The sequence below is a fragment of the Lethenteron reissneri genome, chromosome 45 (assembly GCF_015708825.2).
Source record: "Lethenteron reissneri isolate LAM-NWPU_2019-01 chromosome 45, ASM1570882v1, whole genome shotgun sequence".
Classification (NCBI taxonomy): domain Eukaryota; kingdom Metazoa; phylum Chordata; class Hyperoartia; order Petromyzontiformes; family Petromyzontidae; genus Lethenteron; species Lethenteron reissneri.
In genome coordinates this window covers 3,842,720-4,404,110 of record NC_083823.1, presented here as the reverse complement: position 1 = coordinate 4,404,110, position 561,391 = coordinate 3,842,720, and the positions used below count along the sequence as shown (strand labels likewise).

General features: G+C 50.2%; 8 protein-coding genes, 1 long non-coding RNA gene and 1 other non-coding gene across 25 annotated transcripts in view; 2 read left to right on the top strand and 8 right to left on the bottom strand.

Annotated features, from left to right (window-relative positions):
• Positions 1–22,773: 22,773 nt before the first annotated feature.
• Positions 22,774–35,948, bottom strand: LACC1 (laccase domain containing 1). 3 transcript variants are annotated; one of them, XM_061570212.1, is made up of 7 exons: positions 35,666–35,948; positions 32,050–32,860; positions 30,878–31,408; positions 30,423–30,604; positions 29,861–30,026; positions 28,987–29,212; positions 22,774–27,004 (listed from the first exon to the last, which is right to left on the bottom strand). In XM_061570212.1, the coding sequence occupies exons 3-7, from the start codon at positions 31,401–31,403 to the stop codon at positions 26,827–26,829; spliced, it is 1,278 nt and encodes a 425-aa protein (XP_061426196.1). In that variant the 5' UTR covers positions 31,404–31,408; positions 32,050–32,860; positions 35,666–35,948; the 3' UTR covers positions 22,774–26,826. The 3 variants fall into 3 exon arrangements, with proteins under 3 accessions (XP_061426196.1, XP_061426198.1, XP_061426195.1); XM_061570214.1 differs by having other exon boundaries at positions 32,758–32,860; XM_061570211.1 differs by lacking the exon at positions 32,050–32,860.
• A 4,248-nt stretch (positions 35,949–40,196) lies between these two features.
• On the bottom strand, positions 40,197–45,750 carry RPL35A (ribosomal protein L35a). Of its 2 annotated transcripts, none has more exons than XM_061570406.1 (5): positions 45,627–45,750; positions 45,365–45,400; positions 43,418–43,570; positions 41,249–41,393; positions 40,197–40,263 (listed from the first exon to the last, which is right to left on the bottom strand). In XM_061570406.1, exons 2-5 carry the CDS (start codon positions 45,373–45,375, stop codon positions 40,240–40,242), a joined length of 333 nt encoding a protein of 110 aa, XP_061426390.1. In that variant the 5' UTR covers positions 45,376–45,400; positions 45,627–45,750; the 3' UTR covers positions 40,197–40,239. The 2 variants fall into 2 exon arrangements, with proteins under 2 accessions (XP_061426390.1, XP_061426391.1); XM_061570407.1 differs by lacking the exon at positions 45,627–45,750 and adding an exon at positions 45,512–45,617.
• A 2,756-nt stretch (positions 45,751–48,506) lies between these two features.
• LOC133353966 (leucine-rich repeat and calponin homology domain-containing protein 2-like) lies at positions 48,507–108,354 on the bottom strand. 5 transcript variants are annotated; one of them, XR_009756509.1, is made up of 20 exons: positions 108,141–108,354; positions 80,719–80,863; positions 76,239–76,368; positions 69,706–69,811; positions 69,099–69,235; positions 67,811–67,944; positions 67,214–67,292; positions 66,199–66,343; positions 65,392–65,489; positions 64,439–64,494; positions 63,635–63,766; positions 63,400–63,471; positions 63,002–63,047; positions 62,662–62,719; positions 61,763–61,954; positions 60,963–61,081; positions 60,218–60,355; positions 59,869–59,946; positions 55,555–58,736; positions 48,507–54,476 (listed from the first exon to the last, which is right to left on the bottom strand). XR_009756509.1 is itself a non-coding variant. In XM_061570510.1 (19 exons), exons 1-19 carry the CDS (start codon positions 108,331–108,333, stop codon positions 58,497–58,499), a joined length of 2,298 nt encoding a protein of 765 aa, XP_061426494.1. In that variant the 5' UTR covers positions 108,334–108,354; the 3' UTR covers positions 48,507–58,496. The 5 variants fall into 5 exon arrangements, 4 of the variants coding, with proteins under 4 accessions (XP_061426494.1, XP_061426495.1, XP_061426496.1 ...); XM_061570510.1 differs by having other exon boundaries at positions 48,507–58,736; XM_061570511.1 differs by lacking the exon at positions 55,555–58,736.
• A 7,437-nt stretch (positions 108,355–115,791) lies between these two features.
• Positions 115,792–131,744, bottom strand: LOC133353779 (cornifelin homolog). 2 transcript variants are annotated; one of them, XM_061570161.1, is made up of 4 exons: positions 131,544–131,744; positions 127,089–127,285; positions 118,806–118,966; positions 115,792–117,491 (listed from the first exon to the last, which is right to left on the bottom strand). In XM_061570161.1, the coding sequence occupies exons 2-4, from the start codon at positions 127,258–127,260 to the stop codon at positions 117,363–117,365; spliced, it is 462 nt and encodes a 153-aa protein (XP_061426145.1). In that variant the 5' UTR covers positions 127,261–127,285; positions 131,544–131,744; the 3' UTR covers positions 115,792–117,362. The 2 variants fall into 2 exon arrangements, with proteins under 2 accessions (XP_061426145.1, XP_061426144.1); XM_061570160.1 differs by lacking the exon at positions 131,544–131,744 and adding an exon at positions 129,963–130,091.
• A 7,639-nt stretch (positions 131,745–139,383) lies between these two features.
• On the bottom strand, positions 139,384–169,963 carry LOC133353780 (uncharacterized). Its single transcript, XR_009756473.1, has 3 exons — positions 169,896–169,963; positions 167,867–168,016; positions 139,384–139,511 (listed from the first exon to the last, which is right to left on the bottom strand). It is a non-coding gene; the product is annotated as an uncharacterized LOC133353780 (long non-coding RNA).
• LOC133353778 (P2Y purinoceptor 2-like) lies at positions 144,509–152,850 on the bottom strand. Its single transcript, XM_061570159.1, is given in 3 exon segments — positions 144,509–145,598; positions 145,600–146,083; positions 152,708–152,850. Coding segments are annotated over 3 exon segments (1,503 nt in total). The 5' UTR covers positions 152,785–152,850; the 3' UTR covers positions 144,509–144,656.
• LOC133354022 (U6 spliceosomal RNA) lies at positions 168,204–168,309 on the bottom strand. The gene has a single exon (XR_009756529.1). It is a non-coding gene; the product is annotated as a U6 spliceosomal RNA (small nuclear RNA).
• A 74,997-nt stretch (positions 169,964–244,960) lies between the features above and the next one.
• Positions 244,961–425,379, top strand: LOC133353777 (schwannomin-interacting protein 1-like). 2 transcript variants are annotated; one of them, XM_061570157.1, is made up of 11 exons: positions 244,961–245,367; positions 281,294–281,447; positions 284,245–284,340; positions 285,423–285,636; positions 397,569–398,462; positions 415,918–416,036; positions 416,655–416,763; positions 417,403–417,612; positions 418,205–418,328; positions 419,398–419,491; positions 423,044–425,379. In XM_061570157.1, exons 2-11 carry the CDS (start codon positions 281,419–281,421, stop codon positions 423,093–423,095), a joined length of 1,941 nt encoding a protein of 646 aa, XP_061426141.1. In that variant the 5' UTR covers positions 244,961–245,367; positions 281,294–281,418; the 3' UTR covers positions 423,096–425,379. The 2 variants fall into 2 exon arrangements, with proteins under 2 accessions (XP_061426141.1, XP_061426142.1); XM_061570158.1 differs by lacking the exons at positions 244,961–245,367; positions 281,294–281,447; positions 284,245–284,340; positions 285,423–285,636 and adding an exon at positions 384,838–384,973.
• A 3,319-nt stretch (positions 425,380–428,698) lies between these two features.
• On the bottom strand, positions 428,699–499,929 carry LOC133353776 (glycerophosphodiester phosphodiesterase domain-containing protein 5-like). Of its 6 annotated transcripts, none has more exons than XM_061570156.1 (19): positions 499,804–499,929; positions 488,596–488,715; positions 453,898–454,022; positions 451,921–452,024; positions 449,237–449,330; positions 445,797–445,856; positions 444,150–444,248; positions 443,744–443,837; positions 443,464–443,609; positions 442,780–442,859; positions 442,150–442,387; positions 441,626–441,763; positions 440,300–440,460; positions 439,539–439,686; positions 438,981–439,063; positions 437,811–437,825; positions 434,203–434,315; positions 432,490–432,610; positions 428,699–430,774 (listed from the first exon to the last, which is right to left on the bottom strand). In XM_061570156.1, exons 3-19 carry the CDS (start codon positions 454,012–454,014, stop codon positions 430,642–430,644), a joined length of 1,944 nt encoding a protein of 647 aa, XP_061426140.1. In that variant the 5' UTR covers positions 454,015–454,022; positions 488,596–488,715; positions 499,804–499,929; the 3' UTR covers positions 428,699–430,641. The 6 variants fall into 6 exon arrangements, with proteins under 6 accessions (XP_061426140.1, XP_061426139.1, XP_061426135.1 ...); XM_061570155.1 differs by lacking the exon at positions 499,804–499,929 and adding an exon at positions 495,356–495,845; XM_061570151.1 differs by lacking the exons at positions 488,596–488,715; positions 499,804–499,929 and adding an exon at positions 462,843–462,973 and having other exon boundaries at positions 432,490–432,607.
• A 41,416-nt stretch (positions 499,930–541,345) lies between these two features.
• The window catches only part of WNT11 (Wnt family member 11), a 22,204-nt gene continuing 2,158 nt past the window's right edge, over positions 541,346–561,391 (top strand). The window contains exons 1-5 of one of the 2 annotated variants that reach the window (XM_061570361.1): positions 541,346–541,473; positions 549,115–549,782; positions 559,464–559,699; positions 560,104–560,384; positions 561,101–561,391. The exon at positions 561,101–561,391 is cut by the window's right edge and continues 2 nt beyond it. In XM_061570361.1, coding sequence (XP_061426345.1) covers positions 549,661–549,782; positions 559,464–559,699; positions 560,104–560,384; positions 561,101–561,391 — 930 coding nt within the window. In that variant the 5' untranslated portion in view covers positions 541,346–541,473; positions 549,115–549,660. Of the gene's footprint in view, positions 541,474–547,382; positions 547,545–549,114; positions 549,783–559,463; positions 559,700–560,103; positions 560,385–561,100 lie in introns of those variants that run through there. The other variant, XM_061570360.1, reaches the window with a different exon arrangement.

Below are 561,391 nucleotides of genomic sequence, written 5' to 3'. Positions count from 1 at the left end.
ATGGGCTGTCGAGTGACTTGCACGCTCGGGATTCTTCACATTCAAGTAAAACGCTCCGTGGGTCAGCGGCAATCCGAGACGCACCCTCCCCCCCAGGACACCGCCCCAGCCGATGCTAGGAGCCAGCATCGCGTTCCGAGTTCCACGAAACTCGGTGAAGAGCTCTACGAGTCCAGGCCGCCCAGGTCCCTATGAATAGTGAGGCACGGTCTCAGCCTGCTTTTAAATCACAGAAATATACCCATCGACAACATCACTGAGCGCCAGGTGAAATCGAACACACTCATGCGCGACCCTGCATGGCCTTCCATGGATCCTTGCAGTCACGAAAACTTCAAATCTAGAAAGAAGACTAAGGTCGGCATGCCCCACGCCCTTGGACCAAATGGCCCAGCGGTAGCATGCACACTCAGCCCCTTGAGCCACGGGACCGCCATGAAGGAACGGCGCACGAGTTTATGAGCACAGATTCCCGGTCCGGGTCGCAGATCTGCAAACTACCCAATTGTGGAGCGACACCGAGAGACCGAAAGAGGAGCACACGGACCAGGGAACAACCGCACATCGTAAACGTCGCTTTGACTGTTAAGGAAAGTAAGTGGACTTTGGTAGGACACATTGAAAAATGATGGCCATTGGACGGGACTGTTAATGGCACAGGGGACAAGGGAGAGAATGCACAATGATAGCATGGCACAGCAGAGATGCAACTTTGAGATGAGTTGCTGTGCGAGAGCGAGGTGGATAGTGACACTCCAAGACCATGAGGGATGGCAACGGTGAGGCAAGGCCTTCATCCAGCAGTTGTTTATACGCCATGTCCGGTGAAGATAAGGATGATGATGATGAATAGATCCACTGACACAATTCTGGAACGTTCGACTTTGTGCATCGACGTTCAGATTTTCCTGCCTTCCCATCGTTATTCCATCCACTGCATGAACATATAAACAAATCTAGGAGGGCCCAGCCAGGTGGACAAAGTCCAGGCCGAGCCGTATCAGCCGTGTCATCGCATGTTTACGGTGGATGCACCCTGAACTCGAGGTGCGAGGCCAGAAAACGGACGCGTTAGAGGTCGTGAGATTACACTCGGCGCGAGACACATCCATCCGTCACCAGCCAAACCGCAGTCCCATAAATTCACGTGATCCCTTCTCAGTTATCTCATAGTATAATTAGGCAATTACACCTAAACCCTTGAGAAATTACCATTAAACTCTTAGCTGGCGTGACGACTTGGACCAGCGTGGGTTCGAGTCGGTTCACAATCGGTCTCTACGGCGGTGCTGCTGCTACTAATGAAATAATGCAGGACCCTTTGCGTTGATGAGAGATGGTGCAGTTACCCTGTACCCTCAAGAGTCTTGAGATGCAGAAGCCGTGTAAATCTAAAAAAGCCACAGACTATTGAATGGAATTACCAAGTATCACAATGCAGGACTCTTCTGAAAAACAGTTCTGAGGTGTAGCAAGTGAAGCTCTCCTGGAGAAAATGGCATCATCGTTACTACGATTGCATAAACCATCACGCAAACTCCGGTCATCCTCACTGTGACCTTTGGCTCAGCATCAAACAAAGACGGTCACTGCATCGCACGTTTTCGGATGCGATTCTGCGGCAGTTTGGAATGCTTCTTCCTTCCAACATTAGGAAGCCACCGGAGCAATGTACTTTAAAATTTTGATTGAAAACTCATTTTCTTGAGAACTGCTTCTTGTGTTTAGTTTGTTGTCCTTCCCTCGCACCTCCGATTGACACGGTCGACTACGTACGGTGCGAAAAAAGTTCAACGTACATACGTACGTTATTAATTGTAATTTTTGTGCGGGTTGTCGGCAGTCGGCGTGAACTCAGAGTTGCGAGCGCGCACGAGCGAGCAACTTACGCGCACGCTGCTGTCAAACCGGGTGGGCTATTTAACTCGTCGGTTAGTAAAAGGAGTCATTGAGAAACTTGGTACTAAGGCACTCAACGTGAGCCCAGTCTCGCTTGTGTTCCGTTTCACGACGGCTCTGGCACCGGGTCTTGGTGGCACCGGGTCTTGGTGGCACTGACACCAACCAACCCTGCCACCTGCTGACCAGTGGCCTCAGGAACTGGATCCTGGACAACACTCCACCGTCATGGGTGGATTTAAGGGGGGCGGAGGCAGCGGGGGGTGGATGCAAATGGGATGTGTCCAGTGGCCCAAAACTACAGGACTCACGTTTTTAAAAATATATATATAAAACTAAGAAAAGTACGACCGTTTTTTCTCATTATGGTTTTAATTGCATGTCATTATCTTCAATATGTTTAAGTGCAACAGGCATTTGTCGTGGGTTTACGCGGTAGTGCACAATACGCCCTCGCACGTAGCGACTGGCAAAGTTTATGTTAGTCGTTTGCTTTGGAATGCGTGCAGGCAGCGAGGGTTGGTATTTTTATGTAGTGTGCGCGTGTCACCAAGTTGGTGTGTGTGTGTGTGCCTGCACAGTCGGGAGCAGTAATAACAACGACGGCCAACACCAGTGATGATTATCTGAACTGGTCCTGGGCCTCTCTTAGGTCGACTGAGCCTCAAATGAGTACCTGGTGCGGTGTGTAAACATCACCACGAGAGAGACAAAGGCGGTGAGGCGTGATGCTGTCCACCCACCCATTTGTCTGCTATGCCGGTGTAACCGGCCTGCCCTATCCCTCTCCTCCCGTGTTCGTTACGAGGAGACAGGCCGTTTAAGTACAACAAAAAATAACAACAATAATAGTAGATTAGTTCGGAGGCGATGAGTGGATACTCTGCAGTGTGTTCTGCCCTCCTTCTGAGAATCGGATGACTCCACCACCAAGGGATACCAGAGGATTGTGTGACTGGTGCATTGAAAAATTACAATACTCCTATTGATGCTCCTGCTGCTGTTGTGGAGTGGCTCATGCAGCCAGCTATGGCTGCAAGGTTTTGGTAGTACATGTTTATGCCATTTATTGTGAAAATTCCGTCACAGTTCCTATGATTGCTTTTTCATTGCTTTCATGGCTTTATTTTGGTGATTTCGAAAAGTGTATTGGTTTAGCCATGTTTGTTTGTTGTAGTACAGAGTTAGACTGATGGCCTTAATCTAAGTTGTCTTATGGTTGTTGTTGTTGTTTGACTTGCATCCCACTGGGATTTTTGCACACAGCGTTGGTGTACGGTGTTTTTTTCTGCAATATTTTGCTGTCTTTTCTTGGATTTTTTGTTTGCACTTAGTCACATATTCACTTTAAGATGTTTTCTTGTTCATGTTTTTGTTTTTTGTTTGTTGCGGTTGCACCCGATTCAAGAGCCGAATGGCTCACAGGGCTATACCTAATAAATGAACTTGAACTCTTTATTTCAAAGTGTTCTTCCGAAGAGCATTCGTGCATCTGTAATTATGACCAGATGGACAGCAATCAACCCCAATTCACACCATCTCACTGCTCAACTCCTGTACTGTACAGCGTCCACCCGAATCTGAATCGGTGCCCTGTACCCCGAATTGATTACTCTACTGGTAAGCGTGGCCTACTGTGCACTCACGTGACTCTATGGGTCCAATCCATGGTCATTATTACTTTAATTCACAATTATACTTGTGGTCCATTTACATTAAGCCCATACCGGCTACACCGGCCTTCACAGGTGCTCGCTAACAGCACTTGCCTACACGGGGGATCTTGGTTACCAAGTCGGAGTGTGTGTGCGTGTCTGCACAGCCAGTCATCTCGGTCATCTCAGTCAGTCGACCCGTGGCACCTGCTGGGTCTGCCCCGTGACCTCCTGCCAGCGGGCGTTCGACACTTCACGTGGTAGCCTCAAGGTGCACATGGCCTGGCACAAGCGTCGTGGTGACGTCACCGGTTGTTGCACAGGTGAGGCACGATCTTACGTAACCGTTTGCAAAAGGTGCGAAAATGTAATCACCGCATTCTCTCGCCCTCCAACCTGTCTACGCCCAACGTGGAAAATTTACGGACCCACCGCCGCCTCCCACGCCAGGGACGGATTGGCACCCCACTCACCTCTACTCCATCCTACCCACTCGGCCATCGTGTTGCCAGGGCAACGGGGATGCCCTTGCCATGGGAACGGCATTGCGTTGCCAGGGCAACGGGGGTACCCTTGCCATGGCAACGAGCACGGTGCTGCCTGGGAGAAGTGCGTGCACGGTCTATGCTCTTAAGATATGGTCACATACAGTGATGGAAAAAAGTATTTGATCCCCTGCTGATTTTGTACGTTTGCCCACTGACAAAGAAATGATCAGTCTATAATTTTTATGGTAGGTTTATTTGAACAGCGAGAGACAGAATAACAACAAGAAAATCCAGAAAAACGCATGTCAAAAATGTTATAAATTGATTTGCATTTTAATGAGGGAAATAAGCATTTTACCCACTCTCAATCACTACTATTTCTGGCTCCCAGGTGTCTTTTATACAGGTAACGAGCTGGGATTAGGAGCACACTCTTAAAGGGAGTGCTCCTAATCTCAGCTTGTTACCTATATAAAAGACACCATTTTTATGGTAGGTTTATTTGAACAGCGAGAGACAGAATAACAACAAGAAAATCCAGAAAAACGCATGTCAAAAATGTTATAAATTGATTTGCATTTTAATGAGGAAAATAAGTATTTGACCCACTCTCAATCACAACGATTTCTGGCTCCCAGGTGTCTTTTATACAGGTAACGAGCTGGGATTAGGAGCACACTCTTAAAGGGAGTGCTCTTAATCTCAGCTTGTTACCTGTATAAAAGACACATTTTAGTGCGGCTGCAGAAAGCGTATTATTGTGAATCTTCGATGTCAATACAAAGTTGTCATCTTGAATGCCAAAGGAGGCGACACTGCCTATCTTGCCAAAGTAAAAAATGGGAAGGTGTCAAGTAGGATTAGGCTGGGGAATATGGGTTGTGATCAGGTTTAAGGTTAGGGATACGGCCAGGATTGGGGTTAGGGCCAGGATTAGGATATGGATGCAGGTTACGGACAGAATTATGGTTAACAGAAGCATTGTTCAGTCAATTGTCAGCAATAGGACACAGTCCTCGAGCGAGGTTTAAAGCCAGAATTGAGGTCAGAACGCAGTGTAAGCCTGGATTAGATCAATTCAGCCGCCCGGAAACCGACTCTATTGAACACAGCTGACCCAGACACAAGCGAGGACACCGCCAACACAACAGATGGAAAAAAAAGGAAAATCCGCTAGAACGCGAAACGTTTGGAAGCAGGTAGTAACTTACGTCTCTCCGTAACTCCTCCCTCGCAAAACACATTTCCCAACGTGGCGCACTAATTAGAGGGTCGTGACGTGCCATACCGCGCGCGTGTTAAAATTTCTCGCGTGGGGCACAGGACGATCAGTTTCTTTGCACTCGCACTCGCCCAGCTAAACCTTGCCTCATGCACAACACCAAGCGCTCGTGCATGCTCCAGAGTTGCATCAAATTAACTCGGATTTTATAAGAGCAGCAGTAACGGTAGCAGCAATTTGATGCAACTCTGGAGCTTTGCTCGCACTCGCCCAGCTAAACCTTGCCTCGTGCACAACACCAAGCGCTCGTGCATGCTCCAGAGTTGCATCAAATTAACTCGGATTTTATAAGAGCAGCAGGAGTGGTAGCAGCAATTTGATGCAACTCTGGAGCTTTGCTCGCACTCGCCCAGCTAAACCTTGCCTCGTGCACAACACCAAACGCTCGTGCATGCTCCAGAGTTGCATCAAATTAACTCGGATTTTATAAGAGCAGCAGTAGCGGTAACAGCGGTAGCGGCAGCAGCAGCAGCGAGCGTGGATCAGAGGTCGCAACCGGGTACCTGATACCCGTACCCTACCCGATACCCGGCTACCCGTACCCGGCCGGGTACGGGTAGCCGTTTGCGACCCTGGTGCGGCCGGGTACGGGTACGGGTAGGCCGTGAGTCACTGGTGAGTCACCGTTTGTCACTCATTTCCCAACGTCTTGTCTCTTCTCACAATTCAAGTTCCTAGAATCAACCCACCCGCACCTGCAACATGGCTTCATCCCAGAGGTTGCAATCGGGTACCCGTACCCTACCCGATACCCGGCCGGGTACGGGTAGCCGGGTATCGGGTAGGGTACGGGTACCCGTTTGCGACCCTGGTGCGGCCGGGTACGGGTACGGGTAAGGAATCAAAACTCGTTTGCGACCTCTGGCGTGGATCGACGCTCATCTCCACCGGCGGTCCTAAGCCAGTGGGGCTAATTCCACAGTCCTATGGTGGGGTCTCTGCAGAGGACGGTCAGTGTTTTTAGCGCCCACAAAATGGTATTCATATCGACGATGCAGGTATTATTGAATGGCTGAGCGACATGTGTCTGATTGAAACATCTGTTTAGATTATTTGACTGCTATACATTTCCACGTGATAAGCCACTTCATTGAGCCATCATTGGTGGCCAGGTCGCTTGAACTAATAACTCTTTGGGCTTTACTCTTTGGTTCTTTCGGTAAAGGCACGTAGAAAGAAAATAAATTAAATAATATAATACGAAGTTCCGATTGCAACACAAGCAACCGTCATCGGGTAGAACTAAATTTGAGAGAGAGACAAAACACAGACACGGAAACACACAGACAGACACACAAGCAGAGAGAGACAACACAGAGACACACGGAGAGACACGGAGAGACACACAAGCAGAGAGAGACACACAACACAGACACAAAGACAAATATCCCCCATATAGCCTGAACAGACTGTAGGGGCAAGTGCTGTTAGCGAGCACTTATGAAGGCCGGAACGGTACACGAGGAGGTGGGTGGCCAACACCACGCCCGACCGCCTTTGTCTCCCCAGTGGCAATTTTTACACACCGCACCAGATACTCATTTGAGGCTGAGTCGACCTAGGGGAGGCCCGGGACCGGTTCAGATAAGCGTCACTGGTGTTGGCCGTGAGCGGGAATCGAACCCGTGTCGCTGGGTTCATAGCGCAGCGCGCTAACCGCTACACTACCGCTCCCCACAGACAGACACACAAGCAGAGAGAGACAACACAGAGACACACAGAGAGAGACACACATCATAGACACAGAAACCCAATGCCTCTGTGTCGAGGCCTTAAATAGAGAAAGAGGGGGGGGCGGCAGAGAGAGAGAGAGGTGGGTCTGCTGGGGCAGCTGCTGGAGCAGAGAAATGAGCATGTCAATGAATCCACCCCGAAGCCACCGAGGGAGGAAAATATCGAGTGGCCCTATGAGAGCCTGGTACAATTTTAGAGAGAGAAATAGGCAGTTTGGAGATCGTAATCAACCAGGCTGTGCGTTAACTGTGTGTTAGCCGACTCTCTGTGTTGCACTGCATTACATTTCCAAAAAAATGCTCAATTTTGTTTTCATTTCTCTGCTCTAGCAGCTGCCCCAGCAGACCCACCTCTCTCTCTCTGCCCCCCCCCTCTCTATTTAAGGCCTCGACACAGAGGCATTGGGTCTCTGTGTGTCTATGTTGTGTGTCTCTCTCTGTGTTTCTCTGTGTTGTCTCTCTCTGTGTGTCTATGTTGTGTGTCTCTCTCTGTGTGTCTGTGTTGTCTTTCTCTGCTTGTGTGTCTGTCTGTGTGTCTCCGTGTCTGTGTTTTGTCTCTCTCTGTGTGTCTATGTTGTGTCTCTCTCTGTGTGCCTATGTTGTGTGTCTCTGTGTGTCTTTGTGTTTCCTCTCTCTGCTTGTGTGTCTGTCTGTGTGTCTCCGTGTCTGTGTTTTGTCTCTCTCTCAAATTTAGTTCTACCTGATGACGGTTGCTTGTGTTGCAATCGAAACGTCGTACTCTATATTATTTAATTTATTTTCTTTCTACGTCACTTTACCGAAAGAACCAAAGAGTAATTTCTGCAGTCACGAAAGCTTCAAATCATCTTTGGGCTTTACCTGGTAAAATAAAAATAGTTGACTTTATTTTGATTAATTTGCTTACCATTCCTATACTTACTCTTTGGGTCTTTCGGTAAAGTCACGTAGGTAGAAAAATAATAGATCACGATGTTTCGGACGCAACACAAGCATCCGCCATCAGGCGAAAAATGATGACGGATGCTTGTGTTGCGTCCGAAACGTCGTGATCTATTATTTAACTTTTCTACCTATGTGACTTTACCAAAAGAACCAACAGAGTATGGATTCCTGCAGTCGCGAAAGCTTCAAATCACTCAAAGCACTCCTATCGTTGTTTTGTATTGTTTGTTGTTGTAACTTTCTACTGAACGCATGAAAAAAGAGCTTAATCGGTCATCGTATTTATCGAGGACAAATAAAACTAATTTAGATTCTAATAGAGGTGGGCAGGACACTGTAAAGAACAACAAAGCGAACCCATTTAACAGGCCATTGTGACATTAGTGGCGAGCCATATCGGAACCAATTCTGGGCACCCCCTTCACCAAACCCCACTGACAACCTGTGTGGTGAAGTATGGTCAAACACCCCCCATCCCAATGACCGATACAGTGTGCGGATGCTTTAAACAGCTGTCTGACAGAGGGCTCTAACAGAGGTCGCAAACGGGTTTTGATTCCTTACCCGTACCCGGCCGCACCAGGGTCGCAAACGGGTACCCGTACCCGGCCGGGTATGGGTACCCGTACGCTACCCGTACGCTACCCGTACCCTACCCGAAATGAGTGACAAACGGTTACTCACCGGTGACTCATGGCCTACCCGTACCCGGCCGGGTACGGGTAGCCGGGTATCGGGTAGGGTACGGGTATCGGGTACCTGGTTGCGACCTCTGGGCTCTAAATTATCATGAGAATTGTCAACGGAGCCCAACGGAGGCCAGGAGTGTCTGCTTCGGGTGCGGGGGTGGGCATCTTGCATGTGTTTCTCCAATGTTCCGAGGGCTTCCACTGCCCCCTCTCTCAACTGAATGAATGAGCAACAGAGGGGAAGGGAGAGGGGCAGAGGGGGGGGGGGGCGCATGGAATTCAAATCCAATTTGTGTGCGGAGGCCACTCTCTCCCTGAGCCCTACGCGGACGCAGGTCTCAAAGGGAGCATTGTCAGGAGCGGCACCGCCACTGCAGAAACAACGGGGCCTATTGGACGCATTTTAATGCATATTTGGGGTCTTGGTCTTCGCAAGACGTCTTTTCATATGCGTCCAAGGCTAATTATATGGCTTTTATCCAGTACCAAAGTCTAATGCTGTGGGTTTTTAAAAGCCAAAGTGTTTTCCTATGCAAATCAGCAATAAGGTGGCGCTCACCTACTTGTTTACAGCCCTGAGACTTTAGCGGAAATTCCACATTCCTGCGGCGGTAACTATTTTATCAACGAGGCTAAACAAATTTCCTTTTAATGTGTACGAGTCTAAATCTCTGGCTGCAAGTATGGCTTTTCATATGCACACAAGCCAAAATTTACGAGCTTTTACTACTTAAAAAAATATATGCATGCGAGCTGGTATCATTGGATCAATCAGTAATCTATGTTTTTTTAGAGGGAAATAAAACCTTAATCTGTGGCTGTCAATCTATGGCTGTCCAGCCATAATCTGTGGCTACGTGCAAACATAAAATACCAACTCTTGGGCGATCAACACTGTGCTGTACATTCCTAACCTTTGTCACAGTTACGCGTTGTGTTCACACGACTGACGGCGGAAGGACCCTCCACTGGAGCAAACACTAGAGTGGTATAGTAGTAGGTTTTTACCCTTTCAACTGGTACAAAAACTGACACCTTTATACAAGGCATCATGTTTGCAATAACCACAACACAAGCAGTCAAAATGCAAACAAAAAGAAACAACTCTGATAATGATGATATGCACTGTCCTTGAAGTTGATTGGTCCACACCCGAGACAGCTTTTCTTAGAGCCTAGTCTCCATTGGTGTTGGACCAGATGACGCCAAAAGGCGTACAAATCAAAAACAGTGCACTATCAGAGTATTGAGAGCTCGGGGTAAGCATTTACACTATGAGACATCTCCTTTACCAGTGGCAAAATATAGTAATAGGTTTTTACCCTTTCAACTGGTACAAAGGACAGTGCATATCATTATCATTATCAGAGTTGTTTCTTTTTGTTTGCATTTTGACTGCTTGTGTTGTGGTTATTGCAAACATGATGCCTTGTATAAAGGTGTCAGTTTTTGTACCAGTTGAAAGGGTAAAAACCTATTACCATATTTTGCCACTGGTAAAGGAGATGTCTCATAGCTAGAGTGGTATTTGGTCTACTCTTCCACATTGACCAGTTAGGTTGGAAAGAGGCGGGCGTACCCACACCTTACCACGCCACACGCGGCCTGCCGATCGTACGACTGCGGTGTGTGGCCGCTTATTCTGCTGGGTGGAAAGAGCCGAGGCTAGATCTGAGAAACTTTGCCGCATTGTTTAAAATGCACAGAAGACGCAGTCGCACCTTTGACCTCTGGAACGCAAGTGCAGCTTGCTAACCATTAAACCACTCACTCTGGCAAATGCCGCGACGGGTTGGTACGCCTAAATATTTACAAGACGACAAATGTCCGTACAGTTGAATCGTACACACATTTGATTGTAAGCTAATGCGTTGTTTATAAACGTTTCCAGAGGCAATCCTGTTAGAATAAACATCTTGATACGAAACCTCAACTGCTTTCGGGAGCACCAGCTGCTAACCACCCTACCTTAAGCGGCATTTCCTGGGAAGTTGACACCGTTTTCTTTCATATTATTTATGCCCGTCAACGCTGGCGTTGGCTATCATTGTTAACTTGATAATTGGTTGTTCACCCTTCTATCTGGCAACAAAACTGACACCTTTTTTTTACAAGGAGCCATGTTTACATAGACCACAATACCTGCAGTCATAATGCATACAAAAAAGATAACTCTGATAATGTGCACTGTCCTTAAAGTTGATTGGTCCACACCCGAGACAGCTTTCCTTAGAGCCTAGTCTCACCCTGGTGTTGGACCAGATGACGCCAAAAGGCGCACAACTCAAAGACAATGCACCATCAGAGTATGAGAGCTCGGGCGAAGCATTTACACTATTGGAACCTCATATGCCAGTAAAAATATGATAATTGTTTTTTTACCCTTCTATCTGGCAACAAAACTGACACCTTTTTTTACAAGGAGTCATGTTTACATAGACCACAATACCTGCAGTCATAATGCAAACAAAAAACATAAGATAGAAGGGTAAAAAAAACAATTATCATATTTTTACTGGCAACTGAGGTTCCAATGGTGCATTGTTAACGTGTTGCGTGTGCATAAATGTACGGAGTGTAACATTTGCGGGGAGCGGTTTTTAAGTGTCCAGCGCGCTGCGCTACGAATCCAGCGACCCCACGATCGATTCCCACTCACGGCCAACACCCGTGACGATTATTTGAGCCCAGTCTTGGGTCTCCCCTAGGTCGACTCAACCTCAAATGAGTACCTGGTGTGGTGTGTAAACATCGCCACTGGGGAGACAAAGGCGGCCGGGCATGGTGCTGGCCACCTACCCACCCCCTCGCGTGCCGTCCCGGCCTTCAATGTGCTCGCTAACAGCACTTGCCCCAAAAGTCTGTTCAGCCTATACGGGGGATCTTTGTCTTTGCAGGGTACATAGATTGTCCCGGTAATAATGTGGGCAGATGTCAGTGTCTTGCATCTTATGGGGGGGGGGAGGGGGGCGACCCATACACAGAAATAACTTAAGGCTTAGGAATTGAAAAGGGTGCCGAATACACTGTGTACTTATTGTTAATTGCGATCTCCACGCTCGCACACCCACGTCACGTGTCAACATCCACACTCTCTACCTTTGCAAGCTTGTCAGATGGGCTATAGCGTTGGGTCTTCGTCGAAATCACGTGGGTTTGTGTTCAGAAAATCGATACACGAGGGTCGGTTGTACCCCCATCTCCCCCAAATTAGCCCGGTGCTTTGAGGACACGCTGCAACAACAATAAAAAAAACCCCGCTAAGACTAATCAGAATATGTATCTACTTGCATTTTGCCCGTCCGTGGACGGGTGTATTGCAGTACATCTGAAACTTGCAAGCGAAAAGCAGACCGCAGACGTGATATATTCATTGCAATAATTGCGTGCGCAATTTGTAAGGGCGCGGTGACAGACTTAGTTCATTTTAAGGTGATAATCCCAGGGGCGGTTTCTTCATTAGGGCGATTGGGCGACGCACCACCAATGTCATTCAACCACAGAGTCACGCTAGCCGTCACTGTCAGCCTCTGGATATAGTCCAATCAGCGTCATGTCACGTTCTGTGGAGTACCGCCTCTTTTTGGGCGATTTCACTACGGCTGAGAATCGCCCCGAGTGGCCCCATAGACTTACATTCAAAGATGTTTTTTTTCGAACGGGGGCGCTGCCAATGCATTCTCGATGGCTTCCGGGAGGGCAAGCACTAACGTGCTTACGTCATCATACGTGCTAACGTCATCATACGTAAGCACGTTTCATCCAACAATATAATTTATCGCCACTTAGTGGAATCTTTAATAAAATAAACTTGAGTGGTTTGTTTTAATAGTGAGTATATAAACAAACAAGATGTATTGTAAGAGTCACTTTATTTTTCATTAATATTAAAGAAGTGAAGTTGCCTTTACATGCTTAAGCTGTTAATTTATTCATTGCATGGGTGGACCTTATCCTTATCAATTATCCAGACATTTGCCCCCCCTGAGAGATTTTTCAGGAGCTGCCACTGGATAATCCCTTGTTCATCATGACGTCCTTTTTACTTTGATGTCTCAACGGCGTTACGGAGATCACTGACGTGAGGGTTCTGCCTGTGTAGTGAGGGTCGTGAGTTGACGCCGAGGAGGAGGGAGGAGGCGCCTCGCCCACCCCCCATGTGGAGTGACGTCAGCCGCTAATTATTATGAATGGCGGAGGGGGGTGTCCATTTGGAAGATGTCACCTGTTCATGATTATTCATGAGGAGGGGGGGGGGTCCATGTGGTGGGCGTAACATGTTCATTAATATTAATGTTCAAGTTCATTTATTTGGTATAGCCCTGTGAGCCATTCGGCTCTTGAATCGGGTACAACCGCAACAAACAAAAAACATGAACAAAAACATCTTAAAGTGAATATGTGACTAAGTGCAAACTAAAAATCCAAGAAAAGACAGCAAAATATTGCAGAAAAAAATCACCGTACACCAACGCTTTGTGCAAAAATCCCAGTGGGATGCAAGTCAAACAACCTACAACAACCACAAGACAACTTAGATTAAGGCCATCAGTCTAACTCCGTACTACAACAACACAAACATTGCTAAACCAAAACACTTTTCGAAATCACCAAAATAAAGCCATGAAAGCAATGAAACAGTGATCATAGGAACTGTGACTAATGAGTGGGGGCTGGTCGACGGAGTGACGTCACGAGCGTTGCACACAGACATTCTTGGCTCATTATCGTCGGTAATAATAATTGGGGGGGGTCCCCATTTGGAGGACGTCATCTGCTCATGATTATTAATGAGGGGGGGTTGTTCGATGTGAAATGACGTCACGAGAGTTGACAGACATTCCTGTGTGATGATAGTAGGTAATACTGGAGGAATCCGATGAACTCTAAAGGTCTTTGTCCACAGATGTCCAGTTGGGCGTGTAAGAACGTTCCAGTAGCAGACGCTACAAAACAAACATGACAGTAGGCTTCAGTAGACAAGGGTGCATTGAAGAAGCATGCATTAGCCACAACCACCCCCTTGCTGACAGCGCAACCCAAACTCACACACACACACAGCAGTCTATTGTTAGTCTGGGTGCGTTCTGGAATCTGTACAGAAGCCCCAGGCTTATACCCCTCGGTCTGCATTGACGCGGGGTGGGATAACTGGGGACAATGTACTGAAGAGTTACCATGGGGGGTGGGTGGGGGAGGTGTTGATCAAAGGAGCGATACAACTTTTTTTTAATAAGGTTTTTCGGTAAAGTCACGTAGGTAAAAAATTTATAATAAAAATATAATTGCTTATTTTATTTCTATTATTTAAATTATATTTTTTTACTTATTTTTTACCTACGTGACTTTACCGAAAAACCTAAGAGTATGAATCCTTGCAGTCACGAAAGCTTCAAATCTATATTTTTTTTAAAATAAATCAGGGCCTCGCTGCAACAACGCAGTGACGTGCAGACCCACGCACAAAGACAAAGACCCCCCGTATAGCCTGTGACAGACTGTTGGGGCAAGTGCTGTTAGCCGGCACGGCACACGTGGAGGTGGGTGGGCCAACACCGCACCAGGTACTCATTTGAGGCTGAGTCGACCTAGGGGAGGCCCATGACTGGTTCAGATAATCGTCACCGGTGTTGGCCGTGAGCGGAAATCGAACTCGGGTCGCCGGGTTCGTAGCGCTAACCGCTGCACCACCGCTCCCCTGGCTTCCATTCACAAAGATAAAGATCCCCCATATAGCCTTAACAGACTGTAGGGGCAAGTGGCACATACACACAGACATAAACATCCACACACACAGGCACTTTATACAAGTTCATCCACACACACAGGGGCACCCATACACACACAGGGGGACACAGAAACACATCTCACACGCACACACAAACAAGAACACCAACACACACCATTACCGTACACACAAAGATTAAACACACGCGAACACATTCACACACACGTAAGACACACATAAGCACACGTGCACAGACACACGTGAGGATACACACACAGTAACACACATAGTGACACACACAGAGTCACACACAGGGGACACACACAGGGGACACACAGAGTGACACACACAGAGTGACACACACAGAAACACAGAGTGACACACACAGAGTGACACGCACACACACAGTGACACACACAGAGACACACACAAGGTGACATACACACAGTAACACACACAGTGACACACAGTAACACACACACAGTGACACACACACAGTGACACACACACACACACAGTGACACACACACAGTGATACACACACAGAGACACACACAGTGACACACACACAGTGACATGCACACACACAGTGACACACACACACAGTCACAAACACAGAGTGACACACACAGTGACACACACAGAGACACACACACTTCAAGACGCAGTTTTCCTTGAATGTAGGCCAGGGAACTCAATGGCTCAAGAAGCGAGACACCTGGGGGCTGGACTGATGAGTTCGACCCAAGGTCCCAGCTGGGCTTCACATTGATGGTGATGGTTGTGGGGCACGTGGGTGGGTGGGGGGGCTCTGATTCGTGACCCCCTCTCCTCACCAGCGCACCGCAAACTGGCGTGACGTCATCACCCCCTCTACTCCAACTCCCCAGCGTCACATTACGTCATCACACCTCTCAATCTCCCGTGTCGCATGACGTCATCACACCTTTCACTCACCTCCCCAGTGTCGCGTGACGTCATAGACACCCCCAAATTCGTCACGACCTCACCCCCCCAAACTGGCATGACGTCAACACTCCACTCCCTCACCAACCCAGGTATCGTGACGTCATAGACACCCCTAAATTGGTCACGACCTCACCCCCCAAACTGGCATGACGTCAATACTCCACTCCCTCACCAATCCAGGTATCGTGACGTCATAGACACCCCTAAATTCGTTACCTCACCCCCCAAACTGGCATGACGTCAACACTCCACTCCCTCACCAACCCAGGTATCGTGACGTCATACACTCCTAAATTCGTTACCTCACCCCCCCCAAACTGGCATGACGTCATTACTCCACTCCCTCACCAACCCAGGTATCGTGACGTCATACACACCCCTAAATTCGTTACCTCACCCCAAAACTGGCATGACGTCAACACTCCACTCCCTCACCAACCCAGGTCTCGTGACGTCATAGCCACCCCTAAATTCGTCACAACCTCACCCCCCAAACTGGCATGACGTCAACACTCCACTCCCTCACCAACCCAGGTATCGTGACGTCATACACCCCTAAATTCGTTACCTCACCCCCCCCAAACTGGCATGACGTCAATACTCCACTCCCTCACCAACCCAGGTATCGTGACGTCATAGACACCCCTAAATTCGTTACCTCACCCCCCAAACTGGCATGACGTCATTACTCCTCTCCCCAAACACCGCAGTGTCTCTGACGTCATCAACCCCTCCCCACCACCTCTCACCCGGCTAAAAACTTGTTAATTATTTTCCGGTGCGTTACAGACAGACAAACAAGTGTATTAGTATTATATAGATATAGGGAAGATTAAACATAATTTGTATTTCTTACGTAAACAAAAAAAACCCCGCTTGTTCAAGAGTGGAACATTTTGGGGGCTGAAACGTAGCGCAGATTTTAAGATGGGTGGGGGGGGTGAATGGGAAAACGAACATCGCTTAAGGGGCCAGCCATAAATGACGTCACGCGATTTTGGACGATTTTTCACCCCCCCCCCCCTCGTCACACGGCGTCACAAAAAGTCAGACCCCCCCCCCTCAAATATGACGTCACAAAGCTCTGCCCCCCCCCCCCCCCAAATAATAAAACATGCTTCAAATCGCTTTAAACTATTGTCGTTGTAGTGCGTATTTAATGTGGCGCTGCACTCTGATGTTGTAGGAGAAACATTTATTAAAAAGTATATTTAATTAAATAGAACGTGTTGTCTATATTTATTAAAAGTTGCGCGTTTTGATGTGACGTCATATTTCTCAACCCATACATCGTCACAAATGTCTGACCCCCCCCCCCTAGCTGCGTGACGTCATTTATGGACGGCCCCTTCACGAGTTTTCGCTTACCGAGTAATTTTCGCGGAACATATCTCGCTCGTTAAGCGAGACGCGCCGGTACACAACCCAAACGTCACACAGTGCACGCGACCCAGCAGAGTACAAATACCACACTACACAGACACAACATCACCACCACAACTAGCACTACCGCTTAAACAAAGATCCCCCGTATAGCCTTCACAGACTGTAGGGGCAAGTGCTGTTAGCGAGCACCTATGAAGGTCGGAACGGTACACGAGGGGTGGGTGGTCAGCACCACGCAAACACCACCAGTACCACAACCAATAATACTGCAACAACGGACACCGCTACAACCAAAAACACCTCAGCGACTCGTATAACTACAACCACAATTACCACGACTCACATCACAACACAAGAACACCACCAACACAATCACACCACCAAAAACAAGCACAACCACCAACACTACCACAATCATCACAACAACCAACACAATCACAGCCACCAACACCACCATGATCATCACAACAACCAACACAACCACCAACCACAACAACCAACACAATCACAACCACCAACACAACCACGACCATTACAACAACTAACACACAACCACCAACCACACCAACCAACACAATCACAACCACCAACACAACCACCAACACAACCACGATCATCACAACAACCAACACAACCACCGTGTCCCCGGGTTGAACCCACTGAGGTCACCTCCTCATGCACCACCATCCTTCACCAACCCCCCCCCCCACTCCTCCCCACGGCCACTCGCTTCCATCTTCGGCGAAGTTTCCAAATAACCACCACCACCAACCACCACAACATCTCCATTACAGCGGCATCCATCATCATCACCACCTCCATCCTTCCTCCGCAGGCTGCTCCTCTCCCGAGGCTAACGGCGGGGAGAGCGCGTGCAGCCAGCAGAGTGATGGAGAGAGATGGAGAGAGTGAGCGAAAGAGTGGGGAGTGTGAGGAGAGTGAGTGGAGGGGAATGAGTGTGAGGATAGTGGAGAGGGTAAAGAGTGAGGAGAGGGGAGAGAAGAGAGGAGAGTGGAGAGCGAGTGAGTGTAATGGGCACGTGTGTGACGAGAGTGAGTGGAGTGGAGAGTGAGGAGGGAGTGCAATGGGCACGTGTGTGTGGAGAGTGGAGTGGAGAGTGAGTGGAGAGTGGAGTGGAGAGAGAGTGAGTGAGTGGAGAGTGGAGTGGAGAGTGAGTGGAGAGTGGAGTGGAGAGAGAGTGAGTGAGTGGAGAGTGAGTGGAGAGTGGAGAGGGAGTGGAGAGGGAGTGCAATGGGCACGTGTGTGTGGAGAGTGGAGTGGAGAGTGAGTTGAGAGGAGAGTGAGTGGAGAGAGAGTGGAGTGGAGTGGAGAGAGAGTGCAATGGGCACGTGTGTGTGGAGAGTGGAGTGGAGAGTGAGTTGAGAGGAGAGTGAGTGGAGAGTGAGTTGAGAGGAGAGTGAGTGGAGAGAGAGTGGAGTGGAGAGTGGAGTGGAGAGAGAGTGCAATGGGCACGTGTGTGTGGAGAGTGGAGTGGAGAGTGAGTGGTGAGTGAGTTGAGAGGAGAGTGAGTGGAGAGGAGAGTGAGTGAGTGGAGAGTGAGTGGAGAGTGAGTGGAGAGCGAGTGAGTGGAGAGTGGAGAGTGGAGAGAGAGTGGAGAGTGAGTGGAGAGAGAGTGGAGAGTGAGTGGAGAGTGAGTGAGTGGAGAGTGAGTGGAGAGAGAGTGGAGAGTGAGTGCAGAGTGAGTGGAGTGGAGAGTGAGTGGAGAGTGAGTGGAGTGGAGAGTGAGTGGAGAGGAGAGTGGAGAGTGAGTGAGTGGAGAGTGAGTGGAGAGAGAGTGGAGAGTGAGTGCAGAGTGAGTGGAGTGGAGAGTGAGTGGAGAGGAGAGTGGAGAGTGAGTGGAGAGTGAGTGAGTGGAGAGTGAGTGAGTGGAGAGTGAGTGGAGTGGATAGTGAGTGGAGAGTGAGTGAGTGGAGTGGGCACGTGTGTGCGTGCACGACTGGTAGCGGTGGTGGGGAGAGGCAGCAGCAGCAGGGTCGGGGGGGGGGGGGATGAAGATGCCGATGGCAAATTAACAACAAACACAACAACAACAACACTACAGCAACACCACCACCATCACAACAACACCATCACAACAACAACAGCAGCAGCAGCAGTAGGCATAGCCATGTGAGCGCAGTCGGTTACCTGAGAGCGAGTCGCGACCAGAAGTGACTGCCAGGGGCGGAGGAGAGAGTGGAGAGAGGGGGGAGGGTGGGGAGAGGGGAGAGGGTGGAGAAAGGGGAGGGAGAGGGGAGGGAGAGGGGTGGAGAGGAAGGGGAGAGGGGAGAGGGTGGAGAGAGCGAAGGGAGAGGGTGGAGAGAGAGCGAAGGGAGAGGGAGGAGAGAGGGAAGGGAGAGGGAGGGGAGAGGGGAGGGAGAGGGTGGAGGGAGAGGGAGGAGAGAGTGGAGAGAGGGGAGAGGGTGGAGAGAGGGAAGGGAGAGGGTGGAGAGAGTGGGTGGAGAGGGTGGGGAAAGGGGCGAGAGGGGGGAGGGAGAGGGTGGGGAGAGGGGAGGGAGACGGTGGAGGGAGAGGGAGGAGAGGGTGGAGATGGGGGAGAGGGTGGAGAGAGTGGAGGGAGAGGGGAGGGAGAGGGTGGAGAGAGTGGAGGGGGGGGCGAGAGAGAGGGGGGCGGGAGAGTAGAGAGAGTGGAGGGGGAGGGAGGTGAGAGGAGAGGCGAGATTGATGGAGGAGGGTAAATTACTCTGTTGGTTCTTTCGGTAAAGTCACGTGGGTAGAAATAAAAGAATAGATCACGACGTTTCGATCGCAGTTTTTCTTAATTGCTGCGGTTGTCCCACCTGATGACGGTTGCTTGCGTTGCGATCGAAACGTCGTGATCTATTCTTTTATTTCTACCCACGTGACTTTACCGAAAGAACCAACAGAGAATGGATTCCTGCGGTCAGGAAAGCTTCAAATGAAGATTGAGGCTAAATTAGATGAGAGGGAGATGAGAAATTGAGGTTTCATACCATTTGGTTTTTTCGGTGCTTCGCAAAGTTGTTTCCCCACCTGAAGAAGGACGCTTGTGTTGCGCCCGAAACGTCGTGATTAAATTGATTAGATTTTTTTTTACGTACGTGACTTTACCGAAAAAACAACAAAAAAGTATAGATTGAGGAGGGTAAAGGGCGAGAGAGAGAGCGACATGGAGTAGGAAGAGAGGGGGGGGGTAGAGAGAGGGGGTAGAGAGAGAGAGGGGGGTAGAGAGAGAGGGGAGGGGGGTAGAGAGGGGGTAGAGAGAGAGGGGGGGGGGTAGAGAGAGGGGGTAGAGAGAGAGGGGGGGATAGAGAGGGGGTAGAGAGAGAGGGGGGGGGGTAGAGAGAGGGGGTAGAGAGAGAGGGGGGGTAGAGAGAGAGGGGGGGGTAGAGAGAGAGGGGGATAGAGAGGGGGTAGAGAGAGAGGGGGGGGGGGGTAGAGAGAGGGGGTAGAAAGAGAGGGGGGCAGAGAGGGGGGTAGAGAGAGGGGGGCAGAGAGGGGGGTAGAGAGAGAGGGGGGTAGAGAGAGAGGGGGTAGAGAGGGGTAGAGAGAGAGGGGGTAGAGAGAGAGGGGGTAGAGAGGGGGTAGAGAGAGGGGGTAGAGAGAGGGGGGTAGAGAGAGGGGGTAGAGAGAGAGGGGGGGTAGAGAGGGGGGTAGAGAGAGAGGGGGGCAGAGAGAGAGGGGGTAGAGAGAGGGGGGTAGAGAGAGAGGGGGTAGAGAGAGAGGGGGGTAGAGAGAGAGAGAGGGGATAGAGAGGGGGGGCAGAGAGGGGGGTAGAGAGAGAGAGGGGGGCAGAGAGGGGGTTGAGAGAGAGGGGGCAAAGAGAGAGAGGGGTTAGAGAGGGGGGGCAGAGAGGGGGGTAGAGAGAGGGGGGGGGCAGAGAGGGGGGTTAGAGAGAGAGGGGGGCAGAGAGGGGGTAGAGAGAGAGGGGGGTAGAGAGAGGGGGGGTAGAGAGAGGGGGTAGAGAGAGAGGGGGTAGAGAGAGAGGGGGGTAGAGAGAGAGGGGGTAGAGAGAGAGGGGGGGAGAGAGAGGGGGTAGAGAGAGAGGGGGCAGAGAGAGAGGGGGTAGAGAGGGGGGGCAGAGAGGGGGGTAGAGAGAGGGGGGGGGCAGAGAGGGGGGTAGAGAGAGAGGGGGGTAGAGAGAGAGGGGGGCAGAGAGGGGGCAGAGAAGGGGTAGAGAGAGAGGGGGTAGAGAGAGAGGGGGTAGAGAGAGAGGGGGTAGAGAGAGAGGCAAGGGGCAATAAGAAAAAGCAGAGCTTGAAATCTTTCCTAAAATCTTTCATTTAAACAGGGGGGGGGGGGGCACATAAAGCAAAGCATTGAAAAAAAAACAAAAAACCGAAATGATGAACGAGGCAAAGTGCCGACTACACCGAGGGTGGGTGTTGGGGTTGGGACATATTTAAGGCACGCGACCTAATAGGGGTATCGGAATGCAGGGAGTTGTTTGGGTTGGGTGTGTTATTGGCTGGACCCTCGGGGTTGGATAAGGTGGGCAATCGGTTGTTGGCTGTGACAATGAAGATGCGGGGGGGATGGGAATTGTTGTTTTATGAGTCTGCGAGACGTTACAGCGGTCGTAAATAATGCACGGGTGTCACATAGAGCGTGCAAACGAGTCTCACACGCACGGTGAACGTGTCACATACAGCGTGGTGGTGTCACATACAGCACGTGTCACACACACATCACACACGTGTCACACACACACAGCGTGCACGTGTCACACACAGCACGTGTCACACACACAGAACGCACGTGTCACACACACACACGTCTCACACACACACGTGTCACACACACAGAACGTACGTGTCACACACACACGTGTGACACACACACAAGTGTCAGACACACATAACGCACGTGTCACACACACACGTGTCACACACACACGTGTCACACACACAGAACGTGTCACACACACACGTGTCACACACACACGTGTCACACACAGCGTGCACGTGTCACACACACAGCACGTGTCACACACACAGAACGCACGTGTCACACACACACGTCTCACACACACACGTGTCACACACACAGCGTGCACGTGTCACACACACACGTGTCACACACACAGAACGTGTCACACACACACACGTGTCACACACACACGTGTCACACACACACGTGTCACACACACAGCGTGCACGTGTCACACACACAGCGCGTGTCACACACACAGAACGCACGTGTCACACACACACGTGTCACACACAGTGTCACACACACAGCGTGCACGTGTCACACACACACACGCGTCACACACACAGAACGCACGTGTCACACACACACGTGTCACACACACAGAACGCACGTGTCACACACACACGCGTCACACACACACGTGTCACACACACACACACAGCACACACGTGTCCCGACAGACATGTGCAAGTCAACGTGTCACACACACACACGTGTCACACACACACGTGTCACACACACACGTCTCACACACACGTGTCACACACACAGCGTGCACGTGTCACACACACACACGCGTCACACACACAGAACGCACGTGTCACACACACACGCGTCACACACAGAACGCACGTGTCACACACACAGACCGCACGTGTCACACACACAGAACGTGTCACACACACACACGTGTCACACACACACAGCACACACGTGTCCCGACAGACATGTGCAAGTCAACGTGTCACACACACACACACACGTGTCACACACACACGTGTCACACACACAGACCGCACGTGTCACACACACAGAACGTGTTACCCACACACGTGTCACACACACACACACGCGTCACACACACAGAACGTGTCACACACACACACGTGTCACACACACAGCACACACGTGTCCCGACACACATGTGCAAGTCAACGTGTCACACACACATAGCGTGCACGAGTCAGTTACAGCATCCACACGTGTCATTCAACAAGTGTTACATACAACATACGTGTGGCTAGAGTTGTACCGCCCATGTGTTACTTATCCCTATTACAGGAACAACATTAAGATGTAATGCATCATTGAAAACTCATCACATGTTATTTCAATTTCACAGATCCTGTTTAATCATCAAAGTAGTCTTTGCAGTGCAGGAATTACAAATGTTTAAAACGATGCAGAGCATAATACAGTACTGTACTGCACAACCAATACTCCTGTTGTGCAACGCTGCATGATGTCAAAACTCAGTCTATCCCAGCTGCTACCGAGACCTTATCCGTGCCTTCAACATCCTGAATTCGATGATTACAAGTCTGGGTCTTGGGCGGTGGTCCTTTTTGTAAAATATCCGCTGAGGTCAGTGGGCCTTGCCAGATAAAATAGAATATTACTGGTAGGAACCTCCTGGTTACACCAGCCCACAGGGGATTATTGTGTCCGTCCGTCCGTCGTGCATCCAAAAATGGGAGGGGTGGGGCTGGGTGGAGAGGGGAGGGTGGGGAGGGGCTGGGTGGGGAGGATGGGGTGTAGAGGGGCTGGGTGGGGAGGGGCTGGGTGGGGAGGGTGGGGCTAGGTGGGGGGTGGGAGGGGTGGGGCTGGTCACCCCGTGGTGTCCTTATAAAACTCAACGTTTCACCTACTCACGCCGGCTTGTGCCCGGAATACACCACGCCGCCGTTGACCCTGGCCATTGACGGAGCAACCCAACGTTCCTACCAGCTCCCTCCGCAGGAATGTGTTGAGTGTGAGGTACCGACAAGTGCTCTCAAATTATACTTGGATTGAAGACAAGCCAGAGGAGGGCAACTGTGGCCATACAACACAAACTATGGACCACAGAGTAAACCCATAAAGACTACAGATACACAGAGACTCATAGAGACCCGTAGAGACACATTAAAGTCAAGCCACAATAGCACGACTGCGGAATCCAACACAAACTATGGACCATATAAGTTAAACCCATGGAGACACACAGAGACTCATAATCTTGCAACCAAATACGTTTCTGAATGTGGTGCGGGGAAAAAAATACCCGAAGGACCTGGAGAAAAGTCAACGCGACTGCGGGGAGAGCAACACGCAAACTCCAAATACTGCGTGCAGCAGAGGTCGCAACCGGGTACCCGATACCCGTACCCTACCCGATACCCGGCTACCCGTACCCGGTACGGGTAGCCGGGTATCGGGTAGCCTTTTGCGACCCTGGTGCGGCCGGGTACAGGTAGGCCGTGAGTCACTGGTGAGTAACCGTTTGTCACTCATTTCGGGTAGGCCGGGTACGGGTAAGGAATCAAAACCCGTTTGCGACCTCTGGCGTGCAGGCGTCAGGGTCGGAATGGAACCCACGACGTCCTTGTACACCAAGCGAGGGAGTTAACATCTTCTAGACATCGCCGCGCCTCCGTTAGACACAACGGATGCGAAATGCGCAGTGGGGGGTGGTGGTGGATGGCTGCGGGTACGATCATCATCTCATCATCGTCCCACCGTGATGGGGATGCCCCCCCCCTGATAACGTGGCCTTGCTCGAGTAGAAGGCCTAAGAAGGCTGCCCCCCCCCTCAACAAATTCTGCATCTGCACCGCATCTTACAACCCCCTTCCACCCCGCCCCCCCCAAAATCATCGACACATTTGTCAATAACACTGCGTGACCTTAAAGAGAACAATATATATAATCGGCAACGTTTTGGACAATGGCACTTCTTCACAACATATCATATCGATATCTCACAACCGAGGTAGGAGACGGTGTTTATTTTACGTGTCCGCATCTCCGAATGGCACGGTTGGCTACGTACGGTGCGAAAGAAGTTCTATATATATACAGTACATACAATGAGTCGATTTAATCCGGTCAAACAGAGGAGGCTGACCAACTCTGATCCCGGTTACACATTCAATCCCTAATCTCGTAAACTGATTTCGTCGTACAAATTTGGACAACATAGTCGGATCCCTGTGGCTTGAATGACTAAACCGGGCGGTGATTATTTTTTTCCAACTCGCGTTAGTGCGATTGTGCTGGTAAAGAGATGAACAAGATCGCGCTCTACCGAGGAATACATCTTTCATTCTAAAGGCGCTCGCAAAAAACACAATCTCCACACTGCAAGTCGATCCGTGTCCCAAAAACGGTCCATTGCCTGAAACATCCGACAATGTATTTTTCATGTAAGACAATAACATCGCTATTTGACGAATGCAGCGAGTGGTGTCCGTTAGATTCGTGTGTTTTGGCCCTTCCGTTGTTATTTTAACGCGAGTAGTCCGCAGAACGGACGCCTAAAATCGGCGCGATGACAAGTTGGTGAGGGGGGGGGGGTCAAGTTCGTTTACGCCGAGGCCATGTAACGTGCCGTAGACGTGGAACGCAGAAGCTGTCGCTCCTTGTGTGTGGCTCAAAGATCACTTGTGAATGAATCTCAGAAGCAGTTCCGTGGTGTCTGGTTCCACGGGCCGTTCTCCAACACAGGGTGAAAACAGACTGCTCTGCCAGATCTTCTTGGTTCTTTCCGGTAAAGTCACGTTGAAGGGAAATAATAAAATAATAAAAGTTCTAACATTATAAAATACAATTCTCACGACGTTTCGGCCACAAAGCAAGCAGCCGTCCTCAGGTGAAGAACAGGGCTGTCGGAAAGACAGCGTCTGAATGAACACCACCAAGCTTGGCAGCGTATATTTAAGCTGGGTTAGAGGAGGAAGAGCGCCTTGACAAAGGAATTTACATATCAACATAGGAATTTAGCATATTTATGGAAAATGCAGATATCGGGATTAGTCACTACTTGTGGAATGTGTAGGTGGTGGGGGGGGGGGTCTCAAAGTCATATTATGCTCGTGTATTATGTAGGATTAGCAGTGATAAAGGGAGGGAAATTTTAATAGTAAGAAGCTGCAGCAGCCAAACCACCACGTAAAAAAACTAAAATATAAACTGCTCTGCCAGAGTTTCACATGGATCGTATGTCTAACGACACCATGTCCGTAGCACAATTGTTTTTAAATAGGCAATGTACAAAAACAACGTTCCTAATCTACCCATCACCATAATCAGTATCATCTGCAGTTTATCTTTTACTCAATTGCCTGCGTTTGTTTTCGTTCACCAAAAGCTTCGTCCAGATTGCCGATTCGGTCAACACAGAGAACCAGGCCGCGACGTTGCCACTGCGCCCCTCCCGCTAACCTCCCCCTCATGATTCAAATTTCCTCCCTCTTCATGAAGGCCTCGGCAACGGGGCCCCACCGGCCCACCGTCTGCGCGCTCAAGAACTACGCCGCTCAACTCGACGTGGGCACAGTGGCGAGATGTTAACTACCTCGCCTGGTGTGCAGGAGGTCGTGGGTTCAATCCCGACCCCGACGCCTGCTGCTGTATATTTGGAGTTTGCGTGTCTGTGTCATCACCATCACGGTGGCTAGGAGATGTTAACTACCTCGACTGGTATGCAGGAGGTCGTGGGTTTGATCCCAACCCCGACGCCTGCTGCTGTATATTTGGAGTTTGCGTGTCTGTGTCATCACCATCACGGTGGCTAGGAGATGTTAACTACCTCGCCTGGTATGCAGGAGATCGTGGGTTCGATCCCGACCCCGACGCCTGCTGCTGTATATTTGGAGTTTGCGTGTCTGTGTCATCACCATCACGGTGGCTAGGAGATGTTAACTACCTCGACTGGTATGCAGGAGGTCGTGGATTCTGATCCCGACCCCGACGCCTGCTGCTGTATATTTGGAGTTTGCGTGTCTGTGTCATCACCATCACGGTGGCTAGGAGATGTTAACTACCTCGCCTGGTATGCAGGAGGTCGTGGGTTCGATCCCGACCCCGACGCCTGCTGCTGTATATTTGGAGTTTGCGTGTCTCTCTCCCCCCGTGGTAGTGTGTATTTTTCTCCGGGTCGTCCGATTTTTCCCTCCACGTTTAGAATCACCGCGAGCATTAGGCTGCTATAAATGTCCACGTGATAAGCCGCTTCGTCGCCCTATCACTTGTGGCCAGGTCGCTTTTGTAAAAAAGTGCTACATCGCTCAGTGGGCCTTACCTGTCAAAATAAAAAATAGTTAAATAGTGAGTAGGTAGATGCACGGTAGGGGAGATGAGTTGGTGGAAGGGATCGGTCACGTGTCTGGAAGGAGGCGTCACTCGCGCAGCGCGATGAAGCCCAGCATGGTGCCGAACTCGGAGCCGTCGCGGCGGTACGAGAAGAAGAGCTCCGGGTGGCACGAGGTGCACAGGGTGACGATGACGTCACGATGGCCGGGCAATGTGCCATCGTCAATGTGCTCCGGCAGCACGCCGCTGCGCTCCAGCAGAATCCTGACGCGGGCAGAGCGAACATCGGTGGATCAACGGTGGCGGTGTCAACAACAACAACAACAACCACGACTGCCACCACGAAGACCACCACTCGTATGCAACGCACCATGGGGAAGAGGGAGGCGGGCATCTTTGCGCTCGTATGTGTTTAACACGTAGGCTTTCGCGAATTGCCCGATGATGCTGGATGCAATTACCAGCGAAACGTCGTGCTACTCAAAAATTGTAAATGTTGTGGTTTCACGCTTCAACACACCGGTGTGGGGCTAAAGCAGTGAACTATTTGTCTTTTGTCAACGTGACACTTTTTTACTGATTGGCCGTGTCGGGTGGTGGAGGGTTACGACACATTTATAAATAACGCGATCTAAACCCAAAAACGTTGATTATGAATCGTATGTGTGTGTGTGTAATTTTTAAAGGGGGTCAGGACAGTCGTTGGCAAAGGAGTAGAACGTGGACTTGAAGGTGGGCAAGGGAATCGACGGCACAGACGGCTGGGGGGGGGGGGGACGGGGGGGAGAGAGTCGCAAACTACACGGAAAGCAGATTAGCACGGTTGGCCACATACGGTGCGAAAGAAGTTCAACATACCATTGGAACCTCATTTGCCAGTAAAAATATGATAATTGGTTTTTTACCCTTCTATCTGGCATTATGACTGCAGGTATTGTGGTCTATGTAAACACGACTCCTTGTAAAAATAGGTGTCAGTTTTGTTGCCAGATAGAAGGGTAAAAAAACAATTATCATATTTTTTACTGGCAAATGAGGTTCCAATGGTGTAAATGCTTACCCCGAGCTCTCATACTCTGATGGTGCATTGTCTTTGAGTTGTGTGCCTTTTGGCGTCATCTGGTCCAACCCATGTGAGATGAGGCTCTAAGGAAAGCTGTCTCGGGTGTGGACCAATCATCTTCAAGGACAGTGCATACATTATCAGAGTTATGTTTTTTGTTTGCATTATGACTGCAGGTATTGTGGTCTATGCAAACATGACTCCTTGTAAAAAAAGGTGTCAGTTTTTTGCCAGATAGAAGGGTAAAACAACAATTATCAAGCTCGACATACATACACACAAGGAGCGACCCCCCCATCAGTGAACCCAGTAAACCTGTTTATGATCATGTCATACTTATTTATACTGGAGAAATCCGCTGAGCTCCAAAGCTCTTCTTTTCTCACAGATGCCCAGCAGGACATATGCGGCCAATAGCCAATGTTGGTCCACGGCCGTGCACTCGCTACGGCCTCTCGTAACCAAATCAACTTGGTCAAATTTCGATGTAAAGCTTTCATGACTGCAGGGATTCATCTTCTTGGTTCTTTCGGTAAAGTCATGTGACTTTACCGAAAGAACCAAGAAGACAACTTGGTCAAGTCTGCCATCTGCGTCCAGGTAAGTCGAGTCCGTCGTAGGGTCTCCCATCACGCTGGACGATGAGGTGCACCCGTTTCGTTGGTCTCCGTCGCGTTTGTCGATGAGGTTCACCCACTTGTTGGTCACCGTCACGCTCGACAATGAAGGGCACTTCACCCGACGGGTAGTTTCATCGCGCATTTCACGAACGAAGCTGAACCCTGCACCTCGTTTTGAACATCCCGGTCGAAATAAATACGCGTCAATCCGTCTCGCGGCGGAGCGCGGCTGCATGTATTGTGTGTACCGTATCTACGGCGCCGCACGTAGCCAATCGCGCAAATTGGAGGTGCGGGGTGGTGGGGGGGGAAAGGACAACAAACTAAACATAATAAGCAGCTCCACAGAGGTGAGTTTAAAGTACGTCGAGCTACACGTGTGTGCATCTATTTCCAACTCGGACGGTGTCCTTCACTGTCAGCGCGAGGGACCGCCGCACATTTGGGCTTGACACGTCAGCGATCGCACTAAAGGCGGACCTGCGGGCCTTGCCGATGAAGGACACCGAACTAGGGGATTGCCGTGTGAGGCCCGTCGCGACCATCGTCCGTGCGCCCGGCACCTGGTGGCCTTGCGCAGGTCGGCGTTCGTCGTCCCGTCCGCCAGGTGGTGCAGGCACGTCGCGTCGATGGCCGAGAACTGGGCGGCCACCTCTGGGCCCACCTGGAAGCAGCAGGGCCCGATGGAGGGGCCCAGCACGACCCTGAGGTCCCGCGCCGAGCAGCCCAGCTCCGCCACCATGGCGCGCACCGCCACGCCGCCGATGCCCCCCACGGTGCCGCGCCAGCCTGCCGGGGCACGACGCAACGCCGGCACGCACGCACGGTGACAAAGATCCCCCCGTGTAGCACACACGCACATCACTTTTGGGGCAAGTGCTGTTTGCAAAACTGTAAAAAAAATGTTTTACTAAACTCCTTGACCTGCACAGCATCAGCGGGTCCTCACCAAACAGTGGACTGACAAAAGTCTGTACATGTACGCCGACATTTTAATAACAAGGCTCAGTTATGGGCGGACATGTCTTGAGCCTCGACTTGGGCAGGAATTGGACAGCTGGACTGGCTGGAACCGGCATTCCAGACGCCAGGGACAGCAACAGAGCAGGAGGAAACTCCCATTGAGCACACACGCATTCACACGTGGACACACCACTCACGCGCCCTGTGTGTGGCGTGTATGAGCTGTGTAGGGTGTGGATGGCTTAGTCGCGTCGTAGCAGGGCTGCATGTGTTGTGGCCGGGCTGACTGCGTGTTGTGGATGACCAGCGTGCGTGTCCTGGCCAGGCAGGGTGTGTGTTGTGGCCGCGAGGGTGTGTTGTGTCTGGGCGGTGCGTGTGTTGTGGATGATCTGCGTATGTTGGAGCCATGGCAGCGCGTGCGTTGTGTCCGGCGCTGCGTGTTGCGTTGTGGCCGTGGCTCCGCGTGGCGAGTACCCGAATGCACGGCGCCGCACGCCCCGCGGACGGGGTCGGCCAGCAGCAGCGGGATGCAGTCGGCGCCCGGCGCGCCGAGCGTGACGCCGGGCCGCGCCGTCAGGAGGCCGTCGTACTCCGCCGGCTCCTCGGTCCCCAGCACCCACACGGCGGTGCTGTGGCACACCTGGCGCGACACGTCAATGTCAAACCGGTGTGCGTGGGCCGTGTGGGGTCCGTGTGGGTCTGTGTGCGTGGGCTGTGTGGGGTCTGTGTGTGGGGTCTGTGTGGGGTCCGTGTGGGGTCTGTGTGGGGGCCGTGTGTGGTCTGTGTGGGTCTGTGTGGGTCTGCGTGTGTGGGGTTCTGTGTGGGGTCAGTGTTGGGTCCTGTGTGGGGGCCGTGTGTGGTACTGGTGGGGGCCGTTGTGGTCTGTGTGGTCTGTGTGGGTCTGTGTGGGGTCTGTGTGGGTCTGTGTGTGGTCTGTGTGGGTCTGTGTGGGTCTGTGTGGGGTCCGTGTGGGTCTGTGTGGGGTTCGTGTGGGCTCCGTGTGGGCTCTGTGTGGGTTCCGTGCGCGTCGCCGTGCCTTGGGAGTGCGGAGCGAGTCGAGCGCGAATCCCGCGGCTTGCGCCAGGCGCCGCTTGTTCTCGACGGTGGCGCCCGGCGGGTCGCGCCGTCGCACGGAGCGCGACAGGTTCAGAGAGCTCATCCCGGGCAGGTGAGACACGCCGCCCTGGCGCGTGCTGAACCCGTGCAGGAAGCGCTCTCCTGCACGCCACGCACGCCGCACGGACGACGCGCAAACACGCACGGCCGTGTCGCCTGTGTCGCCTACACGGGCTGCCGGGGCAAGTGCTGTCGGTGGAGCAACGGTGAACCGCTAGAATGGGAAGGTGTTGCCCAGCGGTGTGCCCGGCCGTCTTTGTCTCCCCGGTGCTCGTGTTTAACACGCCGTGATGGAACACGGGGGGAGGGGTGGGTCTTGTGGTGCGGTGCCCGTGGCGGGCACGGCTACTCCGTTGGGACGAGGGGTACGCTCACCTGGGATGAGTGGCGAACGCAGAACGCGCACCGGTCCCGTAATAGAAGGCAGGCCTCTGAAGCAGGCCTCGACGTCGGCGCGCACGGCCGCCAACTCGGCGGGGCTCGGCTCGCTCGGCACGCCGGACCCCGTGGCGTCCACCTCGACGTGGTACACGGGCGTGAACATCTCGGCCGCGTAGGCGCCCAGCAGCGCCGCGCGGCGGTGCCCGCCCGTGCGCACGGTCACCCTGGCGAGCGCCAGCTCGTCCACGCGTACCTTGGCGCGGTAGAAGAGGCGGGCGACGCTGTCGTCGCGCAGGACGTGGCACGGCGGCGCGAAGCCCGGGGTCTCGGCTGAGGCCGGGTCCTTGAAGGCGGCCGTGACGGCGGCGTCGTCGTCGCTGGGAGAGCAGAGCACGAGAAGGAGCGAGGGGCGGCCGCGGCCGGAGGAGAGACGCGAGGCCGCCGGGAGGAAGGAGGCCGGGTCACCTTGGAACGCCGGGCCCAGGCCGGGAAGGTCGAGCAGCAGCGCTTCTCCCGCCATTGCACCTGGCGAGACATGTATCACTCGGCTCACACCTTGGTCGCTCCCTCGCTCGCTCGCTGGGACGGCCACCGAGAGAGCGATGTTACCTTCTGCCAGGGAAACATAGCGAGGTTGGGCAGAAACGAATTCGACAATCCGAAAATGTGACCACCACCACCCGCGGCCAACACCGCTGTCACCACCAACGCCACCACCACTACCACCGCCGCCACCACCACCACTACGAACGCTGCCACCACCACCGCCACTGCCACCACCACCACTACCGCCGCTAACGCCACCACCGCCACCACCACCGTTATCACCACTGCTGCCGCCACCACCGCAACATCTCCACCACTACCACCACTCAAGGCAGATCAATTGCAGACCACTGATGATGACGATGGGTCGTGGGTCATGGCCACTGTGAGCAACAGAGCCGACGGGCGCCCCAGCAACGCGTCACACGTGGGGTCAGAGGCGGGGTCAGAGGTGGGGTCAGAGGTGGGGTCAGAGGTGAGGTCAGAGGTGAGGTCAGAGGTGGGGTCACAGAGAGCGGGTGGGCCCCCATTCATGACTAGTTGGTGAGGGTTAACGTCGGCTACTTACTAGTGGTGGGTGTGCTAGTTGGTGAGGGTGAGTAGGGGCATAGTTGACTTACTAGTGGCTGGCCGTCTGGTTGCTTGTGGACATGATCCAGTGCCATGGCTCGCACTCGGGAGCTAGATGGATATGGTGAAGAAGCTTCGGGCTAGCCTTGGTTTGGCGACAATATTTCTATGCCACCAAAACAACAACAGCAGCTTTCGATTTAAAGCTTTCGTGACTGCAGGGATTCATCTTCTTGGTTCTTTCGGTAAAGTCACGTAGAAGGGAAGTAATAAAATAATACAAATTAAACATAATAAAATAATTATCACGACGTTTCGGCCACAACGCAAGCAGCCGTCCTCATTATGTTTTAATTTTTATTCTTTTATTACTTCCCTTCTACGTGACGACTTTACCGAAAGAACCAAGAAGAACAACAGCATCAGCGATCTCTGTGGGGCTAGGGGCAGGCCGATAGCTCCCGGGACAAGCCGTGGTGACGATTGTAACGTCGTTGACGCCAGGACCCTCTCGACAAACGAGACTCCGCATGTGCCTCCAACGAGCGCCGTTGACTTACGTACGGCGCGAAAGAAGTTCAACATGCAGTACGTACACACACAGCAGCGACAACCTGGCGCTGTCTTTGAGTTGGTTTAACGAAAATCGATTGGAATGTTCCTGGCTTCTGTGAAACAGCCGGGGGTCTGGGCTTACATTGTTCTGTTCCTCGTGTCAAATAAATGAATACACGGACGCACATCCAGCTTGTACTTACCTCCAAAAGCTTCCTCATTGCGAGCAATGTAGCCAATTGGCTGGATTCTTGTTTCCTGGTTGCCGGCAACTTTGCCCCAGAAGCAGATGGCGGATTGCACCCTCTGCTGTCCGCGAAAGTGGACATCGATATGGTGGGAGCTTTCTTGCCAGTATCAAAATATTACAATAGGTGTTGCCATTTGTGCAATACAAGAGGTGTGTTAAGACGTTTAAACACCAAGCAGAATCCCTTTTCAAGGACAGGATACCTTGAGATCGTCGAAGGAATATGTACAGATTATTTTTACAAGATTAAAATTAAATTGTGTAAAACACTTAAACTGTAAATTAATAAATAAAATTACAAGATTAATTGAAAGTGTTTGACAAATTAAACTTCATTATTTTTGGGGTCAAAATAATTTTGATGCAATTGATTTTAGAGAAAATTATAAACATCGAAAGGAAACCACCGAATTTTATTCAGCACATCAAATTGTATTAATTCTAGGGTCAAAATCATTATTTCTACTTTTTAGTGCAAGTAAAAGTGCGTGCATTGAAACGCATTTTTTTATTACCAAATGTATTTTAACTTAAATCTTAAACATTATTTTACGCAAAGATAAAGTGATGAAATATGACAGGAAATGGAGTCCGCAATGTAAAGTATACAAACGGTATTGTTTAAGAATAATATAATGGAGAAAATACTAAATAGACGCAGTTTGTTCCGTTTAACACGTAGGAGGCTATCGCGAACAATATCCATCATAGAGGTGTTTTTTTTGGGTTAGATCTCGTAAATATAAATGTGTCGTTAAACCCGCCACCACCCGACACACAGCCAATCAGTAAAGTTTTGTCACGTAAACAAAACGCGCCAATGAGTTACTAGTTCGGCACACCACGGAGGTAATTACGACTTATTTTGTTTAAAAGTCAGCTGTGGTTGTCATCAGCATAGGCTCGGTTCTTCCACTCGAGGCCATTTGAGCGCTGCCCCACCAAGCAAATGGAGATGAGTAATAATACTGGTAGGAACCTCCTGGTTACACCAGCCCACAGGGGATTATTGTGTCCGTCCGTCCGTCGTGCATCCAAAATTGGGAGGGGTGGGGCTGGGTGGAGAGGGGAGGGTGGGGAGGGGCTGGGTGGGGAGGGTGGGGAGGGGCTGGGTGGGGAGGGGAGGGTGAGGCTGGGTGGGGGGTGGGGCTGGGTGGGGAGGGGCTGGTCACCCCGTGGTGCCCTTATAAAACTCAACGTTTAACCTACTCACGCCGGCTTGTGCCCGCCCTCACAGTCGGGCATATTTGCGGAATACACCACGCCGCCGTTGACCCTGCAGGCCATTGACCGAGCAACCCAACGTTCCTACCAGCTCCCTCCGCAGGAATGTGTTTTTTCTAAAAAAAAAAACTTTGCTACAAATTTTTTGTTGTTTTTAAATAAAAAAAAAAATTATTTCAACGTGAATTGCCTAATGAAGATAACATTTTAAGTTGTTCACGTGAGAAACCGCTGCTGCAACGCCACAGTCGCGATTTGTGCCCCGGGGAGGTCTCGGGGTGGCTGTGAAGGCGTCCTCCGAGTGAGAGATTCCCCGTCTTCAGTTATCGCGTATTGAAACGGCTGTGCGCCGTATGGACCTGAATACGGGGTTAAACCTTGTGGGGTTCATAATATAGGTTTTTGGGTCAGATCGCGTTATTTATAAATGTGCCGTAACCCTCCACCACCCGACACGGCCAAACAGTAAAAAATGTGTCACGTTTTCAAAGGACAAATTAATTGACTTCTTTAGCCCACCGGTGTGCTGAAGAGAGAATCAACAGCATTTTAAAATTTGAGTAGTACGACGTTTCGCTGATAATTACAATCAGCTTCATCGGGCAAGAATTGTGAAGCTCTCTGTTGCTTCCGGTCTTAAATAGAGTAGCATCAGGGTGACATCATCATTTAATTCAATTCAATCTGGTGCAGTGTGGGGTTGACAGGGTGTGGGTTTCCGACCCGTGGTGGACGCTGCTGCTGCGTTGTTAGCGGTGCTCAAAATGAACGAAACCTCAACACGTGAGTCAATCATTGCCACGTGGTGTGGCCTCAACATTGAACAAAAACGAATTGTTCATGCGACAAGGTCACTGCTGGACTAAGGCCTCCCATTGTTGCGCGCGTTCGACCGAGCTGGTCAGTGCGCGGGTTGCTGTGAGCCCGAGGGTCCAGGAACCAGTTCGGATATCACCCGCTCACGTGTGCGAGCTCGTGAGCGGGGATAGAACTCGGGACGGCCAGGGTTCGTAGCCGCAGCGCGCTAACCGCCGCGCCACCGCTCCACATTTCACGGTGTCGTCTGCGCTCCGCAAACGTAAGAGCAAAACGAGAGGGACGCTCTCTGCTGAAGCCATCTTGTCCTGACCAGCAGCAGCAGCAGCAGCCCTCCACATTGGCAATTCATCTCGTGAGTAAACAGGATTGCCGTACGCAAGAAGACAGTTGCATAGAGACCCGTAGAGATACCGAGCTGCTCATAGAAACCCATTAAAGACAGACCACGCAGTACGTAAAGTTCATGGGGTTGTGGACACACAACGCAAACCATGCACCGAATCGTGACCCGCGGTTGGCTACGTGCGGTGCGAACGAAGTTCAAGATGACATCGACTGTAGTCTGCACTCTTTCAACAGAGGAAGAGCAAAACGACACCGACCTCTCTCCTGAATCCCTCTCGTCCTGCCCAGCAGCAGCAGCAGCAGCAAACATAGACTCTTGAACCACAATGCCACCACAATAGGCGAGAATAAGAAGCCCACGCGGACACGCGCACCGGACTTCTCCATTTAAAACCCCCTTTCCCCCAGGACTCATTCATTCACACCCCTCCCAGGACTCATTCATACATCAGCGGTGCCGCATGGCGACTCACCTGGAAAGCGGTGGCGTGAAGAAACGACGGCGATGATGATGGATGGATGGGACCACAAAATATCGACGGCGCGCTTGAAGCGGTCCTATCGCGAACGCGTCTGCCACGTGCGCTGTGACCGATTCAAGAGCCGAATGGCTCACAGGGCTATACCTAATCAATTAACTTGAACTTAAACTAACTACGAACAGCTTGCACGGACCGCTCGTAATCTCTCGTGTCGACGAGCACGAGTTTCACTTCCTCGGCCGCGAGCCGCTGCTCACCCCTTGTTTGTTCAACTCGGCGCGGACGACACAACGTAGGACTGCACATCGGGTGCCTTATATACACACGCGCGCCACACAGTCTACGAATTACTCGACTTCCTCTGTGACTCAAGACAACAGAAAGATGACAGTCGCGAAACGTCAGTCACCACGACAGCCCCAGGCCGTGGGGGATTTACCAGGCCGTCCGATCGACTCGACGATTCATTTGCGTGCAATTCAAATGTACGAGGGGGGGAAAAATATAACTTCCCCCCATCAGGGTGAGGTGGTGGCGTCAATGGTTAGCACTGCACTCCAGCGATATCGCCTGCTGATCCATTATAAAGATAAATGTGTCGTTAAACCCACCACCACCCGACACTGACGATTCGTAAGGTTTGTCACGTAAACAAACAAAAAATTGGATGGATTTTGGTTGCGAAAACCAACGTGTTACACGGACAGAGCGTCCAGAGTTTGATTCCCAGCTAATGCCAAGTGATATCTCAACGAATCAGGGCAGCCGAGGTCACCAACCGGCGTGGTGAAGTATGGTCAACCCAGCCCTCGCCTTTCAAACCACACTAATCCAGCAGCATCTGCTTTAGCGAACTCGAGACCGATTGCAGATCGCTCTCGGGACAATGCTTTTGGTCAGAACGAACCGTATCAGAACATTACATGGATAGCTTATACTGGTAGGAACCACCTGGTTCCACCAGCCTACAGGGGATTATTGTGTCCGTCCGTCGTGCATCCAAAAATTGGAGTGGTGGGGCTGGGTGGGGAGGGGCTGGTCACCCCGTGGTACCCTTATAAAACTCAACGTTTAACCTACTCACGCCGGCTTGTGCCCGCCCTCACAGTCGGCCATATTTGCGGAATACACCACGCCGCCGTTGACCGTGGCCATTGACCGAGCAACCCAACGTTCCTACCAGCTCCCTCCGCAGGAATGTGTTTTACTTATATGTTGCCTCTATGATACCGTAGCAGGGTTGCCACGTGTCCAGGATTAAGCTGAACAGTCCGGGAATTGGCATGGGTATTCAAGTGGCAGGAAGCGATTTGTATCGACATATGGCACTGGTATCGTTAACGTTACTACAGCATTTTGCATCATATTAATGTTTTATTGTTTCACGAGATGAGAACCCAAGAAACCAGGACAGTCTCGTTTCCATTCGTCTGCCAGTAAGTCGGTGGTTGTTGCTTTATATGCTCCAAATTAATTTGCAAATTTGGCAATATTTAATTCAGACGGTGTATTATTGTTGGAACGTTCTGACCCCTTGCCCCGACTGGCCATGTGGAAAATAGCTTTATAGCTCAACGGATTCCTCCAGTCGAAATAAATATTGCTGTTCCGATTGTTTTATTAAGGGCCGCAGAAATAACCATGTATGGGGGCTGCTGGAATCGAACAGCGAACTTCGGACACGCAACCGCTTAGGCCAGGTCACCACCGTGTTAGGCTGACCAATGGATATGTCCGGGTTGGGCTTAGTAAACAAACAAATCTGGAAATCCTAGATCACAGGCATGGTGGCAGTGTGGCGTGTCCTGGCCTCAATGTAAAGAAGCATGTCCTGAGAACTCGAGAGTGGGGGGGGGGTGTCCGAATTTCAGAACGAAGTCATAATTGCACGCAAAATAATGCATTTGCCCCGAGCTTGTAGAAAAAAAAACAGAAAACCCGTTTGGGAAGTTATGGTGACACAAGGGTGTTTGTAAAGCATCTGATTTGCACGTTGCGTGACAATGGCCAACGTCCACGCATGTTAGTAATGCTGTATTTTCATTTCCACATTGGGGAAGCTCTTGCTACGACACATTCGCGTAAATACCGCGAGGTTTTTTTGCAGTAGGGAATGCACCGGACTTTCCGCGACGGCGGCTTAGCCAAGCGTACATTTGATCTTCTTTCACACCGTACACGTAGTCAGATGTAAGACACTGGAGCCTAACTTGTGTACAGGACGAGAACTTGACATTCATTTGACGAAGCCAAACCTTTGTGACTTCCTCTTGACCCCCATCACCATCATCACCATCATCATGGCTTGGCTTCGCGAACGAAGATCTAGGAAGGACATCCACGTCTTCTGCAGGCACGCTGGTGGCTGAAGAGGCCTATGCGGGACAGGCAGGTCCTGCCACAACAGCTGCAAGTGAAGGTCTCATCTGGGATGGGTGCTGAGGGATCACGGTTCTTCCTCCTTCTCCTTTTGTCCTCCATACGGGCCCTCTTGACCCACGACTGTGAATAATGCATCTGTACAATGTTACTGTAATGCAGTGCTCGTGTTGATGGCTCGAAACCCAGCAGCATTTCCCAGGCCAAACTGCTAAGGCTCTGAATGTCATAATCACTGGGTCATTTTGCTGCTGGAACATTAGCTCAGCAGCCCAATGGGTAGATGGACTAATTTTTATTTCACGTGGCGAAAGCTTTTATATAATCCCGTCATGGTTCCACTGATGAGTCTACAAATCCAAATGTACTTTTATTCGAGGCTTACAAACAATATTCGTTTCTTTCGGTAAAGTCACGTAGGTGAAAAGAACAGTAAAATAAAATGAAAACTAAATTAATTTATAAAAAAGTGAAAACTAAATATATTTTCACTTTATTTTACTCTTTCCACCTACGTGACTTTACCGAAAGAACCAAAGAGTATGGATCCTTGCAGTCACGAAAACTTCAAATCTAGAATTTACAAACAATAATCCGCTGGAAAATAGGTGCCCTTCCTTTTGGCACGTCATGTAAAATGTAGCAATGAAGTTGCTTACAAGTCACTGCTGAAAAGGGGCATCTACTGGAGAGAGCTTGGGAGAATGTGCGTATGCCATTCCAACTTAGCCAGACGTCCTAACAGAAGTGGAAGAGTGCCCCACTCAACCAGTAACCCTCCCCCTTATCAAGTGTTGTACCCATTCATAATGGTGGGTAGAGGAACAAAAACACAACACTGGTCAACACTTTTTCTGGCACAAGGTATTCCAACGGTTGTATGGTAATTTCGGGGTGCTGATCCAAATCTGGCATCAGTTTTTGTCTATCGCATCAGGTTTTTGATATCAAATATTGCATTTTCAATAAAAACTGCAGAAGAAAAATATTAAATAAATGTGGATATCTACATAAAATTATATTATAAACACACTATCCTAAAAATACAGCACCGTATTTTAACACTAAAGCAGTCACTGTTAATGTCGGGTAAAATCAATGAAAATAGGGTATGCCAATAGCATAAAATGAGATGTGATGGAGCAAATCTGAGATCAGATTTGGAATCAGCACCCTGAAATTAGTCTAAAACAGCTGCAAAAGTCCAGGCCAGAAAAAAATGCTTTTTTTTGTTGACCAGTGTTATTGTTTCAACTGCCTTGTCAGGATATCAAATTGCACTGGCGAGCTCTGGATCGCGCATCTCAGTGGCCGCTGGATAAATGACAACACAAATATAAATGTTATCGCTGAAAATGGAACAAACTTAAAATGCAGCATTGTTAGCCAGTGTAGGCAGAGCTTGAAACTTGTGTTAAGAGGATAGAGGCAAAACAGACTGGAGTATGTAGTGACAAGAAGCAATCACCCATGGTGTGACGTTGAGTTAATGGTGAGACACCACGAAAAGTACGTTCGTAAGAAGTACAACAACAACACGTCCACTCACCCACTCTGGATTGAACTGCCACACACCCGGTGTATGACTATATTTTTTACTTTTCGATTTAAAGCTTTCGTGACTGCAGGGATTCAACTTCTTGGTTCTTTCGGTAAAGTCACGTAGAAGGGAAATAATAAAACATAATAAAATAATTCTCAAGACGTTTCGGCCACAACGCAAGCAGCCATCCTCAGGTGAAGAACAGGTCTGTCGGGAAGACAGCGTCTGAATGGACATCCAGCTTAAATATACGCTGCCAAGCCTGGTGGTGTCCATTCAGACGCTGTCTTTCCGACAGACCTGTTCTTCACCTGAGGACGGCTGCTTGCATTGTGGCCGAAACGTCGTGAGAATTATTTTATTATCTTTAATTTTTATTATTTTATTATTTCCCTTCTACGTGACTTTACCGAAAGAACCATGAAGATATATTTTTTACATGTTTAAAAACACCCGGGACAGCAGTTTTGGGTAGAAACTGCGCATGATGACTTGTGTAAGTTTGTCTGTATTTAACCGATGGTAGAAAAGCACGTTGAATAACAAATTGTCAAAAGAGCGTTTTCACGGATGACAAAAAGAATGGCGAGACGCAAAGAGCCCAACACAGTTGTTATTTATTTAAACTTTGCAACGCATACAATTAGATTCGTGATGGGTACAGCATCTGAAAAAGAAAAAAAACAAATTAATCACAAGTCGTAGAACAACATTTCCATAGTCTATCCACAACCACAATGATAAAAGGAAAATGTTTAACTTCACAAAGTTAAGCATTTATTTACAACGATGTCAAAGAATGTGCTCAAAAAGTTATAATGCCAAAACAGCACGTGATGTCCATCACTCATTGCATCGGTGTCAAAATCGTACAGCAGTTGACTTGAGACATGACTGTGGGTTTTCCTTCAGTGTTCCACTTTCATACCAGCGAGACCTGAGATTAAATGGATTTGAGCCAAAAAAATCTAAAAGGCTCAAAGGGATCCCACAGGGGATTTTTTTCTGGAGTGCCTTTCTAGTAAGTGTTTAAGAGTGCACAGAACCGTCAAACGATACATCAGCTCGTGCATGTAAGTGGCATGTAACGAGTTCTTGTGAGTTCCCACGACATCCGCTGCCACTGGCGGCATAAAAAAAAAATCGAAATTTTTAATTCGCGGCCCCAAATCGTACCAATTAATCAAGTTGTAAAAAAAGCTGAATCATCTTCTTGGTTCTTTCGGTAAAGTCACGTAGAAGGGTAATAATAAAATAAAAAGAAAACATAATAAAATAATTCTCACGACGTTTCGGCCACAACGCAAGCAGCCATCCTCAGGTGGAAAACAGGTCTGACGCTGTCTCCCCGACAGACGTGTTCTTCACCTGAGGACGGCTGCTTGCGTTGTGGCCGAAACGTCGTGATAATTATTTTATTGTTTTCTTTTTATTATTTTATTACTTCCCTTCTACGTGACTTACCGAAAGAACCAAGAAGATGAATCCCTGCAGTCACGAAAGCTTTAAATCGAAAGCTGAATCATACCAGGCCTTCTCTCTAAGTAGCACTCCACCCCCATACCATTTGACCTTATGGAGGCCAGCAAATTTGGCATGAAAAGTCTCGGTTTTTCCCCCCTCCCCCGCCCGTGTAAATCCCCGTGGCTCACCACTCTGATGCGGTGGCCCATGGCCTTGCCGGGCAGGTTCTTGCGGAACTTGGCGCGCACCACGCCGCTGTTGCCGTGGGAACGCATCACCTTGCCCCAGATGACACGTGTCTTGTTGGGCTTTCCTCCCGGCGTCAGCGTGTTCCTGCGACGACGGACACAACGTTAGCAGCGCTCCGCAACAACACAGCCACGCGACCCTCCCCCCCCAAAGCCAGGTCACGTGGGTTGGATGGAATAACCGCACTTCCGATGAGCACGGTTGGCTACATATGGTGCAAAAGAAGTTCGACAAAAGATAAATCGTCGACCGATTGCTGGATAAATTCCATGAGGGTTCGTGGCTGTTATACGTCTATAGTTACCCATGCTTATCAGTGCAGGGGGAGGGTGAGGAACATAGACTATGGAGCAGAGAAGTACAACACAACAATGGATTTTGCCGCACCTACTGCGGCCCACAAATGTAGGCCGCAAACATGACAAATTAGTTGGGGGTGGTGGCCAGCGATCCAAGGACTCTCCACAGGCTCAAACCTGCTTGCCTTCTCAGATGTGATAATCCCACACCAAATAGCACTTCAGCACACGTTCAACGTTTGCTCCTTGTTTTAAAGGTTTCATAACTTCCGTTGAGGTGAATTTGGTTGAGGCGAAAGCACCACTCATTGTCACCATTGAAAGCAAGAGAGAATGTACACACTGAGGTGTACACAGCTTGTTTGTAAGCATGCTGAACTTCTTTCGCACAGTACATAGCCATATTCTCGAACCAGAGCTTGTATTAGCTACAGATTACACTACAGCCCTCAACGACACAATGACACTTTTAGTCTTTTAGTGTTAGAAGTTTCTGGATATGCTGTGGGCATGTCAGTAAAATGCACCATTGCACTGTATTTCTCTGCTCCTCACCATCGTGTACTGATCGACGTGGTCAAGTCTGCTTCAATTAACCAGGACGACCCGCACAGCACGACGAGAATTCTCATTCGGTAGCGAATTGACAAAGCTGCAAACGTCTCTGCCGATGGCCATTCGAAATAAGGAGACCCGGACTTGACCACTGGAAATTGCCCTGACAAAGAAACAACATGCCTCCCCAAAATTCTAACTTTTGCAGCACTTGTAAACTAGACTACATTATCCCCCCCAATGGTCAAGATTATTTCACTAACCTCCGAATTTAGCCTTCAGTCAACTACGAGAGCGCCCACACGTCTTTGCGCGGGCCTGTCCCTACTTAATTTGTCTCTTATCATTATACGTCTTCCCACATGCGCTCCACTCCAGTAATCAAGGACTTATCTCAATACCCTCAACCTCCTACTGCTCAATGGGAGTTGGATACTTTTCTGTTGCTGTACCTGTAGTCTGGAATGCCAATTCTAGTCATTCCAGCTGCCCAATTCCTGCCCAAGTCGAGGCTCAAGAAATGTATACCCACGACTGACCCCTGTTATACATGATCACTATTACATTGTTTTTATAGCTTTACTTTGGTGATTTCGAAAACGTAAGGTTAAGCCATGTTTCTTGAAGTACGGAGTTAGCCCGATAACTTTATCTAAATTGTCTTATGGTTGTTATTGTTAGACTTGCATCCCATTGGGATTTTTGCACACAGCGTTGATATACGGTGATTTTTTCTGGAAGATTTTGCTGGTTTTCCTGGATGTTTCTGTTGCGCGTCGTCACTTTAAGATGTTCTTTGTTCATGTTTTGTTTGTTGCGGTTGCACCTGAGTCAAGAGCCTCATGGCTCTCATGGCTATACCTAATAAATGAAACATAAATTGCAGGTGTACACGTAGACTTGTCAGTCCACGGGTGCATGATGACCTGCTTATGGCCGTGCAGGTCAAGGAGGTTATATGACCATACTTCACCACACCGGTCAAAATTGTGTGACGGTTGGAATAAATAAATGTGGGAGCCGAGTACAATACAACAATACACATGTGCATTGTCCCGTTGCTCACCACGTAACTCCGCAACCGAGATAACAACCTGCCGTGTCGTGCTCCAAGCACTAACCAGGCTCAATCCTGCCTAAGAGCGGATCCGTTTTTAGATGTTCCCTGTGTGACCATCATGTTGCCGCATGATCTCGAGATGCAGCTGCATCTACAGACCGTATTTTTGTTTGCGCCGCGCTCCCGCCACGTACTTGCGCGCCTTGTAGACGTATGCGCAGCGCTTGCCGAGGTAGAAGCCCGTCTCGCCGCGTGTGTACACGCCCTCGATCTTGAGCAGTGCGGTGTGCTCATGCTGGTTTCGCAGGCCACGCTTGTAGCCAGTGAAGATGGCCTTGCACCACAATCTGCGGCAGGGAGGGGAAGCACAGTAGGTTCTTGTCACGAAACACAGGACTGCCACGAAACACAGGACCGATCCGCCCCCACCGCCCGCCCAACTTATGAACGCTCGACTTACGAACGAGCTTCCAAAAGATATTTATTTTATTAACCGTCGATTTGTGAACACAACCGCGGCAACTATTTAGTTTCACACGCAAATGTACAATATTTCTTATTTGTGTTTAACAATGCGCCCTTCTTTTATTGAACCCTAACACATTTGATACTAACGCTGCCTGCATGTGCATTTAAATAGTGCACTATTGTGTTCCATCTTACGAACCCGTTCTACTTACGAACGGGGTTTGGGAACGGAACCCCGGTCGTAAATCGGGAAGCACCCGTAATGAGCAGACATTTCGTCTTCACATATTCCTCTTTTCACATTAAAACAAAGTATTTCTTACGCAAACCATCGGCTGAATGGCCTTCTGGGGGTGCATAATTTCAACAGCAGTGTCACCAGCATTACTTATTTAGTAATTTTACTCTCTTATTTAATGATACTCTCATTTAGTAATTATACTTTCCACGACGCGAAATATAGTTATAAAATTCTCGTAAGTTCGACAGACAGCGGGGGCCCCCAAGCAATCCTCTTCAAGAGTGTTGTTCATTAATTCGTTATTTTTCCTCCCAGTTTTATGAGGATTTCGCTATAGGCGTCGCGAGACGCTGCGATGCATTCGGACCGTCGGGCAGAGGGCAGTGCACCAGTAGGGTCCAGGGGAAGAAGCTTTCATCAGAGCTATCCTCCCTACTCTAGGTCTGCACTGGAAGCAGCACCTCTACTCTCGCTGTGTTCGTGGCATTGACCAAACTGATAGTAAATCAAGATTAATAGTTCATTACCGGCACAAGGAACATGCCAACGGATGTGGCTGCACTGCCCTCTGCTGGGGACGTTTTCCCCACGTGTAAAAGACGGACACGGGGCTGAGGTTCGGTCTAAGTTTATCAATCTGTTGCAAGATATTTTACAGCTGCAGTGTTGTCTACAGGCGCTTGCTAGTTATTTACAGCTCTTGCCATCGGGTGAAACTCCATATTACTATGACGGGGGCACGTAAGATTACCACACAGGGCCGGCAATGTGATACGCTCGAATGTTTGCATTGCACAGGAGGCACCAAACTCCCTGCCTAATAATCCACCATTCGACAACAATACAACAAAAACGCGCAGCTAATAATTATTAGTCAATCCGCTGTTGGGACGAGGGCCTCCCCACGCCGGCGGGAGGTGGGGCGATCCGACCACACTTCGACCACGCCGCTCGCTCAACGTGGCTCTGTTTAGAAGGCGGGCAGAACGTGCATGCGATTAGAGCGAGGGACGTTCGCTGCGGCTCCCGTCTGCTAAAGACGACGTGGCCCCGAAACCTACAAACACCGGGTTGGTGATTGCAGCCAACACTAATGGCACTATCCAGGCTCAACGACCACTTGGGCCCTCATCTTCCGATACCGGTGGCGTTGAAGCGGCGACTTGGCCACGCACGGGGCAAAAACAGGCGCGTACATTTAATTGCCGCTAAATAAATTGAACGATTTAAAACGTGTCAAGTTTTAGTTTTTATGGTGCGCGGTTTTTTTTTGGCAATCACACGTGGACGCGGCCTATCGAGCACAGGCTTCGCCTAGCAGCAGCCAACACGGTCAAGCACTCACGCCCGCCACCGATCGACCGACGTTGAAGCGATTTACGAACAAACAACAAGGCGGATAAAATGTTGAATGGAGTAGAAGAGAGCGTACCTGCCAGACATCGCGGCGCTGTAGTTTTCTCGATACCTAACGGGAGTGATAAACACGAGAGAGGGGGGGAGGAGGTGGTTAGCGAAACGCGTCAACACCGCCGACTCCAATCCATTCTCAATCGCGGTCAACGCGTAGCCATCCGACCTCGAGTCGCCCACGCCGACGATCGTGAAGACGTCGGCGACCGTGGCGCGTCGCTCTCGGTGTCGGAGGCGAGCGGGGAGAGCCGCGGGAGAGGCGGCGGCGGGGTGAGGCTCACCTCGGAGCGGCGATGGAAGCCTCCGTTCGAGTGCGGGAGCGATGGCGGAAAGGAAAGGGTCCTTGCGCGGGCGTGACGTCACAGAGGTGGCCGCGGCGAGGCGCCTGTGAGGTGCCTGTGAGGTGCCTGTCCACAATTACCACCCTACTACCCCCCTTAGGGCCGTCCATAAATGACGTCACGCATCTGGGGGGGGGGGGGGTCAGACATTTGTGACGATGTGTGACGAGGGCGGGGGGGTATTGAGAAATGTGACGTCACATCAATACAAATAAAATAAAAAGATGTTTTCATTTCATTTATTTAATTTAATTTTTCTACCCACGTAACTTTACCGAAATAACCAAAGAGTATGGATTCCTGCAGTCACGAAAACTTCAAATCTAGAACGTCACATCAAAATGCGTAACTTTAAATAAATATAGACAGCACGTTCTACTTAATTAAATAGACGTTTTAATAAATGTTTTCTCCTACAACATCAGAGTGCAGCGCCACATTAAATACGCACTACAATGACAATAGTTTAAAGCGATTTGAAGCATGTTTTATTTTCAAAATGGAAATATGGTTTTCGGGGGGTGGGGGGTAGAGCTTTGTGACGTCATATTTGAGGGGGGGGTCTGACCTTGTGACGCCGTGTGACGAGGGGGGGGGTCAAAAATCGTCCAAAATCGCGTGACGTCATTTATGGACGGCCCCTAAGTACAACTTACTTTGTTTCATCAAACCCCTATGTATTATTTACTTTGTTTACGATTGAGAACCAAAGGGGTGCGAGGCTGCAGTAAAAGCTAACAACAATTGCCCCGACCGCACATTGATTCTAAATGTGGAGGGGAAAAAACTAAAAAACCTGGGATCGAACCCACGACCTCCTGCGTAACCAGGCGAGGTAGTTAACATCTCACCACCAGAAGCGGTGAAGTTAGTTACCAGCCAGGAGATCGAACCAGTAAATTTCAATACAATCCCATGTGATAACCATAGCGGTGGAAATACAATTACTGTTATTTTTTTCGATTTAAAGCTTTCGTGACTGCAGGGATTCATCTTCTTGGTTCTTTCGGTAAAGTCACGTAGAAGGGAAGTAATAAAATAATAAAAATAAAACATAATAAAATAAAATAATTCTCACGACGTTTCGGCTACAACGCAAGCAGCCGTCTTCATTCTTCACCTGAAGACGGCTGCTTGCGTTGTAGCCGAAACGTCGTGAGAATTATTTTATTTTATTATGTTTTATTTTTATTATTTTATTATTTCCCTTCTACGTGACTTTACCGAAAGAACCAAGAAGATGGTATTTTTTTCTTAACCTTTTATTAAATCCTTTATATTAAGTTTGCTTGCTTGCTTGCGTGCTTGCTTGCTTACGACCGTGCAAATCTTTCGGTCGTTTTTAACCCACTTCCCGTGATCCAATCGAGCTGACATTTTGCACACAGACTCGTTGTGCGTGACAATTTATTTTCGTGAAATTTTTTTCCAAAATTTTACACTGTTTAGGGAAAACAAATTAAATATTTAATTACCAATTGCTTAATACTGGCAGACAATCATCTGACCAATAGGTGGCAGCCATCTCAAGCCAGAGGACGAGAGGACTCTAGCCGCCACGTATATAAAGGATTTATAGTGAAAAACTTTGTTTTTACGGGTTATACTTATTTGTATTAAGCTCACCGAATTGCAACTTTACAGATTCAATTGCTCCGGCTGCTGCCGTGGCAACAACCGGGATCGATTGTCACCCAGTACTGGCCCAGACGCGCGGGTGTTTGACCATACTTCACCACGCCGGTTGAGGTTGGTGCAAGCGGCAATCACAGAATCGGCTCAAGTACCACTCGCGACTGATGTTAGCCGTGGGCAGGAATCGAACTCGGGCCGCTGGGTTTATTGGGAAGTGAGTGCTAACCAATGTTCCACCGCTCCACCAATATTTAGAGTATTTGGCTGCTATACATTTCCACATCAGCCACTTGGTTGAGCTATCATGTGGCCAAGGCACCTTCTGAGAAGGCCCAAAGACCATTTTTAGCTCATTCGGCCTTACCTGGTAAATTAAATGATAAATCTTACAATGCTCAGATTCCAAGACACGGCACGAGAGGTTGCAGAGCATCCCTGTAATCCAGCAGTGGAGGTGACGGTTGGTGGCTCACCGCACAAATGAGGTGCCATACCCTGGCTTTCCAGGAGAAGGCAGTACAGCAAGTTGACTAATCGTCATCTGTTTCCATCTGTACGGAGATGTAGTGATTCGCCGTTAGCGCGCGTGTGGGTATTCTCCCACGTGTAACACATTCCTGCGGAGGGAGCTGGTAGGAACGTTGGGTTGCTCGGTCAATGGCCAGGGTCAACGGCGGCGTGGTGTATTCCGCAAATATGGCCGACTGTGAGGGCGGGCACAAGCCGGTGTGAGTAGGTTAAACGTTGAGTTTTATAAGGGCACCACGGGGTGACCAGCCCCTGCCCACCCAGCCCCACCCCTCCCACCCCCCACCCAGCCTCACCCTCCCCATCCAGCCCCCCACACCCTCCCCACCCGGCCCCTCCCCACCCAGGCCCTCCCAGCCCCTCCCCACCCAGCCCCTCCCCACCCTCCCCACTCAGCCCTTCCCCACCCTCCCCTCTCTACCCAGCCCCACCCCTCCCATTTTTGGATGCACGACGGACGGACACAATAATCCCCTGTGGGCTGGTGTAACCAGGAGGTTCCTACCAGTATAAACTCATCATCAACCTTAAACATCTTCAAATAAAACCCAATGCAAGACCATCCTGAAAGAGCCACGACGACCTGAGGTGGCTTTACCGCATAAGTGAATTACAATTATAACGCAAGATACAATTTCAAGCATGACAGCAAACAAATAAAGAACATTTTTGTTTATTCAAGTTAAAACAGCTGGAGTGGGTCTGCTGTTCAGTACAATGTACATATTTACAACGCGGTGGGGGCTGCACTGTGGTACATCATCAGAAGCAGGTCGATGAACATGAGGCAAGGTGAATTGAATCATTAATCCATGAATGCCGTGTCCCCCCCGAAGCACTGGGCAGCCTGCGAGCTCAATCCGAGATCCGCAAAAGCCGCATTAGAGCACAGAGATCCGCGTTCTCGTTATAATCACACAGTGCACCCAAATACACGGGATGGCACATTCACAAGGGACACCCAAAGTGTCATGTGCAGGGTCACCACCGGGCGAGTTAAGGGTGAAGAGTCGTAGGCATATTCTTGGATCTTTCTTGGTTATTTCGGTAAAGTCACGTAGAAGGGAAGTAATAAAATAATAAAAATTATTTGTATTATTTCCCTACGTGACTTTACCGAAAGATCCAAGAATATGAATCCCTGCAGTCACGAAAGCTTTAAATCGAAATTTAGTCGTAGGCATGTTTGCGAATAATGAATTGAAATAGCTTCTTCCGCTTAGGAAATATCAAAGCGTGTGTCATGTAATTGCTTTTCGAGTTGTCGAACGTTTTAGGCTCACACTTCTTACCGGCTGATTAGGCATGTAATGGCGCACTGATGAATACATTGAGAGATTAATCAAACTGTGCCTGCGATAATTGAATATATTATGCAAATTTTACGAAAATTACACATCGGGCGCGTTTAGACTAAAAACAAAAACTGCACACACACACTCGAGACAGCAACAAAAAAACGAAAAATATAAAACAAAAAATATCGTAAAATTTCAAACATTTAAAATACATAGAATAACGACCATTTTTATATATTAAAAACATTCTGGAGCGAATCATTACATGCCCAATGCAGACGAACGCCTCTCGCATGCCCGCACCTGTGCCGAATGCTCATGGCGAGGATGATATTCGATGCCCATGCGTCATTTAAGAAAGGACGGCGTTTATGACACTTGGCCACTGGACCATGCTTGCACAAACACACTGCACTGTGAATTACTGCATTCAGTTATAACAAAGTTTTTTTTGTACGTGGTGTAAACTGATTTATTATCGATAAGAGTAGAATAAACTGTTGTCACTTGGCTTTACAGAACCTAATTTATAATAGAAGTTATTGATAATTGCTCGTTTCGGTAGTCATATGGATGGTTTTATGATTTAATTTACAGCCCCTCGATAATACACTGTTGAATGAAGGCCTTTCCATGCCGTGGGTGTGATTGGACCATACTTCACCACGCTGGTCAGTATTACAGCTGAGCATTACAGGACAGGAGATTTTGCTACACTGCACTCTCCTGACAATGTACCAGAGGTCGCAAACGGGTTTTGATTCCTTACCCGTACCCGGCCGCACCAGGGTCGCAAACGGGTACCCGTATCCGTACCCGGCCGTACCAGTACCCGGCCGGGTACGGGTAGGGTACGGGTATCGGGTACCTGATTGCGACCTCTGGGATGAAGCCATGTTGCAGGCGCGGGTGGGTTGATTCTAGGAACTTGAATTGTGAGAAGAGACAAGACGTTGGGAAATGAGTGACATTCAGTTACTCACCAGTGACTCACGGTCTACCCGTACCCGGCCGCACCAGGGTCGCAAACGGGTACCCGTACCCGGCCGGGTACCGGTAGCCGGGTATCGGGTAGGGTACGGGTATCTTGTACCCGGTTGCGACCTCTGCAATGTACCCTCACAACCTATAACACCTTGTTGGTGGCCACCCCCATCCAGGCTCAACTCGACTTTGCTCCTGAGATTCGAACCGGTTCAGATATCGCTCCCCGCTGATGTTAGCGGGAAGTGGAAATCGATCTAACTACCGCACCACGAGTCTACCCCAACAATTGTATATATTAATAATTTCCCAACACTCTAGTTATAACTTGTATCTAAAGTATAATTAGGGGTTTTGTTAAACCATGCGAGCTCGCTCGGAGGGGCAAGGCGGTCTCCACAACAAATCCGTCTTCTCCCGCGAGTGGTCACGACTGCGTCCATGCATTCGGTTGCACTTTGTGACCGTGCACGAGGTCACCACGGCTGCGAGCTTTTTGCCAGCATCGCTCGGTAGCCACTGGGTGTGTGTGTGTGGCTACCCGTGTCGCTGTGCCCACCGACAATGCATGGCTGGCTACTTTCGCCTCTGGTGATGTAAGTCAATCAAACATGCAGACTTCCCAAGTGGGCATTGGCTGGTGGTGGGAACACTGTGGCCACCCGTCGTTTTGATTCGAGGCTGATGATGGCATTGACCCCTTTAGCCTCTGGGCTTTGGCAGTGACCACACCACAGTTACGGTCTCAGCGTGAGCATCTTTTTTTTGGCTATCCATCGAACAAAGACGGTCACCGACTGCATCGCGCGCTTTCAGACGCGCTACTGCGGCCGTCTGGAATGCTCTTCCCTCCGATAGTAGGAATCCACTGGGAGCTCCACACTTTTACATCTAGATGGAAATCTTGTTTTCTTCGAACTACTTTGATAGTATTTACGTTTTGCTGTGCTTACCTCCCGCACCACCGCTTAGCACGGTTGGCTACGTACGGTGCGAAAGAAAGTTCAACGTACGTACACACATACATTAAGTGCTCCTTGCGTGGTGTTTAACCCATGCGGCGTATGATAAGCGTAATTGCCTTAAATATACACGACACGACCCACACACGTTGTAGTTTTTTTTTGGAACACGTAAAAATACACCGTGCGCATAGGCGAAAGCATACCTGGTCAATTTATCCAACACTTTCTAACGGGAGTCGAGTATACTTGTAAACGCGTAGCGTCGAGCGCAGGCGGATTGAGGAGTCGAGAAAGCCGGGAAGGGGGGGGGGCATGGGGGGACGTGGGGGGTGGGGAGATGTGGGGGCTGGTGACATGGGGGGACGTGGGGGGTGGGGAGATGTGGGGGGTGGTGGGGGGGTCATCGACCGCGGTGAAACCCAAACGTGGAGTTAACGACGCCGTGGCCCTTCGCGCACTGCCGACGGACACGGCTCCACAAGCGCAGCAGTGCGTGGGCTATAGAAGCTCCCAGAAACACATTGCATATGCTGTAGGCACTTTTTTGTTTGTTTTGAAACTGCTTAACGACAAATTAAGCACTGAAGAAGTTGGTGGGGGGGGGGGGAGGAAAGAATGCAAGAAATGCATCCGATGACAATTGCTTTAACGAATTATGTCGGTTAGACGATTCACACACACACAGAACGGAACACATTGTGTGGTACAATCTATGGGCAGGTGATTCCAAATCTCTCTGGACCAACTTATTTTGCGCCCCAATAACGTACCCTTTTCCATTAAAACGACCGAATCGTAGAATCTGCAAGAAATGTCACGAAACTCTTCCGACGGCATTGACCAAACGAGCATGCCGTGGCCCACGGCCCAAATGGTTGGGAACCACCGGCCAACAGCTATGAAACCCAAGTGAACGGACGGACAAGCTTTGGTCAAAATGTCGCATTGGTGGAACTTGCACTGGGTAAGGCATGATATCGATTGGGAGGAATTGTTGGGGAATAACGTTTCTTTAACACGGGGGAATACCTTTTAACACCTTCCGTTATTATATATATTTTAAAAATGTATCTCTTAACCAGAGCCATGCACTCATGATCTTGTCACTGAACACTAATGTTCAACAGAGTAGAGGACTCTGGGCCCACAAGGTGAGCCACCTGCTAAACATTTAAAGTTGTGCTGAAGTGGGTAAGCCGTCTTTTTTGCTCATAAAACAAAACGATGTTCACAAACGTGGTATGAACGTTTTCGAACGTAATTTTCCATCATTTGGAATTCCGCTACTCGGTGTACGGTAAATTCCGTGGAATTAAAAGCAACTGCAGGTCGATAATTGTGCATAACTAGTGGCCTTCCCGACAACGCACGGATGTGAAAACACATCGTGCTGTTAAACCCCCCTCCCCCCTCCCAATGGTTTCGCGGCCCTCACACTCACACTGATGGTGTCTTATTGGCCCAAGTGGACATCTGCACCGCCCAACAAAAGCGCATTTCGCCGTGGCTGTATGCGCGAACACCAACTCTTTGGTGTTTGTTGGCGGTTTCGAGTCAACACATTAGGTTGAGTCAATCCGTTGGAAATACATTGAAAACAAAACGTTTCAAAACCAGCCACTGTCACGCACAAACAAAAAAAATGAACTCGGAAACAGGACGTGCTGATATCGTTACTGTCGATTGACGAAAACCGAAAGAACGACAGATTTCCCCCCAAGGGAGACGATTATCTCTGCGATGGGGAAAAAAGATCCCAAAGTTTACACCAAAAGTTCCCTCCACTCGGTTCCTGCAGACGCCTTTCACACAGTTGGGCTTTTTGTGTTTTGTGCCATGAGAGTTGATAACACTGGTCAACAAAAAAATAACATTTTTTTCTGGCCTGGACTTTTGCAGCTGTTTTAGACTAATTTCAGGGTGCTGATTCCAAATCTGATCTCAGATTTGCTCTTATCACATCTCATACCCCATTTTCATTGATTTTACCCGAAATTAACTCTGTCACTTATGATTGCAAGTTGTTGCGATGTCAGTGACTGCTTTAGTGTTAAAACATGGTGCTGTATTTTTAGGATAGTGTATTTATAATATAATTTCATGTAGATATCCACATTTATTTAATATTTTTCTTCTGCAGTTTTGATTGAAAATGCAATATTTGATATCTCAAAAACCTGATGTGATAGACAAAAACTGATGCCAGATTTGGAATCAGCACCCCAAAACGATCTTAAAACAGTTGGAATACCTTATGCCAGAAAAAGTGTGTTGACCAGTGTAATTCGCGCCTCGACTTGGCATGCGGAGGTAAATGCTTCTTTTTAACCACGTGTGTGCTTTAAGGAGGGGGGAGGAACACTTCTCGATTGGGTTTATATTAAAAAAAACTTGAGCACTAACATCTGATACAAGATCTGCATTACTTATCACTTACAGATTTGCTCTTAACGTGAGCACAGCGATACATACAAAATAAGCAATAGACACACTGTCAGACTCGTTGTTACATCTTATGGATAAGGTTCAGCTCGAGTTGGGATGGAGATGGAAAATGTGTTCATGAAAAGGGAAGTCGAGCGAGGAGGTGGAATGTTTGAAATGACGGTTAAATACGTGACATGAAGACCGTTGTGAACAGCGCACACAAAGTTCGGCATACTTGCATAGCGGACACATTTACCGCTCCGACTGACTGCTGCTAGGTACACAAACCACACACAAATCCACACGCACGCGTGTTTTCCTTAATCCACGAGCACGCGTCCTTGCAACAACAATCCCGCCTTGGGTGCGAAGCATATGCAGGAGCAGTTTTGATTCAAATAATGCACACGGAAATAACTGCTCGTGCCTGCCAAGTGTGAAATCAACCGACGGAATCTGTGGCGTGACATGACACGGGCGCTCAAGAGGAAAGTGACGCGCGTGTTGTTCGAGGCCGCTTCGTGGGTTCAAGAAGCCGGGCGCGGGGAGGAGGGCACCGGCAGGGAAAGACTCCAGAGACAAGCGATGGGAGGGGGCAGGGGGGGCAAGAGGGTCCAGACAAGACGATGGAAACAAGGCGACTCGTGCAGAGAATGGGGTGACAGGTAAACACCGCAGGCACGGGGAAGATCACGGCCGAGAAAGCCGCCCATCGTCTTGGCCGACGGCCCTTCTCTCGTGCCTTCACACCACGAGGTGAGGATCGCACGGGCGGACCCACGGGAGGACCTCTCCTCTGCTGGAGTTTGGCCACCGCTTTGCCCGATCACCGGGGGGGAGGGGGCGTGGGGGAGCTAGCGAGCGTGGGCCATCTCCAGCAGGGTCTGCACCGTGAGGCCCACCTTGGCCAGGCCCTTCTCTTCCAGAATGTCATGCGGCAGGCAGAGGCGCTCCTGGCCGTGATGGAGGGACGGTCGCATGCAGGGAGGGATCGGGAGGAGGGGGGCGTCACGGACACGGGGCCATGTTAACGAGTGAGGAACATGCTTTTAATCACGGCGACCGGCAAACAGGTGGCTCCACGGGTGGAATTACGCTCGTGGTAATACCCTACATCGAAAGTGAACAAAACGTTGTGCCAAAGATGGAGTTACGGATATTGGTTATAGAAGGGCTAGAATTTGGTGGGCTGGTTTGATTTGAGTTCGGGGCAAGGTGAGGGTCTGGTTGGCGTTTTTTTTTTACCGCAACGGACTTTTCACTCTGTTGTTGTTGTTCACTTCTCGGTTTCGGTGTTCGCACGGCGGCAACGCACGCGGTCTTTTTTGTTGACGCGCGGGCGTCGAAGGCCGCGTGCGCAAGGCAACGAAAGCGATGTGCTTCAGCGCGCCCTTCGAATGCTTTTCCCAGTAAAACAAACGCATCGAATCGCCAATTTCGGAGCATAATTCCCCCCGGGCCAGTGGAACCTTGTTTGCACTATTTATAGTAAATGACAATTAGAATGAACCAAAAACATCGGGGAGAAATATTACTGCACTTGTACCAGAGCGTGCACGCACACCGGAGGTTAGTTTGGCCGAGGCATGCGATCGGACAAAGCGCAGCGGGCGCTAGGAGCGACCTGTGTTTTAAAGGCCGCGTGGTGTCGCAGTGGACCCATGGAGCGCTGTAGATGTACAACACACCGGGGCGATCACAGCGAACCATGCGCCACTGTGGGTGCCAGTGCAGCGATCGCAAGGGGTCGCAAGGGGTCAGAGGGGCTATATTTACGGCTTTTGACTATCGAACAAAGACGGGCACCGCAATCGCGCGCTTTCAGCTGCGCTTCTCCGGCCGTCTGGAACGCTCTTCCTTCCGATATTAGAAAGCCACTGGATCGATGCACTTTTAAATCGTCTAGATCGATAACTTAATTCTTTAGAACTGCATATTGTGCTTAGTTTATTGTCCTTTTCCCCCGCAGCTCCTATGAGCACGGTGGGCTACGTACGGTGCGAAAGAAGTTCAACATACACACATACGTACAAACGGCCGCGTGCTCTCGGCAGGGTCAGCTCCGAAGCCACCGCAATTCGGCTCTGCGGATAGGGCAGCACCACCATGGGGGCCGTCCGTCGGGGGCGGTGGAAGGTGATCTTTTTAAAACGCAGGTCCCTCTCCGTTCTGTTAGTCGCTGGTCTCAAGCGTACCAAAGCAAAGCAACACTCAAGCAGTGGAGCAGGAAAAGGCATCATTTTCAGGGCGCAAGCGTGAAAGCGATCTCAGAGCGTCGACGCGGCTGGATCGCTCTCCGCTGCGCCGCACGCGATTGTATTTCGCTGACATTGCAACACTTCCCACTTTTTATCTCTGCACAAAGGGTTTCTGGGTTCAAAACAACGGACACCGGCTCAGTCAGGACTCGGGGGGGGGGGGGGGCAATGCATCGACGGCTCCCGTCGCACCGACAGCCGACCACACACCAGCGTCACGCTGCGTTACATCGCGAGCAATATCCCATCTTCACAAGTGGTCGGGAAACCTTAGCCCAAACCCCCCCCACACCCCTCCGTTGGGAAAATGTATGTCGATTGCACGGTGGACATCAAGAGAGGGCCTCTTTAAGGTGCCCTACATTCATATCCGCGTTAAGGTGCGAAGAGGAGCACGTTGCATATAGAAAGAGCGGATCAGCCAACCGCCGAGGGCCACAGCAGCAAGAACAGGCGCTTGTAGTGACGCCTCGTGCACGGCCGCTTCCACACCGACCACTCGGCCACTCTTAGCGGTTTTTTTTTTACTCCCGACAACCAAAGCATTTAAAGTTAGCAGAACCGCTCCGAAGCCAACCTGTAACCGGCACTTGGCCAAGGTCGCCTACGCCGAGTCTCGCACAACCCAGGACTTGCTACTCGGTCTCTCGTACGGAGAGGAGAAACCGTGCGACGAGTTGTGCGGCGTTAACCAAGTCCCCCAAATTTTCCCAGGGGGCACGACTTCATGAACGCGCCGCCGCCGCTGCAAGCCGCTGTGGCCGTGAGCGGCGAGCGTTCCCTAGCTTGACGCGCGGTCCAACTTTTCCAGGAAAGCGCTGAATGGAGGTAACACCGGGGAGAAAGTACGGCCCGGTGAGAGCGGCGTTCGATGGAGAGATCCGCGCTCTCAGGCTTTGACCTCCCCCGAGGTTAAAGCCCGTGAAAAGTGGGCGAGTGGTCGTGGAAGGAAGCCACTGCGGGAGCGTGCGAGGTTTTTTTTGGCAACAAGGAGAGGCATGGCGGAGTTCCACTGAGATCGTTTCACAACTATGGCTGCAGAATTCTACTGTAGTAGTGCTTTTAAAGAAGAAACAATAACTCGTGCGAGAGCTAACATTTAAGTAGGCACGGGCGAGCCTTTAGTGAATTAAGAAAAACACAACGGACCATCACTTTTAAATCTCGCCTGAAAACGAATTTCTTCAGAACTGCTTTTTGTGTTCAGTTTGTTGTCCTTCCCCCCCCCCCACCCCGCACCTCCGATTAGCGCGGCCGGCTACGTACGGTGCGAAAGAAGTTCCACGCACGTACAGCACGCAAGACGTCAAAAGTTGGGCTCTGTGTCCTAACGGAGGTCGACCGCGTGGAGACAAACGGGCAAGGGGGTGAGAGGCGGCAGCAGGCGGCGAGGAAGGCACCGCTCCGGCCGTGAACACGACGTCTCGTCCGCCGTAGCCGTTGTGAACGTCCGCCAAAAGCAGAGCGAGAGGGAGAATGTGAAAGCACCCCCCCCTCCCCCTTTCTCCCCACCACGTGGGGCAGCCACGTAGGAGAAGCGTCTGCTTTTCGGCGAAAGTCGGGTCAGCTTTCGCTCATTTTGTCTCTTTGCTCTGCTTTGCGAGTCCTCGTCATTGTTTTTTGATTAATCGTAAATGCTAAGTGCAAAGCTTGGAATGGCTGTGTGCACGCAACGACGGGCGGACAGCGGGGAAACAGGAGGACTAAGGGGTGTCAGCCGCTTCACTAAGGAGGTACGCGGAAAGGGGGGTTGGTGCGGAGGGCGGAAACGGGAAGAGATGCGGCACGTGGGGACACGTGGGAGAACGACACGGGGAGCAACACGAGGATGCTTGGAGGACAGCGGGCACGGGAGTGGACATGGGGAGGGGGAGATGATGGTAACCCAAAGTCAGACAGGATGTGTCACGCCAAAGTGAAATTAGTAGTGTGTTAACTTTAAATAAAGACTGTGAAGCCGAAACAAAACGGTGAGTCACTGTACAAAAGCAGAACAGAGTGGCGTATATAATGCATGCTTGGCATACGATTATATTTAACTATAAATAATGTAACAAAAACAACAATACAACTTGAATGGAATAAAGTGAAAGGGGTGGGGGGGGAGGGAAACATTACTGTACACGATATTAAATACGATGTTTACGGTGATGGGAAATTACACAAAGCACTTTATAACATGTACACCATGCTTGTCTATAAATAAATATGGGCATCATTTATTGCGCGATGCGTTTAGAAAACTTTGGCAGAAGACGACCAACAAGTAGAGGAGGAGGAGGATGAATGGACGAGGAGGAAGAGGACAGCGGACACAGAGATGTGCAGCACAATGACGGGAGGGTGAAAAGCCTTGGGGGGTGCGAACGCGACGAACCGACCCAGCCCGCACGGCTGGAGCCGGTGACGCAGCTGAAACATCGAGTTGGGGGGGGGGGGGGGTGGTGGCGGCGAGCGCAGCCGATCACGCGCGAGCGTTCGCCAAAGCGGCAGAGTCACGGGGCTGCAACGGAGCGTGTCATTGACGACTGCGCGTATATGCCGGCGCGCCGATTGCCTGCCCGCGGCCTCCTCCAGGGGCAGCAGTCGGGGGTCGTCTCCGTCGTGACGAGGGCCCTGGACCTGCCTCTCGTGGGGCCTTCGAGAGCGGGGGGCACGGGGGGACCTCCGACCGCAGCAAGCACCCCCGACGGCGCGCGAGCGGACGTATCGGCGCTAGAACAGGGAGACCCCGTGCAGCGCGTAGAGCAGCATCAGCATGGCGAGGAGGTAGAAGAGACAGAAGCCGACAAGCTCGTGCACGGGCCGGCGGCCCATCAGAGGGATGGCCACGAGGGCTGCGTCAGCGTCGGCGCCCAGCGGCCGCGGCTCGGCCTGCTCGAGCAGCGCCGACACGGTCACGTGTATGGCCGACAGGTTCCCCTGCGTCACCTCGTACGGCGAGCACAGCGCCGACTGCACACACGCGGTGGGGTGGGTGGGAGGAGGGGGGGGGGAGGGGCGGTGCGTTCGGGGTGGCACAGGGCAGCCGGAGTGCACGATGGGAGGCATGCAGGGGTGGGGGGGAGGGAGGGGGGGGCGACGAGATTCGGGTCCCAAACACGGAAAGTTTGGTGAAACACAAGACCAACGGAGGGAGTGAGAGGATTACAAAGGGGGAGGGAGGAGTACCGCAGGCTCGAACGGAAAGGAAGGGACACCCGGGGGTGGTGGTTTACATCATGCATTGAGGGAAAAGACAATTGAATGAGTTCGGCATTCAATTAAATTAAGATGGGTTGCAAAGATGGGGTGGGGGAGCGGCGGGGGGCAGGGACGAGACAGAAAAAACAAAAACACATTTATTAGTAACATGTGCAACGCTCGGAGCGCGACGGAGACTGCCAAGCCGCTCCTCGTAGAAGCTCGTTAGGCGAATAACGGCGTCGAAACGCCGCGGTGGCGTTAGGAGCTAGCGCTGACGCAGACTCTGCTTGGCACATTGAACAAAGCGCTCGCCCGAAGACAAAACACGAGACAAATGCTTATCAAAACGAGCACGCCGTACGAAATGTCACGCCGGTCCCTGTCGGGTTTCAGACTTGTTCTTTTTTGGGCAGAACAATGACGGCGATGGATTATAAACCGCTGCCGAAAACGAGTCAAACTGGGAAGGAGCATGCATCTGGATTACATTGTAAGCCTCACACTGCTCCCACTAACTTTTGTTACCCTTGACCCACGATAGCATGCTTCACCATGCCGCTCTGCTGCTGCCGACATCTCAAAATGCGGCAGTGTGTGCCAGGACAAAACTGCCCACGTGGCTTGAGAAGGTCGAAACTGGTCCTGAGTTTGCAGGCATCAACAAACGCTGCTGGCTCCAAGGGTGACGAACTAAAAACATAATTTTCACGTGGCGACACGAAAGCAAATTACGTATCGTAGTATTATCCATAACAGCAGCGGCACATGTTGAGTTTGTTTTATAAAGCTGCGACTTTGTATTTCTTATGGCCTTTGACGACGGTCTGAGAGTAGAAAAAGTATAAAACGTGACCGTAAACCCACTGCTTCGTTCAAGGCCGCCACCCGTTCGCAACGTTACCTTGGGAACGCCAATCCTTTTACAGGCGTTCAGGAAACTCTCCACGTTTTTTCTGCACTTAGTCATCGAGAGTTGCGGCTACAAAAAGAAACACACAAACAAAAAACCACCACAGACAGACGATCAGAATATGACAACAGGCTCTTGGACGTCAGCTGGTTTCGGAGCATCGAGGGCCTCGCAAGCCTTCCGATTGACCAGCCCAGGGGTCGGCAACCAAAAGAACAAGAAGAGTAATTTCTTTTAGACGTTACGAGATCCACCGGGAAATATGGTCGAGCGGCCCTGGTGTGGGGTGGGGTGGTGTCGATGGGGGGGGGGGGGGGGGGAGGGAGTGGGGGGCACGCACCACGGCGGGGGACGGCTCGTAGATGATGGGCACGGAGCGTGGGCGGACGTGATTGGCGAGGTTGCACAGCATCACCCCGTCCATGAGCGCCGAGCCCATGTCGAGGGGGAGGCATCGGTTCAGCCGCGACTCGATGTTCTGCGCACACGGCACCGTGGGGGAGCGCACGCACCCCCCCCGCACGCAACGGCGTGAGCGGCAGGGACGCGACGGCTTGCGACGGCAACCGGCGCAGCGCGTGACGCGACGCAAGGCGCCGGCACGAAACGCACCGCGGCAAGCGACGCGGATATCCACTTCCATTGCCGAATGAATGCGAACAAACAACTGTGATGTCTCGTAAAAAAACACATTTCTCGCAGGTCATTTCTAGCAGACGTCTTAGATGTGTACATGGGTACGGCAATGCGTCTGTGTGTCGCTGGCCCAGTGATAGGCATTGTTGTGGGGAGCGGGTAGTGTAGTTCGATTCCCGCTCACGACCAACCCCAGTGACGATTATATATCTGAACCGGTCCTGGGCCTCCTCCCCTAGGCGAGTACCTGGTGCGGTGTGTAAAACCGCCTCCACTGGGAAGATGAGGGCAGCCGGGCGTGGTGCTGGCCACCCACCCCCTCGTGTGCCGTGCCGGCCTTCATAGGTGCCCGCTAACAGCACTTGCCCCAACAGTCTGTTGAGGCTATACGGGGGACTGTTGTCTTTGTCCTTAGCACACCCCCCCCTCTACCCCCACCTATGCCTCACCTCCCTCAGCTGCTCGATGAGTTTGATCTCCTCTTTCATCTGCTCCATCTTCCTCCGCACAGTGAAGTTGGGGTTCTCCGGTAACAGCGGATGCAGCCGGCCCTTTTGCAGGCTGAACGCTGTGAACAAGACGAGTCAACGGATTGTATCCATCTGTGGATTTAGTTTATGCTGTGGATTGAATCGATCTGTGTGGAGCTTTTGAGTGTTATCCCAAATCATTAATGAAACCGATTACATTTAACAGGCATGTAACAAATTGGCCCTCTTGCACATCACATTCATTTTTAATACATCCAGCGTCTCCGAGTAAGTGCAAGGGCAACTATGAACACCGCGGTATCAAATGAATGAAGTACCAATGAATGAATCAATGCGTCGTCGCATGCCCACAACTTAAAAAACAATAACCAACACAATGCACATCCAGCCCTTGACGAGCTCTGCTAGACACGTGCGCCGTGCGTACGTACTGGACGTTGAACTTCTTTCGCAGCATACGTAGCCAACCGTGATAATCGGAGGTGCCGGTGGGGGAAAAACACGGAGCGTTATAGGGCAGCGAATCCACACGGCGGAACCTCGCGTGCCATTATTGGCAACGGGGGAAGCAGGGGGGTGGGGGTGGCGGTGGAGCAGCTGGGAACACGCGGTTTTTGATCACCGTCGATCAGCGTGACAGCACCGCCCGAGCACCGCTAATCTCTCCCCGGCTCCGGTCAAAACGGACTCCGCTTCGGTCGCTCCGGACGGCAGCCACCACCCCCCCCACCTCCAAAAACCAGGGCGGCGCCACCTACCCTGAGAGTCGCCGGTCGGGGTGGCGGGGGCCGGACGGGGGGCTCCCCCATCGGCGCCGTTCTGCGGCCTCTGTGCCGGGGGGGGGCGCCGCGGGTTTCCGTGGCCGTTCACGCGTGCGGCGGCGGCTGCAACGGCGGGGCATGGCGCTGCTGGTGGCTGTGGCGGTGCGCTAGCGGGCAGTGGCGCAGCGGCTGATTTTAGGAGTGGGCGAGCGAGCGAGCGAGCAAGCGAGCGAGCGGGCAGCCGGGGCGAGTTCGAGGTGAGGGGGGGGCATGCAAGGCAGGGCAGGGTTAGGGCAGCAGAAGGCAGGGCAGGCCAAACCAAAGCAAGACGGAAGCACGCAAAATCACGCACACGCGTGTGTAGACGTTGTGTGTTTAAGGGATAAGGTGACCGATATTGAAAAATGGTTGCAGATCCCAGCACAGGAGTGAAGTGCATCATTTATAAGAGAATGGTGAAGGGAAGGTACAAGTTCAGAGTGCGAACACAGATGGAGTTTTGTTAAGTGTACTTGGATGGATTCAAAGGATCAGGTTGAAAAAGTGTCGAAATTCATTGTTCGAGTTCCGATGGAATTTCAGATTAGGGGGCATGCAAGACACGGATCAAAGGGTGAGATGAAAAAGATGGCGGCGTGAGGATTTTTACGTGATTGGTGGCGAAACAAGAGTTTTGCGGTCACAGTGTTTAAGTGCGTGTGAAATGGAGACATTTAAACACTGTTAGTAACCACAACACCTCGACGTTTGCTTTAGTCGACACAATACACAAGCACATGGCACACCGATGAACTCAAGCCGTGGTGCGTGGACGCGCGTGAACGCCGGTGAAGCGCGCGCGCGCCGTACGAGTTCATACGCGCGACGTATGAACTGCGAGCGACCCGGAGCCCTACCTGAGCGAGGCTTGAGGCCAAACGGATGCCAGTCGCCACTGTGACTTGCCGCACGCTCCTGCGGGTGCGACACGCAGTCACAGCGCGGTCACAAAGCGATCACATTCACCGTCACAAAGCGGGGACATCGCGCTCGCAAATCTGACCAGGACGGCACGACCGCTCGCCAACGAGGGCAGCGGCCGCTCTCCGCGGGCGAGCAACTACTCACCCGGTCTAACGGCCAGGGCACAGGTGACGTACGGTCAGATTGCGAGCCGTCAGGAGTAGAGTGTACTCGGCATGAAGGTGAGAAGGAGGTCACCTGACACTACGGGTGGGTTAATGTGGGATGTCTCACCTGTGCTGGTGGTGAGGATGAGGAGGCTCGTGCTCCTGAAGGACCACTGCAAGAGAGGAACGGTGCACGTCAGGGGCTCGCGACGTGATCGTGGATCAAACGTCAAGATCGCGCTCGCCCTCCTCAAGATCCTCCGTGAGACCTCTCCCCTTCTCACCGCTTTCCATTTATCTCCAATTCCCTTCCAGCACCCTCCCACTTAACCCCCGAACCCCCGTCTGTGTGATCGTGCCAGGAGTGTGTGGTCGTGCCGGGAGTGTGTGGTTATGCAAGGGGTGTGAGGTCGTGCCGGGAGTGTGTGGTTATGCCGGGAGTGTGTGGCCGTGCAGGGGGAGTGTGGCTGCGTAGTCGTGGCTGTGCCGGCGAGTGCTGCCGTGTCTGGCGGGTGTGTCGCTCACTTGCTTGCCGCGGCGCTGCTGTACGCCCCTCCCTGTCCGGCCGCCATGGCGTGCTGAGACGATGGACTTGCGCTGCGGGCGGGGGAGCGCAAACGGTGCCGTCAGACAGACACTCCGACTCAATCGACCGTGCTTACCGAGCACGCCGCCACTTTCCACGGTGACAATCGTGACGGTGGCGGCGGTGGGCGTTGTCATCGACGACGACCACGGCAGCGTTGGTGTGGTGGCGTACCGGTCTCCTCCGTTGTCCCCGCCGGCCTGCGGCTCCCCCTCGGGGATGGAGTCCATCTTCGCGAGTTTCCTGTGCGCGTCGGCGCTGCCCTGCTCTCCGCTCGACGCCCCTTCCCACTGCACAGCACCACTCCTGGGACAAAGACAAAGACCCCCCCCCGCCCCGTACAGCCTCAACAGACTGTTGAGGTTAGCGGGCACCTATGAAGGCCGGGACGGCACACGAGGGGGTGTGGTTAGCCGACACCACGCCTGGCCACCTTTGTTTCCCGAGTGGCAATGTTCACACGTCACACCAGGTGCTCATTTGAGGCCGAGTCGACCGAGGGGAGGCCCAGGACCGATTAAGATAAATCGCCTTTGGTGTTGGCCGTGAGCGGGAATCGAACTCCGGTCGCTGGGACAAGACACAGAGCCATGCACGTGCCATACACGTGCCATACACGCGCCACACACCCTCCCCCTTCCGCTCAGCCGCCACTGCCAAAACAAGTCAGACAAAGCAGTCTGCCGTGCGCGCGCACCGAAAGCCATCTCTAACCAAACTCTTGCGCGCAGACGTACAAGTCGTTATTCATCCACAGGTCACAAGACGAGGCCTGGTGCCCGCACGCGCAGTCTCCACCCCCCAACTACTGGCTCCACGAAACCCACAACCAAAAACCACGGCCATCTCTACGGCTCAAACCGTGGCACGCCACAGCGTTTGCGTCCACGCCGATCTTCCCCCCCCTACCACCCCACCACCCCCCATCTCGTCCGCGAACATTTCACGCTGCCGTTAAGGGATTTACAAAACGCTCACCGGTGGGGCTCCATGGCGGGCGGCTCGCGCGAGTTCGACGTGGCCTCCGTCCTGCCCTGCAAGCAGAAAGGAGACGTCAAAGACAAATATCCCCCGAGTAGTCTCAACAGACTGTTGGGGCAAGTGCTGATAGCGAGCTGCACCGATGAAGGCCGCCACGGCACACGAGGGGGTGGGTGGTCAGCGCCACGCCCCGGCAGCCTTTGTCTCCCCAGTGGCGATGTTTACACAGGTACTCATTTGAGGCCGAGTCAACCTAGGGGAGGCCCAGGACCGATTCAGATAATCGTCACCGGTGTTGACCGTGAGCAGGAATCGAACTCGGGGTCGCAGGGTTCATAGCGCGGCGCATTAACCGCTCCCTAAAGGAGGCATCACTTTTAAAAATAGCTTTAAAACTAATTTATTAAGAACTGCTTATCGTGTTTAGTTTTCCACAATACAAGTTTGTTTGGGTTAGATCGCGTAAATATATAAATGTGTCGTTAAACACGCCACCACCCGACAGCCAATTTACGTGACAAACCTTACTAATTGGCTGTGTCGGGTGGTGTCGGGTTTAACGACACATCTATATTTACGCGATCTAACTAAAAAAACCTGTATTATGGATGATATTGGTCGCGAAAGCCTACGTGTTAAACTATGTTTAGTTTGTTGTCCGTTCCCCCCGCACCTCCGATTAGCACGGTTGGCTACGTTACGGTGCAACAGAAACAACTTCAACACACGTGCAGCACAACACACGTGCAGCACAACACACGTGCAGCACAACACACGTTCAACATACGTACAGCACAGAAAGAAGTTTGACACAGGTGCATACACACGGCCACGACGACCGGACCACGACGACCGGGCCCCGCAAATGGCATCCCGTCGCCGTGGCGTTGCGCGCTTTCGCCGGTTTTGTTGAAAGTGAGCGAGATGATTCGCTTCAGGAGGGGACGCACCACGACGTGGCCTGGGAGAGCGGCGGACGGCGGCTCCTTGACGGGCACCCCGGCGGCCTCGCGATCGCTTGCCGCGCGGTCGTGTTCGTGGCGCGCGCCTGTCAAGAAAAAAACAGCGTACGTCCTGTGAGTCGCGACGCGCGAGTCTTCGATTGCCCGTCGACGGTTCCCGGATTTCTGCGCGCAGCTCTGGCTCGAAAAGCGTTCGATGTGGCCGCTCCGAAGCGCTTCGTCTCTTGGCGTCCACCACCCTGCCGTCTCTGTCCTCAATGAAACGACACTACTGAGATATTATTACGTTGTTGTTTTAAAATCCGCAATTGTGGAATGCTCCGATGTCGTCTGCCAACCGAGTCGCCGCCAAAAAAAAAGCTCCTTAGCTCTTTGGGTTTTACTCGGTGCCAAATAACCTTCTGATTCTCTTCTTTAACGGAATGCAACATGTCAACTGCGTAAACTCCGATGGCGTGATGCTAAATGCGTTTGGGAGGATTGTTCCTCAATTCACCGCTGAGATAAAACAACACCAATTGGTGCGTTCTTCAACGTCTGTACGCGTGTACGCGTGCTGAAGGGTTCCCGAGTGACATCGATTTGATCAGATAACAATCACGGGCGTAGCTGTGGAGGAAATGAACAACGAAGTAGATGAGACAAACGATGCGTCTCCATGCATCCGTCTCAAAACGTGCCCAACGGCCTTCTGGGAGAGCATATCATGGCTCAACACGAAGCGGTGCAGCGGTCCCCCAAGCAGACTCGACGACGGATCGCGGGGGTTGGTGAAAGCATCGGCGCGGACCTTACCGGGAGCCGAACCGTTCACCAGGGGCGGCTGCTTCTCCTCCTCCTCCTCCACCACTGAGGAGGAGTAGGGGAGGGGCGGCGATGCCGGCGCCGGATCGGAGGTGGCCGACTTCTTCGGCGACTCCGCACACGGCTCCTCCTCGGTCTGTGGCGCCAGCGGACGGACGCACGCGGGAAAAACCGCACCGAGCCCATGGCATTAGTGCGCCTGTTAAACCCCCCCAACTGTTTTGACGCGAGATATTCAAAATGTTTGCACGGTAGGGGGCACAGGTGGTGCATCGGGGGCCAGTCGTCTCAGTCAGTCGAGCCATGGCGCCTGCTGGGTCTGTCCCGTGACCTCCTGCCAGCGGGCGTTCCGACACTTCACGTGGCCTTAACGTGCAAATAAGCCTGGCACAAGCGCAGTGGTGATGTCACCGCCACTTAGTGGCGAATGGCGGTTGTTGTTGTTTGACGGAGGTCGCCCATGTAAAAGAGAATCGAGGCCTCAGTGGGTTACTGCGTGTATCTACAGCCATTTTGTCAATCCACTGCTGGACCAGTGCCTCCCCCCCACTCCGCGCGGGCTGCGGGGGCGTTTTTGACCACACTTCACCACGCTGGCCATGACAGCGTCGGCGAAGGCGGAAAGTAAAGGTGGGAGCACAGAAGAACAGCACAACAATGGATTTCGCTGCACCGCCCTATACTGCCCACCACGTAAAGCCTGCGACCCTATAACCACCTGCGGGCGCATGGTGGTCATTACCGCGTGAAATAAAGCCGACTATCATGACGACGGTGACGATGACAATGACGACAATGACGACAGGACAGACGTTACGTAAGAAGTCGGCATCAGCAGTGGGCCTGCGCCACATCCCAATATTTGTCATCGCTGGCCAGCCGCCGGGGGTGGGGGGGGGGTTTATTTTTCCCGAAAGGGCTCCGACTGACCTACGCGGTGGGGAGGGGGGAGGGGCGGTCACCTCGTAAAACAAAAACGCCGGGTCGGTGACGATTGGATGCTCACCTCAAACCTCTTGTCGCCGCTGTCGCTCACGATGCCCGAGTCTGGTCTCCAGCTACGCTCGCGGACAGAATCCTCCACGCTGAGTCGGTGGGACGGTGGAACACACGCGCGCACACACACACACGCACACACACGCGCACACACACACACGTCGCGCGGACAAAACAACAACAGCAAAAACGATTGGTGCAGGGGGGACATATTTTAACCGGTCTTGCGCCTCCCCTAGGTCGACTCAGCCCTAAATGAGTGTCTTTCACGAGTTTCTTTTATGGTACAGTGGGGAGCCAGTAGTGTAGTGGTCAGCGCGCTGCGCTACAAACACGGTAACCAGAGTTCAATTCCCGCTCATGGGCAACACGTGACGATTATCTGAACCGGTCCTGGGCCTCCCCTAGGTCGACTCAGCCTCAAATGAGTACCTGGTGCGGTGTGTGAAATCATCGCCACTGGGGAGACAAAGGCAGGCCGAGTAGGATATTGCCCGCACAGCCCCTCGTGCGCTGTGACGGCCTTCATAGGTGCTCGCTGACACCACACCACTTGCCCCAACAGTCTCTTGAGGTTACCCGGGGAAATTTGTCTCTTGACACTCACCAGCTGTCCACGAAACGCTTGGGGATGGGGCGTTTGAGCTGCTCGGGCGTCTCGAAGGGCTCGTAGCGGCCCTCGATGCGGCACGCCTCCACCGTCAGGAACTTCATGATGTGCACCTTGCCCTTGACGCACACCTGCACGGGCCCCGCACATGCCAAGACGCACGCACACCCACCCCGCCATGGCGGTGAGCAACCCGGGATGCCACCCTCCCCCCCCCCCCCGCGCCCCCCCCCGCCAACCTCCCCAAACCCCTCATCTCCAAACGACAAGTTTATCCCAAATGGCCGCTGCTAGACTCCCCGCCCACGCCCGTAAATCGAGAACCACGTTTGTAATCGTCACGGTCCAAATTTGGCAAATTTAATTAAATTACCCGCAAATTACTCAGTGGGAATACACGCAGCAATCGGCTCCCGAAAAACGTTTGGCAGGACCCTCCTGAGAAAGAGTCGCGTGACTCGGCAAGCCTTTCCTGGGAAAGCAAGCGTAACGGCACATGTCGATGCTGCGGTGGCTGAGATGTTAACTATCTCACCTGATATACAGGAGTTCGTGGGTTCGATCCCGCCTGTATATTTGGACGTTCTCCCCGTGGTCGCGTGGATTTTTCTCTGGGTCCTCCGGTTTTTCCCTCCACATTTAGAAACAACTTGCGTTTTGAGTATTTGGCTGCTATACATTTCCACGCGATAAGTCAATTAGTTGAGCTATCATTTGTGGACAGGTCGTGTCTAAAAAAGAAGCTATAGAGCTCAGTGGGGCATTACCTGGTAAGATAACAAAAAAATTCGATTTAAAGCTTTCGTGACTGCAGGGATTCATCTTCTTGGTTCTTTCGGTAAAGTCACGTAGAATGGAAATAATAAAATAATAAAAATATAACATAATTAAAGAATTCTCACGACGTTTCGGCCACAACGCAAGCAGCCGTCCTCAGGTGAAGAACAGGTCTGTCGGGGAGACAGCGTCTGATTCAGACGCTGTCTCCCCGACAACGCAAGCAGCCGTCCTGCTTGCGTTGTGGCCGAAACGTCGTGAGAATTATTTTATAATGTTTTATTTTTATTATTTTATTATTTCCATTCTACGTGACTTTACCGAAAGAACGAAGAAGATAACAAAACATTGTTTAGTTTAAATGCTAATGACAAGAACAGCAACCAAGTATCCGCGATTTCAGCTCACGGCGGTTGCGCTGTCGTATTCAATTACAACCGGCGGCAGCTCCTGCGGAGAAGGGCCCAGCTAGCGGTGCCCCGGGGGGGAGGGGGGTAGGAACACGCACCTGGGCGGGGGGCAGACGCAGCGGGTTGTTGTCCAGCTGGATGACCTGCAGGCCGCGCAGCCGGCGGTAGCACAGCGGGATCTCCGTCACGCGGTTGCACGCAAAGTCCAGCGAGACGAGGGGCAGCCGTGACAGCTCTGCAAAGCGCACGGGGACGGGCACAGGGGGCACGGGCGGCGGTTCGGGTTTTCATGCCGGGCGGAGCAAAGGTGGCGCTGCTTGCCTGCTGAGTTATGCTGGGAGGTCCTGGGTAATGGAGAGTGGTGCTGAAGGGTGATGTTGGGTGACGCAGGATGGTGCAGGATTTGGGCTGGGTGGGTCAAGGTAGTGCTTAGTAATGCTCGGTGCTACTGGGGGGTGCCGGATGTGCTGGGTGGTGCAGGATTGGGCTGGGTGGTGCTTGCTGGTATAGGGTGGTGCAGGGTGGTTGTGAGTGATACAAACAGAAGTATGAGCTGCTGCTGGGTAAGGGAGTGGTACGGAGTGGCACGGAGCGTGCCAGCTTTTCACAGGATTACAACCGGCATCGCTGGCCGGCGTTGCGGGGCATGGCGTGACGCGGTGAGCTGCGGTGAGCTGCGGCGAGCTGCCCCCGCGGTGCACGTACCGTCCGGCAAGCAGGTGAGCCGGTTGCGCCGCACGTTCAGCTCTCGCAGGAGGACGAGCGACCCCATCTCGGGCGGCAGGACCTCCAACTCGTTGCAGCTCACGTCCTGCGCGACAGTCGCAAAATACAAATATCCCCCCCCCCCGGTTACAGCCCGAACAAGACTGTCGGGGCACTCTATGAAGGCCGCAACGGCATACGAGCGGGTGGTGTGGCCGGCACTACGCCCGGCCGCCTTTGTCTCCCCAAGTGGCGATGTTTGCACACCGCACCAGGTACTCATTTGAGGCAGAGTCGATCTAAGGGAGGGCCAGGAACGGTTCAGATAACAGCCGCTGGTGTTGATCGTGATAGGGAATCGAATTCGGGGTCGGCGGGTTCACAGCACAGAGAGCTGACCGCTTCACTACCGCTCCTCACAAAGATCCCCCATATAGCCTTAACAGACTGTAGGGGCAAGTGCTGTTAGCGAGCACCTATGAAGGCCAAAACGGTACACGAGCGGGTGGGTGGCCAGCACCACGCCCGACCGCCTTTGTCTCCCCAGTGGCAATGTTTACACACCGCACCAGGTACTCATTTGAGGCTGAGTCGACCTAGGGGAGGCCCGGGACCGGTTCAGATAATCGTCACTGGTGTTGGCCGTGAGCGGGAATCGAACCCGGGTCGCTGGGTTCATAGCGCAGCGCGCTAACCGCTGCACTACCGCTCCTCACACACACACACGCACGCAAGCAAGCACGCACACGCGTGGGGGAAACCAGGCAGCAGCTACCAACTCATCAAAGCGGAAAGTTGCAAAACATATCCAACGATAAATTTGCCGGGTTGTTGGCAACACTGCAACCATCGCCAGTCACGTTGCCGTTACACGCAGCGTCCACAAGAGGGGGCCGCAAGGCACGCAATGGCTGCACGTGGACAGACAGACAGCCCGTCAACAATCCAATGCTGGATGAGGGCCCTTCCCAGGCCATCGACTGGAGGAATCCGATGAGCTACAAAGCTCTTTTCACAGATGTCCAAGGGCTCGGCCCGAGCTTCGCCAGGTTGGTTAAGAGTGGGTAAGGTCAAGGAGGGGGGAGCAGCGAGGGCATCGTAGTGTGGAGCAACAATGGATATCTTGCTAATTCTAGATTTGAAGCTTTCGTGACTGCAACCAGGTGAGAGCCGCGATGGGTAAAAGCCTGGATCAGGCGAGAGCCTGAACCAGCTAAGAGCCTGAATGGATGATAGCCTGAACAGGTGAATGCTGGACAGGTGAGAGCCTGAACAGATGGGAGCCTATACACGTGAGATTCTGTACAGGTGAGATCTGGACAGGTGAGAGCCTGAACAGATGGGAGCCTGGACCAGGTGAGAGCCTTGAGCCGCTGCTTGAAGGTGGATGACGGTGCCTTGATGGTGATGCTGCTGCTGCTGCCGCTGTGCGTGGTGCAGCTATGGAGAAACGCCACTCAGCCAGGGGCATGGTAGATTGTCGGTGGTGTATTCTTAGGTTTTTTTCCGGTAAAGTCACGTAGGTAAAAAATGAAATAAAAATTCATAAAAATAAAATAATAAAAATCACGACCTCACTTGATACAGCAAATCGGGCTGTGATGGTCCCACCTGATGACGGAGACTTGTGTTGCCTCCGAAACGTCGTGATTTTTATTATTTTATTTTAATTAATTTTTATTTCATTTTTTACCTATCCTGCTAGTCGCCACGCGGCCTCACGGCTTACGGCAAATATATCAAGCAATACCACACATATGCTTGGTTCTTCCGGTCAAGTCACGTAGAAGGGAAATAATAAAATAATAAAAATATAAAACAATTAAATTCTCACGACGTTTCGACTGCAACACAAGCATTCATCATCAGGTGTGAAATCCACAGCAAGAAAATTTGAAAAAAGTGGCGGTTTTTTTTCTTAAATCAAAATTCAATACCACACGGTTTGGATTTATATAGGACAGTGTCTAAATGCCAACGCATCTCCAGATGCTGCATGGAAACAGTGGGGATATTTATTTTGTAGAGAGGCAGTCCCGTCAGACAGGAAAAATCTAAAGTTGCCGTCGGATCTAGATTTGAACAGGGGGAGTTGGCAGCACAGATGACTGGGGGGGGCGGGGAAAGGTGGTTCTAGACAACAAGGGCAGCAGAGGAGAATGAGCGAACTCCTAGAGTGAGCTGAGAGGGAAGAGGGGCGAGCGAGTACATGGGGGGTGGGGGGATCTTGAATGCACCGCAGTGGTGAGATGTTAACTCCCTCGCCTGGTATACAGGAGGTTGTGGGTTCGATCCAGATCCTGACGCCTGCTGTATAATTTGGAGTTTGCGTGTCTCTCTCTCTCCGTGGTCGCGTGGATTTCTCCTCGGGTCCTCCGGATTTCCCCCCCACATTTAGAGTCAACATCCCGCGTTTTAAGGGTATTTGGCCGCTATAAATGTCCACACGGATAAGCACACTTTCTTGAGCCATGAACTGTGGCCAGGTCGAACTGTATAGCTCAGTGATTAAAGGTGCGATCTTGAAATCCATCCGGGATGAGGGATTGAGAGCCGGCGGAGGGATTGTGGCCAAGTGGTTTCGTTCACGGGAGTCGGCTAAACATCATCCCCGCGCTCGTCAGCAGAGCGGCCAAACTGTCTTGTTTGGCTGAACCTCTTTTGCACCGGACGTAGCCAACCGTGCTAATAGGAGGTGCCGGGCAAAGGGCAACAAACTCATTCCAGTTCATTTGCCGCCGACGATTTGACGCGAAGCGGTGCCGTCCGCGGGACCCGCTGGGCCGCGCTGGTCGAGGGAGGAGCCGACGCTGCTGGGTGGTGGTGGTGGTGCGTGTACGCGTGTGTTTATTAAACGGAACATTGGAGCTTTTCATGCGGACGTAACGCGACTTGACGCGAACGTCTAAAAGGAGGCTGGCTAAAAAGACACGCCAAGTCAGCATATAAAGAGGCCGGGTGGCAGGGAGGGAGGGCCAGAGAGAAACGGCTCCCTGGCGAAAAAGAAAAAAAAAGATCTCAGTTTTGACTTGGTGGTTTCACGGCACTGCGGCTTGTTAAACCAGGACAATAATAACTAAAGCGAGCGTTTCAAAGGCCAAGCTGGGCGGCGCGGGCTGCGATCTCCGCATTTGGGAGATTCCCGCGCCGAACAAAATCGCGGGTTAACGGCCTCCAGCCGCTACCCCGCTAGCGGCGCGCGGCATTCCCCACGGAGGAAGGCCAGGAATCGTCCACGCGCCATCTGTGCCCCGCAGATTCACACAGGACCCCCCCCCCCTCCACTCCGAGTGCAGAACAAGCCGAACGTTCGGCGGGGGGGGGGGGACGTGAGGCAGGGGAAAGGGGTGGGCAGGAGGGGGTTACAGGAACCCACCCCACACCATCACCCCATCATCACCGCGCCCCACGCTCGCTCCCCTGAGAATCTTCCCTTAAACCGGCCCCTCCGACAGGGCGGCCGTGTGTTCGATTCCCAGCGGTGCCCTTCATCAACGGACCACGTGAAGCAGGAACGGCGGCATCCGTAGCTACAGCAGCGACGGGGATGTTATAACAAGGTCCCGTTTCGATGAAATATCTAGCTTGCTTTTATACCCTTGGTGGACGCGAGACACCTTACAAGGAGTAGTGTGTCTGGCTGAAGCCGAGACGTCATCCAATCGTGTGTGGCAGAATTGACAATTTACATTTGATGCAAATGTTATGCTAACATTACAGCTTGGGTAACTGCTCAGGGGGAGCTGCATCGTTAACTCATAACACCCCGAATGAATACGCATATCCAACGACTTACGATTACGCGTCACGATTCGGCGTCGCAAATTCGATCAAAAAGTTCCTTGTAAAAGGTTTCTATTTGGTGTTTGAACATCTTAACACCTGCTTTGTTAACAGAAAGGGAAAACCTATTCTTATTTTTTCAGAAAAAGTTTTATTCCCTCGTCGCGCGTGGACCTTTTACGTGAACCCCAAGGCTTGCTTGTCGATCGTGAGCATGACACATCCACGAGCAGCGGAGATCGACAGTGCGGGTTGCTGACGACAGGGAGCATAGATCTTGAAGCACGGGAGTATTGTACAACAACGGGCTGCCAAACAACAACCTGCAGTTGATGTCGGCCACCCATCCAAGCAATATCCACGGCTCAACTTCCGAGAACCAAATTTCGATTTAAAGCTTTCGTGACTGCAGGGATTCATCTTCTTGGTTCTTTCGGTAAAGTCACGTAGAAGGAAAATAAAAAAATTATAAAAAGAAAACATAATAAAATAATTCTCACGACGTTTCGGCCACAACGCAAGCAGCCGTCTTCAGGTGGAGAACAGGTCTGTCAAGTAGACAGAGTCTGTTATGTTTTCTTTTTATTTTATTATTTTATTATTTTCCTTCTACGTGACTTTACCGAAAGAACCAAGAAGATGAATTCCGAGAACCACTCGCATATTCACGACGATTCGGTCGCGAGGCCCAACCGCAAAGATGAAATAAGCGCAGAGTCAGGATGCCACCCCGAGACTCCTTGAGAGCGCACGCGAAGGCTCGCGCCGGTCTAAGGCCCAGCCGAACGCCGCCCCTCCGTCACCCCCCTTCGGTGAGGCCCTACGGAGGTCAGCCTCATTACAAGGTCACGTAAGCGCATTCCTCGCGGCCGCAACGCTCGCCACCGCCGACATGCGCACGCCCCGTGCGTGCTCGGAGCCCCCTGTATGAGGCAGCAGCGTCACTCCCGTCGGAAGCTCTGGGAATGACATTTGACCCTTCCGACTCCGCGGCACGTGGCGGCTGGAGCCGCCTGCTGCAAGGTGGTTTACTGGCCGGGTGTTTGCCCCCGGAGGTCATCGGGGGGTGGGGGTCACACTGGTCCGAACACAACAACATAGGTCACCGGACGAAGCGTCGCTGAGCTTTAGCAAAGGAGTTATCGAACGTTCATTGACTTTTCATGAACCCCAGACACACTTTGATGTCGATTTTCTGAGCAGGCTATCTGGTTACTGGTGCGATAGGACCAGACCTGAAGAATCATCCAAACGTCTTAACTTCACTCAAATAGCATAGGCAACTACATCAACTGCCAAGCGTAACAATCTGGCCAGCTTGATGTTGTTGGTTGATGTTGCTGGTGTCCAGTTATCTCAAGAGGAATGGTGTAAGAAATCTAAAACCTTGGAATGTATTGTGTGAAATGCATGGCTATAAGGGCACCATGGTGGCGAGATGTTAACTCCTTCGCCTGGGTCTGCAGGAGGTCGTGGGTTCGATCCAGACCCTGACGATGCCTGCTGTATATTTACAGTTTGCGGGTCTCTCTCTTCCTGTGGTCGTGTGATTTTTCACTGGGCCATCCGGTTTCCCCCTCCACATTCAGAAACAAAGTGTGTTTAGAATATTTGGCTGCTATAAATTTTGCTTCCGAAAAAGAGCTGGATAGCTCAGTGGGCCTTACCTGGTAGAATTAAAAATAGTTGAGTAGTTTAATAGTTTTTTTTGTAGGGTTTTGTTTTTGGCAGATTATTTGTTTTATCGAGAAGCGCTGTTTATTTTAAACTCGATGCGTGTTGCTGTTGTGTTGCGAAAGGTCCAGCGCTGAACCTTTTGCACACAGTCCACGAGTTACACCCCCAAATCTCATTTGCAAAGGGACTTTTGTATCAATGGGTTCTCACAGATGGTTACAGGCAAAGGCACATCATCACATATGTAAGAACACGTGACGACGATGTTCAACAGGGTGATGCCAGCACACTGATGGTGGACAAATAGTGGTGGTAATGACGTGTATAGGTTGATGATGGTGGCGATGTGTATGAACGGTGATTGCGGCGATGACAGCGATGGTGGTGGCGATGTGTATGGATGGTGATGATCGTTATGGTGTCAGTGTGTATAAACGTTGATGGCAGTGATGATGGAGATGGATATGGATGGTGATGATAGTTATGGTGGCGATGTGCATGGACGGTGATGGCAGTGGTGATGATGGCGGTGATGTGTATGGATGGTGATGACGGTGGTGGTGATGATGGCGATGGCGATGTGTATGGATGGTGATGGCGGTGATGTATATGGACGGTGATGGTGGCGGTGGTGGTGATGTGTATGGACGGTGGTGGTGGTGGTGATGTGTATGGACGGTGATGATGGCGGTGGTGGTGTGTATGGATGGCAATGGTGGTGGTGATGATGGCGGTGATGTGTATGGACTGTGATGGTGGTGGTGTGTATGGACGGAGATGGTGGTGATGGCGGTGGTGGTGGTGTGTATGAATGGTGATGATAGTTATGGTGGCGATGTGTATGGACGGTGGTGGTGGTGATGTTGGTGGTGTGTATGCATGGTGATGGTGGTGGTGATGTGTATGGACGGTGGTGGTGTTGGTGGTGTGTATGGACGGTGATGGTGGTGTGTATGGACGGTGGTGGTGGTGGTAATGTGTATGGACGGTGGTGTTGGTGGTGGTGATGATGGCGATGGTGGTGGTGTGTATGGACGGCGATGGTGGTGTTGGTGGTGTGTAAGAGAGCTCACCAGCTCCAGCAGGCTGCACAGCTGTCCGATGTTGGGTGGCAAGGTACCAATCTTGTTGTTGCTCAGCACCAGGACCTTGAGCATGGGCAGCTTGCACACGTGGACGGGCAGTGAGCCCAGCTGGTTGCGGCTGTCACACGACAAGACAAGACAAGGTCCCCCGTACAGCCTTAAAATGTTGAAGAGGCAAGTGCTATTAGCGAGCACCAATGAAGACCGGCACGGCAAACGAGGGGGCGGGTGGCCAACACTACGCCCGGTCGCCTTTGTCTTCCCAGCGGCGATGTTTACACACCGCACTGGTTACTGGTTTCAGGCCGAGTCGACCAAGGGTAGAGGCCCAGCACCGGTTCAGATAATCGTCACTGGTGGTGACCGTGAGCAGGAATCGAACTCGGGTCGCCGGGTTCGTAGCACAGCACACTAACCGCTACACCACCGCTTCCCACACGCGTACACAGTACATAACACCCCACACACACACACTCAACCCCTTCTGTCGCCGGCAGTGTTAATTACTGCCCGTCCTCACACACTGAAAAAAAAGAGAAATTTTAATGAGAAAGGGTTTTGGTTTTATTTGTGCGGTGGGAGGAACATGGGGGTGTGGGAGCGAAGTCCCTTCTCTCTCGCCAAGCACGCGGAGTCACCAGGCGCCCCCCGTGGAGGTAGTTTCTGCCCGTTGGGGAGAAACAAAACAAAAAACCCCCGTTGTCGGCTTGCTTAAACGTGCGTTCTTTTGGCGAAGAGTGTCGTATTATTACGGTGTAAAAATACAAAAAGCATCTCTCTCCGCTTAGCAACTCGTTGTATCTCTGGAATCTGTCCTGGGGGTGAGGTTGGAAGAGGCAGGCAAGCGCTGGCGATGGTGCTCGCACATTAAAGAGGCAGAGGGCACGGCTGCCTAAACAGGTCCCCCGTCTTAACAGCCAGCGAAACGAGCAGCTTAACCCCGCAAGGGGTTTGCAACGCAATGGTGAGGACGACGCACGCTCGAGAGAGAGGCACACGGTGGAAAGACATGGTTTTGGCTGTCATGAAAAAGTCAGAGCGGGGCAAGGGCAGGATACGTTGCTGGTCAAGGCCCAGAGTTGCCGAGCCGACCGTGTTGAGAAGCTGGTTCAGGATCTGTTGTTCGGGAGCTGTTGTTTTGGATCTGTTGTTTGGGATCTGTTGTTTGGGATCTGTTGTTTGGGATCTGTTGTTTCGGCCACCTGAGATTAAACCAAGTCCTGTCCCTTCACAGGCTCCCTCTGTCCGTACCCCCCGCATTGATTTTAAGATTCTCTTTCTCGTGTTCAAGGCCTTAAATGAACTTGCTCCTCCCCCTACATTCCGCCTCCCTGCATTCATGACCTTCCTTTCAGCCACATATATTCCATCACGAGTCATTAAGATCCTCAGATTGTGCATTGCTCACCGTCCCTGCGGTCTCCGGCTTCACACTTGGGGGGGGGGGGGGGGGGCGGGGGTGATCGTTGCCTCTGCAATTGCGGCAGCTCAACTCTGGAACTCCTTGTCCCTTCGAGGCCAGGGGACTTCCGGGACACTTTACAAATCTTCAAATCTCGACCAAAAAAACGCATCTGCTTAAAACGGCTATCTCTCTTTTTAGTTACTTTCAAACGTCTCTCTCACTTCTACTTCTTCTTTCCCCGGTCGATGTTAAAATTGCTTTCGCCTTTCCATGGCATAGCGCCCTGAGAACGATCGTTTAAGGGCGCTTTATACATTAAAATCATGATTATTAAGTGCAGGGTCGGGCGGTAGGATGAACTGCGCGCAGCAGAAGTCCCGACGGGGAATAATTTTTTGTTTTCCTTTCCAAGGGGCACGGACACGCGATCGCAAGTTCAAACGCGCGCGCTTCAGGAAGAACGTTTACAGAATTAAGCAAACGCCGGGGGACGAACAGAGCCTCGCGGGGCCGGCAAAACACCGCTGCAGACAGTTGCAGTGAGAAGAACTTTGGCCCAAGGCGCATGCCGCCCCCCCTGTCGTCCCCATCACACCCCCCCCCGCCCTCCGCTCCCTGTAAACAGAAGCGCGAGTGTTTTGTGAAAAGCGTCGAGAACGACGGCAGCCCCGGGCCAGGGCAACAGCGAGCGGAGCTCAACGGCCTCGGCGTGGGTGGCGATGATGCTCGCTCGCTCACGGAAACGCAGGGGGGGGGGGGGGGGGGGCTCTGTTCAGCTGCCGCAAATAAATTATTAACTTTTCAGGTCAACAGTAGGCAACGTACGTGCGCACGCAGGAACGCGTTGCGGGCGCCTGCCACCGCCACCGAGGCCATTCCCTCGGTTTGTCGTCGGCTACTTCTCCCCGTTGACTCACCCACCCCGCACGCACTCACTCCAGAAGCGCCCGTTGCACACGCACGCGCACACTTGACGAGCCATTCTCCAGCCGCTACACTATCATCATCATCAGTTGAATTTCTGCTCGTCATCTGACAAAGCAGTCCAGCGAGCGAGCGCCAGCGGTCGCGTGCTGCGAACACGAAGCGACTTCTCCGAGGCGAGGGCTGGCGCACGGACACGGCTATTTTAAGACCAGGCACGAGGAGGGGCGCGGGCATGCTGCCCCACACAGTGGATGGGGGGGGGGGGGCAAGGGGTGGTGGCTCACACAAACTTTTGTTAGACCTCCGATTATATTAACGGGCTGTGTGGCGGCAGCGGCGCAGAGTTGGCAGTACAGCAAGCGGATTACGTATACCCGGTGTGCGCAGCTTTGCGTACTGTCCCCGACTACTCCGGTTTCCTTCCACGCGAAGCCGAACGCTCACACTAAATGGGGTTGGTCAAACGTCCCAACGCGGCGTGCTTGTCGACTGGAATCATAAAACTGAGAAATTATATCCTGGATAAATGAAAGGCAATATTATTTTTATTGTTTACTCGGCGGGGTAGGAGCAGCGGTGCAGTGGCTTGCGCACTGCACCACAAATTCGGTGGAGCGTGATATCAAAGCCGATCCTGGGTACCACCCTTTACGAACCCACACTATCCAGCAAGGTGAAGTATGGTAGTAAAAAAACCCACAATTTTCTAGTGACGGTCTGCTCACAGAGGGCCGAACATTACTATTGCTGTTCTCAAGATGGAGACGACGATGACAATGATCGTGATGATGGCAACGGTGCTGTCACTGCTGGTTAGCAGCGGCGGTGCTCGCACGGCACTTCCGCGGACGCGCCCTGCCATGCCGCTTCAGTTCACAATGTTCGCTCCGCTGCTGTGCAGCCATCTCTTCAGCTGACGATCAAGTTTCCCCGACGGCCTGGGGAGCTCTCTCGGCACGCCATGAAAACGTGGCGTGACGACACGCGGTCATCTCAACTATGCCTCTCTCTCTCCTCCAGGAATGCGCAGCTCTGCAGAGAGCCGGGCACGGGCATTGCAAACCCCAGGCTCAGGTCTCAGCATCACAAACCCTGCCTCCTACAATCAGCATCACAGACTCTGCCTCCCAGAATCAGCATCTCAAAACCTGCCTCCTACAATCAGCATCACAGACTCTGGCTCAAATACTCAGCATCTCAAACCCAGACTCCACGCTCAGCATCACAAACTCTCACAAACTCTGCCTCCCATACTCAGCATCTCAAACCCAGGCTCCCACGCTCAGCATCCCAAACTCTGCCTCCCATACTCAGCATCTCAAACCCTGGCTCCCATACTCAGCATCACAAACTCTGGCTCCCATACTCAGCATCTCAAACCCTGGCTCCCATACTCAGCATCACAAACTCTGGCTCCCATACTCAGCATCACAAACTCTGCCTCCCATACTCAGCATCTCAAACCCTGGCTCCTACAATCAGCATCACAGACTCTGGCTCAAATACTCAGCATCTCAAACCCTCGCTCCCACGCTCAGCATCAAACCCTGGCTCCCATACTCAGCATCACAAACTCTCACAAACTCTGGCTCCCATACTCAGCATCTCAAACCCTGGCTCCCATACTCAGCATCACAAACTGTCGCAAACTCTAGCTCCCATACTCAGCATCACAAACCCTGGCTCCCTCACTCAGCATCACAGACTCTGGCTCCCACGCTCAGCATCATAGACTCTGGCTCCCACACTCGGCATTCCATGTCTCATCCAAGAGCAAGGAATATTTCTTGCCAGGGAGGTCTCCCCCAGGCATAGAGCGCAGCCACCACTCCTCATCAACATCTGCTGCCACCTGTCCCACTGTTGCTGCAACTCTGCTGCTGCAATGCTGCTGCTACTGCTGCTGTAGTAACACCACCGTTGTAACGCTGCTGCTGCAACGCTGTTGCGAGTGTAACACGGCTGCTGCTGCTGCTACAATGCTGCTGCTGGAATGCTACAGCTGTAATGCTTCTGATTCAATGCTGCTGCTGCAATGTTACCGGCTGCTGGTACAACACTGATGCTACTCTAACGCCCATGCTGCACTGCCGCTGCTGTATTACTGCTGCTGCTGCTACGCTGGAGGCCGCTCACCTGAGGTTGAGATAGGTGAGCACCTGCAGGTTTCCAAGGGGATCCGGGATCGACTTGATGCAGTTGTGGTACAGGTAGAGCGTTTCCATGGAGACGTAGTGACAGACGTCCAGCGGAACCTCGCTCAGCCGGTTCCGGGAGAGGTCTACGGGATGGCACGCAGACAGACGGACAGACGACGACACGGAATCAATCGGCAACACCAATTATTCAAGCGACATCCCTCGTTCAACGCGGCAGTAGTAGATGCGTTCCCGAAAAATGCCACGTCAAGTGAATAACCGCGTTAAGCAGGGAATCGCTGTACGAGCCAAATCACATTTGCACCGTAAGGTCAGCCTGCAGTCACCCCATGGAGCGGACAAAGAACTGAGACGAGGGTACGCCACCGCGTACCGCATCACGTCACGTGCAGCATCATACCACTCAGACGTGTGGCTCAAAGTGGTTCGTCGTCGACTGCTCAGTAAACATGTTATAATCATGGCGAGTGATTCCGTGTTGTAACAACGGTGCAAGGTTCCATGTTATAACAACAGTGTGCTATTCCGCGTGATAACAACGGTGCGTGGTTAAGCGTTATAACAACGGAGAGTGGTTTCGCGTTATATCAACGGTGTGCAGTTCTGTGTTGTGCGAAAAGTGTTCCCCAACGGAGGAACCGCTTCAGACCTAAAAGGCGTTGTAGTGTGAATTCATTACCCGCTTCCAGTTTGCATTCACCTTTCTGTCCAACTAGCTTCTAATTGTTAAAACGAAGTGTTAAGAGGAGTTGGTTTTATTTGTCGCTTTCAGGTGGTGCCAAAACTGTGCCCGCATTCATTGGTTATCAAATTGTGCACATCGGAATAGACCGTGTCATTTATGCAAACTACACAAGTACAGAAATATACGCCAACACTCCTTTTCGTGGAGCGAGCAAAAAGAATACAAACGAGATGGAAGAAAAAAAACGAATTCTGTAACCGGAATCACGATTCGTCGTCACAAATCGAAGCATCGCGCGTCACTGAACCGCTAGAGGGAATGACACCAGATCGTAACGGAGGCGCGGTTTTTTGCGAGCGGCGTTGACACAAGCCGTTGAGCCGTGCCCCAGAGGTTCCTTCTGACTCTTTCTGCGCACACGTCGCGAATCGAGCGAGAGCGACCTCGCCACGCCGAACCGGCATCGTGCGCACGCCGAGGCCAACGGTTACAGCAGAACCCACCGCGATAACAAAAAAAAAAACTAAATCGGCCAACACTACGATACCTCCTTTACAAGTGGCAAAATATAGTAGTAGGTTTTTACCCTTTAAACTGGGACAAAACTGACACCTTTATACAAGGCATCATGTTTGCAATAACCGCAACACAAGCAATCAAAATGCAAACAAAAAGAAACAACTCTGATAATGGTAATGATATGCACTGTCCTTGAAGTTGATTGGTCCGCACCCGAGACAGCTTTCCTTAGAGCCTAGTCTCACTTGGTTTTGGACCAGATGACGCCAAAAGGAGTACAACTCAAAAACAGTGCACTATCAGAGTATTGAGAGCAGTTTGCATTTTGACTGCTTGTGTTGTGGTTATTGCAAACATGATGCCTTGTATAAAGGTGTCAGTTTTGGACCAGTTTAAAGGGTAAAAACCTACTACTAAAATCGGCCAAATCGAAACACAACACGTTTTCGGAACAACGCAAGACTCGGATAGCGATCGCCTAAAAAAATACACCGACTCTGCACATTTTTACGTGGGCCCGCCTGAATATGCGGGCCACATGGCCCGAATTGTTGACGTGTTCTCGCGTGCAATGCGTGGCGGGGGGTATGGGTCCTGTGACCCGCAGGCTGTATGCGGCCCCCTGTCACGAGAGGCATAAATCCATCACGCGAACTCCGGTCGTCCGTGCGGCGGTGGCTTTTGGCAGGCCATCGAACGAAGACGGCCGCTGGAATCAGGTGCGCTTCCGCGGCCGTCTGGAACGTCTTTCCTTACGGTATTAGGAAGCCACTTGGAGCTACGCATTTTTAAATCATCAGTGAGTCAGTCTCAGGGGTTCGGCGGAGGTTAAGACACACACCCGACTCATATGATTCGTGATGACACGTCCGGCTTGGCCAAAAAAGTAGTTCTACAGAAATGAGTTTGTCAATCTAGATTCTAGATTGACAAACTCATTTCCGGCACCTCCGATTAGCACGGTTTGGCTACAGTACGGTGAGAAGGACGTTCGACAGTACATACGAGGCATATCATTTCGAAACGGCCCACAAACGATATTTATCCATCAATAAGAGCATCTTGGCCGCACTGATCTGTTGCTGAAGGGGGAATATTTTCAACTCGGCCACACCGACTCTCGACTCTTTCCTGGGTTCTTTCCTGAAGAAACTTGGTAAAGTTTAAAGTGAAACGTCACGTCTCCAATTGCAAACATTTTGGTTGTGAGAATTGTTCTTTGGCCTACTGGCGAGCCGACACGATAACAATCGGGGCCGTTAATTGCTTCCACACGTGACAATTTACTTTGTTTGGCCGCGTCGGACGGAGGAGGGTTTCGCAACACAACATTTGTCCGGCTCATTGCGTGGCCTAACCCAAAAGTCAATTACGAACATTGACATTCGAGTTGACATTGTTAGCACTGATTTAACACGGAGGGCTATCGCGGCCAATATTATTCATAATAAAGGTCGGTTGTAATATACCAGCGAAACGTCGTAATCAAATTCTAAATGTTGCGCGTTTACTCTCCAACACACCGGGCGTTACCTTCTTGGTTCTTTCGGTAAAGTCACGTAGAAGGGAAATAATAACATAATAAAAGTAAAACATAATAAAATAATTCTCACGACGTTTCGGCCACAACGCAGTCTTTCCGACAGACCTGTTCTTCACCTGAGGACGGCTGCTTGCGTTGTGGCCGAAACGTCGTGAGAATTATTTAATTGGTTTATTTTTATTATTTCCCTTCTACGTGACTTTACCGAAAGAACCAAGAAGATGAATCCCTGCAGTCACGAAAGCTTTAAATCGAAATGTAATATACCAGTGAAACGTCGTACTCAAATTCTAAATGTTGCGCGTTTACTCTCCAACACACCGGTGTGCTGAAGTAGTAAATAAATGGCACGTTGTGTTTACGTGGCAAACCCATACACTAAATCGGCCGTGTGGGGTGGTTGGTGGTGGGTTTAACAACAGATTTATTTTTACGCGATCTAACCCAAAGCGCCCCCCCCCCCTTTATTACGAATTGCCAGCGCTCTCGGTCACTTCCGTCAATGCGAGAGGCTCTTGCAGTGACACAAGAGTGACTGAGGCGCGTGCGTGCGTGTTAGTGTGCGGTAGCCCGCCAAAGGTATTCGACGACAAGGCCTATTCGGCCCTCAGGAAGGTGAAGCGTTTCCTCCTCCTCCTCCACTCCCACCCCTTCTGTAACACGACCGGACGCACCGGGCGTCTGCATTTGGATTATCTTCCTCCGCTGACCGACGGAGCGTAAACAATGTTGCTTCGGTGCGAATGATTGGGCGACCTTCTCTGGTCGACACGTCCAGCCTCGCCGCCTCCCCACATCGCCAACTCCAAGCCGCGGGGAGTTCTCCAATTATTACATTAATTAGAACCAATGAGGGCCTGCGACAAAGACATCAAATAAGTACCTCTGCGTTCATTAGATTTCGCTAGAAGCTGGGTAAAAAAAAAATATTTCACAGAACAATGAATCCCTACGCGAGCGCTGGGATTTCAAGAGCCGCTTTTTAAGGGTCACGGAGTTTTGGTGATGAGGTTGGGGGGCACCGCTGCGTCCCAACGACCCCGGCGGGGCGGGCTGGGCCAGGGTCGTGCGTTGTGGACGTTGGCAGATGTCCCGAGGCGATAGCGGTGGCGATTGCTTACATGCTTTGGGTCCGGTGCACTTTCCATGAACCCGCACTGTGTGCGCTCGCAGCAGCAGCAGCAGCAAGCGCCGGAGGAGTTTACAAAAAAAAATCCCAGCAACAAACCACGACGTCGCCAGAGCGGGACAGTACAGCTCGAATCCAATTCTAGTTTGTTTCCCCACAACCTATTTTACACGGTGGCAGTCCTATGGCTTCAGGTGTGCCGGCGGATCGTTACATCGCAGGGTCACGAGAGGTGGCGACGCCTTCATCCAGCAGTGGATCGATGTATGACTGATGATGATGAAGGTGAGCTAATGGCGCAGGGTTCTCGGTAACTTTACAAAGAGGCTCACTTAACGCACCGGCTTGCCGGGCTCGCGCGCGGATCGAATTATTATTTTATTTTGCTTCGAGCAGCCGGAACAGCTTAGCGCGGATTCCACTCCCGTCTCAAGGTTACGGGGCCTCCTCTGAAGTTTGCATTCTTCAAGCGGACGTTGTCACTGGAGGCGGCGCTGCCCTCCGCGCACGCGACACAGCGAACGCAGCCGTCTAACCTTGACCGTCGGCGGCACAGCGCGACCAACGCGCTGGCATGTGCGCGGCGTGCACAAGCACACCTTCGTTTGCAAGCGCACGTGGGCGTGCATACGTACACACGCGCGCGCGTCCATACATAGAGCCTTACCAAAGACCCCCCCCCCCAGTATGGCCTTAACAAACTGTTGGGGAAAGTGCTATTCAGGAGCACCTACGAAGGCTGGCACGGCACACGAGGGGGGCGAGTGGCCAACACCACGCCTGGCCGTCTTTGTCTCCCCAGTTGCGATGTTTACGCACCGCGCCAGGTACTTATTTGAGGTCGAGTCGACCTAGGGGAGGCCCAGGATCGGCTCAGACAATCGTCACCGGTGTTGGCCGTGAGTGGGAATCCAACTCGGCCCGCCGGGGTTCGTAGCGCAGCGCGCGAATCGCTACACGACCGCTCCCCATGAGCATTCACAGTTACACAGTCACATACACGCACGCAACGTAGCCACGCACGTGCAACATGGTAAACTCTGCGACCCGCACACTCCCACTGCTTCACCGAACTTATCATGCGGGGGTTGCGGCATGGTGGCGTGCGCCATCCAAAGGGACTTTAAGCTTCGGTAAACTATTTTCACCGCACTACATATACGTACATACCGTGCGTCGAACAAGTAACGTCACTTTGTTCACCCAGGTCAGTTTTTTTTTTCAACGAGTCTCAAGACTATTTTTCAGGAGGGTGCTGCGCTGGTGATCTTTGGCCAAGAATGAGCAGGAGGAAATCGACGTGCCAGGATGGAAACCCAAAACCCATCACACACAAACACGTGGAGGCAGCACTCAACCATCCACACGAGGCAGGATCATAAAACCACTTTTGCTGCCACGTACTGCTCATCACTCGGATGCCTCGCAGCTTTGGGTGTTTTATAAAGCTGCGTCATCCGCCAACCCTGGATTGGAGGTGTGTGTGTGTGCGCCATCACAGAACTTGCATGAAGGCAGCACTGACTAAAACGAAACTATTTTTTTTTATTTTACCAGGTAAGGCCCACTGAGCTGTATTTAGCTCTTTTTCAGAAGTGACTTGGCCATCACAATTGATAGCTCAACGAAGTGCCTTATGATCACGTGGAAATATATAAAAGTCAAATACTCTGAAAGCACCTTCATTCTAAATGTGGAGAAGAATACCGGGGGACCCGGAGAAAAATCCACTCCAAATATACAGGGCGTCAGGGTCGGGATCGAACTCACGACCTCCTGTATACCAGGCAAGGCAGGTAACATCTCCTAGCCACAGCGGGGCCCAGAACTCAGATGGCACCCAGCTAATGGTACGGTCCAAGTTCACGGCACAGGATGAGTTATAATGTCCCGTGGCGTAGAGCGAGGGCTTCACGCCCACCAGGGCGCCGCGGCGGACGTTAATGAGCCAACTCAACGCTCCCCCTGGCAACGCCACCTACGAGAGAAGCGTCGTGAAATTCCACACCGCCCACCCTCTACCACCGCCATTCCCTCCCCCAACATCTCCCGAGCTCCAAGGTGCACCGACGGGAGCTCTGCACAGAGCGAGAGAAGGAGGGCAGTGAACGGCGTGGACCGACTCAAATTTCACCGTAATTTTGAACGCCACGGGCAAAATTTAGCACGGTCAGCTCTCTAAATTGAAAACTAATTTATTGAGAACTGCTTATCGTGTTTAGTTTGTTATCCTTCCCCCGCACCTCCGAATAGCACGGTTGGCTAGGTATGGTGCGAGAGAAGTTCAACACGCACATATACGTACGTGCGTAAGAGGTAGGTGCACGTGCCGCCGTGCCTCCCCGCAGGCCACGTGGAGACCTGGGCTGGGCAGTGGCAATCAGACCTGGTGCCGCCACCACCACCACCACCACAACTGCCCCCACACCCACCCCAGTCAAGGGTGGCACAGTCGGGTTTTTACAATCGGGTTTAATTGTCTTTTATATTAAACCCGATCATCTGAGATTGGGAGAAATCCGGTTTAATTGCTTCTAATTGCAGAACCGCACTTCTCAACGATGGGCTTCATCCATTACAAGCTAAGGAACTCACTGGCGCCCACGATTGTGGAGGAGAAGCTCGTGTTCATCAAGACCAACCTGCCCGCCGCATTCTATGACTACCCCGTGCCCGACGGCCCCCCCGAGTACGATAGCAGCACCGACGAGGAAGCAGCCCAAGCCTTGGATCAGAGTTTCGTATTCATTAAACCAGGTTTTAATGCCCCAAAATCGGGTTTAATTGTATTAAAGAAAAAACCCGATGCCTGCCGCTTGAAAAATCGGGTTTTTTCCACCCATGACCCCAGTACACGCAGACGGTGCCAGAGAATGGGTGGACGCTGCCTCGCCTGAGCGAGCGGCGATGGGGCCCGGTGCTCGGCTTACGGCCCTAGGGTCTTCCGTGGGACTGGCGCCTCGCGCTCGCGATCCAAAATAACTCGCCGCTCGCTCGCCAGCGCCCGTGCGAGAGTTCGCCTTGAGCTTGGAGCCTGCCCAGTGCCCACTTACAAGCGGGTCGTGTTTGTGTAGGCAGGGCTTCCCACGAATACGCGGCTGCTCCCTGCCAGCATGCGCCATGGTGTGGGCAACATTAACGTTTTGGCAACATCACAAGCCGGCTGTTGTGGCAGGAGGGTGAAGCTGGGCTGGGTGAGGAGGTTGACGCTGGGCTGGGTGAGGAGGCTGAACCCGGGCTGGGTGAGGAGGGTGGTGATGGGCTGGGTGAGGAGGGTGAGGCTGGGCTGGGTGAGGAGGGTGAAGCTGTGTTTGGTGAGGAGGGTGATGCTGGGCTGGGTGAGGAGGGTGACGCTGGGCTGGGTGAGGAGGCTGAAGCTGGGCTGGGTGAGGAGGGTGGTGATGGGCTGAGTGAGGAGGGTGATGGTGTGTTGGGTGAGGAGGGTGTGTTTTGTAATGTGTTGAAGCTGATGCTCTGTTGGTGAATGAGACTGTTGGGTGAGACTGCATTAGGTGAGTATGTATGGATGTATGAACTTCTTTCACACCGTACGTAGCCAACCATGCTCAAAGAAATGATTGACTGTTAGGTGAGCAAGCGTAGGCAAGGCGAGCGAGACTGTTAGTTAGGCGAATGCGACGGTGTTCGTTATCCGAGTGAGACTGTTAGGTGAGTGACTAAAGTGAATGAGACTGTGTTAGTTATCCGAGTGAGACTGTTAGGTGAGTGACTAAAGTGAATGAGACTGTGTTAGTTATCTGAGTGAGACTGTTAGGCGAGTGACTAAAGTGAATGAGGCTGTTGGCCGAGTGAGACTGTGTTAGTTAGGAGAGTGAGTCCAGTTGGTTGTTGCCATGATGCCCGAGTGACGCTCGTACAAACCGCGGTGGTTCCTGCCTGGGGCCCCACACCCACGAGCTCGCAGAATGAGATAATAAATAAATAAACAAACGCAGCGCCAAGTTCCCCCTCGGCAGAAACAAAACACGCGGCAGTAGCGGCAGTGGCGGCGGTGTCAGCAGCGGCGCCCTCCTCCTCGCAGCCACCGCCCTGGCGGCGCTCTCAGCCAAGCCTCGTACAGCCACCACCCTATAGCATAGCACGCTGGTGCCACGCTGGTGACAAAGTTGGTGACAAAGTTGGTGACAAAGGTGGTGACAAAGCTCGTGACCACGCTGGTGACATGCTGGTAACCAAGCTGGTGACAAAGTTGGTGACAAAGGTGGTGACAAAGCTGGTGCCCAAGCTGGTGCCCAAGCTGGTGCCACGCTGGTGCCACGCTGGTGACCACTGCTCGGTGACCACGCTGGTGCCACGCTGGTGCCACGCTGGTGCCACGCACTCCGTGTGTCACACCCCCGCTGGCGAGCAGTGTTGCAGCAGTTAGCGCTACGCTGCGCTATGAACTCAGCGACCCAGGTTCGATTCCCGCTCGTGGCCAACATCTGAATCGGTCCTGGGCCTCCCCTAGGTCGACTCAGCCTCAAATGAGTACCTGGTACGGTGTGTAAACATCGCCACTAGGGAGACAAAAGCGACCGAGCGTGGTGTTGGCCTCCCACCGCCTCGTGTGCGGTGCCGGCCTTCATAGGTGCTCGCTAACAGCACTTGCCCCAACAGTCCGTTAAGGCTATACGGGGGGGATATTTCTCTTTATATCTTTATACCACAGACCAAGATTCCCCCTTGCGCTGGAATTGAACTCGGGTCGCCGGGTTCGTATCCGCAGCGCCCCTGGCTGTAACACACAACACGCACACACAACACACGCCGCCCGCAGCTGTGTGTGCCGGGTTTAGCTCCAACGAGGAAGCCGGAGTGCGCGGTTTCACCGGCGACGCCGTTAACGTCGTACGTGACGATGCCCATCTTCACTCCATCGTGGTGAAATGTTCCAGTTAACGCGCCGCAGAATTAAAAACAAAAGTGCGTTCATTTGTTCACTTATTTAGTCGCTCACATTTTCTCCCGGTTTGATTGCGTTACCCGCGTTGACGTCGCGAGAAGGAGAGGGTGCCCGTTTGGAGCCGCCACGTCAGGGATCGGAAACCCGCAGAAGCACATGTCATGGAACTGCTTCTGAGCCCCTCTTAAGACACACGCCACCTTTGCCACGTGCCCTGAATGAACCATGTTCCAGTGGTGGCACGACAGCCAAACTCCATCGTTTAGCTCCCAAACAGTTGGAACTTTGGCAGATTAAATTAATTTATTTTTTTCATGTGCAATCTTTTTTGGGAAATTATTTTCGTTAACAGGCGAAGGGCCGTCACCTCGCTAGGATTGAGTAACCTGTTCAGATGGGGGGGGGGGGGCAGGGAGTTTCACATATTAAACAACCTAATCGTCAACGTATCTATTCCTAAAAATAACATATGGGGTGTCATAATGCAGGTAGAGTACACGTAGGAATCTACAGTATTAGTCAATGGTTTGACGCACACAAGAAACTGGATTGCACTGTGACCAGCCCACCGTGGATGAAAGTCAGTACATCAGGTATGAATACCTCCGAACCCACGGTTACATTAAGAGCATACTTTCCCTTCTCGAGAAAGGTGGACAAATTATTCCGAACTGAATTCGAGCCAGAACTGGTTGACATAATATGCCCAAGAAAAATCCACTTCGTGATTACACCAATGATTACCCACATCTTTAAAGTATGAATGTTGAACTACTGTCGCAACGTACGTAGCCAACCCATGACCTCAACAGTTAGCACGGTTGGCTAAGCACGGCGCAAAAGAAGTTCAACATACATCGATACGTGTCTCCGACTCCTCAGCCACCTGACCACCTCAGTTTATAATTTTTGTTTAATATTCCCTTGACGCACTGAAACTGCTCTGCTCCCGAGTGCTTTGCGATCCGACGAGAAGCTGTGGGGGGCCTGGAAGCAGCCCCTGGTGTTTTCACGACCACGCGACCTTTGAACTATCCATGACAGAGGATTTTTTTGGGTTAGACCGCGTAATACGAATGTGTCGTAAACCAGCCACCACCCGACACAGCCAATTAGTAACGCTTCATCAGGCAAATCAGCTTCATCAGGCAAATCGACTGATGACGTTGGCTGTAATCGCCAGCGAAGCGTCGTACTCAAACTGTACATGTTGTGGGTTTACTCTCCAACACACCGGTGTACTGAACTCGTAACTAATCGACGCGTTTCGTTTACGTGACAAACCTCACGAATTGGCCGTGTTGGGCGGCGGCGGGTTAACGACACGTTTATATTTTACGCGATCTAACCCACGAACAAAAAAAACCTTGATCGTGGATAATATTGATCGCGAAAGCCTACTGGCCACGTGTTAAACCAACCATCGAGCTGCGTTAATGTGGTTGCCGGGACGCACACGGAGGGGGAGGCCCCGCCGCGTCCGGGCCGATGCCTTTGGCGAGACAAGAGCAGCCCTCACCTCACAGCCACCCCCTCGCTGTGCTGCTACTGCAGGCACGGATAGATCCACCGCATCAGGCGCACGGTCATTAAGACCACCACGGCCCACCCCAGTGACGCACCATCACTGCCATCTGACGAATCCCGCAGCTGTCGCCACAGCCGGCGTCCCGACTTCACAAGGTCTGCTCTCAAAAGTTGGGGTGGAATGATGATTCACGGCCTTTGGGCAATTCAGCGAACCGAGTCCATTCGGAGTCAGGACTCGATGCGGACATCGGTTGGATGGTGGCGCCGGTCGTGGCTGCAGGGGCGACGTGAAGCCAGTGCAGAGTAGGACGCACACGCATCAAACAAACGTCGATTCTCAGGCACGCGATTCGACACGTGTGGCGCAGATCGACGAATCAATTCGTCGTCGCGGCCGTATCACAGGTCATGTAAACCTCAGCAGTCTCCCCCCAACACACCCCTTTTAGAACTTCCCAGACTCACCGCATCAAATGCGACACACACTGCTGCCCAAGCCACTCACGAAGGGGGTGCGGTGGGGGGGGGGGTAACGAACCGCAAAATCCAAAGGACTATTCAGAATATAAATGAGTAGGTAATAATAAGAAAGCCACACCCACCCATCTCCCCCACCCACCCACCTATCCTCCACCCCCGGAGAGCCTGGAATGAAAGTGAATAGTCAACGGAAGCCCGAACGGCTTTATTTGTGTGGCTCTTGCGCCGGCGTGCCGTTCAGTGAGCCGCACAAACATTTGTAAATGGCGGTGCACAGTTGAGGTGGCCCCCGGTGGCGAAGAGGGCAGAGCGCTGAGCTGGCACGGACGGAGATGCTGCTGGGGTTTAATCCCCGCAGCTGCCGGTGATTAAACCGAGTGCTGAAGTACAGTTGAGTTGATTGTCTCTGGCCAGTCGCCGCTGGACTGTACGCGATAAACCCCCGTTATACTTATGTTGCATTCAGCACTTCCGTCTTTGCTAAAATCCAGCTGTGAGAATTGAAAAATAATTGGGGCTTGAAATCGTGCGACAGGATGGGTGGGAAAGTAATGCCCCCACCGCCCACCACCGCCCCCCCACCGCCCCCCCACCACCCCCCCACTGCCCCCCTCACCGCCCCCCTCTACTGCGTGGATCAGAGGTTGCTCGATGGGATCTCGGAGGTAACGCGGAGAGTTGTACTGCTCTGCGAAGGGTTCCAAACGGATTTGATCGTCTGGCGAACCTGATACCAACAGCACGAAAAAAAATCATTAGGGAGGGTCAAAAAAAAAACTGAAATGTTAAAATAAAATTGAAAAAGGAAAACATGCTACCATAAACTCCAAAAACTGGGGCACAGGCATTCGAGGAGGACGTCACGCGCATATGTGCCTTGGCGTGCGTGCGCCGCTCGCTCAATAATTGATGAGGGCAATGAAGCCGATTTAAATGGAAGCGCCTTGAGCACGGCATCCTCCGCCACGTGGCCGAGCCGTGCGGGAAAACCACCGGGCAGTGCCCCCTCTCAGCAGCAGCGGTGACAGTGGTGGTGGTGGTGGCGGCGATGATGATGGTGGTGGCGAATCGCCAGCTAACCAGAACCCAGCGCGTGCCACCAACGCGGCGGCCGTACTCGCCGACGGGTGCGTCACCAATCGCGTCTTAGATTAACGCGGCTTTTTAGAGTCTCTCGCTGCTGCTGCTGTACATTGCTGCACGATCAGCCACTCCGTTGAGCTATCATTTGCGGCCAGGTCACTTCTGAAAATAAGAGCTACATAGCTAAATCAGCCTTGCCTGGTGATTTTTTTTTAATACTGTCGTTTAGTTTTACTAACGGGTGTCACTAACGTGCGTCACTAACGAGCCTCAATGGTACGCGCCTAACAGAGGGTACTGTAATGTAGAAGTAGAACTAAGCAATATCCTTTTTTTCACTGTACAGTACCATACTTGCCAATCTTGCCAGTTCAAGCCGCAAGATACCGATTTCTTTTACGTTTAATTTTACATTAAATCTGGTTCACATCGGTGGTCTCCAAAGCACACTCCGGGTAAAGTACACACGCAGAGTGTGTCTGTGAGCACTACAGGAATAACCCTTCTACCCGATGCCAATTCTCAAATAAATATATAAAAATCCATCAAACAAAGTGTCTTCATCTTTAAAAATATACATTTCGTAACTGTGGTACGATTACAAACATAAGGGCTGGCACGTATGCAGTATATACAATTATTGTACGTACTAAATTTTTGTTTGAATGAGCAGGTTTTTGTTTTGGATAACGGCCAAAATCTTTAAGGAGAGATTTTTTTTGGTTAGATCGCGGAAATAACCGAAAAACCTCTATAATGGATAACATTGGATCGCGAAAGCCTACGCGTTAAACTGGCAAAACTCTTTTTTGCACACTTCCCATCCAGCGCGGGCGGCAGCAATCAATGGGAAACACCTGGGTTAAGCTGCCCACCCGCAAACTCTGCGGGCACTGTACGATGGCCAAACAAGACAAGCATGCGCGCGCGTGCAGATACGTCATGCATTACATGCATACATAACAAACGTCCCCGGCGTAAAATAAGTAATGTTTAGAAAAACTTTTTTTTTTAAACACGCTTTTATGAAATGTACTAGTAATGGCAGAACTCCACGACTCCAGGAAGTGGCCGAAGCTTGCCGTAACGTAAGGGACCGTGGCCAATTACAGCCAACGTCAGTTGACCGTGGACAATTAGACCCAAGCCGAAACATAACATATAAAAAAGATTGTATAAAAATATATATTTGATATTTTTATGATAGACCATAGTGTTGTCATCAGTGTGACATAAGTATACCAAGTTTGCAGTCGATACCACATTGGGATGTGGGTTAAAATTGAGTTACAAGATTTGAGGATACAACAACGACAACAACAACAGATAAAGTGAGTTAAATGAAAGCGTGTAAAAAAGCCTCGACGAAAGACTCGCTGGTGGAAAGCGAGAGCGCTCTTTGCGGAGTGCCTCTAAAAGCCAGCACGGAGCATGGGAAGAGGTTGGTGGCTTCGATCATCACCAATGTCCAGTCACCTTCTTCTCCTCCTGCCCCCTTCCCGGTGCTGATGTTTTTACACGCGCCACACCAGCCGATCTCATTTGTAAGGCTGAGTCGATCTAGGGGGGGGAGGCCCAAGAAAAAAAAAAACTCTGATATCACTTTGCTACCGACGTTCGCCCAAGGCCGGGAACCGATCTCGGGTTGATGAATTCATCGAGCGGTGAGCTAATCACTCTGTCACCGCATCCACGCACAGAAAGATCCCCCCCCCCCCCTCCTCCCATTGAGCACATTGACTGTAGGGGGTAATGCTGTTGGCAACACTCATAAATATTAATAACTACTGTATATTAATCCCTATTAATACGCACGCCTACATACACGCAGACACGCGCGTGCGTACATATAAGATGATGCAAAATACGCACGCACAGACGCACCGACAAGATTCGAACTCCCGAAGCTCTCTCGTCGCGGCGAGTAGACATCGTTACATTGGCACTTAGCTCCTGGACATACTCTGCGCCATCGTTACGCAAGAATACAATTCACGCCACGAACCTTAATTGCCAGAGGGGCAGCCCTGTGAATGACGAAGCCAGTTGTGTGGGTCGGGAAAGCTGCCACAAGTGGTGAGATACGGGGAAAAAAAAAACAACGAGCCACTCGTTCTCCATCCAAACAGCACCACGCGTCCAATTACATCACTCGGCGAGGCCTCGATGCTCAACGCAGCCCCAACTTCCCGAAGCGGCAATGCAGATGGCATAGATCTAGCGGGAAGGGACGAGGTCTAATTGCGAGTAAACAGTGAGGGCCACCCAAGCTATGGACCGTATAAGTAAAACCAACCGTAACATGGAAAGATGTGATTAACCATGCAAAAAAGATTTAACTACACTTATTTGCCAATCTTATTTGACAGACAACTATTACAGGTTTACCATGTTTAGTGGTTTTCTCCTTGTCACAGGTTGAGTCACAAACCGTACCTCTCCATAACAAAGGCTCACCCTCTTAAGCCTCACCTTACCATATTAATAAAAAGTGTGCTGCACTTGGCCCTTACCCCCCCCCTTCTCCAACCATTATATAAACGGAGTGGTAGCTCCTGCAATCTCTCATTCACTTGATACAGCTGTCGTGGCTGTGACGGTTCCACCTGAAGACGGAAGCTTGTGTTGCCTCCGAAACGTCGTGATTTTTATTTTATTTTACTTTTATTAATTTTAATGTTTTACCTACGTGACTTTACCGAAAAAAACCTAAGAATACGTAACATGGGGCCTTGTTAACCAGCATCAAAGTACGAAATATAACAATCGGTTTTACCCTTTCCTGGCAATAAAACCGGAGGCGTGAAGATGTCCAACACCAAGTAGATAGCTTTCGCAAGGCATCAAGTACTGCATTAACCACACAGCGTACTTGTGTTGAACGTGCAAACAAACATGCTCTGATGATATATGTCATTGCCTGTGAAACTGATTGGCCTCCACCAGAGACAGCAGCCTTCTTTATGGCCTAGTCTCACTAGCAGTGTCAGACTAGAGAACGCCAAGAGGCGAACAGTACAAAGACAATGCCACTATCAGAGCACTTAGAGTTCAGGGTGAGCAGCTACATCATGGGACCTTTTTGCCAGTATCAAAGTAATTAATATCAGAATACGTTGCATGTTCACCACAAGTACTCTGTGTGGTTAATGCAGACATGATTCCTTGCTGCAAAAGGTGCCACTGGTTCTTCATGTTCTGCAGATGTAGATGCCACCTCCAACATCTATTGCACGGCGGTTGAACTTACGACTCTCGGTCCAAACAGGCAACAGAACAGACATACGGACAGGTTTGGCGAATGTTCGTAAGTAGATTAGTCCCTGTACAGCAAAGCCCTGATATTTGTGACCTGTTCTTGACCGCGAAAACACACGGGGAAATACAAACTTCCAAATACCCAGCACAGGAAAAAGCGACGCCTTTTACTGTCATGCTTGTGACATGCCGAGGCCTGTACATTTGCTGCAAATGCAACGAGGTGCCGCTGTTTACTTACTTTTACGCAATAAAGTAATAAAGGGATCATGATTTATTGCTTAATGGAGGACGTTATCTCCGCGTGATAAGACTTTCAAAGTTGGCCGAGTTTTGTGGATAGCGAAGAGGATGTGGGTTGGAGGATGGGTAGGATGGCAAGGAGGCAGGGATGGAGAAAGGCAGAGAGGGAGGGAGGCAGAGAGGGAGGGAAGGAGGCAGGGAGGGAGAAAGGCAGAGAGGGAGGGAGGCAGAGAGGGAGGGAGGGAGGCAGGGAGGGAGAAAGGCAGAGAGGGAGGGAGGCAGAGAGGGAGGGAGGGAGGCAGGGAGGGAGAAAGGCAGAGAGGGAGGGAGGCAGAGAGGGAGGGAAGGAGGCAGGGAGGGAGAAAGGCAGAGAGGGAGCGAGGCAGAGAGGGAGGGAAGGAGGCAGGGAGGGAGAAAGGCAGAGAGGGAGCGAGGCAGAGAGGGAGGGAGGTAGGAAGGGAGGCAGGGTGAGAGGCAGGCTGCCTCTGCCTTCAAACTAAACACACAGCTGCAAATGCCACACTGCTGGGGTGCACTTTGCGATTGTGCATCGCAGCAGTGAGTGGGGAGAGCAAAGAGGCGTAGGGGGGAGGGGGGCAGAGAGAGGCACGGGGCAGGAAAACCACAGCGAGGCAGGCAGAAGCCAGCCACCCCCAGAGCCTTCACACGCTTCCCTAGGCCTCGTCCTGCTTTCCCCCGTGGCTCTCTCGTCTCTCCCGTGTCTCCTGTCCCGACTGTATTCATGCCTTTCTGTGTCTCCCTGCATCTCCCCATACATAGTTTTGGTTCTCCATATCTTCCTGCGTCTCTCCATATCTCGCTAAACGCACCCCCTCTCCCCTCCATGCCTTTCTGCCCCCGCCACGCCTCTGTGTCGCCCGTATCTCCCTGTTACTTTCCATGTCTTCACTGTCTCCACGTGCCTCTCTGCGGACTCCCTCTGCACCCAAGGCCATGCTGCCTCAAGCGGCAACGCGCCCCCCCCCCCCCCCAATTCTTCCCAGACCTCCCCTTATCGCAGTGGTGCACACATTTTTTGTGATGACGTGAATTTAAAAAAAGGTTGATATCCTGCAGTTGGCAGTGGTGATGTTACTGTTTTTGAATGCGCGCCTCGGCTCGCCTTGCACAAAGCAAACCGCAGCACGGGTGCACCAAACTTAATTCGAGCTCATACTTAGTTCTTTCGGTAAAGTAACGTAAGTAAAAAATGAAATTAAAATTTTAAAAAAATTTATTTTATTTTTACTAAATTAAAATTAATACAAATAAAATATTTTTTTATATTTTAATTTCATTTTTTACCTACGTGACTTTACCGAAAGAACTAAGAGTATGAATCCTTGCAGTCACGAAAGCTTCAAATCTAGAATTAATTCGAGCTCCTTTATTCGTGACCAATCGGCATTTGGGTTCACGCTGACGGCTTTAATTTGTATTTTGAATCATTTGGAGCAGTTCAACGCGGGGCACCCTGAGGTAGAACAATGAAGGAGCTGCTGCTGCTGCCGCCTCTGCTACTCACGATCGGGACTCATTGTGAACCCTGCGTGCGTGCGGCCACAACCGATGTCCTGGACCCGCACGTGAAATCAGTCCCGTTACACTCGTGCGTGCGTGTGTGTGTGGCGTGCGAAGGAAAAATAGAAAAGCCTGCATGCTATGAGCTGCTCAGTGCCCGGCCGATAACGACCGAGTCTGTAAAGCAAAGCGCACGCTTAGGACGGCTAAATTCCCTTGGACGCAAAACTTTATTAAAATAAACCTTTCTGAATCCTCGGCCATCGGCACGAGGGCTCAGTCACCCGCCCCCCGCGGGCTTCCCCCACCGAGCGGCATTCATGTCGACGACTCGAGGGTGGAGCCTGTGGCGCAGCGGTGAGCACATCATCATCATCGCAGGGTCAACCCCGGCGCCTTGAGTGCGACCCCCCCCCCCCCCCCATGGCTATTGTCAGGGAACATGTTCTGGGCCACGCCGCCACCCCATACCACCCCCCCCATCCCACCACCCCCCCCCCCACATCCCACCACCCCCCCCCACATCCCAACACCCCCCCCATACCACCCCCACCATCCCACCCCGCCCCCACATCCCACCACCCCCCCCATACCACCCCCACCATCCCACCCCGCCCCCACATCCCACCACCCCTCCCATACCACCACCCCCATCCCACCACCATCCCCCTTCATAAAACCACACTGAGCAGCGGGGTGAACTATGATTGAACAAACTATGAAACTAAACTATTTTTCATTTTAACAGGTAAGTAAGGTTCACCGAGCTATACAGCTTTTTTTCAGAAGCGACCTGGCCAACCAAGTGGCTGATGTGGACATTTACAGAAGCCAAATACTCTAAAGATTGGTGGAGCGGTGGCACATTGGTTATCACCCACTTCCCTATAAACCCAGCGGCCCGAGTTCGATTCCTGCCCACGACTAACATCAGTCGCGAGTGGTACTTGAGCCGATTCTGGGCATTCCCGCTTCCACCAACCTCAACCGGCGTGGTGAAGTATGGTCAAAGACCCACGCGTCTGGGCCAGCACTGGGTGACAATCGCCCCGATGTTTCCACGGCAAAGTGGCTTATCAATGTGGACATTTATAGCAGCCAAATACTCTACACACATGTTTCTAAATGCGGAGGGAAGAACCGTCGGAACCCGAAGATAAAATCCACACAACATGCAAACTCCGAATATACAAGCGTCAAGGTCGGGATCGAACCCACGACCTCCTGCATACCAGGCGAGGTAGTTGACATCTCGCCACAACCCCCATGATTGACCTAGTGAGGAGGTTTTCATCCAGCAGTGGATTGGTATCGAATTAAGTTTCCTCCTCCAGGCGGCGTTATTGTTGTTGTAACTCGCTGTCCCTGCCCATACTAGACAACTGTGAAAAAGAGCTTCATGGCTCATCGGATTCCTCCTCCAGTCGAAATAAAAATTTACATTCTCAGGTGGATGTTGCTTCTCGTTGTTGGCTTCACTGCATGGACGCCGGCTCGGTCAACGCAAAAAAAACCGTGAGAACAGGTGGACTACAACGCTGCTTTTTTACCAGAGAAATGCTTCAATAAAATAATTTACAGCCCTCCGTTTGACCATACTTCACCACGTGGATTGGTAGAGGGCACAGAGAATGGGGCAGGAGTGGTTCTTCCCCCGCGCCTCCCTCCCAGGAACGGTTAAAATTTCACTCGCCACTCATGTTAGCCGTGGCCGGGAAACAAAATGTGCAGGTCACCGGGTTCATCACCGCAGTTCGTCAAACATTGCACCACCGCTCGCTTCAATCCGCATTGCATTTAGCGGCGTGGGAAGGACTTGGCGGCTGCGGCAGTCGGTCAGAGCGCCCCCACCGGGACCCCCGGGAGCTCCCGGCCCAGCGAAGCGTTCGGAACGGCGAGTGCTGAAGGACACAGGCTCGTGCGGCGAGCGCACACCGCACGGATAAACTATGCACTCCTGTCATCCGCGCGGCAGATTGTGGCTATCCATTAGCAAGAAGAAGTTTAACGTACGTACGTGCATGCAAAAAGACGGTCACTGCATCGCGCCCTTTCAGATGCACTTCTGCGGCCGTCTGGAACGCTCTTTCTTCCGATATTAGGATGCCACTGGAGCTATGCAATTTTCTATCGAACTGCTTTTTGTGTTGAGTGTGTTGTCCTTCCCCCACACCTCCGATCACCAAGGTTGGCTACACACGCTGCAACAAAAAGTACAACATACATACATACTGGTGTGTGTGTGCGCGAGTGTGTGCCAAGGTCACGTGGGTTTCAAGATGCTAAGCAAGGTGAGTGGAGTGCCCTGCATCGCTGGCTACAGGCTGTGGGTTCGAGGCTAGCGGTTGAGTGCTATGGGCTCCAGGCAATGGACCACTGGCTACAGATTATAGGCTACAGGAGTACCCATATGTCATGCAACAATAATACAAACCAAAAGCCCTTTATATACCCAGGAAAGCCTGAGTATCGAGACTCTTTTCAAGAGAGTCCACCTACACGTGGGAAAGACGTTCAACATATATCCATACATCTTGGTATGTTTGACCAAACCCAATTTGTTGTCCTTCTCCCGCACCTGACTAGCGCAGTTGACTACGTACGGTGCGAAGGAAGGTCAACGTGCATGCACACATAATGGGTGTTCATGCAAGTGGGAGGAAACTTGAGAAACCGTTATAACCACATATTCTTAGGTTTTTTCGGTAAAGTCACGTAGGTAAAAAATAAAAATTAATAAAAGTAAACTCAAATAAAAATCACGGCGTTTCGGAGGCAACACAAGCTTCCGTCTTCAGGTGGAACCGTCACAGCACGACAGCTGTATCAAGTGATACCGTCACAGCACGATAGCTGTATCCCTTGATACAGCAATCGTGCTGTGACGGTTCCACCTGAAGACGGAAGCTTGTGTTGCCTCCGAAAGGTCGTGATTTTTATTTTATTTTTATTTTATTAATTTAAATTTTTTACCTACGTGACTACCGAAAAAACCTAAGAATAAGAATCCTTGCAGTCACGAAAGCTTCAAATCTAACGTTATAACCACGCCTATGTCGAGGAGATGGGGGGGTTACCGACCAAAGTGCAGCACGGGAATCAATCAAATGATGGCTGCACCATGAGGCCCGTGAGTGGCTGTCTCTCAACGAGGACACGTGGTGTGGCAACGGAGGAGACTCCCTCGGAGGGGACGTCATCTGTCGTCGGGAATATCAGCCGCGCGGTCAACGGCGGTGCCCCGTCACAATGTTGCGGGCGATTAAACAGGGCCAGTGCCTGCCGCCACCCCAAGCAACGCCTGTACTCTTGTCGGGGAGGGCGAAAGCCTTCTTATTTTTCAAAAATTCAAAGTCCACCCGTACAATTAAGGGCGCCCGCATTTCTACAACCGACTTGCCACCAAACGTGCCATCCCCTGCACGGCGCCCCATTTTCATAGAGAGGCCCCGAAAGAAACTTTGCCGCCACACACATCCCGCTCCGACTTAAATCGAGCCACTTCTCTCGAGGGCACCGAAATCCACGTCTCCAGTTCTCATTGCACAGCACTTCTCTCTCTCTCGCCACACAGACCCTAATAGCCACCGCCACAGGGACCTCCGTAAGTTTCTCGTCCAAGCCCTGTGCAGCGGGGGGGAGTGGGAGGGCTTTGTGCCAACCCCTTGAAGGGCACCCACGTTTACTGGGTAAGTTACTGGCGGAGTTTGCCACCGAGTTAGTCGCTCGGCGGCTCGCACGTGGCAGTGCGAGGCGTGGGTACTCGCTCCCACCTCTTTCAAGATCCCCGACTAGGGTGGAAGGGCCGATCAAAATACTGTACCCTGCAGAGGGGATACCGAGAGGCTCCCTTCTAGCCGAGGCCTCTTCCACCAGCAGTGGCCAGAACAAGAAGATGCAGCGCCGCGGTTTCAGCTGATCCTGAGTTTTTCCGCAGGTATTGTGTACGCAGGTTTTTACCTCCATGGCAGATATCTGGGACTCACTTCACGTACGGTTTTGGCATGCTCCTTCTGCTCGCGCACTACCAAATCGGCTCTCAAGCGCAATAACAACACCCTATATTTACCCAGGGAGAGTCTCAGTGGGCCTCAAGGCTCTTTTTTCTCGGGAAGGTCCCTTGGTTATCACGCTTAGCCAATATTCCATTAATAAGTGCTTGAAACGCAGCCGAAAACAGGAGTACGCGGAGAAAACCCCACCCTGATAAGGTGGTAACACCCAGCAAAGCCCATATTCTGGCGAACCCAAGGCTCCACTCTTACAACAGCTGGTATTCCCAGGCAGTCTACCATTCAAGCCATGGCCAGGCTCAATCGTGCTTGACTTATACGAGATCTAACGAGACCGGGTTCATACGTGGCGATTGTCATAGAATTATTTAACGGGATGTAACCAATAGGCTTTGAACCTCTGGACAGCTTGTGCCACTTGCGTGAGGGACACAACAAACAGGGCACGGAATGGGACTGCTGTCAAACACGCCCTCGCCTCCCTTTTGACAGCAAGCAGTGGTCATGAGCACTGCAACATAAATAGACCAATGTAATCCCACTGTGGCTGGAGGCCTACACGTGTACCCTCTGTACACACTACGGAATGCAATGCCTTCATGTTTATTTGAACTCTTAAAAAGTAATGACTCTACAAGGCAACGCTAGCAAAGTGCCACACGTAAAAGAGAACAACACAACCAGCATGCCGCCACCCGGGCAAAAGACGGTGAGTAAAACGGCGCTGGGAAAAAAACAAAAAACTGGCAGGATTGTTTGGATAAGCGGTCTGAAGTTGAGCTATCCCTCAACCGTTCCACATAGGGACAGGAAGCCAGTTTCTCCAGAAACCAGGAACTCCATAAGACCAGGTCCTCCAGAACACAAGGAGTTAGGTCCTCCTCGAACTAAAAAGCCAGGCTTTCCAGGAACCAGGTCCTAAATGAGCCCGTTTCTCCAGGGACTAAGTCTTCGATGAGGTCAGGTCCTCCATGAAGTCAGGTTTTCCAGGAACCAGGTCCTTCATGACACATGCAGCAAGGGCCTCCTAGAACCACAAAATGCCAGTTTCCTCCAGGCATCTGGTCCTCGAGATCCCAGGTCCTCCAGGAACTAGAGAGCCAGATCCTCCGTGAAGCCGTGTTCATCAAGTCCCAGTGATGGGCTAGCTGGGGTGACTATGGCCCAAGGAGCTATAAGGCCCCACTTATGATCTTCAAAACAACCTGCCAGATCATTACAAATCCATCAAAATGCTGTGCGTGATTTACCGCAGTTATCCAAATGCTAAACTTTCTCCAGACGTGAAGGCTAATGACCAGACAGTCTCCACTGTCCCTAACGATGTCACCCCATGCTGGTCATCGCCACTTGGCCTCTATCCATTTGTCTCGATTCTCTATTACCCCCGAGCTAACCCAATTAAGGTTTCCTGCAAGAGCGTGCAAACGGGCGTACGCACTCACAAACCTATGTAAGCATGCACGCATGCGTCGAGCGAGCGAGAGAGAGAGAGAGCGGGTGGCGGGCCAGATGGGGCCAGATTATTCGTGTAATTAAAGCCTCACGTGGGGGGGGGGCAGGCTTTTAGAGAAAAATACCGGAGCCTTTTGTCTCGCCGAGCAACCCCTTTCCCCTCCTTAACCGATGATGGCACTGGGCCCCTCCTTGTGCAGAGGCGGCCAGGCAGCCGGCTCTGGCTCAGGAGCTCGACGGCCAAATTGGAGAAAAAGTGGCGAGGGTTTTTCTTTTATTTTTCTTCCCTCCCGAAGTAGACGACCACTCAAAGCCTTCGCCATTCACCCCGAGCACTGACAGCCGCCCTAATTATCCATACGGGGCTAGGGTGCAACCTTTCCCTGGCAGCACAGCGGAAATCCCAGGCTGACCTTATCGACTGCAATATTTAGGAAACGCTCGACTGATATCACAGCTGTGAGCAACCGCTAATTGTGCACTCGGACCAGGAGTCGGATTTAAAGGCGCTCATGTTTTCCAGGAGTCGCCCTAACAGCCGATGCCATGGATTTTATTGCCACACAAAGCAAATGTGCTCCGACCCGCTAGACAAACCCTGCCCATAGAGAGCCCCCGAATGCCTCTTCTGTTGCCGTGGCAGACGGGAGGGCATTTCTGTGGCGACTACCCATGGGGCCGTGCGTGGAAGAGTGGAGTAATTGCGTGGATGTTTGCCGAGTCTCGGGTCGAGATGAAACTTTGGCGCAGGGATTTGGGAGTTTTACGCAGCACCGCTAGCAGTGGAGATGTCATGCATCTGTCAGCCACATAGCTGTGCTCCCACAGGGGCTCCCGACATAGGAAAATTAATCGACGGCCTGCTAATGCAAGAGGGCACTTGCACAGTTAGCACGCCATGTGGAACACCACGACATATGACCACTCCAATCGGTTATAATCGGCTTAGCCTCAAGGAAAAATAAAGACTGCCTATGTAACAAAGTAACAATACTGGAAGGGAAAAAAAAATATCACATTTAAAACGTTTAATTATTGTAGCCTTGTGTGCCTTGTCATGCATATGTACTGTAATACATTTACAGCAACGAATCATCCACTCAGAATCCCAAGGCTGAATGCTGGGAATTTGAAAAAATGGAAAGCTAGGGCATGTGGGGACGAGTGGGCTGCTCTAGGGACGCCTTGCTGTACCGTAGTACGTTAAGTACGTTAAGCCACAATTGTCTGTAGTGCTGCATGTGGATGGTGTAGTCACAAAAGACAAAAATCTTCTGTATAATTTTAACATACGTTTAGGGAAAGTGCTGTTAGCGAGCACCTATGAAGGCCGGCACACGATGGGATGGTTGGCCAACACCATGCCCGGCTGCCTTTGCCTCTCTCGTAGCGATGTTTACACACCGCACCAGGTATTAATTTGAGGCCGAGTCGACCTAGGGGAGGACGAGGACCAGCTCAGACAATCGTCGCTCGTGTCGACCGCGAGTGGGAATTGAACCCGGGTCGCCGGGTTCGTAGCGCAGCGTGCTAACCGCTACACTACCGCTCCTCAGTGTAACACTTGTATGTGTGTGTGTGGTCTCACACACACACACATACAAGCGTTACCATGGCTGCCATCATCACAACGAACATCATTTGCCTACAAACAAATCACTCAAAACGCTTCAGATAGTCAGATCTCAGAAGCCAAGCAGGCTGGCACCTGGTTAGTACTTGAATGGGTGACCAGTACATGGGTTTGCCAGGTATTGTAGTAATCAGAGCTGCGAGGTGTGGATTAGTGTCACCCCCTCCAATTTCCTCCGGCACAAAAAGCTAAACATGATTTCATGGAATTAGCCAACGCATGATTTTCCTGAACAATCGTCTTAAGTTTCAGCGACGCGTTCGTGGGGTGGCATTGTGAGCTCCAGCAAACTGCCCCTTTGTCAAAATAGCGGCTATTAACGACTGTGGGAGCGTACGGAGCCAATGTAAATGCTCACAGTTCTACAATCTACCCAGAAATGATAACACTCACGGCTCCGACATCGCAGCCTGGACGGATTGTCAAACGCGGTTTGTTGAGCGTTGGTTCAGCTCGGGCTTGGCCACGCTGTCTGTAAGCTATTGCCACTTGCCTCTCTCGTGTAAACAGGGATACGCTAACACACGTACAGCCGGTATTCTCATAGCAGTAGCAAGCAGCAGGTCACAAATACAGCGAAACCTTAACGAGGCATCACGTCCAACAGAGTCGATTCACACTTTCGTATTGTGTCACTCGTCCGTACGGTTCAGCACCAGAGGTGGCACAACTTTATCGGAGATTGATGCTGTTAATCCTGCATAATGCACATGCAGTACTAATCACATTCCTGCATTTCCCATAAATATGCTAAATTCCTCTTGATATGCAAATTCCTTTGTCAAGGCGCCCAGCTTATATATATATATGCTCCAAGCTCGTGTGCTGTTTCATTCAGACTCTGTCGCCTCGACGGACCTGGTTTTTCACCTGAGGACGGCTGCTTGCGTTGTGGCCGAAACGTCGTGAGAATTATTTTATTATGTTTTATTTTTATTATTTTATTACTTCCCTTCTACGTAACTTTACCGAAAGAACCAAGAAGATTTATCGGACATTGTTTACATTCTCCTCACGTGGGCAACGACGACGAATCGTGGCTTTCACGACCCGTGGAAGTAAATAACGCGACTCCTGGCCAAGCCTCGGGCACGAATTGTCGCTCTGCCCCACGGGGTGGAGAGAGGCGACAGCGAGCGGCGTGTGGGGGCCACGAAGTGCACGCGGAAGCGCTCTTGCATTTCATAGCCCGCATCCGCACGGCCAACCTCGAGCCCCCCCCACCCACCCACGCCCTTCACTCCCCCCCCTCCCACGCTCCCCCCCCACTCACCCCCCCACGCTCCCCCCACACCCCTCACTCTCCCCCCCCACGCTCCCCCCCACGCTCCCCCCACACCCCTCACTCTCTCCCCCCACTCTCCCCCCCCACGCTCCCCCCACACCCCTCACTCTCTCCCCCCACTCTCCCCCCCACACCCCTCACTCTCCCCCCCCACGCTCCCCCCACACCCCTCACTCTCCCCCCCACACCCCTCACTCTCCCCCCCCACACACCCCCCCACGCCCTTCACTCCCCCCCCTCCCACGCTCCCCCCCCACTCACCCCCCCACGCTCCCCCCACACCCCTCACTCTCCCCCCCCCACGCTCCCCCCCACCCCTCACTCTCTCCCCCCACTCTCCCCCCCACGCTCCCCCCACACCCCTCACTCTCTCCCCCCACTCTCCCCCCCACACCCCTCACTCTCCCCCCCACGCTCCCCCCACACCCCTCACTCTCCCCCCCACACCCCTCACTCTCCCCCCCCACACACCCCCCCACGCCCTTCACTCCCCCCCCACTCACCCCCCCCACGCTCCCCCCACACCCCTCACTCTCCCCCCCCCACGCTCCCCCCCACGCTCCCCCCACACCCCTCACTCTCTCCCCCCACTCTCCCCCCCACGCTCCCCCCACACCCCTCACTCTCTCCCCCCACTCTCCCCCCCACACCCCTCACTCTCCCCCCCACACCCCTCACTCTCCCCCCCCACGCTCCCCCCACACCCCTCACTCTCCCCCCCACGCTCCCCCCACGCTCCCCCCACACCCCTCACTCTCCCCCCCACGCTCCCCCCCACCTCCCCCCACACCCCTCACTCTCCCCCCCGCCCACGCTCCCCCCACACCCCTCCTCTCTCCCCACCTCGCCCACACCCCCACAGTCTCTCCCCCTCCCACACCCCCCTCACTCTCCCCCCCTCCCCACGCTCCCCCCCACACGCCCCTCACTCTCCCCCCCCAGCACCCCTCACTCTCCCGCCCCACGCTCCCACCCCACGCTCCCCCCACCCCTCACTCTCCCCCCCCCACGCTCCCCCCCACTCTCCCCCCCACACACCCCTCACTCTCCCCCCCCACGCTCCCCCCACACCCCTCACTCTCCCCCCCACAACCCCTCACTCTCCCCCCCCCACGCTCCCCCCCACGCTCACCCCCACACCCCTCACTCTCCCCCCCCACGCTGCCCCCCACGCTCCCCCCCACACCCCTCACTCTCCCCCCCCCCTCCCCCCCACTCTCTCCCCCCCCCACCCCCACTCTCCCCCCCCCCCTCCCCCCCACGCTCCCCCACACCCCTCCTCCCCCCCCACGCTCCCCCCCACCTCCCCCCCCACACCCCTCACTCTCCCCCCCCCCACGCCCTCCCCCCCACTCTCCCCCCCACACCCCTCACCTCCCCCCCCACTCTCCCCCCCACACCCCTCACTCTCCCCCCCACACCCTCCCCTCCCCCCCACGCTCCCCCCCACACCCCTCACTCTCCCCCCAACCCCTCACTCTCCCCCCCCACCCCCCCACCTCCCCCACCACCCCCCTCACCTCTCCCCCCCCACCCCCACTCTCCCCCCCCACTCTCCCCCCACACCCCTCACCTCCCCCCCACTCCCCCCACTCTCCTCCCCCCCCACGCTCCCCCCACACCCCTCACTCTCCCCCCCCCCCTCCCCCCCACCCCTCACTCTCCTCCCTCACCCCTCCCTCCCCCCCCCCACGCTCCCCCCCACCCCCACCCTCACTCTCCCCCCTACACCCCTCACGCTCCCCCACGCTCCCCCCCACGCTCCCCCCCACCACCCCTCACTCTCCCCCCCTACACCCCTCACTCTCCCCCCCCACGCTCCCCCCACACCCCTCACTCTCCCCCCCACACCCCTCACTCTCCCCCCCCCCACGCTCCCCCCCACGCTCCCCCCACACCCCTCACTCTCCCCCCCCACACCCCTCACTCTCCCCCCCCACGCTCCCCCCACACCCCTCACTCTCTCCCCCCACTCTCCCCCCCCCCCACTCCCCCCCGATATGTACGCGGGCAGCAGCGGCGAACGGCGTCCGCGCATCCAGACTGCGAAATCAAAAACGAGCGGAGGCGGCGGCTTTTGCAAAGTCGCTGGTATGAGCATGAGCAGGGCACCCACCCGCCTCCGTCACGTCGGAGAGATCGAAGCTGGCGGTGCTCCTGGGGAAGTCCTTGAGCTTCCTGCCGCTCAGGTTGAGCACCCCGGAGAGGCAGGCGTCCTCCAGGGCGCGCTCCACGCTGCGATGGAGCAACGCGGCGCCGCCGAGCGCGGGAGCCGCCGCCGCTGTCGATGTCGCCGCCGCGGCCGCCATGACTCGCGGCGCGCGCGGGGTTTGTCCGTGCGCATGCGCGAACCGCGATTAGAATTGATAGCGCGTGTAGGCGTGGAGAGCGACGTGGGGGCTGATATGGTAGTATCGATACGCTACGGAGCGTTGCTGCGATTATATTTGATAGCGCGTGTAGGCGTGGAAAGTCACGGGGAGCTGATATGGTAGTATCGATACGCTACGGAGCGCCGATTACATTTGATAGCGAGTATAAGCGTGAAGAGCGACGTAGGCTGATATGGTAATATTGATACGCTACGGAGCGTTGCTGCTATTACATTTGATAGCGCGTGTAGGCGTGAAGAGCGACGGGGACTGATATGGTAGTATCGATACGCTACGGAGCGCCGATTACATTTGACAACGCGTATATGCGTGGAGAGCAGAGGAGTTAGACATGGTAGTATCAATAAGCTATGGCGCGCGGCTGCGATTATAATTTGATAGCTCGCTTAGGCATCGAGAGTCGGGTGGGGTTTTGGAGTTGGGCGATGCCAAGATGAGAGAGAGGGGAGTAGGGGAATCTTAATTTGGAGCTTTCGTGACTGCAGGAATTACTCTTTGGTTCTTTCGGTAAAGTCACGTATAAAGATAAAATAATAAATTAAATACTAGCATACGACGTTTCGATTGCAACACAAGCAATTGCCATCAGGTATAAAAGAAATGGCAACAAAAATCTAACCAGAAAACTATAGACAGACATCTTCTTGGTTCTTTCGGTAAAGTCACGTAGAAGGGAAGTAATAAAATAATAAAAATAAAACATAATAAAATAATTCTCACGACGTTTCGGCCACAACGCAAGCAGCCGTCCTCAGGTGAAACCAGGTCTGTCGAGGCGTTGTGGCCGAAACGTCGTGAGAATTATTTTATTATGTTTTATTTTTATTATTTTATTACTTCCCTTCTACGTGACTCTACCGAAAGAACCAAGAAGATGAATCCCTGCAGTCACGAAAGCTTTAAATCGAAATATAGACAGACATATAAGCAGACAGATATCACCAAGATACATAGAGAGAGATCGTCTCTGTGACGAGGCCTTAAATAGAGAGAGGGGGGGACACAGCGATGATTCGGGTTGACCATAAATGACGTCACGCAATTTTGGACGATTTTTGACCCCCCCCCCCCCTCGTCACACGGCGTCACAAAGAGTCAGACCCCCCCCCCTCAAATATGACGTCACAAAGCTTTGTCCCCCCCCCACTCAAATATGACGTCACAAAGATTTGTCCCCCCCCCACTCAAATATGACGTCACAAAGCTTTGTCCCCCCCCCACTCAAATATGACGTCACAAAGCTTTGTCCCCCCCCCACTCAAATATGACGTCACAAAGCTTTGTCCCCCCCCCACTCAAATATGACGTCACAAAGCTTTGTCCCCCCCCCACTCAAATATGACGTCACAAAGCTTTGTCCCCCCCCACTCAAATATGACGTCACAAAGCTTTGTCCCCCCCCACTCAAATATGACGTCACAAAGCTTTGTCCCCCCCCCCCCACTCAAATATGACGTCACAAAGATTTGTCCCCCCCCCCCACTCAAATATGACGTCACAAAGATTTGTCCCCCCCCCCCTCGTCACACGGCGTCACAAAAAGTCAGACCCCCCCCCCACTCAAATATGACGTCACAAAGCTCTGCCCCCCCCAAAATAAAACATGCTGATAATAAAAAGTGTTATGTTACCCGAAAAAATGTATTGTTTTATTTTTTTAACACAGATTATATTTTGCAACATTGCTTTGCAGCACAGCACTTTGTTTTTTTTTACTAATTTTGGTGACCCAGGCCGCTGTGCGCCAAACTGCTGCAAGGCAGAAACTGGCCCACGACCAACACGAATCACTCTGGTTTATTTGTCTTCACTCGTTTGTGAAATGTGAATCTGTCACACGGACGCAGTGCTCTGACAGCGTCCCAGGACGACACGGTGGCTTAGGAGATGTTAGCTACCTCGCCTGGTTTACAGGAGGTCGTAGGTTCAATCCCGACCCTGATGGGATGTCAACTACCTCGCCTGGTTTACAGAAGGTCGTGGGTTCCATCCCGACCCTGATGGGATGTCAACTACCTCGCCTGGTATACAGGAGGTCGTGGGTTCAATCCCGACCCTGATGAGATGTCAACTACCTCGCCTGGTAGGGTTCAATCCCGACCCTGATGGGATGTCAACTACCTCGCCTGGTTTACAGGAGGTCGTGGGTTCAATCCCGACCCTGATGGGATGTCAACCACCTCGCCTGGTTTACAGGAGGTCGTGGGTTCAATCCCGACCCTGATGGGATGTCAACTACCTCGCCTGGTTTACAGGAGGTCGTGGGTTCAATCCCGACCCTGATGAGATGTCAACTACCTCGCCTGGTATACAGGAGGTCGTGGGTTCAATCCCGACCCTGATGGGATGTCAACTACCTCGCCTGGTTTACAGAAGGTCGTGGGTTCAATCCCGACCCTGATGGGATGTCAACTACCTCGCCTGGTTTACAGGAGGTCGTGGGTTCAATCCCGACCCTGATGAGATGTCAACTACCTCGCCTGGTTTACAGGAGGTCGTGGGTTCAATCCCGACCCTGATGGGATGTCAACTACCTCGCCTGGTATACAGGAGGTCGTGGGTTCAATCCCGACCCTGATGAGATGTCAACTACCTCGCCTGGTATACAGGAGGTCGTGGGTTCAATCCCGACCCTGATGAGATGTCAACTACCTCGCCTGGTATACAGGAGGTCGTGGGTTCAATCCCGACCCTGATGGGATGTCAACTACCTCGCCTGGTATACAGGAGGTCGTGGGTTCAATCCCGACCCTGATGGGATGTCAACTACCTCGCCTGGTATACAGGAGGTCGTGGGTTCAATCCCGACCCTGATGAGATGTCAACTACCTCGCCTGGTATACAGGAGGTCGTGGGTTCAATCCCGACCCTGATGGGATGTCAACTACCTCGCCTGGTATATAGGAGGTCGTGGGTTCAATCCCGACCCTGATGGGATGTCAACTACCTCGCCTGGTATACAGGAGGTCGTGGGCTCAATCTCGACCCTGATGGGATGTCAACTACCTCGCCAGGTATACAGGAGGTCGTGGGTTCTATCCCGACCCTGACGATGCCTGCTGTATATTTGGAGTTTGAGTGTCTCTGTCATCACCCTCACGGTGGCTCGGAGATGTTAACTACCTCGCCTGGTATACAGGAGGTCGTGGGCTCCATCCTGGGCCTGACTATGCCTGTTGTTGTGTATTTGGAGTTTGCGTGTCTCTCTCTCCCCGTGGTGGCGTGGATCTTTCTCCAGGCCCTCTGGTTTTTCCATCCACCTCTAGTTATAAACGTCACACGTTTAGAGTATTTGGCTGCTGTAAAAAAAACCTCTCTAGTAGTAGTGCTGTGACTGTGGTCATCCAGAACAGACCGTACAACGTGCAACAGACGCAATGCCCCGATCCACAAATACGAAAGAAACTTCGCAGCGATACACTCCGCTGCTACTGACGCGATTATCTGAGCTTGAACCACCTGAATGTGACATTGTAGATGTTGCATCTACATCAGCAGCCGTACGACAAGATAGAAAACTGATCCCCCAACAGCCCAACTTTGAGGGTGACGATATTGGAACGTTGGACCAAGGGCGCCATCTCGCGGTCATATTGGGAGTCGCAGATATATATAGAGTGGCCCAACATTGGCATTAAAACATCGTAATTGTTTATTTCTTAAGTTAATATTCTATTGAGTATCATTATTCATATTGATTTTGATTCCTCGTTTTGAGATGACATTTTAAAAATGGAAATAGAATTCACATAAATGACAAAACAGTTGACGAATGTTCCAAAATATTACTCCGCTAATCTTTAAAAGGACAAAGCCCTAAATTCATTTCAAAAGATAATGTGCGTGCATTCATGTCAACGGCAGTTGGTTTTTACATTTGTTAAAATAAATGAAATAACGCTACTTGATTTTGATTTAAATCTTTCGTGACTGCAGGGATTCATATTCTTGGTTCTTTTGGTAAAGTCACGTAGAATGGAAATAATAAAATAATATAAATATAAAACAATTAAAATTATCACGACGTTTCGACTGCAACACAAGCAATCATCATCAGGTGTGAAATCCACTGCAAGAAAATTTGAACATTTTTTTTTTAAATTTTCTTGCTGTGGATATTTCTATTATTTTATAATTTCCCTTCTACGTGGCTATGTGATTTGTTAAAATAAATATAATAAAATCCAATGTCTCCTGACGTTTGGGCCACCCCTGTATTTTTTTAATCGTGGTTGCTGGGCCATACACAAGTCCAATGGCCCAAAACGCCAAGCCGCCAGCAACAAACGGCACTCTTGACGTTGTAATAGATGATACATTAATACGTTTTTCGAAGTGAGCAAGGTTGTAAGAATTTTTTGTAGAGGGTGGACGATGGCAGATCATTCCGAAGTAGGGAAAGTACGAATGGAATAAGCCGAGCAGGTGTGGCGTGAGCGGGTGTGGTGAGCGGATGAGTGAGTCGGTCAATGTGTGACATGCCATCAGTGTGGTGGTTGAACACTGTGGATGAGACGAAACCGTAGACGTGAGTCCTCGACACTGGTAGAACACCGAGTGAAGTTCACGGAAACGTGAGCGAATGTCTAAACAATTACGCACCCACTCAGCGTTCTGCCATGCAATTGCTCGCGTTATACTGGTAAGAACATCCTGGTTACACCAGCCCACAGGGGATTATTGTGCCCGTCCGTCCGTCCGTCGTGCATCCAACAATGGTAGGGGTGGGGCTAGGTTGAGAGGGAGGGGCTGGGTGGGGAGGGGCTGGGTGGGGAGGGTGGGGCTGGGTGGGGAGGGTGGGGCTGGGTGGGGGGTGGGAGGGGTGGGGCTGGGTGGGGAGGGGCTGGTCATCCCGTGGTGCCCTTATAAAACTCAACGTTTAACCTACTCACGCTGGATTGTGCCCGCTCTCACAGTCGGGCATATTTGCGGAATACACCACGCCGCCGTTGACCCTGGCCATTGACCGAGCATCCCAACGTTCCTACCAGCTCCCCCCGCAGAAATGTGTTTTAGCCAAACAGACCTAATGTCTCGCTCGTCTTTCGTCACGATGAGACACATTTCCAACCAATTACACTGAATACGGCTACATTTTGTCATCTCAATTACTTGCAGGTCTTATTAAAACTAATGTTTTTTTTATTCTCAATAATTATATCTCTCGTATATCCGAACCAATAAAACAGTCATCGTATGAGATAAATCCGTAATGACTGTCTCTTAACGTCATTTATCAATTCGCTTCGGTGGTTTCTTGTCTACTTACTTTGTCACAGGCTCACGGCCACGAATAAAGATGTGTAACTACTGAACACTGCTAGTTTGATTTATTTTAAATCATTAAGCCTAACCCCAGATCCGCAACCTACCTTCTTTACTCCACCCATTGCTCGCATCCATTGGTGCAATCGGACGAGATTCTATCAAATGGGTAAACAGGTTATTCTTGCTGCCTTCTCCGACCAAATGCGTCACCGCTTCTTACACGACCCATGAAGGCACACGTTTGCATCATATTTTTCAGAACCAGAATATACTTGAGGGATTCGATTCACTATATTGTCAAGATCTATTTCTCAGATGTCCAGTAGAAAGCTCTAAAGACGCAAGTTGGTGCGGGCATGAATTTCACGTTTTTTTTTCTTATCTTTAACATTAACACATTCCTGCGGAGGGAGCTGGTAGGAACGTTGGGTTGCTCGGTCAATGGCCAGGGTCAACGGCGGCGTGGTGTATTCCGCAAATATGGTCGACTGTGAGGGCGGGCACAAGCCGGCGTGAGTAGGTTAAACGTTGAGTTTTATAAGGGCACCACGGGGTGACCACTCCCTTCCCACCCAGCCCCACCCCTCCCACCCCCCACCCTCCCCATCAAGCCCCTCCCCACCCTCCCCACCCAGCCCCTCCCCACCCTCCCCACCCAGTCCCTCTCCACCCAGCCCCTCCCCACCCACCCAGCCCCTCCCTGCACGACGGACGGACACAATAATCCCGTGGGCTGGTGTAACCAGGAGGTTCCTACTAGTAACAAACTGATGAACATACTTTGCTATAGTCGGTTCATCCTACAGATGGCATTCTCCACCGACAGCCGTGGCCAGGACTCAAACTCAGGTTGCCGGGTTTACAGCGCAGTGTGCTGCAAAACCACTCTGGCTACCATACCAGACTTTGAATCTTCTTCTATTTTTGGCCGATGCAGGTGTAGAGGAACGACTCATCTTACAACGGAGGCGGTCGATCCAGATGATTGCGCCTGGAGTAGCGAGCGGAGCGGTGAATAGCAGTGAAATCGGGCATTGAGTTCTGTCGTCCGTTCAGAACGGGTGACCCACAGTCGCGGACAGACTGCTGGAGGAAAAAATCTGTATCAAGTGGAGAGAAGTCCCAAGAGATACGACTTCTCTTCACTTGATACAGATTTTTTTTGCTGTGACAGTTTCACCTGAAGACGGAGGCTTGTGTTGCCTCCGAAACGTCGTGATTTAAATTTTTTTATTAATTTTAATTTCATTTTTTACCTACGTGACTTTACCGAAAGAACTAAGAATATGAATCCTTGCAGTCACGAAAGCTTCAAATCTAGAATTATAGACTGCTGGAGGGTTTTGAATATTCCACGTGTGCATCAAGCGGTCCGCTTGCGCTGCTCCATGGTGTGTTGTGCCCACGTGGTTTAGGGTTCTGCCCGGAACACTTTGTGGAAGATCGAAGCCAGAGATGCTCCTCATTGGGTCGTTGAAAAAGCATTGAATAGGCAAGCTTTAAAAAAGTCGTGTTTATTATGTTAACATTTATGTGGGTGATACTATGGATAAAATGTTACACTTTCAAAAAAGCATTGTGTATGCATTACAGCATTGAATATGTCCGTGATGCATTGCGTCGCCCCCCCAACAACACGAACGGCTTTGCTGTAAAATGTTGATTTTAAGCTTTCGTGACTGCAGGGATTCATATTCTGCCGGGTTAAAAATAAAACATATTTTTATTATTATATTGTTTCCCTTCTACGTGACTTTACCGAAAGAACCAAGAATATAGGCTTTGCTGTACTTGAGGACTTTCAATAAGGCGAATAAGAGCGGCTTTAAGCGGCTTTCAGTTAAAACTGTCACTCTACAGACCTTCTTTGACGATCCCGCGATGTAATTTTAATGTGAATGAATGGAAATGTATTGAAACTTTAGTTGTGAGATTTACATTCACTTCTAAGAGCTATGACTTATTCATCACTGAAATAACAGTTAGGATTATTTGGAAGGTCTTATTTTAAGGGGTCTCAGGAATTGGTGGTGGGGGGGTCCCCCTCCCCCTCAGCCCCCCTCCCCGCAGCCCCCCTCCCCCTCAGCCCCCACCCCTGTCGGCCCCTCCTGAGCGTGCTGGCAGATCAGCTGCCCACAGCGCCTTATTAGGGCGCAACATTAGCTGGGGGGGCGTACATGTTTGTCAGGGGCGCTCCTCTGGTTGGCTGTTTGCTCGCGGTCACGTGACGCACTTCAACCAATCCGTGCCGCGTTAATCACACAATGACAGAATGACAGACCTGGGTGCTTATATATATTTATGCATGTAGGATGCAGTGAATAAGCAAAACATATATATTTTTTTTCTTTCAAAAGGTGTAAATTACAGTCAACTATAAGATATTATTGACAACAAAAATTTGAATGCTGCAGTGTTACACAAGGTCTGTTCTCTTCCAGAGCAAACCAGAAGTGACAGAATATACAAGATGAGTAACATAATTGTGTTACACATAGCAGGATGAATGATAATAATTATAGAGAGGCAGTGTTAGATTTCTTGGACCTGCCATGAGAATACAAGAGACTGAATATACATTGGTTGTGGCTTGGTAACATCATTACAGGTACAAGAAACTGGGGAAGAGAGATAATTAGGTCACACGACAAGCTACAACTGTATGCAACTGGGACTACCCAATTAAAAGTTCTTGAGTGAATGTCAAGGGCAGAGTTAAAATTGAATAAGGCCACGTCTTAGAAAGAACATAGAGGCAGAACGCGTTTTAAGGAACACGTGGCTGATTCCATCCAATCGTAGACATTTGTGATCCGGATGCTAAGATACAAGCAACGCGTTATCAGAGAATAGTGCCAGGAGTCGTGTGAAATAACGTAATCACAGTTTATATAACGCCAACGTAGCAGTTCAATATATATCTTTCAATTAAAAAAAACATTCTTTGTTGCTCCCAATTCTTCGTGGAAATCCAGCTATTTACGTGACTTATACATGTTTAAATGCAGAAATAGTGATTACAGTTTTTAGCATCATATGCGTAATGACAAAAAACTCTTCGCGTGTGAAACACCAACACGGAACGCGAAGCGGAGTCAAACATTGATACATAGAAAGGAAGAGGGGAAGTGAAGTGAAGGGATGTTGGCACGGAAGTCGCCAAGACGGATTAAAAGGTAACGGCTCAAGATGAGCAGCAGCAGCAGCAACGGGGAGAAGGAATGACTGGGTCAAGATGCCGGCAATGAGAGGGTGATGGTGAGAGGGGAGGGAAAAGAGCGAAGGGAGAGAATGAATAAGCAAGCAGGAGTGAGCCTCAAGGAGAAGCAGCGTGCTGTTTTCACAGCGGGTGGGGAGAGGGGAGGCATTCAGAATCTTGGGTGGCCACACAGAAGCCGCCTGATTTAACTGGAGGCTTCAGCTGACTTCGATGCCGCGTGGATAAAATTCACGAAGAACGCCCCCACCCCCCCGCATTTCCGAACGCCGTGACCGAGCAAATCCAACGCAAGTTCCGTTCGCCGAGATCGTGAGCGAAGGCGCTGGAAACCACACGTGGGCAATGCACGATTGTGCTCGCCACGTGTCGCCAGAATCCCATCCGCACGGTCACGTGGTCGCCCGCACGGTCACGTGGTAACCCGCGCGGCGTGGGGAGCGGCGGTGGTGAGTGGTCTCTAGCCAATCACCGTCGTCTGAGAGACGACGGTGACGGGCATCTGTCGGAACTTGAGCTCGCGAGCAATCTGGCACCATCCGCAGGTGGTACAGCACCACATGATGACGCAGTCGTCGCAGATGGAGCCCTGGCAGCACGCGCAGCAGAGGGAGGGGGGGGCATTCGGACGAGGGTCAGACAATTGTCGGAGCGTGCGCCAAGACCGTGCGTAGCGGCACCCACTCTCTGGTGATATGTCAACTACCTCGCCTGGTATACAGGAGGTCGTGGGTTCGATCCCGACCCTGATGGGATGTCAACTACCTCGCCTGGTATACAGGAGGTCGTGGGTTCGATCCCGACCCTGATGAGATGTCAACTACCTCGCCTGGTATACAGGAGGTCGTGGGTTCGATCCCGATTCTGATGAGTTGTCCACTACCTCGCCTGGTTTACAGGAGGTCGTGGGTTCGATCCCGACCCTGATGAGATGTCAACTACCTCGCCTGGTATACAGGAGGTCGTGGGTTCAATCTCGACCCTGATGAGATGTCAACTACCTCGCCTGGTATACAGGAGATCGTGGGTTCGATCCCGACCCTGATGGGATGTCAACTACCTCGCCTGGTATACAGGAGGTCGTGGGTTCAATCCCGACCCTGACGCCTGCTGTATATTTGGAGTTTGCGTGTCCCTCTGCCCGTGGTCGCGTGTATTTTTCTCCGGGTCCTCCGGTTTTCCCCACCACGTTCAGACACACGTTTAGAGTATTTGGTGGCTAGAATTGCCCACGTGATAATCCACTTCGTTGAGCTATCATTTGTGGCCAGGTCGCTTCTGAAAAAGAGCTACATAGCTCAGTGGGCCTTACCTGGTAAAATAAAAAAAAAAGTTTACTAGTTTAGACAAAGCCCCCCGAGGGAGCCCCAATCACCTATAGCTGTGGCTGAACCCCCCCCCACACCTCAACCTCCTCTTTTAAGTATAAAACAAATTCTAATGATTTCATATATTAGCGTCGTTCATGCAAATTGCATTTCGCAATCGCTGACGAACAGCGGACAAGCTGGAAGGCTGCGAGGCAGTGAGCCTGCGCCAACAATTGCTCTGCAGTCCTCTGCATATTAAGATGGTTTCAGCAAATTAGCAGAGTGCTCATTGTGCACGTGGGAAGGAAACCGGAGCGCCCGAAGAAAATCCACACATTGTGCGAGGGGGCAACACTCGATCCCGCACAGAAGGAACAGATTATATCGGTCCACACTTTGCCGTGATGAATCCTTGCAGTCACAGAAGGAACAGATTATATCGGTCCACACTTTGCCGTGATGAATCCTTGCAGTCACAGAAGGAACAGATTATATCGGTCCACACTTTGCCGTGATGAATCCTTGCAGTCACACGAAAGCTTCAAATCTAGAATTAATCGAAATGAATCCCGCGGCTGGGAAGAGCGTCTCACGTGGATGCCGTATCGCTCGCGGATGCTGGAGCGCATGCTGATGCCGATGGCTGGGGCGCTAAAGAAACACATCGTGTCCAGCATGGGCAGGCAGCAGCACTCGCCGAACTTTGACGCCGTGCTGCAGGTGAAGCAGGGGAAGCACCAGAAGGCGAAGCAACCTACAGCGGGTGTGACGGGGGGGGGGGGGTAACGGGGTCACAAGGTCACAAGGGGGGTAGTGGGGTTAACCGTTGGAGGGGTAGTGGGGTTATGGGGTCATGGGGGGAGTGGAGTAACAAGGCAGTGTGGTCGTGGGGGAAGTGGGGTAGTGGGGTAATGGGGTAGTGGGGTAATGGGGTAGTGGGGTAATGGGGTAGTGGGGTAATGGGGTAGTGGGGTAATGGGGTAATGGGGTAATGGGGTAGTGGGGTAATGGGGTAGTGGGGTAATGGGGTAGTGGGGTAATGGGGTAGTGGGGTAATGGGGTAATAGGGTAATGGGGTAGTGGGGTAGTGGGGTAATGGGGGAGTGGTGTAATGGGGTAGTTGGGTAATGGGGTAGTGGGGTAATGGGGTAATATGGTAATGGGGTAGTGGGGTAATGGGGTAGTGGGATAGTGGGGTAGTGGGGTAATGGGGTAGTGGTGTAATGGGGTAGTGGGGTAATGGGGGAGTGTGGCAGCAGGGGAGTGGAGTAACGTGGTCGTGTAGTAACAGGGTAGTGTGGTAGTAGGGCAACAGGGTAGTGTGCTAATGGGGTAGAGTGGTAATGGGGTGTTTGTGAAGTGAGGTAACTGGATAGTGGTGTAACGAGGTACAGTGTGGTGACAGTGTGGTGGCATAACAGGATAGGGGGTAATGGAGAGGAGGGGAGGACAATCTTCTCTGTCTCTCTCTGTCCCTTCTCCCTGTGCCCCATCTCGTGGTCTATACTTCTCCCTCCTTGCACCCCTCCATTGGAGCAAGCGTAAACGTCCCCCTCGTACATGTCGCGGTCCACTTCCGTAACCTCCTTTCATTCATCTCGTAAAGCTCCACCTCGACCCCATTTGCCAATTCCCTTCCTCTTCCCTCCCCTCGCCCCTCCACTCCTTCCCGTCCCTCCCCTGATGACCTTTCGTGACCTCTGCGTGCCCTCTGTTACGGTCACTCGTTCCTCAGCACTTGCGCGCCCCTGCCATCTCCAGAGCTCTATTTCTCTTCTTGGTTCTTTCGGTAAAGTCACGTAGAAGGGAAATAATAAAATAATAAAAATAAAACATAATAAAATACAATTCTTACGACGTTTCGGCCACAACGCAAGCAGCCGTCCTCAGGTGAAAAACAGGTCTGTCGGAAAGACAGCGTCTGTTTCCGCTTTTGAAATATGCGAAAGAGCGCATTGGGTTAAGCCGCTTTATAAACGTAAAATAAGATCAAATAAGATAAGACAACAGCAGTGGGTAGGGACTGCCATCTATGAGATACCACAAATACCGGACATTTATACTGTAATGCAATAACAATGAGACAAATATCTGACATTATCACAAGAGGGGGTTAAATACACTGCGTGTAAAGACGTCGTCTTGAGTTGAGTATCGCAGAGTATTATCATGCAATTCAAATTTTCAATTTCGATTTAAAGCTTTCGTGACTGCAGGGATTCATCTTCTTGGTTCTTTCGGTAAAGTCACGTAGAAGGGAAGTAATAAAATAATAAAAAGAAAACATAATAATATAATTATCACGAGGCGACAGCCTCGACAGACCTGGTTTTTCACCTGAGGACGGCTGCTTGCGTTGTGGCCGAAACGTCGTGAGAATTGTTTTATGTTTTATTTTTATTATTGTATTACTTCCCTTCTACGTGACTTTACCGAAAGAACCAAGAAGATAACATTTTCAAGTTTCATTTATTAGGTATTAGGTATAGCCCTGTGAGCCAATGCGGCTCTTGAGTCAACAAGCAGGACATTTAATTATCCAGGAAAGACACAATTCTAAGAACAACAGCTGCCTAAAGCGGGACAGGTGACAACTGGGGATGATGGCCGAGCATCCGATCATATCGCATGCCACTCGCGATTGGAAACAATGTACGGTATTTATTTGATCAACACGCACGCATTGCAAAAATGTGCATTCCTTTGTCATTCCATTGCTGCAAGTTGGCCTCACCAATGCTATGCTGGTTGTGGGGTATTCATCTGCCCATATTTCAACAGACTTGGTCTAACCCAAAACGTTGTACCGGGCACCACGGTGGTGAGATGTTAACTGCCTCGCCTGGTATACAGGAGGTCGTGGGTTCCATCTCGACCCTGACGCCTGCTGGTAATATTTGGAGTTTGCACGTTCTCCCCATAGTCGTATGGATTTTTTTCTACAGTTTCTTCCACGTTTAGAATCAACATCGCTTCTGAAGAATAAGTCAATAATTCTAGATTTGAAGCTTTCGTGACTGCAAGGATTCATACTCTTAGTTCTTTCGGTAAAGTCACGTAAACCAGTATATAAGGTCGTGCCTCTTGGGACTTCTCTCCACTTGATACAGATTTTTTGCTGTGACAGTTTCACCTGAAGACGGAAGCTTGTGTTGCCTCCGAAACGTCGTGATTTTATTGTTTTTATTAATTTAAATTTCATTTTTTACCTACGTGACTTTACCGAAAGAACTTAGAGTATAATAGCTAAATAGCTCAGTGAAACCTTAAAAAATAGTAAAACAATTTTTTACGGCTGGAGGAAACAGGTTAGTGGCGCCACCAGGAAACAAGAATGGTCTGTTATTGGCGGCCGGGTGACTCGCAAATCAGAGACGTTAAATCAGCAGCAAGGCCGAGATCCTGGGTTTGAACTCAGGTTTTACCCGCCCGCGATTAAATCGGCTTCTCAAGTGCAGACAGTAGATGGTTTCGGCCAAATTACTGTAACACAAAAAGCCAACATATGAAATCAGAATTTTTCTCTAAATTTGACAATATGCTTAATCTGAGGGTTAATCAAGTCACTTTTTAAATCCTTTATATTAAGTTCGCTTGCTTGCTTGCTTGCGTGCTTGCTTGCTTACGACCGTGCAAATCTTTCGGTCGTTTTTTAACCCACTTCCCGTGATCCAATCGAGCTGACATTTTCCACACAGACTCGTTGTGCGTGACAATTTATTTTCGTGAAATTTTTTTTCCAAAAATTTTACACTGTTTAGAGAAATAAATTATATTTAATTACCAATTGCTTAATGCTGGCAGACAATCATCTGACCCATAGGTGGCAGCCATCTCAAGCCAGAGGACGAGAGGACTCTAGCCGCCACGCATATAAAGGATTTAGAGTGAAAAACTTTGTTTTTACGGGTTAATTTTTTACTGCCATACAAAGAACGCTTTTACAGAAGGGCGTGTGAGAAATTCCTCATCCCGTGGATTGCGTAAGAGATCACTTGAATTGATCTTAGAAGTCGTTCCGTGACATCTCCTTGCGCGGGTCTTTCTCTAACACAACCTGATGCGCTGCTCTAGAACACTTAGCACATTCACCAATAATTCTGCGGCCTAAAAATGAAAACTATATAACAGACGACGTGTCGGGCAATAGCCCTTCTTCATTGCACGTAAAATTGCCGATGAAGAATGCCCATTGCTCGAAATGTCACCTTATACATATTTTGTTTCAACTTGAGTTTGTGTTTCTTTTTTCTTCTTGGTTCTTTCGGTAAAGTCACGTAGAAGGGAAGTAATAAAATAATAAAAATAAAACATAATAAAATAATTCTCACGACGTTTCGGCCACAACGCAAGCAGCCGTCCTCAGGTGAAACCAGGTCTGTCGAGGCGACAGCGTCTGAATGAAACAGCACACGTGCTTGGAGCATATATATAAGCTGGGTTGGAAGGGGGGGGGGGAAGGGGCGCCTTGACAAAATAATTTGCATATCAAGAGGAATCCAGCATACCCATGGGAAATACAGGTATGTGATTAGTACTACTTGTGTCCGTGCATTATGCAGGATTAGCAGCAGTTTGTGTTGCTGTTATTATTTGTGCTTGTGCGCCACTACCAAACAGAGGTCGTAACCGGGTACCCGATACCCGTACCCTACCCGATACCCGGCTACCCGTACCCGGCCGGGTACAGGTAGCCGTTTGCGAACCTGGTGCGGCCGGGTACGGGTAGACCGTGAGTCACTGGTGAGTAACCGTTTGTCACTCATTTCCCAACGTCTTGTCTCTTCTCACAATTCAAGTTCCTAGAATCAACCCACCCGCGCCTGCAACATGGCTTCATCCCAGAGGTCGCAATCGGGTACCCAATACCCGTACCCGGCCGGGTACGGGTAGGGTACGTGTACGGCCGGGTACGGGTAGCCGTTTGCGACCCTGGTGCGGCCGGGTACGGGTACGGGTAAGGAATCAAAACCCGTTTGCGACCTCTGCTACCAACACGACAGCAGCATCACTGCTGGATATCTGTGAAAACAAAGAGCTTCATAGCTCACCGGATTCCTCCAATATAAGTGTTCTGATAATTGTATTGAAAAGAGTTCCGAATGGGACACTTCTCTGCCTCGTGACATGACGCCCATTGCGCGAACGGGGACCGTCACGTTTCAGACATTTCGTGATGAATGTGCGACACAGGATAGTCCGTTTGTTGGCAACAACAGCAAATAAGTATAACCCGTAAAAACAAAGTTTTTCACTCTAAATCCTTTATATGCGTGGCGGCTAGAGTCCTCTCGTCCTCTGGCTTGAGATGGCTGCCACCTATGGGTCAGATGAATGGCTGCCACCATTAAGCAATTGGTAATTAAATATAATTTATTTTTTCCTAAAAAGTGTAACATTTTGGAAAAATGTTTTCACGAAAATACATTGTCACGCACAACGTGTCTGTGTGGAAAATGTCAGCTCGATTGGATCACGGGAAGTGGGTTAAAAAACGACCGAAAGATTTGCACGGTCCTAAGTAAGCAAGCAAGCACGCAAGCAAGCAAGCGAACTTAATATAAAGGATTTAATAAGTATAACCCGTAAAAACAAAGTTTTTCACTATAAATCCTTTATATGCGTGGCAGCGAACTTAATATAAAGGATTTAAAAATATATTCGCCTGTGGAGGACGCGGGGATCGATCCCGCGACCTTTGGCATGGGAAGCGAGGGCGCTACCAACTGCGCTACTCCGCCACGGCCTGTGGAGGGGTTACGCTCTTGGCTCTTACACTCTGACGTCCAGCCAAAGCCATGAATGCGTTCTATTTGAATATATGTAAAATACTTTTTTTTTGCCTAAAAAGTGTAAAATTTTGGGAATTTTTTTTCACGAACAATAATTGTCTGGCACAACGAGTCTGTGTGGAAAATGTCAGCTCGATTGGATCACGGGAAGTGGGTTAAAAAACGACCGAAAGATTTGCACGGTCCTAAGCAAGCAAGCAAGCACGCGAACTTAATATAAAGGATTTAAAAAGAGAATTCACGAAAAAAATTTTGGCACGCTACAGAAAAAAAACCACGCAGGTAGACTGCATTTTTTTTGTCAAACTGGTTGCGAACCTTGTTAAAACTTTGCATCAACGTCACAAACCAGATATCCCAGCAGTGAATGGTATCCAGGTCCGGTTTGACCCGCGTACCCGGTGCTGGTGAATGCTCTGTAGCAACTTTGTTGACTCGAGATTCAATGCGACATCATCTTTCCTCTGGCTCTGGTTGCCGTGATGAGACGACAGTTGCTTTAGTTCCACGGCACATGGGTTTGAACTTGCTCCATCTTTGTGGCACACCGAAAGAAAACTCACTTGTGGGCCCCTTCATCCAGCAATCTATGATGATGATGCTGATGATGATGTGTTCGTTTCTTTTTTTCAAGTGATATGGACGCACCATATCGCTTGGTGGCCGTTTGGCCTTCTCTGGTCCGACGTTAGTGAGACGAGGCCCTAACGAAGGCTGTTTCTGGTTGTAGACCAATCAGCTTCAAAGACAATTCTATATGCAGGTTCACCGTAAACACTGTGCGTGGTTAATGCAGACATGAGTCCTTGCAAAAGGTTTCTACTTGGTGTTTAAACATCTTAACACCTGCTATGTTATTGCCAGAAAGGCTAACACCTATTTATTATTTTTTTCTTCATACTATGGATGTACCTGGTGCCGTCATGGAAATGTGGAATGTTCACAATCGCGTCGTGTGTCGCTCTCCCCACGGCATCTTCGCGATTCAATTAGAGCCGCTCAGGTGTTGAATCTTGGGTTCAATCACTCACCCGGGGGACCCGGGCTCAACCAATTAACTAAGAGGGGGTAGGGGAATTGTGTGTTTTGAGTGTCAGTGTGTGTGTGTGTTTAATTTACCATTGTTTGGATGGTCGTCCATTCGTACCTGTATTTCATGGTTTTTACTGGAAGGAACCTTCTGGTTACACCAGCCCACAGGGGATTATTGCGTCCATCGTGCAGGGAGGGGCTGGGTGGGGACGGAGGGGCTGGGTGGGGAGGGTTGGGGAGGGTGGGGAGGGGCTGGGTGGGGAGGGTGAGGCGGGTGGGGAGGAGCTGGGTGGGGAGGGGTGGGGGTGGGGCTGGTCACCCCGTGGTGCCCTTATAAAACTCAACGTTTAACCTACTCACGCCGGCTTGTGCCCGCCCTCACAGTCGGGCATATTTGCGGAATACACCACGCCGCCGTTGACCCTGGCCATTGACCGAGCAACCCAACGTTCCTACCAGCTCCCTCCGCAGGAATGTGTTCTTTGGATTCTGTGTATGTCTACTGTGTTCATCAAAAAGTCGATGGGCCTCCCTAATTGTTGCGTGTTGATGTCCGTGTGTCAAAGTGGCCTCTGCGGAGGAGGCTCGTGAAGGACGCTTCTGAGTAGTTGGAGGCAGTCACCCTCCTAACAGCAGCGAAGGGCGTTTGAGCGACGCTCACAACAACGAGCGGAGCGCCGGGTAGCTAAAACGCAGGGAGTTGACAGTAGGGAGAACAGGGGGTACATCTGCCAGTCATCTCAAGTCAGTGAACTCATGGTGATTTCGAAAACGTTTGGTTTAGCCATGTTTGTTTGTTGAAGTACAGAGTTAGCCCGATAACTTTAATCTAAATTGTCTTATGGTTGTTATTGTTCGACTTGCATCCCACTGGGATTTCTGCACACAGCGTTTTGGGTTTGTGCGTGATGACGTCACGCCTCACCCCCCTCCCACCCACCACCCCCCCACCACCCCCCCACCCACCCCCACCACCACCCCCCCACCCACCACCCCCCACCACCCCCCCCACCACCCCCCCCACCCACCACCCCCCACCACCACCCCCCCACCACCACCCACCCACCCCCCCACCACCACCCCCCCACCACCACCCCCCACCCACCACCCCCACCACCACCCACCCACCCCCCCCCACCACCACCCCCCCACCACCACCCCCCCACCCACCCCCCCACCACCACCCCCCCACCACCACCCCCCCACCACCCTCCCACCCACCACCCACTCACCCACCACCCCACCACCCACCCCACCACCACCACCCCCCCACCACCACCTCCCCACCACCACCCCCCCACCACCACCCCCCACCACCCCACCACCCACTCACCCCGGCCGTGTATCCCACGCAGATACGCGGGGAGTGCGAGCACAGCACTAACGAACAGTTCATCTTCTCGCTCTCAAGTTTGGTGGGGGGGGGGGGGGGTGCAGGAGGCATTGCTCCCACCATGAACCTCCCCCCACCACCATCCCTCACCCCTCTTGGATCCATCATTGGTGCAAAGTCAGGGGAGGGGAAAAGTGGAGGGTGGTGGGTGGAGGGTGGAGGGTAGAAAGTGGAGGTTGGTGGGTGCACGGTGGTGGGTGGATGGTGATGGGTGGTGGGGGTGGGTAGATGCTGGTGGGTGGATGGTGATGGGTGGAGGTTGGACGGTGAAGGGTGGTGGGTGGTGGGTAGATGGTGGAGGGTGGTGGGTTGTGGGTGGTGGGTAGATGGTGGTGGGTAGATGGTGGAGGGTAGATGGTGGTGGGTAGATGGTGGTGGGTAGATGGTGATGGGTGGTGGGTGGTGGGTAGATGGTGGTGGGTGGTGAGGGGTGGGTAGATGGTGATGGGTGGTGGGTTGTGGGTGGTGGGTAGATGGTGGAGGGTGATGGGTAGATGGTGGTGGGTAGATGGTGGTGGGTAGATGGTGGTGGGTAGATGGTGGTGGGTAGATGGTGGGTAGATGGTGGAGGGTGGTGGGTGGAGGGTGGTGGGTAGATGGTGGTGGGTAGATGGTGGTGGGTAGGTGGTGGGTAGATGGTGGGCTGGAGGTTCACTCACAGGACTCGCAGTCGTTGCAGCAGTCGCACATTCTCGAGTTCCACGTGTTGGTGGTGAGAGTGGTGCTCATCGTCGTTTGCTGCACCATCGGCTGGCCCATAACCATCGGCTGGGCCATCGTGGGCATCGGCTGGCCCGTCACCACAGGATGCTTGTAGTGGGGCTGATACATCGTGCGGATGACTGATCACCGCCGCCTGCGTGTGGACAAAGGCGATCACGATAGGGTCCCCTCGTGAATAAACTAAGAAGCCCCCATCATAGATATACCACCAGGGTTCCTTCATAAACCAACAGGGGTTCCCCAGTAATAACCCCACAGGTTCATTTATTCGGTATAACCCTGTGAGCCATTCGGCTCTTGAATCGGGTGCAACCGCAACAAACAAAAAAACAAAAACATGAACAAGAAACATCTTAAAGTGACTATGTGCAAAAAGAAATTCAAAGAGAAGACAGCAAAATATTGCAGAAAAATGACCGTACACCAACACTGTGTGCAAAAATCCCAGTGGGATGCAATTTAAACAACAACAGCAATAGTGTAGTGGGGCATCATCTGGGTGCCTCAACAGGGTCTCATGGACAAATAGGGTCCCCTGGTAACCCATAGGGTACCCTTTATAGATAAACCACCAAGGTCTTCGCATGACCTTAACAGGGTCTTCGTGTAACACTAACAAGTGACCATTCCGGGTCCAGCAATACAGGGTACAACCCACCTCATAGATTATTATAAAATATATACATCCAGTTTATTCTAAAAACATTTTTTTTTATCAACTTGATCCTCTTTTGAGGTTTATGCAGCGATGAGATTCCAAATTTGAAGTTTTTTCGTGACTGCAAGGATTCATACGCTTTGGTTTTTTTTCTCGGTAAAGTCACGTAGGTAACAAATTTTAAATAAATAAAATCATCGACGTTTCGGAGGCAACACAAGCCGCCGTCTTCAGGTTCTGTGACGGTTCCACCTGAAGATGGAAGCTTGTGTTGCCTCCGAAACGTCGTGATTTAAACTGTTAGGTTTTTTCGGTAAAGTCACGTAGGTAAAAATAAGTAATAAAAATAAATAATAAAAATAATAGAAATATTAATAGAAATAAAATAATAAATCACGACGTTTCGGGCGCAAGAGAGCTCTTTTGCCCACTTCAGCAAATTGTTTCTTGCTGTGGTTGTCCCACCTGATGACGGACGCTTGTGTTGCGCCCGAAACGTCGTGATCTATTATTTTATTTATATTATTATTTCAACAATGTTTATTATTTATTTATATTATTTATTTTTGTCCTACGTGACTTTACCGAAAAAAACCTAAGAGTATGAATCCTTGCAGTCACGAAAGCTTCAAATCTAGAGTCGTGATTTAATGTATTTTTTTTTTACTTACGTGACTTTACCGAAAAACAAAACAAAAAGAAGATGAGATTCCAGGCGCCTCCGCGCGGAAGCGACAAAACAAACCAACCGCGCCATGGCCACCAGTGTCACGGAGATGTTGACCCCCGCCCCCCCAAAGTGCGACTGTGGCTATGGGCCCCCCACACGCAGTGGTTATTCTCAACCCTTTTGTCGGCTTCTGTGGTCACCCCCCTCTTCCTCCTCCTCCTTGTTGAATTTTGTTTCAACCGAGAAGTAACCCCCCCCCCACCCCAACGCTTGCCTGACCCAATGTGGTTATCTGATAAATAAATGTACGAATAAATGAACGTCAATGTTGTTACCCAATTGTCCATTCTGTGAGGTTATCCCAACTCGCTAAGTAACCGCGCGCGAATAAAAAAAATACAACGGACGCCCTGCATCTTCTTGGTTCTTTCGGTAAAGTCACGTAGAAGGGAAATAATAAAATAATGTAAATAAAACATAAGGAAATTATTCTCACGACGTATCGGCCACAACGCAAGCAGCCGTCCTCAGGTGAAGAACAGGTCTGTCGGAAAGACAGCGTCTGAATGGGCACCACCAAGCTTGGCAGCGTATATTTAAGCTGGGCTGGAGGGGGAAGGGCGCCTTGCACACGCGGGGCAATTTATTATCGCTCGCTGATTACTCTCTCGGAAAGCAACATCGTTAAAAGATCAATGAGTTTAGGTTACCGTATGGACTACAGTTTCATCATGGTTATCTTACATTGGCAATATTCACACGTGTTTGTTCACCGACGTCTCTCATGTACGATATAATTCCACACATTTCACGTACTCCATGGGACGTTGCCACCTACACCCCTCCCCTCCAGGGAGTTCGAAGAACCCCCTGGTTGAGAACCACGGCCCCAGACCACGGATTGTGTCTCATCAACTTGCACTGAGATGTTGAATTTCTTCCACTCAGCACTTGAGGAAGCCACGACTTGCAGTGTCCTTCATGTAACTTTCAGAGCGGAGGCACTTTCGCCGCGTGGATTTTTCTCTGGGTTTTCAGGTTTTTTTTCCCCACTCCACATTTAGAATCAACATCGCGAGTTCAGAGGATTAGGCTGCTATTAATTCCCACGTGATAAGCCACTTTGGGTGAGCTATCATTCGTAGCCAGCTCGCTTCTGAAAAAAAAACTACGTAGCTCTGTTGGGCCTTACCTGGTAAAATAAAAAATAGTTTAGTTTTAAAGTTTAGACAAAGCCCCCCAAATCATCAAAGCTGTTGCTACCCCCCACCCCCACCACCTCAGCCTCCTCCTATAAATAAAACAAAATAATGATTGGTTTAATATATTAGCGTCGTTCATGCAAATCATGTCAACATGCCCACCGATAACATGGAAGCAGTCAGGCTTTCTCCAATTGCTAAATGCCAGATACTGAATTGCAAACTAACATCAATATTATTGCACGCAACCACACACATACTCGCTCGCTCGCTCACTCACCGTGGACCGAGGAAAGGTGGATGTCGCGAGCGGTCTGCGAGTGAAGCGAGTGTTGGTGAATTATCCTGTTCACCTGTAGGCATTGCTCGCTATCATTTACATCACCCCCCCCCCCCCGCCTCATACCCATCTCACCTACCCAAGTGCGGATGCAATGCTTGTCGACAAACCCGATCCACCGCGCGTGTTAAACTAAAAACCCTCACAAATTCAAGGCATTCGTCAACAAAAAAACACCGCAGATGTTACACCAAAAATAGCACACACTCACTCAAGACAATCGTCAAAAAAAAACACTGCGGCCCAAAAAAATGTGGACATCATGTGCTACGAACGGCGTTGCTGCTAATGGGCCCTTCTTTTATGTGCTATGAAGAAGGGCTGTTGTCTGAAACGTTGTACACTTTGTTTCTCAGCTGAACAAGTACGTTTAGTGATGTACTCTAGATGCTTCTCTCACATTAAGCGGGGCTTTTTTGAGCATGCTATTTCTCTTCTTGGTTCTTTCGGTAAAGTCACGTAGAAGGGAAATAATAAAATAATAAAACATAATAAAATAATTCTCACGACGTTTCGGCCACAACGCAAGCAGCCGTCCTCAGGTCTGTCGGGGAGACAGACAGCGTCTGTCTCCCTGACAGACCTGGTCTTCATCTGAGGACGGCTGCTTGCGTTGTGGCCGAAACGTCGTGAGAATTATTTTATTATGTTTTTTTAAATATTATTTTATTATTTCCCTTCTACGTGACTTTACCGAAAGAACCAAGAAGATGAATCCCTGCAGTCACGAATGCTTTAAATCGAAATTTCATGCTATTTCCATGATTTAATTGTATGAACGCGAGAAAAAAAGCCAATTGTAAAACAGCCTCTAATTCTCACGCACACCACCCCGGGTCGCATCATTTACATGGATTGCCCTTGACAAGAACATCCAGACATCCAACAGTATTTGTCGAACAAGTCCAACTGCTTATGAGACCTGGAAAGTCGTAACGCTCCAGAGTTTGTTTGCCATACACAAATAATATAATTTTAACACGTAGGCTTTTTTTAATTCTTGGTTCATTCGGTAAAGTCACGGAGGAGGGAAATAATACAATAATAAAAATAAAACAATAAAATTCTCACGACGTTTCGATTGCAACACAAGCAATCATCAGCAGGTTTGAAAACCACAGCAAGTGAAATTTTAATTGTTTTATTTTATTTTATTATTTCCCTTCTACGTGAATTTACCGAAAGAACCAAGAATATGAATCCCTGCAGTCACGAAAGCTTTAAATCGAAACGTAGGCTTTTGCGACCAATATCATCCATAATCTAGTTTTTTTGTAAATTAGATTGTAAATGTTGTGGCTTTGCTCTCCGACACACCTGTGTGCTGTACTAGTAACGAATTGGCCACGTTCTGTTTACGTGACAAACTTTACTAATTGGCTGTGTCGGGTGGTGGCGGGTTTAACGACACATTTATATTTACATTATCTATACCCCCCAAAAAACCCTATATTATGAATAATTATCATGCTTTCTAATATTGATCTGGAAAGCCAATAGGCGAATGTACTAAACAAATACCTCGTGCTTAAATTGTGTAGATGGAACAGAGTTGATCTTATATTTTATTCATCGTCCACGTTGCTAAGGAGGGCTGCCGTGATGTTAATGTTCAGCGCACCAACTCCAGATGTCCCCAGCTCGTTCCCACCGTCCACGTGGGCACGTGTCTTCTAGCTCCCGATGACCGGTGCCCCATCCAACAGTAGAGCAGGCACGCCCCAGAACCACCACGCGTGTGTGCTCCCCTTTATTACAGCGTGCGCTGTAACAGAGCAGCGAAACATTCGTACACTCGACGAAATGACCGATCAGAGATTTGCCCTCCCCCCGCCCACACATGTGAAATGACGACTTGGACGCATTTCTCTTGAGATGGTTTCTTTATTTAAGGAGCTACGTGCTCACACTCGGACAGGCGGAGATCCCCACCGCAACAGCCACGAGTCTCCAGCACATCTCCCTGATTATAATAATATGGTCTGAGCGTCGCTCTTGGTCGACGCGTCTCGCGCTGATGGTGCATTAGAGGTGGTGAAGGGGAGAGAAGTCTAGGGGAGGAGGCATTAATACAGCAGTGGAGAGACCCTGGCTTGATAATGCTGATGGTGCATTAGAGGGGGGGGGGAGGCTAGGGAGTGAGGCATTAATCCAGCAACAGATGCATATACATAACTATTTTTACATGTTGTAGATAGCGGATGAGTAAAACACTTAAACCCTCCAATTATTTAGCATTTCCAGTAATCACATAATCAAGTTTAAGATAAACACGGATATCAGAATCCCCCAAACAACGAGCATAACAATATAATACACAATATAATAAACAAACATCAACAATGCGGGGTTAATCGTAATTTGCGGGTTAATCGAGTGTTGGTTCATGGCCAATTGATCCATGGATCAAGTTATAATGTGACTCCCTCCCCCTTCTTCATTTGATTAGCTAATATCGGCGAGATCGGTGATTCCGTCGCGGTCCGATTTTATTGTTTCCGTAGTGCCCCCCACGTCATCGCCGGTAGGGGGCGCTGTGTCGGTGCCCCCCACGGCACTGCCAATAGGGGGCGCTGTGAACGCGTTCCTTGCTGTCTCAGCCTCCAGCGGACAGGAGGAGGAGCGGCTCAGCACTAATCGTTCCGAACAAGTCGTTGACCAGATTATTTGATACCATGGGGACTACCATGGTAAACTGGATTCCCATGGTAAACTGGGTTCCCATGGTAAACTGGGTTCCCATGGTGAACTGGACTCCCATGGTAAACTGGATTCCCATGGTAAACTGAATTCTCATGGTAAACTGAATTCTCATGGTAAACTGGACTCCCATTGGAAACGGGACTTCCATGGTAAACTGGACTCCCATGGTAAACTGGACTCCCATGGTAAACTGGACTCCCATTGGAAACTGAACTCCCATGGTAAACTGGACTCCCATAGTAAACTGGATTCCCATGGTGAACTGGATTCCCATTGTAAACTGGATTCCCATGGTGAACTGGACTCCCATGGTAAACTGGACTCCCATTGGAAACTGAACTCCCATGGTAAACTGGATTCCCATGGTGAACTGGATTCCCATGGTAAACTGGATTCTCATGGTAAACTGAACTTCTATGGTGAACTGAACTTCCATCTTAAACTGGACTTCCATGGTAAACTGGACTCCCATTGGAAACTGAACTCCCATGGTAAACTGGATTCCCATGGTGAACTGGATTCCCATGGTAAACTGGATTCCCATGGTAAACTGAACTTCTATGGTGAACTGAACTTCCATCTTAAACTGGACTTCCATGGTAAACTGGACTCCCATTGGAAACTGGACTCCCATGGTAAACTGGATTCCCATGGTGAACTGGATTCCCATGGTAAACTGGATTCCCATGGTAAACTGAACTTCTATGGTGAACTGAACTTCCATCTTAAACTGGACTTGCATGGTAAACTGGACTCCCATTGGAAACTGGACTCCCATGGTAAACTGGATTCCCATGGTGAACTGGATTCCCATGGTAAACTGGATTCCCATGGTAAACTGAACTTCTATGGTGAACTGAACTTCCATCTTAAACTGGACTTCCATGGTAAACTGGACTCCCATTGGAAACTGGACTCCCATGGTAAACTGGATTCCCATGGTGAACTGGATTCCCATGGTAAACTGGATTCCCATGGTAAACTGAACTTCTATGGTGAACTGAACTTCCATCTTAAACTGGACTTGCATGGTAAACTGGATTCCCATGGTAAACTGAATTCTCATGGTAAACTGAATTCTCATGGTAAACTGGACTCCCATTGGAAACGGGACTTCCATGGTAAACTGGACTCCCATGGTAAACTGGATTCCCATGGTAAACTGAATTCTCATGGTAAACTGAATTCTCATGGTAAACTGGACTCCCATTGGAAACGGGACTTCCATGGTAAACTGGACTCCCATGGTAAACTGGACTCCCATGGTAAACTGGACTCCCATTGGAAACTGGACTCCCATGGTAAACTGGATTCCCATGGTGAACTGGATTCCCATGGTAAACTGGATTCCCATGGTAAACTGAACTTCTATGGTGAACTGAACTTCCATCTTAAACTGGACTTGCATGGTAAACTGGATTCCCATGGTAAACTGAATTCTCATGGTAAACTGAATTCTCATGGTAAACTGGACTCCCATTGGAAACGGGACTTCCATGGTAAACTGGACTCCCATGGTAAACTGGATTCCCATGGTAAACTGAATTCTCATGGTAAACTGAATTCTCATGGTAAACTGGACTCCCATTGGAAACGGGACTTCCATGGTAAACTGGACTCCCATGGTAAACTGGACTCCCATGGTAAACTGGACTCCCATTGAAAACTGAACTCCCATGGTAAACTGGATTCCCATGGTGAACTGGATTCCCATGGTAAACTGGATTCCCATGGTAAACTGAACTTCTATGGTGAACTGAACTTCCATCTTAAACTGGACTTGCATGGTAAACTGGATTCCCATGGTAAACTGAATTCTCATGGTAAACTGGACTCCCATTGGAAACGGGACTTCCATGGTAAACTGGACTCCCATGGTAAACTGGATTCCCATGGTAAACTGAATTCTCATGGTAAACTGAATTCTCATGGTAAACTGGACTCCCATTGGAAACGGGACTTCCATGGTAAACTGGACTCCCATGGTAAACTGGACTCCCATGGTAAACTGGACTCCCATTGAAAACTGAACTCCCATGGTAAACTGGATTCCCATGGTGAACTGGATTCCCATGGTAAACTGGATTCCCATGGTAAACTGGACTTCTATGGTGAACTGAACTTCCATCTTAAACTGGACTTGCATGGTAAACTGGACTCCCATTGGAAACTGGACTCCCATGGTAAACTGGATTCCCATGGTGAACTGGATTCCCATGGTAAACTGGATTCCCATGGTAAACTGAACTTCTATGGTGAACTGAACTTCCATCTTAAACTGGACTTCCATGGTAAACTGGACTCCCATTGGAAACTGGATTCCCATGGTGAACTGGATTCCCATGGTAAACTGGATTCCCATGGTAAACTGAACTTCTATGGTGAACTGAACTTCCATCTTAAACTGGACTTCCATGGTAAACTGGACTCCCATTGGAAACTGGACTCCCATGGTAAACTGGATTCCCATGGTGAACTGGATTCCCATGGTAAACTGGATTCCCATGGTAAACTGAACTTCTATGGTAAACTGGACTCCCATAGGTCAGACCTAGCCGTACCCACAACGTTCCATTGAAATCAGTAAATATACGGTACTCGACACTAGTGTACAGCAGTAAACTTCAACACAAACTATACAGGGTACAATAGGATACAGCGGACTATAAAAAAATCACCAAAATACTCTACTACAATACTTAAATAATAATATATTGCACTCTCCAGTACAGTACATTTATTTGTGCGCAGCTTTGGTTTACATGGCTTTCTTCTGGAACTTTTTCTGTTTTTTTTCCTGGATTTTCAGTTTGCACATAGTCACATAGTCACCTTAAGATGTCTTCTTGTTCATGTTTTTGTCTTGTTGCGGTTGCACCCGATTCAAGAGCTGAATGGCTCACAGGGCTATGCCTAATAAATGAACTTGAACTTGAAACGACGGTGATTGTCCAATATCAGGAAATGTGGCCTTGGTCTACAAATCGCCCAGGAGATGGCAGTACAGCAACATCTCGAGTGACTAAACTATATACAGGATTTGAAGCTTTCGTGACCGCAGGAATTACTATTTGGTGTTTTCGTTAAAGTCACGTAGAAAGAAAATAAATTAAATAATAGAATACGACGTTTCGATTGCAACACAAGCAACCATCATCAGGTGCGAATGAATGAGAAAACAAACATAGCAAACTTAGAAAAATAATGCAACACAACACAGAGAGTCGGCTAACACAACAGTCAACACCCTACCTGGTGGATGAACACACAAGTAGAGAGAGAGAACACACACACAGAGACACACAGAGAGAGACACACAACATAGACACACACAGAGAGACACACAGACAGACACACAAGCAGAGAGAGACACATAGAGAGAGACACACACAGAGACACACAGAGAGAGACACACACAGAGACACACAGAGAGAGACACACAGACACACAGAGACAACACAGAGAGAGACACACAGAGACACACAGACACACAGAGACAACACAGAGGCACACAGATAGAGACACACACAGAGACAACACAGAGACACACAGAGAGAGACGCACAACTTAGACACACAGACAGACACACAAGTGGAGAGAGAACACAGAGAGACACACAGAGAGAGACACACAAGCAGAGAGAGACACACATAGACACACAGAGAGAGACACACAACAGAGACATACAGAGAAAGACACAGACAGACACACAAGTAGAGAGAGACAACACAGAGACACACAGGGAGAGACACACAACATAGACACACAGACAGACACACGCAGAGAGAGAACACACAGAGACACACAGAGAGGGACACAGAGATAGACACCTCTGTGTCGTATTCTATTATTTAGATATTTTTCTTTCTACGTAACTTTACCGAAAGAACCAAAGAGTAAACTATATATATTACTGGTAGGAACCACCTGGTTCCACCAGCCCACAGGGGATTATTGTGTCCGTCCGTCCATCGTGCATCCAAAAATGGGAGTGGTGGGGCTGGGTGGAGAGGGGAGGGTGGGGAGGGGCTGGGTGGGGAGGGTGGGGAGGGGCTGAGTGAGGAGGGTGGGGCTGGGTGGGCCTAGGTGGGGAGGTGCTGGTCACCCCGTGGTGCCTTTATAAAACTCAACGTTTCACCTACTCACGCCGGCTTGTGCCCGCCCTCACAGTCGACAATATTTGCGGAATACACCACGCCGCCGTTGACCCTGGCCATTGACCGAGCAACCCAACGCTCCTACCAGCTCCCTCCGCAGGAATGTGTTTTTTAAATTGAGGCCACGTGGCGGGCCTGACACATCACGACGTGACGCACGGATCACGCCGTCAACATAAAGCCAAACCGCTTATGACGAGCAGGGGATAGAAAGATGGGAAACGGGCCCGCTGCCCCACCGACAGGGTAACAGAACACTTTGAAGCAAAGGGGGGAAGGGATGACAAGGCGAGAGAGGGATTTAAACCGAAACACAGCTGACATCTTCTTGGTTCTTTCGGTAAAGTCACGTAGAATGGAAATAATAAAATAATAAAAATAAAACATAATAAAATAATTCTCACGACGTTTCGGCCACAACGCAAGCAGCCGTCCTCAGGTGGATAGCAGGTTTGTCGAGTAGACAGAGTCTGTTTTATTTTTATTATTGTATTATTTCCCTTCTACGTGACTTAACCGAAAGAACCAAGAAGATGAATCCCTGCAGTCACGAAAGCTTTAAATCGAAAAATGAAACAGCTGACATCAAGAGAGTAAAAAATCACATGAAAAGGCGACCTAAACGGCTTCCCGTCTAACTTGCAGTGGTCATGCTCCATGTCCTCGGTCCCGTGTCTCCCGATCCTCTCAATCCTGATGACTTATTCCAGGTGTTGTATGAGGAGGGGTCATCTGGTCTCGAATTCCCACTCCTTTCCCCTTGAGCGTATGGCTCAGGTGTTCCATTCAATAATTCGCCGCATAGCCTACGCATTAGAAAAAAAAGTTATTTCGATATCGGCAAAAGCGGGTCCCCATAAGATGCAATGTGTGAATCGTTCCTATTCTCAGTAGAAACCCACCGTGTCAAGTTGTGCTAAGTTATGCGCGCCACACGGTGATAATAAATTCATCGACGCGAGTGCAAAATCAGTTACGTTTACTGTGGTTTGAAAGTGCAGTTAATGGGGTTAAAAGCACAACATTTTCAACAAAAAACACTTCACTTTTCTTTTACAGTAAAAAGGCAAAAATGTCAAAAAATACGATCAAAATCGACGTTAGACGTACGTTAAAATGGTTAAAAACAAAACAGTTTTCGTAAAAGTTGTATTTTGTGTGTGCGTCTGTTAAATAGGATGATTATGTGATGGCTTACTCGACATGTGTTCGATATTCTTGAATGTTAAATAAGAGGAGTTATAATGTACATTATACTGGGCCGCCACCACCACCACCACCCTAGAAATTGGCTTTTTAAATCCTTTATATTAAGTTCACTTGCTTGCTTGCTTAGGACCGTGCAAATATTTCGGTCGTGTTTTAACCCACTTCCCGTGATCCAATCGAGCTGACATTTTCCACACAGACTCGTTGTGCGTGATAATTAAAGTTCGTGAAAAATTTTTTTCCAAAATTTTACACTTTTTAGGACAAAAATATTATATTTAATTACCAATTGCTTAACGCTGCCATGCAATCATCTGACCCATAGGTGGCAGCCATCTCAAGCCAGAGGACGAGAGGACTCTAGCCGCCACGCATATAAAGGATTTATAGTGAAAAACTTTGTTTTTACGGGTTATACTGTTTACAATAAAAAGAACGGCCTCATTTAAACCAATAACATCAAACAGATACAAGTCACATAACCATGAGAAAATATCAATCGATGGATCAATGCATCGTTACATACCTCGTGCATTTTACACTTTGCCGCACAAGTGAAAAATTCACCATCTCAGATGCTGACATTCAAGAACACGATTTTCCACAGCCTTCCAATCATAGAAAGTTCGTCTCACATTCCAGAAACCACCTTGCATCGTTTCCTTCCCAAAACTAGAAGCATCGTCTGAGACAGAACTATGGAGCGCCATTCATTGTAGAAACCAATTTTGTTATAAAAATACGGTTTCCCCTTTTCCCCCCCTTATTTCTGGCAACAAAACTGAAACCTTTTTACAAGGATTCATGTCTGCATTAACCACAATACTTGCAGTCAAAATGCAAACAAAAAAAACACTATGATAATATATGCATTGTCCTTGAAACTGATTGGTCCACACCAAGGGACGGCTTTCTTTTCAGCCTCGACCCAATTGGTGCTCGACCAGAGGACGCCAAAAGGCGTACAGCTCAAAGACAATGCTGCACTATCAAAGTAATGAGAGCTCGGGGTGAGCATCTACATCATTGGACCTCCTTTGCCAGTACCAACATATAATAATAGGGGTTTTCCCCCTTTTTTCTGGCAACAAAATGAAACTTTTTTAAACAAGGATTCATGTCTGCATTAACCACAATACCTGCAGTCGAAATGCAAACAAAACACACACTATGAAAATATATGCATTGTCCTATTTTATTGCCAGAACGGGTAAAACCTATTCTTGTTATGGTCACATCTCACACATAACCTTGACGATGGCTTCCCCACGGTGGACTCATCCTTAAACGAGCTGCTGTTGCAGCGTGTAAACATCGGCGCTGTGGAGATAAATGCAAGCCGGTGGTGTGACGCCTGGTCAAGACACTTCACCCCTTGTACGCCATGCAGGCGCTTGGTAGCAGCAGTCGTCCAGACAGCCTGTAAGGCATAACAACAGGCGACTGTCATCTTCTTGGTTCTTTCGGTAAAGTCACGTAGAAGGGAAATAATAAAATAATAAAAATAAAACATAATAAAATAATTCTCACGACGTTTCGGCCACAACGCAGGCAGCCGTCCTCAGGTGAAGAACACGTCTGTAGGGGAAGGACATACAAACTCGACAAAGACGTTTCGGCCACAACGCAAGCAGCCGTCCTCAGGTGAAGAACACGTTGTGGCCGCAAGCAGCCGTCCTCAGGTGAAGAACAGACGTGTTCTTAACCTTGACGATGGCCGCTTGCGTTGTGGCCGAAACGTCGTGAGAATTATTTAATAATGTTTTATTTTAATTATTTTATTATTTCCCTTCTACGTGACTTTACCGAAAGAACCAAGAAGATGAATCCCTGCAGTCACGAAAGCTTTAAATCGAAATTTAACGGGCGACTGGTGAGTGCTGTGGGTACAAGGCAAAAAGAAAAAAACATGTAAACATTCCACGTTTAGAAATTAATAACACAACATCCATAATGAAGACTGCCTTCTGTGGCGCAAGTGGTAGCATGTGTGCCTCGCAGCATGGAGGACCTGGGTTCGATTCCCTAATCGGGTGACGTTCTGTGGCGAGTTTGTGTGTCCTTCCCCTACAGCGTGGCGACGGCTACGCTGCGAACACAGTATTGCACCAAGGGTGTAGGCTCTTCTTCTTGGTTCTTTCGGTAAAGTCACGTGTTTTTTCTGCAATATTTTGCTGTCTTTTCTTGGATTTTCTGTTTGCACTTAGTCACGTATTCACTTTAAGATGTTTTTTGTTCATGTTTTTGTTTTTTGTTTGTTGCGGTTGCACCCGATTCAAGAGCCGAATGGCTCACAGGGCTATACCTAATAAATGAACTTGAACTGGAACGTAGAATGGAAATAATAAAATAATTAAAATAAAACATAATAAAATAATTCTCACGACGTTTCGGCCACAACGCAAGCAGCCGTCCTCAGGTGAAGACCAGGTCTGTAGGGAAGACAGACGCTGTCTTCCCGATTATTTTATTATTTCCCTTCTACGTGACTTTACCGAAAGAACTAAGAAGATGAATCCCTGCAGTCACGAACGCTCTAAATCGGTGTAGGCTCTGTTATAACGCATTACGATTAAAACGATTCATTTAGTCATTTCCTTGAATTGTGTGTTAAAACTGAACAAAATATAAATAAGAAGAATCATAAAAATCCACCGCCCTCACGAGAGAGGTTATCTCTCTCGCCTTGTATGATGCAGGAGGTTCGTGGGTTCAATCTCAACCCTTGATGCCTGGTATGCAGGGTGCTTCAAATTAGTTTTTTAACACTTCTGAGAATTTGCAGCAATACCACAAGAAATGTGGTGACCACCTGAAGAAGATTCCAGGCACGTGTTGGCAATGATGGCGAACAAATGGAGACTCTTTAACTTTTTGAAGTTATTAACATATATTCGTTATCATGTTACAGTGTAGTATCCGTTCTTTTTCCATTAAAAACGATAGTCCCATATAAGTGTTAACATTTTTTTGAAGCATCCTGTATTTGGAGTTTGCGTGTCTCTCTCCGCGTCGTCGCATGGATTTTTCTTCGGGTCCTCCGGTTTTTCGCTCCACATTTAGAATCAACAACATCACGTGTTTAGAGCATTTGGTTGCTATACATTTCCACGTGATAAGCCACGTGGTTGAGCTATCATTTGTGGCCAGGTCGCGTCTGAACAAGAGCTAAAAGCCGAGTGGGCTTGACCCGGTACATAAAATAAATAGTTGAGTAGTCTTAGTTTATTCTCCACAGCGGCTGTCTGTGTGGCGAGTGGAGTGAGGAGCCAGGCAGAGAGTTCTCCCAGACTGGGATGACAGGTTCGGGACATCGATGATGACGGTGGTGGTGGTGATGATGGTGGTGTTGATGATAGTGGTGATGATGATAATGGTGGTGACGATGATGGTGGTAATGATGGTAGTGGTGGTAATGATGATGGTTGTGGTAATAATGATGATGGTGGTAATGATGATTGTAATAACGATGGTGGTAATGATGGTAGTGGTGGTAATGATGGTGGTGATAATGATGGTGGTAATGATGATAGTGGTGGTAATAATGATGATAGTGGTGGTGGTAATGGTGATGGGGCAGTTGTGGAGAGAGTGGAAAGTTTCCCATACCTGGGCAGTGTGCTCATGACCGGCTCCGGTTTGACAGCAGAGGTCTCACTCCGAATCAGTCGAGCGGCAATATCTTTTCATCGGTTGCGTAACGCTGTGTGGAAGCTACCTGGTCTGTCGCTCCGCACGAAGCTTCAGGTCTTCTCGGCCACAGTCATTCCCTCCCTTCTCTACACTTGCGAAACGTGGACCCCCCTAATGGAACATCTTCGCCGGTTAAAAACATTTAGGCTGGCCCGCCTACGATCCATCCTGGGTTTAACCAGGCTGTATTGTGTGAGGAGCTCACACATCCGTGAAAGATGTGGACAAAGTCCCATCGGTGAGCTCCTCCAGCAGGCAAGGCTGCGTTGGCTGGGCCATGTAGCCCGCATGCCCAGCCACCGCATGCCCAGCCACCGCATGCCTAAACAGCTTTTGTTCGGCCGGATAGAGGGGGCTAAACGGGCACGGCACGGGCTAGAGCAGAGATGGAGTGATGTGGTACAGAAGGATGTGGAGCTGAGTGGACTTGCCGACGACTGGTACCAGCGGTGTCAAGATCGGCCTCTGTGGAGGAGGCTCGTGAAGGACGCTACTGGGTAGTTTGAGGCACTCGCCCTCCAACAACAACGGAGGGTGGAGGAGCGACGCTCACAACAACGAGCGGAGCGCCGGGTGGCTAAAACACAGCAAGTTGGCACAGTAGGGGGCACAGGTGGTGCATCAGCCAGTCATCTCGGTCATCTCAGTCAGTCGACCCATGGCACCTGGGTCTGCCCCGTGACCTCCTGCCAGCGGGCGTTCGACACTTCACGTGGCCTCGACGTGCACATAGCCTGGCACAAGCGTCTTGGTGACGTCACCACCAAGTGAATTGCACTTCAATGGGACGCCGCTTCAGGTCAAAAAATTCCACCGCGTCTCGTGCACCATTTCAAACTCACAACGACAAAAAATACCGATCACGTTAAATTCAATAACTCGAACCTCCAACTTACACGGACCGTGGTAAATTCACTGCGAATTCATTTAAATCACGTGAGAAAGTTGCCTTTCACAGAGTTGTCAATGTTTGACATCGACTCCGCCGTACGGCACTTTACAAACACAAGCTCTCCGATGTATCATGAAGTGTACACGAGTACAAGACCGCACGGCAATCTAAACGACCATCATGTACACACACGTACACAAATAACAGTGGATGCATTGCGACAAACATGACACCTACACCGTGGTCAGACTTCTGATGGATTTGTCAATCAATTATCTTTGGGTGAGGCCACGTAAACAAGGACGTGACCAAATTTGCGTGTTGTCGATACCTTCCACCAACCGACACAGCCCAAGCAAATGAAACGGTCGCGACGCGCCAATTAATATTAACTTTGTCTGGGCTCAGCGGCTGGCGAGCTGAACATAAATCCTCACCAACAAATTTAACTGCAGGGGGCCTTAACGACACACATTTGGTCAGATGATTAAGTGGCTTAAATCCCCCGCAAAAATCAATCACGAATCATAAGATTAGGCCGCGAAAAAACCAACGAGTTAAGGCCATAATATTAGCTGTCTTGCAATATTTAGCAACACATCACAGCGGATCGTTATAAACTCACTTGCCTATTATTATTATCATCATCAAATATCATCGCAGCATCTCTGTGCTCGCCAAACGAGGCGCTATTCAGGCTCACGACCCCAGCGAGACTTCTACTGTCTTAACGGGATAGGGCCGATTTGGCCACAGTCCTATTAATTGTACATTTGATAAATAAGCGTATATTTTTAATCTGTTGAAATTTAGGCTCAGACCTGTCGTCGTGAGCGAGTTTTTTTTTAAACCCCAATAAAACACAAGGAGTTCGTTTTCAAGTTTGTATTGCATTCAAACCCAGCGGCACCGACGCCACGTGTGGTTCTAAACCCACGGAGAACTTGATTCCAGTTAGCATCACTCACACACGTACACACGCACGCACGCAAGCACACACTCATATGACACACGCTATATACATGAACTAAACATGTACGGTATTCACACTGAAATACACACCACGATATAAACCCACGTCGCAATTCGACACAAACCGTTGTGGGGGATGGGGCTATTTGACCATACTTCACCACCCTGGTCAGTGCGGGTTGGTGAAGGCGGGAGGGGGAGGGGGACATAGACGTTGGAGCACAATGCGGAACCATGAAGATTCCTCCACTTCTTCTTGGTTCTTTCGGTAAAGTCACGTAGAAGGGAAATAATAAAAAAGTAAAAATAAAACATAAAATAATTCTCACGACGTTTCGGCCACAACGCAAGCAGCCGTCCTCAGGTGAAAAACAGGTCTGTCGAGAAGACAGCGTCTGAATGACTCTGTGGCCGAAACGTCTTGAGAATTGTATTTTATTGTGTTTTATTTTTATAATTTTATTATTTCCCTTCTACGCGACTTTACCGAAAGAACCAACAAGATGAATCCCTGCAGTCACGAAAGCTTTAAATCGAAATATTGCTCCACTTCTTCTTGCCGACGTGGCGGCCCTGTAAGTGGCCCCGCAGCGATACCCGTCCAGGGTGCACCCAGCCTGGCACCCGAATTTGTGAGGTCGCCGGTCGAGTCCCCGGGGCAACTCCGTGCATCGGCAGCTTCACGAAGATGTTAACTACCTCGCCTGGTGGTCAGATGTTAACTACCTCGCCTGGTGTACAGGAGGTCGTGGGCGTGCAACACTATTTGGCTGCTATAAAGTTCAGCGTGACAAGCCACTTTCGCTGAGCTAGCATTTGTGACAGCGAGGTCGCTTCTGAAACAGAGCTACGTAGCACGGTGGGGCCTTACGTGCTGGTAAAAAACAACAACAACCAACCCACGACACCACCCGGGCAGCGCCGCGTCTTCCTGTGCCACGCCGCGGCGAATCTTGCGACGTTCGGCGTCGTCGTTGTCGTCATCCGTCCGCGTCCAACGCGTCTCTCTCACATGAAGTTCCCATCCACGGTGTTTACCGTGCTCACCCTCGACTTGAAGTGCGGCTGGCCGTGGGTCCCGTTGGTGCCTCCATTGGCCCCTCGCTCGACCACCCAGCTCGGCTTCTCCTGCTCCTTCTGCTCCTTCTGCTCCTCCACCTCCACCGCCTTCGCCTTCTTCTCCTCGGCGTCGGACGACGACGACTTCTTGGCCCTGGACGGCTCGCTGGCGCCGGTGCGCGTGCACCGGGCCGCGTTCGCCCGCGTCACGCTGCGCCGGTACAGGTCGCCGGCGAGCAGGTAAAGGATGGGGTCGAGGCAGCTGTTGACGGAGGCGAGCGGCCTCGTCATCTTGTACGCCATGTTGATGGCGTTGAGCGTCGCGCAGGCGGCGTCCTGCTGCCGCAGCACGTAGTAGGCGGTGCGCGTCACGTTGAACGGCACGAAGCACACGGCGAAGACGGCGAGCACCAGCACGATCATGCGCAGCGAGCGCCGCTTGTACGCCGTCCACGTGCGCACGCCCGACGTGGCGGAGCGACGCAGCGTGCGGATGATGGCCACGTAGCTCACGAGGATGACGAGGAAGGGCAGCGCGAAGAGCGTGACGAAGAGCACGTGGTTGTACGCGACGAAGTTGTCGAACAGCTCCGGCTTGGCCGTGTCGTGGCAGATCGTCTCGTCGCCCCAGCGGCTGGTGGAGACGAAGAACCACACGGGCGACATGTGAGCGACCACCACCAGCCAGGTGACGGCGCTCACCACGCGCGCCCGGCTGTTCTTGCGCCACGACAGCGAGCGGATCGGGTGGCACACGCCCAGGTAGCGGTGCAGGCTGATGACGGTGAGGAACGCGATGCTGCCGTACAAGTTGGTGTAGAAGAGGAAGCGCACCGCCTTGCACATGAACTCGCCGAACACCCAGTTGTTGCGGTTGGCGTAGTAGTGCACCGAGCAGCGGCAGCGACGCCACGTACACCGTGTCGCAGACGGACAGGTTGCACATGAACACCGTCGCCGGCGTCCACGGGCGGATCTTGAAGATGAACATCCACAGGGAGAGGCAGTTGAGCACGAGGCCCAGGACGAACACCAGGCTGTAGGAGACGGGCAGCAGGATGTACTTGAACTCCTCGTCGAAGGTGCAGTTGTCGTCGTAGAGGCTGCCTCCCGCGACGCTCCCGTTGCCGGCGCTCATGTCTGCGACGACGGGATCACGTGGCCTCTGCAGCCGCCCAAAAAACTGGCACTCCCTTCGATTGCTGTCGTTGAGGTCGCGCCGGGAAGAGGCGCGCACCCCACCACCCGGATCGTTCGCTTGTTTAGCCTGCCCCCCCCCCCCACCGCCTTGCCCCCGCGCAAGTTCAGCGCTGGCGGCCGTCGACGGCGTGACGGCGAGCGACAGCGTCCCGGCTGGTCGGCGTGGACTGGCGCCACTGTGGACGGGCGAGAGAGAAGGGAACGGACGGGCAGACGGACGGACGGACGTTAGGGCACAAAAGCAAAGCGGGCGAAAGTAGGAAGTTGATTCAAACTTCTCTTTTCGTCTCTCTCTCTCCCTCGTGACAACCGCGTGTGCCCTCGCGCGTCCCGTCGTATCCACCTCCAACAGGTTGGTGCACGAATGTTGAAATCTGTGCCGCTCCGGGCTCTGCATCTTCGAGCGGCGGGGGGGGGGGCTCCTTCTCCCGCAAGCCGAAAAGTCTTTTTCGCTTGGTAGTGCTGCGCAACGCGACCTTTAAATGTCGTGCATTTTTATTTTTCAAGAATACGCGTTACTCTCTTTCTCTCTCGGCTGGGGGCGGAAAGAATAAAAGGCGATTCTCTGCTTGCGAGCTCTACGCAAAATACGCCCCCCCCCCCGCGTGCATTTGCCAGCACGCTCCGCTTTATCCTCTCACAAAGGCGCATTGTTGTAAGATGAATAATAAAGACGCTGTGCTCAGGGGCGCCCAATGCAATACACCTCTCTTACCTAATCGGGCAGCACGTACCTAGACCAGCAGGATGGCACTGGGTGGTAGCCGTAGTTCTGCGTAGTAGTGAGCGGTCTAGCGGTAGTGCTGAGTGCTCCCGTGGTAGTGCTGGGTGCTCTGGTGGTTGTTGTTTTGGACATTCCTCGTTCTTGTTAATAATCTCCTTCGAAAGAGTGAGCCTTTGTTTGGCAATGTCAAGGCCACATTTGCCCAACTCCCACACATCCCCTTTGCTCTTTCCTCGGTGTTTGTACTCGACGCCCGTCAATAACAACGGGCACAAAGCAGCCAAAGTCAAACAGGGAAGACAAGTGATAATTATCTCTCCACCAGATGCCAGGAAAAATACAAAGATCACCCGTATAACCTTAACAGACTGTTGAGGCAAGTGCTGTTAGCGAGCTTCTGCGAAGGCCAGAACGGCACACGAGGGGATGGGTGGCCAGCACCACGCCCGGCCGACTTTCTCTCCCCGGTGGCGATGTTTTTACGCACCGCACCATGTACTCATTTGAGGCCGAGTCGACCTAGGGGAGGCCCAGGACCGGTTCAGATAACCGTCACCGGTGTTGGCCGTGAGCGGCAATCGAACTCTGGTCGTCGGCTTCGTAGCGCAGCGTAGCGCTGACCACTGCACTACTACGCACGCGCGCACACCCACGCACGCGCGCACACCCACGCACGTACCAAATACGCAGCAGCAGCAGCAGCTGCTCATCATGAAGTCCTCATAACCGGGGACGACGGCGTTCCGTAAAAAAAGGTGACCCCTTGGTAAATATTTAAAAAGCCACCCAAAGGAAAAAAAAAATAAAGAGAAAAAAAATGGACACACACAAAAAAACATAGGGCTTTGTTTACCCTGTCACCGCTTAATGGAGGTCAAACGGACGGCGGTAACTTCCCCCGCGCGGGCGCGTGAATGATCGCGCTGGGTGGCGGTGCGGGAGATGTTCCCTGGCCCCAGCAGACACGGGGGGGGCCCGATGAAGGTTATAGAATTTAGGGGAGGTGCAGCGTTCGGATCGTCAGTCTAGTGCAGTGGTTCTTAACTTTTTGGAGGTACCGAACCCCACCAGTTTCATATGCGCATTCACCGAACCCTTCTTAATTGGAAAAATAAAATATGATTTTTTGAAATTCAAAACATAGGTATATGTTTTACTGGTGCACAATCATACGAGTCGGGTGTGTGTCTTAAACCTCCGCCGAACCCCTGAGACTGACTCACCGAACCCCTGGGGTTCGATCGAACCCAGGTGAAGAGCCACTGGTCTAGTGTAACCACGGTGCGTGGTTTCACCAGGGTGTGGTATAACCACAGGGTGTGGTATAACCACAGTTATACATTCTCGATTTGAAGCTTTCGTGACTGCAAGGATTCATATTCTTAGGTTTTTTCGGTAAAGTCACGTAGGTAAAAAAATTAAATTAATAAAAGTAAAATAAACATAAAATTAAATATTTTTATTTTATTTTACTTTTATTAATTTTAATTTTTTACCTACGTGACTTTACCGAAAAAACCTAAGAACACAGTTATACAGTTGTTTTCTTTACCTCCGTGACTTTATCGAAAGAACCAAGAGTATGCATCTTTGCAGTCACGAAAACTTCAAATCTAGAATATAACCACAGTGTTGGTGGTATAACCAACGTACATGCCTACCCACGTATTTATGCAGCCATCTGCCTACATTCACACACACACCTACTTACTCATACGCCTACATATTTATCTACCCACATATCTACCTATGCGAACAGCTACCTAACTAAATTCACACACACGCATCTACTGACATACCCACACAACTATCCACATACCCACCTACCCTACCCACTCACCTATCTATATCACTTATCAACGTACGTATCTACCTATTTACCTAATTCACTACCTACCTACCCGCCCACCCACCTCCCTACTTATATAACTACCTATCCGTATATGTACCATCCCACTTACCCACCTATCCATCTACCCAACTTACCTATCGAGTTAACCACCTCACCGACGTACCTGTCGACAAGGCCACTCACCCACCTTATCCGGCACCTGCCTAGCAGCGTTGTAGCAGCAGCAGCAGCAGCTGGCGCGGACTCAAGAATAAAAACCCGAGTCTGGCAGACGCCGAATATGAAACAGCTGCGCAAATTGGAAAAGTCGAAAAAAAAAAGAATAACAACCAACAAAATGCCAAAGCAACACAATTGTGCCCCGTTGATACTATGTATCGTAGCAGAAGACGGAGCTCTCGTCACCTGTCCCCGTGGTGGTCGTCGTTCCTCGGCGTTCAAACACGTGCTCGGCAACATTCGGCAACGTGATTCCGTCGAGCGAACCCGATCCGAGCGCCGTCCTGCGTTGCCGCTGCCGTCGGCACCGATGGCTCGCGGCTAATTTCGTGAGTTTATTTTTCCTCTCTCGCTCTCTCGCTCGCTCTCTCTGTGCGTGCGGCGCGCGCGCTAAATACCCATTGTGAATGTGGCCCGGCGGCCAAATGCCGTGACACACGAATAACAACAACTCCCATGGTAAACTGGAGTCCCATGGTGAACTGGACTTCCATGGTGAACTGGACTCCCATTGTAAACTGGACTTCCATGGTGAACTGGACCCCCATGGTGAACTGGACCCCCATGGTGAACTGGACCTCCATGATGAACTGGACTCCCATGGTGAACTGGACTCCCATAGTCAGGGACCTGCAACCAACATAACAAGAAGAGCCATTTTTCTCGAATTCGGCACAATAAACCCCCCCCCCCCCGCCTCAATATTTCAAGAGCCTGCAGCACCGCAGTCATTGAAAGGAGCGGCACGCGGCTCTGGGAGGGCAGGTTTGCCGACCCCCGTGCACGCCAGCGGCTACAGCCGTCCACGTGGTAGTGCCACGTGAACCTATTCCCAGACGCACTGCGTCAATAAACAGGAGCCGTGGGCCATGGAGTCTCCGCTGTCACCGCCCGTAAAAAAAGCACCTCGCCTCTGAATTGCCACCGCGGAAATTGCGTCGGTGCTGCGAGCAACTTGACCTGTGTTTGCACGCCTTGCTCCAAGCATCTGCCCTGCCTCCCCCTCCATACTGCCCCCCTCCTGCTAACACCCCCTCCCTCCCCCCCCACTTCATCCCTCACTCCACAGCGCTTCCATTTATGTTCAATGAAGAAGGGCCGTTGCCCAAAACGTCGTATGTTATTCATAATAAAGGTTTTTGGGTTAGATCGCGTTATTAACACAAGCTTCTAGCGGGAGACAAGGGAGAGCCCATTGCTGCTCGTTCCTTTTGTTTAAAGAAGTCACTTCTACATAAGAAACGAGTGTTATTTAGACAATCGAACAAAAAAAATGGTCAGCTGGTTTTGGAATATCTTCTGGTAAACCTGTCTTCTTTACTAGTGTATCAAGTAATTTAAGTGATATTATTTGGGTCTTTTAGGTACAGTCACGTAGATAGGTAGTACGTACATGCTTGCCAACAAGGACATTCAATTGATTTTGATAACGTTGAAGTGTTATGCAAAACGAATTATTACTGGTCAAGACTGATTAGAGAATGAATCGAAATTGAGAAAATCTCAACCGCTGTGATAACTACAGACTCAGCGCAGCCTGGAAGCGTATTATTAAGTAATACACAACACACATTGCAATTCCTTATCGAGGAGTCACATGCTAAGTGACTAATTACCGATCTATTACATAATTGCAATACCACCCCCACCTCCGCCTCTGATCTCGAAACCTGATGCGGTTAAACAATGATGACGTCACCCTGCTGCTCAATTTGAGCCGGATGCAGATGAATGGCCTTCACTATTCTGGCAAATCGCCCAAAGATGCTGGATGTAATTACCAGCGAAACGTCACATTAAAATTCTGAATGTTGTGGATTCACTCTTCAAACACACCGGTGGGCTAAAGTAGTGAACTATTTGTCTTTTGTCAACGTGACACATTTTTTACTGATTGGCCGTATCGGGTGGTGGGAGGGTTGTGACACATTTATAATAACGCGATCTAACCCAAAAGCCTTTATTATGAATAATACTGGTCGCGAAAGCCTACGCGTTGTATGTTATGTTTTTATTTTAAGGCTACACACACACACAGCTCTTGGGGGCCACGGTGGCTAGATGCTAACTACCTCGCCTGGTACACAGGAGGTTGTGTGTTCGACCTTGACGCCTGCGGTATATTTAGAGTTTGCGTGTCACTCTCTTCACGTGGTCGCGTGGTTTTTTCTCCGGGTCCTCCGGTTTTTCCCTCGACATTTAGAATCGTGCATTTAAGTGTGATTGGCTGCTGTACATTTCCACGTGATGAGCCACGTTGATGAGCTGTCAGTTGGTGGCCAGGTCGTTTCTGACAAAGAGCTCTATACAGCTCAGTGGTCCATACCGGGCAAAATACCAAAAATAGTTTGAATAAACGAACGTCTTGAGTTAGTTTATTTAAGCAAAAATATGCCATCTGCCAAAACGAGTAAATCTTTCAAAGCAGTCACTCAATCACGATTGATACAGAAAGTTAGCTCCCGGGCAGTAACATTTAACAATAACATGCTGAGTTTATGCCTAAGTGGTAGTGGCAGTACCTGTATTTAGGGTGGAGCTGTGAAGCAATGATTGGCACACCGCCCAATGAACCTATCCACAGGCCTTCTATTTGTGGCCCAGGCAAACATCAGTCGTGATTGATATCTGAGCCGGTGTTGCGCAAACCTCCCTGGAAACTACATATTCCGATGGCAGGACCGATATGGCACGGGCAGGCCTTCATCCAGCAGTGGATTGACAAACGGGCTGTGACTTACTTATGATTCTTCTTGGTTATTTCGGTAAAGTCACGTAGAATGGAAATAATAAAATAATAAAAATAAAACATTATAAAATAATTCTCACGACGTTTCGGCCACAACGCAAGCAAGCAGCCGTCCTCAGGTGAAGAACAGGTCTGTCGATAAGACAGAGTCTGAATGCATTTATTTTATTATGTTTTATTTTTATTATTCTATTATTTCCATTCTACGTGACTTTACCGAAAGAACCAATAAGATGAATTCTAGATTTGAAGCTTTCGTGACTGCAAGGATTCATATTCTTGGGTTTTTTCGGTAAAGTCACGTAGGTAAAACATTACAATTAATAAAAGTAAAATAAAATAAAAATCACGACGTTTCGGAGGCAACACAAGCTTCCGTCTTCAGGTGGAACCGTCACAGCCTGACAGCTAATGTTTTACCTACGTGACTTTACCGAAAAAAACTAAGAATAAGATGAATCCCTGCAGTCACGAAAGCTTTAAATCGAAATTTACTTATTATTATTCATATTCATGATTAGCTACTCGATATTTGAGAACCACGAGGCTATTTTTCCAACGGGACATCGGGTTTAAACATTGAGAATAGAACAGCAAAACGATTAGAATGCCAGTCATATATATATCCAGGAAAACTCCACTCCAGGCTATTCCTGAGCCAATCCCCGCATTGGCATATTTGGTCGTAAATCAACGAGACGTTACGCAATCGTCAACCCGTGCCACCGGGGCGCTTGCTCAAGGTCTCCCGTCGTACCCCTCTGCTCCTCACTCCGACGACCACAGCAAACAGCCGCTCCCTACGGGCACACCTGTGACGGTTCCACCTGAAGACGGAAGCTTGTGTTGCCTCCGAAACGTCGTGATTTTTATTTTATTTAACTTTTATTAATTTTAATTTTTTTACCTACGCGACTTTACCGGAAAAAAACTAAGAATACACCACCGACAATCTACCATGCCCCTGGCTGAGTGACGTTTCTCCATAGCTGCACCACGCACAGCGGCAGCAGCAGCAGCAGCACCACCATCAAGTCACCGTCATCCACCTTCAAGTAGCGGCTCAAGGCTCTCACTTGGTCCAGGCTCTCATCTGGTCTAGGCTCTCACCTGTCCAGCATTCACCTGTTCAGGCTATCATTCATTCAGACTCTTAGCTGGTTCAGGCTCTCACCTGATCCAGGCTCTTACCCATCGAGGCTCTCACCTGGTTTAGACTCTAACCCGTCACGGCTCTCACCTGCCCAGGCTCTCACCTGCCCAGACTCACACCTGCCCAGGTTGGTGCACGAGGAACTTTGAGCTCTGGCTCCGCGCCTCCGGAGTTCCCCATCGAACACCGCGCCAGATTCGCAGAATATTTCCGCGTTACAAATTGTGTTTATCGCGTCGATGATGATTATCGCCAACAGTGGCGAGGGTTCGCACGTGGGAGGAGATTGGCGTGTCCGGTAAAGAACCGACCAGTTACAAGGGAACAACGCCCAAATTGTCCTCAACGGCTACGATTCAATTATCCAACATTCAACGTGAACGCAGACTCGGCCCGTTGCCGTGCTGCCGCCACATGGTGGCACCTCACCGCCTGTCGCTCGCAACCTGTAGCACCTGGCAAGCACTGGCGGTCACCCATCCAAGCACTCGCCTGGCTCAGCCCTGCTTAGCTCCCGGGAACCGACACGATCGGGGGCATTCAAAGTGCGGGCGGGGGCGGGGGGGTAAACGGGGAGGGGCTAAATGGGGGGAGGGGGTAAATAGGGGGTAAATGGGGAGGGGCTAAATGGGGGGAGGGGCTAAATGGGGGGTAAATGGGGAGGGGCTAAATAGGGGGTAAATGGGGAGGGGCTAAATGGGGGGTAAATGGGGAGGGGCTAAATAGGGGGTAAACGGGGAGGGGCTAAATGGGGGGAGGGGCTAAATGGGGGGTAAATGGGGAGGGGCTAAATAGGGGGTAAATGGGGAGGGGCTAAATGGGGGGTAAATGGGGAGGGGCTAAATGGGGGGTAAATGGGGAGGGGCTAAATGGGGGGTAAATGGGGAGGGGCTAAATGGGGGGTAAATGGGGAGGGGCTAAATGGGGGTAAATGGGGAGGGGCTAAATGGGGGGAAATGGGGAGGGGCTAAATGGGGGTAAATGGGGAGGGGCTAAATTGGGGGGGAGATGGGGAGGGGCTAATTGGGGGGTAAATGGGGAGGGGCTAAATGGGGGGTAAATGGGGAGGGGCTAAATGGGGGGTAAATGGGGAGGGGCTAAATGGGGGGGAAATGGGGAGGGGCTAATTGGGGGGGAAATGGGGAGGGGGCTAAATGGGGGGTAAATGGGGAGGGGCTAAATGGGGGGTAAATGGGGAGGGGCTAAATGGGGGGTAAATGGGGAGGGGCTAAATGGGGGGTAAATGGGGAGGGGCTAAATGGGGGTAAATGGGGAGGGGCTAATGGGGGTAAATGGGGAGGGGCTAAATGGGGGTAAATGGGGAGGGGCTAAATGGGGGGTAAATGGGGAGGGGCTAATGGGGGGTAAATGGGGAGGGGCTAAATGGGGGGTAAATGGGGAGGGGCTAATTGGGGGGTAAATGGGGAGGGGCTAAATGGGGGGTAAATGGGGAGGGGCTAAATGGGGGGTAAATGGGGAGGGGCTAAATGGGGGGTAAATGGGGAGGAGCTAATGGGGGGTAAACTGGGGGGCTAATGGGGGCTAAATGGGGAGGAGCTAAATGGGGGGTAAACGGGGGGGGGCTAAAAGGGGAGGGGCTAAATGGGGGGTAAACGGGGGAGGGGGCTAAAAGGGGAGGGGCTAAATGGGGGGGTAAACGGGGGAGGGGGCTAAAAGGGGAGGGGCTAAATGGGGGGTAACGGGGGAGGGCTAAAAGGGGAGGGGCTAAATGGGGGGTAAACGGGGGAGGGGGCTAAAAGGGGAGGGGCTAAATGGGGGGTAAACGGGGGAGGGGCTAAAAGGGGAGGGGCTAAATGGGGGGTAAACGGGGGAGGGGGCTAAAAGGGGAGGGGCCAAATGGGGGGTAAACGGGGGAGGGGCTAAAAGGGGAGGGGCTAAATGGGGGGTAAACGGGGGAGGGGGCTAAAAGGGGAGGGGCTAAATGGGGGGTAAACGGGGGAGGGGCTAAAAGGGGAGGGGCTAAATGGGGGGTAAACGGGGGAGGGGCTAAAAGGGGAGGGGCTAAATGGGGGGTAAACGGGGGAGGGGGCTAATTGGGGAGGGGGTAAACGCGGGGGGGGGGGGTAAGGGAGGGGTTGGGGGCTGTTCGGTAGTAAAAGCGCACGTACAGTATGAAATATAAAAACACTAAATACGAGGCAACGTATAAAGCGAGCGCAACGACTCCCCTAACTTACAACGATTCGGACAGACACATCGCATTTTTCTACAAACATCGACGGCGATCAGGGGACGCGCGAATGACAGGAGGATTGGTGGCGTGGAAAAAAACTCCGACAGCGTCCCTCCACCCCCCCCTGGGTGACCTGGTCCTGGGAACGGGGCGACCTACCGCTCACCTGACACTCACCTGACCCCCCATCACCGCTTACCCACTTGCCTGAGCCTCACCACCCTCCTCACCTGACACTCACCGCCAGCCATCAACTCGTTTGTTTATCCTCGAGGAATACGATGTGCTATAAAGCTCCCTCCCCCCTCCACAAATGTCCGGTCGGAGCGTGGTCAGAACGTTGCCACAACAAGCAGTACAAAAACAACAAAGTATCGGCAAGAAAAACAAAGAACTTTAAGTGTATTCAGATAAAACAGTTTTATCTCACCAAGTAAAGCCCCCACTGAGGTATTGACTGATCTTCCAGAAGCGACCTGGCTACAAGTGATAGCTGTTGACCCTCACCACCCCCCTCACCTGAACACTCATCACTCACCTCACCACTCACCACTCACCACTTGCCTCACCCTCACCACTCAACTTCACTGAACCTCACCACCCCCCTCACCTCACCACTCACCACTCACCCACTTGCCTAACCCTCATCACTCACCTCACCACTCACCACTTGCCTCACCCTCACCACTCAACTTCACTGAACCTCACCACTCACCTCATCTGAACACTCACCCACTCATCCACTTGCCTAACCCTCACCACTCACCTCACCCTCACCACTCACCTGCCCCTCACCTCACCCTCACCACCCCCCTCACCTGAACACTAACCACTCACCCACTTGCCTAACCCTCACCACTCACCTCACCCTCACCACTCACCACTCACCCACTTGCCTAACCCTCACCATTCAACTTCACTGACCCTCACCACTCACCTCACCACTCACCTCACCCTAACCACTCACCTGCCCCTCACCTCACCCCCCCCTCACCTGAACACTCACCACTCACCCACTTGCCTAACCCTCACCACTCACCCACTTGCCTAACCCTCACCACTCACCTCACCCTCACCACTCACCCACTTGCCTAACCCTCACTACTCACCCACTCACCTCACCCTCACCACTCACCTCACCCTCACCACTCACCACTCACCCACTCACCTCACCCTCACCACTCACCTCACCCTCACCACTCACCACTCACCCACTCACCTCACCCTCACCACTCACCTCACCCTCACCACTCACCTCACCCTCACCACTCACCACTCACCCACTCACCTCACCCTCCCCACTCAACTTCACTGAACCTCACCACTCACCTAACCCTCACCTCACCCTCACCACTGACCTCACCCTCACCACTCACCTCACAACTCACCCACTCACCTGACCCTCACCACTCACCTGACCCTCACCACTCACCTGACACTCACCGCTCACCAGCCATCACTCTCACCTGACACTCACCATTGTGAAGCCGATGCTGTAATGAGACCCAAAGGCTGTTTCCACCCCATACCCCTTCTCTCCCTCCCAAATGACACGTGGCCTATCCGTTGTATGATTTTGATAGGGCTATATTTAAAATGTTAGAGCAGATACAGCGGGCACGGTCGGCTCAAAGGCTGAATAACATCCCCATTCATTATCTTTCAAATGCCATTAAACACATTCCCTTTCGTTGAGTCGTTTCGGATGATTTGCCCGGACAGAGAGACACGCGTGCTCCTGGATCTGTCATTGTATAAACACAGACTTGCACCGTGCATATAAATATATATACATAAGTTGTAGGTTTTAAATGTTTGTCGATGCGAGCGTTGTTTTTGCGACTCGTCACCACCCAAGGTGGTTTATCTAGGTGAGATATTTCAATAAGATGGCATACTCAAATTCGCTGTTTGCGGATAGCCCCTGTTTTATTTTAGAGTCGGCTCCGGTACAAGTAGTCCATGAGCCAGACACTTATTCCACTTTTCATGAACATCTTAGAGTGGCACAATTAACTCGAGCCGTTCCAATTTCTTCACGTGGCCAGTACAGTACCAGTGAATGATGGGAGTGGAGTCATCAAGCAATCCACTCGTAACATTTGGCCGTATAATTATATAGGGTCGGGTACGTGGAACAGTCCGATACCTTTGGGCGGTACCAAGTCGCACTCCTGCCCTAAAAGTCCACATTGTCCGGTGCGCGTGTCGGACACCTGCGGTGATGTGGTTGTCGAAAAGAATGATGTCGGCTCGTGACTTTCCCTTCGGAAGAACGATGGTCGGCAGCTTTGTTAAATATGAAATATGTGTGGCCGTTGAATGCGAGTAGTGAATTTTGGGTCCCGACTTTTGGTGAGTTCACGATGAAGTTTCTCCTACTCAGAGAATTACATTGGAGGATCTAATTGTTCAATTTTGTCGTGGGACTTAGTTTATTCAACTTTTAACCGGTCTTCTGCTTGTGTCCTGCCACCACAGTCACACGTGCATCCAGTACGTGTGGAGATGTACCGGTGAGCTGAAACAATAACTTCCTTGCTGGTGAACAAGTTGCATTTATTAGGTATAGCCCTGTGAGCCATTCGGCTCTTGAATCGGGTGCAACTGCAACAAACAAAAAAACAAAAACATGAACAAGAAAACATCTTAAAGTGACTATGTGCAGACAGAAAATCCAAGAAAAGACAGCAAAATATTGCAGATAAAGCACTGTACACCAACACTGTGTGCAAAAATCCCAGTGATAAAACGGTGACAACTTAATCGGTCAGTGAGATAATACAATAACGACTTCGCTGGTGAGTGACCTGAAACAATAATAACTTCACTGGTGAGTGAGCTCAAATGATAACGACTGGAGCTCCGTGACACGCTTCTACACCTCGTGACAATTTCATTTGTTTGGCCGCGTCGGGTGGTGGAGGGCTCTTGACACAAATTCGTCAGGATGATTACGCGGCCTAACGCGTGAATCAATTATGAATCGTGATATCGCCTGCGACCAGCCACGCGTTACGTTTTGTGCTGCGTCACTTGGCTTTGTTGATGTAATTCTTTGAATAGCCGGATAAACTGTTGCGTCGTCTGACCTGAAGGATGGCGACAGCTTTGGGGAGGCCCTCATCCAGCAGTGGATACAACACGGCCTGTAATGTGTACTTAGTCCTGCACTTGGTGGTGCAAAGGGGGGTTCACGAACCCATCCGTGCGGACTTTTGACCGTAGCCACCTCATATGCCCGTAAGGGTCTCGCCCATGCACTCCGGTTTCCCTTTCGGCAAAACCAAACAAATATGATCCTTAAATAAAGGCACTGGCCAAATATTCACCTCCGAAAAAACAAAAGACCATTGAGACTCGGAGAGGCTTTGCTCACTGTACTGTGAAAATGTCTCACCGTGCACTGTATGCAACTTTGGCTCTCCCTCGCAAAGGGGCGCTCACACACAGGGCCATAAATAAAATCTATTGATCTATCGATCGATCGGGGTGAGATCACCCGTTGCTCATACCTCACCCCCCCACCCCACCCCACCCACAGTCGCGAGGCCGCCACAATTTCCCAAGCATCAGGCGCGTCGCACGGCGCGCCAGCTCGACGGATTCGAAGTACGCAAAAGATCAGAATGCGTACGTACGTGCGTACGTAGCTACCTATTTCGAACTTCTTTCGCACCACGTGGGTGGCTCTAGGAGAGCACCGGCCGTATACGGGTGCTGGGCACGGTTGGACCCGGTCGTCCCCCCACCATCGTTCCGCACCGTCCGGTCAGTGGAGACCGCGGTTTGGGTGTCCGTGACTCGGGAAACAGGGCACTGTGGAGTCATGGCCAAACCGCTGATAACATTCAGTGTCCCGGGCATTACCATCGATTGATGGCGAGCGTTACTTGGTGGTGCAGGGTGGGCTATTTACCCAGGCCACACACAAAGACAAATATCCCCCGCCGAGCCTCGACAGACTGTTTGGGCAAGTGTTGTCAAGTGAAGCACCTATGAAGACCGGCACGGTACACAAGAGGATGGGTGGCCAGCACCACGCCCAACTGTTTTTGTCTCCCCATTGGCGATGTTTACACACCGCACCGGGTACTCATTTGAGACTGATTCGATCTAGGGGAGGCCCAGGACCGGTTCAGATAATCGTCACTGGCGTCGGTGGCCGTGGGCAGGAATTGAACTCGGGTGGCCGAGTTCGGAGCCGCATCGCGCTAACCGCTGCACCACCGCTCCCTTTACCCAGGCCACACACACACACGCGCGCATGCACATGGCCCACTCCCAGCTTGAACCCGATTGTATACGCGCGTAGAAGAAAAAAAATATATGCGTGCGTAATAAGGCTAAAGGGCTCTTGTGGAGTTGCCCGGATTTTCGGAGTGCCCGATCGTTAAGGCTGGGGGAGGCAAAGGTGGCTTGGGTGTGGCGCTGGTCATGCCGCTTACTCAGGTGCCGTGTCGGCCCTTGATAGGCGCTCGCTAACGAGAAATCGTTTTCTGTCCGTGCGGCTAAATGGAATGAGGCTGTCATCACACGCAAATTTTTTTCTGGTATGCGGACGTACGTCGACTTTTTCTAGACGGAGCCCATTTCTCAACAGCAGGTCGTGGAATGGAAAGGCTGGCCATCGTCATGGGTATGTGGAATTTCCACCACTCACTCTGGGGGCCGTCAATGGAGCCGAGGGCTTCCCCTTCACTCATCTGAGAAGGAGGGAAAATAACTGAGTCCAAAGTCATCGCAGACCAGTAATACACCGAACGAACGCATCTTTTGAAACCGCGATTCAACTCAAAATCGCCTCCCAACCTGCTCAAACGAGAATTAGCCTAGCGCCCACCCCCCACCCCTTCCGTCGGCGTGCCTGTGCCTGGCACGGCGGAAATTCCACGTTGGCGTGGCAGACGCCAGTCCATCCACGAGGCGACCGCCGTTGCCCACCGGCGCGTCCCAGTAAATCGCCTGCTGCGGACGGACGAACGACAGACACGCCGCGACAGACCTACCCCGAACGCGCGCGCATCAGAGGTCGCAAACGGGTTTTGATTCCTTACCCGTACCCGGCCGCACCAGGGTCGCAAATGGGTACCCGTACCCGTACCCGGCCGGGTACGGGTTCCCTACCCGTACCCTACCTGAAATGAGTGACAAACGGTTACTCCTAGATTTGAAGTTTTCGTGACTGCAATGATTCATATTCTTAGGTTTTTTCGGTAAAGTCACGTAGGTAAAAACATTAAAAAGTAAAATAAAATAAAAATCACGACGTTTCGGAGGCAACACAAGCTTCCGTCTTCAGGTGGTACCGTCACAGCCACGACAGCTGTATCAAGTAAATAAGAGATTGCAGGAGCTACCACTCCGTTTATATAATGGTTGGAGAAGGTGGTGGGGCAAGGGCCGCATACTTATTATTAATATATATATACTCACCAGTGACTCACGGCCTACCCGTACCCGTACCCGGCCGCACCAGGGTCGCAAACGGCTACCCGTACCCGTACCTGGCCGGGTACGGGTAGCCGGGTATCGGGTAGGGTACGGGTATCGGCTACCCGGTTGCGACCTCTGGCGCGCATCTAAAAAAGCTGGACCACTCCGCCGCGTGTTCCATTAACCCCGAGTGACGCTCAGGAGCGGAGTGAGGAACATAAATCATGCGTGGATTATCAGTAGGGCAACGGCGCCGTGGGCTGCCCGCACACCGCTGTGTAAACACCGCCGCATTAAAGGGTGAAATCGTCGCTGCGTTGCCGAGTGCTCTGCATTGGTCACCCAGTGTGTGAGATTCCAGGAGAGTTGGGGTGGCTAACCATGGCGTTGCTAATATAATTATCACAATATCATTGCGTTTTCAAGCGTGTGTTACCTACACGTCGTGCGTACAGCCCCTTTTATGTAAATCCACTGCCGATTGAAGGCCTCTCCAAGCTAGTCAGTGCTCCGAGATCTGATGAGGAAATCAGACTGTTGATCTGCCCACAAACTGGTGCTCATTTTGTGGATTGCGGGTGAGATGATGGGCTGAGACAACGCTCATAACCAGGATTTGAATTCGCAACCTTCCTGCTGCACCACAACAACCACCGAACTAACATTTGGCTCTTTCCTTCAGACATCAATATTCATCGTAGAGATTTTTTGGTGAAATCGCGTAAATATAAATGTATCCTAATAGGGGTTTTCCCCTTTTTTTCTGGCAACAAAACTGACACCTTTTGCAAGGAATCATGTCTACATTAACCGCAATACTTGCGGTCAAATGCAAACAAAAAACAATACTCTGGTGTGGACCAATCAGTTTCAAAGACAATGCATAAATTACCAGAGTATTGTTTTTTGTTTGCAATTGACTGCAAGTATTGCGGTTACTGTAGACATGATTCCTTGCAAAAGGAGTCAGTTTTGTTGCCAGAAAAAAAGGGGAAAAACCCTATTAGTATATTTTGGTACTGGCAAAGGAGGTCCCACAATATAAAAGTGTCGTTAAACCCCCCCACCACCCGACACACAGCCAATTATGAAGGTTTGTCACGAAAACAAAACATCGGCAATTCGCTACTAGTTCAGCACACTGATGTGTTGGAGATTAAACCCACGACGTTTAGCATTCGAGTACCGTGAAGTTACACCGGTAATTACAACCAGCATCATCAGGCGACAGCCAGAGTTGTGGAGAAATCCTCCTGCCTCGGAATTAAATCAATATTGTGGCTCTGAGAGAGATCAAGATCGTCGGAGTGCATTGCTGGTTTGTGCGCGCGTGCCGCGATGGTTAATGTGGAGGCTTCGTTTTTTGACATCGAGCTTACGGAGCCATTCGCTGACCCGCCGCGGGAGGGGGGCGGTGAACTGCTCGAAAAGAGACGTCACCGTCTCAAGACGACGATGCCGATCGTAACCATCGTACCCGCGATCGATTTATTGAGATGCGCCCCGCCGTTTCCGCTTAGAGCGGTGAAGCGAAGGCGGTTGCGAGGATGAGCTGCGCGCGGCCAACGAAATCCGTGACAGCTTACGACGACGACGACACCGACAAGAAATGCCCCGAAAAAATTTCAAGGTTGTTGTTTTTTTTGTTGTTAAAGGTCCGTGCGTGACCCGAAGCTGCATTGCAATCGAGGAACGTCAGCGTGGCAGATTCACGGCCAGAAACGGATTTTTCTCTTCGGCCGTGATTTACTCCGGGCGAAGTTCGAGGGAAGATGCCAAATCCCAAACCGGCGAATGCTACGTTCTTTTCCCACAAACAGCCCCTATCGTGTCACTCCACTGCTGGATGAGCACCGGCCCCCCACAACGAGTGCGGTCAACGCATTTTGCGCGTGTCCAGCCGTGCTCGCCTCGGGGAACCTCTACGGACACGATGGCGGTAACCTGCAGCCCTGCAATTGCTCGCTCGTGCCGCAGTTGGCGGAAGGGCCTCCACTCGCGTATGTGGCCAGACGTCTTGGAAGAGATGAGAGAGTACCCACACTGCACCCCGCTGCACGCGACCTGCCGATGGACCGTGATAGTAGAGGGGGAGGGGATTTAAGAAACGTGCCCTGTGCTCCGATCGCCGTGTCAGGAGGTCAAACCCGATGACCTTTGACTTGCAAATCCAGCGTGCCAACGATGAGACCACGGCAGCAACCTCATAACACAGTCCAGCATAACAGTAGGTTTTTACGAGCTGCCCGCAGTGTAGTGGGACACACGTGATGGCACTGCCACAAGAGGTGCTATGGTTGGACCAGCTAAAGGTGATGTTTAGAGGAAAGACTAACACTCACGATCGAACCCTAAAACTAAACGTCGAAAACCTTACTAAAAACGATTAAACTCTGAAACTATTGTTATTTTACCGGGTAATGCCCCACTAAGCTATGTAGCTCTTTTTCAGAAGCTACCTGGCCACAAAAGTTAGCCTAACGAAGTGGCTTGTCATCATGTGGAAAATGTTATAGCAGCCAAATACTCTGAACGCGTGATGTCAATTCTAAATGTGGAGCGAAAAACCCAGGGAAAAATCCACGCAACCATGGAGAGAGAAACACGCACAATCCAAATATACGGGTGTCAGGGTCGGGATCAAACCCACGACCTCCTGTATACCAGGCGAGGTAGTGAACATCTCACCACAGGGAGAGAGAGAGAGACACCGCAAACTCCAAATATACAACAGGCATCAGTTTCGTGATCGAAACCACGACCTCCTGTACACCAGGCGAGGTAGTTAACATCTCCTAGCCACCGTGATTAGGATGAGAGAGAGAGACACGCAAACTCCAAATATACAGCAGGCATCAGGTTCGGGATCGAACCCACGACCTCCTGTACACCAGGCGAGGTAGTTAACATCTCCTAGCCACCGTGGTGATGATGAGAGAGAGAGAGACACTCAAACTCCAAATATACAGCAACAGGCGTCAGGGTTGGGATCGAACCCACGATCTCCTGTATACCAGGCGAGGTAGTTAACATCTCCTCGCAACCGTGATGATGATGATGATGAGAGGGAGCGAGACACGCAAACTCCAAATATACTACAGCAGGCATCGTCAGAATCGGGATCGAACCCACGACCTCCTGCACACCAGGCGAGGTAGTTAACATCTCCTAGCCACCGTGGTGATGATGAGAGAGAGAGAGAGACACGCAAACTCCAAATATACAGCAGCAGACGTCAGGGTCGGGATCGAACCCACGACCTCCTGTACACCAGGCGAGGTAGTTAACATCTCCTAGCCACCGTGGTGATGATGAGAGAGAGAGACACGCAAACTCCAACTATACGGGTGTCAGGGTCGGGATCGAACCCACGACCTCCTGTACACCAGGCGAGCTAGTTAACATCTCCTAGCCACCACTGGCTGCAGGTTCACGTCGTCTCTGGCTAACGGTGACTGACGCGCGTTACCACACCTCGTCATAACATTTGACTAATCGTGTTTGATGACGATTGTCGTCTCACCTTCCCTGCGTAGCCCTTCGAGTGAAATAGTGCACCGCGTATTGTACGCCAGTGTCAGCGATTTTTCTAAACGTGAATTTATACCGACTTTGCTTCCTGGAGCGCCGAATGGTTTCGACCGCCCCCCTCAAATATAAATCATCATCATCATCACCACAAAGCAACACACCGATTTACCTAAAATATATAATGCATCTATAAAAATCTGTAATGATTAATTACGCCCGCGCTAAAATAGGTTGGTGGAGCGGTGGCGCAGCGGTTAGCATTTCTCGTGCCACGAATCCATTCCAGCAACCCGAGTTCGATTTCCCAGCGACAGGTATTCATGAGCGGCGAGTGATACATGGTGAACGGTGTTCTTTTCTGCAATATTTTGCTGTCTTTTCTTGGATTTCCTGTTTGCACTCAGTCACATATTCACTTTAAGATGTTTTTTTGTTCATGTTTTTGTTTTTTGTTTGTTGCGGTTGCACCCGATTCAAGAGCCGAATGGCTCACAGGGCTATACCTAATACATGAAACTTGAACTTGATACCTTGCCTCCGCCAAGCCCACCCTGATCAGCGTGGTGAAGTATGGTCCAACCAGGCCCCCCATAGCCAAATATATTGCGATGGCGAGATGTTAACTACCTCGCCTGGTATACAGGAGGTTGTGGGTTCGATCCCGACTCTGACGCCTGCTGCTGTATATTTGGAGTTTGCGTCTCTCTCTCTCATCATCATCACGGTGGCGACGAGATGTTAACTACCTCGCCTGGTATACAGGAGGTCGTGGCTTCGATCACGACCCTGACGGCTGCTGCTGTATATTTGGAGTTTGCGTGTCTCTCTCTCTCTCCCTGTGGTTGCGTGGATTTTTCTCCGGGTCCTCCGGTTTTTCCCTCTATATTTAGAATTAACAACACGCGTTTAGGGTATTTTGCTGCTATACATGTCCACGTGATAAGCCACTTCGTTGAGCTATCATTTGTGGCCAGGTCGCTTCTGAAAAAGAAATTAATATCTCAGTGGACCTTACCTGGTAAGAACAAAAATAGTTAACCGAAAGACTCAAGGATTATAGTTCCTTATGCTTTGCACTGCTATCGTGTTTTTTGTATTGTTTGCTGTTGTACCATTCTCACCCGCGCCTACTGGACATCTGTGAAAGAGAGCTTTCTAGCTCATCAGATTTCCGCCAGGATTAATACACATTCATTCAGACTACACGCACTCTACGTTATAAAACAAAAACGTGGAACACCACGTGAATAAGTACACAATCTAATATTGGCACTGTTATTTTTAACACGCTGTATATGTTGACACGTGTGTGAACAATGCACACATCACTTACGGATTCAAATCGGACGTCAACCTGGGCATTTGTAGCTGCCCAAACGTCGTCGTTTACACCGCCGACTGACGCGACGCGTCCACGAGTTGATGTCACCGCAGCGGTCTTTTTTGATTGCGCGCATCCACAAATCGCGCCCGGACCAACTTCCATTCGCGGGCGAGCACGCGTCCCCAAGGTGCGTTACGATGGCCACCTTCTCCACCTTCACCGCCTTCTCCACCTTCACCGCCTTCTCCACCTTCGCCGGTGAAGGTGGCCAGGAAGAACGGTAAAACAAAGCCCTGCGACTGACCAGGCGGTGGGAAGACCTTCATCCCCGTTCAGCGGCGGGTTGAGAAAAGGCCGACAATAATTCCGAACGTCCAGGCTTATCGCGATACGCACGTCCTCGCTGCTGCTGCTGCTGCTGTCTTCGCTACTACGAGCACGTTTGAGCGTGACGTACTGCATTCTTTTTTTTTTACTCGTCGTATATCGTTCAAAGGACGTGTGTCCCACAATGTGCTTTGGAGATTGTGCATTGAGATGTGTCGGGAATTTCACGTGATAAAGACGATGACGACGACAACAACAACCATAATTTACAGCCCTTTGATGGATGAAGACCTGCCCACGTTGTGTCGGTCGTGGAGACTGTTTGACCATACTTCACCATTCTGGTCAGAGTACAGCTTGGCAAGGCAGGTGTCCAGCTATCACTGGCCACCGATGTTAGCCGTGGCCGGGACACAAGCACAGATCTCCCCACTCCGCCACAGCTCCACCATAATAACAGCGGTATTGCCATGACCACATCGACTAGCACGGTTGGCAACGTACGGTGCGAAAGAAAGTTCAACATCGTGCATTACACGGTTTGATCGATGTGTGCTTATCGCTACACGATGCCGCCGGGAGCTCCCTCTCACTGTGAATGGTGGGCGTATGATGGCTTTTAAAGTTGTATGTTTAAAAGTTCTATGTTTTGACATACATCCCACTGGGATTTTTGCACACAGCGTTGGTGTACGGTGTTTTTTTCTGCAATATTTTGCTGTCTTCTCTTTGAATTTCTTTTTGCACATAGTCACTTTAAGATGTTTCTTGTTCATGTTTTTGTTTTTTGTTTGTTGCGGTTGCACCCGATTCAAGAGCCGAATGGCTCACAGGGCTATACCTAATAAATGAACTTGAACTTGACAGATGATGATGATGTGTTTCACCACGACAATTGAGGATAGCGCAGATTGCAACTCTGGTCACCAGTCTTAAAGCACGCACCACAGAGTGACGCCACCACCTTACTTCCATCATTCGCCATCAGAATTTCAGATGATAACTTCAGCATATTTCTAGGCCATCGTACTGGCTCACCCACAGCACTCGGCACGAACGGGGAAACATTGATGATCAAACTAGATTCGAAGCTTTCGTGACTCAGGAATTATTCGTTGGTTCTTTCGGTAAAGTCACGCAGAAAGAAATTCAATTAAAATAGAATACGACGTTTCGATTGCAACACAAGCAACCACCATCAGGTAGACATGATTGAGAAAACAAACATAGTGAATTTGTAAATATAGTGCAATACAACACAGAGTGTTGGCCAACAATACAGTCAATACCCCACCTGGTTGATTACGTTCTTCCGAAGATTGATGATCAATTACATCCCTACTGTACGGAGGAAGAAACGGCTATTTAAATATATGGGTCTCTAACTCTCTAATATAAAACAATAAAAAATTCTCACGACGCTTCGACTGCAACACAAGCAATCATCATCAGGTGTGAAATCCACAGCAAGAAAATTTCAAAATTTCAAATTTTCTTGCTGTGGATATCACACCTGATGATTGCTTGTGTTGCAGTCGAAACGTCGTGAGAATTTTTTATTGTTTCATATAAATATTATTTTATTATTTCCCTTCTACGTGACTTTAGCGAAAGATCCAAAAATATGAATCCCTGCAGTCACGAAAGCTTTAAATAAAAATATTTTACTACTGAAATGTATTTGTTGCCCGATTGAAACGGCTGTACGCTGTACAAACCTGAAAACTCAATTCCCCTGTACGAGAATACTGGGGGTTAAACCGTATGGGGTTGACAAATATGGGGTTAAATTTCGATTTAAAGCTTTCGTGACTGCAGGGATTAATCTTCTTGATTCTTTCGGTAAAGTCACGTAGAAGGGAAATAATAAAATAATAAAAATAAAACATAATAAAATACAATTCTCACGACGTTTCGGCCACAACGCAAGCAGCCGTCCTCAGGCGAAGAACAGGGCTGTCGGAAAGACAGCGTATTTTTAAAATCCTTTATATTAAGTTCGCTTGCTTGCTTGCTTACAACCGTGCAAACCTTTCGGTCGTTTTTTAACCCACTTCCCGTGATCCAATCGAGCTGACATTTTGCACACAGACTCGTTGTGCGAGACAATTAATGTTCGTGAAATTTTTTTTCCAAAATTTTACACTGTTTAGGGAAAACAAATTAAATATTAAATTACCAATTGTTTAATACTGCAGACAATCATCTGACCCATAGGTGGCAGCCATCTCAAGCCAGAGGACGAGAGGACTCTACCCTCCACGCATATAAAGGATTTATAGCGAAAAACTTTGTTTTTACGGGTTATATTATTACTTTATTATTTCCCTTACATGTGACTTTACCGAAAGAACCAAGAAGATGAAATACGGGGTTGACAGGTAATTGTCACTGCACAGCGAGACACACAAATCCGTGGTTGCAACACCGGTGATGGGACGTCTACTTACCATGCTCAGAGCGCCGTCAGAGTTCGGACCCCACTGGGAGAAGCTCTTCAGGTGGATCTGGGGAAGGTTGGGATCACGTTCGTCCGCAGTGGAAGCGTCGACCGGGCGAGATCGTTGATCTTGACTCGGATTTTGCTTCTTCATCCGTCACTTTTTTTGGTGAGAAGAAGAAAAAAAAGCAGACAGCGAAAGGGGTGAGCGTGGGGTGGGGTGTGGTTCCTTTAGATGGCGAGAGAGACACTGAGAGAGACACTGAGAGACAGAGAGAGAGAGAGATACTGAGACTGAGAGACGAGAAAGAGAGACAGAGAGAGACACTGAGACTGAGAGACGAGACAGAGAGATAGACCGCTTCACGAATTTGCGTGTCATCCTTGCGCAGGGACCATGCTAATCTTCTCTGTATCGTTCCAATTTTAGTATATGTACTGCCAGAGAGATAGAGAGAGACTGAGAGACAGAGAAAGACAAAGAGACAGAGAGAGACAGACAGAGAGAGACAGAGAGAGACACTGAGAGACTGAGAGAGACAGAGAGACGAGACAGAGAGACAGAGAGAGACTGAGAGACAGAGAGACAGAAAGACGAGACAGAGAGACGAGACTGAGAGACAGAGACATCTAGAGACGAGACAGAGAGAGAGAGACACTGAGAGACAGAGAGAGACACTGAGAGACAGAGAGACGAGACAGAGAGACGAGACTGAGAGACAGAGACATAGAGAGACACAGAGAGACAGTGAGAGACAGAGAGACACACTGAAAGACACACAGAGAGAGAGAGAGAGTCACAGAGAGAGAGACAGAGAGACACAGAGAGACTGAGACAGACGGAGACAGACGGAGACACAGAGACAGCTTTCTCGACGGATACCCGGGGGCACAGGAAGAACGTCCGTCCCCAGGCAGCGAGACAGCAAACGGAGCGAAAGTCGCGAGCAACACGACGCCACGACCTCGTGCTGGACTTGACAAGACTGTTGGGGCAAGCGCTGTTAGCGAGCAGCACCTCTTTGTCTCCCCAGTGGCGATGTTCACACATCGCTACCGGGTACTCATTTGAGGCTGAGTCGACATAGGGGAGGCCCAGAACCGGTTCAGATAAATGTCACTTGCGTTTGCCGTAAGCGGGAATCGAACTCGGGGTTCGCCAGGTTCGTAGCGCAGCGCAGCGCTAACCGCTACCCCACCGCTCCCCAGACACACAGAGACACACACACACACATAGACCCACAGACACAGACCCACAGACACACACACACACCCACCGCTCCCCACACACACAGACACACAGAGAGGCAGACCCACAGACACACACAGACCCACACACACACAAACAGACACACACAGACACACACACAGACAGACACACACAGACAGACACACACGCAGACACACACACAGACCCACAGACACACACAGACACACACACAGACCCACCGCTCCCCACACACAGACAGACACACACAGACAGACACCCACACACACACACAGACCCATAGACACACACACAGACAAGACACACAGCCAAAGAGAGGCACACACACAGACCCACAGACAGACACACACACAGACAGACACACACGCAGACACACACACACAGACCCACACACACACACAGACCCACAGACACACACACACAGACCTACCGCTCCCCACACACAGACACACACACAGACAGACACACACACAGACACAGAACCACACACACACACAGACCCACAGACACACACACACAGACCTACCGCTCCCCACACACAGACAGACACACACAGACAGACACCCACACACACACACAGACACACAGACACACACACAGACAAGACACACAGCCAAAGAGAGACACACGCAAAGTCACAAAGAAACCAGAAGACACGACGCGCGAAGGGACGGATGGAGGGGGGGGTAAAAGATTCGACTGAGAAAGTTCACAGAGACGCACGGAGAGCGCTGCGTGCGAAGGGAAGTAATCTTGACCACCTTCGCCACGCCAGCGATCGAACCAAAGTGAATCGAACACCGTCACCTACCAAATACATCTCGGGGAGGGGAGGTGGAAGTACATTCATCATCCTCAAGAGTCCAGCCTCGTACTGCGGGGAAAGGGGAGAGGCCGCTGGGGTTGTTCTCAGGGTGTGGGGGTGGGCAGGGCCGGGTCGTTTGTTGGACAGGGCCGTGTTTGGGTCACTGGTTGGGACAGGATTTTTGGGAATTTCCAGGCACTTCTATAGGGTCGGGTTGGGCCAGGATTTTTGGGAATTTCCAGGCACTTCTATAGGGTCGGGTTGGGCCAGGATTTTTGGGAATTTCCAGGCATCTCTATAGGGTCGGGTTGGGCCAGGATTTTTTGGAATTTACAGGCATCTCTATAGGGTCGGGTTGGGACAGGATTTTTTGGAATTTCCAGGCACTATAGGGTCGGGTTGAGCCAGGATTTTGGGGAATTTACAGGCATCTCTATAGGGTCGGGTTGGGACAGGATTTTTGGGAATTTACAGGCATCTCTATAGGATCGGGTTTGGCCAGGATTTTTGGGAATTTCCAGGCATCTCTATAGGGTCGGGTTGGGCCAGGATTTTTGGGAATTTCCAGGCATCTCTATAGGGTCGGGTTGGGCCAGGATTTTTGGGAAGTTACAGGCATCTCTATAGGTTCGGGTTGGGCCAGGATTTCTGGGAATTTCCAAGCACTTCTATAGGGTTGGGTTGGGTGGGCGAGCGAGAGGGCGTTAGCGAGGTCATCGCAAGAATGTTTGGCCGGTGGGGAAATACCCGTGTCAACGAAATGAATAACGATTAGCAGAAAAAAAGTTTAAACTTGTGGAATGCACTAAAAAAAACCTCTCCAGGAGTGTGCGGCTGTGGTCACCCAGATCAGAGCGTAACGACAACGCCAACAATGACGGACGCAATTCCCCGATCCACAAATACCAAGGAGACATCATCGCTGTGATTCCATTCCGCCGCTAATGAAGTGGTGATCTGGGCTTGATTCACCTGAATGTGAAGTTTGTAGTTGTTGCATTATCTACATCAGCAGCCGTACGAAGGATAGATGAATAACAACGCCTTGCTAATTTAACACGTAGGCTTTCGCGACCAAAATTCATAATCAAAGCTTTTGGGTTAGATTGCGTCAGTATAAATGTGTCGTAACCCTCCATCAGCTGACAGAACCAGTAAGGTTTGTCACGTAAACAAAACGTGGCAATAAATTGCAAAGTAAACACACGACATTTACCATTTGAGTACTTAAGTAGTCATTCATTTTGATTTAAAGCTTTCGTGACTGCAGGGATTCATATTCTTGGTTCTTTCGGTAAAGTCACGTAGAAGGGAAATAATAAAAAGATAAAACAATAAAAAAATATGTATAAAACAATAAAAACATTTTATTGTTTAATATTTTTATTATTTTATTATTTCCCTTCTACGTGGCTTTACCGAAAGAAACCAAGAAATAATAATTAATTGCCAAGTTTTTTTTATATGACATTTTACTGGCTGTGTCTGGTGATGGAGGGTTACGACGCATTTATATTTAGGCGATCTAACCCAATAATCTATATTATGAATGCCTTGCTAATGTATGACAAACCACCTATCTCAACTGCTCCACTGACCCGAGTTTAAACTCCCAATCAAAAAATGGTTTGAACCGGTCCTGGGCCTCCCCTAGGTGGACTCGGTCACAAATGAGTACTTGGGATACAAAGGCAACCGGGGCTTGGTGGTGCTGGCAACTCCACTCTCCCTCGTGTGCCACAGTGCCGGCCTTCGTAGGTGCTGCTCGCTAACAGCACTTGCCCCAACGCTCTGGTGAAATTATACTGGTGGGAACCTCCTGGTTACACCAGCCCACAGGGGATTATTGTGTCCGTCCGTCCGTCGTGCAGGGAGGAGCTGGGTGGGGAGGGGAGGGGCTGGTCACCCCATGGTCCCTTATAAAACTCAACGTTTAACCTACTCACGCCGGCTTGTGCCCGCCCTCACAGTCGGGCACATTTGCGGAATACACCACGCCGCCGTTGACCCTGGCCATTGACCGAGCAACCCAACGTTCCTACCAGCTCCCTCCGCAGGAATGTGTTATACAAGGGGGTCGGGGATCTTTGTCTTATGACTTGGTTACTTGTCCTACCTTACACTTTTACACTTCATCATTATCGCCACCACTAACATAGCCACGAGCTATCCACGTTGTCATCAGCCGTGATTTATTGGGCGCAGGAATGCATTGCTGAGTGCACCGAGACTCGCAGGAAATAAACGTCACCAATGAGTCGGCAATATTTGAAAACATAATTTGCATCTAAATATATTTTTTTCGTAATGCGTTCTCGTTGAATGTGGGTTGTCTGTTACGCAACAGTTGCCGTTTGGTTGATATCAAATGCAAATTTTTTATCAGGAAACGTTGAGGAATCCGATGAGTTATGCAGCTATTTTCGTTACAGACGTTCAGTCAGGGGTGGAGTCAACGAGTTACAATACAAAAAAATGGTCATCAGGAAATATTACAAAAATAGAATTCTAATCAGGCCCGCCCCATGGTGTAAAGTGGCAGTTCACAACTCGTATTATCTGCACCGTCTCTCCGCGCTCCCTATTTATAGAGCAGTGTTACGGAAGGGCAATGGCACGACACTTAAATGGTTTAATTCTTGCAAATCACAGCACGAGGTATTTCACGACCAGTGCAAAGCAGAGTTTAATGGTCGGCATACACACAGGTAGCATTAATCCGGGCGGCCGCTGGTATTCGAACCACGAATTTGTCTACAACAAACACCTTTACCGCTGGTCCTTGTGCTGAAATTAAACGCGAGGTTTCTATCAGGGATGGCAAAAAGAAGAGTCGTGGCTCAGGATCACGATTTTATTTCAAGAATCGATTGCAGTATGACTTATATATATATAAAAATAGGAAGAAAAAAACCCTTGGGAAATTTAGCGGCCTCTAGTGGCCGGAGGGGAATTACATGACCCCTATTAATCATACACCATTAAACGAATCTTAAAAAAAACCCGTTCGGTGCTGTATCCTTAACATAATTTAAATTAAATAATAATAGGGGTTTTTACCTTTTTTTCTGGCAACAAAACTGAAACCTTTTTCCGAGGATTCATGTCTGCATTAACCACAATACTTGCAGTCAAAATGCAAAACACAAAACCACTATGATAATATATGCATTGTCCTTGAAACTGATTGGTCCACACCAAGGGACGGCTTTCTTTTGAGCCTCGACCCAATTGGTGCTCGACCAGAGGACGCCAAAGGGCGTACAGCTCACAGACAATGCTGCACTATCAAAGTAATGAGGGCTCGGGGTGAGCATCTACATCATTAGACCTCCTTTGCCAGTACCAAAATATAATAGGATAATTAAAATTGATAAAGAATCCACGAATAATCGTTCACAGGGCACGGAATTCGATGCATGCACACCATGAGCTTGTGAACAAATATCAATCCGTTCATCGTTACATGGGATGTTACCCACCACCACTCCCCCACGGCCAGGTTAAGGTTCTTGTAGGCCCTAGGCAAAGTTCAAAGTTCATTTATTAGGTATAGCCCTGTGAGCCATTCGGCTCTTCAATCGGGAGCAACCGCAACAAACAAAAAAAACATGAACAAGAAAACATCTTAAAGTGACTATGTGTAAACAGAAAATCCAAGAAAAGACAGCAAAATATTGCAGAAAAATCACCGTACACCAACCCTGTGCAAATATCCCAGTGGGATGCAAGTCAAACAACAACAACCACAAGACAAGATTAAGGCCATCAGTCTAACTCTGTACTACAACAAACAAAACATGGCCAAACCAAAAAAACTTTTCGAATATCACCAAAATAAAGCCATAAAAGCAATGAAACAGTGATCATAGGAACTGTGACCGAATTTTCACAATAAACGATGTAAACAACATGTACTACCAAACTCTGCAGCCATAGCTGGCTGCATGAGTCACTCCACAACAGTAGGAGCATCATTCGGTGTATCAACATTTTTCAATGCATCTTTAAGATCAGCACACTAAATCAAAACACAGATCATACTTTGCATACTTTGCAGCGATCATCCGGAGCGAAACATTGTATTTAGGCCAATAAATTGCAGTGGCAGCTAGGGGTGTACAACTCCTCTAGAGCAGTTTTGAGTGAAGATCTCATAGGTAGTGATTCAAGTTGCAGTTTATTGGCAATAGCATTCCAGACCCTTGGGGCATCAATAGCAAAGGCCCTTCCTCCAGTATTTGTACGGCAATAGGGAATGTGAAGCTGGTAAATGAGGGAAGACCTTAGGTCAAATTTGTTCTTTGAAACAGAGAGGAGATCCAGCAGGTAATCCGCGGATTTTTTTGTAAGTACATCATGAATAAATAAGATCTGATGCACAAGCCGTCAAACATTGAGAGATGTTAAGTTTGACCCAATGTAGAGATAGGCACTTCTGTGTCGTCCGGCCTTCAGTGATTACTTTCTACAGGTGGCACTGCTGCTGCTGCCCCCATGTTGTCACCCTTGCACTGCTGTCCGTTGAGAATGAGATTGTGCGAAAGACACCATTTGAAGGTGTTATTGCTAATTTTGCAATGAAAAAACTTCAAACTATGGCAGTGACAGAGATGTTGCGGTGGATGTTGGGCTCAACAAGGAAGGACGGCGTGAGAAATGAAGAAGTGAGAGAAATACCCAAGGCGGTAAAAATCACAGAGAGAGAGAGAAGCTCCGGTGTGGTTCGGTCATATTGAGAGATGACAGGAAAACCATGTGGGTCAGAAGGTGGCAAGTGATGCAAGCGGAAGCAAAGAGATCAAGAGGAATGCAGAAGAAGAGGTGGTGGTGGCGATGTGGTCCGATCGGACCCTGGTGGCCCGAGGAGCGGAAAGAGAGATGACGCAGGACAGGGCAGCGTGGAAGAGGTTGGCAAGGACAGCGGACATCCCCACATGAGTGGGACAAAGGCGTGGAAGAAGAGTTCTTGGCTGATGTACATTTCCCCATGATAAGCCACTTCGTTGAGCTGTCATTTGTGAGAGCCAGGTCGCTTCTGAAAAAGTAATAGTTAAATAAACTTTTTTTTTAAACACGCTTTAATGAAATGTACCCTACTAGTAATGGAAAAACTCCACGACTCCAGGAAGTGGCCCCGAAGCTTGCCGTATCGTAAGGGGCCGTGGTGATTTACAGCCAACGTCAGTTGAGCGTGGGACAATTAGACCCAAGCCGAAACATGACATAAACAAGATTGTTTAAAAATATTTGTTTTTACTTTCTATGATAGAATATAGTATTGTCATCAGTATGACATAAGTATACCAAGTTTGCAGTCGGTACCACATTGGGAAGTGGGTTAAAATTTAGTTACAAGATTTGAAGATACGACAACAACAGACATTGAGTTAATAAAAAGTGTGTAAAAAAAAGCTACAGAGCTCAGTGGGGTCTTAGACCTGGTAAAATAACAAGTTTCGTAGTTTTTTACATGGCCCAGTGGTCGCGAGTTTGCCAAGGTGAGCAGTTCGGACCAGGAAGGCTGCCCTGGTTAATAGCAGAACGTCTGTATCGACCATAACATACGACACAGTCTGCTTCACACGGCGGATGTTAACCATCCGGTGGCGTCATTAGAAAGAAAATCAGAATCAGAATATCGATTCATATACTGGAGGAATCCGATGATCTATAAATCCAGTAGCGGCAATCAATAGATAAACACGATATGAGTGCAAAGTGTAGGAATTGTAAACAAATCACTTTAAAAAAATACAACTAAAACGAAACATTTTAAAAACGAAATCTTACCATTTAAAGCCCACTGAGATATTAATTTAAAAATAATTCCAGAAGCGATTTGTCCACAAATGATAGCTCAATAAAGTGGCTTTCATCATCATCATCGTGTGTCGGCTGTCACGGTCCAGATTTTACAAACTTAATATACTCGCAAATTATACACAAGCACGCGAGTACAGTACACACGAGTACAGTACAGCAGAGTACAGTACACTCGGACAGTACAAACGGGCACAGTACAAATACACGTCGGTACAGTAGACAAGGGTACAGTACACATGGATACAGTACGCACGGGTGCGGAACGCCGGAGTACAGTACACATGGGTACAGTACACCAGGTACAGTACGCCTGGGTACAGTACACACTGGTACAGTGTCACATGGGTAGTGTCACATGGGTACAGTACACCTGGGTACAGTACACCTGTGCACAGCACTGCAAACCAACTTCTTAGTACAATTCGTAAACGGCGTCTTGAGACTCTCTGAGTCTCTGTTGTGTGAAGGAGTGTGAGGGTAATGGACGGCGTCTTGAGACTCACTGAGTCTCTGTTTGAGAGTTAATGACGACGTCTTGAGACTCACTGAGTCTCTGTTTGAGGGTTAATGACGACGTCTTGAGACTCACTGAGTCTCTGCTTGAGAGTTAATGACGACGTCTTGAGACTCACTGAGTCTCTGTTTGAGAGTTAATGACGACGTCTTGAGACTCACTGAGTCTCTGTTTGAGGGTTAATGACGACGTCTTGAGACTCACTGAGTCTCTGTTTGAGGGTTAATGACGACGTCTTGAGACTCACTGAGTCTCTGTTTGAGGGTTAATGACGACGTCTTGAGACTCACTGAGTCTCTGTTTGAGGGTTAATGACGACGTCTTGAGACTCACTGAGTCTCTGTTTGAGGGTTAATGACGACGTCTTGAGACTCACTGAGTCTCTGTTTGAGGGTTAATGACGACGTCTTGAGACTCACTGAGTCTCTGTTTGAGGGTTAATGACGACGTCTTGAGACTCACTGAGTCTCTGTTTGAGAGTTAATGACGACGTCTTGAGACTCACTGAGTCTCTGTTTGAGGGTTAATGACGACGTCTTGAGACTCACTGAGTCTCTGTTTGAGAGTTAATGACGACGTCTTGAGACTCACTGAGTCTCTGTTTGAGGGTTAATGACGACGTCTTGAGACTCACTGAGTCTCTGTTTGAGGGTTAATGACGACGTCTTGAGACTCACTGAGTCTCTGTTTGAGGGTTAATGACGACGTCTTGAGACTCACTGAGTCTCGAGGGTAAATGACGACGTCTTGAGACTCACTGAGTCTCTGTTTGAGGGTTAATGACGACGTCTTGAGACTCACTGAGTCTCTGTTTGAGGGTTAATGACGACGTCTTGAGACTCACTGAGTCTCTGTTTGAGGGTTAATGACGACGTCTTGAGACTCACTGAGTCTCTGTTCGAGGGTTAATGACGACGTCTTGAGACTCACTGAGTCTCTGTTTGAGGGTTAATGACGACGTCTTGAGACTCAATGAGTCTCTGTTTGAGGGTTAATGACGACGTCTTGAGACTCACTGAGTCTCTGTTCGAGGGTTAATGACGACGTCTTGCGACTCACTGAGTCTCTGTTTGAGGGTTAATGACGACGTCTTGAGACTCACTGAGTCTCTGTTCGAGGGTTAATGACGACGTCTTGAGACTCACTGAGTCTCTGTTTCAGGGTTAATGACGACGTCTTGAGACTCACTGAGTCTCGAGGGTTAATGACGACGTCTTGAGACTCACTGAGTCTCTGTTCGAGGGTTAATGACGGCGTCTTGAGACTCACTGAGTCTCTGTTTCAGGGTTAATGACGACGTCTTGAGACTCACTGAGTCTCGAGGGTTAATGACGACGTCTTGAGACTCACTGAGTCTCTGTTCGAGGGTTAATGACGACGTCTTGAGACTCACTGAGTCTCGAGGGTTAATGACGACGTCTTGAGACTCACTGAGTCTCTGTTTGAGGGTTAATGACGACGTCTTGAGACTCACTGAGTCTCTGTTTGAGGGTTAATGACGGCGTCTTGAGACTCACTGAGTCTCTGTTTCAGGGTTAATGACGACGTCTTGAGACTCACTGAGTCTCGAGGGTTAATGACGACGTCTTGAGACTCACTGAGTCTCTGTTTCAGGGTTAATGACGACGTCTTGAGACTCACTGAGTCTCTGTTTGAGGGTTAATGACGACGTCTTGAGACTCACTGAGTCTCTGTTTGAGGGTTAATGACGACGTCTTGAGACTCACTGAGTCTCTGTTTGAGGGTTAATGACGACGTCTTGAGACTCACTGAGTCTCTGTTTGAGGGTTAATGACGGCGTCTTGAGACTCACTGAGTCTCTGTTTCAGGGTTAATGACGACGTCTTGAGACTCACTGAGTCTCGAGGGTTAATGACGACGTCTTGAGACTCACTGAGTCTCTGTTTCAGGGTTAATGACGACGTCTTGAGACTCACTGAGTCTCTGTTTGAGGGTTAATGACGACGTCTTGAGACTCACTGAGTCTCTGTTTGAGGGTTAATGACGACGTCTTGAGACTCACTGAGTCTCTGTTTGAGGGTTAATGACGGCGTCTTGAGACTCACTGAGTCTCTGTTTCAGGGTTAATGACGACGTCTTGAGACTCACTGAGTCTCTGTTTGAGGGTTAATGACGGCGTCTTGAGACTCACTGAGTCTCTGTTTCAGGGTTAATGACGACGTCTTGAGACTCACTGAGTCTCGAGGGTTAATGACGACGAAGACACTCGCCCCGCTTGGGCTGCCGAGGTCTCATGATGATACCCGCGGTGCACTGTTGGCGATTTGGTCAAAAGTTGTTCGATAATTATACAGCAGTACATTACTTCACCGCATTAACTATTATGCTGTGGGGTTTTTTTTTGGTTGGTGTTCAAGCCCAGATAATACATCGAAAGAAAAAAAAACACGACGACAAAATAACTTTTTTGCTAAATTTTGTACATTTTTTGTTTGTTTAATTTTGCCTAATTTTGCATTAAATCCTAAACAGAACACTGCCTCGTGCACCGCTTCTAACACAATGTACTTTTTGTTTAATTTTATTTCTCCACGATGTTATTTCAACAATTTCCCCCTCCCCCACCCCCATCATTACTCCTTAAATAGTATTTCACAATTTTATTGCAGTTTAATTGTGCTCGCAAATGTAACGTCCTGTGCTCGAACGTGGGATGATCTATCCGAACTTTCTTCCGCACCAGTTAACTCAACAAAGGCAAAAATTAACCCGTAAAAACAAAGTTTTTCACTATAAATCCTTTATATGCGTGGCATCGGTTTTTATTTTATTATTCATTTCTGTTTTTCTTGAGTAAGAGTTTTATTTTTATCACATTGGTATTTTAAATTAAATATGAAATTTTTTTTCCTAAAAAGTGGAAAATTTTGGCAAAAAAATTTTCACTAAAATTAATTGTCACGCACAACGAGTCTGTGTGCAAAATGTCAGCTCGATTGGATCACGGGAAGTGGGTTAAAAAACGACCGAAAGATTTGCACGGTCGTAAGCGCGCAAGCAAGCAAGTGAACTTAATATAAAGGATTTAATAAATATTCTATAACCATTGCAACGCTCCAATCTGCAACGCTTATTACGTACACGCTGATAGTTACACGATAATTAATGAAATACACCACTCGTTTTTAAGTCCAAGCCTGTTTAATACGCGACTTACGTACTAATTACTGTGCTGTGCCATGTTATTATCAGTGGTGGATTGGAGGGGGGGGGGGGGCATATTGAGACACAGAAATTTGGTAGTGTAATTTAATTGATATTTTACCAAAGATATCATTACCTTGAATGTGTTCATGTATGTATGTAGGCCCTGTTGAAAAAGTTTGAAATGTTGTGGACTCCCCCCCTACCTCCCTCTTGGCAACTTTCTAATTCTGCCTCGGCACTGCTGAGCGATAATTGGATCTGTAGTGATCTTGCGAGATACAGATGTTGATCATCTGGTGAGTTGTAGATGTTGATCATCTGGTGAGTTGTAGATGTTGATCATCTGGTGAGCTGTAGATGTTGATCATCTGATGAGTTGTAGATGTTGATGATTTGGTGAGCTGTAGATGTTGATCATCTGATGAGTTGTAGATGTTGATGATTTGGTGAGTTGTAGATGTTGATCATCTGGTGAGTTGTAGATGTTGATGATTTGGTGAGTTGTAGATGTTGATCAACTGGTGAGTTGTAGATGTTGATCATCTGGTGAGTTGTAGATGTTGATCAACTGGTGAGTTGTAGATGTTGATGATCTGGTGAGTTGTAGATGTTGATCATCTGGTGAGTTGTAGATGTTGATCATCTGGTGAGTTGTAGATGTTAATGATCTGGTGAGTTGTAGATGTGGATCATCTGGTGAGCTGTAGATGTTGATCATCTGGTGAGTTGTAGATGTTGATGATCTGGTGAGTTGTAGATGTTGATCATCTGGTGAGTTGTAGATGTTGATCATCTGGTGAGTTGTAGATGTTGATCATCTGGTGAGTTGTAGATGTTGATGATCTGGTGAGTTGTAGATGTTGATCATCTGGTGAGCTGTAGATGTTGATAATCTGGTGAGTAGTAGATGTTGATCACTTGGTGAGTTGTAGATGTTGATGATCTGGTGAGCTGTAGATGTTGATGATCTGGTGAGTTGTAGATGTTGATGATCTGGTGAGCTGTAGATGTTGATGATCTGGTGAGTTGTAGATGTGGATCATCTGGTGAGTTGTAGACGTTGATGATCTGGTGAGTTGTAGATGTGGATCATCTGGAGCTGTAGATGTTGATCACCTGGTGAGTTGTAGATGTTGATGATCTGGTGAGTTGTAGATGTGGATCATCTGGTGAGCTGTAGATGTTGATCATCTGGTGAGTTGTAGATGTTGATCATCTGGTGAGTTGTAGATGTTGATCATCTGGTGAGTTTTAGATGTTGATGATCTGGTGAGTTGTAGATGTTGATGATCTGGTGAGCTGTAGATGTGGATCATCTGGTGAGTAGTAGATGTTGATCATCTGGTGAGTTGTAGATGTTGATCACTTGGTGAGTTGTAGATGTTGATGATCTGGTGAGCTGTAGATGTTGATGATCTGGTGAGTTGTAGATGTTGATGATCTGGTGAGCTGTAGATGTTGATGATCTGGTGAGTAGTAGATGTTGATCACTTGGTGAGTTGTAGATGTTGATGATCTGGTGAGCTGTAGATGTTGATGATCTGGTGAGTTGTAGATGTTGATGATCTGGTGAGCTGTAGATGTTGATGATCTGGTGAGTTGTAGATGTGGATCATCTGGTGAGTTGTAGACGTTGATGATCTGGTGAGTTGTAGATGTGGATCATCTGGAGCTGTAGATGTTGATCACCTGGTGAGTTGTAGATGTTGATGATCTGGTGAGTTGTAGATGTTGATCATCTGGTGAGCTGTAGATGTTGATCATCTGGTGAGTTGTAGATATGATAACCTGGTGAGCTGTAGATGTTGATGATCTGTTAAGCCGTAGATGTGGGTGACCTGTGTATTTAATGAATTGTGAGCAAACGGACTTTGCGATCGCCTCTCACACGACGGTATGCGCAAACAGCGCAATCTTCAAGGGTCGTATAACAGCACACAAATTTCGCCATCAAAGTCGTCCATGACTGCCTCTGGAGGAATGTGGTATTGAGTGAGTCCACAAAGATCCCCCGTATAGCCTGAGCAGACTGTTTGGGCAAGTGCTGTTAGTGAGCACCTACGAAGGCCGGAACGACACACGAGGGGGTGGCTGGCTAGCACCACGCCCAGCCGCCTTTGTCTCCCCAGTGGCGATATTTACACACCGCACCAGGTACTTATTTGAGATTTAGTCGATCTAGAGGAGGAGGCCCAGAACAGGTTCAGATAATCGTCACCGGTGTTGGCCGTGAGCGGGAATCAAACTCGGGTCGCCAGGTTCGTAGGGCAGCGTTGCGCTAACCGCTGCACCACCGCTCCCCACATCTGTCACACACACACGCACTGCTGTGCGTACACAACGACCCCCGTAGTATCTACTCGGACGAACACAAATATTCACCTAAACAAGGTACCGCAACGTCACGGGCTGGTAATAAGGACTAAGCTAGGGGTGGATCCATAAAGACAGTGTCCACGCTATAATTAGAGCTAGAATTTGGGCTGTTAGGCTCAGCGCTATAAACCAGGCGTGTTAAAGTATAGCAAGTACACTAATAGGGGTTTTCCCCTTTTTTCTGGCAACAAAACTGACACCTTTTGCAAGGAATCATGCTTACATTAACCACAATACTTGCAGTCAAATGTAAAAAAAAACAATACTCTGATAATTTATGCATTGACTTTGAAACTGATTGGTCCACACCAGAGACAGCTTTCTTTAGAGCCTAGTCTCATATGGTGTTCGACCAGATGACGTGTGGACCAATCAGTTTCAAAGACAATGCATAAATTATCAGAGTATTGTTTTTTGTTTGCATTTGACTGCAAGTATTGTGGTTAATGTAAGCATGATTCCTTGCAAAAGGTGTCAGTTTTGTTGCCAGAAAAAAGGGGAAAAACCCTATTAGTATATTTTGGTGCTGGCAAAGGGGGTCCCAAGATATTGCAAGTACCTTACATGATAGAACAACCCGTGTCAACTGTTTGTTTTTATACTTTCCATGTAAGGCATCTGACAAAAAGAGAATGATGTTGATGATGATGGTGGTGGTGGTGGCGAAGCTATTAGGGGTGCACGCGGTGCAATCGCCGCAGGGGGCACGGGTCGCAGATGCTCAGGTGCAGCGTTATGAAGAGTTGGGTTTGAGAGTTGGATAGGAGGCCCCAATTTATTATTTGTAACAGGGATCATGCCAGCGACGATACACCACTGGAGGATGATGATGATGATGAGAACATTTGGGACTATTTCGAGGGTCGTGGTCTCTTTGAGTCCTCATCCGAGGCCTCCTGAAGTCCTCATCTGGTCAAGTAAAAAAATAAACGTATCAACCTGAATTGGTAACTCCACAAGGCTGGCCGTGGCGCCTGTCTCTACCCATCACTGTATCAGCATCTCCACAATCATCATCATCTACTTCATTAAAAAAATGTCAAATGAATGTCGAGTGGAGTGGCGGTGCAGTGGTTAGCGCACGAGTTGGGTTTGAGTGGCGACGGTTTTTGTACAACAGCCACAGCGACCAGCGTGGTGAAGTATGGCAACAAAAACCCTCACGGGTGATGCGGTTACGGCGAGGCCTTCATCCAGCAGTGGATTGGCAAAGTCTGTAACGGGTAAAACAAGTGTAGTCGTAATAATACAATCAATGATGCACGCTACTACAGCGCTGTATTATTGTAAGTGTGCAAAATGGTGTAAAAAAAACCCACAAATATCCCGATGTTAAAACGACCAATGGGATGGTGGTATTTATTTATCGGGGGGGGGGGGGAGTAGTGGAAATTCCACGTTTCTCTGGACAAGGGCCGGTCTATCCATGAGACAATGGCTGTTGAGAAAGGATCTTTGACCTCGAGAGCGCAGCCACCCACGCGGTCCCGCCGTTTGTTGACGGCCGCTTCCTCCCACCAATAAAGTGGGGGGGTGGGTGGTAGGGGGTGGGGGGTAGGGTGGGTGGTAGGGGGGGTGTGTGGTAGGGTGGGTGGGGGGGAGGGAGGGGGAACACGGCAACTGTATAACTCAAAAGTTTCTCGAGACACGGTCCAAACCTTTTCGGTGTACTTTTAATGATTCGGCCGAAAGAACGAATTAAATTAAATGAATAGATGAAAACGACGATGCTGATCCGTTAACGTGACGCGCAATGCCTCGGGGCAAGGACCGCGTGCCAATGCCCCCCAACCCCTGCCCCCCCCCTCTTCGGATGAAATGTCGGATTACGTAACTCTGCCACACACACAGAGAGAGAGAGAGAGAAACCCCCCAGAATTAATGGAATGAGCAAATCACTTAATTCTTCAGAGTTTTATGTTTATTTCCCCCCCCCCAACATTTCCCAAACCCCATCGACCAACTCGCCTCTCATGCCTCACGTATGTGCTCTGAATAAGGGTCATTTCCCGAAACGTCGCCTGCTAGACACTTGTGTATTTTTTTAAGGCCAAGCAGTGTTACTGGCGAATGCGTTGATCTTGTTTTGTAATTGCTCTCTCTAAATCTACTTGCCAACCGATGCATCTGCCTGCCTACCAGCGCAGCATGTTTGATCAGAGACGTGTGTGTCTTGAGGAAGGGTTACGTGTAAACAATTCCACTAATAAATTCAGAATTGCATCCACGCAGACCTTCATCCAGCAGCAGATTGTGGTTGTTGATGATGATCTGAATATACTGCAACCTTTAAAAAAAATCTGCCTGTTCATGTTGATAATATAACAATGCCCATTATAATTTTCCCATAACAGCCAGAGTCTCAAGACTTATTTTTCAAGAGGGCTCTTGCGTTTGGAGGTTAGGCCAATACCACGAATGAGTAGTTTGGCTTCATGTGGAAGGAAACCAGAAAACCTGGAGAAAACCCCCCATGCACACGAGGAGATGACACTCAGCACTGGCATCTTGCGGCCAGCTCACAGCTCCACGCCTACAACACCTGGCAAGCCCCTGGTGGACACCAATCCGATGACTATCCAGGCTCAAGTCTGCTGAGCTTTTGAGATCCGAAGAGATTGGTGAAGTGACGGTGCTTTGGTCATGGGTTGTTTACCTACCTAGCAATCAACATACCTACCTATCATCTTACCTACTTGTGAAGCAATATACCTATCAACTAATAAATATTAACTAAGCTACCGAGGTATCAACTTATCTACAATCAACACACCAACCAACCAACCAACATGTGCCTACCATTTTCGATTTAAAGCTTTCGTGACTGCAGGGATCTTCTTGGTTCTTTCGGTAAAGTCACGTAGAAGGGAAATAATAAAATAATAAAAATAAAACATAATAAAATAATTCTCACGACGTTTCGGCCACAACGCAAGCAGCCGTCCTCAGGTGAAGAACAGGTCTGTCGGAAAGACAGCGTCATTCAGACAGAAAGACAGCGTCATTCAGACAGAAAGACAGCGTCTGAATGACGCTGTCTTTCCGACAGACCTGTTCTTCACCTGAGGACGGCTGCTTGCGCTGTGGCCGAAACGTCGTGAGAATTATTTTATGTTTTATTTTTAATATTTCCCTTCTACGTGATTTTACCGAAAGAAACAAGAAGATGTGCCTACCAATGTGCCGACCTGTCTATCTCTCTCTCTCTCTTTGTCCAGCATATGTATAAGACATGTATGTCTGTGGGTATACATAATCATCATCATCATCACCCCCCTGGGGTCGATAAAATATGTACCAGTTGGTGAGGCCCTACCAATTGACACAGTTAAACCAAAGAGTGGTTGCTGCTGTTATGTAAATCAAGTTTCAAGTGAGAACAGGAGAGGTTAGAATGAGTCTCAATTGTAAAAGTTACCTGGGTAACCAAAAATTACAAAAGCAATCACGTAAAACACAAAGTACAGTGCAGCAACGATGCAAATATTTAAACCAGAGCACAAACAACCAAAGAGAAATTAGCGCAAAAAAAACCACAACTGCATTACAGAAGCGATTGAAACATCGGCATGACATTAAATACAATTTCAGCAACCAAAATTTGCTCGGAATTCAGAATTTAAAAAATTCTGACGTCTGAAAACCATTTAGGAGCGAAATTAAGTCACCGAAAAAATTGTTTATTGCTGCGATCGTACAACTCGTGAGCAAAGGGGGCACGCATCTAAGACACGTGCAAAGTGGAGTCCACGAAGGACAACGACACGGCTCGGCACCACGTCACGATTGCTCAAGGACCGACACAGCTGGCGTTCGTTTTTTATATCCTAGAGAACAGAATTTTTTTTGTTTCATAAAAGTTGAAAGTTAGTCTCGGACCCCCACCCCCCCCGCCCACTGCCTTCCAACTTCAAAAGATCATCGCGTGAAAGGTGTCAAAGCATGGTCGTGGACTCTATCGCCCTCCCATGATTATATTACGGGTTGACAAAGTTCGAACGGGAAGGCTCCCTCTTGTTTACAATCCCTTTACTGCCCCGTTGTGGCTGTGACTCTTGGGCGCACATCGGCGAGGCGTCAAAGCCTCAAACCAAACGACGCCACACAAAGACAAAGTTTCCCTCCTCCCCCGTGTAGCCTTAACAGACTGTTGGGGCAAGTGCTGTTAGCGAGCACTCACCCCCATCTACAGAGCAGCACGCCCGGCCGCCTTTGTCTCCCCAGCGGTGACGTTTACACGCCGTACCGGGGTACTCATTTGAGGCTGAGTCGACCTAGGGGGAGGCTCCCACCCGTTACGCACGCGAGCAAGATGGAACAGCGGCACACGCAGCGATGGTGCAGCGGCATTGTCGTGTGTCGGGGCGCTGAGTGTTGGGGGGCTGTCAACTCATGGGGTGTCCCCCCCCCAACTCTCTCACCACCACAGAGGGTGGTCAACAGGCAGCGGCACGGATAAGGGGCCGCCCATAAATGACGTCACGCGATTTTGGACGATTTTTTTGACCCCCCCCCCCTTCGTCACACATCGTCACAAAAAGTCAGACCCCCCCCCCTCAAATATGATGTCACAAAGCTCTGCCCCCCCCCCCCCAAATTATATTTCCATTTTGAAAATAAAACATGCTTCAAATCGCTTTAAACTATTGTCATTGTAGTGCGTATTTAATGTGGCGCTGCACTCTGATGTTGTAGGAGTGTTGTTATAACAATTAGTGTTTAGCCCACCGGTGTGTTGAAGCGTGAAACCACAACATTTACAATTTTTGAGTACGACGTTTCGCTGGTAATTGCATCCAGCATCATCGGGCAATTCGCCAGAATGGAATTGCCAGAATGGAATTATCCGATGATGCTGGATGCAATTACCAGCGAAACGTCGTACTAAAAAATTGTAAATGTTGTGGTTTCACGCTTCAACACACCAGTGGGCTAAAGCAGTGAACTATTTGTCTTTTGTCAACGTGACACTTTTTTACTGATTGGCCGTGTCGGGTGGTGGAGGGTTACGACACATTTATAAATAACGCGATCTAAACCCAAAAACGTTGATTATGGTAGGAACCTCCTGGTTACACCAGCCCACAGGGGTTTATTGTGTCCGTCCGTCCTGCATCCAAACATGGGAGGGGTGGGGCTGGGTGGAGAGGGGAGGGTGGGGAGGGGCTGAGTGGGGAGGGAGGGGCTGGGTGGGGAGGGGAGGATGGAAAGGGGCTGGGTGGGGAGGGTGGGGCTGGGTGGGGGGTGGGAGGCGTGGGGCTAGGTGGGGAGGGGCTGGTCACCCCGTGGTGCCCTTATAAAACTCAACGTTTAACCTACTCACGCCGGCTTGTGCCCGCCCTCACAGTCGGCCATATTTGCGGAATACACCACGCCGCCGTTGACCCTGCAGGCCATTGACCGAGCAACCCAACGTTCCTACCAGCTCCCTCCGCAGGAATGTGTTTCCTTGCTGGAGGGGTTACCCCCTCAACTACCTGAAAATCCTGACTGCGTCATTGCCGGCGCCCAAGCCTCCCATCGATACCGGCCGTTGTGTGCCGCGCAAGTGCGTGGGCAGTGCTGCATTGGTATCGACCACAATTGCTCCTCTTCACGAGTTGTCGGACCCTGTTGTAACGTTCTTCACACGATCCTCCGTTAGTTGACGCTACCTCTGGAGCGGTGGCGGAGTGGTTAGCGTGCCGCGAGACAAAAACCTGATGGGCCGGGTTCGATTCGCAGCCACGGCTGTCATCAGTGGCGCGTGATATCTGAACCGGTGCTGTCCGCCACCGAACCCGCACTGACCAGCGCGACAATGGACAGTGATCCTCAAACAGCCCTCAATCTAAGAGTGCATTGACTGCGGTCTGCATATATATATTTTTACGACTATTTATTAATGACCGATTGCCTAATTCACTTTACATTACTTTCCTCCATGGCAAATCACATCGATCTCAAATGAAATTGCACACACATTGGAAACGCGTGTACCGTGCTGTTTACGCAATAAGATGCGTTGCGCATAGCACAGTATGAATATATTGCGATGGCGAGATGTTAACTACCTCGCCTGGTATACAGGAGGTTGTGGGTTCGATCCCGACTCTGACGCCTGCTGCTGCATATTTAGAGTTTGCGTCTCTCTCATCATCATCATCACGGTGGCTAGGAGATGTTAACTACCTCGCCTGGTATACAGGAGGTCGTGGGTTCGATCCCGACTCTGACGCCTCCTCTGTATATTTGGAGTTTGCGTCTCTCTCATCATCATCATCACGGTGGCTAGGAGATGTTAACTACCTCTCCTGGTATACAGGAGGTCGTGGGTTCGATCCCGACCCTGACGCCTGCTGCTGCATATTTAGAGTTTGCGTCTCTCTCATCGTCATCATCACGGTGGCTAGGAGATGTTAACTACCTCTCCTGGTATACAGGAGGTCGTGGGTTCGATCCCGACCCTGACGCCTGCTGCTGTATATGTGGAGTTTGCGTGTCTCTCTCCCCGTGGTCGCGTCGATTTTCTCCGGGTCCTCCAGTTTCTCCCTCCACATTTAGAATCAACATCACGCGTTTAGAGTATTTTACCACGTGATAAGCCCACTACGTTGAGCTGTCATTTGTGACCAGGTCGCTTCTTCGATCTACATAGCTCAGTGAGCCTTGCCTGATAAAACAAAAATAGTTTAGTAGTTTTTTTTTTATCAATACAGTTGAGGATGACGACTCGAGTGATCGTGATGTGTTGTTGAACACATCAACTTTCTTCCACACCTGCGAGCATTAGCCCCTGCGCAATTGTACCGCCTGCACCCAAAAATGTGCTCGCTGCCGTCACTTGCTTCTCCACCACACATTCATTCATTCATTTGTTGAGTCAGCTGGCCAGGATTGGGCAAACCCAAGCCCACTTTCACCCAGTATCTATGTGTTGTATCTGTGAGTCTCTATGTGCCTCTATGAGTCTCAATGTATCTCCACGAGTCTCCGTGTATCTCCATGATCCTCTATGTGTCTCGATGTATGTGTTTATTACTTTGTTGAGTCAGCTGGCCAGGATTGGGCAAACCCGAGCCCACTTTCACCCAGTATCTATGTGTTGTCTCTATGAATCTCTATGTATCTCTATGAGTCTCTATGTATATACATGAGTATGTATCTCTATGAATCTCTGTGTATCTATATGAGTCTATATGCATCTCTATGAGTTTCTATGTGTCTCTATGAGTCTATATGCATCTCTAAGAGTCTCTATGTGTCTCTATGAGTCTATACACATATATATGTATCTCAATCAGTCTCTATGTGTCTGTATGCATCTTTGTATCTCTATGAGTGTTACTAACATTAACACTAACAATAACATGTATAAGAATCACAAGATACAGACAACGTACACTATTACAAATTATTTAAATAACATACAAAAAATATCATTCATGGTACACAAACTATCCGGGACACCATTCCAGTGCCCAACCGGGCAGCATTTCGAAATGCCCCATCACCCCAGGCGTACGCTCTGTTACGCATTGTTAAAACCCCCCTCGTTCTCTCTCTCTCATCTCCGTTAAAAGAAAAAAATATCCTTCTCATTTCTGCCGCAAAAGCTCATGCCAAGAGCTGAGCTCCTTATGTTTTACAGCTGTTCAGATTTACAGCATAACACACACTAACATTCACACACACACACAAAGATTCCCCGCAAATGCCTTAACAGACTGTTGGGGCAAGTGCTGTTAGCGAGTAGCACCTATGAAGGCCGGAACGGTACACGAGGGGGTGGGTGGCCAGCACCACGCCCGACCGCCTTTGTCTCCCCAGTGGCGATGTTTACACACCGTACCAGGTACTCATTTAAGGCTGAATCGACCTAGGAGAGGCTCAGAACCTGTTCAGATAATTGTCACTGGTATTGGCCGATGAGCGGGAATCGAACCCGGGTCGTTGGGTTCATAGCGCAGCGCGCTAACCGCTACACTACCGCTCCCCACACATACACACACCTGCACACATACACACAGCTGCACACACATACACCTGCACACACACACATGCACCTGCACACACACACACAGCTGCACACACATACACACACCTGCACACACATACCTGCACACACACATACACGCACCTGCACACACACACACACACCTGCACACACACACACACCTGCACACACACACACACTTGCACACACACACTTGCACACACACACACACACACCTGCACACATACACACACACACACACCGCGCACCTACGCCGTGTCCCGATCGTTTCTCCTCTAATTTATTACGCATTAGGCGTCACGTGCCCGTTCCGTTCTCTCTGAGAAAATTGGGATATATTCCAGCCCGTAAATAAAAAAAAACGCGATTGAAAGCCTAGAATCCGCAGTGAAATGCCAAAGCAATAAAACTTAACATCTCCTCTCCCCCTCGCTCGTCTCTGGATCTAAAATACTGCATGCCCCAACCACCACCGCCGCCACCACCCCGCCGCCGCCAATGGCTCTGGGAGGCAAATGAAGGAGGTGGATTGTGATGGGTGAGTGGAAACGTGTTTTTGGCACGAAACTACATCGGCGTGAATCGATGTGCGATGTTATGCGGTGCATTACAATTGGCATTTTGTGCGTGCGCGCGTGTGTGTGCCCAGGAGGCTCGTGAAGGACGCTGCTGGGCAATTGGAGCCTCCCCCCCCAACCACCCTTCAGCAGCAATGGGGAGGCGGAGGAACTACATTCACACACCACTAAAACTAAACTATGTTTTCCTCATTTTTATTTTCTTTCAACCTATCTCGGTGACTTTACCGAAAGACCTCCCAAAAAATATGAGTTCCTGCAGTCACGAAAGCTTTAAGAGTTATGTTTTTCTCGCCAGGTAAAGCTCACTGAGCTATTCAGCTCGTTTTCAGAAGTGACCTGGCCACAAATGATAGCCCAACGAAGTGGCTTATCACGTGGACATTTATAGCAGCCGATTAATTTTGAACGCACGTTTCTAAATGTGGAGCGGATAAAGAACAGGAGGACCTGGTGAAAAATCGACGAGAGAGAGACATGCGAACATCCAAATATACAGCAGGCGTCATGGTCGGGATCGAGCCCACGACCTCCTGCATACCAGGCGAGGGAGATAAGATCTGGCTACTGTGGCGCAACAACAAACGGAGCGCCGGGCACATCGCGCACAACAAGGTGGCATGGTGGGTGACTTCGGGTAGTGCATCTGCACCAAAATTAAGCACCTGCTTGGGTTTACTCTTTGGTACTTTCGGTAAAGTCGCGTATAAAGAGAAAATAATAAATTAAATACTAGCATACGACGTTTCGATTGCAACACTAGCAATCATCATCAGGTATAAATGAAATAGAAACACAAATCTAGTATACTTAGAAATGTAATGTTATCCAACTCTCTGTTGTATTACATTACATTTCTAAGTATACTAAATTTGTGTTTCTATTTCATTTATACCTGATGATGATTGCTTGTGTTGCAATCGAAACGTCGTATGCTAGTATTTAATTTATTATTTTCTCTTTATACGCGACTTTACCGAAAGAACCAAAGAGTAATTCCTGCAGTCACGAAAGCTCCAAATTAAGTACCTGCTTGGGTGTTTCGTGCCATCAAACACTCCACCACCACAACTCCCAATTGGGAGTTAGGGCAGTTGTGGAGAGAGTGGAGAGTTTTCCATACCTGGGCAGTGTGCTCATGACTGGCTCCGGTTTGACAGCAGAGGTCTCACTCTGAATCAGGCGAAGGACATTATCTTTTCATCGGCTGTGTAACGCTGTTTGGAAGCTACCTGGTCTGTTGCTACACGCGAAGCTTCGGGTCTTCTCGGCCATGGTCATTCCCCCCTCTTCTCTATGTTTGTGAAACGTGGACCCCCCTAATAGAACATCTTCGCCGGTGAGAAACATTTCGGCTGCCCTGCTTACGATCTATCCTGGGTTTAACCAGGCTGGATTGTGTGAGGAGCTCACAAATCTTTGAAAGATTTGGACAAAATCCCATCAGTGAACCCCTCTGGCAGGCAAGTCTGCGTTGGCTGGGTCATGTAGCCTGCATGCCCAGCCACCGCATGCCTAAACAGCTTTTGTTCGGCCAGATAGAGGGGGCTAAACCGGCGCGGCACGTGCTAGAGAAGAGATGGAGTGATGTGGTACAGGAGAATGTGAAGCTGAGTAGACTTGCCGATGACTGGTACCAGCGGTGTCAAGATCGGCCTCTATGGAGGAGGCTCGTGAAGGACGCTACTGGGCAGTTGGAGGCAGTCGCCCTCCAGCAACAACGGACGGCAGAGGCGCGACGCTCACAACAACGAGTGGAGCGCCGGGTGGTTAAAGCACAGCAAGTTGGCACAGTAGGTGGTGCATCAGCCAGTTATATCAGTCAGGCAACCCATGGCACCTGCTGGGTCTGTCCTGCCAGTGGGCGTTCGACACGTCACGTGGCCTTAACGAGCACATAACCTGGCACAAGCGCCGTGGTGACATCACCGCCACATAGTGGCGAATGGTGGTTGTTGTTGCATCTGCCATTCATTTAAATTAATTAACCAAAAACTCCTGGGTATGTCCCCTTGACCTTCTTTGCAGTGAGGCTTTCTTGAACCTTTGTGGTGTCACAGTGCACGTAGCCTGGTACAAGTGACGTGGTTGTTGTCCTCAGTGTTACTGCGTCACGTGCAGCAGTGTCAAGAGATCCATAGAGCGACACAGAGATTCATAGAGTTACACAGAGATTCATAGAGTTACACAGAGATCCATAGAGTTACACAGAGATCCGTAGAGTTACACAGAGATCCATAGAGCGACACAGAGATTCATAGAGTTACATAGAGACCCATAGAGTTACATAAAGATTCATAGAGTTACACAGAGAGCCATAGAGTTACACAGAGATTCATAGAGTTACATAGAGATCCATAGAGTTACACAGAAACCCATAGAGTTACACAGAGATCCATAGAGTTACACAGAGAGCCATAGAGTTACACAGAGATCCATAGAGTTACACAGAGCGCCGTAAGTTACACAGAGATTCATAGAGTCACACAGAGATCCATAGAGTTACATAGAGTGACACAGAGATACATAGAGTTACATAGAGTTACACAGAGATCCATAGAGTTACATAGAGATTCATAGAGTTACACAGAGACCCATAGAGTTACACAGAGATCCATAGAGTTACATAGAGATTCATAGAGTTACACAGAGACCCATAGAGTTATATAGAGACTCAGAGACCACATCACGAACAAGAGCAGCGTCAGATGTCATCGTCGACACAAAACCCCGCGGCAGAACTTACTTCGCAGACGCGCGGAGACCCAAAAAAAAATGGATGCGATCACAGCCACCGGACATCGGACAGCTTAGCTACAGCAATCGTTCGGATGACGGTAGAGATAGCCCGCATGGCAGACGCGGATACGCGCAAGCGAGAGACAGTGAGTGTGGAATGGCAGCGTGGGTTTGTGGAAGGACGTTCCAAACTTTGGTCGAGGCAGTCGTGAGTAGATATTTAGTGCGGCAGTGCCAACACATGGGAGACAAAAGGCTGGTCACGGCAACCCCTATCGTTCTTCTCTGTAGCCGCCACTGATAACGATGCCGCATAATTCCAGTTCTGAGTTGGCATCGAAGTCGCCTATCGTGCAGGTTTCTTGTCTTACGTCCCGATCTGAAGCAGAGGTTGTTCTTCTTAAACTGTTGCACCCACTGGGGGTCCGATACGTGGGCAGAGTTTTTTTTTTAGAAGGAAAAATCATCGACAACACACATTAATCACGGACACGTAAGTGCAATTTAATTTACGTGTGCCTTTTGGCGTCATCTGGTCGAACACCATATGAGACTAGGCTCTAAAGAAAGCTGTCTCTGGTGTGGACCAATCAGTGTCAAGGACAATGCAAACATTATCAGAGTATTGTTTTTTTTTGCATTTGACTGCAAGTATTGTGGTTAATGTAAACATGATTCCTTGCAAAAGGTGTCAGTTTTGTTGCCAGAAAAAAGGGGAAAACCCCTATTAGTACAACTTACTTTGTTTCATCAGAACCTCATGCATTGATGGACGTTATGCATTTGTTGACGATTGACAAGCAAAGGGATGCAAAACTGCAGTGAAGGTTCAGGACCACCGACTTTAAAGTGAGGCTGGACTATTCTATGGGCTGCGTGTCTCACTGGCACGACCACCGTTGCGGTGGTTCCCTTGTGTAATATGAGGATATATCCGGCTCACTGACGTATCACAACTCGTCATGGTGATTGGCTCTGCTGGTCCTGGTTTACAGCCAATGGGGGGAAGCCTGGGGGCATGGCCCTGACGTGATGGAAAGGTGACAGCTATGAGCATTGGTTCTGCTGGCTTTGGCCACAGCCAATGGGGAGATGAGTCAGGGGCGTGGTCCCGGGAGCTGACGAGGGAGCCTGGAAGATTCGATGCAGGCTAACGAGGATTGGCGGAAACGTACCACGTGACCCGGGTATTAAATAGGGGTGGAGACGAACGACACGTGGTCAGAACGGGAACGAACAGAGGAAGGGGGCCACGCGGGAGCGGGGCTCCGAGTTGCCACGTGGCAGTGCGTCTCTCTCTCTCTATCTGTCGCTCTCACGCTGCCTATCAGCAGCGTGAAGTAACTGTAACATAAGTTGAATTAAAGACGGATTCTAGAAGTCGTCTCAACGAGCTTTATTACACTTGCATGGACGCGCTTGCCTCTCACAGCGCGGTTGGCAGCGCCGCAGCAGCTTGTGTTACACACAGACATGACACAAACTTGCTAACCCCCCTAATCTCCCCGACTAATCTCCCCCATCAACATGGTGCTAATCTCCCATGAACACTGCTGTTTTGCGCATATGCGGGGACGGTGCTCTTGTGCGGAGACGGAAGCTCATTTCATGCTAATCTCTCTCCCTAATTTCTCTCTCCCTAATCAACAACAACAACAACCGCCATTCGCCACTAAGTGGCGGTGACGTCACCACGACGCCATGCGCACCTTGAGGCCACGTGAAGTGTCGAACGCCCGCTGGCAGGAGATCACGGGGCAGACCCACGTGCCACGGGTCGACTGACTGAGATGAGCGAGATGACTGGCTGAGAGAGAGAGAGAGAGCGTCATCTCTCCCTAATCTCCCCCATTAACACAACTGACGTGCTTGCGTCCGGGGATCGAATTCCTTTCCAGCTCAGACCTCGCCTGCTTGCCCATCGCCACATATATTACCATCTTGTTGTAACAGCTCTCTCGCTGGTTCAGCAGTTTCATTGCTGGATGATTTTTTCCGCCTGAGGACGACCGCTTGTGTTACGATCGAAACGTCGTGAAAATTTATTTTTTTATAATAAAATAATAAAAATAAAACATAATAAAATAATTCTCACGATGTTTCGGCCACAACGCAAGCAGCCGTCCTCAGGTGAAAAACAGGTCTGTCGGAAAGACAGCGTCGGAAAGACAGCGTCTGAATTCAGACGCTGTCTTTCCGACATACCTGTTCTTCACCTGAGGAGAATTATTTTATTATGTTTTATTTTTATTATTTCATTATTTCCCTTGTACGTGACTTTACCGAAAGAACCAAGAAGATGAATCCTTGCAGTCACGAAAGCTTTAAATCGAAATGTATGTTTTGTTTATTTTATTTTTCTACCTACGTGACTTTACCGAAAGAACCAAGGAGTATGGACTATTATAGCAGCCGATTTGCTCGTCACGCAGCTGACCGCACGTTCGTTATGAGTGTTACATATTGTGGCGTTGCAAGGGTTATAAGATGTATTGCATGGCGTGTGTGCCGAGTGATGATCGCAGCTGGAAGTAAATCAAAGCGCAAGCACAATGCAGTAACGAAATACAATCACGAAGTTATGGCAAACTGATATAATCAGGTTCCATATTTGTTTATGGGTGAGGCTATGTGGTCGTAGTCTTATGCCACAGCCCTGTAATTAACCCTTCGTCGGCTGACACGATTGCCGCGTTTACAAAGGTAGCAGCAGCAGTAGCAGGATGAGTATTATTGTTTACACGTGGTCAGTGTGGACTGCATTGAACACATTCAGACCAAGAAAGCCTCGCACAAGTTCCTTTAGACGTTTCGTGTCTGAGTGTAACGCCGACTAACCACGGATGCGTTCGTGCGCTTCACTGGAACTGTGTCGTTATCGAGTGATGTTGTTTATTTTACAACGCACTTATCAGGTTACACGTTCATCAGTTGCTTTGCTTCTGTTGACTTATAATTGAGTGCCGATTTACAGTACCGCATCGTTCAAACATTTACTTGTCATTGATGATGTGGCAGCCGCGCAGCAATTCGTTATTATCTGCTCTTTTGAAGTTTGTTTTCGTATAAATTAAATTTCGATTCAAAGCTTTCGTGACTGCAGGCATTCATCTTCTTGGTTCTTTCAGGTAAAGTCACGTAGAAGGGAAATAATAAAATAAAAAAAAATAATAAAACATAATAAAATAAAATTCTCTCGACGTTTCGGCCACAACGCAAGCAGCCGTCCTCAGGTGAAGAACAGGTCTGTCGGAAAGACAGCGTCTGAATGAACAAACAGCGTCTGAATGACGCTGTATTTCTGACAGACCTGTTCTTCACCTGAGGACGGCTGCTTGCGTTGTGGCCGAAACGTTGTGAGAATTGTATTTTATTATGTTAAATTTTTATTATTTTCTTATTTCCCTTCTACGTGACTTTACCGAAAGAACCAAGAAGATTCATCTAAATTGCTTCTTTGATCACTCGTCACCACGGTGACTGCACGTGCATGCCCTATACTCTCTCTCTTTTGTTCGTCCATCATAGTTGATGATTACCATGGCACGTTTGTCATGTTGTTGGGGTTTGATGAGTGCGCAGATGCCCCATCCACTTCCACCACGAGTCCACCCCCATGCACTGACACGCTCGCTCTGCCACAGCCAAGAGGCATTGCTCTGCTGGGCACTATTTGAACGCGTGTACGCTGAACTTCTTTCGTACCGTACACGTCGCCAAACCGAGCTCTTGGTTCATTCGGACAGTAAAGTCCACAGCTGGACGCAATCTCCTTGTTCTTCTGCTGCTGCTGCTTCATCTTATTTTGATTCTTCTTCAACTCCTCCTTCAATTTCTTCCATTGTTGTTGTTGTTGTCGGCTGTGTCCATTATTTTGCGACGCTTGTCAGACGCGACCGCATTTCCCACCCCCAAGGTACGTGTATGTGTGCGTGTGCGTGTACGTGTGCATGTGCGTGTACGTGTACGTGTGCGTGCACGTGTACGTGTGCGTGTACGTGCGCGTGTGCGTGCGCGTGTGCGTGTACGTGTGCGTGTGCGTGTGCGTGCACGTGCATGTGTGCGTGTACGTGTACGTGTGCGTGCACGTGTACGTGTGCGTGTACGTGCGCGTGTGCGTGCGCGTGTGCGTGTACGTGTGCGTGTGCGTGTGCGTGCACGTGCATGTGTGCGTGTGCGTATGCGTGTACGTGTGCGTGTTGAACTTCTTCCACGTCTCTCAACGTGCTTCGCGAGCCACCGGGCGAGGATGCCGGGGGACTTTATCGGGTCACACAATGTCGTCGATAATGACATTGGCACGGACAAAGAACCGCTCTGTCGACGCGACGAGATCCGTCTCGTTGCAGCCGGCGGAGGTTCAGTGACAACAATAATGTTGGCATGCAACGACCGCCACGTGGGTCCACCCCATAACAAATAGGCATCGTTGTGTTGGCTGTAGAATAAAAAAACACCACCACGTACCATCCTCTTGGTTCTCTCGGTAAAGTCACGTAGAAGGGAAGTAATAAAATAATAAAAATAAAACATAATAAAACAATTCTCACGACGTTTCGGCCACAACGCAAGCAGCCGTCCTCAGGTGAAAACCAGGTCCGTCGAGGCGACAGAGTCTGAATGAAACAGCACACGGGCTTAGAGCATATATATAAGCTGGGCGCATTGACAAAGGAATTTGCATATCAACAGGAATTTAGCATATTTATGGGAAATGCAGGAATGTAATTAGTACTGCATGTGCATTATGCAGGATTAACAGCATCAAAAAGAGCTGCAGTTACTGCTGCTGCAGAAGTTGCTGCTGCTGCTGCAGTTTCTGCTGCTGCTGCAGTTGCTGCTGCTGCTGCAGTTGCTGCTGCTGCTGCACTTGCTGCTGCTGCTGCACTTGCTGCTGCTGCTGCAGTTGCTGCCTTATCCATTTTAATATAACACTATGTATTATTCTACCCACCCTAATGTGTATCATACTGCTATATGTTTACTGTACAATTACGACACCATACATTACTCTGCACACTGCACCATGCCAGTGAGTGGAACGCGGTCTGAAAGTCACCGTTAACGTGAACACAATCAGTTAAGATCCGAAATGGTTTATTACGTCCTTCCAATGATTGCTAAGCCAGAATCCATCTTCTCGGTTGAAATTGTCTCTGTGTTTGTATATGTGGATCGTCTCATGAACGAATCTCTCATGATAGCCAGATGGCTTGCAGAGAACCTCTGTCTTGGAGAAGTCAATGTCATGTGAGCCCACTGAATTGTAACAGTGATCTGCCACGGCTGAGGTGTTTGTCCTACCGTGTTTCAGGTCTGCCTTATGTTCACGGATGCGGTCCGAGACATGTCGTTTGGTTTCCCCAATGTAACTGCTACCACAGAGGCAACTTAGTTTGTAGACGCCAGGGTACTGTATGTCTGGAACCACATCTTTTACAGACGGGACCAGATCACGGATTTTATGTACTGTGTTGAATCGGACCTGGATCTTGTGTTTAATCAGGATTTTGGAGATCTTTTTTGTGACCCCAGCAATGTAGGGTAAGGTGATGGTCTTGAAAGGCTCCTCAACAGGATCCTTCTTGATGGTTGGAGTGATGGCTTTGCGGATTGTGTAGTCGGAGTAACCATTAGCCTTAAGAGCTTGGCGTACGTGTTTGAGTTCACTGGAAATGTGTTCATGGTCGGAGATGCATTGGGCTCTATGATATAGAGTCTTGATGAGGGAATTCTTCTGGGATGGATGGTGGTGGGAATCCGGTTTTAGATAAGCATCCGTGTGGGTGGCTTTCCTGTAGACAGAGTGGCTCATTGAACCATCAGGTCTCCTTTTGATTAGGACATCCAAAAAGGGTAGCTTGCCATCATTTTCGACTTCCATGGTGAATCTGATGGCTGGGTGTATGGAATTGATGTGGTCGAGAAATGCTGGGGTACCCCCCCTGGTGAGACACTGCTTAACCAATACATACTTCACCTGGAATGGAACCTTCTACAAGCAAATTGAGGGCACCCCAATGGGCTCCCCCCTATCTCCGGTTGTAGCCAACATCTTCATGGATAAATTTGAGACGGACGCCATCCAGACTGCCACTCTACGCCCGACCTTATGGAAGAGGTACGTAGACGACACTTTTGTCATCTGGCCACATGGCCGGCCTGCTCTAGACCAATTTCTCGACCACATCAATTCCATACACCCAGCCATCAGATTCACCATGGAAGTCGAAAATGATGGCAAGCTACCCTTTTTGGATGTCCTAATCAAAAGGAGACCTGATGGTTCAATGAGCCACTCTGTCTACAGGAAAGCCACCCACACGGATGCTTATCTAAAACCGGATTCCCACCACCATCCATCCCAGAAGAATTCCCTCATCAAGACTCTATATCATAGAGCCCAATGCATCTCCGACCATGAACACATTTCCAGTGAACTCAAACACGTACGCCAAGCTCTTAAGGCTAATGGTTACTCCGACTACACAATCCGCAAAGCCATCACTCCAACCATCAAGAAGGATCCTGTTGAGGAGCCTTTCAAGACCATCACCTTACCCTACATTGCTGGGGTCACAATCCGTGATCTGGTCCCGTCTGTAAAAGATGTGGTTCCAGACATACAGTACCCTGGCGTCTACAAACTAAGTTGCCTCTGTGGTAGCAGTTACATTGGGGAAACCAAACGACATGTCTCGGACCGCATCCGTGAACATAAAGCAGACCTGAAACACGGTAGGACAAACACCTCAGCCGTGGCAGATCACTGTTACAATTCAGTGGGCTCACATGACATTGACTTCTCCAAGACAGAGGTTCTCTGCAAGCCATCTGGCTATCATGAGAGATTCGTTCATGAGGCGATCCACATATACAAACACAGAGACAATTTCAACCGAGAAGATGGATTCTGGCTTAGCAATCATTGGAAGGACGTAATAAACCATTTCGGATCTTAACTGATTGTGTTCACGTTAACGGTGACTTTCAGACCGCGTTCCACTCACTGGCATGGTGCAGTGTGCAGAGTAATGTATGGTGTCGTAATTGTACAGTAAACATATAGCAGTATGATACACATTAGGGTGGGTAGAATAATACATAGTGTTATATTAAAATGGATAAGGCAGCAACTGCAGCAGCAGCAGCAAGTGCAGCAGCAGCAGCAAGTGCAGCAGCAGCAGCAAGTGCAGCAGCAGCAGCAACTGCAGCAGCAGCAGCAACTGCAGCAGCAGCAGAAACTGCAGCAGCAGCAGCAGCAGCAACTTCTGCAGCAGCAGTAACTGCAGCTCCCTTTGATGCTGTTAATCCTGCATAATGCACATGCATATGCAGTACTAATTACATTCCTGCATTTCCCATAAATATGCTAAATTCCAGTTGATATGCAAATTCCTTTGTCAATGCGCCCAGCTTATATATATGCTCTAAGCCCGTGTGCTGTTTCATTCAGACTCTGTCGCCTCGACGGACCTGGTTTTCACCTGAGGACGGCTGCTTGCGTTGTGGCCGAAACGTCGTGAGAATTGTTTTATTATGTTTTATTTTTATTATTTTATTACTTCCCTTCTACGTGACTTTACCGAGAGAACCAAGAGGATGAATCCCTGCAGTCACGAAAGCTTTAAATCGAAAAATACCACCACGTACGTTTTAAAAATAAAATAAAATCATACCCTTACCCACGGGACCACTTTTGCCGGCAGCAAAGTGACGAGAAGAAGAATGGGCTTCACACTTTTCGTGGCAAATCACACGGGAGGTGTTGAGACGTTCGATTCACCGACGAGGCAACACTCCCACAGCAAGGCACTAAGCGTGCATTACCCAAACACATCATGCATGTGGTGGAACATGCAAACACACGTGCGAGGCCGTAAATGGAAGGGCTGCCTCTGTTGTGGGCCAATTGGTTTCGACGGCAATGCATTCGTTATCAAAAGCAGCGTGCGTTTGCGGTGTTTTATCGCGAGCTTGTGGTTAAATCGCCTGGATAAATTGATTGCCTTGCAACAATAGGTGTGTGCCGAGTCGGCGTTTAAACACCTTAACATTGTTATTGCCCGAAAACGTCGAGATCCCGACCTACGACGTCCGGTGGAGGTTCTCTCTGCATCTGCCCACGGTGACCTGCACGTGTGGACTTCAGCATCCAGGAGACAGACGTGGCCACCAGCCAACAGCGGTGCTAAGCACTCGGCCCGGTAACACTACAACAACAACAATCACCAAAATACGCCACTAATTGACGGTGACGTCACCACGGCGCCTGTGCCAGGACAGGTGCACTTTGAGGCCACGTGAAGTGTCGAGGGCTCGCTGCTAGCAGGGGGTCACGGGACAGAGTCAGCAGGTGCCATGGGTTGACTGAGATGACCGGCTGATGCACCACCTGTGCCCACTACTGTGCCAACTTGCTGTGCTTTAGCCACTCGGCGCTCCGCTCGTTGTTGTGAGCGTCGCTCCTCTGCCCTCCGTTGTTGTGGGAGGGCGACTGCCTCCCAACTGCCCAGTAGCAGCGTCATTTACTAGCTACCTCCACAGAGGCCGATCTTGACACCGCTGGTACCGGTCTTCGGCAAGTCCACTCAGCTCCACATCCTCCCGTACCGCATCAGTCCCATGTCTTCTCCAACCCGTGCCGCGCCCGTGTATCCCCCCTCTTCTCCGGCTAACAGAAGCTGCTTGGGCATGCGGTGGCTGGGCATGCGGTGGCCGGGGCATGCGGTGGCTGGGCATGCGGTGGCTGGGCATGCGGTGGCTGGGCACGCGGGGGCCGGGCATGCGGTGGCTGGGCATGCGGTGGCTGGGCATGCGGGCTACATGGCCTAGTCACGCGGGAACAACACCACGACCGTTCGCAAAACTACAGACCGCAACTCGCAAAGGGAAGTAAAACGATAAACGTGCGACTCCCTTTTTGTCGATTCATTGCAGGTCCACGCGGTTTGACCACCACTGGTATTTGGTCAAAAGGGGAGGTCTGTGTGCGTGTGTTGGGGGGGTAGATCAGCGGATAGCGATACGAACCCGGCAACCCGGGTTCGATAACCCGCTCACGGCCAACACCGGTGACGATTATCTGAACCGGTCCTCGGCCTGCCCTAGGGTCGACTCAGCCTCAATTGAGTGCCTGGCGCAGTGTGTAAACATCGGCACTGGGGAGACAAAGGCGGCCGGGGGTGGTTGCGTTCCGCTCACCGGTTACCGTGCCAGCCTTAATAGGTGTTCGCGAACAACACTTGCCCCAACAGTCTGTTAAAGGCTGTAGGGGGGCGGATTCTTTGTCTTTGGTTCTTGGCAGGGCTGGCAGCAGCACCGTGGGAATCGAACTCGGGTCCGCCAGAACTCGGAGGCGCAGCGAGCCAACTACTGGGGGGGAGAGGGGGGGGGGTCCCAGGGGTGGGTGGGGGGGGGTCCCACCGCTCCACCGACACCCAACAACAGTCCCGCCGATAAAGCCGAACGGCAAAACGTGAAATGTGTCGGGGCGCGCGCGCGTCTCCGCCATGAGTTGATGGCCAGCACTCATTGCGCAACTTTTGTGTTTTAGTTGTAAAGTTGGTTTATTTTTATGGCGATGGGGGGGGGTTAGGAGGGCGTATTGTGCCCCCCCCTCTCCCAGCAAATAAGGGGTAAGGATTCGCGTGGGAAGTGCGCCATGCGGAGAGCGCATGGCACAGGGCAGACGCGGTTGCGCAGTGAGAATGATGTCCACAGGTAACCCCACGACGCTGCCGCCGCTGTACAGCCATCTCTCGCTTGCTGTCGAAGAGAGGGGACGACTCAGAAAGAGAGAGAGAGAGAGGACGACTCAGAAAGAGAGAAAGGGGACGACTCAGAGATTTAAATGTTCTTGGAGAGCCCTGGGGTTGATGTGAATGAGTGTTGTTCTCCTAGTGGGGGGAGGGGGGGGCAGGGGGGCATGAGTTAGGGGGTCAAAATAAATTACTTTAAATACAAATTTATGTCAGGGTTGAAAGTGACTGAATAATGAGCATTAAACACAGTGGAGGTGTGATGCATCTGTCAAAATTAACGGCTGTCCATCTGCCGCAGTTATCACTTGCCAGCACGGGTGTGAGCATGTGAGTGAGTTGGTGGGTGAGTGGATGGGTGAGTGGGTGGTCGGGTGAGCGAGCGAGTGGGTGAGTGAGGGATTGGGTAGGTGAGTACGGTGATGGGGGAGTGAGTGAGTGAGTGAGCAGGTGAGAAAACGATTGGGTAGATGGGTGAGTGAGCAAGAAACTGGCCAAGCCAGCGAGTGGATGAGTGAGAGCTTCAACTAGTGGGTGGTTGTGTAAATGGGCGAATGCGTGAGTGGTTGAGTGAGTGACGAAACAGATGGATAGTTGGGTAGGTGGGCGAATGAGTGAGTGGGTCGAGTTCGCGAGCGATTGCGCGAGTGGGTGAGTGTGGCCGATGAGTGAGTGGGTGAGTCTGCCAGCCAGCGGGTCAGTGAGTGGGTGAGTGAGTGAGTGGGTGAGTGGGCCCGTGGGTGAGTAAGTGAGTGGGCCCGTGAGTGAGTGAGTGAGTGGGTGAGTGGGCCCGTGAGTGAGTGAGTGGGTGAGTGGGCCCGTGGGTGAGTCTGCCAGCCAGCGGGTGAGTGGGTGAGTGGGCTGGTGAGTGAGTGGGTGATTGGACCGGTGAGTGAGTGGATGAGTCTGCCAGCCAGCGGGTGAGTGAGTGGGTGAGTGAGTGGGTGAGTGGGTGAGTGGATGAGTGAGTGGGTGAGTGGGCCGGTGGGTGAGTGAGTGGGTGAGTGAGTGGGTGTGTCTGCCAGCCAGCGGGTGAGTGAGTGAGTCGTGTCAACCATGAGTGTCGTTGCGTCTCCCAAGCTACCCCTGGCTCTGTTTTAAAACAGCGCGTGTATCATCACTACGGCTAATCATGCGATAACAGCAACGCTATTTTCTCCTAACCAACGATGTCGCGGTCAGAAACGATCAGCGTCGTCAACACAGCTGAGAGCAACCCACGGCAGGGATATCGTCATTGGCCTGACGCTGCTCAACTTCAACGCCACCGCTTGTTCAGTGACGGCGTTCAGTCTCGCAGCGGCTGATACGAAGCTGCTGTTTCAATGGACTTCACCTCCGATTAGCACGTTTGGCTACGTGCGGTGCGAAAGACGTTCAACGTGCACACAAAGACTCGCACAGAAACGTGCACGCAGAAAACACACACAACACACACAAAACACACACTCACACAAAACACACGTAGACAAAACACACGTACACAAAACACACACAACACACACACAACACACACACACCACACACACAAAACACACACACAACACACACACAACACACACACAAAACACACACACAACACATACACACAACACACACACGCACACCACACACACAACACACACACCACACACACAAAACACACACAACACACACACAACACACACAACACACACACAACACACACAACACACACACACAACACACGTACACAAAACACACAAGACACACACAACACACACAACACACAAGCACACAACGTTTATGGCTCTAGTTAGAACGAAGTACGTGCCGGTCACACATTAAACACCTGGGGGGGTGGTGGTGGTGGTGGGGGTGGTGGTGGTGGTGACGGTAGTGGTGGTGGGGGTGGTGGTGGTGGTGGGGGTAGTGGTGGTGGTGACGGTGGTGGTGGTGGGGGTGGTGGTGGTGGGGGTAGTGGTGGTGACGGTGGTGGTGGTGGGGGTGGTGGTGGTGGTAGTTGTGGTGGTGATGGGGGTGGTGGTGGTGGTGGGGGTGGTGGTGGGGGTGGTGGTGGTGGTGGGGGTGGTGGTGGTGTTGGTGGTGGTGGTGTTGTTGTTTGTGGTGGTGGTGTTGGTGGTGGTGGGGGTGGTGTTGGTGGTGGTGGTGGAGGTGGTGGTGGTGGGGGTGGTGGTGGTGTTGTTGTTGGTGGTGGTGGTGGTGTTGGTGGTGGTGTTGGTGTTGGTGGTGGTGGGGGTGGTGGTGGTGGGGGTGGTGTTGGTGGTGGTGGTGGGGGTAGTGGTGGTGGTGGTGGAGGTGGTGGTGGTGGTGGTGGTGTTGGTGGTGGTGGTGTTGTTGTTGGTGGTGGTGGTGGTGTTGGAGTAGAAGGGGGCGAAGTGTGGCGCACGCCAGGGAAGGGAGCGTGGGGACAGCAGCAGCAGCAGGAGGAGGAAGGAGTTAGGGGTGTGGGGTGTGTGTATGTGTGTGTGTATGTTTGTGTGTATGTGTGTGTGTATGTTTGTGTGTATGTGTGTGTATGTGTGTGTTTGTGTGTGTGTTTGTGTGTGTGTTTGTGTGTGTGTGTTTGTGTGTGTGTATGTTTGTGTGTATGTGTGTGTATGTGTGTTTGTGTGCGTGTGTGTTTGTGTGTGTTTGTGTGTGTGTTTGTGTGTGTGTGTTTGTGTGTGTTTGTGTGCGTATGTGTATGTGTGTTTGTGTGTGTTTGTGTGTGTATGTGTGTTTGTGTGTGTTTGTGTGTATGTGTGTTTGTATGTGTGTGTGTGTATGTGTGTCGACTCAGCCTCAAATGAGTACCTGGTGCGGTGTGTAAACATCGCCACTGGGGAGACAAAGGCGGTCGGGCGTGGTGCTGGCCACCCACCCCCTCGTGTACCGTTGCGGCCTTCATAGGTGCTTCGCTAACAGCACTTGCCCCTACAGTCTGTTAAGGCTATATGGCTGATCTTTATCTTTGTTTGTGTGTGTGTTTGTGTGTGTGTGTATGTGTGTTTGTGTGTGTGTTTGTGTGTGTGTATGTGTGCTTGTGTGTGTGTGTGTGTTTGTGTGTGTGTGTGTTTGTGTGTTTGTGTGTGTTTGTGTGTGTGTTTGTGTGTGTGTGTGTTTGTGTGTGTGTATGTGTGTTTGTGTGCGTGTTTGTGTGTGTTTGTGTGTATGTTTGTGTGTGTATGTGTGTTTGTGTGTGTATGTATGTATGTGTGTATGTGTGTTTGTGTGCGTGTTTGTGTGTGTATGTGTGTTTGTGTATGTGTGTATGTGTGTGTATGTGTGTGTTTGTGTGTGTGTTTGTGTGTGTGTATGTGTGTTTGTGTGTGTGTGTTTGTGTGTGTGTCGTGCAATGTTGCCATGGGCTGGCTCCGTTGTTGATGTTGTTGGAGGATGACGAAGAGGAGGAGGAGACCTTCTGTAACGCGGTACGATCTCGACGTTTGCGATATTCGCGCACACCAACATCGGGAAGTGGGAGCTGACGGATCTCTACCATTTCTGGACGGGGTAGAAATGGTAAAATAACACGCAGCGTTTACCCAAAGAAAACGCATACTGACGCCTATGTGAATGCAGAGTCACACCATCACCCCGCACAGAGATCCGCTCTCATCAAGACGCTCATTCATCGAGCTAAGAAAGTGTCAGATGGTGACAGTCTGAGAAGTGAAATTGGACTTGTTGAAGAAGCGCTGCAAATGAACGGTTACAATGATGCACAAATCAACAGGGCATTGAAATGCCAAAACCAAATCAAATAACACGAGAATTGAAACTGCCCGAGTAATTTAAACGATCAAAATACCGTACACATTGCGGGAGTAACTGATAAACTAGCCAGAAGTTTGTAAAAACAAAACATCCGAGTCAGATTTGGCACGGTACAGAAAATACAGAATCTAATATTTGGTACAAAAGACGTATTACCGAAGCTATAAACAAAATGTGCGTACAGGATTAACTGCACGTGTGGTAAATGTCATGTTGGGCAAACAAGACGAACGATCAGCACGAGTCTAAAAGAACATCAGAGAAATATTAAATTCTCCCAAATGCAACTGTCAGCAGTAGCAGAACACGCGTGCCAACAAGGACACTCAATTGATTTTGACAATGTTGAAGTTCTGCGCAAAACTAGCTACTGCTGGCCAAGACTAATTACATAATCTATCGAAATGGAAAGAAATCTAAATAACTTTAACCGTTCGGATAGCTACCGTCTTAGTGCTGCGTGGAAGCGAATCATCAAATAATGCATTGTTTAAATGCATGCCTACAAAGGGCAGCGTACTTCAATAGGGATTACCGTTGGGTAGGGATATTTTAATAAACACAATAGTCAGGAAGGACAAGTTCAAAGGGCTCGCATAATGCACATGCATCATGTACGTTGACTCAGTAATCCCCCCCCCCCCAACTTTGTGCAAGAGCGCAGAAGCGTGGTCACCACATCTACGCCTCGATATCAGGAACGAAACAGGTGGACTTCTCCACAAATCTGGCTGTCGCCTGATGAAGCTGGTTGTAATTACTGGCGAAACGTCGTAATCAGATTGTAAATGGTGTGGCTTGGCTCTCCAACACACCGGTGTGCTGTACTAGTATACTACACTATACACTATACTACTCTACACTACACTATACACTAGTGCTGTACTAGTACACTACACTATACACTATACTACTCTACACTACACATTACACTATACACTAGTGCTGTACTAGTATACTACACTACACACTAGTGCTGTACTAGTATATTACACTATACACTACACTATACACTAGTGCTGTACTAGTATGCTACACTATACACTAGTGCTGTACTAGTATACTACACTATACACTAGTGCTGTACTAGTATACTACACTATACACTACACTATACACTAGCGCTGTACTAGTATACTACACTATACACTAGTGCTGTACTAGTATACTACACTATACACTACACTACACACGAGTGCTGTACTAGTGACGAATTGGCCACGTTCTGTTTACGTGACAACCCTTACTAGTTGGCTGTGTCGGGTGGTGGCGGGTTTAACGACACTTTTATATATTTACGCGATCTAACCCCAAAAAACCCTCTATTATGGATCGGGTTCATCAAAGATTATCGGGAGACGAAACCACCCACCCCCGCACCCCTCCCCAACAACAGGAGGCATTAATTGTGGAGGAATGTTTAGTACATCCACCTCCAGGTGTAAAGCCAGAGGCTCGGCCTCTTTGCGTGGAAGCGAACAGCGCTCGTCCGATCCAGCGTCTGGGGGCCCCGGCCATGACAATGTGGAATTTCCACCACCGCTCTGGGGGGGGGGGGGGGGGGGGCGACCAAAACAAGACAGACGACCCCGCAGCTCAAACGCGCGCGTGCTGGGCAATGTCGGGCCAGCGCAGCAATATCCCTCGGTTGTACTGCACTCCTATGCTACCGCCTCAGCACCTCTCACCCGCCTGCCCTCACAGAGCCGCGCCGCTGAGGTCAGCCTTGGTGGTGAATTCTAGATTTGAAGCTTTCGTGACTGCAAGGATTCATATTCTTAGGTTTTTTCGGTAAAGTCACGTAGGTAAAAAATGTAAAATTTATAAAAGTAAAATAAAAATAAAATAAAAATCACGACGTTTCGGAGGCAACACAAGCTTCCGTCTTCAGGTGGGACTGTCACAGCACGATAGCTGTGAAGTTTATGGTCACAGAGCTCCCGGTCACTCGTTCTGCCGTGGATTGTACGTCCACAGAGGATGATGATTATGACAAGGCAAATGTCCATGATTTTATTATTAATTTACTGCTCGTGCTGTAATTACCGATGATGTCATCATTTCAACAATGATGCCATTGAGTGCTAATTTATTTTAATTTATTCTACTGCGCTAAGAGCCTGGGGAGGTCCACGAGGTCGATTCCCGACCACGGCTACCATCAGTGGCGAGTGACGTCTGAAGGGTTTCTGTGGGGTCCTGCCACGTCCCCATTTATGCATGTACATTGAACTTCTTTCGCACCGTACGTCGCCAACCGTGACTGATCAGAGGTGCGGGGTGAGGAAGGTCAACAAACGATGGGTCTCTGTGTGAGTCTGTGGGTCTCTGTGTGAGTCTGTGGGTCTCTGTGTGAGTCTGTGGGTCTCTGTGTGAGTCTGTGGGTCTGTGTAAGTCTATGGGTCTCTGCGTGAGTCTGTGGGTCTCTGTGTGAGTCTGTGGGTCCCTGTGTGAGTCTGTGGGTCTCTGTGTGAGTCTGTGGATCTCTGTGTGAGTCTGTGGGTCTGTGTGAGTCTATGGGTCTCTGTGTGAGTCTGTGGGTCTCTGTGTGAGTCTGTGGGTCTCTGTCTGAGTCTGTGGGTCTCTGTGTGAGTCTATGGGTCTCTTTGTGAGTCTGTGGGTCTCTGTGTGAGTCTGTGGGTCTCTGTGTGAGTCTATGAGTCTCTGTGTGAGTCTGTGGGTCTCTGTCTGAGTATGTGGGTCTCTGTGTGAGTCTACAGCCAGCAGTGAATCTATTAAACGGGGGGCTGCACATTTATCGCTTTGAATGCGAGCGCCCGTTAAGTTTGCGAGCATCTATTAAAGATGTTTGAAACGACAGCAGCGACTGGGTGGTGTTGTCAACACCTCTCCCACCACTCCCACCACTCACGCAAACATCAGAGTGCACTGGGTGGTGCTACGCTTGCCGCAACATGAATCTTCACTTATGTACGATTTCTAAACTGCACTGACCAGCGTGGTGAAGTATGGTCAAAACACCGCCATGCTGGCCACAGCGTGGGGAGGGGGGCCCTCCCCCCATGCCCCAACACTGAATTGACACGGGCTTGAAAAAAAAAAGTTACGATTATTTTTTATTTAATTACGGCATAGCGATTGTGATGATTTATAACTGATGATGACACTGATGGCGAGGAGAAGGAGGATGATGATGATGATGTGGCGGAGGCCTCGTTGGTCGTGATTCCAACTCATGAAATCCCCACCTGCTCTCCGTTGCTCTCTCAAACTCCAACAAACCCGATTACAGAACGAAAATCTCAAACGTGTTCTCGATCAATTGATTGGAAAAGTACCCCAGTGTTAGCCGTGGGCACATCGCCGCTGTAACCCTCACAAACGTTCAGCCAGTTAATGTTTACTCTTTGGTTCTCTCGGTAAAGTCAGGTAAAAAGAAAATAAATTAAATAACAGAATACGACGTTTCGATTGCAACACAAGCAGTCGTCATCAGGTATAACTAAACTTGAGAGAGAGACAAAACACAAACACGGAGACACACAGACAGACACACAAGCAGAGAGAGACAACACAGAGACACAGAGAGAGAGACACACAACATAGACACACAGAGAGAGACACACAACATAGACACACAGAGAGAGACAACGCAGAGACACACAGAGAGAGACAACACAGAGACACACAGAGAGAGACAACACAGAGACACAGAGAGAGAGACACACAACATAGACACACAGAGAGAGACACACAACATAGACACACAGAGAGAGACAACGCAGAGACACACAGAGAGAGACAACACAGAGACACACAGAGAGAGACACACAACATAGACACACAGAGAGAGACACACAACATAGACACACAGAGAGAGACACACAACATAGACACACAGAGAGAGACACACAACATAGACACACAGACAGACACACAAGCAGAGAGAGACACACACAGAGACACACAGAGAGAGAGACACACAACATAGACACAAAGAGAGAGAGACACACAACACAGAAACACACAGAGAGAGACACAACATAGACACAGACAGACACACAAGCAGAGAGAGACACACAGAGACACAGAGAGAGAGAGAGAGAAACACACAACATAGACACACAGACAGACACACAAGCAGAGAGAGACACACACAGAGACACACAGAGAGAGACACAACGTAGACACAAAGAAAGACACACAACACAGAAACACACAGGGAGAGACACACAACATAGACACAAAGAGAGAGAGACACACAACACAGAAACACACAGAGAGAGACACAACATAGACACAGACAGACACACAAGCAAAGAGAGACAACACAGAGACACACAGAGAGAGACACAAGCAGAGAGATACAACACAGATACACTGTGTGTCTATGTTGTGTCTCTCTCTCTCTGTCTCTGTGTTGTCTCTGTGTGTCTGTGTTGTGTGTCTCTCTCTGTGTGTCTCTGTGTTGTCTCTCTCTGCTTGTGTGTCTGTCTGTGTGTCTCCGTGTCTGTGTTTTGTCTCTCTCTCAAATTTAGTTCTGCAATCGAAACGTCGCATTCTGTAATTTAATTTATTTTCTTTCTACGTGGCTTTACCGAAAGAACCAAAGAGTAATTTCTGTAGTCACGAAAGCTTCAAATCAAGTTCGAGTTAATGTTTAGCCGTCTCGCCGTTATCAGTGATGACAAATACGACTGCATGTGGCCAGGTGACCCAGGAAGGTTGCGAGCCGGCACGGATGCGAGTCTGGGTTTGAACTCGGGCTAAACGATTTGGGGGAAAATATCTCACTGGGATTTTTCTGACCGATATTGCGATTGCGATTACATTTGTTAAAGTCAAGCTTCGGTTTAATATTCACTGTGTAATAGATTTAAAACATGTGATGGAGCATTGCCACATGATGCCATCAAACATATGAACTGCTCCATATATTCTAATGCAAGGATGAGTACTTAAAATATATTAATTGCTTCCAATATGTATTTATTAAAATGTTTTAATTGCAATAGAACAATCTAACATAGAACAATTGTTAAGTTAAATAAATAAAGTTATAGTAATAAAAAATAAAAATTCCAATAAGAAAGTAGCATGACTTTTCAGATCGCAAAAAATCGCAGCCTTTACGATTTGCTAATCGCATTGTTTCAAATTGCGATTTCGATTTCAAATCGATTAATCGTTATTATTTTATTACTTCCCTTCTACGTGACTTTACCGAAAGAACCAAGAAGACGTTCAGCCCCAGTTTGAATCCGAGTTTGGGCCACCTGGGGTGATACCGTGTTCTCGAGTGTAGCGAGTTCAAACTAAAACTAAACTACTTTTTCTTTATTTTACCAGGTAAGGTCCACGACTGAACTGTTTTGGCTCTTTTTTTTTCTTTTTCAGAAGCGACCTGGCCACAAATGACAGCTCAACGCAGTGGGCTTATCGCGTGGAACTTAACAGCAGCCAAATAACTCTTGAACGCGTTGATGTTGATTGTAAATGTGGAGTCGGAAAAACCCGAGGACCCGGACAAAAATCCACGCGACCACGGGGAGAACTTGCAAACTCGAAACATACAGCAGCAGGCGCCAAGGGTAAGGATCGAACCCCCAACCTCCTGCATACCAGGCGAGGTAGTAAACATCTCGTCACCGCAACACATCTCATTGCATAAACACCAAGGTACACGCGATGCCAATGTGTGTTCAATTTTGATTTGAGATCGATGTGATTTGCCATGGAGGAGAGTAGCGTGAAGGGGAATTAAACGCAACGCTGATTGTAAACGTGGAGGGGGAAAAACTGGAGGACCCGGAGAAAAATTCCACGCGACCACGGGGAGAACATGCAAACTCATTGCGGCCACCAACTCGAATCCAGTTATACTTGGAACTTAATAAAAACCTGCTGTTATACTTAGAACTTAATAAAAACCGTCAATCCACTGCTGGATGAGGGTATCCTCACACCTTGGGAGTCGTGGGGGTTATGTGACCAGACTTCATTGCGCTGGTCAGTGCGTGTTGGTGACGGCAGAGAGAATAAACATGGGAGCCATAGTGCAGTACAACCAAGGATGTTGATTCACTGCCCTCTGCTGATAATGTAGCCCCATTGCAACCTCCAAGATGTGTTTTTTGCATGCGGGTTGCCCATCCAAGCAAAATCCAGGGTGGACCCTGCTTAGCTTCCAAGCTCTCACACGATTGGTCGCGCATTGCGGTCAATTTGAGACGTGAAATTTACTGCAGCGCGAAACAATCTGCGGTTGTTTTTACTCCAAAATAACACTTTTTTTTTCCAACGGCACACATCTAGTTTTGAAAATCCTGAGCCAGTGGTGGAAATTCCACTGGTTCTTCACGTTCTGCAGACGTAGATGCCACTGGTTCTTCATGTTCTGCAGATGTAGATGCCATTGGTTCTTCATGTTCAGCAGATGCCACTGGTTCTTCATGTTCTGCAGATGTAGATGTCACTGGTTCTTCACGTTCTGTAGATGTAGATGCCACTGGTTCTTCATGTTCTGCAGATGTAGATGCCACTGGTTCTTCCTGTTCTGCAGATGTAGATGCCATTGGTTCTTCATGTTCAGCAGATGTAGATGCCAATGGTTCTTCATGTTCTGCAGATGTAGATGCCACTGGTTCTTCACGTTCTGCAGACGTAGATACCACTGGTTCTTCACGTTCTGCAGATGTAGATGCCACTGGTTCCTCATGTTCTGTAGATGTAGATGCCACTGGTTCTTCACGTTCTGTAGATGTAGATGCCATTGGTTCTTCATGTTCAGCAGATGTAGATGCCACTGGTTCTTCACGTTCTGTAGATGTAGATGCCACTGGTTCTTCCTGTTCTGCAGATGTAGATGCCACTGGTTCTTCATGTTCTGTAGATGTAGATGCCATTGGTTCTTCATGTTCAGCAGATGTAGATGCCACTGGTTCTTCACGTTCTGTAGATGTAGATGCCACTGGTTCTTCCTGTTCTGCAGATGTAGATGCCACTGGTTCTTCATGTTCAGCAGATGTAGAAGCCACTGCTTCTTCTGCTGCTTCTGCTGGGCCCTATGCTCTCACCGACTGGCCTCGTGACAGCCCCCGCTAAAAAACCAAACAAAATCACTTTCCGTGCCACGTTTACGATGAATGTGCGCGCACAGAGCCCCCCCCACCCCCCCACCCCATGGAACACAACGAACAGTGGCGCAGCACCGTGGCAGCACCGATCACGCCGCGAAATAAACTCCCGGCGGCGACCCCGCGTCTTACGGATGCGCCCCGCGCCCCCCCTCCCCCCCACAACATCGAAAAGAGGAGAGAGAGCAAGAGAACAACCCCGTCAATCAATGGAGCTCATCAATCCATCCGATCGGTCAATGCGTGTCCTTTGTTTATTGAAACAAGATCCCATTGAGATGCAGCGTGACGTGAGTGTTATGGCCCCACTTACACAGTGCCGGGGTGGGGGGGATGGAATTATTTTTTAACGTTTTGGTCGACCTCTGAATTCCTGTCCCACCCACCCAGCCACCCCCACCCCTCACTTCATCAACCCTCACTGACCAGCATGGTGAAGTATGGTCAAACACCCCCCCCCCACCCCAACTATGATCAAACACGACATTGCCAGATCTTCACTCATCGATGGACTGCCAAGTGGCTGTTGTACTGCATCGTCGACAGAACCTCTGTCTCTCCACCCCCCTCGGCCACGGGTAGATGTCTCACGCAACACCGTGCCAGAGCGATCCACCTACCCTCCCATGCAACCCGCCCATGCAACCCTCCCATGCAACCCTCCCATGCAACCCTCCCATGCAACCCTCCCATGCAACCCTACCATGCAACCTTCCCATGCAACCCTCCCATGCAACCCTCCCATGCAACCCTCCCATGCAACCCTCCCATGCAACCCTCCCATGCAACCCCCCCATGCAACCCTCCCATGCAACCCCTCCCATGCAACCCTCCCATGCAACCCTCCCATGCAACCCTCCCATGCAACCCTTCTATGCAACCCCCCCATGCAACCCTCCAATGCAACCCTCCAATGCAACTCTCCCATGCAACCCCCCCCATGCAACTCTCCCATGCAATCCTCCAATGCAACCCTCCAATGCAACCCTCCCATGCAACCCTCCCATGCAACCCTCCCATGCAACCCTCCCATGCAACCCTCCCACGCAACCCTCTCATGCAACCCTCCCATGCAACCCTTCTATGCAACCCCCCCATGCAACCCTCCAATGCAACCCTCCCATGCAACTCTCCCATGCAACCCTCCCATGAAACCCTCCCATGCAACTCTCCCATGCAACCCTCCCATGCAAACCTGCCATGCAACTCTCCCATGCAACCCCCCATGCAACTCTCCCATGCAACCCTCCAATGCAACCCTCCCATGCAACCCTCCCATGCAACCCTCCCATGCAACCCCCCCATGCAACCCTCCCATGCAACCCTCCCATGCAACCTTCCCATGCAACCCTGTCATGCAACCCCCCCCATGCAACCCCCCCATGCAACCCTCCCATGCAACCCTCCCATGCAACCCTCCCATGCAACCCTCCCATGCAATTCTCCCATGCAACCCCCCCCATGCAACTCTCCCATGCAACCCCCCCCATGCAACCCTCCCATGCAACCCTCCCATGCAACCCTCCCATGCAACCCTCCCATGCAACCCTCCCATGCAACCCTCCGATGCAACTCTCCCATGCAACCCTCCCATGCAACCCCCCATGCAACTCTCCCATGCAACCCCCCCCATGCAACCCTCCCATACAACCCCTCCCATGCAACCCTCCCATGCAACCCTCCGATTCAACCCTCCCATGCAACCCTCCCATGCAACCCTCCCATGCAACCCTCCCATGCAACCCTCCCATGCAACCCTCCCATGCAACCCTCCCATGCAACCCTCCGATGCAACTCTCCCATGCAACCCTCCCATGCAACCCCCCATGCAACTCTCCCATGCAACCCCCCCCCCATGCAACCCTCCCATACAACCCCTCCCATGCAACCCTCCCATGCAACCCTCCGATTCAACCCTCCCATGCAACCCTCCCATGCAACTCTACCATGCAACCCTCCCATGCAACCCTCCCATGCAACCCTCCCATGCAACCCTGCCATGCAACCCTCTCCGAGCATGTTGAGATTTCCTCTGTCAGCGAGCGCCTATTAAGGCCGGCACGGCCACGGCACTCGAGGGAGCACGAAGGGAGAACAGTTAACATTCGCTGGATGTTCAGGGAGGAGATTTAAATAAACCCACAAGCAAAACTACGGCAATTACCACCGACACAATGATACCCACGTGCCCTAATTTGCCACACACATCTGCCCTAAATAGCAGAACGCCATCGCCTAATTGGCCATCTTAAGCTGAATCTGCCGGTTAATTGCATTATCTCTGTGTTGTTTTTTTGGTTATTTCGCACGATAATGATTGCATTAATGTACGGGGCGATCCCTAAATGGATCGCTAACTCTGTACATTCGAGGTCGGGAGAGGTCGGAAGCCGTTTTGGGAAGACAATGTTTGTGTGTTTTACGAACGCGGCATTAGTGGCCTTGTGAAACAACGATTACAATCTTCTTGGTTCTTTCGGTAAAGTCACGTAGAAGGGAAATAATGAAGTAATAAAAATATAAAACAAAATAAAATTCTCAGAGAATTTTTATTTATTATGTTTCATTTTTATTATTTGTCTGATAATTTTATTTTATTGTTTTATTTCTATTATTTATGATTTCCCTGAGAATTGTATTTTATTATGTTTGATATTTTTATTATTTTATTATTTCCCTTCTACGTGACTTTACCGAAAGAACCAAGAAGATGAATCCCTGCAGTCACGAAAGCTTTACATCGAAAAATAATTACAATATCATCATCAAAACTACGACGTTTCGATCGCAACACAAGCGGTCGCCTGATGACAACCGCTTTGTGTTTCGATCGAAACGTCGTAGTTTTTTTGTTATTTTCTTTGAACCCATCTACGTGACTTTACCGAAATACCCAAACAGTGAGCTATTACGTATGGCCAGGTCGCCTCTGAAAAAGTGCCAGTAGCTTCATTGGCCTTTACCTGGTACGATAAAAACTGTACACGTAGTTTAGTTTAACATGCCCAATCATCTACACTATGGGGACCTCATTTGCCAGTAAAAATATGATAATTGGTTCTTTACCCTTCTATCTGGCAACAAAACTGACACCTTTTTGCAAGGAGTCATGTTTGCATAGACCGCAATACCTGCAGTCATAATACAAACAAAAGAACATAACTCTGATAATGTGCACTGTCCTTGAAGTTGATTGGTCCACACCCGAGACAGCTTTCCTTCGAGCCTAGTCTCATATGGGTTGGACCAGATGACGCCAAAAGGCGCACAACTCAAGGACAATGCACCATCAGAGTATGAGAGCTCGGGGTAAGCATCTACACTATGGGGACCTCATTTGCCAGTAAAAATATGATAATTGGTTCTTTACCCTTCTATCTGGCAACAAAACTGACACCTTTTTGCAAGGAGTCATGTTTGCATAGACCGCAATACCTGCAGTCATAATACAAACAAAAGAACATAACTCTGATAATGTGCACTGTCCTTGAAGTTGATTGGTCCACACCCGAGACAGCTTTCCTTCGAGCCTAGTCTCATATGGGTTGGACCAGATGACGCCAAAAGGCGCACAACTCAAGGACAATGCACCATCAGAGTATGAGAGCTCGGGGCAAGCATCTACACTATGGGGACCTCATTTGCCAGTAAAAATATGATAATTGGTTCTTTACCCTTCTATCTGGCAACAAAACTGGCACCTTTTTGCAAGGAGTCATGTTTGCATAGACCGCAATACCTGCAGTCATAATACAAACAAAAGAACATAACTCTGATAATGTGCACTGTCCTTGAAGTTGATTGGTCCACACCCGAGACAGCTTTCCTTCGAGCCTAGTCTCATATGGGTTGGACCAGATGACGCCAAAAGGCGCACAACTCAAGGACAATGCACCATCAGAGTATGAGAGCTCGGGGCAAGCATCTACACTATGGGGACCTCATTTGCCAGTAAAAATATGATAATTGGTTCTTTACCCTTCTATCTGGCAACAAAACTGACACCTTTTTGCAAGGAGTCATGTTTGCATAGACCGCAATACCTGCAGTCATAATACAAACAAAAGAACATAACTCTGATAATGTGCACTGTCCTTGAAGTTGATTGGTCCACACCCGAGACAGCTTTCCTTCGAGCCTAGTCTCATATGGGTTGGACCAGATGACGCCAAAAGGCGCACAACTCAAGGACAATGCACCATCAGAGTATGAGAGCTCGGGGCAAGCATCTACACTATGAGGACCTCATTTGCCAGTAAAAATATGATAATTGGTTTTTTACCCTTCTATCTGGCAACAAAACTGACACCTTTTTGCAAGGAGTCATGTTTGCATAGACCGCAATACCTGCAGTCATAATACAAACAAAAGAACATAACTCTGATAATGTGCACTGTCCTTGAAGTTGATTGGTCCACACCCGAGACAGCTTTCCTTCGAGCCTAGTCTCATATGGGTTGGACCAGATGACGCCAAAAGGCGCACAACTCAAGGACAATGCACCATCAGAGTATGAGAGCTCGGGGCAAGCATCTACACTATGGGGACCTCATTTGCCAGTAAAAATATGATAATTGGTTCTTTACCCTTCTATCTGGCAACAAAACTGACACCTTTTTGTAAGGAGTCATGTTTGCATAGACCGCAATACCTGCAGTCATAATACAAACAAAAGAACATAACTCTGATAATGTGCACTGTCCTTGAAGTTGATTGGTCCACACCCGAGACAGCTTTCCTTCGAGCCTAGTCTCATATGGGTTGGACCAGATGACGCCAAAAGGCGCACAACTCAAGGACAATGCACCATCAGAGTATGAGAGCTCGGGGCAAGCATCTACACTATGGGGACCTCATTTGCCAGTAAAAATATGATAATTGGTTCTTTACCCTTCTATCTGGCAACAAAACTGACACCTTTTTGCAAGGAGTCATGTTTGCATAGACCGCAATACCTGCAGTCATAATACAAACAAAAGAACATAACTCTGATAATGTGCACTGTCCTTGAAGTTGATTGGTCCACACCCGAGACAGCTTTCCTTCGAGCCTAGTCTCATATGGGTTGGACCAGATGACGCCAAAAGGCGCACAACTCAAGGACAATGCACCATCAGAGTATGAGAGCTCGGGGCAAGCATCTACACTATGGGGACCTCATTTGCCAGTAAAAATATGATAATTGGTTCTTTACCCTTATATCTGGCAACAAAACTGACACCTTTTTGCAAGGAGTCATGTTTGCATAGACCGCAATACCTGCAGTCATAATACAAACAAAAGAACATAACTCTGATAATGTGCACTGTCAGTTTTGTTGCCAGATAGAAGGGTAAAGAACCAATTATCAGATTTTTACTGGCAAATGAGGTCCCCATAGTGTAGATGCTTGCCCCGAGCTCTCATACTCTGATGGTGCATTGTCCTTGAGTTGTGCGCCTTTTGGCGTCATCTGGTCCAACCCATATGAGACTAGGCTCGAAGGAAAGCTGTCTCGGGTGTGGACCAATCAACTTCAAGGACAGTGCACATTATCAGAGTTATGTTCTTTTGTTTGTATTATGACTGCAGGTATTGCGGTCTATGCAAACATGACTCCTTGCAAAAAGGTGTCAGTTTTGTTGCCAGATAGAAGGGTAAAGAACCAATTATCATATTTTTACTGGCAAATGAGGTCCCCATAGTGTAGATGCTTGCCCCGAGCTCTCATACTCTGATGGTGCATTGTCCTTGAGTTGTGCGCCTTTTGGCGTCATCTGGTCCAACCCATATGAGACTAGGCTCGAAGGAAAGCTGTCTCGGGTGTGGACCAATCAACTTCAAGGACAGTGCACATTATCAGAGTTATGTTCTTTTGTTTGTATTATGACTGCAGGTATTGCGGTCTATGCAAACATGACTCCTTGCAAAAAGGTGTCAGTTTTGTTGCCAGATAGAAGGGTAAAGAACCAATTATCATATTTTTACTGGCAAATGAGGTCCCCATAGTGTAGATGCTTGCCCCGAGCTCTCATACTCTGATGGTGCATTGTCCTTGAGTTGTGCGCCTTTTGGCGTCATCTGGTCCAACCCATATGAGACTAGGCTCGAAGGAAAGCTGTCTCGGGTGTGGACCAATCAACTTCAAGGACAGTGCACATTATCAGAGTTATGTTCTTTTGTTTGTATTATGACTGCAGGTATTGCGGTCTATGCAAACATGACTCCTTGCAAAAAGGTGTCAGTTTTGTTGCCAGATAGAAGGGTAAAGAACCAATTATCATATTTTTACTGGCAAATGAGGTCCCCATAGTGTAGATGCTTGCCCCGAGCTCTCATACTCTGATGGTGCATTGTCCTTGAGTTGTGCGCCTTTTGGCGTCATCTGGTCCAACCCATATGAGACTAGGCTCGAAGGAAAGCTGTCTCGGGTGTGGACCAATCAACTTCAAGGACAGTGCACATTATCAGAGTTATGTTCTTTTGTTTGTATTATGACTGCAGGTATTGCGGTCTATGCAAACATGACTCCTTGCAAAAAGGTGTCAGTTTTGTTGCCAGATAGAAGGGTAAAGAACCAATTATCATGCCCAATCATCATAATTATTTATTTACTCTTTTATCTGGCAACAACACTGACACCTTTTTTTTACAAGGAGTCATGTTTGTATAGACCACAATACCTGCAGTCATAATGCAAACAAAAAACATAACTCTGATAATGTATGCACTGTCCTTGAAGTTGATTGGTCCACACCCGAGACAGCTTTCCTTAGAGCCTAGTCTCACATGGGTTGGACCAGATGACGCCAAAAGGCGCAAACATGACTCCTTGTAAAAAAGGTGTCAGTTTTGTTGCCAGGTAGAAGGGTAAAAAAACTATTATCATATTTTTTTTACTGGCAAATGAGGTTCCAATGATGCCCAATCATCGTCAAGTCAATTACATTTTTTTTGCTGGGACACCATTTTGCCACTCAAAGCGCCACCATATTAATACCCATGAATGTTAAATTAGGAAATTCTATACAATAAGAAGAAAAATGGCACCTAAAGTCGTCGTCATCATGTTTCAGAAATTCCAGTAAGGAAATGGAGATACCAATAGTTTTAACAATAGTCATGAAGGACACTGAAACTCGTTCTGAGCAACGTTGATGTTTTTGTCTTTCGTTTGTTGCTGCTGCTGCTGCTCTATTTACGTAGCACCACGGATCTCCCGTGTAAAATAGCTCGGGGCCACCGGCGAAACGGGACCACCACCACCACCATCATCATTTGTACCATTGGGACCTCCTTTGCCAGTAGCAAAATATGAGAATTGTTTTTTTACCCTTTTATCTGGCAACAAAACTGACACCTTTTTTTACAAGGAGTCATGTTTGCATTGACCACAATACCAATAAATTTCAAGGACAGTGCATCATTATCAGAGTTATGTGTTTTGTTTGCATTCCGACTGCAGGTATTGTGGTCAATGCAAACATGACTCCTTGTAAAAAAAGGTGTCAGTTTTGTTGACAGAAAAAAGGGTAAAAAACCAATGATCATATTTTGCTACTGGCAAATGAGGTACCAATGGTGTAAATGCTTACCCCGAGCTCTCATACTCTGATGGTGCTTTGTCTTTGAGTTGTGCGCCTTTTGGCGTCATCTTGTCCAACACCTTGTGAAACTAGGCTCTAAGGAAAGCTGTCTCGGGTGTGGACTAATCAATTTCAAGGACAGTGCATCAGTATCAGAGTTATGTGTTTTGTTTGCATTCCGACTGCAGGTATTGTGGTCAATGCAAACATGACTCCTTGTAAAAAAAGGTGTCAGTTTTGTTGCCAGGTAAAAGGGTAAAAAAACAATTATCGTCATTTGTGTCACAAATAAAACTTCACCATCGCCATTACGAGCGTCGTGCAGTGGTGACGCTGGCGTGAGCAACACTGCCCCCTGGCGACACGATAAGCAAATCGATTCATTCATTCATTGATCGGTTCATTCACTCAAGGACACAGCGAAAACATCATTTGACCCCTGGCTTATTTGCTTAGACCAAAGTGGTCTAAGCCTTGGTCTAAGTATCATCCATCATCATCGTAACTAAAACCATACTTCGCCAGACTGGTCACTGCGAGTTGTATTAGGGGTAGGGGGGGGGGGGGGTGTGACTGTCTAGGTATCACTCGCCACTGATGTTAGCCGTGCGCAGGGTTCATTCATGTCACAGTGGGCTAACCGCTGTGCCACCGCTCCCCCACCCTCCTCTCCCATCGCTACACATTGGGACACAAACAGCAATATTGGAAAGATGCATCCCAATTTGTCTTTGTTCCATTACACCAAGTCCACTCGCAGACGTTACACACGATATCTTTTGTAGCAGTACTTATAAACTACGGTGGCCAGTTGCGTAAAATATACTAAGGGGGTGGGGATACCACGTGATATATTTACTAAACGATGTTTTTGTTACTATTAAACAATTTTAATTTTACCAGGTAAGGTCCACTAAGCTATGCAGCTATTTTCGGAAGCGACCTGGCCACAAATGATAGCTCAATTAATTTGGCTTATCGTGTGAAAATGCATATCAGCCAAATGTTTCTAACTCTGGAGGGCAAAACCGGAAGACCCGGAGAAAAATCCACGCGACCACGTGAAGAGAGAGACATGCAAACTCCAAATATACAGCAGCAGGCGTCAGAGTCGGGATCGAACCCACGACCTCCTTGTATACCAGGCGAGGCAGTTAACATCTCCTAGCCACCGTGATGGTGACGAGTGAGACACACAAACTCCATTTATACAACAGGCGTCAGAGTCGGGATCGAACCCACGACCTCCTGCAAACCAGGCGAGGCAGTTAACATCTCCCAGCCACCGTGATGGTGACGAGTGAGACACACAAACTCCATTTATACAACAGCAGGCGTCAGAGTCGGGATCGAACCCACGACCTCCTGTATACCAGGCGAGGCAGTTAACATCTCTCCCTACCTCACACACTGGTGGATGAGAGTCCACCTCGAGTCAACCACCACCACCTTGTCATAATCCACCGGGCACCTGCTGCATCGCAACCATCTCCGCAGGCCACGTGATCGACGAGTCTGCTCAAGTAAGCATCGACGGGTTCCTGATCTCCCTTAGTCAGGGGGTCGTGGTGGAAATATTACGTTCCTACAAAGTGGATCCGTCTGTTCTTCGGACAGGCGCTGTCAGCTTCCCGCAAATTGGGTACGCGTTTTAATGACCAACGTGAACCATTGGCTGAGTTGACTCCCAACGAGAATTTAAACTCGTAACTTTGCCAATTGTGAGGCCAATATACTGTGACATGGCAGGGGTCAAGATATATACTCTGTGCCCAGTCAGTCTGCATGGCACTGAGTATACGCGTCACTCAGCAGTCATGCCACTGAATCTGTGTGCCATTGAATGTGTGCCATGGAATCTGCGTGCCACTCACAGTTTTTGTGCCACTGCATCTGCGTGCCACTGAATCTACGCACCACTCAGTCTACACGCCACTCACAGTCTTTAAACCACTGAATCTGTGTGCTACTGACATTGTGTGCCACTGAGTCTGTGTGCCACTGAGTCTATGCACCACTCAGTCTACACGCCACTCACAGTCTTTAAGCCACTGAATCTGTGTGCTACTGACATTGTGTACCACTGAGTCTGTGTGCCACTGAGTCTATGCACCACCCAGTCTACACGCCACTCACAGTCTTTAAACCACTGAATCTGTGTGCTACTGACATTGTGTGCCACTGAGTCTGTGTGCCACTGAGTCTATGCACCACTCAGTCTACACGCCACTCACAGTCTTTAAGCCACTTAATCTGTGTGCTACTGACATTGTGTACCACTGAGTCTGTGTGCCACTGAGTCTATGCACCACTCAGTCTACACGCCACTCACAGTCTTTAAGCCACTGAATCTGTGTGCTACTGACATTGCGTGCCACTGAGTCTGTGTGCCACTGAGTCTGTGTGCCACTGAATCTATGCACCACTCAGTCTGCACGCCACTCAGTCTTCATGCCACTGAGTCTGTGTACTACTGACATTGTGTGCCACTGAATCTGTGTGCCACTGAATCTGTGTGCCACTGAATCTGTGTGCCACTGAATCTGTGTGCCACTGAATCTACGCACCACTCAGTCTGCACGCCACACAGTCTTCGTGCCACTGAATCTGCGCGCCACCGAATCAACGCGCCGCTGCTCAGTCTGCCGAATGGATTTCAGTGAAAACGTTTCGGCGGCTCTCTGCGCAAACTCACGATGGCAAATTAAATACTATAATTTGAAACGTGTTGACACGCGGAGAGACGCAGCGCGGTTAGTTCTGCGTGTATCCACGCACTATGTTATTACTGGGCGCCATCGTTCTCACCCTCTTTCCTTTCTGCCTCCTCTCTTCATCTTGAGAATACGGAAACGGTCATTTACTTGACCGGTCATTTACAAAACGTTATCAATCCACTGCTGGATGGAGGCCTCCCGCCACCTCCACCACCCACACCACGTGGGGCACGACGGTTGTGGGTTCTTACGGCGGTGCGCGATCCGCTGTGCCACCACCGCTCCATTACATACAACACCGTACCGAGCTAACGGTATTACAGGTAGGAACCTCCTGGTTACACCAGCCCACCGGGGATTATTGTGTCCGTCCGTCCGTCGTGCATCCAAAAATGGGAGGGGTGAGGCTGGGTGGAGAGGGGAGGGTGGGGAGGGGCTTGGTGGGGATGGTGGGGAGAGGCTGGGTGTGGAGGGTGGGGCTGGGTGGAGGGTGGGAGGGGTGGGGCTGGGTGGGGAGGGGCTGGGTGGGGAGGGTGGGGAGGGGCTGGGTGGGGAGGGGCTGGTCACCCCGTGGTGCCCTTATAAAACTCAACGTTTAACCTACTCACGCCGGCTTGTGCCCGCCCTCACAGTCGGCCATATTTGTGCAATACACCACGCCGCCGTTGACCCTGGCCATTGACCGAGCAACCCGACGTTCCTACCAGCTCCCTCCGCAGGGATGTGTTAACTCGGTGGCGAGGAGATGTGATCTCCCTCGCCTGGTACGCAGGAGGCGCGTGGGTTCAACCCCAGACCCTGACGATGCCTGTCGTTGTAGATGGTTGGAGGTTCGCGTGTTCTCTCTCTCTATTCCCGTGGTGGTCACGTGGCTTCTTCTCCGGATTTCTCCGGTTTTGCCCGACGCGCTTAAATTATTGGGCTGCGACGATTAATTCCCACGGATGATGATGATGAATTATCTAAGCCAAATTTCATGTACGGCCAGGTCGCCTCTGAAAAAAGCCACTAGCTAAGAGGGCTTTAACCGTGAACAGAATAGTTTAGTTTGATGGGCAATTGGGAGAAGTGGAGATGCAGGGGTTAGCGCTTCGCACGACGGCCCCAGTGGCTTTGCGTTCAATTCCCGGCTAACATCAGTGGCGAGTGATATGTGAAGTTGCCCCGGGCCTCCGTGCACTATCACCAAAACTATACTGATCCACTGTGGTGAAGTATGGTCAAAACAACCCCCCCCCCATGTCCGACGCGACGTTTCGACTCCCAGATCCAATGGTGGATCTCACAAAGTGCACTTTTGTTAAAATTGAATTCCGAGGTATTACGTCGATAACGTCACGTTATTGTTAAACGGTTTTAAAACGTGATAATTGTTTTTTTACCCTTTTATCTAGCAACAAAACGGACACCTTTTTTACAAGGAGTCATGTTTGCATTGACCACAATACCTGCAGTCATAGTGCAAACAAAAAACATAACTCTGATAATGTATCTTCTTGGTTCTTTCGGTAAAGTCACGTAGAATTGAAATAATAAAATAATAAAAATAAAACATAATAAAATAATTCTCACGACGTTTCGGCCACAACGCAAGTAGCCGTCCTCAGGTGGAGAACAGGCCTGTCTACGTGACTTTACCGAAAGAACCAAGAAGATGAATCCCTGCAGTCACGAAAGCTTTAAATCGAAATCTGAAAATGTATGCACTGTCCTTGAAGTTGATTGGTCCACACCCGAGACAGCTTTCCTTAGAGTCTAGTCTCACATGGTGTTGGACCAGATAACGCCAAAAGACTTCTCGTAAAAAAGGTGTCAGTTTTGTTGCTAGATAAAAGGGTAAAAAAAACAATTATCATATTTTTCTACTGGCAAATGAGGTTCCAATGGTTTTAAAACGAATTAAATAACAGCGTTTTGGCTCACCAAGCTGGAAGGTTTGTGAGTTTAAATTCTGGTTTGGCTGTCAACTCAGCCCATCATCCCTTTCGGCTTGTAAAACGCGTACCACTTTGTGACAATTTAGCATATATTAATGCACAAGAACAGGAACAACAAATCTTATGAAAGGAATTTGATATAGCGGATAACGTCCGACAGTTGCTCATGTGTCTGGTGACAGAACTGTCCTCTTCGTGAAAGTTTGGAATTTACACTCGGAGCATCCTTGGGCCACTTTGAAGCGAGAGACACTTTAACCGTTTTGACTTACAACGCAAAGGAACACGCCTTAACCATTTATCTCTATTTTATATTTGTTTTAAACTTTTTTTTGTCCGTTGTACTTTCGATGTATTTTTTTTATTTTCGCCGCAGCTTTATTTCATGTTTTTTTTATTCGTGCGTTTCACCCTCTGGTGTTTTCAAATGTCCACGCACTTTGTGGCACAATGGGTGTTTTTACATCCCACATGAAAGTTGTGTTTCCGGGAGATGCCGAGTGATATCATCATCGTCGTCATAATTATTACAATTGTGAATACTTTTGAAACTGTAACACACACGCACACATCACACACACACACGTTTCATTTACTCTCTTACTGATAGAGGGACATTGATTCAAAGCAGTGAGAAATCAGGGACACGCTGAAAGGCAGCCAGAAGAAACGCTAACAATTGTACAGGCTCTATGAATCCTATTTTTGGGATGTTGGGTCATCTCATGGAACAGTTACGTCTGTACCTCCATATAGTGTCGGATTAAGCTCGTGCGCGGCCTGTAGCATACGTTATAAAGGGGCCCTAACAAAAAAAACACGTCAATATTAAAACACACATGTTTAACTTGCATAGTAAAGTTAGTGTATTTTTTTATTTGCTATACAGCCAGATACTACGACAAATCGCTAACCTTAAATACCCAGTCGTTAATAAAGTTGAAAGCAGTTTAGTACTATAGTAATAGAGCAAGTGCAGAATCACTGAATCGGAGTTGATAGCTTGAAAGCATTTAGCGCGGGGCCCTTGAAAGTGCGGGGCCTGTAGCATGTGTAGCTACTTGTGCTACTACGATAACACTGGTCAACACACCTTTTCTGGTATAAGGTATTCCAACGGTTTTAAGGTAATTTTGGGGTGCTGATTCCAAATCTGGCATCAGTTTTTTGTGATGGGTGGGACGCGTGGTATGCAGCAGGTAGTGGTGGGTGGGACGAGTGGTGTGCAGGGTGGAGGAGGTGGTGGTGGGTGGGACGAGTGGTGTGCAGGGTGGAGGAGGTGGTGGTGGGTGGGACGAGTGGTGTGCAGGGTGGAGGAGGTGGTGGTGGGTGGGACGAGTGGTGTGCAGGGTGGAGGAGGTGGTGGTGGGTGGGACGAGTGGTGTGCAGGGTGGAGGAGGTGGTGGTGGGTGGGACGAGTGGTGTGCAGGGTGGAGGAGGTGGTGGTGGGTGGGACGAGTGGTGTGCAGGCTGGAGGAGGTGGTGATGGGTGGGACGCGTGGTGTGCAGGGTGGAGGAGGTGATGGGTGGGACGAGTGGTGTGCAGGGTGGAGGTGATGGGTGGGACGAGTGGTGTGCAGGGTGGAGGAAGTGGTGGTGGGTGGGACGAGTGGTGTGCAGGGTGGAGGAGGTGGTGGTGGGTGCGACGAGTGGTGTGCAGGGTGGAGGAGGTGGTGGTGGGTGGGACGAGTGGTGTGCAGGGTGGAGGAGGTGGTGATGGGTGGGACGAGTGGTGTGCAGGGTGGAGGAGGGGGTGGTGGGTGGGACGAGTGGTGTGCAGGGTGGAGGAGGTGGTGATGGGTGGGACGAGTGGTGTGCAGGGTGGAGGAGGTGGTGATGGGTGGGACGAGTGGTGTGCAGGGTGGAGGAGGTGGTGATGGGTGGGACGCGTGGTGTGCAGGGTGGAGGAGGTAGTGATGGGTGGGACGAGTGGTGTGCAGGGTGGAGGAGGTGGTGGTGGGAGGGACGCGTGGTGTGCAGGGTGCAGCAGGCAGTGGTGGGTGGGACGAGTGGTGTGCAGGGTGCAGGAGGTGGTGATGGGTGGGACGAGTGGTGTGCAGGGTGGAGGAGGTAGTGATGGGTGGGACGAGTGGTGTGCAGGGTGCAGGAGTCTGGTACCCAGCGTTCAGTATGGATGCTTGACCGCCATCCCCTCCTATGCGCGGTGTTTTCCCCGCATCATGTGAAAACTTCACAAACTTCTCTCACAATAAGCGGCTGAATACCCCAGGCAGGACTATCTTGCACGAGAGAGGTGTTTTTTTTTCGTGTTGAGTTACGAAATAAAAAAGACACCAACGCAACATCGTAGGAGTGATAATAATGATGATGATGATCGCTGTCTGGACGGAGCAAGCGACACGTCCAGGAATAATGACTCGGAAAATGAGAGAAGAACTGGGGCCGAGGGGAGGGGGCCGTGGGTGGGGGCCAGGGGAGGGGGCCGGGGGTGGGGGTCGTGGGTGGGGGTCGTGGGTGGGGGCCAGGGTGTGGGGGCCAGGGGAGGGGGCCAGGGGAGGGGGCTGGGGGTGGGGGCCAGGGGTGGGGGCCAGGGGAGGGAGCCAGGGGAGGGGGGCAGGGGAGGGGGCAGGTGGTGAGAGCCGGGGAGGGGGCCGGGGGTGGGGGTCGTGGGTGGGGGCCGGGGGAGGGAGCCAGGGGAGGGGGTAGGTGGTGGGAGCCGTGGGTGGGGGCTGAGGGTGGGGGCCGGGGGTGGGGGCCAGGGAAGGGGGCCATGGGAGGGGGCCGGGGGTGGGAGCCGTGGGTGGGGGTCGGAGGTTGGGGCCGGTAATGAGAGCCGAGGGTGGGGGTCGGGGGCCGTGGGTGGGGGCCGAGGGTGGGTGTCGAGGGTGGGGGCCAGCGTGAGATGTAGGGGGGGGGTCATACAAAACGCCGCCCTCCCCCCCCACCCATTCAACCCGTGACGTTCACCGCGTGTGATGTACTAAACGGACACGTGTTCGTAACGTTCTGTATCAGCACTTGTGGTATTGAATGCGCGTTGCCAAACGATATGCAGCGCATACTAAAGACTGGCAGTGCGACACGCACTCACGCACGCACGCGCATGCACTGACACGTACGGCAACGCATAAAGATGCCCCGTGTATCTTGCACGTGGCATTTGGGGCAAGGATCCCGTGCCGGCCACCTTTGTTTCCCCCCACTGTTGCTGTTCGCTCACCGCACCGGGGGTTGAGTCAACGCAGAGAGACGCCCAGCACCGGTTCAGATATCGCTCACGACCGGGGGATCCAACTCGGGTGGCTGGGTCCGTAGGGCAGTGCGCGAACTACTGCGCCGATACTCTTGAATCCTCACTAAGGCGCACATACACACACACACATGTACTGACCCCCCTTAATACGATATCAGCTCTATGCAGGATCGGTGGTACAGCGGTTAGCACACTCCAAACTGCGCCATGAGCCTAGCCACCTACAATTCCCGAACACGGCTAACGTCAGTGATATATGAACAGGTCTTGCACCCACCCACCCCTTCTTCACCAACTCACGCTGACCAGCGTGGTGAAGTATGGTCAAACAGTCCCCATGGCTGTCAAGGCAAGTATGTGCGTATGCTGGACTTCTTTCACGCCTTCTTGGTTTCTTTCGGTAAAGTCACGTAGAATGGAAATAATAAAATAATAAAAATAAAACATAATAAAATAATTCTCACGACGTTTCGGCCACAACGCAAGCAGCCGTCCTCAGGTCAAGAACAGGTCTGTCGAGAAGACAGCGTCTTCAGACTTTACCGAAAGATTTCGATTTAAAGCATTCGTGACTGCAGGGATTCGTCTTCTTGGTTCTTTCGGTAAAGTCACGTAGAATGGAAATAATAAAATAATAAAAATAAAAGATAATGAAATAATTCTCACGACGTTTCGGCCACAACGCAAGCAGCCGTCCTCAGGTGAAGAACAGGTCTGTGAGAAAGACAGCATCTGACAGAACTGTTCTTCACCTGAGGACGGCTGCTTGCGTTGTGGCCGAAACGTCGTCAGAATTATTTAATTATCTTTTACATTTATTATTTTATTATTTCCATTCTACGTGACTTTACCGAAAGAACCAAGAAGATGAATCCCTGCAGTCACGAAAGCTTTAAATCGAAACTCTTTCACACCGTACGTAGCCAACCGCGCTAATCAGAGGTGCCGGGGAAGGACAACAAACTAAGCACAAGAAGCAGTTCTGAAGAAATGAGTTTTCAATCTAGATGATGATTGAAAAGTGCGTAGCTCCATCGACTTCCTAATATCGGAAGGAAAGAGCGTTCCAGACGGCCACAGAAGCGCATCTGAAAGCTCCGCGCAATGCCAAAACCCGCTCCGGAGGTCTTTCATCCAGTGGCTATAAATGATAACTTCTTCATATTTGATCGCCTACAAAATTATTACTCAGTATCTATCAATAATACAAAGACAAATATCCCACCCCCCTATAGGCATGTAGACCGTTGGGGCAAGTGCACGCGTTAGCGAGCACCTATTAAGGCCGGCATGATTACGCGTAGAGGGGTGATGCGGCTAGGACCCCACGTGACCGCCTTTGTCTCCTCCGCACTGCGGAAGTTCCATGCCGTGCACCGAGAGCTCATTGAAGGCTGGGGTCCACCTCGGGAACGCCTCGGACTCCTTTCGATATTCCTCGCCACTCGTGTGAACGGCGCGGGGAGTTGAACTCAGGTGGCCGGGTTCACTGGCACGGTGCTCTTCAACGCGGCGCCGCTGAACTCACGCGCGCCACCAGCGCATGCGATGGACATTTGTGAAAGAAAGAGCTTCATAGCTCATCGGATTCCTCCAGTATAAATATTCTTCTTCAAATGAATAGGAGGGTTTCTCAGACAGTGTGTGGGGCTGTGTGGGGAGCGGTGGCGCAGCGGTTAGCGCTCGGCAACGCTACGAACCCGGCCACTCACGGCTAACACCGATTATTTACACCGGTCCTGGGTCTCCCCTAGGTCGACTCAGCCTCAAATGAGTACCTGGTGCGGTGTGTAAACATCGACACACGGGAGACAAAGGCGGCCGGGCGTGGTGCTGGCCACCCACCCCCTCGTGCGCCGTGCCGGCCTTCATAGGTGATCGCTAGCGGCACTTGTCCCAGCAGTCTGTTGCAGGCTACACGGGGCATCTTTGTCTTTGGGGTTGCACATAACACATATCGCACATCATAAAGATATACGATTCGTGGAATATTACAGACGACGCGCAGAGAGATTTAGGTCCCCGGGGTATAATATGTGCCCCGTTTTCACGCGTTTAGCGCAAAATATTTGCAACATTCACATCACACGCGGCCATGCCCGCTCAGACAAATGGCTTTTCACGTCGCAATGTTTGGCGGCCGGGCAGACAGCACGGCTGGTTTAATTAAATCTAAAATCTGAAATGTCATCCAACCCATAATAATAATAAACAATAATCATAAAAAATTAAACACCAAGTCTTTAGGCGTTTAAAAAAAACTAAAATTCAATTAACGCGCCCCGCTATGCACGTATCACCGCCGAAAGTAGTTCGATCATCTTATCCAACGTCGCTGGCGCAATGTGTACATGACAGAGTGCCTGGACCTATTTTGAGCATGTAATTACGCCACAAATGACCGAGTTGCTTCTCATCTGACGGGAGTGGCAGCGCTCCCAATCATGCGATTCTGAGTTATAATCCTGGCCAAGGGACAACTTTTGCCCCATTGCTATTGTTATCATAATCATCATGATCATAATTAACACTATGAACTATGTAATAATTTGTCATAATTGTGATCGTAATTTGTTATGATCATCGTCAGCATCGTCGCCATGCCATTATTGTCAGTGTCGTCATTTGCCGTCGATGTCATCATCATCATCACCACCACCATCATCATCATTGTCAACCTAATCATCTTCATTATCACCATCATCATTGTCAACCTAATCATCATCACCATCATCATTGTCAACCTAATCATCATCATCACCATCATCATTGTCAACCTAATCATCATCATCATCACCATCATCATTGTCAACCTAATCATCTTCATTATCACCATCATCATTGTCAACCTAATCATCTTCATTATCACCATCATCATTGTCAACCTAATCATCTTCATTATCACCATCATCACTGTTAACCTAATCACCATCATCATTGTCAACCTAATCATCTTCATTATCACCATCATCATTGTCAACCTAATCATCTTCATTATCACCATCATCATTGTCAACCTAATCATCATCATCATCACCATCATCATTGTCAACCTAATCATCATCATCACCACCATCATCATTGTCAACCTAATCATTATCATCATCATCACTGTCAGCCTAATCACCATCATCACCACCATTATTGTCAACCTAATCATCATCAGCATCATCACTGTCAGCCTAATCACCATCATCACCACCATTATTGTCAACCTAATCATCATCATCATCACTGTGAGTCTAATCACCATCATCACCACCATTATTGTCAACCTAATCATCATCATCACTGTCAGCCTAATCACCATCATCACCACCATCATTGTCAACCTAATCACCATCATCATTCGTCATCGTCGAGAAATCAATCACCATCGTAAACAAAACAAAAAAACCGCCCAATGCAAATGGAATTGCCCATATGCTTAAAAATCAATGAAGTTCAACTCCACCCTGGGGACCAGCTGTCACGGGAGAGCCGCTATCTTCCTTGACGAATTGGCAGCATCCTCCTGAAGAGAGGCTCGAGACACGATGCTACCCTTGGCTAGCACATCGCGGAATCAAATAAAAAAAAAGACACCAATCAATTTAATCACCTCCAAAATTATGTCGCAGCGTTTCGGAATGCGGATTTTATGTCCGGTTTGGGGTTCGGCGTAATATGCTACCGAGTTTATAGGATCGCGTGATAGTAAGTCAAGCTTCATTGGCGCGCGCGTGCGTGTGCGTGTGTGTGTGTGCAGACGGATCACTTTAAAGGTTACATTTGATGAGTGCACAGTCACAATTTTACATGCGAGTCTTGCAAAAGCGAGAGTCAATTTTTTTCTTTCCCGAGCCACATTTATAATTCTGTCGCAATTCGCTGTTATGAGTCTGAGACGCGAGAAAGAGATATACTTGACTCTTCCTATGATTTCACGGCACTGCTCCTTTGATTTCATGTGACTTCCTTTGATTTCACGTGAGCCTTTAAACGGAATTTTTTTCTTCGGTTAAAAAAGTTTGTTGGAATTTTAAAATCAAATAACAATATTTGTTTTTAATATCTCCACGCCGATTGCACATCCATTGTGATATCGGCTTTTGTACACAGTGACTCATGAATACGGATTATCTCCCATGACGGGGGAACTTCTCACATAAAGTCAAATGTAATTGATGAAACCATTAAATGGTCTAACTTACCAAAACCTTTGACCATGCTCTTAATCCACGCAGATGAATGATCCATTCTTTTCGTGCGTGTGCCAAAATAATATGCCCTCAGTTGGACTCAAAATAATTAAGTCATCATCATCATCATTTAGCCATGGTCAATACGCTGCTGCTGCTGGTGACGCTGGTGGTGGCGATGGTTATGATCGTGTCGTTGACTTTAATAATGATGTTAGTGACGGCGATGATGGTGCTGGTGATGTTGGTGGTGGTGGTGGCGATGGTGGTGGCGGTGGTGGCAATTCTACGGGTGGCAGCGATGGCGATGCTTGCTGGCGCTCGTGAACACGAACCAGACAGCAGTTAATTACAAGCCAGGCAGGGAGGATGGATGGGGGGCAGCGTGGAAGGTTGTGATGGTGGTGGGGGAAGTGGTGGTTATATTGGGGTGGGCCAAAAGGTGGGTTTTACATGAGGCCATTCTTCAGGTTGGCCATAAATACGCGGGCCGAGACAGGCAGGCAGCGCACTGCGCGGAATGAATATTGATTTATCTGAGAGCCCTTATGGGGATCCTGCGTCTCGCAAGTCTGCGAGGGGCGTGCGAGGTGAGAGCGGTAATTGTCAGAAGGGGGAGGCGAGGAGGGTTAGAGGGGAGCGAGTGATGGCGAGCGTAGTGGGGGGGCGGGGTGGGGGGCTCGAGAGCTCTGGCAGCTACGAGTCGGGAATGAAGCGTGGTAATTAACGTAAGTTCATTACTAGCGGAAAATAAACACCGCCCTCACCGCCACCACCACCACCGTTGCCACAGCCCCACCACCGCCACCACCACCGTTGCCACCGCCCCATCGCCCAACACCACCGCCACCACCGCCGGCTTCGTTAGCCAGCGTCTGGCCTCGGTGTCTGCCCGCTGGCGGGCACCGTGTGCCAGTTGGGTGCTCATTCCACATTGCCATGGCGCGCGAGCTGGAGGTGGCTTTCTAAAGAGGAGAAGCGGAGGAGGAGGAAGGCGTTTTGTGAAACGAGGGTTGGGGAGGGGTCGACCACGGCGAACGTGAACTTTGTAACTTTACCGAGGGGCATTCGTGCAGGGGGAGATGCCTCCGTTGTTGTTGTTGTCGCCGACTGTCTGTGTCGGGTCGAACAATCGAGTGGCGGTGGCCGTTGCTTTCAGACCGCGCTCGCTTCTGCGGCCGTCTGGAACGCGCTCTTGCTTCCGATGTCAGGAAGCCACTGGGAGCTGTGATGTACTTTCAAATCGTCGTCCAGATTGTTAACTGATTTCTTGACAATGAGATTTCATGTCGCAGAGCTGGTGTTCGTGTTTAGTTCGCTGTCCTTCGACCGGAATAACCTCCCATTAGCACGTCCGGTGCGAAATAAGTTCAACATAGGTACATACACAACACCAACAACATGCGTACATACACAACAACAACAACATGCGTACATACACAACAACAACAACATGCGTACATACACAACAACAACATGCGTACATACACAACACCAACAACATGCGTACATACACAACAACAACAACATGCGTACATACACAACAACAACATGCGTACATACACAACAACAACAACATGCGTACATACACAACAACAACAACATGCGTACATACACAACAACAACAACATGCGTACATACACAACACCAACAACATGCGTACATACACAACAACAACAACATGCGTACATACACAACAACAACAACATGCGTACATACACAACAACAACAACATGCGTACATACACAACAACAACAACATGCGTACATACACAACACCAACAACATGCGTACATACACAACAACAACAACATGCGTACATACACAACAACAACATGCGTACATACACACACAACAAACAACAACATGCGTACATACACAACAACAACAACATGCGTACATACACAACAACAACATGCGTACATACACAACAACAACAACATGCGTACATACACAACAACAACATGCGTACATACACAACAACAACAACATGCGTACATACACAACAACAACATGCGTACATACACAACAACAACAACATGCGTACATACACAACAACAAACAACATGCGTACATACACAACAACAACAACATGCGTACATACACAACAACAACAACATGCGTACATACACAACACCAACAACATGCGTACATACACATCAACAACATGCGTACATACACACCAACAACAACATGCGTACATACACAACAACAACAACATGCGTACATACACAACAACAACAACATGCGTACATACACAACAACAACAACATGCGTACATACACAACAACAACAACATGCGTACATACACAACAACAACAACATGCGTACATACATAACAACATCAACACAACAGCGTACATACATACAACAACAACATGCGTACATACATAGCACAACCAACATGCGTACATACACAACAACAACAACAACATGCGTACATACACAACAACAACATGCACCATTCGTCACGAAGTGGCGGTTATGTCACCACGGTGCTTGTGCCAGGCTAGGTGCAGTTTGAGGCCACGTGAAGTGTCGAAGGCTCGCTGGCAGGGCGTCACGGGGTAGAGAGAGAGAGAGTGCCATCGGGTTTTCTGACTTTGATGACTGGCAGAGGCACAAAGACAAATATCCCCCGTATAGCCTTCACAGACTGTAGGGGAAAGTGCTGTTAGCGAGCACCTATGAAAGCTGGCACGGCACACGAGGGGTGGGAGGCCAGCACCACACCCGACCGCCTTTGTCTTCCCAGTGGCGATGTTTACACACCGCACCAGGTACTCAATTTAGGCTGATTCGACCCAGGGGAGGCCCAGGACCGGTTCAAATAATCGTCACCAGTGTTGGCCGTGGGCGGGAATCGAACTCGGGTGTCCGGGTTCGTAGTGCAGCATAGCGCTAACTGTGACACTACCGTTCCCCTTACACACACACAGACACGTGTACGCACGCACGCACGCACTCACCAGTTTATAACAGAGCAATTTGCAGGGTTTGCTGATTTTATGGCTATAAGTGCAAATTGCATAAAATAAAATAAAAATTATAATAATTTAAACCTGTAAACAAGATAATAAATAACGTAAAAAAAATGATTTTGTTGTCTGAAGTCATAGAACTTTTTTTTAACGGCAATATAATTGCACAGGTCCACGCCCACCTCCGTGAATTGCCGAGTGAAAGTACAATAGGTACGCTCGCGTGTACGCGCAGAGGTGTGCACGGGGGATGTATCTTCAGAACGATGATCTGCCTTGGTCTACCCACTGCTGGATGAAGGTCTCCCCTCCATCGTCCCGTAATCGCACCATCCACCTCCCACGCACAAAGCTGAGCTTTGCCGATCGCTCCATCTCCGCTGGAGACGTCCTCTCGGGACGCGTCCCCTCACTTAGCATCGCCCTTAAGGCTGAGTTGACCTAGGGGAGGCCCAAAACCGGTTCAGGAATTCGTCACTGATGATGTTAGCCGTGAGCGGGATTTGAACTCGGGTCACTGGGTTTATAGGGCAGTGCGCTAACCACGACACTGACGCTCCCCAAACTACAGTCAATACCAGCAGCACCACAACCACAACCATTATCTACTAACAAGTTGTATCACCAGCAATATCGCGACCACCAAAACCACCATCAAGGCCTCTGTACATTACCAACACCACTAACGCCACCATCATCATCCTCGTCCAATATCACTACCACTACTACTACCACCATCCCCACTAAAACTACCACCACCACCATCATCATCATCACCCAATATCACTACCATCACTATTACTACCACCATCCCCACTAAAACTACCACCACCACCATCATCATCACCCAATATCACTACCACCACTACTACTACCACCATCACCACTAAACTACCACCACCATCATCATCATCACCCAATATCACTACCACCACTACTACTACCACCATCACCACTAAAACTACCACCACCATCATCATCATCATCACCCAATATCACTACCATCACTACTACTACCACCATCCCCACTAAAACTACCACCACCATCATCATCACCCAATATCACTACTACCACTACAACTACCACCACCACCACCACCATCATCACCCAATATCACTACCACCACTACTACTACCACCATCACCACTAAAACTACCACCACCATCATCATCACCACCCAATATCACTACCACCACTACTACTACCACCATCCCCTCCATTACCATCATCATCCTCCTCCTCCTCCACCAACGCAACACCAATGCCACCACCATGACATCATTAAAAGCGATACAAATCTCAACATCGTCGCCACCACCGCCACCACCGCCACCACCACCGCCGCCGCCACATCTATAACCACGAACCATCAAGAGCACCAGCAACACCACAGCCACCAAATCGACCCACCATCACCACTACCACCAACACCACCACCATCGTCACCCAACCACCCACCCACCCCCCCGTGACGATACCTTTGCCCTCACCGCGCTGTCGTTAATCAGACTATGGTCAATACATCCTCAGACACCCCCCCCCCCAACCCCCTTTTACGTTTTCGAGCCCTGCTAGCTTCGGAGACCTCAGCGAGTCGTGCGGGAAGGGACCACGCACACACAGCGACGGCGGCCCTTTGCTTGATCCACTGCTGGATGAGGGCCTCACAACCCCTCCCCCCCCCGCCCCCCCGGTTATTGGGCAATACCTCACATAGCCTCACAGGACGTTGATCAGTGCGGGGGGCTGGTCAAGGTGGGGGAGCTCAGAGACGGGCGGGGAAAGGCCGGTCCAGGTGTCTTGTGACCCTAATTTATGTCTCTGCAACTTAATGTATATATTTTAAAGAAAATAAGTTATCTTCTTGGTTCTTTCGGAAAAGTCACGTAGAAGGGAAATAATAAAATAATAAAAATAAAACATGTAAAAATACAATTCTCACGACGTTTCGGCCACAATGCAAGCAGCCGTTCTTGCGTTGTGGCCGAAACGTCGTGAGAATTGTATTTTATAATTTTTATTTTTATTATTTTATTATTTCCCTTCTACGTGACTTTTCCGAAAGAACCAAGAAGATGAATCCCTGCTGCAGTCACGAAAGCTTTAAATCGAAAAATAAGTTATGCTAATTTAAAACAGAAATTAATGTGCAAAGGAAGCAACAACAATGTTAGGGGTCAATTAATTGTAGGGGGGGGGGGTCACGATACAACCGGACCACTGCCCTACAAATGACAGCGGATTTTTACTGCACTGCCCTCTGCTGCCCACAGCAGCAGCAGCCTACAGCAGCCTCCAGCAACACGTACGTGCATGATGGTTGATGGTGGTGGTCGCAAGCGCAAGCGACGCCTGCCACAGCCTCAACCCCGCTTAGCATCCGAGGCCTGCTTGGATCGAGCTCATTCATTCATCCCAGGCACCTCCGATTGGCACGTTCGGCCACGCACGGTGCGAAAGAAGTTCAACGCGCACATCTCACGGTTTCACGGATGGGTTGGTTGAGGTCACGGGTTATCCACCACAGGGTCACGGCCACTCGGGATGGTGGCGGGTGGTCAAGAGCAACGACGGAATGTCAGCGCAGACGGCTGCCACTCCGCTGCACGTGACTGATGCCTGTCGTCCAGCGCCGTGTGTAGGTGGCAGTGACGGGGTTTGGTGGATCACCGGCACGCAGATGTCGCGCGAAGTTCACGTTCTTTCTACCCCGTGGGTCGTCGAGGAGTAAGTCCGTACCCCTGGCTCGCCAGGAGAATGCGGGTAAGGCGAAGCAATGTGAACTCGGTTTACTTGTTCCGTCTGTATGGGGATCGAGTGTTTCGCCCTCGCGTGAGTTTTCTACCGCTGCTCCGGCCTCTTCCCACACGTGTAAACGCTCGTTTGTTGTCCGATACACACAACAACAAAAAACCCGGCCCCTTTAACGCGTTTGCAGCGCTTTCGCGACCGATAATATCGATAGCAGAGGTTGTTGGGTTAGTTCGCGTGAATATTAATGTGTCGTTAAACCCGCCAACACCCGATACACAATCCAAGGCCGTGTTTAATGGCACATTTATATTTACCCGATATGTTGACGCGATCTCGCCCAACACCACCCTCTAGCACGGAATAACACCGACACGCACAGAGGAACGCAGAGCTTTGAGCAGGTGTGGGGGGGGGGGGTGTATGCGGGGGAGGTGGGGTGTGTGTGGGGGTGTGTGGGGGAGGTGGGGGTGTGTGAGGGTGTGTGGGGGTGTGTGGGATGTGTGTAGGGGGGTGTGTGGGGGTGTGTGGGGGAGGTGGGGAGGGGGTGGGGGAGGTGAGAGGTGTGTGGGGGGGGCGTGGGGTGTGGCGGAGGTGGGGGAGGTATAGGGGTGCGGGAGGTGTGGGGGGGTTGTGGGGGTTGGGGGAACGGAGGAAGTAGGCAGCATTCTAAACTAAACAATTGTTGTTGTATTTTACCAGGTAAGGCCCCACTGAGCTGCATAGTTTATTTTTTCCAGAAGCGACCTGGCCTATCGCAAATGCGAGCTCAAAGAAGTGGGCTTGTCACGCGGAAACGGAGAGCAGCCAAAATAGTCTCCACGCGTGACGATGTTTCTAAAGGTGGAGGGGAAAACCAGAGGACCCAGAGAAGAAAATCCACGCGACCACGGGGGGAGAGAGAGACACGCAAACTCCAAATATACAGCAGGCGTCGTAAGGCTCGGGATCTAACCCACGACTTCTTGTAAACCAGGCGAGGTAGTTAACATCTCACCATGGGGAGAGAGAGAGATACGAAAACTCCAAATATACTACGGCAGGCGTCGTCAGGGTCGGGATCGAACCCACGACCTCCTGTAAACCAGGCGAGGTAGTTAACATTTCACCACGGGGAGAGAGAGAGACACGCAAACTCCAAATAGACAGCAGGCATCGTAAGGCTCGGGATCTAACCCACGACCTCCTGTAAACCAGGCGAGGTAGTTAACATTTCACCACGGGGAGAGAGAGACACGCAAACTCCAAATATACTACGGCAGGCGTCGTCAGGGTCGGGATCGAACCCACGACCTCCTGTAAACCAGGCGAGGTAGTTAACATTTCACCACGCGAAGAGAGAGAGACACGCAAACCGTAAATATACAGCAGGCGTCGTCAGGGTCGGGATCGAACCCACGACCTCCTGCACACCAGGCGAGGTAGTCAACATCTTGGAGATGTGGCTGCTGCTGTGATCGTCCACTCGTAATGGAAGTGGACAAAGAACGAGCCGAGCCCGCGTACCAGGGCAGGGGGCATCGCCAGACCACGCGAAAGAGAAGACGCTGACGAGAGATTGACGTAGCCGTCATCCAGCAGTGGATGGACCGGGGCTGACGATGACGACGACGGCGGTGGTGATGATCACACCCTCCGATCTGCCCGCGCCTCCGATCAACACGGTCGGATACGTACGGCGCGAAAGAAGTTCGACGCACGCGAGACGCTGTCGAAGCTGAATTTATTTTTTAGCCTGCGTCCGCGCGGTTCGGCGAAACGTAAAACAAAAAATCCCTGCACCCGGCACACCACATCGAGCACAGCCCTTGCTGCAGGCCGCGGTCACTGGTCGCGGATGACATCGGCGTTTTCGGTAAAGTCACGTAGGTAAAAAATTAAAATTAATAAAAGTAAAATAAAAAACACGACGGTTCCACCTGAAGACGGAAGCTTGTGTTGCCTCCGAAATGTCGTGTTTTTTTATTTTACTTTTATTAATTTTAATTTTTTACCTACGTGACTTTACCGAAAAAACCTAAGAATATCGGCGGCTCAGTTAGATTTGCGTCTGAGCCTGAAGCCCTCCTCCGATCGGTCAATTTCCACTTCCCGCCGGCCAAACGTGGGCCGGGAATTCAGCGGGAAGCGACAGGCCTCGGCCAAGCGAGAGGGGACGCGACGGCGACTCGATTGGGAATCGTCGGTGGTGTCGTGGTTGTTGTTGTTGTTTGTTTGTGTGTGTTCTCACCGGAAGGAATCCGATGAACGTCGAGGGCTCCTTTGTCACACGATGGAACGACAGCGCGCGCGCTCACCCAGCCGCTCGCTGTCTCGAGGTTGAGGCGCTGCTGGTAGACAACAAAGACAGCAGTTTGAGCCAGAGGGTCACTACAACGAGAAAGACAAACACCAAAGATCATCTCCCCTCCCGCCGCTGCCGCAGACGCAGCCTAATGCCTTAACAAGAGAGACTTAAAAACTCACCTCTACAATCACGTGCTTTCGAGCGACTCTGAGCTTGGCTCCGCGCCTCTGAGTTGCGGCCACTACGTCTGCAAATTTTGCGCGCGTTATAAATTGAACTATTATTATTATTAATTTTTTACTTAAACTTTCGTGACAGCAGGAATTCATATTCTTGGTTCTTTCGGTAAAGTCACGTCGATAGAAAAATAGAAAAGTTACAATTAAAAAGAATAAATGTAAAATAATAAAAGCAAAAAGCCCACACTGTAACAGACCGTTGGGGCAAGCACTGTTAGCGAGCAGCACCTATCAAGGCACGGCACGGTACACCGAGAAGTGGGTGGCCAGCACCACGCCCGGCCGCCTTTGTCTCCCCTGTGGCGATGTTTACACACCGCACCAGGGTACTCATTTGATGCTGAGTCGACCTAGGGGAGGCCCAGGACCAGTTCAAATAATCGTCACCGGTGTTGGCCGTGAGCGGGAATCGAACTCGGGTCGCCGGGTTCATAGCGCAGGGACGCTAATCGCTGTGTGTGTTCGACTGCACGTATCGATAGTTTAATTGTAATGTGCACTTTTATTACGAGGCTGTGTTGTTGTTGTTGTTGTCTTGGTGGGGTCCGGGACTGTTGTTGTTGTTTTGTTGCCTTGTCCAATGTTGCGTTTAGTGTTGAAAAATCGACAGGAATTTAAGTGCTTATGCAGTTTGAATTGATATACTTTGTATATTTATTTAGCGTGGCTTGTTTACCTCTCCCATACTTAGCACCCATGTCGTATTTTGTTTTAACTTTTTGCTGTTGTAACTTTCTGACCCGCTCCTACTGTAACGCCTGTGAGAAAAGAGCTTCATAGCTCATCGGATTCCTCCTCCGCGGTGAGCGAAGATTCTGACGTCACGTCGTGGATCTGCGGTGAAACGTTTAACGTGCCGACTTTAAAGTTCAAAGTTCATTTATTGGGTATCGCCCTGTGAGCCATTCGGCTCTTGAATCGGGTGCAACGGCAACAAACAAAAAACTAAAACATGAACAAGAAAACATCTTAAAGCGAATATGTGCAAACAGAAAATCCAAGAAAAGACAGCAAAATATTGCAGAAAAATCACCGTACATCAACCCTGTGAAAATATTCCAGTGGGATGCAAGTCAAACAACAACAACAACAACCACAAGACAACTTAGATTAAGGCCATCAGTCAAACTCTGTACTACAACAAACAAACATGGCCAAACCAAAAAACGTTTCGAAAATCACCAAAATAAAGCCATAAAAGCAATGAAACAGTGCTCATAGGAACTGTGACCGAATTTTCACAATAAACCACGTAAACTTGCGCTCCCAAGCCAAGCCCGCCTGAGTTCGACGCCGGACCGAGGCTAACATCAGTGGCGAGTGACACCTGAACCGGTCCTGGGACTCCCCTTTAAGCGACACCGCACTGACCAGCGTGGTGAAGTATGGACAGACCGCCCACCCTCCCGTGACCGACACAGCGTGGGGAGAACCATCGTCCCGGAGCGGATGAAAATGATTCGAGTGATGTATTGTTAATGCGGTGGATGTGCATGCTGATTAAACACACTTATCGACAGACCAGTCCCAGCCATTGATGTTTCCCAATTGTTAAATCATGCATTTCTGAGCCTGTCCTGAGCTTCCCCCCTTTAGGTTGACTCAGCCCTAAACGAACACCCACTACGGGAGATGAAGGCGCCTTGTGTTCGTTTGCGGACACATCAACGCCCGCGCTTGCTGTTCCGCCCTTAATAGGTCCTGCGAACAGCACTTGCCCAAACAGCCTATTGAGGCTGTATGGGGGGTCTTTGGCTTTAACATGTACTCGGAGCCTATGGTACAAAGATGTAGGCTATGCGAGTAAATAAAACAAAGACAAAGATCCCCCGTATAGCCTGTAACAGACTGTTGGGACAAGTGCTGTTAGCGAGCACCTATGAAGGCCGGCACGGCACACGAGGGGGTGGGTGGCTAACACCACGCCCGGCCGCCTTTGCCTCCCAAGTGACGATATTTACACACACTGCACCAGGTACTCATTTGAGGCTGAGTCTACTTAGGGGACGCCCAGGACCGGTTCAGAGAATTGTCACCGGTGTTGACCGGGAATCGAACTCGGGACGCCGGGTTCGAAGCGTGGCGCGCTAACCGCTACACCACCGCTCCCCACAAGGTGCACACACACGTAGACACACGCACACACACGCGCGCATGCACACGCACACTCACGCACACACACCTTGAGGCCACATGAAGTGTCGAACGCCCGCTGGCAGGAGGTCACGGGGCAGACTCAGGTGCCACAGGTCGACTGACTGAGACGGCTGGCTGATGGACAACCTATGCCCCCTATAGTGCCAACTTGCTGTGCTTTAGCCACCCGGCGCTCCGCTCGTTGTTGTGAGCGTCGCTCCTCCGCCCTCCGTTGTTGTTGGAGGGCGACTGCCTCCAACTGCCCAGTAGCGTCCTTCACGAGCCTTGACACCACTGGTACCAGTCATCGGCAAGTCCACTCAGCTCCACGTCCTCCTGTACCACATCACTCCATCTCTTCTCTAGCCCGTGCCGCGCCCGTTTAGCCCCCTCGATCCGGGCGAACAAAAGCTGTTTAGGCATGCGGTGGCTGGGCATGCGGGCTACATGACCCAGCCAACTCAGCCTTGCCTGCCGGAGGAGCTCACCGATGGGACTTTGTCCAGATCTTTCAAGGATTTGTGAGCTCCTCACGCAATCCAGCCTGGTTAAACCCAGCCTAAATGTTTCTAACCGGCGAAGATATTCCATTAGGGGGGTCCACGTTTTGCAAGCGTAGAGAAGGGAAGGAATGACTGTGGCGGAGAAGACCTGAAGCTTCGTGCGGAGCGACAGACCAGGTAGCTTCCACACAGCGTTACGCAACGGATGAAAAGATAATGCCGCTCGACTGATTCGGAGTGAGACCTCTGCTGTTAAACCGGAGCCGGTCACACACACGCACACACACGCACACACGCACACACACGCACGCACACACACACACACAGAGGCGCGCACACACACACACGCACACACACACGCACACACGTACACACACGCACACACGCACACACACGCACACACACGCAAACACACACACGCGTGCACGCACACGCGCGCAGGCACACACACGCACACACACGCACACATGCACACACACGCACACACACACGCACACACACGCACATACACACGCGCACACACGCACGCAGACACACGCACACATGCACACAGATACACACGCACAAACACACGCACGCACACACACGCACGCACACACACACACGCACAAACACACACACGCGCACACACGCACGCAGACACACGCACACACGCACACAGATACACACGCACAAACACACGCACGCACACACGGAGGCGCGCACGCATGCGCTGCAGGATGTATTTTGCATTCAGTCACTCGCGACCTTGGCACAGCGAACACAACTCTCTCGCACTCTCACCCACGCAACGGCCGCAGCAGAAACCACACTTAACACGGTACATCAATTTAATACTCTCGCTCTGTCTCTCTCTCTATCTCGTTATATAAGCAAGACAACTGCGAACTATACACACGCGCCTTTTATTCGCCGGTTTAATCTCGAACCCACTTCGTTTCAGTTTGTCGAAGCCGAGCCGGCCAGCATCAAGATACCTCCGTCGTGAGAGACACACACAGAGAGAGAGAGAGAAACACAACGACAAGAGATGAGTTGCCCGCTCACGTGAATCTCTCGCGATAAGAATTAGGAGACATCAATTGGTTTGGTGAATGGGTGTCTGGGGGAAGGGTTGTTCCACCTCGCACGGGCATGGAATGTTCGGCTCAGAATGGACCCTGAAGTATACCCGGTAAGTTTGTTCACGTGCCAAACATGCATTTTCACACTGCCGTGGTAATTGTGCACGTGGTGGCTATCGGGGAGCGGTGGCGATGTGGTTAGCGCCTCGCGCTACGAACCCGGCGAACCGAGTTCGGTCACCGCTCGCGGCCACCAACGCCCGTGAGGTTGATCCGAAGCGGTCCTGGGCCTCTCCTAGGTCGACTCAGACTCAAATGAGTACCTGGTGCGATGTGTAAAACATCGCCACTGGGGAGACAAAAGCGGCCGGGCGTGGTACTGGCCACCCGCCCCCTCGTGTGCCGTGCCGACCTTCATAGGTGCTCGCTAACGGCACTTGCCCCAACAGTCTGTTACAGGCTATACGTGGGATCTTTGTCTTTGTGGTTGTTGTCGTTGTTGTTTGTAAATGTACCCATACTTTGTAAATCAACAAAACTCAACACGTTCCTCGATAGCACCGTGTAGCCTTCAAAAGGAAGCGTGTACTGTTCATAAAATAGGCGACGTTTCGGGCAATGCTCCTTCAAAGCACGTAAATGATAGCACGCACGCACATGTTTAGCGCACATCAAAATACACCTCTTTTGAAGGTGACACAATCATTACGAAAAGTAAAGCACATCGGTGTCTTAAGTGAACACTGAGCGTGTCTGCATGCAGTACATCTCTGTACACTACTTCATTAAACTCCAATTCATTTTCGTGTTTTCCATGTTGAAACAAGCAATGTTGCTTACAGATCTTTGCCAGCCCACGGCTGGATTTGTTCTAATGCACTGCTATATCGGTCATGGGTCATGTGTGTGTGTGTGGGGGGGGGGGGTTGTTTGACCATACTTCACCACGCTGGTCATGCAGGGCTTGGTGAAGGGAGCGCTTAGCTCGCAACTGATGTTAGCCGTGGTGGAATCACAACCGGAGGTCATAATGCAGTGCGCTAACCACTGCGCCACCGCTCCACTCTCCGAGTCGAACACGTGTAACCCATCCGCTTCGTGCAAAGGGAATGAAAAGTTAACTCGAGCAAACATTCTACACGAGGATCGGTTAAAACTACTTTTGAGGAACGTGATGTTTCAAAGTATCCTTGACGTCCGTGGGACGTTGACCGTGACGCCTGACTCGGACGCGACAGCGAGGTCTCCCAACTGATCAAAGTCCACTTAACCCCACCATCATCATCATCATCCATATGGGGTGAATACAATCAGTACCACCTTGTACGTAGTGAAACCAGCAGTGGCCGTCCTTGCCATACGAACGTGGAATTTCCTCCACTGGTTCAGCGCCGTCACTGAGGTTATTCGAGCATCGAGGTACAACGCTGAGGTCGCATTCAACTGATATGCAATACAAATGTCGGGGAGTGGAGCGGTGGCGCAGATGGTTAGCACACTACGCAACACAACCCGGTTGTCTGAGTTAGATTCCTCGGCGCGGCCAACACCAGTGGCGAGCGATATCCGAACCGGTCCCGAGCCCCCCCCCCCGTCCCCCTTCACCAATCGGCACTGACCAGCGAGGTGAAGTATGGTCAAATAACCCCCACGAACAACGAGCCTGGGGAGTCTTACATCCGACAGGATATTGACAAAGGGGCGACAATCGTTGTCGTTACTGTTATGACTATTATTTAAAATAAACTCTCTTGGTGCACCTCGTTACGAACTTAAAGGGTTCGCGTAAAGTCACCGCCGTCTATTCCGTTCCAGTCATCCCAAGGGGGGATTGTTTGACTTGACCATATTTCGCCAGACTGGTCATTGCGCGTTGTATTAGGGGTGGGGGGGGGCCTGTCTAGCTATCACTCGCCACTGATGTTAGCCGTGCGCAGGGTTCATTCATGCCACAGTGCGCTAACCACTGTGCCACCGCTCCCCCCCACCCGCCTCTCCCATCGCTACACATTGGGACACAAACAGCAATATTGGAAAGATGCGTCCCAATTTGGCTTTGTTCCATCGCACCAAGTTCACTCGCAGACGTTACACATTATATATTTAGTAGCAGTACTTATAAACTACGGTGGCCAGTTGCGTAAAATGTACCTAAGTTAATTCCACACCCCACTTAGTTCACACTAAATAACATTGCAAAACTAAGTGGGGGAAATGACACGTAATATATTTACTAAAGCATTATTTTCTTGATATTCAACATTTTTTTTATTTCACCAGGTAAGGTCCACTGAGCTACATAGCTCATTTTCAGAAGCGACCTGGCCACAAATGATAGCTCAACGCAGTGTCTCATCATCACGTGGATATTTATATATCAACCAAATACTCCAAGCGCACGTTGATTCTAAATGTGGAGGGGAAAACGGGAGGAGCGGGAGAAAATCCACGAGACCACGAGGCAAAGAGAGAGACACGCAAACTCCAAATATACAGCAGCAGGCGTCAGGGTCGGGATCGGGATCGAACCCACGACCTCCTGCGCACCAGGCGAGGTAGTTAACGTCTCTTAGCCACCGTGATGATGACGAGAGAGAGAGACACGCAAACTCCAAATATACAGCAGCAGCAGGCGTCAGGGTCGGGGTCGGGATTGAACCCACGACCTCCTGCGTACCAGGCGAGGTAGTTAACATCTCTTAGCCACCGTGATGATGATGAGAGAGAGAGAGACACGCAAACTCCAAATATACAGCAGCAGCAGGCGTCAGGGTCGGGATCGGGATCGAACCCACGACCTCCTGGGCACCAGGCGAGGTAGTTAACATCTCTTAGCCACCGTGATGATGACGAGAGAGAGAGAGACACACAAACTCCAAATATTCAGCAGCAGGCGTCAGGGTCGGGATCGAACCCACGAACCTCCTGCGTACCAGGCGAGGTAGTTAACATCTCTTAGCCACCGTGATGATGATGAGAGAGAGAGAGAGACACGCAAACTCCAAATATACAGCAGCTGCAGGCGTCAGGGTCGGGATCGGGATCGAACCCACGACCTCCTGCGTACCAGGCGAGGGAGTTAACATCTCGCAACTGGCCGCAGACCGTCTGGCTATCTCTAATTTGGGGCTGTACGCGTGGTCCCAACTCGTCGTGCACCTGGCATGCGACCGTAGGGAAAAGAAGACCACAGCAACGTTGTTTATGATTTCGTTTGCAAATAAACCACAGCCCCCCCCCCCTCTCCTCGCCTTTGTCCCAGAATAGACGACCCCCCCCCATTCCCTGTACCCCCCACCCCCATATACCGAGGCAGGCCTCCAGCCTGGGCAACCATTAATCGAGCTCTTTTTAATCTCTCCTCCCTCCTTCTCCCTGATGTCCCCCCCTCTCTCTCTCTCGCTCTCCTCTTCCCAATCTCACTCCTCTCCCCCACTCGCTCTCACTCACTCTCTTTTTTTCTCATCTTCCCTGCGTCTTTCCCTCCCCTTCCCTCTCCCCTCCCTCCTCGCTCTCTCTCTCTCCCCATCTCGCTCGCCTCTTCTCTCCCCGATTCTACTCCGTCTCTTTTTTTTTTACGATCAGTGGAAACAAGAAGATGCTCGATGTAGTCGGCACTTTGCTTCGTTCATCATTTCGTAATTTTTTAATAAAAATAACTTTGCTTTATGTCAACCCCCACCTCTCGCTCACTCTCTCGCTCACTCTCTCGGTCACTCTCTTTTTTTTACGATCAGTGGAAACAAAAAGATGCTCGGTGTAGTCGGCACTTTGCTTCGTTTATCATTTCGTGATTTTTTTTAAAAATAACTTTGCTTTATGTAAACCCCCACCTCTCGCTCACTCTCTCGGCTCTCTCTCCGTCTCACTCATCTCCGCCTGCCTCTCTCCCTCCCTCTCCCTCCCCTTCCCTCTCCCCACTTCCACCCCCCTCCCCTACCCGCCCTGGTCGTCTTGTGTAACAAGTATCGGAAAGGCATTATGTGTTGCGCGGGGATGGTGGATGGTGAACGGGGCGTGCATCGGGGATTGAAGCCGGCCCTGCTTTGGGGCCCGTGTGAGCCGTCGGGATGGGGGCTGTAGATTGTTGCATGTTTTATAGATGAAGTCTTGATTGGAGTAAGCTTCAAGTGCCCGTGCGTCAGCGAAGAAATCTGTCTCCCACCCACCCACCCACCCTTCTCTCTCTCTCGCTCGCTCGCTCGCTCTCCATAAAGATTTTACGGTACGGAGCAGATCAGGTCAAATGATGGTTATTTGATGCACATTTACTCGTCTTTTGTCAGTGGTGACTGCGACACCACCGCAGCATCACTCATCCCCCCCCTACTTTAATCAGCATTTATGGAAAGCCCCAGCTGCTGACAACGAATGACTTACTGAGCCCGCTGGAGCCCCCCCCCCCCGGCCCCCACCAACAGATTGTGAGCCACCACCACCACCACCAACCACCCCATCACTACCACCACCACCCCACCACTACCACCACCATCACCACCATCACCGCCACCACCACCACCACCCCATCACTACCACCACGACTACCACCACCACCCCACCACCACCACCGCCGCCACCGCCACCACCACCGCCATCACTACCACCACCACCACCGCCACCACTACCACCACCCCATCACTAACACCACGACCACCACCACGACCACCACCACCCCACCACCACCACCGCCACCACCATCACTACCACCACGACCACCAGCACCGCCATCACTACCACCACCACCGCCACCACCACGACCCCATCACTACCACCACCCCACCACTACCACCACCACCACCATCACCGCCACCACCACCACCCCACCACCACCACCGCCACCACCACCACTACCACCACCCCATTACTACCACCACCGCCACCACTACTACCGTTACCACCTAACCACCACCACCATTACCACCTAACCACCACCCCACTGGCTCCTTTTCCAACGAGGCGCTTACAAAATGAAAACGAGTCACACACCAGAAGGTTCCCGTGGGCTCCTCGGCGCATCGCGCACCGAACGTCGACAGCTGCCAACGAACTGCGTCGTGAAATTTCGATGTAAAGCTTTCGTGACTGCAGGGATTCATCTTCTTGGTTCTTTCGGTAAAGTCACGTAGAAGGGAAGTAATAAAATAATAAAAATAAAACATAAAAAAAATAATTCTCCCCGACAGACCTGGTCTTCACCTGAGGACGGCTGCTTGCGTTGTGGCCGAAAACGTCGTGAGAATTATTTTATTATGATTTATTTTAATTATTTATTACTTCCCTTCTACGTGATGACTTTACCGAAATAACCAAGAGATCTGCGTCGTGGTGCTCTGACCTCGGGTCGCCTTCGCCGTGAATTCGAACGAACGCGATCCGCTGACGGCAGCAGCGGTGACGAGAAAACGGCCCCGGATGGGGTTTGTCATTATTAGGACTCGTCAGTATAGCGAGAGGCGCCAATGATCGCTGCTGTTGCTGCAGGGTCTGCCTCTGCGACGCATTCTTACACTGCAGCGTCCTTCCGGATGATCTTTGCTTGTTGGAGAGTGATGGGAAGGGAAGGAGGAAGAGCGCGCGGTCCGAGTTGCACTTTTGTAACCCATCATTTTTTATTTTTTTGGGGGGGCGGGGGGCGATTTGCCCCCCCCCCCCCGTTGCGAGTGGAGATCTCTCCACGCTTCGTCCAATAACTGGAACTATTTGTCAAAAAAAAAAACGTGGTCGTGGCTCTTGGACTTAATTGTAATTTTGTTTGCCGTGGTAAAGGATAATAGTGCGGACGTTTGCCATCTGAAACACGACGACAACAATACTCTAGACACCCCCCCCCCCCCCCCACAGCTCCCTTCCACTTTTGTAAACGCGCCGTTGAAATTATTTTGGCTGCTATAAATGTCCAGGCGATAAGCCACTTCGTTGAGCTGTCATTTGCGGCGGCCAGGTCGCTTTTGCAAAAAATAAGTTAATACCTTAGTGGCCTTTACCTGGTCAGAGAAAACAAGTTTCGTTTGATCTATATACATTTTTTGTGATTTATTTACTGTTCCTATACGTTGCGCTCCGTATCGTGTTTTTGTTTATTATTATTTATTATTGTGACGTCATCATCATCATCTTCATCCAGCGGTGGATGATGATGATGATCATGACGGAATAGATCTATCTATGGCGTTTATCTACCCAGGACAGCCTCGCTGAGCCTCAGAACTCTCCTCATTGAGGAAGGTCTTAACATTGAGGTGGGCCAAATCCAATTCACGAGTAAATTATCATATCAGTATAAAAACAACAACAACAACCACACTCTTTGTATCCTTCGGTAAAGTCACGTAGGTAAAAAAGTAATAGATCACGACGTTTCGATCGCAACACTAGCAATCGTCATCAGGTGGGACAACCACAGCAAGAAACTGCCTACTTCAGCAGTTCTTTCTTGCTGTGGTTGTCCCACCTGATGACGATTGCTTGTGTTGCGATCAAAACGTCGTGATCTATTATTTTTCTACCTACGTGACTTTACCGAAAGAACCAAAGAGTATGAATTCCTGCAGTCACGAAAGCTTCAAATCAAGAACAACAACAACCACACCACGTGAAGAGAAACTCCACACCCCCTCTCCGAAGAACCACACACGAGAGAGACAGCACGCAGAGACCCCCACAACCCACACAGAGAGAGAAAAAATGAACCCGTAAAAACAAAGTTTTTCACTATTGAGATGGCTGCCACCTATGGGTCAGATGATTGTCTGCCACCATTAAGCAATTGGTAATTAAATATTTTAAAAAATTTCCCTAAGCAGTGTAAAATTTTGGAAAAAAAATTTTCACGAAAATGTATTGTTACGCACAACGAGTCTGTGTGGAAAATGTCAGGTCGATTGGATCACGGGAAGTGGGTTAAAAAACGACCGAAAGATTTGCACGGTCGTAAGCAAGCAAGCAAGCACGCAAGCACGCAAGCAAGCAAGCAAGTGAACTTAATATAAAGGATTTAAAAAGAGCCTCAATCCGCACAAAAATCCAAGGGACACTGAATGATTAACGTCTCACTGAGTGTAGTCGCGTCTTTTTGGCAATGTCAATGAGGCTCCCCCCCCCTCTCCTCCTCCCTCAACTTGTATTTAAGGGCTTGCATGTTGAATCCCTGCCTCACTTGATGCAGCAAATCTAGCTGTGACGGTCCCACCTGATGACGGAGACTTGTGTTGCCTCCGAAACGTCGTTATTTTTTATTTTTATTAATTGAAATTTCATTGTTTTACCTACGTGACTTTACCGAAAGAACTAAGAGTATGAATCCTTGCAGTCACGAAAGCTTCAAATCTAGAATGTCAATGAAGTGACTGGCGTAGCTTACCCAGTCTCTGCTTCGTCGTCAGAGAGCAAACAACAACAACAACAACGCCACAGTCAGAGCCATGAAATATTAATGACGTTGTTTATTTATGTCGCCGTGTTAAAAAATAAAATATTTTTTCGGCCGAATCTCTAGATTTCTGGTCGGTGCGGGTCCCTGCCACGCACGCGACCGGGGATAACGCCCCAGAGCGCCTTGCAAACACATTTTGAGTGAAAACTTTCGTGACTGCAGGAATTCCTGTGCATTGGTTATTTCGGCAAAGTCACGCCGATAAAAATAATAATAATAAACGAAAGTGATTAAAATAAAAAATAAAAAAGTGAATAAAAATAAAAATTATAAAAATAAAATAAAAATAAATTAAAACAAAAACCACGACGTTTCGATCGCAACACAAGCGTTTCACACGTGTAGGCTTTCGCGACCGATATCATCCATAACAGAGGTTTTTGGGTATGATCGCGTAAACACAAGCGGTCGTTGCGATCGAAACGTCGTGGTTTTTGTTTTTATTCATTTTTATTTAATTTTAATTACTTGATTTTGTATTCATTTTTTAAAAATTAATTTTCTTCTATCTACGTGACTTTACGGAACGAACCAAAGCATACGCCTTACAAATAGATTCAAGATTCCCGGCCACTTCTCAATATCCTCCCCTTCCCCCGCCTCCCTCCCCGCCAGAGACACCTGGAGAGGGGAGGGGAGCGGATGGGAGAGGGAGGGGGGGGGTGGCATTGAAGACCCCCACAAAGTCACGGGAATTTCAATGTCGTTTCAAAGTTAAATATATAAATATACAAATGCGTCTGGTTACTTGGAATGCAAAGTAAAGGATCGGCCCCGAGTCGGATTCCTGGCACGAGAACTCGAGCGGAGTGACCCCCTCGATGGGTCGGGACCACGCGCAAGGAACCTCGCGAAGAGTTTGGGCGCAGATTCGTCAACGCTCTTACTGCTGCTCCTGCTGCTGCTACTGCTGCTGTTGCTGCTGATGTTGCTGCTGCTGTTGCTCCTGCTGCTGTTGCTGCTGCTGCTGTTGCTGCTGCTGCTGTTGATGCTGCTCCTTCTGCTGCTGCTGCTCCTATTCTTGCTCCTACTGCTGCTGCTGCTCCTGCTGCTGCTGTTGCTGCTGTTGCTAATCCTATTCTGCTGCTGCTGTTGTTGCTGCTGCTGTTGTTGCTGCTGCTGCTGTTGCTGCTGCTGCTGTTGCTGCTGCTGTTGCTGCTGCTGCTGCTGCTCCTGCTGCTGCTGCTGTTGCTGCTGCTGCTGTTGCTACTGCTGTTGCTGCTGCTGCTGCTCCTGCTGCTGCTGCTGCTGTTGCTGCTGCTGCTGCTGTTGCTGTTGCTGCTGCTGCTCCTGCTGCTGCTGCTGCTGCTGTTGCTGCTGCTGCTGTTGCTGCTGCTGCTGTTGCTACTGCTACTGCTGCAGCGGCTGCTACTGCTGCTGCGGCTGCTGCTGCTGTTGCTAGTGCTGCTGCTGCTGCGGCTGCGGCTGCTCCTGCTGCTGCTGCGGTGTTTCCAGGATGCATAACGCCCATGTTGCGGGTAATTTGTTCTGCGGTTAACATTTTTTTTAATTCCGTCATTAAAACAAATAAAATCGCCGTCGCCTGCAAGTAACGTCTCCAAAATGTGCCCCGATATTGGTCTAACGGGGGGAGGGAAGCTCTCTTCGTGAATGAATCCCTGGCTCCCACCACCGACGGCACTGTATATTGGGAATCTAAGAAGAGATTTGAAGCTTTCGTGACTGCAAGGATTCATATTCTTAGGTTTTTTTTTTCTTCGGTAAAGTCACGTAGGTAAAACATTATTTTAATTTTACTTTTTTTAATTTTAATGTTTTACCTACGTGACTTTACCGAAAAAAAACCTAAGAATATGAATCTAAGAAGAGCTCAAATCTCGCGTCTCCGCCTACGAAGGGAGAGAAGGGGTCCTCGGCCATGGGGTCGTCGTTCAGGAGAGACTCGGGGAGCAGCCTCATGATGCCCGGGGTCTCGGTCGGCTTGGATCGGCGCTCGTTGTACGAACTCTGCCGGATTAGCGGTCGATCTGAGTGAGAGCATCGCCGGCTCTTCGGTGTTGCCTCGCGGGACGGGGTGTCCGTAAAAGATATCATCCATTATTTTAAAAAAAACACGCGAGTAATCGGACAGCAGTTTGCGGCAGAGGTCGATAGAACTAGAAAGACAAAGCCAAAGATCCCTCCGCCGCCATCTATAGCCTTCGCAGACTGTTGGGGCAAGTGCTGTTAGCGAGCAGCACCTATGAAGGTCGGCACGGCTACACGAGGGGTTGGGTGGCCAGGACCACGCCCGACCGCCTTTGTCTCCCCAGTGGCAATTTTTACACACCGCACCAGGTACTCATTTGAGGCTGAGTCAACCTAGGGGAGGCCCGGGACCGGTTCAGATAATCGTCACTGGCGTTGGCCGTGAGCGGGAATCGAACCCGTGTCCCCGGGTTCATAGCGCAGCGCGCTAACCGCTACACTATCGCTCCCACACACAGACACACACACAGACGTACACACACAGCGTACACACACAGACACACGCACACGCGTACACACACGTGGATACACGTGGGTCGTGTGATCGTAGGGAGTCTCGTCCCCACGTGTTCCGCCAAAAATCTCGGCAAAGTTAAACAAAACGTTTACAAATAGAAACCGCGCCACGGCGCTGGTAACCGGACGGAGTGGGTCTCGAAGCTGAGCAATCAGCTACAAATCACTCGAGTGGGATTTCACGCAAAACAGCAGCGGCGGCAACAACATTTCACGTCGTCGTCTTAATTTATATTTATATAGAACGGCCGTTTACTCAGGGCGCTGTCTGTCACACAGTTCATAAAAACGGCGCGTTAAAGGAACGGTGGAGATTAAAGAGGCGCTCCAGGGTCGTAACCGTTCAGGTCCCCCTCCTGAAAATGGGTCTTGAGACTCGGCGACGCTTTTCTGTGTATACGAACGTCGTCACGACAATACTAAACCGCGGGTGTGATTGTGCTGAATGTTTCCGTTACGAACCTGCTGGACATCACTACATCATCACTTCTGCTTACGTGCGCGCGCGCGCGGCGTGTGTGTCTCGTGCGTAAAATACTTCAATCCACACATCACCCCACCGGTAGACAATCGACGCATTTCAAAGTTGGCCACGCGCGCGGCAGCGAGGGTTGATGGATTGCTAGAACGCCGTGAAACTCTCTCTGCCCTTGGGGGGGCGAAGTGCCGCCTACCCCGCAGGGTTCGCCGGGAGAAGTCGACTCAGCAGATGCAGACTCGCCCCAATCTGTTCCATCTCATCGAGAGGAGTTTTTTTTTACGACGCGCTTTTGCCAAAGCGCCTTTACAGGAATTATACATGGTGCATTAGCATCGGCTGGTGGGGAAACGCGATGGGGGGTTTGGGTGTTGAGGAAGGGGACGGGATGGCAAGGAAGGGTGATGATAGGGAAAGAGAGGGGGGCGACGTTAGGAAGGGAAATGGGAGGATGGTGAGGAAGGGTGATGATAGGGAAAGAGAGGGGGGCGACGTTAGGAAGGGAAATGGGAGAATGGTGAGGAAGGGTGGTGATAGGGAAAGAGGGGGTGAGGTTAGGAAGGGGAAGGTGGAGGATGGTGAAGGTTTTAAGGATGCGGACAGAAAGTATTAGAGGGATACGGGATCGAGTGTTGCCCTCTTGCAAGTCGTGGTTTCGTGCCACGTGTAAGCACTCATTTGTTGGCTGATAACACCCGAGCATGTAGAGGACCGCAGAGCTTGGTGAGGGGAATTTGTTACCGGCCGCTGCCTTCCTGCTACACGTCTGTGGTTCCTCCCATGCAGCTCAATGGGGTTTTAAAAATGATAAAAATAATCATATATCTGGTGCACCAACTGTTAGCTCGAATTCACATCCAGAAAGAGATAAAATGGTAATCATGTTAATAGCTACGTAAAAAAAAAATATTAGATTGCAATTGGTCTATTAAATGAATAGTTTCGCAACTCTGCGACATACAATTAGGCAGCGTGTTCGGTAGTAGTCATGTTAACGCACAGGCGTCACGTGACTACAATCGTCACCGGTGCTGCCCGTAAGTGGAAATCGAACTCGGGTGGCCGGGTTCGAAGCGCGGGGGTAGCGCTCACCGAGACAACTACGAATCTGCCCCCACCGACTTTTTTTTTAGTTCGCCGCTCACAGCCAACCAACATCGGTGACGAATATCTGAAGCGCTCCTTGGCGCCGGCTAGATCGACTCAGCCATAAATGAGTACCCGGTGCGGTGTATAAACACGCAGCACTGGGTTATCTGGCTTGGCCGTCGGAACGTGAAATTGTAGCTCTTCATCAACATCAACATCAGCCATACGAAAGAAAAAAAGGATTGCAGAGACAAAGACGCCGGGCTGATGCTGAGGCTATAGCACTTGCCCCAGCAGTCTGTTGAGGCTATACGGGGGATCTTCTCCACTACCCACACACACAAAGATCCCCCGTATAGCCTTAACAGACATCAGGGGCAAGTGCTGTTAGCGAGCACCTATGACGGTCAGCACGGCACACGAGGAGGTGGGTGGCCAACACCACGCCCGGTCGCCTTTGTCTCTCCAGTGGCGACATTTGCACATCACACCAGGTACTCATTTGAGGCTGAGTCGACCTAGGGGAGGCCTAGGACCGGTTCAGATAATCGTCACTGGTGTTGGCCGTGAGCGGGAATCGAACCTGGGTCGCCGGGTTCATAGCGCAGCGCGCTAACCGCTGCACTATCGCTCCCCACTGAAACACACACACACTGACACACACACTGACACACACGCCACCACCAACGCATTGACGACGCTTGGGCCACATCCCCGTAATGACTTGGCGTGTCCTGTGCCAGCAACGCACGCTGGCCCGAGCGCATATCGTCCCGGGTCACGGAGGACTTGTGAGTGCTCGCCATGTGCCGCTGCTGCTGCGGCCACTGCTGCCGTTGCCACTTCCGCTGCTGCTGCCACTGCTGTCCTTGCTGCTGCCACTGCTGCTGCTGCCACTGCTGCTGCCACTGCTGCTGCTACTGCTGCTGCCATTGCTGCTGCTGCCACTGCTGCTGCTGCTACTGCTGCTACTGCTGCTGCTGCCACTGCTGCTGCTGCTACTGCTGCTGCCACTGCTGCTGCTGCCACTGCTGTCCTTGCTACTGCCACTGCTGCTACTGCCACTGCTGCTGCCACTGCTGCCCTTGCTGCTACTGCTGCTGCCACTGCTGCTGCTACTGCTGCTACTGCTGCTGCTGCCACTGCTGCCACTGCTGCCACTGCTGCTGCTGCCACTGCTGCTGCCACTGCTACTACTGCCGCTGCTACTGCCACTGCTGCTGCCACTGCTGCTGCTACTGCTGCTGCCACTGCTGCTGCTGCCACTGCTGCTGCTACTGCTGCTACTGCTGCTGCTGCCACTGCTGCCAATGCTGCCACTGCTGCTGCTGCCACTGCTGCTGCTGCCACTACTACCACTGCTGCCACTGCTGCTGCTGCCACTGCTGCTGCCACTGCTACTACTGCCGCTGCTACTGCCACTGCTACTGCCACTGCTGCTGCTACTGCTGCTGCCACTGCTGCTGCTGCCACTGCTGCTACTGCTGCTGCTGCCACTGCTGCTGCTGCTACTGCTGCTGCCACTGCTGTTGCTGCCACTGCTGTCCTTGCTACTGCCACTGCTGCTACTGCCACTGCTGCTGCCACTGCTGCCCTTGCTGCTACTGCTGCTGCCACTGCTGCTGCAACTGCTGCTGCTTTTGGAGGCAGTGACGCATGCTCTGAGCCGGCAGCTCTCACGGCTCCCGGCGAAAAAAAGTTAATTTGGCTCAGAGAAAGCCCCCAAAGGTTTGGGCCATAATTAAAGTATTGATGGCTCTTAAAATTGGACTTTAAATAGCATTTAAGGACCCCGGACAGTGTTAGAGGATGCGGGAAAAAAATAAACTACTGTATACACATGTATATGTTTAACACGCAATATGAATATTTTAAGAACATATAAACCACGAGCTAATTTGCGTCATTGGTTTGTGGCAGTTTGGCCAATGTAGGAAGTTTTGCTTTCAGTGGCAGGGCCTTTTCGTTTTTTTGACAATGAAGTGAAATCCAAATAGTAATTAATTATATTCTTGGTTCTATCGGTAAAGTCACGTAGAAGGGAAACAATTAAATAATAAAATATACACTACAGCAAGAAAACCACAGCAAGAAAATGTTCTTGCTGTGGTTTTCACACCTGATGATGATTGCTTGTGTTGCAATGGAAACGTCGTGAGAATTGTATTGTTTTTATGTTGTATTATTTTATTGTTTCCCTTCTACGTGACTTTATCGAAAGAACCAAGAATATGAATCCCCGCACTCGCAAAAGCTTTAAATCAAAAAATAATTAATTAGTGGCTCCTTTTAATGATCATTTTTAATGATCCACCAAATTATAAAATTGCATTTTTAAAAGTCACGTAATGATATATGTGTATAATTTATTTAAGTGGTATGAGTTTGTGCTAGATCATCAGTCAACAACATCTCACGCTTAGTAAAAAAAAAAGATTATTGGTAAATACGAAAGCATGTACAAGTACACAAAGCGCATGGTCTTCATTTACAAAGACATAGACTTCTCCTCGATCAAGTGATCAATGGAATAGCACTAATTTCTATCAGGAGCACTTAGCCAGTGGTGGAAATTCCCCATTACTATGGCAAGGACCAGTCTACCCATAGAAAGACCACTGTTGACAATGCATAAAGTGGTACCAATTTTATCGATCCAGGGGATAAAAGGTAGGCCCAGTCAGCTCCCCGACTGGAACTTTATAACCTTTCAGTTGTGAGCCAAAGTTTTCCAATCACGCAATCTATCCGGATGACCGCACGCAACTACCAATAAATGCACCTGCTTTGATTGCGTTGGCTCAATAATTTATCATTTCAAGTTTACCGACATCATTCATCAGTTACTTCCCAATATTGGATTGTTGATTATATACTTTTTTTTCCGAGAATCGAATCGATCGACGGAACTTATTGCGCCGTCGCGACCCCACGCGGGAAATAATTCCTCTTTTTAATTTTCCCGATTTTTTTTTCTCTCTTCCTCTTTTGCTTTTCCCTTTTGAAACTGTCGAGGCCTGCACTTTCGGGGAGATTAGCTAACGACTCGCACGTTTCCACCGCGGTTCATCGAGGGCCGATAACGCTTTATTTAACGCAGATTTAAACCGAGTTCAGTGGCACGCAACGCCAAGATATAAAGGTCCCCCCCGCCGCCCTTATACCGGGCGCTGCATGCAGCTTGATTTGCAGGTCCTAAGTCACCGAGAGCGGTAATTCTGCCAAACACAACTTTGCTCTACAAATAACCACCCCCCCACCACCACCACCACCCCATCCACTCACCCCTACCCACCATCCCCCCTCCTCCACCACCGCCGTTCAATGCTCGTCTCACTCGCGGCCAGACTCGTCGTGATGAGTAAGAGCGGCCCCGTTCGCTGAGTCGGGGCCACATTCGAAAGCGGCGCTCGGGAATAACGTCGCTTCACTGCCGCGCGGCATCGCTCAGCGCGGCATCGCCAAATATTCCGTCGGAGTGACGCCACGTGGTTTAGACTCCAACTCGTCACGGCGGGGGAGCGGGGGGGGGGGGGCTCAGCTCGTCGCGTCGTGGAAAAAAAAACTGGCGACGCAGGTTCGAAGCGCTGCTCTCACCGGACATGCAATGACCAGTGTGGTGAAGTATGGTCAAATAACACCCCCCCCCCGTTCCTCCCCTCCATCCCCTCCATCCCCACAACCGACACAGAGTGGAGCGGCCTTCGTTTGACGGTGGATTGACAATGGGGGGCGCGTGGGATGACAGTTCATATTGTGGCTGTTTGGATATGGATTGTCATGGGGCTCCTGTGGTCTTGTATGAACCTTGCCCAATTAAATTCGGCTACCTGGTAGCATGAGTGTAAGTGGACACACTCTGCCGATGGGATTCCAAAAAGCTGAAACCGTTCCCAGAGTTGACCTTCCTCAAACAAATACTGTTCATATACGGGTCAGAATATTCGGGAAGCTCAGTGGTGTGGAATGATCTTAAATCCGGTCATAATTACTGAGGGTGGGTGGGTAGAGGTGATGGGGTTGGGTGGGTGTGGGTGGGTGGTGGTGGGGTTTTGGTGGGTGGGGGTGGTGGTGTGGGTGGGTGGGTGGGGGTGGTGGGGGTGGGTGGGGGTGGTGGGGGTGGGTTGGTGGGGGTGGTGGGGGTTTGGGTGGGTGGGGGTGGTGGGGGTCAGGGTGGGAATGTGTGTGATCTCCATCCAGCAGTTTATGGACAATAAGATGGTCATGGTATTGGCGTCGGCGATGTAGAACCACATTTGTAATCGACCTGCAACTATTGTTTGCTGTTGCTGGCCGCTTTGGCATTTTGGGCCAGCGCTCAATGGGCCCTGACATATTTGACAAAATTACAATTATATAATCCGTGTTGGGAGGGGGTCTAGTGGCTAACGCACTCCGCTACGAACCTGGCGACCGGAGTTCGATTCCCGCTCATGGCCAACATTAGCGACGGACAAATATTTGAACCCGTCCTGGGCCTCCCCTGGGTCGGCTCAGCCTCAAACGCGTACCTGGTGCGGTGTGTAGTAAACATCAGCACTAGAGACCGGGCGTGGTTCTGGCCACCCATCCCCCATCGTGACCTTCACAGGTCGTCGCGAACACCACTTGCCCCGACGCTCAGTTGCAGGCTCCTCATCCTAGCCCACCCACTGATTGTCATGAAAGCGTATTAATTATTGGTAAGTTCACGTGAATAAGATTTACTCCAGTAACCTCGGTGGGCGGCTGCAGGTTGAGAGTTTCACCTGAAACAATTCCCCTTTAAAAATTTTCCACATTTGGCGTCGTCCCAAATGGCGTGTAAAACGATGCTCGTGCCATCAGTCAAAGAGAGGCAGCGCCGCTGCATCACCGCTCCGTCGGTGGCTAGGGGATGTTAACTACCTCGCCTGGTACACAGGAGGTCGTGGGTTCGATCCAGACCCTGACGCCTGCTGTATATTTGGAGTTTGCGTGTCTCTCTCTCATCATCATCATGGTGGCTAGGAGATGTTAACGACCTCGCCTGGTACACAGGAGGTCGTGGGTTCGATCCAGACTCTGACGCCTGATGTATATTTGGAGTTTGCGTGTCTCTCTCTCATCATCATCACGGTGGCTAGGATACGTTAACTACCTCGCCTGGTACACAGGAGGTTGTGGGTTCGATCCAGACCCTGACGCCTGCTGTAGTATATTTGGAGTTTGCGTGTTCACTCTCCCGGATGTCGCGTGGAATTTTTTTCTCCAGGTCCTCCCGGTTTTCCCCTCTGCATTTCGAGTCAACATCCACGCGTTTCAGAGTAATATGGCTGCTATCAGTTTCTACGTGATAAGCCACTTCGTTGAGCTGTCATTTGTGGCAAAGTTGCTTCTGAAAAACAGCTACATGGCTCAGTGGGCCTTACCTGTTAACATAAACATAGATTAGTTTCTAGTTTTTAGTTTAAAAGTCTCATAATTTTTGTCCCCTCCCTACTTATTTTTTAAAACGTTTTTATTTCATAATTTTTTAGTTGTTGGTAAAATTTTTGTTGTTGGTAAAATTCGGACCTGGCTGTCATTTGTGGCAGCCAGGTCTACATGGTTCAGTGATGCCTTACCTCGTAAAATAAAATAAAAATAGTTTAAAGTTGAATAGTCTGATGTCAATGTAACGGTCAATCCCATGTGCTCCACTCAACGGACACCAAGAGGCATTCTAAATGAAAGGCCACAGGTCCGTCAACAGAGTGGCTACAGAGACCCTTAGCAAGCCAACCCAGGATCGAATCAACACAACGGTTCAAAATTACCGGGTAACCTTTGAACCGGTGCTGCTGATAAGCATCTGTAGAAACTACAGGACATCTGTGCAAACTACAGGACATCGGTGAAAACTACTGGACATCGGTGAAAACTACAGGACGTCTGTGAAAACTGCAGGACATCGGTGAAAACTACAGGACATCGGTGAAAACTACAGGACATCGGTGCAAACTACAGGACATCGGTGAAAACTACAGGACATCGGTGAAAACTACAGGACATCGGTGAAAACTACAGGACATCGGTGCAAACTACAGGACATCGGTGAAAACTACAGGACATCGGTGAAAACTGCAGGACATCGGTGAAAACTACAGGACATCGGTGAAAACTACAGGACATCGGTGCAAACTACAGGACATCGGTGAAAACTACAGGACATCGGTGAAAACTACTGGACATCGGTGAAAACTACAGGACATCGGTGAAAACTACAGGACATCGGTGAAAACTACAGGACATCGGTGAAAACTACAAGACATCGGTGAAAACTACAGGACATCGGTGAAAACTACAGGACATCGGTGAAAACTACGGGACATCGGTGAAAGAGAGCTTCACAACTCATCGGATTCCTCCAGCACAAATCGATATTCTCGTTCTGAACCAGCCGCTTATCCGCTCTGCTATTTATAGCCGCCCTCGATGCGTAATGCGAGCGACGTTTCAAAATCGTACGCCCGATAGGCGGGCGTCTTTGGGGGAGGGGGCGAGTGGGTGTTGGGGGGGGTCGGTGGGGGGTGATGATACACCCGCAAAGCCCTCAAGGTAATTTATCACCGTTGAATTTAACGGAGGTTCCTACTCGTGGTTAAATAAAGGACACCGTATTTCACTCTTCACTGAACGTGTGTGAAGAAGCGATGGGGGGAGAGGTGGAGGGGGTGGGTGGGTGGGTGGGTGGGGGCGAACATTGGCGCAGTGGTTAACGCGTTGCGTTAACCTGACCCAAACGACCTGAGATTGAGTCCCCGGCCAGATATCGCATCAGCGGCGAATACAAATCTGAACGGGAAATATGCGTGACATTTTTTTGCTTTGCCGTCCTCCATGGCGAGATGTTAACTCCCTCGCCTGGTACACAGGAGGACGTGGATTCGATCCCGAACCTGACGCCTGCTGCTGTATATTTGGAGTTTACGGTGTTTCTCTCTCACCGTGGTCGCCTGGATTTTCTTTCAGGTCCTCTGGTTTTCCCATCCACATTGAAAATCAACATCACGCGTTTAGAGTCTTTGGCTGCTTTACATTTCCACATGATAAGCCACTTCGTTGAGCTATCATCTGTGGCCAAGTTGTTTCTGAAAAACAACACATAGCTCATTGGGCCTTACCTGGTAAAATAAAAATAGTTTAGTTTCTAGTTTTTAGCTTAAAAGTCTAAGAATTTTTGTCCCCTACCTACTTATTTTTTTGTACGTTTTTACTTCATTATTTTTTTGTTACTAATAGGGTTTTCCCCCTTTTTTCTGGCAACAAAACTGACACCTTTTGCAAGGAATCATGTTATATTAACCACAATACTTGCAGTCAAATGCAAAAAAAAAACAATACTCTGAGAATAAAAAGGGGAATACCCCTATTAGTATATTTGCTACTGGCAAAGGAGGACTCGTGATATTTTTTTGTGTTGTTGGTAAAATTCTGACGCTGTAAAAAAGAAAAAGTATTGACCGGAAAACCTCTCAGGGGAAAAGGAAATCCTTGTGAAAATTGTGTCATTAGATTGAATGTTGCGTGAAAGCACGTGCAAGGGGAGAGAAGGGGAGCGAGTGAGTGAGAGCCAAAGGAGTAAGGAGTGATTGACGGTGGCTGTGAGAGATGGAAAGAGATGGGCAATACGTCCCCTACCGCGCGGCGCACATTTTTCTAAAAATATATATTGTTAAAAATGCAAGACTGTTAAACACAAGGTATTCATCAACGTTGGAAAAATGTTACATTTATTGAGCCATCGGTATTTCCTCAGGGTTAGGCGGACCAAAGTGGCATAAACAAACACTTTTCTCGAGGTTTTTCTTTAAAAAAAAGTGCGTTTTGTATGGAATATTGTCAATCACACTTCCTGCACATACACCGCGAAAAAGCCTCGACTGAGTAAGAATATCTCCCCCCCCCCCCCTTATCATCACGATCTTTAGCAAGCGGTGTCGCGTGAAATTCTCAAAAATATCGCCCGCGAGCAGAGCTCAATGTGCTGCACCCAAGCAGTGGGCACGTTGATGAAATTTTAATGGTAGGAACCTCCTGGTTACACCAGCCCACAGGAGATTATTGTGTCCGTCCGTCCGTCGTGCATCCAAAAATGGGAGGGGTGGGGCTGGGTGGAGAGGGGAGGGTAGGGAGAGGCTGGGTGGGGAGGGGCTGGGTGGGGAGGGTGGGGAGGGGCTGGGTGGGGAGGGGCTGGGTGGGGAGGGTGGGGAGGGGCTGGGTGGGGAGGGGCTGGTCACCCCGTGGTGCCCTTATAAAACTCAACGTTTAACCTACTCACGCCGGCTTGTGCCCGCCCTCACAGTCGGCTATATTTGCGGAATACACCACGCCGCCGTTGACCCTGGCCATTGACCGAGCAACCCAACGTCCCTACCAGCTCCCTCCGTAGGAATGTGTTTTAATAATAATTGAACTTTATCATCTTTGGACAATAAAACAGTGAGAGGGGAGATGTAGGAGAGTGCGTGGAGGGGAGTAGAGTGAGATGAGAGGGGAGAGGCAGGAGAGTGCGTGGAGGGGAGTAGAGTGAGATAAGAGGGAAGAGGTAGGAGAGTGCGTGGAGGGGAGTAGAGTGAGAAGAGAGGGGAGAGGTAGGAGAGTGCGTGGAGGGGAGTAGAGTCAGATGAGAGGGGAGAGGCAGGAGAGTGCGTGGAGGGGAGTAGAGTCAGATGAGAGGGGAGAGGCAGGAGAGTGCGTGGAGGGGAGTAGAGTGAGATGAGAGGGGAGAGGTAGAAGAGTGCGTGGAGGGGAGTAGAGTGAGATGAGAGGGGAGAGGTAGGAGAGTGCGTGGAGGGGAATAGAGTGAGATGAGAGGGGAGAGGCAGGAGAGTGCGTGGAGGGGAGTAGAGTGAGATGAGAGGGGAGAGGTAGGAGAGTGCGTGGAGGGGAGTGGAGTGAGATGAGAGGGGAGAGGTAGGAGAGTGCGTGGAGGGGAGTAGAGTGAGATGAGAGGGAGAGGCAGGATAGTGTGTGGAGGGGAGTAGAGTGAGATGAGAGGGGAGAGGCAGGAGAGAGCGTGGAGGGGAGTAGAGTGAGATGAGAGGGGAGAGGTAGGAGAGTACGTGGAGGGGAGTAGAGTGAGATGAGAGGGGAGAGGTAGGAGAGTGCGTGGAGGGGAGTGAGATGTGAGGGGAGAGGTGGGTAAGTGCGTGGAGGGAAGTAGAGTGAGATGAGAGGGGAGAGGTAGGAGAGTGGGCGTCTTCAAATCTCGGCGTCTAAGAAGTTAGGAGGACAATTAACGAGTTTGTGGTTCGCATAAACTTCCTGTGTGTCTGGCTTCTCGCTGTAATTTTGGATATTTTTGTCCCGGCGTCTGCTTTCCCTCGAGCCTCCAGGAATCTTAAATTGTCACCATCGCTTTCGGAAAGTTTCGGGTTCCAACGGTGCGCATTGTGAGTTATTGGGATTGTTGTTAATATTATTACGACCGTCGGTGAGTTGCTCCTCGTGCAGCAAATCAACCCGTTTGCGGGATGTGTGAGTACACTCTGGGGCACGGCTGCCATGAATAGGAGATTAAATTACAAATGAGACTGCTCAGCACGTAGACAGTTCGTGCGGAGCTTTCGAACAACTATAAAACTGGTTAAACGTCGTCATCATCATCATCTCGAATGATTTATCATCCACTGCTGGATGAAGGCTTCTCTCCAAGCGGTCGCGACTTCTTTTAGTTCGTGGAATGTGACAGTCCATCCAGTACCTGTACGTGCGCTGATCGCATCGCTCCATCTCTCCACAGTGGACGTCCCCTGTTGTGTGTTTTTCCCTCCTTTGGTTTGCACTCTGCTGATCGTCTCGACCATTGGTCATCGTCACATTGAAGCGAATCGTTTTGCTCAAGCCCACGCACTCTTCTATATAGTGATCTACCATCTCGCTCTACTCCCCTCCACGCACTCTCCTACCTCTCCCCGGTGTTGGGGGGATGGCGGTGTTGGGAATACACGTTAACATTGGGAAATACGCGTTAACAATGGGCAGTACACGTTAACATTGGGCAATACACGTTAACAATGGGCAATACACGTTAACAATGGGAAATACGCGTTAACAATGGGCAGTACACGTTAACATTGGGCAATACACGTTAACATTGGGAAATACGCGTTAACAATGGGAACTACACGTTAACAATGGGCAATACACGTTAACATTGGGCATCATCATCGCAGCAGCGGCCTTTTGGCTCACCATGAAACAGAGACGGTCACTGCACCGCACGCTTTCAGATGCGCTTCTGCGGCCGTCTGGAACGCTCTTCCTTCCAACACTAGCAAGCCACTGGAGCGATGCACTTTTAAATCACCTCGATTAAAAACCGCACCTCCAATTAGCGTGGTTGGCTACGTACGGTGCGAAAGAAGTTCAACATACTATGAGACATCTCCTTTACCAGTGGCAAGGTATAGTAGTAGGTTTTACCCTTTCAACTGGTACAAAAACTGACACCTTTATACAAGGCATCATGTTTGCAATAACCACAACACAAGCAGTTAAAATGCAAACAAAAGAAACAACTCTGATGATGATAATGATATGCACTGTCCTTGAAGTTGATTGGTCCACACCCGAGACAGCGTTTCTTAAAGCCTCGTCATCTGGTCCAACACCAATGGAGACTAGGCTCGAAGAAAAGCTGTCTCGGGTGTGGACCAATCAACTTCAAGGACAGTGCATATCATTATCATCATCAGAGTTGTTTCTTTTGTTTGCATTTTAACTGCTTGTGTTGTGGTTATTGCAAACATGATGCCTTGTATAAAGGTGTCAGTTTTTGTACCAGTTGAAAGGGTAAAAACCTACCATTAGGTTCAACATAGTACACCTCAAACGCTGCCGGCTGAAACGACAGAGACCGATCGATAGACTCACAGGGTGACTCGCTACAGGCTTACACCGCTGAAGCGTACAATCGCGACCCTGTGGGGTGAACAGTTAAGAGATATGAACTTCACAACTCTGACCTGTGGTCGTGACATTAGACATCCCGCTTATTACGATGCAAACTCATAGCCTCACATGCAGATCCATAAACATGCACAGAGACCCACAGGCTCGCATGAGACCCAAAGACTCACAAATAGGCCCATATAAATACTTGAGACCCGCCAAATTGCACAGAGACCATAGACTAAAATGAGACTCATTGACTCACACAGAGACCCATAGACATGAGACCCATAGACTCACAGATAGATCCATATAAATTATTGAGAGACCCAGAGACTTGCACAGAAACACATTAAGACTCGCACAGAGGCCCCTAAACTCACAGAGACCCATAGACTCACACAAAGAGCCATAGACTCACACAAAGAGCCATAGAGAACCCAGAGTCTCATACACTCTCACATAGGTCCATGAAAATACTTGAGACCCATTGACTGACACGAGACCTATTGATTCACACAGAGACCCAAAGACTCAAACATCGGTCCATAGAAATACTTGAGATACTCAGACTTGCACAGAGACCCATAGACTAAAGTAATCGATTAGGGCACTGCCGCGCTATTGGTGACTCCATCACACCGACGAAACGAATTGATTTAAAATAAATATATAATCGTTACTACGAATCCTAATGATCTAATCGCAGCGGGTGGGGTCTGGTTTGCTCAGAGGCTGCGTCGCTCTCTCAATGGCTGAGCGAATTATTTGGGCGGGTACGTTCTGGGCGATCTCCACTCGTAAAGCGCTTTTTAGATTTTTTGATTCAATTTCTTGCGAGTCAAGATTTTCTCCAGGACGAAGAGCTCTGTGACGGATCAGCGAGGTCCGCCGCCTGTAACGAGGTCTCGTCAAATGCTGTCAAATGGGAAGTGACTGAAAGTCTCTTTAATTATAGAGTCTAAAATGCAAGTGAATGCAGGGCGACCGGAATTAATGTATCTTTCAGCAACCGAATGGATATATATATATTTGGTCTCGTTAACACGCCACGTAAATTCAAATGGCATTTTATAGCAGCGGCTATTCAGTTATACGGATTGGACAAATGCAGTTGGGGGTTGGGGGGGTTTTCTTTTGTTGTTACAGATTCCTGGCTTCTGTCAAGCGAGGCTGTCTTCTTCTTTTTTTATGGTTTAATGACACGTGGATATAAAAGGATGTGGGCTCGTTTCGTGAGCGCGCCGCTGTGTAAGAAGTTGCGACTTCAATTTTGCGGGCTCCACTCTCATTGCTAAGGCGCAGAGCTTGGCGCACGCGCGGCGAACGGAGCGAGAGAATTGTTATCGTTACTGGCGGGAGGCCGGAGTCTTTACAACCCACACGCACGCACCACGCACACGAAGACCCCCCCCCCCCCCCCACGTTTTCCTGTCTTAGAGCGCTGGGCCAAGTGCTGTGAGCGAGCAGCGTGGCGTACACGAGGGTGATGGTCGTGGTGATTGCAACTTGGAACACTGCGTCGACGCTACCGCACAGTATTTGCTCGCACGCTCTCTCTCGAAGATAAACAGAAGGGACGACTCAGAGAGAGAGAGAGGACGACTCAGAGAGAGGACGACTCAGAGAGAGAGGACGAATCAGAGAGAGAGGACGACTCAGAGAGAGAGGACGACTCAGAGAGAGAGGACGACTCACAGAGCGAGAGGACGACTCAGAGAGCGAGAGGATGACTCAGAGAGAAAGAGGACGACTCAGAGAGAGAGAGGACGACTCAAAGAGAGGAGACGACTCAGATAGAGAGAGAGGACGACTCAGAGAGCGAGAGGACGACTCAGAGAGAGAGAGAGAACGACTCAGATAGAGAGAGAGAGGACGACTCAGAGAGCGAGAAAACGGACGACTCAGAGAGCAAGAGAGGACGACTCAGAGAGAGAGGACGACTCAGAGAGAGAGGACGACTCAGAGAGCGAGAAAGAGGACGACTCAGAGAGAGAGAGAGGACGACTCAGAGAGCGAGAAAGAGGACGACTCAGAGAGCGAGAAAGAGAACGAATCAGAGAGAGAGAGGACGACTCAGGGAGAGATTGCAGATGACTCAAAGAGCGAGAAATAGGACGACTCAGGGAGAGAAAGAGGACGACTCAGAGAGAGAGAGAGCGAGCGAGAAAGAGGGGACTCAGGGAGAGAGAGAGGACGACTCAAAGAGCGAAAAAAAGGACGGCTTAGAGCAGGAAGTCAGCCAGGCAGTTCGCTGGCGCTAAACCCTCCCCCCAGCCCCCTCCCAAGATCTACGGTCCTCGATATATGAAGATGTCATCAGCCATTTAATGAGCGTTTCACATGCGAGAGAAAGTGCCGCGCCTCGAGCCAATTCACACGTGCGAGGGTGCAACACCCTATCCCGTAGAGTTGGTGCAAGTGTAATGACGACTTGACACACTTATCTTGAGATTGCTTTGTTGCGATCGAAACGTAGTAGTTTTTGTTATTTTCTTTGAACCTTCTTTACCGAAAGACACAAAAACATTGTCAATTCGTTACTATTATATTCTTGGTTCTTTCGGTAAAGTCACGTAGAAGGGAAATAATAAGATAAATAATATAAATATAAAACAATAAAAATTCTCACGACGTTTCGACTGCAACGCAAGCAATCATCATCAGGTGTGACATCCAAATTTTCTTGCTGTAGATTTCACACCTGCTGATGATTGCTTGTGTTGCAGTCGAAACGTCGTGAGAATTTTTATTGTTTTATATTTGTATTATTTTATTATTTCCCTTCTACGTGACTTTACTGAAAGAACCAAGACTATCAATCCCTGCACTCACGAAAGCTTTACATCAAAATTAAATTCGTTACGAGTACAGCACGCCGATGTGACGGAGACTAAACCCGCTACAACATTTACAATTCGAGTACTTTTCGATTTGAAGCTTTCGTGACTGCAGGGATTCATCTTATTGGTTCTTTCGGTAAAGTCACGTAGAAGGGAAGTAATAAAATAATAAAAATAAAACATAATAATAAAATAAAACATAATAATAAAATAAGTATGCTTTATTTTTATTATTTTATTACTTCCCTTCTACGTGACTTTACCGAAAGAACCAAGAAGATGAATTTGAGTACTGTTACGTTTCGCCAGTAATTACAACAACAACAACAACAACGACGAGTAGCATCATCAGGCGACAGCCAGAGTTGTCCGTCACTAGCCCCTCCCACCCCTAACAGTGAGGGACTCCGTCTCTCTGACCAGCGTTCCATAGGATGGGGAGCGGGTGGGAGATGGGGGGGGGGTATTGGGGGGAGGTGGGGGAGGCAGTAGCGAGGGGGGGGGTAGCGGCTTGCCCTAAGCACGCGTGAGTTACGAGCGCTTGCAAAGGCGCTCGGCGGGAGGGCCGGGCGCGCGATGGCAGAAAACAGTGAAGGATGGGCGAGGGCCACATTCATCCTTGTCCCCTTTTACGCGTCGCTCAGGCCGGGGAAGTGGGGGGGGGAGGAGCGAGAGGGTTGGGAGGTGGTGGAGGCGGTGGGGGGATAGTTTCATCAACGGAGCGTTTCGCTCGGACGCTGATTGCAGACAGAGTCGTGAGATTAAGGCCCCTAATTTCTCACCGAATATTTTGCGCGCTCGCTAAATCCCCCGCGTGACGTCTCGGGTGACTTGTAAAAACTGAAAGCGAAACGATAAAACATTTTCTTTACATTTTATTTCACCAGGTGTAAGGTCCCACTGAGCTACGTAGCGATTATTTTTTTTATCAGAATCGACAAAAAGGATGGGCCAACGAAGTGGCTTATCGCGTGGAACTGCGCATGGGCCAAAAGACTCGAAACGCGCGTTGGTTACACGTGTGGAGGAAACAAACCGCAATGACCCGGAGAAAAAAAAAATCCACGCGACCACAGATACACAGCAGACGTCAGTGTCGGGATCGAACCCACGACCTCCTGCATACCGGGCGAGAGAGTTCACATCTCGACGCCGTGGCGAGATGTTAACTGCACAACCATAGCGAGAGGGGGATACTGGATGCGGTGTGCCGAGTTGCGACGCGGACAAACCATCGTGATCCAGCGGCTTTGCATGCGGGGTTGGTGGTTCGCGCAGGGATGGAGTCTTTATGCAATGTTATGAGGTGGTGCCAGCCGGTGCTAGCATAGCAAGCAGATTGCTTAGGTGGAAGGTGTCTGGGTTGAAATAGTAACTAATTGGCGTTTTGTTTACGCGACAAATCCATTTCTAATTGGCTATGTCGGGTGGTGGAGGGTTACGACACATTTATACTTACGCGATCTAACCCAAAAAACCTTTATTTGAATTATATTGGTCGCGAAAGCCAGCCCCGTGTTGCAATGATTACAGAGATGCTCAAGGAATGAAGAGGCGCAGACCGACGGATACGGACAATTCCGAGATAGATGCAGAGATCGACGGGGGGGGGGGGGGGGGGGGGGGGGTGGAGCCACTGAAGTGGATGTCACAGAACTACACTTGAGATCACTTTCAAGTGACCGCTAGTCCCACACGCAGCAGCGCGCCATGTGCGGTGTGAACGGATGTGTGCGAGAGAGATGACAGGGTCGAACCCTCGATCAGGTAGGCGGAAGGACACTGCCTCTCTTTTTTTTTACGATCAGTGGAAACAAGAAGATGCTCGGTGTATTCGGCACTTTGCTTCGTTCATCATTTCGTAATTTTTTTTAAAAATAATAACTTTGCTTTATGCAAACCCCCACTCTCTCGCTCACTCTCTCGCTCACTCTCTCGCTCACTCTCTCGCTCACTCTCTCGTTCTGCACGCAGCCCTTCTCGCAGTCTGACGGCCTCTGACGGGTAGCTCATAACTGCATGCAGAGCTCCCCGTCATCTGCCACCGAGCACACGGCCTCCTCCATCGCCCACTGCTCCTTAAAGGCCGACACTCCCTCTCTGTATCTGTCTGTCTGTGTATACAAGCAGACAGACGCATCAACGTTAAGGGGGACAGGAGAGCGATAGAGAGCGAGAGAGCGAGAGAGAGCGAGAGAGCCGATGAGAGAGGGAGACACGGGGGAATAGAGAAGAGAGTCGGAGCAAGAGAGAGAGATAGAGAGGTAGAGAGATAGAGAGGGGCTTAGTGGAGAGGTTGCTCACTGATAAGACAACAGATTGACTCTGGGACGGAGAGACTCACACTGAAACAAAGGGACGAGTGAGAGAGAGAGACGCAGATGGAACGAGTGAGAGAGACGCACGGAGTGCGAGGGTACGAATTCCGCGGACATTCAGGGAGAAAAATGTGCGGCGGGAGAGGAGGGAGGGGGGAAAAGTTCGACTTTGTTTATGCTGCTAAAACAGACCTTGCTCTGAAGGCAATATGCAGTAAATTCTGCAGCGCATGCCCCGTTCAGCCCCGAGACGAAACGCGCTCTCAAGGACCGGTGGGGAGGGGGTGGGGAGGTGGTGGTGGGAGGGGGTGGTGGGGGAGGGGGTGGTGGGGAGGGGGTGGTGGGGAGGGGGTGGGGAGGTGGTGGTGGGGAGGGGGTGGTGGGGAGGGGGTGGTGGGGAGGTGGTGGTGGGGAGGGGGTGGTGGGGAGGGGGTGGTGGGGAGGGGGTGGTGGGGAGGGGGTGGTGGGAGGGGGTAGTGGGGAGGTGGTGGTGGGGAGGGGGTGGTGGGGAGGTGGTGGGGAGGTGGTGGTGGGGAGGGGGTGGTGGGGAGGGGGTGGTGGGGAGGGGGTGGTGGGGAGGGAGTGGTGAGGTGGTGGTGGGAGGTGGTGGTGGGAAGGTGGTGGTGGGGAGGTGGTGGTGGGGCGGTGGTGATGGGGAGGGGGTGGTGGGGAGGGGGTGGTGGGGAGGTGGTGGTGGGGAGGGGGTGGTGGGGCGGTGGTGGTGGGGAGGGGGTGGTGGGGAGGGGGTGGTGGGGAGGTGGTGGTGGGAGGGGGTAGTGGGGAGGTGGTGGTGGGGAGGGGGTGGTGGGAGGGGGTAGTGGGGAGGTGGTGGTGGGGAGGTGGTGGTGGGGAGGGGGTAGTGGGGAGGGGGTGGTGGGGAGGGGGTGGTGGGGAGGGGGTGGTGGGGAGGTGGTGGTGGGGAGGGGGTGGTGGGGATGGAGAGGGAGGGGGGTGAGAGCGGCAGCAGCGACGACAGCGGCGCTCCCTATCCATCCCGTAGCGCTACGTTGCTCTGGGCGAGCGGTTCCCAGAGAGAGAGACTCTTAAAGCGGCGGGGGTTGTTCTTGTTGTTGGTGGTGGTGGGGGGGGTTGGTGGGGGGGGACCTCATATGCCAAAGATTGGTGGAGCGTTTTTATATTTATTTATTTTGCGTTGCGCGTGAACGTTTCCCGGCTATGGGATGTGTGAATGTTGTTGTTGTTGTTATTGTTGTTGTTATTGTTGTGGAGGTGTTGTTGAGCCGCTAGTGCAGCGGGTTAGGGGCCATCCATTCAGCACGTACGCGTGGAGGGGGGAGGAATACGTAGCTTGCGTATGGGGGGGGGGTCTACTGACAATGTGCGTACGCATAGGAAACGGGGGGGGGGGGGTGAAGCCTCGATAATAATTTGTCTACGTTGGCCTTCAAATGAGTTAGATAGTCGGGCGGTGGACAATCTGTTTGCTTAAACACGTTAAAATGATTAATCCTTGATCGTTTCTGCGTGGATTAAACATCGGCCGTTCTATATGATTCGGGGCGGGGGGGGGGTGCGTCAGGCGTACGTACGCAGGTGGGGGGGGGGGGTGTAAAAGTCCGCGTGCGTACAGGGAGGTAGGTGTCAAGTTCTGACAGATTGTTGAGGACTCACTCAGTGGATGGCCTCTTACCACTCTGCTGGGCTACGAATCGGGCGCGGCCCGGGTTCGATTCTCCGCTCACGGCCCACTCCAGTGACGATGATCGGAATCGGACCCTCCCCAAGGTCGACTCAGCCTCAAATGGGTGTGTAAAACGGCTTCAAATAGAAGAAGAAGAATCATAATAATAATAAAGTAACGTATTGCATCGAAGTGTCGGGGTGTAGCAGCCTGTAAAATGAGACTGAACGATTTAACAGCGCGTCGTTTAGCATGCGTTCGTGTGTTTAAAAAAAAAAGAAAAAACGTTACAAACAAGATTTCCCGATCTTTTTTTTTTATTGTTTTCTGTAAAACTAAAATTATATTAAGGGAAGGCAGTGAAGCGACGGGATGAATTGTAGGCTGGGGCTTAGGGATCCGTGTTGGGCTAAACTCCCCTCTTGCTCGTGAACTCTGTTCGAGGTGTCACCGGTTCGGTGGGGGCGAGGAGTTACACAGATCTCGGGGGGGGGGGGGGGGGGGCCTCTGACCCAATCGAGAAGATGAAAATGTTTTTTTCACGACCGTATCCCTCGACTCCCTCCTGCCCTCGTCTTTAACGCCTTCACCCCCCCCCCCTTTTCTCACCCCCCTCCCCCTTCCTCCCCTCGCCTCCCTCTCTCTCCCTCTCATCACCATTCCTCACCCCCCTTCCCTTCCTCACCACCCCCCCTCCCCCTTCCTCACCTCACCTCCCTCTCTCTCCCAGTCATCACCCTTCCTCACCACCCCCCCCTTCCCCTCCCCCAACACTCAAACCCCACCACATTTTCCAACCAGCCGATGCTAATGTACCACTTATAATTCTTGCAAAGCGCTTTGATAAAAGCGATAAAAGCGCTTTCTAAAATCCTAAATAAGATAACTGGAGGAGGAGGAAGAGGAATCTGATGAGCTACTAAGTTCTTTATCACAGATTGTCCAGTAAAGGGGAGGCAGTGATTGACAAGTGACATCAACAACATAGTACAAGACAGGATACCAGAATAAGATAGAGAACATGTTAAAATGCTGCTCGTGTCTTTAAAACTGCGTGGTTGGTGTTCAGTTTGTTGTGATTCCCCCACAACTCCAATTAGCGCGGTTGGCTACGTACGGTGCGAAAGAAGTTCTGCGTACTGCTGCTGCTGCTGAGACTCGGATGCTGCTTCTGTTACTTCTGCTGCTACTGTTGTTACTACTACTGCTACTACCGCCGATGCTGCTGCTACTGCTACTACCGCTGCTGTGGTATCAGCTGCTGCTGCTACTGCTCTTACTGTTGCCGATCGAACACCTATCGTTGCTAACGCCGCTGCTGTCTAGGTCAGGGGTCGGCAACCAAAATAACAAGAAGAGCCATTTCTTTCCAATTCGGTACAAAATTCAGTATTTCAAGAGCCGCAATGCATCTGAGTACATACGTACTCATCGTCAAGAAGCAGCCCGTAAAGAGCCGCATGCGGCTCCGGAGCCGTAGGTTGCCGACCCCTGGTCTAGGTGAATGTTGCTGCTGCTGCTGCTTGTGCTATGACAACTCTAGAGAAGGCAGCGATTGCTGCTGCTGCTGCCATGGCGTGGAGCGTGGGTGGGTGGCTGGGGTATGAGTGGGTAGTTGGGTGAGTGGCTGGGTGGCTGGGTGGGTGGGGTATGAGTGGGTGGTTGGGTAGGTGGCTGGCTGGGTGGGTGTGGTACGAGTGGGTGGGTGGGTGTGGTATGAGTAGGTGGCTGGGTGGGTGGGTGGCTGAGTGGGTGGCTGGATGGGTGGCTGGGTGGATGTGGTACGAGTGGGTGGGTGGATGTGGTATGAGTGGGTGGCTGGGTGGGTGGCTGGGTGGGTGGGTAGCTGGGTGGGAGTGGTACGAGTGGGTGGCTGGGTAGGTGTGGTACGAGTGGGTGGCTGGGTGGGTGGCTGGGTAGGTGTGGTACGAGTGGGTGGCTGGGTAGGTGTGGTACGAGTGGGTGGCTGGGTAGGTGTGGTACGAGTGGGTGGCTGGGTGGGTGGCTGGGTAGGTGTGGTACGAGTGGGTGGCTGGGTAGGTGTGGTACGAGTGGGTGGCTGGGTGGGTAGCTGGGTAGGTGTGGTACGAGTGGGTAGCTGGGTAGGTGTGGTACGAGTGGGTGGCTGGGTAGGTGTGGTACGAGTGGGTGGCTGGGTGGGTGGCTGGGTAGGTGTGGTACGAGTGGGTGGCTGGGTGGGTGGCTGGGTAGGTGTGGTACGAGTGGGTGGCTGGGTAGGTGTGGTACGAGTGGGTGGCTGGGTGGGTGGCTGGGTAGGTGTGGTACGAGTGGGTGGCTGGGTAGGTGTGGTACGAGTGGGTGGCTGGGTGGGTGGCTGGGTAGGTGTGGTACGAGTGGGTGGCTGGGTGGGTGTGGTACGAGTGGGTGGCTGGGTGGGTAGCTGGGTGGGGGGTATGAGTGGGTGGCTGGATGTGGTATGAGTGGGTGGCTGGGTGGGTGTGGTACGAGTGGGTGGCTGGGTGGGTAGCTGGGTGGGGGGTATGAGTGGGTGGCTGGATGTGGTATGAGTGGGTGGCTGGGTGGGTGTGGTACGAGTGGGTGGCTGGGTGGGTAGCTGGGTGGGGGGTATGAGTGGGTGGCTGGATGTGGTATGAGTGGGTGGCTGGGTGGGTGTGGTACGAGTGGGTGGCTGGGTGGGTGGGGGGGTTGGTGCCCCCTCCACCCCTCCCCCCACGGGATTTATTAATCAGACATGACGCGCTTGGCGCAGACGTGACCTCCGTTTGGAAGACTGATGGAGAGTTCCCCACCGCCCCAATGCCCCGAGGTCTTTCCTCTTCCTTCCTCCACCCTCGACTCCGGTTTTTTTTTTTGCTCTACTCAGGAGTGTTCCCCGGTGCCCGACATCCAGCATTCATCATCGTCGTCGTCATCATCGTCCTCGCCAGCCACCATCCCGCCACGTGCCCCCCCCCCGCCGCTCGCAACTGCGGTCCATCACAAACTAAACCCATGGGTCGTGCAACCCCGACTCTGGACGAAACAACTTCAGTCGTGCACTCCTTCGACGGAGGAGGAGTAGGAACAGCATGCCGACACGACCTCTCTCTCTCTGCTGAAACCCTCTCAGAATCAGAATCTTTATTCACACTGGAGGAATCCGATGAGCTATGAAGCTCTTTTTCACAGATGTCCAGTAGGGGCACGGGGTGAGGACGTCACAACAACAAACAGTACAGAAACAGGACAGGAGTGCACAGTACAAGAAAGGTAAAAAAAAATCACCCAGACACATACAAATAGAACTAGACAATCCTCATCCTCTTCTTGGTTCTTTCGGTAAAGTCACGTAGAAGGGAAATAATAAAATAATAAAAATAAAACATAATAAAATAATTCTCACGACGTTTCGGCTACAACGCAAGCAGACGTCGTGAGAATTATTTTATTATGTTTTATTTTTATTATTTTATTACTTCCCTTCTACGTGTCTTTACCGAAAAAACCAAGAAGATGAATCTCTGCAGTCACGAAAGCTTTAAATCGAAATCTTTCGGTAAAGTCACGTAGAAGGGAAATAATACAATTAAAAAATATAAAACAATTAAATAATATAATATCATAAAATATTTATTTTATTTTATTATGTTTTATTTTTATTATTTTATTATTTCCCTTCTACGTGACTTTACCGAAAGAACCAAGAAGATGAATCCCTGCAGTCACGAAAGCTTTAAATCGAAATCTTTCGGTAAAGTCACGTAGAAGGGAAATAATACAATTAAAAAATATAAAACAATTAAATAATATAATATCATAAAATATTTATTTTATTTTATTATGTTTTATTTTTATTATTTTATTATTTCCCTTCTACGTGACTTTACCGAAAGAACCAAGAAGATGAATCCCTGCAGTCACGAAAGCTTTAATTCGAAATTTAATCCTCATCCGACCAAGCAAAGCCCCACTGAGGTATGAACTTATTTTTCAGAAGCGATCTGGCCACAAGCGATAGCTCAACAAAGTGGCCCGTCATTTGGACACGTATAGCACCAAAATTATCTCAATAATCTCAATGCGTGTTTTTAAACGTGGAGGGCAAAACCGGAGGACCCGGATAAAAAAAAAATCCAAGGCGACAACGGTAAAAGAGAGAGACGGAGACACGCAAACTTAAAATACACAGCACCAGGTTCTCATTTGAGGCTGAGTCGACCTAAGGGAGGCCCATAACCAGTTCGGATAATCGGTGTTGGCCGCGAGCGGGAATCGAACTCGTGTCGCGGGGTTCGTAGCGCTAACCGCTACACCACCGCTCCCCACTCCGTGAGTATTAAAAACTTTAGTCTGGCATTGTTTTTCACACACACACACGACATTGTGTCAGCGGATTGACAGGCGCTGTTGTACGTGCCGGCTGTAAAAAAAAGGAATTTACAACTTTGCCCAAATTACGAACGAGAAAACGTGCCCTGTGTTAATGTCCTCACCAGGTAATAAATACAGATCTCGCGCGAAACGTGAAGCAACGTTTTATTTTTTATTTTCACCCGATCACTTTGTCTATAATTAAGTTCTAAAACTTGTTCCCAAGTTTGCCTGAGTTTTAGTGCAAGGACAACAACCGACGATGCATACAGATAGCCTTGCCCTTAGCGCTGTGGCTAGGAGGTGTTAACTACCTCGCCTGGTATACGGGAAGTCGTGGGTTCGCGTCTCTCTATCTTACCTGTGTGGCTATATTGCAGGAGCGACCTGGCCACCATAAATGATACCTCAACGAAGTGGGCTTATCACGTGGACATTTATATCAGCAGCCCAATTAAACGCGTGATGTTGATTCTAAATGTGGAGAGAAAACACGGAGGAAAATCCACGCGACCACGGGGAGAGAGAGAGACATGCAAATTTCAAATTTACAACAGGCGTCAGGGTCGGCGGCATCCAGACACACACGCGTGCGTACGTGTGAGTGTGTGAGTGTGTGCGTATGTGTTAGAGTGTGTGAGAGTGTGCGTATGTGTTAGAGTGTGTGTGAGAGAGTGTGTGAGAGCGTGCGTATGTGTTAGTGTGTGTGTGTGAGAGTGTGTGAGAGTGTGCGTATGTGTTAGAGTGTGTGTGAGAGGGTGTGTGAGTGTGTGCGTATGTGTTAGAGTGTGTGTGAGAGAGTGTGTGAGATTGTGCGTATGTGTTAGAGTGTGTGTAAGAGAGTATGTAAGAGCGTGCGTATGTGTTAGTGTGTGTGTGAGAGTGTGTGAGAGTGTGCGTATGTGTTAGTGTGTGTGTGAGAGAGTGTGTGAGATTGTGCGTATGTGTTAGAGAGTGTGTGAGAGAGTGTGTGAGTGTGTGCGTATGTGTTAGAGTGTGTGTGTGTAAGAGTGGGGAGCGGTAGTGTAGCGGTTAGCGTGCTACGCTACGAACCTGGCGACCCGGGTTCGATTCCCGCTCACGGCCAACACCACCAGCGACGATTATCTGAACCGGTCCTAAGATCTGACTCAGTTTCAAATGAGTACCTGGTGCGGTGCGTAAACATCGCCACTAGGGAGACAAAGGCGGCCGGGCGTGGTGTTGGCCACCCATTCCCTCGTGTGCCGTTTCGGCCGTCAAAGGATGCTGCTCGCTAACAGCACTTGCCCCAACAGTCTGATAAGGCTATACGGGGGATCTTTGTCTTTGGCATGTGAGAGCACATTGCCACTTGTTTTGGCTATGCAAGCCAAGCCACCAAAATCACCCACGTGATATAATTATTGTCAGCTTCGTCGTGGAACACATTTATCGCCTTTTGTTCGGGTCGTTTTTTTCAGCCAAAAATAAGCAAATCAAAGTTCATGATATCAGCGAAATAATAACCGCAAACCAAAAATTCCAATAAGTATATTTTGTAAACAGCAATATAGGGACCGCGCATTCTCCCCCCCTTGTCTCCGCCAGAAGAATTACATTCCGTTGGTCCAAAGTTAATAAAATACTTTGATACTTAAATGCCATAAATATTGGATTTAATTACGAAATCTCGATCGCTGCTGTGGCTTTTATGCTGGACTATAACTTAGCGGCGCGCTACACATTAACGCGAGATGATGGCTGCCTATGTAGGCCAGCAAATTTAACGTCGGAGCAATTTTCTTATCGTGGACAATATAACAACAACAACAATAATAACAACAAAGACAGAGAGGTCTGTTTTGCCAACACGGAGAAACACAATTATCAGTCCGATAGCCTACGAGCCTTCCTGGATCACAATTTTGCTTAATCATGATAAAAGAAATATATATATAAACGATAGATGTTTATATATATATCCTGGAAAGCCTCACTGAGTCGTCTGAAGACTCCAGCTAAGGAGGGATTTTATGTACCTACGTTGAACTTCTTTCGCGCCGTACGTAGCCAACGACGCTTAATCAGAGGTTCTGGGGGGTGAACAACGAACTATATACACAGCAAGCAGTTCTAAAGTAATTCGTGTTCAATCTACATTCAAATGTGCGTCGCACACAGTGGCTCCCTGATGTCGGAAGGAAGGATCCTGCATTGGTGTTTGGCCAATTCCATCAACAACCGAGTGGCTCTTGACCTTTCAGCCTTGCACCCCTTCGGGTTCTCAGCAAGGGGCATCTCCCACCACCCCCCCTCCCTGGGGGGTACGCGCACCGCGGGTTAAGAACCACCGGACCACAGCGAACACGTCCACACGTCTCTCCATCCTCGTGTCTGTCTGCATCGCCGCCTGCCTGTCCGTCTGTCGTGACCCGTGGTGGCCTTCTCTCAGACTGTGTGCTCTTCCTCCCCCCCTCTCACCCCCCACCCCCTGTCCCCCCCTCCCCCCCTCCCCCACGTGTCCCACTCACGCCGTCCAGGTGAGAGCATCAGACGCACGGGAAGACGCGAGGAGGCGGGCACGGACGGACCAACCGCGCGAGTCGAGCATCACCCGAGTTCGTCGACACCCTCCGCCTTCTTCCTCCCAGCAGCCGCCGCACAGATGGATCGTACCGCACGCCTGCCCGTGCGGTACTCCTCGAATCCTCTTGTGCTGTCGTTCACGCACTCGTTCACGCACTCGTTCGCGCTCTAACAGCCACAATCAAAGACAAAGACCCCCCGTGTAGCCTTAACATACTGCAGGGGCAAGTGCTGTTAGCGAGCAGCACCTATGGAAGCTGGCACGGCAACACGAGGAGGTGGGTGGCCAGCACCACGCCCGGCCGCCTGTGTCTCCCCAGTGGCGATGTTTACACACCGCACCAGGTACTCATTTGAGGCTGAGTCGACCTAGGGGAGGCCCAGTACCGGTTCAAATAATCGTCACCGGTGGTGGCCGTGAGCGGGAATAGAACCACTGCACTACCGCTAAGCCTCCCCGTGTAGCCTGTAACAGACTGTTGGGGCAAGTGCTGTTAGTGAGCAGCACACACACACACACGCTCGCACACACAAACACAATGATGCTGCTATCGCTCCCTTCCTTCTGCCAGATGCCCTCGATCAGCTGTCGCACAGACAACACTCGACCCACACAAGTTTGACCCTTACAGAAATATCGCCAGCACAAGTAACATGTCATTAACACTGTCAATAACACACCCCCCTTTTCACCACAATACATGACACACGTACTACCATTGTGGCCAATGGCTATGCTTCTTTAATTGTCCTTATTTTGGGGGGCGGGAGTGGCTTTATTGGTCTAATTATATAATTATAAAGTTTGACATTGTCCACAGGGTCAAACACAGAGTTCGCCCATGGTCAATACACGTTGACGCCTTCGCCATGTTTCATAGCGACGAGAATCAATACTTTTTTCCAATCAACCAGCTTTTCCGGGGTCATACGTAACAATAAACTTAGGTTTTTAAAAATTTCTTTCTATATAAACGGAGACAAAGATCCCCCGCGTGGCCTGTAACAGACTGTTGGGGGCTAATGCTGTTAGCGAGCACCTATGAAGGCCGGCCATCCCTGGTGCTGATGTTTAGACACCGTGCAAGGTATTCATTTAAGGCTGAGTCGACGTAGGGGCGGCCCAGTACCATTTCAGATATTCGCCGTCACGGCGATGATGAACGTGAATAAAACGGTGGGTCGCAGGGTTCGTAGCGCTGCGTGCAAACCACACACGCAAATAAATGCACGAGCAGTGAGTTGTGGATTTTATACGTTTGCGTTTTTCGGAGTTTTTAAGGACAATTTACGATCAATTGCGGCAATGGCTCTCGATCTTTCGGGAACAGCTGAGCACTCTCAAATCTCAACATCTCCCCCCCCCCCCTCCAAGCGCACCCACCACTCCTCCAGACAGTGCTGGGAAATGTGTCAACTTTACATAGATTTTAAAAAACAACAACAATTCCCCCCCAAAAATATTCACGTTGCTTTCCACCGGCCTTCCCTTCTTCCGTGCAAAACAAAACGAAACGACGACGAGAGACAGCCGCACGTGGAGTCGAACACGCGTCGGACTACGAACACCAAATGTTGCTCACAGTTCATCGCTGGTGCTGAGATATATTGCACCCCCTCCGCCTCCCCCCCCCCCCCAAAAAAAAAAAACCCGGCAGGATGTACATGTGTACATGCATGGTGTGCACGTGTACATGAATGGTGTGCATACATGCTGTCTGTTAATTGCCATGAGAATGACCCAACCGGTAATGGATACCCATTGCAATTAACATTCATACACTAATTCTAGATTTGAAGCTTTCGTGACTGCAAGGATTCATACTCTTAGTTCTTTCGGTAAAGTAACGTAGGTAAAAAATGATTTTATTGTTTTTATTTTTATTAATTTTAATTTCATTTTTTACCTACGTGACTTTACCGAAAGAACTAAGAGTATTCATACATTAAGCCACCTCGCCCCCTTTTGATCCTCTCGCACCCGATTGGCTCACGGGTGATGACGTCATGTTAACCCCCCTCTCTATATAAGGAGGGAAACGGGAGGATTTTCTCCACAACTCTTGTCTGACGCCTGATGATGCTGGTGGTGAATTAATGGCGAAACGTCGTGCTCGGATCGTTCAATGTGTTGTTGCTTTACCCTCCAACGCACCGGTGTGCTGTACGAGTGACGCACTGGCCACGTTTTGTTCACGTGACGACCCTTAACTCCAGTGCCAGATTAAGCTCGTGCGAGGCCTCTAGCAGGATGTTAAAAAGGGGCCCTAAATAAACAAAATAAAACACGTAAATATTAAACAGACATCAAATTTTTACTTTCACAGTAAAGTAATTGTATTTTTTCATTTGCTATGCAGCCACATAATATGACAAATCGCTAACCTTAAACACCCGGTCGTTCATAAAAGTTTAAGGCGGTATAGTACTATAGCAATAGAGCAAGTGCAGAACCACTGAACCGGAATTGATAGCTTGAAGGCATTTAGCGCGGGGCCCTCGAAACCGCGGGAGTCCCGTAGCACGTGCAAGCTACTCGTGCTACTGGCCTCAAGGTGCACATAGCCTGGCACAAGCGTCGTTGTGACGTTACCGCCACTTAGTGGCGAATGGCGGTTGTCGTTGTTGTAGCACGTGCAGCTACTTGTGCTACTGGCCTCAAGGTGCACATAGCCTGGCATAAGCGTCGTGTTGACGTCACCGACACTTAGTGGCGTATGACGGTTGTTGTTGTTGCTACTACGATAATCCGGCAGCGATTGCAGGGCCTGCGCCTACATCCTCTCGTCACGCACCGCCACCGCTCCCCTGCGACGCGAGACACCGCGGCGTGCATCCCCCGTGCCCTTTGCCCCCCTCCACCCCCTCCCGCCGGGGCTAACAAGAGCTGTCCGCTCCGCGCCAGGTGGAGCGGCGACGTCTCGCTGAATGACAACGGCGGCGGGCGACGTCCACAGCTGCAGCGGCAGCAGCAGCAGCAGCAGCGAAGGACGGGCACGCCGTGAGTGGCCACGGCATTCATCAGCGCGCGGAAGACAACCGCATCGATAGACGCCCTGAGCGATGGCATCGCCGCCTCGCCCGCCCGCTCGCTCGCTCTCTTACTCGCTCCTCTCTCTCCCGCTCGCTCCACTCTCTCCCACTCGTTACACTCAACCGCGACTTCTCCCGCTCCGCTCGCTCTCTCGCTACACTCTCTCCTACTCATTCGCACTCGTTCCACTTTACCGCTCGCTCTCCCACTTTGCTCCACTCTCCAGCTCCCTTCTGAAATATTTTGCTGTCTTTTTTTTGATTTTCTGTTTGCACATAGTCACTTTAAGATGTTTTCTTGTTCATGTTTTTGTTTTTTGTTTGTTGCGGTTGCACCCGATTCAAGAGCCGAATGGCTCACAGGGCCATACCTAATAAATTAACTTTGAACTTTTGAAATGACCTTTGAATCCTCTCGCTCCACGCTCCCGCCCGCTCGCTCTCCCGCGATGTTGATCTTAAATATGGGGGCAAAAAAAACTGGCGGACCCGCATAAAAACCCACGTGAGATGTACAGACTTCAAATTATACAGCAGGCGTCAGGGTCAGGATCGAATCCACGACCTCCTGTACACCAGGCGAGGTAGTTAACATCTCCTAGCCACCGTGATGGTGATGAGAGAGATACACAAAGTCCAAATATACAGCAGACATCGTCAGGGTCAGGATCGAACCCACGACCTCCTGTATACCAGGCGAGGCAATGAACATCTCCTAGCCACTGTGATGGTGATGAGAGAGACACGCAAAGTCCAAATATACAGCAGGCATCGTCAGCCTCGGGATTGAACCCACGACCTCCTGCATACCAGGCGAGGCAGTGAACATCTCCTAGCCACCGCGGTGCCCCAAAGGACTGAAACGAGCCCCCCGCTGTCCTCTTATCCCCAACTCCTCTTCGGGGCCCCTCTGGCGCCTGAGCCCCTTGCGCAGTTGCACCGCCTGCACACCCGGCACCCACACCAGCGGCACGTGCAGGGCGCGCTCACCCCTCGTCTCACTCCGCGTCGCGACTGAGAGCCGCGGTCTCTTCCCCGTGTCTCTCGCAGGACCCAGCGCGCCTGGCCGGGAGACGATGACGGCGGAGGAGGAGGAGGCGACGCGGGGGACGTGGGGGGCCCCGGAGGGACGGGTGAGCGTTGGGGGGGGCCCACGGTGGGTAGGGCCCTGGGGGGGTCCCCCGCCTCTCAGTCGCCATCACCGACGTCGGAGAAACTCTCCGCGTCGCTCAGCATGGCCTCCGCGTCCGCAAGCAGCACGCCGGTGAGTGACTCTCCGTGCGTGACTCTCTCCGTGCGTGACTTTCTCCGTGCGTGACTCTCTCCGTGCGGTGACTCTCCGTGCGTGACTTTCTCCGTGCGTGACTCTCCGTGCGTGACTCTCTGTGCGTGACTCTCTCCGTGCGTGACTCTCCGTGCGTGACTTTCTCCGTGCGTGACTCTCCGTGCGTGACTCTCCGTGCGTGACTCTCCGTGCGTGACTCTCTCCGTGCGAGACTCTCCGTGGGTCTCGACCCTCCGAGGGAACGTGCCGAGGAGCGTTGTCCGCATGGCACCCCGTTGCGTTATTCGGAGATGAGTAACAACGTTGGTCGGTTCTTCGTAATTGTGGTGAATTGCATTGCAGGTTCAGGTGAAGCGCTCTCCCCTCTGGGTGTCTCAATGGAGACTCTCTCCCCTCTGGGTGTCTCAGTGGAGACTCTCTCCCCTCTGGGTGTCTCAGTGAGACTCTCTCCCCTCTGGGTGTCTCAGTGGAGACTCTCTCCCCTCTGGGTGTCTCAGTGAGTCTCTCTCCCCTCTGGGTGACTCAGTGGGTCTCTCTCTCCTCTGGGTGTCTCAGTGAGTCTCTCTCCCCTCTGGGTGTCTCAGTAGAGACTCTCTCCCCTCTGGGTGTCTCAGTGAGTCTTTCTCCCCTCTGGGTGTCTCAGTGAGACTCTCTTCCCTCTGGGTGTCTCAGTGGAGACTCTCTCCCCTCTGGGTGTCTCAGTGAGACTCTCTCCCCTCTGGGCGACTCAGTGAGACTCTCTCCCCTCTGGGCGACTCAGTGAGTCTCTCTCCCCTCTGGGTGTCTCAGTGAGACTCTCTCCCCTCTGGGTGTCTCAGTGAGACTCTCTCCCCTCTGGGTGTCTCAGTAAGACTCTCTCCCCTCTTGAGCCACCACGCCACTACGATTTGTTTACGAGCTACCGCTGTGCGCGGCGTAAATATCAACACCAACGAACAACAAGCACGCGCTGCTGACCACGAATAAAAACTCCCAATAAACTAACGGGCCAATAAGAAGCGACAGCCAAGGTCAGCGTGGAGACTCCCAATTGGGCGAGAGGCGTGGGGTCAATCCGTCACGTTGGGGCTGAAATAAATTAATGTTTTTCTTTCCCTCCCCCGCCCCTCCACCCCGCCCCTCAACCCCCCCCCCCACGCCCCTATTTGTCGATTGAAGAGCTGGCGGCCAAATATTTAATCCGAAAAAGCCGTGACCTTAACCTATAACCTTTGACCTGTGATTCTGATATTCCCCCTCCCCGCCCCCCGTGGGCACTACTCACCAGAGGTCGCAAACGGGTTTTGATTCCTTACCCGTACCCGTACCCGGCCGCACCAGGGTCGCAAACGACGACCCGTACCCGGCCCGGGTACCCGGCCCGGGTACGGGTACCCGTTCCCTACCCGTACCCGTACCCTACCCGAAATGAGTGACAAACGGCTACTCACCAGTGACTCACGGCCTACCCGTACCCGGCCGCACCAGGGTCGCAAACGGGTACCCGTACCCGTACCCGGCCGGGTACGGGTAGCCGGGTATCGGGTAGGGTACGGGTATCGGGTACCCGATTGCGACCTCTGCTACTCACCCCTCATACGATGTCGACAATTGTGTTGTCGCTGCCAAGATGGCACCGTTACCGAATGCAAGCAGGCAGCACCGCGGTCCATTAAGGGAGCTTCAACTTTGTCGAGGGTTGTCGATGTCCGTGCCATTTAACACGCTGCAAATGACACTTTGCTCTGCCAGCCGCACGTACGTTACAATAAGCATAACACCTCAACGCATTCGTGAATAGCTATTTAAAACTAAGAAAGTTATTTTAAATTATTTTTTTTTACCAGCTAAGGCCCACTGAGCTATTTCTCAGAAGCGACCTGACCATCACAAATGACAGCGCAAGCAAGCGGCGTTGTCGTCGCGTGGAAATGTATCGCAGCCAAACACTCTGAACGCGTGGCGTCGATTCTAAAAGTGGCGGGGAAAACCGGAGGACCCGGAGAAAAATCCGTGGGTGCTCCGCGCGCGGTCTCGACCCTCCGAGGGAACGTGTCGAGGAGCTTCGTCCTCATGGTGCCCCGTTGGGTTATTCAGAGATGAGTGACATCGTTGGTCGGTTATTCGTAATTGTGGTGATTTGCCTTGTGGGTTCAGGTGAAGTGCTCTCCCCTTTGTGTGTTTCGGTAGTGACTCTCTCCCCTCTGGGTGTCTCAGTAGAGACTCTCTCCCCTCTGGGTGTCTCAGTGGAGACTCTCTCCCCTCTGGGTGACTCAGTGGAGACTCTCTCCCCTCTGGGTGTCTCAGTGGAGACGTTTATAGTTTTAAATAGTCTCAGTGAGACTCTCTCCCATCTGGGTGTCTTAGTGAGACTCTCTCCCCTCTGGGTGTCTCAATGAGACTCTCTCCCCTCTGGGTGTCTCAATAAGACTCTCTCCCCTCTGGGTGTCTCAGTGAGACTCTCTCCCCTCTGGGTGTCTCAATGAGACTCTCTCCCTTCTGGGTGTCTCAGTAGAGACTCTCTCCCCTCTGGGTGTCTCAGTGAGACTCTCTCCCCTCTGGGTGTCTCAATGAGACTCTCTCCCCTCTGGGTGTCTCAATGAGACTCTCTCCCCTCTGGGTGTCTCAGTAGAGACTCTCTCCCCTCTGGGTGTCTCAATGAGACTCTCTCCCCTCTGGGTGACTCAGTGGAGACTCTCTCCCCTCTGGGTGACTCAGTGAGACTCTCTCCCCTCTGGGTGTCATGTGAGACTCTCTCCCCTCTGGGTGTCTCAGTAGAGACTCCCTCCCCTCTGGGTGTCTCAGTGAGACTCTCTCCCCTCTGGGTGTCTCAGTGAGACTCTCTCCCCTCTGGGTGTCTCAGTGGAGACTCTCTCCCCTCTGGGTGTCTCAGTAGAGACTCTCTCCCCTCTGGGTGTCTCAGTAGAGACTCTCTCCCCTCTCGGTGTCTCAGTGGAGACTCTCTCCCCTCTGGGTGTCTCAGTGAGACTCTCTCCCCTCTGGGTGTCTCAGTGAGACTCTCTCCCCTCTGGGTGTCTCAGTGAGACTCTCTCCCCTCTGGGTGTCTCAGTGAGACTCTCTCCCCTCTGGGTGTCTCAGTAGAGACTCTCTCCCCTCTGGGTGTCTCAGTGAGACTCTCTCCCCTCTGGGTGTCTCAGTGAGACTCTCTCCCCTCTGGGTGTCTCAGTGGAGACTCTCTCCCCTCTGGGTGTCTCAGTGAGACTCTCTCCCCTCTGGGTGTCTCAGTGAGACTCTCTCCCCTCTGGGTGTCTCAGTGGAGACTCTCTCCCCTCTGGGTGACTCAGTGAGACTCTCTCCCCTCTGGGTGTCTCAGTAGAGACTCTCTCCCCTCTGGGTGTCTCAGTGAGACTCTCTCCCCTCTGGGTGTCTCAGTGGAGACTCTCTCCCCTCTGGGTGTCTCAGTGGAGACGTTTATAGTTTTAAATAGTCTCAGTGAGACTCTCTCCCATCTGGGTGTCTTAGTAGAGAGTCTCTCCCCTCTGGGTGTCTCAGTGGAGACGTTTATAGTTTTAAATAGTCTCAGTCGAGACTCTCTCCCCTCTGGATGTCTCAGTGGAGACTCTTCCCTAGCCACCGTGGCGCCCCAAACGACGCTCGTGTGCGCGTGACACCTCGCGCCACCACGTCCCGCCGTCGTTCGAGCAAAGATCGACAGCAGATCCCGGGGCCGCTGCCATCGGCGAGTTCCTCACGTGAACATTCCCTCGTGGGTCGGCGGGACGGGAGGTTTTGTAAGGAAACTTTTTTTCTCGGTTTCTTTTTTTTTTGTCGCAGCGAAAGCGTCTGCGGACGGCACAGGCGAGATGGTGATGATGATGGGCCGGCCACGGCCGAAACTGTGGACAATATTTCCTGGGCAGCGCAATAATTCTCACCCCTCGGGTCCCCCCCCCCCCGGTAAAAATCACGGGCGTGACAAGAAGCCAATACGGCAGTGCTTTTCGTGAAAGGGTATGATGATTGTTGTTGTCGTCGTCGTCGTGTTAAATGGTACTTTTTAGGATTTTTTCACCACGTTCGCCTTACCACGTGCGTCAATGTGAGTCGGCGGCGTGGAAGCGAAAGAGACATATTGTCCGTACGAGCAAAACAAACAAAAACGAACCTCGCGAGGTATTTATTTATCTCCCCCGACGAATGAGCGGCATCGCTGTTGAGCCGCGCGTGGAATCGAGGGGAGCGCTCAGCTCGCTGTGCGGAAGATTAGGCCGAGTGTTGCATTGCGCGACCGCTTGGTTCGGCCTTCATCCAGCGGTGGATTGATCAAGGTTGACGATGATGACGATGATGATGAAGTAGTTTGCGAGCGGTGTCTGAACCCTTATCAGCCAGAGCTGCCGACCGGTGCGGTGAAGGTATGGTCAAGCAACCTCCATGACCGACGCGGCGGGCAGAGGTGAGGCCTTCATCCAGCAGTGGATTGATCATGGTTGATGACGGCGCTGATGACGAAGTAGTTTGCGAGCGGTGTCTGAACCTTCAGCAGCCTGCATTGCCGACCGGTGCGGTGAAGTATGATCAAACACCCCCTAGGACCGACGCGGAGGGCAGAGGTGAGGCCTTCATTCCGCAGTGGACTGACAAATAGCTGCGAATTATAATTGTTTTTGTGTTGTAGTTGTTGTTGTTGATAATAGTAATCTCGACCAAGGTGGTGTTTGCACCATGATGAGGATGTATCAACACGGAGCGGAAAGTAGAAATGATGATGTGATGAGTTGGCGATGGGACAAAAAAAACCAGACACACACACTTGCCACGGGCAGATGGATTCTCGAAGAAATGAACTCTTTAAATGCGGGGGTTAAATTGGAGGTAGAGTCAGAGTTTGGTTGAGTGGCCAGATCAAAAAGGACGGAGGCGAAGTTCGCTCTCTCGTTCTCTCCTTTTCTCGTGCTCATTTCTCTCCGTGTGTATCCCCCGGAACGCGCTGACGGCATCCAGTGTCGCACCAAACAACAAAAGAAGCCGCGCAACAACAAAAATGCGACGCTAAACATCTCGGGGGTCAAACAAATCTCCCGCAGAGAGTGGAGGCCACGCGTCTCATTGGCAAACAGCAGTCAAACTGTGCGGCCTGTTGTAAATCTACTGCTGGATGAACGACTCTGCATGGAACCTTTCTCTGGTGCTGCGATAAAGGAGACCTGGGGTTCAACTCCCAGCCGTCATAACGCGTCAGTGGTGCCAAGTGATCTGATCACTCCCACTTTGTCGATTCAGCCTTCAACGAGTGTTTGGTGAAATGTTCGTAACGTCAGCGCTGGGGAGAGCGAGAGGCATCTGTGTGGTGCTGGTCACACTACTCCCCGTGTGCTATCATCATCACCATCATCATCAGACGCGATCAATCGACTGTTGTCTTTAGTTTGTTTTCTTCCCCCCCGCACCTCCGATTAGCACGGTTGGCTACGTACGGTACGAAAAAAGTTCAACATAGTACCATCATACATGTTGTCCATGGGGTTGTTTAAACAAAATCCACCACATCCTTGTAGAAGGGGAGGAGGGGCGGGGGCATTCTCAGTCGGTGTTAAAGTTTAAACGAACATTAAACTCTAAACAGAATGAGTAACAATGGGATCTGCGTGTGTCCACCGTGTAGTCTACTCTGCAGCCACTCACCCCCTGTTGTATGTACGTGTGTACGTTGAACTTCTTTTGCACCGTACGTAGCCAACCGTGGCTAATCGTAGGTGCGGGTGGAAAAACAACAAACCAAACGAAAAAAATAAGTTTTACAGAAATAATTTCTTCATCTAGAAGATGATTTAAAAGTGCCATAGCTCCCAGTGGCTTCCTAACATCGGAAGGAAATGCGTTCCAGACGGCCGTGGAAGCAGCGCATCTGGAAGCGCCGCGCGGTGCGGTGACCCCCGCCGCCTTTGTTCGACGGCTGAGCCCAAACTCCGCAAATGATTGTTCATTGTTGCATTTCTTACCAACATCATTTGACATCATGGGACCTCCCTGGCCAGTACCAAAATATACTAATAGGGATTTCCCCCTTTTTTCTGGCAACAAAACTGACACCTTTTGCAAGGAATCATGCTTACATTAACCACAATACTTGCAGTCAAATGCAAACAAAAAACAATACTCTGAAAATGTATGCATTGTCTTTGAAACTGATTGGTCCACACCAGAGACAGCTTTCTTTAGAGCCTAGTCTCATATGGTGTTCGACCAGATGACGCCAATCAGTTTCAAAGACAACGCATGAATTATCAGAGTATTGTTTTTTGTTTGTATTTGACTGCAAGTATTGTGGTTAATGTAAGCATGACTCCTTGCAAAAGGTGTCAGTTCTGTTGCCAGAAAAAAGGGAAAACCCTATTAGAACATCATTTAGCAGGGGTAGGTGTTCAGCTTTCATCAGAAGTGGGGATTGGTGCAGATTGGTGAAGAATGGGCGGGGGGGGGGGGTGAAGGGACCGTTTCCGTCATCGCTCCCCACTCACGTGATTCATGGCTGATAATCGAACTCAGGTTGGCGGGTGTTCGATGCGTTGCGTGCGGTGCTGCTAACCGCTGGCGCCACCACTCCACCGGGGAATCGGGCAGCATCGAAATAAATCACGGCCCTTCAGCCGCATACACGAATCTCCGATCCGACCGCGACTTCAAGAAACATTGCTGGACTTCGCGAAATGGGGCGTCATTGATTCCAATATCATGACGAAAGGAACATTAATAGTTCTGCATCGGGGCGAATCACAACAATAACAACAATAATATATCTGCCGAGGGTGGTACTGGACAATCATCATGATAAAAACAATCATCAATTTGTTTTAAAAAAATATCAACAGGAAGCCATTGCATGGGCAACCTTGCCCCTGCCATACGAATGTGGAATGTCCACACGAATGGCTCACTCAGGGCTGCCGACGGAAAGGACCCCACGGCACTCACCGCCGATTGCTGACAGAAGAGCCTTCACGACACATCGGATTCCTCCTGCAGTCTAAATAAAGATTGCTGATTGATTCTGAATTGATCTTGGGCGGGAAGGAGATACTGGCGCGTGGGCTGGCGTGCCTTGCCAGGCACTGCCCTCTAGCGGGGAGAATCACGCATGGGGCAAAGACAAAGATCCCCCGTATAGCCTAAACAGACTGGAGGGGCAAGTGCTGTTCGCGAGCACCTAGGGCAGGGGTCGGCAACCAAAATAACAAGAAGAGCCATTTCTTTCCAATTCGGTACAAAATTCAGTATTTCAAGAGCCGCAATGCATCCGAGTACATACTGTACATACGTACATATCGTCAAGAAGCAGCCCGTAAAGAGCCGCATGCGGCTCCGGAGCCGTAGGTTGCCGACCCCTGACCTAGGGGATGGGTGGCAAGCACCACACCCGGACGCCTTTGTCTCCCCAGTGGCGATGTCTACACACGGCACCAGGAGGGAGAGTGAACCCACACAGGGGTTGTGTGTGCTGGAGAGTGAACCCACACCGGGGTTGTGTGTGCTGGAGAGTGAACCCACAGCGGGTTGTGTGTGCTGGGGAGTGAACCCACACCGGGGTTGTGTGTGCTGGGGAGTGAACCCACACCGGGGTTGTGTGTGCTGGAGAGTGAACCCACAGCGGGCTGTGTGTGTGGGAGAGTGAACCCACAGCGGGGTTGTGTGTGCTGGGGAGTGAACCCACACCGGGGTTGTGTGTGAGAGAGTGAACCCACAGCGGGGTTGTGTGTGCTGGAGAGTGAACCCACACCGGGGTTGTGTGTGCTGGGGAGTGAACCCACAGCGGGCTGTGTGTGTGGGAGAGTGAACCCACAGCGGGCTGTGTGTGCTGGAGAGTGAACCCACACCGGGGTTGTGTGTGAGAGAGTGAACTCACGACATTCGCAATGTTGAGCACCGTGACATTTCGCCGGTGACCTCGAGAGTCCGCGTGTGCTGGTGGGGCAAAGTGTGGGGGGCGCCGCACAAAGTGGGGGGGGGGGGGCCCGGGCAAAGTGTGGGGGGCGCCGCACAAGGTGGGGGGGGGGGGGCCCAGGCAAAGTGTGGACACCGCACAAAGTAGGGGCACCGCACAAAATGTGGCTACCCACACTTTGCCTCTCGCAGACCCCCCCTTCTCGCGCCAGCCACATTGGTGATTGACCTTGCAAAGGAATTGCGGTGCTGCGCTTTGAATGCCATTTTCGTTGCCCTGTGTTGCGTGACGCCCCGAGATAAACCGGCAGAGCAGGCAGTCAAGAGGAGGCGATGTTGCGGCGTGAGAACAGCCTCGACTATCTTTTTTTTCGTTAAACAGGGTAAGGCTCCGACTGAGCTCTCTATATACATACAAGCTCTTTTGCAGAAGCGAGCCTGGCGATCACGAATGATTGCTCGACGAAGTGGCCTATCGTCACGTGGAGCTGTCCAGCAGCCAAATACTCGAAACGCGTGACGGCGATTCTAAATGTGGAGGGGGCAAAAGCGGAGGACCCGGAGTTGAGCGTGCAAAACTACAAATCTACTACAGCAGGCGTCAGCGTCGGGGTCCAACCAACAACCTCCCGAATTCTCGATTTGAAGCTTTCGTGACTACAAGGATTCATATTCTTAGGTTTTTTTCGGTAAAGTCACGTAGGTAAAACATTAAAATTAATAAAAGTAAAATAAAATAAAAATAAAAATCCCGACGTTTCGGAGGCAACACAAGTCTCCGTCATCAGGTGGGACCGTCACAGCCAGATTTGCTGCATCAGGCGTGGTAGTTGACATCTCGACACCGTAGCGTGTCACGACACCTCGCTGCTGAACTCGTTGAGGACCATAGACCATCATCACGCGAACTCTGCTCATCCTCGTAGCAGCATCAGCATCAGCGGGCTTTCACCTGGCCAACCGAACAAAGGCGGTAGTCACCGCTTCATCGCTCGCCGCTTTCAGGTTGCGCTTTCTGCGGCCGTCTGGAACGTTCTTCCATTCCGATATTCGGAAGTCACTGGGAGATATGCAACTTTAAATTCATCATCATCTAGATTGACAAACTCATGTCGTTAGAACCGCTTTTTGTGCTCCGATTTAGCACGTTGGGCTACGTACGGGGCGAAAGAAGTTCAGCACGCAGTCCGTGCCCAGCGCACACACCGACCCACGTGGTCGATCCCTGCACCGCGTGCAGCAGCAGCAGCAGCTGATTAATTAGCGGCACGCACTCGAGGGTAACACGAAGGATGCGATGCTCTGTTAATTGGTTCGTCATTAACGAGTTCCATGGTCACGGTATTCGACGCGCTCAGCTTTGTAGGCGTTTGCTCACAGCTAGGGGGGGGCGAGGTGAATGTGGTAGCCAATGAATGGAACGTGTTGGGGGGGGGGGGCTACCACATTCAGATAAGCCCCTCCCCCCTCCTCCCCCCTTAACTTGTATCCAAGAGCTTGTCTCTTGGAATGTTGCCTCACTTGAGACAGTAAATCTAGCTGTGACGGTCCCACCTGATGACGGAGACTTGTTGCCTCTGAAACGTCGTGATTAAATTTTTTATTTCTATTATTTTTTATTTTTACCTACGTCACTTTACCGGAAAAAAACCTTAGAGTATGAATCCTTGCAGTCACGAAAGCTTCGAATCTAGAATTCTTCATCTTCGTCTTATTCATCTTCTTCTCATCTATGATTGATGTCATCATCAGAATCAGAATATATATTGACACTGCAGGAGGAATCCGATGAGCTGTAAAGCTCTTTTTCACAGATGCCCAGTAGGGGCACGTGGTCAGAACGTCACGTGGGTATAAAATAAAAATGAATTAAATCACGACGTTTCGATTGCAACACAAACAATCATCATCAGGTGTGAAAACCACAGAAAAAATGTTCTTGCAAAAAAATGTTCTTGCAAAAAAATGTTTTTGCAAAAAATGTTCTTGCAAAAAAATGTTCTTGCAAAAAATGTTCTTGCAAAAAATGTTTTTGCAAAAAAAATTCTTGCTGTGGTTTTCCCACCTGATGATGATTGCTTGTGTTGCAATCGAAACGTCGTGATTTAATTGACTTTATTTTCTACCTACGTGACTTTACCGAAAGAACCAAAGAGTATGGATCCCTGCAGTCACGAAAACTTCAAATCTAGATTGACACATATACACACACACACACACAAATACAACTAAACTATTTAGATGCAGAGAGCAACAGCTGCAATTTCATGTCCACGTGGTCACGCCAGGTAGCCGCGTCGAGAGTAGAGGAGTGTTCTTCTTCTTCTTGGTTCTTTCGGTAAAGTCACGTAGAAGGGAAGTAATAAAATAATAAAAATAAAACATAATAAAATAATTCTCACGACGTTTCGGCCACAACGCAAGCAGCCGTCTTCAGGTGGAGAACATTCAGACTCTGCCTTCTCGACAGACCTGTTCTCCACCTGAAGACGGCTGCTTGCGTTGTGGCCGAAACGTCGTGAGAATTATTTAATTATGTTTTATTTTTTATTATTTTATTATTTTCCTTCTACGTGACTTTACCGAAAGAACCAAGAAGATGAATTCCTGCAGTCACGAAAGCTTGAAATCGAAAAGCCACTGTCGCCCCCTGCTGCCAAATACTTGGAAGTCTCACGAGACGTAAGCGAGACACACACACGCGGTTGTCCTGGGTAAACAAAGCGGAATTATCACAACAACCACCATCATCATCATCACCACTAACTACTACCACCACCTCTACAACCGTAAGCATCACCCATCATCATCGTCACCCATCATCATCATCACCCATCATCATCACCACCACTAACTACTACTACCACCTCTACAACCGCAAGCATCACCCATCATCATCACCCATCATCATCATCACCCATCATCATCATCACCCATCATCATCATCACCCATCATCATCATCATCATCACCATCATCATCATCACCCATCATCATCATCACCCATCATCATCATCATCACCCATCATCATCATCATCACCGATAATCATCATCACCCATCATCATCACCATCATCATCATCACCCATCATCATCATCACCCATCATCATCATCCATCATCATCATCACCCATCATCATCATCATCACCCATCATCATCATCATCATCACCCATCATCATCATCACCCATCATCATCATCACCCATCATCATCATCATCACCCATCATCATCATCACCCATCATCATCATTATCACCCATCATCATCATCACCCATCATCATCATCGTCACCCATCATCATCATCACCCATCATCATCATCATCACCACCCATCATCATCATCACCCATCATCATCATCACCCATCATCATCATCACCCATCATCATCATCACCCTCATCATCATCATCACCCATCATCATCATCACCCATCATCATCATCACCATCATCATATCACCCATCATCATCATCATCATCCCATCATCATCATCACCCATCATCATCATCACCATCATCATCATCACCTCATCATCACCATCATCATCATCACCCATCATCATCATCACCCTCATCATCATCACCCATCATCATCAGTCACCCATCATCATCATCACCCATCATCATCATCACCCATCATCATCACCATCTCATCATCACCCATCATCATCATCACCCATCATCATCATCACCCATCATCATCATCACCCATCATCATCATCACTCCATCATCATCATCACCCATCATCATCATCACCCATATCATCATCACCCATCATCATCATCACCAATCATCATCATCACCCATCATCATCATCATCATCACCTATCATCATCATCACCCATCATCATCATCATCATCACCCATCATCATCACCCATCATCATCACCCATCATCATCATCACCCATCATCATCATCACCCATCACCATCACCAACCATCGTGCCACTCGTTCCGCCGCTCCCAAAGTCTCCTACGACGGACCTCTCAATCTCGCTGGGATTCTCATTTTATTCCCAGCCCATCCATCGCCCGACTTGAACAAACCATTTTTCTTGCTTTGATTCCCTCTTGCGCGGGGGGGGGGGGGGGCTCTCGCTCTCTCTCTCTCGTTCGCCCACCCCGTTCCCTCCCCGCTCCCCTCCCCGTCTCGCTCGCTCGCTCTTCGCCCGGAGCAATTGAACTGTAATCTTCAGGCCGCCTGCGCTGCTTCACAATCTGAGCTGCGACCTCGACTTCATCCATCGCGCGTCCACCGTCGCCCCCCCCCCCATCCACCTCCCATCGCCCAACTTTCTATTTGACCTCTGTGATCCACGCATTTTAAAGCGTAAAGTATTTTTTGTTCCAACAATTTTTTTGCTACGATTGTTCTTCCATTTCCGAACTCTCGTCGCTTCGCGCGAACGTCGGTGCCGTTCGACCACTGGACTACAGAGCCTCCGTGGAAAAAAAATAAAATAAAATAAAAACAGCTTCACATCTCACCGGATTCCTCCACGATAAATAAAAAAGTCTCATTCTGAACCGACGTGCGTGAAGGCCCCTTGTGTGTACACGACGCTGAACTTTTCTCGCACCGTACGTAGCCAGATAATCGAAGGTGCAATACAGCAAGGCAGCAGCATCAGGGTCTAGTCAGGGACACGACTGCAGTGTAACATTAACGTGACTGAGTGATGACAATTATTTCACCCCAAGTACCACTTCATCATTATTATCATAATTCCCACCGCGTGCTACTCTCTCCCCGAACAACGACATCGCAGCCACGATTATATCACGCGGTCATCATCGAGCACATTTGGTATTCGCCGCTGTCATTCGCACGTGTCTCGCAAGGCGATCGCGAGCGAACACGCGATGTCTGGCAAACTCCGCAGTAGCAGCACAGGTCAAGGGGCGGTGATGATGGTGATGCTGCTGCTGCTGTGCAACAGTCAGATTTGTGGCTGTCGTGGTTGTCGCCTGATGAAGCTGGTTGTAATTACTGGCGAAACGTCGTACTCAGATTGTAAATGTTGTGGCTTGGCTCTCCAACACACCGGTTAGTGCTGTACTAGTACACTACCCTATACACTACACAATACACTACACTATATACTACACTACTATATACTACACTACTATACACTACACTACACACTAGTGCTGCACTAGTGACGAATTGGCCACGTTCTGTTTACGTGACAACCCTTACTAGTTGGCTGTGTCGGGTGGTGGCGGGTTTAACGACACATTTATATATTTACGCGATCTGACCCAAAAAGACCCGTGTTATGGGTCATGATTCGTATATGGGCAGCGTGTGTGGGTTTTTATTTGTATGGTTGCGTGTGTGCTTGTGTGAGGAGCTCGCTACACAACCTGGGTTCGACCCCCGCTCACGGCCAACACCAGTGATGATTATCTGAACCGGTCCTGGGTTTCCCCTAGGTCGACTCAGCCTCAACTGAGTAGCTGGTGCGGTGTGTAGTAAACATCGCCGCCAGAGAGACAAAGGCGGCCGGGCGTGGTAGCTGGCCACCCACCCCCTCCTGTGCCGTGCCGGCCTTCATTCGGTGCTTGCTAAACAGCACTTGCCCCAACAGCCTGTTGAGGCTACACGAGGGAGGGGGGGGGTCTTTGTCTTTGTGCGTCAGTGAAAAAATGGGCGCGGTCCGAACGGCGGTCGCGGGTCACCGGAGGTCACCGCGGGTCACACGTGGCACGAGAGTTGGCGAGTGGCCCGACTGAATGTAGCCTCAGTGGCCTCTGTGGAGGCCGACGTGTGAGAGTTGGCAACGAGGGGGCGAGAGGGGACGCACGGATGGTTGAAGAGGCACGGCGAGAGAAGAGAGAGTGAGAGAGAGAGCGCGTTGGGGAGAGCGAGACAGAGAAAATGAGAAAGCCTGCAGCAGTAGCAGCAGTAGCAGCAGCAGCGGCAGGATTAATGGAGACGCGAGATACACACACACAAAAAAAAATCCGGAGATAAATTGTGAGAGATAAAAAAAAGGAGAAACATGAATATAAACGGACGTACGGAGAGAGCGCGGTTATAAAAAGGGAGATGGATGGAAGAGGCGAAAGAGTCATTATGTGCATGACGCGAGCGATGGAGTCAAGGGAGCCGGCGGGTCGCGTTGTGCGTTTTGCGCGTCGTGCGTTCGCGGCAGCGTCGTGGTCAGAGCGCGCCGCGCTACGAACCCGGCCGCACGAGTTCGAGTCGTCCCCTGCCCCCCCCCCCCCCGCTCAGATCGAACACCGCTAGGTCGACTCAGACTCAAATGGGTGCCCCGGTGCCGATGGGCTAACATCGCCACTCGGGGAGACAAAGGTGGCCGAGCGTGGGTTCTGGCCTAACGCATACCACCGTGTGCTCATTTTGCTCGTGGACAGCACTTGTTCCAACCGTGTATTGAGACTATACGGGTCGGATCTTTACCTTTGGTGGCGTGGATCGTGCACTCTGCCTGGACACGGCTCACATCAGTTGGTGAGTGGTGCCGGAATAAAAACTGAGCGTCCCAATAGGTTTACTCGGCCATAAATGAGTTCCCGGCGCAGTACGGGGACATCACCACTGGATCTGGCAACGCACACTGGCGCGCTATTTTGGCCTTGAATAGGTGTCTCTATGTTGTCTGTCTCTGTGTGTGTGTGTGTCTGTGTTGTGTGTCTCTCTCTGTGTGTCTGTCTGTGTGTGTCTCTGTGTGTGTCTGTGTTGTGTGTCTGTCTCTCTGTGTGTCTGTGTTGTGTGTCTCTCTGTGTGTGTGTCTGTGTCTCTATGTTGTGTGTCTCTGTGTGTGTCTGTGTTGTGTGTCTGTCTCTGTGTGTCTGTGTTGTGTGTCTCTGTGTGTGTTGTGTGTCTCTCTCTGTGTCTGTGTTGTGTGTCTCTGTGTGTGTGTCTGTGTTGTGTGTCTCTCTCTGTGTGTCTGTGTTGTGTGTCTCTCTCTGTGTCTCTATGTTGTGTGTCTCTCTCTGTGTGTGTCTGTGTTGTGTGTCTCTCTCTGGGCGTCTGTGTTGTGTCTCTCTCTGTGTGTGTTTGTGCTGTGTGTCTCTCTCTCTGTGTGTCTGTGTTGTGTCTCTTTCTCTCTCTCTGTGTTGTGTCTCTCTCTGTGTGTCTTTGTATGTCTCTCTGTCTGTGTTGTGTGTCTCTCTCTGTGTCTGTGTTGTGTGTCTCTGTGTGTGTTTGTGTTGTGTGTGTCTCTCTCTCTCTGTGTCTCTGTGTTGTCTCTCTCTGCTTGTGTGTCTGTCTGTGTCTATGTTGTGTGTCTCTCTCTGTGTGTCTGTGTTGTCTCTCTTTTCTTGTGTGTCTCTGTGTGTCTATGTTGTGTGTCTCTCTCTGTGTCTCTATGTTGTGTGTCTCTGTGTGTGTGTTTGTGTTGTGTGTCTCTCTGTGTGTGTCTGTGTTGTGTGTCTCTCTGTGTGTGTCTGTGTTGTGTGTCTCTCTGTGTGTTTATGTTGTGTGTCTCTCTCTGTGTGTCTATGCTGTGTGTCTCTCTCTGTGTGTCTTTGTGCTGTCTCTCTCTGCTTGTGTGTCTGTCTGTGTCTCCGTGTTTGCGTTTTGTCTCTCTCTCAAATTTAGTCCTACCTGATGACGGTGGCTTGTGTTGCAATCGAAACGTCGTACTCTATTAATTAATTTATTTTCTTTCTACGTGACTTTACCGAAAGAACCAAAGGGTAATTCCTGCAGTCACGAAAGCTTCAAATCAAGTAGGTACTCCCTGCCAGCCCTTGCCCCAAAACATTTTATGGATCGTTGTATTCGTTCTTAATTTTGTGGACCGTGGAGAAGTACGTGTGCAGTGAATCTGCCAATTTCTCTTACCACGTGTGTCTGGTCCTGTGACCTTCTGCCAGCGAGCCTTCATCATCTCCTCGTGGCTTCAGAGTTCACCTAGCCTGGTACAAACGCTGTGGTGGCATCACCACCACTTAGTGGTCAATAGCAACTGCTGTGTTTTTTTTAATCCTTTATATTAAGTTCACTTGCTTGCTTGCTTAGGACCGTGCAAATCTTTCAGTCGTTTTTTAACCCACTTCCCGTGATCCAATCGAGCTGACATTTTCCACACAGACTCGTTGTGCGTGACAATTAATTTTCGTGAATTTTTTTTCCAAAATTTTACACTTTTTAGGACAAAAATATAATATTTAATTACCAATTGCTTAATGCTGCCATGCAATCATCTGACCCATAGGTGGCAGCCATCTGAAGCCAGAGGACGAGAGGACTCTAGCCGCCACGCATATAAAGGATTTATAGTGAAAAACTTTGTTTTTACGGGTTATACTTGTTACGTGTACGTTTGTGTTCATGCATTAAGTCCAAGGAAACACAACGGAGGCGAGTTAATGAAATTACACTTTTCAGTGGCATTTTTATTTGCCCCACTCTGGATAAAAAAACAAACTCATAATGGCCACGTTGGAGACACCAAAGCTGGGCATCGTCAAATTGTCTGTCGCTCAAATACATCAACAACCTGCGATTCAATTAAGGCCCCCCCCCCAAACCCCCCAAAAAAGCGTAACCAGATTGATGCCCTCGGCACGAGTCACCAATCACCACTCACGTGTAGGGGGGGGGGGGAGGATACACTGGTCAACAATTACACTGGTCAACAAAATAAAAACATTTTTTTCTGGCCTGGACTTTTGCAGCTGTTCTAGACTAATTTCAGGGTGCTGATTCCAAAGCTGATCTCAGATTTGCTCTATCACATCTCATTTTATGCTAACGGCATACCCCATTTTCATTGATTTTACCCGAAATTAACTCTGTCACTTATGATTGCAAGTTGTTGCGAGTCAGTGACTGCTTTAGTGTTAAAATATGGCGCTGTATTTTTAGGATAGTGTGTTTATAATATCATTTTATGTAGATATCCACATTTATTTAATATTTTTCTTCTGCAGTTTTTATTGAAAATGCAATATTTGATATCTCAAAAAACCTGATGTGATAGACAAAAACTGATGCCAGATTTGTAATCAGCACCCCAAAATTACATTAAAACCGTTGGAATACCTTATGCCAGAAAAAGTGTGTTGACCAGTGTCATAACACAGACAAAGACGGGCAAAACCAGACAAGATCTAATAGACATGCGCTCGTAAAAGAGAGAGTGCCTTTGAGATGCAGATATCCGTTCAGCCTGGTCAGCACATTTTTTTGCGTCTCCCTTTTTTTTACTTTCCTGTACGGCGGCGGCAAGTCCGGCGCTGCGGCCGTAATGCCCTGCTGCCGGTAATTTTACAACAACAAAAAAAAACCTCACAACGGCCGCGCGCCGTCACGCAGGTGGCGATGCTGTCCGCCGCAGAGCGCTCGTTAATGTTTAAGAGGCATGGCAGCCGGAGCGGGATGGAGACGATCATCCCGTCGTCTGGCGGAGCGGTGATGGTGGTGGCGGCAGCGGTGGTGGTGGCAGCGGCGCTGGTGGCGGCGGTGACCGTGGTGGCGATGGGTGGTAGTAGTGGTGGCGGTGGTGGTGGCGGTAGTGGTGGCGGCGGTGGTAGTGGTTGTGGCTGTGGTGGCGGTGGTGGTGGTTGTGGCGGTGGTGGTGGTGGTGGTGGCGGTGGCGGCGGTGGTTGTGTTTGTGGTGGTGGTGCGGTGGTGGCGGTGGTGGTGGCGGCGAGTTCGATTCCCGCTCACGGCCAACACCGGTGACGATTATCCGAACCGGTCCTGGGCCTCCCCTAGGTCGACTCAGCCTCAAATGAGTACCTGGTGCGGTGTGTAAACATCGCCACTGGGGAGACAAAGGCGGCCGGGCGTGATGCTGCCCACCCACCCCCTCGTGTGCCGTGCCGGCCTTCATAGGTGCTCGCTACTCGCTGACAGCACTTGCCCCAACAGCTTGTCCCAGGTTCTTCGTGGCGGGGCGGCGGGAGGGGGCATCTTCATCTTTGTTTGGTGGCATTGAAGCCAAATAAATAAAACTGCCTTTTAAAAGCTCCCCAAGGCGCGTCCAACGAACCCTCTCCGATGCGGGTCACAGAGCCCCGGGGCCGCTTCGGTCGTCCGCTCGCCTCGTTGGTTCGTGACTTATCGCCTCGAGGCCCCTGGTCGGAAACGAACGTGGCGGTGCGGAGGGGGGGCGGCGGCGATGATTAACGGCGAGGGGGCAGCTAACGAGCTAATTACCGAACACAACCTCTCCTCGGCAAAACGATGTCTCGGTTTTAAGTGCAGAACCACCGGTGACTCTCCCCCCCCCCTCGTGACTTTCACTCCCCCCCTCCCTCGTGACCCCCGCCATCCCTGCTCCCTCGTGACCCCCACGGCCCTCCGTGAACCCCCCGGCGGCACCGCGTGCCAACAAGCGTGGACGGTACAATGGGGTTCGTCCGTCGATGTCGATGATGATGATGATGCAGGGCCATGCGGGCCCCAGTCGCTGTTTGCCCAAGTTGCCGCGAGCGTCGTGGGTCGATGCAAATGCGTGCAGCGCTTAGTCGGTGTAAGTCAACGGTGGGGTTTTTTTTCCATGCGGATATACCTGCCCCTGCCACAGGAACGAGGAATGCATACACTGCTGGCTCATGCGCTTTTACTGCGGAGAGCGGTGGCGCTAGTGGTCGGGCCCCTCGTTGCGTTTTAAACCCAGCAGAGTTTGATTCGCGGCCAAGGGTAGCATGTAGTAACAATGCCTCCAGATTATTCAGATTATTTGGCTGCTGTGGATTTCCACGCGATGATAAGGCCACTTCGTTGAGCCAGCATTTGTGGGCCAGGTCGCTTCTGAAAAAGAAGCAAATGACTCAGTTGACCTTACCTGGTAAAATGAACAGATCTTCTTGGTTCTTTCGGTAAAGTAATAATAAAATAAAATAAATCAAACGTAATAAAGTAATATATTTCTATTATTATGTTTGATTTAGTATTTTTATTATTTTATTATTTCCATTCTACGTGACTTTACCGAAAGAAATTTCGATTTAAAGCTTTCGTGACTGCAGGGATTCATCTTCTTGGTTCTTTCGGTAAAGTCACGTAGAAGGGAAGTAATAAAATAATAAAATAAAACATAATAAAGTAATTCTCACGACGTTTCGGCCACAACGCAAGCAGCCGTCCTCACCTGAGGACGGCTGCTTGCGTTGTGGCCGAAACGTGACTTTACCGAAAGAACCAAGAAGATTTACCGAAAGAACCAAGAAGATGAATCCCTGCAGTCACGGAAGCTTTAAATCGAAAAATTAACAGAGTTTAGTTTTATTTCTAAATATTTTGAAAGTGATAATTTTACCTTGCCTATAATTTACACTTCTATCGCGTATTTCCATAATATTTTTATTGTACCGTTCTGACCCCGTGCCCCTACTGGATATCTGCGGAAAAAAGAGCTTTGTTGCTCATCAGATTTATCCTGCAGTATAAATAAATATTCCGATTCCGTTTGTGATTCATGCAAGACCAGCAGCGACAGCTTCTCAGCTTCGCCAGGCCTGCCGTTTGGCTCCTCATCCCTCGCTACGGCACTTTTGTTGAACGCTGGTGGAGGGATATGTACGACACTGTAATGTGCACGCAAGGGATGGGTGCGCATGGATTTATTAAAGTGGTTTGTGGGGAGCGGAGGCTAGGGGGGGTGGTGGGGGGGCTTGTGCAATATCCTCACCACACTCTCTCTCTCTCTGCTTGCATCAACACTTATCCAGCGGCATGGAATTAACCCAGGTCGGCTGCTGGTGAGTTTGGCTGCAGGTTTTTTTTTATTGGGAAGTTGCTTCTCCAAGACGGGTTGTTGTCTTCCGTAGCTAAAGAGCCCCCCACCCACCCGCCCCCGCACGCCAATCTGCGTCTCTTACCGGGGTTGGGGATGCAGTTGGCTAATTAATTGAATTGGCTCATCCGCCGTTCATGGCGTTTCATCCATCAGAGTCCCACACGAACCAACCCGAGCGCCCGTCCGCCCTAAGCCCATCGGCACTTCGTGATGGGGGTTAATTGACCGCCGCCCGGTGCTCAACGTTGACCAGTTGTAGGTAATCAGGGTCGAGGCCTGATCTGACACGGTGACCCACAACGATCCACAGTGGCCCATGTTAAGCCAGTGGCCAACATCAGGCTCCAGGGACCCACATTAGCTCGCTGGGACCCACAGTGACTCACACCCAACCACAGCGATCCAACATTAGGCCGCATTAGGCCAATGACCGATATAAGGCCAGTGACCTACATTATTCCACATTAGACCACAGTGACCCAAATTAGGCCACGTTAGGACACAGAGACATACATTAGACCACATTAGGACACAGAGACATACATTAGACCACATTAGGAAACAGAGACCAACATTAGACCACAGTGGTCCACATTAAGCCACAGTGACCTACAGCTCGCTTTGACCTACAAACCCACATTGACCAGCGTGGTGAAGTATAGTCAAACAGCCGATGTGACTGAAACGGCTTGGGGTGCCCTTCATCCAGCTCGGAGTTGTAATAGCCGGCCCTAAAATCCACCTTAATCGTGTTTTTTTTTCGCTATCATCTCGCTGCTCAAATGAACATTGGGCCTAGGTGATAGTGGTAGCAAGTGGCGGGGGTGGTAGCGGAGGCGTCGGTTGGAAGTGGTGGCGGTGGAAGTGGTGGCGGTGATAGTGGTGGCGTGAAATGGCCACGGACGGCGTTTAGATTTGACCTGCACTCCACGTTGAGACGACGCCCCCTCCCGCAACTCTCAGGGTTAAACGACATTTCATGGGCAGGCTGGGCACGGCATTAATTTGCTGCCCCACGGGAAACTTATTACACCGAGTAATAAAAGGGAGCGGGAGAATTGAGTTATGGTGTCTGTGGGAAGGATGTCTGTACGTGGCATCGACGAGCCTTGCCAATGTAATTTTCTCTCTCGCTCGGGAAGAGAGAAAAAGAAAGGGGGGGGGGGGAATAAATTTTGTGGTTTCAGATGATGGCTGCATTCCGATGGTTACACGGAGATATTTCATTCGGACGGGGAGTTTAAAACGGTTTATTAAGCAACCACATTGTAGCTAATTTAAAAATAAATTGTAGTCAGAGAGGAAAAAAAATACATTTAAGCTTGCAATAGCCGGCCTTAAAATCCACTTTAATGGGGGTATTTTTTTTTTATCTCGCTGCTCAAATGAACATTGGGTATGGGTTCTTCGCCATCCTTCAGGGTCCCAAGCAAGCGGTGGAAATTCGACATTCCTATGGCCAAGACCCTCTTAAGTTTCATGGGGGCCCGAAGCCTTTGGAATATTGGGTGGGTGGGGGGTGTGGGAGGATGTGTGGGGGGGGTGTGTGTGGGAGGTGGGTGGGGGTGTGGGCGGATGGGTGGGGGGTGTGAGGGATGGATGGTGGGTGTGGGGGGGTGGGGGTGTAGGGGGTGGGTGGGGGGTGTGGGGGCATGGGTGAGGGGTGTGGGTGGGGTGTGTGTGGGCGTGTGGGTGGGGGGTGTGGGGGGTGGGTGGGGGGTGTAGGGGGTGGGTGGTTGGGTGTGGTGGAGGTGGGTGGGGGGTGTGGGGGGTGGGTGGAGGGTGTGGGGGCATGGGTGGGGGGGTGTGGGTGGGGTGTGTGTGGGGGGTGGGTGGGGGGTGTGGGCGTGTGGGTGGGGGGTGTGGGGGGTGGATGGGGGGTGTGGGGGGGTGGGTGGTGGGTGGGTGTGGGTGGGTGGGGGGAATGGTGGATGTCGGTGGGGGGTGTGGGGGTGGGTGGGGGGTGTGGGGGGGTGGGTGGTTGGGTGTGGTGGGGGTGGCTGGGGGGAATGGTGGGTGTGGGTGTGGGGTGTGGGGGGGGGGCAGCTCTGGAGGGGGGGGGGTCCCATGCCTGGGATATTTGGCGTACAATTAGATCCTTAATACGGGGTGGTGCTTCAACAAAAATGTGAACCCTTCTGAGAATTTCCAATGATACCACGAGAAATGTGCCGCCTCTGGGCTCTGGAGACCACCTCGACAAGATTCCAGGCACGCGCTGACAACGATGGCGAACAAGTGGGAGACCACTTTTTGAAGCTCTTAACATTACATTTGTTGTCATGCTACGGTGCAGTATTATCCGTTCTTTTCCCATTAAAAAAACGATAGTCCCATGTAAGTGTTAACATTCTTTTGAAGCACCCTGCACATCCTGCACGCGGAACGAAAAATAAAATCAGGTTGTCTCTTGGAAGTCACACGTGGGGAGCTCAGCGACACACGCGCTGTACTGCCTCCGACACCCTCCACGTTCCTGCCACTTGCAGTTGTCTGGACTCCCCTCCCCCTACCCCCCGTGGATGATCTGTGCGTGATCCATCAACCCCTCCCCCCCACCGCAAGTGTCCCTTTAAGGAGGCAGCAGGAGAGCGCAGGGAGGTTTAGGGACGTGCGCTCGAAACCCCAGTGACACGGAACATCGCGTCATTTAGATAACTGCTGTCCGGACTAATACTAATAAGCTCTCGGACAAGGACGTGACAATCCGTGGCGAGATTTGATCAAATTAAATCAATGATCTTTCGACTCCTGTCTTCACGACGCGCCGAGAGTGAGCACCCCCACCCCTCCACTCCCCTATGCCCGCAGTGATAAGGAATAATAATGATGATCATGATAATGATCATAAGGCAGCGAGAGCATTTCAACAACGGCCACCTTTGTAAAACAAAACAACCCAACAGATTCTAGATTTGAAGCTTTCGTGACTGCAAGGATTAATATTCTTAGGTTTTTTCGGTAAAGTCACGTAGGTAAAAATTTGAAATTAAGAAAAGTAAAATAAAAATAAAATAAAATCACGACGTTTCGGAGGCAACACAAGCTTCCGCCTTCAGGTGGAACAGTCACAGCACGATAGCTGTATTAAATTTTTTACCTACGTGACTTTACCGAAAAAACCTAAGAATATCAACCCAACAGACATCGTCCTCGTCACTCATCAGCAGCCGTGATCCATCCGCTGCTGGATACGAAGGCAGCCCTCAACCCCGAGCCACCGCACGCCCGCCGGCCCCGCAGAAACGATCCGTTGAGCGCCGGGGGGGGGTCCCGGCAACCTCGCGGCTCCGGATGATGTCGCACGTGACTCGTCCAAGTGGCCGCTGCGTCGCCGCTACCTCGTCCAAGTTGGCCCCGCCACCGTCTCGCGTCGACCGCCCACGGCGCATTGCGGGCTCGTGAAATATTTAATCGGTTCCATTATTTTATTTTTTTGTTCAGACGAGACGAAAAAAATATAATGTGTCTCGTTTCGTTATTTCGGTCTGGCGTTCGCTGCACACCGGGCCGATTTCAACGCTCCATCTCCGCCGCGTGGAAAGGACGCGCTCACTGGCGAAGGTCGTTTCTTCGCTTGGCGAGTGTCTTGATGGGGGGGGGGGGGGGTTAATTAATTAATTGACCCCCAAAAACCTGACAATTAGGAAGCTCAAGTAATTTTTGTTTCACATTGTAGCGGCCTCGAGTGGCTTCAGATATCGTCGTATGGACCCACCCCTCCGCCCTCCCGCAGCGTAGGAATCTCACGAAGTCGATTCGTACGCGCGGGGTGTCGACGCACGGTGCACGGTGAGAAGTGAGATCCGATGCATCACGAGTGACGCCGTCACATCGACCCCTCTGGTTTAAGGAACGAAACGGGAGGATTTCTCCACAAATCTGGCTGTCGCCTGATGATGCCGTTGTAATCGCTGGCGAAACGTCGCACACAGATTGTGAATGTTGTGGATTTGCTCTCCAACACATCGGTGTGCTGGACTAGTAACGAATTCGCGTGTTCTGTTTACGTGACAAACCTTACTAATTTTCGATTAAAAGCTTTCGTGACTGCAGGGATTCATCTTCTTGGTTCTCTTGGTAAAGTCACGTAGAAGGGAAATAATAAATAATAAAAATATAACATAATAAAATACAAATCTCACGACGTTTCGTCCTCAGGTGAAGAACAGGTCTGTTGGAAAGACAGCGTCTGAATGACAGACCTGTTCTTCACCTGAGGACGGCTGCTTGCGTTGTGGCCGAAACGTCGTGAGAATTGTATTTTATTGTTTTATTTGTATTATTTTATTATTTCCCTTCCACATGACTTTACCGAAAGAACCAAGAAGGTAAACCTTACTAGTTGGCTGTGTCATGTGGTGGCGGGTTTAACGACACAGTTATACTGGTAGGAACGAAGTGGACCAGCCACCAATAGATTATATCGTCCGTCCGTTTGTCCGTCCGTCCGTCCGTGTAGCAACATCGCCCCCTACTGCAAACACTTGGCATGACCCTACAAAAACCGAGACCTAGGCCTGAAACTCTCCCTTCGTATCATACCCCCGCGTGTGTGAAAGGGAGTTAATGTTTAACAATGTTACATTCCCTGATGTTTTTTAATAGAAACATTTACATTTAAAGCTTTTACATAAATAATTCAAACATTTATATTAATAATTAACTCAAGGCGGCCTAAAGCCTACAGCTAGGCCTAAAGCCTAGAACTAGGCCTCAAGCTCTCCCTTCGTATAGTTCCCCCGCGTGTGTGAAAGGGAGTTAATGTTTAACAATGTTACATTCCCTGATGTTTTTTAATAGAAACATTTACATTTAAAGCTTTTACATTAAAAACAACTCCCTACCCCCCCCCTCGTCGGCGGCTCTCCAGCCGAGCCAGGCCTGGGAATCTCTCCCCCGCTCGGGGTGTATTGGGCGGGGCTACGGCGGCAGGGGGCGTGGCCACGAGGTGGAGGGCGGGGCTACGCGGGGTTGGGGCGGGGTCGTTCCTACCAGCCAACCCCGCAGGGACCTGTTATATTTACGCGATCTAACCCCAAAAAGACCTGTATTATGGATGCTATTGGCCTGCTACGTATTAAACGAACATCGCTAGGTCATCGCTAATTCCGCTCCACGCGGTCGGTGGTGGAAAATAAAATAAAAAAAAAACCTTTCCTAAATTCGAACCTCGCTCTCGCACGGGCCGGTCGACCTATAAACTGCCCATTGTGTTTCCAGCAATGGCACTTAGCGAATCGACATTTATTTTCTTTCAAGATCATTGTTATCGCTCAGTAGTGATGGCTAGGGGCATTTTAGAAAGGGATCAATTATACATATTTAAACAAAACACGGTGGGTGGAGCAATACAATCGGCTAATTTGGGTAAAGCGCTCGGCTCACGATCCGAACGTCACAAGTGGAAATCCCGGTAGGGGGCTCGACTCGGTTCATCGTCACAGAATCTGAATACTTATTCATCTATATTTATATAAAAGGGAAATTTGTGAATATGTATGACTGTTCGAAATGTTTAGCGTACATCCCGACATGCAACAAACTTGAAATTTGGCATGTGGGTAGCTTCCAGACTGTACACAATGCAAAAAGTATAAAAATAGACTTTTGTATTTGGGGGGAGGGGCGGGGGCGTACTAATGGATATACGTCACATCCATGTTGTCACCCGCAATGTCACCCGCATGCGGCAGCGTCACGCAGTGTGCCTGCTGACGTCACGCACACCCCGTCCTATAGTAGTATCTACTATAGAGTCAGTAGACTCCGACTGACTCTATAGTTGTCAGTAGTATCTACTATGAAGTCAGTAGTATCTACTGACAGTAGTATGTACTGACTGGATAGTGTCAGTAGTAGTATCAGTAGTGTCTACTATTGAGTCAGGAGAAACTACTGACTCTACTACAGAGTCAGTAGTATCTACTGACAGTAGTATCTACTGACTCTATAATGTCAGTAGTATCAACTATAGAGTCAGTAGTATCTACTGACAGTAGTATCTACTGACTCTGGTGTCAATAGTATATACTATTGAGTCAGGAGAAACTACTGACTCTACTACAGAGTCAGTAGTATCTACTGACAGTAATATATACTGACTCTATAGTGTCAGTAGTATCAGTAGATGCTACTACCAGTGGACACTACTGACTCTATTGTATGTAGGGTGTGTGGAGGCATATATGGCTACAATATAAATTTCATGTTTGGAGAGGGTGGGGGAGTCAAAAATATTTTGGGAGGGTCGACTATTTTTGGAACCCTGTTGGATCAACTTTTTACCCCCACATCTAAGCACGGAGAGTGGAGGTCCACTTTCTAGAACTTTTCGATTCGGGGCCTTCTTGAAAGGCTCTCTCATCGTTGAGTTGATGGACAAACGGAACGCCGGGTTTTCATAACAGACGAGTGCCGATTTAGTGGGCTAAGCGAAGAGTGGTCACCCTCTGAACAACTCCGGGGTCTCCATCAATTGTTCGGGAGCACACTCGGACGCTGATACCTCTTCGTTTATTTGCTCAGATCCCACCGATTGGGGGGGGGGGGGCAATTGGTGAGATTTAGATGCCATTTGTGGCCGGGGAGGAAAGTGAACCCGGGTCGCCAGGGGATTGTAAACGCCACGCGCTACAGCTGCCCATATTAGCCTCACGCGAGAAAAAAAACGTGTCTCACTCATACTCTTAGTTTTTTCGGTAAAGTCACGTAGGTAAAAAATGAAATTAAAATTAATAAAAATAAAAGAATAAAAAAAATCACGACGTTTCGGAGGCAACACAAGCTTCCGTCTTCAGGTGAAACCGTCACAGCAAAAAATCTGTATCAAGTGAAGAGAAGTCCCAAGAGGCACGACCTTATATTCTGGTTAAGGGGGGAGGAGCCAAGATGGGCCACCGAAGAGGAGGAGTTGTGAGATGGTCAGTACTGTTGCTGGAACGGAGCCTTTGTAATGTAGATGGCAGAAGTAGATAAGCCAGCTAGGATTAAGCCGCCTTTTGTTATGCTGCTGGGTGGGTAAAATTAATTCACTGCCCAGGTGGTGTTAATCAGAGATGCAATGTACTCACTCACTCCACACGCAGACTCAGAAGCCTCTTGTATGGACTTGTGACAATGTCGCTCTTGATGGGCACCTGTGGCTCGCTGGCGTGGTGCGTGGCTGGGTGGAGTGGTCAGTAACCGTGTCCCGCTGTCTTTATCTTCCGAGTGCGAATGTTCACCAGATCGCACCGGGGACTCGTTCATAGCCGAGTCAACGGGCAGAGGAATGACACCGCCACTGGTTCGGATATCGCACTCGCCTGATGGTAGCTCACGCCGGGAATCAAACCCCAATTCGCTGGTTTCGTAGCGCCGTGCGCTAACCACGACACCACCGCTCCCCACAGGCAAAGGTCCCCCATATAGCCTTGCGGGGCAAGAGGTGTTAGGGAACACCCATCACTGCTTAACAGAACTGTAGGGGGAGAGTGCTGTTATCGAGCACCTCTGAAGGTGGTGAGTGGCCAGCACCACGCCCGACCGCCTTTGTCTCCCTAGTGGCGATGTTTACCCACCGCACCAGGTACTCATTTGAGGCTGAGTCGACCTAGGGGGAGGCCCAGGACCGGTTCAGATAATCGTCGCTGGCGGTGTTGGCCGTGAGCGGTAATCGAACCCGGGTCACCGGGGTTCGTAGCGCGGCGCAGCGCTGACCGCCACTACGCGCGCAGCACGGGATTTGTCACGCGCACACGAACGCACGCAGACACAACACGTGTTCCTGGCGAGGAGGCGCGATGATCAATAACGGTGGCAATTAACTCATTGACATGCCGGGCCCGTGGCGAGCAGATGGCGGGGACATCGCCGTCTGATCGGCGTGCTGAGACGCTGGACAGGGGACGTTGAGACGGGGGCGGGCAGGGATGGTGACACTGCTGCCCATGACTCAGAGACACGGAGAGGGAGAGGGAGGGAGAGACAAAGAGGGGGTGCGTGACGAGGTTGGCATGAGCCAGGGTGGCAGGTGGGAATAGCGATGATTTGGAAGAGGGCGATGGGGAGAGAGGTGAGAGGTGGGGGTGGTGGGCGCGTGGCTGCGGGGAGCGGAGGCGCAGTGGTTAGCGCACTGCGCTCATGGCCAACACCGGTGACGATTAACCGAATCGGTCCCGAGCCTCCCCTAGGTCGACTCAGCCTCAAATAAATACTTGGTGGGATGTGAAAATATCCTACCCATGGTGTACCGTGCCGGCCTTCATAGGCGCTCGCTAACAGCACTTGCCCATGACAAGTCTGTTAAAGGCTATACGGGGGATCTTTGTCTTTGTGACGGCGATTAGCACATTGCAGCCCTGTAGTGTGACCTTGTTTAAATGGGGGGCATACAAACATTCAGGCCGGGGGGCAGGAGGGAGGGGGGGGTCACTGTCAATGCTAAACAACCTCAAACTAAAATGTCAAATGCCAAACCGAGCGAGCTGATGCTGTCTCTCATGCCCTCTGCTCCATCTCTCGCTCCGTTGTTTTTGGTATTTGAGGAACGCCTGCCACCGTGATGTTGAATGGAGGACCGACATTACAGCGTGCTCTCAACTAAATGTTCACACTTGTGAGAATTTGCGACAACACCACGAGAGATGTGCCCCCGGGCTCTGGAGACCACCTGGAGAAGATGCCAGGCGCACGCGTTGACAACGATGGTGAACAAGTGGGAGAAATCTTCTTGGTTCTTTCGGTAAAGTCACGTAGAATGGAAATAATAAATGTTTATTTTAATTTTATTATTTCCATTCTACGTGACTTTACCGAAAGAACCAAGAAGATGAATCCCTGCAGTCACGAAAGCTTTAAATCGAAAAGTGGGAGAAACTCTTTAACTCTTTGAAGCGATTAACATTAAATTTGTAATAATGTAACACTTGTTTTTTTCCATACAAAAAAAACCCCGATAGTCTCATAAGTGTTAACATTTTTTTGAAGCACGAAGCGATTAACATTAAATTTGTAATAATGTAACACTTGTTTTTTTCTATACAAAAAATCCCGATAGTCTCATAAGTGTTAACATTTTTTGAAGCACGAAGCGATTAACATTAAATTTGTTATAATGTAACACTTGTTTTTTCCCATACAAAAAAAACCCGATAGTCTCGTAATGAGTGTTAACATTTTTTTGAAGCATCCTGTAATTTTGTTTATTACCAAGACGACAATAATTTAGAAGGGAGTAGATGGGCCTTCAGCAGTGAAGGCACTCGGCCACCTCTCCAGCCCCCCCCCCCCGTCTCGTCCCCCACCCAGCCGCCCTTCAGCCCCCCTCGCTCAACCTGAGTTTAATCCCTGAACTGGGTTCAATTCCTGGCCATGCACACACATTACAGCTCGCAGCTCACATCAGTGGGCCAATCGGCAGGGCCGTCCATAGAGGGGGGGGGGGGGGGCTGGGAGCCGACGAACTAAACTGGGGAAGTATTACATCTGATACAGTGACGTGGAAGCATGCCCCCCCCCCCCAAAGCGCAGGGCCCGAGGCAGTCGCCCCGGTACAGCTCTGCCCATCGGTATCATAAAACTAGCCGAGGCTCATCTTTATAGAGTTATTTGAGTTGGGCTTCAAAACAAATGAAGTATAACTTATATTCATCTGGCACTGGTGAAAGTAAACAATCACATTATAGCGGGCGCAATGAAGGGATTCCAATGTGATGGAAACATCTATTTATTTAATTATTTATACCTTGGTGACAAACTCAAGAATACAATTAAGCCGAGTGGGACGAGACTGCCGCAAGGGAAAACCTGGCAGGAACATCGTGATGATGGTGGATAATCCCTGTTGTTAACGACCATAAAATGAGCGGCTTCTTCACCTGATAAGTGATGGGTGGAGGGGAGTAGAGTGAGATGAGAGGGGAGGGGTAGGAGCGTGAGTGGAGGGTAGTAGAGTGAGATAAGAGTGGTATGAGAGTGCGTGGGGAGGAGTAGAGTGAGATGGGAGGGGAGAGGTAGGAGAGTGTGTGGGGAGTGAGCTGAGAGGGGTAGGAGAGTGAGTGGGGAGGGGAGTAGAGTGAGATGAGAGAGGTAGGAGAGTGTGTGGGGAGTGAGGTGAGAGGGGTATGAGAGTGCGTGGAGGGGAGTAGAGTGAGATGAGAGAGGTAGGAGAGTGCGTGGGGAGGGAGTGGAGTGAGATGAGAGAGGCAGGAGAGTGCGTGGATGGGAGTAGAGTGAGATGGGAGGGGTTGGAGAGTGAGTGGGGAGTGGAGTGAGATGAGAGGGGCAGGAAAGTGAGTGGGGAGGGAGTGAAGTGAGAGGAGAGGGGTAGCAGAGTGCGTGGAGGGGAGTGGAGTGAGATAGGAGGGGTAGGAGAGTGTGTGGGGAGAAGGGAGTGGAGTGAGATGAGAGGGGGAGTGGAGTGAGCTGAGAGGGGTATGAGAGTGCGTGGGGAGGGAGTGGAGTGAGCTGAGAGGGGTATGAGAGTGCGTGGGGAGGGAGTGGAGTGAGATAGGAGGGGTATGAGAGTGCGTGGGGAGGGAGTGGAGTGAGATGAGAGGGGTATGAGAGTGAGTGGAGTGAGCTGAGAGGGGTATGAGAGTGAGTGGGGAGGGAGTGGAGTGAGATTAGAGGGGTAGGAGAGTGAGTGGGGGGGGGGGAGTGGAGTGAGATGAGAGGGGTATGAGAGTGAGTGGGGAGGGGGAGTGAGATGAGAGGGGCAGGAGAGTGCATGGGGAGGGAGTGGAGTGAGATGAGAGGGGTAGGAGAGTGAGTTGGGGGGGGGGAGGGGAGTCAGATGAGAGGGGTAGGAGAGTGCGTGGAGGGGAGTAGAGTGAGCTGAGAGGGGTAGGAGAGTGCGTGGGGGGGAGTGGAGTGAGATGGGAGGGGTAGCAGAGTGCGTGGTGAGGGAGTGGAGTGAGATGAGAGGGGTATGAGAGTGCGTGGAGGGGAGTAGAGTGAGAGGAGAGGGGTAGGAGAGTGTGTGGGGAGGGAGTGGAGTGAGATGAGAGGGGTAGGAGAGTGAGTGGAGTGAGATGAGAGGGGTAGGAGAGTGAGTGGGGAGGGAGTGAGATGAGAGGGGTAGGAGAGTGAGTGGGGGGCGAGATGAGAGGGGTAGCAGAGTGCGTGGGGAGTGGAGTGAGATTGTGGTCTCAATCCTCCATCGAACTCCCTACCTCCCATTGCCCCGCGTTCGCGTTCACCAGAACCCCACTCAACCCCCCCCCCCCCCCCCGGGCTTAGCAGCGCGTGCGACGTTGAATTTTAATCAACTTACAGCGAATCCAATTACCGCCCTGATTGTTACCCCGCCCACCACCTCGAAAAAAAAAATCCGCGCTGTCCGAGACGTCCGTTTGGCGGAGCGCGAGACGCCGATTTCACTCCGCGCCACTGCAGACGTCGTCACGGCGATGTGTTTTCGTTCGTTTTCGTTCTTTTCTCGATCTGCTTGTCCTGGCGGCAGTGGCGTGTTGAGTCGTGGCGGTCCACACCTTCGCTCTTCCGCTGGCGACAGACTCCAGCACTACACTACTATGCACCACTACATTATACACTACACTATACACTACTACATTATACACTACTATACATTACACTATACACCACTACATTATACACTACTACACTATACACTACTATACACCACTACATTATACACTACACTATACACTACTATACACTACTACATTATACACTACTATACACTACACTATACACTACTACATTATACACTACTATACACTACACTATACACCACTACATTATACACTACTACACTATACACTACTACACTATACACTACTATGCACTATACTATACACTACACACATACATTACCACGCTACACTATACACTACATTATACACAACTATACACTACATTATACACTACACTATACACTACACTATACACCACTACATTATACACTACTACACTATACACTACTATACACCACTACATTATACACTACATTATACACTACACTATACACTACTATACACCACTACATTATACACTACACTATACACTACTATACACTACCACGCTACACTATACACTATACACTACTACACTATACACTACTACACTATACACTACTACACACTACAATACACTATACACTACCACACTACACTATACACTACACTATACACTACACTATACACCACTATATTATACACTACTACACTATACACTACACTACTATACACTACACTATACACTACCATACACAGACTCGAGCTCTTCCTGGGGTAACTCCCAGGCGTTCCCAGGCCAGCCGAGCGACGCCGTCCCTCCAGCAGCAGCAGCGTGCCCTGTACACATACATTACTCTTTCGTGTGCGTCACTCCGTGTTGCCAGACGCTATCTCCTCTCTATAAACACGCACACACACGCGCGCGCCCACATTGTATCTCATCGCACAACCCCGAGCTCGCATTGCTAAGAGCCGTGCACATGGCGATGATCTAATTGCGCGAAATCAGTTGCGCTTGACATGGTCCCGGTCCGGATGGATTTCCGGGCGTGTTGCACGTCGCGTCGTTTGCGCAGCCAGTCGCCTTCGTCTCACTTGCACCAGTCTTCCCCGTCCTTTGTTCATCTACTGCTAGATGAAGGCCTCCAACCCTCCCCCATCAACCCCATACCCTCCACCATCACCCCCTCCATTCCCTCCACCATCACCGCCCTCCCCTCCACCATCACCGCCCTCCCCTCCACCATCACCCCCCTCCCCTCCACCATCACCCCCTCCCCTCCACCATCACCCCCCTCCCCTCCACCATCACCTCCTTCCCCTCCCCCATCACCCCTCTCCCCTCCCCCATCACCCCCCTTCCCTCCCCCATCACCCCCCTTCCCTCCCCCATCACCCCCTCCCCTCCACCATCACCCCCTTCCCTCCCCCATCACCCGCACGCAGTCAGTGATGGGGCTTGGTGTGGGGTGGGGGTAGGGAGTTATTCGACCATACTTCACCGCGGAGTGCTTTCCAGAACCGGTCCAGACATCGCACACCACTGACGATGTCAGCCGCGGCCAGGAATCGAACCCAGGTGGCCGTGTTCACAGCGCAGTGCGCTAACCGTTGCGCCACCGCTCTACCGGAGTGTCCGTCAACGTTGAGGTCGTGTTGTGTGTCTGCAAGGTGGGGGGGAGTGGTGGCGCTACGGTTTGCGCACTGCGCTACGATCACAGCGACTTGCGTTCGATTCCGGGCCACTTTTGACATCAGTGCTGATCGTGACGTCACTGCATTGCGCGCTCTTCAGATGCGCTGCTTCCACGGCCGTCTGGAACGCTCTCTCCCTCCCGATATGAGGAAGGCACTGGGAGCTGTGATGCACTTCCGAATTATCATCGAGATTGACGAATTAATTCCTTTAGAACTGCTATTGCTTGTTTGTTTTGTTTCGTTCGTTGTCCTTCCCCCGCTCCTCCAATTAGCGTGGTTGTCTTCGTACGGTGCGAAAAAAGTCCAACGTGCACACACCCCCATACCGAGTAGCGTGGTGAAGTACTGCACAGTCAAACAAAGCCCTTTGACCGACTATGGGGTCTCCTACTCTCACCGTATCGCGATGCAACGACCGTCTCGGAGTTCCTGTAGCATGCGATCTGATTCCATCGTTCCATCTCCGCGGCCGTACCGTGCGCTCGCGGCTGCGATCGCTCCGTTGGCTGCGACTCCATCATGAGTCTCGATCACCTGACATCATCATCAGCGTCGTCATTATCATCATCATCATCATCATCCCTTATAGCGACCTGCCCCAAACCGTCGCACGCATGGCTCTATTAAGATAAGCTTCTTTCACAGAGCCGTGTTTGTTGTGCTATGCATGCTCTGTCTCTCTCTATAATTATGTGTTTTTTTATCATCGCTTGAAAAAAATATAAACGTTACGCTACAGCTTTGATAGGCATTGCGCTTTGATTTACGCCAGGGCTTTGCGTCAATCGTACACCCGGCAGAACATATTTTCCCACCCAATTTAGCCTTGTCCCCATCGCCCCCTTTTCATTCTTTGCAAGGAGCGACATCCACTCGTTCCGCGAGGCCGTGAGCTCCCTCTGGTCTCTCGTGCGAGGAGTGCGTGCGGTGTTTTTTCTCCGGCGGCGTGAACGCGGTAACATGAAAGGCGACGTCAACCGGCAGGTCGGGTGCGATGGGTGAAATAATAATAACAACAGCAGTTAGAATCATTCTATTAATTCAGCGTTTTTTCATGAAGGAGCTCGAAGCGCTGTGCAGGGCACAGCAGCAGCAGCAGACACTCAGAATAGGCACAATTATATTACAAATACATTTTAACAATCCATTTACTAAATGAACTCAAGGTTTAATTAAGCGGAAGCGTACGTAAATAGGTTTTAGGACGCATGTTTAAAATGTTGACAGACTCAGAGATATCCCTGATATCACGAGGGAGAGCGTCCCATCGCCTGGGGGCTACACGGGAAAAAATATCGATCACCCGTAGATCGATAACCTCCACCTGAGAATGCAGAGAAGATCTGCATCATGCCCACATCTTAGGGACCTTGAGGGTAACGCCCAGCTCGTGGTGACGAGATGTTAACTGCCTTGCCTGGTACGCAGAGGGTCGTGGGTTCGATCCAAACCCTGACGCCTGTGTAGTAGGATCATGGGATCTCCCTTGTCAGGATAAAAATATAAGAATAGGTTTTACCCTTTCTGGCAATAAAACAGTTGTGGTAAGATGTTCAAACACCAAACTGAAACCTTTGCAAGGAATCGTGTCTGCATTAACATGCAAACAAATACAATTATCTGATAGTATATGCATTTGCTTTCACCGCAGACATGATTTCTTGCAAATGGTTTCTGTTTGGTATTTGAACATCTGAACGCCTCTGTTATTGTATAGTTGGAATTTGCATGTTCACGCTGTCCGGGTCCTCCGGTTTTCCCCTCCACATTTAGAAACAACGTCACCCGTTCAGAATATGTGGCTGCTATATATATAAAAAAATCCACACGATGATAAGCCACTTCGTTGAGCTATCATTTGTGGCCAGGTCGCTTCTGAAAAAAACATATGTATAGCTCAGTGGGACCTTACTTGATAAAATAAAAAATCAAATCGTTTCAAATAAATAGTGCCTTCAATGACGTGGTATCAGCGTGGATCAAGGGGACAAAACGCCCTCTTGATCACCTCACTCGGACGAAGGCGCTATCGTCAGCAGTGGCCTGAGCAATAACTTGCAGGGACTGCGCCGTTAACCTCTTACCACAGACAAAGATCCCCCGTATAGCCTTAACAGACTGTAGGGGCAAGTGCTGTTAGCAAGCACCTATAAAGGCCGGAAAGGTACACGAGGGGATGGGTGGCCAGCACCACGCCCGACCGCCTTTGTCTCCCTAGTGGCACAACGTTTACACACCGCACCAGGTACTCATTTGAGGCTGAGTCGACCTAGGGGAGGCTCGGGACCGGTTCAAATAATCTTCACTGGTGTTGGCCGTGAGCGGGAATCGAACCCGTGTCGCCGGGTTCATAGCGCAGCGCGCAAACCGCTACACTACCGCTCCCCACAACTTAACTAACACACACACGCGCACACACACCACCGGTTTATCAATGTCCGGAGCAGAACGCAATTTCACGACAAGGGTAAAGCAACGATCGAACGTTGCGACGCAAGGCGTCTCATCGCGAATGATGCAATCCTCGAAAATCTCACGGTCACATTTTCAACGGGACTCCGAAACGCGACGTCCTCCTCCTCATCCTCCCTGTGCTCTCTGTGCGAAACGATGTCACGTGATCCCCTCCCGCACGTGTGTCGCGAAGCAGGCACGGCACGACCCCACGTGAGCCCTGGTCAATCAAAGCCACGGTGACAGAAGTGCTTCAACATTTGTTTTGTAACACTTCTGAGAATTTGCAACAACGCCGCTAGAGAAGTGTGCTGACTCCGGACTCTGGAGACCACCTGGAGAAGACTCCAGGCCACGTGTTGACATTCATGGCGAGACTCTCTGACTCTTTGAAGCTATTAACATTACATTTGTCATCATGCTACAGTGTATTTATCCCTTCTTTTTCCACTAAAAACGAAAGTCCCGTATAAGTGTGAACATTTCTTTCGAAGCACCCTCTATAAACCAGGACGCACCTCCGATAAAGCACAGCTGGCGACGTAGGGTGCGAAAAAAGGTCAACACACGCACGTGCATACAGGACGGTCTGCCAGATTGAAACTCTATTCTTCAAAGTGTGTGTGTGTGTTTTTTTTTTTAAACTGGACTCTCAGATCTCCCTTGAATGAAAATAGACTTCGTCCCAATGGGCTGTCGCCTGGTTACAAATAATGCATTTAGTTGTTTTTTTTGGGATCAATGTATCGATGCCCGCATTGTTAAGGTTCATCGAATGAAATGTAAACTTTGTCTCGCGATGCTGTAGACGTCGAACGGCGCGCGGAGGGATCAATCCACGCCTCAATTCACGTCCCCTTTCGTTTATGCCGTGAAGACTCTGCGGGTGCTGGTGGGGGGTGGTGGGGGGTGGTGGTTGTGTGGGCTGGTGGGGGGGTGGGGTAGTGGTGGGGGGAGGTAGTGGTGGGGAGGTGGTGGGGATGTGGTGGGGTAGTGGTGGGGGGGGGTGGTGGGGGGTGGGGTAGTGGTGGGGGGAGGTAGTGGTGGGGGGGTGGTGGGGGGTGGGGGGGGGTAGTGGGGTAGTGGTGAGGTAGTGGTGGGGTAGTGGTGGGGGGAGGTAGTAGTGAGTGGGGGGGGGTGGTGGGGGGTGGTGGGCTGGTGGGGGAGGGGGGTAGTGGTGGGGGGAGGTAGTGGTGGGGGGAGGTAGTAGTGGGGGGGTGGTGGGGGGTGGTGGTCGGGTGGGCTGGTGGGGGGGGGGTAGTGGTGGGGGGAGGTAGTGGTGGGGGGGAGGTAGTAGTGGGAGGTAGTAGTGGGGGGGTGGTGGAGGGGTGGTGGGTGGGCTGGTGGAGGCCACGTGGCCCGCAGGGTGGCGCTGTGTTTGACGCTTCGCGGTTTCGCGATTCGCGGTTTCGAATCTCCAGCAACCCCCGCCGCCCCCCCATGAACACCGCAGGGGCAGCACGGTGTTTGACCACGCGCGACCCATCCTGTTCCCGCACTGGACGTCAAACATCCCGTGAAATGGGGAGGAGGAGATGGTGGGGAATTGGATTGAACGGTGGGGCTTAGATCCACGCAGTAAAAACACGAACGTGTCGTTAAACCCGCGACCGTCCGACAGAGGCAACTTGTGAGGTTTGTCACGGAAACACAACGCGCCCATTAGTTACACGAGTTCATCACGCCGCTGTGTTGGAGAGTGAACCCACGACATTTAGAATTCCAGTACCGGGACATTTCGAGTGCGACCGGTGTGCTGAACGAGTAACGAATTCATCTTATTGGTTCTTTCGGTAAAGTCACGTAGAATGGAAATAATAAAATAATAAAAATAAAACATAATAAAATAATTCTCACGACGTTTCGGCCACAACGCAAGCAGCCGTCCTCAGCTGAATAACAGGTCTGTCGAGAAGACAGAGTCTGTCTTCTCGACAGACCTGTTCTTCACTCTGTCTTTAAATCGAAAAGAATAACGAATTGGCGAAAGGCGCTTTACGAATACAGAATAAAATATAATTATATATTGACTTAAAGCTTTCGTGACTGCAGGAATTCATACTCTTTAGGTTTTTCGATAAAGTCACGAAGATAGAATGAAAAAAATTTGTTAATTTTTTGTAATATTATTTTTTTTATCTACATGACTTTACCGAAAGACCCAAAGAGTAGAATATAATTAGTTACTACTTCAGCACACCGGTGTGTGTATAACAATGGGTTTTACCCTTTCTGGCAATAAAGCGTGTGTCAAGATGTTAAAACACCAAAACAAAGTCGTTATTCAAGGAATCCTGTCTGCATTAACCACACGTGCTTGTGGTGAACATGCAAACAAACAACTTGCTTTGATAACACATTATGCATTGTCTTTGAAACTGATTGGTCCACTATTTCAAAGACAATGCATAATTTATTACACTATTTAACACAATTTTTGTTCCTGGGTAATGTGTTATTTCGTAATTGGTTATGCCTAAAAATTATAGAAAATGGCTATTATTCCCCACAAACGTTGCTTTTGTGGCCAGGACAATTATATTTTGCAATGTACCTATTTTAAATGAGAAAAAGGGCGAATTTGTGTTTTTTCAAAATGAACATGTATTTATACTAAAGTAAAACAAAACTGACTATAAAAGATTTATAAGTGAGTAGTTTTTTTCGAGATTTACGATTATACTGTAAATCACTTTCACGAATCAGTCCCCAAATGTAGTCTCCCATCATGTCCTCGTTATACTGTCCTTGGTAGCGGCGTTCAAATTCCAGTATATCCTGGTGGAAGCGTTCGCCTTGCTCCTCCGAGTACGCTCCCATGTTCTCCTTGAATTTATCAAGATGAGCATCAATGTTATGGAGTTTGAGGGACATCCTTCAGCCCGTTGTGCCGTAGTTCTTCACCAGTCTCAACAAGCTCCACATAGTTTTCGACCTTGTGATTGCCCAGGAAGCCACGAACCAAAGAGTATTAATCCTTGCAGTCACGAAAGCCAAATCTAGAACTATTTAGATTACTGGAAAGTTCTAGAGTGTTCTAGAAGTTACTCCAAGCTTACTCAGCACTGAATCTATCTGGGATGTTCTGAAAAATAGTAAAAATTTAAATATCACTGTCCTGGTCACAAAAGCAACGTTTGTGGGGAATAATAGATATTTTCTGTACTTTTGAGGCTTAAGCAATTAGGAAAAAACACTCCCTACCCAGGAACAAAAAAAAATAAAAAATTGTTAGACAGTGCTATCAGAGCATGTTGTTTGTTTGAATGTCCACCGCAAGTACGTGTGGTTATTGCAGAAAGGATTCCTTGAATAACGACTCCGTTTGGTGTTTTAACATCTTGACACAACTGTTTTATTGCCAGAAAGGGTAAGACCTATTGTTATATTTTAATACTGCCAAGAAAGGTCCCATATTATACACCGGTGTGTGTTGGAGAGTAAACCAGCAAGCATTGACAATTTGAGTAGTGCGACGTCTTGCTGGCGATTTCGGTCAGCTTCATCGGGCGATTTGCCAGGATTGTGCAGAAATCTTCCTGTTTTCGGTCTTGAATCGAGTAAACCTCTGTGGCATTTCCCAATTTGATCATCATCCCCCCAACCCCACCATCCCCTCCCTTGTAGACACCACTATTATTACACTGGTCAACACACTTTTTCTGGCATAAGGTATATCCAACGGTTTTAAGGTAAGTTTGGGGTGCTGATTCCAAATCTGGCATCAATTTTTGTCTATCACATCAGGTTTTTGAGATATCAAATATTGCATTTTCAATAAAAACTGCAGAAGAAAAATATTAAATAAATGTGGATATCTATATAAAATTATATTATAAACACACTATCCTAAAAATACAGCACCATATTTTAACACTGAAGCAGTCACTGACTCACAACAACTTGCAATCATAAGTGACAGTTAATTTTGGGTAAAATCAATGAAAATGGGGTATGCCGATAGCATAAAATGAGATGTGATAGAGCAAATCTGAGATCAGATTTGGAATCAGCACCCTGAAATTAGTCTAAAACAGCTGCAAAAGTCCAGGCCAGAAAACATGTTTTTTTTTGTTGACCAGTGTTATTACTAGTTCAAGTTCATTTATTAGGTATAGCCCTGTGAGCCATTCGCCTCTTGAAAAAAACTAAAGCGGAGTGTTTTATTCGTTCAAATTGTCGGGAACGGCGCTGCCGCCCGTATTAGCTGCATCCTCGCTCTTTATTTCCCCAGGGTCCACGACGCAACCTCCACTTCAGCCCGGCGCTTTGAGCGCGCTCACGGGAGCCGTGCCACGGCTACGGTGATGCGCAGGCTACACAACTGCACCGGATAGGGAACCCGGTGCGCCGGGCTACAAAAGAGTCGGGGGTGGAGGGGGGGGATTGAACAGTGCCCCCCCTTCATTCCTTGCGACAGGGCCCATTACAATCACGCTAGGCCACGGTGGCGAGGAGATGTTGACTACCTCGCCTGGTGTACAGGCGAGGTAGTCAACATCGTCACCAACGCAATGGGCGCGATCGGCGGTGCTCGTCTCGACCGGTGGACCCGATCGAGTGGAGGGAATTCCACGTTACTGTGACAGGGACCATCTCGCCACGGTGGCGAGATGTTAAGTGAGCTTGTCTGGCTACGCAGGAGGTCGTGGGTTCGATCCGGACCCTGACGCCTGCTGCTGTATATTTGGAGTTTGCATGTCTCTCTCTCTCTCTCCCCGTGGTCACGTGGATTTTTCTCTGGGTCCTTCGGTTTTTGCCCTCGACATTTAGAATCGACATCACCGCGCTCAGAGTATTTGGCTGCTGTACATTTCCACACCATATGTGCCACTTGCGCTACCATCTCTGATAGCCGGGTGGCCTCTGAATGACAAAAGCTAGACAGCTCAGTGGGCCTTACCTGGTAAAATAACAAAAAAAGTTTGTATTTATTTTAAAAAAACCGCCGGTGTCGTGTTGTACATCTGTCACGTTTTAAAATTTGCCAATTATAATATTATTTACTGGCAAATGAGGTTCCAATGGTGTAAATGCTTACCCGAAGCTCTCATACTCTGATGGTGCTTTGTCTTTGAGTTGTGCGCCTTTTAGCGTCATCTGGTCCAACACCATGTGAGACTGGGCTCTAAGGAAAGCTGTCTCGGGTGTGGACCAATCAACTTCAAGGACAGTGCATATATTATCAGAGTTATGTTTTTTGTTTGCATTATGGCTGCAGGTATTGTGGTCTATGCAAACATGACTCCTTGTAAAAAAGGTGTCAGTTTTGTTGCCAGATAGAAGGGTAAAAAAAAACTATTATCATATTTTTTACTGGCAAATGAGGTTCCAATGGCGCAAATACTTCATCGGGATCTGACGCGCACAGCAAAATAATTCACCCACCACTCCTGCGAACCAGCGGGCTCCTTCGTGATAGCCTTGAGCCACGAGAGTGAGACGAGTTGCAAAAATTGGTCTCATGGTTTGTTTTCTTTCATTTTTGACTCCGGTGACACCGCTCTCGATTCTAAATGCACTGCAAAAAGCTGGGCGTGTGTGTGTGGGGGGGGGGGGGGTGAATAAGTGATCGATCAGTAGATCGAATCTTCACTCTCAATCGTGACAATACGCTGAGTTGCGTCGGAGTTGAGCCATTGTCCGAAGAAGGTTGGTGGAGTAAAAATACAGGCAGTCCTCTCTATACGATGGAGATGTGTTACGACGACCCCATCGTAAGTCGAAAATACCGTAAGTCGAAGATGGCCTAGCCTACCCAGGAGTCTTAAAGAATGGTGATAATTTAGCAAAACAGAGCAATTTACAGTACCGTATTGTATAAACGATATACTGTATGTATTTATTAATTACAATACTGTATTGCACAGTAAAATGTATAGTAAAAAAAACGAGGTAAATTCTCAGCCTACCTATATGAACTGCAATTTAATGGAAAGTTTTTTCAGGAAACAATCCTATCTGCTATAAAAAAACTTTTAACATGAATTGAACGTATCGTAACGTATCATATTGTAACTGTACTGACCAAGATTCTGTCCGTCGTCTGCACACTTGAACGATGTTAGGTTGTTGATGGCTACATTAACTTAGTTGTCCGAAGAGGAGGATGGCGATGATGAAGTACAGCATCGTACCTCGCACGCTGCTGCGTTTGCCTGCCGCGCAAAATGTTAAATATTTTACAAATCGTAAGATCGAAATATCGTAAGTCGGACCGTCGTAACTCGGGGACTACCTGTATTTTTATTTTATATAACACGTCACGTGTGCATGCACGTTGAACTTCTTTCGCACCGTACGTAGCCAAACCGCGCTGATCGGAGGTGCGGGAAATCGGAGGTTCGCGGGCAGTTGTGTTTGTGGTGCGGTGCGCTAACCACTTGCGCCACCGCTCCACCACCCCACTCATTGTCTAAAGTACGGGCCGTATATTTAGAAGCATTTCAAAGGAACGTTACTCGTCTGCCAGACCTCTCTCTCCCCGTCTCGTCTCACCGTCACTCGGGCCCATGTTTTTCTGCCCACGTCGATTTATTATTGAACGAATTTATGAAACTATTTATTTATGAGATCCCGGATTCTCCCCCCCTCCACCCCATCCGTTTCCCTGCCTTGTCACTTCAATTAATTCTCACGCTGTTACTTGATTATTTACTCCGCCCGGTTGCACGTGGCGAGGCGAGGCATACGTGTGGCAAGCGCGCGTGGGACTGGCCCGTGCGTGTGGATGCGTCGGTGCACCTAGCCTGGCACAAGCGCCCCGCAGTGATTTCATCACTAATTCATGCGGACTGGCGGCTGTAGTTCCGGTTATGGCTCGACTTCAATGGCAGTGCACGAGTTTTCTTGTCTGTGGTGTGTGTGTGTAGGAACGATGGCGTAGCTGTTAACGCTGCGCTACGAACCCAGCGACTCCAGTTCAATTCCCACTCACGGCCAACACCAAGTGACGATTATCTCAACCGGTCCTGGGCCTCCCCTAGGTCGACTCAGCCTCAAATTAGTTATTGGTGCGGTGTGTAAACATGGCCACTGGGGAGACAAATGCGGCTGGGCGTGGTACTGGCCACCCCACACCCGTATTTACCGTTCCGGCCTTCGTAGGTGCTCGCTAACAGCACTTGCCCCAACAATATGTTGAAGGCTATACGGGGGATCTTTGTCTTTTCCGTATATAACTGCGCTACAATCCTAACAACATGAGTTCAATTCCTGACCGTGATGCGTAACATATCTACAAAAGCACATTTAATAATATGCATTCGTGCAAATATCGTATATTTATTGAGATATAAATGTCAGGCTTGCAAAGCGCTGACAGTCGTACCTCGAAGCTGACCCAGGCAGCTTTCTAGCATGGAGTTTGTCTGTTTTTCACTTTAAATTTCGATGTAAAGCTTTCGTGACTGCAGGGATTCATCTTCTTGGTTCTTTCGGTAAAGTCACGTAGAATGGAAATAATAAAATAATAAAAATAAAATAAAAAATAAAACATAATAATATTTTATTATGTTTTATTTATTTATTTATTATTTCCATTCTACGTGACTTTACCGAAAGAACCAAGAAAATGTTTTCCACTTGTTTGTCTGTTTTCCACTTGTTCTGCACGGCCTGCCTCCGGGTTCTTTGGTTTCCTCCCACAGCTAAACACATCACGATGTCATCGGAGTTGGCCAAACATCCCAACGTAGCGGGATCCTCCTAAAAAAGAAAGTTTGGTTTGGAGATGTTAACTACCTCGCCTGGTATACAGGAGGTCGTGGGTTCGATCCAGACCCTGACGCCTGCTGTGTATTTGGAGTTTGCGGTGTTTCTCTTTATATACCTCCATGGTGAGATGTTAACTACCTCGCCAGATATACAGGAGGTCGTGGGTTCGATCCAGACCCTGATGCCTGCTGGATATTTGGAGTTTACGTGTCTCTCTATCCCCGTGGTGAGATGTTAACTACCTCGCCTGGTATACAGGAGGTCGTGGGTTCGATCCAGACCCTGACGCCTGCTGTGTATTTGGAGTTTGTGTTGTCTCTCTTAGTGTGGTCGCGTGGACTTTTCTCCGGGTCCTCCGGTTTTTCCCTCCACATTTTTAGAACCAACATGCATTTACAGTATTTGGCTGATATAAATTTCCACGTGATAAGCCACTTCGTTAAGCTATCATGTGTGATAACCAGGTCGCTTCTGAAAAAAGAGCTACCTAGCTCAGTGGATCTTACTTGGTAAAATAAAATAAAAAATAAAGTAATAACAATTGATTCATGGAAGGCTTTGGTGGAGTCGCTGCCCCCGTGACCCGATTCAGTTCGGAAAAAAACGGGCCGATATTAATTGATCGTTCGATTCGCATCACGATTAAGTGCAAACCCAAGTTCGATTGCGAGCCACGAGCAAAACATAAGGGGATGGTCCTCACCCATCACTGGCCAATGCCACATTCTACTTAGACAACGACGAATCACTGGGGATTGGAGATGGGGGGGGGGGAGCTGATTCAACTTAGGGGGGTGCAGAGGAAGGAAAGAGGTGAGGCTTAACAGAATAAAGGGACTGCCATATTCTTAGGTTTTTTCGGTAAAGTCACGTGGGTAAAACATTAAAATTAATAAAAGTAAAATTAAAAAATCACGACGTTTCGGAGGCAACACAACTTTCGTCTTCAGGTGGAACCGTCACAGCCACGACAGCTGTATCAAGTAAATGAGAGATTGCAAGAGCTACCACTCCGTATATATAATGGTTGGAGAGGGGGGAAGGGCCAAGTACGGCACACTTTTTATTCATATGATAAGGTGAGGCTTAAGAGGGTGAGCCTTTGTTATGGAGAGGTACGGTTTGTGACTAAGCCTGGCCTACATAACAATAGTGTGAAAAAAGAAACAACTAACCATGGTAAAACAAGCCTGGCTGTCTATCAATAACCTGTAATATCTTCTTGGTTCTTTCGGTAAAGTCACGTAGAAGGGAAGTAATACAATAATAAAAATACAACATAATAAAATAATTCTCACGACGTTTCGGCCACAACGCAAGCAGCCGTCCTCAGGTGAAGAACATGTCTGTCGATAAGACAGAGTCTAAATGACACGTCTTAACCGAAAGAACCAAGAAGATGAATTCCTGCAGTCACGAAAGCTTTAAATCGAAATTTAACCTGTAATAGTTGTCTGTCAAATAAGATTGGCCAAATAAGTGTAGTTAAATCTTTTTTGCATGGTTAATCACATCTTTCCAATGATTACTCAGTTTGTAACCATCATCACGGTTGAAATTATGTCTGTGTTTGTATATTTGTATGGCTTCGTGTACAAACCTTTGATGGTAGCCAGGAGGTTTGCAGAATTAAAGGGACTGCCCTCTTCCCGCGGCCCCCCGTTTCACGAATCTAATTCCCATGGCTCCCGACTCGACCCCGTGCCTGCGACATCGCTCCGTGCGCCGTGAGTGCTCATTTAGTCCACAAAGAGTTTGAAATTTTAATCGCAGCATCCATTAGCGTGCACGTGCCCCATCGCGCGTGCTCACAGTGATGTGCGTGAGCGTGGGTGTACACGCGTGTGCGTGTGGTGTAGGTCGCGTTCGTGTGAGTACGTGTGTGTGTACATGCGTGTGCGTGTGGTGTAGGTTGGTGTAGGGGTGTTCATGTGGGTGCGTGTGGGTGTGTGCGTGCGCGTGTGGTGTAGGTGTGTTCGTGTGGGTACGTGTGGGTGTATGTGCGTGTGGTGTAGGTCGCGTTCGTGTGGGTACGTGTGGATGTACGTGCGTGTGGGTGTGGTGTAGGTGCGTTCGTGTGGGTACGTGTGGGTGTACGTGCGTGTAGTGTAGGTGCGTTCGTGTGGGTGCGTGTGGGTTACGTGCGTGTGCGTGTGGTGTTGGTGTGTTCGTGTGGGTACGTGTGGGTGTATGTGCGTGTGCGTGTGGTGTAGGTGCGTTCGTGTGGGTACGTGTGGGTGTATGTGCGTGTGGGTGTATGTGCGTGTGGTGTAGGTCGCGTTCGTGTGGGTACGTGTGTGTGTACGTGCGTGTGGGTGTACACGCGTGTGCGTGTGGTGTAGGTGTGTTCGTGTGGGTACGTGTGCGTGTACACGCGTGTGCGTGTGGTGTAGGTGTGTTCGTGTGGGTACGTGTGGGTCTATGTGCGTGTGGGTGTATGTGCGTGTGGGTGTATGTGCGTGTGGTGTAGGTCGCGTTCGTGTGGGTACGTGTGTGTGTACGTGCGTGTGCGTGTACACGCGTGTGCGTGTGGTGTAGGGGTGTTCGTGTGGGTACGTGTGCGTGTACACGCGTGTGGTGTAGGTGTATTCGTGTGGGTACGTGTGGGTCTATGTGCGTGTGGGTGTACACGCGTGTGCGTGTGGTGTAGGTGCTCGCGCACAGCCCTTGCCTCCCTGCAATCTGCTAAGATTATAGACTGGGGGGCTGGGGGATCTTTGTCTTTGTGTGTGCAGTGGGCAGCGGTAATGTCGTGCGGTTCGCGCGACACTGCGCTACAAACCCGGCGGACCCCGAGTTTAATTCCCGCTCATGGCCAACGCCGGTGACGATTATCTTGACCCGTTAATGGGCCTCTCCTAGATGGACATCACCACGGGGAGACAAAGGCGGCCGGGCGTGGTGCTGGCCATCCGCCCCCTGATGTGCCGTTCCGGCTTTCGTAGGTGCTTGCTAGCAGCACTTGCCCCAGCAGTATGTTAAGGCTGTACGGGGGATCTTTGTGCGTGTGTGTGAGAAGTTGTTCGTGTACTGTGGTTAGCGCGCTGCGTTACGAACCCGGCAAGTCCGAGTTCAACTCCCGCTCACGGCCAACATCAGTGGCGAGTCGTATCTGAACCACCCCCTCCCACCCCACCCCTTCGCCAACCTGCGCCGACCGGCGTGGTGAATTGTACTCTATAAACTATTTAAAAACTATAAGCTATCTTTATTTTACCAGGTAAGGCCCACTGAGCTATGTGTGAGTCTATGGGTCTCTGTGTGCGTCTGTGTCTGATGTGAATCACTGGGTCTCTGTGCAATTTTACAGGTGTCAAGTATTTATATGGACCCATGTGTCAGTGTATGGGTCTCTATGGGTTTTCTATTGGTCTCGGTGTGAGTCTATGGGTTTCTGTGTGAGTCGATGGGTCTCTGTGTGAGTCTATGGGTTTCTGTGTGAGTCTATGGGTCTCTGTGTGAGTCTATGGGTCTCTGTGAGTCTATGGGTCTCTGTGAGTCTGGGTCTCTGTGAGTCTATGGGTCTATGTGAGTCTATGGGTCTCTGTGAGTCTATGGGTCTCTCTGTGAGTCTATGGGTCTCTCTGTGAGTCTGTGTCTCTGTGAGTCTATGGGTCTCTGTGAGTCTATGGTTCTCTGTGAGTCTATGGGCCTCTGTGTGAGTCTATGGGTCTCTGTGTGTGTCTATGGGTCTGTGTGAGTATATGGGTCTCTCTGTGAGTCTGGGTCTCTGTGAGTCTATGAGTCTCTGTGTGAGTCTATGGGTCTCTGTGTGCGTCTATGTGTCTCTGTGTGAGTCTATGGGTCTCTGTGTGAGTCTATGGGTCTCTGTGTGAGTCTATGGGTCTCTGTGTGAGTCTATGGGTTTATGTGAGTCTATAGGTCTCAGAGTCTGGATCTCTGTGAGTCTATGGTTCTCTGTGAGTCTATGGGTCTCTGTGTGTGTCTATGGTTCTCTGTGTGAGTCTATGGGTCTCTGTCTGAGTCTATGGATCTCTGTGTGAGTCTATGGCTCTCTGTGTGAGTCTATGGGTCTCTGTGTGAGTCTATGGGTCTCTGTGTGAGTCTATGGTTCTGTGTGAGTCTATGGGTCTCTGTGTGAGTCTATGGGTCTCTGTGTGAGTCTATGGGTCTCTGTTTGTCTCTATGTATACTCACCGCTGGCTGGGCTGAGACCATCCACTCACTGCAATTGAGAACCCCGTGGTTCTATTCACGGGCTGCGGATGAACCCCGGATTCGAACCCGGGGTTCTATGCAGCGTGGCTCAGTGCGCCAACTTACAACTGCCCGGCTTCTGCCGTATTATTTATCAACATTTTTTTTTCCCTTTTCGCCCCCCCCTCCTCTTCCCTGCGCTGTATCGAAACCTAAGTATAGCCCGAGATGTCTGCGGGGGTCTCCAACATAAAATCTTAATCTGCTCATGAATTACAAAGGGGGTGAAAAGATGTCCAAATACCGTAGTGGCAGCTTTCACTGGATGGCGGATTTTGAGGTTGATGGGGGGAAGATGGGGGGGAGGGGGGGGGCAGGAGAGAGAGGGGGGAGGTTAAAGGTTGCGAGAAAGATTTAACCTCGCCTTCCTTTATTTTCTGTCAATCCCAGCCTCTCTCCACCTCCTCCTCCTTCACCGCCCCCTCCTCTCGCCCGGAGAGGGACCAGCGGAGGTATTCATCTTCTCACCTCCGCTCGTTGACCTCCCGACCCCGTCTCGAGCGCCCCCCCACCTCCCCTAAACCCCCCTCGGTCTCCCGAAATCGACCCCAGCCGCTCACGCCATCACAGCAAATGAATAAATAAAATTATAAATAAATAAAAAACTTTACCGACATAGGCGCGTGTGTCTCTGTACACAAAGCAAAGGCAAATATCTCCCCCCCACCCCCGTATCGCCTTAGCACATTGTTGGGGCAAGTGCTGTTAGCCAGTAGCACCTATGAAGGCCGGGTGGGTGGCCAACACCACGCCCAGTCGCATTTGTCTCCCGAGTACTCATTTGAGGCTGGGTCGACCTAGGGGAGGCCCAGGACCGGTTCTGATGATCGGGAATCGACTTCGGGTCGCCGGGTTCGTAGCGTAGGGCCGCGCGCTAACCGCTGCACCACCGCTCCCCACATGTGTCTGTACATACAAATACACAGGTGGACGCGTGCAATAACATTTGTAGTACATGACCGGCTTTAAATATATCAAAGGGCACCGATCAGGCACGTGTATATCATTATCATCGTCGTCGTCGCCTACATATTGCACAGCGGGAGTAAATGCAGGGGGTACAATTTGAAAACAAACGCGTCAGTGTCCACATCTTTTTGGTGATCGCGTGCCACTCCCGGAGTGTGGAAATTCCACGTTCCCCTGGTGGGGACCGGTAACTCCGTGGTGCAGCAGTGCCTGTTGAATGCCCCACGCCAAATAGTGCCGCCCCGCCTAGAGGTACTCACTTTACCGACCCCTCAAAGGAATGATTATGATGATGGCGGTGGATTGATTCGTATAATTATTAATGGATTATGTTAATTTGTTTCGATGATGATGGTGGTAATGAAACTGATTGTAATGATACGTTATGTTAATTGATGGATGCTGACTGAGTATGATTAGATGATGATAATGATGACGATGCTAAATATGCTGAATTAATTCCTTTAATTGCTGGATGATGATCCGTTACTGATAGACTTTGATTACATGGCGATGATGATGGATGATGACATCAATGCACTTCGATGAAGATGATTGTTCATAATTAATTTTGCTTGCCGATACGAGACGATACAGTTAAATTTCGCAAACGTCGTGAGAATTGTATTTTATTATGTGTTTTTTTATTATTTTATTATTTCCCTTCTACGTGACTTTAACGAAAGAACCAAGAAGATGAATCCCTGCAGTCACGAAAGCTTTAAATCGAAATTTACATCGAAATTTAGCTGACGATGCCAATAATTTCAACAACAACAACAACAACAAAAAACACGCAACACTGAATTAATTTCTCCAACGGCTAATTGAAACAAACACGGTCGCGTTCTTCGGCACGGTGAGGGGGTCGACGCGAACATCAGGCACGAGGCAGACAGAGGTGGGGCCCACGTGTACCCACGTGGGTGCACGTGGGTGCACGTGGGTACACGTGGGGCAGCTGCAAGCAGAAACGGATTAAGATTTTTGTAGGCCTCTGGGCTACAGGTACTGTGAGTCCCCCCCCCCCAGTAATATTTTCTAAAGGAAAACAAAGTTAAAGAAAAATAAAATTTATTTTTACAAGGCTAACAACTAATAAAATTCAGCGTTCTCAAGTGAAAGAACTTTTCACTTCATCTCTGGAGGTACTCCAGCTGACGGAGGCACCTGGACTGCAGCTCCTAAAGCCCCCCACGCCTTGATCCGGCCCTGGCTACAAGCCACACAAACAGCTTCGTGTCCCGTGCACTCTTCCACCGTTGATAGGCGCTCGCCAACAGCGCTCGCCCGAGCGATTTCGACCGTCAAATGGGACATTCGACCACACGGCGGCAGCTAATGGTTCCAAACGCCGCAATGGTGATGCGGCCACGATTATAGCGACCGAACGCGCTGCAGCAAACGGAGGTGCTCAACTCATCTTCAAACAACAGCAACCACACATAGAATCAAGGCCCCCACCGACCCCTCTCTCTTTGCCGTCGTTCGCAGATTAAAGTGAACAAACGGTTTGTGATTTTTAAAAAATGGGGGGTGGGTGGGGGGGGGGCCTGGGAGTTGCACGGATAATTCTGGAGGGTATATAATGAACAACGGGCGAGATTAGAAAGCGGCGCACTAAATTGGGCCAATTTGCGGGGCGCTGTCTCGCGATCTTCGAGGTGAGCGCGGGAGTCACCGTGGCCATTAATGTTCGCCGTGAAATTAAAATAAAACACAGACTCAGAATCGCACGAACAACGAGGGAAGAAAACCACTGACTCCATCAATTAGAGTTATTGAACAGCAATGTTATACGGCGGGTAATAGATTTTAAAAATGTTGTTATCGGTGGTGTTTGTTTAAGTTATATTCTTCGTAACGCGAAAGGCGTGTGAATGTGTTTGCATGTGTAGTGCAGTGTGTAGCGTAGTGCGCAAAAGACATAAATTCCCCTTATAGCCTGTAACAGACTGTTGGGGCAAGTGCTGTTAGCGAGCACCTATTAAGGCCGGCACGGCACATGAGGGGGTGGGTGGCCAGCACCACGCCCGGCCGCCTTTGTCTCCCCCAGTGGCGATGTTCACACACCGCACCAGGTACTCATTTGAGGCTGAGTTGACCTAGGGGAGGCCCAGGACCGGTTCAGATATAATCGTCACTGCCGTTCACCATTAAGTGGCGGTGACGTCACAACGGCGGTTGTCACGTGCTCGGTGCACTTTGAGGTGACGTGAAGTGTCGATGGCTGGCAGGAGGTCACGGAACAGACCGAGGTGCCATGGGTTGACACACACAACCCCATGTACACACACACACATAAACCAATGTACACATACACACACACACCCATCTACACACACCTCCATGGACACACACACATACCTCCATGTACACACACCTCCATGTACACACACCCCCATGTACACACAACAACAACAACCGCCATTCGCCACTAAGTGGCGGAGACGTCACCACGACGCTTGTGTCAGGCCATGTGCACCTTGAGGCCACGTGAAGTGTCGAACGCCCGCCGGCAGGAGGTCACGGGTCAGACCTAGGTGCCACGGGTCGACTGACTGAGATGACTGAGACGACTGGTTGATGCACCACGTGTACCCCCCTACTGTGCCAACTTGCTGTGCTTTAGCCACCCGGCGCTCCTCTCGTTGTTGTGAGCGTCGCTACTCCGCCCTCTATTGTTGTTGGAGGGCGACTGCCTCCAACTGCCCAGTAGCGTCCTTCACGAGGCTCCTCCACAGAGGCCGATCTTGACACCGTTAGTACCAGTCATCGGCAAATCCACTCAGGTCCACGTCATCCTGTACCACGTCACTCCATCTCTTCTCTAGCCCGTGCCGCGCCCGTTTAGCCACCTCGATCCGGCCGAACAAAAGCTGTTTAGGCATGCGGTGGCTGGGCATGCGGTGGCTGGGCATGCGGGCTACATGACCCAGCCAACGCAGCCTTGCCTGCCGGAGGAGCTCACCGATGGGACTTTGCCCAGATTTTTCAAGGATTTGTGAGCTCCTCACACAATCCAGCCTAGTTAAACCCAGGATGGATCGTAGGCAGGCCCGCCTAAATGTTTCTAACCGGCGAAGATGCTACACGCACACCCATATACACACACATACACCAATGTACACACACACACCTCCATGTACACACACACACCTCCATGTACACACACACCTTCATATACACACACAAGACAAAGATCCCCCGTATAGCCTTAACAGACTGTAGGGGCAAGTGCAGTTAGCGAGCACCTATGAAGGCCGGAACGGTACACGAGGGGGTGGGTGGCCAGCACCACGCCCGACCGCCTTTGTCTCCCCAGTGGCGATGTTTACACACCGCACCAGGTACTAATTTCAGGCTGAGTCGACCTAGGGGAGGCCCAGAATCGGTTCAAATAATGGTTTTGGTCGTGAGCGGGAATCTAACCCGGGTCGCCAGGTTTATAGCACAGCGCGCTAACCGCTACACTACCGCTCCCCATATACACACACACACCTCCATGTACACACACACCAATGTACACACACACACCAATGTACACACACACACACCAATGTACACACACACACACCTCCATGTACACGAACACACACACACCAATGTACACACACGCACGCGGGCGGCTCACCGCAGACTCGGTGGTGTGAGCTCTTAACGTGTTTGAGTTTTGGCAGATTTGTGCTGCAATAACGGGGGCTTTTAGTATCGAACCAGCAGCTTAAAACCAACCCGAACGGCTGCACTCCTCAATTGAACGTAGACGTTTTATTGGCTTACATTTTTACTTCCTTTCTCTTTCCTTTTCGTTTTCTTTAAGCAAGACAAACCCCACCTCCACCCACACCACCCCCCAAATAAAAAACACATCAGCAGTCAATTTACAACAACGGCTCACGATTGTGTAAACAAACAAAAATAAAAGCGTTCCCTCGGTTGGGGATTAAAAATGTATTCTTGGTTCTTTCGGTAAAGTCGCGTCGATTAAAAAAGATAATACAAATAAAAATAATAAAGTGAAAATAATAAAAGCAAAAAACCCACGACGTTTCGATCGCAACACAAGCGGTCTTCAATTTATTACTTTAAATTTTATATTTTCTTTATTTTATATCGACGCGACTTCACTGAAAGAACCAAGAATATGAGAATTCCTGCAGTCACGAAAGTAAATTTTTTTAAATGTAAACAACAACTCCTTCTCAGCCGTCAATGGTCACCCATCTCTCGTTCAAGTTTTGAGAGCCCCATTTTGGAATGACTGCAAATCAACTTCTCGACGAATTCTTCATCGGCCAAAACTGCTTCGGAGACAAACACAAATTAGAGAGCCCAGTTGGTCGATCGATCACTACCACCACCACCACGACGATGATTCGGATTAGCGGATTGCATTTTGTTTTTCTTTCCTTAAAACCGTGGCCTCCGTACGCTCCCCGCGCGTAAATTGAATATCACCCTGCAAGAATGCGTTGACGCGAGAGTCGTCGGTACGAGGGAGATACGCATCACGTGTGTGTGTGTGTAACGGCTAACGAGCTGCGGATGTTGAACTTCTTTCGCACCGTACGTGGACGACATCGACGAACACGACGAACCCGGAGTTCGATTCCCGCTCACGGCCAACGCCGGTGACGATTTTCTGAACGGGTCACGGGCCTCCCCTAGGTCGACTCATGTGTGTACGTGTGTGTGTGTGTGTGTACGTGGAGGTGTGCGTGTCAACCCATGGCACCGAGGTCTGTCCCGTGACCTCCTGCCAGCCTTCGACACTTCACGTCACCTCAAAGTGCACCGAGCACGTGACAACCGGCGTTGTGACGTCACCGCCACTTAATGGTGAGGCCTCCCCTAGGTCAACTCAGCCTCGAATGAGTACCTGGTGCGGTGCGTAAACGTGGCCACCGGGGAGACAAAGGCGGCCGGGCGTGGTGCTGGCCACCCACCCCCCTCGTGTACCGTCCCGGCCTTCACACGCGCTCGCTGAACGGCACTTGCCCCTACAGTCTGTCAAAGGTTACGCGGGGAATCTTTGCCTTTGCGCATAATGCTGGCGACACGGACGACCACCTTACTCGGTGCTCGCCCCGACAGCACTCGCCCCGACAGCACTCGCCCCGACAGCACTCGCCCCGACAGCACTCGCCCCGACAGCAGTGTTAAAGGCAATAACGTGGTGGGAGCTGGGGGGCATCCTTGTCTTCGTTTGTACTCACGGGGGAAGCCCATTAACATGGGGTCCGCATTGCCTCCCGCGCGGACGTGAACTCGTTAATCCGCCGCATTTAGCTGCCACTTCTCTCCCGTAATCCAGAACCGCACCCATCAACGGCTCCATCCCTCTCGCTCTTGGGGGGCGACGTTGACCTCCCCCACCACCGCTGCCCCCCCCCCCAATCTCCCCGCCCCCCCCCCCCCGCCACCACCACTCCTACACAGCAGCAACACTAAATCGGGCTCAACGCGGCCCCTCCGCCAGCTGCTACTCCACGCGCCCTGCGCTCCGACACAGACGCACAATTCACTCACGATGATGAATTATTAGAGCGACGTGTCAATAATCCCAAAAGCGCCGCTTCGGCACTTTCCGCCCCCACTCCCCCCCCCCCCCCGTGCAAGATTGATTTAATGTGAATACTTATTTATTTAAAATTTCAATTTGTCGTCTTTGGGATGGGGTTGGAATATTTTTTTACTTTTAACCAGCACTAAATATCAATACACGCGGTGGTTTTTTTTTCGCACGCAAATTCGACGGAAAATAAATATCAATAATATTTGATTGCCAACGTTGTCTCTCCAACACATCGGTGCGATGTAACTAGTAACGAATTCTAGATTTGAAGCTTTCGTGACTGCAAGGATTCATACTCTTAGTTCTTTCGGTAAAGTCACGTAGGTAAAAAAATTTATTAAAATTAATACAAATGTATAAAAATTAAAAACAATAAAATCACAAGACGGAAGCTTGTGTTGCCTCCGAAACGTCGTGATTTTTTTTTTTTTTTTTTATTTTTATTAATTTTTATTTCATTTTTTACTTACGTGACTTTACCGAAAGAACTAAGAGTATAGTAACGAATTGGCTACGTTCTGTTTACGTGACAAACCTTAATAATTGTCTGTGTCGGGTGGTGGCGGGTTTAACGACACATTTATATATTTACGCGATCTAAACCCGCCCCCCCCCCCCCCAAAAAAAAAAAACCTGTATCATGGGAAATATTTGACCGGCTCCGATTCTGACTGCTTTTCAGGTTACGTAACGTGTTCATCTTTGTGTCCGCAAGCTCCCGGTGATTTTTTTTCTCTCTCTCTCTCATCCCCAACCCCACGCCACGCGCGCCTCATCTCTTCCCATTAGCAGTGAAACCCCAAACGCCTCGGATGAATCGAATTTTATTCCTTTTTAAAACAAACAAAAAAACACACGGACAAAGATCGCCCGTATAGCCTTAACAGACTGCAGGAGCAAGTGCTGTTAGCGAGCACCTATGATGGCCGGAACGGTACACGAGGGGGTGGGTGGCCAGCACCACGCCCGACCGCCTTTGTCTCCCCAGTGGCGATGTTTACACACCGCACCAGGTACTCATTTGAGGCTGAGTCGACCTAGGAGAGGCCCAGGACCGGTTCAGATAATCGTCTCCGGTGTTGGCCGTGAGCGGGAATTGAACTCGGGTCGCCAGGTTCGCAGTGTAGCGCTAATCGCTACACCACCGCTCAACCACTACACACACACGCACTGACACACACACTGATACACACACACACGCACTGACACACACGCACTGACACACACAGACACACGCACTGACACAAAACACACACACGCACTGACACACACACTGACACACACCCACGCACTGACACACACACTGACACACACACACGCACTGACACACACACACGCACTGACACACACACTGACACACACAGACACGCACGTTGAACGGTCAGTCGCGTCGCGATGCAACGAAATATCCTTCCGGTACTTCGTCCGTCGGCGGAGAGCGTTCCATCATCTCGATACGACAGAATACTTCGATGCGACAAAAACAAATAACGAAGGAACAAAAAAAGAATCACACGCGCGCACTCGACACATTCGTCATTCACACTGTAACTGCCTTTTAAGATAAAATATAATAAACTCGTGTTTTGGGCAACGGCTATTTTTCACAACAGAGACGACGGGCCATTTGCCTGAAGCAAAGGCTGATTACGTGTTTGATTTTTAAAATATATATCGTATTTTTATTTTATATACAGCGTCACTTGTGAAAATCACATCCCAGAAACAGTGCCGGAGTTGTACCATCGCAGCGCTCGCTCAACAAGAGCGGTTGCTCGGACACCGCAGGGAGCCAGAACTGGTTACCAACAATTCCCCGAGCTCTGGGAACCTATATTCGGATGTTTCGGGGAAACCGGAGTAGTGGCGAGAAAACCCCACGGCACGGAGCACAGACGGGAATTAATCCACTTTCCCGGGCTGACATCGTGACGCCGACTTCGCAAACCCAGCGCGTGACTTCCCGCAGCCGGGGTTCAAGTCGGTTGCGCGTGCAATTAGAGCGTCACCACGAACGCAATCCGCGCAGTCTTTGGTGACCAGGCTGACCGCGCTCGTGAACCCGGTTTTGCGATCGCGCGCACGCGGGCCTCCCGAATCCGAAGCCCCAAGGTCATCGCTGGCGGCAACTCGCCGCCCTGACCTTCGAACTGACCAGCCGCGGGGGGGTGGGCCTGCGCGCAGAACAGTTTCTGTTCCGAACCCCGTATTGTTGGACGAGTAGCGCGGCCGCTGAGATATGCGCGCGGGCGGCTCCTTGTTCGCCGTGATGGATTTTCGCACGCCGGGGTCTTGGGTAAGCGGGGGTCCACCCCCCCCCCCCCCCCCCCCGGTCTATCTCCAGGCATCAGCGCTTGCCGCTTAAAAGGCCGATTCTTCAATATCACATCGGCGCGCGTCTTTTTTCTCCCTCTCGACGTTTTTTTATTTTCTTCCCACCCCCCCCCCCCCTTAATAACCCCCCGCGAGAGCTGATGGCGATGTCGCCTGCCGTTTGGTGCACGTCCCGTGTTGTGTATGCGGTGACCTTATTAAATAAATGCGCGTGGTTGTGCGTGGGGAGCGGTAGCGGTTAGCGCTACGAACCCGGCCACCCGAGTTCGATTCCCGCTCACGGCCACCAACACCGGGGACGATTATCTGAATCGGTCCTGGGCCTCCCCTAGGTCGACTCAGCCTCAAATGAGTACCTGGTGCGATGTGTAAACATCGCCACTGGAGAGACAAAGGCGACCGAGCCTGGTAGCGGCCTTACCCATCCCCGTTGTGCGCGCTGCACCGGCCTTCACAGGAGCTCGCTCCTAGCACTTGCGCCGACAAATGGTGAAGGCTATACTGTACGGGGAAGCTTTGTCTATATATGTGTGTCTTTGTTTGGAGTGTGGCGGTGGAGTGGTTAGCGCATTGTGCTACGAACCCAGCGATCTGGCTCTGACTGATGGCTACGGCTAACATCGAGTGTAGAGCTCTGCCAAGATTTTCCCGTAGGAGGTGATGAACGCTGCTCGTTACTCAATTAAGTAATTTGCAAGGAATTATCTTAAAATGTGGCAATTTTTTGACGACGATGACACCGCCCTCGTAGGCTTCTCAAAACCAACATCCCCATCCAGTGTCCAGTGGCAAATTGTGCAAACATTTCATCTCGGCGCGTGGACCATTGCCCGTTGATCCCGAATATCTTGGGGCGTGACGTGAAAAATTGGGAGTTTGCGGTGCAGCGCTAATAACTCCCAGATTATTCAGTTGGGCTTCCGTCAAATGGAGGAATAATCAATCTCGGAGGCATACGCGCCTGGCCCAAAATGACCAGCGATGTCATTACTCCAACGTAGCAGAACGGTTGGCGAACCACCGTCGCCGCCGCCGCACTGTGGTACCAGCGGACCCCCGAGTTCGAATCCCGACCCGCAGCTAAGATCGGCCGCTTAGCCAATCGGCGTCGGCAGGTCTCCATCTACCAGTGGATTGACAAAAGGCCTGACGATTATTGTTATTGATTATTGTTGTTATTCTTTGGTTCTTTCGGTAAAGTCACGTATAAAGAAAACATAAATTAAATAATAGCACACGACGTTTCGATCGCAACACAAGCAATCATCATCAGGTATAATGAAATAGCGACATAAAATCTAACCAGAAAATGTCGCTATTTCATTATACCTGATGATGATTGCTTGTGTTGCAATCGACACGTCGTATGCAATTATTTAATTTATTATTTTTTCTTATACGTGACTTTACCGAAAGAACCAAAGAATAATCCCTGCAGTCACGAAAGCTCCAAAGTTAAGATTATTGTTGTTGTTGTTGTCGTTGCCATTGTGACGACGCCATCGAGTAGCTAACGAACAATTTGTAGAACCAAGTTAGAACCCATTAAGTATAAACGAGGTTCCGATTAAAAGGTGCATCACGTATAAATATGAAGTGCACGTTCTGGGAATCTCATTTCCTGCGGAGCACGCCCAGCGATATAAATTCAAAGAAAATTGGCAGCTGCCAAATTATTTGCAGTAAAATTAGGTGGGTGTGAGCGGGGAGGGGGGGGACGTGTGACGAGACAGTCAAGGAAAGGCTTGCTTTAAATCGTTCCCGTTGCCCACATCTCTCTAATTATAACCATACATCATTGCCCGGTAATGACACTTAGAACTATCGCCCAGAGTAGCATCGATTTTCCGTTGTCTTTCCCTCCTCTCCTCGTTTTTTTTTTGCGTCGGGGTAATTTGACTCCTCGTGAAAAATAGGGCCACTCCGTTTATGACAGCGCCGTCTCCGTCCGTCCGTCCGTCCGATCGTTGGGTCGATCGCTCATTCACAAATTACGACTTCAATCGTGCAATCCTATTCATTCAATCCTATTCATTCATTCCGGTTTTGGCGTGCGGCCCAGCGCCGAGTAGAACTAGACATCCATCGGCGGACAATCAGACTCGGTCGGAACCCTCGGGAAAATATAATGCGATGAAGAGTTTTGAAGCGGTGTTTTTTTTTTACCGCGTAAAATCTCCACCAATTTTACAAGAGGGTTCGGAAGTCAACCAAGATTGAACCCACGGATCGCGTTCTCCCTGTCAACGCTCCTGTACCGATCTTGTTCTCACGCTCTACATGTGCCGTTTCCCCTACATGGAAATGAACCTGAGAAAGGGCTCTCTGAGCTTTAAGGGGGCTTTGTAAGCGGGGATTTACGACGTGAAGTTCGCCAATGCCTGTCGGCCTATTTTACTGGGCTCCAACCAGGCTTGGTTATGGCTCCGATGGGTCTGCCACCAGCAGCCTAAGCTAAACTAAAAACGAAACATTTGTTTTATTTTACCAGGTCAGGCCCCACTGAGCTATGTAGCTATTTTTTCAGAAGCGACCTGACCACGAATGATAGCTCAACGACGTGGCTTATCACGTGGACATTTATAGCAGCCCAATACTCTCAACGCGTGACGTTGATTCTAAACGGGGAGGGAAAAACCGGAGGTCCCGGAGAAAAATCCACACGACAACGGGGACAGAGAAACATGTAAACTACAAATATACAGCAGGCGTCAGGGTCGGAATCGAACCCACGACCTCCTACATACCAGGCGAGGTAGTTAACATCTCGCCATGGTGATGGTGATGAGAGAAACACTGCAAACTACAAATATACAGCAGGCGTCAGGGTCGGGATCAAACCCACGACCTCCTGTACACCACGCGAGGTAGTTAACATCTCGCCATGGTGATGGTGATGAGAGAAACACTGCAAACTCCAAATATACAGCAGGCGTCAGGGTCGGGATCGAACCCACGACCTCCTATATACCAGGCGAGGTAGTTAACATCTCGCCCTGGTGATGGTGATGAGAGAAACACTGCAAACTACAAATATACAGCAGGCGTTAGGGTCGGGATCGAACCCACGACCTCCTGTACACCAGGCGAGGTAGTTAACATCTCCTCGCCACCGTGGCCTAGCGTGGTTGTAATAGGCCCTGCCGCAAGAAATGAAGGGGGGGGGGCACTGTTCAATCCCCCCCCTCTCCACCCCCGACTCTTTTGTAGCTCGGCGCACCGGGTCCCCTATCCGGTGCAGTTGTGTAGCCTGCGCATCACCGTAGCCGTGGCACGGCTCCCGTGAGCGCGCTCAAAGCGCCGGGCTGAAGTGGAGGTTGCGTCGTGGACCCTGGGGAAATAAAGAGCGAGGATGCAGCTAATACGGGCGGCAGCGCCGTTCCCGACAATTTGAACGAATAAAACACTCCGCTTTAGTGGTGTCTACAAGGGAGGGGATGGTGGGGTTAGGGGGATGATGATCAAATTGGGAAATACCACAGAAGTTTACTTGATTCAAGACCGAAAACAGGAAGATTTCTGCACAATCCTGGCAAATCGCCTGATGAAGCTGGCCGCAATCACCAGCAAGACGTCGCACTACTCAAATTGTCAACGTTTGCAGGTTTACTCTCCAACACACACCGGTGTAACCAAATGGCAAGTTTTGTTTCACGTGACAAACCTTACTAATTAGTTCTGCCGGGTGGTAGCGGGTTAACGACACGTTTATAATCTTGGTTCTTTCGGTAAAGTCACGTAGAAGGGAAATAATAAAATAATAAAAATATAAAAAATAAAAATTATCACGACGTTTCGACTGTAACACAAGCAATCATCATCAGGTGTGAAATCCACAGCAAGAAAATTTGAAAAAAGTTTTCTTGCTTGTGCTGCAGTCGAAACGTCGTGAGAATTTTTATTGTTTTATATTTTTATTATTCTCCCTTCAGCCGCGAACGTTCCATCAAGAACCATGAAGATCCTCAGCTCGTGCCATGCTCATCTCAGGGTTCACACTTTGGGGGGGTGATCGTTGCCTCTACGATTGCGACAGCCCAACTCTGGAACCCCTCGCCCCCATTCGAGGTCAGGGGGCTTCCGAGGCACTTTACAAATCTTCAAACCTCGACTAGAAAACGCTTCCGTTTAACACGGCTCTCTCTCTGTCTCTCTTTAATCATTTTCAAACGTCTCTCTCAGCTCTTCTTTCCCCGGTCGACGTTAAACAGGTCGCAAACGGGTTTTGATTCTTTACCCGTACCCGGCCGCACCAGGGTCGCAAACGGGTACCCGTACCCATACCCGGCCGGGTACGGGTACCCGTTCCCTACCCGTACCCTACCCGAAATGAGTGACAAACGGTTACTCACCAGTGACTCACGGCCTACCCGTACCCGTACCCGGCCGCACCAGGGTCGCAAATGGGTACCCGTACCCGTTCTCTACCCATACCCGTACCCTAGCCGAAATGAGTGACAAACGGTTACTCACCAGTGACTCACGGCCTACCCGTACCCGTACTCGGCCGCACCAGGGTCGCAAACGGGTACCCGTACCCGTACCTGGCCGGGTACGGGTAGCCGGGTATCGGGTAGGGTACGGGTATCGGGTACCCGGTTGCGACCTCTGTTTCCATGGCATAGCGCCGCTGACAACGATCGCTTAACGGAGCGCGTTATACGTGATTATTGTTATCAGCATCCGTACGCCCGGAGTTCGGATGCAAGCGACCATGCCGACGACGACGCTGGATTCAAGCTAAACCGAGGCTCCTACAGGTCACACAACACGCGCGCGCACCCACAGTCGGATATCGCAACATTCGTCTGTTTATGTTCTAGAGTCGTTTTTTCTTCTTCTTCTGCGTGTTCATTTCGCTGCTGCTGCTGCTGCTGTTGTTGTTGTTTATGATCTCTCCTCTAATTGGTTTTCTCTGGCCCCTGCCTTACCCGAGCCGCTGCTCCTGCTCCCACGATTCCCGGCATTAGATTTGTCTTTAATCAAGTAAAAGGCGTGTGGGCTCGTAACTCTCTCTCTCTCTTTCTCTGTGTGACTCAACTGGCAAAATTCAAGCCATTAACATGTTAATCATCAACGTGCTTTGCGTGTATATATGTTGTTACATATTTTTTTTCTCTCATATCTTCGTGTATGTGACTTGGCATATTATATTGGCGGCATCGTGGCTAGAGGACTCGATTCACAATCAAACGGTTGTGAGGACAAATCCCAGACTGGGAGGGTGGGGTCAGGGGTCAATTCAGCTAATCATCCCTCTATGGTCGATAAAGTAGATATAAAACGGTGGTTGACTTGTCGATGGACTGCATTCCGCCATGGGAATGTGGAATTTCCACTGGCAGGCTCAAAGCCACCAAGCATTGTTGAGCACTACCACCCCATGGCTCGCTGAGCGAGTCGCAAAGGGTTACTAAACTTGAGCTCCAAGTTTTCCCATTGTTAACGAAACCGCACAAAATAATCAGCTCTCGATTAAATTTCGATTTAAAGTTTTCGTGACTGCAGGGATTCATCTTCTTGGTTCTTTCGGTAAAGTCACGTAGAAGGGAAATAATAAAATAATAAAAATAAAACATAATAAAATACAATTCTCACGACGTTTCGGTCACAACGCAAGCAGCCGTCCTCAGGTGAAGACCAGGTCTGTCGGGGAGACCGCGTCATTCAGACGCTGTCTCCCCGACAGACCTGGTCTTCACCTGAGGACGGCTGCTTGCGTTGTGGCCGAAACGTCGTGAGAATAATTTTACTGTCTTATTATTTTAATTATTTTATTATTTCCCTTCTACGTGACTTTACCGAGAGAACCAAGAAGATGAAGCCTGCTACGTGTTAAACTATGGGAACTCCTTTGGTCAGCAGTGCAGCATCGATGGCAGGACATGGCTCAGGGGCAACGGGAGCTTCCAGGCTTTGGGGCGAGCAGTAGAAAGATGAGCACGCTTGGAGCAGTGCTCAAATCTCTGTTGACAGTCCTGAGCCAGTGTTGGATATTCCACATTCCTATGACAAGGAAAGCTCATCCACAGAAACCTCCACCGTATGGGAGTATCATCCTGCCGAAAATGAGATACCGTTGCCTCCGCCGCGTATGTGTGTATTTAAAACTTCTTCTTGGTTCTTTCGGTAAAGTCACGTAGAAGGGAAATAATAAAAATAATAAAAATAAAACATAATAAAATAATTCTCACGACGTTTCGGCCACAACGCAAGCAGCCGTCCTCAGGTGAAGACCAGGTCTGTCGGGGAGACCGCGTCATTCAGACGCTGTCATTCAGACGCTGTCTCCCCGACAGACCTGGTCTTCACCTGAGGACGGCTGCTTGCGTTGTGGCCGAAACGTCGTGAGAATTATTCGTGAGAATTATTTATTATGTGTTATATTTTTATTATTTTATCATTTCCCTTCTACGTGACTTTACCGAAAGAACCAAGAAGATGAATCCCTGCAGTCACGAAAGCTTTAAATCGAAATCTAGAACTTCGTTCGCACCACCGTAACGCAGCCAAACGTGTCAATTGGAGGTGCGGGAAACAACCCGCACTGCCCTTTGGCTCCCGGTTCGACGGAGTCGAGAAGCCGCTCTCCCGGAGCCCGGAGTGGTGGAAATTCCACATTCCTCGAGGTGGGAGTGAATCTCGACACAGGTACGGCCACCGACGACTGCATTTTATCGATCCGGGAACGATGATGGGCCAAGTCAGCCCGCCCCCCACCCCACCACCACCACACACACCCCCGCCTAACCAGGATGTGAACTCGTTACCTCGGTGATTGCGAGCTGCTCGCTCCTATCGCGGAGAGCCACCTGGTCCGGTAAACCCCCCCCCCCCCCCCAAAAAAAAAAAACCACCCATAAATAAATAAATAAATAACAGAATTGAATGATTGATTAAACAACTTTGATGCACGTATTGGATTTAAGATTATCCGGCCACCCGCTAAGAGGTTTCCATTCCCAAATGATCTCCCCCCCCCTCTCCGACACACACCGTCTCTCCCCCAAGGTCTCCCCCCCAGCCCCCCCCCCGGGCACCCCCCCCCCCCGCCCCGCCCCTCCACCGCCACGGATGGTGACGAGGCGCGGTTTTGGCGACAGAGAGCGGCGCGTCCCTGGCGGTGGGAGGGTGGAGGGAGGGAGGGAGAGAGGAGGGTGGAGGAGGGTGGAGGAGGGTGGAGGAGGGTGGAGAAGGGGGGAAGGAGGAGGGTGGAGTAGGGAGGGTGGAGTAGGGAGGGTGGAGGAAGGAGGGTGGAGGAGAGGAGGTAGAGCAGGAGGGAGGAGGAGGGTGTAGGAAGGGGGATGGAGGAGGGAGGAGGGAGGGTGGAGAAGGGAAGGAGGTTGAGGGTGGAGGAGGGTGGACGAGAGAGGGTGGAGGGAGGGACGACGAGGGGGTATTATCAGCGCGTCTCTGGCGGCAGGAGGAGGAAGGTGGAATGCAGGAGGAGGGGGGGGGGCTCTATCGGCGCGTCTTGTTTGGCGGCTCGTGCGCCGGATTAATGCGGCCTCCACCCCCCCCCCTCCCCCCTCGGCGCACGGCAAATGAGAAGCGATCGTAAACGGCTGATGTATCGAGTAAAATCTCAATTAGACAGGGAAGAGAGGGATCCGCCGATGGTGGTGATGTGTGGGGAGGGGGGTGGGGGAGACGAGACGAGAGGGCGAGACGAGAGAGACGCGGCCCGGCGGGAGACATTAGAGTTATCTCCGAGGCAATCATTTGAAACGGCGCAACAACAACACAATTACGTAGCATTTTATATAAAACAAATATATATATAAACACCGCCTGCACGTCAAGACAAACAAACAAAACCACACGGCTAAATCACCACGATCTCATCCGATCTCGTCGGGAAACCTCCTTAAAGTACCTGATGGAAAGCATTGCCCGGGTGGCGTTGGCTTTGGGTAACGGCGATGATTCTCTGGTTCCTGGTGCTGAGCAAAGGGGCGAGTGCGGTGAGTGCTTGCACCTGAGACTCTCTGGGGATACCAGGTGAGCTGCCAGGTGTCCAGGAGATGGTAGCGTAGCAATGAATGTTATAAAAACAAAAATATATCAGCATGGAGCTTGCTACCCCTCCCCTATTGTATGCACCGCTTTTCTCCGCTTTCTCCACGCTCCAAAGACAAAGATTCCCCGTATAGCCTTCAACGGACTCTTGGGGAAAGTGCTGTTAGCGAGCACCTATGAAGGCCGGCACGGCACACGAGGGGGTGGGTGACCAGCACCACGCCCGGCCGCCTTTGCCTGCCCCGTGGCGATGTTCACACACCGCACCAGGGTACTCATTTGAGGCCGAGTCGACCTAGGGGCGGCCCAGGACCGGTTCAGATAATCGTCATCGGTGTTGGACAGCGAGCGGGAATCGAACTCGGGTCGCCCCGGGGTTCGTAGCGCGGCGTAGCGCTCTCCGCTCCGTTCTCCTCCCACATCAAGGCAATCCGCTCAATCATGGCTAAAGCCCTCACTGAAACCACAAGTGGAACATCTATTGGGTGTGAAGTTAAACTCATCGCCCTCAATTCTATATCTCCACAAACCTGCCCAGAGGTTGTGCTCGTTTGATCGAATGTCAGCGGTCCACATAAGTCTGGCGAAGAGGCCAATAGGCGACAGAGGTGTTTACTTTTCAAGGGGGTGATACAGAACGGAAGGGAATTTGTTGAATCTATGACTCCTTAAAGAGGAATTGAAGGACATCTTCTAAAAACGAGCCTTAGTGGGACATTCCCTGGGCAAAGCGAAGATTGTTCTAGATTTGAAGCTTTCGTGACTGCAAGGATTCATATTCTTAGGTTTTTTCGGTAAAGTCACGTAGGTAAAACATTAAAATTAATAAAAGTAAAATAAAAATAAAAATCACGACGTTTCGGAGGCAACACAAGCTTCCGTCTTCAGATGGAACCGTCACAGCCCGACAGCTGTATCAAGTAAATGAGGGATTACAGGAGATACCACTCCGTATATATATAATGGTTGAGGGGGGGGGGGGGGGCAGGAATGGCCCACTTTTTATTATTATGGTAAGGTGCGGTTTGAGACTATGAATAGACTGCATAACAAAAGACTGAGCCTTTGATATTGTAAAGATATTGAGCCCTTATGCCGGGTGCCGGCTCCTGCCACTGTTCCTCAAGCCAGCCATGGACGTTCCACATCGCCGTGGTGGAGATCAGTCCACGTTGATGAAGATAGACCAATTAGAGAGCTGAACCTTTGTTTTGTTAAACCGGAGGCAGAGTCCATTTAGACCAAAAGTATCTCGTTTCAAGGGAGGTCCGAGTTAAAAAAAACATTAATTTTAGGTTTTGTTCCTCGGCAAAAACTTGACTTTCAAATCAATGCCGGCGTCCACAGGGAGTCTTCTCGTAACGTGGACGGTGGAACGGATGTTAGAAAACAAAAACAAAACGAGTGGAGAAAAAACGAGTGTAAAGTTGCAAAAAACGAGTGTAAATTTGCAAAAAACGAATGTAAAGCTGCAAAAAACGAGTGTACATTTGCAAAAAACGAGTGTAAATTTGCAAAAAACGAGTGTAAATTTGCAAAAAACGAGTGTAAATAAAAAAGAAACGAGTGTACATTTGCAAAAAACGAGTGTAAAGTTGCAAAATACGAGTGTACATTTGAAAAAAACGAGTGTAAATTTTGAAAACAAATAGTAAAAATTGTACGAAATTTTTAGTAAAAAAAATGTAAAAAAACACGAGTCTAAAACTTGCAAAAAACGACTATGTAAAAAATGTACAAAAAAAAACGAGAGTGTGAAAGTCGTGGCGTGTGTCAATTGAAATAAAGATTTGAGACGCACGCATGCCGTAGGGATTTCGTGGCGAGTGACAAGACGAGAAAAATTCTGAAGTCTGTCTCGAGCAGGAGAGCAGAGCGAGTGAGCGCTGTAAATGTGAACGAGCAAAGGCTGCCGTGACTCGTGCTGGGCTGAGCGGTACACGTGTGCAGGATGTATGTGCCGTGTGTATGTTCTTTGGGTCTATCGGTAAAGTTACGTGGATAGGTTTTTGTTTATTTTTTTCGTAGTTAGAAATACAATAAAATAAAACAAATCACGACGTTTAGTTTTATTTTATTTCTAACTACGTGACTTTACCGAAAGATCCAAAGAGTATGAATTCCTGCAGTCACGAAAGCTTTAAGTCAAGATTTTACCGCATGTATGTTGAACTTATTTCGCTCCGTACGTAGCCAACCGTGCTAATCGGAGGTGCGGGGGAAAGACAACAAACTAAACACAAAAATCAATTTCTAAACAAATGAGTTTGTCAGTCTAGATGATGATGATTTAAAAGTGCCTAGCACCAGTGGCTTCCTAATATCGAAAGGCAGAACGTTCCAGACGGCCACAGAAGCTCACCCGATTGCTGATGTGAGCATTGGAGCGCACAAGGGGAAGAGAAGACCTGGGCGCAGGTGGTTTTCGGAGATCATTGTCAGGGCAGATCTCGGGAGGTCTTTGCGTGTCTCTACTCTGCGGCAGCAGCAGCAGCTGCGGGAATCTGGCGGAGAAGGAGGGTGGAGACGGTGATGACGGGAGCCAACATTGGTTAATATGCCTTTTCTACATCGGCATCACTTTAACACCGTATCTGTCTCTGATACGGGCCTCCCTTGGGTCAACTGAGCCTAAAGTGAGTTTCGGAGTTGGTGGTGGTGTGATCGTGATTATTGATACTGGGAGGGGGGGGGCAGGGGGGCTGAGACAAAAAGGTTATTTGTGGCGTGTGCCAAACCAGCCCAATAAAGTGCTTGCGAGCAGAGCTGGTCCCAGCGGCACGCTTACACGCCTGCTTGGCAGGAGGCTGTCGTTACGTTCCGTTGTTCGCGTCCGTTTCGGGCGGTCGCGGTTCGACTGCGCGTTTCCGCATTTGTATTCCTCTGCTGCTGCTGCCACTGCCGCTGCTCACGTGTGCCTTGCGAGCGCATCGTCTGCGTGCGTTCGAGGGAGGGGCAGGAATTGATGAAACAAACCTGCGGCTCGTTTTTACTCCGTTATCAAAGCAAACATCGATGCAACCGGCAGCAGCAGCAGCAGCAGCAGCCTATACGTCTTCTGATCTATCTTATGAACCCCTACAATACAACACTGCTCTTTGCTACCACACGGCAAGCTATCGTCCAGTGGCATCATTATCATCATCCACTGCTGGATGGATGGATTGTTGGATAGTATTTTGTAGCGTACGTGGCCAGCCGCGATAATCGGAGGGAGGTGCGGCCGGGCGGAGGGCAAACCAAGCACAAAACGTCGCAGTTCTGATGGAAATTAGTTTTCAAATCCAGAAGATGAGTTTTCAGTTGGCACGAAGGCTTCCCTACAAAACTCATCTATGCGCCTGCTTCAAGCGAGACCACTTCACCGATCCATCACCCGCAGGGCACGTTCCGTCCTTCGGCTGCCACTCTGTCGCTCGTCTCGACCACCGGCCATCGTCCCTTCTCGCGACGGCGTCCTGCCTACACCAACCACCATCAGCAGCTTTTCTTAGCAGTCGATATGAAGAATCTTAGTATTTTGTTGTTGTACATGTCCTCTGATCCACGTGTTTCTCTTTCAATCTCTCGGCGCAACTTGAACCGTGAGAGGCATTGCGTGCCTCTTACTACGCCTTTCAGCTGTTCCATTTTAAATCGACAAATGTCCACGTTTCCGATCTATGTAAGAGCGGGTAACCGTGCACCGATTGAAAAACAAAACATTTTATTTCGGCACGACGGTATGTGACATTGCGACGTAGACCTGGTTAAACGAACCGAAGTCACACCGCTCAGTCCACTACGCCAATGACAATGGCAACTCGGACAGCCGCCGTGATGTGGCTAGCCACTACAAGGACGCTATTGAAACACATTCCTGCGGAGGGAGCTGGTAGGAACGTTGGGTTGCTCGGTCAATGGCCAGGGTCAACGGCGGCATGGTGTATTCCGCAAATATGCCCGACTGTGAGGGTGGGCACAAGCCGGCGTGAGTAGGTTAAACGTTGAGTTTTATAAGGGCTCCACGGGGTGACCAGCCCCTCCCCACCCAGCCCCTCCCCACCCTCCCCTCTCCACCCAGCCCCACCCCTCCCATTTTAGATGCACGACGGACGGACACAATAATCCCCTGTGGGCTGGTGGAAGCAGTTGGTTCCTACCAGTAACAAAAACTATATCTCTCTCTCTCTGAATAACGGAGTTCGTAACTCAAGTTGGACGGCCGCAGGAAACTGGAAGAAACCCCACCGCACTATCCAAAGGGGTGGACGCTCATCACTGCTGCCACCGTCTCCTGCCCGCATCTCCAGCCCCACCACACCAACACGTGGCAGGACGATTGGTGGTTGCCCATCCAAATGCCAAACAGACACAAACGCCGCTTAGCTTGCGAGATGTAATAATGAGACAGGGCCCACGCCAGGTGCCATTAAGGGGCATTTCAGTGGTTACTTGTTTTGTACATTCGTTTGTGTGCTGCGTTTTCCCTTTCACGAATGGAATCTCAACCCTTTTTACGCGCATGCTTGCGCGCGTGTATGTACATACGTGCGTACCGTATGTGTTGTACACGTGTGTACTCTATGTACGCGTGCAGCGGTAGTTACAGCGGTTAGCGCGCGCTTCGCTATGAACCCGATGACCCGAGTTCGATTCTCGCTCACAGGCACCACTCCCCTAGGTCGATTCAGCCTTAAATTAATACAGTACCTGGTGCGGTGTGTAAACATCGCCACTGGGGAGACAAAGGCGGCCGGGCGTGGTGCTGGCCACTCACCCCCTTCGCGTACCGTTCCGGCCTTCATAGGTGCTCGCTGACAGCACTTGCCCCAACATTCTGTCAAGGCTATACGGGGGATCTTTGTCTTTTTGTATGTACGTATGTGTGCGTGCGCGTGTGTTTATATTTGTTCGAGAGCTGTTGCAAAGTTGTGTTTGTTTGCAGCGTGCGTCCACACGGCATTGGAGGAGCAAGATCCATCTGATAGGATCGTTACCGCACATGATTTAAGGAGCTTTAAAATGCTGCTTGGGAAGCAAAAAAAAAAGTCGAAAAAAATCAAAGCGTCTCGTTCCAGCTCAGGGCCAGGATTAAAAGCGAAATCTTCCTCGCGTTCGAAAAAGGGGACGCGCGTTAAGGACACAGCCGGAAAAAAATATATAAAACAAAAATCCGTGGTTGGTGTCTTTAAAAGGTCTTCTTGGTTCTTTCGGTAAAGTCACGTAGAAGGGAAATAATAAAAATAAAACAAAATAAAATAATTCTCACGACGTTTCGGCCACAACGCAAGCAGCCGTCCTCAGGTGAAGAACAGGTCTGTCGGAAAGACAGCGTCTGAATGACAGACCTCTTCGCCTGAGGACGGCTGCTTGCGTTGTGACCGAAACGTCGTGAGAATTATTTTATTATGTCCTCAGGTGAAGAGGTATGTCATTCAGACGCTGTCTTTCCGACAGACCTGTTCTTCACCTGAGGACGGCTGCTTGCGTTGTGGCCGAAACGTCGTGAGAATTATTTTATTATGTTTTATTTTTATTATTTCCCTTCTACGTGACTTTACCGAAAGAACCAAGAAGATGAATCCCTGCAGTCACGAAAGCTTTAAATCGAGATCTTTAAAAGATGTTCACTTACGTCCAGGCTCGGAAATTGACCCCCCGAGTTTCATTTCCGAATCGTCGCGTGCAACCGGTTTGCGCCGAGGAGGCCGTCCGACTTAGAATATTTTGTAAAAATTACGCGTCAACTTTGTCAGCGACATTGTGGAGCTGCTGGGGTGGGGGGGGGTGTAGGAATGAGACATCCAAAAATCATGGGAACGGTCAAATTAATTGGAGAGCGTTCCGGGCACTGAAGGAATCCGTGTTGGGCACATTGTGGCGTGTTCTCGTTATAGTTAAATGTTATTATTATATTATTTACGTTTTATTTATTACGTCACGTGATTATTAACTATTACGTCATTATTCATAATAAAGGTTTTTGGGTTAGATCGCGTTATTTATAAATGTGTCGTAACCCTCCACCACCCGACACGGCCAATTAGTAAAAAAAAGTGTCACGTTGACAAAAGACAAATAGTTCACTGCTTTATCCCACCGGTGTGTTGAAGAGTGAATCCACGATATTTACAATTTTGAGGACGACGTTTCGCTGGTAATTACATCCAGCATCATCGGGCGATTTGCTAGAATAGTGAAACCCTCCACTTGCTCCCGGTCTTAAATAGAGCAGCAGCAGGGTGACGTCATCGTTTAACCCAGTCTGGTGCAGAGATCAGAGGTAGAGGGGGGGGGTATTGTAATTATATAATAGATTAGTAATCAGTTCATTGTTATGATTACTCTGTAAGGAGTAATGTGTATGATTTAATAACTCAACCCAATCACCATACCCAATCAGGTGCAGAGATCAGAGGCGGACGGGGGAGGGGGGTATTGTAATTATAATAGATTAATAATGAGTTATTTTTTTATTTAAAGCTTTCGTGACTGCAGTAATTCATATTCTTGGTTCTTTCGGTAAAGTCACGTAGAAGGGAAACGTCGTGAGAATTGTATTGTTTTATATTTATATTATTTTATTATTTCCCTTCTACGTGACTTTACCGAAAGAACCAAGAAAATGAGTTAATTGTTATGATTCCTCTATAAGCAGTTGTAATGTGGATTATTTAATAACTCAACCCAATCACCATACCCAATCAGGTGCAGAGATCAGAGTTGGGGGAGGGGGTTATTGTAAATATATACTACGTTAGTAAGCAGTGAACTCACCTGAAGACGGCCGCTTGTTGTTGCGATCGAAACGTCGTGATCTGTTATTTTTTCTACCTACGTGACTTTACCGAAAGAACCTATAAGTTAGTGTAATGAGTATCATTTAATAACACGCTTAATATTTTTTGTTACGTTATTATTATTATATCACGTGATAATTATGTCACGTGATTATTAAATGTTCACGAGAACGGCGGCTTGCTGGTGTGTTGGCGGGGGTCATCGTCGCTGCGCTACGAACCCCGACAGCCCCGTTGTGACGTCGGCGGTGACGACTATACGAACCGGTCCTGAAACCTTCCACCCCTAGGTCGATTCAGCCTCAAATCAGTAACCTGGTGCGGTGTGTAAACATCGCCGGTGGGGAGACAAAGGCGGTCCGGGCGTGGTGCTGGCCACCCACTCCCCTCTTGTGCAGTGCCGGCCTTCATAGGTGCTGCTCGCTAACAGCACTTGCCCCGGTAGTCTGTTGGAGGCTATATGGGGGATCTTTGTCTTGTGATCATGCTGTTCACTGCTTGCTGCACAAGTGCTGGTCTCATCGCTCTATCATCTACACATTTCCACGTGATAAGCCACTTCGTTGAGCTATCATTTGTGATAGTCAGGTCGCTTATTAAAAAATAAGCTAATAGCTCGGTGAGCTTTACCCGCTAAAATAAAATGTAGTTTAGATTTACGTGTATATAATTTTTTCCTAGACTTTGGACTCTTATCGTGTTTCTGTACTGTTTGTTGTTGTTGTAACGTTCTGAACCCGTGCCAAGACTGGAAAATCTTTGATAAAGAGCTTTATAGCTCATCGGATTCCTCCAGGAATAATATTCTGATCTCATCCCCTTCGGCTGAGCTCCCTCCTTTGACTGTCATTCCATTGTCAGTGTCGACCATTCCCTAGTGACCTGTCTGGCCGAAGACCACTAACTTTTATGGGATCATTTTTTGCCATTACAATATCGTGTAAAGATTATATATATGCGAACCGCTTTATCTTTCTGCCATAACTATCAGGTTTAACTGCTTAAGCCAAGATATTACTACTCTGATAGTGCGCTGTTTTTGAGTTGTACGCCTTTTGGCGTCATCTGGTCCAACACACCAGTGGAGACTAGGCTCTAAGAAAAGCCGTCTCGGGTGTGGACCAATCAACTTCAAGGACAGTGCATATCATTATCAGAGTTGTCTCTTTTTGTTTGCATTTTGACTGCTTGTGTTGTGGTTATTGCAAACATGATCCCTTGTATAAAGGTGTCAGTTTTGGTGCCAGATAAAAGGGTAAAAACATATTACTATATCTTGCTACTGGCAAAGGAGGTCTCATAGTGTATGCATTACACTGGTCAACACACTTTTTCTGGCATAAGGTATACTGACGGTTTAAAGGTAATTTTGGGGTTCTGATTCCAAATCTGGCATCAGTTTTTGTCTATCACATCAGGTTTTTAAGATATCAAATATTGCATTTTCAATAAAAACTGCAAAAGAAAAATATTAAATAAATGTGGATATCTACATAAAATAATATTATGAACACACTATCCTAAAAATACAGCACCATATTTTAACACTAAAGCAGTCACTGACTCGCAACAACTTGCAATCATAAGTGACAGAGTTAATTTCGGGCAAAATCAATGAAAATGGGGTATGCCGATAGCATCAAAATGAGATGTGATAGAGCAAATCTGAGATCAGATTTGGAATCAGCATCCTGAAATTAGTCTAAAACAGTTGCAAAAGTCCAGGCCAGAAAAACACCTTTTTTTTGTTGACCAGTATTATCCTCGTACTGTTCCCGCTGGCAGCCTTTGCATCGATGAGGCAAAGGCATAAAAGAGGCTGTCTCTGGTGTAGGCCAATCAGTTTCAATGATCGTGCATAGAATGATGCCATACAGGGATTGTGTTTGCATGTTTTACCACAAGCACGTGTGGTTAATGCAGACTTGATGCCTTGGAATCAGGGCCGTGTTAACCGATAGGCCACAGTATGCAATGTGCCTAGGGCCTATGGAAACTAAAGGGCCTACGGAAACAAAAATTGACCGCGTTTTTTGTTGTTGTTCGTATGATAAAAAATGTAAATAAGATATCTTCTTGAAAAAAAATTATATTGCAAGAATCGACACGGTGTACACACACAGTCACACCAATCGTTTTTTTTTCCATAAGGTTAGAAATGAACACCGGAGATGACATTTTCCATATTTTTTTCGTTGCTAAATTATCAAATAAACATCTCCGAATGGTGTTTTTCCCCCCCCTCACCATCTCATTCTCAATAGATAGTAGTGCACGGGAAGACAAAGGCGGCATTGTCCGATGGTTGATCGGTGACAATTTTTTTTTATCAGCAGCTTTAGCTTCTAAAAAATTAACCCGTAAAAACAAAGTTTTTCACTATAAATCCTTTATATGCGTGGCATCGGGGCGGCTAGAGTCCTCTCGTCCTCTGGCAGCATTAAGCAATTGGTAATTAAATATTTTAAAAAATTTCCCTAAACATTGTAAAATTTTGGAATTTTTTTTCACGAAAATACATTGTCACGCACAACGAGTCTGTGTGCAAAATGTCAGCTCGATTGGATCACGGGAAGTGGGTTAAAAAACGACCGAAAGATTTGCACGGTCGTAAGCGCGCAAGCAAGCAAGCAAGTGGACTTAATATAAAGGATTTAAAAAATAACCCTCTCCACCCTTTACAATTAATTCCCGAAGATGGCAAGAAACATCCTTAGAGCGATGTAAACATTCTGAAAGTGGCAGTAGCAGCATGGGGGGCAGCAGCAGCAGGAGTGCCACCTGTAGAAAGTCATCACTGAAGGCCGGACGACACAGAAGTGGCTAGGGCCTACAAGAACCTTCATCCGGCCCTGTTTGGAATAGGTTTCTATTTGGTGTTGAACATATGAACACCTCTTATACGTATGCATTTGTCCTTGTAACCATTTACTTTCTTTACCAGTCAATACGATTTCTCTCTCTAACTTGCATTTGTTATCTGATTTCAGGTGTTCCACTGCCTGTCTCTCTGTGAGATTCCATAGCGGGCATCTCTCTCTGTGAGATTCCATAGCGGGCATCTCTCTATCTCTCTCTCTCTCTCGCCGTGCTGCCCTGCGCACTTTCGGTGCCTTAAGCTCCAATTCCGGCGCCTTCAGCTCCAAAATATTCATCATCAACGCCCACGTTTCTCATTGACGGGCACGCACTGGGGGGATCATTGACATCGCAGTTTTGTCAGACGTGGTGGCGGCGGCGGCGTGAGGAGCCTTCATCCAGCGGTGGATTGATCATGGCCGACGAGGACGATGATGAAATTGACACTTTTTAAATCCTTTATATTAAGTTCACTTGCTTGCTTGCACGCTTACGACCATGCAAATCTTTCGGTCGTTATTTACCCCACTTCCCGTGATCCAATCGAGCTGACATTTTCCACACAGACTCGTTGTGCGTGACAATTAATTTTCGTGAAATTTTTTTTTCCAAAATTTTACACTTTTTAGGAAAAAAAATGATATTTAATTATCAATTGCTTAATGGTGGCAGGCAATCATCTGACCCATAGGTGGCAGCCATCTCAAGCCAGAGGACGAGAGGACTCTAGCCGCCACGCATTTGAAGGATTTATAGTGAAAAACTTAGTTTTTACAGGTTAATTTTTTTTTTATAAATATTTTTTTGTTTGTTTTACAATTAAAATCGGGCAGCGGTGCATTTCGTTATTTTTCTCTCTTCTGTCTCTCTCTTTCCCCGCTCCACGCTCGCTGTTGATGACACCAGCGAGCGTGGTGGACGCGGAGCCGACGAGTGAGCGTGCGAGTGATGGAGCCGCCGAGGATGGAGGCTCCCAGTGAGCGATGGGGTTACGTGCGAGAGGAGGAGGAGAGGAGGGAGCAGATGGGGGGGGGAGGCGGAAATCTTTGCGCCGCGTGATGGACGAGGTCTGGGCTCGCACGCCCGCGCCGTCCGGAATGTGCAATGCTCGCCAAAACAAAGGGGGAGGGAGGGATGGGGAATAGGGGGGGGGGGGGCACCCGAGGACCTACCAGTGGATCGAGAATGGCTCATATGAGTTGGATACCTCTGCGTACGCCTACACGTGTGTGTGTGTGGGGAGCGGTTAGCGTAAGCGGTTATACTGGTAGGAACCCACTGGTTCCACCAGCCCACAGGATTACTGTGTCCGTCCGTCGTGTATGGAGGGGCAGGGTGAGGAGGGAGGGGCTGGGTGGGGAGGGAGGGGCTGGGTGGGGAGGGAGGGGCTAGGTGGGGAGGGTGGGGGGTGGGAGGGGTGGGGCTGGGTGGGGAGGGGCTGGTCACCCCGTGGTGCCCTTATAAAACTCAACGTTTAACCTACTCACGCCGGCTTGTGCCCGCCCTCACAGTCGGGCATATTTGCGGAATACACCACGCCGCCGTTGACCCTGCAGGCCATTGACCGAGCAACCCAACGTTCCTACCAGCTCCCTCCGCAGGAATGTGTTCGCCTCGAACCCCCAAGTTCGATTCCCGCTCGCGGCCAACGCCGTTGAAACGATCCTGGGCTTCCAATCTGTCGACTCAGCCTTCAATGGTGCGGTGTGTTACACATCGCCACTGGGGAGACAAAGGCGGCCGGGCGTTGGTGTTCGGCCACCCACCCCCTCGTGTGCTGTATCGGCCATCATCTGTGCTCGCTAACAGCACTTGTCCCCAACAGTCTGCAGAGGCTAAATGGGGGATCTTTGTCTTTGGAGCAGTGTCGTAGCATTGGCCTTAATAGGTTTTCGCAAACAGGTCAGCAGAGGGAAGTATGGCCAGGGCCATGCCTGGCTGCCTTTGATGTTTACACACTGAACAAGGTGCTCGTTTAAGGCTGAGTTGATCTAGACGAGGACTGGTTCAATCATCACCCAACAAGGATGCTAGCTTTGGTCAGAAATAAAACTCAGGTCCCTGGGTTCATTCATAGGGTAGTGCACTAACCATTGGGCCATCACGTGGACACGCTGACACGCACACACACACATTCATTCATAGGGTAGTGCACTAACCATTGGGCCATCACGTGGACACGTACACACACATTCATTCATAGGGTAGTGCACTAACCATTGGGCCACCATGTGGACACGCTGACACTTACACACACACACATTCATTCATAGGGTAGTGCACTAACCATTGGGCCACCACGTGGACACGCTGACACAAACACACATTCATATAAAGGGTAGTGCACTAACCAGTGGGCCACCACGTGGCTACGCTGACACGTACACACATTAATGACTGATCGACAAGCATATACTGTGCTCCAGTGACACACACAGAATGCACGCAAACTATGCACGTACACTCACACTCATGCCGTACAGATACATTCACACGGTCACAAACACGCGCACATACACATCTATCTACACATTAATTCAGACAGACACGCACACATGCACACGCAGATCTATGCAAGGACAAAGATGCAAGCATGCACGAATGCACAGACACACATCTGCACACACACACGTCTGTATACAGACACATCTGTACACACAAACACACACAACAAAGACAAAGATCCCCCGCATAGCCTTAACAGATTGTTTGGGCAAGTGCTGTTAGAGAACACCTATGAAGGCCGGAATGGTACACGAGGGGGTGGGTGGCCAGCACCACGCCCGACCGCCTTTGTCTCCCCAGTGGCGATGTTTACACACCGCACCAGAGACTCATTTGAGGCTGAGTCGACCTAGGGGAGGCCCAGGACCGGTTCAGATAATCGTCTGTACACACAGACACACATCTGCACACACGCACACTCACATCTGTACACACACACATTTGTACACACACACACACTCACACATTTGTACACACACACATCTGTACACAGACACATCTGTACACACACACTCACACATTTGTACACACACACATCTGTACACACACACTAACACATTTGTACACACACACACTCACATCTGTACACACACACACTAACACATCTGTACACACACACTCACACATCTGTACACACACACACTCACACATCTGTACACACACTCACACATCTGTACACACACACACTAACACATTTGTACACACACACTAACACATTTGTACACACACACACTCACACGTGCTGCAACATCTACGGCGGACCGGCGGCTGCATGACGTGATTGATGTTGGGGTCATTCCAGTTTGTTCTCATGACAATGCGGGTCTTTTCAGCAAAGGGCAAATTAAACACACGTTAGCATTAGTATGCACTGACCCATTACAGCAACACACACAGCTATAGATACACATGCAAAGACAAAGTCCCCCCGTATAGCCTTAACAGACTGTTAGGGCAAGTGTTGTTTGTGAGCACCAATGAAGGCCAGCACGGCACACGAGGGAGGTGGGTGGCCAACACCACGCCCGGCCGCCTTTATCTCCCTTTTCTCATTTGAGGCTGAGTCGACCTAGAGGATGCCCAGAACCGGTTCAGATAATTGTCACTGGTGCTGGTGTTGGCCGTGAAGGGGAATCGAACTCAGGTTCGCCGGGTTCGTAGCCCAGCGTAGCGCTAACCGCTGCGCCACCGCTCACCAGATAGGCGAGGGAGAGACACCCGCAATGAGATTGCTGCTACATCACTGCGACTTTTTTCCAGTCTCAAAGTAGGAAAAATAATAATAGGTGTTACTTTTTTCCGGCAATAAATCAGGTGTTTAAGATGTCCAAACACCAAAGTGGCATAAAGTCCGCAGTAACCGCACGTGCTTGTCGTTTAAATGCATATACAGTACTATCGGAGCGTTTGCATGTTGACCACGAATACGCGCCGCTAATGCAGACTGTGATGCCTTGCAAAAGGTACATCCATTTGGCAGTGCCCGATTATCGTAGTATCACAAGTAGCTACATATGTCTTCTTGGTTCTTTCGGTAAAGTCACGTAGAAGGGAAATAATAAAATAATAAAATAAAACATAATAAAATATTTTATTATATTTTATTTTTATTCTTTTATTATAAAACATAATAAAATATTTTATTATGTTTTATTTTTATTATTTTATTATTTCCCTTCTACGTGACTTTACCGAAAGAACCAAGAAGATGAATCCCTGCAGTCACGAAAGCTTTAAATCGAAATTTAGCTATATATGCTTTCACGTGTGTCTATATATTTACATTTATATAATGCGCTAATTGGTAAAAACGATCCAACCAAATGATAATTATTCAGGCTCACGATTCTTTTCATGACATCGTTTCGAAACGTCGTGGCGTGCGAGTGTCTGCTCGGGCCACGATGCTCCCATCACGTACGACGTTCATGCAAATCGTCGAACGTCATCGATTCGCTTGCAGACGCGACACGTCTGGAACGACAGCTGCTGCTGCTGCAGAGTCGAGACACGCAGAGGCCTGCCAAGATCTGCCCTGACAATAATCTCCCAATCACCTGCGCTTAGGCCTTCTCTTCCCCCTTGTTCTCGTGGAGAGAGCACCCCAAATGCTCTCATCAGCAATCGGCTGGCCATCGAACAAAGTCGGGGAGCAGCATCGCGCGGCCCTTTCGGATGCGCTGGAATGCTCTTCCGATATCAGGAAGCTACTGGGGGCTCATCTTCTTGGTTCTTTCGGTAAAGTCACTGTAGAAGGGAAGTAATAAAATAATAAAAATAAAACATAATAAAATAATTCTCACGACGTTTCGGCCACAACGCAAGCAGCCGTCCTCAGGTGGAGAACAGGTCTGTCGAGGCGACAGCGTCTGAATGAAACAGCACCACGCTTGTAGCATATATTTAAGCTGCATGGTGCTCTTTCATTCAGACGCTGTCGCCTCGACAGACCCGGTTTTCACCTGAAGACGGCTGCTTGCATTGCGGCCGAAACGTCGTGAGAATTATTTTATTATGTTTTATTTTTATTATTTTATTACTTCCCTTCTACGTGACTTTACCGAAAGAACCAAGAAGATGAATCCCTGCAGTCACGAAAGCTTTAAATCGAAAAATAAAACTACTGGGGGCTATGCACTTCAACATCATCCAGATTGACAAACTCATTTCTTTAAAACAGTTTTGTGTGTGTGCGTTTCGTTTGTTGTCCTTCCCCCCCCCCCCCCCCCCCCTTCAACGTACATCCGAATATACGTGGCCTGGAATTGCACTCATGTAGCCAGACTCATAAAACAAGTGCGCTAACCATTGTGCCACCACTCCATCCTCATTGGTTGTTTTTTTGCTGGCGTTCATAAATCAAACCTTTTGAAAACATGTTTTCGCGGTTTTATGGACTTGTCAATAACTATTTCCTGCCTTGCTCGGTGGACGTAGGAATACGTTCGAGTACAGTATTTTATTCCCATGTAGAGTACCGTATATTTTATCCGTTTGACAGATGAGATTAATAAGTTATGATGCAGACTTGCGCCAGCCTGGCCATGAACGGTTTAATTTTCTGTATCCCACTTTTTCCATATGGAGTCATCGTGTGTTTCCAAAGAACACAGGATGAGATGTTATTATCCTTTGTGCAAGCACTTCCAAGAGTTCATGAACAGTGAGCCTGGTGAAATTTGGGGAGCGCATCGTCAGTAGTGAACCTTTGGGTCCTAGGGTGTTTCGGCCTTTCATACTATACACCCTCCCCAAAGGCGGCCAGCGACAGGGTGATCAATCCTACGCTTGCGTCCCATTCCCAATTAGTCATAGGAGTTGCCTTGTTGTTGGTAGCCAACATCCCATGGGACTATGCATGGCAGGGGCGTCCTCCTCCCTGAGTCAAGCATTGTTGACTGCATACCTCCTGGCCCTCTCACTTTGGGGCCCAGCTGGGGTCTTTCCTCTTCATCCAGAGCCACTGACTGCTGCCTTCTGCCGCCTCCGATACAGCTTTGATTGCCGAACGCTGGCTCTGGCCCTTAATTCCCAGGTCTCTAAGCAGTCTGGTTGTAGATGTTGCCACAAAACCTCTGCAGCCCACCTCCACTGGTCGGACTTCTGTGTTCCAGCCATGATGCCGTGCTTCGGCAGCTAGATCGGCATAGCGCAGATGTTTTCGCTCATAAGCCTCATCTACTGAGTCCTCCCAGGGTACTGTGAGCTCAATGATGAAGACCTTCTTGAGCGAACGGGACCAGAGCACCATGTCAGGTCTTAGGGTGGTGGTTGCGATCTCCGGAGGAAACACAAGTTGCCGGCCAATGTCAGCTAGCATTTTCCAGTCGCGGGCCAAGCGCAGCTGGTCTCGCTCTATTGGTGTAGAGCCGCTCTTCGGTGGTTTAGCCGTCATCGTGTGTGTATATACTCTGACTCGCGAATTCGCTTGAAAACCTTTGACTTCAGAGTTTTAAATTACAAGTTTAAATCGCAATCAGAGTCAAATTGTAGTAATTTTCATCATCATCATCGATCGCTCATGTTCATCATCATTATCATTCAGGAAAGCTAAGGAAATCTCAATTGTCATCAACCGATACCGCTGTTATTAGAACCACAAATATCTGTACCATTACCATCATGACAATCATCAATCCTTCAATTAAAGTCCGTTCATCATCCATCAACAAAATGAATCCATCATCATCATCAATAACCAGTCACATATATCAAGAACGTAATCATGATAATCCTACCTCTGATAATTGGTTCTTTACCCTTCTATCTGGCAACAAAACTGACACCTTTTTGCAAGGAGTCATGTTTGCATAGACCGCAATACCTGCAGTCATAAATACAAACAAAAGACATAACTCTGATAATGTGCACTGTCCTTGAAGTTGATTGGTCCACACCCGAGACAGCTTTCCTTCGAGCCTAGTCTCATATGGGTTGGACCAGATGACGCCAAAAGGCGCGCCTTTTGGCGTCATCTGGTCCAACCCATATGAGACTAGGCTCGAAGGAAAGCTGTCTCGGGTGTGGACCAATCAACTTCAAGGACAGTGCACATTATCAGAGTTATGCGCGCCTTTTGGCGTCATCTGGTCCAACCCATATGAGACTAGGCTCGAAGGAAAGCTGTCTCGGGTGTGGACCAATCAACTTCAAGGACAGTGCACATTATCAGAGTTATGTCTTTTGTTTGTATTTATGACTGCAGGTATTGCGGTCTATGCAAACATGACTCCTTGCAAAAAGGTGTCATTTTTGTTGCCAGATAGAAGGGTAAAGAACCAATTATCATATTTTTACTGGCAAATGAGGTCCCCATAGTGTAAATCCTACCTCTATCATCATCACAACCGTCATGCCTCACCATTGTCACATGTTTACGAATCAATGAACAAAAAATATACCACCATCATTCTGTTTAATAATTACCACTAGGGGCTCGTTAACAATCACCAACGCCTGTTGGAAGCCACGTACCACCGTGCACAAAAAAAAATCCAGCGGTGGTGGTTGTTGAATTTTAATTAAGGGACGACTGGTCCCGGCCATGTCAACGTGGAATGTCCAAGTCTCCCACCACCGGCTCGTTGAGCACACCAACAATTTCAAACATGGTCAAGGTTGTTTCCATCACCCTCCACCCCCTCCCTATTCGTCTATACAACATCGTGTTTATGCTTTACATCCACAACACTGGGGAGTGGGGTGGGGGCATAACATGCACAATAAATGTTGTGACTCATACGCCGATGTTGAATGCAGAGGAGGCCATGCCACTACCCACGAGACATCCAAGACCCGTGCCCCCACCCCACACAACCCCGTTGTATCACAGCACTTTCCATGATTCACTCGCTCCCCTAATTCACTTTTGGGGGCTTTTGTTGTTGTTGTTTGCAGATGCACACGACGGCGTATAATTAAGTAAAGGAATACATTAACCTGAACAATTGAACTCGTCAACCAAAAACCCACTGTGTAGTCCATGTTATTGATCAAGCGAGCGCATAGGCACTCACACACACACACTACCTAACTCCCCCGTGTGCTGGTATTGACCTTAATAGGTGCTCACTAACCACACTTGCCCCAATGGACGTGAAGGGGAAATGGGAGGGTGGGGTCTTTGTAAACACGAAACGTACTAGAGTGATGCGCGGCAAGTGTGTTCGTAAAAATTGTGGAGCGCTTGGGGTAAACCCGGCGACCTGAGTTCGATACTAGGCCACGGGAATCATCGGTGACGATTATCTGAACCGGTGCTTGGCCTCCCCCTAGGTCAACTCAGCCTCAAATGAATACGGTACCTGGTGCCACGAGGGAAAGAAATGTGTCCGGGCGTGGTGCTGGCCACCAACCCCTTTCGTGCGCCGTGCCGGCCTTCATAGGTGCTCGCTAACAGCACTTGCCCCAACAGCATGGTAAGGTTATATGGGGGATCTTTGCCTTGGTTTCAGGGTGCACGTTAGCGAATGTATGTGTGTGAATGAGTTTGTGTGTGAAAGTTAAATGCTACATAAATCTAAATTTCCATCTATATTAAGAGTAACTTATATATGCATTAGCACACATGTACAGTAGCTCAATATTAATATACACTATTAAATATTATAAATATTCACGTACAATGTTATACTTGCATTTTATGCATTACATACATAATATATTAATATATTATGCATTTAATGTACAGTATTTGATATATTTAGTCATATTAACCTAAAGAATAAATGTTCTCCCGAATTGGTACATATTACCTGCTGTGACATGGGTCAGAGGTCAGAAACACGGACACTGACGCAGAGAAAATGGAACCAAAGTTCTCAAGTGTGCAAAGAAGCATTGGGAGGGGCGAATGATGGTGATCATCATCGTCATTGTATGATCTTGATGATGATAATTATCATTGTATAATGTTGATCATTATCAATGTATAATCTTGATGATGATCCTTATCATTTGATGATGATGATGATCATCATCATCATACAAGGATGATCATGATGATGATAATCATCAGCAGCAGGTATGATCTAACCACTGCTCTATGTTGAACTTCTTTCACACCGTACGTAGCCAACCACGCTAATCGCAGTTGCTGGATCAATGCCACCAAAAATCGTCACATTCCTTCACGGCCTCTCTCCGTATGCATAGCTCCTGTAGACCGGCCGATCCCATGGCCTAACCCATCTCTGCGGTGGTCTTCAACCCCATCCCCTTTGACTCCCACTCCGTCATCCGTCTCAGCCACTGGCCACTGCATCATCCCTCGCAATGATGCGTCCTGCCCAGACCCACCGAGTATGTGCGCTATGAACTGCGTAATCGCCAGTGTCAATGTCCACTGTGCTGCAATGCTTCAATGGTCTTGTCCCAAGAGGCTCTGTGCACGGAGCGTTTGGGTTGTAGACGGCGTTGCATGTAAAAGGAAGAAGCAATATGCTATTCCAGAAATGGCAAGATTTTATATATATATGGGTACGTATATAGTTTTATGAATAATACAAAAAAATGTGAATGTTCCATTATGTAGGCACCGTAAAATATTAACTGGCGGAGATGAACATTTTTAGGACCCTGTCCAGCGGCATAAGTGAAAGGCTCACTTGGACGGGGTAACCCCCCTTAGTGAGGCATCGTGCACAACGGTGGCGCGTCGCCCCCTAAGCCAGATTTACTCTCCTCTCTCAACCACCGTGCGATTACTGCCCGGTATATTTCACATTGCGTTGCACAGCGGAGCGCACGAAGACCGGACGTATTTTTTTTTAAACGAGACCCAACCAAAACCTTGGAACGTAAAACAGCGGCAATATTTGGCAAGTCATCAATTCCACAAGGAAGAGCAATACCTGATCAAACCAAGGGCATCAAAACCAACAAGACTTTATGGGCTACCAAAGAGTCACAGACTTGATGTCCCATTCAGACCCATAGTTAGTACAATAGGCTCAGCCACGTACAAATTAGCACGATGCGTGACGTAACAAATACAGCCCGACATCGGGTTCATTAAAAGACCAAAAACATAACGTGTGGTGCAAGTAGACCATACTATTTTATCTTAACCGGCGAAGGCCCACCCAGCAATTTTTGGCTAGTTTTTTTTTTTAGAGGCGATCTGGCCACACGTGATGGCTCATCAAAGTGGCTTTATCGTCATCGCATGTGCAAACTTATAGGTGCAGCAAAAAAACTATCTGAAATCTGAATGCGTGTTTCTCAATGCGGAGGGCACTGCCGAAGGATCCCGGAGAAAAAAAGTCCACGCGACCACCGCTGGGAGAACGTGCGAACTTTTCACAGTGGCAAGATGCGAACTTCAAACGTAGCTGTGTTTTTGTTCCTAGCCGATACTATAATCGATATTTGTTGTTGTTGTCTTGGGTGAGGTCACACAGTAATTACTATTACATGGCCGAACACAAAAAACAAATATGGATCACACAGCAAGTAATTCTCGCGAGTGACGTGGCGCACCGCAGAAGGTAGTGTGGCCAGCGCAACAACACAGGCAAAGGTACCCCGTATAGCCTTAACAGACTGTTGGGGAAAGTGCTGTTACCACACGTGGCCAACCGTGCTAATCGGAGGTTCGGGATTATTGCTGAGTCGACCCAGATGAGGTCCACAGAAGGTAGTGTGGCCAACGCTGCGACAGACTAAGACCACCCGTATCGCCATTCTCTCCCCAATGGCAATGTTTTTCCACATCGCACCAGGTACTCAATTGAGTCCAAGTCGACCTAGGGAAGGCCCAAGACCGGTTCAGATAATCGTCACCGGTGTTTGCCGTGAGCGGAAATCGAACTCGGTTCTCCGGGTTCCATAGCGCAGCGTAGCGATAACTTCTACCCGCTACACTACCGCTCCCCACACGCACACACGCACACACGCACACACGCACACACGCCTTTATTTCACCAGTGCTGGTGATGTTGAGCATGCCAGCACACCATACAATCATTGTAGGCTGAGTCGACCTAGGGGAGGACTAGAAGCCGTGTCGAAGCCCTGTAGGTGGGTGTCTAAGGCACACATTTGAGTCATCCACCAAAGCCCCACCGCCGAGTTTCTGTATTGGCAGCACGTGCGCGACACTTGGATATAGAGTAATTGAAATCAAGATTAAGCTGAAGATTAGCAAGATGGGTGTTCACTCAGCCTTGAATGAGTGCCCGATGCGGTGTGTAAACATCAGCACTGGGGAGACAGCCTTCATAGGTGCTCACAAACCTGCACTTGCCCCAGTCCGTAAAGGTTTCATGGGAGATCTTTGTCAGTGTATGGATGTGTGTGTGTGTGTGTGTTTGTTTGGTAGGTGGAGTGGGTCGACTGACTGGGGAGCGGTGGTGTAACAGTTAGCGCGTGTGCACTACGAACCCGGCGGACCCGAGTTCGATTCCCGATCATGGCCAACACCAGTGACGATTACCTGAACCGGTCCTGGGCCTCCCCAAGGTCGACGCAGCCTCAAATGAGTACCTGGTGCGGTGTGTAAACATCTAGGGAGACAAAGGCGGCCGGGCGTGGTTCTGGTCAGCCACCCACTCGTGTGCTGTGCTGGCCTTCATAGGAGCTCGCTAACAGCACTTGACCCAACAGTTTGTAAATGCTATACGGGGGGATCTTTGTCTTTGTTTGGTAGGTGGCATGGGTTAACTGACTTGAGTCATCTCAGTCAGCAGACCCATGACACCTGCCTCTTGTTCCGTGACCTCCTGCCAGCGTGCCTTCTGGCACTTCACGTGGCTGTTGTTGGGGAGATGGTATGATGGGGGGTACGGGGGGATAGGGGGGTAGGGGGGGGTGAAAGTTTGCTTCTACCCAGACGCAGCATAACGAGACGGCATATTTCCTTATGGAAGGCCCGTTAGCTGGCGGGTGCTAAGGACCCTGAGATTTCACGCACATTAACCACCACTTTGATTGGTGTAACCTCGTTATATCTGAGCATTCCAGCGTGGCTAAAATTAGAACTGTGCTCTTCCATTCATTAAAAATTAAAAAAAAAGATATATTATAAAATATAGAGCTGGTTAATTTGCAGTTTCCCCATTACGGATTGTAATGGAGCAGGAATTGCCGTGCATGACTTCACCCGCTCCGTGTTTTAAAAGAGATATGTACAGCAGGTGGAAAGTGGCTACAGTTTATAGCAGCAGTCGATTTCAGACGGACAGAATATCTTGTATCTTGGTGCTGATACAACTTTCCCCCGCACCTCCGAATTAGCATGATTGGCTACGTACGGTGTGAAAGAAGTGCTCTACTTACGAACGAGTTCGGTTCCAGAGGTCTGTCCGTAAGTCGATTTGTTCGTAAGTCCAACTTTACTCGTGTCGATTCCTAAAATGTTGTACGGCGTGCAGACTAAACACGGGGAATAGCTTTAAATGTTGTACAAACCTTCACACGCTACAGTAATTAAATCCTTTATATTAAGTTCGCTTGCTTGCTTGCTTGCGTGCTTGCTTGATTGCTTTCTTACGACCGTGTAAATCTTTCGGTCGTTTTTTAACCCACTTCCCGTGATCCAATCGAGCTGACATTTTGCACACAGACTCGTTGTGCGAGACAATTAATGTTCGTGAAAATTTGTTTTCAAAATTTTACACTGTTTAGGGAAAACAAATTAAATATTTAATTACCAATTGCTTAATACTGGCAGACAATAATCTGACCCATAGGTGGCAGCCATCTCAAGCCAGAGGACGAGAGGACTCTAGCCGCCACGCATATAAAGGATTTAGAGTGAAAACTTTGTTTTTACGGGTTATACTTATTTTACTGGAGCAGTTACACCTGATGACGGAGGCTTGTGTTGCTTCCGAAACGTCGTGATTTAATTTAGTTATTTTCATATATTTTTATTTTATTTTATTATAATCATTTTTTTTTACCTACGTGACTTTACCGAAAAAACCTAAGAGTATAATCCTGTAGTTGTAGATGCCACTGGTTCATGTCCTGCAAATGTAGATGTCACCACCGCGGTTGAACTTACTAATCTCGGTCCAAACAGGCAACTGAACGTATCAACAGATTTGTTCGTATCTCTGAAAGTTCGTAAGTCGAATGTACGTAGGTAGAGGAGTCCCTGTACTGTACAGTACATACACAGAGTGCTGTCCATGGAGCTGATCTGACGAGCTTGGCGGAGATACACACGGTTCGGATCTCACTAGAAGTCAGGGGTAAAGTCACGTAGGTAAAAAAAAATTAATTAATAAAAGTAAAAGAAAAAAATAAAAGAAAAAAAACCGCGACGTTTCGGAGGCAACACAAGCTTCCGTCTTCAGGTGGAACCGTCACAGCCACGCTTGCTTTATCAAGTAAATGTATCAAGTAAATGTTTACTTGATAGAGCAATCGTGCTGTAACGGTTCCATCTGAAGACGGAAGCTTGTGTTGCCTCCGAAACGTAGTGGTTTTTTTTATTTTATTTTTTTATTTTACTTTTATTAATTTAAAATTTTCACCTACGTGACTTTACCGAAAAAACCTAAGAATATGAATCCTTGCAGTCACGAAAAAGCTTCAAATCTAGAATAGAAGTCAGGGCTTAGTGTTATACGCGATGCTAATCTCACTAATAGTTACGGAGAACGAGTGAGATCAGCACCACGGATAGCTGAAGAGTTCGATTCGTCTATGTCCTCATGGCTGATCTCCCCGATTATTAGAACGAGGCGTACAGATTTCTGCACTCGAATCCGCGGACAGGGGTTTGTCCGCGGTGCTAATGTCGTGATGTTGCAAACGCGCGCGTGCGGTTCTCATCTGAAGGGAGTTAGATAGCGTGGTTTCTATGGGTGCGACAGCATCTCGTGATATAAATCGATACGCGCGCTAATAATCACACGAGAATCGGAGCGTGTGTTGTCGTTTATCTCATAAGTGCTGTCCATGGCGCTTCATAAATGGAATTGGCCAAACACCGCTGCCCTTCCTGGCTCCTCCCCCCTTAACCACTATATAAGGTACATATATTTTGCTGTGACGGTTTCACCTTAAGACGGAAGCTTGTGTTGCCTCCGAAACGTCGTGATTTTTATTGTTTTATTTTTATTCATTTTAATTTCATTTTTTACCTACGTGACTTTACCGAAAGAACTAAGAGTATGAATCCTTGCAGTCACGAAAGCTTCAAATCTAGAATTGGCCAAACAGCCCCAATAAAGGACCTTCCTAAAAGTGTCCAGACTCGCTGAGGATTTGCTAGATAAACAACTGACATTGTTGCATTATGTTTATATTCGGTGTTACTCGTGAGCTCTAAGAGAGACACATCTGCCTGTGGTACTGATCTCACGAAAGTGTGTGCTGTTTGTGATACTAATCTCACCGCGGGTTATATTTCGAGAGGGAGAGAGTTTAATGTGATCGTAAAGTGATGACTCAGAGGTGACTCTTCATTTCAGTTTCCGCGTCTAATCTATTCATTCACCCACGCCACGCATCTCATGCCAAAACAGCCGTGGATAAACACATTCCTGCGGAGGGAGCTGATAGGAACGTTGGGTTGCTCGGTCAATGGCCAGGGTCAACGGCGGCGTGGTGTATTCCGCAAATATGCCCGACTGTGAAGGCATATTTGTTTTATAAGGGCACCACGGGGTGACCAGCCCCTCCCCACCCAGCCCCACCCCTCCCACCCCCCACCCAGCCCCACCCTCCCCACCCAGCCCCACCCTCCCCACCCAGCCCCTCCCTCCCCACCTAGCCCCTCCCTGCACGACGGACGGACACAATAATCCCCTGTGGGCTGGTGTAACCAGGAGGTTCCTACCAGCAACATTGTCTGCCTCTCACACCCATCCACGTAGCTACCCACATCTTAGCCTACCAACCTTCTTATCTATCCACCTAACTATGCACCTTTTAACATACTCACCAACCTACTTACCCAACGTCTCACCCACCAACCCAATCAGCTAACTGCTTGCCTTCCTACTTACTCACCCATTCACCGAGTTACCCAACCACGTATCCACACACTCAACCACATACCCACCCACCTCCCCGTCGAACAACCCATCGATCTACAGTCGATCATCGATAATTATCCGGCGACTTGGGGGGGGGGAGGGGGGGGAGGGGAGGGGGGGGCGCTGGATTTTCAAAAACGCCAGATAATCACTAATCATCATTATTTAAAATTGCTTATTTTTGCACATTCTTGCATGACACTATTTTAATGTGTTGTGCATATGGTGTTTAAGTGTTTTAAATTTCTTTACTATTTAAAATTGTCATGAACAAACAAAATAAACACCGTAAAAAGTTACTATATTTACTGTACCGTACTTACCACTCCAAGCTCAAGGACTCTGAATGGGGAGATGTACATACTACTACTACTACGCTCTTGTTTTAACAACTTAAATTTGACGATCGCTGGACTGATGCAGCCTTGAGACCGGGGCTCCGGCGAACTCCGAATTCCACGCACTTTTTGCCGGATGGCACTGTGTATAGTTTCTGTTTTTATTACTGCAGTTTTTAGTCGTGAAAAATGTACACACGTGCAGTATTTTCAATTTTGTATGTAGTGTACAATGTACTGTATATAATATTTGACACTGAATCAAGCATAGCTACGTTTTTTTGTCACGTCCATGTTACCAATCGCCGGACTGATTACAGACTTTGGAGCGGTTTTGCCGGTTTCGCTGGATCAGCCCGGAACCGCCGGAAAATGTTGAAAGCCGGATAATCGCTCGCCGGATATTTGATGATCATCTGTATTTACCTATACACCTACCTTATACTGGTAGGAACCCACTGGTTCCACCAGCCCACAGGGGATTATTGTGTCCGTCCATCGTGCAGGGAGGGGTTGGGTGGGGAGGGTGGGGAGGGGCTGGGTGGGGAGGGTGGGTGGGCTGGGTGGGGAGGGGAGGGTGGGGAGGGGCTGGGTGGGGAGGGTGAGGAGGGGCTGGGTGGGAAAGGTGGGGCTGGGTGAGGGGTGGGAGGGGTGGGGCTGGGTGGGGAGGGGCTGGTCACCCCGTGGTGCCCTTATAAAACTCAACGTTTAACCTACTCACGCCGGCTTGTGCCCGCCCTCACAGTCGGGCATATTTGCGGAATACACCACGCCGCCCTTGACCCTGGCCATTGACCGAGCAACCCAACGTTCCTACCAGCTCCCTCCGCAGGAATGTGTTTACCTAACCACCTACATCACCATCTATCTTTCTACCTCGTTACGTGTCTACCCAACCATCTGCCTACATACCAGTTACAACTTACCTACCTTCTATATTACCTCCATACATACCCACCTAGGTACCAATTTACCCACTTACCGACATGCCGACTTACTCAAAGCATGTGATATTTCCGCCATGATTAATTGAGTATATGGAGGCAATTCATTGCAAAAACATTACATGCATTTCGTAGCTGATGTTCATTCGTTTCCCCGACATATTAAAGAAACATGCACTCTCACTGCGGTGTACTTAAGTGACCTCAACATTTTACATTTTATCAAGCAGCAACATCAATTGCAAATTTGATATCGTTCGTTCACTGGGCTTCTAATTACGAGTCGAAGAAAATACTCCACTAGCACAAATAAAAATAATTTCTCACACTTGTCATTCGCCGCCGTGCCCCAAATGCACTTATATATGAAACTAAACTAAGGACACGTGCTACACGCAAAGGCACGTTCACACGGTCGCGCAAGCATACATTGCTCTCGATGTCCCGAAACAGAATGGGCCTGCAACCGCTTTGTCCACATCTCAGTGAGGAGTTGCGCACGGAGGGGCGTGTCTGGGCGTGGCTAAAGTCGCTAGCGACGCCCCTTTTTGGGCATGACCCCCGCCCCTTTCTCTGCCAGGGTCCACCCCCCACCTACGTCAGAATCGTAACAAGCCCCGTTATCTTCTTGGTTCTTTCGGTAAAGTCACGTATAATGGAAATAATAAAATAATAAAAATAAAACATAATTAAATAATTCTCACGACGTTTCGGCCACAACGCAAGCAGCCGTCCTCAGGTGGAGAACAGGTCTGTCGAGAAGACAGAGTCTGACAGACCTGTTCTCCACCTGAGGACGAGAAGACAGAGTCTGACAGACCTGTTCTCCACCTGAGGACGAGAAGACAGAGTCTGACAGACCTGTTCTCCACCTGAGGATGAGAAGACAGAGTCTGACAGACCTGTTCTCCACCTGAGGACGAGAAGACAGAGTCTGACAGACCTGTTCTCCACCTGAGGATGAGAAGACAGAGTCTGACAGACCTGTTCTCCACCTGAGGACGAGAAGACAGAGTCTGACAGACCTGTTCTCCACCTGAGGATGAGAAGACAGAGTCTGACAGACCTGTTCTCCACCTGAGGACGGCTGCTTGCGTTGTGGCCGAAACGTCGTGAGAATTATTTTATTATGTTTTATTTTTATTATTTTATTATTTCCATTCTACGTGATTTTACCGAAAGAACCAAGAAGATGAATCCCTGCAGTCACGAAAGCTTTAAATCGAAAAAGCCCCGTTATATATAATGTTGTGTTAAAGGTACACCACGCGATGAGATACGTCGCTGAGCATAATTGCTCGCGACACATTGAACCTGTCTCTACTATCAGCAACCTGTTGTGCAACTTGCTACAGAGACACCCAAACATAATCGGTTCAGTTGCACGCAATCACGTTGCGAGTGGTATACATTTTAGAGGCCTATTTAAATGTTTAATGGGGCTTCGCAGTATGGTTGTCACCCCGTAACTGTCAACCCGATGACCCGAGGTCGATTCCTGACCCCAGCTAACGTCATTGAGGGAGTGACATCTGATCAGGGCCTGGGATACCATCTCCGCCAACCCGCACTCACCGGCTTGGTGATGTTACGGTTCAAATTTTCCCCGCACGACCGACACTAGCTCCTTGCCACCTTTGCCAGAGGCTAAACTCGTATTTCACAGTCCGCCTAGGTCTATCAAAACTGTGCAGTAGACCGTTTATAATAATAAAGTCCTACTACAATACCGGTACCAGACCTCAGTACAAATCAATTACTGCTATCACCCCAGACGCAGATAGATTAGTTAAGTATAAATTGTATCCAATTCAGCCGGAAGGGCACAATAAGCTACTCGGATCTATTTCGTATTTCTCCTACAAAGGTACAGATGTTATACAGTACAGATGGCAAACCAGGACATGTGACAAACCCTGCTGACATGGGGTGGGGAGACCTTTATCCAGTAGCGGATTGACAAAGAGCTGTAAATTTGTTTTGCTAGTACTTACATTATTATTCACAAACGTTTTGCTTGCACAGCACATTTTTTTAATGCAATCGAGCCATTCACAATAATGCGAGCGTTGTTGCCAGTGCAATACGGCACAATAATGTCCCGCGGCTGGCTCGACAGTTTTGCTTTTCATTTAATTGGGAATAAAATACGACGGTTAGAAGTCTCCTTAAATACTTGAGATCTGCATGAGAGTGAACGAATGCGGCTGGTGTACACTTGCCGTTGATACGGGTTTTGCAGCTTTTCATTGTCCCTGCAGAACCTCACGTGGGCATGCCATCGATCGCCACCCGTGCCTTTTAATTCACATTTTGGCAGGAATCTCTTCATTTCCCGGACGAGCGGCGTGGAATCGAATCTCGCAGGCGTGCGGTTTCAGCCGCACCATGACCGCTTACGATGATGATGGTGATGATAATGGTGATGATGATAAATTGTGTGGAGCAAATCCAAGCTTTTAAATTAACCGTGAATATGTCCACGCATTGGTATTGCTACAGCTGCCGCAGTAGTTGTTCTTATAATATGTGTATTAGTTTCTAGATTTACTGGTCCTCATCACACATGAATGTGGAATGTGTCTGACTGCTAGCTCATGTGGATTAATATTGGTCCCCGTAATGAAATACAACAGGAATTAGACCTTATGGACAATTTATTGGGGCAATATTTACAATACGTTCTCGAATAATCCATAAATTGAAGTAGAAAAACCTGACTTGCTAGGTATCACGACAATTTTTTTGGGAAGGTCTTGCATTGGGGTATTTGGACAATTTGGAGTACGTGGGAAAAAAAAACCCCCGTCATGTATATGAAGGAATAACAGTCAAATGTCCTCACTGATGGGTTAATGAACTAATTTGGTTACAGTGGCATTTCCTGGCCACCTCACAAGATCCAGCATGTTTTAAAGAGTTTCCCCAAATCCGTACGATCAACCAAACTCTTGCCTTCAAAGTGCTGAACTCAAGAGGGTTGCGTACTTCGCTAAAGATGAGTTACAGCGAATAGACTGTGCTTGGCACTGGTTTAAGAAGCACCATGGGGACGAAACATCTTACCGCAGACAACAGGAATGCACAAATTCCTTGAACACAAAGGCCAAAGCACTCAGGATGGCGAAAGAGTCAGGAATTCCATTCTGAGCAGGAGCCTACAAAAAAAATTTGTATTGATACATCAGCGAGGCATTCCTGGCTAAACAAGGACTTGTATATTTAAACTTAATTTAATGATATTTGTTTACCCAGGAAAGCCTCGCTGGAGCCTCAAGATTATTATTTTCAGTCGGGTCCTGCTATGTTTATTCATTATTTTTCCGTAGTGGTGGTGGTGGTGGGGGAGGCTACACATGCTTTGTGTTTCTTAATTTAGTTATTTCGAAAGTCATATTTCAAATTCGTCAAACTTGGACCGCGATGCCGGCGCGTGCACGTGACCCACGCCATTTATTTTTTGTACGTTTGTTGAATTTCTTTCACGCCGTACGTAGCCAACCGTGCTAACCTTTAGAGTACGCTGTGAAGCAGATGGCTCGCACATTTTACCGCTAATACACCTCACAGTCTAAACCCACACAGCCCTGGGCTCTTAACAGCAAACTTCTGCGACCAAGTAGCAAATGTGCCCGGTCATATCACTGGCAAAACAAACACGTAACTTCGGAGTTAATGGTTAATTTTTAAATCCTTTATATTAAGTTCGCTTGCTTGCTTGCTTGCGTGCTTGCGTGCTTGCTTGCTTGCTTACGACCGTGCAAATCTTTCGGTCGTTTTTTAACCCACTTCCCGTGATCCAATCGAGCTGACATTTTGCACACAGACTCGTTGTGCGAGACAATTAATGTTCGTGAAAAATTTTTTCCAAAATATTACACTGTTTAGGGAAAACAAATTAAATATTTAATTACCAATTGCTTAATACTGGCAGACAATCATCTGACCCATAGGTGGCAGCCATCTCAAGCCAGAGGACGAGAGGACTCTAGCCGCCACGCATATAAAGGATTTATAGTGAAAAACTTTGTTTTTACGGGTTATACTTATTACAATGTGTGTGTGTGTGTGTGTTCTGTCCCACTGAAACCAGTGGAGGAATGTTAATTAATATGCCACTGTGTGCTGTGTGAGATCGAAGGAGGAGGTGTTATTGTGTTTCGTCTGCATCCTGCCCGATTATATTGCCTATGCTCTGCAGAGGCTGGTCACCAGCATCACAATTAGAATTTCCACCAATTTTTCAGGGCACCTGCGTTGGAGATAAGAAATTCGCCCCACACCGCCGCCCACGTAGATTCACGCGGCGAGACAATTTCACTTGACTTTGACACTTTGTCTAGGGGCCACGCAGACCTAACCCTTACGTGCCACGCTATGTGTTCTCTAGCGACAGTCAATTGCTAGTGCAGTGTTTTGGGGGCTTGGAGGCTGCATTGGGAAGAGTGTGGGGGGAGAGAGAGAGAGGGAGAGAGGAGACAGAGGCATGGACCACAAGGGGGAGAGGGGTGGAATCTCGGTCTGGCTGGGCTGTGTTTGTGGCTGGTGGGTAAGCATGCAATAGGGCGGGTTGGTGTGGTCGAGGTTTAGTAAGGCATAGGGAAAGTGCCACATAGGTAAGTATTGTATAGGTTCGGTGGGGGTGGTATATGATGTTTATGGTGTAGGGTTGGCGGGGTACGGGTGGATATCTTATAGGGTGGGTGTGGTACAGGGTGTGTATGGCAGTGTGAGGAGCGGTGGCGCAGTGGTTAGCGCGCTGTGCTACGAACCCGGTCATGCGAGTTCGATTCCCGCTCTCGGCTACCCTAAGTCAATCAATGAATTCAGTCTTTATTTCTATAGCACGATTTCGTACAAAGGATGCCATTCAAAGTGCTGTTCTGGGCCTCCTCTATGTCGACTCAGCCTCAAATGAGTACCTGGTGCAGTGTGTAAACATCGCCACTGGAGAGACAAAGGCAGCCGGGTGTGGTACTAGCCAGTCACCCCCTTGTGTACCGTGCTGGCCTTCATAGGTGCTCACTAACAGCACTTGCCCCAACAGTTTGTTTAGGCTACAGAGGGGATCCTTGTCTTTATATGGTAGTGTAGGATGTGGTATTCGGTGGATGTTTTTTTTGTAGGGTGAGTGGTATATGGCAAGCATAGGGTGGACGGGTGGGGTTTAGGTTTGGTGGATGTGGTACTGTGTGGTACTGTGTGGGGTGGGTGAGTCAAAGTTGGCTATAGTGCATTTCCCTACTAGTTAAAGGTAAATATAGAGGATGGGTATGGATGCCTATTTGGTGGGTGAGTTGGTTTTCACAGCACGAGCCTTTGAATTATAAATATTATAACGCAAAGGGGTTGAGTGTACGTGTGTTACGGTGATAATAATACTAATTGATGGTAGGTTTAGTCGAGGTGTATGGTCGAAGAAAATAATAACACAGCAATGGCAATAATTAATTATTTGACCAGAAAAAAAAAAACCTCACCGAGTTTCGGGGCCCTGTTTTTCTCCAGGAGGGTCACATGCGTTGAGATGTTTGACCGATTTTTGTTTTGTATTGAAGAGTTGTGTGGAAAGAAAACCAGAGTAAACATAACAAAAGCAAAGATCCCCCGTGTAGCCTTAACAGACTGTTGGGGCAAGTGCTATTAGCGAGCACCTATTAAGGTCGGCACGGCACACGAGGGGGTGGGTGGCCAGCACCACGCTCGGCCGCCTTTGTCTCCCCAGTGGCGATGTTTACACACCGCACCAGGTACTAATTTGAGGCTGAGTCGACCTAGAGGAGGCACATTACCCGGTTCAAATAATCGTCACACCGGTGCTGACCGTGAGCGGGAATCGAACTCGGGACGCCGGGTTCGTAGCGCAGCGTAGCGCTAACCGCTGCACCACCGCTCCACACATACCACCTCCACACACACACACACGCACATATCAGGCACGGTTACCTGACAGCCCAATCACAGAGCACTGAGTACTAAGCAGGCTCCGTGCCCTGCTTGGCTTGTGAGAGCCGACGGGAGATCAGAGCGCACTCAGTGTGAATTGGCTGGAGGCACAGTCGAGGGGTAAGTTTTGAAACCACGGTGAGATGTCCTTCATAATGTCGAGTCTACGGTTAGTAGGCGGGCGTGGTGCGGAATAACAAAATAACATGTTCTCGGACTCCGTGAAACAGTCCATTATAGGAGGTTTTTTTTAGGCTCCAAGCCAATTGAGGCTTCTTCTGAGCCCAGTTTGTTTTGCAGCGCATTTGTTTAGGCAAAACCGCGTGCCGTCACATGCAGGGTGATGTGGGGATCCAGCAATGTGCATGGGGTTAGTGACTCTGTAACAAGTATAACTCGTAAAAACAAAGTTTTTCACTATAAATCCTTTATATGCGTGGCGGCTAGAGTCCTCTCGTCCTCTGGCTTGAGATGGCTGCCACCTATGGGTCAGATGATTGCATGGCAGCATTAAGCAATTGGTAATTAAATATAATCTTTTTGTCCTAAAAAGTGTAAAATTTTGGGGAAAAAAATTCACGAACATTAATTGTCACGCACAACGAGTCTGTGTGGAAAATGTCAGCTCGATTGGATCACGGGAAGTGGGTTAAACAAGTAAACCCGTAAAAACAAAGTTTTTCACTATAAATCCTTTATATGCGTGGCGGCTAGAGTCTTCTCGTCCTCTGGCTTGAGATGGCTGCCACCTATGGGTCAGATGATTGTCTGCCAGTATTAAGCAATTGGTAATTAAATATTTAATTTGTTTTCCCTAAACAGTGTCAAATTTTGGAGAAAAATTTCACGAACATTAATTGTCTCGCAAAACGAGTCTGTGTGCAAAATGTCAGCTCGATTGGATCACTCGAAGTGGGTTAAAAAACGACCGAAAGGTTTGCACGGTCGTAAGCAAGCAAGCACGCAAGCAAGCGAACTTAATATAAAGGATTTAAAAAAACAAAGGTTTCTGGCCTGGTATATGTATATGATGGGTGGGTGGGGATGGGTAGAGGATGGGATGTTATTGTATAGGGATGTTAGTGGTACGTACAGTCGTCCGGTACAAGATGAGATATAATTGTATCTGGATGTCATAGGTAGAGTGGTGATGTGAAAAGGATGATCGTATGGTATACAACAATGGTGGTACCAATACTGGATCTACATCATTAGACCTTTTTTGCCAGTACCAAAGTATAATAATAGGGTTTTTCCCCTTTTTGTCTGGCAACAAAACTGAAACCTTTTTACATCAGTGTGTTTTTGTTTGCATTTTTGACCAAAATGACACTGTGGCTTTAAGAGGAAAGCAATAATAGGCGCCGTTTCGGGCAATTACCCTTTTTAATAGCAACTAAATTGTAGATATAATACAGGTAAAGTAGGTAGGTGGGTGGGTTTGGTATTGTGTGATATTAGCGGCTTGTCGAGGACACGATAAGGTAGGTAGGTGGGTGATGTTCGTTCTATGGTGGTGAGTTGGGGTAGCTTGCGTGAGAATCTGTATGGTGGGTGGGTGTGCGGGAGGTGAGCAGAGCTGGTAGGCGGGTGTATGTATGGCGACTGGGTGTATGTATGGCGACTGGGTGTGTGTGGCTATGCTGGTGGGGAGGATGAGGAGGGTTTGTGGGGAGGAGGAGGGTTGGTGGGTGGGGAGGAGGAGGGTGGGTGGTTGGGGGGGGTGGAGGAGGGTGGGTGGGTGGGTGGGGGGGGGTGGAGGAGGGTGGGTGGGTGGGTGGGGGGGGTGGAGGAGGGTGGGTGGGTGGGTGGGGGGGGTGGAGGAGGGTGGGTGGGTGGGTGGGGGGGGTGGAGGAGGGTGGGTGGGTGGGTGGGGGGGGGGAGGAGGAGGGTGGGTGGGTGGGTGGGGGGGGGAGGAGGAGGGTGGGTGGGTGGGTGGGGGGGGGGAGGAGGAGGGTGGGTGGGTGGGTGGGGGGGGGAGGAGGAGGGTCGGTGGGTGGGGAGGGGAGGAGGAGGGTGGGTGGGTGGGTGGGGGGGGGAGGAGGAGGGTGGGTGGGTGGGTGGGGGGGGAGGAGGAGGGTGGGTGGGTGGGGGGGGAGGAGGAGGGTGGGTGGGTGGGTGGGGGGGAGGAGGAGGGTGGGTGGGTGGGGGGGGGGAGGAGGGTGGGTGGGTGGGTGGGTGGGGGGGAGGAGGAGGGTGGGTGGGTGGGGGGGAGGAGGAGGGTGGGTGGGTGGGTGGGGGGGAGGAGGAGGGTGGGTGGGGGGGGGAGGAGGGTGGGTGGGTGAGGGGCAGGAGGAGGGTGGGTGGGTGGGTGAGGGGGAGGAGGAAGGTGGGTGGGTGGGTGAGGGGCAGGAGGAGGGTGGGTGGGTGGGTGAGGGGGAGGAGGAGGGTGGGTGGGTGGGGGGGACGAGGAGGAGAGTGGGTGGGAGGAGGAGAAGGGTGGGTGGGTGGAGGAGGAGGAGGGTGGGTGGGTGGGTGGAGGAGGAGGAGGGTGGGTGGGTGGGTGGGTGGAGGAGGAGGAGGAGGAGGGTGGGTGGGTGGGTGGAGGAGGAGGAGGGTTGGGTGGGAGGAGTAGGGTGGGTGGGTGGGAGGAGGAGGGTGGGTGGGTGGGTGGAAGGAGGAGGGGTGGGTGGGAGGAGGAGGAGGGGTGGGTGGGAGGAGGAGGAGGGGTGGGTGGGAGGAGGAGGAGTGGGTGGGAGGAGGAGGAGGGGTGGGTGGGAGGAGGAGGAGGGGTGGGTGGGAGGAGGAGGAGGGGTGGGTGGGAGGAGGAGGGGTGGGTGGGTGGGAGGAGGAGGGTGGGGGGGGAGGAGGAGGGTGGGTGGGTGGGGGGGACGAGGAGGAGAGTGGGTGGGAGGAGGAGGAGGGTGGGTGGGTGGGAGGAGGAGGGTGGGTGGGTGGAGGAGGAGGAGGGTGGGAGGAGTAGGAGGGGTGGGTGGGAGGAGGAGGGTGGGCGGGTGGGTGGGAGGAGGAGGAGGGTGGGTGGGTGGGTGGGAGGAGGAGGAGGGTGGGTGGGTGGGTGGAGGAGGAGGAGGAGGGGTGGGTGGGAGGAGGAGGAGGGGTGGGGGGAAGAGGAGGGTGGGTGGGTGGGGGGAGGAGGAGGAGGGGTGGGTTGGGGGAGGAGGAGGAGGGGTGGGTTGGGGAGGAGGGGTGGGTTGGGTGTGTGTGTGTTCACTGTTTGGCTATTCTGGTGAGTAGGAGGAGGGATGGTGGGATGTCCGTGTGGGTGTGTGGGTGGGTGGGGTGTGTGCTCCGGCCCTCTGTGTGTCACCCAGGGGCTGTGGCTGGATTGGGTGCTGGTTCAGAATCTGCTCGTGCTCCTTCGGCGGTAGCTTGTGTCGCTCTGTCCGCGTGTGTCTCTCAGCTCCTGTCTTAAGTGTTAATAGAACTGGATCTGCTAACAGGTATGGAAACAAGCCAGTGTGTGTGTGTCTGACTGTCTGTGTGTGTGTGTCTGGGTCTGTGTGTGTTTCTGTGTCTGTCTGTGTGTGTCTGTTTGTGTGTGTGTCTGTGTGTGTGTCTGTGTGTGTGTCTGTGTGTCTTTATTGTGTGTCTGTGTGTGTGTCTATGTGTGTGTGTGTGTCTGTGTGTGTCTGTCTCAGTGTGTGTCTGTGTCAGTGTGTCTGTGTGTGTGCCTGTGTGTGTCTGTGTGTGTCTGTCTCAGTGTGTCTGTCTGTATGTGTCTGTCTGTATGTGTCTGTGTGTGTCTGTGTGTGTGTGTCTATGTGTGTGTGTCTGTGTGTGTCTGTGTGTGTCTGTCTGTATGTGTCTGTGTGTGTATGTGTGTGTCTGTGTGTGTCTGTGTCTCAGTGTGTCTGTGTCTGTCTGTGTGTGTCTGTCTGTGTGTGTGTCTGTGTGTGTGTGTCTATGTGTGTGTGTCTGTGTGTGTCTGTGTGTCTGTCTGTATGTGTCTGTGTGTATGTGTGTCTGTGTGTGTCTGTGTCTCAGTGTGTCTGTGTCTGTCTGTGTGTGTCTGTCTGTGTGTGTGTCTGTGTGTGTTTGTCTGTGTGTGTGTGTCTGTGTGTGTGTGTCTGTGTGTCTGTGTGTGTGTCTGTGTGTGTATGTGTGTGTATGTGTGTATGTGTCTGTCTGTGTGTCTGTCTGTGTGTCTGTCTGTGTGTGTCTGTGTGTGTGTGGGGAGCGGTGGGTGTAGTGGTTAGCGCTACGCTGCGCTACAAACCCGGCGGACCCGAGTTCGATTCCCGCTCACGGCCAACACCACCGGTGACGATTCTCTGAACCGGTCCTGGGCCTCCCCTAGGTCGACTCAGCCTCAAACGAGCACGTGGTGTAGCTCTGTGTAGTCAACATCGTCACTGGGGAGACAAAGGCGGTCGGGCCTGGTGATGCCGTGCCCCTACAGTCTGTTAAGACTGTACTGGTGTTGTTTGTACATATTCTGCTAAATGTTACATAATACGGTATAACACACCGACGAAAACACACACAAGGCCGAGCTTAAGTGCATAGATACACTGTTAGTGTTTCATTCCGTGATATGTAATGTTATTTACGTGGTACGGACAGCTTAAGTGAGTTTACATGGTGTGTGTGTACTGTATAATAGGGTTACTTACGAGTTAACAATGAGTGTATCTGTACGTGTACTATATAGGATGTGTGTGTGTAGATGAATCAACAAAGTTTAACGTTTAAATCTTCGCGTTTTAAATCCGTTCCATGACACTGCAAATTGACGTGACCGCCTCGCCTACTGTAGACGATGCACACTTTGTGTACAGTTATGTTATGTTATATTAGTATGTATGTGTATATATGTGTATGTATATATATTATGTTGTGTTTTAAAAGTGTCGTTTATATCTGCGGTGAAGAAAATCAACGTTTATTTACACTTTATGCAGCAATACACACACACGTGTCAATCATATTCGTTGTTTAACTTATTACAATGTTAAAACTAAACACTTTTATAGCTTGATGAGATATAAAAAACATGTGTTGTGTGTCTGGTACTGTACCACACTACTACATAGCACGCTAAAATAACAATAATAACAATAAAACTACATACAGTGCAGCACTTTGAATGTATGTTCAGCTACACGTGTTCCGTATACAAGTTAATTTAAAATCTAGATTGAAGTTAATTTAAGTTTGGCTACATCTCAACACTGTGTGTGTGTGTGGTTCAGTCTACATCTATTTAAAGTACATGTTTTAAGTATACAGTGCACGAGTTAAGAGTTCATTTAAACGTTTAACCATCATTACAAAGTGTTGTGCTTTAATAATGTGACCCTTTAAACATCTCTGTGTATGTTATCGTAATGTAATGAAACATTATGTGACTTCTTAGTGTTCTGTGTTGCTATACATTGTGTAAACTAGAACTACAACTATACTATACGTGCACAAATACAATTACTACATTGAATGACTACAGTACAGTTACTGCATTTTACTTTATAACGCGTTAAATTATTATTATAAACGCACGTGGCAATGTGCCCATACAATAATGTACATAACAATACTATTATATCCTTAATCTTAGAAGGACATCATCACAGGCAAGGCTTTTGTTATTGCTTCGGCAAAGTGGTTTGTGCACTTTTTCGATGTAAAGCTTTCGTGACTGCAGGGATTCACCTTCTTGGTTCTTTCGGTAAAGTCAAGTAGAAGGGAAATAATAAAATAATAAAAAATAAACATTATAAAATAATAATAAATAATAAAATTTAACATAAATAAAGTCAAGTAGAAGGGAAATAAAAAATAATTAAAATAAAAATAAAAAATAATTGAAATAAAAAATAATAAAATAATTAAAATAAAACATAAATAAAAATAATTCTCACGACGTTTCGGCTACAACGCAAGCAGCCGTCCTCAGGTCACCTTATTATTGTATTCTTTTATTATTTCCCTTCTACGTGACTTTACCGAAAGAACAAAGAAGATGGTTTGTGCATGAAGACGAAGAACACGAAAGTGATGATGATGGTGGTGAACTTTGAAGGGTGGTCACATTCCAATGTGGATGTCGCCCCCTGCTTCTTGTTCTTGTTGATGTTGGTGGTGGGTGAGCGGATTTCTAAAGGGGGGAGCGAGGCTGCTTCAAGGAATGTCTTTGTGTGTGTCGTGTGTGTGTCGTGTGTCTTGTGTGTGTCGTCTTGTGTGTGTGTCGTGTGTGTGTTGTCTTGTGTGTGTGTCGTGTGTGTGTTGTCTTGTGTCTTGTGTGTGTGTGTTGTGTGTGTCGTGTGTGTCTTGTATGTGTGTGTCTTGTGTGTGTGTGTGTCGTGTGTCGGTGTGTGTCTTGTGTGTGTGTGTGTCTTGTGTGTGTGTGTGTGTCTTGTGTGTGTTTGTCTTGTGTGTGTGTGTGTTGTATGTGTGTGTGTCTTGTGTGTGTGTGTCTTGTGTGTGTGTGTCTTGTGTGTGTGTCTGTGTGTGTGTGTGTCTTGTGTGTGTGTCTTGTGTGGTGTTTCACGTCCTGTGTGTGTGTCTTGGTGTGTGTGTCTTGTGTGTGTGTTTCACGTCCTGTGTGTGTGTCTTGTGTGTGTCTGTTTGTGTGTTTCACGTCTTGTGTGGTGCCTTGTGTGTGTCTTGTGTGTGTGTGTCTTGTGTGTGTGTTTGTCTGTGTGGTGTCTTGTGTGTGTTGTGTGTTTCACGTCTTGTGTGTGTGTCTTGTGTGTGTGTGTCTTGTGTGTGTGTTTGTCTGTGTGTGTGTCTTGTGTGTGTCGTGTGCTCGCAAACAGCACTTGCCCCTACAGCATGTTGAGGCTATATTGTACGGGGGATCCTGTGTCTGTGTGTGCCTAGAAACTTGCACCTTGCGTGTAGGCATATACATCTGTGTACAGTACATTTTTTAAATTCCTTCTTGCCCTCTGTATATAATTACTGTACACCGTAAATAGTGTGTGTGTGTGTACATGACTATGTGTGTGTGTGTGTGCCTGTTCTTTCTGGCATACAATTCCCTGCCACAATCATACCCTCTGTTCTGTGTGTTTCCGAAACGTCGACCTTCCCCCCCTTCTGCCCTTTTAAAGGAACATCTGAGTCGGCTGGAAACATTCAGACTGGCCCTGGTTGCCAACGATCCGTCCTGGATCTAACCAGCCTGGGTTACAGCAGATCATTGAATGATCTGGACACAGTCCCATCGCCACATGCAGGGCGAGGCTGCGTTTGGCTGGGTCAAGTAGCCCGCATGCCCAGGCTAGAGGAGAGATGAGTTGATGTGTGAGTGAGTGAGTGACACAGGCTAGAGAAGAGATGTGTTGATGTGTGAGTGAGTGACACAGGCTAGAGAAGAGATGAGCTGATGAGTGAGTGAGTGAGTGACACATGCTAGAGATGAGATGAGTTGATGTGTGAGTGAGTGAGTGACACAGGCGAGAGAAGAGATGAGCTGATGAGTGAGTGAGTGACACAGGGTAGAGAAGAGATGGGTTGATGTGTGAGTGACAGGCTAGAGAAGAGATGAGTTGGCGTGTGAGTGAGTGAGTGACACAGGCTAGAGAAGAGATTGGTTGATGTGTGAGTGAGTGACACAGGCTAGAGAAGAGATGAGTTGATGTGTGAGTGAGTGACAGAGGCTAGAGGAGAGATGAGTTGATGTGTGAGTGACACAGGCTAGAGAAGAGATGAGTTGATGTGTGAGTGAGTGAGTGACACAGGCTAGAGAAGAGATGGGTTGATGTGTGAGTGAGTGACACAGGCTAGAGAAGAGATGCGTTGGTGTGTGAGTGAGTGACACAGGCTAGAGAAGAGATGGGTTGATGTGTGAGTGAGTGACACAGGCTAGAGAAGAGATGGGTTGGTGTGTGAGTGAGTGACACAGGCGAGAGAAGATATGAGTTAGTGTGTGAGTGAGTGACACAGGTTAGAGAAGAGATAGAGTTGATGTGTGAGTGAGTGACACAGGCTAGAGAAGAGATGGGTTGATGTGTGAGTGAGTGACACAGGCTAGAGAAGAGATGGGTTGATTGATGTGTGAGTGAGTGACACAGGCTAGAGAAGAGATGCGTTGGTGTGTGAGTGACACAGGCTAGAGAAGAGATGGGTTGATGTGTGTGTGAGTGACACAGGCGAGAGAAGATATGAGTTAGTGTGTGAGTGAGTGACACAGGCTAGAGAAGAGATGGAGTTGATGTGTGAGTGAGTGAGTGACACAGGCTAGAGAAGAGATGGGTTGATGTGTGTGTGAGTGACACAGGCTAGAGAAGAGATGGGTTGATGTGTGAGTGAGTGACACAGGCTAGAGAAGAGATGGGTTGATGTGTGAGTGAGTGACACAGGCTAGAGAAGAGATGGGTTGATGTGTGAGTGAGTGAGTGACACAGGCTAGAGAAGAGATGGGTTGATGTGTGAGTGAGTGACACAGGCTAGAGAAGAGATGCGTTGGTGTGTGAGTGAGTGACACAGGCTAGAGAAGAGATGGGTTGATGTGTGTGTGAGTGACACAGGCGAGAGAAGATATGAGTTAGTGTGTGAGTGAGTGAGTGACACAGGCTAGAGAAGAGATGGAGTTGATGTGTGAGTGAGTGAGTGACACAGGCTAGAGAAGAGATGCGTTGATGTGTGAGTGAGTGAGTGACACAGGCTAGAGAAGAGATGCATTGATGTGTGAGTGAGTGAGTGACACAGGCTAGAGAAGAGATGAGCTGATGTGTGAGTGAGTGAGTGACAGAGGCTAGAGAAGAGATGCATTGATGTGTGAGTGAGTGAGTGACACAGGCTAGAGAACAGTGGGGCTAGTGTGTGAGTGAGTGAGTGACACAGGCTAGAGAAAAGATGAGTTGGTGTGTGAGTGAGTGACACAGACTAGAGATGAGATGAGTTGGTGTGTGAGTGAGTGAGTGAGTGACACAGGCTAGAGAAGAGATGCGTTGGTGTGTGAGTGAGTGAGTGACACAGGCTAGAGAAGAGATGAGCTGATGTGTGAGTGAGTGAGTGACACAGGCTAGAGAAGAGATGAGTTGATGTGTGAGTGAGTGAGTGACAGGCTAGAGAAGAGATGCGTTGGTGTGTGAGTGAGTGAGTGAGTGACACAGGCTAGAGAAGAGATGAGCTGATGTGTGAGTGAGTGAGTGACACAGGCTAGAGAAGAGATGAGCTGATGTGTGAGTGAGTGAGTGACACAGGCTAGAGAACAGTGGGGCTAGTGTGTGAGTGAGTGAGTGACACAGGCTAGAGAAAAGATGAGTTGGTGTGTGAGTGAGTGACACAGACTAGAGATGAGATGAGTTGGTGTGTGAGTGAGTGAGTGACACAGGCTAGAGAAGAGATGCGTTGGTGTGTGAGTGAGTGAGTGACACAGGCTAGAGAAGAGATGAGCTGATGTGTGAGTGAGTGAGTGACACAGGCTAGAGAAGAGATGAGTTGATGTGTGAGTGAGTGAGTGACAGGCTAGAGAAGAGATGGAGCTGATGTGTGAGTGAGTGAGTGACAGAGGCTAGAGAAGAGATGCATTGATGTGTGAGTGAGTGAGTGACACAGGCTAGAGAACAGTGGGGCTAGTGTGTGAGTGAGTGAGTGACACAGGCTAGAGAAAAGATGAGTTGGTGTGTGAGTGAGTGACACAGACTAGAGATGAGATGAGTTGGTGTGTGAGTGAGTGACACAGGCTAGAGAAGAGATGCGTTGGTGTGTGAGTGAGTGAGTGACACAGGCTAGAGAAGAGATGAGCTGATGTGTGAGTGAGTGACACAGGGTAGAGAAGAGATGAGTTGATGTGTGAGTGAGTGAGTGACAGGCTAGAGAAGAGATGAGTTGGTGTGTGAGTGAGTGAGTGACAGGCTAGAGAAGAGATGGAGCTGATGTGTGAGTGAGTGACAGGCTACAGAACAGTGGGGCTGGTGTGTGAGTGCCACTGTGCCACTCACACACCGAGGAGAATGCCTCTTAATCGCCTCGATGTGGCGCCGAACATCACAGATCCTATTATCTGCGATGTTACCCTACTATATTCGCGGATAATAGGCAGGTAGAGGATTATTTGTATGTTTAAACTACTGCACAGTCTGTTGTGTACAAGCGATGCATGTACTACACATACTGTGTACACATACTATGTGCGTACTCTTTACCAAAATAAGTTTCCAAATTTCTAACACAAGTACAGTACAATAATCAGAGTAGCACACTCTGAGTGACCTTTCATCTGCGCTGGAAGTTACAAAGGTCATGCATGCCGTGTGTGCAAGTGACGCTATTTACTTAAGCAGAAGAAGCCCTATTCTTGGTTCTTTCGGTAAAGTCACGTAGAAGGGAAATATGGAAAGAAATGTTTTTTTATTGGTTCGAATTTTTTATTATTTTATCATTTCCCTTCTACGTGACTTCACCGAAAGATATTCTTAGGTTTTTTTGGTAAAGTCACGTAGAAAAAAAATTTAAATTAATAAAAGTAAAATAAAAATAAAATCAAAAGCTTCAAATCTAGAATTCACCGAAAGAAGCAAGAATATGAATCCCTGCAGTCACGAAAGAAGCTTTAAATCAGAAGAAACCAGTGGAGAAATAACGCCGGTTAATAAAACGAAGAAACTTTAGCAACAAGGAGATACTTAAATGCATTTACATCATCTCCATCATCGTCATCATTTGCCTTTGGAGTTCCATACATCGTTCATTCCGACCGTCATCTCTGTGACCATTATTGTGATCTTGGCAGGGTCAGAGTGACACGGGAAAAATGATACGGAAGTTGGTCCGCATCTCCACCATCATCACCTCGATTTCACTGTCATCACCATGACAGTGAAATTCCATTAATCGACGGTGATATGAGCTGAGATTCCCACCGATCTTGCAATGCGCGGTAGACTGCCAAAAAAATACAAATCCTCAGCACGGTACTGTATTGAACTTATTTTTGGCCATGTAACTCCATGAATCTGCGGGCGAAACGCGGATTATAGGAGCGCGGAACGTGACTTGGGACTCCAATAATGTAAAAAAATGCAGACTACGGGAGTTTTCGCCATATGGGGGTCACAGTTTAGGATTTTTACATTTTTAAATGCTAAAATCCCTTACGTCGCAACAGTTCAATGTCAGCGCAGCAAGTTTGTGCCAGAAGAAAGGCAATTCAAACTCATGTCGCCGAGTTGATACAAAATGTTTGTTAACCACTAGCTCCATCCTGGAGTTAAAAGACTGTGCCTTACAACTTTTATCCCCAAATTGAATCCAAGATAAATTGCACGCAATTGCAGATAATAGGGTGAATTTACCGCGCGACTTCACTTATCAGCGAGAGATTTGATCACAAGTGGAAGAGCGTTTCAATAGCTGCTTATGTGCCCTGTGTTAGCAAACACGCTGCCAAAGGAGGATCAATGTATAATCATTTGAATGCATTTTAATGTACTCACAATTTATTTCAGCACTGCTTAAAAAAAATATTATTTCCAAGAACCTGTAGATAATCTCGATGAATGACGCACGAATCCTCCCCTCGTCTGCATACAAATTCCAGATGAGAGGAAGCCAATCCGCAACGAAGGATGGGAACGTGGAAAATCGTAACAGGGTCTGGATAATAAGCTCTTGGTGGACCTACAGCTGCCGTGGATAATAGAATCACGGTTAAGAATAGTTCTGCTGCTACAATTATGCCATAATTTTACTGCCTGACAGTCAAACTCGTTCCTGCGGAGGGAGCTGGTAGGAACGTTGGGTTGCTCGGTCAATGGCCAGGGTCAACGGCGGCGTGGTGTATTCCACAAATATGCCCGACTGTGAGGGCGGACACAAGTCGGCGTGAGTAGGTTAAACGTTGAGTTTTATAAGGGCACCACGGGGTGACCAGCCCCTCCCCACCCAGCCCCACCCCTCCCACCCCCCACCCAGCCCCTCCCCACCCTCCCCTCCCCACCCTCCCCACCCATTTTAGTGGAAACAGATGTCTGACTTAAGCAAAACTTAAACACAAGAGTCGTGTACAGTGCACACACTGCAGAAAAGAATACAGAATTCAATTAATTTACACATGAAGAAAAAAATCCGAAATGTAATTCATGCTCATTAATACAGTATGTACATGCAGGAATCTGAATTAGTTTTTCATCAGCATGCCAAACATAGATTAAAAGTATAATCAAATAAAAACTGAGCTTTATTACTCCCATAGTAATATTGCATAAATGATAATGGTACCGAATTGAATTAAAATGAGAGAACGAATTGACAGACTCAACACCAATACAAAAAGGTGTACGACAAGGCTGCCCACTTTCACCCAGTCTTTTCAACATCTACTCGGAGCAGATTTTTGATCGAACACTAACAGATAAAAACATTGGTATTAAAGTCAATGGACAATACATCAACAACATCAGGTATGCCGACGACACTGCACTGCTGGCCGATTCGGAACAAGACTTACAACAAATCTTGGACGAGGTTGCCACAGAGAGCCAAATATGGGGCTTACGAATTAATAAAAAGAAAACAAAGGTTATGAAGGTCAGCCGAACTACAAGCGAAATAACAATCAAGCTTGGCAGCAAAAAATTGAAACAAGTACACCGATTTAAATACCTTCGTGTAATCATTGACGATCAGTTGAACCATGAAGTCGAAATCAAGAGCAGAATTGAACAAGCAAGGCAAGCATTTATTAAATGGAAAACAGTCCTTGCAGACCGCAACTTGAGTACATGACTGAAACTGCGCACACTGAAATGCTACATCTGGTCAATTTTGCTGTACGGAGTAGAGACGTGGACACTGACAACAACAACAACAAAAAGGCTCGAAGCTTTCGAGATGTGGCTGTATCGAAGGATGCTGAAAATCCCATGGACAGCCAAAACCACCAAAACACAAGTTATGCAAGATATGGGCACTGACAGGCAACTGCTGAAGACCATCATTAGCAGGAAGTGTTACTACCTAGGCCACATTGCCCGAAACGACCACAAATACCAGCTATTAAAGCAAATCCTGGAAGGAAAAATCGAAGGGAAAAAACGACCAGGACGGCCAAAAACGACATGGCTCAGTAACTTCAAAACATGGCTACAATTAACAACAGCACAAACTTTACACGCCGTGCTAGACCGGGACCAATATCATCGTGAAGTCGCACACGCCGTTAGGCAGCACTAAAGAAGAAGAGAAGAGAGAAGAAAAGCAAGTTGAGTACTGTGTAGGCAACACGACGATTTAAATTCCTGTACTTTTCAAACATTGAAACGTTTGCGGCAATAAAGTGCAAGCACTATAAAACGGAAAATGGAACAATTTAAGCTCGGCCAGGCCTCAAACACTTTCCTTAACCCTGTATTCTGGCCTGGAAGATTCTGCCCACAAAGGCAACTCACATCAGGCCGGAGATCTAGGAAAGCAGCTGCGGCCCACTTAGAAATAAACAATTTTGCGACATGTTCCAAAAATCATAATGTAATTAAAAAAAAAATTAAACAGTTAGTTTTAGATATCTATCATAATTTACCTTGGAGAGAAATCCAGTTGTCTTTTACAAGTTCCTTTTCACACGTTCACACCCATCCACCATGATATTCTCCTCCTGAACAAGACAAACTTGTTGTTCAGGTATTCCGCCAATGATCCTTTGAAACAATGTGGCATCATTTGAATGAACACAAAGCTTTATTGCATTTCTTATCAGCAAAATTAATAATAATCAAAGTTAATCCTTCTCAGTGATAGATACCAAAAATTGTCTGGAACACCACCCCACTGCACATTTGCAAATATTCAATCTGCAACCTGCCTTTCACCTGGCCTTTGAGAGACACTGAGTTTTGCTCCATGATTCACATTCATTTATGCCTGTGAAATATTGTGGACATGATAAATTGCATTATAAAAAATTATGAAAATAACAATATAATAATACACTATGGAATAAAACCACCAGGAATCCTAAAATAATGCGTTATCCCCGCGATTCACAGGAGGGTGTCAAAAAATTATATATCTGTGAAAAATGTGAATATTGTTTGTGTCTAATTCCCCACTAAACTTCGTGAGATATCGTGATCATGCCGGCCCGCTTCCAAGAAGCCTGCCACGTTCCAAAACGCATCACCCAATTGAGATGTCTCACAACAGAGACAGGAGAGATACAGGCATTAAAACAACAGTAAAAATTAACCCGTAAAAACAAAGTTTTTCACTATATGCGTGGCATCGGTTTTATTTTATTATTCATTTCTGTTTTTCTTGAGTAAGAATTTCATTTTTATCACATTGGTATTTTAAATTAAATCTAATTTTTTTTTCTCCTAAAAAGTGGAAAATTTGTGAAAAAATTTTTCACGAAAATAAATTATCACGCACAACGAGTCTGTGTGCAAAATGTCAGCTCGATTGGATCACGGGAAGTGGGTTAAAAAACGACCGAAAGATTTGCACGGTCGTAAGCGCGCAAGCAAGTGAACTTAATATAAAGGATTTTAAAAAGCCTCGATGTTGGTTGACGTGGCACAGACTCCCCTGTGCTGATGTGGCCTATTGACCGCGAGACTTAATCCGCTTTGGATTTTAATACAAATTTTTGTGCAAAATCTGTAACTCTTGGCCCTCATGGGAGATTTGCTCCACTTAGTCTCCCCCCCCAATTTATTTTGTAATAAATGGCGATATTTATACAGTAATTTTTTGTTGTTGCAAATTATACGAGTGGTCAGTCACGTGCCATGCTACTCCTGTAAATCCCCACATTTGTCGTGGATAATTCTCGCCGCGTGGCGAAAACCTCTGAACATCGGCGATTTTTCTACGCAGAAATCATGAGTATTATCACGGAGAGCCGCGAATTACATGGTCTTTGATGCTTTCCCCCCACGTTACCACATTAATATAATTTTAATGGAACTGCTTCTAAAGGTGCTGTACAAAGCAGTGGGACATGGGTATCGTGGGGAAAGGATGGGTAATTATTTATACATATAATGAGCAAGAGGCAGAGGATAAGGGGACAGAAGAACTTTAAGCCGAAGATTTGACCAGGGAATCGACAGCACAGATGACTGGGTGAAGGGAGTTCCAGACAATGTGGGCAATGTGGTTGCTGGAGCGGAGTGCTTGGAGCAGAGGTCGCAACCGGGTACCCGATACCTGTACCCTACCCGATACCCGGCTACCCGTACCCGGCTGGGTACGGGTACCCGTTTGCGACCCTGGTGCGGCCGGGTACGGGTACGGGTAGGCCGTGAGTCGCTGGTGAGTCACCGTTTGTCACTCATTTCCCAACGTCTTGTCTCTTCTCACAATTTAAGTTCCTAGAATCAACCCACCCGCGCCTGCAACATGGCTTCATCCCAGAGGTCGCAATCGGGTACCCGTACCCTACCCGATACCCGGCCGGATACGGGTAGCCGGGTATCGGGTAGGGTACGTGTACGGGTACCCGTTTTCGACCCTGGTGCGGCCGGGTACGGGTACTCGTAAGGAATCAAACCCCGTTTGCGACCTCTGGCTTGGAGTGAGATGAGAGAGGAGAGGTAAGCAGTGGCGAGGGAGATCTGAAACAGTTCTGGTCATCCTGCCCTTCAACAGCCTGGGCTGACCAGAGTGGCCATGTGTAGTCAAGCCACCGAAATCACCTACACAGCACGGGGAGGATTTCATTCAGCAGCTGATTGACAAAAGGCTGTAAATTGTTGTCATTAAATTAATGTTTGATGCTACGAACAGTATTTTTGAGTGTTACGCCATTACACGCGTGGATTTTTACGGCTATGGATTCTCAAGAGCAACACACACAGCCTGATGTGGAATTGTCTGAATATCCCAAATGCAGCAACTTCATGGAAAAGTCCTCGATATGGGTTTAGGCTTTTGTGAATAAACAACACCAAACTAACATTTGCGGTTTTCTACATTTGAGCAACTTCTCCGGTCCGTTTTCCTCTTATCCGTAAAACAACCGGAAAAGGATTTTTTGTATTTTTTTCCCCCAAACGTGCCAAGTTAGCGCCTCAACATGGCTCTTTCCCGGATGAGTTAACGACGCGGCACTGTGTGCGGTGCGACCTTGTGTCTGCGGCGCAGGACTCGCGCGAGGATGTTATGGACCTGAGCAGTGACCCGTGCCTGAGTCGCTCCAGCTCGGAGGCGTGCTCCACCAAGGAGACTCCCTGCTCCGAGGGAAAGAGCTCCCCGAGCCTGGAGCTCGATGACGACGATGAAGAGGAGGAGGAGGAGGAAGAGCGGGAGGGGAGAAAGGGACGGAACGACGACGACGACGATGACGACGACACTTCCGGCGGCTCCGACTTCCGGGAGTATGAGCGCTGCGTGTTGCAGGAGTGGCACGACGATGTGGAGGAGGAGCGCGTTCGAGCCGTCAGACTCCTCCGCTGTAACGACGACGACGGCGGCGGTGGTGGTGGTGCCAGCGACCAGGTGACGGGAGGAGGAGGTCGTGCCAGTGATGGCCGCACCTCCCCTCTGCCCGGGCGCCCCACGCTGTCGCCCAATGCCAACTCGGCCCATGACGGTGGCGGCGGCGGTGGTGGTGCCGGCGTGAGCGGCGGCACGCGCGGCCAGGACGTCGCCACCTCCCTACCCCGGCAACTTTCGCCCAACGCCAACTCCTCGAGCGTCCGGGGCGCTGGCACGGGGGCCGGCGGTGGATCGTTGGGAGCGGCCGCAGCCAAAGCGGCCATCAGTGGCGGCGTAAGGGGGGGCGGCACCGCAACCGCCGTTGCCGTCGTGACTTCCAGTTCTGCTGCCGCTGCCATCACTGCCTCTGCAAATGTCACGTCCGACGGCGGCGGCGGTGTCGGCGGAGATGATGGGGCTGACGCTCCTCTTCCCACCATGGATTGGGACGCGCTGGAGCGACACCTCGCCGGGCTGGCTGCTGAGCAGAGTGGGCGGCAAGGGGCGGCAGCGGCGCGGGCCGGCGGCTCCGGCAGCGCCAGCGGAAGTCCAGCTCCCTCTGTAAGTAACGGCACATCTTCCGGGCCTGTACCTTGTTCATTATTTGTGTTTAGTGTAGTTAACGGGGAGGGTCGCAGGTGGCGGCAGGGGGCGGGGTGGTCGGGGGGCGGTTGGACCGTACTGGATCGCTGAATCCAACCGGATCTTCGAATGCACGTGCCACTGTTTTCTCCGTTAGTTGAGCCGTTTTTAATGTAAGTGAACTAACAGCCAATCGGAGAATGGCGTGGCGCAAAGGGCTTGGACCCCAAGGCTCTGCTTGGAAATCGCGTGACGGTTGAGCAGTCGTGGCACACCGCTTGCTTGATGCACTATGTTACCCTTTTGTTAATTTGTGCTGTGGTGGCGTTCATGTGATCGCGTAACGTACGGAGGAACATGGCATTCAATGAACACAAGTCACAATTCCAGTGTGATTTCACCCGCACCTCCGATTAGCACGGTGGGCTACGTATGGTGCAAAATAAGTTCAACATATATACCCTTATGTCCTCTCAGAATGAATGTGACGTCAAATCAACGCGTCCCTTTACGCACACAAGCATGGGCAGTGATCATCCATAGAACAAACACTATTCACTTGTCATTGTACCCTTGAGTAGTAATGATGGCATATTTGGAACTTTCATGTTCTTTCGTAACAAGGTAGAGTATTGGAAAAGAGGACTTTGAACAGAATGGCAAGAGGCACAATTATAAATAAAGCTTTAAGAATGACAACTGGTATAACATGCAATTTACAAAGTAAAAAAATAACAAATTGTTGGGCAGATGTAGAAAATTAATCACAGAACGGAAAGCCGACAGAGGGTCGCAGGAAGGGAGCTGGATATGAAGTTAGATGGCTGTGACCAGGTTGAAAGATGTATGTTTAACTTCTTTCGCACGGTACGTACCCAACCGTGCTAATCAGAGATGCGGCGGGGGGGAAGTGTACTGGATAGAGGTGATAAGTGATTGTGAAGAGTTGGACACATTTGGGGAGGTCTTTTCACCAATAGTAGGGACTTTAACGAGTAAGAAAGAAAGAGGAACGATGATGATGATGATGAGGACGACAATGACCCTTGACCGGGACTTGAGCACGCAATTTTTTTCCGATCGGCAACGTTGTGTTTTGTCAACGAATCGTTGGGGTGGATGGTGACCAAATTAAGTCAAAAGTTTTTTTTTTCCACCCTGGTCCTGAGCACCGCAAGGCCCCCCGCGATAAATCTTATCGACTTCGCTGCGCGCTGTAACTAAGAGCCTAATTTGCCGGTGGCATTTTCCCGCGCACGCTAAACGAGCGCTCCGCATTATTACACTCATTAATGCGCGCCCGCCTGCTCATTAAGACGGCACAAAGGGCTTTAGCTGTCTCTTTCATTATTTCACGTTTGTTTTGGTTTATTTATTTCTTTAGGCAGAGCGGGAGAAGCCAGAAGGGATAGAGAAGTACAAAAAAATATGACCCCCCCTCCCTTCCGTCGTATTGATCGGCAGTCTAATGAAGGGGCGATGAATAGCGTGTGTGCTTAAAGATTAATGTGGGCCAAGTTTAATTAGCAGTTGATGGGTGGAGGGAGGGGAAGGCGGGGAAAGGGCAAATTCACGTATTAAGCGATGGGAGCCCGGTAATGGGCCTCAAGCTGTCGACGCTGAACGTAGCAAACCCTACGACCACGACGGGGAGAATTTGGCCCGGTTTAACCGCGTGGCCTGTGTCTACGACTTAATTCATTCACCGTCGTCGTCATCGCCAGCAGCCATGCTCTAGCGGTTGCCGGATGGAGGCTTCGCAAAGCCGTCGGCCACCTCACGCGGTGCCACGATGCGACACTCTGTCTCGCTGCGGCGTGCGACCCACGATCCCATCGCCCCGTCCGCCGCTCTCGCCAACGGAGAGGTCGGCCGGTGCCAAAGAACAACGGCACGGTGTGGAAGCAAGAGGAGGGGAACAATGACCGGGAGGACGAGGGTTTCACTGATCTTGGAGGTGTGAGGTTGGTGAAAGTACGTACGTACGTGCGATGAACCTCTTTCGCACCGTGCGTAGCCGACCGTGCTAATCGGAGGTGCCGGGGCGAAGGAGAACAAACTGAACAAATTACTCGGGGATTGTGCAGCCTATGGAGACAGTGCTCGTAGGAGGTAGTTCAGCTGATTGGTTGCTGATAGGAGAGCCCTATTATTGGGCTTTAAGTGCCATTCATTTAAGTGCACGTGTGGGTTTTATCTCGGTACACCGCTTTCCGTCCCCATTAAAGAAGAGGAGTCATTCAGGATAATGCTGAGATTGCTCTTCATTTTAAAAATGTAGTTGTGGGCGGTGTGTCAAAATTTTCATGATTGGATTGTAGCATCCGCGCCGAGCGTTCCTTTCTTGCGGGTGGGGGCGGGGGTGATGCCACGTGGGTTTCCAAGTTGGCTTTGCACGCACGCAACACACCGGCCCTGTAGCCTGACCTTGTTTAAAGGGGGGCTTAAAACATTCGGGCGGGGTGAGGGGGCGGTGGGAGCAGGACAACAATTCAACCGAATGAGTGACGAAGCGATCTGCCTTCTTAACACATAGGAGGCTTTCGCGAACAATATCATCCATAAGAAGTTTTTTTGTAGGTTAGATATATAAATGTGTCGTTAAAACCCGCCACCACCCGACACAGCCAACTAGTAAGGGTTGTCACGTAAACAGAACATGACAATTCGTCACTAGTACAGCACTAGTGTACAGTGTAGTGTATAGTGTAGTGTATAGTGCAGTGTATAAGTGTAGTGTATAGTGTAGTATACTAGTACAGCACTAGTGTATAGTGTAGTATATAGTGTAGTGTATAGTGCAGTGTATAGTGTAGTGTATAGGGTAGTATACTAGTACAGCACAAGTGTATAGTGTAGTGTATAGTGTAGTATACTAGTACAGCACACCGGTTGTGTGTTGGAAAGCCAAGCCACAACATTTACAATCTAAGTACGAGGTTTCGCCAGTAATTACAACCAGCTTCATCAGGTGACAGCCAGATTTGTGGAGAAGTCCACCTGGTTTGTTCCTTATATGGAGGCGTAGATGTGGTGACCACGCTTCTGCGCTCTTGCGCAAAGTGGGGGGGGATTAATGTGGCACCCCAATCGGGGTGGCCTGCCAGATTTGAACCTTGAACCTTTGCAACAAGTGGCAAATGCGCTACCGCCCGGCCATGTCACCAGGCAAAATGTGGACGTTGTGTGAGATGGCCTTCCTTCAAGCGGAACATTCTCTCTCGTGTGGTGGTTGCGGTTCACGGCTCCGGGCAAGTCGGCGATGTGAACCAGTACCGCGTGGTGCAGACGCACGTGTGCGGTACATTACTCCATCGCCTCATCTAGTTGCTACTCTAATGCGTAAATTATTGAGCGGACAGCATAACACATCCACATTCACGTTCACTGTTTCTGAGACTGTACTTATGCTCACGTGCAAAAAAGACAAAGATCCCCCAGTACAGCCTTAACAGACTTTTGCGGCAAGTGCTGTTAGCGAGCACCTCTAAAAGCCGGCACGGCACACGAGGGGGTGGGTGGCCAGCAACACGACGCCCGGCCGAATTTCTCTCCCTAATGACATCGCACCAGGTACTCAATTGAGGCCGAGTCGACCTAGGGGAGGCCCAGGACAGGTTCAGATAATCGTCACCAGTGTTGGACGTGATCGGGAATCGAACTCGGGTCGCCGGGTTCGTAGCGCAGTGCGCTAACCACTACACTACCGCTCCCCATATGCTACCACACACACACGGAGACAAAAAACAGTTATACTGGTAGGAATCACCTGGTTCGACCAGCCCACAGGGGATTATTGTGTCCGTCCGTCGTGCAGGGAGGGGCTGGGTGGGGAGGGGAGGGTGGGGAGGGGCTGGGTGGGGAGGGTGGGGCTGGGTGGGGAGGGCAGGGTGGGGAGAGGCTGGGTGGGGCTGGGTGGGGAGGGTGGGGAGGGGCTGGGTGGGGAGAGTGGGGCTGGGTGGGGGATGGGAGGGGTGGGGAGGGTGGGGCTGGGTGGGGGGTGGGAGGGGTGGGACTGGGTGGGGAGGGGCTGGTCACCCCATGGTGCCCTTATAAACCTCAACGTTTAACCCACTCACGCCGGCTTGTGCCCGCCTTCACAGTCGGCCATATTTGCGGAATACACCACGCCGCCGTTGACTCTGGCCATTGACCGAGCAACCCAACTTTTCTACCAGCTCCCTCCGCAGGAATGTGTTTCCTCGTTTTAGCCCAATTGACCGTTGGGACTAGTGATGTTGGTGAGCTCCTCATAAGGTCGACACAGTTTGGCCAGAACTGCGCACCTGTTTACCGTTCTCTCCCCAGTGTCGACACCGTTGATCATCGATTATCCGGCTGCTTCTAAAATTATCAGGCGGTCCCAAAATTATCCGGCGGTCCCGGGCTGATCCGGAAAAACCACCGCTCCAAAGGCTGTCACGCAGTCCGGCTATCGGCACCGCGTGCGTTACAAAAAAAAGTAGCAACGCTTGATTTCAGTGTTAAATATTACATACTATACATTGTACACTACATACAATTTAAACAATGTAAATACTGCACGTATATATACCATCCCATGCTTAGTCTTCGAGATTGGAGTGGTAAGTACGGTACATTAAATACAGTATCTTTTAAAAATACAATTTTTTTGTCTATTTGTTTATTTATTCAAATAGTAAACAAATTTGCAACACAAATAAAAACTACATATAACGACACCTAAAAACATAATGTCATGCAATAATGTGCAAAAATAAGCTATTTTAAATAATAATGTAGTGATCCGGCGTTTTTGAAAATCCGGCGTGCCCTCCTCCCCCCCCCTGAAGCCTCCGGATAATCGATGATCTCCTGAATTTAGATTGCATCAAGGTACTCGTTTAGAACTGAGCTGAGCTAGGAGAGACCCAGGGCTATTTCGGGACACCACTTGTCACGCGTGTCAGCCAGGGCCAGGAATCGATCTTAGGTGTTCAGATCCTTGGCGCAGTGTGCCCGAATAAAAACACAAACGGTACATGCTCCTAGAAAGCAGAACCCCCGTTTAGCTCGGGACGCAACTCACGACGCGTTTCAGTGTACGTTCGTATTTCAGTTGCGTTAACGACGTGAAGCGTCGCGCTCTCGCCTTCTGTGCCATCTTCCGGCAGAACACGGAGATTGCACGTTCGTCGCACGCTGCTTGGAAATTGGTAAAGAGGGGAGATGCGTTCCGTGCCGCCGAACGCGCCGAAGATTTATTTTTAAACGCGGCCGACTCTTAAACGTCGAGAAATGTGGGGGAACGGGCAAACGAAATCGGGAGCCCTCGGCGTTTTAAAATCGCTGCGTGTTTAAACTGCCCAGTCGACCCACAACTATTAGAAGCTCGCGAGTTTAAATTCCGGTCCTGGTGGTCACCACTACGGGGTCAATAAAAGCGAGCGCCGCTTTGTGCGATGCCAATAATGTCCATCCAGTCAATTTGTATTAACCTCGACATCGAAATGTGGAATTTCAATTTGTGGACTTGGAGGCGGGGGGTGGCAGCAGCGTCTATGAGTGCCACCCTGCACTCATCTGACCTGACTTTTGACATTATCTGTAAGTAATTGGAATACAAATAATATTCACGTAATATATTGATCTCTAGTAATAATAATCATCGTCATCATCATAGTGTAGATGCTGCCACAGTGCAATGGTGAGCGTAATGTACTTGCAATCCAGAGGTCTCCACTTTGATTCCATCTCCTGGCGTAGAAGTTGAAGCAACAGTGCGTCATCTGGTTCAACCCATGTGAGACTAGGCTCTAAAGAAAGCTGTCTCGGGTGTGGATCAATAAACTTCAAGGACAGTGCATATATTATCAGAGTTATGTTTTTTGTTTGCATTGTGACTGCAGGTATTGTGGTCTATGCAAACATGACTCCTTGTAAAAAAAAGTGTCAGTTTTGTTGCCAGATAAAAGGGTAAAAAAACTCCCGTCTCTTCCAAGGCCTCTGTTTCCGCACGGAAGAGTAGGCCAAATACCCACGAAGAAGGGGCCGTCTATAGCTTCCGTCCAGCGCGAGGCCATTCCGTCGGCAGTGGCATGAGCGAGCGATAGTTATGGGTAAGAGGCCCCTGGGCTCACAGAGTGTCGTGGTCCTGCTTGACCAAACCGCTGCAGGGCAGCATCCGCCTCGCACGTACGATTGGGTCGAGCCACCCCCCCCTGCCCCCCCTCGCCCCCCCTCGCCCCCACCCCCCGCGCTAGTCGTGGCGAGCGTTCCAAGGCGGCCGTCGTCGTCGGAGACTTTTTTTTTAATTATCGCTGAACGCCGCCGCCGCTGCCTCCCGCGGGGGGGTGATGAACGTGGTGATGATACATCGAACGCGCCAGCCTGGACTCCGACGGGGTCCGAAAGGGCACGGGGAAAAGGGCAAACTGACTGAAAGCAGCGACCGCCCACCCTGTCCGCACCCCATCTTCCCCCACGCCACAACCACACCCGGGCCTGCTTCCCCGGTCACAGCCGGGGACCGCCTGGTGATCCAGCAGGTGTGTAGTGGCACCACGGTGGCGGGATGTTAATTAGCTCCCCTGCTATGCAGGAGGTCGTGGGTTCGATCCCGACTCTGACGCCTCTACATGTGGAGTTTGCGTGTTCTCCCCGTGGTCGCGTGGATTGTTCTCCGGGTCCTTAGGTTTTTCCCCTCCACATTCAGGATCAACGTCACGCGTTTTGAGTATTTGGCTGCTGGTAAATTTCCATGTGACAAGCCACTTCGTTGAGCTATTATTTGTGATAGCCAGATCATCTCTGAAAAAAAGGCGATATAGCCCCTTACACTTTAACAAGCCTGCCGATGAGTCCCAGAAGGTTTGAAACCAGTCTAGAGTATGCTTGCCTAAACAAATCTGCTGTCTTAATAATCTTGGTCTTGCAATGTTTTTATTTTTGTGAAGGGGGGGGGGGGGTGTGTTTGGCCATACTTCGCCACGCTGGTCAGTGTGGGTCGGTGAAATGGAGCGCTCAGGGATGGATCCCTTGGGATGTCGCTCGCCGCTGATGCGAGCTCCGTCCGGGGATGAAGCCCAGGCAGTTGGCATCAAAGCGCAGTGCCGCTAAGTAGCTAGCCCGCTGCTCCTCGTCCCATATAAAAGGAATGTATTTTTTATGCGAAAGTGTATTTGAAATGTGATTTTTTTTTCTTTTTTGTTCCTGCCATAGTGGCGCATGCCTTTAATCTAGCACTTTGGATGCAGTCTTGTGCGTGTATGTTGAACCTGTATTATGGATGTTGAACTTATTTCGCACCATACATTAGCCAACCATCTTCATCCGGTTGGTGGATTTAGAATATTTGATTGTTCGCTGTGATACTGCCAAAATCATGGGACTACCAGTTGGACAGGAGGTATAGCAGAAGAGAAAGTGGGTTCCTGATGACGAATCTGTGTGGACATTCGAGCCGTCGGTGTTCTCAGGATATTCCTGTTTCCTCCCTGAAGCCTTAAAAAATACGGTAATTTAAAAGCATTTCCACCTGAAGAGGTCAACTTAAATAACATTTAAAACCGACAACAATCTGATCTTTTGGACCGCTCGTCGACCTGATGAGGTTTGCGTCAACTTTAGCGGTCCTCGGTTTCCTTGTGTGGCCAACGACGGTGAATTACGCGATAACCACTTGACATTCGTGGCCCATCAAAATAATTCACTCTCTTCTTGGTTCTTAAATAATAACAATAAAACATAATAAAATAATTCTCGCGACGTTTCGGCTACAACGCAAGCATCCGTCCTCAGGTGCGTTGTAGACGAAACGTCGTGAGAATTATTTTATTATGTTTTATTTTTAATATTTCCCTTCTACGTGACTTTACCGAAAGAACCAAGAAGGTGAATCCCTGCAGTCACGAAAGCTTTAAATCGAAATTTAATTCACTCTCATTTGCCGTATGAATGAATCGGGTGGCACGGAAGTTTTTCTGCCGCGACCTTAAATGGCGCCAGTGTCTCGCTCTCGCCCGCGGACCACAAAGGTTTTCCCGGCGACGTTCGCTTGAGCAGAAGAAAACTCCGGTGTGGCTTCGACCTTCCGAGCCTCGTAGCCAGAGCTCGCGCGTGGCCTCTTAAACAGATGCCGCTGGACTGCCCCGTCGTCGCTTCGACGCTGGTTTTTCTCTTCGGCCCACCCGACCCCAACCAACCCACGCACAGTAATGCCTGTAAACGGAACGTTTTACTCCGCACGAAGCCACACCGGCTTCGTGCCTGAGAGGGGGGGGGGGTCCTTAAGACCCTCCTGGGCGAGCAAAGAGAAAATAATTCTAGATTTTTGTTTTATTTTTTATTTTACTTTAATTAATTTTAATTTTTTACCTACGTGATTTTACCGAAAAAACCTAAGAATAAAGAGAAAATACCCCGTGGGGGGGGGGGGCATTGCTTTGCAACTCACGAATCTAACAATCATTGGGAGCTCATCATTACTCCATGCCTTTCCGGTGCCACTCTGCAACGCAACGTACCCCCCCCCCCCCCTCTTTGATAAAGCGCGTAATTTTTTCCACAAACATTTCAATTGATTGATCAAATGCGACGTGGCCCCCATGCCATGGCCGCTCAAAAGCCCCGCAATGCTCGCCCGCTCGTCCACACACACCCGCTCGCCCCTCTCCCGTCGAACGGGGAGCGCCGTTATCCGACGAGACGCGCGCCCGGTGAGCTCAGACAGCGCCAACTGTGCAAATCGATTCTCGTTAATTGCGCCCCTAACGAACGGGCTCTTTGCGGGTGCGCCTGCGATCCTTCAGGTAAGCGCCCCGTTCCGTTCGGTTTGTTGTCCTTCTGTACATACAGTGGTTGTTGAAGTTGGTGAACATTATGAAGACAAGATTTGGGCAAATTGGGCCCCCCGATTTGATTGAACCTTTTTGAGCGTGAGCAAACTGATTATTTAAATATAATTAATGGATTCAATAGAGACCTATTGAAGTGGTTCTGTGGTGTCTTTTCTGTGCGCTCGTTCCTTGAAACGAAATAACTACGTGGTAATATAGTGATTTTAAACGTTTCTCTCAATAGGCTGGTTGATACAACTTGAAAGCACATCAGAGTACATACAACAACAACCGGCATTCGCCACTAAGTGGCGGTGACGTCACCACGACGCTTGTGCCAGGCCATGTGCACCTTGAGGCCACGTGAAGTGTCGAACGCCTGCTGGCAGGCGGTCACGGGGCAGACCCAGGTGCCATGGGTCGACTGACTGAGATGACCGGCCGATGCACCACCTGTGCCCCCTACTGTGCCAACTTGCTATATTTTAGCCGCCCGGCGCTCCGCTCGTTGTTGTGATCGTCGCTCCTCCGCCCTCCGTTGTTGCTGGAGGGCGACTGCCTCCAACTGCCCAGTAGCGTCCTTCACGAGCCTCCTCCACTGAGGCCGATCTTGACACCGCTGGTACCAGTCATCGGCAAGTCCACTCAGCTCCACATCCTGTACCACATCACTCCATCTCTTCTCTAGCCCGTGCCGTGCCCGTTTAGCCCCCCTCTATCTGGCTGAACAAAAGCTGTTTCGGCATGCGGTGGCTGGGCATGCGGGCTACATGACCCAGAGGACGTACACACACGCGGACATCCCTCCCCGAGAGAGAGGGAAAAAAAAACGTATCCGTGATGCGATTTCTAAATGGGGCCCGTGTCACGAGTCCCGGGGCTGTTGCAAATGGTCGATCAGGTAAGTCGAGCCGGGAGCGATACGTTGCGATACATATATATATAAATTATCAGAGCGAAGGTCACTTTGAAAAAATAATTTCCACATCGTCGACATAAGCGGCATATCACGGAACTTTCGGTTGACTCCTCGGTCTGTCGGGGCAGCAGTCATGGAGGAGCTCTTGTGGACACGCTTACGGACCTACGCGCGCAGGTTCACAGCTTATTGTGCGTCCTCTTTGGTTTTATCGGTAAAGTCACGTAAGTCAAAATAAGTAAGTGAAAAAGCAACTACATTAAATCACAACGTTTCGGAGGCAACACAAGCTTCCGTCTTCATGTGGAACCGTTACAGCCAAATTCACTGTTACAGTGAAAATTCACCTGAAGACGGAAGCTTGTGTTGCCTTCGAAACGTCGTGATTTAATTTAGTTGTTTTTCATTGATTTATTTTTAACCCACGTGACTTTACCGAAAAAACCAAAGAGTATGAATCCTTGCAGTCACGAACACTTCAAATCTAGAATTAAGCTTATTGTGCAGTTTGACGAAAAGGAATTGTCCGTACGATCAGCACTTTGTAAGGAATACCGATCAATGGCTCAACACCGAAAGAGCCTGTATTATTTATCGGTGACGTGCCCCAGGCCGGATGAATCCATCCCGGAGAATGCGTACATTTTCTCTCGGCGACGTTTAACCCTGCCACAGGCGTGGGGATGCATCCTCTAGAACTGGCCCCTTAAGGAGCACTTTGGGTCGGTGTGGACAACTTATTACCGTAATTATCTCTGCCGAGATCATCACCGTGGGACACAGGACATCATGGCCCCGGCTATTACATTGCGGGAGACACGTTTGCCCCTTGGCGAGAAAGAGGCCGAGACCTTGATTTAACTTAGTTCAGGACAGTTTGCTGAATTGTACATTGCAGCGTTATTCCTCGAGCTCTGCTTGTGCATGGGTTGAATTCAATGCTTTATCCAGAGGGGAGAGTGTTTTCCCCACTGAACATCACAAGCCCGTAGCCATGGAGTCAACATTGGGGGGGACCAAATCTTCCAGGGTGTCTGTGGGTCCCAACCCAGAAAAATATCTAAATTTGAAAACTCATTTCCTGCCTAAAATATTTTAAAATTCACTAACACATGGGATGGACTTTTCATTAATTTTTTACAATAATGTCTAATAGTGTATTGTATTACATTGCTCTGCTTTAACTTTTTTTTACCATTTCTTGTTTCATTGTATGTAATGGCAGAGATTAGGGTTTAATATAGTACAACCATAACCACAATCATATAAACAGAAATCTAGGCGTTGATTAAAATGAAGACAAGTCCAGATATTGTGGCCAAGGTTTAGCAAATTGTTGTTTTTATTTACATAGCATCGCAATTAATTTTTATAGCAATATATTGGGAGGGGGCATTTTGAGCATATTTGATTATTGGAGGGGATGTGTGTCCCCCCAATATATATTATAATTACAGCCTTGGAACATCAGACAAGGTTCGCGTCTCTCAGTCTGGCCAGTGTTAGCGTGTACTTGTCTCCACATTTCAATTGCACGCTAAGAGGGCGGCAGTAACGGTCAACGCGACACCCAGCCGGTGCTTGAAAGTGTCCCGAGTTTTCTGATCCCAATGCTTTCACCTGGCTGCGATGGCGATGGTGCAATCGCGGACACAAAGCCCTGCCGGGTCCTTGAGACAAAGTTGGCCGGGCGCTGCGTGTGAACGATGCTGAGCCACACACCAACGCCTCCGATCACGCTCATTGACCTTCAATAGGTGCTCGCTAATTCTCGATTTGGAGCTTTCGTGACTGCAAGGATTCATACTCTTTGGTTTTTTCGGTAAAGTCACGTAGGTAAAAAATCTAATAAATGAAAACAACTCAATTAAATCCCGACCTTTCGATGGCAACACAAGCTTCCGTCTTCAGGTGGAACCGTTACAGCCAAAATCACTGTCGGTGCTCGCTAACAGCCCTTGCCCCCTGTAGCCTGTAAAGCCAAACAGGGGTGGGTGGCATGGTGGTGATTCTTTTGCCATGTCACCAGTAATAGACTCGCGTCACTAGGGGGCAACACTTTGTACTCTTAGTTCTTTCGGTAAAGTCACGTGACTTTACCGAAAGAACTAAGAGTATGAATCTTTGCAGTCACGAAAGCTTCAAATCTAGAATAGGCAACACTTTGCCCCGTCACGTTTACCTCTTTCATCTCCCCACTCCCCTCTTAATTTAAAGTCAACATCCTCGCTCACCGGCGATCTCACCGCAGCGAGCACATCCGTCAACACTGTAGCGGCGACCGTCGCACACACGTGAATTAACGCGCCATATAAACAATCCAATCAACCAAACGGGCAACGGCGCACACACACACACAGTACGTGCGCTATAAACGCTAGCCCCGTCTCCCCCAAGACACGACGCTAGCCCGTGGCCGCGTAGCCCCGTGCCGATCCCTGTGATTCGAAAAAACCACCGTGACGGCCGAGACGTTGCTGCTGACCATGGGGTGAAGCGATGCGGGAGGAGGAGGAAGAGTGGTGCGGTGCGGGCTGGGTGGCTCCGTGTAGCTCCTCATGGCTCTGAGTCGCTCTTTGTGGCTCCACGTGGCTCCGCGTGGCACCACGAGTCTCTGTGTGGCACCACGGGCACCACGGGGCACCACGAGTCTCCGTGTGGCACCACGAGTCTCTGTGTGGCTCCACGGGGCACCACGAGTCTCTGGCTCCACGAGTCTCCGTGTGGCTCCGTGTGGCTCCACGAGTCTCCGTGTGGCTCTGCGTGGCTCCGTGTTGCTCCTCGTGGCTCCATGGGGCACCACGAGTCTCTGTGTGGCTCCACAGGGCACCACGAGTCTCCGTGTGGCTCCACGAGTCTCCGTGTGGCTCCGTGTGGCTCCACGAGTCTCCGTGTGGCTCTGCGTGGCTGCCGTGTTGCTCCTCGTGGCTCCGTGTGGCTCCACGAGTCTCCGTGTGGCTCTGCGTGGCTCCGTGTTGCTCCTCGTGGCTCCGTGTGGCTCCACGAGTCTCCGTGTGGCTCCACGAGTCTCCGTGTGGCTCCACGGGGCTCCGTGTCGCTCCTCGTGGCACCACGTGGCACCACGAGTCTCCGTGTGGCTCCACGAGGCTCCGTGTGGCTCCGTGTGGCTCCACAAGCCCCACGGGGCTGACGGGCGAGCGCCCTGTGCTGTCCAAGCGCCGTCACCAGCCCCGGTGCCTGCAGCGGCAACATAAAGAAGCGTCCAGCAGAAAACTGGTGCTGCGCGTGCTGTGTTTGTTTTTGTGAGTGTGCGTCTGTGTGTCTGTGTGTCTTTGAGCGACTGTGTGTGTTAGCGAGTGCATGTGTGTCTTGTGTGTGTGTGTTGGGTGCTCACTAACAGCACTTACCACAACAGTCTGTTAAGGCTATACGGGGGATTTTTGTCTTTTGGCATGACTGTATTTGTGAGTTTGTGCGTGTCTATGTTTGGTGAGTTTTGTATTTGTGTGTGCGTGTGTTTGTACATGTGAGTGTGTGTATCTGTGTGTATGGGGAGCGGTAGGTGTAGCGGTTAGCGCTACTGCTGCGCTACGAACCCGGCGAACCCGAGTTCGATTCCCGCTCACGGCCAACACCGGTGAGAATTATCTGCACCGGTCCTGGTACCTCCCCTAGGTCGACTCGGCTTCAATTCGGTACCTGGTTACCGATGTGTATAAACATCGCCACTGAGGAAGACAAAGGCGGTCGGGCGTGGTGCTGACCACCCATCCTCTCCTGTGTGCCATTCTGGTACCTTCACAGGTCCCCAACAGTCTGTCGAGGCTACGTGGGGGATCTTTGTATTGATCAGAGTGTGTGTGTGTACGTGTTTTAAGTTGTGTGTGGTGGTGATCAGACCAAAGAGTGGTATTTGGTGGTTAGGTGTCAACTGTGCAAAGTCAGCAGAGGGCAGTGCATACAAAAACATCCAGTGTTGTGTCGTCCAGTGTTTTGCTCTGACGTGTGTCCCCCGCCTTCGCCTATCCGCACTTACCAGGGTGGTGAAGTATGGTCAAATAACCCCCACGGAACCGCGCGGCATTGGGGATGCCCTCGTCCCAGCAGTGGACTGGCAAAGATGTCTGTACGCACGTGAGGATTTCCCTGCACAAATGAGCATTGGGGCGATTGGTGCTCATTTCCTGGAGGCGAAATATTTGTTTTTTGTCCATAGGACAGCCGCTGTTGACTTCCCGTGCAAAAGTGGAGATGGGGGTGGGTGGGGGGAGAGAGGGGTAGGTGGGTGGGTGGGTGGGGAGAGAGGGGTGGGTGGGTAGAGAGGGGTGGGTGGGTGGGGGGAGAGGGGTGGGTGGGGAGAGAGGGGTAGGTGGGTGGGTGGGGGGAGAGGGGTGGGTGGGGAGAGAGGGGTGGGTGGGTGGTTGGGGAGAGAGGGGTGGGTGGGTGGGTGGGGGGAGAGGGATGGGTGGGGAGAGAGGGGTAGGTGGGTGGGTGGGGGGAGAGAGGAGTAGGTGGGTGGGTCGGGGGGAGAGAGGGGTAGGTGGGTGGTTGGGGGGAGAGCGGTGGGTGGGGAGAGAGGGGTAGGTGGGTGGGTGGGGGGAGAGCGGTGGGTGGGGAGAGAGGGGTAGGTGGGTGGGTGGGGGGAGAGCGGTGGGTGGGGAGAGAGGGGTAGGTGGGTGGGTGGGGGGAGAGGGGTGGGTGGGGGGAGAGGGGTGGGTGGGGGGAGAGGGGTAGGTGGGTGGGTGGGGGGAGAGGGGTAGGTGGGTTGGTGGGGGAAGAGGGATGGGTGGGGAGAGAGGGGTGGGTGTTTGGGGAGAGAGGGGTGGGTGTTTGGGGAGAGAGCGGTGGGTGGGGAGAGAGGGGTGGGTGGGTGGGTGGGGGGAGCGAGGGGTGGGTGGGTGGGTTGGTGGGGGGAGAGAGGGGTGGGTGGGTGGGGGGGAAGAGGGGTGGGTGGGGCTGGTTGGAGTGGGGTTGGGTGGGGGATGCAAGAGGTGATTATGGGTCAGGTCTGCTTAGCTCCATTAAACATTACATCGATTCTACGACCTGGCCATTATGAACGAGGCGGCGGCGGTGACAATGTGAAATGTGCGCTGTGTCCTGAACGACTTCATTAAAGTGCAGCCTGAGTTGTTTTGTTTTCCCCCCTCTCTTTGAGACTCAACTTAATTGAGAAACGTGTAGTCATTTATTGTACAATGGAGAGAGAAAATTATTCGAAGCTTATTTCAAAGTATAAATATAGATTTTTCTCTAATTGCTCAAACATGCGCGTGGTTGTTGTCATCTACCTGATAACATCCCTGAGCCAGTGATGGGAATTCCACATTCATGATGGGATGATATTAGAATTGGTTTTCCCCTTTCTGGCAATAAAACAGTTGTGTTAAGATGTTAAAACGCGAAACTGAAATCTTTGCAAGGAATCATGTCTGCATTAACCACAGATACTCTTTGGTTCTTTCGGTAGAAAGAAAATAAATTAAATTAATTAAATAATTTTCTTTCTACGTGACTTTACCGAAAGAACCAAAGAGTAATTCCTGCAGTCACGAAAGCTTAAAATCAAGATTGAAGTGTCCCGTCATTAAACCGTGTTATGTTGAGCTTCTTTCACACCGTACGTAGCCAACCGTGCTAATTGGAGGTTGCGGCAACGGAAGTGAGTTGGTGGCCTGAGACTGGTCACAATGTTGTGGATTTGCTCTCCAACACACCAGTATGCTGTACTAGTGACGAATTGGCACGTTCTGTTTGCGTGACAACCCTTACTAATTGGCTGTGTCGGGTGGTGGCGGGTTTAACGACACATTTGTATTTACGCGATCTCACCACATATACTTGTGGTGAAAATGCAAACAAAAACATGCTTTGACAGTATGTGCATTGTCTTTGGAACTGATTGGTCCACATCAGAGGCAGCTTTCTTTAGAGCCTCGTCTCACACAGTGTTAGACCAGAGGACACCAACAGGCGAACGGCACAGGACAATTCCACCATCAGGGCATCGAGAGCTCGGGGTGATCCGCTACAACATGGGACCTTTCTTGCCAGTTTAAAAGTATAAGAATTGGTTTTACCTTTTCTGGCATTAAAACAGTTGTGTTAAGATGTTAGAACACCAAACTGAGAGTTGTGTTCACCACAAGCACGTGTGGTTAATGCAGACACCATTAGCAATGTGGGAGGTCTAATCACCGGCTTGGAGGGCAGCCAGTGGAGAGCGGAGCACTGCCCAATGTCGCTTTGAGCCTGGGGAGACACTTGACTGCCGCGTGAGTTCTCTCCATTTACCGCCGATGACACAACGCTAAACATTCCCCGTGAAACTTATTGGCCGTATAACTCGACATCCCCTTTGCGGGATCCTCGTGAAGGGGACTCCTGTGCGAAACTGAGTGTGGGGGGGCGCGAGGGGGGGGTGATAAGCACGAAGCTCCCCCGCTGTGTCCAGTCGTGCTCGTGTGACATTTTCACTCGCGCCAACACATTGATTTCCCATTTTTCCTTCGCTAAGCTCTGCTCAAAGGTCAGGACGCAATTGCTGCACTCACTTGCTCGCCTGCCCGCGCGCGCGTGTGTGTGTGTCGGGGGAGCGGTGGCTTCGCAGTTAGCATACCGCGCTAAAAAAACGGTCAACATCGGTGATGAATGAACCGGTCCTGGGCCTTCCCTAGGTTGACTCAGCCTCAAAAGAGTACCTGGTGCAGTGTGTAAACATCGCCGCTCGGGAGATAAAGGCGGCCGGGCGTGGTGCTGGCAACCCACCCCCTCGTGTGCCGTGTCGGCCTTCATAGGTGCTCGCGAACAGCGCTTGCCCCAACAGTCTCTTAAGGCAATACGGGGGATCTTTGTCTTCATGAATATAAGTCATTCTCCATAACAAAGTTTTTTTTGGGTTGGATCGCGTAAATATATAAAAGTGTCGTTAAACCCGCCACCACCCGACACAACCAATTAGTAAGGTTTGTCACGTAAATATAATTCTAGTGACTGTGACAGCGGTAGGCGGTGATGTTGATGGCGGTGGTGGCAATTGTCACGCAAGCTCACGTTTGCCCGCCAGAATTTTTCTCTCGGGCCTGAGTGTCCGCATGCGTTCGTTCGCGTGCGCGTGTCTGTACGCGTGTGCACGTACGCGTGTGTGTGTACGTGTGGGCACGTATGCATGTGTGTGCGTGCGTGTGTGTACGTGTGTGTGCGCGAGCACGCGTTTCACCAGAGGAGATCGGTGATGCGGTGGCTCGCACGCGGAGCTGCGATATCCCTGCGGCGTTCGCTCAGTTCCCGGCCTTGCGCGTCGGTCGCACGCACGTCACGTTGCGTCTGATCCCGTCAAAGACCTTCGCGAGGGGTCGATTCGAGCGTGAATGTGTGAACATCGGCACCGGGCGGACGACGACGGGCGGCCGGGCACGGTGCTGTCCCTTTTGCCGCCCCTTCACGTGCCGCGCCAACCTTCCCTCCCGCTCTGCCTCTCCTCCTCTCTGTGCCCAATCTCGTTGTTTGATCCTTCTGCCTCCTTGCACCCCTACCACTGGATTCAACTCTCCCGGCACATGTTGCGGGTCCCCGTTCCTTAACCTCCCTTCGTTCCCCTCTGGAAGCCTCGCCTCTTCCCCATCTGCCCATTCCCTTCCCCTTCCCTCCCCTCGCCCCTCCACTCCTTCCCGTCCCTCCCCTGCTGCCCTTCCGTGACCTCTGCGCGCCCTTCTGTTGCCGCTCCACCCGTTCCCCGGGCCCTCGCTCGCCGCAGGCGCAGAGGAGCGAGCGGGAGTCCATCCGGCAGAAGCTGGCGCTCGGAGGGTTTCTGGACGATGGGCCGGGCATCTACACCACGTGCAGCCGCAGCGGAAAGCCAAGCCTCTCCTCCCGGTGGGTCCCGGTTAGGGTCACGGTGGGTCACGGTGGGTCCCGGTTAGGGTCTGGGTGGGTCCCGGTTTGTCCCAGTTAGGGTCCTGTTAGAGTCCCGGTTAAGGTCCCGGTTAGGGTGTGGGTGCCTCTTCGGGTGAGCCGAAGTTTCGCTGGTTGCCTACCCGGTCGATCAAAAAAACGGGCCGGGTAATTAAAGAACGGTTGAATAAAGGGCTGGCTGAACCGGGGACTGCCGAGCAGATGTCTCAGCGGCAGAGCGAGTGGCTCACAATGGAAAGTTTGTGAGTTCAAGCCCTGGTTGCCGGTTGACTCGGCCAATCATCACTGCAGGGTCGATAAAATGAGGACCGCTGTGGGGAAGTCAACAGCGTTTAGCCTATGGATAGACTCGCCCCCTGCCGTGAGAATACGGAATCCGTTCACTGGCTCGTAGATGTCAACGGGAGATTCTAATTTGAGCAGGAAATGACTGGCGTTGAGAATCACCCCCTTGGCAACAACGGTGGGGGAGGACTCGCAGTCTCCACTGGTCTGCCACCTCCGCAGGTGAGCAGAGTGGTTAAATAAAGGAGCCGCTCAACAAAGGACTGACTGGGCGTCTTCCCCGTCCCTCCGCAGGCTGCAGAGCGGCATGAACCTGCAGATCTGCTTCGTCAACGACAGCGGGAGCGACGCCGAGGAGAGCAGCAAGACCGAGACCAGCCCTGACACCCCCGCGTCTCCCATGGTACGCCCCGCGCACCACTCGCCCGCTGGCCCTCTTCCCCTGCCAGACGGACTGAACCATTCCACCGAGAGGAGTATTTTCAGTTTCAATTGCATTTATTTGGTATAGCCCTGTGAGCCATTCGGCTCTTGAATCGGGTGCAACCGCAACAAACGACAAACAAAAGGAGTGGGTTGCTGCAAGGCCAGGGTGGTGTCACTCATTGCGCTTTAATGAAGCGATCGAGATTGCTCACCCGGCTTCCCCCGCCCACCCCCCGCACAACCCTAAACTATAAACCAAACTATTATTTTTCATTTTTAACCAGGTAAGGCCCACAGAGCCACATAGCTACTTTTCAGAAGCCACCTGACCACAAAAGATAGCTCAACGGAGTGGCCCATCACGTGCAAATGTATCGCAGTAGCCAAATACTCTGAACGCGTGACGTTGTTTCTAAATGTGGAGGGAAAAACCGGACGGCCGCCGGGAGAAGAGCCCACGCGACCACGGGGAGAGAGAGAAACACGCAAACTCCAAACATACAGCAGCAGGCGTCGGGGTCGGGATCGGACCGACGAACTCCCGCAAACCAGGCGAGGTAGTTGACATCCCGCCACCGTGGCTCCCACCCCTCTCCCGGTACGCCGTCGGGCGCAGAGCAAGCAGAGCTCGTCATACTCGGAGCGCGACAGCCCCGAGGAGGAGGGGGACGAGGACGCGATGGAGTCGCCCCTCGACGAGATGGACTTTGCGTCGCGGCGCCGTCGGCTGCAGGACGAGGCGCGCATGGCGCTTGCCATGGCACAGCCGATGGCGCGCATGCAGGTGCAGGTGGAGAAGCGCAGCAAGCCGCCCCTCTCGGACCTGGTGAGGGCAACCGCTGGGGGACGGGGGGGGAGGGGGGGGGGTGTGGGCACGCCAGGCGGGGTGGGGTGGGTGGCGCTGCATGCAGCCAAAACAACTGGTGAATGGAATTTGCCCAACGTCGAAAGTTTCCCGGTCATCCTCCGTTCGGTGGGAGGGTCGCTCCTTCATCCTCCGCTGCCCCCGACGAAAATACGGGAATCACTTCCTCCCCCCCCCCCGCCCCCCCCCCCCCCTACAGCCGTCAATGCTGTTGTTGTAACGTTCTGACCACGCACCCCGACTGGACATCTGTGAAAATTATCTTCTCATCGAATTCCTCCAGTACAAATAAATATTCAGATTCTATGGGTGTCTCTGTGGGTCTCTGTGGACCTATGGGTCTCTGTGGGTGTATATGGGTCTCTGGGTGTCGGTGGGTCTCTGCATATCTATGTATATTGCACTTCTTTCACACCGTACGTAGCCGACCGTGCCGGTGACTCCCTGCCCCTAAAACTACTACCCGTGAGATGACGTACGTTACGGGCGCAACGTAAACGTGGGCGTTGTTGTAACGGAGGCGGTGGAAATCTCCGCTGTGCCCACCCCACAGCTCCCGCACCTGCCCCACCTGGGCGAGTCTCTGCTCAAGCGGAGCCTCCGTCCGGGCGACCTGCACGGCATGACGGAGGGGCAGCTGCAGGTCATCGTCAACGACCTCCACTCGCAGATCGAGAGTAAGAGCGCCCCCCCCCATCTCACGCCCGGCACGCGGCGACGGTAGCTCACTGATACGGCCGTTCGCCGAGGGTAGGAAGCCTCTCAATCGGTACCCGGACGGCCCACTCTGTTCAGTGAGAAATCACAACGAATTCCACCAACGCGGCGATTGAACGTCTATTATCATCAATCTGCCTGGGCGGGATGGGAGCTTGTTATGCAGAGTGCTGGCATGCGACGTCATCGCCTTGGCCGGCAAGGCTTACTTGTTATCACTGTGGCTTCCCCCCTCCCCCTGACCCCCCCGACTGTTTTGGCTTTAATCCCTGACTCGATATTCCCAGCTTTGGATCGGGTGGGTCCCTAACTGCAACGCAGCTGCATACTAAATAAAGTATTGTTCGTACTGAGTTATTTTTAGCCCAACCTAAAGACGGACGGACGGACGGACATACCGAGCAAATGCCTAGCGTGTGGGTTTATCGCGATTCGTAATCGATTTTTTTTGCGTCTGGCCATGCAATTATTGGCAAATATGTCGTTATCGGCGACGCACCCTCCGTTGCTCGAGTGTTGGGAGGGTTCCACTAACGTCGCTTTAGGGTTAGGCCCACCACCTAAACGACGCGGTGGCCTAATTGTTGTCGTGAAAGTGTTTATATGCGGTATATATACACATACACAGTAAGTCCCCGTTTAACGCGGTGGTGGACGCGTTCCTGAAAAGTGCCGCGTCAAGCGAAATTCGCGTGGAGCGAAAAGTATTTACCCATAAATAATGCCACGGTAAAGTTTGGCGAGTTACGACGCACGCACAAGCGAAGCAGCTCAAGAAAATAGTTAATCGTCGACCGCTTAGAAACCGTGTTACAACGGGCGCGGACTACGTTACAACGGGCGCGTACTACGTTATAACGGTGCGCTTTCCGCGTTGTGCGAAAAGTGTTCCCGATCGGAAACGCCGCGTTGGAGCGGAAGCACGTCGCAGCGTGAACCCCGCCACGCGTTCAGCGGGGGGCTTGCCGCATGTCAAAATAAAAACACCGCTGAGGGCCCCCCCCCGTTGCTGGTGTTGTTCGCGACCAGGCCTCAACGAAGAGCTGGTGCAGCTGCTGCTGGTGCGGGACGAGCTGCACATGGAGCAGGATGCCATGCTGGTGGATATTGAGGATATGACGCGGTGAGATGCCCCCCCCCGCTCCCTGCCCCCCCGCTCCCTGCCCCCGCCCCCCCCCGCCCCCCACCGTCTCCGTGGCTCGGCGGTGTAGAGCGAGCGGTGCGCAGCTGGGATGTTCAGAGTTCAGGTCCTGGGTTGGGGGTTGAATTGGCCCATCATCCCTCCGGCATTGATACACCTTTTTAAATCTATATATATAAAATCGTTCATGTCTGTCTGTCTGTGTGTGTGTGTGTGTGGACTTTGGCCCATACGCACTTTCATTGGACGGCGGTTGCCCCTGGCAACGGCTAGCCACGCCTTCGCCGCTTTCATTGGACCTGGCAACGGCTAGCCACGCCTTCGCCAAGGGCTGCAGTTTCATTGGACGGCGGTTGCCCCTGCCAACGGCTAGCCACGCCTTCGCCACTTTCATAAGCTCCGTATTTAATTAAATAATAGCCATTACACAGTATTGTTGGAGCGCTAGGGGGGGGGGGGAAGGAACGCCACCCGTACCCTGCCTCTTCCAAGCCGACAATTTTAGGCGAGGCCGCAGGCTTTGCACGCTACTAGACCTCGACACCCACCACGCCACTCTGAGGTAAATTCATCAAAGTTTTTCCTACTCTTCACTACACCCCCACCACAATGTGTGCTATTAATATTACTTTTAAACCCAACGCGCCAACAATCGATTACTTTAATGTTCACTGTACAAATACTCATTAAGCTGGGTGAGCGTACTGCCAGTCTATCATGTACACTGTAGCCTGCTTATTAAGCTCGGTGAGCGTACTGCCACTCTATCATGTACACTCTAGCCTGCTTATGAAGCTGAGTGCGTGTACTGGCAGTCTATAATGTGGACTCTTGCCTGGTTATTATAATCGATTCTTTATATGTTCTTTGTACAAACAGTCATTAAGCTGCTTGAGCGACCCCAGTTCGATTCCAACTCACGCCCACCACCGCTGACGATTATTTGAAACGGACCTGGCCCTCCCCTAGGTCCACTCAGCCTCAAAAGCGTAACTGCTGTCGTGTGTGAACATCGTCACTGGGGAGACAAAGGCGGCGGGGCATCGTGGATCCAAGTCCCGGGCGAAGCCGGGTCATGTGTATGTGTGTTTGTGTTTATGTGTATGTCTGTGTGTCTCTATGTATGTGTGTATGTACGTGTGTGCATGTGTTTGTGTGTATGTATGTGTGTGTCTATGTATGTGTGTGTCTATGTATGTGTGTGTATGTGTGTGTATGTATGTGTTTGTATGTGTTTGTGTGTTTACGCTCGCATTACACAAATGTGTTGCTGGTCTAAGGCGTTCCTCGCACAGCATTGCCGCTTTATTATTTCAGTCGTTTACTGCCTTACGCACCCTGAAAGTCGTGTGTGTCTGCAGCAAGCGCGTGTCTGTGTACCTATGGACGCGCGCGCGTGTGTTGTGTAGGGGGAACGGTAGTGTAGTGCTTAGCGTGCTGCCTGTGTCTGTGTGTGTGTCTGTGTGTGTGTCTGTGTGTGTGTCTGTGTGTGTGCGTGTGTGGTGTGTGGGGAGCGGTAGTGTAGTGGTTAGCGTGCTGTCTGTGTGTGTGTTTCTGTCTGTGTGTGTCTGCGTGTGTCTGTGTGTGTGTCTGTGTGTGTGTCTATGCGTGTGTGGTGTGTGAGGAGCGGTGGGTGTAGTGCTTAACGCTACGCTGCGCTACCAACCCGGCAAACCCAGTTCGATTCCCGCTCACGGCCACCACCGGTGACGATTATTTGAACCTCCCCTAGGTCGACTCTGCCTCAAACGAGTAACTTAACTACTGTAGCGTATTAACATCGCCACTCGGGAGACAAAGGCGGCCGGCCGTGGTAGATACAAGTCCCGGGCGAAGCCGGGTAGTACAGCTAGTCCTTTATATTAAGTTCACTTGCTTGCTTGCTTGCACGCTTACGACCGTGCAAATCTTTCGGTCGTTTTTTAACCCACTTCCCGTGATCCAATCGAGCTGACATTTTGCACACAGACTCGTTGTGCGTGACAATTTATTTTCGTGAAAAAATTTTCCAAAATTTTCCACTTTTTAGGAAAAAAATTTTCATATTTAATTTAAAATACCAATGTGATAAAAATGAAACTCTTACTCAAGAAAAACAGAAATGAATAATAAAATAAAACCGATGCCACGCATATAAAGGATTTATAGTGAAAAACTTTGTTTTTACGGGTTAATTTTTTAATGTGTGTATGTTCAGCGGCTTTGACGCCGTACGTAGCCAACCGGGCTCATCGGGGGTGCGGGGGAAGGACAACAAACCAAACACAAAAGCAGTTCTCAAGAAATGAGTTCAACACGTAGGCTTTCGCGACCAATTAAAAAGTAATTTTTTTAGGGTTAGATCGCGTAAGTATCAATGTGTCGTAACCCTCCAACACCTGTCACAGCCAGTTAAGGTTCGTCACGTAAACAGTGCACCAATTAGTTACTACTTAAGCCCACCGGTGTGTTGGAGGGTATTCAAATTGTTAATGTTGTAGATCTACTCTCCAACACACCGGTGGGCTGAAGTAGTAACTAAAATTGGCGCGTTGTTTACGTGACAAACCTTTCCGGCTGTGTCGGATGGTGGAGGGTTACGACACATTTATACTTACATGATCTAACTCTAAAGAAATTAGTTTTCGATCTGGATGATGATGATGATGATGATGATTTACAAGTGCAAAGCTCCAGTGGCTTCCTAATATCAGAAGGAAGAGCGTTCCAGACGGCCGCAGAAGCGCAATCTGAAAGTGCACGATGCGGTGACCGTCTTTGTTCGATGGCAAGTGAGAAGCCGCTGCTGCTGCTGTTGCTGCTGCTGCTGTTGCTGCTGCTGCTGCTGCGAGGATGACCGGAGTTTGCGTGATGGTTTATGCTCCTTGACGAGATCAGCAAGGCATTGTGGGTCATTTGTGGCAAGCAGTGAAACATGAGCACCACTGTGTAGGAGAGCCAAGCCACAACATTTACAATCTGAGTACGACGTTTAGCCAGTAATTACGACTAGCTCTTCATCAGGCGACAGCCAGATTTGTGAAGAAATCCTCCTGTTTTGTTCCTTAAATAGAGGGCTAGATGTGATGACATCACTTGCGTGCTGTACTAGTGACGAATTGCCACGTTCTGTTTACGTGACAAACCTTACTAGTTGGCTGTGTAGGATGGTGGCGGGTTTAACGACACATTTGTATATTTACGCGATCTAACCCCCAAAAAAAACCTGCATAACGGAAGATATTGGTCGCAAAAGCCTCCTACATGTTTAAAAAGGGCATCGTAGCGATGTTGACCTACCGGTGGGTTCGAGGCGGTCGAGACGTATGACGGGGTGGGCAGCCAAAGCAGACCCGTGAGCACGCCCACCACGGGAGACGGCTCGGTGACGCCGCCCATCCGTCAGCGCGATAAATAGCTCGCGGCCGTTTTTCTTGGCGCCGTCTGACGAGATCCCGTCTTCGTTAAGCCCCTCCCGTCTTTATCACCCTGTTGCGCGCGCGTGTGCCCTGGGTCTCTCTCTCTTTCTCTCTCTCCCGCGTTTCTCTTTCTCAGGCACGCGGAGGAGCAGCACAAGTTTATGGGCGCCAAGCTGGTGTCCAAGTGATGTGGCAAGGTCGGCGACTCCTGCGGGAGTGGCGCGGAGCGAGCGGGAATCTGAATCCCCGTCGAAACGTACAAACAAACGTGCAAAAAGCGAAACTCGCGAGGGTTCGCCGCCCTATTATCGGTGCCAAAGGCAAACAGGCCGAGTTGCAATCCCCTAGGGTAACGACACCGGGAGCCTGCGCCGCTAGCCCAGGCCGACCGCGTCTTCCGCGGTTGTTCCGCGGGCGGCTCTTCCCCCCCCCCCCCTCCCCCCGTTGTTCGACCGAAGAAGAGGCTCCCAAGCAAGCACGTGGAGCCGAAACGTCGGACATCAACGGCGCGACCCGTCGGCGTGGCGGGGAGGGTTTCGACAGAACTCTACAAAGACTTAAGTTAGCCATAGGCATTATAACGTGTCCGTTCACAGGTTTCCTGTTAAGATGGGGCTCATGCTATAAGTGGCTAATGGGATCCCAGGCCATCGCCAAACACTCAAACCCACGTGTCGATCGTCGCTATTTGCTTGGCTGCAGTGTGATGGGGCTTTGTTGTCCGTATGCTCGACGTTGCTTCAGGCAAAGTTGTCGCACGGTCCGTCCGTCCGTCCGGTTGCTCTCAACACTCACGGACGCGCTGTTGCGATGGGCAGCATCTCATTTTAAAGATCCATTTCGTGTATTTATTTTGTGATTATTTTACAAGAAAACAATTTTTCTCACGCAATTTTTGCCCCAGCAGCGGCACAGCGGCCCACCCAAGTGGATATCGCGGGGCTGCGTCCGAGAGATTCCCCGCCCCTTCGAGTGACCCCTGATCCATGCAGAGTGGAGGGCGGCGTTTCCCATTCCCTGCTTTGCGTGCGAGAGTGAAGTTCGTCGCGTCACCGTCACACCGATGTTTTTAATTTCCCGAGTGCTGAAATTTCACCAAATTAAGTGCGGAACCAAAGTTTTTACGCGACGATGGCTTTTTTATTTGTGGTTTTATTTGTGCAGTCATTGGTGACCAGGCTGAGACCGTCAAAACGGAAAGATGTTTCAAAATGTACCCTCCGCTGTGCATCAAGCTTTCATCACCCGAATGAGTAATTTAAACATGAGCAAAAATATTTCAGCTGGTTGCAGGAAACACTATGTAATACGATTTTTGTCCCTGGGTAGTAAGTGTTATTTTCTAATTGCTTATGCTTCAAAAGTATATAAAATGGCTATTATTTCACACAAACTTTGCTTTTGTCACCAGGACTTTATGTGAAGAAATGACACAAATGCACACCGCGTTTTCTCATTGAAAATAGGTACATTTCAAATGATCAGTCCTGGTCATAAAAGCAAAGTTTGTGGGGCATATCAATTTTCTGTACTTTTGAGGCATAAGCAATTAGAAACTAAACACTTACTACCCAGGAACAAAAAAAAACATTTTTGTTACACAGTGTTATTCACCAATATTGTCATAAAGAAACACAACGAATTGGCAAAGTACAAGTATGTTTTTCTTTTACCAGATTTTAATTAAACGACGTGAAATGTGTATAGATCTCATTGTATAATGTTGTCTCCCAACTACCGCGTAAGGCACAATCTTTCGTCATCTTAATCCTGTTTTAGATTTGAAGTTTTCGTGACTGCAATATATATAATCCTGTTTTCCCAATTGCATCCCCCTCGTGCTCTCGGGTGTCGCATCACGATTGGACAAAAGCATCCGTATTGGATCTTTTGCAGAGCAGTGCAACCCTGGATGTATTTAAAGAGTGGCCCACAGAAGTTGACACCTCTGCACCCACAGTATTCTGGAGCACCACTTTGCCCCCGTCTGCCCTGCTGCAGAGAGTAATGCCCGTCACATTTTACGGTGGAACACTTTACGGAAACCAAATTTAACGCCATCGATGTGTGCAGTTATTTGGCTGGACCGGGCCTGGAACCAACAATGCACTGCACTTGACGACGAACCCGGATTTCGTCGCAGGCAGCGGCTGAAAGTCTGGAATTGAACCCAGGATGTTAGCGGTGCCGGCTAGGCATCTCCGATCTCCTCCCAAAAGTCACCATCGGACTTCGCTCTGCCAGGAAGAAGGGACACGCGGTCAAAATGTAACCTTATTCATGTACTCTTCTGTTCGAGGACTGTGTGCTATGACAATGCTGGTAAAATATTTGTACTCCGTGCTTACGCATCACCGCGGAACCGTTTTGTTGTGTTGAGTTTGTTGTCATTTCTCCGCGCCTCTGGTTAGCACGGTTGGCTACGCACGGTGTGAAAGAAGTTCAACGTGTATACATGCACTGCCAACTCCAGTCTCTTAAGTCATTCTTGAGTGGTTATTGTTGACGGCTGGGCTCTTGTACACCACACAGATTTTGCCATTTCCATTGCATCTAACTGTCGTGGAATGGCCCCATAAGATGTCACAGAACCGTGTCCATTGCGTTCCATTCAAAGCGAAAGATTCCGTTAGTCGAGCTGGAAATACGCCGCGAGCGGATTGAGAAACCCGATTAGAGCGTGGTGACGGCTGTTTGTGCGTGTGCCGTAATTGACGACGCGGGCAAAGACCAACAACTCCGGACATTTGACAGTGCCGTTCCCGCCACGGGCGGCTAAAACGAGGATCTTTGCATCTATCGGAGGCTCGCGTCTCTGACGAGAGCCATTGACAGACCTCCGAACCGCTCGGGGCGTCTCTTAGTCAAGTTAATTTTTGCTTAACGCGTCAAAAGTTGTCGCTTGTCCGGCACAAACCTGCCACCTAAAACAAAAGGCACCATCGCATCATTCAACAGAATCGGTCTTTATTTAAAACTTGCAGGAATCCGATGAGCTATGAAGCTATTTTATTTCCTCACAGATGCGCGGTAAACACGTGAAACAATTATATACGGTCAAAAAAAAAATAAATGCAAAGTTGCGGCTTCATCTTCTTGGTTCTTTCGGTAAAGTCACGTAGAAGGGAAATAATAAAAGAATAAAAAACATTTTAATTTTTATTTTGGTTCTTTCGGTAAAGCCACGTAGAAGGGAAGTAATAAAATAATAAAAATAAAAAGCATTTTTTATTAATATTTTATTATTTTATTATTTCCCTTCTACGGTTCTTTCGGTAAAGTCACGTAGAAGGAAATAATAAAATAATGCTAATAATAAAAATAAAACATTTGCTAATTTTATTATTTCCCTTCTACGTGACTTTACCGAAAGAACCAAGAAGATGAATCCCTGCAGTCACGAAAGCTTTAAATCAAAAAGAAAAAAGTTGCGGTTGTGAGTTAGTTGTTGTGGCTGGTGGCCTCAATTGGTCAAAGATTTCGAAAAGCCAAAAGTTTCACGAGTCGCCCTTGCCCAGTGCGCGCTGGCTGTGGTGCAACCTCTCTCATCCAGCAACTCGGAGGCGGTCGCTAGCTCACGTGGTGGGGGGGGAATTGAACTTTAGTTTTGCACGAGACACCCACCCACAGCGGGGCAGCGTAGCAAGTAGGTTCGCGGAGGCTTTCCTGGGCGGGTGGATTTTTTTGAGTGTTCTCCTGCCGTTCTACCCGCTGTGCGTGTGGGTTTTCCTCCGGGCAATGTTTTTCAACCTCCCAACGTGAGACCGCTCGAGGAAAGATGCCTGCCCGCACGGATCTCTCTCTGAGCGGGCGAGACTCGCGCCGCAAGGTGTGGCTGCTTGCCCGGCTGGGTAAATGTCGACACATTGTACAAATCCATTTCTGGAAGTGATGCCATATGGGAACAAACATTGAAATCGACATTCCTCATTTATTTGGCCAGCAAAATGAGCTATTATAATTTATATTTTGCTTGCCTTCCACAATAAGCGTGATGTAATTAAACAAAAGTATTGTAAATAGACGTCCTCAGTGGCCATCCTTTTACGCTTGCACCTCGACGCGTTTGAATTCAAATTAAACGTATTTTTTTTCCCGTGCGACTTCGCAACATGAACAAATAATGACCGCGCATTAAATGTTACGCTTGCCGCTTCTCCGCGGAAGATTACACCAAAAAAGGCTGGGATCGCTCGCGACGTTCATCCGGCGTTTTATTTTTTTTGCGCTCGCCCGGCCGGCTGCTCTTGCGACGCGGTTTGCCATCCGCGGCGACGGGCGCGCAACGCGGCGTCCCTTATTTTTTTAGTTGTTCACGCGTCGGCTGTGCAAATCCCACCGAGAAGGATGAACGACCCTTTTCACCTCGCTCGCTCGCTCGCCTGCCCCCCCTACCCCCGCTCCGTGACCCCACACCCCGCCTGATCACCAACCTTGCCCCGTATTACCCCCAGCACGGTTCTTTGTTGTAAATAAAGGGGGAGAGAGATGAAAAAAAAATCCATTTGCAAAGTGAAAATTCTGGGCCGTCGTTTGTGGTCAAGCGGCGGTTGTTCGGCTGAGCACGGCAACGGGCGCGACGCGTCCGCAGTGGTTGGCGGGGGAGGGCGGCTTGCCGAGACGGTCGCTGGGAGCGGCACCCAGCAGAGGTTTGGCGACCGACGGCGAAGAGGACCGAAAGCCACAGAGGTGGTTGAGGCCGGTGTAGGCGAGACTGTAAGAGAACGTCCCTTGAAGGATGGGGGGGGGGGGAAGACCTAACCGCCAGAAGGGAGCAATGGCGAGATGTGCTGGCATCAGTGGCAGTGACGACCTCCTGACATCTTGACTTGCAAGTTGAAGGATGGGAGTTGAAATCCCGGCTGGGTGGCAACTCGTAACACCACTCCCCCACTCCGGTATTTTGGTTTGCCCACACCCTAGGACGCTCTCGCGTCGCGTGCTGCCGGTGATCGTGACTCAACCACCGTGACAGCCTGTAGGAGAGAACGTGCCAGAGGACGGTTACTGTGGAGATGGAGCCACGGGCCCAGGCCCTGGGTGGATTTGCGTTGCAAGACAATTGGCGTTTTATCGATACCGTATTCACCAGAGAAAAACTAATGTTGGGCCATATTGATGAAGCTGAGGACTTCAGGACCATACCCCCCCACGCATGGCTGAAGATGACAAAGGATGAACGGCGTTCAGAAGCCGCGCCTGGGCCACTTGTGGAAAGGGCCCAGCCGAGGTCCTGCCCGAACAAAGTCTCCGTGCACCCTGCGGGATGCCGTGTGCATGGGTAGTCATGGAAATCCACGCGGTTCATTGCTCAACGGATCACAGCATAACTGTGTATACACACACATCGACATGTACTGCTCTCAAAGATGCCCCCATATAGCCATACAGACATCTGTTTGCGAGCACCTATTAAGGTCGACACGGCCGCCTTTGTCTTCCCAGTGTTGAATTTTTTTTCACACCGCACAAGGTACTCATTGAAGGCTGCGTCGACTTAGGGGAGGCCCAGGACCGGTTCTAATTGTCAGCTTGTTGGTCTTGAGCGGGAATCGAACTTGGGTCGCCGGGTTCATCGCGCAGTTGGACAAACATTTTGTCACCGCTTCATCGTGTGCACACAAGACAAATATCCCCCGTGTAGCCTGTAACAGACTGTAGGGGCAAGTGCTGTTAGTGAGCAGCACCTATGAAGGCCGGCACGGCACACGAAGGAGGTGGGCGATGTTTACACACCGCACCAGGTACTCATTTTGAGGCCGAGTCGACCTAGGGGAGGCACACGCGCGTGTCACATATCTCATACATCGTTTATTCAATTTATTTTGACAGTGTAGACAAACGACTTACCTGGCACTAAAAAGTATTACACACGAAAATGCCTCCGAGCGGGGGGGGGAGGAATGCGTAAAAATCACGAGATATCAAAACACCGTCTCGCCCCACTCCCTTGACCGCATTCGAAAGTAAAAAAAAAACCAAAGCGGAGGAAGGAGCGGAGCGGGAGGGCGTTGGGACCGTGGGTCGAGTGAGGTTTGTGACCCGACCAAATGATCTCGCCGGACGCACTCATCCCACAAACTGCGGAAATAAATTAACGAAAGCTGCGCTTAAATAATATACTCGACGGGGGTAGCTTCGTGCAGGGCGACCCATGCAGCGCTCCCGTCGCTGTTGCATATTTCGGTTTATAATAAAAATAAAAACCTCCCAACTCTCATTCGCTTTTCGCTCCAGTCATCCTTGCGTGCTCGGAGGGAGCGGGGGGGAGGCGATCACGATAACTGTCAAAAGTCGCCCGCGCTTCAACGCACGATCGCCAATGCTGCTACGCATCGGTAACCTGTCATTTTGTTTGCTCGTTTTTTGATTTCGGAAGTACACGCCGACTTTTGCGGGGTTGAAGAGCGGGGGCGGCGGGGCGGGGGGTGATATATGTACAAAACTATGCGAGATTTTATTTTTGTTAAATTAAGGAGGAAACTTTCTGGGAAAACAACTGTGATAACCGACAGGGCCTCAGCGTCCATTGCAGCGTTGGCTCTTCTTGTGAAACGCAGCACTGCAGCAGCGCCCCCATTCCGTCCATCGAAGCGGTACCCAATTTAACGGCCCCCCCGAGAGATGATTGTCACACGTGTTTCAATCAAGGGCCTCTCCAGGTGAGCGATTTTAAAACAAACCATGGGTTATCAAGTGTTTCCGCGGCTACCCTAAAACGTTTAATTTATTTAAACAAGCCTCTCACTTCTTACACTTTTAACTTACGTTTTTTTTTTACATTTTCTTCACCCCATTTTTATATAATTTACACACACAATGCTACGTTGTAATTGTTTTTCTTGACTAGTTAGTGTCGAAACTACATGATATATTTCACCACGCATAACAGACGGCCGCTCTCTCGAGGAGGGGTTTACCGACGCTTGCTCCCCCCCCCCTCCGCCCTTCGACGCTCTTACAATCAGAATCTTATTTCACGGAAGTATTAGTTTGTTTGCTCGGCAAACGCGCCGTGCGACTGTTTAAGCTCAAGCTCACGACGCAGCCGACTTACGGCCGCAACTCGTGCCACATCCTCCACGAAACACTCCACCGGAACTTAATTTTAGCACGTGTCGCTCCGTGAGTAATTCACGCTCACAGAGGGCCGTGGGGTGGATATTCCCCCCCTCTCTCGCCTCGCTCTTCACCGCGCTCGATATTGGCGCGTAAACGTTTAAATCGCCGCCGTAAACTTATTATTTTAAATATATTTCGGGTTAATGGATCGATTTGACGCCACGCACACTTCAAATCACTTCGCAAGGTCTCGAAGTCGCGCGCGTCACGCCGTTTATATATATATATATTTTTTGCACGCCTCTTGGGTTTTTCAGATTGGCATTTGCTGGTTTTCTCGGATCCTGCACCAACACCAACCTCCAGACACGCGTCCAGACACGCGACACGTGAAACACCCTCGCGCAGATTCACCCACGTCCCCGTGAACCATCCGGGGGGCGGGGGGGGCGGAGTGGCTTCGAGCCCTGGAATTCCAATCAGACGGTCGCGCATTTCAAATCCCGATCTGGTTGGTGGCGGGGGTAAGGAGGGGGAGAGGGGGGGTTCACAACTCATGGGGGGGGGCGCAGCTAGACCGAGCACCACCACCACCACCACCAAACACCGCCACCATCACCACTTTTTGCAGGAATTCAACAGTGGCCGGACTTGTGGAGAGGCCGGCTCCCGTCATAGGAATGTGGAGTTTCCAGCACTGCCGGCGGAGACGACGACGGCCGCCGCCGCCGGCGCAGCCGCCACTGCCACTGCCGCCCCGTCGCTCGCGCGAGCGGCGAGGCGGTCCGGCTCGACCTTAACTCCCCTGGAAGAGCGGACACATTCCTCCCGTCAGCCCTTCTTCTTACATTTACAAGCACGTGGGAGACGCTCACCACGACTGGGCGCCGACGGGCTCGGGACCAATGCAACAACGCGGACGACGAGCGCCTCTCTCTCGCTCTTGCGCTCTCTCACTCACTCTCGCTCTCTCACTCGCTCTCTCACTCGCTCTCTCACTCGCTCTCTCTCTCGCTCTCTCACTCGCTCTCACTCGCTCTCTCACTCGCTCTCTCTCTCGCTCTCTCACTCGCTCTCTCTCTCGCTCTCTCTCGCTCTCTCTCTCGCTCTCTCACTCGCTCTCTCACTCGCTCTCTCGCTCACTCTCGCTCTCTCTCGCTCTCTCTCGCTCACTCTCGCTCACTCTCGCTCTCTCTCGCGCTCTCTCTCGCTCTCTCTCGCGCTCTCTCTCGCTCTCTCTCTCTCTCGCTCTCTCTCTCGCTCGCTCTCTCTCTCGCTCTCACGCGCGCGGCACCCTGCAGGCGCCCCGACAAGACTCGACGACTCTGTTGCGTGGACCGCCCAGCGTCACAACGACGTCGGTGGTCGTACCGCCGTTGTCGCCGAGCGGACGGACCCCCCCCCCGATCGAGCCGGCGAGCGCAAATATCTTACGGGGGGGGGAAGGGGGGGGAGGAAGCTCGAATCCACACCGCTGGAAGCGGCGGACGGCGGGCGTCAGCTTAACTCGGGAGCCGCGAGGCGGGCCAGCGGATGGAAGTACAGCAAGTAGGGGCTGGCGAAGGCTGTCTCTGAAACAGCAGGTTTTTGAGTGTTTTGGTCTTGCACGAGTAGACTTTTTGTGTCCACCAGGGGGCAAGCCCGGTTTCCTCCCGCGCGAAACTAAAAGCAATCGGGAAACGGGCCAAACATCCCGGTGCAGGACTCTCCTGCAGAAACAAACACATTTTAAGACTCGGCGAGACGTTCGCGGCTAAACGAATGACCGACGAACGTCCCGATTTCATGTTGCTTTCAACAGCAGCACGGCAGTTGAATCAGCGAGGCAACTTTCTTGAATCCCCTCTGTCCACCCAGCATTAAAATTGGGTTCACCGCGGCCAATCGATGGGCCGGACGCGTGTGTGGTGGGGTAAAGTGTGGGCACTCCAACCTGTTCCAAGATATCTGGCCCGTATGGATGGAAGAGTAGACCAGAAAAAAAAAAACCCTTCCAGAGGGGCTCTAGTGGAAGCCCTTCCGGCAGCAGTGGCGTGCAGGGCTGCGCCTTTACCTTTACAATACACTTATTTTATTTCATGCAAACCGGATTAAAGGGCTCTCGCCTGGTTCACACAAAGCACCACTGGGGCCCTGCCTGACCACTGCTACTGGCGGTGCCACCAAAGACAAAGATCCCCCGTGCAGCCTTAACAGACTGTTGGGGCAAGTGATGTTAGCGAGCACCTACGAAGGCCGGCACGGCAGACGAGTTAGGTGGGCGATTAACACCACGCCCGGCCGCCTTTGTCTCCCCAGTGGCGATGTTTACACACAGCACCAGGTACTCATTTGAGTCCCAAATCGACGTAGGGGGAGGGGGCCCGGGACCGGTTCAGATAATCCTCGCCGACGTTGGCCGCGAGAGCGGGAATTCGAGCCGGAGCGCGCCACCCCGCTCCGCGTCGCCGCGACCCGCACACTCCTTAGTGGCGGTGGTGCCGCCGCCACCGCGCGATGGTGCCGCGTTACTCCACGCACGTCGGAGAGCTGTCCGCGTGCTGCGCGGGGGGCGGACTGCAGGGCTGGCTGGACGCCTCCTCGGTGGGGCTGTCCGATGACAGGGAGCACGCGTCCGATTTCATGACCCCGTTCTCAACTTCTGGAGGAAACAGCCGGGGGGGGCGCGGGGGTGACGTGCAGCGGTTCAAGCGCGGGCTCAGCCGTGTGCGCGCGCGCGTGTCCGCGTGTCGTCGGTCTTTCGAATGAGTAGCCGGTGCGGTGCGTAAACGTCGCCACTCGGGAGACAAAGGCGGCCGGGCGTGGTGCTGGCCACCCAACCCCCCCTTGTGTGCCGTGCCGGCCTTCACAGGCACTCACTAACAGCACTTGCCCCAACAGACTGTTAAAGCTACACGGCCGATCTTTGTCTTTGTGTGTCTGTCCACCACCTGTATGGTTGTGTGCCCATCCATCTGTCTGTAAGTGTGTACGTATTGCAGTCCATCAGAGTCTGTCCACCAGTCCGCATGCCTGTCCACCCATCTGCGTTCGTGCCCATCCGTGTTCCCTTCCATCAATCTCGCCGCTCACTCTGCCGTTGATCAGGGCTGCACGTTCGTCCAACGTTCTCCGCTGTGCATCTGTCTCCGTCTGTGCCCGGGCACATCCATCTGCAGGACCACTCCATCATCCACTTATCTCTCTATCCGCTCACCACTTGCCTACTGCGCTGCTAGTCCCAATCTATCCAGCCACGTCCATGTGCATCCTGCGCCTGCCATCCGTCCGTCCAGCCGTCCACAGACAAAGAACAAAGATCCCCCCACCCCCTTGTAGCCTTAACAGACTGTAGGGGCAAGTGCTGTTAGCGAGCACCTATGAAGGTCGGCACGGCACACGAGGGGGTGGGTGGCCAACAACGCCCGACCGAATTTGTCTCCCCTGTGGCGATGTTTTTAGACACCGCACCAGGTACTCGTTTGAGGCTGAGTCGACCTAGGGGAGGCCCAGGATCGTTTCAGATAATCGTCACTGGTGTTGGCCGTGAGCGGGAATCGAACTCGTGTAGCCAGGTTCGTAGCGCAGCGTAGCGCTAACCGCTACACCACCGCTCCCTGCGCGCATTCCGTCCGTCCGCCGTCCACACACACACACGCGCACACACACACATACACACACACACATACACACACACACACACGCGCACACACACACATACACACACACACATACACACACACACACACGCGCGCGCACCGAGAGGTCGTCGCTGCGCATTGGCATCCCACCCATCGCCTGGATGCTGCCCCCCGTCCCCCCCCCCCCGTCCATCTCTGGCTTAGCCTGTCCGCTCCTGAGAGTAAGATTCCACTTCCAGACGATCTTCTGGTACCCAAGCTCTCTCTCGACCCGCACGCCCCACACTTTGTCAAACCCCTCGAAACATTTTTCGCGCGGTGCTACCAACGCGGCAAAAGTCGCTTCTTCAACAGTGCCGCGCGAAAAAAACACCGTGCGATGCCCATTGCCGGGCAAACTTTCTGGGATGTTAATCGAGCAATTTTTGTCCCCCTTGTAGCGCTGACCTCGCCGGACAGACGTCGACGCGGGGAAATCCTCTCTCTCGATCGAAAAAAGGAAGACGATCGTCCCCGTTGGGCCCGACGTCCGTCGACGCGGGAGGGCGGGATGTGGCCTCGGCAGCGTCGGTTCGGACCGCGCCACCCGCAAACCGCCAGTGACCCAACTTACCGGTGAAGATGAGCTTCTCCTTCATTGTCTTGACGTCGCGGCTGTTCTTGCGCACGGACGTGCTCAGCATGATCTGCTCGGGGTTGTACACCGTCATGGAGCCCAGCCTCCACCTGCGGGGGAGGGGGGGGGCGAGGATGTCAGAGGTCAAGCTGGGGGCACCGCACGTTTCACAACGCGCCCGGGTTGTTCCGGGGCTTCACTTAGAAGTCGAGCGATCGTGCGATAGAGGTTTTGTTGAAAATTAATGGGGGTGGACCTGGAGCCACGTTGACAACCCCCACATCTACGGGGCGACTCATTTATAGATACTCCACGGATTTCTAATGACCCTTTAATAAAAAACTCAACTGAACAATTTTTTTATTTTACCAGGCAAGGCCCACTCAACTTTCCAGCTCTTTTTCTTCAGCGACCCAGCCACAAATGATAGCTCAACGAAGTGGCTTATTGGGTGGAAATGTATAGCATCCGAGAATCTAAAAGCGTGTTTCTAAATGTGGAGGAAAAAAATCAGGGGACCCGGAGAAAATCCACGCGACCACGGGGAGAGAGACAAACAAACTCCAAATATACGGCAGGTGTCCGGGCCAGAATTGAACCCACGACCTCCTGTATATCAGGTGAAGTAGTTAACATCTCCTCGCTACCGTTGCACGCCAATAATAACTTTGCTCTCAACATCCGAGTGAATACTGCGAGGACGATGGCTCCACGCACGTGCTAAGATTGTTGTGAGACGCGGAGAGGCCTTGAAACGAAATTTAGTTTTCGCTTTCATTTCCTCGCTAAAATTTGAGTGTCAATAATCAACACGTGGATTGCCCCCCCCCCCCCCCGCCACTAAAAAAGGAATCAAAAAGTCAGAGCCAGTGGTGGAAATTCCACATTCCCATGGCAGGAGCAAACTCTTGCAAGAAGACAACCACTATTAACTTTCTCAGAGTGGGACACGGCATGCGTTATTAATTTCCTGCTATGTAGGTTATATATTTCTCATTGTACAGAATTGTCTATTTTGACGTTGAGTATCAATGTGATGATGATGGCGCTTTGGGCGGCAGAATTTTGTTACCAGAAAGGCACCGCGCGTGTGTAACGACTAAGTCCCTTCGAGCGGCTTGCAGAACGGCGCGGTATAAACGTCACGTAGCACTATCTAGCAAGCCGCAGCCAGGATTTGAACTCGCGAACCTTTCGACTGCGAGCCGTTAGCTCTCCCGCTGAGCCACCATGGGCTGTGGCCATGCGGCAACATCGAAGAGCCGAATGAAGTTGGCGCGCGGGCGATTTGGAGTTCCGATCGCGCGAAACAGGATATCGCCCCCTATTGGTCAATCGAAAGCAGGCAGATTTACTAATACTCGCCTGGTACGCGACGATGTCGTGTACAGCTTCCCATCGCTTTTGTGCGGGTTCGGTTTGTGCGATTCCGCGATTCTGTACATGCGACCATTTCACCCCAAAATTCGCTGTATTATGCGGCTTGAGGTCGCTCCGCATGCGGCTATTCGGCCGGACGTGGGACAGCGCGTGCTTAGAGAGTTTTTGGCTGCTATAAATTTCCGCGCGATAAGCCCAACTTCGTTGAGGTGTCATTTGTGATTGCCAGGTCGCTTCTGAAAAAAGAGTTGCACGGCTCAGCGGGCCTTGCCTGGCGAAAGAAAAAAATGTTTGCGTACCCTGCGGTTTCGCTTTGCGTTACACTTTCGTTTGGAGCACATACTCCTACTACTAATACCACCGCGCAGAGCGAGCGGAACCCTGTGCTGTTGGGCTGGAGCGGTGGCGCAAGCGGTTAGCGCACTGCCCTACCAACGCTAGCGGGCCTCGATTCACGGTGGCGAGCGGCGGTCTGAAACGGGGCCCCGGGCACCTCCCTTCACAACCCCGCACTGACCAGCGTGGTGAAGTATGGTCAAACAACCCCCCCCCACACACACACACACACACGTATCCTACATGGCATGGCGTGGCCTTTGCTCAGCAGCGGATTGACCCATGACTATTATGTTATAATTGTGGGTGCTGACATGGTTTTGTCATGGTCAACGAAACAACCCAGAGGTGACTGGCGAAACTAAATCTCCAGTCGTGGCAGTAGCAACAACACGGGAGGTTTCTCAAATCCCACCAGCCCCCCCACCCACCCCGCAAGTTGTACTACACTGCACATGGGTCCACCGACCAATAGGGTTAAGTCGATCGGCAGGTCACGTCTGGTGGGGTAAAAGATGGGTAACCTCCCACCTCATCGAAGACATATGGCCAGTGTGGAAGAGTAGGCCAAATACCCCTGTAGAGTGGCTCTCTATAAAGGTCCCCCCTCCCCTCTAGCGGAGGCTCTCTTGCGCCAGCAGTGGGGTGAGCGAGCAATTGCAGGCGCTGCACCTTTACTGCTTCAAAAATAATCGTGTTCATGAAAAATAAGTTATTATAATTCTTGCAAGCAGAAAGAAAAAATCAGTCTTCCCGTGAACATGCAAATATAAAACTGAACATACTGCAAAATGCCATTACGACCGTTGCATGCTGCATGCGTTATCAGATATGACAAAAAACGTATCATTCATTACCAACGTTCATATGAAAGCCACGTGAAAAAAAGCACACACACACGGTAGTGCCGTGTGCTGAAGCGTGCTGAGAATCTGCGACCGCGACATCGGCGCCGGATGTCAGCTGTGTCCACAGGGCAATTCAAAACACGAGCCACACGAGGCAGGCTTCATTGATAAAAACATTACTCAACTTTTTCCGATAAAACATTTTTTACGTACAGCTCAAAAAAAATACACTGCCGCTCTTTGTACAGCGGCGCCGGTGAGAATCCGTGCAGCAATACTCCCTGGCTCCCAGTGGCGCTCGTTCCACAACTTGATTGTTTATATATGTTCACATATATAAACATACATTTATAAATAAATACAGTTATTAGACTCTCGATTATTCGCGCTAATGATGGTGCGAGGACCGCCGCGGGATCATTCGGAATCGCGGAAAATCCCAAAAAATGTTCCGTCAATTACAACTCGCAAAGAAAACGATCGGCTAAATCGCTGAAGCGCAACTGGCGCTTTCGATTGTTGCTCTGTCGGTCTGCAACGAATGCCGGCGACCGACCGACCGACCGATGCGGGTGCTTGGCAGCTCCCGCGCAGAAAACTCAGCCCCCACTTGGTGGATGGCGGCAGAGCCACGCCAGTCATCATCAATCGAACGCCCACCAACTCGTTGCGAAGGTACGGAACTCCCGCCACCGTAGCCGTAGAGGCGGTCTCGCGTGTGGCTTTCGGATTAACCGGAGCACATTTTTTGTTTGGTTTAAAAGCACGGGACTTGCGGCGAACATTTCCAAGAAAAAGAATGTACAACTGTTTTTAGATGATTAGTTTGGGCTTAAGGGAGTAAAAAATTCCACGGGTTATTAGTTCGTGTTTAAAAAAATCTCGAGCGCGCGGCTAATCCGCAAATCGGATAAACCGCGAGCGGATAAATCGAGAGTCTACTTAATACGCACGACACAAATGAAGCAAAAACGACGACGACGACGACAACGAAGAGCCGGGCGTGCAGTTGTGCGACGCGCGGAGTCTTCGCCGGTTTACCTTATCAAATGATAGCTTTCAAGAGCGGCAAGCAGAAAGTCGACACGAGAGTTTGGTGTGAGGGAGGGAGGGAGGGGGGGAGGGAGGTAAAGAGAGACAGAGAGAGGTAGAGACAGAGAAAAAAGACGGAGACAGAGAGAGAGAGAGACAAAGGCGGGAAGAGACAGCGAGAATGAAAGATGTTACAAACAAATGACGAAAGGAAAAGAAGGCATTCGAAACGAACGCAACAGTGGACGTGCAAGCAAGGCCTGGCGCCGCACCCCCCCTCCACTCCGCACCCTTGAGCGGCGCTCGCTAACGCCGTGGATGAACTCGGCAGGTCCCCGTGCCCACGCTGGTGTCTGGGCTGCGTCGTGGTGAATGAACGATCTCTGCTTAGGGAAAGGAGCGACCCCCCCCCGCCATCGCCGCCGGTCACGCTGCCGGGGGGAGGGCCAATGCTCCGATTCGAGAACCGATTCTCTCATTGCAGCGCTCCTCCGAGTACGTCGGAGGAGGAAGGATCTTTAGAAATGTGAATTATTAGTTTTTTGGCTCATTCGTAGCATTTAACTTCCTTGCTTCCGGCAGCGTCCGTCTCCGTCTCGTTTGTACTGTCCGTCTCGTTCGGTCCGTCTCGTTCGGTCCGTCTCGTTCGGTCCGTCTCGTTCGGTCCGTCTCGTTCGGTCCATCAGCCTACGGAGCACTTAAACCGTCGGGGAAATCATTTGCGGCACGGGAATAAATACGCGCGCGTGCCATTCGACGCAGCGCGCGTCGTACTCCCCCGCAAGGAGCGATATTAATCGACGAGCGTCGGCGCGCACGCCTAATGAAAAGGTCGGTCGATCCGGGAGAGAAAAAAATATATCTCTTTTGGTCAGAGCGCGGCACGAATCGGGCTCCTCGCTCGCATGACGGACAACGCCGACGATAACGACGAACGAGGGGGGGGGGGGGGAGCAAACCATCAAACCCTCGCGGGGTCCGGGAGCACGAACCCTGCGACCAATGCGACGGGCGCGTTCATCCGCATTGGCGACGTTCATCATCGGCGCGGCCCCTAATTGCGCGCTGGCGGTTGCGATGATCTGGTGCCAATTTTTTTCTCTCCAATTCCCTTTTCCTCCTTTCCCCGGCTACAATGTACCCACGCTATCTGCACGGCGGCACGCGCGAGACACCAACCTCTGCACGATGAATATGGCTATGACCAGCGTGGCTGAGATGACGTCGGTCGTGATCCACATGAGCCTGTAGTCCCCAGGATTCTGGGACAGACACAAGGCGGGGGCGGTTACATAAATACAAACCTGTCGTTTTTTATATATATATAGTGGCGAAGTTCATGAAAACTGTATCTCCCAGCGTCACTGAACCTCTGAGCCACCCCGGCCACCACATCCTGGGATGCACATCGTCAACAGGGAGAGGGAGAGTGAACGAGAGCGGGAGAGAGCAGGAGAGATAATGAGAGAGCAAGAGAGCGAGACAGAGAGAGAGATCAAGAGAGCAAGAGAGCGAGACAGAGAGACAGAGAGAGACAGAGCGAGAGAGCAAGAGAGCGAGACAGAGCGAGCGAGAAAGAGAGAGAGAGAGCGAGAGATCAAGAGAGACAGAGCGAGAGAGAAAGAGAGAGAGAGCAAGAGAGAGAGAGGGAGCAAGAGAGCGAGACAGAGCGAGAGACAGAGCGAGAGAGAAAGAGCGAGTGCGCGCAAGGCGGAGCCGGCTCTTGCGAGCGTTTACCAAGCGCCACACGGGCTGGGGCAGGCGCGCCAGCGAACCGCAGTCGTTGGTGGTGACGGAGCGGGCGCCCGCGCACCACGCCATCGAGTAGATCCACGCAGAGTTCACGACGTACAAGTTCGTCGTCACGTTGTGCTCCGAGTAGTTGCTGCGTCGCGCAAGCGGCACACGGCGATCGGGTTAACAACGACGGACGGACGTCGCTCATCATGGATTGTGAGCCTCCACTATCCCGGTCGCTCTCGGCTCCTCGCCTGGTTGGTTGAGCAAAATTAACTGATTCAAAAAAATAAGAATATGTTTTACCCTTTCTGGTAATAATATTCTAGATTAGAAGTTTTCGTGACTGCAAGGATTCATACTCTTTGGTTTGTTCGGTAAAGTCACGTGGGTGAAAAATTAATTATTTTAATTTTTTACCTACGTGACTTTACCGAAAAAAACAAAGAGTAAGGTGTTAAGATGTTCAAACACCAACTAGATACCTTTTGCACGTAATCAAAAGATAATTTTTTTATACTTTTGATACTGGCCAAAAGGTCCCATAAAATGTACCCGAAACAGAAACTGCGACAGTCGCACGAACGCCGCGCCAAATTCTGCGCCAACGCCGCCCCAAACGCCGCATGGAGACTGACACACTTCCTCCTGCTGGGGGAGGCCGTGCCGCCGAAAAGGGGGGCCCGCCCGCCCCCCTTGAACAAGCAGCAGAGATGGCGATCGTTGCCCCGGACCCCCCATCCTCACCCCCCCCCTCCCACCTGATTTCTGGCTGGCTGATGCCACTGTAGTGGAGGTTGAGGGTCACGATCCGGTGGGCGTGGAGGTAGCTCAGCTCCTTCTTGACGCCCGTCGTCTGGCGGAACCCGGGCGCCAGGTCGAAGGCCACCAGGTCCCGTTTCTCGTCCGGAAGCCACATCATCTGCGAGGGGGCCGGGTGACGGGGCGGAGGGCGAGCGACGCGCGGACACGCTTTCGACGGCGTCTCGTTTTTCTCCCGCTGCCGCCCCCTTCCGAGGTTACCAGTGAGGACTCACGAGTGGGGGGGGTGGGGGGGTCAACCAGTGACCCTGACAGAATCAGAATATGTATCTATACTGGAGGAATCCGATGAGCTGCAAAGCTCTCATTCACAGATGTCCAGTCGGAGAGTCACGTGGCACCACGGTGGGAGAGATGTTAACTACCTCGCCTGGTGCGCAGGAGGAGGACGTGGGTTCGATCCCGACCCGGACGCCTGCTGTACATTTGGAGTTTGCGTGTTTCTCCCTGTGGTCGCGTGGATTTTTCTCCCGGTCGTCTGGGTTTTGCCTCTAAATTTAGAGTCAACGCGCGCTCCGAGTATTTGGCTGCTATAAATGTCCACGTCATAAGCCGCTTCATCGAGCTATCATCTGCGGCCAGGTCGCTTCTGAAAAAGAGCTACACAGCTCAGTGGGCCTGACCTGGCAAGATAACAATAGTTTAGTTTTATACGCAAGTTTTTTGTTTAGTTTAGGAGCTGTCTACATTTTCGCAGGGCGCTAAGTATTATAATTATTACTATTCGGAAACTGCCGTGACTTATGGAGCATAACCGTGGACCAATGACAAAGGTGAATGGAAGGGGACGCGGGGAGGTGCGCGCTGGGAAGCTGCACGGAGACCGGTGGGGGAGTGACGCGCGAAGAACCGGGGAAACAACCGCAGGTTCAGAGACACCACACGGAGCGCGAATGAACATACGTGGGCTTGTACCGGGTGGACTATGGTCAATGGATAAGACTGCCGATGGATTGGCAGCCAAAGGAGAAATAATGCAGGAGGACGACGACCACGGAGACGAAGCGATGAAGGTTGGCGAGCGAGCGAGGCAGGGAGCAAGCGAGCGCGTAAGTCGAGTGAAACTTGGATGGATGAGCGAGTGATTTGGTGATTGAGTAGGTAGGTCATTGATGAGCGAGTGAGCGGGCGAGTGAGTAGGTGAGCAAGTAAACAAGTGGATGAGCGAGCGAGCGGGTGAGCGAGCGGACGAGCGAGCGAGCGGGTGAGCGAGCGGGTGAGCGAGCGGGTGAGCGAGCGAGCGGGAGGGGCGGGAGTGTCGGTACCAGGCGGTGGGGGATGCGCGACGCCAGCACGGCCTGCACCGTCGTCTCGAGCCACGTGTCCGCGTACGGGTGGTCCCAGGGCGGCCGGCGCAGGTCAAAGATCACCGACTGGTTGCGCTGCGCTGCCAAGTGCAGCACCTGACACGCAAGAGCGCACACACGCACACACGTGAACACGCATGCGCCGAGCGGCTGCGGCGACAGCGCAGACGGGTCAAGCTCCTCGCCACCCAGACCGGCGCGGGGCGGCGGGCGGAGCGAGCCTCTCCGTCTGCAGCTCCGAGCCAGCGGTGGAAATTCCACATTCACGCGACGGGGGACGGGGAACGGGGAAAGGGAACCCCCCCCCACTACTCCCCGTACGGCCCCCCACAAGACGACTTGCTGGCGACGCTCCGCCGCGGGGGCTCATCGCCCGCGTTTGCCGCGTCGCTCCGCGGCGGACGGACGAGGGTAGAAACAAACGTTCAGATTTTGTGCCTCGCCGAGAATTCGACAGATGCACCGGTAAAACCCAACGAGACCTCGGACAGCTCGCCGACGCTCTGGTTGCTGGCGAGGGCGCGGTCGTCGGGCGACAGCGACGCCGCGGTGCCGAAGGGGTCGCTGCGCAGGAACCAGGAGCCCGCGTTGAGCGAGCGCAGCTCCGACATGTTGAAGCGGGAGGGGTGCGCCGAGGCACGCGGCTCCCCGAACACGCGCAGCGCGTCTGTCGTGCGCCGCAGGTCGGTGTCGTGCATCAGGAACGGAACGCCGTCCAGGCTGTGTGGGACGGAGGACGGGGGGGGGGGGTGGGTGCAGTCGTTGGCACGAGGAGCAGAGAGTCGTTATCGTCATCATCATAATCGTCATCACTGTCGTCATGATTATTGTCGTCAAACATCATTCGTCATCAACGTCGTAATGGTTGTCGTTATCGTCATTGTCATCATTGTGATGATTATCATCATCGTCGTCGTCACCCTCATCACTGCTGTCACCGTCACATTTGTCACCGTGGTCTTCATCACAATTGATGACAAGACCATCGTTGTTATGTTCATCGTCGTCATTGTCATCATCAGCCGCCAAACATCGTAGCAACACAAGCAAACAATCATCTATTCTACTCTGCAGTATCATCAGCAGCAGCAGCAGTGGCGGTGCTAACCCACCTGAGCATCACGTCTGTCTCTAGTCCCTCGCTGCATTCTGTCGCTCGCTCGAATGACATGATCGTGTTCTCTGGGGCAAGCTGCAACAACAAGACAAATATCCCCTGTGTAGCCTTTAACAGACTGTTGGGGCAAGTGCTGTTAGCGAGCACCTATGAAGGTCGGCACGGACACACGAGGGGGTTGGTGGCTAAAACCAAGCCTGGCCGCCTTTGTCTCCCGAGTGGCGATGTTTACACACCGCACCAGGTACTCATTTGAGGCAGAGTCGGCCTAGGAAAGGCCCAGAACCAGTTCAAATAAATGTCACCGGTGTTGGCCGAGAGCGGGAATCGAACTCGGGTCGCCGGGTTCGTAGCGCTAACCGCTGCACCACCGCTCCCCACCAAGCTGCAACTCGCGCACACGCACGCATGCGTGCTCACGAACACACATATCGGCACACGAGCGGGTGGGTGCCAGCGCCAAGCCCGGCCACCGTCGTCTCGTTTACACACCGCACTGGGTATTCATTTAAGGCCGAGGCGACCTAGGGGACGCTCGCAACCGGTTCAAATATTCGTCGCCGACTTTGGCGGTAAGCAGGAATCGAACTTGGGGGTCGCCGGGTTCGTGCGCGACAACCACGGCGCGCCACTGCACGCGGCCATGACGGTCCCCGGTTGCTGCGGCGCTCGCGGTTACCATGGGCGCCCCGCGGTGTCCGAAGAGTTTTGGTCGCGCCGGGAGGTCCCTCTCCTCCACGATGCAGGGCGAGCGCACGAGCAGGGGCAGCAGGTAGAGCGTGAGCAGCGCGGCCAGGTACACGAGCACGATCGACACCTGCAGGGCTACGCACGCACGAGCACGCGTGAGAGCGCACGCGCGTAGCACACGCGTGTAGCACGCGCGTGACACGCACGTGGCATGTGCGATGCTCGCAAACGCAGGGGGGGCGCTCGTGGCGCGTGCGTGCGCTCCTCACCGAGTCGATCGGTGCGGGCGAACTGGCCCGCGACGAGCCACGCCATGAGGGTGAGTCCCACCACCGCGCCGATGTGCAGGAACGGCGCCGTCGACTGCACCGGGCACGCGCACCAGCAAACAAGGCCCGTTGCCCGAAACGTCGGCAACTCCTCCACACACGCTCATTCCGCCCGAACCCCCGGAGACAAATGCCGTTCTGCGTGATGCGAACCTCACCAACCGTCAGACATTCACCGCTCACAAGCCATCAGTCAACCCACCTGACTAATACCACTCTCACCAGTCATGGAGTCACCTGACCCTCACCATTCACCAACTCACCGCACCACCCACCTGTCGTCAACTCACGACTGAGCGAGGCTACCGCCGGTCGTGACGACGCAGCTGGGGGTGGGGGTCGTTACCTGGAACGAGTAGACGAAGGTGCTCCACTCGTCGCGCCACAGCTCGTACGCGGCGACGATCAGCGCGACGAGGAAGACGAGCGACGTGCAAACGCCGACCTGCAGGTGGGAGAACGGTGGAGAAGGGGGGGGGCGGTGAACGTCGCTCACCGCCTGGCCGCGTTCGCGGCACGCGCGCATAAGCAACGGAGTTTTACGATCGGTTTAAAAAAACAACAACAGCAGCGACCACGGGTTCACCAGAGTAACTGGCGTACGCGTGCCGCGCGCACGGTGGGGTGAGGTGAGGTGAGGTGGGTGACTTGACCTACGGCAGGCATGTCCAAAGTCCGGCCCGCGGGCCAATCACGGCCCGCGGGCAGATTTCATACGACCCGCAGCTTCGGTCTTATAACGTGTTATTTATGGCTCGCCAGCTCTGTCAGAATAAATACATCATTTAAGGTATTCTATACAGTTTGCTCAATGTTATCTGACTGAATGAAAGGCAGAATTGCGTTTTTAGAGTTGTTCCCATCTGCCTGAGCGGCTTATATTTGGTTACATTGTCATTTGAAAAATAAAGGTAATTGTGACAATGAAAATTGTTTCATCACAGTGTGTGTGTTTCCACGTAACTTTTGTGGTTGAAACAATGTTAAAATAAACTATTGGCCCCCGGGCATCTTCACTTTATCAAATGTGGCCCTCTTTACAAATAGTTTGGACACCCCTGTCCTACGGGAAGCCCGGCCAGCGTTTACGAGTCCGCCAAATTGCCCTCTAAAGCAAGAGGGCGGCTATCGCGGGGTGTGGCAGGCGAGTGGCGCGCGCGAGCGCCTGCGGGGGCTGCGCGTTTAGCGTCTACCTCTCCAGAGAAAGACGCGACGACCAGGATTGCCGGAGATCGCACGCACGCACGCTTGAGCGCGGTACGCACGTTTGGGCGACGGCAGGAAACCGATGTGGAACTTCTGCCGAGCGACCGCTAGAGGTCCCCGTGGCTCTGAGAGCGAACCTCTCGAGAGCTAAACACTTTTGCTATTTTACCCGGCATGGACCACAGAGCCACGTAGGTCTATTTCAGAAGCGACCAGGCCACAAATGACAGCTCAACGAAGTGGCTTATCGCGTGGAAAATTTACAGCAGCAGCCAAACACTATCAACGCATGGTGATGTCGATTCTAAATGTGGTGTGAAAAACGGGAGGACCCGGAGAAAAATCCACACCACCACGGGGAGGGAGAGAGACACGCAAACTCCAACAATACAGACGTCAGGGTCGGGATTGAATCCACGACCTCCTGCGTACCAGGCGAGGGAGTTAACATCTCATAACCGTGGCGCCCACGGTTGGGGGTTACGGTGGGGAATAGAGATGATGGTATTTTATTTTTTTTAAGTGCTGCAACCCCCCACCCAGCACCACCGACTACTGCGTAGACCAGAAGCCACTTCGAGGGGCCTCAGAAGTAGCTTTGCGACATCCGCTTTCGCGGGCCCTTCCCTAAACGTGACGCGGGAGATCTGAAGGGGTTCTTCATCACGTGACGCTACGAGCATCTGAACGTGCATCGAACTTGGGGGAAGAAAATAAATAAAAAGTAAATAATAAAAATACCCAAAAAAGATTTTTTTTTTACGGACCGGCGCGACCGCCCACTCACCTTGTGCGTCCAGTGCATGTACATCTGCAGGCCCACGGAGACGTGGCACAGCGCCAGCACCTGTCGGGCGGCGGGCAGAGAGAGGGAACGGAAGATCACGCTCAGGCATCGACGCGCGGCGAAACAACACGCTGGGGGTCGGGGGGGGGGGGTGCGGCGAAGGGGGCGACGACGCAAAAAATAAGTGGCACTGGAACGAGCGGTGACGCCGGGGCACGAACGCAGGCAGGCGAGCACACGTGGACACTGTCGTGCACGCAGGTGAAACACGTGGGGGGCACGCAGGTGAAACACGTGGGGGGCACGCAGGTGAAACACGTGGGGGGCACGCAGGTGAAACACGTGGGGGGTACGCAGGTGAAACACGTGGGGGGCACGCAGGTGAAACACGTGGGGTGCACGCAGGTGAAACACGTGGGGGGCACGCAAACACAGACGAGCTCTGCCAGCGAAGCCGGACCGACACCGACAGCCGCCAGGTGCACTTTGAGGCTAGCACGTGAAGCGTCGGAGGCTCGCCGCCAGGAGATCACGGGACAGACCCAGGTGGTGCCATGGGATGACCGACTGAGATGACCGGCAGATGCACCAGCTGTGTCCCCCTACTGTGCCATATATAGCATCCCACACACACATGCGAACAAAGACCCCCCCCCCCCCCGACCGTGTAGCCTTCACAGACTGTAGGGCCAAGTGCTGTTAGCGAGCACCTATGAAGGCACACGAATGGCACACGAGGGGGTGTGTGGCCAGCAACCACTCCCGGCCGCCTTTGTCTCCCCAGTGGCGACGTTTACACACCGCACCGGGCAATCATTTGAGGCCAAGTAGACCTAGGGCCCAGGACCGATTCAGATAATCGCCACCGGTGTTGGCCGTGACCGTGAATCTAACTCGGGTCGCCGGGTTCGTAGCGCAACGCGCCAAACCTCTACACTACCGCTGCCCTACAAGACAAAGAGTCTAAAAGCGAGCGCCTAATTAACGCCTGCACACACACACACGGCCCTCAATCAGTCATTAGTCTGGAATCAATACGACGAGAAGTCTAATAACGCGCTCCAGCAAATTGACTGCGTTCATTAACGCAACGCAGGAGGCGCGGGGGCCCGTGCCGCTGATGAACAAGTCAGCAAGTCAACAAGTAGACAAGCAAACAATGCGGCGATCGTTGGCGAATAGGGAACACGCGGCGCCATTCACGGGGAGGGGGATTGCGTGCTGCTCGCGCCGATATAACAACAATCTAGCAACAATATAGCCACAATATACCAACGATCTAACAACAATCTAGGAACGATCTAACAACGATCTAGCAACGATATAACAACGATCTAACAACGATCTAGCAACGATATAACAACGATCTAACTTTATTTCCCAGAAGCGACCTGGCCACAAAACGAGCACGATTTATTCCGTGTGTTCTCTTGCGCTCAGACCAACGGGGCGTCGGAAAAAAAAATATATATCCGGTTCACCCTTCCTGGAAAGAAAACAGGAGTTGTGCTAAGATGTTCAAACGAGTTCGCATTAACCACACACAGACGTGCAAACAAACGTAGCTCTGATAATATAAGCATCGTCTTTGAAACTGAATGGCCTACACACAAGACAATGCATTCATTATCAGAGCATGTTTGTGTTTGCATGCTCACCACAAGCACCGCGTGCGGTCAATGCAGACTTGATTTCTTGCAAAAGGTACCCATTTGGTGTTTCAACATCTCAACACACCTCCTGTTTAAAACCTACTCTTATCATACCATTTGGTTTTTTCGGTAAAGTCACGTAGGTAAAAAAATCTAATCAAATAAATGATTTAGATTTTTTACCTACGTGACTTTACTTTGCAGTCACGAAAGCTTCAAGCCTACTCTTATCTTTCATGCTTTGAGACTGGCAAAAAAAGGGTCCCATGATAATTAATATAGAAAGGGTAAAATCTATTTGTATTTTTTCAAAGAAAAAAAAATCACACCCCCCACCACCACGATCATAAAAAATTAATCAAAGACATATCAACGTCAAGTGGTTTCGCGACGAACACCTGCAGACACGCACGCACGCGGCTATACACAAAGACAGCGCGTGGCGGTGCCGGTCGTTCTGCCAGCGAGCAACTCGTCGAGGTCACCATGACGCATGGAGGGGGCTGGGACGTGGCCAGAACCACACCCGGCCGCCTTTGTCTCCCCAGGGCCGATGTCTACACACCGCGTCGGGTGCTCATTTGAGGCCGAGTCGACCTGGCAGAGGCCCAGGACCGGTTCAGGTAATCGCCGATGTTGGCCATGAGCGGGAATCGAACTCGGGTCACCGGGTTTGTTGCGCTACGACTCCCTCAAGTAGATGACGACGAAAATCCCCCGTGTAGCCTTCACAGACTGTAGGGGCAAGTGCTGTTAGCGAGCACCTACGAAGGCCGGCACGGCACACGAGGGGGTGGGTGGCCAACACCACGCCCGGCCGCCTTCGTCTCCCCAGTGGCGATGTTTTTACACACCGCACCAGGTACTCATTTGTGGCTGAGTAGACCTAGAGGAGGCCCAGGACCGGTTCAGATCATCTCGACTGGTGTTGGCTGTGAGCGGGAATCGAACTCGGGTCGCCAGGTTCGTAGCGCAGCACGCTGACCGCTTACACGCTACCGCTCCCCGCGTAGAAACGCGCGCGCACACGCACACACGTGACAATCGCAAAACCTCTCATTCAGCCTTCAAGGCTGCAGCAACAAACACTATTTGTGAAGACCCGTCCAGACACAAAGCCGACTAACTCTGCGTTCGAAAAATAACATCCCACACGGAAAGACCGTCGAGCAGCGGCAAACGAAATCATGAAACTGAAGATCGATATTCTCCGTGCTCACAAGTTCAAAATGTACACGTCTGCAGACGCTTCGTCAAGAGAGACGACGACAAGCTGCCAAGGCGCGGCGCGGGGAACACCGTGCCGCCCGGGACGTTGTTGTCGACGGCGCGAACCCAGGGAGCGCTCGTCAAGGCGGACCCGGCTTCAAGGCGATGAACTTCAAGAGCGACGCAGCAACAAAGCGGACAGAACAACTCCGTGGCGACGAGTCCACAGTGACGCGGTGGAACCGTCCGTCGTTCCAATCGCCGTGCCGGCAGACGGAATCGAAACCGGCGAGCTCCGGATCGCAAGCCCCACCGCGTGCTGCCAACCGTCACGTGACTGTTGGCGGCTCCCCACTTTCGCTATTCCCCCACGACCTCATTCCGAACTTTGGTTTCAACACCGCGCGACCAAACGGACATCGGCGTCTACTGATAGGGTTTTTCCCCTTTTTTCTGGCAACAAAACTGACACCTTTTGCAAAGAATCATGCTTACATTAACCACAATACTTGCAGTCAAATGCAATGTCGTACAGCGCCCGTCGCGCTGTACGACGCCGTGAACGCAGGGGGAGCTCACCAGCAGCATGACGAGGTAAGTGAGGAGCGCGATGGCGATGACGAACATCGGCACAGACCAGCTGTACCAGTAGCCGAGCTTCGAGTAGAGAAACCTGGGCGGAACGACAGCAGCGCGCGCGCTCCATTGCCCCAGCTTTGTGCGAAGTGTCGATGAGCGGGCGTGCGTGCGTCTGTGCGTGCATGTCAATGTCTGCTCGTCAAAGAAGCATAAACCACCATCACGTGAACGGCGGTCATCCTCGCAGCGGCGCTTTTTGGCTGGCCATCGAACAAAAGACGGTCACCGCATCGCGCGTGTCCGTCTGGAACGCTCTTTCCTTCCGATATTAGGAAGCCACTGGAGCTGTGCACTTGTAAATCATCTAGATTGACAAACTCATTTCTTTAGAACAGATTTTTGTGTTTAGATTGTTGTCCGATTAGCATGGTTGGCTACGTACGGTGCAATAAAAAGTTAAGTATACATACATACAAAGACTCTGTCGGCGACCAACAGGAAACCGAATCACAAGCAATGCACACCTTTGCGTGCTGCTAAATCCAGGCCGGTACGGCGCATGAAGACGGGGTCGGGCCGGCCAATCCCAGCGGCAAAATTCCCAAATTCCAGGCGACGTATACAGGAGGTCGCAGGTTCCATCCCGACCCTGTCGCCTGTATATTAGGAGTTTGCACGTTCCCCCCATGGTCGCGTGGATTTTTCCCTCGGGTCCTCTGGTTTTTCCCTCCATATTTAGAATCAACGTGCATTTAGAGTATTTGTTTGCTATACATTTCCACGTGATAAGCCACTTTGTTGAGCTATCATTTGCAATGGGCAGGTCGCTTCTAAGAAAGAGCTATATAGCTCAGTGGGCCTTACCTGGTAAAATAAAAAGTTTACGCTTTATAGAACTGTAAGCAAGTGGACTCGATTTAGAAGCCTGCCACTTCAATCGCTGCCAAAGCTACAATGTTTACCGGCATGCAATAATGGATCATTGAACGAGCACGGGGTATTTAGGAAATGACGAGGTCATAAAAAACCACTATGCCAGCAATAGCTACGGATAACATTTTGCAAAGCACTTAACGGGCAAATAGCTATTACTTAACGGGCAATAGCTATTTATTTATTTACAAATTGGAATTGCAGTGCTTTCGTCATCTGATATATGTTTATGTTAGTATGAAAATAAAACACGGGAAAAAAGTTATACAGCTACAGCAAGCACGACAAAACGACCATTTGCGAAAACGGACGATATGATTATTATTATTTTTCTCTTCCATAAGAGGTTTCTTGGGTTAGATCGCGTAAATTTAAACGTGTCGTTAAACCCGCCTCCACGCGACACAGCCAATTTGTAAGGTTAGTCATGTAAACAATTAGTTACTAGTTCAGCACAACGGTTGTGTTCGAGTACCGTTAAGTTTCGCCGGTAATCACAACAACCAGCCTCATCAGGCGACAGCCAGAATTGGTCGCGAAAGCCCACGCGCTACAACTGCCCTTTTTTATTTTTTTCTCATTACTCAGAATTTTCTCGTCGCACTTTTGGGCTCGACTTGCAATGTGATGATGGCGCTTTTGAGTGGCACGTTTGTGGCGCCACGCGTACGTCAACAAATATAAAACGCCGACTCGACTTATAAGCTGCCAAGGCGATGCCCTGGCAGCTGCTCGCAAACGACGCTCGTGGCGGCAAAGGCCTATCGGTACCCGGCCGGGTATGGGTACGGGTAGCCGTTTGCGACCCTGGTGCAGCCCGGTACGGGTAGGCCGTGAGTCACTGGTGAGTAACCGTTTGTCACTCATTTCGGGTAGGGTACGGGTATGGGTAGGGAACGGGTACCCGTATCCGGCCTGGTACAGGTACGGGTACCCATTTGCGACCCTGGTGCGGCCGGGTACGAATACGTGTAAGGAATCAAAACCCGTTTGCGACCTCTGGGGTACGTGCACGTGCGTTCCAGCGTTAGCAGGTTTGGGGGGTGTACCCCCGATTTACCCCACCCACACCCGACCTGCCGGTCACAGACGAACTGTGGCATATACCCGCTTATACCACTGAGGCGAGCTACAAGGCAATGTTTTTCAGAAGCGACCTGGCCACAAATGATAGCTCAACGAAGTAGCTTATCGCGTGGACGTTCATAGTAGTCAAGTACTCTTAAACGCACGCCGATTCTCATTGTGAAGGGAAAAATCGGAGGACACGGTTAAAAAAATCCACGCCATCATGTAGTCAACATCTCGCCACCATGATGGTGATGAGAGAGACACGCCAACTCCAAATACACTCCAGGCGTCAGGGGTCAATATCGAACCCACGACCTCCTGCGTACCAGGCGAGGCAGTTAACATCTCCTAGTCTCGGGCGGTGGGGTGGAACCGGCGACCTCTGGGTTGCATATCCACCGTGCTGACCGCTGCTCCAGGGGTAGCGGCCCGAGCCGCGGACCTTTGCACGGTGCCAACGATCGTGGCGGCGAAACGTCGCGTCGACCCTACCGGCGTCGCGCAAGCGAGAGGCTTTTTTTTTCTTTTCCTGATGACGATCGCTTGCGTTGTGATCGAAACGCCGTAGTTTTTTTTCGTTCTTTTCTTTTAACCTATCTACGCGACTGCCGAAAGACCCAAAGAATATGAATTCCTGCAGTGACGAAAGCTTTAAGTCTTGATTTAAGCGAGAGGCTCACCACTCAAAGTCGTTGTAGTCGTTGCTGGCTTGGCACCAGAAGTAGAACCAGATGGCGGAGAGAGCGCAGGTCAGGAAGACGAGCAGGAACCACAGCCTCTCCCACTGCAAGACAAAAAAACGTGTAGCCTTAACAGACCGTTGGGGGCAAGGGCTGTTAAGCGAGCAGCACCTACGAAGGCCGGCACGGCACACGAGGGGAGTGGGTGGCCAGCACCACGCCCGGCCGCCTTTGTCGCCACGGTGGCGATGTTTACACATTGTTGTCTAGACATCGCATCAGTTATTAATTTCAGGCCGAGTCCACCTAGGGGAGACCCGCCAAAAGCAACTGCGCCACCGCTCCTGCAGTAATTTTAAGGCCGATCAGACTTAATCCACATTGCACGCACACGCAGAAAAAAACCCTAACACATAAGTTCATGCCTATTATACATTTTTCGTGAAATTACACAAATTGCTATTCGTCGCGAATTCCACACGGATTCTCCGCCGCATTTAAATGTTTTAATATCCGCTGCAGCGGCGGGAGGAGGGAGGGGGAGGGAGGGAGGAGCCCTCGGAAGCCACTGCGCGTGAACGCGGCACGGATTTGTGTTCGCTCCGTAATCGCGATTAGCGCCCCGGAGAATGTACGAGTGGTGCGGATTATAGCGCGCCGGCATCATCGTCGTCATTGTCACGGCGAGCGGCCATCGCTTCGGGATCGCTTCTCCCGTCACACGCGATCGCTCAACGGCACGGATGCTTTGAACGCGCGCCGACCTCGCGGTGCCGCCGTCGATCCAGCGGCTGGGAACCGATTTATTTGCCGGGACATCTTCTTTCTCACGATTGTCCAAACCTTGGCTTCAAAAACGTATTTCCGCGGATGATGACGCTGCTGTTGCTGCTGATGACGCTGCTGCTGATGATAATGATGACGCTGCTGCTGATGATAATGATGACGCTGCTGCTGCTGATAACGATGACGCTGCTGCTGCTGCTGATAATGATGACGCTGCTGCTGCTGATAATGATGACGCTGCTGCTGCTGATAATGATGACGCTGCTGCTGCTGATAATGATGACGCTGCTGCTGATGATGACGCTGCTGCTGCCGATGATGACGCTGCTGCTGATGATGGTGCCGGTGAACGAGCGACTTGACATAACTTCTAACGGTGCCTGAGGAGGGGTGAGGAACCCCAAGCGATACGGAACAAATGCAGTTCGGGTCCTTGCTTATAAGTTGAACTCCTCCAAATGTTGGACCCCCCCCCCGCCCAGCGCTGGCAAGGAGCTCCGTGGCAGGCAGAGGAGGAGGAGGAGGAGTCCATCCGGCGTTCGGCCCTCGGAAGCGAGCAAGGCCCCGGAACGGAACGAGACCCCCAAAGACGATGACCCGGGGGGAGGGGGAGGGGGGTTTGCTTGGCTTTGCTCAAGCGGCAACGCCAGGCGAACAGCGCCGCGTGGCTTCACTTGCAAACACGGATCCTCGTTGGTCGGCGACACCAAAGTCATTCGCCTCCCGTGGAGAGAGCGACAATGAAGCGTAGGAGAAAGCCGGTGGAGAGGCCGCTGATGGCTAACCATGCGTAGTGTGCGTGTGTCAACCGTGCGCAAACTGCCTGTATAACTAAGGCACGCCGTCACCATCCAAGCCATCAGTTTGGCCAGGTTGCAGCCAATTAGCTCGGGTTCATCATCCCATTCCCACTGGAAACGGGGGGGGGGGGGGGGGGGCGAGTCAATGACGTCGCCACGGCTAATCGCGCCGGTTGCCAATTTAGTCGCATGTTGTTTTGCAAAACACGATCAATCGCGTCGCTGTGACGACGGTGCTCTGTCGTGACTGACGACGACGACATCTCCAAGCCGGCTTAGCGCAGCGCTAACAGCTCCGCTGCCGCGCGTGTGTGCGTGCGCGCGTGTGTGCACGTGCGTGCGACGTTTGCTTGCCCCCCCCCTCCGCTGGCGCTCGCTCGCCCACACCGACCTTGGTGGAGTCGTCGTGCGAGCGCTGGTAGCGCTTCCACCGGCAGCCGTACAGGCCGGCGAGGCATGACAGGCAGAGCTGGGGCCGGTAGTACTGCAGCGGCTGGTGCTTGACCATGGCGGCTCCTGCGAGACAAGGGGATCCGGCACACGGGATCAGCGACAGTGGGATCAGCAACAGTGGGATCAGCGACAGTGGGATCAGCGACAGTGGGATCAGCGACAGTGGGATCAGCGGAAGCGGCATCGTCCACGCTGATGGCATCGTCGGGATCGTCGAGATCATCGTCAACGGCATCGGCCTCGTTAGTCGTCGTCGTCATCATCAGCGGTGGCACCGTCGTTTATTAACGGCATCGTCGGGGTTATAACGAACAGCGTCACGCGTGTTAACACCATCATCATCATGAAGAGCGGCATAATTATAAACGATGTCATCATCAAGACCATCAAGAACAGTCGTCGCCAGGATTGTCATTATCATCATCATTATTATCATCATTATGAACAGCATTGGCATCATTATCAAGGCCCGCGAAATCATTTGGTGTGGCCCTGCCAAGGCAACCGCAGGCGGGACTCGAAATTCAATAAATCTAGGAGCAAACCTGGAAAAGCAGTTGCGAGTAGCAGCAACATCAATACCAGCCAACATCACACGCCTCACCAAAGAGAAGCAGTTCCAGCCATCACATTAGGGGTGAGTTAATTAAATGTTTGACCAAATATAAACAGGCTAATTTTTAAGTTGATCATTTTGTATGGCCCGCGAATGATGTTATAAATATCCAAATGGCCCTTGGCAAAAAAAAGGTTCCCCACCCCTGATCTAGACTATCATTAACAGCAGCATCAACACGGGCATCAACATCGTCAATAACAGCATCGCAAGTTGATCCCAATCTGACTACAATAGCTGCCAACTGCCCTACCGGCGTCACGTCACGATATGTTGAAACCGTTCAGAACGTTCTCGCACAGCAGCGCAGCTCGTTGCATCAGAGAAAAGGGGCCCACAGAAGCGGACATCACAGAGCTTCCTCTGAGATCGCTTCACGGTGACCTCTGGCCCACACAGCAGAGGGGGCTGCACCAGAGGTCGCAATCGGGTACCCAATACCCGTACCCTACCCGATACCCGGCTACCCGTACCCAGCCGGGTACGGGTACCCGTTCGCGACCCTGGTGCGGCCGGGTACGGGTACGGGTAGGCCGTGAGTCACTGGTGAGTAACCGTTTGTCACTCATTTCGGGTAGGGTACGGGTACCGGTAGGGAACGGGTACCCGTACCCGGCCGGGTACAGGTACGGGTATCCGTTTGCGACCCTGGTGCGGCCGGGTACGGGTACGGGTAGGCCGTGAGTCACTGGTGAGTAACCGTTTGTCACTCATTTCGGGTAGGGTACGGGTACCGGTAGGGAACGGGTACCCGTACCCAGCCGGGTACAGGTACGGGTATCCGTTTGCGACCCTGGTGCGGCCGGGTACGGGTACGGGTAGGCCGTGAGTCACTGGTGAGTAACCGTTTGTCACTCATTTCGGGTAGGGTACGGGTACCGGTAGGGAACGGGTACCCGTACCCGGCCGGGTACAGGTACGGGTATCCGTTTGCGACCCTGGTGCGGCCGGGTACGGGTACGGGTAAGGAATCAAAACCCGTTTGCGACCTCTGGGCAGCACTTTCCCACCCACTCCGGCGTACGGGAGTGATGTCCGTCGCGCGACACTCACACCGACCGACGTCTGTAATTCTCAGAGTTGGAATTTGCCAAAAATGATCCGGATCAGAATATTTATTCATACTGGAGGAGGAATCCGATGAGCTATGAAGCTCTTTTTCACAGATGACCAGTAGGGACGGGTCAGAAGGTTACAACAACAGACAGTACCAACAACGCAATAGGAGTGCAAAGTATAGGAAAGGTAAACAAATCCTCTTAAAAATATACAAATAAAACTAAACTATTTTTATCTTACCAGATAAAGGCCACCGAGGTAATGACTTATTATTCATAACACAACCTGGCCACAAACGAAGCGGCTCATCACGTGGACATTTATAGCAGCAACAAGTATAACCCGTAAAAACAAAGTTTTTTACTATAAATCCTTTATATGCATGGCGGCTAGAGTCCTCTCGTCCTCTGGCTTGAGATGGCTGCCACCTATGGGTCAGATGATTGCATGGCAGCATTAAGCAATTGGTAATTAAATATAATATTTTTGTCCTATAAAGTGTAACATTTAGGAAAAAAAAATTTTCACGAACATTAATTGTCACGCACAACGCGTCTGTGTGGAAAATGTCAGCTCGATTGGATCACGGGAAGTGGGTTAAAAAACGACCGAAAGATTTGCACGGTCCTAAGCAAGCAAGAAAGTGAACTTAATATAAAGGATTTAAAAAAGAAAATCCTGAACGAGATAAAAATAATTAAGTTCAGAGGGAAATTTTTACGCGATGGGTTTTGTTGTTGTTGTTGTTTGTTGTTGTTGCAAAGTCACCGATGGCCCGGGTTGAGACCAACAATCCCCACTGCATTTGAGAGCCCTGACCCACGAAGCACTGGGCGGGGGGGGGGGGGGGGTCATCTCTGGGCTCCGACCTCCCTGCCACCCTGCCCCCCTCTGCGGTCGTGTAATTTCTTGGGTGCGAGGGGAGGAAGCCGTCTGCCCAAGGGGTCGCTCAACCCTGGGATCAGTCAGGTGGGAGTGGGGGAGCGGGGGCTACAAAAACAATTGGTGGCGAGGAGATATTGACTACCTCGCCTGGTGTACAGGAGGTCGTGGGTTCGATCCCGACCCTGACGCCTGCTGCTGTATATTTGGAGCTTGCGTGCCGGTCTCTTCCCTCTGGTTGTGCGGATTCGTCTCCGGGTCCTCTGGGTTTTTCGCTCCACATTCAGAATCAACGCCACACGTTTAAGAGTATTTGGACGATATTAATTTTCCGCGTGTCGACGAGCCACTTGGTTGAGCTATCGTTGGCGATGGCCAGGGTCGCTTCCGAAAAAAAGAGCTACCCAGCCCTCAGTAGAGGCGAGGCCCTGCCGGATTGTTCCTCGACGCCGGAAATGTCACCGCCCATTCTGCAGAAATGTCAACTCTTTTCGGTATCGATTCGCCCTCCCTCTTGTTTTTAAATGATATCCGCTAACCTCTGCCGGGCTCAACGCACATGTGACTCGCCGCCGACTTGAGACGTTTATTATTTTCCCGACAAAGGGAGCGAGAATGTGCGACGGCACCAAAAAAGGCGCGGGTCATCGCGGTGTAAAAAATGTACAATCGTGTGGTGAACGTCAAAGTAGCGTTCATTTTCGTCACCGTTTAGACGTTGCTGGAACGAACACCATGATCATGGTCGTCATCGTCAATGATGTGACCATCATCAGACATCATTGCCATCGTGATCGTGATTACCATCACAGTCATCATCAGTGTTGTCGTCATTACCAGTCACATTAGTCACTCATTTGTCCGTTCGAACTGTTCGATGCGTGACCCCGCCATCTGAATTATTATTATTATTTGGCGGGGGTGGGAGTCGCGGTTCAATTGAGGGCAGAAAAAATAAACGACCATCTCGTGAAGATTGTTTCTCGTTTGTTCTCATCTCGTTTTTGTAAAATCTCATTCCACTTCAGCTGCCGACGTTTATAATTTGTGTAACATTCGCATCGGCCATTTGTGAACCGCACAGCGCGGCGCTCCACATGACAGTGAGAGAACGCCAGCGTTGGATTTTTTTTTTGCGGGAATTTTCCTTTAAGTGGCCTTACGGTAATTATCATTACTATTATCGCCCCTCCGATTAGCACGTTTGGCTATGTACCAGAGGTGGGACAAAGTCATTGTTATGCAAGTCCAAGTCGAGTCTGAAGTCATCAAATTCATGACTCGAGTCTGACTCGAGTCCAAGTCACATGACTCGAGTCCACACCTTAGAGGTGGGACAAAGTCATTGTTATGCAAGTCCAAGTCGAGTCTGAAGTCATCAAATTCATGACTCGAGTCTGACTCGAGTCCAAGTCACATGACTCGAGTCCACACCTCAGAGGTGGGACAAAGTCATTGTTATGCAAGTCCAAGTCGAGTCTGAAGTCATCAAATTCATGACTCGAGTCTGACTCGAGTCCAAGTCACATGACTCGAGTCCACACCTCAGAGGTGGGACAAAGTCATTGTTATGCAAGTCCAAGTCGAGTCTGAAGTCATCAAATTCATGACTCGAGTCTGACTCGAGTCCAAGTCACATGACTCGAGTCCACACCTCAGAGGTGGGACAAAGTCATTGTTATGCAAGTCCAAGTCGAGTCTGAAGTCATCAAATTCATGACTCGAGTCTGACTCGAGTCCAAGTCACATGACTCGAGTCCACACCTCAGAGGTGGGACAAAGTCATTGTTATGCAAGTCCAAGTCGAGTCTGAAGTCATCAAATTCATGACTCGAGTCTGACTCGAGTCCAAGTCACATGACTCGAGTCCACACCTCTGCTATGTACGGCGCGAAAGTAGTTCGAACAGTAGCCGTCACGCTTACGTAAACACTCTGCCTAATGAGATGGTCAGAAAGGGGGCCGCAGAAGAGGATATCACAGAACTGCCTCTGAAAACTCAAAGCGAACTCTTATCCACAGCAAGGGGCAAAACTTTCCTGCCCGCTCTGCTTCATGAGAGTCATATTCATCGCTACGACAATCAATACGATTTTTTTTCTCCTCATATTTTCAGACCTGGATTTAAGCCCAAATTAAGTGTACAACCCAGTTTAATCGTTTTCTTGTTGTTGTTGTTGTCGCAGTTATAGCCAGCTGTATTGAGACCACCGCTCGCTACACTTTCATCACGGGCGGCTCGGACACTGGTCTCTCGGTGGCGTGCAACTCGTCGTTCGGACCTCCGAGGCCACTCGACTCCACATTCTCGGCCGGTCGGTTCACCGAAATAAAAAGGATCGACCTTTCTCCCGGGGGACTAAAACGGGAGCAGAAAAACAAGCAAATTCTTGGCCGCTCAATTCGGATCGCACGCCCACGCACACACACGCCTCGGGTGGAGACGTTCGCTGGGTAAATGAGCGCGAGAATAAAAAAGACGGCACGTGGACGACGCACCGCCAACGGCGCCAATCGACACCAGCTGGTTGAGAAAGTAGTCGCCGCCCGCTCTGAGCCGCGGTGGCTAGGAGACGTTAACTACCTCGCCTGGTGTACAGGAGGTCGTGGGTTCGATCCCGACCCTGACGATGCCTGCTGTATATCTGGAGTTTGCGTCTCTCTCTCTCATCACCATCACGGTGGCTAGGAGATGTTAACTACCTCGCCGTGTGTACAGGAGGTCGTGGGTTCGATCCCGACCCTGACGATGCCTGCTGTATATCTGTAGTTTGCGTCCCTCTCTCTCATCACCATCACGGTGGCTAGGAGATGTTAACTATCACGCCTGGTGTACAGGAGGTCGTGGGTTCGATCCCGACCCGGACGCCTGCTGTGTATTTGAAGTTTGCGCGCCGGTCTCTCCTCGTCGTCGTGTGGATTTTTCTCTGGGTCCTCCAGGTCTTTCCCTCCACATTGAGAGACTCAATGTCACGCGTCGAAAGAGTGTTTGGCCACCGTACATTTCCGCACGGTGATGAGTCACTTCGTTGAGCTATTGTTTGTGAAAGCCAGATCGCTTCTGAAAAAGAGCTACAAAGCTCGGTGGGCCTGAACCTGGTAAAAATAAAAAATAGTTTCATAGGTTTAGCTTTCGGCCGTGGACCGACACGCAACAAAACTCCTGCCGATGGGCCGGGCGCGTCACCCGAGGTAGCGTCGCCTCGCCAGCACAAAAAAAGACACGGCGGCAAGACACGGCGGCAAGACCCGGCAAGCCAACGCGTATCCCCCGGGGGTCACGGGAACCCGGCATGCCGGCTGCAAGCGAACGCAGCGAAGAGGAGGGGGAAAGGGTGAGGGAGGGAGAGGGTTAAATAATGTAAATGACGGCAGGAACGAAAGAGCGGCTCGAGTTTGTGAAATGAGCCAGGATGAGATTTGATTGCCCGAGAGGGGAGGCCGTTGTCGAGGCTCAGACAGAGATTATATTCCGGTGCAAAACAAATTAGGCGGTGCTTGTGATGTTGTGTAAACCTGTCTGGCGAGATCTAGCCCGCACCAACTGTGTGCACTTGAACATAGTGGTCAATAGAAACCTGGGTACAGTATTTTAATAATGCATTGCTTTGAAAAATCACACACGACCCGGTATCATTTACAACAAGCAGCGCACCCTGGGCTTGACTCATCGGTTCACAGCAGCTAAACTTTCAGAAGGGACGACAACGGGAACATTTAAATCGTGCCGTTGTTCGGGGAAAAATTGAGGGAAGCGGTAAGAGAGGAAGACCTAAGAGATTGGTGCGAGAAAGATGTGGCACCACTCGACCAGATTTGGCACACGGCAGAGGAAAGTGGGCTTCAAATTTCGAAATGTGCGGTGGGCACCTACGAAGCGAACCGCCCATGGATCGTGATGACGATGACGAAACTTTTAGCCCCGAACGATGGAACCAAGAGCCTTTTGGAACGTCGACATTCGGAGCAATTCGCAGAAAATGCACTCAAACAGACAAGCGACAGCGGGGCAAACTGGCTCTCGGTGCCAGGAGCACCGTCGATGACGGCCAAACGATCGAGATTGGTTCTTGCGGCGCCCGAGGGGCCGGGCGGTGGAGGGTGCATCTTATCGCTTGGAGTAAAGGACTCGCTCGCTCACTCCTACCCACCTCCACAAAGACGAAGATCCCCCCCCCCCCCCCCCGCCTGTAATAGACTGTCGGGGAAAGTGCTGTTAAGGGAGCACCCATGAAGGCGGGCACGGCGGTCACACGAGGGGGTGGGTCTCCAACACGACGCCCGGCCGCCTACGTCTCCCCAGCGGCGATGTTAATACCAGCTATTCATTTGAGGCCGAGTCGACCTAGGCGAGGCCCGGGACCGGGTTCAGATCGTCGTCGCCGGCGTTGGCCGCGAGCGGGAGTCGAACTCGGGTCGCCGGGTTTCGAGGCGCAGAGCGCAAACCACTACGCCGCCGCTCCCCCACGAACCTCCACGCACCAGCCAGGCAGCTCGCGAACATCAAAGAAAATGGCAACACACACGTGGCCGGTGAGAGTGCCTCCGCCCCGTGGACGGGAGATAAGGTGGTACGGGGCGCTGCGAAGCCCTTTCATCCCACCGCCCCCCACCAACCCCCCCCCCTCACTGTGATGCACGCCACGTTCCGAGGCTCCGTGTCGTGTCCGCACGTTAACCCTTTTCCCGTCCCGAGACGTCCGTGCAGTCGCAGGGAGGGGTGTCCCGTTCACGACTGAGTCTCGGAACCCGCGAGCGGCTCGGCGTTGTTTACAAAGACGTCGAGCTCACCGCAGAGAACCGTAGCGACACGACCGCCACGCTCTACGACAGCTGGCGCCAAACTGTGCCGCATGCCCTCCGGAGTGGCCATTTCAATTCCGATTCTAATCGTGTGTATATGCGTCAATCTTGATTTTAAGCTTTTGTGACTGTAGGAATCCATACTCTTTGGTTCTTCACGTAGGTAGAAAAAAAACTGCCTACTTCAGCAGTTTTTTTTTGCTGTGGTTGTCCCACCTGATGACGATTGCTTGCGTTGCGATCGAAACGTCGGGATCTATTATTGTTCTACCTACGTGACTTTACGGAGAGAACCACAGAGACGAGATAGTTGTTAATCGGATTTCCACCCAGAACATCAGCAGTGCTGGCTGAGCGCTCTGACACTTTCAGCTACCAGGCCACACGTAAAAAAAACTAAACAGGACAAAGTTACGATGATACTAAAAGTCAAGTTTACAATCTCGTAACTCACCGCCATATAAAACACACAAACACACACAGGTAACCCTTCTCATGTTACAAAGGTCACGTAATGAAAATTGGGAAACTTCATTATCATATTAAGAAACACATATGAAGGGGGGGGGGGGTGTAATTTTTAAGGTAATTATATTTTGAAATAAGTTTAACACGTAGGCTTTCGCGGTAAATATCATTCATAATACAGTTTTTTTTGGGGTTAGATCGCGTACATATATAGATAGTAAATGTTGTGGCTTTGCTCTCCAACACACCGGTGTGCTGTACTTGGGGGTTATTTGACCCTACTTGACCAAAGTCGGGGATGCGTAGACGTGGCAGCATAGGAGTACAACAATTAAAATCACCGCACTGCTTCGCTCCGAGTAACAACACCCCCCCCCCCCGCGCGCACACCCCCCGTGGTCTATAACACCTGGTATGCATGCACGCATGCATGCTCACCACCTAAGCACTCTTCCAAGGCTCAAACAGCCTGCTTAGCTTATGAGATGTGACACGGTCGGGCACATTCCAATCGTAGCTCTCTTAACCACCTCAAGCGCGCCGCGTGGAAGGCGTCTGCTCGAATAGCACAGTTGGTGGTCACGTGCGATGCATGTGTGTGTGTGTACCTGTGGTGAACGTCTTCTTTCACACCGTACACAGATAACCGTGCTAAATCGGTGGTGCGAAAGAAGTTCAACGTACATACACGCTCCATAATAAAGGGTTTTTGGATTAGATCGCGTACGTATAAATGTGTCGTAACCCTCCAACAACCGACACAGCCAGTAAGGTTTGTCGTGTAAACAATATAAAGACTATTGAAATTGTAAATGTTGTGGATTTACTCTCCAACACACCGGTGGGCTGAAGCAGTAACTAAATTGGCGCGTTGTTTACGTGACAAACCTTACTGGTTGCGTCGGGCGGTGGAGGGTTACGACACATTCTCATACTTACCCGATCTAACCCAAAAACCTTCGTTATGAATAATTTTGGCCGCGAAAGCCTACGTGTTAAACGTACACACACGCTACGCACGGTGCGAAAGAAGGCCTACAAACATGCGTACGTACGGTCGTGGAGCGGTGAATACGCGGTCCGACTTCGCGTCTCCGAGGCCAACTTTCCAGTCCTCATTCCTCACGGGTCGTAACAAAAATAAAAATTCCGCTCGCGAGTCTCCACAACAGTTCTCATCGCCGTGACCCCGCCCGGTGCCGCGTTCCGCTGCGTCGTTGAGCGAGCAAGGGGCGTTCCGATGATGTTCGCGCAAAGACTGCGAGCGAGCCCATCGTGTGTGCAAGTTGAGCTGCTTTCGCAGCGCACGTAGCCAACCGTGCTAATCGCAGGTGCGGGGGAAGGACAACACAACTAAACACAAAAAGCCGTTTACGCTCCTTGACGAGACCAGCGATTGTATTGCTGTTCGCTTGTTGCCAGCGCACAGGTTTGTCCGTGTGTGCGTGTCAGTCGACCCGTGGCACCTGGGTCTGCCCCGTGACCCCCTGCCAGCGGGCGTTCGACACTTCACGTGGCCTCAAGGTGCACATGGCCTGGCACAAGCGTCGTGGTGACGTCACCGCCACTTAGTGGCGAATGGCGGGTTGTTGTTGTTGTTGTGTGCGTGTGTGTAAATGAGTGCGGCCTCCCAACGTATTCGTTCGGTGGGGGGGGGGTTCTTCTCAGGGGTGACTTCAGGAGCAGGAGCGCTTCGGCCGTCTCCCACGGACACGGAGCGCGCGGCACGACGGCGCGCGAGTTTGGCGTGGAACGTTTCCAATAAACGTGGTGGGAGCCGTCAAGGCGCGGCCAATTTAGCCAGCGATGGATACGGCGCAGTTTGAAATGCAATAACGAGTGATTTTAGATTTTTTTTTTTCATTTTAATAACCAGCTAGTGCCGGGGATATTTTAAGCTCGGCTTATTAAAAAGAAATGTTCTACCTGTTGCAAAAAAAAATTAACAAGCAAAAAAAAAATCGATGGCCAAAATGAATTAACTTGAGGCAGAAGATTAAAATTGATTAACGTGGCATTGATCCGCGCATTCGTTCATGTGGGGGGAGTGGTGGCGCAGTGGTTGGCGAACAGTGCTACGAAACCCGTGACCCGAATTTGATTTCCCGGGCCACAACTGACACCGGTGACAAGTGATGTCTGAAACTTTCCTGGGCCTCGCCTAGATTAACTCGGCCTTAAGTGACTCCCCGCTGTGCTGCGTAAGAACACGAACAGCGGGGAGCCAAAGGCGTTGGTTGCTCGCCACACTGGTTAGTGCCTCCCTCCATCTTCCTCTCTCTCCCCTCTCTACTCCAAAGACAAAAATCCCCCATATAGCATTAACAGAATTATGGGGCAAGTGCTGTTCGCGAGTAGCAACTATGAAGGCCGGTACTGTGACACACGAGGGGTTGGGTGGCCAGCACCACGCCCGGCCGCCTTTGTCTCCCCAGTGGCGATGTTTACACACCGCACCAGGTGCTCATTTAAGGCCGAGTCGACCTCGGGGAAGTCAACATGCGCACACACATTTAACTGCACACACACACACACAGCGTGATACACACTCACACACAGTTATTGACACACTTGGTGGATTGCATTCACAATCACGTGCCATACACACAACAACGACCCGTGGCCCAACATGGCATCGGTCACGCACAGCAGCGTCAACCGCAGTTGCGTTTGCACGTTTTAGGAACACAAATGCCAAAATAACGCAGGTTGCTTTAATGCAAAGATAACACCAAGACAATATTACACAGGGCAGATCATTTGGTGGTGGTGCTGCTGCTGCTGCGTTTCCCAGTGGTGCACAAGCAACAATGGTCAAAACACCGTGCCTTTAAGAGGGAAAAAACCAAACGCATTATGAGGCAACGTTTTGGGCAATGGACCTTCTTCACAGCACATACATCCATCGGCACACTCCAGGGGAGGCAGTGCTACTTGGTTGTGGACGCGACGTTACTCAATGGTCGCGATTACCGTAATTGCAATCAGCGGTCGCATTTGTTGACGCCGGAAAGCTGCGAGCGTCACGCGCTGCCTTGCCAAATCAGCGGTAACCAACTCCAGCCGTCGCACTGCCGCTTACGACAATCGCCGACGTCAGCGCGAGTTTTTGGATTTCGCGCGCCGGAGAGGCCTGGTGGCGCACCTCCGATTAGCGCGGCTGGCTGCGTACGGTGCGAAAGAAGTTCAACGGACGCGGACACGTTGCCGACGCGCGCTCGCTCGCTCGTTCGCGACACCGTCACGATTTTTCACGCAACGAACTGCTAAGCGCTCGCGACAAAATAGGTCACCCTCGCTCCTCCCCCACCGCAGTAGGCGCAGAGCCGAACCGAGCCCGGCGTCGCGTCCCTCTCGCTCGCTCGTTACCCACCCAGACGCACAGCGACGGCACTCTGCGCGAGAAGGTTGCAACAAATATTAATTGGCCGTTTAAAATAAAGAAAAGCCATACAGCACGGCTGAAAGGTTCGTTATAGGAGAATGAAAAGAATTGCTAATTCTGGCCCGGGGTTTCTGCTCGACGGCAAACACCCCCCCCCCCCTCCTCCGCATCGTTCGCTCGCTCCTCTGCCGCCTCCGCCGCCGCAGCGAACTGTAAACTCCTTCGTGTTATGTAACCACGCAATTACGTGCCTGCGCCAGCCAGCCTCGGTATGGTTTGGGCGGTCGGGCGGAGGGAGGATGGGTGGGCCTCGCTCACCACCAAAACTCGGGTTTTCACGGTCAGACTCCAGGGTAAGGTGGGAAATGTTTCCGACGCAGTGCGGTAATCGCATGCCCTCCGCCGGACGGCGTGGAGGTCACGAGGTCGAGAACGTGCGCGGGGGGGGGGGGGGGGGCAAAGCGATGCGAGGCAGTACAGCAAGGAGGTTACGCATTAAGTTCGCGTGCACTTCACATGGATGCTTGGGTATTTTCTAGACGCCACAGTTTCCTCCGATGCGCGTATAACAAAAAGGTAATTGGACAAAAAAGCTCTTGAAGACAATGATTAAAAAAATATGTACATTTTTATTCGAATTAATTAATAATGTAACGTAACAATGTAATTTATTTACCCAGAAAAGTGTCACCGAGTCTCAAGACTCTTTTGCCAGGAGGGTCCTGCATTGGGATGTTTGGCCGGTTCCACTGATGAGTGCTACTCGGGCAAAGCCTGGCCACGACGCGGCAGCTGCACCAAAATACGTTCGCGAAAATCACCTGCAGGGGAATTCACCCAAAACATTCGCCAACTCACGATGTCTCCCATGGAAAATCAGCTACGAGCTCTCGGGGTGCCACGGTGGCGAGATGTAAACTACCTCGCCTGGTATATAGGAGGTCAAGCGTTCGATCCCGACCCCAACTCCTGTGTATTTTGGGTTTGCGCATCTCTCTCCCCGGGGTCCCTCGGCTTTTCCCCTCCACATTTACAATCGACGTCCACGCGTTTTAGAGCATTTGGCTGCTTTCAATGCCCACGTGATAAGCCACTTCGTTGAGCGATCATTAGCGACAGCCAGGTCCGCTTCTGAAACCTCTCGCTCAGTGGGCCTCACCTCAAGAAATAATTTTAAAAAAAGTTTAGAAGCTTCATTCAAACTCGCCGTAAACCCAAACGGCTGTTGGCGACAAGCACGCGGTCCACGACGCCAATCGCCGGCGCTAGCGTCCAGTTTCTCCCAAGCTGTGCGCCGTCGCTCGCAGACCTCGCCCCGGCCGATCGGGCTCACTTTGCCGAGCCGCGGACGGCGGTGCACCGTGGCGTCGAAGGCCGCCCCCCCCCAACCCATCGCGCCGCTCTACCGCAGCCACCGCTGGGCGCACAACCGCTCCGTGTTGCTGCCGTCCTGGCGGCTCCCTTGATCGCGACTGTCGCCGCGCGGCGTAATAATTTTTCCCCCCCCCCTCCGTTGCTTAATCACGCCACAAGGTTGCCGTAATCGGCACCGCGGCCTTTGTACCCCCACCCCCGCACCTCCCCTGCTCGCTTGTGACGCGAGCCGGTGGGAGGGGGGCGGCCCGACAAGAGGGCGTCGTTGTCCCCCCCCCCCCCCCCCCCCCGTGTGAGAATTTATTTAATGATAAAATAATAATGGTCACAATTGTAAAATTCCCGCGAGCCCAAACAAAAGGGCAGGATGTGAATGAATTGCCGGATTAAAATGGGACCGTGGGCAGCGCATTCGGGGAGGCTCTTGTATGCCCCAGCGGCTGGCGCGCTCAACCGTTGCACCACTTGGCACAAAATCAAGGATTCAGCTCCCATAGCGGCCGCAAGCTGGCCACGTAGCTCTGCGTGGCGGAGTTCTGAGTACCATCCACTTGGACCAAGCTGGCCACGTAGCTCTGCGTGGCGGAGTTCTGAGTACCATCCACATGGACCAAGCTGGCCACGCAGCTCTGTGTGGCAGAGTTCTGAGTACCATCCACTTGGACCAAGGTGGCCACGTAGCTCTGTGTGGCAGAGTTCTGAATGCCATCCACTTGGACCAAGCTGGCCACGTAGCTCTGTGTGGCAGAGTTCTGAGTGCCATCCACTTGGACCAAGCTGGCCACGTAGCTCTGCGTGGCGGAGTTCTGAGTACCATCCACATGGACCAAGCTGGCCACGCAGCTCTGTGTGGCAGAGTTCTGAGTACCATCCACTTGGACCAAGGTGGCCACGTAGCTCTGTGTGGCAGAGTTCTGAATGCCATCCACTTGGACCAAGCTGGCCACGTAGCTCTGTGTGGCAGAGTTCTGAGTGCCATCCACTTGGACCAAGCTGGCCACGTAGCTCTGCGTGGCGGAGTTCTGAGTGCCATCCACTTGGACCAAGCTGGCCACGTAGCTCTGCGTGGCGGAGTTCTGAGTACCATCCACTTGGACCAAGCTGGCCACGTAGCTTTGTGTGGCGGAGTTCTGAGTGCCATCCACTTGGACCAAGCTGGCCACGTAGCTCTGCGTGGCGGAGTTCTGAGTGCCATCCACTTGGACCAAGCTGGCCACGTAGCTGTGTGGCGGAGTTCTGAGTACCATCCACTTGGACCAAGCTGGCCACGTAGCTGTGTGGCGGAGTTCTGAGTACCATCCACTTGGACCAAGCTGGCCACGTAGCTGTGTGGCAGAGGTCTGAGTGCCATCCACTTGGACCAAGCTGGCCACGCAGCTCTGCGTGGCGGAGTTCTGAGTGCCATCCACTTGGACCAAGCTGGCCACGTAGCTGTGTGGCGGAGTTCTGAGTACCATCCACTTGGACCAAGCTGGCCACGTAGCTGTGTGGCGGAGTTCTGAGTACCATCCACTTGGACCAAGCTGGCCACACAGCTCTGTGGCGGAGTTCTGAGTACCATCCACTTGGACCAAGGTAGCCACGCCCCTCTGCGTGGCGGAGCTCCGATCCACTCACCAAACAAACGAAAGAATCGGATCGTCAAACAAAGGAAGTCGGTCAACCGCAGTCGCTCCTGAAAAAGCAAATTTAAAAACGTGAAGAATTTCCGTGCCACAATTATGACGATGGGGAAGAGGGAAAACGGTGGCGCAGTGATCGGCACGCCGCACAGCGAACCCAATGAACGTGCGTTTGATTTCCCGGTTCGGACGAACGTCGACGATTTAGACTAGAGGAAAACGCACGAGTACAAATATTATCGCAAATTCATTATCTCGTAAAAGAAGATACAAATGTATTCATTCGCTCGTTGATGTGTGGGAGGGAATAAGGCGTGGTCAAACGACCACGATAACCGACTCTTAATCCAGAAATGCACTGTGACAACATGATATAAATATAAACACTTTATCATCATTTTTGAAAATCCTTCACGACCACAATTATTATTATGATTATTATTGGCTATAAGTGGCCAGATGGCTCACTCGGGGGGGTCGGGGGGGGAGGGAGGGAGAGTATTTCCAAGGTAATTCCCAGACACGCTGCCCCGGCCTCAACGTGCACGGCGCCCTCTGGGTGGACACGCGGCTTAGCCTCTCAAGATTAATCCCCTGGCATCGAGGCTGCCGGTCGCTTATGAACCTAATCCGTCACGTGGACCTTCGGGTGTGCGCGTTGCCCATTTACACGCGCGCTTGCTTCACGACCGCGCCTGCAATGCTGGGAGTCAAAAAAATAAACTGTAAATGGTCTCAGTGTTCTCGTAATGTATCCACGGCCGCACTCACGCCCTGCGGTCTGGCAGGTCGCTCCCCCCTCCCCCGCTGCCCCCCCCTCCCCCGCTGCCCCCCCCCCCCCCACTGCCCACACTGCCCCCCCCCCCACTGCCCACACTGCCCCCCCCCCCCAAAATCATTATTTTTAATAAACCCCGTTGGGAAGCTGGGCAGCCACGGTCCAGCCTCGTCGGGAGCAGTGGGCAGCAGAAGCTTAAAAAATACCACGACGTGGTCAAAAAACTTTCAGCTGCGTCGTCACCACAAATAATTAATTAATCCTCCCCCTACCACCAGCCGTCCCCCCCCCCCCCCCCAACTGCCGCCCCCCCCATCGCATCCCCTCCACCGCCCTCCATGGGAAGAACAAAGTGTCCAAGTTTGTGCCGCCAATTGGAATCACGTGCCCTGCCTGATGCAGCACTTCTCACAGGATTAAACATTATCGTCAGCAGGGATTGATCCACTGCTGGATGAAGACCTCCCCTCCTGCCTCTCCCCCCACTGAAATCCATCGCGGTCGCGCGACGCTCCGGTACGTCGTGCGAACTTGGCCTCGCCGCTCCACCTCCACGGCGGACGCCGCTTTTCGGGAGCATTCACCCTCCTCCTCCTTTCGCTGCCGTTCCGTACCCCCCCCCCCCCCCTTGCCGGCGACTCTTCTCGTCAGTTGCTGCGATGTCTCCATCTGGCCGCGTGTCCTCTGCGTGCCCCCCCCCCCCACCAGACACGCCTCGCGGGCGTTGTCGGATCGTAACCTGCGCGTCGCTTCGGAAGCTGGGGGAAGCGAAACGTCGGACACCGCGCCAAACTGAAACGTTCCCGCCGAAGCTCGTGCCGCGCCGGAGAGGCAGATAGAGCGCGGTGGCGGCGACGGCGCAGGAAGCTGGTGCCCGTGCCGCTGCTTTGGTGGCTGGGCCTAAGCGGTGGGCGTGCGTTAGCGGCCGTTAGCTGGCGGCACTGTGCAACGAACCCGGCCATCCGGGTTCGATTCCCGCTCACGACCAACGACCAACGACAGCGTGGAATGTTACGTAACGGTTCACCACCCCCCTCCCCCCCACGTTTTTTTTGTTATTGGATTGTTGAGAAATGTCGCCATGCTGGGGAGCAGGAGATAAGAGGAGCTTAGTAAGGAGAGTTTGTTGTTATATTTGCAGTTGGTGAAAAACGCTGTTGAGGATTTCATGCCATTTAGAAGTCACACACAGCAGTGGTGATGACGATGATGATGGGAATGATGATGATGATATCATAATGAGGATTGGTGCTGGTGAGAGAGTAGTAGTGACAATGATCATGATGGTTGTAATAGTGATGATGATGATGATGATATTGATGACGATCACGATAGTAGTGCTAGTGGTGGTGATGATGATGAAGATGATAATGATGACAATGACAGCAGTGGTGAGGATGATGATAATAACGGGGGTGGCGATGATAATGATAGCGGTGCCGACGATTAAAATTATGGTGGTTGTAGAGGTGGCGGCGGCGTCGGTGGTAATAATGATGATGTTGGTAACGATAAGAAAGCGATGATCACGTGGCATACTTGGGCGCGTTACATAAGAACGTCCAGCCACCTTTCAAAAATACAAAGCGTCGCAGTTTTCGCCGACCGTTAAAAATAAATATATAAACCACGCCCGGACGTCCGTCGATTTTTTTGTTTCTTTCGCCCGGATCATTTTCTGCCGAGCCGCCGGTCAGCCGGACTCCGCCTGCGTCAGCGCTAACGTGACCACGGACATTGCCGGCGCCACGCGCGCTTGCCGGATAAACAAACACGACGATTGTTCGCCTCGCGCTAATCGGATCGGTTCACTCGCCCCCCCCCCCCCCCCATGTGCAGCCTCGGCATTGCTAAAAATAAAAAGCTGACGCGGGGGGGGGGGGGGGGGCGCTGCAGCCACTGGCTTTGGCCGCCTTCCCAGCAACAAAAACGGGGAAACGGGCTCAAAATGCACCACAAAATCGCTGAATATGTCCCCACTCACGCCGACCGGCCGGCGTTGTCGCTTCGATAAACCGGGGGCCCGCAAGCGCAGACCGACGCCCTGTGGCCTGGCCGCGATCGCCGCTATGACAAGGGGGGCCCCCCCCCCCTCCCAGTCTACGCAACGAAACAGCCGCCACTGTCGCCGTCATGGCTGCAACGTAGCGACTTGGGAGGAAGGGTCGGTGGATCGTGCAGAGATGCAGCCCTTCGCTGTTGCGTGGAAGCTGCCCGCCGGCCCCAGTCTACGCGAACAAACATCCACCGCCGTGATGACAGCGCACCGCGGCTGCAATGCAGCGGACTTTGAGGAGGGAGTTGGTGGCTCGTGCAGAGACGCGGCCGTTGCGCGCGTGAAGACGCGACACGCTCAGGGCAACGCGGCCGTGCCCGCAGGAGGACCCGTAGCGCAGCAAGTGGGGGGTAGCGACAGGCCGAATCCCCCGCGTGGACAAGGAGTGGAACCCCACGCTCTCCTCTTCGAAGGCGTGGGGTTTCTCCAATCACAGGAGGGCGTCTATGCCGTGCCCTAGGCGGCAAACTATAGCCATACACGGCAAAAAAATAATAAACTTTTCCCAATCGCGCAAACAGGCGACACCCTCCTGAAAAGAAACCTCGAGACTCAATGAAGGCTTCTCCGGTAATATAAAGAGTTGCAACTGGTTTTAGAAAATCAAGCTAAAAAAATTAACCCGTAAAAACTAAGTTTTTCACTATAAATCCTTTATATGCGTGGCATCGGGGCGGCTAGAGTCCTCTCGTCCTCTGGCTTGAGATGGCTGCCACCTATGGGTCAGATGATTGTGTGCCAGCATTAACCAATTGGTAAATAAATATTTTTTAAAAATTCCCTAAACAGTGTAAAATTTTGGAAAATTTTTTCACGAAAATGCATTGTCACGCACAACGAGTCTGTGTGCAAAATGTCAGCTCGATTGGATCACGGGAAGTGGGTTAAAAAACGACCGAAAGATTTGCACGGTCCTAAGCAAGCAAGCAAGTGAACTTAATATAAAGGATTTAAAAAGGAAAACTGATGGCCATTCGAGGGCAAGCACTGTAATTATCCAACGGGAGAGTTTGGAATAGGATGTGGCAAGGTGTTTGCAAGATGTACTCAGCAAGAAGTGGTGGCGATGGGTTTGTGTATGTATGTACGTTGGACCTCTTTCGCACCGTACGTAGCCAACCGCGCTAAATCGGGGTGTGCCAGGGAAGGACAACAAACTCAACACAAAACGCAGTTGTAACTAAATGAGTTTCCAATCTAGATGGGCGAAAAGTGAATAGCTCCAGCGGCTTCCTAACGTCGGAAGGAAGAGCGCTCCAGACGGCCTCAGAAGCGCAATGTGAAAGCGCCGCGCGATGATGCGGTGACCGCCGCCTCTGTTCGATGGCTCAGCAGCCAAAAGCCGCTGCCGCTGCTGCTGCTGCTGCCGCTGCTGCTGCTGCGAGGATGAGCAGAGTTCGCGCGATGGTTGACGCTCGTGTGCAGGCTGGAGGAGGGGGCTAGGCCAAGTTACTCGGAGGTTCTGAGTAGAACGTGGGGGTACGAGGACAAGCCAGTTGCAACCGGAGGAAGAGAGCGACGCACGTGCAGGTGACAGGAGGAGGGGGGTGGCAGCTTACCGTGACCGGCACGGGAGTGACGGTGAGAGCACCACCAGCGTGGTCCCACATCGAGGATGCACGTACGCAGAACTTCCCGATCGCAACGTACGTAGGATGACCGTGCTATTCGGACGTGCGGGGCAAGGAGAACAAACTAACACGCAATTTAATTTTTTACCTACGTGACTTTACCGAAAAAACCTAAGAGTACGCAAAAAGCAGTTCTAAAGAAATGAATTTTGCCATCGAGATTTAACAGTGCATAGCTCAAAGAAGTGGCTTATAATGGGGAAACGTATCGCAGCTGAATACTCTAAACGCGTGTTTCTAAATGTGGAGGGAAAAGCCGGAGGACGCGGAGAAAAATCCACGCGACCATGGGGGGGGGGGGGGAGGAGAGACACGCAAACTCCAAATATTACCAGCAGGCGTCAGGGTCGAGATCGAACCCACGACCGCCTGCTTACCAAGCGAGGTAGTTAACATCTCACCGCATGGGCGTTTGCCACTCGTTGCGGGTGTGTTCACCGAAATAAATAAATACGCACGTGCCGCGCACTTCACAGCGGACTTTGCGCAATGCCCGACGTCGTTGGAAAGGGAGCGCGCGCCCAAGTGTGCCGACGGCGCCGTCCACGTTTTGCCAGGCGTGAAAGTCGCTTTGCAGGCTCGCGCGCGTAATTGGGTGAACGCCACAGCGCACACCGTGAAACTACCGCAGACTGTTAATTGGGGGCATTGGAACAGAGCGCCTGGGCGAGTGGCGCGAATGGCGAGTGTCCTCTCAAAGAGCGACTCGATTCTGAGACGTGGGTCACGGCAGAAATCCTGCGGTCGGCGCCGACCGCCGAATGTTTATCTCCGTGCTGCACGTCGAAGGAAACTCGCTTCCGAACGCAAACGTTCCTCCCAGTGTTCCGGGGTTGCAGGGTGGGTCTTCCCTTGAACGTAACCTGCAGGCTGGTGACATGGCAAGGCCACGGACGGGGTGGAACACGCACTATGAACCCCACAAAAATATTGTCGTCGGTGCGAAGGTTTCTGCCCTTTAAGAATTGCTTGCAGGGGACGTGCGCCCGGGTTACTGCACACACAACCCTCCCCCACCACCCCCCCCCCACCCAGTCTTTGACTAGGGGTTGGCGACCCCATTGTTGCCAGCGCCCCGTCATCACGGGCACGCTGCGTTCGCGAAAACAAAGGGAGGGAGGGGGGGATGGCGCGCGATGAAAGAAACAACGAAACACAAAGCGCACGAGCGAGCTGCTGCGGCAAAAAATGTAATATGGGCGCCACAGTGGCGAGGTGTTAAGTCCATCGCCTGGTATACAGGAGGTCGTGGGTTCGATCCTGACCCTGACGCCTGCTGCTGTATATTTGGAGTTTGCGGTGTCTCTGTATTCCCCGTGGCCGCATGGATTTTTCTCCGGGGTCCTCCGTTTTTTCCCTCCACGTTTGGAATCGACGTCACGCGTTTTAGAAAATTTGGCTGCCGTAAATGTCCACGCGATAAGCCACTCCGTTGAGCTATCATTTTGTGGCCAGGTCGTTTCTGAAAGAGAGCTGTATTGCTCAGTCAAATTAATCGCCGAGGCTTAAATAGCCTTGCGCAGATCGATACCAGAGATCTCTTTTCGGATCGAAATGCGGCAGGAGAAAAAAAATATATTCAATAATCTCAGGGACCTTTCCACTGGGCCCTCAGTAACAGCGATAGCCTATGCAGAGCGGCTGTCGTACGCGCGAATTAAAAACAAAAAACGTAACATTAATTTTACTTCAACTATTTTTCTTTATTCGTGTCGAAGCCATTGCAACGGACGAAGCCCCACAATTATACAAATGTAGACAATTACGTTTAATATGGCACCCACGTGTGCGATTATTAGGATGGTCCGTGAATGTTTACTGCGGTGTGGTGGGGGCGAAGCGCACGCGTTTTCTGCACGCGTAAGCCAACAGCGGACTATCCTTGCAGCTGGGGTTAATGTGTCTCTCGCAACTGCAATCATTAATGCGGCCGGCCGCATTCCCCCGTGCTGTTTTTGGTCGTGGTTTTTACTACCTGGGTCAGAGGTCGTACGTTGCGAGCAGCACATCATCATCACCATAGGGCCGCTCTGGTTCCTTCGTCAAAATGAGGCGTTAGCGCGACGCCGTGCGATGCAAAAATTCAAAACGAGAGCCGTCACCGACTGAACCGACGGGACAGACAAACGTGAATTGGTTTTGGAGTGTAGATACAATGATGCCATATTTGTTCAGAGTTTGGACAGGACGTCACAAGATTTACATTGCTGGGAAAATCCTCGGTGACTGCGGAGATTGGTTTTCGTTCGTCCGTCTCGTGAATGTGTAACGCGCACAAACTGAACTTCAAGCAAGGGCTTTCCGAGGCTCTCATGAGAATAAATTAACGAGAGAGCGAGAGAAGTGTTTAGATTTTGACCGAGTGACAATGCCGATGCGGATGTGCGGTGCAGTCAGGGATGAGAGAGGGGAGGGAATTGCCAGACGACAGGGGACGCGACAGAGAAACGACGTTCACCGTGTCTGGTTTGAATGACGATGGGCTTGATGAGGACGAGGAGGAGGAGGAGACAAGCCGAGGCAAATCGGAGATTGCGAGATGGAACATACGAAGATGACACAACCCCAACTCTGAGGAGGCAGACACAAAGTCTCTTATTATCAAAGCAAGACCGTGCGCCTCTACAGACTGCAATATTTGAACAAAAAGGCAAGCCTCGGGAAGAAAAAAAAACACAGAGAAAGCAAACACCGTCTGTGTTTCACGGGTCGTGACAACGCATTCGACGGCCGCCAGAGGACGAATCGTTCACTTCCCACTACCAGGGGTATATGGGGGAAGTTGCCGCGGTGGTGCAATGTTTATCGCACCGCCGGGCTTGCCAACCCACAGGTCACCGGTGCGATTCGATCTCCCTGCAATGGCAAAGCTGGACCAACGTTGCGCAAGGTTCCCGAATCGCCATCCTCTTCGCGCGACGCCGCGGGACCGGCCCTCGCTCACGAGAGGCGGGCGGATAGGGCATGGGGGGGGGGGGGAAACGCGCCGTCGCGCACTCGACGCCTGAGCTCTCGCACCGAGACGCTCGCGCAGAACGGTGGCAGAGTCACACACCACGTATGTAATGGGGTTTCACGTCGCGCAAGCGGCCACCGGTAGCCGCTACCTTCCACCGCAAGGCCTGGAGTTCTTCTCGTGGCGAGACGATCGATCGATTGCGTGCAACCATTTGATGTTTTATCTTACGTTACGCACACAGCGTTTGGCCTCCGTCACGCCTGAAATTCAAAGCAGCGCGCGCGCCTGGCAAGCCGCGGTCAAAAACGATTGGTGATGATGATGACTGGTGACGATTATGATGATGATAATGATTTCATCACAACCATTAAATCGTGCGACTCAAGACGCGCGTGGAAACCGACCGTTCGTTGAAGCAAAGGTACACGCTTTTAAAATGCAGTGTTGCAGTACAGCAAGTGGGTTTCCGTCAGGCTGTCCCTGCGTAGAGAATCGGTGTTAACGCACTCTCTCTTGGGTCGCCTTTGCAAAAGAGGCGATGACGTTTGGTGAATCTCAACGGGTTTAAGTTCATCTCCTGGCTAAGTGAACACCACTGCTTAAAATGATACAAAAAAAGTATATTCATACAGTTTTTAAATATATTTTTTAATGTTCAATAAATCAATGGAATTGAAGCACTAATCGAGAGACTGGTCACTTATTTCTTGAGTCGATGGCTGCAGCTACAGCTGCCACCCAGAACATTAATAAGAACACCACCACCACCATAACTAAATCCGCTGTTGGATGAAAGCCTCCAATTGCCGCGTCGGTCATAAGCACTTGTTGACCTCACCCACATGGGGGGGAGGTGAAGGTTGTTGAAGTGAGGGGAGGGGAGCAAGTGCAGCTTCGGACCAGTTCGGACATCACTCGGCCAATGACGTTAGCCGTGGCCTGAGAATTGAAACCACATTACCAGACACGCAGCACAGTGCACCAAACTGCTGGGTCACCACATGCCCCCCCCCCCGCCGTCACTTACCCCCCCCCTCCACCAGCTTCTCCGCCGGGAACATTTATTCATCATTAATGTCGACAGCGTCGCGCTTTGATCCGGCACACACTCCCGTGTCGCCGCAGCAACAGCCGTGGCCCGCATTGATCGCGGCAGCGCGCGCGGAAAATAAATTACCGCCGAGGCTGCAGCCGCCGTCCGTCGCGTGTAAACCACTTTGGAGCGAGGTCAACTTCACCCCCCCACCCTCCCCTTGCCACGAGAGACGGCCGTTTGAGGGCACCTGCGTTGCTACCCCGTGTCAGAGAGCGCCGCGCGTGGCGCAGGGGCAAGCAGAACGGAAGCTTCTTGCGGCCTTTCCGAGGGCGGGGGGGGGGGGTGCCCGCTGCCCGTGCGGACCTGGCAGAAAGAAGGCGCAGTGATGGCGGCACGACGTGGCTTTCCAAAGGTATTGGCCGCCGCGGCGACCTCTTGACCCTGGAGCTATCGTTGGCGGTTTCTCATTGTTGGTAAAAAAAAAAGGGCGCATTTTTTTCACCCGTGGCGCTGCTTCGCCGACCGCGGCGGTAACGCAGGAAGGGGTTCGCGTTCCCCTGGGCCGGATGCGCCAGGAGTTCGTGACGCGGCGACCCACAAAACAGATTTTGTGGACGGCAGCAAAGGTGAAGACGCAGTCGTTTCTAGTTCCACCTGAACATTGCCGGACGACGACAGGGAAAATATATGTGAAGATGTGAAGTGCGCGCATTTTTTTTTGTCCAAGCAAGCTTTAAATCAATGTCGATCATTAATCTGATCAAAGAAATTAATAAGCGTAGGCATTGACGTGTGCGTGTCTCTCAGAGTGATTTATGGAGGCCCCACATTTTATTTTTATATAAATACTTGACTACAAAGGTCCGTCTAAATTCCTGCTCGTCAATTTGTCCGTCTGTCTGCCCGCGTGCCTGTGTGTGTGCGTGTGTGTGCGTGCCTGTGTGCGCGTGCCTGTGTGCGCGCGCCTGTGTGTGCGCGCGCCTGTGTGTGCGCGTGCCTGTGTGTGCGTGCCTGCGTGAGCGTGCCTGTGTGCGCGCCTGTGTCCGCGCGCCTGTGTGAGCGTGCCTGTGTGTGCGTGCCTGTGTGTGCGTGGCCTGTGTGTGCGTGGCCTGTGTGCGTGCCTGTGTGTGCGTGCCTGTGTGTGCGTGCCTGTGTGTGCGTGCCTCTGTGTGTGCGTGCCTGTGTGAGCGTGCCTGTGTGTGCGCGTGCCTGTGTGCGTGCCTGTGTGCGTGCCTGTGTGTGCGTGCCTGTGTGTGCGTGGCCTGTGTGCGTGCCTGTGTGCGCGTGCCTGTGTGCGCGCCTGTGTGTGCATCCACGGCTCTCTGCCTGCCTGCATGTTTGTTTACACAATGCAACGCGCGATGCGTATTCACACTGCGGTGACTAAAGTGGAAGGCCGGACGAGAGAAAATGCAAGGTGTCTTGAGTCTGGATTTGAACGGGGGGCTGGGCGCCAACAGCGCGGACGGCTTGCGAGAGAGAGCCGTTCCGCACTGTTACGTAGCCAACCTTGCTAATCAGAGGTGCGGGGATTGAAAATATAATTAGCTACCTCCCACCTAAGTGAGAGTATGACCTTGGGGGGTGGGGTTTAGTTACTGGATAGGAGAGAGCGTGGAGGAGGGGGGAGGAGAGTGAGATGAGAGGGGAGAGTTAGGCAGACAGGGGAGATTCCAGGGAGGGGGGGGCTGGGATCTTGAAGATGGTGAGTGCGATTCTGGGGGCTTGCAGAGCGATCGGTATACCGGGCTGATGTGGTCTCATTCATGGGTGCGGATGAGAAGCCTTGCAGCTGTGCTTTCGACCGTATGCAGATGAGGGAATTGGGGGAGGCTGCAGAGGACAGCGTTGCAACAGTCTAGTTGAGATGCATTGACTCTCGATGACTCGTAACATTCTTTTTTAGGCCCCTTGCCTCGGCGCGGCGCGAGAATAATTTGTTTGGCACATTGCAACGCCGGGGGTGTTTCAAAATTAGATACACGCCGGCTTATTTTTTATTTTATTTTTGGAAGCAGCATCTTGTTGCCTGAGAATGTTTTGATCGCTCCGAGTGATTTGTGCCAAAGTATTTTGGTGCAGCCGAGCGTGCATTTTTTCTGTCTACAAGCCTGCCTGTTTTTGCCCGTCTGTCTCCACGTCTGCCTGTCTGTCTGTCTCCACGTCTGCTTGTCTGTCTCTACATCTGCCTGTCTGTCTGTCTCCACGTCTGCCTGTCTGTCTGTCTCCACGTCTGCCTGTCTGTCTGTCTCCACGTCTGCCTGTCTGCCTGTCTCCACGTCTGCCTGTCTGTCTACCCGTCAACCAGCCCTATCCGTCCTCCCGTCAACCTGTCCACCACACTGCCCTGCAAAAGCAGAATCTCAACTCGGCCGGAGACCTCAAGAGACTTGTTGAAAATGTAGGCGCAGAGGGGCCCTTCGAGCCGCACAGCTGATTTCCACGCTGTGTGGTCCGCTAATCAAGGCTGCTCCATGTACCCACGAGCAGCCGGAAAGAACCGTGAGCCAGCGAGAGGAAATAATCAATCACGGCCATCGGTGGGGGGGGAGCCGCAGACTCAGAAGTATTAATTCCAAGCACGCCGCTTTCACGGCTCCTGGCAAAAAAAACTTTTTTTTTAATCGCACGAGGAAAAAAAATCCAGCAGGCGCTGGCACGCGCGGAGAGTGGCATGAGTGGATCTTATAATCACGCACTCTCTCTGCTCCATTTGAGAATCGCCACTCACCAACACCCACCCCCACCCCGACTCGCTGCGGCAATTCGATGAATCGTCGCGATCCTCGCGGTCGTTTAACACCCGCGAACTGATTATTTTCTGTCCCCGCGTGCACCGTACGTACGTGCGTCCGTGCGCGTGCGTGCTGAACTTCTTTCGCACCATATGTAGCCAGCCGTGTTCATCAGAGGCACCGATGGTCTCATCGGTGTCGTTTGTTTTCAGACCCTTACAAACCAAACGTTTGGGTGAGCCTGGCTTTGAACGAGACGACAATTTGTCGTCGGCTCGTTTTGTCACCGTGTCCCCTTTGCGAGCGTCTCGCGTGCTTCCCCGTCGTCCGTTCGGCCTCGTTCCTCAACGTCAGCCTTAAAACACGCGCTACAAATCAACGCATTCACGCGCGACGTGTGTACGCATCAGATAGGCCCTGCGGGTAAATCGCGATGATCAGATGCACCCTGCAGGTAAATTGCAATGATCAGATGCACTCTGCAGGTAAATTGCAATGAACAATACCAACATCATCGCCGTCGTCGTCATCAGCAGCTGCTGAACAAAGGCCCTCCCCCCACGCGCCATCACCAACGCTCCATAGCTCTCCCGAACCCAGCGATCCGGGACCCTGCGTGCGACACCCCCCTGCTTCTCTCTCTCTCTCATTCCATCGCTCAACCTCTGCAGCGGATGTCCTCCGGGCGCGTACCCCCCTCCCTCTCTTGGGCCGTCAGAATAAGAGGCAGATATATCTGTATGTTCCTCCACTCCCTGCGCTTGTGATCGCGCCCTGGGTGGGCAGCGGCCACGGAGCCATGCTGCGCGTAACCCGGACTTTTTCGTTCGCGGCATTTCTAGCCTCCCCCGCCGCCACCCCCCACCTTTTTTTGTTCTGTGTACCGGGCACACGTCGAGTTGAAATAAAAACTAAAAAAAAAGAAATCTCGTGTATTTTTACGCACGCCATTTTTTTTTATCTGCGCAGCTCCCCCACCCCCGTCGCCACACGCGCCGCATTTTAATAACTAAATAAATTAAACAGCCCTGCTGCCACGCTCGTTAAAGAGACGCGCGCCCTCCCCCCTCCCCAGTGGCGGCGGCTCGTGGCATGGCCAAGCAGGGCCAGGAGAATCGCGGTGGGGGAACAAACGAGGGGGAACGAAAAAGGGGGAACAAACGTGCCCCCACCGACAGAGGCCTTCGCGTCGTCGGCTCGCCGAGCGTTGCGAATGTCTAACACCGACCACCGCCGCTGATGGGCCCCAAGCTTTGTCTCTATGACCGGTAGATCGGCCCAACCCTCTCCCCGACGTATCGCACCAGGTACTCGCTTGAGACCGAGTCGATCGAGGGGAGGCCCCAGGACGGATTCGGATAGAATCGTCACCGGGTGTTGGCCGCGAGAGGGAATCCAACTCGGGTCGCCGGGTCCGTAGCGCAGCGACGCACCAAACTCACGCTAAGACGAACACCTACAAAAACGCGTCATTAAAATAGAGGAGGGGAAAAAGAAAATAAAGGTGCATCTTATTAATGGGAGAATACGGCACAAATTCACAGCGCCAGATTTGCACCCGCCGGGCACCGCGGCACCAAAAAACGAGAGCGGAATTCTGGGAGCGCGCCCAAAATGTCATGGCAACCCCGACGATCCGCTGGCACCCGAACGTCGCGAGAACAGACGGGGGAGGCGTGAGGGCACAACGATTCGGAGGCGAAGCGCACAAGCAGTGGGCGGTTGGAATCGGGCCGTAAATAAAACAATGCCCCTCCCGCTCCGCGGTGCAAATAGCATCGAGGCGGTGCCGGCCGTGGCGAGATGTCTCTCGCGTGGCTGCCTGCTAGCTGCTGCTGCTGCGTCTCCCGCTCGCTCTCCGCCGCCCCCGCAGCGCGTTCCTGCCCGGCGCGCTCGGTTCGTTTGGTCGTTTAATTGCTTCCCCGTGCCAGAGCGGCGAGTCAAGTCGGCCCACCTGCGACCCGCAGTCGCCGGCTGCCGAAGTCGGCCTCGGACATCCGTTTGGCGTCGCCCCCCGCCCCCGTCCCAGGCCTCCAGCGAAGCCTTCCCGCCTCTCCCCACCTGCCGAAGCGGCCGCTGGGGGGCTATTTCGGTCGAAAAGCGCCGGCGCCGGCAACGTGGGTACAGCTCCGCTAAAAGTGGACAATGCCCACGGAGAGGGAGTTGAGCGAAAGGTTAAAAAGTGTTGCGGAGAGAGAGAAGCATCCCTTGGAATTACAATGAGAAGAGGCAACGGTGGGGGGGGGGGGGCGTGGATTATTTGAATACCAACGCAGCTTTAACGGACGGCATTTTGACTGTCAAGAAAAAAGTGCGCTTGGGCAGGACACGCCGCTCTCAATGGGATGATTGCCGGTGGTCAAGACTAACAATGGAGTGATGGGCCAAGGTAGGCAAGACGCCCACCAAGAGCGGACCGGGGCCACCACGCGCGGGGAGACGGAGCGATGAAATCGGCTCGTGCGCACGGTGCCAGACGGATCATCGCATCGCAAGACCGTGAGGGGAGAGGGGGGGGGGGCCTTCAAACAGCCAGCTGGCCCGTTGTTGATCAGTAACGGCGATTACGTCCGCGTCACTTAGGATTCGTACGTGCATCGAACCGTGCGAGTTCCAAATTAACGTTGTCATTTCATGGCTCTTCATACCGTTAAGCAAATCAGACCACTCCAAACCACCACCACCGTCGCCACAACGGTACAGATATTACCCGAACAGCAAGGGCGCGACGGACATAGATAAATCCCTAATGGATTCGTGAACCATACCGCGACCCCCGCATTTTAACGATCCTTCGGAACGCGCCGGGGTGCGGGGTTGGGGGGGGGGGCGGGGGTAAAAAAAAAAAAAATCACTGCACATGCAATTATTCATTTAGCAACGCGCGATAATTCATCGTCCGGCCGGAAAGGTCACTGACGCCGAGTCGCAGCCGGAGGAGTCGAATGCGTCGGAGGCTCAAGCTCCCTAAACCGCAACGGCGCTTACGTCAACGGACGCATCTTCGTAAATCCCGGCCGCTCCCACTTGACATTTTCTGCGCTGCCACTGGCACCCACCCCCCTGCCGCCCCCCACCACTCTCTCTCTCTCTCCATCTCGGAGCGTCACACACGACTCTTTTTGATGAACGGCGCAAACCAAAATAATAACAAGAATGATAATAAAGTGGGGGGGGGGCATTCATCAAGGCCTCCCACCCCCCCTCCCCTGGTTGCCTCGACTGAATCACCTGTTATGAGCATTCCTTCACCTACACACAGGCCCGCATTGTTCGCGAGCCGACGCAGAACAAAACAAAGAGGCGTTTTTTACAACCACGAGCCACATGCCCCCGCACAGCCTCCGAGCGAACTTTCATTACTCCGATAACCTATTAAAAGCCACCAGCGCAAAAAGGCCAAAAGGCCCGAGTGCCATTTATTTAGAAGTGCTTGTCGCGTTCAGTTTGTCGTCCCTTCCCGCGCACCTCCGATTAGCACGGCTTGGCTCCACACGGAGCGACAGAAGTTCAACGTACGTACTGTACGCACCGTATTAAGCCGTGTGTAGCATAGACGGGGGAAAGGATCTAGGTAAAAATACATCGAGTGCAGCAGTGACGCTGGATAAGCGAAAGTTGGATATTTCTAGATTTGAAGCTTTCGTGACTGCAAGGATTCATACTCTTAGGTTTTTTCGGTAAAGTCACGTAGGTAAAAAAATATAAATAATAGAAATAATAATAGAAATAAAATAGACGTTTCCGGCGCAAAAAAGCTCTTTTGCCCACTTCAGCAATTGTTTCTTGCTGTGGTTGTCCCACCTGATGACGGACACTTGTGTTGCGCCCGAAACGTCGTGATTTATTATTTAATTTCTATTATTATTTCTGTTATTTAAGTATTTATTTCCCCCTACGTGACTTAACCGAAAAAAACCTAAGAGTATGAAAGTTGGATATTTGCTCGGCCCCAACGTCGCGAATCACCCGACGGAAAAGACAGCCGAGGACGGCAACGGCGGTCAGCAAGACGACGACACTTAAGATCATTTCCACGGCGTTCTGCCGGAAGATGAGCGCAAGGGCTTGGGCGATCAGCATCGCGTTCAGGGGTTGACCTTGAGGTCAACAAAATGCGCGCCGCTTTCAGTGCGGGAATTTAACAGCGGCTTGTGAGAGAGAGAGAGCACGCGACTGATCGCCTGCCGCAGGTATGTGGACTTTCCGTTGCCAGCTCAGGGCCGCCCAAAACGAGATAAGCCGCTCAACGCGGAAAACCCTTTGACCCGTTTTGTTATTGCGCGGTGTTCTGTGGCACTGCTGCGGAACGCACCAGCTGTCTCTCCCCACAGCCGGATGCTTGGTGGTAAAAACAGCCGTCAATAGCGAGCGATTGTACCTTGACATCGCGGACACTGCTGCCCTTTCTCAACGCGAGAGAGAGAGAAATTGCAGTGCAGCAGTCTCAAACAAAGCCCGACTCGACACCTCTGCTCACCTTCGGCTCAAAGTATAAAAGGACGTTTCGGTTCGAGCTGCCTCTTTGCCAATCCACTGCGCCACCGTCGGCCGTGGGGGGAGCTTTGCGCAACCGTACTTCACCACGCTGAGCAGGGGGACGGTTGGCGAAGGACCGGTTTGGAGATCGATCAACCACCGAATCGAGTTCGTGTCGCGGGGGTTTGCAGCACAGTGTGCGAACCACCGCACCACCACTCCCAATTTTGAACAGATTTTCACACATGCAGTGGTGGTCCCTTCCCCCCCCTCCCCTCCAGTCGAGCGGCTGAAATTCCACATTCCTGTTACGGGGACCAGTTGCTCTACAGGACAGCCACCGTTGACGATTTACACCGAGCCTGTACTCATCGACATAGGGGAGATGGGATATTTTTTTGTTTTATCCTTATTTGAACGATGCTGTTTTTTTCCTCCAGCAGTCTCACCTCAGTTGCCGTCTGCACAGGAAGAGCCTCGTGCACCCGAGGAATTGCTCCTTGAGTTCAAAGTGGCATGATTGACAATGCTAACAAAACATCAATAGGAGAATTACTGATGACGATGACGAAGGTGCAATCATTCAACCAAGCAATCACTCATTACAGTTTTTTTTTCTTGTCCACTCTTCAGGTCAGGCAATGACCTCTCGAAAAAAAGTGCATTTTGGGAAGCATAAAAAAAAAATGTAAAAGTCTGGAGCATCGCTCATCTTAATGGACGATGATCACGATCGTGCTATCACAGGATCGTGTTTTTATTTTAAAATATTTTTTTTATTCTTCTTCATGGCGCTTGCTCCCGATCGTATCTCACTCCCGGCACGTTGTCTCCTCCAGCTCACAAAGCTTACCTTTCGTTGCATGGAAGGTTACTCGTACTCGCCTTCATGTATGTCCACTGTATGGTAATAATAATGATCTCTATTTTATAAAGCAAGTTTCATCTTGGAATATCTCAAAAAGCTGTACATACAAAATAAAACCACACTGACATATAGATAATCTAAGTTACACAGAAAGCTGATAATAACAATATCAATGAATACTCCGGAAATTCAAATAAAATGAAGAACTGTGATAACAGCGAACAACAATACGAATTGCAGAGTAATCCAATCAGTCAACAAAATTGTGTTTTTAAATCCTTTATATTAAGTTCACTTGCTTGCTTGCTTAGGACCGTGCAAATCTTTCGGTCGTTTTTTAACCCACTTCCCGTGATCCAATCGAGCTGACATTTTGCACACAGACTCGTTGTGCGTGACAATGCATGTTGGTGAAAAAAAATTCCAAAATTTTACACTTTTTAGGACAAAAATATTATATTTAATTACCAATTGCTTAATGCTGCCATGCAATCATCTGATCCATAGGTAGCAGCCATCTCAAGCCAGAAGACGAGAGGACTCTAGCCACCACGCATATAAAGGATTTATAGTGAAAAACTTAGTTTTTACGGGTTATACTTGTTTTTAATCTTAAGTTAAAGGGAAAGCCTGCAGTGCAAATAGCTGAGCTTTAAGACGGTGATTTGAAAAGTGACAAAGACTCAGAATCCCTAATAAACCAAGGAGGTGGATTCCACAATCGCGAAGTCCTGGCTGCGGAAGGCTTCGTGTTGAAAATCTTTCGCGCCGCACGTAACCAACCGTGCTATGCGGATATGCGGGGGAGAAGGATGCCAAACTAAAAACACTCCGCATGGGCCGTCTGGAATTCTCTTCCACTTCAACCCCCGTCCATGCAGTTGAGACCCTTGCATTGCGGTTCGAGCCGGGACCTAACAAACTCGTTTGTTTTTCTGCGCATTTGGCTAAAAAGTTTTTTTTTTTTACGCGTTACACTTACGTTTCTACTGTCGTCCCTTTGTTTTGAGCAAATTGTTTGAACGCTTTTAACGCTTCCTGTGTGGCTGCATTTGCAGCGACGACGACGTCGTCGATGTCGTCAGCGTGGACGTCATCATCTTTGACGTCATTGGCGGCTCCTCATTAGTAGGACTGCTATAATCACGCAGCTGGACATCTCGAAGAGAGCCGCACAATTTGCAAGCCGAGTACATATCGAGATTAGCGCTGGATACTGAACAGCCGTTATCGGATGCCATTAGCATGAATGACGCTATATAAAATTAAAGTAGTATCATTATCTTCTCAGCAGTGAGCAGTGCACCACACCGTGACCTGACCAAGAGTTGAGATCGCGTCCTTCCGATTATTATTGCCAGTCGAGCAACCTAAACCACTGAGCCGCCCCTCCAGATGACGAAACGTGCATACTTGTTGTGTGGGTGTCGCTGAAACTCTAGGAATGCTGTAGTGACAAGGGCGTGTGATAAATTAAAGTTATGATGGCGGATAATGGCAATGACGACGACGATGGTACGACATTCTTAATGGCGTCGACTGCATTAAGGGTTCTGGGGCGTGGCGGTGTGATATGGGGATTGCGTAAACCAAAGGCTTGCGCAGTGGTGGTGTGGTGGTGGGGAGCGGTGGCGCAGCGGTTAACGCGCTGCGCTACGAACCCGGCGACCCGAGGTTCAATTCCCACTCGGGGCTAAGACCAGCGACTATTATCTGTACCGGTCCTGGGCCTCCCCTAGCTCGACTCGGCCTTAAAGAGTACCCGGTGCGGTGTGTAAACATCGCCACAGGGGAGACAAAGGCGGCCGGGCGTGGCGCTGGCTGGCCACCCACCCCCTCGTGTGACGTGCCGGCGTTCATGGGTGCAACTCGCTAACAGCCACTTGCCCCCAGCAGTCTGTTGTGTCAAAATATCGAACCGTGTCACCGCCGCCACACGCAACCTGGGTCACATTCGTGGCCACGCAACATGAAAAGGCATCTTGCTGTCCGTAAACAGACACTCCCCGCACGCACACACTTCTATCAATACGGCCGGGTGGCTCAAGGACAGAGCGAACGGCACGCAACTTGGAAGGCCGCCAGTTCACATCCTGGTTGTGGTTATTTGCCTCGGCCCATCATCCCTCCGGGTGTCGATATCAACAGAGCGGTTTGTCCTGTGGATCGATTATCCCCTGCCACAGTAACGTGGAATGTCCACCACTGGCTCGGAGCCGTACATAGGAGATGAGCACTGCCTCTCTACTGGAGATCTGTGAAAAAGAGCTTGATAGTTCATCGGATTCCGCCAGTATAAAGGAATATTCTGACTCTCTTAATTCAGATTTCAACGCTCGTTTAATTTGACCACCGCCTGAAATCTGGGTCACATTACTGGGTCGCGCGTAACAAATGAATACAGGGTAAATGTAAATTGAAACTGTACGCACATCTCTATAAGCTGGTTAGACCACCCTTTGGCAAAGGGGAGATGGGGTCATGATACTAAATAAAGTCCACGAAAATAGCGTCGCCTATTTTGGCTAAACAACGTAATTATCACCGGTCACTTTTTTTTAAATATTTAACTTTCTGACAATATATTGACGAACTAACCGAAGCAATGAATGCTGTTCAACACCAACAGCGGTTGCCCATTGAGAATTGGTGCTTGACTAAACGCTCTACGGATGGAGTAATTGACAGCATGGCTGTTCTACTGCATGTCGTTTTCTCGTAGCGGAGTTAAATATTTTCCGCTCGCTCCTGACAGCGCGCGCGTTCCAGGCGTTTCAGTATGTAAAGCTGCAAATGATTAGAAGGCACGTGGCTGGGCTTAGAGGTTGAGTGACCGGCGGTTGAAAACTTTTCACGTAAATCTCTCTTCGTTCATGGACGTACAGATAAAGCGCAAAAAAACCCCCCGATACAATCACATGTGCAGTTCAATTAAGCAGACATGGGAAACCGACTGTGCGATAATCGTCACATCGCTAAAATTCGTATCGTGCCGTGTAGTGTCGTGATATTTAATCAGGGCGACCGTTATTATTTCTTAGACGTGCATACGAAAATATCTTCAGGAACTGAATGCTAACGCCGAGGTCTGCTCGCCACGAGGGAGCTTCGGGAAAATTTTTTGCGTAGTTTTGCTATTTTTCTTCCATTGAAGGAACGCAAACGACAACGGTTAACTATACGGTCCATACCATTGGAACCTCATTTGCCAGTAAAAATATGATAATTAGTTTTTTTTACCCTTCTATCTGGCAACAAAACTGACACCTTTTTTACAAGGTGTAAATGCTTCCCCCGAGCTCTCATACTCTGATGGTGCATTGTCTTTGAGTTGTGCGCCTTTTGGCGTCATCTGGTCCAACCCATGTGAGACTAGGCTCTAAGGAAAGCTGTCTCTCGGGTGTGGACCAATCAACTTCAAGGACAGTGCACATTATCAGAGTTATGTTTATGTTTGCATTATGACTGCATGTATTGTGGTCTATGTAAACATGACTCCTTGTAAAAAAGGTGTCAGTTTTGTTGCCAGATAGAAGGGTAAAAAAAACAATTATCATTAACGGTCCATAGTTTGGAGTTGCATGGCCACAATCGCACCACTGCGGCATGTCTTCAATGTAACTCTGCGAGTCTCTGTACCTCCACGGGTTTCTGTGCATCTCCCGAGTCTCTGTGGGTTCACCGCGTGGTCCTCAGTGTGGGTTGAATGGCCGCGATCACACTTCTGTGGCTTGTGTCCTTTTTTGATTTCCCATTCGCGAGGGAGACACGCACGCCGGAGTGTCGGGCGTTCCGATGCAACGGACGGTTTTTCATCGAGGCGGTCGAGATATCGCGGCCATCCCAACCGGGTCAACTGAGCCAATCATTAAAAAAAAAAGGTACCTTGTGTGTTGCGTTGACACCAGCAATGTTGTTGTTGTGGAAGGTGACAGCCCCACCACCAGCACCACCACTGCCACCACCACCGCCAACAGCAGCAGGACCGGCCTTGACAGGTGCTCTCTGAACCACCGCACACATTCACCAACACAGCAACAACAACGTTCTTCACAAAGGAATCTCTGTCCGCGTTTTTGTTTAAAAAGGCACAGCAGGAGGCTTCGTTCGGACAGAAATTCTCGAGCTCGGCCGAGCCACCGCCAGCGAGGGGAGAAACACAATAGCGGAGGATGGGGGGGCTCGCGTCGATAACCGCGGCAACACTTCCGCCTCCATGGAAGTCTTCGTATCGTTTAACTTGAAGCCCTTGGCGTGTCAGGTTTTACACCTAACACGCCAGGTACAGTGTGTGCACAGTACTTGCAAAGAACCACTTAGTCAATCCGCGGGTGGACAAGGGCGTCCCCACGCCTATGCGGATCGCGAAGGTGACATGATCATTCTTCGCCGCTCGGTGCGGATTGGGAAAGGCCGGGGGGGGGGGGACTGCTGAGCAAGAGAGGTTTCGTTGTACTGCTTGCTGTTACGCACAGCGCCTACTTGCGCGCGCCCGTCGTAGCGTGCACCCATCCAGTCACTGTCCAGGCTAAAATCCCGCTTAGCTTCCCAAAGCCCGACACCGTCGGGGGAAGAGCGTTTCTGGTGATTTGGTCAGAGGAAAGCTGACGGGGCCACCTGACGGCCAAACATCTCCTCAAGCCACGTGACCTTGGGTGACCCCTGCTGCTGCACTGCCAGCGGTGCCCGAAAGACAAATAACGAAAAACGAAACCTCAACACAACCGTGATTAACACCGTGGCATAAAAATGCTAAAATTTCAAAATAGTCGACGACGTTTTCAGACAATGTAGCGTCGCATAACAGCGCGTCAAATCAATCACAAGAATAATAATAATAACATAGCATCATTTCAACCGGGCTGATACCCGCACACTCCTCCAACCAGCGTACAGAAAAAAAAGAATCCACACATTTTTTTTTTCAACAGTTGCTATTTCCGAGAGAGGAAAAATTGATTAAATATATATAAGATACATATATCTGTCACCGGGCCGTCGAAATGCAATAACCCGCTCTGGGAAAAACTCTAGGGGGGTTTTAGTCGTGACGAGATTTATTTTTTTTACTCCAAATTCACGCGGCGACCGTCCCTCTCTCCGTGACACGGCCAAGCCCACGTGGCCCAACTAAATAATGAAATAAAGAGGCACACAGCTGTCAAGGTGAACCTGCAGGGACTGGGTGTTGCCCCCCCCCCCTCCTTGAGAACGTGGGTCGCTATCGAGTATAAAGAATGTTCCAACGAGCGGGGCTTTGTGCAACCAAATATTATCCCCAATGTTTAAGACCAATGCAGGAGGATTTCTCCACAATTTCTCGCCGTCGCCTGATGATGATGGTTGTTGTTGTAATTGGCGGCGAAACGTCACAATAACTCGAATTGTAAATGTTGCAGTGGGTTTACTCTCCCAACACACCGGTTGTGCTTAAGTGTTAACGAATTGGAATGTTCTGTTACGTGACAAACCTTACTAATTAGCCGTGTCGGGTGGTGGCGGGTTTCACGCATTTGTATTTACGCGATTTAACCCAAAAAACTTTATTATGGAGAACTGAAGGAATGTTACATACATCTCTATTGTTGAATTGCCTTCAAGTGGCACTCACTTTATCAACCCGAGAAGAGTCGATGGCGATGATGGCCTGAATTGACACTGGAACGAAATGTGTAACGACACATCAATCAGCCGACTAAAATATTATTGTTTATGCTCAGAATGCCCGCATCAGAATGAATCGTGTGTGTGTGTAGAAAAATATGATTTACCAAGCACGCAAATGATACAGGAACGACGCGCCGAGGCTAATGGGAGCGAACCGAACGTCACAAACGAGAGCATTTTCGCACATGACGGCAGAAATTACACACGCGCCGAAAAATAGTAATGACTTTTGAAGATCAAATCGAGACCGTGAATAGTGACAAATCACCAGGGCACCGTGGCAGGATGGGGGAGCTCATTGTCTGGTGCCACTCGTCTGCACAGCACAGGGGACGTACGTGCTCTCGACTCTCGGCTTAACCCAAAAAATCCAGAGAAGCATTTTTCGATTTGAAGCTTTCTTGACTACATGGATTCATCTTCTTGGTTCTTTCGGTAAAGTCACGTAGAATGGAAATAATAAAATAATAAAAATAAAACATAATAAAATAATTCTCACGACGTTTCGGCAACAACGCAAGCAGCCGTCCTCAGGTGGAGAATTATGTTTTATTTTTATTACTGTATTATTTCCATTCTACGTGATTTTACCGAAAGAACCAAGAAGATGAATCCAGAGAAGCAGCCCGAGACGCGAAATTTAAGGCGACCCGGTATATATAAACACCCCAAAAAATTGATCCAAAACGGGAAAGGACGCCACTGTTCTGACAGCATTTCGTGTTTTTCCTGCAACAAATGGTGTCAAGTGACATCGGGTGAAGTCACTTTTGCGAGCGTGCAGACGCATCGTAAGTAACGTATAGAGAAAGGTAAACGATCGTAGTCAGAGAAAGATCCAGAATTGTTCGTGAATATCCAAAAATGTGAAACGTGTACGTGCATACAAAAAAACTCATCCCCGAGTAAAGGGGTAATTTCGATAATAAGCTCGCAAGATTAACTTACAGCCGATGTGAATGCCACCGGAATGGTGATCCCACCACCGCCAACACTGCCAACACTGCGCATGGCATTGCAAGTGCCCTCTGCTAAGCGAGAGAGTGAGCTATTTCACTTTTTGGACCCTGTTGACTCATAGGAACACAGCCACGCTGGGTCGCCGTGGGACATTCCGATAAGCGTCCAGTTGTTTACAGGTCATCTTTGTTGGGCTCTTGGAGTCCGTGGAGTTTCCACTCAACCCTGAAAATGATCACGTGTTGCAGCAGCGTGTCGTTATTGTTCGTGCTGTTATTACGATTGTCCACCCAAGGAGAGACCTCACCTCGCGTCTCAAGACTCTTTTTCCAGGCGAGTACTGCCTCGTTTTCGCAGGACAACGACGATGCTGCCTGGTGTGTCGCCAATTGAGTAATTTGCGGGGCGTAGATTTTTTTGATTGCGTTGGGATGTTGCGGCCAATACCAGTCACATTGTGTGTCACCACATATTTTTTTTTTGCAAAGGAAGGAGTCTGGAGAACCCAGAGGAAACCCATGCAGAACAGGGGAGAGAGAACATACAAACTGCAGACAGAAAGGCCCCTGGGAGTGGGGAATTAAACCAAGCGTTGCAAAACGAATTCTACCAACTTGCAGCTTCCATTAAAGGGAGCTCTTAGAGGATATTTCGCCTACTCTTCCACACTGGTAGGATGTGTTGGAAGAAGTGAGAGGTACCCAAACTTGACCCCCACAAAACACAACAAGTCCATCAACTACGACCTGTGGTCCACCCATTTAAAACTCCTGAGACGGGTCTGTGTGGTTGATAAATGTGCCCCGCTCTTTTAACTGCCGCACGCCAGGAGATGGAATCGAACTGGCCGCATCTGTATTGCACATCCAGCGTGCTAACCATTAACGCAACGGCAGTGATCAGCACAATGCGATGAACGCAGAGGTACAACTAGAGGTTGTTTGACGCTCTTTAGCAGCGTGTTTACGGTGATAAGGGCCCTGTGTGGTTTTATAGCGACTCAAGGTACAGAGAGACACACAAACACACAGTGTGTGTGTTGGATGGCGCTGGCAAAAACAGGGCTTAGAGTCGTATTTCGTGCAGCATTATGGAATTAATGTTTCATTACAATTCAGCGATGCATGCGCACGTCTGGTTTTCAATCGGGCTTGAAAATATAGGACCCAAAGATGACTAAAGAACCCACATGCTAACATAGATTCAATCGAATCATACAGGACCCATATGCACGAACGCAGGACCCATAGACTACCATAGAACCCCAAAACAACATAGGACCGATAGACTAACATAGGATTCACAGGTAAACACACGGTCAATAAACAGCTTTGCCCACGACCAAGAGTAACAGGTGACCCACAATTACATAACACCCAAACACTGACAATGGACTCTGGGACCAACACTGTGCCCAATTGCCTACACAGAGATCTCGGACTGCGGCAAATCAAGTGTGGTGTGATGCAGAGGTCGCAAACGGGTTTGATTCCTTAACCGTACCCGGCCGCACCAGGGTCGCAAATGGGTACCCGTACCCGGCCGGGTACGGGTACCCGTTCCCTACCCGTACCCTACTCGAAATGAGTGACAAACGGTGACTCACCAGTGACGCACGGCCTACCCGTTTGCGACCCTGGTGCGGCCGGGTACGGGTAGCCGGGTATCCGGTACCCGGTTGCGACCTCTGGTGTGATGTCTGAATGCGGTGCAGCGGCCGCACAACGCCATGGAGGATAAGCAGCTGAGATTTACAGTCACGATTGCCTATTGTCTCCAAGCGAAACAAGCTTATGGGGGGTGCACGAGCGCATTGCACGCCGTGGCTATATTGGCGCAACGCACACGGATCGCCTCCAGCGCTACAGATCACGGTGGCAAGTGCCGATTTGGCGAACGCCGATTGAGGCTGGCACAGCACGGGCAGAAATGCAACGTTGTGGGTTTCCTCCCTGACCCACCACTCAATCTCGCACAGCGGCTGTGTGGGTGCAAGCGCTGCTGAACGTACAGCAGCAGCAGCAACACACGTGGTGGCTATGATAGGTGGTGGCTATGATAGGTGGTGGCTATGATAGGTGGCGGTAAGCACTGCATCACCCCCCCCCCCTCTCTCTCTCTACCCCCATGCTCTCTCACAAAGACACTGATCCAGCCTCATGCCGTGTTGACTACAAAGACTGTTTGGGGCCAAGGAGTGATGTTAGCGAGCACCTATGGAGGCCGGAAGGGGGTTGGGGTTGGCCAATACCACGCCCGACCACCTTTGTCTCCCCAGTGGCGATGTTTTTACACACAGCACCAGGTACTCATCTTAAGGCTGGGTCAACCTAGGGGGTGGTCGGGACCGGTTCAGATAATCGTCACTGGTGGTGGCCGTGAGCCGGAATCGAACTCGGTTCGTAAGCGCAGTGCGCTAACCACTACGCCACCGCTCCCCACACACACACACAGGCCAACACCAATACACATGCCGTTCGCCACTAAGTGACTGTGACGTCACCACGGCGCCTGTGCCAGGCTAGGTGCACTTTGAGGCCACGTGAAGTGTCGAAGGCTCGGGACAGACCCAGCAGGTGCCATGGTTTGGCTGACTGAGATGACCGGTAGATGCACCACCACCAGCTGTACCCCCACTACTGTGACAACTTGCCACAAATTTATCCACCCGGCGTTCCCGCTCGTTGTTGTGAGCGTCGCTCCCTCCGCCCTCCGTTGTTGCTGGAGGGCGACTGCCTCCAACTGAGAAGCAGCAACAGCAGCAGCAGCGGTCCTTCACGAGCCTCCTCCATCGGCCAACACACACGCGTACCACGCAATGCTATTCCTGGCTAAACGACACAGACATCCCTTCCACAACGCGAAAACAGAGGCACACATTCACTGAAAACCACGTCGCAAGCTCTTGGACGATGACACACACAAACACATACACAGGCGTTGCCCACACATACTGACTCAGGGCTGACCCCCGTGCCAACAAAATCAGTGGTAGAACGAACAAACAAGAAGACCCCACCACCACCACCGGTGGTGGTGATCCATGTCAAATCGTGCGCTCGTGGCATTGCATGGAAGCGGCGTTGCGAACGGGCCCAACACATCTGAAAGGGTCGTGGGGGTCGTCCACCCTTAGGGTTGACTCGGCCTCAAATGTGTACCCGGTGCGGTGTGTCGTAAAACATCGCCACTGGGGAGACAAAGGCGGCCGGGGGATCTTTGTCTTTTTGACATCGTTGGCAAGAGCTCACAGATGACCACGTGCTGAACACGTCCACAGCCAATCCACTGCTGGATGAGTGTTTCTAGATTGAACGAGGACATCTCCTCCCGCCCCCGGATTGATCCTTTTTGAGGTCTCTAGACAAAAGCTGGGAGCGTAGACGGGGGAGCATAGAAGTGTAGTACAATACAGCAATGAGGTGTGTGTGTGTGTGTACTGCACTGCCTCTGATGTCGAACCCGATCGATTATCGGTTGATTTGGCAAGACGTTAGGGGATGATGATGATGATGTTAGCGGCAGAGCGATATTGTTTGCGGATAGAGCTGTAATAAAGAACAAAGGTTTGTGTGGTTTAAGGCGAAGGATAGCCTTCAAATGTGGAGATTGTGTTTAAGTTAAGGAGGGGTTAAGATGAATTTGGGGTTTAAGGATGACAGCTAAGAGGCTAGGTTGATGGTTTAGCGCTGGTCCTGATGATGTCGGGGTCGGTTTTAGACAAAGAGACTGGGTTGGGGGTTAGGGTGGCAGTAGGTTTAGCAGATGTGGGTTTGAGTTCGACAAAGACTTTGTTGTTGGGTTCAAGATTTAGGGTTTCAGTTATCACTCGGGAATAAGAGAGCATGCCAAGCTTTAAGTTATGACCTACGGTGTGTGGGTCCACAATGCATGTCTAGATTTGACGGGTGTGCTTCTATGCAAAGATCGGAGTATTTATGAATGAATGAATCAAGCTGTAGGTTAGACTTAACTTAGCCTTCGTAGCTGTACACACTTAGACGCACACATCTCTCACCTCTTTGCGATGCAGCAGCAACTGCAGTCCGATGTCTCTTGCAGTCAGCCGAGAAAAACACCAACACCACCAGATCACCGGCGGCGGATACCAATTTTTGTGTTTTTTTGCAAAACAAAAATAAAACCCACGCTGAATTCCACTATTTCATTAATGTAACAACGCACCCTTCACGTCACAAGACGCAAGGAGACGGCCCTACCCTACCCCCCCCGTCCCAAACACAAGATCATAACGACCTCATGGCATTACCACGAGCCGGTGTTACATGTATGTATGCATCTATACACACACACGTGTATTGTTCAGGCTCTCGCTCACATATTTACACCGTACAGGCCTTGCCCGAGACGACCGATGTGGAACGTGGTGGACGATCGCACACCTCTCTCTCTCTTCTAAAAGGCTTCTTCTAAAGTGTGAGCGGCTCCACAATTTCAACAAAACCAACAGCGTCCACACTGAGACCACCACCCCCACTGCACAACCACGTGGGGGGGCGGGACCGGGGGGCGTGAACGTTGAGATGACGTCACGCCGGAGGGGGAGGAGCGATCATTTATGCAAATTAGTTTGGGGAAAGGGGGCGGGGCTTGTGCCTTAAAAGGAGCTGCCCGGATGTGACGTCACGGCTATAAATATAAAGGCCGCCGCGCTGGGGGGTGTGATGTCACGCGGCCGTTAGCTGTGACGTCATCTGACGCGCGTGACGCAGGGGGGGAGCAAAACAGCGGCCATGTTGCCTAGGGACTAATCTGAATATTTAAAGTGGAGGAATCCGATGAGCTGTAAAGCTCTTATTCTTATTCTTCTTACTGATGTTCCAGTAGGGGCACGGGGTCAGAACGTTACAACAAGCAATACAAACAAAACACGACAGGAGTGCAAATTGTAGGAATTGTAAACAAATCGCTTTAAATATCTTATCTCCATATATTAAAAAAGGGAAATCTGTGATTATGTATCTGTTCAAAATGTTTAGCGTACTTCCCGACATGCAACAAACTTGAAATTTGCCATGTGGGTACTTTCCAGACTGTACACCATGCAAAAATTATAAAAATACACTTTTGAATTTTTTTGGGGGGGAAGGGGCTCAATAATGCATTTATTTTGCACAGCAAGTGAGCTGTGACGTCACATCTGTCACGTGACCCGCGCACGTGGAAGAGTAACGCATTGTAGTGTAGCAGGTAGCGCGCTGCGCTACGAACCCGGCGACCCGAGTTCGATTCCCGCTCACAGCCAACACCGGTGACGATTATTTGAACCGGTCCGGGGCCTCCCCTAGGTCGACTCAGCCTCAAACGAGTAACTGGTGTGGTGTGTGAACATCGCCACTGGGGAGACAAAGGCGGCCGGGCGTGGTGAATCCAAGTCCCGGGCGAAGCCGGGTAGTAAAGCTAGTATTGTATACAAATAAAACTAAACAGTTTTTTTTTATCTTACCAGGTAAAGGCCACTGAGCTATTAACTTATTTTTAAGAAGTTGGATAATATTATAGCCATTGCCGGAAACGTCGCCCATTATAAAATATATTTTTTAAATTTTAAGGCCACAGTTATTTAATATTGTTTGGGGAATGTTGGTAATCTTGTTATTTGTGCACCAGTACTGTGTTACGCCCGAAACGTCGTGATTTATTTTATTTCCTACCGACGTGACTTTACCGAAAGAACCAAAGAGTATGGATTCCCGCAGTCACGAAAGCTTCAAATCAACAAAGTACTGTATCACTAATTAATGGGTTTACTTACATGGAGCGAGACAAAAATCCAATTAAATTATCTATACTGGTGGAAATTCCACATTCCCATGACGTTACCAGTTTATCCACAACATGGCCACTGTTAAAACCACCGAAATATAATGCAGCAGGCAAGAATAAAACATTACGTGATATTTAAGTGGCAATTTTAATTTTAGTTCTGTTCAGCCCTTACAGAAGTCCCCACGTGTGACGTTTCAACAACATCATTAAAACACCCTGTATTTTGATAACTGAACGTTACCTTAGTTTAAACACGAATTTAAAACATACAAAAATAATTTGGTATCCTTGAACATTTCATTTACCAACTCAGAAACACTCATTCATGGAATTGGCCAAATATTTCATTGCAGGGCCCTCTTAGATAAAAAAAACATAAGCCTCGAAATTCGTCGCTTTTCCGGGCAAAATTGAGAGCATTCCAATTATTTTGGCTATTACAGAAATGTACCGGAAGACACAATGAAGATAAAACATGTCAAGGCCAGCCTTTGCCTAGCTCACAATCCATCAGCCATGATTCATCCACTGCTGAATTAAAGCCTCATCAAAGTCACCATCTCACGGCCCTGCGATGAAACAGAGTTAAACTTGATCAAATCCGAATGGTGCCTCCTTCCCAATAGTTATGTCAAAAAATGTTGGTACAAATATTCGTATAATTAAGCAATATACTTGGCGGCCTTTAATATACAGAGAACGAGAGCTATAGCGTAATATATGAGAGGCAAAATAATATTTTATGGTTACTCTATTCTGTGTCCCATTTTTCAGTTTTTAAAGTGTATTTAACATTGTGTTGTGCCAAATCCGAGTCACGCTCCAGATTCGCTCCTTCCACGCTGGCAACTATGTCCCCACTCAGTCACATCAATAGCCAAAAAATTCCTGTTTTGCCCAGCCAAGTAAAGCGACATGCGATAGAGGCACAATAAAATATTGATATGCTGTTATTACTACGTTTGGTTACCCAACAAGACCTCACCAGACTGTCATGCCACTTTTTCAGGATGGTATCGCTACGTTGGTTTTTTTGTTGGTTGTTGTGGCAGAAGAGCCGATCCTACTGCTTGTATAATCATCCCAATCGAGTAATATTCAGGTACTCTTTGTTTTTTTTGGTAAAGTCACGTAGGTAAAAAATAAAATAAAAATAAATTAAATCACGACGTTTGCACCGTCACAGCAAAATTACTGTATCAGTGACGGTGCCACCTGAAGACGGAAGCTTGTGTTGCCTCCGAAACGTCGTGATTTTTATTTTTATTTATTTTTTCACCTACGTGACTTTACCGAAAAAAAACAAAGAGTATGGACCCTTGCAGTCACGAAAACTTCAAATCTAGAATTAATATTCAGGTACATTCGGGTGCTTGGCCAATACCAGTTAATACAGTGAATTGGTTTTTTTCAGCTATGGGAAGAAACTAGAGAAAATTCCTGCAGAACAGTGGTAGAACATACAAACTCTGCAGAGAGTGGGGCCCGAGTTGGGAATAGAACCCAGGTCCATCTAGCCACGAGGTATAAATGGTACCACTGCAGCTCATTTGAGAACCGAGGTTAACTGTTGGTGAAAAGGGCACGGTTACATAATTTGTGTGGCTTTATTCCATCAAATCACATCACACGGCTTCTATTTCTGGAATGTGGCCAACCGTTTGATTAAAACAAACATAGGCATCACACAAACCATTTACTTTTTGGAGGAAAAAAAACGTTCATTATGAAATCAATACGTTCTCTAATCGCGCCCCTAAGACGAGTATTGGCCTGTGGTAATCTCTTTTTACAGGCGTTAAGCAGTTTCAAAACAGTGCCTATTACCCTGCTGTGATATATGGATCGGAAGCATTGAAACCGACAAAGGCAATGAAATTCAAGCTTTAGAGGTGAAACGGAAAGGTGAACACATAGATCGGGGAGAGAATGAACGTGTAGAGAAGTCAAGAATTCTTATCAACATGTGAGAGTTCATCAGCATTGGTTGAAGCTAGCCTGACTTGATGATTCGATAAATGTCAAAACTATTCCAGAGGTTGCTCGGATTGAACCAAAGCTGCTGATACGACGGGTTGTCTAAAACGTATTTGAATATTCAAAGCAGTGAGACATACTGTATACGCGAAGGAGGTTTTATATATAAGGAAAGCAGGTGGGCTTGGATCAGAGGTCGCAACCGGGTACCCGATACCCGTACCCTACCCGATACCCGGCTACCCGTACCCGGGTACGGGTACCCGTTTGCGACCCTGGTGCGGCCGGGTAGACCATGAGTCACTGGTGAGTAACTGTTTGTCACTCATTTCCCAACGTCTTGTCTCTTCTCACAATTCAAGTTCCTAGAATCAACCCACCCGCGCCAGCAACATGGCTTCATCCCAGAGGTCGCAATCAGGTACCCAATACCCGTACCCTACCCGTACCTGGCCGGGTACGGGTAAGGTACGGGAACGGCCGGGTACGGGTAGCCGTTTGCGACCCTGGTGCGGCCGGGTACGGGTACGGGTAAGGAATCAAAACCCGTTTTCGACCTCTGGCTTGGATGTATCATGGATGATGATAATGATGATGAAACAAGTGTGGAAATTCCACATTGAAATGAAAAAGGCCACCGGATAATAACTGTTGACAAGCAAGTAGAACAGCATTAAACAGTTTGTTCATTTTACTTACCCCAGAGGGCTGATGATAAAGATGATGACTTCTTCTGCTGATGATGACGCTGTTGCTGATGACGATAACCACGATGACGAGAGGGATTTGAATTCACAAGCTCGTGATCAGCTGCCAAAACTGCTCAACCAACCGAGTCGCATCTGGCAACACAGCATGTGATTTGAAAATTCTGTTATCACTTCACAGAGGATTTTTCCCCCATTGGTTTAAAAATTAACAAAGGGACAGAAAGGTTTACTTGCTGTTCTTTCAAGACAACCCTGAGCTCCCACGAAGCCACACAAACAGTAATGGATTAACCACAGAGCCAAACGGATATTAAACATGCCAACCATTCCACAACCACGAAAATGACGTTCACATTCTTCTGAGTTGCATATTAAAAACTGCGTTTTTTTTAATAACATAGAAAAAACATAATCTAATGTATTTATCTCCAATGTGGTATGTGCAGCGGAGGCGTGGTGGTTAGTGAATTGCGCACTGAACCCGGTGATCCGAGGTCAATTCTTGTAAAAAAAAAAAGTAAATCAATAGATTTCATAAATATAACGTCACCGGCGATTGATATCTAAACCAGGTCTGGCCCAGCAGCCACTTGGTTCATCCACCAATAGACGCTGACCAGAGTGGTGTTTGCTGCATTAACACATTGCCCTGCCAAATGGGTGTCGAAAAAAATTAACCCGTAAAAACAAAGTTTTTCACTCTAAATCCTTTATATGCGTGGCGGCTAGAGTCCTCTCGTCCTCTGGCTTGAGATGGCTGCCACCTATGGGTCAGATGATTGTCTGCCAGTATTAAGCAATTGGTAATTAAATATTTAATTTGTTTTCCCTAAACAGTGTAAAATTTTGGGAAAAAAATTTTCACGAACATTAATTGTCTCGCACAACGAGTCTGTGTGCAAAATGTCAGCTCGATTGGATCACGAGAAGTGGGTTAAAAAACGACCGAAAGATTTGCACGGTCGTAAGCAAGCAAGCACGCAAGCAAGCAAGCGAACTTAATATAAAGGATTTAAAAAGACAAAGATCCCCCCCCCCCCCCCGTGTAGCCTTAACAGACTGTTGGGGCAAGTGCTGTTAGCGAGCAGCACCTATGAAGACCAGCACGGCACACGAGGGGGTGGGTGGCCAGCACCACGCCCGGGCCGCCTTTGTCTCCCCCAGTGGCGATGTTTACTACACACCGCACCAGGTAGTCATTTGAGGCTGAGTCGACCTAGGGGAGGCCCATGAGCGTGAATCGAACCTCGGGTCGCCGGGTTCGCAGCGCAGCGCTAACCTGCTCCACGACCTTATTCCACCACGTGCTTTCAGAACTCCCCTTTAATGTAATTCTTTTTCTCTCCTTCGCTTGATCGACCCCCTATCGTGCCTGGCGTTTCCTGCCATGTATTTCCAAAACTCTCTTGGTGTTGTTGTTGTTGCTGCGTTCCGGGTGATGAATCATGAATTGAAATTGTTGATGTTTGTTGTTGGTGGTGGTGGTTGCAGTCCTCAACGTCACCGGCAGCTGCGATGCGTCACCGAGAGAAGAGGAGCACAGTTGGGGGCCGTCCATAAATGACGTCACGAACCTAGGGGGGGGGGGGTGGGGTCAGACATTTGTGACGATGTGTAACGAGGAGGGGGGGGGGTTTGAGAAATGTGACGTCACATCAAAATGCGCAACTTTAAATAAATATAGACAACACGTTCTACTTAATTAAATAGACTTTTTAAACACATTCCTGCGGAGGGAGCTGGTAGGAACGTTGGGTTGCTCGGTCAATGGCCAGGGTCAATGGCGGCGTGGTGTATTCTGCAAATATGCCAGACTGTGAGGGCGGGCACAAGTCGGCGTGAGTAGGTTAAACGTTGAGTTTTATAAGGGCACCACGAAGTGACCAGCCCCTCCCCACCCAGCCCCACCCCTCCCACCCCCCACCCAGCCCCTCCCCACCAATAGTTTAAAGCGATTTGAAGCATGTTTTTTTTTGGGGGGGGGGGGGCAGAGCTTTGTGACGTCATATTTGAGGGGGGTCTGACTTTTTGTGGCGTCGTGTGACGAAAGGGGGGGGGGGGTCAAAAATCGTCCAAAATCGCGTGACGTCATTTATGGACGGCCCCTTAACTGTGTTAACGACAGCTGTATACCGTCCTATAAATTATTGTTTAATATGTTATGGAGGTTAATAAATTATCAATACATATGTATAATATTCTCTTGTATTGTAATTCACCCGATACGTATATTTTACTTGCTATGTCAAGTCAATTACAATGCATGAGAATATTGACCTCATAACATGAAGTCAATAACAATCCAAATATTATGTTACACACCAAGTCAATTGCAATGCTGTACAAGAGAATAGGGAGTCAACAGGCCGATAATTCATCTCTTAGTTAAAACACATTCCTGCGGAGGGAGCTGGTAGGAACGTTGGGTTGCTCGGTCAATGGCCAGGGTCAATGGCGGCGTGGTGTATTCCGCAAATATGCCCGACTGTGAGGGCGGGCACAAGCCGGCGTGAGTAGGTTAAACGTTGAGTTTTATAAGGGCACCACGGGGTGACCAGCCCCTCTCCACCCAGCCCCACCCCTCCCACCCAGCCCCACCCAGCCCCACCCAGCCCCTCACCACCCTCCCACCCAGCCTCTCCCCACCCTCCCCTCCCCACCCAGCCCCACCCTCCCCAACCAGCCCCTCCCCACCCTCCCCTCCCCACCCAGCCCCTCCCCACCCTCCACCACCCCAACCCCTCCCCACCCTCCTCTCCCCACCCAGCCCCTCCCTCAACAAAGGACGGACACAATAATCCCCTGTGGGCTGGTAGAACCAGTGGGTTCCTACCAGTATAATGGACACTACTACAAGTTTACTACGAACACAAATGTGCTCTGGAAACGTTAACCAATAAAGTTGTTTTCAATTTTATAAATAGCATATATATTTATATTTATTATTACTGTGTATCATAGTTGCCGATGACTGTAATTCGACAAATAATTATCAAAAGCATAACAATGGGCGACAGCTAAGGGCCCATCCAAATTGCCAAACGCGACTGAGCAAGACGAAGGCGACATTTACGAGTCAGATGGATGACCCAAAAGACGAGATCACGTAGTGGCGCTGGACCAGGACACAATGAATCCCAGGAACAAAATGAATAAAAAATTATATTTTGGAAGAAAAAAAATTCCGTCCATTCAGGCCCATTGTTGGTTTCCCTGAGCAAAAAAAAACATTATTTATAATTAAATTATTTCGTGGGAATAATTGTATACTGCCTCAGCGCTATTAGAGACTGCCCTGCGTAAATGGCCGAAAAGTCAGGGTTATGAAATATTTTTTTGTAGCAAATCACATGCGGGTTGTTCACACTGTCTGTCGTTAACATTAATGAACTTTGTAATATTTTTTTATAAGATTACAGGACTCATCTTTGAACATGCATCAATTATGTTTCGTCTCAATTCATTCTACTTAATGTCATCTGAAAAGAAAGAGGATGTTGATAACGTTAATAGATAAAATATGAACTTGAAGACTCAACAATACAAACTTTTAATGCCAGTGTTAAAATAAATTAAATAACCCAATATGTCCTGACATTTAGATCACCCTGTAATAAAATGATTGAGTTCACCGATTGGCAGAGCTGATATTATTCGACAAAGACTCACATAAAACTGCACGGAACGAACGTCATCGACGGCATTCAAACCGATTGCAATTAAACAAAAATTCTCACTCAATTAACGGCCAAGCCGAGATTGGACTGTCTGGCTCCTCTGCTAAAACACCAGCGACCCAGACTGGATTCTTTCGAACATATGTGCAGTGAAAATTTCCATTTAAAGCTTTCGTGACTGCAGGGATTCATCTTCTTGGTTCTTTCGGTAAAGTAACGTAGAAGGGAAGTAATAAAATAATACAAATAAAACATAATGAAATAATTCTCACGACGTTTCGGCCACAACGCCCTTCTACGTGACTTTACCGAAAGAACCAAGAAGATATGTGCAGTGCTCATTGGCCATGGAAATGTTATACAATGAGATGCCCTTTTTTGTATGTGTGGGTCAAGGACATGCCTTCTAGCCCCGCTTCAAATCGCGTTCGTGACGACGTGAATAATGTATTGCGTAGCAATGCGTGACGCACGCGATCCAAGGCCACACAATCGGTGACGACCCCGTCTTATATTTTATTTTTCTCTCAAGGGATAGCTTGTGCCTCTACTTGTCTGTGCCGCTTGGATGACACGGGGAAAGCTCACCCACAGTTTTCCCCACCGTCCCAAAAAGCATCACTCGACCCTTTTTTCTTCTTGGTTCTTTCGGTAAAGTCACGTAGAAGGGAAGTAATAAAATAATAAAAATAAAACATAATAAAATAATTATCACGACGTTTCGGCTACAACGCAAGCAGCCGAAACGTCGTGAGAATTATTTTATTATGTTTTATTTTTATTATTTTATTACTTCCCTTCTACGTGACTTTACCGAAAAAATCAAGAAGATGAATCCCTGCAGTTACGAAAGCTTTAAATCGAAATTCGACCCTTTTTGTCACGTGTTTTGGGTTTTTTTCACCTTTGAGACCGACGCAGGAGGTACTGCTTCACGATTATGGCTCATCGCCCGATGACGCTCACCGGTTGTGGTTGTGATCAACATCGAAACGTCACGGTTACCCGAATCGTAAATGTCGTGGGTTTACTCTCCAACACACACACCACATCGTGCTGAAGTAGTAAGTAATTGGCACGTTTTGTTTACATGACAAACCTTTACTAATTGGCTGTGTCGGGTGGTATCAGGTGATCATGCCGCAGGTGAGTGCAGCTTGGGAGATTGCTTCATCCAGCAGCGGATTGACCGCGGCTGATGATGATAATGATGACGGTGATATTCCAACTTAATTTGGAGCTTTCGTGACTGCAGGAATTATTCTTTGGTTCTTTCGGTAAAGTCACGTATAAAGATAAAATAAGTTAAATTAAATTCTAGCATACGCTAGCTAGTAAATTAAATTAAATACTAGCATACGCTAGCTAGTATTTAATTTAATTTATTATTTTATCTTTATACGTGACTTTACCGAAAGAACCAAAGAATAGGGTGATATTCCAATTACGCTATGGGCGCCGTATACAGGAAGCCGTCGTTTAACGCGGTGGTAGATGCCGCGTTAAGCGAAAAACGCGCTAAGCGAAACCGGTTTTCCCCATAAATAGTGTAACGGTAAGGTTTGGCGAGATACGGTGCACTGCTACGCACGCGCAGTGAGATGGTGGGACAAATAACCGAGGGTACGTTGCCGCGTTACTGTATCACTCCGCTCAGCCTCGCAGCTCAAGTAGTTCGTCATCGACTGCCCAGAAACCGCGTTATAACGGCACGTGCTCCGCGCTATAACAGTGCACGTTCCGCGTTATAACGGTGCGCTAAATATATATCAGTGGCGAATTATAGCCGAGCCGAGCCGGTCCCGGACCCTGCCTGAAGTATACTTAAATAAAAACCACACGCGACCCAACACGGCGTAGGAGAGGCCTCCTCCATCCAGCAAGCGGATCGACTCATGGATGAACATTCTGGAACTTTCCCAGTGAGCAGCCGAACCATCGCGTTTCAGAGTTCGGCCGCGGAAGACGTTCGCCACAGAACTGGACTGCTGAAGGGCCCATTCAAAAGATCCATTTGCCCTCACTTGGAGGACACCCGTTTCGTTTTGCAGGGATTGTTCAACGGAAATCAGAGCATCGTTTGTTATTCATCTGGAGAGCGTGGAAATGTGACGAATTTTTAGTAGACATCGGCCATCTCCACCAATACCAGGCCACGAGCTACGTTTCCTCCGACGTCATCCGCTAAAGAGGACGATGATTTACGGCGCCGTCACTGATCGTTCCGGGGGCAGGGTGCCCCCCCCCCCCCCACAAATTGTCGTTATTGATCTAAGTTGGTTTGTTGGACACGGAAAGAACAAATGATGAATGCATGCATTTTTGTGTGCGCGTGTGTGTGAGTCATTGGTCACCAGGCTGAGATTTTTAGCTCACTACACTTTACAACCCGCTTAGATCGCAAGCGAATGGGACCCGGCTCATGTGCGTAATTACATAAAAAATAAATGCAATCAATGGATGGACAGAGTCAATGATAAATAAAGCAATATTACTCTGAGGTCAAGACTCATTTCCTGGGGTGATCGGGCTTTGCCATGCAGCTTCCAGACTTTGGAAGGCTTTTGCCTTTGCTAATAAGGCATTCAGAGTCGTTAAGATCTATTTCAATTCCCTCTTTGAAATCTCGCCGCAGTAATCATTGACCCCACGCACCAATGATTGTGCTAATTCAGTACAAGACAATTTCTCGTGCAACCCTGGGTTTTTAGTGCCAGCCCAGGACCCATGCTGATTTGATGGCACATCAGCACACAGTGTCCTACATTTTAAATGCTATGCCGCCAAATTGCTAGGCTCCTCTTGAACACGTTTTATAATAGGCTTGGAGATCGTCTCGCTGATAACACTGGCACCTTGGTTAGAAATACATGGCACAATGTGCCAAGATCTTGGGATTGATATCTGACCACGGCTAACATATTCGTAAAGTCACGTAGGTAAAAAATAAAAATTAATAAAAGTAAAATATAAATAAAATAAAAATCACGACGTTTCGGAGGCAACCCAAGCCTCGGTCTTCAGGTGGAACCGTCACAGCACGATAGCTGTATCAAGTAAGAGAAATTCCAAGAAAACAGTCCTTTTATATATACTGGTTGAGGGTGGGAGGAGCCAAGGTAGGCCCTGGATATTATTTTGTGAGGTTCGGTGCGGCTGAAGCACGCTGTTAGGAATGAGCCTTTGTTGTGTAAACTAGGTGCGGATGATGTAAACGTGCGGCTAACATCTAAATGCCTTGTTGCCAACTTCCCAGGGTCCTCTTGAAAACGTCTTATTGTCGTTTTAGTGATCACTCTCGCTGAAAACAAGGGGCACGTTTGTGGGGGTTTTTTTACACCTGCAGAGTAGTCTCGTAAAATGTGTACATGGGAAGAAATATTGTATGCCTAAGATCTAAAAACTAAACTTAATAAAAACAAAACAATGGCACGTCATTATCATCATCATCATCATGAATAGTAGCATCATTATGCTAATCGCGCTAATAAGGTCGCACTCATTACACACAAAGTTACTTGCCACAAATGAACCACGATACCTCTCTGATCTCGTCAAGAACCATAAACCATCACACGAACTCCGGTTATCTTCACAGCATCAGCAGCAGCGACTTCTGGCGAGCCATCAAACAAAGGCGGTGGTCACAGCATCGCGCGGCGCTTTCAGATGCGCGTCTGTGGCCGTCTGGAACGCTCTTCCTTCCGATATTAGGAAGCCACTGCAGCTTTTAAATCTAGATTGAAAATTCATTTCTTTAGAACCGCTTTTGGTGTTGAGTTTGCTCTTCTTCCCACGCACCTCCCATTCGCACGGTTGGCTACGTCTGCGAAATAAGTTCAAGTTCATTCAGACGCTGTCTTTCCGACAGACCTGTTCTTCACCTGAGGACGGCTGCTTGCGTTGTGGCCGAAACGTCGTGGGAATTGTATTATTTTATTATGTTTTGTTTTTATTATTGTATTATCTCCCTTCTACGTGGCTTTACCGAAAGAACCAAGAAGAAGTTCAACGGACTTACATAAACATATAATTTCCGCCATAATGATCAACATCACTGCTATAACAATCAGTGCCATTATCATTGTCCTTTGGGGCAAGTAAAAGAGGCAAAGCAGCACCAGCTGTTGAAGTTGCACCTACTTGGCATCGTCCAGTTGAATTTCAAATTAAAGCTTTCATGACTGCAGGGATTCATCTTCTTGGTTCTTTCGGTAAAGTCACGTAGAATGGAAATAATAAAATAATAAAAATAAAACAAAATAATTCTCACGACGTTTCGGCCACAACGCAAGCAGCCGTCCTCAGGTGGAGAGCAGGTCTGTCTGAGAGCAGGTCTGTCGAGAAGACAGTCAGACTCTGTCTACTCGACAGACCTGCTCTCCACCTGAGGACGGCTGCTTGCGTTGTGGCCGAAACGTCGTGAGAATTATTTTATTATGTTTTATTTTTATTTTATTATTTCCATTCTACGTGACTTTACCGAAAGAACCAAGAAGATTGTCCAGTCGGTGAGTAATCCCACGGACATGCTTACTCCTGCCACTGAAACGTCACCAATGGCTTCGGATTGCCGGAGGAAATGGGCACCACCAATGGACCCATTTGGAGCAGGTGGCCCTGACATTGTCTCATACATCGCACGGCGTTACGTCAATCCCGTGCGTCCATTCATCATCGTCCGTCAATTACGTCTCGGGGACATGTGGCATTAAAAGCTTTGTGAGCCAATGCGTCGCCTCACACCAGCAGACCCATTCAATGACGCTCATCAACCCATTTATAAGATAATGGAGAATATTGGACTGACGTGGAGACATTATGTGTGTGTACGTGCATGAGTGTGTGTGGGGGGAGCGGTGGTGTAGTAGTTAGCGCGCTGCGCTATGAACCCGGTAACCCGAGTTCGGTTCCCGCTCAAGGCGGTCACCAGTGACGATTATCTGAACCGGTCTTGGGCCTCCCCTAGGTCGACTCAGCCTGAAATGAGTACCTGGTGCCGTGTGTAAACATCGCCACTGGGGAGACAAATGCGGCCGGGCGTGGTGCTGGCCACCCACCCCCTCGTGTGCCGTGCCGGCCTTCATCGGTGCTACTCGCGAACAGTCTCTTAAAGGTTAAGGGCCGTCCATAAATGACGTCACGCGATTTTGGACGATTTTTTACCCCCTCTCCCTTCGTCACACGGCGTCACAAAAAGTCAGACCCCCCCTCAAATATGACGTCACAAAGCTCTGCCCCCCCCCCCCCCCAAAAAAAAATAAACATGCTTCAAATCGCTTTAAACTATTGGTGGGGCTGGGTGGGGAGGGGCTGGGTAGGGAGGGGCTGGGTGGGGAGGGGCTGGGTGGGGAGGGGCTGGTCACCCCATGGTGCCCTTATAAAACTCAACGTTTAACCTACTCACGCCGGCTTGTGCCCGCCATCACAGTCGGGCATATTTGCGGAATACACCACGCCGCCGTTGACCCTGGCCATTGACCGAGCAACCCAACGTTCCTACCAGCTCCCTCCGCAGGAATGTGTTTAAAAAGTCTATTTAATTAAGTAGAACGTGTTGTCTATATTTATTTAAAGTTGCGCATTTTGATGTGACGTCACATTTCTCACCCCCCCCCCCCCTCGTCACACATCGTCACAAATGTCTGACCCCCCCCTAGGTGCGTGACGTCATTTATGGACAGCCCCTCATACGGGGATAGTTGTCTTTGCGGGGAGGTGATCACTGACCCATCGGTTATAAATACCTAGCAACACCACGTGTTCTCTGGCGACGGCTATAATCATTTGCAAGTGTTAGATCTGTAACTGTCTTTGGCCTTCCTCTCGATCACATGCGCCTCAAATGAGTTACCCGGTGCGATGTGTAAACAGTAGAATAAAGGTAACCCATTTCATACTTTACCGAAAAAACCAAAAAGAGTATGAATCCTTGCAGTCACGAAAGCTTCAAATCTAGAATTAACCCATTTCAGGCTGAGTAGATCTGGAGGACGAATGCAAAATGAGTCAATAAAGTGTGAAACCACTGTGCCATACTTTAATAGGTGCTCGCTAACAGCATTGGGGCCGTCCATAAATGACGTCACGCACCTAGGGGGGGTTAGATTTTTGTGACGATGTGTGACGAGGGGGGGGGGGGTGAGAAATGTGACGTCACATCAAAATGCGCAACTTTAAATAAATATAGAATTGTTATAACAACACTAATTGTTATAACAACACTCCAACTACAACATCAGAGTGCAGCGCCACATTAAATACGCACTACAATGACAATAGTTTAAAGCGATTTGAAGCATGTATTATTTTCAAAATGAAAATATGGTTTTGGGGGGGGGGGGGGGGCAGAGCTTTGTGACGTCATATTTGAGGGGGGCGTCTGACTTTTTGTGACGCCGTGTGAGGAGGGGGGGGGGTCAAAAATCGTCCAAAATCGCGTGACGTCATTTATGGACGGCCCCATTGGCCCCAACAGTCTTTCGGGGCCGGACAGCGGCTCTCTTGCCTGCCACAGGAGTCTCGATGAACAACGTAGAGCCGATGTGCCCCCTGCAGGACAGACAGTGCATACGTCAACAAAAAACCCATTCACTTTAACAACAACGTAGGAGTAGGAGGCGTTTCGCGATCAATATCATCCGTAATGCAGGTATTTTTTTGGGGGGGCTAAATCGCGTAAATATATAAATGTGTCCTCAATCTTCACAGTAATACATGTACATTTGCTAGCCACCGTGATGATGATGAGAGAGAAAGAGACACGCAAACTCTAAATATACAGCAGCAGGCGTCAGAGTCGGGATCGAACCCACGACCTCCTGTACACCAGGCGACGTAGTTAACATCTCGCCACCACAAGATGTACATTTTAATTAAACAAGTAAACAGACTGGAGACTCCGTTGAGACTTCCTGGAGCGGTGATCGACGGGTAACCGAGGCGTGCTTTGACCAACAGCAACCTATGTTCGATTTCAAGTCGCGGCTAACATCAGTGGCTAGTGACATCTGAACCCCTTCACCAATAAGCAATAACACAACTACTACTTCGTAGTGCAGTACCATTTAGTAGTAGTAGTAGATAAAAGTGGAGGTGGGGGCATGTTTTTTCCTGGATTTTTCTGTCACTTTAAGATGTTTTCTTGTTCATGTTTTTGCTTTTTTAAATCCTTTATATTAAGTTCGCTTGCTTGCTTGCGTGCTTGCGTGCTTGCTTGCTTGCTTACGACCGTGCAAATCTTTCGGTCGTTTTTTAACCCACTTCCCGTGATCCAATCGAGCTGACATTTTACACACAGACTCGTTGTGCGAGACAATTAATGTTCGTGAAATTTTTTTCCCAAAATGTTACACTTTTTAGGAAAATTTTTTATATTTAATTACCAATTGCTTAATGGTGGCAGGCAATCATCTGACCCATAGGTGGCAGCCATCTCAAGCCAGAGGACGAGAGGACTCTAGCCGCCACGCATATAAAGGATTTATAGTGAAAAACTTTGTTTTTATGGGTTATACTTATTGTTTGTTGCGGTTGCACCCGATTCAAGAGCCGAATGGCTCACAGGGCTATACCTAATACATGAAACAGATAAAAATGAAACCGGCGACCTGAGTTCAATTCATACCCGGCTACGGCTGCCATCAGCGGCGAGTTGATATCAGAACCGGTTCTGTCAACGCCCAACGCATCACCAACCCACACTGACCAGCGTGGTGAAGTATGGTCACTCACCCACACGGCTGAGACGTTGTGGGGAGGTGTCCATCTAGCCGTTGATTGACAATTGGATATCAATGATTATAATAATTATTTTTCATTACTGCAAATAACTCTCCTGCATGATGAAAACAACACGGATAGGGATTACCCTTTCCGGCAATAATACAGGAGGTGTTAAGATGTCCTAACGCTAAATTGCCAACACCTATTTGAAGACATCAAGTCTGCAATAATCACACATCATTGATGCTCGTGGTAAAACATTGCAAAACGCACGTGTGCTTTGAACACGCTATGCGTTGCCTTTGAAACGAAATCGGCCTACATAGCCGGTGTTAGAACTCCATACAGGCGAGCAGCACAAAGGGAATGCGAAGATCAACGCATTTATTATTTGCTCGGGGGTGAACAGTTCAATAACACTGGTCAACAAAAAGAAACATTTTTTTCCGGCCTAGACTTTTGCAGCTGTTTTCGACAAATTTCAGGGTACTGATTCCAAATCTGATCTCAGATTTGCTCGATCACATCTCATTTTTATGCTATCGGCATACCCCATTTTCATTGATTTTACCCGAAATTTACTCTGTCACTTATGACTGCTTTAGTGTTAAAATACGGTGCTGTATTTTTAGGATAGTGTGTTTATAGTATCATTTTATGTAGATATCCACATTTATTTAATATTCTTCTTCTGCAGTTTTTATTGAAAATGCAATATTTGATATCTCAAACCCCTGATGTGATAGACAAAAACTGATGCCATATTTGGAATCAGCACCCCAAAATTACATTAAAACCTTGATTTAAAGCTTTCGTGACTGCAGGGATTCATCTTCTTGGTTCTTTCGGTAAAGTCACGTAGAATGGAAATAATAAAATAATAAAAATAAAACATAATAAAATAATTATCACGACGTTTCGGCCACAACGCAAGCAGCCGTCCTCAGGTGAAGACCAGGTCTGTCGATAAGACAGGTCTGTCGATAATACGTTTCGGCCACAACGCAAGCAGCCGTCCTCAGGTGAAGAACAGTTATGTCGATAAGACAGGTCTGAAGACTCTGTCTTATCGACAGACCTGTTCTTTTACCCGAAATTTACAGAGTCTGAAGACTCTGTCTTATCGACAGACCTGTTCTTCACCTGAGGACGGCTGCTTGCGTTGTGGCCGAAACGTCGTGAGAATTATTTTATTATGTTTATGTTTATTATTTTATTATTTCCATTCTACGTGACTTTACCGAAAGAACCAAGAAGATACCTTAAAACCGTTGGAATACCTTATGCCAGAAAAAGTGTGTTGACCAGTGTAATGAATGGGTCGCGTCGATATCGACTCTCCCCGTAGTTCTGCGAACATCCACAGGGTGCGACGCGTGAGTGCGAGACACGGGGGTGCACACCATCGGGAAACGTCGGCGTACAGGCAAGGTGAACACACCTCGATACGAAGCAGATGCGTCCCTAGGGCTTCGTTCGTAACATTGAAACTTGCTATGTTTGAATTATCGTATGACCTTAGTACTTTGAGGATGCGTTCCCAGGCTTCGTAACTTGCAATTTATTACGAAAAGCACTTGTCAACAAAGACAATTTATATTGCAAGTTTTATTATAGCATAGATAAATAAAGACCGTGATCTGTACGTCTGAAAAAAACACATCAAGGGTACATATTCTTAGGTTTTTTCGGTAAAGTCACGTAGGTAAAAAATTAAAATTTATAAAAGTAAAATAAAAAATAAAATAAAAATCACGACGTTTCGGAGGCAACACTAGCTTCCGTCTTCAGGTGGAACCGTCACAGCACGATAGCTGTATCACTTGATATAGCTTTAATACATATCAGTGTATTTATTTTACTTTATTTGTTAATATCACTACCATTGCATTAACGATAATACACCCAAATCTCGTTATAATGAAACCTCGTGAATGGAATATTCGTATAATCGACAGTATTAATGGAACGTCAAAAGTGACCGACCCTTTTAAGGATTGTGGGTCGAGAAAAATAATGAGACTTTCGCATCGATGATACCATCATTTTATTTTGTACCAAGAAGGGGCCTCACAGAATCTCAAGACTCATTCTCAGGAGGACCTTGCTACCCTGGGATGCTTGGCCGTTTCCATTTATGGGCGTTTGGAAACATCGGGGGGCGGGGGCAGAAAACTGGAGAAGCGAGAAAAAAAGGGGCAACAAGGTGACACCACTGAAAACTCCGCACAGATGGATTCGATAATCTGTTGCTGTACGGACATCACCTGTTCTGAACTAATCTATTTATAATTTTACCAGGTAAGGCCTACTGGCTAAATTGCTCTTTTTTTTCAGAAGCGATCTGGCTATTATCACAAATGATAGCTCAACGAAGTGGCTTATCATCACGTTGAGATTTATAACAGCCAAGCACACGTGTTTCTAAATGTGGAGGGGAAAATGCACGGATAAAAAATTAACACGTAAAAACAAAGTTTTTCACTCTAAATCCTTTATATGCGTGGCGGCTAGAGTCCTCTCGTCCTCTGGCTTGAGATGGCTGCCACCTATGGGTCAGATGATTGTCTGCCAGCATTAAGCAATTGGTAATTAAATATTTATTTATTTTCCCTAAACAGTGTAAAATTTTGGAAAAAAATTTTCACGAAAATTAATTGTCACGCACAACGAGTCTGTGTGCAAAACGTCAGCTCGATTGGATCACGGGAAGTGGGTTAAAAAACGACCGAAAGGTTTGCACGGTCGTAAGCAAGCAAGCAAGCACGCAAGCACGCAAGCACGCAAGCAAGCGAACTTAATATAAAGGATTTAAAAATCCACGCGACCACGGCGAGAGCACGCAAGCTCCAAATATACAGCAGGCGTCAAGGGTTGGGATCGAGCCCACGATCTCCTGCATACCAGGCGAGGTAGTTAACATTTCGCTCCTATGGCACCTGTTCTCCTCGCAGCCCAAGTCCCGACATTACCTGGTCGCTCATCCAAGCAGAAAGCAGACTTAAATTTCGATGTGAAGCTTTCGTGACTGCAAGGATTCATATTCTTGGTTCTTTCGGTAAAGTCACGTAGAAGGGAAATAATAAAATAATAATAAAACAATACATTTTTCTTGTTTTATTTTTATAAACAATGCAATGTTTTATTGTTTTATTTTTATAAACAATAAAAACAGTTTATTGGTTTATTTTTTATTATTTTATCATTTCCCTTCTACGTGACTTTACCGAAAGAACCAAGAATAAGAAGCCAGACTGTTTAGATGAAGAATATTGGAGACATCCAGGGTAATTTGGTCACAGCTGTATTCCACTTTTCCCACCTCCATACGACGGCTACCAGAAGCACCAACGGAAAGACCACCTCCACGATCAAACGAGTATGTGTGCTTCACCCTGTTGCAACACGCAAGTCAGTGGTGTAAATTCCACATTCCGATGGCAGGAACAAGTACACCCGCTTGATAGGGTCACTGAAGATGGACCGATTCTCGAAACATTGATCTGTGAAAGTATAATGTTTCTAATGTATATAGTGTTTATTTTTGCATCTATAACATAACCACTGGTGACTTCTCACAAAGTGGTACCTATTTTATAGACGCCTGATCATGATGATTATACTGGCAGTGTGATGCTGTCATTATCACGCTCCACTAAATTTGACAAAAGCTGATCGGTCATCAACTCGGCCCATCATCTCTTCGGAACCAATAAAAACGAGTGTCCGTTTGTGGATAGCAGTGCACAGCGGTTGTCCGATGGATTGACTCGTCCCCGTCCTAGAAACGTGGAGAATGTATCCCCGCTGGCCTCAGAGAGCCAACCGAACTGAGCACCGCCACGTGCTCGCTCACGAAAGGAGACAAACATGCGCATCGTGACCTTTTTTGTTCTGAAGACGAACAAAACAAAAAAAAAGATCTTGCCGATATCACGGTCCAACGATCATCTGAGCCCGACCACGACAATGATGATCACAAAAGGACTTCCTCCGCCGGATGCGTCAGCGAAGAGGTGGACATCACCACCGGCCCTTCCCCCCTATCCCACCCCGAGCCGGTTATTTGCTCGCAAAAAAGCCCCCCTCGCTCGCACCCACAATAGCCACCGCCTCTCCATTCACCTGGACCCTAGGGGTCGCAGCACACGATGATAATCGCCGCAGCACGGATCAAGGCTTTTGAGTTGTCAACGCCTGCCGATGCCGATCCTACTGCTGCTGCTGCTGCTCTCATCCGCCGCCGTGACCAACAAACCAAGGACTTCTTTTTGGAGACGGGAGGGAGAGGGGTCGGGTTGGAGAGGGGAAGCGGTCGCAGGAGGGGTCAGGGCGAAATGACCTGACCTCGGGTCAAGGTTCAAGGCACCGTTTTTCGGCAGCTGCACAGAGAGACTGGGAGAGGATGGGGTGGGGTGGTGGGGGGGGGTGAAGGAGAGAAAATAAATGGGAGAAATTGGACGTTATTGATGACATGCCGACTCCGCCTCCATTCAGGGGTCCGTGGCCTCGTGACCCCCCCCCCACCCTCGGGCGCGCCCTTTCATGAGCGCGACCCCCCCGGGCGACAGAGACCCGAGAGGGCCCGACACCGCGTCTCGCGTCGGGCACTTCGTGGTGATGGGGTGGGGGACTGCCCGGTGCTCCGATGGCTGACGGCTCGGAGATATTGCGGTGGTTGTGGTGTTGAGTGTATGTGCGCGCGCGTGTGCGTGTACCTTGAACTTATTTCGCACCGTACGAAGCCAACCGTGCTTATCGGAGGTGCGGGGGAAGGCCAACAAACTGAACACAAAAAGCAGTTCGAAAGAAACGAGTTTTCCATCAAGATTATGTAAAAGTGCACAGCTTCAATGGCTTCCCAATATCGGAAGGAAGAGCGTTCCAGACGGCCGCAGATGCGCGTCTGACAGCGCGATGCGGTGACCGCCGTCTTTGTTTGATGGCCAAAACCGCTGCTACGAGGATGACCGGAGTTCACTGTGTGGGTGTCTCAGTGGAGACACTCTCCCCTCTGGGTGTCTCAGTGGAGACACTCTCCCCTCTGGGTATCTCAGTGAGACTCTCTCCCCTCTGGGTGGGTGTCTCAGTAGAGACTCTCTCCCCTCTGGGTGTCTCAGTGGATACACTCTCCCCTCTGGGTGTCTCAGTGAGACTCTCTCCCCTCTGGGTGGGTGTCTCAGTAGAGACTCTCTCCCCTCTGGGTGTCTCAGTGGATACACTCTCCCCTCTGGGTGTCTCAGTGAGACTCTCTCCCCTCTGGGTGACTCAGTGAGGCTCTCTCCGCTCTGGGTGTCTCAGTGAGATTATCTCCCTTCTGGGTGTCTCAGTGAGACTCTCTCCCCTCTGGGTGGGTGTCTCAGTGAGACTCTCTCCCCTCTGGGTGTCTCAGTGGAGACTCTCTCCCCTCTGGGTGTCTCAGTGAGACTCTCTCCCCTCTGGGTGTCTCAGTAGAGTCACTCTCCGCTCTGGGTGTCTCAATAGAGACTCCTGACTTCATTTTGAAATCAAATATCACAGAGTAAGAATATTAATTCACGTCCGAAGCACAAAAAGTAGATTATAAACGCCACCGCTGTTGTCCGGATCAACCTGCGTGCGACCGTGGCCGCTCTCCACACTCGAATGGAAGCTGAGTGAAGATACGTATAGAGCACCCCGCACAGACATGGGAGTAATCGTTTTGAGGGGAGCGGTGGCGCAGTGGTTAGCGCCACGCTGCTGCGCTACGAACCCCGGGCACCCGAGATCGATTCCCGCTCAGGGGTCAACACCGGTGACGATTCTATTATCTGAAACGGTCCCGGGCCTCCCCTAGGTCGACTCAGCCTCCCCCTCGGTCGAAGTACGGCGTGAAAGAAGTTCAACATGCATACCTTTAGACATCTGTCAGTCCACTGGGGGATGCCATGCCGTGCCGTTCATGGGGGTTTTGTTGGACCGTGAAATCTACCCCATGCAGCTCGAAGGTACATGAAAGTCCTATTCGGCCCTCCAGTGAATAGAAGGTATCCACCCCTCCGCCCCACCTCCACCCGGAGTAAGAGAAGGCTGTGATTTGACTTTGAGAGAGTGATCACACGGCCAGTGACACCTCGGCGGAGACACTTGTCACATCGCGCCGTTTAATAATTATTGACGTTTCATTAGTCCCCGGACAAAGGCCCTTTGTTTCTGCAGGTGAGCTTCACACAGGAAGGCAAGGTGCGGGGTGGGAGGTCAATTGTTCACCCCGGGGCATGAGTGGCAGCCTCGTCATCCCGAGTAAACATCCCACGTAGACGCCGGTGATCCAATTTACTTTCACTTTTTTTTAATTATTCGAACGCTCGCTGTGAATGAAAGTTATGTGTTTCGAGAGGCTGCGCCCATTGGTATGTGCTGCGTGTTGAACCTCTTTCGCACCGTACGTGGTCGACCGTGCTGATGGGAGGTGCGGGTGGGGGGAGAGTTGGACAACAAACCAAACACGAAAAGCAGTTCTCAGTAAATGAGTTTGTCAATCTCGATGAAGATTTAAACGTGTACAGCTCCAGTGGCTTCCGAATATCGGAAGGGCGATAGATTCCTCCAATCACAGTGATAATTGGGGTCCTGTACCACGATTAATAGAAACCCAGGTGTTCCCAAAACAGGGTACACGATTCTTCTATGATAATAAAAATATTTTTAAAAAATTTCATTTATTTTAACGAGACAAATTTTTTTGAGATGCAGCTACAATCGTCTGGAGCATATTCTCCACAAGGAGGCGAATGATTTTTTTTGCGTTATATCATTGATAAAATTGCGTTGAACTCTTAAACAAAGGGCCCTTGCCATTAACATCTGGCAGTTCAGCACCATTGATTCGAGCGAGGTTGACTCTGCTGATGAGATGCGATGCGTCGAAACCGGTCCACAGTTTTTGGCTGAAAATAATGACCTCCGAAAATGCCGTGTGGCTGATTGGACGTGTCAACAAAATGTGTGTCGTTAAACCTGCCACCATCCGACACAGCCAATCAGTAAGGTTTGTCACGTGAGCAAAACGTGCCAACTCGTTAACGGTTCAGCAACAGCGGTTGTGTGTTGGAAAGTAAACCCACAACATTAACAATTTTAGTGCGACGTTTCGCCGGTAATTACAACCAACTTCAACAGGCTACATCCATAATCCGTTTGTCTTGGTCTTAAAGGGTAAATGATTTATACATTCTTTGTGCAGAGAAAGCTATTTATATATAAGAATATTTATATTTTTATTGTATGTGCGGAGACATGTATATGTTAAGGAGACTTTGCCTGCTTGGCTGTTTCCTCTCGCAGAGGTGGATGGGGGACGTGTGATGTGGCACAAAGAATGGTGAAATAAATGCGCATGCGTGCAATACACATACACTCACACACACACTACACACACATATACACTCACACACTACACACACACACTACACTACACACACTACACACTCAACACAATGCACACACAATACACACTCAACACACACAACACACACACACAATACACACACACACACTACACAATACACACACAATACACACGCACACTACACACTCAACACGCACTCAACACACAATACACACACACACTGCACACTCAACACGCACTCAACACAATACACACGCACACTGCACACTCAACACACAATACACACACAACACAAAATACACACTACACACACACTACACACTCACTACGCACACACTCAACACGCAAAACAAACTACACACACAATACACACTCAACACACAATACACACTCAACACACAATACACACACACACTACACACACAATACACACTCAACACACAAGACAAACATACACGCCCTCGCCCCCACCTCTCCTCCCACACTATATCCTGAACAGACTTTTGGGGCAAGTGCTGTTAGCGAACATCGATGCGGGGCCAACACGGCGCACGAGGATGCGGGCAACCAGAACCACGCCTGGCCGCCTTTGTCTCCCCAGTTGTTGATGTTGACACACTGATTGAAGGCTGAGAGGCGAGATAGGGGAGGCCCCGGGACAGGTTCAGAGAGTTTCCCTCACTATGCGTGCGGAATGTCACTCGCTTCGTCGTTTTCATATCGCAAGTGTTCCTCGCTGACCAGCGCGCTTTCCTCCGCCCACACGCGCCGACACTCGTGACGGGCGCGCACTCCGCTCTTTCATCCGATACGAGCGCTGCTTATTGTAAAAAAACAAAAATGCACGTGTTAAAACACGTAATTAGAATGTAATTATAATTAGGGCTTTGTGCGGCATTATCACCGACGCGTACGGGAGGAGACGTCGTTGTCGGGGGCAGTCGGCGAGTTCAAAGAGGAGATGAGGACGGATCCACAGGAAAGAAAATCCGGACACGTGGCAAGCGAACGAAAAAGTGCTTCACAGCCTCGTCGCTTTCCTCCCGAATAAAATACTGATCATGGTGCTGAAGCCTTAGGAGGGGTGGGGGGGGTGCTCGGCTCGTCCCAGGCGCCCGGGATCTTGAAACTCGCTAAACACTCGACAGCGAGGAGGCCTAATTGCCCGCAAAGCGGTGGCTATTTAACGGGAAATTAAAGCAAGGAGTGGTGCTGCAATTGCGCCGCGTCCCGATGTTAATCGCCGGCATTGCGCCATTTCGCGTTAATCACGGAGCGCGCTCGGTTGCAATTTAGCCTGACCCGTGACTGGGAACATTGGCCTGGCACCTCCCCTCCCACCCTGCCTCCCTGCCTCCCTCCTCCCCATCTCTCCGTGCCTCCCTCCTGCCCTACTCTCCCATCTTACCTCTTCATGTTTGCCCGCCTCCCTCCTCCTCCTCCTCATCTCTCCACGCTTCGCTCATCCCCATCTCTTCATATCTCTCTCCATCTCTCTCTCTCTGTGTCTGCCTTTTCCATATCTGCCTGCCTCCATCTCCATATATCCCGGTCTTCCTCCCCATCTCTGCCTGCCCATCTCCCCATCTCCCCATCTCTCCCCCCCCCCCCCCCCATCTCTCCCCCCCCATCTCTCCCCCCCCCCCATCTCTCCCCCCCCTATCTCTCCCCCCCCCCATCTCTCCCCCCCCATCTCTCCCCCCCCATCTCTCCCCCCCCCATCTCTCCCCCCCCCCATCTCTCCCCCCCCATCTCTCCCCCCCCCATCTCTCCCCCCCCCATCTCTCCCCCCCCATCTCTCCCCCCCCATCTCTCCCCCCCCCCATCTCCCCCCCCATCTCCCCCCCCATCTCTCCCCCCCCCCATCTCTCCCCCCCCCCATCTCCCCCCCCATCTCTCCCCCCCCATCTCCCCCCCCCATCTCTCCCCCCCCCATCTCTCCCCCCCATCTCCCCCCCCCCCATCTCCCCCCCCCCATCTCTCCCCCCCCATCTCTCCCCCCCCCCATCTCCCCCCCCCCCCCATCTCCCCCCCCCATCTCCCCCCCCCCCATCTCCCCCCCCCATCTCCCCCCCCCATCTCTCTCCCCCCCCCATCTCTTCCCCCCCATCTCTCCCCCCCATCTCTCCCCCCCCCCCCATCTCTCCCCCCCCCATCTCTCCCCCCCACCCCCCCATCTCTCCCCCCAATCTCTCCCCCCCCCCATCTCTCCCCCCCCCATCTCCCCCCCCATCTCTCCCCCCCCCATCTCTCCCCCCCCCATCTCTCCCCCCATCTCTCCCCCCCCATCTCTCCCCCCCACCCCCCCATCTCTCCCCCCAATCTCTCCCCCCCCATCTCTCCCCCACCCCCCCCATCTCTCCCCCCACCCCCCCCCATCTCTCCCCCCCACCCCCCCATCTCTCCCCCCCACACCCCCATCTCTCCCCCCCACCCCCCCATCTCTCCCCCCCACCACCCCATCTCTCCCCCCCACCCCCCCATCTCTCCCCCCACCCCCCCATCTCTCCCCCCCACCCCCCCATATCTCCCCCCCACCACTCTCTCCCCGCCACCCCCCCCCATCTCTCCCCCCCCCCCATCTCTCCCCCCCACCCCCCCCATCTCTCCCCCCCCACCCCCCCACCCCCCCATCTCTCCCCCCCCACCCCCCCACCCCCCCCACCCCCCATCTCTCCCCCCCACCCCCCCCCATTCCCCCCATCTCTCCCCCCCATCCCCCCCCATCTCTCCCCCCCACCCCCCCATCTCTCCCCCCCATCTTCCCCCCCCACCCCCCCATCTCTCCCCCCATCTTCCCCCCCCACCCCCCCCATCTCTCCCCCCCCACCCCCATCTCTCCCCATCTCTCCCCCCCCCCCACCCTCTGCTTCCCTCCGATCATCTCCCCGGTTCTCTAGATCCCAGCAGAGCGTTCACTTTTGAAGAATGAAAACAAGTGGCTTCCCGCTTGCCCGGGTGGAATGCGCGTTACATATTCCAGGCGTTTTCACGAAGGCAGGGTTGGGCAGCCAATTCATTAATTAATTAGTGCTATTTCCATCAGGACGATTGGAGGAGAAAGGGAATTGTATTTCGGTGTGTGTAATTAAGACAAAGCCCTCATTGCATTCTCAGCCATTAGCTAGCCACAGTGGTGGCGGTGATTATGCTGATGATGATGATGACGGCGGTGATTATAATGATGGTGGTGATAATGATGATGATTGGCGCGGGGCATGATGAGACACACATGGAATCCAGCAACTTGGGATCCGTGGATCGTGCAGGCAGATGAAGCCTGCCTGAGCCACTCATCACACGAGGTGGCATCTGTAAGAAGGCAGTAGAGCAAGCAGGTTCCTCACCAAACTCTTCTCGATCTGTGCGGTGGCGTTTTCCTTTCGCATGCGTCGATGTTCTACGGGTACTCTGGTTTCCTCCAGCGTCCAAAATAAATTCTCGATGAGCAATTGGCCAAACACAACGAGCAGGACTCGAAACGAAACTTTCTATTTTTTATTATTTTACCAGGTAAGGCCCCACTGAGCTATGTAGCTCTCGTTCAGAAGCGACCTGGTCTACCGCAAACGATAGGTAAACCAAGTGGCTTGTCGTCCTGTGGAAATGTCTCGCAGCCAAATTACTCTAAAACGCGTGATTCTAAATGTGGAGGGGGAACCTGGAGGACCCGGAGAAAAATCCACGCGACCACGGTAAGAGAGAGAGAGACACCGCAAACTCCAAATGTTCAGCAGGAGGCGTCAAGTCACGGCTAACATCAGTGGCGAGTGACATTAGAAACCCCTTCACCAAACCACACTCTGACCAGCGTGGTAAAGATGTTAAAGAAAAAAAACCTCTCTGGCCGACACAGCGTGGTGGGGGGAGGGGGGGGGGGCGAGAGAATTTGACCCAGCAAGACTGGCAGAGGGCTGTCAATCAATCACGAGCGTGTTACCATCATCATCATCATTACCATCATCATCATTACCCTATCGACCTCCCATACGGAAGAGAGTTGGAGGTCAGCGGCGTACAGCAATGCTGAGGTCCACAACTAAATCACCACCACCACCACCATAACCAGCTTCATAGCTCATCGCATTCCTCCAGTAGCAATAAAGAATCTGATCGTGATTCCGCACCGCGTCCATACAGGACGACCAGCGCCTCCTTTAATCCACAAGCGGAAGATCTAGAGACGCAAGTGCCCCAATCGTGACGGCGGTGACTGACGGTGACAGAACGACGGAGCGGATCGTCGTCAACTCTCGCCAGCTGTCTGACGCTTCGTGTGTGCGTGTGTGTGTGCGTGTATGTGTGTGTGCGTGTGTGTGTGAGTGTGTGTGTGTCCGTGTGTGTGCGTGTGTGTGTGTGTGAGTGTGTGCGTGTGTGTGTGAGTGCGTGTGTGTGTGTGCGTGTGTGTGCGTGTGTGTGTGTGTGAGTGTGTGCGTGTGTGTGACTGTGTGTGTGAGTGTGTGCGTGTGTGTGAGTGTGTGTGTGTGCGTGTGCGTGAGTGTGTGTGTGCGTGTGTGTGTATGTGAGTGTGCGTGAGTGTGTGCGTGTGTGTGTGTGCGTGAGTGTGTGCGTGTGTGTGTGAGTGTGTGCGTGTGTGTGTGCGTGTGTGCGTGTGTGTGTGCGTGTGCGTGAGTGTGTGCGTGTGTGTGTGTGAGTGTGTGCGTGTGTGTATGTGAGTGTGTGCGTGTGTGAGTGCGTGAGTGTGAGTGTGTGCGTGTGTGTATGTGAGTGTGTGCGTGAGTGTGTGTGTGCGTGTGTGTGTGCGTGCGTGTGTGTGAGTGTGTGCGTGTGTGTGTGTGAGTGTGTGCGTGTGTGTGTGTGAGTGTGTGTGTGCGTGTGTGTGTGAGTGTGTGTGTGAGTGTGTGCGTGTGTGTGAGTGTGTGCGTGTGTGTGCGTGTGTGTATGTAAGTGGGGAGCGGTGGTGTAGCGGTTAGCGCGCTGCGCTATGAACCCGGCCACCTGGGTTCGATTCCCGCTCACGGCCATCACCGGTGACGATTATTTGGACCGGTCCTGGGCCTCCCCTAAGTCGACTCGGCCTCAAATCAATACCTTGTGCGGTGTGTAAACATCGCCACTAGGGAGACAAAGGCGGCCAGACGTGGTGTTGGCCACCCACCCCCTCGTGTACCGTTGCGGCCTTCATAGGCGCTCGCTAACAGCACTTGCCCCTACAGTCTGTTAAGGCTATACGGGGGGATCTTTGTCTTTGTATGTAAGTGGGGAGCGGTGGTGTAGCGGCTAGCGCGCTGCGCTGCGAACCTAGCCACCCGGGTTCGATTCCCGCTCACGGCCATCACCGGTGACGATTATTTGGACCGGTTCTGGGCCTCCCCTAGGTCGACTCGGCCTCAAATGAGTACATGGTGCGGTGTGTAAACATCACCACTAGGGAGACAAAGGCGGTCGGGTGTGGTGCTGGTCACCCACCCCCTCGTGCGCCGTACCGGCCTTCATAGGTGCTCGCTAACAGCACTTTCCCCAACAGTCTGTTCATGCTATACGGGGGGATCTTTGTCTCTTGTATGTTGAACTTCTTCCGGACCGTGCGTAGCCAAGCGTGCTCATCATTGGGGTGCTTTGCAGGTAAACCACTGGCGCATCAACGACCACCACACGAAGCGGCGAAGATGTGACCCGCCGCGGCAGCGAAGCGATTCACGGATCCCCATTGCAGGCGGTCTGCCAGGGAATGAAGAACGAGTATCCTGCTCTTAGTTCTTTCGGTAAAGTCACGTAGGTAAAAAATTAAATTAAAATTAATAAAAATAAAACAATAAAATCACGACGTTTCGAAGGCAACACTAGTCTCCGTCATCAGGTGGGACCGTCACAGCCAGATGACGGAGACTTGTGCTGCCTCCGAAACGTCGTGATTTTATTGTTTTATTTTTATTAATTTTAATTTCATTTTTTACCTACGTGACTTTACCGACAAAACTAAGAGTATGAATCCTTGCAGTCACGAAAGCTTCAAATCTAGAACGAGTATCCTGCTCTAACCCTACAGATTCCGACATCTGCCGTGTGGCTGTGTAGCCGGGTTGGAAAATGTGGCTTCCCACACCTATTTTTGTTGCATGTGCGTCGCATTGGCCGCCAAGGCTAATTAAAGCCCTGTATATTTTTTCAAATCTGTCTCCCTGCGTCACCCCTTTCACATGAGGGCGAGCCAAATAAATAACGTCTCTTTAAACAATTCTGCACGTCCAAAGAAATGCCACCACCGCCTTTGGGAATTTCACAAAGTTCGCCGCACTGTTCACATCGCACGCCAACTATCTGCGTTTGAAATAATAAGGAACCTCTCGATTCTGGAAATGATACGTCCATGTGCTCATCTGATCTTCTGTAATAATATTACATCCTGCGTTTCAGTGTCCCTCCGCTCCAGCAATCATTACTGATGGTCCTACGTTCTGTAAATTCCACATTCCTTTGGCCAGGGCCAGTCTCTAAAGAAGACAGCCTCTGTTGACTTCATACCAAGTGATACAACGTCAACAGGTAATGACTGTGATGATGGTGATGATACCCATGTTGCTTTTGTTGACGATGCTCCTGTTGTCGATGATTATAATCATGAAAATAATTGTGGTGGCAGTAGTAACGATTGTAGTGGTGGCGGCGATTATATGGATGATAGTGGTGGCCACTGTGGTGGTTATTATGATAGTGGTGGTGATTACAATAAATATAATAGTGATAGTGGCTGTGGTAATAATGATAGCGCTGGCCGTGCTGTTGGTGGTTATAATGAATATGGCAGTAATGGCTATGGCAATGATGATAGCGCGGGTTATAAGCCTTCCCAGGTGTTGAACTCACAAGGAGCCCTCTAATCAACACAACTTTACACATACATTTTCCACCCAAGTGAAACATCGCATTGGACTTACAACTCTCGTTGCAAGAGACGTTTATCTTGGGATGTCTTCTCAATTCCGTTTTTACTACAGAAAGCTTCGAGAAGAGAGAGCGAGATGGATGGGGGGGGGGAGTTTGCGGGTAGAGAGATAAAAAAAATCCGCTAGCTCTTTCCACAAACACCAACAACACAAAAATGTCCCTGGCAGGAAAGGGGCAATTTTCATCTCAAAGGGCCTTGACGTTACTGCTCGCGGCACAAACAGATGTTAGGACGGGGAAGGGTAGCGGCACTTTGCTGCGCCAGTTACGATCACAAAAGGCCACGCGTAATCTGATAAAAGGGTGCCGGGGGAGATGAAGGCGAGAGGAGGAGGAGGAGGTTTTTTTTGTTCACGGGCGAGTACAAACTTGTCCGCAATTACCGTGGCCGTATTGTTCTTGTGTTTACTTCACGAGGGCAGTCGACTTCTCTTCACCTCAACGTCATTAACGCTGACTTACAATTTTGCCGGGGTGATGTTTTTGGGCAGCGGCCCAAATTTCAGAGACGGGGGAGGGAGGGAGAGGAGGAGAGAGAGAAGAGGAGAGGAGAGGGTATGACTGCGAAAAGGGCTGGGTGCAGATGCAGCACTTGTCGTAGTAAATAAACTAATATATAATAATATTAATAATGTTACAAATATGTACATAGAAAACATTGGGGGAACATAGACATGGAGTAGGGAGAGAGGGGGTAGAGAGAGAGAGAGGGGTAGAGAGAGAGGGGGGTGAGTGAGAGAGTGAGCGAGAGGTGGGGGTTTACATAAAGCAAAGTAAAAAAAAAATTACGAAATGATGAACGAAGCAAAGTGCCGACTACACCGAGCATCTTCTTGTTTCATCTGATCGTAATAAAAGGAAAAGAGAGAGAGAGAGAGAAAATGGAGAGAAGGGAGAGAAAAAAGGAGAGAGAGAGAGCGCGGCTCGAGGTGGAGATTGAGTGGGAGAGAGTGTGGGGCTGAAGTGAATGGTGGGTGGGGGAAATCCCACTTGGCACAATGGAGTCCTGCTGAGAATATTGGAGAGCAATTGTGTTTTTTTTAAAGAAGGTTGCAACTCGCATGCAGTCCCTTGTCGTTAATCCGTTTCGCATACATGTCAACCTCGTATCAGTGATTCTAGATTTTAAGTTTTCGTGACTGCAAGGATCCATACTCTTTGGTTTTTTCGGTAAAGTCACGTAGGTGAAAATAAAATAAAATGAAAATAAAACAACGAAATTAAATCACGACGTTTCGGAAGCAACACAAGCATCCGTCATCAGGTGTGACTGCTCCAGCAAAATTACTGTAGCCTATGAAGAGAGCTCTTATCAGTGCCCTGCCTTATTACAGACCACTTCAGACACCTGATTGGTCACCCCGTTGTGCCCTTATACATCTCAACGTTCATCCGACAAAGTCCCATCGCAAGGGAGACACACAAACAAATAGACAAAATATGTAGTTTGATCCCCGTGTTGAAACGGCTGTACGCCGTAGGGACCTGAAAACTCAATTTCCCTGTACAAGAATACAGGTAAAGCGTATGGGTTGGCAGCTGTGCTTTCATATTCTTGGTTCTTTCGGTAAAGTCACGTAGAAGGGAAACAATAAAAGAACAAAATAAAAATATATAAGAACCAAGAATATGAATCCCTGCAGTCAAGAAAGCTTTAAATCAAAAAGCTATGCTTTCGTTTTGAACATTTCTCTGTTGCCTTGTGAAAGGTGATGGTGGGGAGGACGAGCGAAACCATCGTTGTTGCTTCACGAATGAATATCCGACTCCTCCAATTTCTCCCTCCACATTCAGAATCAACGTGCGTTTAGAGTATTTGGCCGATATTAATTTCCACGTTGAAAAGCCACTTCGTTGAGTTATCATTTGTGGCCACCTGAAAAACGAGTTACATAACTCAGTGGGGCCTTACCTAATAAAATATAAAAAAAAGTTTTTTTTTTTTATATTCGTTATTGTGAAGATATGTTAACTACCTCGCTGGTATACATGAGGTCGCGGGGTTCGATCCCGACACTGACGCCTGCTGTATATTAGGAATTTACATGTTCTTCCCGTGGTAGGGGGATTTTTCTCCGGATCTTCCCTCCACATTTAGAAGCAACATCAATGATAGCTAAACGAAGTGGCTTATCATGTGGACATCTATAGTAGCCGAATATTCTAAACGCATGTTTCTAATTGCGGAGGGGAAAAACGGAGGACCTGGAGAAAACTCCACGCGACCACGGGGAGAACATTCAAACTACAAATATACAGCAGCAGGCGTCAGGGTCGGGATCGAACCCACGACCTCCTGTATACCAGGCGAGGTAGTCAACATCTCGCCACAATGGCACTTCCAGGACTAGCCTGAATGCACTTACATAGCAAACTCGGGCGAAGCGAAAATAAATCACCAAACGTGATGCATCATTGACGCTTGTGCTAGGCCAAGGACTCATCCGGTCAAAGCTGTGTCGTACGGACCCTTCACCACCCGACGCAGCCAGGCACACTCCGCTGCCACGCATCATCATGCTCATCATCCCGATCCGTGGGCAGACAGCCCGTGGGTGTCACCGCACATTTGGCTATTTGTTTCCACTTTGATAATTGTTTTTTTACCCTTCTATCTGGCAACAAAACTGACACCTTTTTTTACAAGGAGTCATGTTTACATAGACCACAATACCTGCAGTCATAATGCAAAAAAACCACACAACTCTGATAATGTGCACTGTCCTTTAATTTGATTGGTCCACACCCGAGACAGCTTTCCTTAGAGCCTAGTCCAACCCATGTGACCAGATGACGCCAAAAGGCATTTTTGCGTCATCTGGTCCAACCCATGTGAGAGTTATGTTTTTTGTTTGCATTATGACTGCAGGTATTGTGGTCTATGTAAACATGACTCCTTGTAAAAAAGGTGTCAGTTTTTTTGCCAGATAGAAGGGTAAAAAAACAATTATCATATTTTTTAACTGGCAAATGAGGTTCCAATGGTGTTTCCACTTTCTTGTGCCAGCATCCTCAAGCGGTGCCACGTCTTTCCGCCACCAATCTCAACCTCCCGTCGTCAAGCCATCGCGTGTACACGCGGTTGATGCGCCGAAATTATTATCATCGTAGCAGCGCACCGGTGATGAGTTGGAAGGACAATTCTTTCGGCTCACGTTTTAGCAGCAATTCGACGTGAAGATGTTTCCTTATAAACTACATCAAGCGTATTCTTAGGTTTTTTCGGTAAAGTCACGTAGGTAAAATTTTTTAATTAATAATTTAAATTAATAAAAGTAACGTGACTTTACCGAAAAAACCTAAGAATATGAATCATTGCAGTCACGAAAGCTTCAAATCTAGAATACATCAAGCGTCTTCAGGACGAGAGCAAGGGAAGTCAGATGGCGGAGGAGTTGTATGTAACGTGTGCATGTTAAACTTATGGGCCGTCCATAAATGACGTCACGCACCTGGGGGGGGGGTCAGACATTTGTGACGATGTGTGACGAGGGGAGGGGGGGGGGAAGAGAAATGTGACGTCACATCAAAATGCGCAACTTTAAATAAATATAAACACGTTCTACTTAAATTTCGATTTAAAGCTTTCGTGACTGCAGGGATTCATCTTCTTGGTTCTTTCGGTAAAGTCACGTAGAAGGATTTATGTTTTATTTTTGTTATTTTATTGCTTCCCTTCTACGTGACTTTACCGAAAGAACCAAGAAGATGACGTTCTACTTAATTAAATAGACGTTTTAATAAATGTGTTCTCCTACAACATCAGCGTGCAGCGGCACATTAAACTACGCACTACAATGACAATAGTTTAAAGCGATTGAAGCATGTTTTATTTTGGGGGGGGGGGGCAGATCTTGGTGACGTCATATTTGAGGGGGGTCTGACTTTTTGTGACGCCGTGTGATGATGGAGGGGGGGGGGGGTCAAAAATCGTCCAAAATCGCGTGACGTCATTTATGGACGGCCCCTTATTCCGCACCTTACGTAGCCAACCGTGCGAATCCGAGGTGCGTTGACTCCACCGCAAAGTGGTGCTCATTTTATCGATCCCACAAGGGATGATGGACTGAGTAAACTCCCCCTTTCTCCCAACCAGGATTTGAACTCGCAACCATGCGATATCATCAGACGTCGGAAGCTAAGCAGGTGTGAGCCTGCACGGAAGCTAAGCAGGCGTGCGCCTGCACGGGCAATCACCGTGTGCCGCTTACTGTGCAACAGAGGGCAGTACAATCACAACAAAATCATCTTCTTGGTTCTTTCGGTAAAGTCACGTAGAAGGGAAGTAATAAACTAATAATTATGTTTTATTTTTATTATTTTAATTACTTCCCTTCTACGTGACTTTACCGAAAGAACCAAGAAGATGAATCCCTGCAGTCACGAAAGCTTTAAATCGAAATACAACAAAATCAATTGGAATGCACAATGCTCACAACCAACCTGCACTGACCAGCGTGGTGAAGTATGGTCCAATACCCCCCCACACCCCTCCCCCCCCACACACGAACCTATACGACGTAGGGGAGGTCCCTCATCCAGCAGTGGATTGCCAAAAATTGCTATAGATGTACAATTCATCTTAAAACTTGGCACACAATGGCCCAGCACTGCGAAAGGTGGTTCAAACTCAAAAGGCTCTCACCTGGTTAAATAAAGGAATACACCTTGCGTGTGTGCTGTGTGTGCAAGCCCAGGTATATATGTGTGCGTGTGTGTTATACAATTCCTACAAGTGTGTTGTTGCCAGAGCCTTTGATCTGCAAGTGTTCCATGGCCATTTGTCCCGTGGACAGCATAAACTCACACGCGGGACACGTATTAACAATAGACTTTAAGGTAAAAAAACAGCAACGTTCAAAGGCTGCGATGTGTCATAACTTGGGGACGGTCCAATATAACCCAAAACTCGCCGACACAACATTTTTAAATATATATATAACTTGTTTTCATAGTAATAGGTTTTTACCCTTTTCAACTGGTACAAAAACTGACACCTTTATACAAGGCATCATGTTTGCAATAACCACAACACAAGTAGTCAAAATGCAAACAAAAAGAAACAAATCTGATAATGATAATGATATGCACTGTCCTTGAAGTTGATTGGTCCACACCCGAGACAGATTTTCTAAGAGCCTAGTCTTCATTGGTGTTGGACCAGATGACGCCAATCAACTTCAAGGACAGTGCATATCATTATCATTATCAGAGTTGTTTCTTTTTGTTTGCATTTTGACTGCTTGTGTTGTGGTTATTGCAAACATGATGCCTTGTATAAAGGTGGACTTTTGCAGCTGTTTTAGACTAATTTCAGGGTGCTGATTCCAAATCTGATCTCAGATTTACTCTATCACATCTCATTTTTATGCTATCGGCATACCCCATTTTCATTGATTTTACCCGAAATTAACTCTGTCACTTATGATTGCAAGTTGTTGCGAGTCAGTGACTGCTTTAGTGTTAAAATATGGTGCTGTATTTTTAGAATAGTGTGTTTATAATATAATTTTATGTAGATATCCACATTTAAAAAATATTTTTCTTCTGCAGTTTTTATTGAAAATGCAATATTTGATATCCCAAAAACCTGATGTGATAGACAAAAACTGATGCCAGATTTGGAATCGGCACCCCAAAATTACCTTAAAACCGTTGGAATACCTTATGCCAGAAAAAGTGTGTTGACCAGTGTAATGAATTGAAGTTGATCAATGGTTCGATTCTGTTCGTCCGCAAAGTGGCGGCAGTTTGTTCCGGGGCTCGATGCGACCGTCGAGTTCAAATCGCCACGACGAGAGAGGCACCCTCTTTTATTTTCCACCAGCATCAAGGAATGAAGAGAATAAGAAATCGGTCTTACCCTTTACATGGCAATAAAACAGGAGTTGTTGAAGATGTTCAAACACGATATTTTACTAGGTTATTTAATTTTAGTGTGTCTTTCTCCTGATTTTCAAGCTTGCGTGCCGTGCCGCGTCGTCATCTTACTTGCAGCATCACGTTGTCGTCCACTCATTGATATGCTAATTTTTTATCTGCCCCCTCCCTCTCTCAGCCCCCCCCCCCCTCTCTATATTTAAGGCCCCGTCACAGAAACGACCCCTCTCTTTGTGCCGATATGTGTTCTCTCTCTGTGTGTCCTTGTAATGTCTGTCTGCTTGTATGTCTGTCTATAGTTTTCTAGTTAGATTTTTGTTGCTATTTCTTTTCTGCCTGATGATGATTGCTTGTGTTGCAATCGAAACGTCGTAATATGCTATTATTGAATTTATTATTTTATCTTTAGACGTGACTTAACCGAAAAAACCAAAGAATAATTCCTGCAGTCACGAAAACTCCAAAATTAAGATGTTCAAACACGCCAAATAGATACCATTTTTGCAAGGAATCTGGTGTAGGCTAATCAGTGTCGACGACAATGCAAACGTTTTATAATAGAATAATGATCAAAGCGTGTTTTGTTTGCCATGCTCACCGCGACTACTGTGCGTGTGTTGAATGAGCTGCTTGATTCCTTACACAAAGGCATCTATTTGATGTTCGAACATCTTAACACCTCGTGTTTTTATTGTCAGAAATGGTAAAAAAAAAAATATTCTTATTTTTCATTCCATGACAAGAGGGCTTCAGCAGCAGCAGCTAGAGTCTGTCAATAGCGGGGCACTATTGTTGTGTTCTTTTTCTGAATTAGTAATTTGTCGGTATTTCATCAATGTTATAATGTGAACACTGATCGATGATGATGATGATGATTCTGCTGAAACTTTTGATAATTCGCAACAACAACAACAACCACAACAAAAAAACTATCCCGTGCCGATCCGCCAACTCTTATCTCCAAAAGCGCAGATCGCACCAAGGAAACCCATTTCGGGCTGAGTCGCCCTATGCGTGGATCATTGGAAAATGAAAAAAACGGCACCGGGAATAGAACTTAGGCTGCGGGTTTTATTGCACCGCGGCTCTCGAGGGGAAGGCGATTATTACCCTGTGCCGCCACCTCCTCCTCCTTCTCAATCACCACCACCACCATCACCACCACCGTCTCAATCATCACCACCACCTCCTCCTCCTCAATAATCACCACCACCACCACCTCCTCCTCAATCATCACCATCATCACCACCACCACCTCAATCATTATCATCATCACCACCACCACCTCCTCCTCAATCACCACCACCACCTCCTCCTCAATCATCACCATCATCACCACCTCCTCCTCAATCATCACCACCACCACCTCCTTCTCAATCATCATCACCACCACCTCCTCCTCAATCATCACCATCATCACCACCTCCTCCTCCTCAATAATCACCACCACCACCATAATCACCACCACCTCCTCAATCATCACCACCACCACCACCACCTCCTCCTCCCCAATCATCACCACCACCACCACCTCCTCAATCATCATCACCACCACCACTTCCGCCTCCTCAAATATCACCATCATCACCACCACCACCTCCTCAAACACCACCATCACCACCACCTCCTCCTCCTCAATCATCACCATCATCACCACCACCTCCTCAATCATCATCACCACCACCACCACCACCACCACCTCAATCACCACCATCATCATCACCACCACCTCCTCCTCCTCAATGATCATCATCATGATCATCACCACCACCACCTCCTCAATCATCACCACCACCACCTCCTCAATCATCACCACTTCCTCCTCAATCATCACCATCATCACCACCACCACCACCACCTCCTCCTCAATCATCACCACCACCTCCTCCTCCTCCTCAATCATCACCATCATCACCACCACCACCACCTCCTCAATCATCATCACCACCACCACCACCACCACCTCCTCAATCACCACCATCATCATCACCACCACCACCTCCTCCTCAATCATCACCACCACCACCACGTAGAGCGTAGGGCGACCTACGCTGATCGCGTCAGGCGGCCACCTGAGTTCGACTCCAGCAGCGGCTCACACCGAGTAGCCCAAAGAACCCTCCACCGCTCGCTTTGCTTGCTTCGTCGATTTTTGTTGTTGTTGTTGCGGATATCGGTGGAAACATGTCCGCAATCGACGGCTCTGGTGGCGGTGGTGGGGCTTGGAAACATGTTTGGTGGGAACATCTTTTTTAGCGGGACAATAATTTTGGCGGAATGTTGCGCTGTTTTATTCCGCTCCCCCCCCCCCCCCTTATTTTATTCACGAAATCTTCCGCACTTTGGTTGGGGGGCTGGGGAGGAGGGGTGATGGGGCCTTGTTTGGGACAAAAAATATCTCAGCGAGTCGTTCCTGAACAAATTATGAAAAAAACGAATCCTTATCTGGTTATGCTACTGCAGTGATGCACAAATAACACACACACACATACAACGCAGTCGTCAATGACCACAGTGTGGCTTGAACAGGAACACAAATATATAATAGGCGACGTTTTGGCCAATGTGATGGTCCTACCTCCTTGGCTTCTCGATGTGATGTGAACAAGGACCGTTGCCCGAAACGTCGCCTATTTGTAAACTTGTTTTCTTCTTCAGACCGCAACCGTTATTGACAAACGTGTCGCGGTTTTTTGCTTGTTTGGTTTTCTTACGATAACGCCAAAGTTACGTGTCAATCGCACGGCTTGTTTTTGAACCACGTGTACTCACCCCCCTGTGTCCGAGATTGCTGCTCACGCCCTAACCCCGCGTTCTTCGCTCATTCATTCAGACGTAGTGGGGTGCTGTGGGTGCTACTTTCGCCGATAAGACATCGTCAGTGTGTGAGGGTGCCGACCATCGCCGGATTAAGCTAGTGGGGGCCTGTAGCATATTGTATAAAGGGGCCCTAAATAAAAAAATTAAACAAAAAACACATAAATATTAAAATACATACATGTTTTACTTGCACAGTAAAGTAATTGTATTTTTTCATTTGCTATACAGCCAGATAATACGACAAATCGCTATCCTTAAACACCCAGTCGTTCGTAAAAGTTGAAGGCAGTCTAGTACTATAGTAATAGAGCAAGTGCAGAGTCACTGAACCGGAATTGATAACTTGAAAGCAATTAGCGCGGGGGCCCTTGAAAGTGCGGGGCCCGTAGCTACTACACGTGTTGTAGCTACTACACATGTAGTAGCTACTTGTGCTACGCGGATCATCCGGCACTGTTGCCGACACAGCAATTGAAACCATTGTTGGGTTTGTGACAGCAGCATGATGATGATGATGGTGTGGTGTTTTCACTCTTTGTGTATTGTCAGGGGAGAGGGGGGGGCGCACTAAAGGGCCACCAGGGGCCGCTAGTGACCCACGGGGGGGGCCTTGCAATGAAGGCCACCGCTCCAACCCGACCGCGAGCTGGTGTCGTGGTCATCACGAGCAGACTCGTGGGGAGTGCCGTTGGTCTATACTCGGCGACGCACCTGGCAAAAGTCCCGTTCCGTCTGTTGCGTGCTCCAAAGAAGTAGCGCAATCGACGGACTTGCTGAGTCTTTGTTGATTTAGTTGTTATTTGTCCACCACTGCTAACGCAGCAGAGCAGTAGCAGCAACATCGGCAGATAAATAGGGGGGGGTGTGGGATAGTACACAGGTCTGGATTCAAGCGACAATTTCCTTTAGATTTCAACAAGAACGTGCCTTGCGGGCAGGGACTTAGAGGCAAAGAGACGCGACGTTTGCAAGAAATTCGAGCACGTTAGCCCTGCCGCTCTCTCGCAAACACAGATCAAAGGGCATCAGCGAACCTCCCACACAATCGCACGGTGCCCCCCCCCCCCCCCCCCGTACGTAGTCATTCCGGCAGCGCTCGTTGGGAGTGAAGTGAACCTTTTCTCCGTGGCATGAATGCGTTGTTTTACCCGGCAACCTTTGAAGTTGGCTTAATAGAAGGAGGAGAAGAAGAAGCAGTAGCAGAAGAAGAGAATTGAATGTGTGTACGCCAAGCTCACCGCAAGAATGATGTTGTTGTTAAATGAATTCCACTACTACAAGCCGCGAAAAAATACACTGGTCAACACACTTTTTCTGGCATAAGGTATTCCAACGGTTTTAAGGTAATTCTGGGGTGCTGATTCCAAATCTGGCATCAGTTTTTGTCTATCACATCAGGTTTTTGAGATATCAAATATTGCATTTTCAATAAAAACTGCAGAAGAAAAATATTAAATAAATGTGGATATCTACATAAAATGATATTATAAACACACTATTCTAAAAATACAGCACCATATTTTAACACTAAAGCAGTCACTGACTCGCAACAACTTGCAATCATAAGTGACAGAGTTAATTTCGGGTAAAATCAATGAAAATGGGGTATGCCGATAGCATAAAAATGAGATGTGATAGAGCAAATCTGAGATCAGATTTGGAATCAGCACCCTGAAATTAGTCTAAAACAGCTGCAAAAGTCCAGGCCAGAAAAATATGTTTTTTTTGTTGTTGACCAGTGATATCAATCAATTGTTTTATTGCGTGGACCCAGACTCAGACAATGAACTCGCGACCTCGTGCTGCTGGAGGCGACGCGTCCCGCTTGTTGTTGGAGCACCGCGCGCGAATATTTCCATGTCGAGGCGTCTTCGAGCCATCCTGCACAGACGTAATGGGGTCATGTCAATTACCCACCACCCCCCACCTGCCATTTGATCGCCGTAATATTTTTAAGATGTGTCTTCAGTTGTAATTTCTCTGCCTCCCGCCCCCCCCCCCACACACCCGAGAAATATCAGCCGCGCATTGACTCTAAATGTGGACGGAAAAACCGGAGGACCTGGAGGAAAATCCACGCAACCACTGCGAGAGAGAGACACGCAAACTCCAAATATGCAGCAGCAGGCGTCAGAGTCGGGATCAAACCCACGACCTCCTGTACACCAGACGAGGTAGTTAACATCTCGCCACCACGGCGCCCCAATATTAAATCACGGCCGCTGAGAACAAGCACCACGTGAACGCCATTTAACAGCAAAACGTCGCTCTATTGAATGAGCAATAGATAAGTGGATGGGTGAGTGAATGAGTAGGTGAAAGGGTGAGTGAGTGTGTTGTTGTTATCTGCAGTGCAGTGAGTGGATGGCTGAGTGAATGAGTAGGTGAAAGGGTGAGTGTGTTGTTGTTACCTGCAGTCTGGTGAGTGAGTGGATGGGTGAGTGAGTAGGTGAATGGGTTAGTGTTGTTGTGGGGGGCGGTAATGTAGCAGTTAGCGCACTGCGCTATGAACCTGGCAACCCGAGTTCAATTCTCGATCACGGGCAGCACCAGTGACCATTATCATAACCGGTCCTGTACCTCCCCTAGGTCGACTCAGCCTCAAACGAGTACCTGGTGTGGTGTGTAAACATCACCACTGGGGAGACAAAGGCTGTCAGGCGTGTTGCTGGCCACCCACCCCCTCGTGTGCCGTGCTGGCCTTCATAGGTGCTCGCTCAAAGTGCTTGCCCCATCAGTCTGTGAAGGCTACACGGGGGATCTTTGTCTTTATCTTGTTGTTGTGACCTGCAGTCAGTGTGGTAGATTCAGTGTGTATCATGGGGAGTGGCGGCGCAACGGTTAGCGCACCACGCAACGATTACCGGCCGACCCGAGTTCGATTCTCGCTTTTTAAGAACAAACTTAAATAAGTTTACTAAGTAGTAGGCTTTCGCGGCCAATATCATCCATAATTTAGAGGTTTTTTGAGTTAGATCGCGTAAATATGAACGCGTCAAATCTGGCTGTCGCCTGGTAAAGCTAGTTGTAATTACTGGCGAAACGTCGTACTCAGATTGTAAATGTTGTGGCTTGGCTCTCCAACATACCGGTGTGCTGTACTAGTACACTACACTATACACTACACAATAGACTACACTATACACTACACTACTATACACTATACTACTACACTATACACTACTATACACTACACTACTATACACTACACTATACACTACTATACACTACACTATACACTACTATACACTACACTATACACTACACTATACACTATACACTACACTATACACTACTACAGTATACACTACACTATACACTACACTATACACTACACTACTATACTATACACTATACACTACACTATACACTACACAATACACTACACTATACACTACACTACTATACACTACACTATACACTACACACTAGTAGTAATGAATTGGCACGTTCTGTTTACGTGACAAACCTTACTAATTGGCCGTGTCGGGTGGTGGCGGGTTTAACGACACATTTATATTTACGCGATCTAATTCAAAAAGCCTATATAATAAACGTAACTGAGTAGTAGCTGTGCACGGTGTGTACACATCAGCACGGGAGAGACAAAGGCGGATGGGCGGGGTACCTCTTACCTGACTCGGCCAGGGCCGGATTAAGGTTCCTGTGTGCCCTCGGCACTTCCCATTCTCTTGGCCTTCAACGATTCTAGATTTGAAGCTTTCGTGACTGCAAGGATTCATACGCTTAGGTTTTTTCGGTAAAGTCACGTAGGTAAAAATAAATAATGAATAATAAAAGATAAATAATAAAAATAAGAAGAAGAAATCATGGAAATAAAATAATAAATCACGACGTTTCGGAGGCAACACAAGCTTCCGTCTTCAGGTGGACCGTGCTGTGACGGTTCCACCTGAAGACGGAAGCTTGTGTTGCCTCCGAAACGTGGTGATTTTTTATTTTATTTCTATTATTTCTTCTATAATTTTTATTATTTATATTTTATTATTTTTATTTTTTTCCCTACGTGACTTTACCAAAAAAACCTAAGAGTGGGCCTTCAACGATAACTTTCTGCAGCTTGTAACGCTGCTGCCCCCCCATGTTACTACTACAGTCTCTGTCACTCCGCTTCTTCCACGCGGCACTTTGTCCAGCCGCTGGACAGGCGTCGTTACAGCCGATAATGCGTTCATTATACTAATAGGGGTTTTACCTTTTTTTCTGGCAACAAAACTGACACCTTTTGCAAGGAATCATGCTTACATTAACCACAATACTTGCAGTCAAAGGCAAAACAAAAATGCGTTCATTATTTAGTCTGTGCCCTAATTCGAAAGGAACGCGTTGTGTGCCGCAAAATAACGTTGACATGACTTTGGCTTGGGTTAGATCGATCGCGTAAATATATTTATACATTTGTAGTGACATAGAATGGGTCACTACGGCGCCTAGCGCCAGTTACTGAGAGTGTAGTAGCCCTCTCTGCCAGTAGGGCAAGCAATGTCACGGAATGGGTCCCTAGGGGGCGTAGTGCTGGTGGCTGGCAGAGAGGGGGCATCTGAGGACGTAGCAGCCCGGTTGGGCCAAAGGTGACAGAAGGAACACGTGGGGCATGGCCCAGAACCTTCTGGTAGGTTCCAGAAGGGGCGTGTCCGAGGGCGGAGCCAGTCCACGCTGGGGGGCATAAAAGAGAGGTCCTTTGGCTGAGTCGGGGCTGTCTGCTGGAATGGAGTCCTCCGTGCTGCCTCTTCCCTTGGGTCTGGGTCTTTGGTTTTCGTGCTCGGCATAGTGGGTCAGGCAGTGTTCCGACTGTCCTGATGCGGTTTACGTAGTTATCCCGTTGTGGTCCATAGAAACACATTCTTGCGGAGGGAGCTGGTAGGAACGTTGGGTTGTTCGGTCAATGGCCAGGATCAACGGCGGCGTGGTGTATTCCGCAAATATGTCCGACTGTGATGGCGGGCACAAGCCGGCGTGAGTAGGTTAAACGTTGAGTTTTATAAGGGCACCACGGGGTGACCAGCCCCTCCCCACCCTCCCCTCTCCACCCAGCCCCACCCCTCCCATTTTTGGATGCACGACGGATGGACGGACGGACACAATAATCCCCTGGTGGAACCAGGAGGTTCCTACCAGTATAAACGTGTTCCCTCCTGAGCTAGTGTGTGCCTCTCAGTGAACCCACTACACATTTATTAAAAAAAAAATGTCGCATGTACAAATATAAATAACCTACGTGTTAAAATTACTCCTATCTCTTTGTATATACAATATGGCTATCCTTTGTATTTCAATATATTTATTCAATAAGATATCTCGGTTAAAAATTTTGAAATCTTGCAAACAAAAAACATGGTCACATTAATATTTTTCGTAGGTCCTTGTAGTTGTCATAAATATATTTATACATTGATAAAAAATTGCATGTAAAAATATTCATATACAATATACGTTTACGCGATATAACCCCAAAAAACTGTATTATGGATAATATTTGTCGCGAAAGCCTACGTGTTAAAATTACTCCGCTTCTTTGTATATACATTGAGTCTATCCTTGCTATATACAAATATTTATTCAAGAATATATCTTGGTAAAACATTTTTAAAATCATACAAACAAACAAAAACCGTGCTCACATTTTTATTTTGTCGTAGGCCCTTTAATAGTTTTCGTAGGTCCTTGGCACAGTTGCCGACTTGTGTTTACACAAAGGCCACATCATCAAATATGCAACGCGGTCCTGGTGCCGCAACACTTTCATGCGCCACGCTTTGATGCGCGTTCGCCGACCGCACTTGCAACCTCAAGCATCCTCGTGTCGGATTAACACGCAACAGGCAGGGAGGGAGGGAGGGGGCGACGCTTTGTATTTAATGCAACGCGTTCGTTCAAAGGGGGATGCGAACCGGGATGTCTGGTTTGTGCGGTTGCATCGTCTAACTTGAGCTGACATCAAACAATACACAGTAACTCGCTTCTGAAGTTGTCATCGGCGCTTCTTCTGTTGGTAGTCGGGCAAAATTTGTTTATCATGCTCGACTGCTGCTGACAAGACTCAGACCGTCGGAGCAGATGCAGAGTTCGCTCGCTTGAGCAATAGCCGCGTTGGCAGGATGGTAAGTGTGTGAATCCAACGGGGAATTGGTGGTGTGTTTGTTTTTGTGCTCAAATGAAAACGAGGCTGGTTTGAAGGATGGGATACTATCGGCGTCACCCAGAGACAAAGTTCCGTTTTTGGAAGCATATCTTTCAATATTACACGTATAATGTACGTCGTTATATTTCATATGGCTTTGGAAAAAAACAGAAGCCGCAGCAGCAGCAGGGCTACAATTGTGCGTTTAATGCTTGTGAACAATCCCATATTAGCAGAGGGGGTGGTCGCTGAATCGATGAGTCCACTTGTTCCACCAGAGTAAGCGTGTTGCATTGGGTGAGCAAGCCATCAGCGACTCATCGCCTGGTGGTTTGCACCCCCGCCGGATTCGCAGTTCGGTTGAGTCCCCGATAGCACGAATCGCCATCTGTTTCCATCTGTAGGGGGACTCCGTGTTGTGCCACCTCGCGCAAGGCGTGGGTTTCCTCCAGGTGCTCCGATTTCCTCCTCGCCACGTGAATAACAATAATCATAAACACAACTCATCATCGTCATTAATTGGCTGGAAACATTTTTAAAATATTTATATGAGCACAATGCAGCGGCAGCAGCAGAAGGAAGATCCAAAGTTAAGAAGGAAGATCCTTCTGCATAAAAGTCCTGGGACTGAGTGTGGCTTTCGTGAATAAATTGGGAAAAAAAGTTGAAACGCGAGGGGGGTTTGGTGGGGGGGGGGGGGGTTTGGTGGGGGGGGCTTGGTGGGGGGGGGTTTGGTGGGGGGGGGTTGTGGGGGGGGGTTTGGTGGGGGGAGGATAGGTGGGGGGATGGGTGGGGGGATGTGTGGGGGGATGGGTGGGGAGATGAGGAGATGGGTGGGGGGATGGGCGTGCGATCAAGTTTGCGAATAAACGTCTGGTGATGGTGGTGGGGGAACACGCGGGGGGGGGGGGGGGTGGGCGGTTTGGTGTCGCCTTGATGGGCCAATGGCTGTCCGACACTCTGTACATATGCACACTCACACACGCAGACCACGCGCGCGCGTGTGTGTGTATTGTGCCACTGCTGGCTGCGTGTGAAGCTTACAGAGAACCGACTGGACAGTATCTACACAGGTTCGCATCCCGAGGTTGTGGAGGTTGCCTCTTGTTGGGCGAGAGACGGCGGAGGCGGCTGGTGAGTCGATTCAGAAGGAACCGCGCAGTCAAAACGTGCTTGCTATAAAGGTGGTCCGTGTTTGTGTGTTGTCGTGATGTATCAATAGGTGCTCGCGAACAGACATCCTTCTAATAATGTCCGACAATGTTGTACAGAATAACCTTTTGTACTGCACATCTTGCTAATAGGTGCTCGCTAACAGTTTAGTTCCGATAGCCTGCAATGCCGAACAGATCACCTTTGTAATCACATCCGATTAGCACGGTTGGGCTACGTACGGTACGAAATAAATTCAACATACAACATCGTGCGAATTTTGTGCTCCGTAACAATAATTTGCTACCATGGCTTCAAAGGCTCCACAGATGTCTTTATCCACAGCGTCAATTATCCGTAAAGCTGTATAGATTATGACTTGATTATTGTTCTATTGGCATTTGACAGCGAGTTTGTTTGACGAATGTGGAATTTTAAATGTGCAAAGAATAAACGATTACTGCTTAACGAGTAAGATCGGTGCAGCCGATCGTGTAAGCGAGACCCACTTAATGCTTAACACTTATCCACATTGCAATACGCGTGTTATATACTATTTTGTTCCTATTGAACTCGTGTGTGTTTTAACAATAATTCATCGGCCATGATCCATCCACTGTTGGATCACGACCTCTTCCCAATTGCGTTGTCGTGTCACCAAGAGTTGGTGGGTTTTTTGTTGTTTCGCCATACTTCACCACTCCGGTCTGTTTCGGGTTTGTTCAAGTATCGTCGTCACGAGTCTCCGATGTTAGTCGTGACCGCCTTACGAGCGCAAGGGAACCTAATCGCAATTGTGTGAGCAACATTATTCAACTGAAGTGGTTCCTATTCTTAGGTTTTTTCGGTAAAGTCACGTAGGTAAAAGATCAAAATTAATGAATGTTTTACCTACGTGACTTTACCGAAAAACCTAAGAATATGAATCCTTGCAGTCACGAAAGCTTCAAATCTAGAATGAAGTGGTTCCCCCATTCGGGAGCGTCATCGTTTCGAATCGTGGAATTACTTCCACGTTGGATGTTACGGAAAGTCCGTGGGCATCGGGGGGGGAACGACACGGGGCGTGGCGGTGGCTAGGAGATGTTAACTACCTCGCCGAGTATACAGGAGGTCGTGGGTTCAATCCCAACCCTGACGCCTGCCTGTATATTTGCGTGTTCTCCGGGTTTTCCCGACACACTTAGAGTCCACGTGCGTTTGGAGTATGTGGCTGCTGTACATTTCCACGCGATGGGGCCACTTCGTTGAGCAATCATTGGTGGCCAGTTCGCTTATGAAAACTATCTAATTTCGCTCGGTGGCCCTTTACCTGGTGAAACGAAAAAAATAGTTTTCTAGTTTAGATGCTGAAAGGGATCGTGATGCCCGGTCCGGTGGTGGAGACTCACGACGGAATGGCAGGCAAAGGAGGGAAACTCGCCCGCAAGAACGTACACGGTGGAGATGGAGCGGCGAAATCGGCCCCGGTGCACCGACGTAGATGTATAGTTGCGTGGCGAGACTGTTGTAAGAGATGGTGACATCCAGCAGTGGCTCGAGCACGACAGCTGCTGCTGCTGATAATGGTCACGGCATTGACACGATCCTTCCCTTCCCCAACACGCCATTTAAACAGAGCGTGGTGAAATATGGTCAATTTAACCCTGATCGGCGTGTGGGAGGGCCTTCATCCAGCAGTGGATTGACAATATCGGCTGTTCGCGCTACGGTACCGTACGCCAGACCTATTTGGAGCTCGGGACAGGCGTAATGGGATTTGTCGACACCCGCAGAGGCTGGATGAAAGGAAGTCTGCACGTCCACCGCCAGTGTGTATTGAGACTTTTTGTTGGGTACCCAGTCAAGGATTCCAGCCCCTCTCAACGAGTATCGCTTAACAAATGCTAATTGCCAAGGACAATGTGTTGCCCGTCGGGACGCGCTGGCTTGTTGGGGCACGTGGAGTTTGCGAGCACCTCTTAAAGGCACCCCACCAGGTACAACGTACGCATGAGCTTGGTGGTGGTGGTGGTGGTGGAGCGGTTAGCACGCTGCGCTATGAACCCGGCGACCCGAGTTCGAATCTCGCTCACGGAGCAACACCAGTGACGATTATCTGAACCGGTCCTGGGTCTCCCCTAGGTCGACTCGGCCTGAAATGAGTACCTGGTGCGGTGTGTAAACATCGCCACTGAGGAGACAAAGGCGGTCGGGCGTGGTGCTGGCCACCCACCCCCTCGTGTGCCGTTCCGGCCTTCATAGGTGCTCACTAACAGCACTTGCCCCTACAATCTATTAAGGCTATAGGGGGATCTTTGTCTTTGGTGTGACAAAGACGGCCGTGCAGGGTGCTGGCCACTCACTCACCCCCTCGTGTGCCGTGCCGGCCTTCATAGGTGCTCACTAACAGCACTTGCCCCTACAATCTGTTAAGGCTATACGGGGGATCTTTGTCTTTGGTGGTGTGACAAAGGCGGCCGTGCAGGGTGCTGGCCACTCACTCACTCACCCACCCCGTCGTGTGCCGTGCCGGCCTTCATAGGTGCTCACTAACAGCACTTGCCCCTACAATCTATTAAGACAATACAGGGGATCTTTGTCTTTGGTGGTGTGACAAAGGCGGCCGTGCAGGGTGCTGGCCACTCACTCACTCACCCACCCCGTCGTGTGCCTTGCCGGCCTTCATAGGTGCCACTCGGCACTTGCCCTCAACAGTCGGCTAAGGCTATACGGGTGATCTTTGTCTTTTGGTGGTTTGGGGAGCGGTGGTGTAGCGGTTAGCGCGCTGCGCTACGAACCCGGCGTCCCGAGTTCGATTCCCGCTCATGGCCAACAGCGGTGATGATTTTATAAAACACGTTGTGGACCTCCCCTAGGTCGACTCGGCCTCAAATGAGTGGTGTGGTGTAAAAAAAAAAAACGCTATTGGGGAGACGAAGGCGGTCGGGCATGTTGCTGGCCGGCCACCCACCCCCTCGTGTACCGTTCCGATCTTCATAGGTGCTCGCGAACAGCACTTGCCACTACAGTCTGTTAAGGCTACACGGGGAACCTTTGTCTCTGATGTGACCATCGATTCCACTTGCTATTTACCGACGTTTAGATCGCACTGCAATCACAGCAGCAGGTAATATCAATTTTAGGCTGAGTCTACCTAGTGGAGGCCCAGGACCTCATTCCAGATAATCATCGCCGGCGTTCAGATGCGCTTCTACGGCCGTCTGGAACGCTCTTCCTTATGCTATTCGGAAGCCACTGGAGCTATGCACTCTCTTTAAATCTCGATAGAAACCCCATTTCTTTAGAATCGCTGTTTGTGTTCCGTTTGTTCGTCCAGCCCACGGACCTCCCGATCCGCACGGTCGGCTACGCGCGCTGCCAAACAAGTTCAACACATTTCGATTTAAAGCTTTCGTGACTGCAGGGATTCATCTTCTTGGTTCTTTCGGTAAAGTCACGTAGAAGGGAAGTAATAAAATAATAGAAATAAAAGTTAATTCTCACGACGTTTCACATTTTTTTTGCTGTGGTTTTCACACCTGATGATTGCTTGTGTTGCATTCGAAACGTCGTGAGAATTTTATTGTTTTATGTTTATTATTTTATTATTTCCCTTCTACGTGACTTTACCGAAAGAACCAAGTGATTTGTTTACCTTTGCGATACAGTCTTTGTATTGTTGTTGTTACGTTCTGACCAGCCCCTTCTGGATGGACCTCTATGAAAAAGAGCTTTAATAATATTTCGATTTAAAGCTTTCGTGACTGCAGGGATTCATCTTCTTAGTTCTTTCGGTAAAGTCACGTAGAAGGGAAGTAATAAAATAATAAAAATAAAACATAATAAAATAATTCTCACGACGTTTCGGCTACAACGCAAGCAGCCGTCTTCAGGTTACTTCCCTTCTACGTGACTTTACCGAAAGAACCAAGAAGAAATTCAACACACACACCACGTGGAGCGTGCGCACACGCCGTCGAGCAGCGCTGTTAACCTCGTTGCGATGAAGCACTCATTCCGGCAGGTGGCAGCACCCCGTCACTGCTCGATTGATGCTCACAAACATTGGGGATTGTTACCACCACCACCACCACTATTCTCATCATCATCATCAGATTGGTGGCGAGACACGCAGCCGATACAGAGAACTACCCCCCTCCGCGCCCCCCAACGTTCTATTATAATCGAGCTGTAGTATACATCTATGATTACATTTCAATTTCAAGCTTTCGTGACTGCATGGATTCATCTTCTTGGTTCTTTCGGTAAAGTCACGTAGAATGGGAAAAAACATAATAAAATAATTATTTTATTATGTAGATTTGTATTATTATTTTTTTATTTCCATTCTACGTGACTTTACCGAAAGAACCAAGAATATATATAATTAAATAACACGATCTATTTCGGTACCGTTCCTATGAATGGACGCGTTGATTCTCTCCATTAGACGTCTTGCATACTACTCAGCATCGAGTTTGATGTCGCATTCCACGGTGGCTTGCGTGGCTCTGCCGTGTCGCTCGCTGCTTTTTCCTGGTTTGCGGGTAGGTTTGAGCGTGAGATGTCCCCTTGATTGAGCGTAGCCGCCCTGAATGTACCCCCCCCCCCCCATGTGCTTGGAAGCAGGCACCCTGTAGTTAGGATGGGTACAGCGGTCGTGCGCCACGCGGGTTGTGAGCTGTGTAGCTGTTGAGCTTGCTGTAAGCCGTCCCGTTGCTATCACCTCGTGTATTGGCACTTCAGGTCGAACACGAGTATTAAAGGTCGTTGAATTGCCAAGATAGTGCTGTGCGTACCACGGTGGTGTGGGTGTGTGGGTGCGTTGCGTGGGGAGCGGTGGCGCAGCGGTTAGCGCGCTGCGTTACGAACCCAGCAGAGAGATTCTAGTTCAATCCCCCTTCACGGCCAACATCGGTGACGAATATCTGAACCGATCCTGGGTCTCTCCGTAGAGTCAACTTGTGCGAACAGCACCAGTGGGGAGACAAAGGCGGTTGGGCCTGCGGTCCAATAGTCTGCGGCTAGAGCGGTGGGTGGGGGGGGATCTTTTCCGTCGTTGTATAGTTTGTGTCTGCATGGTAATTCCACTGCTGGATGAAGTCCCGAGTCAATGACGGCTCTGTACTTCACCACGCTGGCCAGAACTGGTTCGGAGACGTTGGCGTACTGCGTGGGAGACGGACGCGCCGGCAGGGGATGAGAATGTGTCTGTGTGTGTGTGTTGGTTCCTCTCTCTCTGTGTGTGTGGGTGGGTGGCTGTGTGCGTGTGTAAAGTGGAGTGTCTGTGAGAGAGACGGACAAGCAAGATGGCAAGATAGAGAAAGGGTGGTGGGTTATGTGTGTAGAGGAGTGTGCGTGCGTGCGTGATACAGACACACATGACGGATGTGTGTATGTGTAGGTGACGTTGAGTGTCTGTGAGAGAGAAGAATGGACAAGTCGGAGAAAGTGGGGGGGGGGGGGGGGTATGTGAATGTGGGGAGCGGTGGCCCAGCGGTTAGCGCGCTGCGCTACGAAGCCGACGACCCGAATTCGATTCCCCGCTCACGGCCAACACCGGTGACGATTATCTGAACAGGTCATGGGCCTCCCCTAGGTCGACTCAGCCTCCAATGAGCAAAACACATCACCACTGGGGAGACAAAGGCGGCCGGGCGTGGTGCTGGCCACCCACCCCCTCGTTCACCGTTCGGGACTTAATAGGTGCTCGCTAATAGCACTTGCCCCATCCGTTTTAAGGCTATACGGGGGATCTTTGTCTTTGTTATGTGGAGGTGGGTACGTGTGTGTGTGAGAGAGATACAAACACACACACACAAAGGATATGGGTGTGTGAGTGGGTGGGGGTGTGTGTGTGTGTCAGTGGGTGGGTGTGTGTGTGAGCTAAACGAGGCTGGGCTTATGCGATCAGATGCTCGGTGTCTCTGCCGTGTCCGCTCGCCCGCCTCTCACTCCACTCTGAGACCTCCTCCGCAGAGCACCCAGAGAGAGAGAGACAGACCACCGCCACGCGTCGTGTCCCTTTAATTGACGCTCTTTTAGCCATTCACACCGCGGCTGCGTTCCGAGTAAGTACAGCTCACACGGCGCTAACACTATAATATACTTGCATTAGAGGCGATAATCCGATTACGCGTGAATTTTAATCGCTTTTTTTGTTTGGTCTGGAATCGTTTGCGCACGCTGTTCAGTCATTCGCAGCACTGATGAGGTCCGACCCCATTTCAGTAGATCGGCCGAAACTCGGCATCGCTTTTGAACGGATTTCCGCTGAAGACGTTCGATCTTCTTCGGCTTCAAATGGAGCTCTGCTCGAGCGCGGCACACGTTTCATTGTTGGGTGCTCGACATCGTAATGTCGCTGCGACCCTTTGAGTTGCACGGACATTTCGGCCGAGTGGCCCATGCGTGTTGGGTGATGTGTGGACGCATTGCGAATTGGCGATTCTCCCTCCGTTCGTGGCATTTTTGGAGCGTATCGAGCGGCACGCGCATGTCTGTGTTGTTGTTGTGTGTTCGCCTGCTTACTTTGTTACGCGTGTGATTTCATTGGGGCGAAATAATAATCTTGCACGGCACGGCGCGTGTAAGTAAAAAAAACTCAACAAATGTACGTCGTTTTTTTCGGATTATAAGACGCACTTTCCACCCACCCCACCTGTCATTCTAAAGCAAAGTTTCTGGATGCGTCTTATAATCGGGTAGGTCGCGTGTAATACATGCTGTGGTGCAGTTCGATTCGCGCTCACGGTTAACATCTGGTGACGATTATCTGAACCGGTCCTGGGCCTCCCCTAGGCCGACTCGGCCTTAAATGAGTGACCCGGTGCGGGGTGTAAACATCGCCACTGGGAAGACAAAGGCGGCCGGGCGTGGTGTTGGTCTACCCAACCCCCTCGTGTGCCGTGACGGCCTTCATAGGTGCTCGCTAACAGCACTTGCCCCGACAGTCTGTGAAGGCATCTTCGTCTTGTTATATGCATGCGAGTTGTGTGAAACGGATTTGTAGAAGTGCGCATCGGGCATCGGGCGCGAGTTTTGGCTTCGTCTCGTTCTCCTTGGAGCGACTTGGAATTCGAAGGGGGGAGTTCAGCGATCGTGTTGTGCGTGAACGGACCATGAACGGTTTCTAAATGTACGCTGCTCGCCGGTTTTCAGAATGTTGTGCCCCTGTAGACTGCTGCGGTGTCTACAATCCGCCAATAAAGGCATAACGTCGTTCGTGGGTTTGAAAGCTATAAAGTTGAATGGGTTTGTAGTGGATGGCTTCGTTTATAGCTGTTGCGAGTGTGTCTGCATGTCTGTCGTGTGTGTGGGGGGGGGGGGTGGGAGTGGTGGCGCAGTGGTTAGCGCAACGCGTGACTAAAAAAAAAAACCCGACGTTCGATTCCCGCTCACGACCAAGTGGCAGACGCGGAAATATCTCAACCTGCCCCGCGCCTCCGCAGTGTTTACACGATTATCAAGTGTGCACCTTGGTGCGGTGGGGAGACAAAGGCGGCCGGGAGTGGGTGTCGACCCCCAACCCACCCCGCCGGTGCTTGCGTAACCGCACTTGCCTCCCAAAACAACGTTGTTGAAAGCGAAACGGGGAAGGGGGTCTTCATTTGCGCGTCGTCTTTTGTGTCTCGCGTGCAGGGTTCTCGGAACGGACGTGGAATCGGCGGCACCGGTTTATACGACGACGACGACCCCGAACCGGTTTTCTTTGTAGAACGCGCAAGTGGCTGGTGGCCGAGCGGACTTGCTCGTCTTACGACCCGAACCTAAGATAACAAGCGCAGAGCCGCGGAATTTCGGATCGAGCATGTGAACTTGTTTTTTTTCTTCCTTCCAATTCACATCGCGCAAGAAGATTCACATCGGCGGCGGCGGCAGCAGCATCAAGAGCAGCGCATCATCAAGAGCAGCGGCAGCATCAAGAGCAGCATCAAGAGCAGCGCAGCATCTTCTTACTCATCGCGAGCAATCGCAGAAGCCGCCAGATCACAGAGAGGAGTCGTCGGTGCTCGCACCACGCTTTGTGGACTTCTCCTCCTCGCGGTCAAAGCGCGAATCCGAGTGCGGTGGGGTTTCTTTTTGGTCGGGGTTTGGACCGGGGAACCGCAACCCAGACCCGTGATAGACCGGGACCAGACCCGTGCTAGACCGGGACCAGACCCGCACCGGAGCAGATCGGTGGAAATGAGTTCCCGCAGAGGTTTCGCCTCCTCCACCAGCGCGGTGAGCATGGCGAGCAAGTGCCTCGTGTGGGTCCTGCGCGCCTTGGTGCTTCAAGTGGTCTGCTGCAACGCGATCCGATGGCTGTAAGTACCAGCGCAAGTGCCCTATGTGTGGAGAGACAAAGGCGGCCGGGCGTGGTGTTTTTTTGATACCCACGCCACCCCCCGCTTCGTGTGCCGTTGTTTGCCGTCATAGGTCTTCGGTAACAGCACTTGCCCCAACAGTCTGGTCAGGCTATAGGAGTGGCGGGTTTCTTTGTCTGTTGTGTGTATTGTGTGTATTTAATGTTATATATGGTGTATTGTGTGTATATTGTGTTGTGTGTGTGTATAATTGGTGCATTGTGTTGTGGTGTGTGTATATAATGGTGTAGTGTATATTGTGTAGTGTGTGTGCATGGTGTAGTGTGTATTGTGTAGTGTGTGTGCATGGTGTAGTGTGTATTGTGTGTATAGTGTAGTGTTTGTGTGTAGTGTTTATTGTGGGTGTATATTGCGGAGTGTGTATTGCGGAGTGTGTGTGTGCATGGTGTAGTGTGTGTGCATGGTGTATATAATGTAGTGTGTGTGTGTGTATGGTGTATATTATGTAGTGTGTGTATTGTGTAGTGTCTGGTGTATTGTGAGTGTGTATTATGTAGTGTGTGTGTGCATGGTGTTGTGTGTATTATTACTCGCACGCGCATTTATTGCACCATCCTTTCGTCGCATACCGAGGGTGTCTGTGTGTTTGCGAGTCGAGCCTGTCTGCCAATCCACTGCTGGATGAGGTCCTAGCGGCACCACGCAGTGCGGATAGTGTCGGCGGACTTGACTATACTTCCGCACGTGGGTTCAGTGGCGTTTGGCGCAGGACGAAATGACAATCACCCATTGCTGCCCGCTGATGGGTTGTGTACACGGAATGTGTAAATTTGTGTTATGTTGATGCTGTATATGCGACATTAATAGGTGTTCGCTAACAGGTAGTTTGCCTTAAAACACCCGTGCTGATATGAGAAGTGTTTGGCGTTTCGTGTGTTTTTGTGTATGTGTGTGCGTGCATGTTGTTAAATAGACAGTATACACACATACTGTGTGTGTATATAATTATGTTTGCGTATATATGTGTGTGTGTGTGTTGTAAATTCCGTAGGTGCTCGCATTTAGCATTTGCCCAAACATTCGATTAATCTAATACGTGGGCATTTATTCGTCTTAGTATCTTTGTGTGTACGGCATATAAAGTGTGTGTGTGTATATATACACACTGCATTTAGTATGTATACATTATATTTGTCTAGGGTACATGTGTGAATATATGCGTGCATACTCAATGTACAGGATGTATTCCTATATGGTTTACGTGATTATGTGTGTATATTAACATACACGCGTGCGCATATCTGTGTATTTATTTATGTGTACGTGACGTGTGTACATTGTATGTGTACGTGACGTGTGTACATGGTATATGTGTGAGTGTGTGTATATATGCATGTACGATTTGTGTAGTGGTTAATGCGCGACGCTACAATCCCGACGGACCGAGTTCGATTCTCGCTCACGGCCAACACCAGCGACTGCTATCTAAATACAAGTCTCCGGGTCTCCCCTAGGTCAACTCGGCCTCAAATTTAACACCTGGTGCGGTGTGTATCTTGGGGATACAAAGGCGGTCGGGAGTGGTGTTGGACAACCCCCCACCACGGGGGATGGGGGGGGGGGTCTTTGTCTTGTGCGTTCTTGTGTGGGCAGCGTTGGTGCGATGCTTAGCGCTGAATGCCGGCAACCTCTGGTTCAATTTGACGTCCGCATTTGTTGCGCATCGAAAATCGAACTTGAATGATCATTGGGGGCCTTGATTTGGACATCGACTCTGCACTAAGCGAGTAGATTTCCCGATGCGGTGGTTTCGGAACTGGGGGATACAAAAGCGGGCCGGGTATAGTTGTTGGCCACACCACCGATTTAATAGGTGCTCGCTAACATCACCGGTTTGTACGGCTAAACGGGGAACGGAAGGGGGGAGTCTTTGTCCTTTCTGTGTCTGCATATACGCGCGTGATTGTTCTAAACGAACATCGGATTCTTGTGTTGGTGATCGTGTCTAAAGCGGCCTGTCCGTCTCGAGCACTCCGCTCCAAGCGCTTCTACAGTTTTCGTGGACCTGGGTTCAACTCCTGGCCACGACGATGGAGATCGGCACACGCGGTCAGGGTTTTGCACGATGTTTACGCGCGCATAGACTAGCTACCGTCGCGGCTATCCACGAATATTATCCAGGAATTTAAAACAATTCCGCACAACACCAGCCGAGCAATCGCGGCCAGCGGCGAGAATTTCTTTAAAAAAATTTCCCCGAATGAATCCAAAACGCTTCGAGGCATTGGCGCCGATCCGTAAACGTTTTGCGGAATAAACATTGGGGGGCGGTGAGCGAGTAGCAGCATCATTATTATTGCAGCAGCAGCAGCAACAACAACAACGGTGGACACGGAAGCACTACACACAACCTGTTGGTGTATCGTCAAGTGCATTCGTAGTAATAGCCATGCCACCCTCGCACAACAAAGACAAAGAACCCCCGTATAGCCTGAACAGACTGTTGGGGAAAGTGCCGTTAGCGAGCGCCGAATGAAGGTCAGCACGGCACACGAGGGGGGGGGGGGTGGCCAACACAACGCCCGGCCGCCTTTGTCTCCCCAGTGGCGATTGTTTTACACACCGCAACCAATTACTCATTTGAGGCCGAGTCGACCTAGGGGGGAAGCCCATGACCGGTTCGGATAATCGTCATTGCTGTTGGAATCGAACTCTGGTTCGCCGGGTTCGTAGCGCAGCGCGCTAACCGCAAAGACACAGCTCCCCACGCAGACACACACACACAGACGCGCACACACACGTGTGCATTCACTTCCTAATTTGCTTAATTGAGCCCCTCCCCCAGACGTCAGTCAGCCGATCGTGAAACTCTCACGTGTGAACCCCTCTGTGGCTGCGCTGATAAACGCGACCTTTGCATCGCGGGCGTTTTGAGCGCGATTACCCACAAGTGGCGCGGCCGCGGGTCTTAGCCCTGTCGTCTTCCCCCCCCACCCCACCCCCGCTCTTCCTCCTGGCTGATGTTGATGTAAAGCGACAAGAAGTCTCGTTTCACGTCGAGGCGGCTTGATGAGCCAGATGATTGCGTCGGGAGTAAACGGACTGGTGATGATGACAGTGCCTCCTTCGTATTCGTAACTCGGCCATTGAGTCTGGTTTTTTTCCATGTCTCCCCATGGTTGTCCGTTCTGGGTGGGTGACCACAGTCTCCGGGCACCGTTGGAGAGTTTATTTTTAATATCCCCCATCTGTGCATCATCGTCAACGTTGAAGCGCATCTGCTGATGCTGCTGCCAATAGCAATGCAGTGGCGATGTGGGTTTAGGGGTTGCCGACCCAGAAGCTTCGTCGCAGTAGAAGATTGAAGCCGAGGGGATGTTCTGCATCGGGGAATGGTCCCGTAACCACGTGGGGTGGTGAGTTCTTCTCGTCCACCATGGGGCAGCAGTGTTTGTGTGCACGCCGTCCGGATTGAGATATTTTACGTTCGTATTTTGTCGACGCTTCGTACCCCACCCCCAGCCTCCTCCCATAAACGACATTCTCTATCAAACAAATATACTACGTAGCTACCCCATTGGAACCTTTATTTGCCAGTAGAAAAACATGATAATTGGTTTTTTACCCTTTTATCTGGCAACAAAACTGACACCTTTTTTTTCCAAGGAGTCATGTTTGCATAGACCACAATACCTGCAGTCGGAATGCAAACAACAAAATACAACTCTGATAATGTATGCACTGTCCTTGTAGTTGATTGGTTCACACCCGAGACAGCTTTCCTTAGAGCCTAGTCTCACATGGTGTTGGACCAGATGACGTCAAGGACAGTGCATACATTATCAAAGTTACGTTTTTTTTGTTTGCATTCCGACTGCAGGTATTGTGGTCTATGCAAACATGACTCCTTGTAAAAAAAAGGTGTCAGTTTTGTTGCCAGATAAAAGGGTAAAAAAACAATTATCATACGTAGCTACCCTTTTTAAAAATACATATATGTATTATAAAAAGCTCTAACCATGGCCGGGTGTGTGTATATATATATTCGTGATCCTAAAGATAACGTGCTCTCGTTGGTGGTAGTGGCGGTGATGTTTGCCGACATCCTGGGGAGTGCCGACGAGACGGTTCTGCGCCGGGTTTTCTTGATGTTCGTAGACGATCGTTGGGCCTCGTGGGGGGTCACGGCGCGACACGGGTGGGGGTCACGGCGCGACACGGGTGGGGGGTCACGGCGCGACACGGGTGGGGGGTCACGGCGCCTGTGGTGTCGCTTTATTACTCTGAGGCTTAGGGGTTTCATGAGCGACTGGTGTTGTGGTTCCAAATGTTGGTTTCGGGGAATCCGACTCTAATCCAAGTGTGACTTTTGGTTACCCCTAATTCAAGTTTTTTCAACCTGCCAAGATCGATTTTTTTTTCGTGACCTCTTCCCCCCACCCCCCAAAATAGTTGGGATGTTATAACACCCCCCCCTCCCCCCCCAATTACGAGTTTTTGTGAGCTGACGTGTGAGTGTTTGACTCCAAGTTCGAGTTAGTTTGACCCCAACGGTTGGGTTTTTGTGACCCCCCCCCACCTCCCCACCGAGTCCGAGCTGTAACCACTGCAGGCGCGAGTGAATGAGAGGTGAATGCCCTACTGTGGCTAGTCCCAAGCTGCGAGCATTAGCGGCTACATGAGCTGATTTGCTGTCCCACGAGCCTCTTAATGAGCTGCTAATGAAATCAATATTTACAACGGGTGTTTATAAAGTATGCAGTTATGGCAGGTTACGTTCCAATAGTCGGCACTCCGCGCCAAAACACTTTTTTTACGCGTGTATATCGTGCACGCAAGAGTGTCGTAGCAGTCAAATTGCCGGAGCATATTCCGTGATGTGTATTTGGCACGTGCAACGTCAACATTACACAAGTCCACAGGTCTTTTCTGAAAATGTCCATCGCGAATCACCTGGTTTAAATTAAGGACACAAACGTTCCGATCGTTGGGTACACGCAGTCTTAGTCTGACTTTGCTAAACAAGTTCCTATGTGACCAACACACAGGTCCGATCTCAATTTGAGCTGGAGGTCACGTGTTTTTTCAGTTGTGTACCGTCCCCTAGGTCGACTCGGCCTCAAATGGCGAGGTATGTTAAAAAACACCGCCACCATGGAGACAAAGGCGGTCGGGCGTGGTGTTGGCCACCCACCTCCTCATGCGCCATTCAGGCCTTCATAGGTGCTCGCTAACAGCACTTGCCCCAACATTCTGTCTTTGTGTACACGTGCGCAATCATTCTAGTGTCTGGGGTGGGGGGAGAGGAGTCTTTTTCTTTCGTGTGCCATTGTGAAAATCAAGTTTCTTTTTTCTTAACGATCGTCTTAAATGGATGCGATGGTTTCTCATCCAGTCCACCGATGTGGTTGACGCAGTGCAGATTTCGCCGATACCGCCAGGATGTGCATGGATGGAGCATTTTATGGGCGACGTGCTTGATGGTTAGGTCTTCTCCACAGTCGCAGTTGGGCGATTCTTTGATCTTCCATTTATGAAACGTGCACGCGCATCTGCCGTGTCGTGTTCGAGCGCGGTTCAGCGTGGTCCATAGTCGTCGTGGAAGAGAGAATCTCGGTACTTCCACCGTCGGATCGTGAAGTGCACGCACCACGTGAAATCGCCCACCTGAGTTACATTCCCGGCCACGGCTACTATGGGTGGCGCCTGATTTCTAAATATGTCCCGCCATCACCCTCCCCCCTCTCGCCACCCACACTTTTACCAAACGGCGCTGGGCACGGCAGGGCGTTGGTGGTGGGGTAGGGCTTCATCCAGCAGTGGATTGACAACGGCGCTGTAAACGAGACGACGGTAATTCGCGTTGTCGCGAGTGACTGCTGCAATTTCTCTCCAACCCACCTCCACCCCACCCACCTCCATCTAAATCCGAACGTAGCCACCGCAGAGTCATTATCGCCAGCATGGTAATCATAGTCTCATCCCCGTGTAACGCGACCAGACGTGCGGCCTGTGACCATTGGCCACAACAAACGGACTTGGCTGCCCCCCCCCCTTCCCACCCGCTCGTATTCCCAGCCTCGCGAGCCAAGTGGTTGTTATCCCCCCCCCCCCCCCCCATTGTTCACTCGCATCGTCGTCATCCTCGTCATCGTCGTCGTCTCGTTTTTTGGGTGTTTAGCACTCATGTGAAGTCGTTGACACGCCAATGCGTTGTGTATGCTATGTATGACCCATAATATGTTTTTTTTGGGTTAGATCGCTTAAATTTTAATGTGTCGTTAAACCCGCCGCCACCACCAGAACGTGCCAATTCGTTACTAGTACAGCACTAGTGTGTAGTGTATTGTGTAGTGTATAGTGTAGTGTACTAGTACAGCACACCGGTGTGTTGGAGAGCAAATCCACTACATTTACAATCGGAGTACGTTTCGCCAGTAATTACAACTAGCATCACCAGGCGACAGCCAGATTTGTGAAAACCTCCTCCCGTCCTCCTATGTATGACCCATTGTGTATACTATGTACTGCTTGTATCGAAATCGGCTCGAGCCTCCCCGTAAATCACGTGACTCCCATGTGGCCACACCCACTCAAGAATTTCTCCTCTCTGGGTGCCGCCCACTGTGAAAACAGACTCTGCTCCGTGCAGCTGCGCCGAGGCGAAGTTTATCTTTGTTCATTTCCCTCCAACTTTCCATTATTTCTCTTCTCTATTCCCATCCGCGTTCCTTCTTCTCTTCCCATATGTGTTTGTATTATGTTTTGTTGTAACGTCGTGACCCGCCCCTGACTGACTGGACATCCGTAAATAAGAGCTTTACAGCTCGTCGGATTCCTCCCCAGTATAAATACATATTCTGATTCTGTTGCCCTTTCCGTGGTGTGGCCACGGCTACGGAGTTGCAGGCGTATTCGTTGAGATTGTTGTATTGTATATGAACATGCACACTACATTTCGATTTAAAGCTTTCGTGACTGCAGGGATTCATCTTCTTGGTTCTTTCGGTAAAGTCACGTAGAAAAAAAAATAAAGCATAATAAAATAATTCTAGTAGGGTGGGTAGAATAATACATAGTGTAATATTACATAAATATGCTAAAATCCCTCTTGAAATGCAAATTATTTTGTCAAGGCACTCTTCCTCCTCCCTCCCAGCTTAAATAGACGCTCCAAGCCCAGGACGTGTCATTCAGACTCTGTCTTGTCGACAGACCTGTTCTTCACCTGAGGACGGCTGCTTGCGTTGTGGCCGAAACGTCGTGAGAATTATTTTATTATGTTTTAATTGTATTATTTTATTATTTCCATTCTACGTGACTTACCGAAAGAACCAAGAAGATGCACACTACATGTGTACACAAGGCCGTCCATGGGGGGGGGGGGTGCGGAGCCAGGGGTAACCCCCCCCTGCGTGCCCCCCGCCCCCCCGTCCCGACACCTTCAAACTAAACCGGAGAAGTATTACTTCTGACGTCGAAACGCTCCTGGAACCTGCCCACCTAGGTTCACTCGGCCTGAAATAATTAGCGGGTGGGGTGGTGTGTAACCGATACGACTGCGTAGACCAGGGCGGCCGGGTGTGTCTATAAAGGTGCTCTCTTTGACAGCACTTGGCCCCGGGCTGCTCTAAGCACCGGAGTTAAATCCCCCCCCCCCCTAACGCTGACAACACCAGGGTGACGATTCTCTGAACCGGTCCCTGGGACTCTCCTAGTTCCGTTCGCCCTCGAACGATTCCTGTACCCGGTGCGATGTGTAAGCATCATCACGCGGTGCGATGTGTAGGCATCACCACGTGGTGCGATGTGTAGGCATCCCTCCCCCCCCTCGTATGCCGTGCCGGTCTTCATAGGTGCTCGCTAACAGCACTTGCCCCGACCGTCTGTTAGGGCTGTATGGGGGATCTTTGTCTGTGTAATCAATCTTAGCATTATGTTCTAATTGTATAAGTGCTGGAAAATGACCCAAAGCTAAAAAAATAACGAAAGTTTACACACACACACTAATAATAACAGCAAATTGTTTATCCTGTAGGGCTCAGGATAAACATGCGGAACTGTACAAGCTATTTCCTATTTTTGCATTTGCAAAAAATAATAAGTCGAAAATGTATTTGCTTTTGTTAGTTTAAGGCTAATTAAATCTATAAACACCAGGGTCTTGGGCTCTGCTGGCAGATGCGACACGCTGAGGTCCATTTGGAATACATTGTTGGAGGCCTTCATCCAGCAGCGGATTGAGCACGTGCTGCAAAGGGTATTATCCATAATTAGCATTTTACAAATGTCTAATTATCACGAAACTATATTCGTAAAACGTACCATTGATAGAAATTCGAGTCATCCATTCTCTATCCGCTGCTGAATGGAGGCCTCGCCGCACGAGAGCCAACAGGCGATGGACACGGACACTTATCAACGATCCATTCTCTATCCGCCGCTGGATGGTCATCCTGATCACGTTGGAACCGATTCTTGATGAGACATGCACGCGTGGCTATATCGTCGTCGTCATCACGACTAGTCTCCTGCCGCTTGTTTTACCGAGGGAAGCTTCGCGGGCTCTCAGAACTTTTCCGCGATGGGGTGTTTAGTTTGTTGTCCTTCCCCCCGCACCTCCGATTAGCTACGTACGGTGTGAAAGAAGTTTGACATACACACGTGTATAAGCTGTATACCGACTGGGTAATGTAGTATCGTGGTCCTTTGGCACCGTGGTTTGAATACAAAGACAAAGATCCCCCGTATGGCCTTTAACAGACTGTTGGGGCAAGTGCTGTTAGGGTGCTCCTAATGAAGGTCGGCACGGGGGGAGTGGGTGGCCAGCACCACGCTCGGTCACTTTCATCTCCTCGGTGTCCACAGTGTTTGCACACCGCACCAGGTACTCGTCTGAGGCCGAGGTCGACATAGGGCATGCCCAGTACCGGTTCAGATATTTGCCACTCTAATTGGTCGCGAGTGGGGAATCTAACTCGGTTCGACGGGTTTTCTGTAGCTCGGCACGCAAACCGTTGCACTACCGCTCCCCCCACGCAGACACACGCTCTGTAATATTCCACCACCGTCTAATATCCCCTGCCTCTCTCGCACGTCGTCGTCAGCAGCTGTGGACCAAATGATCGGCCGCTGTGCACCGTCGCTATCCCTCGCAACAGCACGCTCCGTCTCGCTCGCGATCTCGCAACTCCATCTCCGCACCGGTGCTCCCGGATGTTGCTCCCCCCCCCCCCCCCCCCCCCCCCCCCCCCGGGGCTCGTGCCATCGGGGCGATTTACCGTGGTGGCGCGCCGCTCCGCGTCATCACTCGGTGTCGCCGCTCAGACTTTAGCGCTGTCTGCATCGTGGTGTCTCGTATTGGTCATGAGTGCTGTGTCATGTCATTATTTTTCAAAAGTTTACTGCATCATGAATTTTCCTATTTTAACTTGACCTTTTTGACCTCCCCTCCCTCTAACCCCTTCCACCCCTCTCTCTCTCTCCCCCTCCATCTCACCGTCTCTCCCCCTACGCCGCTCCGTGGCGGTTTCCAGCTGGGCGACTTTCGCGATCTCGCTCGCTTTCGCAATAACCGGCGGCCACCTCCCTCTCCACTCCCGTAATGTTCCGCGTGATCCTGTACCTCTCAACATTTCAACGTTGCCCTCTTCCCCCCCCTCCCCGTGCCAACCACCCCAGGGCGATATCACGGGTGCCCGTGGAGCAGGTGTGGAACCACACGGGGCTGTGCCGGGGGCTGGGCGGCTTCGTGGGCGAGCAGACGCAGCTGTGCCGGCGCCAGCTGGACGTGGCGCCCGTGCTGGCGCAGGCGGCACGCGACACGCTGCGCGCCTGCACCAAGGCCTTCGCCGACATGCGCTGGAACTGCTCCACCGCCGAGCGGGCACCCAATTTCTCTCCCGACCTCGAGAGGGGTGAGTGTGTGGGCACGCGGGCGGACAGGCAGGCCTGTGAGCAGCTGGGTGGGTGAGCGTGTGAATGGGCGGGGCTGGGTGGGTGAGCGTGTGAACGGGCGGGGCTGGGTGGGTGAGCGTGTGAACGGGCGGGGCTGGGTGGGTTGGGTGGGTGACCGTGTGAACAGGCGGGGCTGGGTGGCTGGGTGGGTGTGCATGTGAACGAGCGGATGGGTGGGTGGGTGGGTTGGTGAGTGTGTGAGCGAGCGGGGGTGAGTGGGTGGGTTGGTGAGCGTGTGAACGAGCGGTTGGGTGAGTGGCTGGGTGGGTGAGCGTGTGAACGAGCGGGTGTAACAATGATTGAGGTTTGTAACGCGTCGCGCTAACCGCACTACGCTACCGCCCCTCCCCCCCCCCTACCACAGGCACGCGTGAGTCGGCCTTCGTGTACGCGCTGTCCGCGGCGGCCGCGAGCCACGGGGTGGCGCGGGCCTGCGCCGCCGGCGACCTCGCCTCGTGCTCCTGCGCCCCCACGCCGGCCGAGGCCCCATCGGCCGACTTCCGCTGGGGAGGCTGCGGCGACAACCTGCGGCATGGCCTGGCGGTGGGAGGTCGCTTTGCCGACGCGCCCATGCGCGCCAAGAAGTCTGCGCGTGGCCAGGTGTCGCGGCTCATGAACCTGCACAACAACGAGGTCGGCCGGCAGGTAACCACGCGGCGGGGGCGGTGGGGGAGGGGGGGCGGGTAGGTTGGTGGTGACGACGCCGGAGGTGCGGCGTGGGCGCCGCGCTGGCGAAGATGTTGACTACCTCGCCGGGTACGCAGGAGGTCGTGGGTTCGATCCCGACCCGGACGCCTGCTGCTGTATATTTGGAGTTTGTGTGTCGCTCTCTCCCAGTGTTCACGTCGATTTTTCTCCAGGTCCTCTGGTGTTTTTTTCCCCCCCGGCCATATTTAGAATCGGCGTGCGTTTCAGAGTATTTGGCTACTGATATAAATGTCCACGTGATAAGCCACTTGGTGGAGTTGTCATTTGTGGCCAGATCGCTTCTGAAAAAAAAGAGCCGTTCAGCTCTTTGGGCTTTACCTGGTAAAATAAAAAAAAATAGTTTTAGTTTAGAAACGTGGAGGTAGCTCGGGTGTAACATGGAGATCCCGTGTCACCTGCCGATTCGACCAACGGGCGGTACATTTCTCGGCGAGAAATCAAAGCTGGGGGGGGGGGGGGGGGCTTTGATTTGGTCGTGGCGCCGCCACGGAAGCGCGCGTGTGTGTGTGTGCGTGCCGAACCTTCAAGCATCGACGTGAGCGACACCCAAACAAAACCGAGCAAAGCCTCGTCTCCCCTCTGGGGTCAGCCCTAGCTGGCGAGAATCCTGAATCGCTCCTTCGCCCCCCGCCCCCCCCATCCGTCTCCTCAAGGCCCTCCTCAGCTCGGTGGAAACCAAGTGCAAGTGCCACGGCATCTCGGGCTCGTGCTCGGTGAAGACCTGCTGGAAGGGCACGCGCGACCTCGCCGCCATCGCCGCCGAGCTGAAGTCGCGCTACCTCTCGGCGAGCAAGGTGACCCACCGGCACGTGGGCACGCGCCACCAGCTGGTGCCGCGCGACATGGACATCCGGCCGGTGCGCGACGACGAGCTGGTGTACACCGTGGGCTCGCCCGACTACTGCGCCGTCAACGAGCGGCTCGGGTCGCCCGGCACGCAGGAC

What these genes read in the sequence shown, in the direction of transcription:
- LACC1 (XM_061570212.1), bottom strand. Translation starts at nt 31,403, where the DNA reads ATGGCGGGAGAAGCGCTGCTGCTCGACCTTCCCGGCCTGGGCCCGGCG. An exon ending in GCGTTCGCCACTCATCCCAG is followed by an intron (nt 30,605 to 30,877) that starts GTGAGCGTACCC and finishes CGTGGCGTGCAG; the next exon opens with GAGAGCGCTTCCTGCACGGG. An exon ending in GTGCGGCGCCGTGCATTCGG is followed by an intron (nt 29,213 to 29,860) that starts GTACTCGCCACG and finishes GTGCCCCGGCAG; the next exon opens with GCTGGCGCGGCACCGTGGGG.
- RPL35A (XM_061570406.1), bottom strand. An exon ending in TACGTCTACAAGGCGCGCAA is followed by an intron (nt 41,394 to 43,417) that starts GTACGTGGCGGG and finishes CCGTCGTCGCAG; the next exon opens with GAACACGCTGACGCCGGGAG. An exon ending in TGGGCCACCGCATCAGAGTG is followed by an intron (nt 40,264 to 41,248) that starts GTGAGCCACGGG and finishes TTTCTTTTTCAG; the next exon opens with ATGCTGTACCCATCACGAAT.
- LOC133353966 (XM_061570510.1), bottom strand. Translation starts at nt 108,333, where the DNA reads ATGGCGGCCGCGGCGGCGACATCGACAGCGGCGGCGGCTCCCGCGCTC. An exon ending in TGCGTCTGCCCCCCGCCCAG is followed by an intron (nt 67,945 to 69,098) that starts GTGCGTGTTCCT and finishes GGGCCCGTGCAG; the next exon opens with GTGTGCGTCAAGGGCAAGGT. An exon ending in CCCGACCGGCGACTCTCAGG is followed by an intron (nt 61,082 to 61,762) that starts GTAGGTGGCGCC and finishes TCTTGTTCACAG; the next exon opens with CGTTCAGCCTGCAAAAGGGC.
- LOC133353779 (XM_061570161.1), bottom strand. Translation starts at nt 127,260, where the DNA reads ATGTATCAGCCCCACTACAAGCATCCTGTGGTGACGGGCCAGCCGATG. An exon ending in CTGCAACGACTGCGAGTCCT is followed by an intron (nt 118,967 to 127,088) that starts GTGAGTGAACCT and finishes CACCCGCTGTAG; the next exon opens with GTTGCTTCGCCTTCTGGTGC. An exon ending in GCGAGCGATACGGCATCCAC is followed by an intron (nt 117,492 to 118,805) that starts GTGAGACGCTCT and finishes GCGTGCTGCCAG; the next exon opens with GGCTCCATCTGCGACGACTG.
- LOC133353777 (XM_061570157.1), top strand. Translation starts at nt 281,419, where the DNA reads ATGGATCGTACCGCACGCCTGCCCGTGCG. An exon ending in CAGCGAAGGACGGGCACGCC is followed by an intron (nt 284,341 to 285,422) that starts GTGAGTGGCCAC and finishes TGTCTCTCGCAG; the next exon opens with GACCCAGCGCGCCTGGCCGG. An exon ending in AGCCGCCCCTCTCGGACCTG is followed by an intron (nt 417,613 to 418,204) that starts GTGAGGGCAACC and finishes CCCACCCCACAG; the next exon opens with CTCCCGCACCTGCCCCACCT.
- LOC133353776 (XM_061570150.1), bottom strand. Translation starts at nt 462,906, where the DNA reads ATGAGGACTGGAAAGTTGGCCTCGGAGACGCGAAGTCGGACCGCGTAT. An exon ending in CGCGCATCCCCCACCGCCTG is followed by an intron (nt 440,461 to 441,625) that starts GTACCGACACTC and finishes GCCCCCTCGCAG; the next exon opens with ATGATGTGGCTTCCGGACGA. An exon ending in ATCAGCCAGCCAGAAATCAG is followed by an intron (nt 439,687 to 440,299) that starts GTGGGAGGGGGG and finishes TGCGCGACGCAG; the next exon opens with CAACTACTCGGAGCACAACG.